At 40.9% G+C, this 526,217-nt stretch overlaps 2 protein-coding genes across 4 annotated transcripts; one reads left to right on the top strand and one right to left on the bottom strand.

Annotated features, from left to right (window-relative positions):
* Positions 1 to 54,093: 54,093 nt before the first annotated feature.
* Positions 54,094 to 463,150, bottom strand: ARHGAP26 (Rho GTPase activating protein 26). Of its 3 annotated transcripts, none has more exons than XM_063088222.1 (23): positions 462,846 to 463,150; positions 362,877 to 362,972; positions 361,247 to 361,308; positions 357,537 to 357,608; positions 351,693 to 351,794; positions 344,394 to 344,504; positions 337,376 to 337,480; positions 335,705 to 335,834; positions 332,097 to 332,197; positions 327,514 to 327,608; positions 308,620 to 308,698; positions 245,119 to 245,155; positions 224,263 to 224,328; positions 219,937 to 220,011; positions 207,963 to 208,050; positions 206,396 to 206,454; positions 204,645 to 204,750; positions 150,772 to 150,931; positions 136,897 to 137,035; positions 124,192 to 124,342; positions 70,514 to 70,789; positions 64,480 to 64,571; positions 54,094 to 55,815 (listed from the first exon to the last, which is right to left on the bottom strand). In XM_063088222.1, exons 1-23 carry the CDS (start codon positions 462,997 to 462,999, stop codon positions 55,727 to 55,729), a joined length of 2,445 nt encoding a protein of 814 aa, XP_062944292.1. In that variant the 5' UTR covers positions 463,000 to 463,150; the 3' UTR covers positions 54,094 to 55,726. The 3 variants fall into 3 exon arrangements, with proteins under 3 accessions (XP_062944292.1, XP_062944293.1, XP_062944294.1); XM_063088223.1 differs by having other exon boundaries at positions 70,679 to 70,789; XM_063088224.1 differs by lacking the exons at positions 54,094 to 55,815; positions 64,480 to 64,571; positions 70,514 to 70,789 and adding an exon at positions 106,766 to 106,841.
* Positions 262,382 to 262,838, top strand: LOC134371195 (large ribosomal subunit protein eL32). Its single transcript, XM_063088225.1, has one exon. It carries the CDS (start codon positions 262,431 to 262,433, stop codon positions 262,836 to 262,838), a length of 408 nt encoding a protein of 135 aa, XP_062944295.1. The 5' UTR covers positions 262,382 to 262,430.
* Positions 463,151 to 526,217: the final 63,067 nt, after the last annotated feature.

Genomic DNA, 526,217 nt, shown 5'->3' with positions numbered 1-526,217 from the left:
AAGCCAACTGACATTCATTTTAAAAAAAAAAAAACTATAGGAGGCTTTTCCTTAAGGATAAAAGGAAGCTGTGCCCTTTTAGAATATGTGGGGGGAAAAGAAAGTTATCTTAATTATGTTTGTTTGAGTATAATTATGGATAAAAAAGATATGGTGCTGTCTGAAGGTAGCTTCATTTTCTACATATGTGGTTATCTTACAATCCCAAATACTGAAGTTTGTAGTAATTTCAGTGAGAGTTGGTGAGATGTGTAGGTGACTCACAACAAATCCTGAAAAGCATTTTTAATTAATGGTGGATGTTTGTAGGCATTGCTCTGGGATACTTATTATACAGGCAGAACTCAGGAGCTAAGGGCATAACACTTTTAGGGTATATATACCCAACCATCTAAAACCATGGAAGGGTAACCTAAAAGAGCACTTGCCTTCTCTTGGGCAACAAAAACAAAAACAAAAACAAAACTTGGCCAGCCCAGGAGGAAAACTAACATGAATAGTGTCTATGAAGAGAGCTTGATGATGATTAGCATAGGACAAGCTCTGGGCATGTACATAGAGGAAAGCCAGCTTCACTTCAGAATTTGGGGGTAGGGGGAGATGGGCAATTCCAATTTTACCGAAGTCTTATCACTTTAGTTCCCTTTTAAATACCCTGAAACTACATCAACATGGAATGAACAATATTAATATACTTTGATCTGCTGAAATTCAAGAACCATGGTAGCCTTCAGTGAGATTTCAATCTTGGTTGGTCACCCCAACAACTGTAGCTGTAGATGAATGTGTTTTTATGTGCCTGGTTTCAGTGATGGAAAGGAAAATAAAAATGTAAAGAGGACATTTTAAACCCCTTTGGATGGAAGTTTCATCATTTACCAGACTTTTCAATCAACTTGGCCCCCCAAGGATTAGTGTCCAGGTTTTCAGGAAAGGATTAGATTCTCTCTAGAAAATATTTGAAGAAGGATTTTATTTTCTGATGAAAGGCTGTATGAAAATACCCTCCTCAAATAACTTGCTTAACTACGTATAGATTCAAGTGTGTCAATATTCTATTTTGTATATTAAACAAATGCTATATAATGGGGAAAAATCTATATTATACTGTGTATGGCATTATTGAGAAGCTTTTTCATTATTTTTTATCACAGTAATTTTAAAATGTGTAAAAATTAAAACCAGTGACTCCTGTTTAAAAATAAAAGTTGTAGTTTTTTATTCATGCTGAATAATAATCTGTAGTAAAAAAAAAAAATGTCTTTCTACCTACACAGTGAAATGTCGGACTGTAAAATCTTGTGTGGAAATGTTTAACTTTCGTTTTTCATTTAAATTTGCTGTTCTGGTATTACCAAACCACACATTTGTACTGAACTGGCAGTAAATGTTAGTTAGCCATTTACAGCAATGCCAAATATGGAGAAACATCATAATAAAAAAAAATCTGCTTTTTCAATCTGTGACTCCAATATACTTTTGTAGAAATTGTGCAGTTCCAATTTTCCTACTTATTTTTCTCCTTGTTCTACTGAAGGCAGAGTTACCGCTTCAGGAAGTTTAAGATCACGAAGTGGCTACCAAGTGAAGGAAAACTCACTTCTGAGGCTGCTCCAAATATACCAGTCTTTATCATGAAAGATTACATTTTATGTAAACAAATGTTTTCTAGTCAAAATTCTTAGCCTTCTTATATTTTAAAATCAACTTTCTCAAAAAAAAAATTTAATATCACAGTAATGTTGCACAATATAGACGATAAAGGCAGAGGGGAAGAAAGCAGTAAGCCAGCTATTCTATATGACCTATTTATTCTCCAAAACATATTGTGTTCAGGTCATGTCCATGAATTGGATGACCTAACAAACTAACAAACTTTCCTATAAATAGTCTTTTTCCACAAAAGACCTCCATCACTAAGGAAAAAAGCATTACGATTAAAAACCAAAATTTGCCTTATCTATCATATGTGCATCAAGTATTTGCTACATGCCCACTATATGATAAATAGTGAAGATACAACATGAATTAGAAACCATTGCTAAACTTCAGTCACTTAGGGTATGTGATTGGAAAAGTATATAATAAACTTTCCTTCCCAGTGTCTTGAGATACAAATGCAGAGATACCAGATATGGCATCTGTTAATGTACACATTACGGTACAACTCACTTCAAGTATTAACCTTACATTTTTGTAGAATACTGTCACATACATGATACCAGTTGATCCTCACCCAATGAATGAATGAAATGAAAATATATGAGGAGAAAGATACTAACTCCATTTTTTTAAAAAGGAAATGAGCTCAGAAGTTAAGAAACTGATTCACAGCTCCTAACTCCCATTTTTTTGAAGTTTGAATGGAAAGCTTCTGTAATGAGGCCATTTAACTATCAGTTGTCAAAGAGCATGTCTCTGGCCTACAAGCTTCTCAGTGAATTGGTTATGTCTTCCTATTTAAAATCAAATGGATGCTTTAACTGAACACTAACTATGTGCCTGCCAGGTATCATGTTTTGATCTATTATTTAATATTAGCCACCCCATAAAATGATACTATAAATAGTACTATTTCCCTCATTTCCCTTATATGAAAAAACTGTGGCTTAAAGAACTGAGTAATAGTCCATTTCTGTTGCTTATAATAAAATACTTGAAACTGGGTAATTTATAAGAAAAAAAATTTATTCCTTACTGTTTCAGAGGCTAGGAAGTCCAAAGTCCAGGAAACACATCTGATAAGGGTCTTGGTGACAACAGCGACCCAGGGCCTAATATGGCAGAGCAGAGAGAGATTAACCTCTCATGTGCTCTTCTTTTAAAGCCCTCAGAACCACATCCCTGACCACCATTATTAATCCATTCACTATGGCATAATCCTACAATCTAATCACCTCTTCAAGGCCCTACCTTTTAATTACCATAATAGGATTTCCCACCTGCAACAGTTACAGTGGGAATTAAGCTTTTAACATATGAACTTTGGGGACACAATTCAATCCACAGCCCCTGGCCCCCAAAGTTCATGTCCTTCTCACAGGTAATACATTCGTTCTATCCCCAAAGTCTTGTTTCAACTCAAAAGGTCCAAAGTTCAAAGTCCTATCTGTAAAATCAAAAACAAGTTATCTACTTCTAAGATACAATGGTGATACAAACACAGGCTACCTATTCCCATTTAAACAGAGAAAAACAGGCCAAAAGAAAGGGGTAACAGGTCCTAACTAAACAAGTCCACAACCCAGCAGGGCAGGCATTAGATCCCAAAGCTGGTGAATCATGTACCTTGACTCCATGTTTGAAGTCCTCTATATGCTGGTGTGAGGGTTGGGTCCCCAAATCCTTGGGCAGCTCCACTTCTATGGCTTTTCCTGGTCCAAGGTGATGCTTTAGATCTCACAGGCTTGTGTCGCACACTGGTCGCTCCACAATTCTGGGGTCTCCATGGCAGTCCCACTCCCACAGCTCCACTAGACCTGGCACTGATAGGTTTCCCTGCTGCAACTCCAACCCCACGTTTCCACTCAACATTACTTTAGTGAAGGCTGCCTGCAGTGACTCCACCTCTGCAACAGATCTCTTCTTGAGGCCCCAGGTTCTACCATACATTCTTTGAAATCTGGGTGGAGGTTCCCAAGCCTTCACAGCTCTGGCATTCTGGGAGCCTGCAGACCTAACACCAAGTGGACAATGCCAAGACTTCAAGCTTGTATTTGCCAGAGCTGTGATTCCAGCCACACATGGGGCTAATTTAGTCACAGCTGGAGCAGCCAAAGCAGCTGGGGTGCTGGTGTGGGGAGCAGCATCCTGAGGTGGCCCTGGGTAGTGAGCCCATGGAGGGCACCTCAAGCCTGTTCCCCAAGACCATTCTGTCTCCCTAGGGCTCTGGGTCTGTAATGCTGCCTCCGAAATCTCTGAAATGCCTTTAAGGTCTTTTTTCCCTTCTCTTGATAATCCCTTTTCTTCTGTGCTCATCTACTTAGCAAAGGGCTCCTGGGCTATACCCTTGCTTTTAAGGCCAGGTTGGAAGTTTCCCATTTTTTGCCCTCTGCTTTCTTTAGAATTATAAATTCTAGCTTTACCTCATGCATTTTCTGCCACAATTCAGCATAGGCTGCTGTACGTGACCATGAAACTTCGTTAATGCTTTGCTGCATAGAAATTTCTTCTGCCAAATACTCTGGATCAGCACCTTTAAGTTTCACATTCCCTACAACTTGGGGACATGAATAGAATGCAGCCAAGTTCCTCACCAGTTCATAGCAAGGGTGATCTTTGCCCCAGTTTCCAATAAGTCCCTTCTCATTTACATCTCAGATCTTCTCAGAATGGCCTTTACTGTCCATGTTTTTTTTTTTTTTAATTTTATTTCGTCGATATACATTGTGGCTGATTATTGCTCCCCATCACCAAAACCTCCCACCCCCCTCCCCCTCAACAATGTCCTTTCTGTTTGCTTGTCGTATCAACTTCAAGTAATTGTGGTTGTTATATCTTCTCCCCACCCCAGTTTATTTTTTTTTGGGTGTGTGTGTGTGTGAATTTATATATTAATTTTTAGCTCCCACCAATAAGTGAGAACATGTGGTATTTCTCTTTCTCTGCCTGACTTGTTTCACTTAATTCTCTCAAGGTCCATCCATGTTGTTGCAAATGGCAGTATTTCATTCGTTTTTATAGCTGAGTAGTATTCCATTGTGTAGATGCACCACATTTTCCGTATCCACTCATCTGATGATGGACATTTGGGCTGGTTCCAACTCTTGGCTATTGTAAAGAGTGCTGCGATGAACATTGGGGAACAGGTATACCTTCGACTTGATGATTTCCATTCCTCTGGGTATATTCCCAACAGTGGGATAGCTGGGTCGTATGGTAGATCTATCTGCAATTGTTTGAGGAACCTCCATACCATTTTCCATAGAGGCTGCACCATTTTGCAGTCCCACCAACAATGTATGAGAGTTCCTTTTTCTCCGCAACCTCGCCAGCATTTATCGTTCAGAGTCTTTTGGATTTTAGCCATCCTAACTGGGGTTAGATGGTATCTCAGTGTGGTTTTGATTTGCATTTCCCGGATGCTGAGTGATGTTGAGCATTTTTTCATATGTCTGTTGGCCATTTGTATATCTTCCTTAGAGAAATGCCTACTTAGCTCTTTTGCCCATTTTTTAATTGGGTTGCTTGTTTTCTTCTTGTAAAGTTGTTTGAGTTCCTTATATATTCTGGATATGAATCCTTTGTCAGATGTATATTTTGCAAATATTTTCTCCCACTCTGTTGGTTGTCTTTTAACTCTGTTAATTGTTTCTTTTGCTGTGCAGAAGCTTTTTAGTTTGATATAATCCCATTTGTTTATTTTTCCTTTCGTTGCCCGTGCTTTTGGGGTCGTATTCATGAAGTCTGTGTCCAGTCCTATTTCCTGAAGTGTTTCTCCTATGTTTTCTATAAAAAGTTTTATTGTTTCAGGGTGTATATTTAAATCCTTAATCCATTTTGAGTTGATTTTAGTATACGGTGAGAGGTATGGGTCTAGTTTCATTCTCCTGAATATGGATATCCAGTTATCCCAGCACCATTTGCTGAAGAGGCAGTCCCTTCCCCAGTGAATAGGCTTGGTGCCTTTGTCAAAGATCAGATGGCAGTAAGTGTGTGGGTTGATTTCTGGATTCTCTATTCTATTCCACTGATCAGTGTGTCTGTTTTTATGCCAGTACCATACTGTTCTGGTTATTATAGCTTTGTAGTATAGCTTAAAGTTGGGTAGTGTTATGCCTTCAGGTTTTTTTGCTCAGCATTGCTTTGGCTACGCATGGTCTTTTATTATTCCATATAAATGTCTAGATAGTTCTTTCCATTTCTGAGAAAAATGTCTTTGGAATTTTGATGGGGATTGCACTGAATTTGTATATCACTTTGGGTAGTATGGACATTTTCACTATGTTGATTCTTCCAATCCAAGAGCATGGGATATCTTTCCATCTTCTTGTATCCTCTCTAATTTCTCTCAGCAGTGGTTTGTAGTTCTCATTATAGAAATTTTTCACATCCCTGGTTAACCCAATTCCTAAGTATTTTATTTTTTTGGTGGCTATTGTAAATGGGCAGGCTTTCTTGATTGCTCGTTCTGCATGTTCACTATTGGAGAAAAGAAATGCTACTGATTTTGTGTGTTGATTTTGTATCCTGCTACTGTGCTGAAATCATTTATCAATTCCAACAGTTTTTTTGTAGAGGTTTTAGGCTGTTCGATATATAGGATCATGTCATCTGCAAACAGGGACAGTTTGACTTCATCTTTTCCAATCTGGATGCCCTTTATTTCCTTCTCTTCTCTGATTGCTCTGGCTAGTACTTCCAACACTATGTTGAATAGGAGTGGTGAGAGTGGGCTTCCTTGTCTAGTTCCTGTTCTTAAAGGAAAGGCTTTCAGCTTTTCCCGATTCAGGATGATATTGGCAGTGGGTTTGTCATATATGGCTTTAATTATGCTGAGATACTTTCCCTCTATACCTAACTTATAGAGGGTCTTTGTCATGAATGAGTGCTGAATTTTATCAAATGCTTTTTCAGCATCTATAGAGATGATCATATGGTCCTTGTGTTTGACTTTATTAATATGGTGTATCACATTTATTGATTTGCGTATGTTGAACCAACCTTGCATCCCTGGGATGAATCCCACTTGACCGTGGTGAATAATTTTACATATGTGTTGCTGTATTCTGTTTGCTAGTATTTTAGTGAGGATTTTTGCATCTATATTCATCAAGGATATTGGCCTGTAGTTTTCTTTTTTGGTTATATCTTTACCTGGTTTTGGTATCAGGATGATGTTTGCTTCATAGAATGAGTTTGGGAGATTTGCGTCCGTTTCAATCTTTTGGAATAGTTTGTAAAGAATCGGTGTCAATTCCTCTTTGGATGTTTGGTAAAATTCTGCTGTGAATCCATCTGGTCCTGGGCTTTTCTTTGTTGGGAGCCTTCTGATAACAGCTTCAATCTCCTTTATTGTTATTGGTCTGTTCAAATTTTCTACATCTTCATGGTTCAGTTTTGGGAGCTTGTGTGTGTCCAGAAATTTATCCATTTCCTCCAGATTTTCAAATTTGTTGGCGTATAGTTGTTTATAGTAGTCTCGAATGATTCCTTGTATTTCAGATGAATCAGTTGTAATATCACCTTTTTCATTTCTAATTTTTGTTATTTGAATCTTCTCTCTTCTTTTTTTTGTTAGCCATGCTAATGGTTTGTCAATTTTATTTACCTTTTCAAAAAACCAACTTTTTGATTCATTGATCTTTTGTATTGTTTTTTGGGTTTCAATTTCATTCAGTTCTGCTCTGATCTTAATGATTTCTTTCCGTCTGCTAAGTTTAGGTTTGGATTGTTCTTGTTTTTCTAGTTCTTTAAGGTGAAGTGTTAGGTTGTTCACTTGCCATCTTTCCATTCTTCTGAGGTGAGCATTTAATGCAATAAATTTCCCCCTTAATACTGCTTTTGCAGTATCCCACAGGTTTACTGTCCATGTTTCTATCAGCATTCTTTTTTTTTTTTTTTTTCTTTTTCGTGACCAGCACTCAGCCAGTGAGTGCACCGGCCAGTCCTATATAGAATCCGAACCCGTGGCTGGAGTGTCGCTGCGCTCCCAGCGCCGCACTCTCCCGAGTGCGCCACAGGCTCGGCCCTTCTATCAGCATTCTGCTCATCATCATTTAATCGGTCTCTAAAACATTCCAAACTTTCCCTGGTTTTGTCTTCTAAACTTTCACCAGTGTCTAGGCTTTTTCTAGCCTGTTCCTCCAAATTCTTCCAGACTCTCCTCTACACCCAGTTCTAAAGTTCCTTCCACATTTTCAACTATTTATTATAAACAACACCTCATTTTCAGTACCAATTTTCTGTATTAGTCCGAATCTGTTGCTTGTAAAAAAATTACCTGGAACTGGGTAATTTACAAGAAAAAAATTTTTATTGCTTACAGTTTCAGAGGCTGTGAATTCCAAAGTCTAGGAAACATATCAGGTGAAATCCTTGGTGGTGGCAGCAACAGTGACCCAAGGGTCTCACATGGCAAAAAATGGCAGAGCAGAGAGATATTAACCTCTCATAAGCTCTTCTTTCAAAGCCCTTAGAACCACGTCCCTGACCACCATTATTAACCCATTCACTATGGCATGGTCCTACAATCTAATCACCTCTTCAAGGCCATACCTTTCAATTACCATAATAAGATTTCTCACCTGCAGCAGTCATAGTCAGAATTAAGCTTTTAACATATGAACTTTGCAGACATAATTCAATCAATCCATAGCACTTGTCTAGGGTCAAAGCTTGGAAGTGGTTAAGGAGGACTTTTTTTGTTTTTAGACACTGGCCATCTGGTTCCAGAGCCCATTCTCTTAACCACCACTGAGAAATTATTAATGTGAAGTTCCTACTTAGAGCAAATGAACCCATATTGAATATCATGTGTTGGGCCTTTCAACATAATTGCATTTAATACCTTTTGCTACCATTTCTGTTTTGACTTAGACATTTAACAGTATTTCCTTCTCTTAAAAACATGTATATGGTCCCCTTGGGAGGTTGATGGTGAGAAACAGTAGGTGCCACAGACTACAGAATACCTTTTGGTTTGTCATATTATACAACAAGGAGCAATGCCCACAGGAAAACCAACAAACATTTCTTCAGGTGATATGGAGTACACAGGCTACAGTCAAACTAAAGGAGAAAGTTGTTTATAAATGAAAAGTATGATGCAAGTCAAAATCTATTCCTAGTTTGGCAAGTAAAGTAAGAGCCAGGCTTTGAGTGTATAAAAGAGGTTGAAAATACAGATGCATTTATGCTAGGTGAATATTTTTTTAGACCTTTAATCTCTCAACTGGAAGTAGTGTCTCTTAACAGCATCAGTAACTTTTTAGCATTTTCTTTCCAGTGAAAGAACCCTGCCTCCCTTTTTATATCAGACTTCCTGTTTCCTAGTTAAAATGAGATTTGACTTTCATAGGGTAACATTTTTTACTTTGCTTGGTTACAGACACGTGAATCTCAGAACAAGAGTTCATGTATACCACATCAGACCCGCAAAAAACTTTCTTCCCTCTACCCAGCCCACTTGAGTAAGAGACAATTTAAACTCTATTCATCTTAGGGCCAGCCCGTGGCTCACTTGGGAGAGTGTGGTGCTGATAACACCAAGGCCACAGGTTCAGATCCCTAAATAGGGATGGCCAGTTAGCTCACTTGGGAGAGCGTGGTGCTGATAACACCAAGTCAAGGGTTAAGATCCCCTTACCAGTCATCTATTAAAAAAAAAAAAAAACAACTATTCATCTTATATACTCTCATCAGAAAGTCAACAGAGTAATAATGTGTACACAATTAATAAGGCATTTTTTATTATTGTTGATGTGGCACTGTCTTATAAAGTACTGTCTGAGTATATACATGGGGTTACGCTGGAAATAAGAATCTATTCTATCCAAAATCATTTGGATGGTTTGCTAGGACTGCAAGAAATCAAGATAAAAACAACTCTTTTGAAGTGAGAGGAAAGGGGGACAGTGTGCATAAAAACCAAGCAAAGGATCATAAAACATGAGACGATGTCATAAATAACTTCTGATCAGTTTCGCTATCCACTGTGTGGCAAGCATGCTAGATGAGCCTATTCAAAGATCACTAAAGGCAATACTAAAACTGCAAGGAAAGGCAAAGGACTCAATTCCACTCCTACATATCTACTCAAAAGAGATGAAAACATTTGTCTACAAGACTTGCATACAAATGTTCATAGCAGTCTTATTCATAATAGCCAAAAAGTGGAAACAACCCAAATTTCCATCAACTGATGAACAGATTAACAAAATATGTTAATACAATGAAATACTGTACAGCCATAAAAAGTGGAATACTGATGCTTGATATAATATGGATGACCCTCAAAAACATGCTAAGTAAAAGAATCCAGATACAAAACACCACATATTAAAGGAGTTCACTTATAAAGATGTAGAGACGAAAAGCAGACCGATGGTTGCCTATGGTTAGGGATGGCATCAGGGCTTAAGTGCACACGGGAATGTGAGGGAATTTTTGAGAGTGATGAAATGGTCTAAATCTGGATTATAGTGATGGCTGCACAACTCAGTAAATGTAATAAAAATCATTAAAGTCTATACTAAGAATAGGCAAAATTTTATGGTATATAAATTATATCTAAACTAATAAGCTCTTAAAAAATATATACAAGCTGATAAGCAAATGTGTAATTGATATTCAGCTGTATCAAAGGCAGATACAAATTGCTATGAATGTTTTAAGACAGGTGTAGCTGTTTTTTGGACAGCCCTTAAGATGTCTTCATGGTGCCATATGTTAAAGGACAAGTTGGGGTTTAGCAGCCAAAGGTTTACCAGTTCAATATTAATAGATTCTCCCATAAGATTTAACTAGTTATATGTTCTACCCATGCCAAGAAACCACGTGCAAAGAGATCAACAACACGACAAGTAAAAAAACTTACAACACACACATGACTACTCATTTTAAACACCAAAAAACAGTGTGTGGTATAAATCCTGTTAATAACTGTTAGTACCTTAATAGTTACAACTTTGGAATGAGACAAATCTGGATTCAAGTCTTGCTTCTGTCACTTACTAAGTCTGTGATCTTGGGGATGTTTTATAACCACTTTAAGCCTATTTCCACATCTGAAAAATAAAATACCAACACCTTAAAGTAATGAGAGATTAAATGAGATAAAATATATTTAAGCTGCTTAGCTCAATTCCTGCCATGTAGCATGTGCTTAATACATGTTAGCTGTTTTTTAAATCCTCACAGAACTCTATGAGAAAAGGGGATTTTTTTTTTAATGCTGTCCCCAAAAATGTACAGAAGAAGAAAGGTGAATGATTAAGAGCAGTGTGAACACAGAACTGCACGCAAATTTCCACTCTCACATATCTGAATTAATAAAAGCCATGTATGAGGCTGGGGGAGGCCATTATATTATTGGCTTGCACTTTTATTATCTCAACCATTACCAACTATCAGACCTTGGCAGGGGTCACCAGAAGCACTGAACTTTCTTTCAGAAAGGGTCTTTCATTTCTAAGTCAGTATCTCAAAGTTGGAGAACAGCAGTGCCATGGGAATGAAGACAAGAAGTGGGAAAGCTATGGATTTGACCAGTGTCTTTTATATGATTCTTCCTGGTCGGCGAGAAGACTGTTTAACAAAGAAAGGGAACCAGCCTCTTAATGTCCCCACATGGAGTTTCCCTAGGCTGTCACTGTGATTGACGCATTCAATTATGAACTAAATTTCACTAATTGGAATAAGTGGCATAAAATCAAAATTATAAATTTCTTTTTTGTATATACCCAAGAGAACAGAAAACATATACTCACACAAAAACATACAGATGAATGTTCACAGCTACATTATACATAATAGCCAAAAAGTGGAAACAATCAAAATGTTCATCAACTGAAAAATGGACAAATAAAATGTGTTATATCCAGACAATGGAAAATCATTTGACAATTAAAAGAAGTAAATACATGCTACAACATGATTAAACTTGAACATGTTATGCTAAATAAAAGATGCCATACTCAAAAGGTCACATATTGTATGAATCCATTTATATTAAATGTCCAGAACAGGCAAATCTATAGAGACAAAAGTAGAATTGTGTTATCCAGGAGTGGGGAGAAGTGTATGTATGAGGAACATCAGGGAGTGATAGCTAATGGGTACCAGGCTTTTTTCTGGAGTAATGAAAATGTTCTAAAATTAGACTGTATTGATGGTTGTACAACTCTGTGAGTATATGAAAACCCACTGAATTGTACATTTTAAATTGGCAAATTTTATGGTATGCGAATTATAGTGCAAAAAAGATGTTTAAAACAAGTAACAGATAACCAAAATAGCCCTATATCTATTAATGAAATTGAAGTTATAGTTAAAAACCTCTCCATAAAGAAAATTCCAGGCCAAGATGGTTTCACTGATGAATTCTACCAAACATTTAAGAAAATACCAACTCTATAGAAACTCTTCCAAAAAAACTGAAGAGAATACTTCTCAACTCATTCTATGAATCCAGCATTACCCTGATAACAAAATTAGACAAAGAAATTATAAGAAAAGAAAATTACAGACTTATCTCCCTCATGAACATACATGCAAAAATTATAAACAAAATTTTAGCAAAAAGAATCTAATAATTTATTAATAGGAGGATACATCATGATGAAGGGTTATCCAGGAATACAGTGTTGGATTAACATTTAAAAATCAACTAATTTAATTCACAAGTAAAAAACTAAAAAAGAAAAACCCATGTGATTAAATAAAGACAAAACATATCACAAAATGCAACATCCACTCCTAATATAAAAAAAAAAAACTCTCAGCAAACTAGGAATAGAAAGAATTTCCTCAACCTAATAAATGGGATCTACAAAAAAAATTAAAAATCTGCCACCATTATACTTAATGGAAAAAGACTGAATACCTTCCTCCTAAGATCAGTAACAAAACATGGATGTCTGCTTTCACCACTTCCACTCAACATAATACTGGAGGCTCTAGCCAATGCAGTCAGGCAAAAAAGATAAATAAAAGGCATTAGAAACTAGAAGGAAGTAAAACTTTCTATTCATAAATGATATTATCATCTATGCAGAAATTCTAATGAAATCTTAAAAAAATGAATAAATAAAACCTACTAGACTTGAAAAAGTTTAACACAGAATTACCATATGACACCAAAATTCCATCCCAAAGAATTCCACCCCAAAGAATTGGAAACAGGTACTCAAGCAAACACATGTACATGTATGTTCATAGCAGCACTGTTCATAATTGCCAAAAGGTAGAAACAGCCCAAATGTCCCAAATATATATATACACACACATACAAGTGCACACGCACACACAAACTTATATCCAGAATATGTAAAGAACTCTCAAAGGTCACAAATAATAATAATAAAAAAATCCCCACCTCCCCAAAATGGGCAAAATATGTGAATAAATGCTTTACCAAAGAATACAGATGAACAATATACACATAAAAAAAGATCCCTAATCATTAGACATTAGGGAAATGCAAATTAAACCCCATAGATACCACTACACACCTATTATAATGGTAAATTTAAAAGACAGACCACATCAAGTGTTGGTGAGGATGTGGAGAAACTGGAACTCTGAAACACTGCTGATGGGAGTACACAATGACACAACCACTATGGGAAGCATATGGCAGTTTTTTACAAAGTTAAATATACATCTACCATATGATCTAGACATGCAATTCCTAGGTACTAAAGCAAAAGAAACAGATTATTATGTCCATACAAAGATTTGTTCATTTGTACATAAATGTTCATAGCAGCTTTGTTTGCAATAGTCAAAAACTGGACATAATAAAAAATGTCCATCAACAAATGAAAACATGAATAAACTGTGCTAAGTGAAAGAAGTCAGACACAAAAGGTTTCATACTGTAAAATTCCATTTATACAGCATTACGTAAAGACAAGTCCATAGGAACAGAAATCTGATCAGTGGTTGCCAGGAGCTGGGGGGAAGAGGAGGAACTTGACTACAAAGGCAAAGGAGGAAACTTTGTAGAGTGATATCTTGACTGTGATGGTGGTTACATACATACACATGACTACGTATGTCTGTCAAAACTCTGAACTGTACACTAAATAGGGTGAACTTTTCTGTATGTAAAGTATGTCTCAATAAACCTGAAGTTTAAAAAAACAAAAACAAACAAAAATATCCTTCATCTTCCAGAATCAGAGCTCTCTGTAAGGCAATCTATAATCTCTGTAAGGCAATCTACAATCTCTGTAAGACAACAAATACTGCTTAGAAAAATATCAGCAAGAAAGGCAGTTCAAGATGGCTTACTAGAGGTGCCTAGCTCTCACCTCAGAAGCAAAGAAAGTTCAAATCAACAAGTGGACAGTCACACTGAGCAGAGTTTCTGGGAAAAAACACCAGATTCAGCAAAAGGGTGAGAAAGACCTCCTGAGGTTCAGAAACTCACAATGGCAACACAGAAAGACAAGTGAAGTGCCTGACCAAGACTTGCTCAAAGTCAAGAGAGACTTCTTACTGTGGAGAAAAGGTAGGCAAGGGGAATCCCGAACAGCTTGCGCTGTGGAAGCCTGCATTCCAAACTACAAGGGAACTGCGTGGACCTTAGAGGCCATGAGTGCAATGTGGGGAGCTGCCGGGAGCCCACACGACTACATAAATCCAGAGAGGGAATTCATGCTGAGTCCCCCCATCCTCTAGCTCCTGGGCTGCCACAGGATGTCATCATTGTAGAATCAGAGCCAACACCTGAGTGCATTTTTCCTTGGAGCCCCACAGCCCCGGCATCTCCACAGCCCCAATGCCCCCTCATCACACTGTGACTCCCCGAACCCAAGTCCATAGGAACAGATGTTCCAGCACAGTGAGGAGGTCACCCCAAGGACAGAAGAAGCCAGTGCTCGTACTGTCTGGAGACGGAAAACTGACAGATCAGGCCCTTCTGCCACCACCAGTGGCCCTGCTCTCTTCAGTGGAGTGCCCGTGCACCTCTCCCATGAACACAGAGTCACCCACTCCAGCTGGGAAACTGGAGCATCCACACACCTCTCTCAGAGGCACAGAGTCCCATCTGTACCCCAGTAAGGCCTCCCAGTTGAGGAGCTGCAGAGCAACGCAGTATTTCTCTTGGGGGCACCAAAGCCATGCACAACCCCAGCAACCTTGCACAGGGTGGCCCACTCCAGCTGAGGAGCTGAAGAGAGAACTGGCATCTCATTTTGGGGTGCAGGATTCCATCCGCAACCTCAGCAACCTTGCCCAGAGTAGCCCACTCCAGCTGAGGAGCTGCAAAGCAACCCAACATCTCTCTTGGGGACACTGGGGTCCACTCACGGCCCCAGCAACCTCACCCAGTGTCACCCACTTCAGGTAAGGAGCTTCAGGGTACCTCGATATCTCTCTCAGGAGATCAAGATCCTGGCGGTGGCCCTGGCAACCCCACCTAGGGTTGTCAAGTCCACTTGAGGAGCTGTAGAGCACCCAGCACCTCTTTTGGGCATGCAGGCCCAGCCCAAAGCCCCAGTTACCCCACCCAGAGTTGCCCATGTCAGTTGAGGAGCTGCTGAGGGCCTTATCATCTCCCTCAAAGTCTGAAGGTCCTGGCTGTGGCCCCAGCAATCCTACCCAGGATTGCCCATTTAAGCTGAGTCAGATTGTCCCTGTTTGCAAGTGACATGATCACATACATAGTAAAACCTACAGAGTCCACCAAAAAAACTATTAGAACTGACAAATTAATTCAGTAAAGTAACAGGAAACCAAATCAACATACAAATATCAGTAGTGTTTCTATACACTAACAGTGAACTAGCAGAAAAAGAAATCAAGAAAGCAAGCCCATTTACAATAGTCACCAAAAAAATAAAATACCTCAAAAAAATTTAACCAAGGAGGTTAAAGATCTCTACAGTGAAAACTACAAGACACTGATGAAAGAAATTAAAGAAGACACACAAAAAAAGGAAAGATATTTCATGTTTATGTACTGGAAGAATTAACATCGTCAAAATGACCATACTACCCAAAGCAATCTACAGATTCATAGGATCTCCATCAAAATACCAATGACATTCTTCACAAAAACAGAAAAAAACAATCCTAACATTCATACAGAACCACAAAAGACCCAGAATAGCCAAAGCAATCCTGAGCAAAAAGAACAAAGATGGAGGCACACTACCTGTCTTTAAAATATACTACAAAGCTGTAGTAATCAAAAGACCATGTCACTGCCGTAAAAACAGACACATGGATCAATGGAACAGAACAGAGAACCCAGAAATCAACCCACTTATTTACAGCCAACTGATCTCTGACAAACAACATGCACTGGGTACAGGACAGCCTCTTCAATAAATGGTGCTGGGAAACTGGACATCCATACGGAGAAGAATGAAGCTAGACCCATACCTCTTGCCATATACCAAAATCAACTCAAAAGGGATTAAAGACTTATGTATAAGAGAACATGGGGGAAACACTTCAGGAAGTAGGACTGAGAAAAGACTTTATGAATAAGACCCCAAAAGCACAGGAAACAAAAGAAAAAAAATGCAATGACATCAAACTGAAAAGCTTCTGCACAGCAAAAGAAACAACTGACGGAGCAAAGAGGCAACCACCGGAATGACAGAAAATATCTGCAAACTATTCATCCAACAAGAGATTAACATCCAGAATATACAAGTAACTTGAACAACTCAACAGCACAAAAACAAGTAACCAGATTTAAAAAATGGGCAAAGGAGCTAAATAAGCATTTCCCAAAGGAATATACACAAATGGCCAACAGACACATGTAAAAAGGCTCAACATCATTAAGCATCAGGGAAATGCAAATCAAAACCACACTGAGATATCATCTCATGCCACTTAGACCAGCCATTATCAAAAAGACAAAGAATTACAAATGCTGGCTGGCAAGGATGTGGAAAAAGGAGAACTCTCCTAAACTGTTGGTGGGACTGTAAATTCGTGCAGCTCTTATGGAAAACAGTATGGCGTTTCCTCATATAACTACAGATAGAGCTCACATACAATCCAGCAGTCCTGCTGCTGGGTATATACCCAAATGAATAGAAACCATCACGTTGAAGGGATACCTGTACTCCCATGTTTACTGTAGCTCTATTTACAGTAGCTAAGAGTTGGAACCAACCTAAATACCCATCAATGGAAAAATGGATAAGGAAAATGCGGTGTATATACACAATGGAATACTACTCTGCCATAAAAAAGAATGAAATTCTGCCATTCACAGCAACATGGATGAACTTAAAGAAAATTATGTTACGTTAAATAAACCAGTCACAGAAAGCAAAATACTGCATGTCCTCACTCATAAGTAGGAGCCAAAAAAAAAAAAAAAAAAACACAAAGAAAGAAAGATACGACAATCACTATAATTCCTTGAACTTTCAAAAGGAAAAAACAGAACTGAGGCCACTAGAGGAGGGAAGAGGGGCGAAGGGGTACAGAGAAATTGGTAAAGGACCACAAAAAATGAATACATTATATAATGGAAAATATAGTAATTACCCTGATTTACTCATCACATATTATACACAGGTATTGATAATTTAATGCTGTACTTCACAGATATGTACAATTATGTTTCAATAACAATAAAAAGATATTCTGTTCTGTGTCTACAATATGGGACTAAGGCACTACAATAAATATGATTCTAAAAAGATTATTTTCCCTGCCAATTATGGATAGGTGAGAAGAAATCTGTCCCAAGTACAGTAATTAATCCCATCAATGATGTTCAATTATCTGGAAAAGAGGTAAAAAACTACATGAGGGACAAAAAAGGACCAACTAAGAAGAAGAACACTACAGTCCACTGAGAATAGTTTTTAGCATTCTATCTTTAATGAAAGGGAATATGTCTTTACTGTTTACACTCCAAATCCAAAATTCTAGGATGTTAACAGGGGTGCTTACGGCCAACACACACTCAAACCAAGCTTATAGCATCATAGATTATGAGCATTTCAAAGCCAAGGCCTATGTGTAGTGCTAACTAGCCTCAGAGCTTAGTACAGTGATTAGCATTTTTTCAGTAATATTTTTTAAATTAATGTTTGATGAGTAAAGCCATTGTGGGAAACACTGATTAGGTTCCTCAAAAATAAAAAAATAGAGCTACCATGTGATCCAGCAATCCCACTTCTGGGAATACAGTAGTCCCCCCTTATGCACAGTCTCACTTTCCATGGTTTCAGTTACCTACAGTACACTGCAGTCTGAAAATATTAAAAGGAGAATTCCAGAAATAAACAATTCCTAAGTTTTAAATTGCATGCCATTCTGAGTACCATGATGAAATCTCACCCTCTCCACTCAGCTCTGTCCTGTCCTGGAAGTGAATCATGCCTTTGTCCAGCTTATCCACGTTCTCTACACTACCTGTCTGTTAGTCACTTAGTAGCCATGTTGGTTACCATATTGACTATGGTGGTATCGCAGTGATTATATTCAAGTAACCCTTATTTTACTTAATAATAGCCCCCAAAGCACAAAGGTAGTGTGCTGGCATATTGTTGTAAGTGTTCTAATTTGTTACTAATTATTGTTAATCTTACAGTGCCTAAATTATAAATTAAATTTTATTATAGATATGTATGTATGTATAAGGAAAAAAATAGAATATATAGGGTTTGTAGCCACTGGGAGTCTTGAAAGATATCTCCCATAGATAAGGGGGGACTACTGCATACCTGAAGGAAACAAAATCAGTATCTTAAACAACTGCACTCCATGTTCACTACAGCATTTTTCACACTAGCCAAGACATAGAAACAATATTAGTGCCTGTGAACAGATGAATGGATAAGGAAAATGTGGCATATGTACACAATAGGATATTATTCAGTCATAAAACAGAAGGAAATCCTGTCATTTGCAACAACACGATGAACCTTGAGGAATTATGCTAAGTGAAAAAAAGCCAGGCACAGGAAGACAGATACCACACGATCACACTTATATGCAGAATGTAAAAATGTCAAATACACAGGAACAGAGAATGGAATAGTGGTTGCTAGAGGTCAGAAGAAGGGAAAAATGAGGAGATGGTTGGCCAAAAGGAACAAACTTTCAGTTGTAAGATAAATAAGTTCTGAGGATCCAAAACACAGCATGGTGACTATCATTAATATACTGTATTGTATACTTGAAATTTGTTAAGTAGATCATAAATGTTCTCACCACACAAAAAAAGGTAACTATGTGAGGTGATGGATGTGTTAACTAACTTGATTTTGGTAATAATTCCACAATATATACAAAAATCAAAGCATCACATTGTACAACTTCAATATATACAATTTTATTTGTCAATTATACTGCAGTGAGTCTAGGGGGATTTTCTGTGTTGTCTTAAGCCTCCCCAAATTAATTAATTTGTTGTTGCTAGTTAATTAATTAGTTAATTAATTATTTGGGGGAGGCTTAAGACAACATTAATTAATTAATGTTTGATGGAAACCGTAATCTGAAAAAATGACTAAGCCACTGAAACCAGAATTCAAGAAAATGTTACTTATCTACTTCATATATCTACTTATAAAAGTAGTAGAGGAACAGAACTTTTAAAGGGATTTTTCAAGCTCCGTTCTTAAGCATTCCCTGACCCCCTTACTAGTTGGATGACATTAAGTCAGTCATCTAGGCTTCAGGCTCTTCATCTATAAAACACGGAATCATCCCTGCGGCTGGCTCTTGGGATTACTGCAAGGAAGAAATGAATTTATGTAAGTATAAATCACCTGGCACAGAAAGCAGACACACAGAAATGTAAATCCCGTCCCTGAACCCTTCAGTGCCCTAAGAAGAAACACACACACACACACACACACACGCACACACAGGTTCCCTTCATCTACAGCCTTTATCCAGCACACACACACGCACACGCACACGCGCACACACGTTCCCTTCATCTACAGCCTTTATCCAGCATGTGCATCTAGCTAGGCCCGACACACACACACACACACACACACACACACACAGGTTCCCTTCATCTACAGCCTTTATCCAGCACACACACACGCACACGCGCACACACGTTCCCTTCATCTACAGCCTTTATCCAGCATGTGCATCCAGCTAGGCCCGATGGTCGAGCACGGGAGATGGGCAATACGGGTGGCTGTTGGCCCTAACGGGGCAGGCTCAGGTGCTGCTAGGCCCCTGTCTTGCCAGCATGAGAGAGACGCCTACGGCACCTGGACAGGAACTTATCATGGAGGAATCTCAAAAACTGGGCCACATGTGCCAGAAACTCAACTCAAACCAGCTCCAGCAATGAATAAAAGAAAAGCTGTACCTTACATAACTAGAGAGTCAGAAGGTTAAACTCCAAACCCGGTTCTTGCAGCTCTCCACCGCGCAGACGTGGCCCCACACCAACTCGGGTCTCCCTCGGGCTGTAAGATGGCGCGGGTGAGGACAGCTGAAGAGGCAGGGCGGGGCTTCTTCCGGAAGGCCCTGTACTCATCTCTCATTGGCCCAAACTGGCTTGGGCCTGCCCACACCTCAACCAATCAGTGACAAGGGAGAGTGGATTTCTCATCATTGGCCAAAAACCTAATCTGGTAGTAGAAGGGAGTGTTTAGAGTCAATCACTGTGTCTCTTACAAAACATTCGGTAAAAAAATATTTGGTGAAGGCATGGATGGAGTGATGAACGGCTGGATCTACAATAGAGTGGAATCTGTGCTCCTTTAGAAGGATTCTATTTGTTTGTTTTTTGCTGGACAGACAGGGAGGGGAAGTCAAGCTTTTGATTTGAGTTCAACATAATTAAAGGTAGAGTAGTCAGTATACCCAAAATGGCTTCATTGGAAAGCCATCAGCACTTAAGCAGAGACTGCCATTAGTATTACCAAGCACGTAGTATGAGTCAGGCACTATGTGGAGTATAACATGCACAGGTTTGGAGTGAAACAAGCCAGGGTTCAAATGCATTCAAATCCTGGCTCTTACATTTGCTAGACATGTAATCTCGGACAAGTTGTCCAAGTCTCCAGGCTTCAATTCCCTCATCTGCCAGACGGGGAAACAACAGTTCCTACCTCACGATGTTGTTGAGAGGTTTCAATAACAAAACATGGGAAATAGTCAACATCCTGAATGTTTAATAAATGTTAGCCATTAATATAATTCATAATAAATCCATTCTGAATCAGTTTTAGTTTCATGTAAACTGTACATGAAACTAGAAAAGAAAAGATGTCTTCTCTGACCCATAATGCACAGTTCAATAAATGGAATGACAACCATTAATATAGTGGTTTTGTTAGCTAATAGGACTAGGGTGGGCAAGCCACCCTCATCTAGGATAGAGGCTGCCCACTTTGAAACCTGGTCCTCTGCTGTGACAATGCTATCCTGGACTCCTGAATTTGGCCCACCTCCCCCAAACAAGGCATGTTACTATTGGGTTTCTGTCTGCCATCTATGTATGAGTATTTATCCCAGCAAAATGAAAACATATGTCCTCACAAAGGCTTATATGTGAAATGCTCGTGGCAGCTTTATTCGTAAGTCAAAATTTGGAAACGACCAAATGATCATTAACAGTGAATGCATAAGCAATTTATAGTATATTCATAAAATAAAATACTGTAAAAAGTAAAAAAAGTGATGAAAAGGAATGAACTCTTATACATACAACAACATCAATGAATCTCAAAAACATGTTGAGTTTAAGAAGCCAGACACAAAAATCACATATGATATGATTCCATTTGTTTGGAATCTTAGAAAAGACAAACCAATCTATAGTCACAGAAAGCAGATCAGTAGCTGCCTGGGGCTAGGGGTTGGGGGTAGGTAGAGATTGACTAGGATGAGGCAGCAGGGAATTTTGAGGAGTGATGAAAATATTCTGTATCCTGGTTGTGGTGGTGGTAGTCACAAGAATGTACGTATTTTTCAAAACTCTTCACACTATTCAATTAAAATGGGTGCTTCGTATCACATGTAAATCATACCTCAATAAAGTTGATTTTTTAAAAGCAACAAAAAAAATCTAGCTTTTAAATGACCACAGTACATATATTTACATATATATGAACAGATATTTTTTAATGTAGGTCTATACATACATAATTATATAATCACTAAATATTATTGAACATTTATAATGTTCCAGGGACTAATCTGAGTGTTTCACATTTAATCCTCACAACATCCCTTCAAATAGGTACTTTTATTATCCCCATTCTACAGATGAGAAAAACAAGGCATTGAAAAGTAAACTTTCCCAAGAAAGCAAAACTGGTAAGTAGAAAAGTTGTTATTAAAACCCAGTTGGTCTGGATCCAGCGCCCATGATTTTAACCACTATGTTATACTGTCTTCACAGATACACACACACATATATATGGATATATATGGATATATTCATGTGGGTGTATATATAAAACATATACTCATATATAAGAAAGTATCTAGAAGGAGCTGCCCCACAATATTAATAGTGTCTATCTCTGAGTAGTAGGATTTCTGGGGGCTTTAATTCCTTGTAATTTCCTAATTTTTCTACAGTGATTGGGCATTACTCATGAAATTTTAAAACAGTAATAAAATAATTCAAACTGGATCTTACCCACTTAAGTAATACTAGTTTTACCTAATGCAGTAGTTGTATAATGTTTTTTAGCAGTAAATCCTTTTTTCAAAGTCTTATATGAAATCTACACATAATACAAAATTAAGACTACTTGAGTAGCATTTTATTAGCATACATTACATTCAAATTTATATTTATGTTTCATGAGCATAAAAATCTTAAATTATAAGTTAGAGATTATAATTTCTGTTCACGTCAACTTCAGAATTCCATTTATCAAAAATAATTCTCTGATATACACAGATAAGGGCCTGCAGGTGATAACAATTTTTCAATTTTAAGCTTATTTTATTTTATTTTACAATCTTAAGCTACTCTTCTATTAAACTGGGTCAGAAACTTAAAAGAGAGACAATAGAAAATTATTTAAATATGGACCTTAAAGAAATGAAAGATTTACAGCAACACATACGTTAAATTATTCACCACGATCAAGTGGGATTCATCCCACGGATGCAAGGTTGGTTCAACATACGCAAATCAATAAATGTGATACACCATATTAATAAAATCAAACACAAGGACCATATGATCATCTCTATAGATGCTGAAAACGCAATTGATAAAGTTCAGCACTCATTCATGACAATGACCCTCTATAAGTTAGGTATAGAGGGAAAGTATCTCAACATAATTAAAGCCATATGTGCCAAACCCACTGCCAATATCATCCTGAATGGGGAAAAGCTGAAAGCTTTTCCTTTAAGAACAGGAACTAGACAAGGATGCCCACTCTCACCACTCCTATTCAACATAGTGTTGGAAGTACTAGCCAGAGCAATCAGAGAAGAGAAGGAAATAAAGGGCATCCAGATTGGAAAAGATGAAGTCAAACTGTCCCTGTTTGCAGATGACATGATCCTATATATCGAACAGCCTAAAACCTCTACAAAAAAACTTTTGGAATTGATAAATGATTTCAGCACAGTAGCAGGATACAAAATCAACACACAAAAATCAGTAGCATTTCTTTTCTCCAATAGTGAATATGCAGAACGAGAAATCAAGAAAGGCTGCCCATTTACAATAGCCACCAAAAAAATAAAATACTTAGGAATTGAGTTAACCAGGGATGTGAGAAATCTCTATAATGAGAACTACAAACCACTGCTGAGAGAAATTAGAGAGGATACAAGAAGATGGAAAGATATCCCATGCTCTTGGATTGGAAGAATCAACATAGTGAAAATGTCCACACTACCCAAAGTGATATACAAATTCAATGCAATCCCCATCAAAATTCCAAAGACATTTTTCTCAGAAATGGAAAAAACTATCCAGACATTTATATGGAACAATAAAAGACCACGCATAGCCAAAGCAATGCTGAGCAAAAAAAATAAAGCTGGAGGCATAACACTACCTGACTTTAAGCTATACTACAAAGCTATAATAACCAAAACAGTATGGTACTGCCATAAACACAGACACACTGACCAATGGAATAGAATAGAGAATCCAGAAATCAACCCACACACTTACTGCCATCTGATCTTTGACAAAGGCACCAAGCCTATTCACTGGGGAAGGGACTGCCTCTTCAGCAAATGGTGCTGGGATAACTGGATATCCATATGCAGGAGAATGAAACTAGATCCATACCTCTCACCGTATACTAAAATCAACTCAAAATGGATTAAGGATTTAAATATACACCCTGAAACAATAAAACTTCTTAAAGAAAACATAGGAGAAACACTTCAGGAAATAGGACTGGACACAGACTTCATGAATACGACCCCAAAAGCACGGGCAACGAAAGGAAAAATAAACAAATGGGATTATATCAAACTAAAAAGCTTCTGCACAGCAAAAGAAACAATTAACAGAGTTAAAAGACAACCAACAGAGTGGGAGGAAATATTTGCAAAATATACATCTGACAAAGGATTCATATCCAGAATATACAAGGAACTCAAACAACTTTACAAGAAAAAAACAAGCAACCCAATTAAAAAATGTGCAAAAGAGCTAAGTAGGCATTTCTCTAAGGAAGGTATACAAATGGCCAACAGACATATGAAAAAATGCTCAACATCACTCAGCATCCGGGAAATGCAAATCAAAACCACACTGAGATACCATCTAACCCCAGTTAGGATGGCTAAAATCCAAAAGACCCTGAACAATAAATGCTGGCGAGGTTGCGGAGAAAAAGGAACTCTCATACATTGTTGGTGGGACTGCAAAATGGTGCAGCCTCTATGGAAAACGGTATGGAGGTTCCTCAAACAATCGCAGATAGATCTACCATACGATCCAGCTATCCCACTGTTGGGAATATACCCAGAGGAATGGAAATCATCAAGTCGAAGGTATACCTGTTCCCCAATGTTCATCGCAGCACTCTTTACAATAGCCAAGAGTTGGAACCAGCCCAAATGTCCATCATCAGATGAGTGGATACGGAAAATGTGGTACATCTACACAATGGAATACTACTCAGCTATAAAAACGAATGAAATACTGCCATTTGCAACAACATGGATGGACCTTGAGAGAATTATATTAAGTGAAACAAGTCAGGCACAGAAAGAGAAATACCATATGTTCTCACTTATTGGTGGGAGCTAAAAATTAATATATAAATTCACACACACACACACACACACACACACAAAAAAAAAAAAATGGGGGGGGAGAAGATATAACAACCACAATTACTTGAAGTTGATACGACAAGCAAACAGAAAGGACATTGTTGGGGGGGGAGGGGGGAGGGAGGAGGGAGGAGGGAGGGAGGTTTTGGTGATGGGGAGCAATAATCAGCCACAATGTATATTGACAAAATAAAATTTAAAAAAAAAAAAAAAGAAATGAAAGATTAATTTAAAGATTGAGTGATAAAAATACCAAGAATATAGAGAATTAGAATTAATGAATGACTATCTTACTTCTCTATTCCTTATCACAAATATAAAAAGCAGAAACAAGAAACTTTAATATAAACTGAGACTACAATAACATTACTGTCACTGTTAAACATTCATTACTTTTAATAACTTTACTGAATATTGTTCTAAGATATCATGTTAAGAGAACGTACACTGAGCAGTGGGATTTAACCTTGCCTAAAATTAAACTATTAAGTGGGTACATATGTGCCATAGTAGTAGACATGCTTGTATAATTTTACATAAGCAAATGTGCCCAGACCTCAATTTTTTTTAAATACCAGGGAAAATTTTTTAATATATGAACAACAATAAGAGAAGTTTTAATCCAAGGATCACATTAAAATGAGCTAGCCTGATAGCCAAGTTAACATTGGATACTCCCCCGTGTATCAAAATTCAATATATAACACATAACAATATCATATTATTCTTCAAAATACTTTATGCAATATATTTGAAAATAATAACATTGCACAGAAGGACTTGCTCTCTCAGATGTTTAGACTTATTAAAAAAGATATAATTATTAAGATAGTATGGTGTTGGCAGAGGATAGAACAGGCTAATGGAAATCCCAGAAATAGATCCAGACAATAAGAAAATTTAGTTGGTTAATGTTAAAGAAAATTTAGTTGGTTAAAATTTAGTTTCCCCACTGTAGAGCAGTGGGGAAAGGATGGTCCTTTTAATAAATTAAACAGCTTATTTGAACATTTGTATATCCTTGCAATGATCAATTTTATGTGTCAACTTGTCTGGTCTATAGTCCAAATACTATTCTAGGTGTTACTGTGAAGGCATTTTGTAGATGTGATTGGCATCTATAATTACTTGGCTTTAAAGTAAAGGAAATTACCATAGATAATCTTTGTAGGCGTGATTCAATAATTTAAAAGGCCCGAAGAGCAGAACTAAAGTTTCTCTGAAGAAGAAATTCCACCCGTAGGCTGTAGGTTCAGCTCAAGCCTGACAGTTCTATCCTGCCATGTATATTACAGACTTGCCTAGCCAACAGGAAAAGCTTTGTCCACAGACGATTAATTTGCAGCAAGAGGACAATGGTTAAGTAAAATATGGTACCTTCTTGATACAGGATCATACAGCTATTGAAAATATGTTTACAAAGTGACAAAATAGAAAACATTTACGCTATAATATGAAATAAAAACAAGCAGCACACAGTGATCACAACTATATTTTTAAAAAGCCTGCATGGTTTATATAAAGTTCAAAAGTAGGCAAAACTAGTCTTTAGTGTTAGAAATCAGGATGCTGATTATCCTTGGGTAGGTAGGGATAGTGACTGGAAGGAGCGGGGGAGGGCTTCTGGAATGCTGATAATGTTCTATTTCTTAATCTAGGTGCTAGAGACACGGGTGTGTTCAGTTTGTGAATATTTATTGAGTTGATTTGTGTGTAGATATGTATATCTATACATATACATGTTATATAAAGTATATTATACTTCAATTTAAAAATTGGAAAAAATTATGCATAGGGGAAAATATAACTAGAGGTTGACATTACATAGTGGGGCCATGGGTAATACTTTTGTTTCTTCTTTTTACTCTGTTTTTCCCTAGAGTAGACATGTATTACTTGTATAATGGACAAGAAGTAGGCAGTTGATCTTAGTTAAGAACCTTCGAACAACAGGCAGACATGATAATTCTTTGGAGTTGAAAGGAAGAAGACTTAAGATGGACTTCAGTGATCTGGAAGTCTTTGTGGGAGTAGAAGGTGGGATCTTTAGCTCTGGGAGGAGGAAAGGGAGGAAGGTGGAGGGGAAGGGAATTCCAAGCCAGAGGAATAATATCAGCCAATCTTTGGAGGAACGGATATGATGGACAGTTAGTGCTCTGGTGACTGAGCATCCATTCTTTCTTCTTCTAGTAACACCACCTCAATATTCCTTTGGAGAAAGACCCCCCTACCATTCTCAGTAAACATGCTGACCCTTTTTCCCTGAGCTTGATGAGGAGGTAGATGATTAGTCAGCATATTCCATCCCATTAAATCAGGATGGCCATGCAATTCAACTTGGTGCAGAACTTTTGCTGAAAATTTTGGGTCAGAGAGGCTCTCTGAGGTAGCTTAGCTGGTACAGCGTAGGCCTGGAGCCATAGTGGCAATGTTGGTACAGCGACAGTGAGGGGAAGGCCTACCTGAAAAGAAACAACAAGAAAGACTGAGATGGAGAGAGGCAGACCTCTGATGACATCATTGAGTATCAGGATATAGCCATGTCTGAGTGCAATTCCATCTCCTGGTCTTTTCATTTATGTGGGCCAATAAATTTCCTTCTTATTGAAGCCATTCTCAGTTGGGTTTCTATCACTAGCAACCAAAAGAGTTACCAAGTGGCATACCAAGAGCAGGGTGGTATGAACAGTCCACCCTGCAGGGAGGAGAATTTTATCATGACCTTGTTTAGAATTGCCAGCTCATTTAAAAAAAAAAAAAGCACACAAGCTTTTAGTTGGTTTTATTCATGTTTAAATTCTCTATGGACAATGCATCTCTGGGGCACACTGCTCCCACTCTCTCCTCCCAGCAGCACTCCCACTCCTCACCTCTGCCTTGGTCTGACAAACACAGGAGAATGGAGAGGAATATTAGATTTTGAATTGTGTGTGACCTCAGAGAGACTCTAATTCAATCACTTCATTTTATCCATAAGAAACAGAGACTTGGAGAAGGGAGTACACTTGGCTAGGTTCTGACTTGCCCTTGTCCACAGAGCGGTAAGAATGAGAAGCAGAGTATCCGGGTAACTCACGATGCAGACGGCCGAGACTCAGTAAGAACGCTTAGTGGGCCTGGGGCCTTTCTGTTCCCATGTCCTATGCTGTCCACTGGGCATGGGTTTGGGTGGGGAACTTTTTCAGTCTACTGCTTTCATGCCAAGGATTTGGCCACATCAGTCAGTCTCAAAGGACTGGTCTATTTTTATCCAGACAGAGATACTGGCACTTGGACTGGGTCCTTGTCTCAAACACAACTGAGCAGCTGAATTGGAGAATTTGGAAACCTTACCAAATGCCTGGTTGCTCCTCATTGGTTCACACCATCTTATGATCAGGCTTCCCAGAAGGGCTTTTATGATTGAAAAGCTACGGGGACTATTCCTAAGTTTATAGAGGTGCCCACTGGCAGTCGTGGGTTCACATGTGTGGATGTGGGAAAAGATTCTACACCTGCCCGTCCTTGGTCACAAAGTTAGATGACTGTTTGGAAATAATAAAATCCCCACTGTATTTCCCATTCCCTCAAAACATCTTTCCCCTTAGTCACGCCCACCCCTGGTTAGTTGTAAAACAAACAGAAAGTCTCCCCATGTCTACCATGTCCTTCATTTTGTCCTGCTGGGCAATGAACTTCTGAAACAAGTTACTCTGGATGAGAAGGAAGGGGTGAAGAGGGAAGAAGTGCTGTGTCATAAGGTTTGTCTTCTGTTGGCCATGTGATCTCAGATGACTGTTTATAAGCAAGGTCCGATGTCTGAAAGATCTGGGTTCCAATCCCAGCTCTGTCAGTGATAGGCTGTGTGACCATGGGCAAAGAACTCTCTGTGCCTCCGTTTTCACATCTGTACAAAGGAGATCATATGAAACTCATGTGGTGCTAAAGTGAAATGAAGACAGAGGTTCTCTCTTCGGTGTTCACAGACCAGTTATCAGAAGGTCATATTACTCTTTACAAAGTTCATTCCCCACATTTTTCACACTTGTAGGATCCAGCAACGGAGGCCTGAGTGGTACTCGCTGGGTCTCTGCCCTGTTCAGTAGTAATTCTCAAGGTCAACTCCAGACACCCTGGGTCCCAGACCTGCAGTAACATCTTTAATGGCTCTGAGCTACATTCAAATTTTCCAGGAGTACATCAACTAAATAATAAAGGCTGGCACAGAACAGGGTCTAGGAAAGGTCAGGCTCAAGAGTGCAGTAAAATTAAAAAAAAATCCCCTCTCGAGCTGCTCTTGCCTTGGCTGGGGCAGAGGCGAGCAGTCTCTCATTTGGCCAGTGCAAAGCATTACTTAGATCTGAAGAGTGAGCAGCAGTGCTGCCTGGCTGATCGCTGTCTTTGTTGACAGTGAAGTAGAGGCAAAGTATTCCACCTCTCCTCCCAGAGGGGAGGCAGGAGAGCTAGATCCTGCAGCAAGCAATCCTTTAATCATCCTTGCAGAATCTTCCAAACTATTTCTGGGCCAGGAAAGTCTCTATTTTAGGCTTCTGCTCTGGGAGGCAGCCAGCTACCTGTCTTCAGAGGGAATTTTCTCATTCATGGTTTAAGTCTGGAGTGGCCAGTGAGAAGAATGGTTTTTTTCCTACTTTGCTGGTCCCAACAGGATGGCAAAGGGAAAAGGCCACCTCAGCAGCAACGTTCATTACGGATGGAGACTTCTTCAGGTCACGGCTGGAGTGTTAGTGCTTCCTGGGAGACATCTCTGATCCTACACACTGCCAGGGCACCACGAGTGTCTTCTTCACGGCTCTCGTATCTTTCATTCTTTCATTTTTGTTCATTTAATTTCTTTGTGCACATTTTACAAGCGCAAATTATTCCTTCTGCAGCTGTCTTCTGTGAATGTTAAGAGAGCAGAAGTTGGGTCTGTTCTAATTGTAACTGTGACCCCAGGACCCAGCAGAGTGCCTGGTGGCCGGCAGATGCTCGCAAGTGTGCTGATGAATCGCACGCATGCACCCGTGGATGAATGGATGGGAACCCGAGCTCTGCCGCTCCTGCTCAGAGGAACTGGGGTTGGTCACTTCACTTCTTTGTGCTTCGGCTACTCTAGTTACCAAGAACTTCTGGATCCCCTTACAATGCTAAAATGCTGTGATTCGGTGAGGATAGGGCTAGAAAGGGCCAGAGGCTGGTTAACTTCCACAAGTCAGGCTCATTATAACAAAAACTGAGGGAGGGTTTCCAAGTTTCCAGCTGGCAGTTGTGTTTAAAAGATGTGCCGTGCTATAATCTGATTGACTTCAGATACTCTCAGCAAGTTCAGAGCCCTCCACCCAGAGTCCCCAGAGGCGATTCCTGGCCAAACCAAACTGGAGGTTTAGCATTCAACAAGCTGAGAAGGTACCAGCGGGGTGGGGGGGGGGGAGGGAATAAGGGCAATTGCATGCACACTAGCTTGGTCTTTAGTCAAAACATCTTTTCTTCTTTTGTTTTTGGGGCTCTACCCTCCACCTCCCTAACCCCTCACTCCTACCACCCCTTTCCACCAGTCAGTGCTGCTCTGAAACCTGGGCTCAAGTCTCAGGAGGGTTCTGGAGTCTCTGGACCCAGATCCAGTCTATGGGCTTAGGAATGAAGATACAGTCTTACAGCAAACTCAGAGAAATGCCTTTTTGTGGCACAGATTAAGGGTGCCATTTCAAACTGGGGCTCTTAAGTGCCAATTTTAAAAAGACCCCCTCCCTTCTAAGGACTCTTCCTAGTTCTGTATTTTAACCTGAAAAGGATTCATGGTGGCAATGAGCTAGTCTGATAAACCCCTCTCCTCTGTCCTTTCTCTGAGCAATCTAAGAGCAGCTTATGTGAATATAGAAATCAAAATGCACTTACCTTATGAACAAACAATTCCACTTTTAAGAATTTATGTTACGGCTACACATCATGTAAAGCAGGAAATGTTATGTTCAAGGACATTCATCAAAACCTTGTTGTAATAGCAAAAGATAGAAAGGAGCTTAAATGTCCATCACTAGGAAATTAGTTAAACAAATCATTACACTCCCATGTGATGCCATTGCAGTCCTATGAAGCCATTAAAAAGAATGAAGCAGGCGGGTCTCTATGTGCTGATATAGGAGAATTGCCAAGAATATTAAAGCGAAAAAAGCAAGATACAGACTAGTGTTTAGCGTGGCCTAGCATTTGTGTAAAAATTAGTATATACTTAAATGCCTGTGTTATATGGATTGAATTGTGTCCCTACCCCACAAATTCAAACAATGAAGTCTTAACCCCCCAGTATCTCAGAATGTGATCTTATTTGGAGATAGGGTCTTCGCAGAGGTAATCAAGTTAAAGTAAGGTCATGAGGTTGAATCTTAATCCAATATGACTGGTGTCCTATAAAAAGGGGAAATTTGGACACAGACACGTACACAGGGAGAACGTCATATGAAAACGGAGGCAGAGATCGAGATGATGATTCTATGGGCCAAGGAATGCCAAAGATTGCCAGCAAACCACCAGACACTAGGAGAGAAGCATGCGACAGATTCTCCCTCACAGCCTTCAGAAGGAATCTACTCTGCAGACACACTGACCTCAGATTTCTGCCCTCCGGAACTTTGAGACAATACATTTTTATTCTATATTTAGGATATATATAATATATTATATAATTATTAATTTAATATATTATATGTATTAGGATATATATACATACTTGCATATATAATATATATTTTGTGTATATTTGTGTGTATCCGTCAATATCATTGTGGACAAACACACACACACAAAAGCCTGATGATATCAGTTACCTCCGGGGAGGGGAACGAGGGAGCTGAGGTGTACTTTTGCATAACTTTTGAATTTTGTACTCTGTGCACGTATTACCTTCCTACTCACTCCCCTCATACTCCCAAATCAAATAATTAGATATACAAGAAACTAAAAGAAGCCTTCTGGAGACCACAGTCCTCATCCAGAAAACAAGCACGTTCTCCCAGTCTAACCTTAGCATATCAACATACTCTAACCTCTGGTGCCAAGTCTGCCCGATTGCGAGTGATAGTTGCTGGGAGTGTTGTCTTATCTACGATGCTGAGGCCTCTACTGAGCTCAGTGGAGGAAAGCGCCTTAATCAGTTAGAATATCTGCAAGTCGCAGGGAGGGGATGCAGGGGCAGGAGCTACAAGCATCTGCCAACACTGACCTATCCCATTATTGGCTCACGGTGGGAATCGCAGGTTGGTTTTGGGGTGCAAAGGATAGTATGCAAGTAATATTAATCTTCATGTAACAGGGAGCCCCGTTACTACAGAACTCTGCTAAAACCTATGAGTCAGGCAGGTGGCTCTGAAACGTGACAACAATGACTCACTGTGTGTGAAGAAGTCCTTTTTCCTTTCTGAAGTAAATGGGCAGATGGATAGCCACTGTGTGAATCATGAGGCCTGAGGCCCAAATGGCTGTGCAGATGGAGAAAAGATGAGATTCCGTGCAGGAGGCTCCTATCTCATCAGACTGTGGGAGGCTGACCCCTGCATGTGCCGCACCTGCCAGGGCGCACAAATTCCAAGAAGCAGTCTAAGCCCCCGTGGCAGAGGGGGACAGAGGCTTGGCATGACCGAGGCTACCACCAGGACCTTGGCCACCTTCCAAAGTAGAAATGATCGGAAACTTGGAACAAAACTCAACGTGGAAGAAATGAGAATGAAGGCTGTCGGGTGCCAGGGTCAGTCAAACCCTGGTTCTAAATATCATATAAAAACACGACCGCATCTGGAAATAGATACCTCAAGCATCAACGTGTTATACTGTTAACAGTAGTTTTCTATTCAGTGGATCCTCTCTGATGGATAACAGCTAAAGTCTTTTAACAAGATTAGCTCTCTCTCTGATTTCATAGGAAAGTAAGTTTCCCCACCCAGCAAATCTGGGATACAAATTTTTATGGCAAAGAGACATCCCCGAGAGATCTGCTGAGGAGGCAGGGGATCATGAAGGCATCTAAAGAAAGAATACAAGTTCAGCCAAAAGAAGTCTGAGATTCAGGTGAATGTGGAGCTTTGAACTTCACCTGTCATAGAATCAACCTTCTAGTACTTAGGCAAGATCATGAAGCTATAGCAAAAGGCAAGAGCACAGTGCTGCTCTATGGTACTGTAAGTATGTTACATACAGATCCATCCAAGAATCCTTTCCTGAAGACCTACCATGTCCAGTCCTGGGAGTACAGAAGTCAACAGGGCGGAATCCCTGATCTTGAAGAGGACACAAGTGTAAACAGTCAACAAGATGGACTAATACATTATAACAGCAAAGGTACTGAAAGCCTGCTCTGAGAGGATAGAAGAGGGAGATAGAGAGATTTCCTTTCCATAGAAGGTGACTTTTGAGCTGAGTTTTAAGGGTAAGTAGGAATCTTGCAAGCCAAAAAAGGAGGAGCAAAAAGAGTCCAGAAACAGAGAAAACCTTGTTCAAAGGCCCACTAGCAACCGAGTCAGGAGCAGATGGGGAACTGGTGAGCAGTTTAGTACGCTAGAGGGAGAGGCGTTCAGGGCAGGATGAGGCTGGTGAGATGGGCTGGGCCTTGCATGGCAATCAGGAGTCCACACTCCATCCCTGAGTCACTGGGGGAACCACAAGCTTCATCATGGTTGGGGAGTAATCACATTTTCTGCTTTGGGGCTATCTTTGTTCTTCATGTGGAGTTAACCAGAGTGGGGAGTTGGTAGAAGGGAAGCTGGTGAAAGGAGGCTGCTGAAATAGATCAAGTGAGAGATCATAAAGCCCTGAATGTCAACATGTTAGAGCACAAAGAGGAAGAATCAGATTTTGGATTTTTAATGGACAGAAACTCCTAACAGTAGGGGCAGGGGGTGGGAAAGGAGGATTTCCAGATTTCTGACTTGGCTCGTGGCACTACCCAAGACAGGAAGAGGAGGTGAGGTGTGGTTTTGGACATGTCGTTTTTGTGAGGACATGCCTGTGGGTTGTCTAACTAGAGATGTCCAACAAGCAGGCAGAAATATGGGCGTGGAACTTGGGAGAGAGGACTCTGATGGAATATTTTTCTTATGACACATTCCTGTTAAGCTTCCATTCCTCGGGTTTGGCTAAGGCCACCATGGACAGATTGGTGGGGGAAGTGCTATTCTGAGATCCTCGGTGTAGTCTTACAGTCCTAACAGTAAGGCAGCTTTCTTCCTCTGCCTCTGCATGGGGACCAGAATTTGTGCAGGCTCAAGTGTACCTGGCAAGAAGGTCAAACTGAAAACATATTCCATGGCCCTGGGGCCTAACATTGAAGTTCCATCTTCAGCCACATGTTTTCCAATTGAGCTTCCCGTGCAGGATGAATTCCTGCAGAATCACAGAAGTCTCACGGACCCCAGGTTCAACTAGCAAACTGGAACCTTAGGTGGGAGAGAAAGGGAAAGGAGCCAATTTCCTTGTCCAGGAGCCCAGTGGGAACTGGCTCCAGAAGAAAATCAACACTAAAAGCAATCGGCTATTTGTGTCATCAGAAGATAGGCTGGCTGGGACAAGTACAGGAGAATGAGCAGAGACGTTACAGCATATTCTAGCTGAGCAGTTCTGATCCTACATAATTTCAGGACAACATCATTATCACATGATTTTACTCCTGAATATACTTTGGGATGCATAAGCATAAAACCTGACATCTTCACTATCTCATTTAATGGACACCATCCTTATGAGTTTAGTTCTACACTACAGATATTATCCCCATTTTATGTAAGAGGAAAGTAGAGGGCAGAGAGGTTAAATGACCTGCCTATCAAGGAAGTGGTGTACGTGGGATTTGGAAGCTGTCTGACTGTCTCTGAAGGCTGCCCTCTTAGCCTCAAAGCCACAGGCACCACCAGCACGTGTGTGTGATTGATGTATACATATGGTACCTTGTACTGCTGAAAGCACTCTCTTATATTTATGTCCTCCCAATTGACAGAAACAGGCCTGGAATGACTTTTTACAGTGTTCTCAGGGGCTGGAAGGTAGACACAGCATCTGGTATACTACAGTCCCTTCCAGGTGTATGAACCTAGGAAACAGTGTCAGAGTGAAGCACACTGGCCTCCATGTTACACAGGATGCACCTCATGAAGCCTACATTTCCTACAATACCACACACTCCACCAGGGACCCCAATTCTAGGACCACATCCACCAAAAGGAATTAAGTCAAGTTGAATGGTAGAGGGCTGGTGGAGAGTTACATTTTGTACTATAAAACCAAAAAGTGCCTTCTAGAAAATACCTATGTTTTTTCTTTTATTTTTATAATCAAAACATAATTGATTTTTCATATCTTTGGGGTACAGCATTGTAAATCAATACCTGTGTGCAATATGTGATCCTCGAATCAGGATAATTAATATATTTATCATTGTACAATATAATCATTTTTTGTGGCCCTTTACCAATTTCTCCTTAACCTCCTTTTTACCTCCCCCTTTCCCACCTCTGGTGATCTCAGTTCCATCCTCTCCTTTTGAAAGTTCAAGGAATTATTGTGATTGTTGTATCTTTCTTTCATTCTTTTCTGTTCTTGTTGTTTATTTATTTATTTAAGCTCTCACTTGTGAGTGAGGACATACAGTATTTTTTTCCATGCCTGACTTATCTCACTTAACATAATTTTCTTTAAGTTCATCCATGTTGCTGTGAATGGCAGAATTTCATTCCTTTTTATGGCACAGTAGTATTCCATTGTGTATATATGCCCATTTTCCTTCTCCAATCATCAATGGACATTTATGTTTGCTCCAACTCTTAGCTATCATAAATATGTGATAAACATGGGAATGCAGGTATCCCTTTGACATGATGATTTCTATTTCTTTGGGTATATAACCAACAGAGGGATTGCTGGAGCGTAGCTCTATGTGTAGTTGTTTGAGGAAACTCCATACTGTTTTCCATAATGGCTTCACAAATTTTCAGTCCCACCAACAGTGTAGGAGGTTCCCCTTTCTCTGAATCCTCACCGGCATTTGTTATTCTCTGTCTTTTTCATAATGGCCAGTCTAACTGGGATGACATGATATCTCAGTGTGGTTTTAATTTGCATTTCCCTGATGCTTAGTGATGTTGAGCATTTTTTCATGTGTCTGTTGGCCATTTGTATATATCTTCTTTGAGAAATGCCTACTCAGCTCCTTTGCCCATTTTTTAATTGGGTTACCTGTTTTTTTTTTACTGTTAAGTTGTTTGAGTTCCTTATATATTCTGGATATTAATCCCTTGTTGGATGCATAGTTTGTGACTATTTTCTCCCATTCTATAGGTTGTCTTTTCACTCTCTTAACTGTTTCTTAATTTGATATAATCTCATTTGTTTATTTTTTCTTTTGTCGCCTGTGCTTTTGTGGTCTTATTCGTAAAGTCTTTGCCCATTCCTACTTCCTGAAGTATTTCCCCTATGTTTTCATTTAGGAGTTTTATAGTTTCAGATCCTATGCATAAGTCTTTAATCCATTTTGAGTTAATTTTGGTATATGGCAAGAGGTACAGGTCTAATTTCATTCTTCTACATATGGATGTCCAGTTTTCCCAGCACCACTTATTGAAGAGGCAGTCCTTTCCCCAATGTATGCTCCTGTTTCCTTTGTCAAATATCAGTTTTAAGTATGCAGGTTGATTTGGGGGTTCTCTATTCTGTTCCATTGGTTCAAGTGTCTGTTTTTATGCCAGTACGATGCTGTTTTGGTTACTATAGCTTTGTAGTATACTTTGAAGTCAGCTAATGTATTCCCTCAGGCTTTATATTTCTGCTCAAGGTTGCTTTGGCTATTCAAGGTCTTTTGTTGTTTGATATGAATGTTAGGATTGTTTTTTCTATTTCTTTGAAGAATGTCATTGGTATTTTGATGGGGATTGCATTGAATCTGTAGATTGCTTTGGGTAGTGTGGACATTTTCACAATGTTAATTCTTCCAATCCAAGAGCATGAATGTCTTTCCATCTTTTTGTGTCCTCTTAAATTTCTTTCATCAGTGACTTGTAGTTCTCAATTGTAGAGATCTTACACCTCCTTGGTTAAATTGAGTCCTGGGTATTTAATTTTTTTGGTCATTATTTTAAGTGGGCTTACTTTCTTGATTTCTTTTCTGCCAGTTCATTATTGGAGTATTAAAATGCTACTTTTTTTACATGTTGATTTTGTTTCCTGAAAGTTTACCAAAATGGCTTATCAGCTCTAAGAGTTTTTTGGTAGTCTTGGGTTTTTATATACATAGGGTCACATCATCAGCAAACAGGGACAATCTGACTTTGTCTGTTTCAATCTGGATGCCTTTTATTTCTTTCTCCTGCTTGATTGCTCTGGCTAGTAATTCCAATACTATGTTAAATAGGAGTAGTGAGAGTGGGCATCCTTGTCTTGTTCCCGTTCTTAAGGGAAACTCTTTCAGTGGAAATTTTTTCCCATTTAGGACAATATTGGCAGTAGATTTGTCATATATGGCATTTACTGTGTTGAGAGATTTTCCTTTTATACCTAATTTGCTGAGAGATGTTGAATTTTGTCAAATGCTTTTTCTGCATCTATTGAGATAATCATATGGTTTTTGTCCGTGATTTTGTTGATATGGTGTATCACATTTATTGACCTGCCTATGTTGAAACATCCTTGAATACCTGGGATGAATCCCACTTGATTATGATGAATAATTTTTTTGATGTGTTGCTGTATTCTAATTTCTAATATTTTGTTGAGGATTTTTGCATCTCTATCAGAGATACTGGCCTGTAGTTTTCTTTTTTTGTGGTATCTTTGTCTGGTTTTGGTTTCAGGGTGATGTTGGCCTCATAGAATGAGTTTGGGAAAATGACCTCTGTTTCAGTGTTTTGGAATAGTTTGAAGAGAATTGGTATTAATTCCTTTTTGAAGGTTTATTAGAATTCAGCAGTAAAGCCATCCATTCCTTGGCTTTTCTTTGTTGGAAGACTGCTGCAGCTAACTGCTTTATCTCATTGCTTGTTATTGATCTGTTCAGGTTTTCTATGTCTTCTTGGTTCAGTCTTGGTAGTTTGTATGTGTCCAAAAATTTATCCATTTCCTCCAGGTTTTCAAATTTGTGGGCATATAGTTATCTATAAAGTTACCTATAATAGTCTCTAGTGATTCTTTGTATTTCTGTGGTATTGGTTGTAATGTCTTCTTTTTCATTTCTGATTTTTGTTACTTGCATCTTCTCTCTTTTTTTTAGTTAGCCTAGCTAAAGGCTTGTCTATTTTTTTTTTTATCTTCCCAAAAATCAACTTTTTGTTTCATTGATCTTTTGTATCATTTTTGGGCTCTCTTTCATTTAGTTCTGCTCTGATCCTAATTATTTCTTTCCATCCACTAATTTTGAGATTGGATTGTTCTTGTTTTTCTAGCTCTTTGAGGTGTAGTGTTAGGTTGTTTATTAGAGATCTTTCTACTCTTTCGATGTAAGTGTTTATTGAAATAAACTTCCCTCTTAGTTCTATTTTTTCAGTATATATCACAGGTTTTGGTATGATGTGTCTTTATTTTCTTTAGTTTCAAGACATTTTTTGATTTCCTGTTTAATTGCTTCATGGACCCATAGGTTGTTCTGGAGCATGTTGTTTAATTTCCCTGTATTTGTATAGTTTCAAGAATTTTGCTTTTTATTGATTTCTAGTTTTAATCCACTGTGGTCTGAAAAAGTACTGGAAATCATTTCAATTTAAAAAATTTGTTGAAACATGATTTGTGAACTAACAGGTCATCTATCCTGGAGAATGTTTCCTGTGCTGATGAGAACATATATTCTGTAGTTGTTGATGAAATGTTCTGTAGGTATCTGCTAGGTCCAATTCGTGTAAAGTGCAGTTTAAATCCTGTGTTTCTCTGTTGATTTGTTGCCTAGATGACATGTCCTGTTCTGAGAGAGGGGGTGTTCAGGACCTCTACTATTATTGTATTTGAGTCTATCTCTTTCTTTAAGTCCAGTAGTGGTTGCTTTATATATCTGGGTGCTCTGGTGTTGTGTGCATATATATTTATGATTGTTCTGTCTTCTTGCTGGATAGATTCCTTTATCATTACATAGTGGACTTCTTTGTGTCTTTTTATGGTTTTTGGTTTAAAGTCTATTTTATCCAATAAGAGAATACCTACTCCTGCTTTTTTTTGGTTTCCATTTGTGTGGTATATCTTTTTCCACTCCTTCGCTATTAGTCTGTGTGTGTCTTTATAGGTGAGGTGAGTCTCTTGAAGATAACATAGTTTGGTCTAACTTTTTAATCCAGTCAGTCTGTGTCTTTTGAGTGGGGAGTTTAATCCATCTGCATTTAGAGTTGTTATTCAAAGGTATTGCCTTACTCCTGGCATTTTATCAATTTTTGTTTGGATGTTTTAAATATCTTTAGTTCCTTTCTTTCTCTTTTTTTGTTTGTTTTGTATGTTATTGGTTTTCTGAGGTGGTAAGATTTAGTTTCTTTCTCTTTCTTGTTTGCATTTTTGTTCTACTAGTGGGTTTTGTTCTTTTTGGGGTATTCATGATAACAATTATGATTTTTTGCTTTCCAGATGTAGGACTCCCTTGGGGATATCTTGCAGGGCTTGCCATGTGGTAGTGAAATCCTGCAGTTTTTGTTTGTCTGGGAAATACACTATTTCTCCCTCATTTTTGAAGGATAGCCTTGCTGGGTATAGTATTCTTGGCTGGCTGTTTTTTTCTTTTAGTGTTTTAAATATATCATCCCATTTTTTTCTGGTCTGTAGAGTTTCTATTGAGAAAACTGTTGTTAATCTGATGGGGGCTCCCTATAAGTGACTTGATGCTTTTCTCTTGCTGCTTTTAGAATTATATCTTTGTCTTTGAGCTTTGCCAGTTTGACTAGATGTGTCTCAGAGAGGATCTTTTTGGACTGAATCTGTTTGGGGATCTCTGAGCCTCCTGGATCTGAAAGTCCATGTCTCTCCTATAGCAGGGAAGTTTTCCATTATTATTTCATTGAATAGATTTTCAATGTCTTTTCCTTTCTTCTCCCCTTCTGTAACACCTGTGATTAGGATGTTTATGTGCTTAAGCTTGTCTGCTAGGTCTCTAAGATTTTCTTCATTTTTAAAAATTCTTTTTTCCTTTTGTTTTTTGCCTGCCTGGGTTATTTCAAAAAGACTGTCTACGAGATCAGAAATTCTTTCTTCTTATTGCTTCAACCTGCTGTGTACACTCTGTGTTGTTTTTTACTTTGCTGAATGAATTCTTCAGTTCCAGGAGTTCTGTTACATTTTTTCAAAGGTATTAATCTCTTTGTAAATTTCCTCCTTCATATCCTGAATTTTTTTCTCATTTCATTATGTTGTCTAACTGAGTCTTCTTGTATCTCATTGAGTTTCCTTAAGATTGTTGCTCAGAATTCCTTTTCAGTCATTTCAATGATTTCCTGCTCTATGGGGTCTAGTATTTGAGACTTATTGTATTCCTTTGGTGGTGTCACACTTTTCTTGATTTTTCATATTTCTGGTATCTCTATGTTGATATATGATCATCTGGCAGAGCAGTCACTTCTTTTATTACTCTGGAGTGGACTTTGAGGAGAGAGACTTCCTTTTTTTTCTAGTCTCTGCTGGTGGCACTCCTCCTATTTTGGTTTGATATTCATTTTCTTTTTGGATTCTAAACCCTTTGAAGAGACTCAGAGTTCTATTATTATCATTAATTAATATAACAACAATAACTATCAGTTATTTAGTATGTGTTGGATACTTTTTAAAACACAATATCAGTCTTATAAAAGTTATTAAAACAGGGAAGAATTCCTGGACAACCTTTACCCACATACTCAAATGTTAGCATTTTAGTAAGTTTGCTTTATCAATCATCTATCTCTATTTTTTTCTTTTACCATTTAAGAGTAAGTTGTAGACCTAAAAGCCTGCCTAAAAATCTTGCCTCTGAAAACCACAGTGCACACAGTATATTCCACAAATATGTACAAATAAACATTAAAATATTTTGAATAATTAAGAAAAACACAATCCACTCATTTAAATCATCATATCAACATTTATGCAATAGTTGTCTACTCTATAAACCTTACTCAGATTTTGCCAACTGTCCCTATAATGTCCTTTCTAGACAAAGAAAATCTAAGATTACATGTTGTATTCATTTGTCATGCCTCTGTATATCTGGAACAGTTCCTGAATCATTCTTTTCACGACATTCACATTTTTTAAGTGAACAGTTATTTTGTAGAATACCCCTTAGTTTGGGCTGGCTTTCTCATGGTGAGATTCAGGTTATGTGAGTATGTTTTTCAGGATTTTTTTTTTTTTTCAGTTCTTCTTAATGCCTCATAGGTGGGCCATGCTGTTAATCAGTCCCATTAAAAGTTGCTGTCTGGTAGGTTTCTCCACTGTTAAGTTACTATTTTATCTTTTGTGATTAATAAGTATCTTGTGAGGAGATACTTTGAGACTATGTAAATATTCTATGCGAATCATCCATTGATGATTTTTGTCTGACTCAAAGACTCTTATGGTTGCCAAATGGTGATATTCAAATTCTGTCATTCTTCCTACAGTTATTAGTTGGCTTTAAACTATAATGAAGAACTTTCTTGTATGCATACCTTATTTGTTTATTTATATCAGCATGATGTCATGAATTCTTACTTTAATCAGTTTGTTGGAATTCTTTACTATCTTTATTTATTTTGATACTCAGTTGTCCTGGATGTTTGCCAGGTACTTTATGTGAATTATTTCATTTAATTATCATGACAACTCTATGCAGTGGGGATCATGATTATCCTCGTTTGCAGACAAGCTGAAGCTCAGAGATTAACTTTTACAGTGTTTAATTGGTAGAGTCTCTAAACTTCTTGTTGCCAAATGCTTGAGATATATGTGTATTCTTCTCCCTTCTAACCATCCTGCTGTCTCTGCCACATAGGAATTATCCCCTTCCCCCTCCCCTTTTTAAAATTAGAAAATAGACTCAGAGAGGTTAGGTAACCCATCAAAAAAGCTGTGATGAGAATTTGGAGGCTTACTTGAAATCCCATGATTTTTTTCTAGCAGATCATGTTGCCCCTTTAGGACTTTCCCTTTGCAGATGGGATTCTTAAGCATATAGGATTTTTTGCCACTTACTCACTTCTATTCAGGACAGAGAAGGTAAAAGAGAAACAATGGCTTTTTCACTGACTGCCTGTATTGGGAACCGTTTCTGCTTTGGCCAAAAGCTACCCTGACTGTAATCAGCACCAAAGCTAGGAAGCAGTGGCAATGTAGATCCTGCCAGAATTCTTGTGTTCTTGGAATAGTTTATGGCAATTACTTAAAATTTGATTTCTTAAAGTGAGTGAGTTCATTCCAGAACTTAATGGTGAGGTTTTCCATCATCTAGTCCCCCTCTAATTTATTGTCTATGTAAATATGGATTTTTCCATTATTATGCTTGTGTTAATGATGTGCAGTGAAGAAACTTCTCATTCATAAATCTATGGGCCAAAGAAAATTGCTAATAACAGTGTAAAGAGAACCCAGAACATCTCGATATTTAATCAAAAAGGAAATGTGTGTGTTAAAGCATTGATCATGTCTGGCTTTGACCCCAGGTGTCCATTAAAAATACAGACTCTGGGGCTTTATTCCACACCCACCAGATCAGAATCCTTTGGTTTTAACAAGCTTCCCAGAGGATGCTAAAGCTCACTAAAGTGAGCTTGGGTGTGCCGGGGCCTCTGACCAAGCTTGGTTCCTGTGAACTTACAACTGTGCTGGCTTTACACCAGCATCGACCTTCAGGCCTCTTGACCTTTGCCTTGCCTCTTGCCTTGCCACAGCAGTAACCAAGGGAAGAGTGATCCTGTGGTCCCTAAAGGAGGCAGTCAGACCTGGACTGGTTAACGATAGTTCCACTGACCTTCCATGATAGTTCGTTTGCGGGAAAGGAGCCTGGGCAGCTTCCACCACACTGGACTCCTGCCTCCCTCCTGCAGAAAACGGAGCAGCAGAGGAAACACATCGTTGCCCAAGTATCCCAATGCACAGGATCTGTACATAGTTCTTGGCAGCTCGGAGCAAAGTTCTGAGAGGCTTCTTTGAGGGGGGTGAGGAACCGAACTCCTTTTCTAGATCTGGTTAAGACCAGTGCAAATAAAAAAACCCCAGCTGTTGATTCACAAGGCAGAATACTGACTGCACTTGTGAAAGGTTACTTTATCCCCAAACCAAGATGACTATGAAGTCATTGAGTTAACTCCAAATGGAGTATTTGTAGCTTCTCTCTAGTTCCCTCTCTCCCACCTCCATCCCAATCACCACTTAGGCTGAAACCAGTCTAAGCTGTAAATGGAGCCAAGTTCTGGTGTCACCTGTCACATTAGCTCCTGAGTAGACTACACAGTGGTGTGCTGGTAATTGTTTAACAACTGGCTCTTGGGGTAAGGGCTGATTTGTAGTATTTGGTGATTTCAGTGGTGTAAATAACTCCTACCATAGCCCATTTCAAGCTACCAGAAATTTAATTACCAGCTCACATGATTCCTGTATATTTAATAATTGGCTCTTGTGAGCCAGGATGAGCCAGCTCCAGCACATGAGGGATTCTAGAAATAATATTCATCAGCTTTAGCTGGGGCTTTTGCAGTTATGGGGCAGAACCTACTGTGCAGTACAGCAGGTAAACGGGGCAGTGTTGATGGTCAGCAGAGGCCTCTGAGGAAAGAAAATCCCTGTCCCCACCTCTGAACATTTTCCACCTTTGTCCCCTAGCACCATGGCAGAGGGCTTGAGATTTTTCACAGTCCCCAGTGCCCTTAGGTTTGCCTTTAATAGAAAACCATTCCAGGTATTACTAAAGGAAGGGACTTTACTATGTGAAGTGACTTCTCCACGAGGCACACTACTAAAATTCAAAATAAACAGTCAGTGTAAAGTATGGGGGCCCTCACACTGGGCCTTCCAATAGAGACAAGCAGCAGGCAGAGCTCATGCTAGGAAGCCACCAAGGGTGGGGACAGCACTTACCATTCTTCCCTGTACTGTGAATCCCCATCCTGCATCCTGTATACCTTGCACCAGGACAAAGCCCTGGCACTGTGGACTGAAGGAGGCCCTGTGCCCACTCCTGAGTCAACCTTGGCTGGGTGGATTTGATGATCTCATAGGCCAGACCGGGGCCACATGTTCACCGTTGGATCAAGGGTTGGTGCCCACCCAAACCCATGGAACCCAATGGTAGGGGACGAGTGGCTCCCCAAAGAAAAACTGAAGTGCTGTTACCAGAAGAAAGGGTACTGGATGTCAAGCAGACAAAAACAGCAGATATTCCCTTGGGGGGTGGGAGAAGAGATGGGCGTTTGGTATTGGAGCTTCTTCTGAGACGTTCTCCAGAGTTAGAATAGTGCGGGAGTTAAGAGTGTCAGCTCTGGCGTCAGCCCACTCAGGTCAAATCTCTGCTCTGTTACTTATTAACTCAGTGACTTTGAGCAAGTGACCCAGTCTAATACTTGGCTTCCTCATCTACAAAACAGGGTAACAACAGTACCTGTCTCATAGGGTTGACTTGAGAGTTAAATGAGATGATGCATGTGAAGCAATTGGTACAATACCTGTAAAGGGGAGGTAAGTGCATGTAAGTGAGACCAACCTCATCACTGTCATCTCAACATGCAACAGCACAGCACCCCCAGCGACTGCAAGAGACCTGGTGAGGGTCTCACTTTGCAAGCCGACCTCAGTGGAAGTCAGATACTTCCTTTGCCCTCCAGATACTCACCCATCATCTGCTTGGAGTTCTCATGCTCTCTCCTCTAGCTCTGACTTCTTCAAATCTCAGTAGGTTCAAAAGGGGGTTAGAATGCCACAAAAATGATCTATTTTTGAGCATTAGCAGATCGGGCTAGAAACACTGGTTCTCTCACAAGAAGACACATGCTCATGGGATTTCCCTGGCAATCCCAAAAGAGCCTGAAAGTCTGCTGTCAGCAGCTGGATCAGGGTGGAGAAAGGGACCGTTTTCCAATTGTTAGTTTTAAAAAGTTTTCATGTTACATATTTCCAGCCAGCGAAACACGGCTGGGCCTTCTGCAGGGGCTGCCTCTATGCTGTGTCCTCAAGGATGATGGGACTGGCCAACGCCTGCAGCTGGAGTCCCTGGGGCTGCTCAGAGAACAGCAGTATCTGCACAGAGCTCAAGAAAGGGGGAACTATTCACCCAAGAGGAGTGAGCAAAGAGCTCCCAGGAGGAAAGAAAGTTTGTAATCAAAACATATGCTGCTCTTATTCCTGCCACTGCAAAACCAAAATTTAGTGTTCACCAGAGATTGTGCTTTCTGAAGGGCTTGCTGCTGAGACGGGCAAAATGAGGTTGTTGGCATCGGTTATGGGGAGCACGGAGGCCAACGTGCGGGATGGAAAAGATCAAAAGTGGAAGAAAAAACTTCCACCAAGTTTAATCGTGCGTGATGTGATTATTTTTATGCATTTATGTAAAATCGTGTATATCTATAAAGAGTATATGGGCTCTAGAAGCAGACAGAACTTAGGTTGGAATTTTAGGTTCAGCACTTTCTAGCCTGTATGACCTCCCTGACCTTCAGTTTCCTCATCTATAAAATGTGGATAATTATAGTATTTCATCAATATGTCTTGAGGATTCAGTGAGTTAATATAGCACAGTGTCCGGTGTGTAGTAAGAAAGTAATAAATGTTAGCTAATGTTGTCAATCATTAACAGGAAACAAAAACCTAAAGGCTAAGGTGGGGGCGGGTGAGGGTGAATAGAGTTTTTAATCCTCCAGAAAGCCCAGTCTCCTCTTGTTCCAGTCATGCTGGAATCACACCTCCCTCCCTCTCTCTCACTCTCTCTGTCCCCATGCCTTGGTTCCTGCTGTCCTTCTTGGGACACTTCTCCATTTGCCTAAGAGGCAAATTCCTCCCCATCTTTCAAGGTCCATCTTCCTTGAGGCTTTCTCTGGTTCCTACCTCCCAGATAGAAAGGATCCCTCTTTCCCGGTGCCCCCCACAAGCTGCCACGCACTGCGGTATGGCAGTACCACACGGCAGACACCACTCCCTGCGTTCCTGCCTATTGCTGAGCCAACTGTGAATTCCCTGAGGACAGAGATCACGTCTTATATTTCTTGGTCGTAGCAGCTCCTGGCACACAAGAGGTGGTCGAGAAGCGATGCTGAATGGAATAAAAATGGAGGGCGATTGCTCTAAGAGGCCGATGGCCACTGTTCTCCACTGCAAGCCAAACCAGGATGGAAATGGACTCAACTGCAACATGGGGAACTTCATTCAGACACGAAGAATTCCGCTGGTGAGAGCGTCAGGTCAGATTCCCGTGGGACAGTGTGGATTTCCTTGAAGGGTCTTTAGAAAGGAATACTTTTTCTGTTTGGGGTGATTCTGATGTGGTTTTTCTTGAAGGCAGGCCCCCAGCGTGGTATGAGGTTCATAATACGACCCACAAGTAACCCAGACGACAGCGAAGGGTGTTTGGCTCTTGGTCAGCCGGTGTGCAGATGGTTTTTTTGTGCCGAGCACCAGCTGAGGAGGCGGGGAAAGATCGTGGCTGTGTGTGCCCGCGGGCGGCCGGGAAGTCGTGCTCCAACAAGCCTAAATCCCAGCACGTGAGCAAATGCGGTACATTGCCAAGGGCCACGCAGTTACCCTGTGTTGAAGTGCCCAAGTCCGATGACACCCATTTCTTTCAACCATAACCGTGGAGTCAAACAGGAAGGAGGAACAGCCGCCTACAGCAGTGCTTGTCCCGCCCTTTTAATCCTGGCCAGCCCACCCACGTGCCGAGGCGCCCGCTGTGCCCGCCCTGGGCTGGGTGCTCGGCGAGAAGGATGAACAAGACCTCGGCTCTGTTCTTAGTGAGCTGTTCATTAACGGCAAGGCAGGCCTCCAACCCTTTATGATGAATAATGAATGAACTACAGGCAGAATGTGCTATGCAGGAGAAAAACGGTGTCATAGAAGAAAGGGTGGGAAAGCGCAGGCGGCGATCCTTTACTGACATCCCCTCATGCCAATTAACACAGGCGAGGCAAGCATTATTATCCCATTTCTTTTTCACAGATGAAGGCTCAGAAAAGGCTCAAAAGCAGTTAATAATTTAAAAAATATCTTTCCAATAATCTATCTCCCCAAACGCAAAAAGTACATACAGCTACAATGTCAGAACACATATTTTAACTTTGGCGTGGAGACAAGACTTGGAGGGTAAGATGTGATTTGGTACTTAAAGAAAGGACCCATGAATTCAAGTCTTCACTAATTTGCTGGTTGGCCTTGGGAAGGCCTATTAGCTACCTGGGTTTTAGCTAATAGGGGCTGTGGCTGGCCTCACCGTGTCAATTCCATAAGAGACTTGATAGATACACAGTGTGACAGGAGCTGCTAAGTGCTGCGGGATACAGCAGGTCTTGGTTTTGATCATTTCAACTTAAAACCTTCCTGCTTTGGTCCCCCCTTTCTGATGCTGATTCAATAATGCAGGGTGGCATTCTGAAGGATGTGCCCCTGGTACAGGCAAGCCCCTCCTTCACAGCAGGTTATCTGATGCTGTCCCATGCGAGGAGCCTCACTGGCCCTGAGCAGTTACCGTGTTGGTTGAAGCCTCCCTTGGCTGCTGTGCTGGCCAAAGTCAGCCAGTACTGACTAACCCAGCACAATTAGTTGCAGCTTAGCTTAGTGCTATTAAAAGCAGGGCAAGCCAATGACATCGACACGTTAGGGTAGGAGAGACGTGTGGTATCTGAGCGGAGGTTGAGAAAGAACTGAGAAAAGAAATTAGAGCCATGACTTAAGCCTCAAGAGAGCAAGCATGTTTGGGGTCTGAGAAAATCTCTCATCACACCAGTGTCTTACATTTACCTAATTTCGTGTCAATCAGGTTTATTTCTAGCCAAGGTGCTCTTATGCCTATTCATGCAGCCAGAACTAACAAGTGAAAACCACCAAACCACAGGATGTCAGTTTGAGCTCTGCTTTGAGCGTCTGCTAAAAGCAAAATGAAAGTGAAAATCTTTTATTTTAGGAAGACATGAAGGTTGAAGTGATGGGAAGCCTGTTGGAAAGGCCAAGATCATAGGTGACACACAAACACACACCACATATTTTATTCTCTCCACGATGGTATCAGATATATATGTGTGCCTCACCTAGGTACTGAATGGTTCTACACATGTTGAGTCTTCAGGTGCTGGGAGAGTTTTCCACAGGAGGCTGTGAACTCGGTGAGGACAGCAGGTGATGTGAGTCTGCTGTTCACAGGGGTAAACCAGTGCCTGAAAGTGGCAAATGAGGATAACATAGGCAGCTCACATGTGTCCCACCCACTCGAATAGCCAGCCCCTTATAAGGAGGCACTGAGGGGGCCTCACACCACTTCCTTCTCCCCCAGGGCAAGAATCTGAAGGCAGAAGCCTCACCGTCAATCCCCAGAGCCCTGGCTCCCCCATGTCCCCTCCTTCTGAGCACATTAGCAAGCCCTTTGTGCTCGCAACAGAAGCTGGGAGCTCATTGTAAACCTGGGTCCCATGCTGCAACTCAGATCATACCCAGAAGGGATATGATGAACGAGAAGGCTCAGCGAAGACTCACAGGCAACGTGTTCCAGGTTCTAAAGAACTGTGTGGTGGGACTACTTGTGTTCTGACTCTTTGATCATTCCATACTGTGTGCACGAAGTTTCAGAAAGGAGTAGTTGACTAGAAAATTAAATTTAGGAAGAATAAAACAATACATATTCTAGAAGATGAAGTTAGAAAGGTTAAGTGGACTCTTTGGTGCCTAATTGTTTGATATGACTGATTAGTCCCTTCTCAAGTGTACTAAAGTCCAACCTCTTCCTAAAGGGAAAGCAAAGCTTCTCAGAATTCATCAGAAATCAGCCCTGTGCGAAGGACATGAACAGATAAAAGAAGACATGGCCAATAGGCACATGAGAAAATGCTGAACATCACTAATCATCAAGGACATGCAAATCAAAATCACAGTGAGATATCATCTCACCTCAGACGAAATGGCTATTATCAAAAAGACAGAAAATAACCAATGTTGGCAAAGATGCAGACAAAAGGGAACCCTCCTACATTCTTCGTGGGAATGTAAATACAACCATTTTGGAAAACAGTATGGAGGTTCCTCAAAAAACTAAAAACAGAACTACCTTTTGACCTAGAAATCCCACTATTGGGTATGTACCCAAAGGAAATGAAATCAATATATTGAAGAGACACCTGCACTCCCATGTTCACTGCAACACTATTCACAATAGTCAAGAAGTGGAATCTACCTAAATGCCCTTCAATGGATGAATGGATAAAAAAACTGTGGTATATATACAAAATGGAATACTATTCAGCTATTAAAAAATAAAAATAAAAAAGAAATCCTGTCTTTTGCAGTAACATGGATGGACCTGGAGTCCACCATGTTAAGTAAGCCAGACACAGGACAAATACCACATGATCTCACTCATATGTAGAATCTAAAAAAACACAAGTAGTTCTCATAGAAGTAGAGAGTAGAATAATAGTTACCAGAGGCCAGTTTGGAAAGGGGTGCGGGGGAGGGGAAAATGTGGATTAATGGGTACAAGTCACAGGTAGACAGGAAGAATAAGTCCTGGTGTTCAAGGCTGACTAGAGGTAATAATACTATACTGTATATTTCTAAATAGCTAGAAAAGAGGATCTTGACCATAATCACAAAGAAAAGATAAACGTTCAGGGGATGGATATGCTCTCTACCCTAAGTCAATCATTGTACAATATATGCATATATTGAAACAACACACTGGACCCCACAAACATGTACAACAAAAAAGATGAGAAAGAAATCAGCTCGTGGTTATCACCAGTAACTGCAGGAGCCTAGACTCCTGACCTTTTATTATGGTCTATATATGCTTATTTGAAGAAATATTATGTATCAAGTCAAAACTTTATCAGAAACTCAAGAAACAAACATACCGCCAAATGGAAAAGTCATTTATTTCAAAAATCATACTTCCACTCGTCTCATAGGGGTTGTCGCATAAACCAACCAAGCGTAAGAAAGCCAAGTTTCAGATGCCACTCAACAGAAATTGTATTTTTTTAGAGATATGTTTAATGACATAGAAGCACATTTTTTAAAAAGCTTGAACATGACAAAACTGTTTTTCTAATAGGGAAAAAATTCTATTCTAGCCACAAATTACTTTTTAATTACGAAATTGGATTCTATGCACCAGTCAATATTCAATACTGAAGTTTAAAACAGTGCATTATTTATGTTTTTTAAAAGAAAACATTAAAGTGCCATTATATAAGTACTTTACTGACATCACGCAGCACTTTACAGTCTACTCAAAGGTAGCCTAAATTATGAATTAAACATGCAAGTATTTTTTTTTCCAAAATATGGACAAAAGGTCTTTTTGAGTGCTTCTGAACTTTAGCCTAGCATTAGCTACTAAGCATTTATGGGTTTGATCTTCTTCAACATGATTTCTAATAAGTTAATAAGGAACATAGCTACAGACAGTAACCATTTGATAAATATGAACACAGTTTTAAAATGGCACTTAATTTACATCTTTGATCTTTTTGACAGGCAATCCACAGCCTCTTGTCCTCTGATTCTCAACCTCCAAATCTTAAAGGTTGTAAAGGCTCAGCAGCTGTCAGCTCCTGTGGGTCTCTAGATGAGTCTGTATCTTTACATAGGTAAACATGTGCTGTGCGCGCACACACACACACACACACACACACACACACACTAATACATATATACTTTAGAATCATCCAATGTGTCTTCACAGATACAAGGTTGATCCTGGCATCTGAATACCCAAGAAAACTGCTTGTAGGTGTCCATTTGGACAACTTTGTAGAAATGGTTGATGTAGAATGTGTGTAATGTCTTAACCCCTCAGGACTGCTCCAGATAACTCTGACATTTTGGGTATCAATACTCTGGTTCTCAATGACTACACTAAAGTGAATTTTGACATAATAGCAATTGCTCCTCTTACATGAGTCTAGGACTGTGCTAAGTCTTTGCTCTCTAAAGCATTCCACCTTTAAGGATGTTTTCATTTTGTAATGTCCTGTAAAGCTGTTGTAAAAATATTAGTTGTAAAATATTTCTGTGATGTTTTCTTCCCATTAAGAACAATACTATATTCACCCCTATTTTTAAAAAAATCTAAAATTTCTCAGTGTGGTACAACCTTCTCTTTCTCTCTGGTGTTGGCATTACTTTACGTCCAATACTTTTTCTCCCAAGACTAGAGGGGCTTCCATTAGAAGCCCACATTTCAGCAAGGGCTGGCTCTGAATGACATTTGGATTCTCTGTGGCTTCTCCCTCTGCTTTGGGAAGCTCGACAAGTACTGTAGGCGGCAAGAGGAAGAAAGCTAATTATTATTTGTTGGAGTCTTGTCTCAGGCATGCTGTAGGATCGTGCAAGGTTCACTGCACTGCTGCTGTTGTCATGTTGATGCTACAATTACAGAGAGGTGTTTCAGCACCCAGCAGATCAGCGTGGCTGCCAAACACATCAGAGCATGACAAGATAAATTTTTTAAACACCAGCACAGGGTGTGTGAGAGGACACCCAGCTGACTCTGAAAGGATATGGGAGCAGGGTTGTTGAGGTAACTGATTATTGTCAAATTTGCCGGCAATGATAGATAACTTCCTAGACAGAACACCTAGGACATTCCTCTTAAAGTCAGGTAGCTAAGAGGCTGTCTGGTTTCTTCAGCGCTGGCTACCTACTTGGGTAACATGGTTGCTCATAGAACATTTAATATGGGGGGAAATGATGGGTGCCACGGTGGCCACTGTTACCTGGGAGTCCCACATCTATCAAACTAGGTGGTCCAGACTTGCTTTTGGAAGCAGAAGCCAGAGGATAAAAAGTGCCAATAGCAAATTATGAATAGGTAATCAGGTTATTTTTAGCTTCTTCTGTCTTCCTGCCCCTCAATCATGCATGCTTTTGGAGCCTCTGTAGCCAAGACGGAGCTTTCAGTGTGACTGGGGTTGTCATTTTCAGGAGACACACACTCAGTTGATAGAAGGAATTCCCTTTGAGCTACAGGCACAGCACACACAACTCTGGAGTCCTGGCCAAGTATCCGAAATGACCTTGTCACTAGCATGCCTTTGTCCTGCTATGCCCGCCTGCTGATATTTGACTGCCTCTCTGCCCCAAATTTAAAAAGTTTGGTCTGAAATAAGAAAACACATATTGGCTGTAGAAATACTAAAAACACCAAGCTAAAAACTAGCTCCAATTCTAAGATACCAAGGAAGGCTTCACTAAACAGGATCCATCGCTATACACTTATTTTGAAAAACAAGAGAGAACATCATCAGTCTTGAGCAAGTAGGGATTTTACTTGCCTTGGGGCAGGGATTTGGACCTATCTTCCTATGGCATGGCATTCTTTAGCGATAGAATTCTGTGAGTAATATGCAGGAGGAGAGACTGATCTTAATACCCCCAGAAGATTCAGGCAATGGCTAATTGATCCTACGTCCTTACAAAGGAACCTTGAGGCTCCCAGAAAAGCTGAGGGACCTGGTCAATGGTCTTCCACTCTGATACCCCATGCATTCCTCTGTCCTAAAGTTCCCTATTCAAGCAGAGAGAGTTGGGGGGAGTGGGGGACATCAATAGAGGAGAGAGTAAAACCTCTTTTAGTCTTCAAGTTCCTTCCTTCTTGTTGGCTTATATTCTGAAGTTTCTCCGGTTCTGTATCGAACGGGGAGGAAGGGCACCTAGCTGGGTAAAGGGAAACAGAGCCACCTGTCATAAGCCCAGCACGGCCACAGGGAAGCTGAGAAGGGTTCTACCTACAAGATACCCTTGGTAGCAGCTCTATTCCCCTCTGGCTTCAGATCAATCAGGGCCAACTCAGGAGGAAGGGCCATGCCTCCAAGTCATCGAGCTGGGGCCAAGTGTCTACAGTATGCTTCAGAAAGGAAACTCCCAAAGCAAGGACCTTAGACTTCTGTTCCCCTATATTAGCTCCAGTTAAGGTTACGATGGGGTACGTGACAACTGAAAATGTCAAACTTGTTAAAAGCATCATGTTGGGGTCTATGTGAAAACACAATGGTACGTGAATGCACCAGGCCCCTCAGGCCGTTTCCCAACTTGTTCCCAGATCCACAGGGAGCAGGTCTAGCCTGTTAGTATATTCCCTTTTTTTCTTGGGGTTTCAATGATAACTTTTTTGAGTCCTATCTTGGTCTTGTCCACTCTTAATTCTTGTTCCCTAATTCAAAGGTAGTGTCTCACTTGCTCCTGGGTGAGTTCCTGGATAATAGCTGTATGATCCTTGAACTGATAAACTGAATAGAGAATCACGATGAACCGCTATTAACTTTAAAGCCATCTTTAAATCTGTATGTAGATTATATCTAAATATATCTCTTGGAGTTTTTTTTCCTTATTTGGGGTTATGGGGAATCCAGAGGTGAAAGAGCATAAACATACTAAAAGAAAGGGGAAGCAGCAGCAGCACATCACGGACTAAAGATCCAAAGAAGCCAGTTTTTTGTAGAACTTATAGACATGCAACATTTGCAAGGTAGCCGGGCCTCATTTATCAAGACTTAGAAGATGTAGAGAAAAGAAGGAAGTAAGGAGCAGAGCGATTGTCCCATCTCCTTTTGTCCTGATATCTTGGGGTACCAAGAAACACACCTGAGAAGGAAAACTAAAAAAAATCTAACCCCCGGTCCCACCTATTTAAATCCTGAGCTTCCTCTTACTACTAAGTAGGCATTCCTGAAAAACTCGTTGCCTGAAGACCTTCTTTCCATCTCCAAATCCAAAGCCCAAGGAATGCTTATACACACATGTGGATAAAGACTGAACACCATTGATGTGTCACACCCACCAACAGGAACCAACACAGAGCAGCACATAGGAACATCTTCTCTTTCCTCCAGGCCAGAGAGGGGACAATGACCTTGATGCTCTGCAACTCTGCCTCCTGTCTCTCCCTCTTAAACATACCTCTTCAGCAATCAAAGCCTAAATGTGTGATGCAACTAGCTTAAACATTATCAAATATAAAACTTTGCCATACAGTATTTCCAATCACTCTATTTACAAGTTTATCTTTAAAAAAAAAAAAAAAAGTAAAAGATACAGTAATTAAACACAATTCAAGTTTTTCTTTTCTTCTTTAAAGTTCCTTAATGAGGAACTCCAGAAACAGGAAACACTCTCTAGAGAAATGTTGCCATCCATGGGGCTCCTGGGAGCTTGACGGTCTCAGTTTGTGGTCTGTCGGCCCAGAGTCACTCTTGCAAGGACATTCACCTGTGGAAGATACTGGTAACTCTACTCTTTGGAGGCCAAGTGAATTTGAAATGTCCAGAAGGAACTTCCCCATCCAAGGCAGTCTTCCACAAGACCCAGCTCCCTTTGACCAGGAAATTCCCTTTATCGGAAGGCACCCATCCCACCCTTCATGCCCCAAACTTTTTGTTTCTTCCTGAATCACAAGGGTCTATGATATTAGTTTCATGCCTCAAAAGCCTGAGAAACAATTCCCTTTTTCTGAGTGGCAGTGAACATAGATGTCCTTTTAAACTATAGGCCATAGGGTTAGCCTGGGAATCATCCCTGAAAACCACAGGGCACCAGTGCTCAGCAGCTCAAAGCACTGCAAGGGGGCTGATCGGTGATGGGCTGGAGGTGGGACAGGGCAGGGGTGGGGATGAGTGAATGGAACGACATGAGGGAACTAATCAAAGGGATGGTGTCACCCACTGGGAGGCAGCATCTTGACCTCTAGAAAGCAAACACCAGTTGCATGGAAAAACAGAAATATTAAGCCCGAATGTTGTTTAATCTCAAGAGGTTACTAGAGTTTGCTCCAAATATATCCTGATGTTGCTGAAATTCATCAGGCAGGGAACAGTTCCCAGCTGTTGTCCTATGTGCCCCATGTAGACTAATTCCTTGATCCTGTTCAGGTCGTTGGAAAACCATTCAAAAAATTACCAAAAAGGTGGTGGTGGTAGTGGGGAACGGGGTGTGTGTGTGTCATGCAAAGAGAGTTATTTTTTTGGTTTGGTTTTAGACTAGGTTGGGTTGCCATGATTACTAGGTGATGGCAGCCCTTGGTGGCAGAGAAGATCCTAGCTCAGGAGAGGGGCATGTGGGGGGTGTGTGCTCCCTTCCATGAGAGAACTGGGCTGAATTTTGCTGATGATGGGCCAACGGCTCCTTTAGAGATGGTGAGAGATTGGATCTTCTGCAAACAGTGCTGTAATCCCTCTCCATGCTGCATGCAAACAGACCCAGCTGCCCGCAGCACTGTGGGTCTCAAGTACTTACAGGTGAGTAAGAGAGGGTGTCTACTGTAAACAAAAGCAATGAACTGAGCCTGGATCTCGGTGCCAATTTCTCCACCCAGCCTTGACAGACTTAGCTATGCTGTGTGCTCTTGGGGACTACTTGTATCTTACTCTCTCTTTCAGAAGTTTGGGGCTTTGGATGACCGTTGAAACAAAACGAGTGCTCCCTATTTAGGGCACTCTGAGAAAACGGCTTTGCAAGCCTTTATTTCGGGTATCAAAGTCAAATAGCCTCCTCTGCTGATTGATTTCTGTTTCTTGCGGTGTCGCCACACGTCAGCTGAGATGATCATGGAGATGGGGGACATAAGAGTTCACAGAAACATTTGTGTTGACAAGTAGCAACAGAGTCAGTCACTCTGCATTTCTCAGTGGCAAAGAGAAATGGCCTACAACACTGGAATCAGCAGTTGTCATGGATACCATGCAGAGCTCAGCAGTTCTGCCGGGGCCCACGGTTAGAGGAACTCCACGTAGTTTTCCGGGATGAGGCCAGTCTTTCCGTTCAGAGTCCCCTCCAACCAGCCGGGCTCCTGGGATGGATGAACTGTACAAGAAGGGCGAGAGCAAGAAGAGATGATGTTACAGAAAGGGCAGGAGGCGGGTGTGTGGTTGTGTGGTGTGTGTGAAGGAAGTTTGGAGAACAAGTGTAATCACTTGCTAAGTTACGTAATTCTAGGACTTTATAAACCAGAGGTTCTTAACCTTTTGTGGGATATAAGCCTTCTAAAGAAGGCTGTTCTGAACTTTTTTCAAAACAAAAAGGGAAACAGGTACATACATTCAAAATTTTGCATACAATTTTAGGCGTTTCGTGGACTTTCTAAAGTTCTTGGTTTAAACTATAAAGAAGTGACACGTTTCTATCTTTTAGGCTAGAGGTCATTGTGGTGCTCCATCCACATATGTATCCATCCATCCATGTACCCATCTACCTACCCAGTGTCAATGATGTACCAACTGCAGTACCCACAGAGAACTGCTGAGAACTAGTTTTAATTATGAATTTGACTTTCCCTCAAATCCTTACCCACTGCTTCTAATTTCCTTGCAAATTCCCTGTTTTTTCCTTTCATTTTACAGCCTTTGAATAGCCCTCTCTGTTCCACCACACCCTTTCTTAGTTTTCTTTCCTATTCTCTAGAATATTCCCCTCTCCTATACACAAGTCTGAAAACTGTCCTCTTTTTTTCTTAAATTTATTTATTATTATTATTAACTTACATTCTAAAATGTTGTTGCAGAGAAGTTAGGGGGGAGGAGGAGAGGGGTAGAGTGAGAGGAGGAGGAAGGGGGGACACGATCAAGGCCCATGGCACCCTGTCTTCTTCCTCTATTGCAACTTTCAAAATTTCTGGCCCTTTGATTTTCAATATCCAAAGAATATATATCCATTTCTGTAACATCACAACCATCTCCATGGAAACCACTGGGCTATTATAAAGATTATATAAAATCCAGCTGAGTCTGCAAAGTAGTCAATAGCAGGAAGGAAGGGAGAAGGAACCATGGGACTAAAAGGTGGGGGGGTGTTTGTGCTTGTTAATTCAAGATAGATCACTCCAGGGCAAGGCAGGGCATTTACTCTCAATGTTAGGAAAACTCCAATTTTCTGAGGTTGTTTGGAGAGAATGAATTTTCCCCTATTCCCTTCCTGGGCTAATTAAGTGACTTCCTGAGCTTGTTTTAGAAAAGCATTTCCATCCTGACACTACCATATACTTCTAGTTTCAGTTTTTAGGGAAAGAAGCAAGAACAGAAACTAAAGGAAGCAAATGGGGAGGTAGCAAAAGGACAGGCTTATAGAAGGTCAATGTCCAACTTGTCTAGACCTCGAATGCTTCCTTAGGAAAAGACAAGGTCAAACATCTGTTAGTTGGTCTCCAACATGCTTATGCAATTCCATATCACTAGGCTTCAGCAGTAAACCCAAAGTAGCAAGGAAACTTTGGATTCATGGCAACCCATGAATGGGTTTTAGTCCGTTTTGTGTTGCTATAACAGAAATACCTGAGACTGGGTAATTTATAAGGAAAAGAGGTTTATTTGGCTTACGATTCCAGGACAGCTGCATCTGGCATGGGCCTCAGATGCTTCTACTCATGGCGGGAAGTGACAGGCAGCCGGCGGGTACAAGCAGATCACATGGCGAGAGAAAGCAGGACAGAGAGAGAAGGTGCCAGGGTCTTTTTAAGCAACGAGCTCTCGCAGGAACTAATAGAGCGAGAACTCACTCATTACTCCCCCTCCCCCAGGGAGAGCATTAATCCATTCATGAGGGATCCACCCCCATGACTCAATCAGTTTCCAACACTGCCACATTGGAGATCAAATTTCCACATGAGTTTTGGCAGGGACAACACATCCAAACTCCATCACCACACAAAGAAAAGTCTGGAAGAGAAGGGCCATGGAAGAACATGCACAACTTAAAAAAGCAACCTAACCTCTCCAATTGCCAAAGCTCTCCCAGCTGTCCCTGAAGAACACCCAAATGCCCCGGTCCTCTGCCCATCTATCTGGCTGAAGCTACCAAGATCACTTTAGTTTCTATACCTATAAAGTGGGGACAAAACTCTCCCCTTCAGTGGGTTCTTGTGAGGATTAAAGGAGCCAACACAGATAAAGCACTCCACACAGAATCAAGCACACGGTAAATGATCAGTCCAGGTTAGTCAGCAGGGGACCCTGCATCACTTGACCAGTCACTTGGACTGGTCAGCAAGACTCCCTCCTTGTAAAATCTGAGTAAGTAGGCGTAATGCCGTCACTGCTCCAGGGCCCTGCTGGGGCCCTGAGGTGTGGAACCAGGGGAAGCCAAACCCAGCTGCAACCCAGGTAAAGAGCACACCAAAAACACCATTTTCACATGGGTAGCCCTCCACAGCCACCGCAATCGCTATAGCTATCACAAAAGCACTAGTCTCTATAGCAGTAGTCACAGCCACCGTGCAGATGGCATGCCAGACTCTCAACTGCACTGACACAAGGAGAGGCACCAGCAGAGACAAAAAAAAAAAAAAAAAAAAAAAAAAGAAGAGGTCCTCTCTCTCCACAAAGCACATCTAGGCAACAAACCAACAGAGGAACAGTTAATCTATCCCATGGAAAGAATGAACCTATGGTTATTAGAGAGGGGAGAGGAAAGGAGGGGCGGGGAAAGGAGGGGAAAGCAGGGGAGGGGGTAGGAGGGGAGGGGAAAGCAGGGGAGAGGGTAGGAGGGGAGGCGGTAGGAGGGGAGGGGAGGGAGAAAGAGGGGAGGGGGTAGGAGGGGAGGGGAAGAGGGGAGGGAAGAGGGGGTAGGGGGTAGAGGGAGGGGGAAAGGGAGAGATTGGATAAAGAGCATAAAGAGTAAGTATGATTTGTAACAAAGAATATCTAATAAAAAACAAACAAAAAAATCCTCCTGAGTAAAAACCACAGCAAGCTTACCACCTAAGCTTTAAGGAAACCTCAATGCTTAGAACCAAAATAAACAAATTAAAACTGTTCCCCAAAATAAGACACCTGGAAAGAGTAAACCAACCAAACAAAATAAAAACAAAAAAGCCCCCTCCCACTCTACAGCAGAGCTCCTAGTTGAGTTGTCACTCCACCAGATGCTCCAAGTCCACCTTCTTTAGACATTTCTCTCTTCCTGGCCAGCTGTTCAAACACAGTGCAGGTACTGAGGCAGTAACATCTACAACATTAGAAGTGGAATCTGCAGACTAAGGGAAGAATCAGAGGGGACAAGAGAGGCCCTTCACATAGGAGGCCAAGAAGCACGTCACAGGGGACAAAAGGGGACAAAGCAGCCTTTGGGTCAGACTGCTGACTCACTGAAGTCTTCAAGTCAGGGTTTATTAAAACACAGTATCAAACCATGTGCACCAGAATCACCTGGATACTTATTAAAACTGCAGATTCCTGGGCTCCACGGTAAATCAATTAAAGCAGAATCCCTGGGAGTGGGGCCCAGGAACCTGTATTTTAACTGGTTTCCAGAAAGTTAAGAGCTGTGACTTTTCTGCCAAAATGCCTCTGTGATAAAGGTGGTGATAAGAACTAAAATGCACATGCTCACTAATAGAGGAGGAAGGCAGCATCAGATGCCCTCCTTCTTTCTGTTGTCTTCCGTTTCCTGTCCACACACTTGACAGCTCAGCTGAAGCCCGCCCACTTCATAACTGTCATCACGGAATCCCTTCTACCTGCTCCCTCCTCCTTCCACAGTCCTAAAATGCTCATAGTACATCCCACATAGTATTCATGGGTCCTGAAACATGCTGTACAAATGTGTTAAGCTTCGCTTCTCTGATTCTTTAGAACATTTTAGTTTGTATTATAGCACTCCCTGGCTAAACCTTCAATAACTCCCCTCTGCCTCATAAATTATGGCGATATAACTGTCTAACTTAGAAATGCTGACTATGAAGTTGCATATGCTTGGAGTTATAAATGTATTGATTCATTTGATCCTCATGATCCTAGTTTGTACTATTGTTATCTCTATTTTACAGATAAGAAAATTAAGGCTCAGAGAGGTCAATTAATCCATGCATGGTAACAATGGTAGAACCAGAATTTGAACCCAGCTTGTTTGACTCCAGAGACCAAGCCCTGTCCCACTGTATCATGCATGCCTCTAGGAGTATTCACCAGAGAATGTGATCCTTGAGGATAAGAATGATAATGCATGTGTTGAGCACATGCTAAGTGACAGACCCTTTGCTAATAAGCACTTCATCTATCTACATTACCTCCTTTCATCTTCAGAGTGACTACAGGACGGTTCTATTATCCTCATTTTACTAATGAAAAACTGAGGCTCTGAGAGGTTAAGCAACTTGCCCCAAATTACCCAGCTGGTAGATGATGGAGATGGATCAGAGCCCATGACATCTGATGCCAGAGTCTGTGGTCTTAACCACTACTGCTTTTGCCCAGGCCTGAACATTGAAAATGCTCAGTTAAATGCTTGTTGGGCTGAATTGTACCAGTCCAACACTCTGAATTACACCAGTGTCCAATGTGTTGCAACAAGCTGACTGGGCGGCTCTCCAGCCCTGCAGGTATATAATAAATATAAGCTGCTGCTGACATGGTGTGCTTCCTGCCAACCAATTTCTCTCAGCTACATCTCTACATACACTGCACACCTCTGCATGCCCAACTCGTACTCAGTCCACTCGTTCACTTACTGTGGACAAGGAGCAAATATATGACTATGATCTCTAATGGCTGGCTACGAGAGAGAGAGAGAGAGAGAGAGAGAGAGAGAGAGAGAGAGAGAGAGAGGGGGGGGGGGGAGGGGGAGAAAGGGGGGGAGAGGGAGGGAGAGAGGGGGGAAAGGGAGGGGGAGAGAGAGAGAAGGGGATGAGGGAGAGAGTGAGGGAGAGAGGGAGAGAGAGAGAGAGACTGCAAAAGGAATGTGGGTGGGGGGTAGGAGCTAAAATCTAAATGATCCAAAGGGGCCAGGCAGCAGTGGGCAACACAAGTACAAAGGCCCTAAGATAGGGAAAAGCTGGCCATTAGTTTAACTGCAAGTTAGTCTGCAAGTTTTTCTTGAGTGTCTCCCTATTCAACTTTGCCATTGTAGTGTCATCGACAGTATGTAAACAAAAAGCATGAGTGGCTGTGTTCTGATAAAACTTTATTTACAAAAATAGGTGGATTTGACTGGCAGGTCAGTTTGTTGACTTTTTCTGAGAACGTATAGTAGGCCTGTGAAGCTGCAGTGTATCAAGTGAGGGTGAGAGGAGGTCAGAGAGGCAGGGGCTGGGCCATGGAGGGCCTCAAAAATAATTCTCAGAGCGACAGGAGGCCACAAGAGTGCTTTAAACAAGGGAATAACATGACTTTCCATTTCTCGAAGATCACTCTGGCTGCTGTGTAGAGAATGGGTTAAAGGGGCAAAACTGGAAGTAACAAGACCTGTTAGGCGGCTGGTGGAGACACCCAGGTGAGAGACGGAGGTGGCCTGGGCTTGGGTGTGGCAATGGACATGGTGGGGAAAGGTGAAAAACTGCCCCCAAGAGTTCTCCTGTAACCCCACTTCCTGGGCAGCTTGGTGGCTCCCTGGTGAAGATGTTCTCCATCAACAAAGGAAACCTGGGACAGCTCTGCCTGGAGCAGGCACTGCACCCTGTACCACGGAATGAATGGATCCAGCTCATCTCAAATCTTGATTAAACTATCCCAAGAACCCAATTTTAGTGACTGCTATGTGAATTTTCCAGGTATCACTAATCACATTGCTTCCAGATGAATAATGTTCCTGGAACATGAGTTATTTCTCTTTCTAGTTACTGTCTAAGGTCTGAGGTGCTCTTAGTGCAGTGGACAGTTTCCTAGTAGATTGGCGAGGCTGACATTGGAGTTATTTCCGAGTATTGCACATCCATTCCCCACCATGCAAAGTCCAAGAGCTGACTGAACAGCTACTCCAGCACCAGCCCCTGGAATCCAAAGGCTTAGACAGTAACCATTATGAAACAACAGACTTTCCTTTCCACATGCCCCTCCCTCTTCCTCCTCCTTATTCATTCTTCCTATTCCTGAAACACGTACACGCACATGCACACAAGCAGTTTAAACCTGTCATTAGGAAACTTTTTTCTGATTGGTGTGATGATTTATTCTGACAGCTACAGAGCATCCAAGTTAAACATCTCTTACCTAATATCTCCAGCAGTAAACTAACAAGAGATAAAACAAGGGAAAAGACTCCCTGCCTAACATGTTAATAGTTTTTTCTCCTGTAATGCCTGATTTCTCCTATACAGGTGAAGGGAGTAGGGGAAACGGAAATAGGACCATAATAAAACATTATCAGCCAAACCAATATAGAAAGTAGATTAACATTTCTTCAGATCCACCTTCAACCACAATTCAGTCAACACTGAGAGGTGTTTTCTTTTGGGCTGTATTTGGCCTTTTGCTCTTCAGGGAATTTGAAAGGTCACTGGTATTGCTAGTTAAAAACAAACTAGTGTCAGTGAACTCTACCATGACTCCCACAGAGACCACAGGAAGGCCTGTGACTTGTGAAACCAAACCTCTCTCCTGCTTTCATTTATCACAATAGGATTTACGATGATTACCAGGATGTGGGTGAGTGTAGTCACAGAACCTGCTAGGTAGGGCACCCTGCGGGGAAGGAAAGGACCAGGCAGTTAAAAATCCCTTTGGTGTCTTTTCTTTTCTTGTCTTTTGGCATTTCCTCAAACAGTTGAACACAAAGTTACCATATTACCCGGCAATCCCAATCCTAGGTATATCCCCAAGAAAACTGAAAACATGTCCTCACAAAACCTTGTACACTAATGTTCTATAGGAGCATTACTCGTAACAGCCAAAGAGTAGAAACAGGGCTGGCTGGTTAGCTCAGCTGGTTAGAGTGTGGTGTTATAACACCAAGAGGGTTTGGATACCCATTATCAGCCAGCCGCCAAAAAAAAAAAAAAAAAATCAAGGTGGAAACGATCAAAATATCCATCAACTGATGAATGTTTAAATGAAATGTGACGTATCCACACAGTGGAATACTATTCAGTCATAAAAAGGAATGAAGTTCTGATACATGCTATGATGTGGATGAACCTTAAAAACATTTTGCAATATGAAAAAAAGCCAGTTGCAAAGATCATATACTGTATAATTCCATTTACATGAAATGTCCAGAGCAGGCAAATCTACAAAGACAAAGTAGACTAGAAGTTGCCTTGGGCTGGAGAGAGGAGGGTTAGAAGTAAATGGGGCATAAGAGTTGAAGTGTATGAGGTCTCTCGGGGGTGATGAAAATATTCTGGAATTAGTGGTAATGGTTGTGCAACTCTGAATATACTAAGAACAACTGAATTGTACATTTTAAATGGGTAAATTATATGGTGTGTGGATATCTCAATAAAGCTGTTTAAAAAAAATGGAAGAAGGCTGTACTCAAGGAGTCACACAAGCATACATATACCTTTTAATAGTTCAAACCAATTCTGCCCCTGGGATCAGGGGTCCGTTGTGTTGTCAGAGTGCATAGCTAATAGGAGCATGGCAGTCTCTTGTCCATAGGAGCAGTGATTTAGGAATTAGAGGACAGACTGTAGATGTAGGGATATTTCAAATCTTGCTCTTCTATAGGCAGAAACCTCTCCTCTGCTGACAGAGCAGGGCACAGAAGCCCAAGCAAATCATCCCACACTGGTTTGTCTGCCATGAAAGCTGTGTCATGTTGTGGCTGGGCTTTGCAGGGGCACTCACCAATGACATGGCTTTGGACAGCCTTCAGCAGACGCACTGCACCTGCCAGTCTGCGAGGCCTGAAAGGTGGCTGGGCCAGCTGTCTGTGTGCTTTGATTTGTAAAGGGCCCAAATGAAAGTTAATGGAGCAAAGGTTTAAGGACAGTGCTTTGGGCTCTAAGAACCAAAGTGGAATTAGGATCAGCAGGCTGCATGCAGTTCTGGGTTCATCCCCATTCCTGCCAGCCCAAAAGGCCCAGGGTGGAGTGTGACCTGGGAACCCCCCGTGCTCTGTGCCTTGTTTCCCATTCTGTCAACCTATGCCTGTTTTGTGTCTCTACCAGGCTGAATGCAGAGACTGGGTACACAGAGCGGCAGCCCCTTTAGATGTGGATGCAATAAAGGGATGGTCCCCAGGAGCCCGTCCCTGCTCTGCCTTAGAATGTGAGGCTCTTATGGTAGTTATAGCCAGGACCCAGGGATTTAAGGTGCAGCACTTATTGCTCAGCCAAAAGCCAGGCCTGGGCCATATAAGCTAAAAAGGAAAAACTGTCACTGTCAAGTATGAGAGTGTCAAGGTCTTTTTCTAAGATGGATGTTATGATTATGATGATGATCCTAAGATAATAACATACCAAATGCTTATTATGTGCTGAGCACCATTTTAAACATAATGTGTATTATCTCTCAAAGCCATTGCCAGGTATTGGGCTGAGTCCCGTGCAGGCACGATCTCATTTAAAGTTCATAACAACTCAATGAGGAGCTCATTACACTTGTCCACTCTTGATAACGCCTCCTATCAAGAATGGAAAGAGTTATCTGCTGCTGCTCTCTTATTTTGGGAAAAGACACACACACAAACACACACACTCTCTCTTTTGGCCTTACCCATTGTATTAAGCTTTTCCCCATGTAGGAACTTTGAAAACAGCAGTTATTTATTTGCTTCCCCCATACCCCCCATATCTTTGCAAGGGAATGAAAAACTCACCGTTATCGAAGATGGTGCCTGCTGTGAACGAAAGTTCTGAGTCATGTTCAGCTTTGCAGGCATACAAGGCTTTTGCCTTCCGGAATGGTGTGCTGCGTGAAAACAGGAGTTTATTTAACATTTTTTTAAACCCTCAGAAAGCCCCAGATATTTAATTTCTCTTCTTCCTTTTCCCTGCAAGCCACCTAGTCCTCTCTCGTGGGAAGAGCCTTACAAGGCAGTCAGATGGCAAAACATGAGGTGGAAAAGTTGCAAAGGTCACAGGAGAAAAACGAGAAATATTCAGAGAAAAGCCAAAAGCTCCAAGAAACCACATTTCTTGTGCGGTCACTTTGTGCCATGTTAAAACTCTACCTGGGAGTGTTAACAGCTGAGCAGTGGGAGGGCAGGCTGGGCCTCATTTTCAGATCAGGAGCACCTTGGGGTGAGGGAGTGAGGGAGGCGGGGGCAGGAAAGAACTTCCAGGTTGCTCTGGAGAACACTCTCAACAAATCCTGTCGAAAGTTGGCAATGCTCTTGAAGCAAAAAGGAGAAATTATAGCAAAACCAGGTTTCGGTTCCAGGCCATGGACTGATGTTAGCGCTCCCAGATGTTCCTTATTTCTCACTAGGCTGGGTCTTGCTGGTGGGGCAGGATTCCAGAGCTGGAACTCCCCAACCCCCAAGGCAGGGCACAGAATAGAGAAGGTGTGTGTGTGAGCAGTTACACATGTGCGCAGGAGTGCACACGTGCACCTGTGTGGGGAATGTGGCAAGGAGGAAGAAGGGAGAGGGGACATGGTGCATTTCTTTTGTCCTCATGTCCAGTGAGTGTTGACAACCACTCTCACTGTGCATCACCATCACCTACGGAGCATTTAAAAAATGCAGATGTCTGGGTTCTATGCCAACTTATGAATATAAATAAAGGCATCGGTATTTTTAAAAAGCTCTCCAAGTAAGTCCAATGTGCAGCCAGGGTTGAGAAGCATTGTTCTAGAGCAGAGTTTGGCATACTTTTACTGTAAAGGGCCAGACAGTAAATATTTTAAGCTTTGTGGGCCATATGGTCTCTGCTGCAATTACTCAACTCTCACAGCAGCACAAAAGCAGCCACAGACAACATGTAAACAAATGAGTGTGGCTGTGTGCCAACAAAACTTTATTTACAAAAATCAGGTGGTGGGCCGTATCTGATCCACCACAGGACACAATTCACTAACCTGGTTTCTAGAGAGTAATTTGTAAGAGCTGGTACATCTTCTTTCCTTCTGTGAATTTTTGCTTTGATATCCAACTAGTTCCCAACAATCTATAGACTTCTCAAGGGTCATGAGAAAAATGACATTTAACTCTCAAAGTTGGCTCTTCATCTGCCAAAAATGATCTTCCTCTCCCTCTAAGCCATCTGAGGAAGTACACTTGAGGGCTCAAGGGCAGAGTATAAAAAGAGCAAGTAGATCCTCTGGGTTAGAAAATTATTCACGGTATATATATTCCTTACTTTATCTTCATTTGACTAAAGGAGAACCTCAAGGAATCAGTGATGCTAAAGCTCCTGTGGTACACTGATTTCTAGTGGCTAAATGAGATTTTGCTAAGGAATCATCTGGTCTCAGGTAAATCCAGACAGAATTAGATGGAGCAGGACGTCTTAGGTCATTCTGAAACTGTTATTTCTTAGGGTCACCAAGTCCAGCTTCCCTCTGGGAGAGAGGAGCCTTGGAAACTATTAGGGCAAAGCACCTAAACCTTCCAGTTACTTATGGTTCCATAAAAACTGAAGGAAAAATCACTTGAGAGGTCTTTGTGCAGTGTGATCAGAGTAAACTATAATCCAGAATTTGTTGCTGGGCCACAGTTTACTGTTGTTTTCTCTGGTTTTCTACTAGACTGGAGATGATGGACAGGTGAGAGAAAATTAGGAAAGTAGAAAAAAAATGAAGTGGTGCCGCTGGGAGTAAGGGAAAGAAGAGCCTTTGGTACTCATCGTCTCCAGCAGAAAAACAGCTCTTCTTGTCTAATTATCATTAAAGAATAAAGCTCTGGATGAGGGGCACATTCTGTGACCTAACTAAACCAAGTCTGCATGTTGGCTAGCAAGGGCCAAATATCCAATGTGCAACTTTCCAGGGAGAAAAAAAAAAAAAAATAGTCGTTTTTTTTTTGAGGGGTGGAGAGCAGAGAGGAGGAGTTATCCGGCTGTGCAAAGTGCTAAAACGGCCAAAAAACTATACTGACAGGCAAGTTGAGCCTGTCATGACATCAAAGGTGGAAGAATTTAGTCCACATTAGCCAGGGTCTTAGAGACCAATTACTACCTCTTGGGGTCAGGGAGAAGCCAGAAAGTAAAGTTCAAAGAGACCAGGGCAGCGGAAGTGGAATAGGAGGGAAGCAAAATCTGAGGCAAGATTTCAGAGTTCTGAAAATCTCTGGCTGGATTTCCATAGAAGTTACTCATTAACCTCATTAAATAAAGGTAATGGGATAAAACAGAGACAAACCAGGGAAACCAGCTGGAGTATTTGGCAGACAGAAAGCAAGGGAATGGTCTCAGGTGCCCAGGATGGTCATTCAAATCACGATCATGAATGATCATTCAAAAGGAGTAACTTTCCACTAATACGGAGTTTTTAGAGTTGAATAATGAAGTGACAATAAACCGTACATTAAGAATAAAAACAAAGTTCAGAAAAGGGCCTTGTTTTTCTCTCACGTTAACAAGTGACCTACAGTTTGTGAGAGGGTCTTATCCCCTAGACCTCCTACTACTCCTTAGGATGTGCACAGAAATGGGAGGGATGACGGAAGGCATGCCTTAAAAAGGGGCCACTCCTGTTCCCCAGGAGAAGGGTTGCCAAATAAAATATAGAATACCTAGTTAAATTTGAATTTCAGATAAACAACAAATAATTTTCTAGTATATTTATGTTCCCAATACATAAATATACTAACAGATTATTTGTTGTTTATCTGAAGTTCAAATTTAACTACATATGCTGTATTTTTATTTTATTTGCTAAATCTGGCAACCCTACCTAGGGGAAAGTCTTATCTTTTTAAAAGTTTGTCAGCCCAACAAGTTCGGTGTCCCATAACTCCCTCTCAAAAGCCTTGAGCAGTTTGCTTTAGATAGGGTTCCTACCAAAACAGACAGATCCTGTTGGCAGAGAGGTTGTGTTTGTAGGCTGTGGCTCTGATTAAAACAATAATAAATACCCATCAGGGTTCTTTGGCTCCCTAGTCTCCACAGTGCATCTCAGCACTGGACACAGAGAGCCTGGGGTGGCTTGGGCAGCTCCTCTCACAGTGCTCTTCAGACCTTAACTGGGCCTTCAAGGGCATGAACAAGTTTGGATCTTTCTGCTTGTTCATTTTTAATTTTCACCTCTGAGCATGGCATGAAGCCAGGAAAGCACTCAGAGGAGTTTCCCTCAAAAGCCCTTTGCAAGCCTTGCAAAATGACAACCCACTCTCCATCCTATGGCACTATAGGGAGGTGGGGCCAGGTAGACTGGTAGGTTGCAATGGCGTGGTCATTTAGACACAATTTCCAGGGGCCCCTGTGCAAATGCAAGTTACAGATTTGGGGGGGGGGGGTGTGGGGCAAGTAAAAAGAAAGGGTAATGTGAAGGAGATCCTCCTCCAGTGCCCCTTCTCTGCTATGCTGCAAAAGGCATCTTCATCCCTGAGCTATAAATAATAAGCTCTAAAAGTGGTTTGAAGAGGGGAGAGGAAGTCATTTCCAGATGAGACATCATGCAGAAGTTTATGGGACCATTAATTAGGTCTAATTCACATATGCTCAGGGAAGGAAATCTGAAGCTTCATGTTCTGGAAGTAGACATGGGGGAAGACCCCACTGGACCTGAATAATGAGAGTATGCCCCCACCTCTTGGCTGCACACTGCAATAGCAGTTAGGTGATTTTAGCCCTCTCTCTTCCTCTGATGGGCTAGTTCCCAGCAGTGTCCCTATCTGTACTCATGTTGGCTCACACATTTGCTCAGTGACAGCCAGTTCCAAGCCCTACTACTCTGCCTTGCCTCCTTCAAAATAGCAGCTCCCTAAAGGGTTGTGGGACAGCATCGTCTAAATGGTGCTACTATAACAATGGCCAGAGGGGACAGTACTCAGTAACCACGACTCCAAGCACACCAGGTGAGCAGATTCTATTGCCACTGTCCTCTGCCAATCTGGAAGTACTTTGGGAGGTGGAAAGGAGTAGCTGAAGAAAAAAATGGAAATATTTTGGGAGTTGAGAGATTGGGACACTTGATAAGCAACAGGCTCCAAAGCTCAGAGGAACAAAAAAGTTAATACCTTTGAAGCAGAGAGTACATTTCAGTTTTTTAGCAGAATGATTTTACTGTCCTGAGTCCCTTAACCCATTTTGTCCAAGGTGCCAATGTTTTGAAGATTTTACTCCCTTTCTATGACAATGAAGGCAACACATCCTCTCAATGCCCAAGTGTCTCTAATGGTGATTGTGGCATTTTGGAAGGTGACTGTCTCTGGTCACTATAGTTTGTTCTGGTCCTCATGGGGCAAGCAGTGATCAAACCAGAATAATCCATACCATCTCTTATATTCTAGAAAGTTAATGTCTCCCAAAGTACCTAGAAGATGTCTAAGAAATAATTAGGAAACAACTTGAATGTCAGGAAAATATGGTCTGAATTTTTACTTTATTTACAGGGAGAGGAAAATATAATACACTGAAAAGCTATCTTTCTCATTATCCAGGACAAAACTAGGCAGAAAGCTGTATCAAAGCTAGAAGAGCAGGCCAGGCTCTAGGGCTGGGAGCTGCATGGAAACTTAAAGTTGGGGTTACCCGTATGTTTGGAGGAAAGAATGCTGGGCTGAGGGGGAGAAGTCGTCCTGAATTCGGGATTGGCTTTCAGTCACATGACTGTGTCTAAGTCACCTTGCTGTGCCTTAGTTTTCTTTTTCTAGAATAGTGCTTGGGCCATTTCTCTTCTCATTCTCACATGACGATAGAATGAAATGATGTGAAAGTACCTGGAGGGGAATAAAGTAGTATATGTATCTGAATATATAAACAGCATGGGGTTTTCTTTTTTTAAAAGTGAGACTCAGCTTTATAAAATATTTAAGCCTCTCTGCTGTACCCACCCCTTAGGAAAAAAGATGGACAAGAAAATACTGGCAAAGCCCAAAATGCTTATGATGCTTATCACTGGGCTTTAATTTTGGTTGTCTGAAAGCAGAGACTAAGTTTGAGAGATGCCCATGCTTAGAACCTACACAGCAGAGGGATTCTGCAGGATCTTCATTAATTCTTTTCCTGGATTTAAAGAACTTCTTTGCTCCAAAGAGCTCAAGAGCAAAGAATTGTGGCACTTAAGTCTAGAAGTCATGAAAACAAGACAAACTACAGCATGGCCCTTGGGGAGAGGAACTAGGTCAAGCTGCTCACCCTCAGAAAGAGGTGGTGCCTGTTCCCATGAGAGCTCAGGGTTCATGACACACAGAGATAGAAGCAGGTTGGGAGTACAGAAGATTCCTGGAGTATATGGAGGGCAAGGAGGTAAAAGACATGAGCAATTTAAAGAGAAATCGTTTCATATCTCAATTTTTTACTCTGTGTTATATTAGTCTTTCACCCATTGGATCTGGTCTCAGTGACTAGGTCCCAGGGCTTGTGGCTGGTAGCCCGACCCCACAAACAAATGTTGCCTGATGCTGCCTGATAAAAATGAGAGAAGAAAAGGCCAGTATGTGTCTCAACACTGTTCCCTCTTATATTATCTTATACCAAAGCAGAGAGTCCAAATCATTCAGAGAGCCTTCAAAGCAGGAGCCTTATTCAGGAGGTATTCTTTCCCCAAATTCCAGGCACCAGAGGTTAGTTCAGAAACTTGAGTTAGGGTTTAAAAGGGTGTGAAAAATGCCATGCTGCTTCATGCAAATGGTCCCTCCTGGCTTTGGTCTCTTAGGATGGAACCACAGGAGAGCAGAAGTGGCCCCCCAATGTCCCTAATCAGCTTTGGATAAATGGGAACAGATTGGTCATCATCCGTGATTTTACCTGGAGTCTTCATGAACTGCTTCTTCTGGCCTGTCAAAAAGCAAGTGCAGGTTTGGATGGCAGGGAACAAAGTTGACGAGGAGGCTGAACACTGCATGAAGAGAGGACCAAGCCAATGAGAGAACAACAGCAGCAACAGAAAACCAAACAAACCCTGCAACAGACCTGACGGGGGATGAGTCGCTGGACGTGGATGAGGTGGGCATAGGGCTGGATGGCGCTGAAAACATGGGCCAAGATGGCGAGAGGGGTGAAGTTGGGCTTGGATTCGGGGGGCTGTAAGACATAACAACCAGAAAACTCGTCAGCACATAGGGAAACCACAGTGGGAGCACAGGAGGTCATGGGAGGCAAATGACATGGAGCTGGAGCAGACCAGAGGAGCACTGAGACCCAGGGACGTGTGCCAGTGCCGAGTCACATCTCTCCAGACCAAACCTCTGCGTTTTCCAAGTAACACCTGTTCTGTGATTCCTCGGAGTGTCAACAGGTCTCCATCCTTGCAGGACAACTGCTTTCTGGGTGACAGGAGCGTCTTCAATCATGTCTGCTGTACCTTTGGCCATTGGTGACAAATGTACATGAGTCCCTACGCCCACTTCCTTCCACCAGCCTTGTTCTGAGGCAGGGTGAGCTCACAACGAGCCTTCAGCTTCCACTGTGGTGGGAGTGTTTTTAAAGTTAAGTCTCAGCAGAAATGACCATTTTTCTGGGCCACAGGCCATTCAGCCAGAAAACGATTTCCTGTTTACATTTTTAACTAAATGGGCTGTGTGCCACTAGGGATCTGCAGTTCTGTGTTAGCAAAACGATAGCGGATGGAGGCGGCATGGACACACACCTCTCAGGAGACAGTGTGCGATTACCGGCAGCATTCAGCTCCTCTGAGGTGTGCTGTCCAGGCCTACCCTTTCTCCTTTCATGGATTTTGGGTATTTTGATGCTCAAAGAAAACACTGCAGAGAAAAAAAGGCAATGAAAGAAGTGAACTGAAACTTTAACTTTGTCCACGTTCTACAATGGATGGCTGATCAAAAGTTTAGAGAGAAAAAGTTGAAATTACTCACTAAAATATGGTTTGTGGATTTTAATTGGTTATGCTGGCATTTTGACTTATTCCCAAAAGTTACACAAACACCTTATCAACTCTGTGAAATCACATTAAGTCACAGATAGTGCAAACAACAACAACTGAGAAAATGTGGAAACCATCCATCCACACCACCACTGACAGCCTCTGAGTATCAGCCAACTGCTGGACTGTTTGGACCAAGCACTTTACGGAGGTGAAAATGACAGGAATCCAATTCAAGGGGAAAAGACTTTCTAAGAAGACTTGGATTTAGCAAGAACACATAAATGCCCTACTTAATGAGACTTCCCTAGGGTTATGCCAATTCAGACATGAGACCCAATAATGGCCCTATTTACCCACTGTCATAACACAAAGACCTATGGCAATGAACAGTAAAAACCCATTGTGTGAGCTCATCAGATATCTTCAGACTAATCTGATTTAACACTTATGAAATGCCATTATATATATAATATTTCCAGAATATAAATTTCGTGAGGGTAAACATTTTTGTCTATTTACTGCTGTATCTCCAATATCTAAAATAGTGCCTGTAGGTATTCAATAAACTGAGTGAGTAAATTAATCTCATTTAACCTATCCAATAAACCCTGAAACAGGCATTATTATAATTTCCATTTCACACATGTGAAAACATAGGCTAAGCTGAGGCTTGCCTGAAGATACTCAGTCTCAGGTGACAGGGCCGAGGTTCAAACTCAAATTCCCTTACTCCAAGGCCAGGGCTCTTGCCACCAGTGAACTGCCTTTGGGATAGCAGGACTCGCTCTGTTTCTCTAGCCTGTGCCAAGCTTCTTTACAGACCCAGCCATACCATTAGAAATCTTAACCTCTGATTTACGAGTTTCCTTTAGATGCCTACCACATTTGCAAGGGAAAATGGGAATCCAGCAACAGACAGACTCAATAAGACTCAACATATTGTAAATTCCAACAAAACCCCCAATCCAGCCTCCAGTCTTCTGGCTGGTAGATTCAGATAGCAGATGGAATTCATATAAGAGAAGAAATTAAATTCAAAGAGAATGACTTTTTTTTTCTCAATTCAGCAAAGACTAGTCACTGGGGACCTAGTGTGATCAAGACAATAAGTAGAATTTGCCAAGTTCTCTGACTTTGAGAGCTTAAAATGTATTTGACAAGATGGGACAGATTAAAAACAACTGTAATATAAGACAGTAAGATTCACCAGCTGAGGGATCAGTTACTCTATTATTAGTTTAATACTGGCCCCCACGTGACTTTGTCTTGCGTCCTGGGATAAGCGCTGCCTCAGTTCTACTGTGCTGTCCTCAGTGTCTTCCACAGCTGCTGCTGGTGAGAAAGGCCTTGCTTTTTCAGTTCTCTCACTACAACCCTGCCCCACTAGATAATGACCTAGCACACAATACCTGGCAATGACTTCTGAACTGCAGCCCAGCCCAGGAACCTGAGTCTGACCAGGGGCAAACAGGACGTTCAAGAGAACAGCTCAGGCTGACTCCTCTGTTCCTTTGGTCACCGATTACCACAGGACAATTAAAAAGTCCTTCCAACTTTTTTTTTTAATGACTTTTATAAGTAGGAAATACCGCCAGCTTCCTATTCCATCTGTACCAAGAATTGTGCCTTTGGCTAAAGGCATGGCTAGAAACACATTCAATGAACACAATGTAGGTTTTGAATATGTTTTCACATCCTTGGATATCTAAGTGGTACCTGGCCAGTAGTATATGGCTGAAATTATCTGGGGGTGTGACTGGAATGCAGAGTATTCACAGCTCTTCAATGCCTATGTTAATTGCCATAGAATCGACTGCAGTTTCTAACAGTGAATAGAATTTCATTTGTGTTTTAGTCATAGCAATAACATTTATTTGATATAAAATGACCACAATTTAAAGTTTATTGCCATTATGTTTTAGTTAGTATAACAATAACATGCACACTCCATAGTACTTCCATGATTTTTTAAACTACTAAAGGAATTACGCCTTTGGTTTATTTGAGCTTCAGAGCCACATCAATAAACCTCATCATCAACACTTTTATATACCATAATGACGCCTGCAGCAGAAGGACTGTATGCATACACATACTCCTCAAGAGAACACATGTGGGGGATATAAGATGCACAGGGATGATGACAATGGCTCAAGACTCTTTAAATAGTCTCAAATTCTCTTTTTTACTACAGCAGTACCTGGCTATAGTTACTTAAAAATGGCAACAGAAGACCAACACCCCCCCCCCCCCCCCCCCCCCGCAAAACAAAACAGACAAACGAAACAATGGTCAATTTCAATTTCACTCTTGGCTCTGAAACCTCCAATACAGAATTCTCAGCCTCTTTTCCTCCACTAATGGGGCCAAGAATAACAAATGATTGAGGTTAGGACAGGAGGAAATAGTTTTATAACTACAATTTTAGCAGATGCCCCCTAAAGGTTCTCTACAACCTTCAGAGTCCAGCTGGGAGTATCTGAGATGAAAACCCTAGCATATTTTTCACCCTAAATATTCCTGGGGTCCCGCCAGGACCCCACATTAAATCCCAACTGTGGCAGCAACAAGAACAGCTTAAACTTTAGCATGGAAGGAACATTTGCTAGTCTGGTTTGGATTCAGTTGGAAGGCTTGCATCAGCTTTAGTTTACTGGCCCACTGTGTCCTCAAAAAGAAGTCAGACGGTCCCAGCCAGTCCATTTGACATTCACTGGACAGTGAAAGAATAACGGTTTAGGAAGATAAGGCTAAAAGGCTTGGCAGCATGCTGGGTTGTTGATAGTTCAAGTACACTATGTAGCAATATCATCAGCTTGACACCCTTCGGTGGTGACTCACTTGAATGATGGAAACGTCTGTTGTACTAGCCAGGGAGTGCTTGCCGTACTGTGCACAGGGCTGCTCAGGCAGGCTTCCAATCTGAAGATGCTCATGGAAGACCCTGTCTGATCTCCACACCACAGCAGTAGAGCTGGTATAAGGTGAGAGGCTCCCTTACTGGAGGAGTAGACTGACCATTAAGAAGAAAGTTCATCTTTTTGAAATTCTGATAATCAAAATTACTGACGGCCTTGTAGAAAATTGAAAAATACAAAACAGCAAGAAGAAAAGCAATAAAATTATATATAATTTTACCACTAATAATCACTGTTAACACCTTCGCATATTCTTCCCCACTTTTTGGGGGGATAATACTACATACATAGTTAATAGCCCTTTTTTTTCCCACTTAAAATAATAAGGCATTTTCTGATGTCATTAAAGAGCCTTTGATTTCATATTTTTAAAATGGCTACAGGGTGCTCTATTGTATGGTATACTCTGATTTATGTAACTATTCTCTTACTGTGTACATTCAGATTACTATCTCCCTTTAGCTATTATAAATAGTGCTTAAACTCACATCCCAGTAGAGGATCATTGCCTGCATCTCCAATTGTTTCCTTAGCATAAATTCCTGGAAGTAAAATTAGTGGGCCAAAGGCTAGGAGTTTCTTTTAAGGGTCTTGATATATCCTGCCAAATAGCTTTTCAGAAAGATTCTACTGAATTGCATTCCTAACACTGAGAATTCCTTCTAACTATGACTCTGCCAGCATTAAGCATTATCATTAAAAAAAAAAAAAATTAGATGGACATTTTTTCGGTTTACAAAGTTTACCTTGGACTCTTCTCTTTCCTAGCATTTCAGATGTGTAATAAATGTACAAATGAATACAATTCTCTTCCCACGTTCTGTATCCATCTGGAAGTAATGTTTTACGTTCTTGAGGCACTCTGACAAGAAGACAGTACGGAGAAGGAGACAGGAAGATGAACAAAGAGACAGACAACCAAGGTCCGACCCTGTGGCTCACTCGGGAGAGTGCGGCACTGGGAGCGCTGAGGCCGTGGGTTCGGATCCTATATAGAGATGGCCAGTGCGCTCACTGGCTGAGCGCAGTGCAAGCGACACCAAGCCAAGGGTTCCCATCCCTTTACTGGTCCCCCCCCCCCCAAAAAAAGAGACAGACAACCACAACCTGGAGATGTCAGATCCCTAGTCAAGTGGTATGGCTACTCCCCAAGAAACAGGGAGTGGTGGGTTTTTAGCTTAGTCTAGGACTCTCAAAGATAGGACTAAGCAGGAGGAACAAGGTACACAAGGAGGGGCCAAAGAGTCTTGTGCCAGCTTCATACTGTGGAGAAGTCACAAACTCAGCATTTATATCTCTCTGCCAGGCAGGTGCCTGTGATCTGCAGCTCAGGCGCCTAGTCATATTATATCAGGCCTGGGCTGGGCCTTAGGATCACTGGCCCAGGGCTGACTGTAATACTCTGTCAGTACCCCTTCCAGATTACACTGGAACTGGGGATGGTGCTATTAAATCTAAGGGGGCTGCTTTTACTACCCCTCCCCTTCCCAACAATGAGAAAAAAGAGAAAATTCCATGAAAATCCGTAAAGTCCTATCTAACCTAATACCAGATCAGCGAATTCTACTTCCTTGGATAATATCCCTTTATGTCTTGACTTAAGGTGCCATAAAAAGAGAAGGGAAACAAAACTTTAGCCAGGAAAATAGGGCTAAAAGGAATACTGGTAAACTGGATAGTGGTGAATCATAGCAAATGACACAAAATCCCATTTTTATCTGTTGAAACTCTGAAGACATAAATTCCTTATGTGTGTCTACTGAAGTGTTTACAATACAGAAATCCCATATACATCTCAACCTCCTGAATTTTCAGTATGTGCTTCACAACTTTACAAGTGGGAAAAAATCCATATACCCTTGAGCTTCACTTTTCTGTGTTTTTTTGTGACTCTTACTAGCATGCATATGTATTTACACAGACTCTTCCCCCTCATCTAATATAATTTAATATGCACTTTTACTCAGATAGTGACAGAGTTCTGTTTCTTATTTTAGTGAGACTAACTGGTGAAATCCCCTTAAGGTCTTAACAATTACAGGCAATTGTTTTTAAAAATACTTTTTAAATAATTTGCTTTAAAAATAGTTTGACTAATCTACAGTGCAGTGGCTCTGTTTTCCAGCTTTAAAAAAAATTTCTTAAGTATAAGTTTCAAATCAATTTTGTACTCAGGGTGGATGGGAGTGGGTGCTAATTCCATGATTTAAACAAAATTCAAAATCTTGGAATAGGGCATTTGTCATCCTTAAGGTTCCCCAAGTCGATAATTTGAATCTTCTCATGTAGAATAATACAGAAATATAAAGTACAGGGAAAACTCTGCATTGGAAATAAAGATGCATGGACAACAATCCTAGCTCAATTGCTCATCTACACAAAAACAAACAAACAAACAAACAAACAAAACCTCAAGGGAAAGAACCAGAAAGGTTAAATGGGCCAAATGCCTTTCTTGTGCACAATGGTACACCATACTTATTGAGCTTAGTATTCTTTTCTGTTGAACATAAGTGTGTAGCCCCTAAATCTTTTTCAATACCACATTTCAGGTATATCAGAATTGGTTTCTAAAATGAAATGTATTTCCTCTTTCAACTAAAAAATTTCACAATTTATGAAGTTATTTCTAAGAAAATGGTAAAGCATTCTGGGGGCATTGTAACATGTCTGTATGGTAACATTTGCTATTTCAAAAGATTTAGATGGTTGCTAAGAAATACGAATACCTCCTTACTAGGCACATAACTATCTTACTAGGCGTATAACTTATGAGGCAGTACAACTGTCATTCTCTATATAAGGAAGATACCGTGCTTGCAAAAATAAATTCACTATAATATAAGAGTAAAAGGAATAGTGCTACTGAATTCAATGTTTTACTGTTCTAAGGTATAACTTAAAGCCACCTTTCTAATGGTAGGGCTGTTTAAACTTGATTCTTAAATGTGCAAGCAAGAAACTGTAACTGTCTCAGGGGATTGAGAATGGGGAAATGGGTGCACAGGCACGAACTGAACATTTACTTTTTATTTTATAATTGTTTCTGTTTGAAATTTTTTTATCAGGGGCCTATACTCCTGCAGTGGATTGAATTATGTCCCCCCCCCCCCAACTCACTGAAACTGGAATTGTGTCCCCCAAGTTTTATGTATTAGAAACTTGGCCCCCATTGTAACTATTAAGAGGGTAGGAAATCCTATTATGGTAATTGAAAGGTGAAAACTTGACGAGGTGATTAGATTGTAGGACCATGCTGCAGTGAATGGATTAATAATGGTAGTCAGGGGCCTGGTTCTGAGGGCTTTAAAAGAAGAGAGAGGAGAGTTTCTCTCTGTTCTGCCATTCTGCAATATGATATCCTGCCATCACTGAAGTCATGACCAAAGAAAGCCTTCACCAGCTGTGTTCTCTGGACTTTGGACTTCCCAGCCTCTGAAACTGTAAGCAATAAATTTTGCTTTTTTAAAATAAATTACCCACTTTCAGGTATTTTGTTATAAGCAACAGAAATGGACTAATACAACTACTTTATAATAACAGTGAAAGTACTCTTCTATAAATGGTGCTAGAATAATTAGATATCAGTATGGAAAAAAATGACACTTGACCCCTACCTCACACCATACATAATAAATGACTGCCAGATGGATTATAAATCTAAATGCCAAAGGCAAACAATAAACGTTTTAGAAGAGAATAACTCCAGGGACTTGGGGTTGGGATTTATCCAACAGGGCATAAAGATACACTTAACTACATTAAAAGAGAATAAAAAGGCAGCCTACAACACATAAATGAATAAAGGGCTAATAATGAGACTATGTAAAGAACTCCTACTGATCAGTAAGAAAAAGACAGACAACCAAGTGGGAAATGGGCAACAAACTTGAATAGGGACTTCAAAAGAGAAAATAAAAGGTGCTCAGTCTCTCTGTACTGCAGGAAATGCAGATTAAAACTACAGTGAGATGATACTGTATACCCACCATAATGATTAAATAATTACCATCAAAGTGTTAAAAATATTCAGTGTATATGAGGATGTGGACTGTCTGCAACTCATACTTTGCTGGAGGAGGAGTGTAAGTTGCTACCACCATTGTGGAAAATAACTTGGCACTGTCTAGCAAAAGTGAACATATCATTCTCTATAACCCAGCAGTTCCATTCCCAGATGTATATCCTAGAGAAGTATGTGCATGTGTACACCGTAAGTCATGTATAAGAATGTATAAAGCAAATTATTTATAAAAGGAAGAACTGTCAACTGAAAATTTCAGAAAAGGTAGAATGGAGAAATAATTTTAGTATACTAACACATTGGTGCACGCTACTACAAATGCAAATGAATAAACTACATCTACATGAATGACTCTTAAAACTGTTGAGCAAAAGAAGCCAGACTCAAGATAACAGAACAGAATACTGCATTCAGAGATACATACAGTCTATCCTTACTATATAACCCCCAAATCAACATATAAGATGATTTTGAGGTCATTTGAAGACACATACAGGTGAGCAAAAATCTTGAGTCACCCAACGTGCACAATCCCTGCTGAAGTCAAACAAAGCAAAGCTCTGCTTGTTCCAGCTCTTACACTGTAAACAAGTGTCCTTTCAAGTTCTATTTAGTGCCACATTTTGGTGCTCTTTGATGGTGATTCTGCTCTTTAAGACGGCCCCAAAGCATACAGCTGAAGCACTGTCTAGTGTTCCTCAGCACGAGAAGCTGTGATTTGCCTTACAGGGAAAATACATGCTTAGATAAGCTTCAATCAGACATGAGTTACAGTGCTGTTGGTTGTGAGTTCAATGTTAATAAAGCAGCAATAATATTAAATAAGGTGTCCTTAAACAGAAATACACATAGAACAAGGTTATGTGTCGATCAGTTGATGACAATGTTGTGACCAGAGGCTCGAAGGAATAGGTCCCTGTATTTCCCCTAGGGGCAGTGGCTCAGTATCTGCTAATTCAGTGTTTGCGGTGACTTTATAGAACATAACTACTGTGAATAACAAGAATTGACTATATTTAGGAGGTAAAAATATAAATATAAAAGCAAGGAATTGATTACTATAAACATCACACTAATAGTTACCCTTATGGAGAGGGAGAGGAGTGTGATAAGGGAAAAAGCCAGAGATGTGGACATTGGCAAGGTTGTACTTCTTAACTAGGGTGGTGGTTACATGGGTGTTTGCAAAATAATAGTCTGTTAAGCAGTATACTTATATTTCATGCACTTTTCTATATAATATAAAATATGTTTGAACAGATCTTAAAACATACTTATAGACCAGTAAGTATAACAACATATTAATAGCATTCTCTGGGTGATGAGATTAAAGGTAACTTGTATTTTTTATACTTTTCCCCCCTTTTAAATACACTATATTTTTTAGAGTAGTTTTAGGTTCAAAGCAAAGTTAAGCAGAAATTAGAGTTCCCATATACTCACCGTGCCCCCCCCATAATCTTTGTGATTTTCAAAATATTTTCAAAATATTTTTTGCAATTATTATGTTACTTTTATAACCAAAATGAATAAATGTTATTAGAAAAAATAATCTCCCCAGCCATCCAAATTGCTACTTTTACTCTCTAGGGGCAAAATGGTAGTTCAGTCTTTGTTGTACCAATCCACGTTTAGGTTGCATAATATAGTTGGCAGCTCCTAATTTACAGTTTCTCTGCTTTTTCAGTCAAATACAATCAAATATTTATTGAGTACCTTCCATATGCAAGAGCTAATTTTCCCATCTTGGTGACCTCACTGAGAAATTATGTTGACTATTCTAGAGACTTTTTTTCTTATTTCGGTAAAGTTATCACCATAAAGCAATGATCTCTTCCTTTCACCAGGCACAGGAAAGTCAGGGAGGAGGTCTCTGACGGAGCATTCTGAGTAAGGTAGACATGCTAACATCACCAGCTGAAAGGCACTGGCCACCTGGTGTGCTTTTCTATATGGTCTACTTTCAGGGAATATTTCCTGTTTAGACTAGGGGAAGGAAAAGGAGGGAAAAGGATTTAATAAGTATCTAAATGTCCACCGCTGAAAACAAAGGAGTATCTAAAATTAGCAGTGGTGGCCCAAAATACTTCAGCTTAAAAGTAACCCTGGAGATAGGGGATTCCTTGAATAAGAAGCCTAAAATATTTCACTATATTCAAAACTTTCAGCAATAGGAAAAGCACTTTGCTAAGGACTATATCCGGGACAACGAAGTTAAACTCCTGCAACTGTATGAACCTTGATGCATATACCATGAAAGGCATATGAGGCAGAGATGAACTCTGATGAGAAGACCTACAACAGTCCCTGCCTCTTTTATCCCCCCAAGCGAACAGCTGACTTCGCTCTAACTCTGGTATTTATTCAATAGTCTGAACATGTGGAAGCTTGTTTCTGATCTGATTTCAACCTACTCAAATTTCTTCTCTACTCTATTTGTATCTTCTATGCCTGATCCTGTTCCTTCAATGTGACCATTCGCAAAACCCACGTTCTCCCTACCGTCCTGCTTGCCCTCCACAATGGCTGGCTCAGGCTGCCATGAAGGAATGTAATCTCACTAGGCTTCATGGTGATTTACACTCCTTGTTCATTTGGTTCCAAGGAGCTTATTGAATCGAGTGGAAAAAACTTTAAATGGTTTTCCAGCAAAGTCACCCTTTCCACTGGAAAAAAAGTTTTAACATCTGTGAACAAAAACAAACCGAAAGAAAATAATTTTTATATCCTCCTCTAGTTCTTCAGAACCAAACATCCACTGAGAAGTCAATGAAGATAGACACAGCAAAACACCATTGATTATGATCTCAAAAAATTAGAATTTCTATTTTTTTTCAAACCTGAGGTAAATCCAAATTTCCTCTGGACAATCTACGAGTTACTAAGCAAATTCACAGTGCAAACAAGATTTTTAACATAAATGCTTAACTTAAGAGAACCATTCTTGGTAATCAGTTCAAAATACAAATCTGATTATGTCATTTCTCTGCTTAAAACACTGCAATGCTTCCCCATTGCTCATAGGATAACACCCAAGGCCTTTTCACCTAGACTATTGTAAGAATCTCTAGCCTGGTTTCTTTACCTTTTACCATTCCAACCCATCCTACTGTGCACTGTAAGTACATGAACCTCCTAAGCACATAATAAATATTTGTTGAATGTTGTTGAGTGAACAGCATTTTCCTGCTCATAAATTTCCCAACTCCTTACCCTGGGGTAGAGTGGATAGCTAGTGTATTCCTGCTTGTCAGCTTTCACACTCCCCTTCTTCTGGTTCATTTGGAGAAGTTTGTCTCCACCCTAAGTGATCCAGGTGGGTCCAGTGTCCCATTGATTTCACTGCAGGGGCAGGATGTGATCTAGGCTGACCCATCAGAGTATCCCTTCCCCTGGGCTCAGTGACTAAGTCAAGGATGTTCATGTAACTGATCACTGTTCATCCATGGGGTCTAATATTGAGAATGCTCTTTTTTCTGGATCTAACACCTAAATATATTGGCTTAGGGTGACCAGAGATCTTTTTTCATATTACACAGCAAACATCTCTCTGCAAATGAAGTTAAAAAAAAAAAAAAAAAAAAAAAAAGGAAAGATGAGCCAAGCAAAATAATCATTTGGGCTCCTGGATCGAATTGTGCTCGAGGTTAGATCTACTCTGACACTTCCTAAAATTTAAGCTTTATAACTTCCATTTTTTTCCCTTAAGCTAACTGGGTTTCCTCATTTGAAGGTCTTTCACAATCAGGCCCCAAAGCTCCTCTGTGTACTCAGCACTTGCCTTCATGCCCCCAGGGCTCAATAGTTTAGACTTTGCAGGCCAAGAGGCAAAATGGAGAATATTATTTAGAAATTTATATAACCATTTGGTGCAGCCTCTATGGAAAATGGTATGGAGGTTCCTTAAACAATTGCAAATAGATCTACCATACGACCCAGCCATCCCACTGTTGGGAATATATCCAGAGGAATGGAAATCATCAAGTCAAAGGTATACCTGTTCCCCAATGTTCATCGCAGCACTCTTTACAATAGCCAAGAGTTGGAACCAGCCCAAATGCCCATCATCAGATGAGTGGATACGGAAAATGTGGTACATCTACACAATGGAATACTACTCAGCTATAAAAACGAATGAAATACTGCCATTTGCAACAACATGGATGGACCTTGAGAGAATTATATTAAGTGAAACAAGTCAGGCACAGAAAGAGAAATACCACATGTTCTCACTTATTGGAGGGAGCTAAAAATTAATATATAAATTCACACACACACATACACACAAACCGGGGGGGGGGGGGGGGAGAAGATATAACAACCACAATTATTTGAAGTTGATACAACAAGCAAACAGAAAGGACATTGTTGGGGGGGAGGGGGGGAGGGAGAAGGGAGGGAGGTTTTGGTGATGGGGAGCAATAATCAGCTACAATGTATATCGACAAAATAAAATTTAAAAAAAAAAAAAAAAAAAGAAATTTATATAACCATTTAAAAAGTAGCAATGGAAAAACATTCTTATCGCACAGGCCATAAAACAAACACACACAGCCACCTGGCAGAATTTGGCCCACGGGCCAATCCTTGTTCTAGTCAAATTGTTTTACTTGTGCAGTGAACACCCTTTAAGCTTTTCCATCTCCATGTTCTTGCTGGTGCTGTTGTTCCCACCTGCAATGTCTCTTCCCCTGCCCCTCACCACTGCACATCTACCACTCAAAGCCCATTTCAAATGTGACCTCCTTCCTGAGGCTTCTCGGATATCATGAGTTCTATCTTTCTCCCCCAATCCTCAAGGACTGTATTTTTCTTCTGATCTTGACCCTACCTTGAATTGTAGTTATCTTACTCCTCCTTTATCTATTGCACACTGTGAACTCTTAATAAGTCTCTTTGGAATTGACAATATCTAAAGGCTGTATTTAAAAGAAAAAAAAAAAAAGACTCTACAGGCTCAAAATAAATAGTTAGCGGAAAGAAAATATGGATCTACCAGAAACCAACCTTTGTCATGCATGCCCCAGCCTCCTGACTTTTGCCATATCTGTGTATCATATGTATTTCTAATATATTTTCTTAATATTTTTCTTTAAATTGATCCCCTTAACAAAAACATAAAATCTACTTAGTCTATCCTAAATAATAAAATCTCATTATTATTAAAATAAGAAAAAAAGTTCATCTATGCATCATTTAAAACTATTTCAGGTATCACAGTGCCACAGGCTCACATTTTGGAAATTCCTGTTCTTGGCTACCAATCCTTTTTTTTTTTTTCCTTCTTCTTGTAGAAGTGTGGCATATACTTTCCCAAGACCCATTTCATTACTCTGAAGAGCTAATACATAAAAAAATTGATAAATAAAAAATATATTTGTCTATTCAGGCACAAGGGGTCATATTCATTTAGTGTTTCCCCTCTTAATTTTGATATCATTTGTCAATACTACCCACAGAATAAAAACAACTACTATCAACATTTACGGAATGCTTAGTATTTTGGGGAGAGCTTAAACAGCTTTATTGAGGTATAATTTATATACCATGAAATCCACCGTTTTGAGTGTACAATTTTGGTACATTGATAGAGTTGTGTAACCAGTAGCCATATCCAGTTTTATAATGTTTCCACCATTCCCAAAAATCCCTCCTGCCACTTGCAGTTAAGCCCTGCTTCCATTCCCAGTCATAAGGCAACCACTGTTCTAACTTTAGAGATTTGCCATTTCTGGACGTTTCACAAAAACGCAATCACGTATTTTGTGGTCTTTTGTGTCTGGCTTATTTCATTTAGCATAATGTTTTTGAGGTTCACCCATGCTGTAGCATGCACAAGTAGTCAATTCATGTTTATTATTAAATTACACAACAGCACTTCAAAAAGTTCACAGAAAGATTCATATTACCTTTCAATTCTATTTTTCTATAAACTTTTTCCATTCTATGGACATACATTTGCCATCTTATTGAGTAGTAAGACTTCTGCATAGATTGTGGATCCATAATATTTGCAAATATATTTTCCCAGTGTGTGGCTTCTCTTTTTACTTCCTTAGTAATGTCTTTTGAAGGGCAAAAGTTTTTAATTTTGATGAAGTCCAATTCATTAATTTTTTTCTCTTATGGATTGTGCTTTTGGTGTCTTACGTAAGAAATCTTTGCCTAACCTACAAATTTTCTCCTATGTTTTCTTCTAAAAATTGTTTAGGAATGTCTTTATTTCACTTTTATTTTTGAAGAATAGTTTTGCTGAATATAAAATTCTTGGCTGACAGATTTTTTTTTAAAGGATTTTGAAAATTCAATGCACATCCAGCCTCCACGGGGCACAGAGCCGCCCTCTTGTGCTCCTGACATGTTACACCTGCTGGGTAGGCAAACTGGAAGCACTCAGCCCTTTGCAGCATCATTCATAATATGTGCTCTTACCCTCAATCTACTGACACCTTTCCACTTTAGGAAGCATGTGTTGGAAGATATAAAAGTATATATATTTAAGTCTGCTTATGAGCAAATTTCCTCAAAAAGCCTCAGAAGCTGGTCCATTTGTTCCATGTGTTATAAGGGAAACTAGAAACCACATATCTGCCTGAGCTCTGCTCTTATCAAGGAAGTTGTAATCATCTCCTCTATGGTGAAGAATTTGAATCATTACAGTAAACCCCCTATTCAGCACATCTTGTATTAGGAAGGCATTCTGACCCTAAAAACCAGGATTTTTCTCCTTCTGCACTCCAAAGATGTAGTAAAACTTGAGCTATTCAGAGCCTGGAAGAGTGAACTGTGCCTTATCCTTGTTTGCTACTCAACAGTAAATATTTACTGGACAAATATTTATTGAGCACCTATTACGGCCAGGCACTGCTGCAGGCACTGAGAACACAGAAGCAGCCGAGGAAGGCCTCTGCTCTCAGGCAGCTTACATGCAATCACAATTACTGTCAAGGCAGGGTGACCTTCAAGGCACAGGTGGTGGTGAGAGAAAAAAATATTAAAGCTTCTATTTGCATTTTTTGTATCTGATCCTTGCAAGATTTGTATTTATATATGTTTTCTGAAGTGTGTAATGTAGCAATTACTAAGGAAGGTATATACTTTATAAATATAAAAATAAAAACAAACACATATTGGAGGTACATCCCTAAATACTTTTTTCTGATATTTTGATCATTAATGTGATGAAAGAAGTTTAGGAAACACTGTGTGTATGTATGTGTGTAAAACAAATGCTAAACAAGAAGTAAACAACCAAATAAGATAATTTAACATCATATTAAGAGCTATGAAAAAAATAAAAATCAGGGCAGTGTGAAAGCAGGTGCCCAGGTGGGAAGCGTGGGTGAAGGTGATTTGGATCCCATGGACAGGGGGGCTTCTTTCAGGGGTGACATCTGAGCTGAGATCTCCAGAAAGTAGATCACTGAGGGCTCACTCTTGTATACACCAGTGCATCTTTTTATTTTAACCATTTGGGATTAAAACAAAACCAACTCCCATTTCCTCCGAAGCTCCCTCACAGTTTCTCTGCTTAATCAGAGTCTTTTCCCAGAATACCAAGTGAACTTAACAGAAAGGGTCCTATTTTGAAAGAAAGAACTATCAAAAGAAGATCAGTAATAAATGCTGGCCTGGCTATAGCAGAATTCCCAGTAGTAGCTGATAACAGCTAAACATACTTTTCCTGCAAGAAATTGTTTCTTGGTAAAGCTAAAAAGTCATTCTGTTTGAGGAAACAAATGCTTGCCTTTTCAATGAAGTCTCTGTGTGCCCTAAAAAAAAAGTATGTGGCTTGTTCTTTTTTGGAAAAGAGGAATTACATAAGCCCCAAACAAACCAACAGCCTAGGGACTTCCTCTGTGTGAACAGTCACATCTCCTGTCCTCTACAGGATTCAGCACACGGTTACATGCTATAGTATTGCACCTCTTTTTACTAGGTCACCCTGACTTTCACTACCTGAAGTTCTACTCACCTTTTGTCAGTATATTTATGTTAATTCACTTACAAATGTATTCATGGTAATAGTGTTAGAAGTCCATTCAGTTTCCTTCAGAAATCATCAAGTCCGTATTTTCAAACATACCCACCCAAAATGTTGGGGGGAAGCTTCTACTATGCCATTCCCCAACCCCACAGCATATCTCTGCCAGCTCTTCCTTCTTATTGTCACTCAGGCTTATCATGACAAAATGGTACTCTGCATATACATAATCTTTGCTGTTCTTCTAGGAAACTATGCAAAGGTAAGGAAAATCCTCCCAGGGGAAAAATATCATGAATCACAATTTAGCGAATTACAAAAAAGAAAAAAGTACATTCCAAAATGAAAAGTCCTTACATGAGCAAATAATTGAATGAGTATGATAGGGTTGGGGCCTAAGAATCTATATTTTAAAAATGCTATCCCTACCCCAGCCTTGTGGTTCCGCTGAGCAATGAGAGATGGGAATCACTGATCTGTGGTTTCTGCGTGCTCCATGTCAGCTTTGGAAATGACTGGGAAATGTGAATGCCCAGGTACAGTACTTAGCAGCAAAAGACCTTTGTGATTATTTTGCTCCTCTAAAAACTTTGATTTGCTTGCATGGGTTTCACTATTATTTTTGGCTCTACAAATAGGTGTAAGCTTCTTATTCACTGAATTAATAAACTTTCAGTGCCAATCTGTGATTGGTCGAAAGAACTGAAGGAGTTCTGAGAAGAGAGGGATCAGCCCGACTGGAAGTTTGTCAAAGTGTCCTGTGAGTTGGGATGCTACCATTTTCCATTTCGGTGTTTAAAATTAAGAGGGTTGTAGCCTCCTTGCAGCTGGGAAAGGCAATTCAGTCTTAAGAGCAAAATGGGTCTCTCAAAGCCCCTCTTCTACAATTACAGCTCCCACTGGTAGAGAGAGTGCTTTTCCTGTCACTGACTCCTCCCAGTAATCCTGCAAAGGGCTGCCCCGATTTTGCAGAGGGGTAAGCTGAAGATTGGAGAGGGTGAGTAATTAAAGAGCCAGAAAGTGGTGGTGCTAGGATTGATCTGAGGCTGCCTGACTCTAGAGCTGGGCTCTTCTGAGCACCTGTGCCCATGGCTCTCCTCGGGCCTTCCCCATCCAGCTTCCTATGGCTGATGGCTCTGCAGAGTCTCCCTCCAGCATGCTTACTTAACATGTCTGGCAGACACAAGGGACGGGAAATGCCCAACAAAAAAAAATGGGCTTAAAGGGAATTTGTTTGAATTACTCTAGAACCTGTTGAAGCAGGTAAAATCCCAGTTCCATGATCTTATAAATATACATTAAATAGAAAATAAAGAAAAAAGATTTGGAAGTTTCTCAATAGTTTCAAGGGCTGTTTTCAGAGAATACCTGTCACACTTAAAACAGACTTCTAAATGCAAACTGTTGTTAAGAATAGTGTGAACAGTTAGTGCTGGAGTCTGGGAGCAGACAGCCCTCAAATACGGGTTTGAGTACTGGTGCTGCCACTTATTAGCTGTCAGCTTGGGAAACTTATTTAACTTTTGTGTCGCTCATTTTCTTTGCCAGCAAAATGGAGATTGTTAATAATACCTACACCTCATAGGACTGGCAAGAATGAAAGGAGATCGTATGTATAATGTACCAAACATATGAAAGCTTGGCACAGAGCAAATGTTTACTAAGAGGTAGCTATTATGATCAGGACACGCTTGGCTTGTCCTAAAAAAAAAAAAAAAAAGTTTTTTTTCTATTTTAAAATGAAAAGTGAATTTAAGGACTTGGTATTTGTACCGAGTAAAATAAATCCTAACGCACTGATCCAAACAGACATGAAAATGAAGAGAGAAGTGCCCCATCCCCTAACCAAATATATATAGAGAAAAAGTACCATGTCTCAAGTTCCTAGGGCTTTCATCCTAGGATTATTTCCCCTCTTAGCCCAGCCTTGTCACTGTGTCTGCACAGCAAAGCTCCCTGATGGAAAAAGTACAGAAGCAAGTTTGCAGGTGCTCAGGTTGTGTTACCAAAGGCAAATAGGTCCAAAGGTATCACATCACCTGTGCCCAAAGCTCAAAATTTCATGTTCAAGGGAGGTGTCAATACTGAGATCTGGCTCATTTATGAACCTTCATTAAGCCCTGGCCTCTTCTTCTTCCGGGGCAGCATGACAAGAGATGTCTGTTTTTCTATCGGCTCTCTCTCAGAAAAGCTGGTAGTGCTACTGGAAGGCTTGAGGTTACAGCAAACAGGCCTGGGGAGATGAAGAAGACAGGCACTGCCCATCAGCCCACATTCATTCTGGTGGCAACATGGAGGGAGTCTGAATTCCAGGGCGCTCTTGTGGACAGCTTCCTGAGAAGCCCTGCATGGGGATGGCAGCTGCACGGCTGTACTTACTTCCTCCTTGGGGTGGGCTTCATCCAAGGATGACCCCACTTAAACTCTTAAAAGTACCATCACACAGGTCTCATACAAATGCTGCAAGGGATGGCATTGCTCATTCTTATAATATTCTGCAAAGTGAGTACCAAAGAGTTCCCATCACTGAGCTTGTCAAAGTAGGCTGAACTTGGTCCTTGGACACTAAGGCCTCTGTGAATGGCTGAATTTCTTTGGGTGGCAGCAGGGCCACTTCAACAGCATCCCTCCCTTCTTTTCCTTCTGAGTCACAGGCCTCTCAACATCTAACTTTCCCTCTCCCTGTCCTCACCTCTGCCAATAGGTTAAAAACTGGTTCTTTAAGTAATGTGGCTCCTTCAGGAAAACAGGCCTAGAGAACGTTCAAAAAGAAACTTAGAGAGCTGGCCAGTTAGTCCAGATTGTTAGAGTTCAGCCTTATAACACCAAGATCACTGGTTTGGATCTCCATACTGGCCAATTGCCAAAATAAATAAATAAATAAACAAACAAACAAATAAATAAATAAAAAGAAAAAAGAAACTTTGCACAGGGGATGCAAGATTGAGGGGGAGATAGATGCAAGGGCCAAGGAGGCAGGCAGATTCACTCTTCTCCTCGCTGTGGCCTTGTGACTCTGCCTCACTCTCTTCTGAATGCCAGGGAAAATGTTACCCTGAAGGATGTTTATGAGGATTACAAGAATTAACGTGCACGAAGGGTGGGCACCACGTCTGGCATACCTTCTGACATAATAGCAAGTATTGATACTTACTGAATTTGATAAAGTAGTAGAGTTTAGGAAAGAAATGAACAGCCTTAGGGTTTGTGCAGCAATATTTGCTTTTCCAAAGCAAAATGAATCAGAAAGGACTCCAGGGGTTGGCTTAACTCAAATATCCATAGCCAGCTTACTTTCTTTCCTCCTCCTTTGTTTTTGGTTAAAAAAAAAAAAAAAAAAAAGGAGGATGTCAATAATATATCTTTTTAATGCAGAATGTTTATTTTAAATACAGAAAGAAAATTCATTATTTCTGTTTCTAGCTGTAAAATAATTTATGCTGAATGCAGAAAATTAATAAGTGATAATATGCAAAAAACAAAACAAAACCAACCATCAGTACTCACACTGTGCATGTAAAAGGCAGAAAACAGAAGTTTGTAAATTACGGTATCATATGTAAACAAACTAGTTTATTATATAATATTCCCAATGTCAATAAACATTCATCATCAACATAATTTTAAATAGCTGGTGGCTGTGTGATAATTACCAAACCATCACCATTGTTGCACATTTAAGTTATTTCTTTCTCTTTCTGTTTCCTGTCTTTCTTTCAGAAAGATAATAAGCTGAACTTTCAGAAGGAGAGAGCGGAACTGTGGTTACTGGAGGTGAGAAAGGGGGAGGGGGAGGAGGGATAGATAGATGTTGGTTAATAGACACATAATAGTTAGACAGTAAAAATAAGATCTGTGGGTATACAGTCAAGCTAGGCATCTATAATTAATAATTTACTGCATGTTATCAAATGGTAGAAGAGAGGAGATCTAATGTCCTCATCACAAAGAAATGATTAAGTTTTGTTATGATGAATATGCTAATCGCCCGTGTTGAGGGGTTAGAAATCTTGATTCTCATTTGATTTTAGAATAGGGTTTTTAGGTAAACGCATGTATGGGGCAAAAGCCCTCAGAGTAGGGGGCCACAGCCCACAGATTGCTTATCTAATCAATTCTAAATTAAATAATGTTGATTCTCAGTTGATTTTAGAATACAGTTTTTAGGTAAATGCATGCATAGGGCAAAAGCCCTCAGGCAGGGAGCCACAGCCCACAGATAGCATGGCAAAAGCCCATCTAATCAACTCTAATCACTGTTTAAGTATGGGATTGTATACTTTAATGTTTTTAGAGACAACAGGTGGTTGTCATACCTATTCTGTTAAGAGATTTTAAGAATTGCTGAAGGGAAAGTTGTGGAAAAAATGTTTGCTAGGGCCAGGCTGTCTGTTGGGGGAAACTTTAGAGACAATTGTATTTAGATTTTTTCATAAGAATGTAACTTTTGCTTAAGGAGAGGTTATACTTTAGATAATGAGTCAGTTTGACCAACTTAGCTTTTCACTAATTGTACTTTGGAATGTCACTTTGTTTATTTTCTGATGTTACTAGTTTCCATTGTTAAGCTATACTTAGCCGTACATAACTTTTGTAACGCTACCCATGTCCTTGTGCCCTTTTGTAATGATTGAATCAACTGAATTTTCTTGTGAAACTCCCTTGCCTCTACAATAAAAGACAAAAGCTAACTTTGAATGAGTGCTGTAACCCAGTTTTTCTCTGGGATACAGACCCTTCGGGCTTCTCAATGCATTCATGGTGCTTTGAGTAATCCTTTTTTCGTCTTCCTTACACAGTGAGAAGTATAACAACCCTGATTGGATCATCACAGGTTGTATACATGTATTGATATCCAACTCTGTACCCCACAAATATGTATAATCAATACATTTCAATAAAATTAAAAAAAAAATAATTTCTCTTGCTATTATAAATAATACAGGGATAAAAATCCATTCACCTCTGCACAGATCTCTGATTATTTCCTTATGAAAACACTATTGGGTGCAATGGCTGAGTCAAAGGGTGAGCCTGCCATAATGTGTTTGGCCCATATTGTCATACTGCTCCCAAGAACGGTCCTGCTGATTTATAATCCCACCCACAATGGGGCAATTTGGCCTTGAACATGTTTCTTCTTCTTCCCTCCTCTACTTTTGCAGTCTCTTTGGTATATGGATTTTCTTGCTTCTGTCAAATGAACCAATCAAGACTACTAAGACAAAAACGGGGCAGATCTAGCCTAGGTTCAAACCATCCCTCCGAAAAAAATGAGAGCTCTAAGAGGAGACTTCTCTGAACCACTGCAGTGTTTCAGAACAAGGGAGCTGGTGAGAGATGGGAGGGTAGGTTTGTTCTCCCTTAGCCTGTTCTCATGAATTGAGAATTACTGGCTTCCTCTAATCTATCAGTCAGCAAGCTGAGTCTGAACGCTGAATTACAGCAAGGGAATGAATGAGCTTATATATAGTAGGGACACACATGCTGAGCACAAACACATGCACACAGACACCCCCAGCTGCGATACTGGAGACACTCTGGCAGGTAAAATGTCCTTTCCTAACCCTCATGGAATCAAGGGGGAATATTCTTTACTCATTTCTTTAAAGGGGAGAGAAAAGGGTAGCGATAATAAATTAATTTGGGTTGGAGGCCTTAAAATTTGAAATGAGTGTTTCAAGCTAGTTAAAAAGAGGCATTCTCTTCCCACCAATGGGCAGGAAAGGACAGACGGCATTTTGGAGCTGGCAAATCCCTCCTGAAAGATCAATGTTGTCTCTGTATTTGATAGACTGATCTGGTCCAAGGTTTATTTGTTGAAATAGATAATGTAATGTTCAGATCATCAGCATGTACACACATCCCTTAACCCCTTTCCCTTCAAGAAACTTTTAGAATCTGAATACCTTACTCCCTTGTCTGAGAGTCTGAGTTTTTGCCCAGGGGCAAAGCGAACTTCAACCATGTGGCTACCACAAGGAGAACAAGGATGACAGAAGAATCAATCTCCAAAGACTACAGGTTATCCAAACCTCTACTGAAACTTTAAGAAAATGAGAGTTCTCCCCCAAGCCCCTTCTACCACCTCCCCCACCAGAATCTGCCTGCTTATGAAGACGACAGACAGAGGTTTGTTTTGGAGTCCCTGAGAAGCAGGGACACTGCTGTAGAGCCTCAGGGCCCACACTGGTATTTAGAGAACTAGACTGGGCACCAAGGATTTGGTGGAGGAAGCCATTCCCCTCTGCGCCTTCTCCCATAGCCAGAGATAGGGAGGGGCCTCCACAAAGACCCTGGGGGAATTTCCACTGGTGAATGCAGCTGCTGCTTTCTGGGCAACTCGCAGTATGTGTGGGCAGGGAAGAGCTCCAGAAATGAGCTGCCTGGAGCCAACTCATTCTGCAAGCCTGCTCCCTGGCAAATGACGGACAGTGGGTGTTTTGCAACTGCACAGGACAGGGCAAACTCCTGGTGGGTTAGCACCAAAGCCCAGAGCTTTGTGTTCTTCCTGGACAGTAACTGAGAAGGGTTAACAGTAGTTAACAGTCAACATTTCTGAGGGCTCATTACAAGGCAGGTCCCAGAGCATATTGCTCTTATTATTTCCTTAATCCCCACAACAAGCACAGCAAGTAGACTCTATCATTAGCCCCATCTTACATGTGAGAATACTATATATGAAGGGTCTTCAAAAAGCTCATGTTAAGATTTGTATTATCTTTTAATTCTATTTGTCCACGAATTCTTTGAAGTACCCTTGTATATTAATTTAGTTTTCTGGGAAATCACACAAAACCTTCCAGGACATTTTACTCTGGGCCTATGCCAACACCCCTCCTGCCCCTCGCCTCCACAAATACTTGGCAAAGCACTGTGTTTACACATCTTTTGTGAGGTTATGTTGCCACCAAGTACAGCCCAAATTCCCCTACAGGCCTTATCTGAGAAAGGAAACTGGCTTTTCTGACACTTTAAAATTGCATGAGGCATAAGAAGAATAATTCTAAAACCAAAGTAGCCAACCTAGTGCCAATGTGTTGGGGGTTGGGATGGAGTCAACAAAGCCAGACGACCACAGGGCCTGTCAGCAGGTAGCACCAACTTTCCAAAAAACCTGCATTAAACAGGATTAGGAGGACTATGACTAACCAAAGACCACACCCTAAAACAATTAGTTTTCTTGACATGATTTATGGAAATGACTATTTACATAGGACCTGATTTTGAGAATGGCGAAGCTGACTATTTACTTAAGAACTGGCACGGCCAGACCACCATATAGATGGAGCAAAAGATTTATCTTCATATCCAGGAAATTTCAGGGCATTTTGGCTATAGCCAAATGTATATAAAACTCAATTGCTATGTGAATTATTTCCTAGGCCAATTATTTAAGGTAGAAGAGAAATGATCTTTCACGTTAATGACAGGCTTTGGATAAAGAAGTTCTTAGCTTATCAAAAACCATGTTTTGTTGTTTCACTAAAACGAATTCACTTAAGAAATATTTATGAAGCAATGGAGCCAGTCCTCGTCCTAGGTGCTGGGAATCATGCGATACACGAGCTAGAATGGTCCTTACTCTCATGGGCTTACGGCATCGTGAGAAGAGACAGACAGTAAGCAGGTAAGTGAACTAGCAGGCATGAACATTTCAGAGGGAAAGTGCTTTCTATGAAGAAAGTAAACCAAGATGATGTGGTAGACAGTGATGGCTGGCAGTCAGAGGGCAGGGCAGGCTGGAGCATGTGAGGATCAGGGAAGAACCTTCTGAGGTAGCAGGAGCAGGTGTTGCTAAGGTCCTATGGCAAGAATGGACTTGGTTTTCACAAGGAACAGAGTAAGCACAGGAGCATAACAAGCAAGGGAGGTGAGGTCGGAGAGATCAAGTAAGGTGAGCAAGGGCCAATTGCGCAGGCCACAAGAAAGTGTTTAGATTCTATTCCGCATGCAAACGAGAGACACTGGGGAGTTTTAAACAATTTCCTGAATCTGAGGCATTACTAAACATTTGAGATGTTTACAGAATTAAAAAAACAACAAAATGAAACAAAACCTTAAAATCTCAAAGATAGTGCCATCTCCAGGGCAGGGAAGGACAAAATTCCTCTTTTTGCAAAATGGATTGATGGATTGTCCAGAAATCTTTTCCAGTGCATTTTATTTACTTATTCATATTATATATATATTTATCACTATGTTCCTGCCACTATGCTTGACACTGGGGAGACAGAACTGAGAAGACATGTTTGGCCCACAGAGAATATGTGACAGACAACCAGGTGATGACAACACACTGTGATATAATGCTCTGTTGGGGGATAAATGCTTCCCTAATATGCAAGAATTATCCTAAGATCTGGGAGCAGGGACGGGGAAAGGAGTGAGGCAGGGAAGTCAGGGAAGACTTTCTGAAAGAACTGATGTTTAATAACCATGTTCCCTGGAGGTGAGAGGAACCAGGGCAGGATTGAGGAAGTGAAACAAGCCAGTAGGGCCTAAGTAGAGAGTTTGAACAGAGGCTGAGGTGTCGAGCAAGTGTTACTCCAGGCCTCTCGGTTAATAAAAGGATTCTGGAATTTACAGAAGCAACAGGAGCCATCAAATACTTTCATGAAGGGGAGTGCTGTATTCAAGCTTGCAAATTACAACAACTCTATAGGATGATGTACAGAGAACGTGCCGGAGAGGCCAGTCCAGGGTCAGGAAGACCAGATGGGCAAAGACTGGGCTAAGGTGGTGGCCATTAGGATAGAGACAAGTGGGCTGATGTGAGAGAGGCAGGATGGGCAGGTCTTGATCATGGATGAGAAGTCAGTGATGAGTGGAAGAAGCTAGCCAGGTTTCCAGGCACCAGGTGGAGAATGGCAGAATTCATGGAAACAGAAAGCACAGGGTGAGGAACAGGTATGGGTGTGAAGGGTGGGGAACACTCATGCATAACATTACACTGGCAGTGGGGCTTGGTGGACAGTTGGATATGTGGTGCTGAAGAACACGCAGAAAATCCGGGACACAGGTATTCTTTGGCATGTTAGCAGTAGGTGGAACTAAAGAAAGGGATGAATCAGTCGAAGAGTGAAGAAGAGGATTTAAAACCAGACCCTGAGAACAACATTTAAAAGGAAAGGAACCTTCAAGAGAGACTGAGACAGAGAGGTGGCAAAACACACAAACACGGAGAGTGTGGTGCCGCCAAAGGCAGGCAAAGTGAGGGCTTGAAACAGAGGGGCTGCCAGACATCAAGGAAGGCAAGGACTGAGAGGGGCCCATCAGGTGTGAGAGGGAGGTCATGGTGACCTTGGTGAGAGACAGTGTCAAGGGGTAGGAGGTGGGGGGACAAAATCCAGACTGAGTGGGAAGGGAGAGAGACAAGAGGGATGCCTATATTTAGTCTCAAGAGTAGGGATGAAAAAGTTCAGCACAGGACTTCCCCCACAACAGCAATTTAAGTGTGGTTTTACCAAACATTGGCAATAACACCAGATTTTTAAAATGGGAAATAAAAGAGCCATTTTGGAGCAAATTACTTCAGGCAAGAAAAGGCCCAAGATACTCTCCCAACATTTCTCCTTCCAAATGCCTTCTGGAGTGGCCATCGAACAGCTTAGAGCTAAAAACTCTAACTCACTCCCAGTAAGCCAAGCCCCAGGTATAGGGAAGATGATTCAGGGTATCAGACTCATGCAGAAGCGATGATCACGGCCAGCAAACCAGAAAGCCACAGTCATGAAAAGCAACATATCACAGGTGTCCTGGGCTGGTCCAAGAAGCGGTGACTGTTTACACTTGGGATCCCTCAACTCTCCCTTCGCTGCCTCTTGCTCAGCCAACCAACAACTATTTAGTAAGTGCCACCCTGACGCCAGGAAAGGCACTGGATGCCAAAGAGGAAAAAGACCTCATCCTAGAGCTAGCAGTCCAGTGGAGAAATCTGGTATCTAATCAGATGATGATCATATATTTAGTTAAGTGGGATGTGGTGGGTTCAGCAGCCTTAAGTCATATGATGATTCCTAGGTCTGCCACTTACAAGCTGTGTGACTTTGTGCAAGTTAGATGACTGAGCCTCAGTTTCCCCACCTGAAAAATGAAGTCATTAACACTCTCCCTCCTAGGGTGATTGTGAGTGAATGTGAAGCCCCCTGCTCAGTGTCTGGCACCAAATGAGCCCCTAATGAATGGCAGCAGCTGTTGTTAAGTACATTGACAAAATAAGCACTGGCTATTGTGACAGCACTCAAAAGGAGTGCCTAATCCAGCCAAGGGTCAAGGGGTCAGGGAAGTCTCCTTGGGGAATAGCAGATCCCCAGGCAGAGGGAACTGTAATCAACCATTTTTCCTTTGCTTCTCAAAAAGTTGTCAACCTCATACAATGAGCACAGAGCTGATTTTTTTTCTGTGTGCTGATTCAGCAGAAAGAGCACTGGACTTGGTATCCAAAGGTCCAGGCTCAGACAGAAGTTTCCAGGTTAAGACTGCCATATAGACTTGCAGAGGCCACTCAAGCCCTCTCAGCCTCAGTGCCTCTCATTCACAAAATGCAGGAAGTAGTTTTCATTCAATACATATGTACCACATGCCTACAAACAGCACTGTCAAGTGCTGGGGAAACCATAGTGAACAAGAAATGGGCATGAGCATGAGGTACGGTACAGCTTAGTGCAGGAATCAGAGAAGTAAATGGGCAACTTTAATACACTATGTTAGGTGCTATGACTGAGGTTAATGCCAAAATCAAACACTCTATATGAAATGGCTCTGAAAACTGAAAAGCACTATAAATATATTTTGTGTTATTATTATTGACAGTAGTGCCAGCCAGATCTTAAATCTCCCAGGAATTGTTTTCAACTTCTGGTCTGCTGATGACACCTTGTTTCCAAGGCAGCTGTGGGTCAGTACGTATATCAACTACATGTAGATGTCTGCTATAGATATGCCACCTCTGACAGGTTTTCTGTGATCAACCATAACAGAGCATCTTGGCATTCAATGAGGCCTGCTCACATTGGGGAGCATTATGGTTTGTGATGCGGGTTTGTGATGCAGCCTGATGAACTGATTCTTTCATTCAACAAGCACTACGTGGCAAACACATGAGTCAAGCACTATTCTGAGAGGCCAGGGGTAGTGAGAAATGAACAAGACGGTCCCTAGTCTGAAGATGATCAGTTTAGTGAAAAAGGTACTTGGGAAACTAATATGATGAAGTGCTATATAATTAAAGACAGACTGCATATAATGAAGGATCATATAATTGATCATCCTTCCTAGGACAGTGAAGGGGAGGGGCACAACTAAATTTATACCAGGGCAACAGAACTAACAGGCAAACCAAGGTATACGGTCCCTAGGTATAATATAAAAGGTCAAATGGTTTGCTCAAAGTAGTGATAGATGAGTGCCAGAACCAAAGCACGGTGATATTGCAGCTTAATTAGATGTCACTCATACCTTTGCTTTCCGGGAGCTAGTTATATCCTTTTCATGGTTTCCTTTGCATATTGGACCCTAAAGGCATTTGTGGATTCTGAGATTATGAGCTGAAAATTGCCTAAGGATGATAATCAGACACCTGAGCCTTTTTCATGGCAGAAAATTTCTATTATAGTATTGAAATTTAAGTTCCAATGCCAAATCTAGACTTTTACCTAATGGCCTGCTACTTAGGTTTATGTTAACATCTCCCATCTAAAGGAATTCCCTCCTCAAGTTCCAAAATAAACTGTCTTTCTAAGTGCTTTTTAGCATCAACATGTAAAAGCTTTCTCTAAGCTACCCTAGGGCTGAGCTAAATTAATTTCTCACTTTTAGAGTGGCTCTTTATATTTAGTGGTGAAAGAACTTCTTCTTTAATGTGTATGATCTCGGAGTGATACTCCTGGTAAGATGAACTGGAGGAGGAACACAAAAACTTAGACACATCCATGTTATGGTGTTTGGGAGTCACTATCCTGCCTAAACGGATCAGCTGACAAGCCTGGAGGTAATTTCTCATGTGAAACCTACTTTCAGTGTAAAGATCTGTTGGATTAATTCCCACCATCTAAGAAGTGAGCTTCTGTTCATAAATATGAAACTAGACCTGGCTGGCAAGTCTCTTATCCATAGTCTACTGAACAGCATATGTCTTACTACACAGGTGACATAACTTCATTTTTTATTAAGGGACAATCTCTGGCTTAGAGCAGAAGACATACATCTCCTTTAGACAATTCCATTTCATAGTCACATGCTGTATTTCAGACAAGGAACTTAAAATAAAGAGAAAAAGTCAAAGATGGTTTTAAAAAATCCTTTATGTCAGTTCTCTCTCAAACCTAAAACAAGAATCAAAAGAAACCCAAGCCTGGTTTTGCAAAAAGACAAAACAAAACAACATCTCCTCCCCCCAAATCCCAACAGTATAAAGCTTCCAGACCAGGTGTTGAGTTCTGTACCAATAATTGATGGGCTGTTTATTAGGAATCTTTTACGTTTTGTTATCCATTACTCTCCATAAGAAGAAATGTATCTTATTTTAGCCTTTTCCAGCAAACACTAAAAATTTGGTTAAAAAAACCAAAGTTTTTTCTAAAACACTTCTGAAAATATCTTACATTCTTGCAAAAAGAAAAATCATGCTAAGCTGAGATAGGGAAGATATCCTTTCTCTATGACAAGATGATATCAAACTGTCACCAAAGACTGCCACAGTCCTATATCTACATTTTGTTTATGCTTTCCATGAGCTGCCTTTCAAGATGTTTACCAATCCTTTTGATCAAAATTGTTTATAAATTCTTCCAGCTACAAGCATGTCCCTAGATATCTGAACTTTTACTGTTTAAAATAATACCACCACTTAGTTACCTGTAAAGCACCAAAAAGTTAAGAGCCCTCAGGTCACCTAACCAGCCTTAAACAGGACACAGAACTTTTTGGGCTCCTTTTACATAGGAAAGGAAAATCTTTTAAAATCTGGAGCAACAGATGTATTCTGAGCACACAGGTTCTCTCTGGCATCCTTCATGTAGTTAGCTCCATATCAAATTTGAAATGTAGTTAAATCTCCAGTTTACACTTAAGCTTGCTTATCTCTGATAATGTACTTGGACACATATCAAAGAACCTGCCCCTGTGTACTTATCAGTCCCTGACAGGTATGAGGCTTAGAAGTTCACTAAAGGACTTTATCGCTCACTGTTTAGAAACTCAGATGTGGTGTATCAGCAAGTATTTGGATGAGGGCTCCAGTTACTTGTGATCCTAGGTAATCCTATATTGATACAGGGTTGCCTGGTTATAAACTACAGATTTAAAATACTTTTATAATGATAAAGTACTTGGCTAACTTGGTAACTTCACAACCATGGGATAAAGGTATATGAGTATATCTATAAATAAAATATACAAATACCTTTCAACTTGTTTGGGGAATGGGGAATTTTTCCTCTTTAATTTCTATATTAATCTATTGCTTTGAATGACTATTATATCAAGTTGATAAAATTTCCAAACAGTGTAAAAGGGTATCAGTATAAAAGAGTGGACAGGAAAAAAATATGTCTTCCTTCCCACTAACCTCCTTTCCAGAAGTAACCATTATTTTTAATTTCGTATATTTTCTTCCATAGATATTACGTAAACATGCAAGCATGCGTGGGTGTGTGATTCTTGCCCCTCCCAGGCCCATTAAAAAAAAAATGGGTGCGAGTTATTCACATTGTTCTGAACACTGCTTGTTTTCTTTAATAATATTTTCTGGGGATTACCCCATTAGTACATGAAAAGTTGCCCCCTTGTTCTTTTTATTGGCTGTATAGCATTCCATTGTAAAGATGTGTGACAACTTATTCAATCAGATCCTTACCAGTGAACATGTAGATTATTTCCTATCTTTTGCTTTTGAGTGGAACAGAATCTCAGAGCTGGATAAAGCAGAAGAGGCACTGATGAATACTGACATTTTGTCCTATCTACTGCCATCCTCCTTTTAGAAAATACTGATGTCGAAACAATGTGGAGAGGCTGTTGGAAGAAATGGATGTCGCTTTTCTGCTGTTACACACAGGAAGATAAGGCCTCTCTCTTTAAAGTTGATGAGGTTTGGGTGCTGCCCACAAGCAGCAGCTGAATTCTGGGAAGAGGAGCTACTTTGCTTTGCCAGAACCAAATCCATTGTGTTGTGCAGACCAGCTCCAGCAGCTACGCAGTCTCCACCAAAGAAATATTCTCTGCAGGGTAAATCTCTTGGGTTTAAGAAAGCCTAGTGTGGAATCTAGGTCAAGGTCATCCAGCATGACTCAGAACTCTAATTCTACTGGGACTCTTATTTAGGACATCGCAGGCTTTGGGAAAAAAATTCCCAAACAGTGAGGTGGTGATAAGTCTCTGGAGTTGGCATGCCTGAACTGGGCAACTTACTTAACATTTCCAACACTCTGTTTCCTTCCTATCTGTAAAATGGGGAAAATAATATCTACCTCAGAGGATGATTGTGCGGACTAAGTAAAATAATGCTCACGTAAATTGCTAAGCTAAGTGCCTGAACTTAGTAATGGCTCAAGAAAATGTTAATAAAACAATCCACAAAGTCACTTTTATTTATTTATTTTTTTAGAAACATCTTGGCCCCACCTAAAAATATATGTGTCGCGATTCTGGCCTTGGGGTGATCCTCCACTCTCCTGACCCTGATCTCGCCATGCCTCCATGTTTCCTGCACACCCTGCAGAATGGTTTGTTATATCTTGAGCACACAGTATTTTTGTCTCCCTATATTTTTTGCAGTTCCATTTGCCTGCAATGTACCTCCTCTTCACATGGGTAACTTTTACTCAGTTCCCAAACTGCAGCCCAGGGGGCGAGGCTCAGTGTTCCTCCTCTGGACCCCACTGCATCCTGAGCCCACTTCCCTCACAGCACTGTCAGGCTACCCCAAAGGGACCTGACCTCAGGTCTTCATAAGCACTGAATACTAAATAACCAGCCCTGGTCCACATGCTGTAGGCACTTGGTAACTTCCTGCTAAATTCAAACAAACTCCGTGGAGACGAGGATTCAGGTCAGCCTAATTTCCTCAATAAAACATGATTTACACCCCTGGCATCTTTTTTCAATCAACAACATGGGCATCTGCACTTCAGGTGTTTATACTTTTATAAATCTCAATTTAGAACCACCTGTCATGTCCCCTGTCAAAAGCATGGGCTGAAGCAACTGGGGAGAGACTTCCTTAAAAGAGATCTTGCCTTCCATCCATCATTCTGCAACCAGGAAGATTACCAGAAAACCACATCCTTTCTCTAGGTTGTTGTATTAGTCTGTTTTTGTGGCTTATAACAGAATATCTGAAACTGAGTTACTTATAAAGAAATAAATTTATTTCTTACAGTTTTGAAGGCTGAGAAGTCCATGGTCCAGGGGGGCACATCTGGTGAGGGCATTCTTCTGGGTGGAAACTCTTTATAGGGTTTTGTGGTGACTAAAGGTATCACCTGGTGACAATCCCAAGAGCTCTTCCATGTGTTCTCCTTACAAAGCCACCCATCTACACCCATGATAACTTATTACCATCAACCCATTAATCCATTCATGAGGGCATAGTTCTCATAATCCAATCACCTCTCAAAGGCCCCACCTTTCAATTACCATAACTGGATTTTCTACTCTCTTACCATTGTTACAATAGGGATCAAAAGTTTACAATACACGAACTTTTGGAGACACATTTGACCCATAGCAGGTGTTCTCCCTGCACCATAGTAAAAAGGACTTTTTGGCACTTCAGCTTAACATTACATTCTGCATTTAATAAGAACCAATAGGAGAAACAGAGCCTCATATATTTTTTGCAGGAAACTGCACGGAAAACATTGTCTACTGTGTTATTCAGCACCATTAATATAGAGACTCATCTGACAAAATAATACTATAACTTACAACTACTGATGAACTGGTATGCTTTCTTCAAATAAACAATTGAACTGAACATCCCGTCATATACTTTTCCTTCTTTATCATGGTTGCTAGGTGGCTCAAGGCAGTTTTGTGATAAATTACTTTCTTCCTCTCTCAGCCTTTGTTAATCTGCTGTTATTTTTTATTCCAATTTTTACTCAAATGTCTATGTATTTTCAAAAAGAGTAATAGGCCTCACATTCCTAGATTTTGTTTGGTTATCAATGATGTTCAGAGAACAGTTGTCACCAGATAGCTGGCACATGTCATCCAACTGTGCTCTCAATACACATACATACAAAATTTGCCAGCACACAAAGACTTGAAATAAAAAACAATTTTCTGCACTCAGCAAAGGCTTGCAAGTCTTAAAAATGCTGCCCCTATTTTAGCTGGCAACAGGAGACAAGTGTGTACGTGATGGTTTCCTGCACAGATTTTGAGATGAATACAATGACCATGCGGTGAAGCTATCATTTAATAAGTGTGTTAACCAGCCCAGCCCTATGGGGGACAATTATACCTGGATTCTAAAAAATAAGAGGAAGTAAAGGGGAAAATAAAATGGAGAGGAAGTTCAATTCCAGAATCGCAAACCTAGCAGTAAACTATAAATGCAATCAGTAGCTGCTGGGATTATGCCAGAGATAAATGCTGGGCTTGTAAACATCTTGCTGTTATGTCTTCAATTTGGAGGGAAGTGCAGTGACACCAGATTGTCAGTTTTTGAGGGAAAGTTTTTAGTTTTGTTTTTAATGGCAGAAATGGGCAAATATAAGAGGAAATCTCACAAGTATGAAAAAATACTGCTTACCTGAGATTTGAGGTTTATGGAATTCTTAAGGACGTAATAGCACCTCTGCCAACATACTTGACGTCTAGAGAGTTGGCTCTGTACAGTTTGGAACTTGGGAGGAAGTGAGGTGCACTATGAAACTGTGTTCCCTTCCCCTCCTCTCTTTGTGATGGGAGAAAAAAGTAACTGCTTCCCAGCAAATGAAGGGTTGTATCAGTATTATCTCTGAGTATCTGTCAAATCTCAGGATCTCAAGTGTGGCTCACATCTGGGTCTACAAACCACAGGTGGAGAAGAGGGATTAGTTCTCGAGATAATGGAAGACTTGTTGGGTGGGGGGTTATACAGGCCTCAGTTCTGTGACATTGGGGAAGTCACTTCATTCCTCTGAAACCCAGATTCCCTGTCTATAAAATGGAGATGTTGATAGTGGTTGTTTACCTCCATGGGTTGTAAGGAAGATTAGATAATGTACGCAAAACCCCTAGACTGGGGCCTGGCAATGGTAGATGGTCAATAAACACTCATCCATCCCATTTTTTTCCTCCCTGGAATCTATTTCATCCTGTACATTTTCTGTCCTTTGTTATAGCTTATTCCAACTACTTTCTGCTCTCTTCTCCCTCTTTTTCTCTTAAACTCTGGCCTGTTGACTTTTTTTTAAGGTACTCATTCACTGTTCCTTATTTTCCTGTGTTCTTGTTCGCTCCCCAAACTCCCGAGCATCTGGACTTGAGTGATAACAGAGAATGGAGGGTAAGGACACGACTGGGCTGTTTCAGTCTCTTTCCTTACCTGCCAACTTCAGTATCTTGCTATTACCCAACCACCGCTCATGGGAGCAACTGAGCATAGTGATTTGGAAAAGGGAAATACTGAGACTTGGAGTGCCGGGGTTCAAATTCCAACCTCTACCCTCAGGTAAGTTAGGCAACCTCTTTGTGCCTATTTCCTTTCATGTAGAATGGGGATTGTAGCAGTACTTGGTGCATTGTGATGGTGAAATGAGTAACTACGAGTGAATTGACTGGCACACTGGTGTTTAGTAAATGAGTCATCATCATCATCACCTCTATTATCACCATTATCATCCTACTTTATGGAGACTTGATTTCAGCCTTTGATAGAAAAATTTATTTTCAGGGATATGAACTAGGCACAGGAGGATCAAACTAATGTGGAATTTTCCAGCAGCTCAAGGTGATCCTGGCAGAAGAAGCAGTTCTTACCCACACTCATAGGTTTTGGACAATGTCACCACCACCAAAGTTGGAGACTTCAGCATAGCTCTTGAACTGGCTGTTTGCTGCCCTAATGTTTCTGGCAGGCCACCAGAGATGCCACCGCTCGGTAGCCTGTGTCTGAAGAGTTCTCAGAGCTGCTGAGCGAGACATTGTTTTTGTGCGTTCATGGCTCTCACAGAGGAGAAGGGGCCATTTCTTTTAAGATTCCTTTTCCTCTGGTTAATCAAACTCTAAGATACACTCCTTATGACACTGTCATTAAAACTAATGGAGGCTAACCTCAGCACACTGGGGTTTGCCATATGTTCTCTAATGATCTGTAATGGGCACTGATGATGAAAGCCTTTTCCCAGAGATGTGTTTTTTAAAGGAATCAGCTGTGTCCAGGGCTAAGTAAGAAGATGACACTTTCTTCATTTTAAAAAAACTATAAAATATATTATTCTTGAAGGAGCCAGTGAGTAAACTAGGCATAAAATAAATTATGTATCAAGCATTTTGAATAAAAATAGGGACATTTTCAGAGAACATATAAGGAACTATGGGGGGGAGGGGGAGGAGAAGCAGTACAATTTGTATCCTGAAGCATAAAGCCACCAAAATCCTTCACTAAGTCCATGCAAGAAAGCCCACTGGAGTGAACATCTATGCTCTGGGGCTGTTTCTCTCCTCTGAGGACCAACCACCCTTCTCCATTCTCAGTCTATGTATTTTGTGTGATGATTCTCCCTCTCCCACCCAGACTAGGTTGAACAGGTGATTCAGACCAAGCCCAGCAGAGCAACACACACTCCTTGGCAACAGAGATGGGCTAAGGGATAGAGATGTGATTCAATCTGGACTAACAGGAATTAGACACAGGCTGCTGTTCAAACTATCGAGAAAGGCTCTTTCTTTTCTGCTGGACTTGGACTTAAGGAAGTAAGTCTAGCTGGCTGCAACCGTCTTGCAATCAAAAGAAAAGAGCTTATTTAAGAGAAGAGTCAACAGGGAGGAAAGCTAAACTGAGAAATGGCAAGAGCTGGGTCCCAACGGCAACATCTGAGCCCCTGGATCCAGCCATGCCTGAACACAGAGGTTCCTGGGCTCCTCAAGTATAGTCATGCACTGCTTAACAACAGGATACATTCTGAGAAAAGCATCGTTAAGTGATTTTGTTGTGCGAACATCATAGAGTCTACTTACACGAACCTAAATGGTACAGCCTACTAAACACTATAATTTTATGGGACCACTGTCATATATAAGGTGTGCTGGTGGCCAAAATGTCATTATGAGGCGCATGACTGTACATGTGTGAACGAATAAGTTGCATTTAAGCCTAAGTTAGTTGGGCTAGGTTTTCTGTTAATTGCAACCAAAAATCCTGATTGGTAAATTTGCTCAAGCTGACACATAGGGCCTTGAATACAACAACTGTCTATACAAATAAAAGATGTCACATTACAGAAGTTTATACTAGTGCCCAATTTCCAGAAACATGTGAGGAGGACAGTAGTAGCCAGTTCTTGTTAGAGCCCAGAAAGGCTCTGGATTGAGAGAAATGCAAACATTCCAAAAGCAAAGGCCCCGACAGTAACTTTAATAGTGCATGGTGCTTTGTGACAATGTGTCAGCCCACAGTTGAATATCTGGGATGCAGTTTCCATAGTTCACTTACAATTTGACAAACAGAACGGAAATTACCAATCCAAAAGAAAATAAACACTACTCATACTTTAGCTGGTTTAACACAGTAACTGAAGGCTATACATAGTGACTTTGTCTAAGGAGTAAAAATAACAAGAATTTTCTGTAAGGCTACGTGATTGCTATTTATACTCTCTCCTTATTAATCCCACTATGAATCTGGCCTGTTCCAATTGCCTCTGAGCTACTCTACCCACTCAGAGCTAGTCTCTTAGAGATAAAGCCCAACTCCAAGGAAATCAGCCCTTGCTAGAAGCTGAAGGTGTCAGAATTTGTCTGATGTGTTTGGTCTTGGATTATAACACAGAAAGAGGAATACAGCTTATTTTCAAACCTATTTTGTTGGCTTTTCACAATATAACACTCAAAACAAAGAGGATGAGGCAGAATGTTGTAGGACCTTGTGTGACACTTAGAAATGGAAACATATCCTTTGTGGAAGAAACTTTGGGCTAAAAAAAAATAAAGAAGAGTTCCAGATGGTGAGGTCTATTTGACTGTGAAGCGAAACTGTGATGAAAATAGTGAATGTCTCAGGCAAGTCAATTACATAAGATAAATTGATAGAAGATGCTCCATAGGGATCCAGTTAGCATGGAATTCTGGAGGGGGAAGACTACATTACTAGGCTTCCCCAGCTTTAGTGCCTAAAAAAGTAAAAATCATATTGACATGAGAAACAAAATAATTATTATAGATGAAAAGCATATGTTCAAAGTTAACTATGAGCAGCTCCCCTCATGTGCCCTGTATGTTCCTGCCTCCGAGTCTTTCCCCACTGTTCCCCTTTTGTCTAAATCCAACCCATCTTTCAGGATGCAAGTTCAAGCACCAATTTGATCACAAACCCTTCCTTGACCATCCTAGCTCAAAGTCATCTCTCCTGTGTAGGAATACCAGCAGCACTTTTATCCTGTGGCACTAGGCCTTTCAATCTTGTTTTACAGTTATTTCATATTTCTGTTATCTCTTATTAATAAGGGCACTATCCCCATTTGATTTATCTTTGATATAATGTGCTTACATATAATAAGGAAGACATTCAGTAAAACCTGATGAATGATAGAAAATAAAAACGCTAAAGTCATAGTTAGGGATACTCTAGTTGCAGAAGACTGAAACTCCTTGAATTAGAGTAAGAAAAAAGGGGCACAAGAAGCCCTCTCTCTAGTGTCACTCCCACTACCTCCTGTCATTGGAATGACAGCAACTGGACTTTCTCCATGTCGTGGGGAACACGACTGCTAACCATTCTGGATGGCAAGCAGACTCTTAATTCCAGTTTAAAAAAAAAAAAAAATCCATAAAAATATTATGGCTGGTTTGGCGTGGTCATGTGCTTCCCCCTCTTCTCCCATTCTATTACCATCTCTAGGTCATAAGAAATCGTGGTTCAAAATCTACATCGATGAAGAACAAGGCTTTCCATTGAGTAACTCTATAAACAAGTCAAATTTAAATTATTTAAGCACCCAGTTCTTATTATAACCAATGGAAATCTTTCTAAGATACAGCATACATTTTTCTGCCTTCAAAAACAGAATATATCAAACGTAATTGACTTTATTGGGGAGTCCTGTGCTTTATTACTGTCTTGTGCTGTCATATAGTTGTGACCGAAGGAGCTGCTGAGTACATTCCTCCTTATCCAGACCTCTGTATTATTAGAGTAATTATGACTTTCTAACAAGTTCCTCTGTAGCTTGCCTCATCAGCAATTATTAAATTTCTGTGTGAATGTAACTACCTCTTGTAGTATGAATGTTACTTCCACAATATTGGATGATGAAAAACCTGGGAGCCAAGTTTGTTATAACTGTAAGCAAAATAAGGTATATTCCAGACATGGCAACCTCAGAACCTGCTCTACCTTCAGTTCCTGCTGAAAGGTTTTGTAAGCCAGCCTTCTCTGGCCACAGATGATTAAACTGTAGAGTCCCCTGCCTCCAGTGCTCCAGTGCATAGGCTGGTCACCAGCATATGGCGTGCCTCAGCAGAAAGCTGAGATCAGCTAATCAGATTCTTTTCCTTATGAAACAGGGCTGGAAAGCAGGGAATTCAGCAGAAGCAGCAGGTGAAATCCTATGCAGAAGGAAACTATGAAAAAGCAGTTTCATAGTTTCACTGGGGCCATAAGGGGTCATGGCAGTCCAAAGCTAAGAAGAAGCAGAAATCCTGAGGGAGAGAAGCAGATGTATGCACAGGAAGGTGGGAAAGAATGAGCTGGGTGGCAGCATTGACCAGAAGCAGCTGGACACTGAGAAGGCCAACACACCAACGAGCTCAATGGTGGTGATGTGGAGCCAAGAGCCCCTCTACTTCTTTCTGGTCCCTGCCCTCCTCCAAGCGGCCCCACCTCCCCATAGTTCCTGCTCTGCCTGGACCCCGACAGCCCTGAGCAGCCTGGGTTCCTGGCCGGAGCTTTCTTCCCATATGCCCTCGATCCTCCTGACCTGAGGGTGTCCAACAAGACTAGAGAACTGATGAAGTTGTGGCTCTTCTGGCTACTCAGAGGGCTTGTGTGCTCCCTGCTAGGTGTGAAACTGGCATTGGTCTAGATGAGTTGAGGGGAGTGGGTTGAATTATTCTTTAAGTTGGACATGACTGGGTCCTGGAGGGCAGCCTCCCTTCTCACCCTGTGCCCATCATGAAGCCGGACTCAGCACCTCGGTATGACCCTCCAAAGACCTTCCAAATCCTCACTTATTGTTAAAAGAGCAACTGCGATCATAATCATGGCAGGTAACTTTTATTGAGCACTTAACTTAAACTATTTAATCCTCACAACAACCCTATGAGATAGTTTCTATTTTTATTCCTATTGCACGCACGAGGCTTATAGAGGTCAAGTAAGTTGTTCATTATTATAAAATAGCTAAAAGGCTGTGAAGTTGGGACATGAACTCGAATAAGGCTGTCCTCAGAGCCCAAGCTCTTAATAACTGTGAAAGACTGAATAATGAGAAACTGTTTTTTACTGCACACTTCATGAGGGGACATGGAAGATGATTCATACCACACACCACATATTAGAAACTCCATAAAATATCCTTTTAGATATTTTTGTTCCCCCCAAATTCCTCCTCCCACTGATAACACCCTCACCTCTCTTCTCTCTTCTCCAGCCAGCCTCCAAAAATCTGAACCTGTTTACTCTGGTCAGCAAAACCAGAGCATGGCCCTTTGGGGACATGATTCCACCCCTTGCTTTTCACAGACACATAATCCAGTTTCACAGCTACCACACGGAGCCAGGCCAGCCCCACAGTGATGTAGGTAGGAAGGCAATCTTGAAAGATTTGTATCCTCTGCCGAGGACAGGGGCCATCTTCAGAGGTGGCAAAACACATAGGTCAGCTCGGCTGAGAAGAGATGGTGTTTTCTTTCTCTTATCTACTACAAATTCTTAAACTTCTACATGAATCCAGAGTAAAGCTAAGCATAAGGCTGTAGCAGCATACAAAGAGGATTCTGCTTGAAGTCACATTGCTCTCCTGTGTTGGGGGCCTTACACATTAATTATATATTTGGATTCTAGATGAGGGTCTTAGGTTTCCACTGAACATTTTTGCACATAGAGACCTAATTCTTCCCGAGGTATGCCAAGATCAGTGGGTTAGACCGTGAACTGGTTTGTACAAGGTGAACCAAAAATGACAAATAAGACGGAAACCTGGCTGACTGAGTTTCAACAGCAGCATTCAGGTTATAGCTAACAGAGCTTTCTACGCTCCAATTCAGAGCTAGCTGTATTCAAAATATCAACTCAGCTCAGGTCTTATTAAACCTCCCTTTGTATTGCCACTGGAATTGGTATACAATTGAAAAGCATAAAGTCCAGGTGCTGACATTTCTGGAAGAGGAAGAAGAATCTGGAAAAACGAGCCATGTATCCAAAGAAAAATACAGCACACAAGGGTGCTTGTTTGTGTGCATATGATCTAATTGATTCATGATGAAATTAAAGGCAGAACTTAATAAACGGCTTGTGAGGAAAAAGGAATTTAATTTGGAATTTCCTTATACATAACAAGGAAAAAGAGCCCTCAGCCCTATACAGAGATTTAGGTATTACATGAAAATTTACTAGCAAAACTTACTCTGATTCATGGAAAGGCATAGTTTCTCTTCACTTATTTTTTCCTGGCTATGCTGATTCAGCATTTAAAGAACTACTAATTATCAAAACTTGCCTTTTTCATGTAAAGTCAGAAAATGATCCTTCAAGGTATGAATTAAGTTTATCAGGATATTTGGTGTAGGGCTTTATATAGGAAATTGTTATAAATTTTTGCCACTACAAATATTAGTAAACTGCTAGTTGTTTGGGAGGGAAAAAAGTACAAATATATCCTAATAAGAAAGTCTCTTGTTGGGTAGGTAGGGGTGCGGTGGGAGGAGACTTCAAAAATGCCACATATTCAAATGATCAAATTCCAGCTTTTCATCCCTTTTGATATTTTTTTCTCTCTACATCACTATTATAGTCTGCATTTTAAGTTTTTTGGCATCTCAAACACTGGAGCCATAGAGACCCCTGTTGCAAAAAACATTTGGGACATTGTACCATCTTTTCTCTTCTATGCCCAGCGCTTGACAATCGATAAGAGTCTGAGAGGTTAAGAAGCCTCCTGGCAAACAGAATAAAAAAAAGTTGGGTCATAAAACTAGAATTCCTTCTCCCGAACTCACAGTAAGCTGGACCAAGGCAAACAAGGAAAGTCTAAACTTCAGAGCAGATCTAGAAGATGAGCTCGGGAGATTACTGGAAACTCTGCCTATGCAATGTACAATTGCAAAGATAATTCATTCAACCATAACTATGCTTGAGAGTGAATGACCAGACCACTCACACCACTTAAAATCTCATATTGGCAGCAATGCTCCCCCACGTATATAGGTCTGATCTGCCCCATCTAGGCAGTAAGAGATTTGAGGGGAGATTATTGTTTAGTCTCTTTCATAGCACCTGGGATAGTGTCTTAAACAGTGGGTATTTAATAAGCGTTTGCTAACCAACTAGAAAGGGACTGTCTGTCAGATCTAGCCAATTCTGGATGCTGATGTTAGTGAGTGCTCCAGAGTGTGATAAGGCTACCGCAGCAATTATTCAACTTACTCCAAAGGGAAACATAACATGAAAATAAGTTTGCGTCCTGTTGAGATTTAAGGGTGGAAAGGAGAGCGAGAGCAAGAGCGATTGGTGGATGTTCATTTGCTAATAATTAAATGCTTGCAGTCCTCTCTTGGGCTAGTGGGGGTGTCTAACTGCTTTCTGGGATGATTATGTTGGCCATGTCAGTCACTGACATGTGGATCTCATCTCTATTGGATTAGCGTGTCCAGGATTCCCATGACTCCACTTCTTGCTTCCTGATCTCCTGCCAGTTTATTTTCATGGTGACAATTGAACATTGTAAGTGCTGCCATGGGATGACTAAGGACATATTTCCTCTAATTCCACTTCCACACAAAGGGTCAAGAGACAAATGGGAAAGAGTGTGTGTGTGTGGGGGGGCGAGGAGTGTGTGTGTGTGTGTGTGTGTGTGTGTGTGTGTGTGTGTGTGTGTGTGTGTGTGTGTGTGTGTGTGTGTGGCGAGGGGAACTGCGTCTCCCCCAGAGGAAGCAGAGAGTTACACGAGGCTCCTTCCATGACGTCTATGCCCTAGGACACAGTGCATGGACTCACTAGGTGCATGTAGGCTTCCCCTGAGACAGAGTGGACACTTAACAAATTCTTTAGAAGATAGAAACTCCCTTGTGCTACAGCTTTGGATTTGCCAACATTCAAGCAGTATTCTTCAAGTCAAAGTTCTGGAGTTAGAGGGCATTAATTGTCTTTTAGTGATGTGTGACATGATGAAAGAGCTGCCAATTTCATTTTCCCATTCTATCCCTGGAGCCGCTATCCCTAAATTCTGGTCTGCAAGTTTCACCTTATATCTTCTAAGGTTTTGAGCACAGTGAACAAAATAGACTAAACAGGGCTTTCCAATTTGCTCAAAACTTAGGATAATTTCTATTCTATCTCACTGCTTTAGTTACTAAAAAACAAAACAAAAAACCTCTTTTTAGTGAGTCAATCACAAATAATGTTACTTCTATTCTTACAACAGAAGCTGAAAAGGATTTATAAAATTACTCAAATGCCTCTTTTTTCATTAGTGTGAAGCAGGTGATCTTACTGTCCTGCAGGAAGGGGATGGTGACAAATACAGGTGATTTAAGCAGTGTCTGAGGTTACCAGAGCAACTGCTAATTATTACTGAGTAACTCTAGTGTATCTCCACAAAGGTCAGGAGTTAAGGTTTTTCCATTATATATTCTGCTTTAAAATGGAGCTTTTAAAGGAAATCAGGTAGATGGAGAATGAGATGAAGATCAGGGGAAAGAAATATATATAGCTTGATATAATCGAACTACTTAAATTTCACAATGTTGGATGGGGGGGTTGGGGGAGGAGTTCATGAGTGGTTGTTCAATGTCAAAATTGACTTTTTGGTTTCTTAAGTTAGGGCTTCCTAATTTTAATAAGAAATGTGAAATAATCCAGAGGCAGGGGTCTAACTGGATCCACTCTATATAGCTCCCTGAGAGAGAGCTCAATTAACCTCATTACAGATTTCCTATTTACTAAATTGACCTGGAGTCCTGAACAGGCCAGCCTAGAGAGGAGGAGTCATTTGGCCACTAAAAAATGATTCAATGGCCTTAATTTCATTTAAAACACACCAAAACCAACACCTTCTTGGTACAGTCCTTATTCTTCAATCAAACAGCATCACACTCAAATCCCTACCTATTGAAGACATAAAAAATTTTAAAGTTAAAAAAAAAAACCCTTTCTTAAAAAGATGTGCTCCACAGCTTTAAGGGAATGAATGAATGAATGAATGGTGATTTCAAAACTGAGCAAATCTATTTTTAATTGCAGCTTTGAAGCTGAACAATCAATGCAGGCTCATGTAAAGAATTCCAGCACTACAAAAAGGTAGTGTTGAAATGAAAAGTCAGGGGCCGGCCCATGGCTCACTCGGGAGAGTTCGGTGCTAATAACACCAAGGCCACGGGTTCGGATCCTATATAGGGATGGCCGGTTAGCTCACTGGCTGAGCGTGGTGCAGACAACACCAAGCCAAGGGTTGAGATCTTTATATAGGGGAAAAAAAAAAAAAAGTCAGTTTTTCTACCACCCTATCTGCCTCCTTCAGACAACTGCACAGATTCATTCCCCTGTATCTTTCCCAGAAATACTCTTGACACGAACACATACCTGTATGTTCCTACACCCCCAGATTCTTATATAAGTAGTATCATATAAAGCACACTAATGGTTTTCAAGTCTAGCTATGTATTGAAATCACTTGGGAAGCTTAAGAACATACCCACACTCAGACCGCACCCCTGATCAATTAATTCTGAGGCTGTAGGGAAGGGGCCAAAGTGTCGGTATTTTTATTTTAGGCTCCCCAGGTTATGTTAATGTGCAGCCTGGACTGAGAACCACAGCTGCACACTATCCTGCACCTTAATGTACCTTTGACAGTTGCTCTATAACAGTACATATAGAACTACCTCATTCCTCTGTTGCACTGGATAGTATTCTACTCTATGATTTGGGGCTGGATGGTTAGCTCAGTTGGTTAGAGCATGGTGCTGATAACACCAAGGTCCAGGGTTCAATCCCTGTACCAGTCAGCTGCCACAAAAAAACCCCCAAACAATCTACTTTATGATTTATTTAGACAGTCCTTGATGGTTATTCCTGCTCTATCCACTCTATGGCTCTTAAAAACAGCATCAGAATATACAATTGCGCTGGGTTGCATTCATTTGCCTTACCAATGGGGATTACATCAATAGGGCTTCTCCACCCTCTGGCTTCTTATTGGGCTCACCAGTGGGGAGCTCTGTCAGATTAGCAGGAGAAAAGAGAGGGACAAGGCATTTACTTCATGGCCGAGAGGTCGTCTCCACCTGGCTGTGTCCCTTAACTAAAGGTCACTGCTCCTTTCAAGGCAATGACTCTATCCAACTCTCTCCCCTTCTGGGTTCTGGTACCACTTTCCACTAGTGTCTGTTCAGCCTAAGGGTGGTGACTGGTCAGCAGCTCCTAGCCCTGGATTACTGTACTACCTCTTGTGATACTCCTGCACCAATCCCTTGGTAAATAACCCTCCTTGAAAGATGCTATTTTGATTGTGCCCATGTTTCTTCTTAGGATCCTCATATATCATCCTTGGATGGGCATATTGGCCTTTATTTCTTTGTGGGCAATATTCTCTTGGTTTTCTCTGAAGACATGGCTTCTCCCACAAAGGGCAACAAAAGGTAATAGGGTAGTCTTAAAGCAGCTATTTTATCCCTTTTCTGAACATTTCTAACAAGCCCTTTCACCAGCTGTCATCAATTTGTAAAGAATATTGAAAGGAACACAAAAGCAGTGTCTTGGTGAGATCCCCACTGCTTCCTTCTGAAGGAAGTTGATACATACCAGAAGAGAACCTGATAGAGCAAATGCAGTGAATGACTAAGATGTTGATTTTCAGAATGATTTTGTCCCCCCAGAAATTGTTTTCTTTTCTGCCATAATCACAGTCAAATTAACACAAAGTCATAGGCCGAAGAGGAATTCCTGAAACTAAATTATTCCCCAGTGAAGACTCAAGATTGCAATTAGTTTCTAGTCTAATTAGTGTAGTTCCAATTGGCTCCACCCAATGGAGGATCAATAGCGTAGGTAGCTTGACCAAGGCTCCTAAGAATAAACACCTAAGCCTTCTGACTTTGTGCAAACAGCTTGGAGCCTGCCTTGTAAGAGGAGTGCTTCTGTTGATTTTAGTGTATTTTACTATTATTTGTAGTTAATTCAGTTTTAGGTATTTCAATTTATTTTTTAAATTGTTATCTCAATGTTTTAAATCTAGGTTGGGTTGTGTCACATCAGGATTAAACAAATAAACAAAAATAAACATTGAGTGTCCCTCTATTGCCAATACTGAAAGAAATCAACACTGTGGGTTTGTTCATTGGCAGAGGGGGCAGCCTAAGAGCAAATAATAAGATAATAAAACAGTAACAGCACCAACCAATTTTTGTTGACTGCTTACTCCAAACCAGCCACTTACTAAGTGTTATGAAGGCATTATCTCATCTACCCTCACAACAACCTTGGAAGGAGGTGTTATTATTATCATTACCATTTCACAGAAGAAGATTAGCTCAGAGAGGGCAAATAATTTGCTCAAGTTTACAGTTAGGAAATGGCAGAGCCAAAGCTTGACCCAGGCCAAGTCCACTATCAGGCCACAAGGGCTTTTCCCTACACCAATTCTAAAGCTTACTCATGCTTTGAACACGATATAACTCATTTCAGCCCTCAGATAGCTATCTGTGACCATACAATTATATGTAAGCTAAATCTGTTCTTGAAAGGATCTCTGCCATAATAATACCACCCATTATGAGAAATACATTTCCCCCCTCAAAAGTAGAGTGTTGATTTAGAATAGCATTTCCTAAACTGTAGAATACTATTATAAGAGGCTGAAGAGCTATAGACAGCATGTTCTGTGGTCAAATACATTTAGGAAATGCATCATAACACATGCCCTCTGGGAGATTCACAATGGACATATTAAAGGTTCAGAAGTCCTCTTAGTCAAGAATCTGTTGAACTTTGTCCATCTCAGCTCTTGCTTCCCCTTCCACCCTCCCTTTCCTGCACCAGTTTGGAAAATGTTGATTTGGAATTCTCAAATCTTCTGTCCATGTTGACTTTCAGTTATCACATACCCTGAGAGCTTTTTTCTGTCGATATCAGTGTCTTCATCTTCTCATGTTACATAAATGGTAGGTGCTCAACAAAAATATCTGTTGGCTTGATTAATTGATGCACATACCCTCTCCTGATTTGTGGCCAAAAGGCATATTTGGAAAGCAGCTGGCTGGGCTTCCTTGGGAAGTCTGAAAGTACAGCACTGGTGAGCTAATTGGGTTCACCTGAAAAGAAAACCCATCCCTCCTCAGCAGCATAAGCTGTGACTGATCTCAAAGGCCAATGGCAAAGCTCTGTTAAGCCCCACTACTGTCATCACTGCATGGACAATCAGAGAGCACTGGTGATGACACAGGCGTGGCCCCGGGAGCTGTACAATGAGGTACATTCTGATTTTATTCTGGTGGAAGCCCATCAGCGAAGATACTAGGCCACTATGCACTATGGTTCTCAGACTTTAGCATGTATCAAAATCACCAGCAGGATCTGGTAAAACACAGATTACTGGGCCCTTCCTCCAGAGTTGTTGGTTCAGTAGGTCTGGGGTGGAGCCAGAGAATTACATATCTAATAGGCTCCCAGGTGATGCCAATGATGCTGGTCCCAGGACCACGCTCTGAGAACCATTGCACTGAGCTAAAACTCTGCCTTGGAAGACCAGTGTAACAGAGACCAAAAGAAGCCCATGGTAGATACTGAATGGCTTTCTAGATCCTTAATGCAGAGAAAAGGTTAAAAACAAGATCCAAAGAATGTTTCCAAATAGGAATGCTTTTCTAGCTAAGTAAGCATCTGCTTTCCAGATTGACTAAAAAGGCTTAAAAAGCAGTACTTTAATTTTAATATATCCAATTTAGAATCTGAATCTACCAATAGGATCCCCCCTAATTATATACATAGAGGGAGAAATAATTCCAAATCTAACCCTAAATGAGAACAATAGCACATCAGAGTTCCTTCAAAGTACCCTTATAGGCATACTACTGCTGAAAAGACTGCAAAATCTTAAGCCTATTTCCTTCCCTAAAGATTCTACCAAAAATTTGAGATTTAAAATGCCTAACACCCACCTACACATATAAAATACAGTGCTACAAGGCATTTGAGGGTAGCTAAATTCAGAATGAAGCTGATTCATTCATACCTTTAATTAAACCCCAAGGCTTTAAGCATGTACAATATGTCATGGTAAAATTTGGGAATTGTTTTAGATTTTTAGCAAGATTAATAAGTTTATAGAAAAAAATACAGACCCTTTATATAATTTTAGCTCATAAAGGGGAAAAGAAAAGAACACTCCATGTGAGGTAAAGCATTTTTCCATTTGTGATTTCCACTCTGCAGGAAAACAGGGATATGACTAGGCATTCAAAGGGCGTTCTGCTCCCCACCTCCTTCCACACCTCCTCTGCTGACAGGCTGCAGAGATCCAAGCGCCATTGACAGCCATGGTGCTTGGGAAAGAAATCCTGCTGGGTCATGAAGTGTGAGGGCTGCCTCAAGCAATTTTTATATTTAAAAAATTAAGAACTGCTAATAACCAAACATGTTTATCCAATAAAAGCTGGATGGGTCAGCAGGCAAGAATCTCTGTCCTCAACCAAGAAAGCCCAGCTGGGCTCCTGGTCAGTGACTGAGATCTTGCTTAGGGAAAGAGAAAAGCTGACATGAAGCCACTAAGAAGAAAACAGGTCACACCAATGACAATCTCTGAAAACCTCAAGGGAACATAGCCTGGTTACTTGGAGGAGCTATGGAGCCTGAGGTGACAGAGGGAGGGTTTTGGGCACATCCAAGAAACAACAGTGAACGAGTAAGCTGGAATCAACATGGGGATTAGGATGAGGAGTAAGAAAAGACAAATGACTCCTTGCAAAAATGATTCTGCTTTCAAGTTATTTCCCAAGGTGAGGAACGTCACCAAGTTTTCAGGCAAATAGTCTGAGAGACCTTTTCTGCTTGGAGGTAGGTGAGAAACAGAATTCTCAATCTAACAGGAAAGATCCTCCTCCACAGAAAGCTGATCCAACCACAAAGGAAAACTTCCTTTTTCAAATCCCTGCATTCTAAAGAATGACAAAGACAATTCTAGTAAAATCATAGCTGCCTATTTGGGTGTAACTCTTTGGCATAAAACAGCATTGGGATGGTAAAATTACTTTTAAAAAAAATTATGACATTAATGATCACCTGTCTAATGCATATTATTCATTTTGTGATTCATTTGGTCTCAATAAATAACAGCTATGCACACAGCTCATCAGGTACCCATGAGATTTGGCGGCTTCTAAATTTTCCAGGAATAGGCCTGCCTACCCTAGCTGGTCTTGGTTTAAGGTGGGGCTGCCCCTGCCTCTATAGCACAAGTCCTTCCTCTCCACTGATAACTCAAAGACTAAACAGCTCTGGTGTCAGATTCATGGTAGGAAGCTGATGGGGGAAGGTAAATGGAACAGCCTAGGACGTTTCTCTGGACAGGAAAGACACATACCTGAGCTAAGAAAAGAGAGAGAGAGAAAGATAGTGTGTAGAGGAAGCTCTCCAAAATAATATTGATATAATTGCCATTCATAGTGCTAAGCATGTAAATGAGATAATAAAGGATGATCTCACTTAATCTTCACACCACCTTTTCGAGGAGGATATGATCACCCTCTTTTAAACATGAGGAAACTGAGGTAGAGAGATCTAAAGTAACTTGCCTCCTTCCCCTCCAAATCTCTATCTCCTTTACTCTGCATTAGTTTTCTCCACAGAACTTTTCAACATCTGTTGTTTTAGACACTGATTTATCTCCTGCCTCCACTAGAATATAAAAATCCATGAAAGAAGGAATTCTAATTTCTTTAAATCACTGTATCTTCGGCACTCAGAACAATGCCTGCCTTACAATAGGTGCTCAATCGATTGGTTGAATGAATGTTGACCAAATAAGCAGCAGATTGTAAAATTTTAGAGATATCTCTTAACGCAAGTTTTCCCCAAATTTCATCATAGAGCAGCTGAAGCAAACTCAGAAGGAGCCAGCAGTGCTTCAGAGAAACAACTCTGCCTGGAAGCAGGCCTTGTTTATCCTTCGAATTCCAGGGACTGTTCTCTGGCTGCTGAGACAGGAGAGGAAGGTTGACTCTGGCAGAATCTGCAGGCGTTTGGCATGCACACATCTTTTAGGTCACCAGAAATAATTTGGAAATGCATACGTGTGTGTGTGTTAAGAGGAAAGGAGGAGAAAAATTAGTTTTATTTATGATGCTACTGAGCGGTTATTTTTTTAGTGGTGGGGACCACTTATGCAGGGAGATCTCCAGTGCTGGGTTCTGCCACTGTGGTAATCATGCCTGCCCTCCTAGCCTTCCTTCAGTCTTCACAACCCCCCTCAGTCCCTACCCCAGCAGTCCGAAGAAAGCATTCACCTAGAAGTTTCTAATTTGGGGGAATTACTGCAGTATGTTATGTCCCTAGTGGGACATTCCCTGACTTCTTTCTCAGTATTTACTTCCTCCTTAAAAATCAGTATCTCCCAGAGAGGAGCTGGCAAGATGCCAAGTCTACTGGTCCTGTGGAAGAAGAGAGTGACTTTTATTTTTGCAGCCCTTTGTAAACACCCACTGAACAACCTCCGTTCTTCTTAGAGCTGGGTCAGCTCCATTTCTTCCACCAGAGGGAGTGGGCGATGGGTGCATTCAGGACCAGGACCGGCATCATCAGCTGGTCTGTGTTGGTGCCAGGATTAAAGCCTAGGGGTTTCCTGCTTTCCATTCCAATGTTTGAGCCATCTTTCTTGTTTGCCTCAGCCATTAGCTGAGTTTTGTTTTGTTTCCTAATTTCTTAGAATCTCAGTTATGAGTCATTTTCTTTCAAAGACGATTCTGAAAATTAAGAGGCTAGTCTCCATGTTGCAGTCTGCTACAGTGAGACCTTCCATACCTTTCTATCCCACCCAGGCAGTTCAGCCCCATCCCGAGGCATTTGCCCATGTGTCCGAGGTCACAAACTCATAAACTTTGTGTCAGTTAATTATTGCTGCGTAATAAACCACCCCAATCTCAGTGGCTTACAACAACAATGTATTATTTATCATGAATCTGTGGGTTGATTGGGCAGCGTTCCAGCTGGTCTTGCCCAGACTAACTCACCCAGCTGCATTCAACTGATTGGCTACCCAGGTGTTGGGCTTGGCTTGGACAGCTGGGCTTCTCTCTCTAATGGTCTTTCATTTTCAGAGGCTAGACAGGTCTTCTTTACATGGTGGCTGGGTTCCAAGAGGATGAGAGAGGAAGCTGCAAGTCACTGTGGCCTGGGCTTGGACATCGCATGATGTCACTTCTACCACATTCTATTGGACAAATTAAGTTAAAGAGTGAAGGCCAGCCTAGATTCAAGGGCTTCAGCTCTTAATGAGAGGGGCTGCAAAAATTATGTGGCCATATTTAATCTACCACAAGCCTACAGGTAGGAAATTTAAAAAGAGTGAAGCAGGCTAGTTGTGAGATGATAGGGAATGGAGAGAATTATCTGTTAACTAAGTAACTCATGGGTTTACTGAAGCCAAATCTTCTAGATTAATTTTTTTGCATATGGATGTCTAGTTGTTCCAGCATGAAATCTGGATTTTTATGTGAAGAGTCTAATTTCAAAGGCTGGTTCAGGTTTTTTTTTTTTTGATGGTAGTGGTAGGGGAAGAACTATAGCTCCCTATATCCTAACTCACATGTCTGTAGAATGTATTCATCCTATATCATCTCTGCCTCCCTCATTGCCCTTACCTGCAATGTTCTTCATCCACCCATCTAAATTGTTCCTAACACTCACCTTATACTTCATCTATTCCACCTTTCCCAATACTCTGACCTGGTGTGTGTGCTCACCAGATATTGTTAATAGTTGTTGAACTCTAAACGTGACCTATCCATTCCATTTAGCATCACCATATGCTGCTGTCTTTCCTCCTTAGCTAGACTATAATCTCTCAGGAGGAAAAGGAATACTCTTATTCTGGTTTACAGGTAGCTTAGCACAGGTCTGGGCACAAAACAGGTTCAGCAATACTTGCTGACAATTTCAGGTTACCTGGACTTTGATCCTGGCTACCAACTGTCCTTTGATCTTTAGGAGGCTAGATGAAGACCTGCCAAAGATTTAAACCCAGCTGCCTTGACCCTGGCATAGGTAGAATAGCAGCATCTCTAATTTTGATGCCCAATTTAGCATTTAGCACACAAACAAGACAGCCCTGATCTCCTTGGAGAATCAGGAAAAATTTGCCACCGATACAGCAAAATGTATTATTGGAAGTACAAAGCATCATGACTAACAAATATGTTTCTTTCATTATGGTCATAATGATCATCTTACTCATTATGAAAAATAGTGAAAAAAAAAATGAGTGAGGTAAAAAGAACAGATAGCCTGCTGACAGTTTCCCCACCTTATGTCTAATTAATAATCAAGGTAAAGGTAACCCCCGCCTTTGTTTTTTTTAATTTCCATATGCATCATTAAGTGTTCCCATTTGAGAATCTCTGTACACATGAAATTAACCAATGATGAAGGGAACAAAAGGGTCCAGAACTGAGATTGAGACTCAAGTGGTCTTGGTTGGTTTCAACTGAGCCTGATCACCATGGCATAGTGTGTCCACAGACTTCTCAATATTAATTTACTCAGGGAAAGTACTGTAGCTTTCCTTTGCCAGGACTGACTAACTTCCATCCATGGTTCTCCCGGGAAAATCCCAGCTAGAAAAAACCAGGGAGGGAGGAACCCAATGTCATCCCATTGCCTCAGGTTTGAGAAATGACTGGTGAACCTTCTGCAGAGCTTAGAGGGGCTGTGACATGGCTCTCATGTGGGGCTGTGGCAAATGTCACTGTCACTGCTTCTCCCTCCACTCCAGCCTTCCTCGACCTCAAGACTCACAGGCATGACCCACTAAGCTTGGAAGGACGGCAGTCTTGCTGGAAACACACCCACACTCTGATCACCAATCCTCCTCCAGAGACACAGAACTCTTCCTGGCATCACCCTCCCTTCTCTGGGAAAGCCCCCCAAATCTGCACCAGGTAGAGAACAGTCCCCCTGGATGGTGTGAAGTAGGTGGAGTGATTCCCAGGATGTTATGAAAACGAACCTCATCTGGACACCTAAAAAATAAAAAATCCCCAGCCCCCTCCTCCAGGATCTATTTAAAAGACATATCCCTTTCTTCAACTTAGCTGCTTAAGCAACCCCTTGGTACACAGTGTACTCAGTGGTGACTCAGGGTCCACATTACCAGCCACCGAAAACAGAGATTAAAGACCACTAGTTCGTACTGGCTGGCTATAGTCAGGGGATGTTAAGCAACCTGGGCTAGAAAGTCAACCTTGCTCATGCTGAGCAACAAATAATTTCAGCAACCACTAGGTAAAGAGATTTAAATCAAATGGAGACAACCCCCCCCCCCCCCAGAATCTCCTTAAAGGCTAGGACAGCAGGTGTTGGAGAGCCTGAGAAAGCCATACAGCAGGGCAAGGGGCTCCACCAGCAAGTCTAGCCATGGAGAACCAGAAGAGACTCACTGCCCATAAGCTGAACAAATTCAATTATTTGTTCAAGAGCCACTGGTCCACTCCATGGTGAACAGACACACTATCAAACAACAAGCAAGTACTTAAGTCTCCTAAACATTGGTATGATTTAAAGCTGCCGACAACCAAAAAGAGACCCGATTTTCTCTGTTTAAGATTCCATCTTATACCGTAGTTACATTTTCATTATCAATACCTCTCCAATCCAATTTGTAGTCATCCCTCCCACCCCCCAAGCATTTAATATCCCTTAGTCTCTGATATTGTTTGGATATGTTGTCCTTCCAAAGCCCATGCTGAAATCCGATCCCCAATGTGCCAGTGCTGGGAGCTGTTTGGGTCATGAATGGATTAATGCCCTCCCGATGGGGTGGGGGTAGTGAGTGAGTTCTTACTCTATTAGTCTGAGAGAGCTGGTTGTTAAAAGGACCCTGTCACCTCCCCCCCCATTGCTTCCTCTCACCATGTGATCTCCTTGCGCTGGCTGGCTGCCCGCTTTCCACCATGAGCAGAAGAAGCCTCAGACCTGCACCAGATGCAGCTGGCCCAGAATCATGAGCCAAATAAAACTCTTTATAAATTATCCAATTTCAGATATTCTGTTATAGCAACACAAAAACAGACTAATACAGTCTCTTATGGCAAAAATCATTGGACCCGTTTATCAGAGTTGTAAACACATTAAAGAGATAGAATGACAGGGTACTATCATGCACCATGGCATGCAGAGGGGCTGACAGCCTGGACTCTCACCCTCATGATGGTGTCTCACCAAGTGAAACAACTTCCCTGAAGACAATTTGCGGCTGAACCTCAAACTATTTTCACTAGAAAAAGGCAAAGTCAACCCTGTTTTTCCTGCATCTTGTACAACTACAGCCTGAGAGTCTAGCTGTTCTGGTCATAGCCTCACATTCTTCCTGCAAAAGTTCTAGTTGACAAGATTTACGGGGTGGTCTGAAGACGCATGGCTAAGCAATGTGGGATGAAACCACAAAGGGGAACTTTTTGGCCTTAGTAGAATAGATCTAGTTTCTGTGAGGGACTAGACAACCAGCCCTAAAACTGCCTGTCTTGGCTATGGGTGCTCAATGCCCAAAAATGAAGCAAAAAGAGTTCTTCTTTTTTAAAGTCTCTGATAAGAGAACTCAGTCATGCTAAGGTTTGAGATGTGAAGACACAAACAGCTATTGGGGGCTCTTCTTTATGGAAGTGGACACAAAGGTAGCACTGAACATTTCCAAAACAGTCAGGGGGAAGGGAAACCAGGGCAACATGAATGAGTAAAACAGGCTTAGCTACTGATCCACTGAGCTACTATAGTCCCTAGATGTTTGTAAAACTAAAAGAAATTGCTTTTCATGCCTAGCAGCCAGCACAAGCAATAGCTATCACCAAAGCCATCTCAGCAGGACAGTAAATCAAAGATCACCAAGGCTAAGAAGCAGTATGTTAAGAATAATGACTCCCCTTTGAGATGATGATGCTTAAAAAACCCACAACAAACCAGCCAAGCGCCAAGTTTAGGGACAGGGTTTAAATCACGTTCATAGGAAAACAGGACAAAGTCAGATGGAGCCAGAGAGCAAATTTTGGGCAGAATGGGTGACCAAGGCCCTTGTGTGGTAGGCAGTTAGACATCATACTTACAGTGAGTTGGGCCGGGTGGGTTTGACCACATCCAAGTCTGGGTCACTGGAGTTCATGTTGGGCTGTAGGCTGCTGCTGGAATTAAGGATGCTGTTTGCATTTGATGAGACAGATTCCAAACTGGAGTTGATGATGCTGTTCCTTTGTTCCTCTAGGGGAAAAAATGCCAGAAGCCCCATATTAATGTTATTGCAAAGGGTTAGTACAAAAAAATTTACAAATGAAGAGATTGGATTGAGATCTCTGGTACCAATGAAGCTTTAAAAATGACATAGGAAAGAATAAGAATTAAAAGTAGGAAAGAAAGAGTCAAAGAGAAATAGGTGACTTGCAACTTTAAAGCAAAAGCCCCTCCTCATTTTGACAGGGTATATCTCCCTTTTAATATGAGCAAGGCTTTTTCCTAAGGGTGTCCCTACACTGTACTGTAAATTGTGTCTTCTTTTGATTGGCAGGTGGTCAGAATACAGAGCAGCCTTTTTAGATCCCTTGCAATCCAGATCCCCTTGGCTTCTGTTACACTCACCTTTTAATCTAAAACTCCTGCCTCTAGTATTATCCTAACTGACCAGGCCATGTCCCACCTCCAATTCTATAGCACCTCACCATAGCATATCTACCATTTGGCCATTAACTAACCCCCTTATGACTCAGCCAGTCTAAATCCCTCACCTCTCCCCAGACACATACTTCTGTTTCCCCTAACTCCACGTACTTGATATTTAATTCAAGTTCTTCAAGTTAATTCTTTGATAAATAGATCTGTAATAGGCTGCGTAATCTGCTTGGAGAATATTACTAGTCCAGAAAGAGAAAACCTGAGTTCTCTTCGAGACTCCACCCCTGACTGGCTGTATGACCTCAGGCAATTTCCACTTAGCTTCAGATTTATGGTTAATAAATCTATAAAACAGGGAGAATGAGAACTGTCTTGCACAGCTCGGGGAGCTGTCATGAGGATCAAGAGGAATCATATCCAGGAATGTATTTTGTAAACTTTAGAATACTGCTCAAAGAAGAAAATTTTCTGTTCCTTCCCATCTTTAAAAACTTGGGACCATGCATTGAAAAAACATTTTTGGGAATGATTTAGTTAAATAGTACAGGCACCATTACTGTAACAAAATATTATAGACTTGGAATGTCTTTCTCATCCCCCACTTACTACAAATATACCATATTGAAATCAACTGATGTTTCTGGCTATTAATTAACTTGTCATGAAATATTGTATCTGGGTTAATATTCACTGAAACTTTTTGAAATGAGCGAGAAGTATACCATATCCCTGAGAGGAGACACTGGAATCACTGGTATGGAAATTTAGAGGTCAGCATTTGAACTCAGGTCTCTTTAGGAAATAAAGGCGGTGAAGTTATAAAAAATATTTTTCCGTTTGCCCTTCATGTTTGTAAAAATAAATTATGCTTATGAAATGATGTTTGAGTAAGTTTCACATTAAATACACACACATACACCCAATACCCCTAATATCTTGGCAAATACTTAATGCTCTGGCTAAAGCCCCGTGGAAGAGATAAAAAAACCCATGGGGCTATTGGGAGATTCCTGAACTCTAAGTAGATTTCAAAAAAAGTAGATTAAATTGATTCCTGAGGTTTAGAACTATTCACATTTTGAGAGTTTATGTTTCGAGCGAAACAACGACAATAAAAGAGAAACCAAAAGAGTTACATTGAGCCAAGATGTAGGAGGACTACAGGGCCCGCAAATGGGAACTTCCTAGTAGGAAGAAAAACAACCCTAAAATTACATAATTAGGGGATCATTGAGAGAACGGATATGCCATTTATCAGTATGAATCATTATAAGTTAAATTTTCCTTTGCACAAAATACTCACATAAAGATTCCTGAAAGACTAAGAGGAGCCCAAGACTACCATATAAAGAAGGGGAATGAAGACAACACTTGTCTGGACTTTACTAGAGACATTTTCTGCTTCATAGGGGAGGAGAGATGAATACTTTTATTAACTCTAGTTTGAGAAGCTTGAAGGGCCAAGTTTGCATGACATCATTCTCTGAATTTTTAGGAAACAGAAAAGTCTAACAATAGTTCATGTTTCTCCTGTGATTATACTTACTTGTCCATGAGAAGGATATGCTTCTACAAACTAAAAACAATACCTTGTTAAGAATACATTAGTCTTTCTAAAACATTACCAGGACATTATTTTTTTCTCCCTTATTATCCATTAGAAAAAGGGAGCATAAAAAAAAATTTATCATAAGATTTCATAGCTTTGCAGCCAAGACAGCCAAATATGCATCTTAAAAGGCATATTCTTATGATGAAATTTATAAGATTTCATAGTTTTGCAGCCAGGATAGCTAAACATGCATCCTAAAAGTCCCTCAATGGGCTAGATGACAGGGAAATCTAGAAACCTGGCACTTCCTGACTACAAGGCTACTACAGTTTTGTAGTTAAGTCTCATCGCCTGCTGTCTCAGATAATAAGACAGTGAACTTCTAGGTGGAAGATATAAACTGAAATGAAGGGGTGAAGAGTAACTCAACAGCAAATCAAATGTTTCAGTGGTTATGCCAAACTATACCGAGACAAATTCTAAAGCATTCGGAATAAATTAATAACTAAAGAGAAAGTGATTCAGTAACATCACTCAAAATAGGATTTTTTTGGTCAGATGGCCAGATGAGTACTTGCTCCTGATAGAAAAGCATAAGAACCTGTAGCCTAAAAGAAGCTCTTTTTAAAAAAAAAATAAAAATTAACCACATCCTTTAAATACCGGAGCTGGACTTCCTTGAGTCACTAATGAGTCAACCCAGCTCCAGCATCCTCATCGGAAGATACAAGAAAGGCTGATGGCAACAATGTCCCTGAAGGAAAAAAAATGATAGGCTAGTGGACTTCAAAAGAAAAACAACCACCAGTACAGAGTCAAATCAACAAGATTATTTAGATGACAAAAGGAGAAAGAATGCCCACAACTCAGGAGTATTCCTAAGTTGGTTGAAGTAGTGAGAATGCTTGCCTTTCTCAAATATGTCTGTCAACAAGAATTTCTCTTTGTATTAATCAGTAAACAAGAATCCAGAAACAGGGAAATGATAAAAATAAAGCCCCAAACAATTGTAAACATGCACTGGTAATGCACTGAATGCTTTCATGAACATAGTTCTACAAGGAGTGACAACTGGATGTGGACTTGGTCCTTAAGGATGCAAACTACTCAAGGACAGGGACATGAAGTCTGACCACACAGCATCTGTTAAAATGACCTGTGACATCAGCATTCGCCATACATTCCTGGTGCCTGGCCCATGCACCATATAAACCACAGCTCCATGGATGGTTATAAGAGAAATAATAAACACAAAGGAATACTGTAATACACAATCAAAATTTACTCTGTTGGAACAGGAGGAGGTAGTTTTGTGTGACTGTAAGGTGCTTCAGACAGGGACTAATTATGTCCTTGAAACCAAAGTACTGGTGAAGGGGGCAGAATTTTTGTTTTCGTACAAATCAGGAGCGGAAAAACATGAGTATGCACCCAAATCACTGCAACTAAAAAAGGAATGCCACAGAATAATTTTGGTGATATTGTACTTGTTCTGGGGGTTGCCATGGAAATCTGGGAGCTAAGCGACTTCACTTTCCATATTTACCTAGTGATACCGACTCACTCTAATGGCAACCCCATCACACATGGGAGGCAGGATCTCTGTTTATCACAGAATCCAGAGGCGAGGCGAAGCACATGCAGAACCAAGCCAAACTCACATGTCTTGGCAGGCCTGGACACGTCTGACCCACTGAATACACAGAACTGGGGAAGATGAACATGAGATGCAGGTCTTCAATGCTGTGTTGGGGGAGGTTTTCCACCATGCAGAGAAGTCTGTCAGATTACAGGCTAACATCTCATCTTTCCATGATGTATAAGACGACATGGCAAAAAGAGAAGAGGACTGTTCTTTAACAGCAGCTCATGACACACAGCAGAGTCAAAAGGAGGGAATCTCTCCACATGATCAAACAAGGAGAAAAGGGAGTTGCCAGATAGACAGCTGGGAGTTTTGCAGAACACTGAGCTTTATACAAAAAATAGGAAGGCAAAAGCAAAATACCCAGAGGCTCTCCCATGCTATGGTCGGGAGAGAGGTATACTTTCTCTTGCTTGTTAAAGTTTTGCAACAAAGTCTGTAATGTATCATCTTGACAAGATAGAATGATAATAGCATGGCAGCTTAATGAATTTTGCAATAAAAAATGATGAGTGCACAGCAATTTCTGAGTTTACCATCTCTGGGAAACACCCAAGTACATGGGAAGCTTGGAATCTGACTTTCTGAAGCAATTTTTTGTTTTCCTGTAGCTTTTGCTCCTGATAATAGTGGTGTGCCAAGCCACAGTAAAATCTGAGGTGGTCTGATTCCATGCTGACCCAGTCTCAATCCCCATGATAAAAATAATCTTAAATAGCAGTTTTGGTAATATGTTTGGGCATATAAAAACAATTTGGGCAATGTTTTAAAAAATAATCTTAAAAAGCAGTTTGGGCAGTGATGGACTAAACAGTGAGTTGATAAGTAAAAAATATGGCCAATCCATTGTTTTGATCATAGTACACAGTAGATGATATTAAAATTTTTGGCAGTTTGTCTTCAGCAAAACCACCTTTGATTTTGGTACTGTGTGGACTGACTTGACTTATTCTCTCCCATAGCACTCATAAGAACCCCTTTCTTTGCAAAGGGAAAAAATGCCAATAAAACTGGATTTCACGAGAGATTGGGGAAGTCATTGTGGCTGGCCTAGAACTGAATTGATTCACAGGAACGAGGCATGAGGCATGATGGGGAAGCCTGGCCTGAAACAACACCATTTAAAAAACCACAAGGTAGGAATGAGCCTCTAATGAAATGGTTGAATACGGGGTTGAATGATGAGAGTTAAATGGATGCTCCACTACTCAAAGCACAGCTCTCTTTTTGACCTTTGAACTTGCTTTTGAGCACAGGTGCTTTCCCTTTAACCTGTGATTGCCCAATATCTAAGGGAGTCCACATACAGACTGCTTACTCTACTGCTTATTAGAAAGAAGGAAACTATATGTTGACTTATTTTTATACTATGACTGATTGAAAAGTGGGTTTGAGATAATAAATGGAATGCACAATTAGGGAGTTTTGTTTTTTAATAACTTAAAAATAAGTCAATACATAATCAATATGCATTCCTCTCCAATTTGGAAAGCACAGAACAGCAGATGCATATGCACACAAATATCCTGTAGAAGCCCCCTCCAGCGGCACTCATTCTGGCATGTAAATGTCCAGTTGTTCTGCTATACACATAAATACCTACATACATACACCCACACATACTTTTTTCTCTTAACAAAGCGGGATCACATCATACCTAACGTCATCTGCTTTGTTCACTTAGTGATAATGCCAGAGACGTGAGCCTATAGACGCTTTTTTTTTTTCAGTTAATGATGTATCTGGAACTTTTTTTCTGCCATTAGCTTTCCACAGCCTCACTTTTTAATGGCTACATCAACTATGTGGTTTTCAGTCACACATAGTAACCACTCATATTTAAGCCAAGAGCCATATTATACCCTCTGCAGTCTGTGTGACAATAGGAATTCATGTGGATAAACATGTTGTCTGCCAGAGCAAACAGGTGTTTCCAGAGCACCCACGATGCTGAGGCAACCTGAGAAAAGGCACATGCTACAGCTCTGACTGCTCACAGAAAGGCATTATGTAAGCCTTTGAGTAGTATGAATTCCCAGTTATTTTTCAACAAGGATGACACATGTGAGAAGAACTTAAGCTGAATTCTCAACCTCTCACTGGTCCTGTCTGGGAGAGGGTCCAGGATGAATTAACTGAACTAAGAAAATTAAGCAGAACTATATTCCCAGCAGCTAGTTAACATGATCCATGTAAAACAAAGCCCAAGAATCCATTCCTGCCCCCACCCCCACCACACAGCACATCTCACACAGCTCACACATTTGCATGTGAGCATCAAACCTGCTCTCTCTGGGGCCAGGGTGCCTCTGCATTTCCCTCATGCATGGGCCTCTCTTTTGGGATCTGCAGGCTCCAGAGGGGGAATATTTCTTTGGAAAATTGTAAGATAAAACAATGATTATGATGACCAATGATGACAATGATCACCTGTCGGGCTAGGGCCCACAGACCCTTCAAATCTATTGTACAGACTGGGTCACAGACCTCTCATATGCTAGGCTTGGTCACCAGACCCCTCACACACAGGTGCACAAGGTAGGTAATTGAGAAAGATCTCAGGAGCCGTTGGCAGATGACACAAGCTCAGTCCTCAGCTTCCTCATCATCATCCTCATCAGCAGCAGCTTATAGCAGCCTCTAGCAGCAGCAGCAGCAGCAGCAGTGTCCTCCTGAAGGGTTCTGCGGGCCCTGGCAGCAACAGCTTGCAGCAGCAGTAGCGGCCTCCCAGTGGCCCTCCCAGGGCATCCCAGGGGTGGGAGGCACCATGGATCAGAGCCACTCATCCTTTATTCTTAAGTCTGATAACCCAGGACACCAGAGTACGAGTTAGACAACCCAGGAATACCTGGGTGCACATGTGCAATTACATTAGACAATAACCAAGGAACACTTGGGTGCACGTGCATACTTACATCAAATGCTTGGCACGATTGTGAACATCTGAGGGAGCGCTGACCATTTTCTTTTACTTTCCCTACATCACCATAATCATAGCTAACATTTACTAGGTGCTTACTATGTTCTAAGTCCAGTGTCACATACTTTACATGCACTGGCTCATTGAATCATGGCAATTACCAAGGAAACTATTATTAGTAACCAGTTTTACAGATGAGAAAATGGAGGCTCAGAAAAGGAAAGCAACATACTCCAGGTCTCAGAGCTGGTAGGTGATAGAAAGGACATTAAAACACAAGTCTGATGGCAGAGCCTCTTCTTTCAACCACCATGCCAGGCTGCTCTAAACTCCAACAGGGAATCAAAGAGATGTGGGTAATGACAGAAGACAAGCTACCCTGACTGTCCCTACCTTCCTAAGCCAGTGCTTCTCTAACTGGAGTGCATCAGCATCACCAGGGTGCTTTAAAAAATAAAATACAGATGACTGAGCTCCAGCCAAGACCTCCTGACTCAGAATGTATTGGAGAGGACACTAGCATTGATATTTTTAACAAGCTCCCTACAATATTCTAATATACACTCCAGTTAAAGAACCACTGTTCCAAGAAACACATTTCGAAATACTAAATTTTACTACAGATACTAAAATTTGGGGCAAAATTTAACTCATAAATGTCACCTTGAGACCTATTGGAGGAAATCTACAAGGAACAAGACCTTATTGCTGGTTCCCTCCAACCCTCTGGCTCCACCTTCTACAGTCATCCAGAAAAAGTACAGCTTGTGTGTCAGTACCTTTACCTAAATATACCAGTCCAGTTTCTGCTGGATGATGTATCTTTGTGGAAACTTGAAGATTAAATAGTAATCGCCTCTGCTACTATTCATCTGGCAGCAGAGTGCAAAACCTCGTTCCATCTGTTCAGAGGTAAATACAAATGAGAAGGGGTGCCTTGGCCTGGTATATTAAAGCTACCACTGAACACATACTGCTGTCTGCACAGTTGATGCTAGATTTGGAGGGGTGGCTATCATGTGGCTGCAGCCTGCCAGTGTGCATATCGAGAAATCCATTCAATATGTTCACCTGCCCCCATGGCAGCCCAGGAAACCGGGACAGAGGGTTTTATTGCTTCTGTGACTCAGCCTAGCAAGGTTTTCACTTCCGTGACTCAAGAACTGACAAAGGCACCCTTTGGGAGATAACATGGCATAGGGAAAGGAGACCACCTGGGTACAAATAACTCCTCTGCCATTTGCTAGCTGTGTCACTGCATAACCTCTCTAGCCTTAGTTTACTTGTCTATAAAAGATAGATAATGAGAACCTACCTCACAGGATTATCAATTGTGGGGGTGACATGAGATAATAATGGCTGCTTGACACATCATTTAGCTATAATTATTTATACTTTTATTGTTGTTATTGAATGACATCCACATCTAGTGTGGCCAAGGTTCTTTATCAAAGCATCCATTTATCCTTCCATACCAGACCTTCAACTCATTACAAGGAGACAACCACCCTAATGAAAGTTTAAACTCCAGGGTCAGAAGTGGAACTGGAAACATTTTCCCTTGGAAATAAGGTTGGGTTTGCAGACTAGGTCACAACAGCCAACTCTAACAGAGCCACACCTCCTCTGGAACTACCCTACAAGTTGAAACTAAAAAGCAGAATAATGATTGGTTTACAGTGTAGCTTTGGGGTAGAATGACTTTGTTCAAATATACTACTTTGTTATTGTGCATCTTGAGTACATTATTTAATATAAATTGTATTGCCCTCCAACTGTAAAATAAGGACAGTATCTGTGTCATATAATTTTAAAGATTAAATGAGATATTGCTATGCACAGTGCCCAGGGTAAGAAACCGCTGGATAAGTTATGTAGTCATATATATTAAACATAGATTAAAAAAAAAATCAATTTGGGGGAGAAAATGTCTTCCAAATTCAATGTGGGAAATTATCTTCTGCAGTCCTCTCAGTTCTAGAGATGAGAGGTAGCCACTGTTACTCATAGAAAGACTCTCTCTCATGCCCCCACTGTTAAGCATCACAGGCCACCCCCACCCACTGCCTGTCCTTTGCACCAGACTGCGACCCTTATTTCCTTTAGTATCATTCTTAAAATTCCCCCTTTCAGAAGACAATCTTTGACCAGCTACAGTCAACTTTGACATTTAGTCTCCTCCTCACTAAAATATTCAGTGGTTTCCTGATGGTTTGCATTTATTGCTACGACACTTTCTAAATCCTGCATTTCCCCATCGTTCTCTTTGTTCTTTTCCACAAAGTTTTAATCTCAGAGGTTACACTCACTTCATTCCTGGTCCCACTTCCATCACACACTGCCTATGCTATGAGGAGCCACATGCTGTCTTGTAACTGACTTAAATCCCTACCAAGCACAGAGCATGAGAAACCATCTAGCTCATTCTCAGAATAGACGACTATCATCGTATAGGCAGCTTTACCTTTAGGAAGAAGAAGCCACCTGGAGAAGACTCCACTAATACCCATAGATTAAAGGAGAGGAGTCGTATGCAGATGCCTGAGCACACAAGTGGTCTGTCTACAATAAAGGAAAAACTCCCTCTGTAAAATAAGACAGATATCCAGGAGCATCATCTAAAATGCCAGATACTTACATGAGCCTGAAGTGCAGGTGCAAGGACAGGGGACTGAGCCTCTGGAACTCCCAAGGTGACCCTCAGGAGCTTCCACTCCAGGAAGAAGGAGACAAATAACAATCTGAGGCCTAGAGTATCGGCCCATATTCACCTCTGAGAGAAAGGAAGGGCTCTAACTCCTATACAGAGAGGTGGGAGAAAACTGTATGCTGACAATAAACAACTTGAACCTCTCAAAGGCATCACCCAAATGAGCTACTCTGGAAGCTTCAGCCCCATTAAGCATCTCACTTGGGCACTGAAGAGACGGCTGGCCAATGGATTGCAGAGAAAATTTTAAACTGCAAGTATATTAGTGAGGAGAAAAAAGAGGTCAGGCAGACAGACATAAGAGGAAATGATGTTCTGAGAAATATCATATGGCAAATTTGAAAGTAAAGGAGAGGTGTGTGTGCATGTGCCTATGTGTGTGTGTGTGCCCACACAGCACAACCCCACCAACAGGGTATCGGCTTTGTGGCAAGAACCTAAAGAAAGATAAAGTTACATCAAACCGAGACAAGTGTCACAATGAACCAAAAGTGTACAGCATAAGATTAATAGATGAACGGTATGTGTCCACAGCAACATAAATAGCCAACTGACAATATATGAACCCAATTCTAGCCAAGCAGACAAAAGAAACTTCAGTTTGTACATTTAAATTAAGAGGAAGGACCAGACTCAGTCAAAATTAAGAGCCAGGTGTGTGGATTGCAAACTGTGGAGACATTCCACAGGTGGTACACAAGATCCCTCCAAGGTGGGATGCGAATGAACATTTTTTAATGATTACGTATGTATTTTAATATGGGTGTGAATGTGTATATACATGTACACAAACCATATATACACACTTCTCAATTAAAAACATACACAGACTTTTCAGTTAAAATGTTTACTCTCTGGGAAAGGGGGGAAAGGTAAGCACCGCACCCAACATCTGAGCACACCCATACGCTGCAGCCCTGCTTCTGGGATGCATTTCCTGACATTCAGAGGAGAGCTCCACTACTTCACTGTCCTCCTGCTTTGCATCCTCTGTCTGCCGCCTGCAGACAGGGACACAGCAGCCTGTTCTGCAGCTTTGGCAGCTCTGCTTTTACACGTCCTTAACTTTCATCCTCTGCCTCGTGTGATAAAATTCATCTTGGGCAAAGATCTAATTGATTTTCTCCTCATCTCCGTGTTCTTTCTAACATGCTCTCAGGATATGCTGTAAGATCTGTTCCAAACCTGCTTCTGGCTTCAGTGTAACCACTAACCCCACACTATTTTAAGCTTAGGGGATTTACCAATACTGTCTGGCTTGTCCTGATCTGCACCACACATGGCTTAGTACAAAATATTAAGTGACCGTGGCTCTCCTGGAAACCTGAGAAGCACATCACCCTGTAGCCTGATACCTTGTTCATTTGGCAGATGTGGGTGAGGCCAGTCCTGTTCCAAGTATTCCCTGGTACACTTGGAGGGGCCCAGGCCACATGCATACCCTTGTGAGAATGACCTGGCCAGGTACTTAAGAGGAAGGGAAGCCAATTCTATTACGATGTCAAAGCCCTGAAATTGTGCATATTCAATGACCTAAAAATTCTTTTAAGAATTTATGTTAAGGGAATGATCATAAAAAGGAGATTTAGCTACAAGGATGTTAACAGTAGCTCAATTTATAAAAGCAAAGTATCTGAAACAACCCAAATGGTGCTAAATATTGTACATCAAGGTGCAGACATACTATGGGATGCAAAGTTTAAATGCAGTTATGTTTTGGGGCCGTGGAAGGTTTGTTTTCGGGAATTACGATAAGGCAGGCCATTACTTTTGAAATACAAGGGGATTAAAAAAAACAACTTTTTTGTGACAAAGAAGGAGACAGATGCCAATCCCGATATGGAAGCTTTTCTCTTCAAGGCAAAGTAGGTCACCGTCCTGCTCTGTGCCTTTACTGTAGCTCTTAGAGATTAGTAATAACAATAATGAAGATGATAACAGTATCTGCCCTCACGCCCCAGCATTTACAGAGTTTTTGCTCTGCCCCTGGCCTTGTGTGAAGTGCTTTAATCTTCACAACAACCCTATGAAGTAGGAATCATTATCTGCCATTTTCTAGAAGAGGTGACTAAGGCCATGAGATGTTGCTTAACTTCCCAAGTCACACACAGCTGGTGAGCAGCAGAGGCAGAACTCACACCCAGGCAACCTGGTGCTGGAATGTGTGCTTTTAGCCATTACGTTCTACCACCTCTCTTACTGTATATATCTCTACGAGAGCAGGTATCCTGCTGACTTGCCATTTCGTATTCCCTTGCTTACTTCCCTTACTCAGTTTTGAGCTCCTTAAAGACAAGGTCTCATTTTTAGATTCCCGGTCCTTGGCAGGCGTTGTGTAACTAACTGTCAGCTGTATGAATGAGCCAGTCTTGGTATCTGCGTGTGACTGAACAGTAACTAATAATGGTAGCAGTAGCTCTGTTATTAGCCGTGGCCATGCTCCAAGCCTTGTGCGAGATGCTGAAATGCATAATTTCATTTAATCCTCACAGCTTCCCTATGAGGTGGGCACTATTATCCCTATTTTACACATGAGCAAACTGAGGAGAATAACAGACTTGCCCATGTGGTGGCACTGGCACAAGAACCCACATCAGACTGACTTCTCTCAGAGCTTGAGGCCTCGATTCCTACACTACACTACAAAACTCTGTTACTATAACAGCTGAAACAAGACTGTATTTTAGGGCCCAGCACCTGATTACTTCAAAGAACTCAGAAATCCTGTGATGAAAAGAAGATTTGATACAACTGTAGTGATAACACTGCTATCTGGAACAAGGAGAGTATTATTCTCTAATTCATTCATTAATGAATTTCAAATATTTTTAAGTGTCGACCCCACGCCAGGCTCTGTGAGAGGTGGAATAAAAGGGCGAGCAGAACTAGGTACCGCCCTTGTAGAGTCACATTCTAGCAGGACATGTGACTCACACTAATATGCATTTAATTACAAACTGAAAAAAGGAAAGGGAACTGGTTCTGTGGGAGCAGCTAACAAAAGAGAGGCCAAAGAAGCGATGCCTGAGCTGAGCTCTTACTGTGTAGTAGGAGTAAAACAGGATCAGCTGTTTACCCATGGGAGATCCAGAAAGACAATCTTCCACGGCAGCCCTTGCCTTTCATTCTCAGCAATACTGCTTCCTGTCCTATCAGGGTTACTCAGCAAAGGAACCTGGAAGGGCACAATGACACACAGTCTTCAAGGACACAAAAGGCCAGCAGCACACAGAGAGAGGCTGGAGGTGTCCACCTCAAGCAGTGCGAGGCAGCTTGGGATGTCCTTGAAACCACACTGGACCTGGGCGTAGGGACTCACGTTTCTCTGTTGACTGTACAGTGTGGAAGAGCGTCAGGGGCCTCTCGCTGCAGGATGGGGGCTTGGAGTCACTGCTCTTCTTCCGAGACAGGTGCAGCTGGGCATTGGTCAGAGGCATATCAGGTACGGTGTTAAATATCTGCAAGTGAAGTTTCACAAAAAGGTCACACATGTCTGTAAATTGGGAAGAAAGCACAGGCCTGAACCAGTATACCTGAAAGCTTGGTGGTGCCTTAGAATCAGCCAGAAAAAAACTAAGAAGACCAGCAGCATCTGCTCAAGATTTTATTTTAAACATTTAAACATTCTCCCTGAAAGTTTATCCCTGAGTTTGGTAGCCATTCATTTCCATTTCTAAACTCTCCTGCTGTAATTTCCACTAATCATCTTTTTGTTGTTCTCTCCAGGGGTGACGGAAAGCAGCTGTGCTCAACAGACACCATTGGTAGCCACCACATATTACACCTTTGTCTGTTAACAATACTTCAAATTTTGCGTACCTGTGACCAGAACCAATGAATCAAAATTCCTTTACCTTCCTTCATTGGTTCTATCTTCCAGTTCTTAGCATCTGCTTCATAACTATCTTAGACTGTGAAACACGTATTTAAATAACATTCTAAAAGCGACCCCAGGGCAGGGCACCATTCCCAATCTTCATCAATTGTCCTCAGATGGAGCATCCCTTTTAGTTCAGCAGCTCTGTGTTATCTGTGATGCTGAACTTTTTTTTTCTTATTTAAAAGGGGATAAAAGGTGGTCAGTTTTTTTCCTCTTGATAATAAAAGTAACATATATACTACAGACAATTTGAAAAATGTAGAAAAGTCTCAAGAAGAAAACAGAAACACTCCCAAGTCTACTATTTGGAGATAACCATTGTTGGCATTTGGGTTTTCTTTATAAGCTTTTTTTTGGGGGGGGGGGGGCTTTTCTCTCTCTCTTTTTTTAAGTCCATGATAAAAAATAGGAAAACAATAGACAAAAATCATGATAACTCTCATCTTTCTACAGATAAAAGTATGACATAATTTAATAATTATAATTGCTAACACTCACACGGTGCTCACTGTGATCACAGCAGCCACCACGTACTGCGGCTCCCTAGGCACCAGTTACTGTGCTGTGTGCTTTACGTGTTGCTCACTCAGTTCTCAGCAACCCTGAGCAACAGGTACAGAGAGATTAAGTTGCCACAATTACAGTTACAGATTATAATATAGGCTTTTTCCAGATTCCTTTTCAAATGCATACAATAATAACAACTCTCATTCAATCAACAAAGACCTTTTGAGCATCTACTGTTCATTAGGCACTCTGGGGATAAGTGAAAGGGGCAAACATGTTCCTTGTGGTCAGAGTTTGCATTCCATTAGCTATGATTTACTGAGTACTTGCCACACCAAGCACTGGTGCTTTGTATGAACTATCTCTAACATTAAAACAAACTTTTTCATAATTGAGATGACATTCTTTAGTTTTGTATCCTACATATTTCACCTAACATTATACTGTAGCATTTTCCCTTTCATTAAAAATATCTTCAAACATGATTGCTATGGTTTGAATGTTTGTTTCCTCCAAAGCTCATGCTGGAACTTAATCCCCAATATGGTATCTGAAAGGTGGGGCCTTTAAGAGGTGATTGGATCAACGATGATGCCCTCATGAATGGATTAATGGGTTAATGGTTTAATGGGCTATCAGGGACTAGACTGGAAGCTTTATAAGGAGAGAAAGCATGTGGAAATGCTCTGCCCAGCCAGCCCTCACCACGTGATACCCTGTGTTGTCATGGGACAATCTGGAGAGTTCCCGCCAAGAATTCCCTCACCAGATGTGCTCCCTGGATCTTGGACTTTCCAGCCTCCAAAACTGTAGGAATTATATTGTTTCTTTATAAGTTACTCAGTTTCAGGTATTCTATTATAAGCAACAGAAAGCAGACTAATACAGTGCTTCTTAATGGCTGTATAACACCCCTGCTATATTGAGAAATCAAAATTTATAGGTCCATTCATTATCATCTGTTACTCTTTGAAGTTAGCCTCCCGGATTTTCTCTTTCCCAACAGTCATGAATAACAAGAGGATGGTAGTAGCATCCCCTCTTCCTTCACCTAATGGTGGCCCTAGACATGTCTTTCTTTCTCATGGTCCTTGTATTGCCACATGACTACGACAGTTCTCGGGGCTGAGGCAATAGCTACACTAATTGTATGGTTAGTGCCATTCATAACTAAAGCCAAAACATTTCATTATTTTAGTTATACTAAGTTTCCATTTGTATTGTCAGGGCTAGGGCTCAGACCCTTCAAACCCCACTGTACAGACTGGGTCACAAACTCCTCACATGCCAGCTGGGTCACCAGACCCCTCACATACAGGTCCACGCTAGGTAATTGGGAAAGGTCCCAGGAGCCATTGACAGACGACACGAGCTCAGTCCTCAGCAGCGGCAGTGGCCTCTGAGGGTCCCCACCTCTGAGGGTCCCAGGGACCCTGGCAGCAACAGTTTGCAGCAACAGCCTCCATCAGCAGTAGCAGCCTCCCCGTGGCCCTCCCAGGGGCATCCTCGTGGTAGTGGGCGCTGTGAATCAGAGCCACTTGTCCTTTATACTTAAGTCTATAACCCAGGACACCTGGGTGCACATGTGCAATTACGTTAGACAATAACCAAGGAACACCTGGGCGCACATGCATATTTACATCAAATGCTCCACAAGATTCTGAACATCTGAGGGGCCCCGACCATTTATATTTACTTTCCCAACAGTCCTCTCCCCTTTGTGTGTGCATTTAAAAGCAGAATTCAAAAGCTGGTATATAGGAAGCAAAGTCATAAGAACTATAAGAATTTCAGGCCAAACAGCTGCTCTCCATGAGTTGGCAGGTCCTTGGGCTCCTATGATGCCAGCCAGCTGGTTAAGTCAGTTTCGTTCCTGAACACAGCTGTCTGAAAACAGCATTATCATATTTTCCCTAAGGGACTGAAAATTTTCAAGAAGATAAACTGAATCAGTACACATAGCTGAGTTCAGTTAGGGTAAGGGAGTAAGAAGAGAAGGAGGCAAAGTAAAAGCAACAAAAAAACTCCTAGCTTCCGGAGCAGTTAGAACCTCTAAAAATAAGTTTACCAGTGCTACACATGTCTAGAGTCTCTGTTTGAGTTTCTACAACAAGAAAAAAGAGAGAGGCTATGGTTGTTGATGAGCCCAATGACTGCAACCTCTAAGAAGCTTTCTCCTCCTTTTACTTGGCCACTCTTAGGTGACGACCTAACTCTGCACTGTTATCAAGGGCATTTGAAAATGGCCTATATATGTGTCTGCACCTGCCAGGCACTATGCTAGTTGCTTTGCATAACTCATCTCTAAACTCTAGGTCAGCTCAGCATAGTAAGTAGGATGACCATTGCACAATGAGACATCTCCTATCCTGCCACACAGCTAAGCAGGAGGGGGACCAGAACGGGACCCCATGGCTGCAGCAGCCATTCATTCAGCTCTTCTCCAGCAGTCTTCACTACAGAAGCCAGTGGCCCCAAACCCACAAGTGTGGATTTCAACAATAATGGTGTCTCTTAGCACTCTTCTTCCTCTGGCCTCAAGTACAGCACCTCCAGCAATCCCTAGCTAAGAACATTTTTAAATGAATTCAGAGCTAGTGATAGGCCTGGTCTCATATTCCCCCTCACCCCCTTTACCTCTGGCCTCCAAATTTTTTACCTCTTTTCTTAATTTGTTATTGAGAATGAGATTCTTGCCCAACTACAACAGGAGCAAAGATAATATATATGCATTTCAACTGTCAACAACAATGTGAGCATTTACTCTTTTTGAAGAGCTACAGTAAATGCTGGAGAAACAAAGTTGTGAGGAAGCACCATGGATTTAGGCTGATGCGTGAAAAATTGCTTCCAAAACAATATTCATATACAGTAGAGTAGGAAGAGACATTGGAAGGCACTGAGGGGGAATTTCACTCCGCTCATCAGCTTTTTTCTCTAAAAGAAGTTATTCAAGCATAATAGAAGTGGCTGAGATTTTTGCTATGGACAAGAGCTACAATCCGAAAGGCCAGTTCTCTGGGTCTCACTGTGAGCCAGGCTCAGGCTTCTGAAGAGCTCTGACAGGGCTGTTCTCAGGATCAAATTCAATAATGTGCCAGCGAGCACGCTGCAAAATGTAAAGTACCAGACGCAAGACTATCATCATTATTATTGTGCACGTTTTTCCAAGGTGCGAGGGCAAATTAGACCATATCAGAGCAGAAGACACAAACTTTGATTGAGTCTGGGAAAGTATTCCCCAAATTACTGTTGTTCATTTAACTCTGAAACTTGAACATGTGTAAGTTGGTGGAAGGCTGTTGACTGTCCACCTTCTAGGCAGGCCTTGTTTGCCACTGTGCTACAAGCTCAACTTGGAATTCTGATGAGAATCTGAATTATTCACAATTTTCTTGGTTATTCCAATCCTATTTCATCTGGAAGAGATGATTTCGAGAGAATCAAATGAAGTTTTCTTCAGTTTGTTGAGAAGAATTGCTGTACAAATGTCCCTGCTGAATGACAGAAGAAGGAGCTCATGTAATCTAGGAGCTATGGATTTATGCAGTTCTACCATGTGGTTAGAACAATCATTTCACAGAGACTTCCCAAATTAACACAACAGAAGGAGATTTATTCTGTGCCAAGTGCCCTGCTAATGCTGTCCAAACTTACAAACTGATTCTGACTTAGGAATGCCTTACAGATAAAAGTATGGAAGACTGTAAGCTTTCTGGAAGCTATTGGGGACTAAAATTGTAAAATAAAAATATAACTCTGGGTAACCCTTCCAAGTATCTTCAATTTCAAACTTCCTATAAGTAGAATTAGCAGACCCAAAAATACCAACCTACTGTTTCCCCTTAAGCTGTGAAGGACAGTGGTTGGGGGCAGTTTGGCCTTTGCAGTCAAACAGACCCAGGCTGAGTCCTGGTTCGGTTGCTTACTCAGTAGGCAACACCTGCAGCTACATGGACCTCACCATCACTGACACTGACATCATTGCCATGTCACCATATAATACATAGGAAAGGAATTTAAAGTCATTATATCGGTAGAAAGCAAACAGGCTCTGGAGCTAGACAGACTTTGTGTTCAAATCCTGGCTTTGCCATCTACTAACTGTGTGGTCTCAGGCAAGGTAATTAACCCCTCTGAGTCTGTTTCCCGTGTGCAAATGGGGATCTAATACCTGCCTTGCAGAGCTATTGAAAAGATAAAGCACATAAAATTTTTAGCAGAGCATCTGGCAAAGAGCAGGCACAAGGAGGAGGTGGTATAAATGACAATAGAAATAGCCAAAATTTATTGAGTGCTTACCATGCTAAGTTATTTACATGGATTATTTTACTCACAATACCCGTATAAGGAAAGTACTATTATTTTTTTCATCTTGTAGATGGGGAAACTGAAACTCACTGAGATTAAGTGACTTCTCCAAGGTCACTAGATAAGGAATACAGCTGGACTGGGAACTAGACAGCTTGACTGTCTGGGTCTTAACCACTTGTGGTCTTTATACCTATTATTAATTTGATAGAGGACAAAACGGAAAGATCATAAGTTTTGGAGTCTGATAGATCTGATTTTAGCCGCTTACTAGCTCAGTGACCTTCAGCAACTTATATAACTCTCTCACCTTTAGATGCCTCATCTGTAAAAAGTCCCAGTACTGTAGTGAGGACTGAAGCATCTAACACAGTTTGGCATTCAGTGATCAAAAAACATTATCGTATTCAATAAAAAGGAGACATATGAAGTTTAAGAAGGGAAATAACTGGAGATTCAACAACGAATTATTTGCAGTCGGGACATAAGGATTTAATTTATAAGTGTAAACTTAATTACTGCTCTTTGGTCTTAACTGCTTACAGCAATGTTAGAATTTGCTGTTCTTTTCTTTTGTGTTGTCTACAAAATTCAAATTTCACTGGCCCCTCATCTGGCCCATCTTGACATTGTAGAGCATTGACACTTGTGGAATTTGTTCTTAGCCACGTCACATACATTTTTACACCTTTTCCATTCCCATCTGTCACATGCTCCTGCAATTCGAAAGGATTAGGAGTCTCTCTGTAATGTGTGTGGTATACTCTTTATTACGTGCTGTGATTTTTATAGGAGGAAAATTAGGTCACGATAAAGAGCTCCTGGTCTATAACTGCAAAGTAACTCTGAGACAATAAATCAACGGCAGAAGCCTGGGGATTACAAGGCAGAACAGAAAGGTTTATAGGAGAAAAGAGACTGAGCTTTTTCTTGAGACAAACGCATCAGGGTTCCAAGTAATATGGGGCTGGCTTGTTTAATCTGAGGAGCGTCTGCTTCAGGAAAAGAGGACAAAAACTACTGGGCGTGGCTCACATACTGTTCATTCTTTCCCATGACAAACTGTGCACTGCTTATGGCAGGAGAAGCCATAAACCCAGCCTTTACATTGGAAAGCCAGGCAAGTCTTAGCAGGGCTCATTTACTGTAACACTTAAGAAGCCAAATTCAGAGGCTGTAGCTGCAGAGAGGTTTTTTAAGGACAGTTGGAAGTCTTATGTCCTGTTGATATCAGCATTTTGGCAGAGAGATCAACAATTTGGAAAGTAGTTTGGAGAGTTTTATTAAAATTCTCTCAGAATGAACCAATTGCATTTAGTAACTGAGGGTATATAGACAGGGCCTGGCTAACACACAGGATGCTGTGATTTTGCATATCTCCAGAAAGATTCTATTTCCTGTTATCTTTGCTGACAAAGAGAACAGATTAAAATACAACCAACTCCACCCTTACTTTGACAACATTAAAAGAGCTTCACAATTCAAACAATTATTGGTTTACCTGGAGTTTACTGGGGGGAACATATGTGTTCAGATCCACAATCTTATTACATTAACGAAGAGTATCTTATATGGCACTTGCCACTAAAAAAAAGTGCTGTGACAGTAGCATTCCAGCTCAGCGCACAAGTACATCAAGCTTGCTTCTGAACCTAACAAGGACAGGACAAAAACAAGCATATATGCAGGAACCAATGGAAGAAAAGTTAACAAAAAATAAAAAAATAAAACCAGTGAGTGAACTACAAAAGCCCCACAGGACAAGATTAGCTTCCTAAGCAGGCAACAGTTCCAGGGACCATCTCAATGTAGTAGAGCATCCAGGCATACATTATTATAATATTATTATTAATACCAATAATAATTTTACATATCAACGATTATCTGAAATATCAAGGAAATGCAACTGCCAAATGATCTGTATTTTATTAATCGATGTACATTTTGTGCACAAAGCCTAACACTGGTGCAATGGATTTCAATGTTACCAACATTTTGGCAGGCCCAAATCAATTTAACTCAAGCTAACTGCACCGGAAGTCACTACCATGTTAATGGCAATGCAAGGTTGCTTAGGACTTGGTGCTTATGCTAGGTGTTAAGCAGGGTCAACCATGGTTGCTAGCTCCTCTCCTTGATATATTAGATAAAAAGGTAACAGCTGTTAAAAAAGGGCTTTGATCTTTGGGGACTTCTGAGAATAAACAGCTCAAGGGTCAACACACCCACCTTTTCCAAAGCTAACTGGTGGACTGGGAAAGGAATAATCATAACTTATTTTGTCAAACATTAATAGGTATTAAAAGGGTGCTGATGTGGTACATGGGCACACTGGCACACGTGTCCTGCTTCATGGACCCTTCCCAGTGCCACAGCCAAAAGAAACATCATGGATTATTAAAGAACAAACTGTTGCAATCCTGTGTTGGAAATTAACAGTAAGGGGCATGTGTGTGTGTGTGTCTGTCTCTCTCTTACACACACACAAACATACACACACTATGCTGAAATGTTATGTTTAACTAAAACTATGAAAGGAAGGCAGTCTTTTTCTTGATACGGTTGTTCTTCCTAGACATCTAAAATTTTCAAAGTCATTGCCAAGTAAACCTTTAAAAAAATAAATGACAAGAAAATCTCGTAAGAAATAGCAGAATTTATGGGCTTTGGGGTATCTTGGACAATGACAGCACTCAATATTTTGTTTAAAAATCTTAATTAGAAGCATATAAATATTAGTTACTTCTATACTACAACCCCAAGTATTTGCCTACTTGATGTTTTAAGACTGAGGTGACAGGGTGTGAGTTTGGGGAAAAGATTCTGTCCATATAAAAAATGCTAATTTTGGGCCGGCCCGTGGCTCACTTGGGAGAGTGTGGTGCTGATAACACCAAGGCCACGGGTTCGGATCCTATAAAGGGATGGCCGGTTGGCTCACTGGCTGAGTGTGGTGCGGACGACACCAACTCAAGGGTTAAGATCCCCTTACTGGTCATCTTTAAAAAAAAAATGCTAATTTTACATAATTGACCTTTACTTTAACATAAGCATGGTAAGAGCCAAAATCTCTGCCTTCTGAGCTTTCAACTCTGGAACTTGACCACAGGCAAAAAGAGATATACTACCAACTCTATTATTCTTTAGCTCTCATATAATCTTAAGTGTGCAGGGTATGTTGTCATTTATGGGAAATGGTTCTATGAACGAGTATTTCCCCTTAAGAAGTCTGGCAAGAAGCACCAAATAAAGGCCATTAGGATTTCACTCTACCATGTAAACAAAGACTGTAGCTCAAAGTTTACACTCTCTGAGCTGCAAGTTTACAACAGTATGGTCAACTCTATGGTTTTGTTTTTTATTTATCAACAATCAGAGTACAATTTGGTTCTGCTTCCAGGGATGTCTTTCTAAAGTACTGATGTAATCATTTTACCACTCTACTTGGAAACCTTGAAGAGCTTCCAGTTTTCAGAAGTAAATGCAAACCTTTTACCATAGCTTTCAAAACCTTGACAAATGGGCTAAATCCAACTACATGGCAACATCTCCCACTGCTTGCTAACATATAACCCAGTCATTTTAATATACACACACCGTAACTAATGTTCTCCTGGAAGGTTGTCCATCATGTCTCTACTCTTTCTCTGCCTAGAAAACTTCTATTCATCTGTCAGAGCCCAATCCTAGTAGAATTCAATTACTTCTCCTCGGTGGTGCCATAACACTTTATTCATCTTACCAGATGTCATTATGGTTAGTCACATCCTGATAAAACAGGAGTGCCTTGAAATATAAGGACCTGTCACTTATCTTCGGCCAACAGTAGATACTCAGTAACGTTTATTGCATTGAACAGAGGTTAACCGGAGTAGACTTTAATCGCTTGGGTTCTGAAAGCGGTCTGAAGTTCAACTTCTCCTGACCAGCGGTTGCTTAAACTCTCTGCACTTCAGGCTCATAATTTGTAAAACAGAGCTAAAAATATTGACCTTAGCGGGTTGCTGTGTTAATTGAATGAGATGATGAATATGAAGCTGCTTAGTACAATACCTTGTATACAATAAGCTGTAAGTAAAAGTTAGTTATCACTATTATTATTATTTCTGGACTGTGCTCATTAAAAAGATCCATTAACTTCAACTGAGTAAATAAATCAGTACGTATTACCAACATGGAAAAAGAAAAATTACCATAAGCCCCAAACATAATACCATATCTTTTGGCTTTTTCCTCTCTGCTTCTTCTCACACTGGGATATTTATCTCCTTGAACTATGCCAACACTGTTCTCCTGAGTCTGTTGGGGGAGGTGGAAGACAGAGTTTCTAGACCACTGTGACAGGGTAAGTATGTGGCTAGAGGGTTTTATCTGACCAAGCTGAAGGTGTGTGTGAAACATCACTGAGGCTCCCATGAAGGAGACACAGGTGAGGTCTCTGTGAAAAGATGCTGAGCAGGGGGTATTTTCTAGACTCATAGGTACTAGCTTGAGGGTGTATGGATGTGCTATTGACAATCTAAAGTAGTTCGTCTTCATTTTTAACTCTTGGGCTGAATGTCTAGTATTAACCCTTAGTAAATAAGCAAAGAGACAGATAGAGACCGAGAAAAGATCATATGCTTTAGCCAGTTAGATCACAGAGCTCTTTATCCTTCTATTGAAAAAAAGATGTTTTATCAGATTAAGGAAACTGAATTTTCTGGCTAGCAAGTATTCCCTTTCTTTCTCTCCCCCTTTTTATCATGCCAGTTTCAAAGACAAAAATGTTTTTCCAGTTTTAGACATTTATGAGTTAGTTCTCCACACTGAGGCTTAAAAAAGGTATTTGATGATTGAGCTTGCCATTGCCACCAAATGTTTGATGTCCCCAGTTGTGTAAAAAATGACGATGCTGAGGAGAAACTGAAGAACCCTTCCCATACAAAACAATAAGCAGTTGCTCCCGTGCAGCACAAGCCACTGATAAGAAAGCAAGGCCTCCCCAAAGGAAACTAAATGCAAACCTGCCAGGTATGGCAGACTGCCTGCAAAGATGGCAGCCAACGACTTTCCCTGCCTACGTGTACACAATGATCCTCCCATCCAGAGGTGGAGTCTAGTTTCCTCCCCTTGAATCTGGCTGGACTTGATTCTTTGTTCCAGGCCTAGGTCTTAACAGCCTTTGCTCCTTCTGTGTTTGTCCTCTTGAAAGTTTGGGCTAGACTACTGAATAACAAGAGATCACATGGAGAGGCAGAGGGGGGCCATGCGGAGGAGGATCAAGGTCAACAGCTAGTACCAAAGTCCCAGACATGTGGAGTGAGGCCATCTTGGATCTTCCAGTCCCAAACCACCCCAGCTGATACCAGAAGGGATACACACGAGCCCTCCTCAAGTTTCTGATCCACAGAATTGGAAGTAATAAAATCATTGCCATTTTAAATCACTAGGTTTAGAGATGATTTATCATGTAGCAACAGAAAACTAAAACAGGTATCTTAAGGTCCTCTTTCTCTGCCTATGGAGTGGCACTAATGGCTAGATGTCTGGGTTTCCACACCCTCTTTTCGGGACTATCTTCTATTTATTCCTAAATCCCTCCTAATCATTTTTCCAAGGCACAAAGTAAATACCTTCTTAACAATATGAGAGAATACTATGTCAGTAACTGTTGAGGACATATACTTAAGTGCTGTATCAAGGCTTGCTTCAAGCAAGAAAGCGTATGTTATATGAAAAGGACGAACAAGTACTGCTGGGAAGCATTTCTTCAAGTGGGGTTTCAGGATTTCGTCCAACTTCTGACACTAAAGATTAGACAGAAAAGTATCACTCCTAGACAGACGTGTGTGTGTGTGTGTTTCTAGAAAATTATAGCCAAGCCTAATGGAATGCTCATTAAATATTATTAACTAAGACCTGAATATTGCAGATTTTCAAGAATAAGTCTCTGATAGTATTCTTCTGTGGACATAAAAATTCTCTGGATTTGATTGCTCAAGTTAAGTTCTATTGGCAGGGAGTTTATCTAAAGTGTTGTCTCCAGAAAGCCAGAGGCCAGAGCTTGGCTGTGGATGCTTAGGTTTCCTGTGAGGTGAACACCACAGGTTTCTAAAGGAGATTGAGGCAGCGTTTCCTCACTTTATACCAGGCTGGGACCAAGCTACATTTAAAATGGAGTCAAGCTGCCATATTCCAAACCTCAGACAGTAACATAATATATAACCCACCAAACCAGGTAAGAATTCTCAACAGCCTCTTGTCCATATATTTATAGGTCCTGCCATGCATTTCATACCTCCTTTCTATTTCTACATGTTGTTCCCAAGGCAGGATGGCTGTTTTTTCATACAAGTTTCAATATTGTTCCTAGTAGCATCAGATCCTTCTTTCTATCATACTATTTTAGAACACATTTTCTGGCTTTGAAGGCCCAAGGGCACCACAAACAGTATAGTTCAAAAATCATCAGATACTGCCTTCTATAAGCTCAAATATGTCCTCCTTAAGGGACAACAAACACAATCAAAGTGCTCTTTCTTTAGAGATATGTCTCAACATTTAAAATTATTTTATTTAAGAAATGATTTATTTACAAAAAGTACTATTTGGAGGGAGGGGCACATGTGACATTTGGAGTTGGACTTGAGCTCTACTTCCAGAGAATTCTGTTGTGACTGCTAAAAACAATTGTTTAGTTACTGAAGTTTACTGCATACCAGGATCTTGGCTAAGTCCTCTACATAAATCACCTAATTTAATCCTCACAAAAATCCAATTGATGGGTGTGACAGACTGGGGAGTTGATTATGGAACTTCCTTTCCTTTCCTCTGGGTACAAAGTTAGGTTGCTTCTCCAGACCCCCTTGCAGTTAGATGTGGCCATGTGAATGAGCTCTAGCCAATGGAATGCAGGGAAAAAATAAAGCAAGCATCTTCCAAGCGTGAATCTTATCCAATTTTCCATGCTCTCTGACTTCCTCCAACTGCCAGCTGATTGCAGGGAATCTGCAGAGTGGAAGGCAGAGCTACAGGATAGAAGGAACCTGGGTTGCTGAATCACCACAAAGAATGCCACCCTCAGAATGAGGAACTGGTGACAAGTAGTGCACAGAAGAGACAAAAGTCCCTACTTTCATGAAGCATACATGCTAGTGGAGGTCAAAAAGGTAATGAATTCTAAATATACAACAAAGTGGTAAAGCAGGGAAAAGGGGAGAAAGAATGCTGGAGGTTGTGATTGTTTGCAATTTTAAATAAAGAGATCTAGGTGGGCCTCACTTAGAAGGCTTGAAGTGGTGAGGAAATACACCATGTAGTTTTGCGGAGGAAGATCATGCCAGGCAATAGGGACAGCAACTGCAAATGCCTTGAGGTGGGAACATGTCTTCCATGTCCAAGGAACAGCAAGGCAGCCAAAGCAGTTGGAAAGACATAGGAAATGAGATCAGGTAAATAACAGTGAGGGGGAGGATTGGGGGAGAGCAGAGACCTTACAGGCTCTAGTGAGGACTCTGACCTTTCCCTCTGGGTGCAACAGGAAGTCATAGCAGACAAGTGATATGATTAAAAATCTCATTATGGTGGCTAATATCAGAATAGACAGGCCAAGGGTGGAAACAAGGAAGCAAATTAGGAGGCTGTTATAAAAATTCAGACGGAGATGATGATGGCTTATATTAAAGTGTTATCAGTGTAGGTGGTGAGGAGTGGTTAGATTCTAGATTTATTTTGCAGGTTATTTAACATGATTAATTCACCATTCTAGGCAAAGATTTTATGAGAAGCAGCATTTTTTATTAGATCCCAGATTATGGCTGCCAAAAGTTATCCTAGGGAACCCTGCATAAGTTCTGAGAAGCTTCATAGGAATGTGCTACTAGGAGCAATGAGGTAGGACAGATGAGTGAAGCTTCATGACCCCCTACCCCCAGTTTTATAAGAGAAGCTCTGTGTTGACATACTTCATAATGTGGGGTACGGGGACCTTCTTAAGAAGGCCCAGAAACCCCAGTGCCTTAAAGGAAAAGAGAGAACACAAACACACAGTATGAAAAAATATACTATTTATAAAATCAAAAGCCAAACTACAAGAAAAATATTTACAACAGAAATGAAAAAATTTTAATATCCCTAATATGAAAAAAAAAAACTCTTAAATTCATCCGAAGACAATCAAGTAAAACATGGACAAAAGGCATTTTCAAAATGAGGCTCACAATAGTACCAACTTCACTGGATTGAAGGATAAAATAACATATATCAAGTGCTTAGCACATTTCCTGGCACAGAATAGATGCTCAATACATGCTCCCACCACTGCTGCCAACATAACCACCACAGTTGCCACCTCCAGCACCCCTTATGATTTATCATAACCACTAGCACTACCACTACCAGCAACTTCATCATTGTCACAGTGTCAGAGTTTTACTGAGTCAACTCTCAAGGCCAGTTCCAATGCAGCTTCCCCCAAAGTAAATTCTGCACTGCAAGCGACCAATTATATATTACCTTTTCATGGTTTTCTATCAGGATCTCAATGACAATATTCTGAAATTTGATATCCATGATGGCTGCTACTGTTTCTTCCTGAGGCCGCAGCAGGGTGGGTCCAAACACCACTCCAAGGTTTGCCACTGTCATCAAATTCTGCTTGTGGTTGTTAGCAACACTGAGAAGAAAAAGGCACAAATGAGTGACATAGTGAATGCAGAGACAGCTGACCTCCCCAGACCCTTCCTATCTCCCTATCTGTAAACTCCTCTGAAGGAGCCAGAATCTGGGATGGGACAACCTCAGATGTCACAGAAATCAAAAGAGAGACTTTTCTGCTTATATTTTCATCTACCAAAGTGTCTGGAATCTTTAGCATCCATGCTATTCTGCTGTTTCAGGACATGACACTCCTTACCATTTCCAATTTGCCTAAATGACCAAACAACCAAAGCAAATTATGCCAAATTATGAACCTCTGCACATCTGAATCCCTATTCTGCAAATCCAGGTAACTGCTGATTCCTCTTAGTTACAACTTATGTAGCCGCTTGCTGCTTAAACCATTGCGATCATTAGCATTTTCTCTAGTGTAAATATAAAAACTCTTGACAGTTTTAATATATTTGCAAACATAGGCATAAAATAGAGCTCATTTTTAAAATGGGCAGATCTGCATATTTAAAAACAAGTCAGGAAATTCAGCACTTTAGACCACAGTATTAAAGCCCCATCAGATTAAACACGAAACACGTAAATGGTTAACATTAAGCAAAATGTGTGGTATAAACAGAAATAAAAATGCACTACTATATATCTATATTTGTGGCTGTGTTTATATTGTCACTAATACTCAAAGTCTAAGGAATACACAGGATCAGCAGTAGCTGGGTCTGAGTAAGTTGCTAAATACATATGCATATTTTTTTGATGAACAAGTACTCAAAACACATATCTAAACTCCATGCCAAAGCCACCATGACCTAGCTATCAAACTCAATTGTTCATTTGCTGGTCCCACATATAAAAATACACAAACTGTCTACTAAATTATCCAACAAATAAGTTAAAATTAATAAATGCCATTCAGTATTGCTAAGAAATATGAGCTTCCCTAAATCACCTGTTGGAAGAAGGCATCTTATTCATTACTAACTTGAAATTAGAAAGAAATTGGGCCGAGATTGGCAGTTTGCACAGACCTACCTCCCTAGCATTTAGTGCTATTTATACTGAGTATTTTTTCACACAATTCTATAAATGCCTGCACTGTTTCTCTTGTATACTTCTATTTTGTGGAGGAAAAGAGATTATACTGCCATAAGTGCTGGTTTTTAAACTTTACTGAAATACTAAATCAACCAATTTTATCAGCAGATGTGTACTTTCATGTAACTCTTTAAAGGTAAGAGTTTAATTTAACCTCCTCCTCTGAAAGGGGCAGGGCATGGTTAGGTCTGTGAAACCCAGTTAGAAAGAGAATTAGTAAGCAACACCTGCAGTAGGAAGAGTTGCCACTGGAGTATCCTAGCCTGTTTCTGGTCCACATAAGAATATTTCATAAACATTTTCTTAGTTCTAGTTGAGTCTCCTGTTTTTACTTCCAGTTTTCCATTCTATCCAGAGCTACATCACGTTTCCAGTCTGAAAGAAAGAGCTAATACAGATGGTCAAGTTCTTACCCTGGCAAGGGGGAGAGGCTTTAGTCTTGCGTCTCAGTCAATCAGCAAGTATGCATATTTACAAGCTGCTTTTAACATCACTACTTTTGACATCCGCTCTGTGTGTGGGAAGGGAATTCTATGTCTGTATAATTCCCCTCCCAAATGAGCTAAGTCAGTAGAGTTATCCCTCTTGTCACAAAAGTCCCTTGTGCAAGTGGATCCACAAGGTACTTATGTACGAAAGCACTTTCAAATTGCACGTCAATATAAAAATACATGGCTTGGGTGATGATTGCTTTTCACCATCATACTTCTTTGTACTACATCTGACTAAAGCAACAGCCTCCTAACTAGGCTCTCAACTCTAGAATCTCTAGGTTCAGCTTTATCCTGCCTGCCTCCATTTACTGTCTAAAACCCAGCTCTGACCCATTGTTCCTCTGCTGAAGACGGCAAGCCTCAAACCTCTCCTGGTTGCTGGGAGAGAACACAATGGCATAGGATATGTGAAGTTTTTAGCAATGTTTCTACTATTTAATTATTCTGATAATGATGACTACAAACCTTTGGTGGGCCCCATTGTTTTAAATATAAAGTTCAAACTCATAAAATAGCGCACCTTTACCAAGTCAACTGTAAGCCTTCCTCTGCCACCTTCCAGCTCTGGGTCCCTGAGCACAGGACTCAATATGCCTAAGCTTTGGGTTTCTAATCTTTTAAAAAAAGTGAAGTTTGGGGTGAATAATGTACCTACTTCATAAAGTTGTTGCGCAGATTAAATGTGATAAGGCATGCGAAATGGAGTAATTATTATAGTAATCCGCCCTCCATCTTCTTCCCACTTTTACACCTCTCTGCCTTTATCCATGTCATTCCTCTGCCTAGAAATATCCTTACTGTGCTTTCTTTGCTTGGCAAACTGTTGATCTGCAAGGCTCAGCTCAAATGGCCCCCTTCCTTTCTGTATCTCCCTCTGGACTCTCCCAATCCTCCCCCTCATGAAGGCAGAGTGTCAGCCTACTCCTATATTCATTACACTGTGTTGATGTCTCCACCACTGTCTGAGGAGATAGACTGTGGCATTTTACTTGGTAGCAACAGGGCTGAGCACAGTGCTTGGCACAGGAGAATCACAATAAATGTTCACTTAGGTGTTAAAAGATGGAAGGAGTTTCTGAGCAGACATAAAACAATTATTCTCAACCCAGCTACTTACTCATAAAACCTCAAATTATTATTGATGATTTGGGGGGAATGTATCTCAACTACCCCAACCTCCCTTTTCAAAGTCTTGAGCTGTGTTTCATTTCTTACATTTAATTAATGAGTAATAATTACTCTGATTTGCAGGCCCAATGCCCAAAGGCATTTGAAGAAAGGTACAGTAATTCTGGATCAGCAACTCTGAATATAAAGACTTGAGGCTACCCAACATAATTCACTTTCCTTTTAATGATCCATTTTATTTTAGAACTTAAAAAACACATTGATATGAGTCTTAGGAAACTTTGGGGAGAAAAAGCTGCACCTTTCATTACTAACTACCATTATCTTTTGGCACACAAGTAATAAATTGATCTGTCACTTGATTACTGCTCACAACTTGTTACAGCTATGCTCATTACCCTAGAATGAATTATAGTAGCTTGAGATCTCTGTGTATCCTGGAGAGAAAGGCCTAACCTCAGCCTGTGCTGGCATCAGGCATCCATTGTAACTGGTCTAATTTACAGATGTGTGGGAGGCAGGCTGGCAGAGTGCTGGGAAGCCCGTCCAGCAGAGGCCACAGGACTCAGTCATTAGCGAGGTCCATAACACACTAAACGCCTGCTCTCTGTGTTGGTAATTGAGCTGCCTGAGCTCTTCCTCACACAGTTCAGAATGTCATGTTCAGTCTTGATTTGAAACCCACACAAAAGTTTCTTGTGCATTGCACATTGCACAGAAGGAGTCTCTGACAAGTGCCTTTCAGATCCTTCTGTCCACATGGACTACTATGCTGTGGTGCCTTCTGAAAGAACTGCCAACTCTTCAGGCTTCCTTTGCAGGTTTCATAGAAACAGTTGCACATGTGATTTTCACTTGGGGGACACCCCTTTTCTGACCATTAGAGTTTGTGGCATCTGCTGAGAAGCAGCGCACCTCCTGAGGGGCAGGCCTTCAGGGCAGTTGTTAGGGGACATGCACCCCATATTCCGTGTAGTTCCTTCATGAACTGCTATTAATGAGGAAAGAGCACGTTCCAATGAAAATGGCTGTGGCAGAGGGGCATCTTGCCACCTTTGTTTCAAGGGAAAATACATGTGGACTTTGGGTTGGTCTGATACTCTTTGAGAGGCAGAAGGAGGTAAACCACTTCCAGATGAGGATAGTGGTGGTGATGGTGGTAGAGATGGGATCATGAGGGGAAGAAATAGTAAACAACTCTCTTGGGTCCAGTAATGTAGAGACCTTCATGCTGTCATAGGGATCTTATCTATTCTCCTAGAGTTTAAATGAGAGCCAGAGCTCTGTAAGTACTAAATAGTACTTTATAATCACAGACTGGTCCTGAAGTACTCCAACAGCACAGAGCCTATTGCAGAGTTTGCAAAGAGGTTTCATCCTGAGGCCTGGTGTGCTATGTGCAGGAATGTCAAAGCTGGGTCCTGACTCCTCCAGACACAATGTGATAACAGATTAGCAATGTCTCAGTGGACTGGATGGGTGCAACAATAGCACATCACCACTTACCCGCCACCCTTGATTTGTTTGCTTCAGCTTCTAGTGTTAAATAATAATAATACCTTGCAGGGTGTTTTAGACTTTACGAAGAGCTCTACGACAACTTTTTATGTGTATTTGACCTTCATGATAACTATACAACAGTAGCTCTCAAACTTTCTGATCACAACAAAAGATAGAAAGTATATTTTTCCATACAATATTTCACTAGTTCATTCATACATACATAAATGGACAGACACAGACAGACAGACATATACATATATCAGAAACAAAAGTTTCAGGAACATTTTGATATTTTCTATTCTATTCTATTTATTTATTTTTTTATCTACTAAATTGATTTTATAGCCTACAACTTGAAAAACACTTTTGTAGTGGTACAGAGTGCAAGTATTATCTCCAATTTACAAATATGGAAAATAAAGCTTAGAGAGACAGTAGCACAGTGGTTGAAATCAGATAGACATTGCCAGTTGGATCATAGCAGTCACTGGGCCTCTCTAAATCTGTTTCCTCACATGTAAAATGGTAGCAATAATACCTACACCTCATAAAGTTGGGAGGCTGATTAAGTATGATTATGCAAGTAAATCTCTTGGCATGAAATAATGGCTTAATAGATGACAGCTGCTAATGTCATGGCGGCAGTCAAAGTAGTGGTGATGGTAATGGTAGCATCAGCAAGTGCCAATTTAAAGCCACGCTGTTGGGTTGGTGGTTTTGTTTGTCTAGAACCTCTAGTGGCCTGCTTCTGCCTAGGGCGAGAAACCCCATCTTCTCCACCTATATTTCAAGGTCTTTTGTTACTCTACCTATCTGTATTTCCCTTCTTTTCATGTTTTGAAAAAAACTATGGAATAATTTTCAAAGCATACCACTGCTTATTTTCCATTGCTTCACTATAAGTACCTCCGGCACAACATGCAGAGTGTCAGGTGAAGCCAAAGCAACCCCACCAAACTCACTCTGCGTCCACACCATCAATCTCATGCCCCTGGCCTGCCGGGCAAGTTCTCCCCTAACTATCCAAAGCCCACCACCCTGCAAAGCCCAGCTCTGGGCATACCACTGACCACTGAAGGCCACATCAAGCTCTCTCCTATAAACAATATGGCTACAGTCCATCCTATGGGACATTTCCACACCAACTGCTCCCCTTTTCACAAGTGTCTCAGGACTAGGGGCTGGATCATGACCCTGAAGTGCATTCTCTGCAGTACAGAGGCAGTTACTGGGTGGGCCAGAGGTTATCCATTCTAAAAGTGGATGAGTGGGTGGGTGTTTAAGCTAGTAAATATCACCCTTCTCTTTACTACCCTCTCAGGGAAGCTCCAAGCTCTAGGGGTGAGAAGGATTAACTGGAAGTAAAGCTGTTGGAACTATACTTTTTTGTGGTTAACCAGATAAGTTTAGTTTCCAGGGCTGTTAATCTGGTTCCTTCTACCAACTTCAAATCCATCCTTAGTATAGAATGGGGTGGTGGGGGGAATCCCCACCACCACTGGCTGCGTGTTTTCTCCTAAGTCAGACTGTGTAGGTATGTTGCCTGGATACCACCTGGACCTGGTGGGCGGGACCAGTCTGGACAGTGCTGAGGAGGCCTCTGTAGGGATAACCCATCAGAGCCATAAATGCAGCTTTGCTGGACTGCCCCAACAGCTGGCACCAGAATGAAGGTGTCAAATAAACTGTTCTATGGTCAAACTGGTGTCATGATCACCAACCATATTTAACATCTTTCTGGGTATGGTTATCTAGTGAGAAGCCAGACTTGAAGCTTTGAATAATTAATTGAGTGCTTATACTGGGTACTTTCACAATGTCTCTTAATCTTCATGAGAAGTCTTGAGGCAGGTAACTACTACTATCGCTACCATTTTACAGATGAGGAAACTGCAGCACTGAGAAGTTAAGTAATTTGCCTGAGGTTACACAGCTAATGAAGGGTAGAGCAGGGAGTGGGGGATGGGAGGGATCATACTCCTAACCACAGCTCTCTGCTGCTCCCACACAAATGAGGGTAAGCTCAGCCTAGGCTAGAAGAGGCATTCTTCTTACTCGGAAAAATGAATATACAGAGCAGTTATATGCTGAGACTGTGCGGAAAAAAAGTAGTGTTTATAATAGGGAAAAAAGGCTGTTCCCTCATTCACTGCCTAAATTATTAAACTCGAAAAAGAAAAAAAGAGAGTGAGAGAGCACGTTGTCTATGAGAACAATTCTGGACTACACACAGTTTTTTCCCCCTTCCTGTAGTGAAAAATGGCTGCATGCCTGAAAAATTATGAAAATGATAAACTACCCCTCAAACATGAGGGCATTCCATTTATACCTGGCTAGCACAGTCAGAGAGCTGGTTCGTAATAATGAAAGAGTGAAAGCTCTCAGACTGAGAAAGAAGAATTAAAAGGAAAAAAAAAAAAAAAAAAAAAGGATGAGGAGGAAGCCAAAATGGTTGCTGAGATGTTAAGTATTGCCCAGTATTTTTTATGTCAACTTTAATGCCTCACTGACAGAGGCCCACTGGTACTGAAAAATCTTTAGAGAAAAGAAAAAGGGATTTGGGGGAGTTCAGAAAAGACAAGGTGCCTCTCTACATATAGCTTGCAGTCTAAAGCAGAGGTGCTATAAAATCTCAACGTACAATCTAATTTCCACTCTGGTCTCCCCTAATCTAACACCACTCTGTTTCTATCAAAGGCTTCTGACTGTTCTTAATTTCAAGTTGAAATTCCTTGGCATGCAGTATGGAGCTTCCTCAAAAAGTTAAACACAGAATTACCATATGATCCAGCAATTCTATTTCAAAGAATTCAAAGCAGGTACTTTAACAGGTTATTTGTACACCCATCTTCATTGCAGCAGTATCCACAATAGCTAAAATGTAGAAACAACTCAAGGGTCCAGCAATGGATGAATGGATAAGCAAAATGTGGTCTATCATACAATAGATTACTCAGCCTTAAAAAGTAAGGAAATTCTGACATATCCTACAACATGTATGAACCTTTAGGACATTATGCCAAGTGAGATAAGCCAGTCACAAAAAGACAAATACTGTACAATTCTACTTACATGAGGTACTCAGTGTAGTCAAAGTCACAGAGACAAAGTAGAACGGTGGTGGCTGGGGCTGGGAGGAGGGAGCAATGGGGAGTTACTGTTCAATGGGTACAGACTTTCAGTTTTGCAAGATGAAAAGAGTTCTGGAGAGGGGTGGTAGTGATGGTTGTACAAGATTACGAATATATTTAACACCACCGAACTATACACTTAAAAGAAGTTAAGATGGTATATTTTATGTTATGTCTATTTTACAACAATAAAAATTTGATTAAAAAGGAAAAGAAAGGAAAGGAAAAGCAAAGCCAAGCTTGGCATGGCCAAGCACCTCCATGACCCAGCTCACCTCTCACGGTCCTTCTCCAACACACTTCCCTTTGCTCTTTAAGCTCTAGGCTAAAAATCTCTTAAGGCCTTGGCACCTTCCTTCCTAATGCTGATCCTCTGCTGCCTGGAAAGCCCTTCAGACCCTCTATATCTGGCTCTCTCCTACTTACCACTCTCCTTTCTCAAAGAGGTCTTTCTGGACATCTCACTGTAGATCAGTTCCCTTGCCATAATTCTAATTCCTCAATTCTCCTTCCTAGCATTTATTGAATTATAAATATATCACCATCTGTGAAATTGTCATTGTCTGTCTCCCCCACTTACCAGAAGTTCTGAGAGGACAGAAATGGCATCAACCTCCCTCCCTGCCACATCCCCAGTGTCTAGCACAGGTGTTGAGGGGGGAAAAAAGGAACACGTGGATGCTTTGGGAGGCCACCTTATTCTAGGTTATCAAGGCTCTGCTTGCACTAAATGTCAGGTTTAAACTTTCGTGTAACCTGCTAGTATCTTAGAGCTTTTGCTGGGCTGGGGGTAGTGCTGTGGGGAACAGCCAGAGCAGCTCACCCTGACACTTATAGCACATAACAAACCCACGTCTCTCCCTGGCCACTGTAGTCTGGAAGGTATGAAGGCCATAAAATATTCACAGGGTATAATAATCATTTTTATATGCATTACCTAATAAGCATTATATAACATAAGCACACATTATTATAATAGTCTCCTTCCAATACATTAACCTTCTAGGATAGTGTCTCCTATGTCTTAGTTTTTCTTTATCTGTTTCTAAAATCCCTTTATTTTCTGCCTGACTTTGATTATTACTATGATTGCTATGAATAACAACTAACATTAACCAAGGACTTACTGTGAGCCAGGCATAAACACTCCATCAAGTTTTAAAAACCCTATGAGGTAAATTCCATTACTATCCCACATGAAGAAGCTGAGGCTCAGACAAATTCAGAAATGTGTCAAGGATGGCATATCAACTAAGTGATTAGTTACTACACATTACTAGTCCCATTTTACAGAGTTAGAATATGAAGCCAGGTAGTCTACAGTCTGATTTCAGAGCTACTGCTCTTACATGTTCTGGTATGATACAGAGTGTGTGTGTGTGATATAAAATGCATACATTACATATCCTGCCATTTTATCTCACTTGCTTCTCTTTTCTATGTGGCCTAACCTTAATGAGATCATGGGGCAAAGGAAAACCTGATTATTTTTTAAAAAGATATTTTGAAAGCAAGCAAGGATGTTAGGTTCATCTGTGTCTACCAATAGTATAAAATCCCTAAGCTTTTCTATGGGTAATAAACTGATCTAGGTCATGGGAATTACTGCAGCCCCTATGGAATAGGCCAGGGTTCATTAACAACAAGAATTATACTTTTGTAGTAAGCTGCCGAGTTTTCCTAAATTAGTCACAGTCGTTTAGAGACTAAATGCAGGCCAATCTGAATTTTATTTGCATAATACTGTCTCAGCTACCTGGTATTTGAAAAGCTTTATGCACAAGGAAGGCACATTCCTTAGATATAGGGGTTAATTGATTAGCTTTTAACTTTCTGGTCCTGGACAGTTTCTGCTTCAGCCAGTAGCTGTATTCTTGGATCCAGTCAGAGAAGAACAGCACTGACATATAAAAAGACCTGCAGAGAAGCTGAACCAGTGAGTCCTTCTTCCTGGAAAACTACTATTTCAAATTACATAACAATCCATTCTAAAATCCAATGTAATTAACATTTGCAAAGTATTTTATAGTTTACAAAGTGCTATGACAATCATTATCACTGATTTATCGATCAGTTCTCAAATCTAGAAAGATGTCAGAAGGTAAATAGAGGAGGTACAAAAGTTACATATATATGCAGGCCAACCTGATGTCACCAAGTGCTGTGAATGCATCAGTTCCTGTTAGTGGTGACACTTCCTTCAGTGACTCAGCCTACCACCTTTTAGCTACCACAGTCCAAAAAGGCAGGCCATGGAGGTACAGCTTTAGGACTTTCTGCCCAAGGAAAGAGGTGGAAGGTGACCCAGAACAGAGGCCAAAAGTACATCTATTTTTTACTTATCAAATATTTTTGAGTGCCTAATATGCGCCAGTACTGCTTTAAGGGCTGGAGATACACCAGTGAACAAAACAGACACCCCCTCCCAATGCCCCGCCTTAGAGAAGCTTATATTCTTTGGGGATAGGACAGACAATAAGCAATAAAATATATGGTGCAATGCAGAAATAGCAGTCAAGGAAACAGGGAGTATTGGAGAAACGTTTGCAGCTTTAGACAGGGGGTCAGGGAAGCCTCGCTGAGAAGGAGGCAAGTTATGACACCTGAGGAAGGTAAGAAAGCAAATCACATGGACTTCTGGGAAGGGAGCTACAGGCAGAGGAAACAGCAGGTACAAATGTCTCAAGGTAGGAGTATGTGTGCCATGTTGGCAACACCAAATGAAAGCCAATGTACTTGGAGCAGAGTGAGAAAGGGGGAAATATCAGGAGAAGTCAGAGAGGTAATGAACTTGAGGGGGTGGCAAATCCTGGAGGACTTTGCAGGCTACTGTAAAGGCTTTGTTCTTCACTGAGATGAAAAGCAATTAGAAAATTCTGATCAGAGGGGTAACATGATATCAGTCACCCTCCCTGTAGTCTCAGAAAGGTCTCAACTACTGAGACTTAAAAGTTCAAATTCTATGGATCCCTTAACATTCAAAGAGAGATATAAAACCACCACAGACTAGCATAAAACCTGGTGGGAAAATTTAAGACATATAAAAACCAGAACACAGCTCTGTTTGTGTTTATTTGAGTAACTCGAATGTGTCAGGCACTGTGCCTTTGTGCCTGTGTCTGTTAATCTGGTAAGTCTCTGCGGTTGTTCCCCATTTTCTCCTTAGTCATTGTGCCGGAGACCTCTACTGGGAAGCCTGGTGGAAGTACAGGATGCTTAGCCAAACTCGAGCTGGAGGCCGATAGTAAGTCACAGCCTCTAGGTGCTAGTTACCTGCTGCCCAGCTCAAAGTCACCCAAGAACAGCACCACTATTAAACATTTCAATTAAACATTTATAGAGCCCATTGAATTTAACCACTGTAACAATCTTTAATTAGTCACAATAAATACCAGTCTTCTGAAGCCAGATCCACATTACTAGTCCCATTTTACAGATGAAAGAACAGGGACAAAAGAAGCTAAATTAAAGGTTAAAGGAATTGGCCCTTAACCATGTGGCTCAGCTCCAAAAAGAACAGTGGCTCTGAGGATGAGCACTCAGAGCTTCTCACTACCCATGAAATGCCAGCCTCATTTCTGCTTCTATGGAAATAACCATAATCCTTTTTGGAGGGAACATTGAGGTTCCAAATCTGCAGACAGGATTATGGGAAATGTTACAGAAAGAGACTGACGGATTGATAGGAGAGAAAAACACACATGTACGCACGCACCGTAGGTAACCTATTTCCTTTCATGGAGATTTTTTTAAATGAGGGAAATAACCCATCTGACTGGCATATTTTTGAAAAGGAGTGTACTTTCACCCACAAAAGGAAACAGACAGTAAATTACATTCCTTGCTATGAGTCTGAAACAAACTGAGAGGCTGAGGTTGAAAAAGCTAACTTATTTCAAGGGCCAATCTACCAAAAATGACTGCAACTTATAAACCTACATGTCCTGTCACAGAACTTTTGAATTACATGTGGATATTCAATTAATAGAGAGAGATCAGAAAAGTTTATGGCTTTTCACATGCAAGAACTGAGACCACATGGAAAAGTTCTGGAGGTCAATTCATGTATATGTATGTATAGTGTACATGCTAGAATAAGAGCGAACACACAAACCCTTGTTATATTTATTGCACTAATCACAAAAATAGATTTGTCAGGGAATGATGCCAATAGAGTTCTTATTTCAACACATGCAAAGCAAACCTGATTTATCCTTCTCGTAGTCAACATAAAACTGAATTCTGCTACCTTGAAAGCAAATTTTAAAATAAAGTACAGTGGTCAACAAACAGGAACTAGAGATCCAAGGTGAGAAAACCAACATATCATTAGGGAGAGAATAGCAGATAGTTTCTGGTAGCAGAGACACCAAATGATTCAGAGTCAAGTTGAGATCTGGGTCTCTGATCCACCCAACATTCGGGCTCTCAGCAAGTGTCATTCACAAAGCCAAAACCCAGACAGATACATTTCAAAGGGGAAGTCAAAGCATTTAATGACAAAGCTCTAAAATGCTTTCCATTGTACAGGCATCAAAGTCTGACACCTTAGCTGCTGTCACCTTGCTTTGCCAGGCTCAACAGGGAAGGTAGGTGAAGAAGGCCAACTTATTGGCAATGGAGATGAGGAATAGAAGTACAATGTAGGCTAAAGCAGCACTTCAAGGACACAGTGATGCACAATTCCCAGTAGAAAAGCCACTATTAACCAAATTTAGCAGACCAATTTCAATGGTGTATAAAGCCACAGAGATGAAACAATTTCATGAATATGACATTCTCAAGCAAATCCAAACTCCTCACCATGGCCTACCTCTCCAGCCTCATGTCATGCCACTCTGCCCTGACTCCCAGTGCTCCAACTATCCTGGCCTTTTGTCTGTTCCTAAACCCACCGAGTATATACCCAATACCAACTGACACCTATGAGATGCCATGCACCTTCTAGGCACTGGGATACAGCAATGAAGCAGACTGACAAGATCTCTACTTTCATTCCAACTGGGAAGGCAGATCATACACACAAATACATCAGTAAGAATGTCAGACTGAGAAAGTAGCATGAAGGAATAAAAGAGGAGTGTGTGACAAAAATTGGTGAGGAAGACAAACTTAGGTAGGCGGGGAAGGCCTCCCTAGGGGGAAGACAGGTGACCTGAGCCCATTTATCTAAGGGTACAGTCTATAAGTCTACAGCCTAGGACAAGACTACAAATCACACCCATAAACACATAGGCAATAATAAGACATATCTTAAGCCACACACATCAGTGATGCTTGTCTGAACCCTCTTTATAATGAAACCCAACAAATTATATTCCAAAGGAGTTCACTTCTTTTTCCATAGGAATGCTGAAGTCTGTGTCAACAGCTGCTGAGTACAATTGGAAGCACTGGAATCCTCACCACCCCTGTGGTTTCCCACACAATGATGGGAACACCCTGCCCAACTCTGTGGCATCAACTCATTTAGGAAGCACCTTGTCCTGAAAACATGTAACTAACAGATCCCACTGCTCAATCTTCCACACAGGCCACCTTCCAGAAATCAACATACAAGGAGATAGCCATAACACAATCCTGTTGATATGTATCAGCATTTGGTTGGGTTACATAAAAAGCTAAGTAATCATTAAACAAGGGTGAGAAAAAAAAACAACAAAAAAACCCCCAGCAACGAAAGAAAGAGTAAGCCTTTAAAAAGATCCCTTGTGTTTGGAAAACTGAAAGAGAGAGAAGAAACAGCAAGGGTCAGGGAGTCCTGCTACTCTATGAAAGGCTGGGATTCAGATAGTTTACTATAAAAATGACAGAAAATCACTCATACTTGCACTTACCAAAAAAGAGTCTTCTCTATGCGTTGGTATTGAAAGATAAAAATTGCTTCTTAAAAACAAACACAAGTGGCTTCAAGAAATAATGAGTCCATCAGTTCTACACTTTACTGTCCCATAAAGCCCCAGTGCAGCTAAAAGTTCCTTAGACTTCTGACGCATTGAAGAGCAGATGCTTGCAGACATGAACCAGTGGCCAGAAGAGCACAGACAGCATCTTTAAACATGCAGGTTGTTGCCAACTCTCACAGGGACCACAGCACTGCAAGGCTATGATACCTGCCCCCCCCACTCCCACCTGGATGCACACACCTTAAACATATACTCACCCACATATGATTTTCCCTGAACACACGCGCATACACACAGAAGTCAACCTATGAAATAAAATGCTTCTATCTTCCTTAATACAGAATCAGTTTAACGTTATTAAATACCGGTTTATTCTTTAGGGTAGTGGCTATTTTTAAATAACTTACCCTTTATTTTTTTCTTTGTCCTACAATTAAGAAAAAAGTCCCTCTAAGATATGTGTTTTACCTTTTATTTTTTTGTCTTACAAGTGAAATGTGTTCATTGTGGAATAATTTTAAAGACAGAAAAAAAAATCATCCATAATTCCACCATTCAGAAATAACCAAGTTTCATCCAATGTTTTAAAGTATACACATTATGTCCTATGCTTTTCTCAGAAACACACACACACACACACACACACACACACACACACACACACACACACACACGCTTATTTTAAAACAAACTGGAATCATTGCATGCACCTAGTTTTACAACCTGTTTTTTACTGCTTTACTGTGAACTTTTCAAATACCATGCATTGTTTTGCTCAACATATTTATGGTTGCATAGTATTTCACTGTATGGATATTCTATAATTTAGGAAATCTCCTATTATAGTACATTCATATTATTTCCAACTTTTTTTTTGTTTCTACTAACACTACAGTGAACCTCTATGTACACAAATACTTGTACATATCTTTCTTTCCCTATAATAAATTCACAGAAATGGAACTTCTGGATGAAAGGGTATAAATATTTTTAAAACACATTACCAAACTGTCACCCAGGAGACCTATATCAATGTTCATTCCTACCTACAATGTATTTAGCATGCCTGTTTCTCTGGGCCCTTTAGTTTTTGTTTTGATGCTACCATTAACAACAAAATAGGTATTATTATAAAAATTTGTATAAGTAGTATACAATATTGTGCCTATCTCATTTTAAGTTGCATTTCTTTGATTAGTAATGACATTGAACTTTTTCCAAATGTCTATTGATCTGAGACTTTTTAAAGAGCCCAGATAAAACAATTAGTCTCCAGCAAAGCACACAGAAAGTAACAGGTAAGAAGACATACCAGGCAAGGACGGCATCTTACATCTATATTTTAAAAAATAGGGCTCTATATCTATCAGAGTATTCCTGTATTTATAATCCATATATCTTTCATGAAATTTAATGGGGATGAAAAAATACTACTGAGATATCAGATCCTTCTCTGTGAAGCTGGGCAAGGCTGAATTTCCCTGTCTCAGTATTTGGTGCAGGAGTACATTGGGATTTAGAACAACAAATCAAGAAGGCCAGGAGGGAAACAGTGCTACTTTTTCCCTCAAGTGGTCTGTAAGCTGCATGATGGTAAGGACCATGTCTGACTTGTTCATCAACGTGTGCTCAGTACCTGGCAAAACAGGTGCTTAGTAAATATTTGCTAGGTGTATCCTCAGGCTGATGGCCGAGGGACTTGAAGGGACATAAGCCTCAGAATTTCAGCCCCAATGATTTCAATATATCCCAGAGACTCAAGTGAGTGCCGTGGCACTTGGGAGGCATTATGTAAATGTTTGTGTCTGCCACAGAGGCCAAAAAAGAATTGTAGCACCTCCCTCGCCGCCAGATCTACTTCGCAGGGACACTGGGATGCTATAGGACAAAGTGAGGAAGGGAAGTGAAAGACTTCTGTAAACTACCAAGTGCTCTACAAAGTGGGATGATAATCAGGAGGGGGACAAATTGAAACAGAAGCCTCAAGGAGGCTGGGCTGATGTGTACACGCAGAGAAGGTTGTCAGTGGAGAAGGCCTTGGTAAGAAATCAAGCTATCGCTCAGGTATCCCACAAGCTGTGCATGATGAGCTCTATCTCTCAGGAGCCCACATGGGCAATGCAGTAGGGACAAGGGTGTGACCAGGCCACGATGTCCCAAATGCCAACTTTTAATTGTGTGGCTGGCACGGGTCTGGCAGGAAGTCAGGGATTAGTAGAATGAAGCACTGTTGCTCAAGCTTTACGAGGACCAACATTCTAAGGTGGGGAAGGAAAAAAAAAATCCCTGTGATCAGCACTTGTCTAGAAAAGAGTCAAAAAAAAAAAAAAGGACCCATGTTCTGCACATTTGTGGGCCAACTCTGAGGTATTTAGTGAAGGTGAACCCCTGAAAGCAACTGAGGTGGCATTTCTAGGAAGAGCTGCCAGGGGAGATGTGCACTCTCATAATTCCCCGTGGAGCAGACTGGAGTTTATTAGGAGGGAGCCCTGAGCCTGACATGTGGGAAGTGCAAGGAGAGGGTAGATGGAGACCCACACATGGGCTGCTGCACTGGACAGGTTCTTTGCTAGGTACAGAGAGAGCTGTCGAGGCCTGGGGCCCCACTCATGGTTCTGCTGTCTCACAGTTCTCTACGTCACTCAGAAACAAAACCGCCACCAGCCTGCCTGTCCACATGTAACATACAGTCTCAACTATGAAAAACGGCAGTAAAAGTAAGCACTGTAAGCAAGTGCTGGAGGCTACTGCTGCTCCTGGTTATTGCTCCACACTCTCCAGATGCCAGCACCACCACAGCTGCCTCTGGGAAACTAGAACGTGTTGCCATGGTAGCTGCTTTCCCCCTCTTAGGAAGTGCACTCTCCAAGCCATTATGATAATAAAAAGCTTTTATGTTACATGACCAGCTCCCCTCTAGCTTCTCTCCCTATCATGTTCAGTTAAATTCTGGGTAGAACATATAGCAGAAATCAAAATGTGGGCATTTCCATCATTAAGCAATGACAAAAAAAGTTAATAATCCAGTGTCCAGAAAGAGAGGGTGGGAAATTATTGTTCAAAGCATCAGTGTGTGTGTGTGTGTCTCGGTCTGGGGGAAGAAAAAAAAAGAATGAAAAGTAATTAAAGAAAGACATTCTGTGAAGAACATTGGATCTGACAAATACCAAAGCACTGTCTGGTCAGATGCTGAGGAAAGGAGAGGGAAAAAAGTCAGTATGGGTGATGACTGGTGAGAAAGAGTCCCCAAAAAGGCTGAGAGAACAATCCCCTTTTGTTAATGGAAATCAAAGGAAGGAGCGAGGACTGAAGGCCCAGGAAATACACATTGAAGAACCACTTCCCTGAGCAGAAACAGAAGGGTGGTATACTAAGTCACAATCCTACATCAAGAGACCTGAATGTGGGGCCGCAACGTGGCTCACTTGGGAGAGTGCGGCACTGGGAGCTCCGAGGCCACGGGTTCGGATCCTATATAGGGATGGCCGGTGCACTCACTGGCTGAGCGTGGTGCGGACAACACTGTGCCGAGGGTTGTGATCCCCTTACCAGTCAGAAAAAAAAAAAAAAAAAGAGACCTGAATGTGAAATGAAAAATAATGAGAAAGAAATGATATACTAGGATTGAAGCAATTCTTTGTATTCTCCTTCTCTTTAAAAATGCACCCCTTCTGCTGGCACTCATTCTCATTCCCTCAAAACTGCTGTGACTGTCCACACGTGAGGTGCCCTGGCATGAGACCCACTCCCAGGGATGCTTTCAAAGTGAGGGACAGCTTCGAGCCCCTATTTTAAGTTCAGAAAAATGGAGATATGTATATCCATTCACACGTAGGTAGGAGAAACAAAGGAGCAGCTTGGGAAAATCAAGTCCAGGCCAAAGTCGTCCATATTTCATTTCTTGTCCAAAAAGCCAGCAGAATCCCTAAAGGGGACCGCCAAGCAGCAACTATTCTGGTTTTATACCGAAAACCTAAAACTGTACAAAAGAAAGCTAACTCCCCAAACTCAGACCACTGGAGGTGATTGAGCCTAAAATTAAAGGTGTTAATCAGTGTGAAAAACAATGTCCAGCTGTAAATGCTATACCTAATGGAAAGCCGCTTTTATAGCAGAGAAGGTCAAAGAGAAGCAAGCCTGCATCGCTCAGCTTGAGAGTGCTACCAGGACTTAAGGTGCCAAAGACAGCTGGGGACGGGAAGTTCACTCCCTACCTTCCAATATGGGCCATGGCTGTTTGGCTCTTATTTATTATCAAGACTTGCTCTTTACAGATCTTCCCTTTGTCTATAGTATTGTGCAGTTTCTCTAGGATGTATAATTGTGTGGATCTAGCTTTATTTCTTTTTTTTTTTTTAGAGGCTGTGACTACTGAACCTGATGTTTCATCTCTCTCAATTTTAGAAAATTCTCAGCCATTATCTCTTCAAATATTATCTCTTCCCATTTTCTCTAGTTTTAACTTCTAGAACTCCCCTAGCTTTATTTTGGACCTTCTCATTCTGTCTTCCGTGTCTCTTCAAATATTAACTATTTCATTGTTTCTCCAGACTACGTTCTGGTAATTTTCTATGGTCTATCTCCCTGTTCACTAAGTCTTTAATAAGCTTTATTTAGTCTGATATTTATTTATCAACTGGGTTTTTAATTTCAATTTCTATAAGTTCTATTTGGGTTTTTAATTTCATTTTTTTTTTTTTTAATTTCTGTAAGTTCTATTTGGTTTTTTCAAACTTGCCTGTTCTTTTGGTTTTAATCCCTTCTTTATGCTTTTTTATTTTTATTATTTTATTTTTTAAAATTTTATTATGTCGATATACATTGTGGCTGATTATTATTGCCTATCATCAAAACCTCCCTCCCTCCTCCCTCCCCCCCTCCCCCCCAACAATGTCCTTTCTGTTTGCTTGTCGTATCAACTTCAAGTAATTGTGGTTGTTATATCTTCTCCCCCCCCCGGTTTTTTTTTTTTTGTGTGTGTGTGTGTGTGTGTGAATTTATATATTAATTTTTAGCTCCCACCAATCAGTGAGAACATGTGGTATTTCTCTTTCTGTGCCTGACTTGTTTCACTTAATATAATTCTCTCAAGGTCCATCCATGTTGTTGCAAATGGCAGTATTTCATTTGTTTTTATAGCTGAGTAGTATTCCATTGTGTAGATGTACCACATTTTCCGTATCCACTCATCTGATGATGGGCATTTGGGCTGGTTCCAACTCTTGGCTATTGTAAAGAGTGCTGCAATGAACATTGGGGAACAGGTATACCTTCGACTTGATGATTTCCATTCCTCTGGGTATATTCCCAACAGTGGGATAGCTGGGTCGTATGGTAGATCTATCTGCAATTGTTTGAGGAACCTCCATACCATTTTCCATAGAGGCTGCACCATTTTGCAGTCCCACCAAAAATGTATGAGAGTTCCTTTTTCTCTGCAACCTCGCCAGCATTTATCGTTCAGGGTCTTTTGGATTTTAGCCATCCTAACTGGGGTTAGATGGTATCTCAGTGTGGTTTTGATTTGCATTTCCCGGATGCTGAGTGATGTTGAGCATTTTTTCATATGTCTGTTGGCCATTTGTATATCTTCCTTAGAGAAATGCCTACTTAGCTCTTTAATGGGCAGGCTTTCTTGATTTCTCGTTCTGCATGTTCACTATTGGAGAAAAGAAATGCTACTGATTTTTGTGTGTTGATTTTGTATCCTGCTACTATGCTGAAATCATTTATCAATTCCAAGAGTTTTTTTGTAGAGGTTTTAGGCTGTTTGATATATAGGATCATGTCATCTGCAAACAGGGACAGTTTGACTTCATCTTTTCCAATCTGGATGCCCTTTATTTCCTTCTCTTCTCTGATTGCTCTGGCTAGTACTTCCAACACTATGTTGAATAGGAGTGGTGAGAGTGGGCATCCTTGTCTAGTTCCTGTTCTTAAAGGAAAAGCTTTCAGCCTTTCCCCATTCAGGATGATATTAGCAGTGAATCTGTCATATATGGCTTTAATTATGTTGAGATACTTTCCCTCTATACCTAACTTGTAGAGGGTCTTTGTCATGAATGAGTGCTGAACTTTATCAAATGCTTTTTCAGCATCTATAGACATGATCATATGGTCCTTGTGTTTGACTTTATTAATATGGTGTATCACATTTATTGATTTGCGTATGTTGAAGCAACCTTGCATCCCTGGGATGAATCCCACTTGATCGTGGTGAATAATTTTATGTATGTGTTGCTGTATTCTGTTTGCTAGTATTTTAGTGAGGATTTTTGCATCTATATTCATCAAGGATATCAGCCTGTAGTTTTCTTTTTTGGTTATATCTTTACCTGGTTTTGGTATCAGGATGATGTTTGCTTCATAGAATGAGTTTGGGAGATTTGCATCTGTTTCAAGCTTTTGGAATAGTTTGTAAAGAATTGGGGTTAATTCCTGTTTGAATGTTTGGTAAAATTCTGCTGTGAATCCATCTGGTCCTGGGCTTTTCTTTGTTGGTAGCCTTCTGATAACAGCTTCAGTCTCCTTTATTGTTATTGGTCTGTTCAAATTTTCTACGTCTTCATGGTTCAGTTTTGGGAGCTTGTGTGTGTCCAGAAATTTATCCATTTTTCCTCCAGATTTTCAAATTTATTGGCGTATAGTTGTTTATAGTAGTCTCGAATGATTCCTTGTGTTTCAGATGAATCAGTTGTAATATCGCCTTTTTCATTTCTAATTTTTGTTATTTGAGTCTTCTCTCTTCTTTTTTTTGTTAGCCATGCTAATGGTTTGTCAATTTTATTTATCTTTTCAAAAAACCAACTTTTTGATTCATTGATCTTTTGAATTGTTTTTTGGGTTTCAATTTCGTTCAGTTCTGCTCTGATCTTAATGATTTCTTTCCATCTGCTAATTTTAGGTTTGGATTGTTCTTGTTTTTCTAGTTCTTTGAGGTGAAGTGTTAGGTTGTTCACTTGCCATCTTTCCATTCTTCTGAGGTGAGCATTTAATGCAATAAATTTCCCCCTTAATACTGCTTTTGCAGTATCCCACAGGTTTTGGTATGATGTGTCATTATTTTCATTAGTTTCAATAAATTTTTTGATTTCCTGCTTGACTTCTTCTTGGACCCATATGTCATTAAGTAGAATGCTGTTTAATTTCCATGTGTTTGTATAGTTTCCAAAGTTTCGTTTGTTATTGATTTCTAGTTTTAGTCCATTATGGTCGGAGAAAATACATGGGATAATTCCATTTTTTTTGAATTTGTTGAGACTTGATTTGTGACCTAATATGTGATCTATCCTGGAGAATGATCCATGTGCTGATGAGAAGAATGAATATTCTGAGGTTGTTGGATGGAATGTTCTGTAGCTATCTGCCAATTCCAATTGGTCTAGAGTATTGTTTAGATCTTGTGTTTCTCTGCCGATTCTTTGCCTAGATGATCTGTCTAATATTGACAGTGGGGTGTTCAGGTCCCCTGCTATTATAGTATTGGTGTCTATTTCCTTCTTTAGGTCTAATAGAGTTTGTTTTATAAATCTGGCTGCTCCAACATTGGGTGCGTACATATTTATGATTGTTATGTCTTCTTGAAAGATCAGTCCTTTTATCATTATGTAGTGTCCCTCATTGACTCTTTTTATGGTTTTTAGTTTAAAGTCTACTTTATCAGATATAAGAATAGCTACTCCAGCTCGTTTTTCTTTTCTGTTTGCATGGTAAATCTTTTTCCATCCTTTCACTCTTAGTCTGTGTGAGTCTTTATGGGTGAGGTGGGTCTCTTGAAGGCAGCATATAGTTGGGTCCTCCTTTTTAATCCAGTAAGCCAGTCTGTGTCTTTTGATTGGGGAATTTAAGCCTTTTACATTAAGAGTTGTTATTGAAAAATGTTAATTTATTCCTAGCATTTTATTGATTGTTGTTTGGTTGTCTTAGGTGTCTTTTGTTCCTTGCTTTCTGATTTACTGTTGGTTTTCTGTGTTTGTTGATTCCTTAGGTTGTAGATTGCGTTTTTGTTTGTTTGTTTTCTCTTCATGAATGCCATTTTTATTATACTAGTGGGTTTTGATTTTTCTTCGGTTTTTATGGCAGTGGTAGTTATTTTTCAGGAGCCAAACCCAGTACTCCCTTGAGAATTTCTTGTAAGGGTGGTCGTGTGGTAGTGAACTCCCGCAGTTTTTGTTTGTCTGAGAAATATACTATTTGTCCTTCATTTCGGAAGGATAGCCTTGCAGGGTAGAGTATTCTTGGCTGACAATTTCTGTCTTTTAGTATTTTGAATATATCATTCCATTCCTTTCTGGCTTTTAGGGTTTGTGATGAAAAGTCTGATGTTAGCCTGATTGGGGCTCCCTTATAGGTGATTTGACGCTTCTGTCTTGCAGCTTTTAAGATTTTCTCTTTGTCTTTGAGTTTTGCCAATTTGACTATAACATGTTTTGGAGAAGGCCTATTTGGGTTGAATACGTTTGGAGATCGTTGAGCTTCCTGGATCTGAAGATCTGTGATTTTTCCTATACCTGGGAAGTTTTCTGCCACTATTTTGTTGAATATGTTTTCAATGGAATCTCCGTTTTCCTCCCCTTCTGGAATACCCGTTACTCGGATATTTGATCGCTTATGGTTGTCTGATATCTCTCTCAGATTTTCTTCCATGTCCTTGATTCTTTTTTCTTTCTTTTTGTCTGCTTGTGTTATTTCAAACAGCCCATCTTCAAGTTCAGAGGTTCTCTCTTCAACTTCGACAAGCCTGCTGGTTAAACTCTCCGTTGTGTTTTTTATTTCACTGAATAACTTCTTCAGTTCAGCAAGTTCTGCTACATTTTTTTTCAGGACATCGATTTCCTTGTACATTTCCTCTTTCAGGTCCTGTATACTTTTCCTCATTTCATCATGATGTCTAGCTGAGTTTTCTTGTATCTCATTCAGTTTCCTTAGAATTATCACTCGAAATTCCTTGTCAGTCATTTCAAGGGCTTCTTGTTCTATAGGATCTAGAGTTTGAGATTTATTAACTTTTGGTGGTGTACTTTCTTGATTTTTTGTATTTCTGGTATCTTTTTTTTGATGTTTATTCATTGTGGCAGGGGGTTTCACAGTCCACCAGTTTGAGACTATTGACTAACTTAGATGTTGCTGTGGTTGCCAATTTGGTATGGCTACCTCCGTGGCTGCTCAGTTGGCCTTTAGTGCCTTGTGTGTATGGTTGCCTCGGGTCGTGGGCCTCTCCAGGGAGCCACCTTTCTGGTCTGCCGGGCTGCTGGATCACGTACCACAGGGTGTGTTATCTCTGTTGAGCTTTCACTTCCCGTGCAGGACTTCTCCCTATTCCGTGTGCTCTGGCCCGGGCTGTTGGATCGTGCAGTGGCGACCCCACAGGGTGTGTGGCTTTTGTCGAGTCTCCGCCTCCCTGGCCGCACGTCTCCCCGCTCTGTGTGCACTGGACTGGGCTGGGACGTGTCTTCTGCAACCCTCGTCTATCAGCTGGGCCTTCAAGACCCTGCTCTGCACCGCCTCACCCAGGAAGTCTACCAGGTTTCTGCTAGGCACAGACGACCGGTCGCTCTGGGTACCTTTGTAGCACTGTGTAGATCTTTCTCGGGACTTATCACCTTCCTCCTGGTATCGCGGTTATTTGTGTACTTGTCTTATCTCCCACACCAGAGCGTGAGCTCCTTGGGGGAGGAGCCCGCAGCACACGGTTCACTTTTGTATCCCCCTGGCCCGGATGAGTCCAGTGCCTGCCTGCAGACAGCTCTCTGGCAGGTTTAAGCGGACTTGGGAACTCTCCTACCACACTATTCCCAACCAGAAATTGGTTAGGCGTTTTTCCGAACTGGTGGCCGCAGAGATGGTATCTGCCTCCCAGTAAAAGGAAGTTTACCGGGGGCTGGAGTCCAGGGTGCAGTGGAGTGATAGTCGGCCCAGCCCGTACTTCCTTGCCCTCCCGACACTGGCCGGGGACGCCCCACGCCACCAGCCCCACCAGAGAGCCACGGAGGGAGTGGGAGGGGAGGCCAGCCCGCAGGCCCTGGGAAGCCCCGTGCCGGGGCAAGCAAGTGGGAAGGCTCAGTGAGGAGCCGAGCCGGGCCGGAGCTGCAACCACCTGAGAAAACGGAGGCAGCTCCTGGGCGGTGAGTGGCCCAGTGGGGCAGGCGGAAGCCGGGCGGGCGTCTGCCCCCACAAGCAGGGCCGGGCCAGGGGTCACTCACAGGGCTGTGCCAGGTCAGGCGCTCACTCTCTGCCTCTGGTTTGTCGCCTTCCCGTTCTCAGTTCCCGCCGCCTCGGGCTGCTTGCTCGGTCCCGCGGCGTGGCTCGGGCGCTCCCAGGAATCTTCTTTTATGCCAGCCTGAAACCTCGAATCATGAATAGGGCAGCTGGCCACCTTCAGCGGGGCCCCGGCCTCTGGGATCCTGTCTGCATCCACAGCAGCCTTGGCGCCGTGTTCCCTGTTTAGAGACTTGCTTTTGCAGCTACGAAACAGTTCTTTTCCTGTTCCATACTTCAAAGCTGTTGCCTGTAAATGAGGCAGCCTCTCCTGCCGAGCGCAAAGTGGCAGTCAGCCCCCACAACTGGCCACCAGCAGCAGTCCTCCCTTAAGAGATGGCAAGTTTCCCAGCTGCCTGAGGCCCAGTGGCCGCCTTTTCCACCTCAGCTACTCCGCGCCAACCGCCGCAGCCACCGCCATCTTGAAACCTCCCTTCTTTATGCTTTTAATTATTTCAAACAATTGATTTTATGGTCTCAATGGAATTTTTCTATTACTGTTTTATTATTTGAAGTTTGTGGGCTTTGGTATTCTTGCACATTGCTTCCACTGACTCTAGCTACTGGTGGATTGTTTCCTTGTGTGTTTATAATTTTGAACTTATCTGCAGAGGAGCTTTATTTATGGAAATCCTAGGCAACACAGGTTGAGTTCATCCAGCATTCAAGGAGTATCACTAAGTGATATTGGTAGAATAAATTTGAATGTGGTTACAAATTTCCTTGCAAATCCCAGGCTGAGGTAGAAAAATAAATTCCCTATTATATCCCTGTGCTAGAAAATAGATTTTTAAAAAATGAATCTATGTCATTCTTTCAATGACAGTGAAGCCTGTCAGGTTTCCCTGATTAAAGTAGGGTCTCAGTTGCAATTCCTTCCTCAAGATGTCCCAGGTCTTGTTTCCATTCCCACATGGTTTTGAAACCCAAGTTAACCAACACTGGAAACTTTACATTCCTCTGCCTATGCCCCCAACCTGCCCAGGGCACTTACACTTTCAGTTCAGGACATTGCTTTCTAGGGATAAGTAACTTTTGCTTGACTTATACTATTTACTACTGAGGTCTCAGACTCTGTAAAGATAGATTTCAATTTGAATTAAAATTGATAAGTTTGTACATTTTTTTGTCTGGTAAAGATGCAAATAATTTCTGTCTGGCTGAACAGACAATCTCACAAGTTAAGTATATAAACAAGTCTCTGCTATCCTCTTTTGAACCAACTTTATATTTCTACTGGCAGCCTCGTAAATCTTTGTCCTGTGCTCATTCTATACGTCTACAGTCTAAATGTTCTTAACGTTATACTTTAACATTAACCCTATTTATTGAGGGTCTATCAGGTTTAAGGCTATTTGATAACTTCTTTATATATGCTATACTATTAAACTAAGTGCCCATGAAGGAGGAGATATTATTGCTATTTGAAAGATGCAGAAACTAAGGCTCAGAAGAATAATTTGTTCAAAGTTGTTACCAAGCTAAGAAGGGACAGAGCCATGATTCAAATCCAATCCGCATGCTCTTTTTTCTTCACAATATAAGGGGCTGAATATTGTTTTCCTATTATGTCTACCCATTGGTACTAATACCACAATTGATCCAGCTAATGTAGATTAAAATCAAACTAGCTTTTGAGGGTAGATAAATAATATGTTATTTCACATTGATCTTACTGTCAACTAAACCCCTTATTGATTATTCCCATAAATTGGTCTTAAGCCAACCTTGAACTCACCGTTAGGAGCAAAATAACTGTAAAAAACATAACAAAATTTAATTAAAAAATAAAAATCACCTTATGATATTGGTTTTTTTTGTTTTTTTTTTTTGTTTTTGTCTTTTTCGTGACCGGTGCTCAGCCAGTGAGTGCACCGGCCATTCCTATATAGGATCCGAACCCGCGCGGCAGCGTCGCCACGCTCCCAGCGCCGCACTCTCCCAAGTGCGCCACGGGCTTGGCCAGATATTGTTAAAAGTTGTACTGGAAATTGTATGCTTGGAAGAAATTAACTTTTAAAAAAATATATACCATAACAGTTATGCTACCCAATGTAAAAATCAAGGAAGAATATATAGTTTGAGCCCTAATATTATAAACTATGGTCAAATATGTCAAGGACATTTCTAGAACAAGAAGAATTTAAAGGGGACTTAAAATGAGAATTCTAAGCTTTGAACTCTAAATTATTTAATTAGACAGGTTCTCAAATGGAAAAAAATAGAGGAAGTGCCATAAAGGAAAGCTCTTCTGAACAATAAAAAACTGTATGGATTTCTGAGAAGAGTCTGAGTTTGATCTACAATTTTTTAAAAATTGGAATTCTACAAAAAATCTATTTAAAAACAATCTACAGATTTTTACAATCAATACAAAATATGTCCCACTGAATGTATCATCAAACCAAATACATCAGAGATATCTGAATCAAAAATCTTACACGTCAGTATGTGACAAAGGGGCAATTTTCTAGTTAGTTCTCCTTTAATAGAATTTGTCAAATTCTCAGGAAGGTACATAACTACTTCTATAGAATCAGGTAAATTTGCTTTACTATCCTGACAGGGAAATTACTTCTAATTTGTACTGTGCAATCAGGTATATTCCTCTTTAAGAGGTGGATGGAATGAGCATATTATAAGGCTATTTTGTGATTTTTATTTCAGCTAGGACAGTTGATCTCAAAGCATCCATGGACTCCTGGTAGGTCTCCAGGACCCTTTCAGGGGTTCCATGAAATGCAAAAACAATGGTCAGTTCAACTGCAGAGGCCTCAGCATGAATCCAGGCAGTGGTGCCAAGCTATGCCATACTCAATGCCACACACTCACAGGTTCCCCAAAAAAAAAAAAAAAAAAAAAAGCCCAGTTATACTTTAAAATATTCTTGATAAACCAGTAAAATTACTGATTTTATTAAATTTTGACCCTTTGGCACACAACTTTTTTTTTATTATAATAAAATAGGAAACATGCATAAAGCACTTCTGCTGCATATGGAAATTGACTTGAGGGAAAGCAATTGGGCAACTGTTTGAGTTGCAAGCTGAACTAACCTCTTTTTTCATGAAACACCATTTTAACTTGTAAGAATAACTGACAGACAAATTATGGTTATTGAGACTCAGGTATTTGGTATATATTTTCTAGAAAACAAAGCAAGTGAGTCTGTCACTTAGAGGAAAAGAACTAATAGTATTTGTTACAATGATAAAATTCATGCTTTCAGGTAAAAAATTATTTTAGAAAACTTACATCTGTCACCATGAACTTGACAGCTTCCTAATACTTAATGACTTTTTAAAATAAGTGGTAATATCAACAAATGTGATTTTTTGGATATTGTATGATTAAGTGTGTTCACACTGGAAGATCTGCATAAGTCAGTGAACCAATATTTTCCAAATGATAAATGTATATTTTTTAAAAAATCATGCATGGGTAAAAGATCTATTCTATTGAAAGTGCAAGGTAGCCAATAGATTTTAACGTAACCACATGTGAAAAGTTCACAGACATAATTTCATTTTCTGCTTACTGAGTTTTGATTAACAAAAAGAATATCCACAATTATCTGAAAAGACAATTAAAAATATTTCTTCCTTTTCCAACTGCATATATATGTGAAGCCAGATTTTTTTCATATTCTTCAAAAAAATGCATGACAACAGATGGAATGAAGAAGATATAATTTATCCAGTTGTCTTATTAAGTCAGACATTAAAGTGATTTATAAAAATGAAAAATAATACCATTTAATGAATTCATAAATAAATCTTCAAAAATATTTTTGGCTTTAATTTCTAATACTGTAAATACATAGATATAATCCACATAAACAAAGGTTGTTGAAGTCCTCAGTAATTTTTAAGAGTGTAAAAAAGTGCTGAGATCAAAAAGTTTTAGAACTACTTAGCTAATAATACAGCACCTTAATGGCATTTCCTATGGGGGTGACGAAAATGTTTTGGAATTAGAGGTTTTGACTGCATAACACTGCCAATGTACTAATGCCACTGAATTGTACACTTGAAAATGATTAATTTACGTTATGTGAATTTTACCTCAATAAAAAAGAATGTCAAAAAAAACCCAAAAGAATATAGTACCTTGGAACCACAAGTCAAGAATCCAGTTGGTTTGGCACAATCCCCTTTCACAGAATAAAGACCAAGAGACACATACTATCCATCATGATATTTTTTTTCAGTCTAAGATTACCTGCTGCACATAAAATTTAAATATTCCAGGAGGCTCTTTCCTTGAAAATGAAGACTATGACCAATTTTTTACAATTTGGCACAAACCCGAGTTTTATGATCTCCATGATCTCAGATGAATATATCTAACCATCTGTCAGCAGCCAATATAACAGTCATCTACTCACCTGCCCACCCTAATATGTATACAGCACAACCCTCTACGTCACACTGTGACAGGTCCTGGGAGCGAAAGGATAAGCAAAAATCACAGGGGATCCCTGCACTCATAGGGCTTACAGTTTAGTGGAAAAGAAAAACATTAATCAGAAAATGGCACAAATAAAAGAAACTATGCAGTTGTGAACAGTGCTCTACGAAGGAAAAGTATGCAATGTCAGAAGCACATATAACAGGGGAATATAATTTAACCGAGGACGGGGAAGGATTCCTTGAGGACTGGTAGTACCAGCTTAACCTGTAAACTTGGTAGAAAGGCCAGATCCCAGGCCCCTGGGATCTGCATTTTAACAAGCTTCCCAGGTGGTTCCTGTTTGAGAAGCACTCACTGTTCTAAAGAATAAGCAGGGTTAATTAGATGAAAGAGGATTATTCTGGGATAGGTAACAGACAAAAGTCCTATGGTCAGAGAGAGGAGGGCATGTCTGAAGAACTCAGAGAAGATCACTATGGCTGGAATGGAAAGGGTATGGGGAACACAGTGCCAGAGATGTTAGGGGCTGGCATATACCAAATTTGGTCATGAGCAAACAGAAAGGAGAGAAGGAACTATAGTCTCCTGAACTCTATTAGGCATGCCTTCTGGTACTAACCTACTTTTGAAACAAACACAACAGTTAGGTACTCATCCTTTCATAGTTGCTGAAGGGCAAATTCCTTTAATTCCAGTGAAAGATCCAAGTTCTTACAGCACAAGTGGCAACAGTTCTGGCTCCCCACAGTGTGAAACAACAGGGCAGGCTTGCAACACCTTAATCTGAATGTGTGTAAAAAATCACATTAATGTCTGGATGTCTCAGAGGGCCCTCATTACCAGGGAGGCCTGAACTCTAAAGAGGTAGCGAGTTCACTCTGGATTCTACACAAATCTTAAGGCACAGTGTATCTGAGGTCCATGATAACAATGTGTTCACAATGCCAGGAACCCTGATGAACACTTTATCTAGTTCTTGGGAGACTTATCGGAACAGGACCCCGCAAGCTTGTAAAACTCAGCAGACTGCATTGCGGGAGCTGTATAAATAGACAATATCAATCAATATTCGAGATAGAGAGAGAGAGAGAAATATCCAAAACCTTAATGTGGCTCTAGACGTTCATGGATGTCTGAGCATGGTAAAAACCAGTCATGCTCAGCAGCACCCCCTGTACTGACTGAGTTCTGTGGTAATAAGACGCCTTAGTGGATGGAAGAATCATGACGTAGACTTAGGCTGGACAAGAGAATTTATACTCCAAGCATCTCAACAGCACCCTAAAGTGATAGGAAGGGCAGGAAACGTCTTGATTAATACAAGGAAGACTGGCTCAATCTCCAGCTAATATGCCCTAGAGCAGTAAGCATTTCACACTTATGACTAAAATTTCCAAGGTAAAGGGAACCCAAGGTTAAGATCTGGCTCTTTCAGGTAATTTCTTACTTTCTCATCACTTCAGGGACTCCACTGTGAGGGCAAAAGTTGCTTATATGATACACTAAAAATAAAGATGGAGGTCCAAGTTTATTTCCCCCATACTCAAAATTCTAGATAAATGACTGACAATGAGTTTGTAATTTTAGCAATGCCAGAGGGGACTGGCAGTTTTATAGTTCTCTCAATGGCTAAATCCAGCTTTATAATACTTTTCCCAGGCACTCTGGAGAGAAAAACATTCTTCCAACAAAGATATGACCAACTGCTTGGTCTTTTACAGGTCGTAGAAGCCGCATTAGCAACCACCATATGGAACACCAAACGGCCAGCTCTGACAAAGACTAGGAAGATAACAAGAGCTTTGTCTTATTTCTTTGTGAAAATTGCTGATGAGAATCTATCAGCCCTAGGAAGGTTAAAAGTTTCCTTGCATAATAGGGACAAGTGTAGCCAAAAACCACTAAAAAAAGAAAAGAAGAAGAAGAAAGAAAAAAAAAAAAAGAAGAAAAAAGACAATCGGAGTAACCAAGATGGATTCTAATGAGCTTGAAATTCAGGGCATTCTTTTGGTTAAGGAGGTCTGCTTCCTTCCTTGTACTTCCAAGGTACTTCAGGGCTAGGAACCCTCAGCTAACTTCTGGCACCTACTCAAATGGAACCAAAAGGGATAAACAATTGGTTTAGCTGAACAAATGCTTTGGAGGACTCTGAATCTGCTGCACCAACCTCAATGTCTGGGACAAGAGCAGTCTGAGTAGGATCTGACTTTCAGTGTTGCCTGTCTAGTTATAAAACTAAGACTAATTATTTTACCTGCAAAGTAGTTATCATATGCAGTTATAATGCCTCTGCCTAGTCCTCCTAAGCTAATCTCTACCTTGGCCTCTTCCTTTCTATACTCCAACTATATTGTTCACCTTCACACATGCCATTATCTGGAAGCTTCTTCCCCCTTGTCCCTCTCTTTATACCCAACTAATTTCTACTCATCCTTGAGATTACCCATCTCCCCCACCTCCAACAGGGAGGGTGTACTCTGTGTCAGTTTTTAATTACATGTACATATGTGACTATCTGGTGTACATCTCCCCCACTCTCTCCTACCAGCAGATATTCTATGAAGCACCTATAGCAGGCCAGCCCAAGTGCAACAAATGATGTGACAGACACTGGGCCTATCATCAAGAAGCTTATCCTGTAACAGAAAAGAAGAAAAACAGGTGAATCAAGTGTTTCAGGGGCTGTGAAACCAGCCCATACCATAGTATGCACAATGCACAGAATGGGGGACAGCAAATTGTACCTGTGTGGACAGCATTTTAGATGGAGATATTGGCATAAGCAAACACATAGAGGTATGTCTGTGGGTACTGCAAGCAGTTGGGTATTCCCATGGCAGCAGATTTTGGTTTTGAGTGGAGAAAGGCGAGGCTGGAGAGGAAGCAGTGTCCCGATCACAGGGTGCCTTTGTGTGCCACAATAGAGAGGGCAGACTTTGGGAGTTAAGTGGGGCAGTGAAAGGGGCAGGGCTCCCTTTTGGTTAAAAACATGACTCTCTCCAAATCCGTGGAAACTCAGGCCATAAACCTTCCCTGCTGTCCTGCCACATTTCCCATAAGCACTCCATGCATTCCTCTCAAGGGAACAAAAAGGGGTGAGCAGCTTTTCCAGGCATTCCAAATGTGTTTCTATGAGCCATTGCAAATCAATCAGCACAGGTTGATGAGAACTCAGAGTTCACGGCTGGGCACAGACAACCAAGTCGTCTCATTCTTTTTTTCTTTTTCTACTTTAACGTCATAAAATGAAAAAACATATTTTTTAATTTTTTAAAGTGGAATTAAATTTTAATGATTAAGTTTTACTGTGACCATGGTTATGATCCCAAATCTCCCTGATAATTAATCTATTCCCTACCATCAGGTCATTAAAAGCAGAGGTTTTTTTCAGGCTGTTAAATTCCCAATTATAGTTTTCACCATACTTTGAATGTACCTGGATGGGCTGGTGGCATGATATAAAGGTCAATGACATGGACAACTGGATCCTGTCTAGATACTCTCAATAAAGTAGAGATGGAAACAGCTAATGGATCTCATCTTACCTTGAAGAACACTATCTGCTCTAAAATCATGCTTTAATTTTGTCACATGTAATGACCTGAAACTTGTCCTTTGCAAATAAAGTAGCTCAAGGCATTCTTATCAGAGAGATAAGTCCCAAGATATAAGATAGGATAAAAATAGTATATTGAATCTGAGTTAAGTAATAAGAAAATGTACAGGGGAGATTCTTTTCAACTCAAAAAATATTTACTGAGCCCCTACAATGTGGCCAACAGACTAGATGCTGAGAATATTCCAACAATTAATACTTATCTCCAACCTCACAAGGAATATGAGAGTGGAGAGAAGGGGAGGGAGGGAAACAAAGGTAAATTTGGCCAGAGTAAAGCTGATCACTGGACCAGTTATGGGAGTGTATGTTTAAAGCAGAAATGAAACCAGAATTTTAGAATTTCTAATTGGTAAGCCAACTTCCTAAGGAAGGTGGCTATTGCCTATGGCTTAGATCACTAATAACGTAAACTAGATCACATCTAGGAAACAATGCAGCCTGTGACTAAGGGGAAAAAGAAAAAAAAAAGAAAAACTGTAGCCCTAGCATCTCCAAGGCATATTACTGACTGCCTTCAATTGCTGAATATGCTCTGCTGAGACTCTTAGTAACTAACTTATTGGTATGGTCCAGCAAACTATACACTCAATAGTGATGACCTTATATCTTAAGGAACACAATAAAATATTTAGCTATGAATACCAAAATAAAAGTAAGCATCATCAACCTTTTCCCTACATTTTTTAAACTTAAAAACTTGTAAAGATCTGTAGAAAAAGAAAAATCATTTAAACAGACGCTATGGGAAAACCACCACTTTGGCTTTCATGATTTGAAAAGAAATAACCTTGTCTTATAAAATTCAAAGGGAAATAAGGTACATTAGGAGGAGAGGTCTGTTTAAAGTGAGTTATATACTAACTCCCATCTTCTTGGTTTCAGATCTATAATTATGCATAGGTGTGGCTAAAGTACACTGAGAAAAAAATAGGCTCAGAACTCAGCTAGGAATATGGGTACAAATACTGAGTTTGAAACTTGGTAGCAGTGTGACTCTGGGCAAAGTTATGTAACTCTTTGAATCTCAATGATCTCCTCTATCAACTAAAAATCCCACTATCTGTTTTTGGGATTTTTGCAATGACAGTAGATAGTGGATATCTAAAGCACCTGACACATCATCTTCAAAAAATGAAGTGATTTTATTAAATTCTTTATGTTCCTCATAAATTCTTGGACATAAAGTGTTATTCTTCATGGCTTCTGAGCAGACAAACAGTAATGGGAACTTTTATCTCTGGATGGGAATATTTAACACAACTCCATATTCTGTGACAGTCTATAGAGAGAATACTCAGTTCAAACACCTTGAAAGAATTTCTCCTGCTACTTCCCAGGGGACATAATTATTATCTTGGGGATGGGGCTAGTGTTAAGGCTGAAGCAATCTGGGCATGATCACCAAGCTAAGAGCCAGCAACAGATACCAAACAGAAGTTATAAATAGTAAAAGACTCAAAAAAGCAAAGTAGAAACTATAGTATCTACTATAGTTTCAGATATCCCCAGCAAAAGACCCAGGGACAAAGGTAATGAAGTAAAAGTTGCCATTTTTGAGCCCTTGCTCCATTTCCAGAAACTGGACATGTACTTCAAATGCTTTCACTCAATCTTCACAACACAGCTCTGAGGTAGGTCCTATTATTCTCCTCAATTTATAAAGGAGGACTCGAGACTCAGATGGCAGTTAATTCACAGGAGGTCCCTCAGATGGTTACTGCTTTAACTGGAATTTGAACTCAGGTCTGTCCAACTCCAAGGCTTCCACTCAAACACAGTGCTATTTCCAAATACATCAACGGAAAACATGGGTCACTACCTTAAATAAAGCAAGTAATTTACTCCCAAAACAGCAGGCTTAGTCTTCCAGAATTTGATTTTGGTTTATTCTTTAAGGTTTGAGTCCCAATGAGGACATGCCCAGGAGCTTCTGCTCTGACCTGGCTGTTCCTTCCAGTCTTCACTGCTCAATCAATCCTCCTCTTCCCACTTCTAAATGCTGTAGTGTCCCAGGACTCTGTCCTGGTGCTTCTCTACCCACAGACCTGCCCTCAGTCATCTCATCAGTCCCACAGTTGATACACATGAAATAAAAATCATCTCTATGCTGAGAGCTCTCAACAGAACTCTTGATATCTTCACTCCGACCCCCGCCCACCTCACCACACCAGTAAAACAAAACAAGATCTCCCTTTCTTTCACAGAAGGCTAAAACCCAGGTGTCAACCTTGATTCCTCTCACATGCCTCTTTTAGCCCATCAGTTAATCCTGTTATCTTCAAAAATATATCCCCAATTTGACCACTTCTCAGCACTTCCACCACTACCATCCTATCCCAAGCCCCCAAAGTCTTTCATTTTGTACTTCTGTGACAGCCACGCAATTGGTCTCCCCGACTCTGCTCTTGCCCCCATTCAGCTTGTTCTCCAGGGAGCAACAGAGTGATCTTGGGGAAAGAAACAACAAAACCCCATTTCATCCCATCACATTTAGAATGGAATTCAAACTTTTTCCTGTGGCCCCCTCAAACCCTCCCTGGTCTGGCCCCTGCTTCATCCTCCAAACTCAGCTTGTACCATAGTGACCTTATTGTTCCCTTAATAAGCCAAACGTGTTTCCTCACCAAGCAGGTTCCTTTCTCAGGGCATCTGCACTTACTATTCCCTCTTCCTGGAAGAATCTTTCTCTAACTCTTCACGTGGCTTTGTTCTCTCACTTCATTCAGGTAGCTGCTTGAATGTTACCTCCTTGAAGAGGCTTCCCTGACCACTTGATCTAACAGAGCCCCTTGCCCATCCCCAACACTCAAACCACTTACCCTTACCCGGGAGCACTTAACACCACCTGCAATCAACAGATTTAGTCTATATTTTTATGCCATTTTTTTTTAAGTTCACCACTGTATTCACAGGTCATAAATACAGCATAGGTGCTCAATGAATATTTACGAATATGTGCATTTCCTCAAAATTTAAGCTCCAGGATACAGCAGGGACTTTATCTGTCTTGGTCTCTGCTATATCCCCATGCATGGAATGGCACTTGGCATATAATAGGCATCCCAATATTTGAAGAACAAGTAAATGAAAGGATCTTAGCAGTCCTACAAAGACCAGACCGACTCCTATCTTACAAGCAACAGAATGATGGGGACTTGCTTACTAGAATGGCCATCTGAACCTGTGTTTGAGTAGTTCAAAGTCGTTTACTATCTACATGTAGGTCACACTCCCGAGGCTCCACATTAGATCCTCTCCATCCAGATGCCTGGAAGCCATGTGACAGCTGGCTTGGTCTTCTAAAAAAGACCATGTGAGGCAATATGAGCATAGGCTTGGAGCACCAAGGGATATTCTCACCTATCTCTACCCCAAGCCCTGCAAAGCTTGCATCAAACAAGCTCACTTTCCCTAGGCACACCACACTACTAGATCAATCTGCACAAGCACTATCATGCTAAGGCTCTAGGCAAATGAGTCTTAAAGCAAAACAGGTTCTATATGCATGTAGCTCTATCCCAGGGAGCCAATGAGACAATGCAAGTGCTTGCTCTGAGGCCTGAACAAGTCACATAAGTTTAAAAACACATTCATTTAATCCAGTCTGACAGTGAGAAGGGTTTGTATGGGGCCAGTAATAACAGGGCAGCTGTATGCTGTCTGGCAGACCCTGCAGGTGTTTTCAGTTAAATGTGATAATCTAATTAGCTGCAGAGCACGGTCAACACTGAAATGACAAACTGAGCTTCCTGGGTGATCTCCCTGTCTGCCTTTCTCCCATGCTAAGTGCAAAGACCAAACAGTCTTAGCTTGGTAGCAAAGGATAAAGTGAAGGCTGGCAAGCAAAGGTGTTTACAGACACACAAGGGAGTATAAATACAGAGAAGGGGAAAGATGGGGAGGTTTCTACTCTAGCAGTCTCCAAAGGAGAAAGTGCTTGCTTCACAGTAGATCAAGATAGAGAAAAAGTTATTTTTCATAGGTTTACTCCACCTAACTTGTTCTGTTGTCCAACTACACGTATGGATCCTTTGTGTCCTCCCATCCCTCTACTCTTCCCAAATTGACTTTGCACTCAGATGTCAATTTGTGGCTAAGCTTCTTAGTACAGGTCAAGTATCCCTTATCCAAAGGGCCTGGAGAGCCGGCCTGTGGCTCACTTGGGAGAGTGTGGTGCTGACACCACCAAGTCAAGGGTTAAGATCCCCTTACTGGTCATCTTTTAAAAACCGAAACAAAAAAACAAAAACAAAAACAAAGTGCTTGGGACCAGAAGTGTTTCGTATTTCAAATTTTTTTCCAGATTTTGGAGTATTTGCATTATATTACAGGTTGAGCATCCCAAATTCAAAAACCCCAAATTCAAAATGTTCCAATGAGCATTTCCTTTCAGTGTCATGTCAGCACTCAAAAAGTTTCAGATTTGGGGGCATTTCAGATTTTCAGATTTGGGATGTTCGACCTATACTACCAACAGAGTGCAAGTTAAATGACAGAGGGAAAGGTCTTCTGCAGCCTGGTTATGCAAAACCAAAGAAAAAGTCAAACGTGTGATAAGATAAATTGATAAACCCAGCACCTTTTCAATAGCTAATATTATTCTTGCCTGATTCAGCTGGAAATTACTGTGCATTTGTAGAGCATGGTTAAGAAGATTGGTTCCTTGAAATAAAAATGCCATTTAAGTTTAGTGGCTCCACCACAACCACCTGTTTCACCAGTCAGCCATCAACAAGGTCCTTAAGAATCTAAAGAGTTCAGATGCTAAGAAAGTCTCTAAAGTTGCTTTTCCAGTTCCTAAGCAAATCAAACCCACCTGTTTCTATTTTGCCACTGTTGTACAAAGCCAACTTTCAGTTATTGATGTAAATGGAGGGGTTCAATTATCCATTCTTAGGAGCAACAAACACATTCCTGAAAAGCTCTCTCTAAAACAAAATTTTGTATCTGCAGCCCCTTTTCCAATTGACTGCTATAAAATTCCAGATGTAGTCTGAGATGGCAAACTAAAGGCACACTGAACCAATCTCTTCTCTAGCACTTTCTATCATTGTCCACAGGTGAGGGAATGAGAGCAAGAACTCAGTTCTGGATGCTGACCAAAAAAACCCCCTCAAATAGTAATTAAAATCCAGCTAGGGCCAGGACGTGGGTGAGGCAAGAGAGATACATAGGGTGCAAAATTTAAAGAGGCCTTCAGGACTGTAGCCTCCTTACATTTTGCACCCTGGTGTCTCTCTTGCCTCGCCCAAGGCCCAGACCTGCTAACACATCATCTGGATGTCCTGACTTACTTTACCTGCAGCTAAACTTCATTTTTTTCATTTACTATAACATTATTGGCTGGGTAATGCAGAAACCTAATCTTTAAGATTTTTCTTTCTCTTTCATTAGCTAACTTGCTAGCTTCCTTGCTTGCTAGCTTGCTTCCTTCCTTCCTTCCATCCCTCTTATCCATTCAAAGAAGTAGGAAAACATAGTACTCTGTTGGTTCATTTCAATGGTAGTACACCATGAGAAAGCATGCAGAGACTAACTGGCAGCAAAGGTGAGAGGCAATCAGGGGCTTAAGGATATTCTTGGAAACCAGGGTTGGGGGAGGGGAGATAAGCTCAGCCTACACCCCAGAAGGCCAGAGCCCAGGCACCAACAGCTGGAACCCCCTCCCCCATTACTGAGAGGCAGCAGAGCAGCGCATGTTCCTGGTCTTCAATCTCTCTAGGTGGTACAGATGACTATGCGAACTCAGAATTGGAAAGACAGACTGATTGCACCGTCCACTTTTAGAAATTCCTCATGTCAGTCAAAAGTTTCAGACTCATCCTCAAAAGAAACTTCTGCAAAGGTGCCAGCAGGGCCTTATTTTCCAAGCCAGAAAAGGTGGCATCTCATAGCCATGGCAACCTGCTTAAGCCAGGAGCTCTGCAGTGAGAGCTTTATGAGTTGTATCTGCTGCTGCTTGGCCTCTGGGGTGCTAGGGTTATTTTACGGAGGCTTGTACCAGAGTTTTAAGAACCTTTACATTTTAGAATAAACAGGACTTGCCAAAGCCCCAGGGAGGACAATGAGGACAGGTGCTGGGGTGTTTCCATGTCAGATCTCTCTGGGCGGTTCAACATCAGCCCACTGGTACTCCTATGAAGAGATTAACCCCTTTGGTTCCTTGGTTCTTTTTTTTCTTCCCTGATATTCTAGGTCTCCAGCCAAGGTGTTCCAATTCTTGGCCTGGAACACAATTCCACCAACCTCCACTCCAACCCCGTAGCCTAGGCAACCTGATTAAATCTTTTACAGTTCAGGTTAAATGGTATGTAATACACTTAAAGAACTTCCAGCACTGCCTGGGACACATAAGTGCCACCTGAAGTATTCTGTATGTACCTATTGCTCCAAAATGGAAAGCATGTCAGGCATATAAACTCATTCAGTCATTTTGAAGATGACTTTGGCAATACTAGAAAAACAAACTGTGAATATCCTTGCAGTTCCATCCCTGGGTATGCATCTTGCCAACACTCATATTTGTGCAAAAGGATGTTCACTACAGCATTGTCTACAGTGGGAAAAAATGAGAAACAATGCTTAAGTATCTATCAGTGGGGAAAGGGATACATAATGTGTGGCACATTTACACAGCATTTAACGGAAAAAGAACTAGCATTTATCTCAAAAAGATAAACGAGTGAAAAACTCAAGCTGAAAAATGAGAGTACCCTCTGAGACCGTTTATGGAAATTACAACACACACACAAATACCAGATATCTATATTTGGACATCAAAAAATAAATTTTACAGTACCAAAAAATAGTTCAAAACGATACACACTAAAATTCATGTTAATGCTCTTTACTGGAGGGCAAAGGCAGTGAAACAGGGGGGATCAAAAGAGGATTAATACGTTAATACTAGGAGAGAAGGAACAAATATGACAAATATCAACTGTCATATAAATATACATGTGTAAATATATGTGAAAAATGTGTTAATATATATGAAAAATTACAGCAAAACATACATTTATTTCAAATTATTTCTTGTACATATACTGCCCCCCGCCCCCCCCCCAAATAGAAAGAAAGGAAGAGAAGAGGGAGCAGGGCATGTTTGGGGAAATCAGAAGAATTCCTTCAGCACTGTCTGTGGGAAACTTTAAAAAGCTCTGTATACTTCTGGGGCTGAGAGATGACAGGAAAGAGAAAACAGTTTAAAAAATAATGTTAATAATAACTTTTAAATGCATTTTTAATCAATATTATCCTTAGAAGTCGTTCCCAGACTTAAGTGTATATAGAAATCACTTGAGAGCTTATTAAAAATAGAAGTCCTTGCTGCCCCTCCCCACCACCATTATGATTCAGGAGATCTTGAATTGGGCCCCATCATCTCCTTTTTATACAAAAAACCAAACATCCGTAATACAGTAGTTAAGCCTTCCTTAAATGCAATGAGAACATTTAAGAAAAAAAGAATCTTAAAGCAAATAAAAATGGTAATTTTAATCTAAAAGTCTTTTCCCCTTTGTTCATAAGTGGACAGCCAATAGTGACCCTTGAAAGAAAATTTTACATTTTGATAATAATAAACTAAAATCATTGTATACAATGTTTATTTATATAGCTCTGTAAAATGTTGACCCTATAATAAAGCAATAATTTTTATGAACAATTAAAATGTTAAAGGCACACTCATTAAAAATTATGACAATTCTTGTTCTAGGTAACAATTAATTTTCATGGAGCAATTCTAGTGTTATAATTAAAAGTAACCAACATAGAAAAAATGCAGCTTCAGGCTATCCAGGGGCTTCGTTATCCATTAGCTAATGGTAACCTCCTCTCTTCCTGCCCTCTCAAGCAGAGTCAGGGCTCCATTCCGAGATCCCATGGCACAGGCACTTAACACTCTGCTGGGCACCAGCACACAGAACTGGGCTGTGTCTCCTAGACTGTGAACTCCTCCAACAGGGAGGGTATCGTGATCACTTTTGGAGACCTGTGTCTAGCACAGTGTGTGTGGCATGTTGTAGGCACTCGACAAAGTAGCTGTTGAATGAGTTAGCACATCTCAGCAGGTCTTAGCTCAAAGAAATCCAATGAAAAAGGAGTCTCTAGCATAGGAGTCTTGGCAGGCATTTTCTCTAAAGGATCGGATAGTAAATATTTAGTCTTTGTGGGCCATATGGTTTCTCTTACAACTTCTCAACCTGCCACTGTAGCTTGAAGGCTGGCATAGATATTACATAAATAAATGAGTGTGGCTCTGTTCCCATAAAACTTTATGAACACTGAAATTTGAATTTCATGTAATTTTCATGTGTCATGAAACATTACTCTTCTTTTGATTTTTTTCCCAATTATTTTAAAACGTTAAAAAACATTCTTAGCTTGTGGGTCATACAAAAACCAGCAGCAGGGTGTTCCAATCCCTGCTCTAGCAGATTTGGGCAGAGAAGCAGGTGGAAAAAGGTCAGCATACTAGACAGGCTGGAAGAGGAGAAAGAAAAGAAGGAGGGGTCTATGACGAATGAAAAGCCAGAGGACCCTCACAGTACTTGCAAATAGGACAAAAAGAAACAATGCAGAAACAGAAACAAAAAATAATGCAGTTTTGTTATTTTTCTTTTTTTTTTAAATGAGTTCTCCATTATGGTAAAGCTTACATTTAATTAACTAATGGCTAAGAAGTCAGAAAAAAAGATTGGTATAGTTAAACATTACTAATAGCACTAGTTAAAACCAAACACATACAAAAACCTCTTCAGGTTAAAAAGTTTTATCACCATTTCCAGCATTGCTGAAATGTATTCCCTCCCTTTGCTGCCCACTCTTGGGTAGAAATGCAAATGAACGGAGAAGCAGACAAAAGTCATGGAGCAGAAGCAGACAAAAGGGATTCTGTCTCAGAATAACCAAGGATTGACGATCCTGTCCTGTCCTACCCAGTCCTGCTCTATAAAATCATAGATGTCTTCAAAGTTAAAAGGGGTTCAAAGTCACAGAGTCTGCTCTACTCATTAAAAATAATTACAACTTTTTAAATAGCACGCATGGTTATTTTATAAAAATTCAAAAATAAAGACTCCACAAGAAGAAAACTCAAGTTAAGATATCAGTGGCTATCTTTCTAGATTCTGTTTTCCTTGACTGCATTATGTGTGTGTACTTTTTTTAATGCAAAAATAATCCCCCTCATTTTGTAGATGAAAAAACTGAAGGCCTGGTAAACTGGATCATGCATAATATGTGTGTGTAAAAACCCAAGACTCTCTTGTCTGTTGGGCCAATGCTCTCCCCTACCACCCTCTATTAGAAATAAATAATTAGCATCTTAGATAAGTCAGTGCCTTGTCCATAGCAGTTGCTAAATAAATAACTTGTTAAAGTGAATGGTGCCAGCTGGCCTGTCCCATTTCTTTATCTCAGTCTACTTCTGTCCAAGCCAGCTTTATCGGAGATGCTCCCGATTATCAATAATGTGAGGGAGAACAGTTATCAACAGGCTGTCAAATCTCAAAGAGCACAAGGATGCGAGGACAGCCTCCTTTAACAGTAACTGGCATGTAACATATTTTTTGCTACTGAAAGTACTTCACTTTAGAACTTTTTCTTTTGGATTTATTTTTAATATTTCTCTGGGTCCTTTATGGATTAGTTTATTAGGAATTCATTTTGGGATTCCCTCTATCCCCTAAATGGGAGCATTAGAAGGAGCAGAAAGCATCAAGACATTTGCATAAGGTTTGCCTTAAGTTTCAATTGACTGAGATCATTGAAACTTTACAATGACCCCAAAATTTCTGATGTGCTTATTTGTGTGAAGAGTCACAACATATTAGTGACATGACAAGGAAGGGAGATAATCAACATTTCTGCCAGTGTTCTTTGCTTTATTAACCATCTGGCTAGGGCTGGGAAGAATGACCCTGTAGGACAGACAGCAATTTTGGAAGGGAAGCTCATACTAGATGGCATGCAAAGCAGTTTAAATGGCAGTTAAGAAATACAGAAAAGAAGCGTAGTTCTTAAAGCAGCAAAATGGCAAGATTATCTTTTAATACAGAGAACAAGAAAACCTGACTAGTCAGTTAGACTTAGACAGGGGTCTGACATGGGAAACCCTCATGTGCCTAGTGACTTAAGGAAACATTTAAATGTGCCAGTTCTGGGGTCTGATGAACCAAGCTAGCACCTTTACTCCATCAAACAGCACTAGAGATGATTCTACGTCTAAGGAACGTCTGATAATATGCTATGAAGGGAGGCCAGCCTTTTGTGAAGTGCTAGCTCAACTAAAACAGAATCAAGCATTCTGGGGAACTAGGCTGTGTAACCAGACATTAAAGAAATATCTGAACACTGTGTGCTGTTTTGTATTTATTATTATGATGTGTCCATCTTCCACATAATAATGCATAATAGGGCTATCTGGGCACTTATAAGATCTATTATAGAGTTAATATTTGTGCCACAGCCTGAAGTTTCTAATATAAAACAGGGATTCTCTAAGGCACAGAACTGAATGTCTGCAAACATGACTCTTGTAGGCACCTGATATTTTTACCTGCCTGGGATCCTCTGAGTAATGGCATCCAAGTTTTCCCTGGAAAATTTCCAGTTGGATGCCCTTCTCCCATTATGTGTGGTTCTACCAAGAATGGCAGTTGAGTAACCCCCTACTGCCTCACCACAGAAGTGGATATGTTGCCCAAGAGATGCCGTTACAACTGTCTTTACTAGGAATGTTAGCCTGCAGTAGTCTCAAGGGGACAAGGGTAGTTGGACCTGAAAAACCCTTTCAAAAAGGGTGTGCAAAAGGTTGTTTTCCCAAAAGGCTACCCATGCATTCCCTGGATACTTTTCCACCCTTTCGTTCATTCATTCATTCAATTAATATTTATTGAGTGCCTCCTACTATGTGCAAAGCACTATTTTAGATGCTAAGGATACAGTACTATAGAGCAGACAGAAATTGCCAACTTCTTGGAGCTTACATTTCTGGGAGAAGAAAACAACAAGCAAACAAATAAGTCAAATATATAGTATATTAGATGATGACATGAGCTATGGAAAAAACTGAACAATGCTGGTAGATAGGGAGTGCATAATTTGAAGGTTGCAATCTTAAAGCAATGGAGGAAGACCTCATTGGGAAGGGGAGAGAGTGAAGGAAGGGGAGATCAAGTCTGAGGAATAAAGGACTGAGTCCTGGGGTTCAGCAAACAAGACTGAGAAGGAGCAGTCAGGGAAGCAGAAGGAAAACCAAGAGTGTTGTATCCTGAACGCCAAGTACAGAAAGCATATCAAGGAGGAGGGAGTGAGAAATTGTGTTAAATCCCTCAGAACAATCAAGAAAAGGAAGAGTGAAACTGATTTAGCAACATGAGGACATGGGCACCAACATAAGGCATTTCAGTGTAATAGGTGTAAAAGCCTGAGTAGGTTCAAGAGAGAAGGAATGGGAAGAGAAGACTTGGGAATACCAAGCATGGACAAGTACTTGAGAAGTTCTACTGAGAAGAGCACAGAGAAATGGGACAGCATCTACAAGGAAATATGGAACTGAGAAAGGCTCTTTGTTTTTTTTTTTTTAAAGGATGGCAGAAATTACAACATGTTTATGTGCTGATGTTAAAGATTCAGCAGAAGCAGAAAAGTTAATGATAGAGTAGAGAGACGGGAAAACTATTGGAGACAAGTTCGTATGGACTTGCAATCAGGAATCAATCAACTCTAGCACCCCAGGGAAGGGACTGCTTTTAGGTAGAAGCACTGACTGGTCCCCTGTCACACTAGAAGGGATGGTAGAAACAGAGGCATAGGGTGGACATAGAGGTGTTACCCTGTGGAAATTCTCTTCTGATTGCATTTATTTTCTCAGTGAAATAGGAAACAAGATACCTGAGACAATCATCCAGAAGGGAAGAGGGAATGGCCTGGGAAAATTGAGTAGGATGCCAGGCACCATAAGTGTCCTTGAGGTTGCTTTGCAAGGTCTGATAGTTCAACTCTGTATTCAGTGATGTGATTGACCCACAAGCTTTCCAATATAAACTTCCTCCTTCCTTTTTTTTTTCAATTAGCCACAGTTGACATCTGTTGCTTACAACCAAAGAACTAATATATCAACTCCTTTTTGAGGCCTAGGGTGCCCTATTTTCTTACTGAAAGTCTGACTTTAATAAAATAGTGATCGCATTCTACCTCATCCTATGCACCTCCAAATGCATAGGAAAACCTGCTTGCAATATACCAACAAGACCAAACATTTTGGGTTCCTCTACCACCTTACTAAACAGAACCAAGAAATAATGATTTACACTTAACAATACCAAATTGGAAACACTAAATCAAGATGCTAAACTGCTTGAAGAGTGTACATGTGAGAAAGCAGAAAGGACTGATAAAATTCAAACCACCTGAATATTTCTTCAAACCCTTTTTTTTTTTTAGTTAAACTGTAAAAGTGAAAAAGTATCCACCAAGACAGAATAAAGTTGAATATATGCAAAGCCTTCCTTAGAGTGTAGATTAGTACTTTAATGTAGATTTCAGTAATTTGGGGAAGAAAATCTATGTGAAAACTGCACCCAGGGGTCAACTAGGAGGTAAGGAGAACCGTTTTCACAGTGGCTGGTAATGTTTAATCCAGGTATTAAACATTACCATCATCTGAGAGGGCAGCAAAGTGAGTAAGACAGAAGGAAAGTCAGGCTCTCCCACAAAGAGAAACATTTCAAAGATCACAAAGATGAGTGGAAATTTCCAGACAGTGCAGACTAGATGAGTCTTCATGATATAATGTGTCGTCCCCCTCCAGGAAATTAAGAGTTATTAAACTGCAGCAAAGACAGCTGCTTCTGAGATGAAATCAGCCTTGCGACACCAAGAAGCAGGAGGGGGAGGGGGAGTAGAAGCAAACCTCCCATGGAAATCAGCCCCACATGGCCTGTGCTTTCGAACAGGTGCAATGCTCCACAGGGCATGTGAATCACGAAGAGTCCTGAATACTCACAGGGAAGTGTGAGGCTTGGTATAGGGCAGGACCTGAAACCAGATATGAACAGCTCTTTCTCCCAGCTGGCCCTGTGCTGGTTCATCTTTTGCAAGGAAGGGTGAGATGCTCAGCCCCTTGGGGCCAAATGCACACAAACTATGAAGAAAACAAAAGCAAAGCAAAAATAAACACACGCACACCCCAAAATTTCCCAAGTGGACAAGAGCTATGGTGTGCTACGTTTTCAGCATCCAGCCCTGGGGATTTTGCTTGCCGATAACATAACTGTGAAGAAAGCCACATCCAGTCAGTGAGAATGACTTATTTTGGTTTAATCGCTTCAACAATTGCCCATCTTCCCTTACCTTATAATTAAGGCACAGCTCCATGATCCTTTTTCTCCTATCCCCTGATTTCTGAAACAGATTGTAAAAGCTAACATGAATGGAGGGTATCCTAAGTGCCAGACTCTCTTCTAAGAGCTTTATGTGGATTAATTAATTTAATCCTCACAAGGACTCTAAGAGGGTAGGTGCCATTATTGTCTTATTTTAGGTTTCCCAGAAAGAGACTGAAGTAAATAAAGGCTTACATGACACTACTTTACTAGGGGATTCTCAGGGGCATGAGGCAGAGAAGCTAGCTATCACCCTGCTCAAGAATCAACACTTGCTCACCTCTTGGGACCATCTTCAAAGAGGCTGTTCATGACTGACTCTTAACAGCCCCGGCTCCCATCTCATATCGGCCAAAAGTTTTCCCCTCAGAGTGTTTCAACATCCCCTTGCTTCCAGGTTAAATGTGTAGATGCCATTTTGTGTCACGCCTCCCTGGGGTGGAAGGGAAGAGGCTTGAGGTGCATGGTGTGGGCATGAGGTTACAAGCTATCAGACTGCACTTCCATGAAGTGAGTTGGAGGCCACACAGAACTGGTCACTACAGTGGTGGCTGCAATACAGACAGGCAAAGCCAGGAGAATCTGATGTGCTACTTTAAAAGTCTCTGATACAGTTATGATCATCTTTTTTTTTTTTTTCTTTTCAGATGAGGACACTCAGGCATAGAGAAGTGAAGTAATTCATGCAAAGTTACAGGAGACAAGATCAATATCAGGCAGCCCGGCTCCAGAACGTATTCTCTTAACCACTGTGCCCTCAGTCCCTACAGATGAACATCAAATAACTAGAATTCTGCCAGCTGCCACATTTGAGCTGCAATAGTTGTGAAGTGCTGGTGAGAAAACAGTCAAGGTAAGAAATTAAGCATCGCAGACAACACTCACAAATGCAGTACAAAGAGGCAGCGGCAAGACAGGACTCCAGTGCCCCCAACAATGGGAGTGAACTAATTAGTTACTTCTCATCAGCCAAAAAGAGAGGCAATCAATGAATCCACTCTCAGGCCCAGCACATAAGGAATCTAGGCTCTGCTAAGAGGTGTCAAAGAAGAAACAAAGCGAGTTCACATTTATTGATACTCTTGCTTCTATAATTACCCCCAAAATTAACGGGGACAACAACTAAGAAAGGAAAAGATAGTGTCCTCTTCCAGCTCCTCCCTAAATTTGAGAGGAAACTCTGTGGGTTCAGAAAAGGAAGAGGTGAATCAGAAAACAGGAAAGTCATTGAAAAAATCCAAACAGAAGTGGAACAACTCAAAACAAACAAGAGACCCAAGTCAAAGGAGCTTTAAGACTGCTGACCGTGAACAGCTTGAAGCCAAGCATTTCCCTTTTCAGAATGGGCGTTACATGTGATGTGAAAGATTTAGTTCCTTGAATTCAGAAATTTTGTTGATGTTTTTTCAAAGCAAAAAATTTAAACTGAATTTGTGTCATTCTATCCCCTAACCCTGAAGGCTGGAAAGCCACAGAACAGAGAAATTCTTGGGTTGAAAGTAAGTGAAGGTCTGGCAGCTAGGCTAAATGAGGGTTGAGCTCTGGTTTCTTCTTCTGCATTTCCATTAATTTAAAGTGCTAAGTTGCCTGTTTGCTTTAAAATATGTGGTTGTCCTCTTTGCAGTGTCCCTTTAAATAGATTTTCCTTTAGCTCTGCCAAAAATAGCTGGAGAAGGTCCTTTGAGAATCCCGTTTTTAGTCTTAAAAAAATACTCTTCTCCCTGCCCCATACACATAAATAGGCCTGGAAGCAGTATTTCCCACTTCTTTCGGGAACTTCCAATCTATCAGAAATAATAAATCTTTTAGGAGAAAAAAAAGAGCCAGTCACGGAAGTAACTCTCCCAGCTCATTTCTGCTCGTTCATTTATGTGATTCACCAAATATCGAGCCCCTCTTCTGGGATATGTAAATAGGTAGGCCAGGAATTGAAAACCCAAATGTCTGCACCCTGGCCAGGCAGGCAGGAGGCCTGAAAGATGTGGGCCAGGCGCAAGAGACAATAGGGACTGTTTGGAACTCTGGCAAACTAGAGAAGGCATACCCTGGGGGACAGGGTGTGGCTTCTACTTGGCTCCAGCCAATTGTTAGCAGGAAGATCTAAAATTTCCAAGTAAAATCACCCCCGTTAATAATGTTGGAAACCTAGAGAAAATCATGTCAAGTGAAATAAACCATGCACAGAAAGAGAAATACCGCATGTCCTCACTCATAAGTGGGAGCTAAAAAATAAACAAATTTTAAAAAAAGAAAGATACAATAATCACAATAATATGTTGAATTTTCAAAAGGAGAGAACAGAACTGAAGTTAACAAAAGTGGGAATGGGGGAGGAGGAGGGGGGAAGGGGGGAATTGGTAAAGGGACATGAAAAACGATTACATTGTTTAATGTTGAATATACTATTTATCCTCATTTAAGCAACATATATTGCACACATTGATATTCAACTCTGTACCCCACAGATACACACTATCAACTATGTTACAATAAAAAACAAATAAAACAAACAAAAAAAATGTTGGAAACCTTTTCAGATTTTTAAAAGAACAATGTATATAGGACAATAACAACTGAAAACAAACGTGGGCTGCTCTGGCTATAGGCCTTGTTTGCAATCTCTAGGTAAGAAAGACAAGGGAGCCAGACTGCCCATCCCCTGGGAGCTTATGATCTAGGAGTGAGAAACACATACCTGGCAAACTGTCCCACAGGTGGAATGAGCAGAGGCTGCAGGAGCTCAGGAAAGCAAGAGGGCACATGAGGCAGGAAGGATTCTTGTGGGTAGTAGCATTTGAGCTGAAGGTAGAAGAATGAGGTAGCCTTTGGCAGGCTGGGGAGGAACCATTCCAGACAGAAGAAAATGAATTGCAAAAGGAAAAAATATGGAGCAGGGAGGAGGATGAGGAGCAGGATGTTTGAGAAATGGTAAAGAGACTATTCATGCTCCTGCCCAACAAATATTCATGAGTATCTACTGTGTGCCATGTAGTAAGGATACAATGGAGATCATGGGGGACACAAGATGAGACTGCAAATTCTGGAAGGCTTGGAGGCCTTATCTTAAGAGCAATAGGGATGCTGCCTTTGACGGGTTTTTAAGCAGGGAGATCATATATTGAGATTTGCAGTCTTCAAAGTTCCCTGGCTGCCAAGCACGCACTCTGTGGACTGGAGGGGAGCCAGAGCTACACCAGCCACATCAACCAGGGAGGAGGTCTCTGCAAGCAGCCTGGGAAAAACACAATGGCAATTTGGACTGGGAGGGCGGGGGTGGCGATTAGGAGAGGTAGTGATGGAGACAGAGAAAAGTGGATGGATTTAAGAGATAGATAGGGGTTAAAAATCACCAGAACTGTCAGTTCAGGGTGGGAGTCAGTAAAGAAGAAGCCAAATGGGACTGGAGAATGAGGTAACTGCAGTTCCATGGGGGTATCAGGCCACACCATCAGTGGCCTGGCAGCCAAGCAATTCTGCACTGGCAGCACTGGGGTTTCCAGTGGTTACTAGAGAGAACAAAGGTTCAGGAGCCAGGGTGTATGGCCAAGGGAAGGCAGCCAGAGAAGCACACATGAGCTTTCCATCTTAGAAAGCCATCATCTCAAAAGTACTATTTTCTTTAACTGTGCTTTATAAAATTCCACAGCTATTTTGTTTGGACTAGATTTGGTGGCAAAAAAATAACTAACTCTTCTCATGTGTTTAACAGCTCATCACCAAGTGAAATCTTACCTTCTAGACTTGGGATGGAGGAAGAAGAAATATTAAAGTATCTACAAGATATGTGTTAATGTCAAGTATCAATGCCCACTTCCTTATATTTTTGACTCCTTCTTAAGAACTTCAAGGAATGCTACTTAACCACCAGGGCCCATATTCCTTGGTGCCAAGGCCTAGCAATGACTTTCTTTATAACCACAGGTATTTGCACATGAACCCAATTTGCTGTTTCTAGATCGTTAAGAAAATATGAATACATACTTCTTGATTTGCAGGGATGCCTACAAGTACTCAGACTCCAGTCATAAGAACAAGAAAAAAGCCAAGCCACCAGATCCTCAACCCTTGATAACTTCTGCCAATGGAGTCTATCGAAATAGATAGTTTCACTTATATGCCAAGCATTTGCCCCACAATATTCCTTCATAATCCCTTCAATCTATAGAATTTTGCCCATTTTGAAAAGTCATGAAATGTAACAGATGATAAAAATAAATACCAGACAATTGGATAATGAAAAGAACAAGGAATCAGTAAGAAGCAAAAGGACCTAAGTCAATTTTGCCTTCTTCATTACTCTTACTTTCCACCCCCAAAATCTTATAATTTAGTGCATATGTGTCCACACTGCAGATGATACACATTTCTACTCCCAAATTGGCCTTTTCGTTTCATATCTCTTGACCGAGTTAGCACACCTTGCAAAGATCATTCAATAGACTTAATACTCTGTTAAAAGTTATTTTCCAAGACTATTTGCAGCAGACTGTTTGCAAAGCTCTGCTTTTATTCTGGTATCCATGCCTCCCACAAGTTGCACAGGTCAATCCTGTTTGGTGTAAATAATCATAGTGGTCCCTTTCCCCTTGCCTGTGATTGCTTTGGACCAATCAGATGTGATAGGAAGTCTGCTGGAGAACTTCTAGGAAAAATATCATCAGAGCTCTTAAAAACAGACTCAAAGAAATAAATACCTTTTTTGCCTCTGGACAAGCACTAATATGCAAGAATACAATGTAACACCTTCTGACCCTGTAAGGAGCTAGCCAAGCTAGCCAACACAATGAGGCCAGCTAAGCAGAAACATGGGAATAACCTGAGGCCTTCATGAGCTGAAAAATTAACCAACTCTTAGAACTGACTTTGTTTAACGACATAATAGATCCCTTATCATTTAAGCTATTTTAAATTGGATTTTCTGTTTCTTGCAGCCCAAAGCATCCTTCCTAAATGATACTATATATCTCTTTGGAGAAGCAAGACAGGGTTCTGTCTCTCCAACACCCTTGCAACAAAGGAACAGTTGCTCCAAAACAGGAAAAATACTAAGATTTATTTCTCAATAAGTGTTCTGGGAAAACAGCAGTGAAAAAGTATCTTTAATACCTACTCCTGATGTATGAACAGTCCTTTGAAATCCTCCTGCACAGCATAAACTGTAATAAAGTTACGATGAGCCATTATGAATGGTATGTGCAGAGATATACGACATACTCCGAGTCATCATAATATGTAAACACTAGGAAACTACCAAGAAATTAGTCTTTATTACTCATCTACTCTTATTTCCTTCTACACTTACAAGATTGGGATTATTTTTTCTTAGTCCCCCTCCCCATCCGATGAAAACACAGAATCACACAATTGGAAGGGAACTCAGAAAACTGAGGCTCGAAGAGGTAGAATAATTTGCACAAGAATCCACAGATTGTTGGGGAAGATTTTCTTCAAAATTAAAAATGCTTTATGCATGATTTTAAGACAAAGTCATTTGCTGAAAACTCAATGTAATGCAAAGTCAAATTGCAAAGACTTGAAATCAAAGCTAGATTTTTTCACTAATTTAATCACAATTAAGTCTCCCTTTTAAGCTCATTGCTTTGAGCCTCTTCTTCCTATTTCTAATAGCCTCCCCTAAATCCCAATTCATATTTCTCTCAATACCATTTCTCTGTCTTAGAAAATCCTTGCATATCACCCATTCTCTGGGCAAATGGTTCTCAAAAGACTGTTTGCATAATAATTACCTGGGAAATAAATAAGAAATGCATAATTCCAGGCAGAAAGCCTAATTTAGTAGACCCAAGGCAGGGCCCAGAAATATCAATGTAAATAAGTACCTCTGGTGTTTCTACCCACACTTTGAGGCACATAACTCCAGACTGTATACTAAATTCCAAGACCCAAACAGAAAATATCTAATTATCATAGTAGATTTATGATGAAACTACAAAAATATGTGCACGGTTGCCTATAATTTTTATGTTCCTTCTGAGGTCTGAAACAAACCCAATGTCTCTGTGATTTGGATGCACCCTGGTAATCATTTGCCTTAGAGGTTTGGAGTTTGTATCTTTTCCCCTCAAGATTTTTTTTACTTGGGATTAAATAAAAATGGCCTTAATTCTCCCTCCACAGCTAAAGGAAATCAATTTTGGAAAATGTTTCAAAAAGAGTACTTTAAAAAATACACAATACAAAATGTCTTGCCTTTGAACCAGAAGCTTGAGATGCACAGGGCAAATAGCAGGTAATGAGAGAAGTAAACACTGGGTTTTCCAGCAGAATCAGCCCTGAAACCAAAACTTAGGAAGGAAGCTGACCATTAAGTAAGTGGCCCAGAGGAACAATAGCTCAGGCATATCCTAGGCTAAGTCTGAACCTGAGAAAACTGGAATTAGACAAACCTCTTGTCCCAAGTTAACTTTTCCTTATTGCTGAATTTTAAAATAAGGACAATACTGTAAATGAGAATATAGAGTTTAAGTGGAATCTAAGAACTCCTCTGGGTGCCAAAGAATTTTTTCAGACCTAAATAAATACTCTTTACTGGATTCAGCAGTGCTCCTTTACACCCATCTACTCAAGGATATTTTCAATCTAGAGGCTCCAGAGTCTAAGAACACAGCATGCTGAGAACTTGAGTCTGTGTATTCTAATACCAGCTCTGACCAATTCACATTACCGCATGAGACCTTGTCTATACATAGATTTCTTGATGATTAAATAAACAAAGAAATGCCATAAAAAAAAAATCATACAAGTATTAAAGACAAGACACAATGCTCCAGAAATGCTATGAAATAAAAACTCCAGCAACAAAATTGGTTTAAATCGACTAAAAGACAAAAACTCAAGGTCACAGCTATAACTTTAATATTCCAGTTGTACTACTCCTTAGGTTAGGAACAAGGATGGCCTGAACTTAAAGGGATTGGGGAAGGATGGAAAAAATAAACCATTCACCAGGAGATGAGCAGGATTAATTGTTCAAGATGTACTGTAAGGGCTTTGTTTTGTTTTTAAAATCTCTTCTCTTTTTTTTTCAAAGAGGCTTAATCCTCGTGGCAATTTAAAAACGGGAAAAATGAATACTGGCTTTGCTGCATCTGGATCATTATTCACTATTGGTCTCTCTCAGTCCAATTAAGCTCCCAATCCAACTGCACAGCTGGAAAAGACCCACTACTTTTAGCTGGTTCCTAACCCTTCTCCAGCTGTTCCCAGCAGGCCTGAAGGCCTCCTTAAGACCGAGAGTCCCTACACATACATGGCTGCAGCGTGTAGCTGGAACCTCCTGTTTTGGTGCATGCCCTTTAAATGTGTAAAGTTTTGCAAGTAAGATCTAAACCAGCTTTTTCATTTAACAAATGCCTGACTCTGGATTGTATGGAACAGGCACCAAACTGTCACCTCAAAGGATCTGGAGTTACTTTTTTAAAGCCCACGTCCCATTATTTTAAATACATTTCATCAAGATTCTTTGACATTTTTTGAGCATCCTCCCTATAAACTTGCATGTTCTCTGCTATGCTTCTTACTTATTCCCGAACATGTGTCATGGCAAGAAAAAGATTTGATCAATAACGGAGCAACCCTTGACTCTATATAATTGCTTCTTACCAACACACAAAACATCAGATTCTTCTTAATTAATGCCCATGGAAATCTTTATGATATATATTTGCTTTCTCTCCAAAAGGTACTATCAAGTGTTTGACAGGAATATGAGGATTATCCATGCCAATCTCCTTCAGAGGAGTATCAACTTATCCCAAAGAAATAACTTAATGGCATGAGCAAACTGTGGGCAAGGGCCAAATTTATAACATAGCAGTTCAGTAGAATTCAGGGCTGAACAATTTACGTTAACTGTTATACTCTCATTCTTGTCTCGAGCTCCAGTCTGCAATCAAGAACATCCCACCAAAGTCGACAGGAGGTGAGAACATGCACAAACACAGAGACTGGTGCAGCAAGACCATTCCTAAAAGGGTCAAGCAACAATAACACACAAAAATTCAAAACCATTCCAAGATTGTAAATACTCCTAGCAGGAATACGTCGATCATCTCAGAGAGCAAGGGGACATCTGCCAAAAATAATTCCTTTATTCTCTATACTTCTTCAAAGGCTTTAATACATGTAACTTTTTAAATCAATGACCTTGTCAACAAAGGAAGAAAGTCTACTATCCATATTTGACAGATGAAGAAACTAAGGAATAGAAGGTTCAATGTTTGTCCAGGGCTGATTAAGTGGCTTGTTAAGAACAGAGTCAGCTCTAGAATCCAGGCCTCCTTACTCCAAATCCAAGTTCTGTAAACCCACAACACATTCTTCTTTGTCCTTGACAATCACCAGAAGATAAGAAGGGGTTTTCAAAAAGTTCATGGAAAGATTCATATCATATTTTAATTCTATTTTCCCATGAACTTTTTCAGGTACCCTCATATAACCCCTGAAAACTCTGCATGGTGACTTTGTACCATGGATGAACATTCTGGGTGCCCGTGATCATCATAAGCAAAATTCCCCTGCAAGCTCTGGTTGGTGAACTGGTTGCATGGGCACTGCCCCAGCCTCCTCTGTGAAGGCCATCTGGCATTTGCTGCTGTTATCCACTGCAGTTAACATTTCACACATTTCTTTCCTAAGCCTCCAGCATACCTGATGCAATAGTGGGAGAGGGAAACATAAGCAAGACTGAGACCAGCTTTATTGCTAAGATAAGAACTTTCTAGGGTGAGAAAAGGGCCAGCACTCAGTCTTAAACCTACTTTGCCAAGTGGTTCATGAGTAGCTGTAACATCTGCCGATTTTTCTCTGGGAGCCGATGAACGAGGCTGTGGATTTCAGAGACACGAGACTCCTGGTTTTCCAGCTCTGTGAAGGAAGGAGGGAGGTAATATTTTATCAGTGTCACAGCTAAACCATTTGATAAGACAAAAATCCAGGGAAACCAAAGATTGGGTACTAACAGACCAAGGATTTCTCAAAGACTTACAATCCTGTCCTGCATGCATACTGCATGACCAGCATGACTACATCCAGAAGTCCTGTTAATGGTACTTCCTGTAACAGAGTTCATCAAAAAAAATGACTGTCAAAAAATTCACGCCAAAATGATGACGTGATGAAATGGAGCCAGTCGACTGCACACCCAAAGCAGGAATGAACTCAGGAGCAGCTGGCTCCCTAGAGGGACAACTTCATTTCAAGGAAGGAAGGAACTTCATGCACTCAAAGTGATAAACAAATCTTACATGAGCAACATTGCAGACGTCTCAAATATCAAAATAACACTTCAAGACATCAGAGAAATCAAAGAAGTGACCATTTTTCAAATCATGTTTGACAAGCAGCCTGCCATAAAGACAGCAATGGCAGATAAAATATTTAAATATTTCTTCCAATCTGTAATCTAAATCATGGCTCATCACATTCTCTTGATTGAACTTGGGTAAGTAGCTTTGTTTCTATGGCAAATAGATTGATGGTTCTCATCACACCTATTTATAGGACTGATGTGAGGTTACTAGAGAATGGTTGCTATGGGTTTGGAATTTCTCTGAGAAAGAAATCACATAAACACCATCCTCACTCCTAGCTTCCTCCCATGTCTTCCTCCTCCCTGTTTTAAGGGGACAACTATCAGTAGATAAGGCCACCAGAACATGAAGTACTACTAAATTAGGCCAGTAGTAGCTACCAGGGTAAACAAATTCGAAAAGCTGAAAGGAACTAGGGAGAAGCACAAGCTATCGACATAGTAATACTGTGAGGATTCATGCCAGATTTAAATCTGATAGAGAATATTACTGCCCCTTACAGACCTATCCCATAGAGACAGATTCCAGGATACTTAGGGTAGCTTGCACCTAATCCCTATGTATTTTAATAACAGTAATATGATGCTAGGGACCTGTATGATACAGCTGAAGAATTATCAGAAGCTGTAAATGGAAGACATGATGGAAAGGGGACTGTGAAGTTATATAAATGGCTTCATATTCTGAGAAACACTTCCAATGCTCAATTTAGGTAATGTGCCATGTCTGATTCATTCTGCAAAATGCTAATTAAAGGCTGGAAATACCCCAAGAAGTTAGAACTCCAATAATCAAAACTAGAAAGGCGAACTTGTTTTTTCTCTCCTCTACCGTAAATTCAACATGGTAGCAAGGCCCTTAGAAATCCTGATGTGGGGCCGAGCCCGTGGCGCACTCGGGAGAGTGCAGCGCTTGGGAGCGCAGCGACGCTCCCGCCGCGGGTTCGGATCCTATATAGGAATGGCCAGTGCACTCAGTGGCTGAGTACCGGTCACGAAAAAGACAAAAAAAAAAAAAAAGAAAAGAAATCCTGATGTGGTTTCATTTTTATTCTGTGTCAGAGTCTAAGGAGCACACATGTGGGCAGTTTATATGCAGAATATAAAGGGTTAGATAATATGTATTTGGGGATACTAACTGTTCTTTGAAATGGAAAACTCTATTCTCTTCTCCTTAAAACAGACAAAAAGAAGACTTACTTGCTGCTTTGATGAAACTTCTTTGAAATTGGTACATCATGAGTGGTCCTGGAAGCATTCTGGGATAAAAGGACATACGCTAGTCAGCTTTAATAATGAAATAAGCATATTCTCTATAAACAGCAACCTAGAGACTGCCAAACTGTATGACATCACTCAAAGACAAAGACGACAGGGAAACAACAGTAACTCAATTTAGTTTCCCTACTGAAAGGGTCCTGAGATATCACCTGAAGGTTTCATTCCCTCTTTTTTAAGGGAATTGTCACAACTAAAAAAGTGTTAATGCAAAAGTCTAGCACAAACTAAGAGATTTTCTTTACAGACAGTGACTCACTCATAAACTAGAGCATTTCAAGATGTGTCTGAGAAACAGGCAACTACACATTTGCAATTACCTGTGTGCTTAAACTCTCGTTTCCCAGCAGCTTGTTGTTAGAATCAGTTCATCGAGAAACTCTGGAAAACTTTTGTAGGTGTTTCTGTGGTAAATTCGCTCTGGGGTGTTACTCCAGAATGCTAAATAGGGCTATAACCCCTAATATCAGGCATGATATAAGCACATTTTCCTGCTGGAGTATGAATATGTTTAACTATAAACTTGAATTTTTTCTGATAGTCCACATAATAAATTTCTCAACAGACTGTACATTATTCATTTTATTACTGGTTCAGATTTTATTCTCATTGGATCCTCTACTTCAACTCTTAGTCATCATCTGCATTATGTCTTACTCTTGACTTCAATTCCCCAGTAGCCAATAGAACCTGCATCACCAGTTCCTTTTCTGTGGCCTTCCTGCTTTGCTCTCCAGCCAAGTGAATCTTCACAAAACCTGTATAAAGGCTTATGCAATTCATGATTGCAGTTCTCCCCTCTGTTTAAGACTAAGTCCCACTTTCCTGGGTAAGAACTACAGTGCAGAACTACAATATGCCTACCTGTCAAGTCCAGCATAAATTTCAGTCTATTTATGAAACTGAGATGCAGGCAGCTGATCAAAAATACACCCCTTAATAACCAAGGGAGGTGTAGAGAGGTAGTAGTAATATCATATATATTAAGACAAGAAAAAATAGGAAGGTAATATTTACCAATCTAAGTGGAAGGAGTCAAAAAGGCATTCCACTAAATTTGCATTTTTAATGAACAAAGTCAGCAATGTACAGTATCTGTGCAACACAAAAAATATCAAAATACATGGGGTATGTAATCATGTATTCTCAACAGAATGTGATACGTGATTCTTTGCTTTCTTAACAGATTATTCAGGGATTTCAGGGAAGATCACATTTTAGGGTCTATTCAAGGCTAATTATCACAGTGTTTCTTATAAAGAGCAAAGCTTCGTAAATCACTCATGGAACCATTTCATAACGGCAACCCATCAACTATGGATGATTTACAATTGATTTGACCAGATGAGCTAAATGCACCCACACAGAAGCTGTTTCCACATCTCAACCACCCACCCAACAGCTCTCTGGAGGCTGAAAATAAAACTGCTTTCTTCCTGATCGCATGATAATTAGCTGGCACTCTGCCTTGAAAATGGAAAGTCCCTACCTTAGGTAGGTCTTCAGAGCACTAGTGATGGTCTTTATCTCCCATTCGGCACAGATATCTGTTTCTGTCTCAGAAGCTGTTTTGGGGTCTAAAACAAAGAAAAGACAATATATAAAGCAGAACATAAACAAGCACACATAAAAGCATCTAACCTTGCTAGTGACCAGAGAAATGCAAATTAAAACAAAAATGACGCATTTTTTGCCTATTAGATTAGAAAAATAACATTAGAAATGTTTAACAATCTAAATATCTATTGCTGGCAAGAATGCTGTGAAACAGATCCTCTCATAAATTGCTGTAGACATAGAGATAAATCCAACAGTTTGAGAAGCAACTTGGCAATATGTATCAAGAGTCTTAAAAATGTTTATATTCTCTGAACCAGTAATCCCATTTCTCACAATCTACCCTTAGGAAATAAGATAAGGCATGAGAAAAGTTATATACCCCAGAAATGTCCAGCACACACTATTCTTTATAACAGTAGAAAAACAAAAAAAGAGACAACCTAAATGTCTAAATGACAGAAGAAGGATTAAGTGAATTGCAGTATATCTACCTGATGGAATATTATGTTACCACTTACATAACAACAATGACTGTAAAGCAACATGGAAAATGTCTGTACTATGTCAAGCAAAAAAACCCAAGATATAAAAGTTTGTGAGAAACTCACATGAACAAAGGCTGAAAGGAAACACTCTAAAATTAAAATAGTGGTTGGGTTAAAGCAGTGGAATTGTGGTTTCTATATTTTTTAAACAATGATTTGATTCCATTACTTTTACATATTTTTAAAATTGCCTTAAAACCCAGATGTACAATGAGAACCACCATAATTATACTGGCTCCTAATAATTTCTTCATCTCCTCTTGTATAGACTTTTGTGTGTATTTTGAATAAGTGTGTATTATAAAAGAAGAGGAAAGAGAATTCTTGTAGTTTTCCTGAATAGCAAACAGGAAGGTGAGAATAACAGGCAGAGGTTGGGGAGCACGAACTGCTTCACAGAACCCCATCCTGTCGCTGGTGAGGCGGGTAAGGTCACACAAACTGGCGGGTGGCCAGTGGAGTCTTTTAGTACGTTTAAGGGAGAATCCCACTTCCTCATAGTGGCTTAAGACTAGTTATTTGCCCACCAGCTCCCACTTCCTTTTGTGCACGTGTGTAGTGCATTTTAGGTTGGGGAGCTACCCTCTTCTTGCTCCTTCCAGGGGTGGGGAATGAGATTCAGGACAGACTGATCAAACACATATCAATGCTCTGGACTCAGTGACTGGTTCAGAGATGGCCAGACCTAAGCCAGCCCCATTAAAGTGAACTCCAGGACTTTTCCAGGAGGCAGGGGAAAAGATACCTACTGTTTGCTGGGCTTGCACCTGGCAGGTTGTATAACAGCTAGGTGCCACCACGTAGACCCTGAAAGTGAGTTGGACAAACAAAGCCAGAGACAAGAGAAATAGAGACAGTGGGTCTTGACAACATGGTTTAAGCCCTTGTATCTGGCCATGCCTTTTTAATCAGGTGAGCCAATAAATTCCAGTTCTTCCCCTTAAGACAGTTAGGTCAGGTTTTCTGTTTTTGACCATCTAAAGAGATCTAAATGATAAAACAGGTAAACAGAGATAGCAATCAGACTGTCTGTTTCTGGACAGTTTCGAAGAAGACTTATGGGACAGTAACTAAGAAAGAGGTTTCTCTCACAGAGTCAATATCCTTTCAGTTGGAATAGGAGACTGAATCACAGGTGGGCACAATACATTTTCTACTTACTGGGAAAGAACCTGCTTTCATCCTAGTAAGGAAAGGCCAAATAATCATGAATGGCTTAAGGATTTAGCCTATAATCCCCAGGTAAGGGCACAAATCCAGCTGGTTCCTACTGCTCTCAGTATGTTCCCCTGACACATACTGGAGATGAGAGAGGAAAGGGCCCCAGCTCATAAAATGGGTGGCTTCTAAAGGCAGAGAACCTGTGTGATGTTTGCAGGTGACCCTAGGAAATAATGCAGTCATTCTCGTCACATGAAACAAACAAGGAAGAATATAAAGAATATAATTTTACTTTGGGGGCCACAGAATGGTAAATTCTATAGAGTTCTATCACACCAAATTTCTCAAAAGTTCACAAAAGGTGATTTTCCTAATATCCAAAACCTCTGCATCTTTTTTTCTTTCTTTGTCATCTCACACTCCCTGAATGGTTTCTTCCTACAGAAGTGCATGTATCAAACAACTCTGCTTAGCATGACCTTTCTCCCTCCCCATCCCCAACACTCATGGACAGCTGCCATGCTGCATGGTTCCTTGATGTTAGGCAAATGTTACTGTACATTTTTCTGAGGAACAAACCAACTTCTACCCAAGAAGAGTGAACATGAAATTAAACAAGCAGCAGTTGGCAGGTCTGGGAGTTGTGAACTATTCCATGAACCACATTTAGCAAACTAATGATTAGCTTCCACTTATTCGGGCTCTGTAACCATAGGAATATTGCGTAACATTACAGAGAGGAGAGTCAAATTACAGCCCAGCTAAAGGGCTTTTTATAGCACTGATGAGGCAAGGCTCATAACTTAAGCACATCCATTTTAATTTATTTAATATACAAACTAAATTGAATACAGCCTCCCAAGCTACCCCATTTTCAGAAAGTGCTGCCAATTTCCACCCCTCCCTACTGATGCTCCCTTCACTTACAGAAGCTTCCTGGTGACATGTGAATATGTTGCAGAGACATCATTTATAATTTGCTTTAGAACTTAACACATTTCTCCCCAACATGTCACTTAACCACTTCAGTGCTTAGGAAAATGCACCTAAACTAGAGGAGCAGTCCAATGAACGAAAAGGCATCATGTGCATAAAGTGGAATGACTATATTTCCTTCTCAACCTACTACCACACAAATTCAGAAAATGATGAGACACAGACTAGAAACTGAGGTAGTAGGGAGATGATCTTAGAAATGTCACCTGCATTAGTCCAAGAACCATCTAGTCCACTATTTATGTTGTTGACAAAGACACTAAAGGACATTCTGGAGGAAATGATTAGGAAAGTTACCTCTGACCTCCTAAATTTCCTAATAACACATTATAATGTATGCAAATTAAAGTTTTTTTCTCTTTAACTGAGAAGGTAATATATGCACATAATAAAAAACTTTAAATTCAAATAGATATACATTAAAAGGTAAGCCTTTCCTATGGTAGAGGCAACTGCTAATACCATTTTCTTTATGTGTATATCCTATCTCTAATAGTCTATGCACATACAAGCACACATATGAATACATACACCCTTTTAAAAACACAAATGGGAGCACACTATACATGTCATTCTGTGCACTGCTATTTTCATTTAACAATGAAACTGCTCCACATCAGCACACAAAAAAATCTACTTTACAATACTTTACTATATATACATACCCTAGTTAATTTAATGTACCCTATTAATGAAAATTAAGGTTGTTCCCTGGTTTTTGTTATGATAAAAAATGATATAAACTACTTTTTCCTTGCACATGTCTTACTTGTAGAAATAATTCCTAAAAGTGAAATTTCTGAGTTAAAAAGAATGTGCATTTTTAATTTTGAAAGATACTGCTCAACTGCCCCTCAGAGGTTTAAGGTGGAGAGTGACTCCTAACATCCTTGATGGTAACGTATAATCAAACACTCTAATCTCAGCCAATCAGATAGGTTTAAAAAAAAAAGTTATCTCGTTTTAATTTGCATTTTTTCAATCAGGAGGAAGGTTGAGAACCCTCTCCTGTGTGGGGGTGTGTTTTTAAAGTCAAGTTTATTGAAGTATACTCACCCTTTTAAAAATATAGTTCTGTGATTTTTGACAAATGTATACAGTCATATAACGGCCACCACCACAATCAAAATACAGGTAATTTCCATCAGCCCCCAAAATTCCCTTGTGCCCCTTCATACTGAATCTTCTCCCTCCATCTCCAGCCTCTGGCAACCACTCCCACATAGTAAGATACTTTTGAAATCCATCCATGTTGTTACATGTACCAGTGGTTAATCCTTTTATTACTGAACAGTATTCAATGTTATGGATATGCCATAATTTGTTTATCCACTCACTAGTTGTTTGGAAACGTGAGTTGTTTCCAATTTTGGTTGTTATGAACAAAGCTGCTATAAATATTTGCATACAGTTCTTTGTATGGACTACATTTTCATCTCTTGGGTAAATACCTAAGAGTGGAAGTGGATAAAAATACTTAGAAATGGGTCACATGGCATGTTTAACTTTATAAGTTAAACCTTAAAAACTTTAGTCATTTCCTGTAACTAGTGAATGCCTAAGAATCCAGAAGACCCACAGCCACTTCTGTCTGGAGATCTGAAAGGTCTTAGGAGAGCCTGCCTGAAGCATCCCTACAGGAAAAGGCCGTGGTGGCAGCAGCAGAGAGGAAGTTGAACTTCCATCTGTGGTCTCCCCTCTCTGGGAACTTGGGACTGTGGTTGGTAGCCACGTTCCTAGCTCCCAGAATGATAAATCCTTAATCCAAATAGTCTATTATCTCCTGGTCCTGTCATCATTCGCCTGCTCCCCTTTAACGGTGGGTACAATTGAAAGTTTTCTCTTTGCATGTTTCCTTCCCTGCTTCCAGAAGGCTACAGTTTTCAGTCTGGGGCTGTTTCCCTACACTACTATGCAAGCCTTTAGGTTTTAGAAGTTGACGTGAAGAATGCCTATTACTTTTGGATTTCTTCAGAAAGAAGTCCTTGATTGCTTTTATTTATGCTACTCTTTGAAAAGGTGTGGGGAGTGAGGGGCATAGAAAAAAGGAATACAGACATTCAAGGTCCCAGAAGAGGATTAAGAAGTTCACGGCTGAACTAGAGATTAAGTGACTAAGGCATACTACTATAATTCTGTGCTTTAAAGCACTGCTATCTAATACCTTCCTGTGTTCTCTGTAGAACTAACTTTGCTTTAAATGTTGTATTAAAAAAAAAAAGGAAAAAGTTACAGGATAAGATGAAAAAATAGCAACATCAAATCTGCATTCCTTCATCATCATGGTGAAACAGTAATAAAAACACACAAAAAAAGGAAAACAAATTTTCAACAGCACAAAAAATTAGACTCTGTCAACATCCTCCTGTCACCAGAGAAATATCCACTAGGCAAAGCTCAGATGAAGGTCTGAGAAAAACCCACTTGAGTGAACACATGATGGACAATGGCTCTCTGCTCACCCTAAAGCACGGCTCAAGCTACCCTGGGAAGGGTACTATGCTGTGCTCCCCCAACCCCATCCAGCTCATACTGAGCACTCATGAGGTATAATTCAGGCAGTGAAATCAGACTGGGGGACAGAAGTGGAGGGGTGTCCTTTTATATCAAGGCAAGTGAATTCAGAAGGGGAAAGTCTTAGAAGAAATATGAGAGTGACAAGTGAGGACCCACAGCACACTTCAGATTAGCCAGGACCAAACTCCGCTTCTCTCAAGACCACAACCCAATAGCAGAACCAGGAGAAACCTACTCAGCCTTATAGGTCCACACAAAATGAAAGATTTAAGAATACCAGAAAGTAGGCTCAAATCATGTACAACAGTCCTCCAATCATCATCTAAGAGGCTGATTCTGATAGAAATTCAGGAAAATAGTGGCAGAACAAGAATTCATCCACAGTGAATTTAATAGCAAAGATTTAAAAACTTCTCTGTGTTCAAGTTTCACTAAACATAAGATAAAAAAGCTCATAAAATATTTGTTGGCATAAAATATAGAGACCAAAGCACTCTGAAAAATAATTCAGAAAGCACCTGCTCTGTAATACAAATAAAATTTATAAAAATATGGATGCTGTGAAATAAGACATCAAAGTAAAAGAAAAAACAGACCAAAATAATAAAGGTGATAGCTGAAAGGTAGAAATGAAGAACTAAAAAAAAAAAAAAGTTAAAAAGATACTAGAAGATTCAATTACAAAAGGGAAATCTGCATTATAAACAGCAAAATAACAACAACAATCAATCCAACAGAAATTTAAATGAGTGATATAAATGTGGGAGACAAGTTTGAGAATATTTGTTAGGATTCAAAGAATCAGGAGAAAAACAAACATTAAAAAGGAAAAAAATGAAGATAATATGTGTTATAAGGATTTGAGAATTGCAGAAAAACAAACAGAAAAGGGATTCGTCTTCCTTTACAAATACATGTGTAAAACTCCCCAATATGTATAAAAGAATGATTACACAGTGATATTTAAAAGTAGTGAAAAGAGAGAAGATATCTCATTATATAGTTATTGGTCAATTGGATAAATATTTGAGGAAAAAGGAAAGTTTTCATTTTGCATGAATGCATTCCAGATGAATTTTAAGAAAAACAAAAGGTTTTGATAGTCCTGGAATGGGGAAGGTCTTTTAAGGTATAATCCATCTAGAAAAAAGATGAATAGACTAGACTCAATAAAAATTTAAAACATTCATAAGACAACAAAAACAAAAGCACCTTAAATAAAGTTTAAGACAAATAATAATCTGGAAAAAATATTGATAACATAGTCTCTCGATCTAAAAAGATCTTGCAATCAAAAGATGAACACACCAATGGAAAAACAGGCTAAGAACACAAACAGGCAATTCATAAAATAAGTATAAATCAGCAATAAACATGTAAACAAAGTCCAACTTAAAATGGAGATACATTTTAGAAATGCTTATAATTTATATGCAAAAAAGCAATACAGAATATGGCAAGGATATGGGGTATAGTATACTTTCCTCAGACTATGTCAGCAGCAAACTTGGGAATATCAATTAAAAGTCTTGAAAACATGTACATACCTTGACTCATAAAATAAACCCTAAGAAAATAATTAGAGATGCATATAAAAATTAAAAATTATTAGGGCTGTCCGGTTAGCTCACTTTGTTAGAGCATGGTGCTGATAACACCACGGTCAAGGGTTCAGATTCCCATACTAGCCATCCACACACACACAAAAAATTAAAAATTAAAAATTATAACAGCTAACATTTATTATTTAACATGCAGAGGTTCTGATCTCAGCAACCCACATGCATTTTTTTATTTCATTCTCACATTACTATGAAGGCAGGAACCATTACTACAGAGGAGAAGACTAGACTGATCTAAATCATTTGTCTAAGGTCAAATGGATAAGCAGTGGAACTCCAACTTGTCTAACTCCGGAATTCATGCTCTTCACCTCTGCTACCCTGCCCCTATGGGTTTGTTCTCCCAGTACTTTCCAGAATGTTGAAGAATTGCACTCAGCCTATGTACCCAGGAACAGGGAACAGATTAAATGGTTATAGTGTATCTATACAACACATGGCTAAGAAAATCACACTCTAGAAGAACTTGAATAAAATGGGAAAGTAGACACTTTATAGTAATACATGAATAAAGCCTGACAAAAAGGAGTATGTATACACAGGGTGAGTTCAATTTTACAAACATATTATATACTGTTATATTTATTATATGACATTACACTATATAGTACTGTATTAACAAGGATGGTAGTGGTATACATAGTACTAAATTAAAAAGGTGATGATATGAAAAAATGGTCTGATGTAATACAGATATGATAAAATGGTGAGTAAAGGTTATCTCTGGTCTATAGGACTTTTATTTTCTTCTTTTTAAATTTCTCTAAATTTTCTACAATGACCAATCATAACTTTTAATCGGAAAAAAAGTTACTTAAAACAGAGTGACAGAGAGACAGACATGCACTGAACAAGCAATAGCTGATATATATTTATATATATATTTATAAAAGTTGGGCTAACAATTAAAAAGGTTTATCTTCACGTAATATTCAGGCAGAAAAAACCCAGGACACACACAGAAGGTATTCTATTTCTGGAAATTTGCAAGTCTTCATGAGTACTTTTCACTTTCCAAAGACTAATGACCTTTGTTGCTAGGAGGAAGAGATCAAGGGTAGCTCTTGGTATGATACTAGCACCAAGCTACACTGCACTTGCTATGCATAATTCTAGCAAGCTTTCTTAAAGAATCCTATGAGCACTGACTCATATTCCTCTTCTTATCTAAGGTCACCTAATGTGTTAGGAGTAAAAACAACAAACTGAAAGCGATCAAAAGAAGTCTCTGATTTTCCTTAATTCAAGCCATCCTCTCAATAATCAAAACATAGTATTCTACTTTTTAGAGCACGAGACAAAGAAACCAAATCTTACGTGTGCCTGGCACATAATAGGGCATCCCACAAATATACAATAAAGGAATAGTAAATGAAAAGGTCACACTTGCCCACCGTCTAGGGAAAGGTGTTAGCGTTCAGGAGCCATATTTATTGCACATTCCTGTCTAGCCCAGACCAGTACCAGGACCAAGAATTGATGAAGATGACAGAATGGTCACTGAAGAGAAGGAAGACAGAGCCTCCCTCTTCAGGCTGGGAGACCTGGCCTAACGGGTGATTCCTCAGTTGCAAGATTCAAACTGCCTAACTTAAGTGGTAGGGAGAATCACAGTTACCATTCTCAACTTTTGATTAGATCTCACACTGTGGTCATATCTCAGCTCTGGTTGGATCTCAGTTTGGATTCCAGTCTATTTGTAATGTCCTCCTGGAAGAGGCAGCTGGCCTTGTGACCTTCAGCTGCTAGTTATTACTTTTTCATGACATTTCTCAGATGTTCATAATTATCTTCTCTATCCCTAGGAAAACTGAGGAAGAGAACAAGACAAATATCTTGTTTGAGGGCCACTAAGAGAAGTGACAAAAACAAGATCCTTTCAGCTTAGCACAACTGAGCTAAAGTGGTTCTTTTTTAGATTAGTAAAGCAGTCTAAAATGTCATATTTCTTTTCATTAGTGCCACCTTACATAATAATCTGTCATCTTTGAAATCTCTCTGCCCCTTACACTCCCCCATATCCAGTGTGTTACAAAGTCCTGTTGATTCTCTCTCCAATCATTTTGAGACTATCCTTTCTTCCTGGCCTCAGAGCAGCTCTTTGGTTCATCTCTTCGTAGGGTATGCTCTGCCTAATCAGTTGCAATTGTCTTCTTCCTCCATGTCCTTCCATGATCAAATATATGCTCCACATTGCTGCCAGGGTTATCTTCCTAAAGCTAGAAATTGATCATGTTATACCTGTGTTGAACACTTTTTTTAAAACCACCAGCAGTCATTATTTCAGGAAAGCACGCCTTCATAATTCTATTAATAATCTCACTCAGTTTATGGGGTTCCATGGACTAACCTCATCTCCACTCCACCCCTTCACCCCATCCTCCACATACCCCAGGGATAGGCACAAGATCCAGTCCATCTGGATCCATCTGCTGTGAACCATGTGACCGGCCCAAGATTAAGAAGTGAATCATGTGAATGGCCCCATACTGGCCAGTCAAAGTTCTTCCTGGGGCCTTCTGCCAAAACTGTCAGTGATTGCCAGTTCCAAGAATTGCTGAGGCTGGACCTATCTGGATACTCCCATAGAGAATAAATAAAACTAATACCAAGACCTGCAGAGGTCACAGATACTGAGAAGCTAGAAGAAAGAAGGGAGAAAGGCTCTAACGAAAGTAAAGATGTCACCAGAGTCCCCAGATCATGCCATGCTTTTGCCATCTTGGATTTTCCAGTTATGTGAGCACGTAAATGCCTTTTTATTTTCTATAAACTACTCTGAACTGACTAGTGTGTGTACAAGAGTTGTAACCCATATAACTCTACTACTTAGAACCTTTAGTAACTTTTTACTTCCTACAGGAAAAACAAAAACAAAAACCCAAACTCCTTAGTACAATATTCAAGTTCTTCAACAAAAGAGACATTAGCTTTTCAGCTTTAACTCTCCTGTCCCAGACTCGAGTACTTCTTTCGAATATTAAAATAATAATAATCATAGAATCAATCCCCTCTGCTACAGTCACCACAGATTCTGATTTCTAACCCCCATGCCATTACTCATAATACTTCTTGAATCTAAACTATTCTTCTACTTTCTTCTTCACCACTCAATCTATATCCAACTCATATTAAGTGCTAATATCATATTTTACATTACAGATTTCATATGCATGCATATCTTGCCCTACCAGAAGGACTCCTTGCAGAAAAGGACCAGCTCCTTCTAAAGTTAAATCTCTAGCACCTGACAATCTGTTCCAGCGAGCAGACACTCCACAAATGTTTGCAGCTCTGGTGAGAAATGAAAGACTGAGGATGGATACCTGTTAGGCTCTTAATTCTTCTTTACATTAGAATTTCTCAAAAATTGTATCACCATATAGTCCAGCAATTGCACTCTTGGGCATTTATCCCAGAGGAACAAATGTGTGTTCACACAGAAACCTGTACATGAATATTTATGGCAGCTTTATTCATAATAGCTCCAAATTGGAAACAACCCTCATATCCTTCAATGGGTGAATGGATCAACAAAGTATGGTACATTCATCCAATCAATGGAATACTACTCAGCAATAAAAAAGAACAAGCTATGATACATGCAACAACTTGAACAAGCCTTGAAGGGATTACGTTGACTCAAAAACAAAGCTAATCCCAAAATGTTATGTATTGTATGATTCCATTCATATAGCAATTTTGAAATGATAAAATTACAGAAATGAAGAACAGATTACTGGTTGCCAGGGGTTGGAGATGGAGTGCAAGGTGGGGGCTGAGGCAGATGCGTGTGGTGACAAAAATATTCGGCATCTTGACTATAAATGTCAATATCCTGGTGTGATACTGAAATACAGTTTCATAAGATGTTATCATTGGAGGAAACTGGGTAAAGCGTACATGAAATCTCTCAGTATTATTTCCTACAACTGCATGTCAATCGATCTCAAAATAAAAGGTTTTACTTTTTTAAAAACTAACCATATTGCAAATCTGAACTCCCAGACAAATACTCAATGCTAGAGTATCTCACAAATAATCAGAGTTTCAAACAACAGCCCTCACTATAACTAATACAATATGGTTTTGTCCATAAGAGGTAAGTACCTCTCTTAAAAAAAGAGATAGAGAAGAGACTCATTCTGTCCAACATGAGAGATATTTCTTGACATATGAAAGCTATTTTTAGAAATGGAGATGGCAAAAGAAATTACAAATAAAACAAGAGAACTGTCTCTGCCCAGAAAACTGAGCTGTGACCCCAAGTGATAGTCCATCTCTACAAGTGCACAGCTGGGGCTTCCATGGGGATGAATAACAGCCACTGATCTGTGAAAGCTGATCTGATTGCCATTTAAATCCATGTGACTCATTGAGGCTGGCTGCATTTATATCTGAAAATACAGGATATCTGCAGCCTAAGCAACTTTGGCTCATGGACTCACGGATTTTTGATTCAAATACTGATAATTTGGAGACAGTGATTTTATATTTTTATCAGCCAGTGGGAAAGGAAGTTAAGCTGCTTAAATGACAGAGACTACGTTGAAATCTAGAAGCAAAGAGGATCGGAAGATTTATTTGCTTATATACATTGTATCTGGGAGTTCCACAATACCTTCTCAGCAATGAGTTCTGAGGTCCTCTGCAGTCTAGAACGATGCCCTTCCTTGGGCACTAAATGCCCAATAAATACCACTAAATACCTGCCCCAAAAGAGGACAGAGGGAGTCATGAGCTATTGAAGACAGAGTAGGGTGTGGTGGTCACAAGAATGACTGAGTGCCACTTGGACTAGTAATGCCAAGTCTACAAACAGAGAGGGTGTGGTGCCTCGGACTTGGTCATTATTTATTTTGTTCATTCCCACTCCGAAGCTTTCACAGTAATGCCCACAGCAGCCATGACAACTGGCAAATAGGGCAGCTGATTTCTGGCTGTTAGCTCATGGACACCCCATTCCTTCTCCAGAGGCTGTCCCTACTCATGGACCTGGTGACTTTTCAGAGTGTCCCCCTCCCCCTAGGTACCTGCCTAGCAGCGCCACTGCTGTACTTACCCATCAAGACACTCAGCAACTTCTGCACTCTGGAGTTGACCCCCACGATTCGATAGAGCCCTTGCTCACTGATCCCTGAGAAAAGAAATAGTGATGATTTAATTAGAGGCACGACAGAACACAAGTCAGGCCAACCCAGCCAAATGCACTTTTTTTTCATTTTCTCAGTCCTCCTAAAAGCTGCTCTAATTAAAGTCCCCTGTCACTCAGCTCAACTCTTAGCAGAGGAGTGGGATTTGGTGCAGCTGTCTAGGATTGCACGGATGTGCTGCACACTTCAGCTTGCGTGTTAGTTCAGTCATCAGCAGGGGAAGAAACTTTCCTCTTCTCCTGCCAAAGGCAGCATCTGAAGCATTTTAAAAGATGTAAAATACATACTTTCAAATATGTCATATTTAACCAATTTTCTAATTTAAAAAGCCAAAAATGACACAATAAAAAAAAATCATACAACTGAAAAGGACACGTTACAATCTATTTTTACATGAAGAATTAAAACATTGAGGTGTAGGCAATTTTTAATTTTAGGGAACATTAGCCAAGACTGAGAAATTAGAAAACCCATTCATTTGTAATATGAAATATTCTTTATGAAGAAAAAAGATAAACACCTTCATTCAACACAAGGAACTGTGCAATCAGACTAGAAGGGGTTTAATTTTGAACACCTAGACAAAGACCAAAAATTAACCCACCACAGTACTTCTGTTCATTTACATGTATGGATTAGATCATCACTGTACCATTTACAAAAGGGAATTTAGACCAAGTGATTTGAAATGATTTTTCTCCTGTTAGTCCTAGGCCCATCATATCTGACAGCTCTCAAGTAACTGGTCTCTTGCTTCCTATCTTACTCCCCTGATGTCTAGTATCTAACCAGCAGAGTGAACTTCTTAAAGTCTAAATCAGTTCACATCGCCTCTGTTCTTAAAACCTTCCAATGGCTTTCCATTGCATTTAGACCATACTTAAAACTCCAAGGGAGGCCTACAAAGCCTATACACTGGCCCACCTCTGACCACATCAACCACCACCTGCACTCTGCTCCAGCCATACTGGCCTTCCTGTTACTCTAACATACCAAGCCTTTGCTCCAGCTATCTCCTCTACCTAGACCACTCTTTTCCCAGATCTTTTCACCGTTCAGGTCTCACCTTAAATGTAACCTCTTTGATCTAATGCATCCTACAACCAACACCAAAACAAAGTAAGTCATTCCCTTACTCTGTTTTCTTTTCTTTATAGCAATCAACAATATTGAAATTACCTTTATTTGATTTTTTTGTCTTTCTCCACACAACTAGAAAGTAAACTCTAAGAACACTGATTATGTCTCGTTCACCATTATATCACCAGCCCCTAGATCAGTTATGTTACAAATAATAAGCAAAGCACTGAGTTACACTCCATCAAGGCCCACTATAAAAGACTTGGGGGCCAAAACACCATTTTCTGGAAGAAATTCAGGAAAGGGCTGAAGGCTACAGTGTCTCCAACAAACCTATATAGGAGTGGAACTAATGAAAAAAGGGGACTGGTCTGGAATAATAGGATTTTACAGCTTTCAGCTATAAAATCATGGACATCATTCTTCGCAGTTCATGGGCTAGGAGCCCTTGGTCAAAAACTAAGGGATGGTTCCCAAGTTACTCAGTGGCAGAACCTTTATTGAGTAATGTGTCAGCTGGAAGGGCATCTCTACTTCTTTTATACCTGTGCTTTCCTGGGACTTCACACAATTCTGCCTCCCACTGGACAATTACTGATGAATCCCAGAGAGTATGGGATGTCTGTTCATCTCTGGTCACCACAAACATGTGTGTACATATATGCACTGTGGTAGGGAAACACCCATTTCTTTCAAGTCTTTATGCTAAAATAGCATTTAACTCACACTGTCCTTATTCTTTGTGTTAAACTTAAAAAGTTTATTTCAAAATAAACTTTTGAAAGTTTCTTTTAAGAACTTTCTTAGAAGATAAAACATCATTTTCATCCTTACTTTAGAGTGAGGAGGACACAAGGAGCTAGAGGCTAAGAGAGCTAACCAACTTGTGAGTCTCTTCTACTTATTGCATATATTTTCTAGTTTTACATCAAAAAGTTGTCCTCCTGGGGCTGGCCCCTGGCTCACTGGGTGAGCGTCGTGCTGACAACACCAAGTCAAGGGTTATGATCACCTTACCGATCATCTTTAAAAAAAAAAAAAGTTGTCCTCCTGAGCTACTGGTTTGCATTTATCATAGACTCTGTGAGCAGGTTTAAATGATTAGGTTTCCCTCTTGGTTTTGGCTGCTGAAAACTAAGGGACAAACAGGTGGCCCACTTCAGGCAAGTAGAAGAACTTCATAGGGAGAAAGAAGATTTTTGTTCTGGACTCACTTTTGGCTCCATTTTTATGCCCTTACCTTTGATAACCCTGTACCTCTTATTTCTCATTATTTTCTTTTAAAATGAAAAAACTCCTGTTGAAAAAGTACCTTAGGATTATAAACTTCAAAAAAATTGAGAAACTACAGTTAAGGCAAATAGATAAATCAAATGAAGATAGCAAAACTCAGCAGGGAGAGCCACTGATACAGCACAATACCATGTAACACGAGCTCCTCTCCCAGCCACTCCCAGAGTGGGTTCATTCTGGGCAGCTGTTTTTTTAAATTATATTTTTCACTTAATGTATATATACACTTAAGAAAACGTTAAATGTAAAAAAAAAAAAAAAAAAATGTATTTCCACTGCATTTTTAGTAACCCATAGTTTTTTACTGCATAAGTAAACCACTGATGATTTAACCAATTTTTGAGATATCTGGCCAGTTTCTGATTTGGCACCTTAACAACACCATTGTGTAAACATCCTTATGGCTCAACTTGGCCTACATCCTTATTTCTTCAAAATCAATTCCCAGAAATCTCACCTACTTCTAGTTTATATTCTCTGAATATATTTTACATATCTTTACAAGTTGCCTCCATTTTGTGGAAGGGAGGTACATGGAAGTAAGGAAACAGAGTTGGCCTGTTAGCTCAGTTGGTTAGAGCACAGTGTCGATAATAAGGAATTCATAATGGAAGGAAATGCTTAACATCAGGGTTTGGTCATAGGTTCGGATCCTCATACCAGCCAGCTGCCAGAAAAAAAAGAGAGAGGGAAAAGAAAGCAGCAAACATTTAAAACATGTTTCCATACATTAAAATAACTACTTTGGAAAGAATATCTTTCGATGGGATACAAGGAATAGAAGCTCATGAGGCTAGCTTTGTTTTCTCCCTCCTCATCTACTCAATGCTTCACAGCCTTTATAAGGAAGTTTATATTTCTCACCTTGTAGGAGTTATGAACCCTGCTATAAAAGACAGAATTTCTTTCAAACAAATAAAGGGGGCTGGTATGTTTAAAGGCTGAAGAATAAACAAATAAGATCCACATCTCTGACAATGGTTCAAATCAAATCCAGTGAAGATGGTTCACGGTTTTTCTCAGAGGTACAATAGATTAGTGCACTCAAAGCTCCAAACTACAGAAAGTGAGGAATCTCCTTTGCAGCAGTCTCTGAGGAGGGGATGGAGACTATAGGATGAACCAGCTTCCTTGATCTCCACGTCCTGCTCCTATGGACCTGGGAAAGGACCAGTGTGCAACAGGGGCCTGACCCCTTCTCTCTGCCTGGATGGTCCCCAGGGACTAGCTCCCCAGAATAGGGGTTCTTAACCTGGGGTCCACAGCACCCAAGAGGTGAACTGGAGAGAATTCAGGATGCCTATGAACTTAGATAGGAAAACAAATACATCTTTATTTTCACTAATTTATAACTGACATTAAGCATTTCCTCCCATTATGAATATAGGCAACAAATAACAATAGCAATTAGTAGTACCTGAGACCTGGTCAGAAATCACAGACATTTTCATAACACATTAAAATTGTTATAGACATCTTAAAATATCACTACTTCCAAATTATACCAGTTATCAGACCCACCACTATAACTTATTAAGTATTAACAAAGAAACATATGTATTACTATATCACAACTATGTTTTTTAATATTTCGAAAACTGAGTTTCAGTAACTGGTTTCTATAATCCTATGTATTTTACATATATACATTTAAAACATTCTTCTGACCAGCCAAAGAAATTGATGACACAAAATTATTTGAGAACCCCTGCTTCAGACCTGCACTTGTGGAAACACACCAACAATGGCACTCGGGGAGTTAATGAGTCACTTAAAATCAGGAAACAGCAGGTAACAGGTTGGCCACCTCACCAGATGCATGACCTTCCATGAGAACAATGCCATCTGTTAAACTGCTTTACCTCTGGTTTCCACAGCATGGATGCATTTCCTGATTATGCTGAAGCCAATGCTGTCCAACTGTGCAGCTGAAAGAGCAAGAGAAGGGCAGTCAGGTTGCTAGCCATGCAAATCGATCTCAGGATAAGGCTTGACTGACTCAGAAGGAATCAATTGCATGGTGTGGCCATGTATCCTTTAAATTTTTCCCAATAAAGGTACAAGAATGACAAAATAATAATAGTAATAATAAAAGTTGGCATCAATTGAGAACTTACCATATACTAAGCATGATTCTAAGTGCTTTGCAAGTATTATCTTATTTAGTTCTCATAGTAACCTCAAGTTATAGAAACCTGCAAGGTTATCTTCAATTTATAACTGAAGAAACTGCAGCATACAATGATAGGCACATTTAAATTGCTTTGCTATTAATAGGAGCTGTAGGACTAACTGCTTGCCGTCTCCTTTAAAAAGCACAAATTAAGTGTAATGTTGGGTAAGTGCTATATATAAATTATCTCATTTGATCCCAGCAAGTCCTCCAGGATAATACTATCATTAGCCGCATATTACAGATGAAGAAACTGAGACTTGAAACTAAATATCTTGACCAAAGTACCAGAACTAACACATGAAGACTTGCTCCAGAGCCCATGCCACCAAGCTGCCTTAAATGTGTCCCTGAGTTAAAGTATAATTCTGCTTGGGTGACTAGAAAAAAGGAAAAATGGAAAAAAGGAAAAAAATAAAAATGACCCAGAGGAAACGAAAACAGCCTAGAACAAAGAAGATATGTGAGGAACCACTAAGGCAGCAGAGCCATCCTCTATGTGGTCAATCAGCAAGTGGTGATGGAGTTCTCCATCTGCTTCAAAACCCACTACTGTCACTAAGAAAACAAATTATCAACAGCAGCAACTTTTTCCACAGCGGAGAACCAGTTTCTAACCTGGCAACAGGGCTGGAAATCCATCAAAATCCATCCCGACACTTTGATTACCCAGTGACAAGATGTGTGCGGTAATCTTTAAGAATGGGCACATCTTTGACCTGCTTGGGACAAGACATTCTACAACCAGAGTGGAGAAGGAAGTGGTAGAAAATAGGAAGGTGAGTATTTATGAATGATGTATGATCATCCCAGGGCAAGAAAGAAACCTGTACTATATAAAAACTAAGCAAAACCTGAACTCATCTTGGATCTAATCCAAATGGAATCTTTTTCCAATTCTTAGCATATATGGGCAAACCTAGATCCAACAAGGATGAAAAAAAGAAAAAAAATTCAAAAAAATCACTAAGAATACTCAAAATCAAACTAAAAAGAAATGCTAATTTCCCAAAACTTCTCTACCGAAAGTGAAACAGCTCCTGTAATTACATGCATTCTTATTGCTTAGTGGTACTTACAAACACACAGCTTCTAGGATAGTAAGTAAAGTACCAGAAAAGCAACAGAAAAACAATGTTTTTCTCCCTGGAGATTACCTGCTATACAAACCATTTTTCTTGTTCCCTTAAAACGGGTAGGAGCCTACTAACTCAATCTCTCATTTTTTCCTAGTATGAACCAAGTATCTACTCTGCAAGTTGTGATATCTCAAGGTTTCTGACTGGAAGGTACAAGTCAAATCAAAATAATTTATCAAAATAATTCTTCCAAGTGAAACTCAATTAACTCATGCAATAGACGTTTTTCAAATTTAATAACAACCTATAATACACAGACCAAATACCTGTTGAAATTCAGGGGAGGATTTAATAAAAAATAAAACTTTATTGAGATATAATTCACATACCATAAAGTTCACTTATTTTAAATGTGCAACTCAGGAGTTCCTAGTATATTTACAAAGCTGTGCATTAATCATAACTAATTCCAGGATATTTTTGTTACCCATGCCCCCTCCTCCCCCCCCCCCCCCGCCGCCAAAATTTCATACACATGAGCAGTCACTCTCCATTTCTTTCCCCAGCCCGGGCAACCACTAATCTACTTTCCTTCTCTATGGATTCTCCTATTCTGAACACTTACCATGAATGAAATCATACAATATGTGGTATTTTGTGTCTAGTTCCTTTCACTTTATATAATATTTCAAGGTCCATCTAATGTTGCAGCATCAGTACTTCGTTCCTTTTTATGGCTAAATAATATTCCAGTGTGCAGATATACCACATTTTGTTTACCCTTTCATCAGTTGATAGACATTTAGGCTGTTTTCACTTTTTGGCTATTATGAATAATGCTGCTACGAACATCTGTATACAAATCTTTGTGTGGACATATATTTTCATTTCTCTTGAGTATATACCTAGGGCTGGACTTACTCGTGAGGATAACTCTCTGCTTAACTTTTTGAGAAACTACCAAGCTGTTTTCCAAAGAAGCTGCACCAGTTTACCTTCCCACCAGCCGTGCATTCCAACTTTTCCACATCCTTGCCAACATTTGGTATTGTCTTTTTTTATTATAGACATCCTAGCTGGTGTCAAATGGTACCTCACTGTGGTTTTGATTTGTACTTCCCTAATGACTAACAATGTTGGGCATCTTCTCATATGCAGGGGAAGGATTTTCATTCCTTTATACAGTAGTCAGTAGCCATCTGACAAATGGGGAATTATTTTTTTGAACTTATGGAGGTTTCCAAAACGTTTATAATTGTGATGCAAGTCAGAATAGTCAGTTGAAGGCAATTTGTTCTTCTTTTGAAGGTGCCTAAGAGAATCTTTTCATAGGAATGATAGTCAAAGAAGCTTGGGAAAGAAAGAACCATCATTTTGCACAGCACTCTAGGGAGCTGCTGAGACTGATTTCAAACTTGGATATCTTGAGAGTAGGTTTGTGAACATTGCCTTATTTTAGGCACTGATGAACTTCTACCCTGGACAAAGACTATTTTCTTGCTCCATTAACATCAATAAAAGTTTTGTAAACTGGAAAGAGCCTGGCAACGGACAGTGATGACCCCAGTTGTCAGAAGATACATGCAAATAGAGTCATCAGCCCAACCAGTGGAAGACATAAAGACAGAGTTGGTCATAACCCTGTAGAGGCAAATCAGTCTTTGCACCTTTCTTTTGGCACTGTAGGAAGTGCGATCCCTTTCTAAGGAAGTAATATCTAATAGAAAAGACTAAAATGGAAACTTCCAAACATATCAGAAAAAATTAAAATTTTACCAACCTACATTAACAACAATTTTGGAAAATGACAAAGCAAAACCCCACATTCAAACTCTGAGTAAATGTTCATCCGTTGGTTTTCCCAACTTTAGAGGTTCTCCAATTTGTTTTAAACCAGCAAATCCCTTTTCTTGAAATAAGTTTTACACAGATGTTATACGTAAAAGCCTTATATGTTACACATGTAATGGAGTATTTATCAGTATATCTTAGTTATCTAAGTTCAAATGCATATAGCATTTACATATTGTAAAGTCGAACATTAAGAGCTCAAGGTAACTCTGTTAGTCTCTACTCATTCATGTTGCATATTGATGATAATTACTTACATATTTGTAAACAGATAAAACTGTGTTAAGAAATGGAGTTTCCCCAAAAAGGAACTCATGAAACATAGTTTAACAACCATTGCTCCAATTCTAACTCTGTAAACTAGAACTGGTGTAAGTTATTACATTGCGTAGAGCCCTAGCACATCCCCATCACTTCTCCTTTGTACGTGCATGCACGCACATGCACACATGGTTTGACTTTGCTTATCAACTGAGTTTCCTGCTGATGTCATGATTAGGTTACTAATAATTAACAACTGCTGTATGATTTAACATGGACGGAGTACCACTAATGTGACAGGGACTACAGTTCACACATAACCAGATCATTAGTCCTGATCTCTCCCAGTGGGTACATAATCTGTGTTAACTGAGATCTCCTAGTCTGAAAAGCAAATTCTCACTGAAAGGTTTAGAATACTATCCCCACCAAGCACAGTCTGCGAATGACAGCAAGTCTGAGTGGCCCGCCAGATGGAAGCAGCTGTCCTTAATCCCCTCAAGCAGGTGATTCAGCTCTTTCACTGAGCCAAAGCTCAGAAAAGGTCAGGGATTTATTTGCGATTTCTGTATCCTTATAATCTCCAGAAATAATCTCTCATTAAATATCTACCAGGCTTGAATTATTCCCTTAATTTGACTTGCAATGAGTTGCTGCAGGACCAGTGGCTGCCAGGCCCAATATCCACTGTTTTGCAGTGAAGGCTTGGATGGGCTTATCTTCCCACCCCAGCCTCAGGTTCAGCTCTGCCCAGGTCTACACACAGAGTAGCCCAAACTTATGTCTTATGATGAATGTGGGCAGAGTTTGCAACAAATACCCAGGCTGACTTCCCAAGTTAGAAATGTGCCATCCTCTTAACTTTCATTTCAATTTTTGAAGCCTTGTTTCTTTCTTTCCTTTGAGAGGAAGGAAAGAGCCAGTGTTGCACAAATCCATTTTCTCCAAGTTCTGTGGAGAACATGAGAACACAGGAGAGGTGAGTTCATGCTCAGTCAACTTGGAGAGTCTCAGGGCAAACCACAGAAGTGGGGAGAGGATGCCTGACAGGCCGTTTGGGCTTGGACTATCATGCCTAGGATACAAACTCTGGGAGGAGCGGGGGCAGGTTCAGTCTAGAGACTGTTTTCTGCAAAGAACTTAAAAGAACAACACACTATACAGTAAAATCAAATTATTCTCTTGCTTAAAGGAAGGAGGCTGGTGGGCCAGTAGAAAGGCATAGATTTTAGCATAACCACCACTGTTATCCTGTTATATCCAAAAAGGTCAGTGCCATGCTCCACAGCTTCTAGGACATCGCCTGAGATACTTTCCCATGGTTCTTACCACCTTTAAAGAAGGTGAGGTGTGTAGGTGGTGGGGAACAAGAGCTACAACAAAACCATAAGCACCACCTGTGGCGCCTCCTCTTTCTCACCCCCATATCCAAATTATCACCAAGTCCCTCCACTTTATCTCTTAATGTCTCTCAATTTTGTCTAGGTGTCTCCATCGTCACCACTACCATCCTGGTCCTGGCCTCCGTCATCTGTTGCCAGGACACTGCAGTGTCCTCCGAGCTGGTCTCCTCACACCTCCTCTTGCTTCCTCCTATGTGTGCTCCACATTGTAGCCCCTACAATCCTGACAGAGTCTGACTACGTCACCTCCCTGATTAAAATCTCTCAATGGCACACTCCACCTCTGTTGGGAGGATAACCCAAATCCATAAAATCCTGCATGGCCTGGCCCCAGCCTGGCTCTCCAGCTTTTGCAGGTGCCACTCCCCCAGCTCTCAGCCCCTCTACCACACTGTCTTTCTTTGAGAACATCCAATTGACCACACTTTCTCTCTAGATTGTGCACAGACTGTGCATTTCGCCTAGGAGTCCCTTGGCCCAAGTAACTTAGATCTCCTCTCAAGTGCCATTTCTTCAAAAAAGCCTCCCCTGACCTCTCCATGTGGGTTAATGCCCCCATCACATACTTGGACATAGCACCATCAACTTCTCTTTCAGAGTATGCAGCAAAATTGCAAGTTTACATGTATTGGTGTGATTCTGTGAAAAATGTCTATCTACCAAACTAAAACACGCATTCATGAAGACAATGATCCATGCATATCTTTACTTATTTCATACTGTATCTCTATCTTTCACTGTCTACTATAGTGCTGGAAATAGAAGAGTGTGTGTCTATGTGTGTGTGAGTGATTTTTCATTTCGGATGCATAGGTAGGTAAATTAGTGACTGAATAGTAGGGAGAGCTGCTGAGGGGCAATGTGGTATAGTCTAAATAACCTCTCAAACTCCAACTGATGTAAACCCTATGAGAGTAGATGAGTTATTTAAGCTTCTTGTCCTCAGCTTTTTCAACTTTCGTGAGGATATAAAGGTTAAATAAAGAAATGAATGGCCTGATCTAACCACTTCCTTCCTTCCTGTATTAATACAAAGAGGTATTACCACCTAGCAGTACAGCCCCAAGAATGAGCCTAACAGAAAGGAAAAACAAAAGCTACTCAAGCCACGACATGAAACAGAAGAAACAAAACCAAGTTTAGGTTTTCCTGGACACTTTCAGAGATCCTCTGCTTGTCCACCAAGGTGTTATCATCACTGAGCTGTATGTGGCATGAACCTGAGGCTGAGAGGGGGCTCTTCCACATCATACTAAACAGACAAGCCCGGGGGTCAAGACAGTCCCTAGAAAACAAGTGCATTCTCCCCTAGAGCTTTGTGCTACCAACGAACCTGACTCTTCAGGCCCAAGAGACCGTTTTCTGAAAATCCCCAACCTGCTGTTGCTGACCTCCAAATCTCACTACTCAGAAAACCAAGAAATTAGCCAAGAAGAGACCTAATCACCAATTTCGAATCAGAAGGGACCTTTCTATACCACAGGTCAACTGATGGACATACAGTCTGTGAAAAGAGCACTCTAAGACACACCCCAAAGTTACAAGATATGTGCATCCCAGGAATCTAACCAAACCTTGAGAAGGACAAATCCTGTTCCAAAGGAGAGGAGACAATCTACTGAATTAGTCTCAACACACTTTAGAAAGTGTTACCACTTTCCTAAAGCTGGTGCTTAACAGGTTTTTCCTAGTCTAAAGCTTTTTTCCCCAGGAAATTTTATTCAATTTTCCTTTAAAAAACAAAACAACAAACTTTCAAATTTTTTATGAGAGAAATGGGATTTTCTGGAACTGCCGGGTGTTTGCATAAAAACAAGAGGACTGAGAGGTAAAGGAAGTTGCTGCCCATTTTTAATGTGGATAGATACGGGACACTGGCTGTAGGTGCTATGAGCAGGCCACCACTTCACGGACAGCTCAGAGGCATATTGTCCCCACAGAAATGTACTCAATTTCCCAATGTGATTTGCTCTTTAGAGTCTGGCTGGCCTCGTTCATTCTGAATTTAATCAATTTTGGCACCATTAAGAGCCATGAAGAAAAACACCCACATTGAAACGAATTTTCCATTCACTGACACTCTCAGAAGGAGAGCCAGAGGGGCTCCTACCCTTTCTCCTAATCCTGTGAAGCTCCACGGTTGCCAGGGCTCCGTGGGCTGTGACCCCTGGAAAACTCTCCTCATGGTGGCAGCACTCAGAGGTTTCCAGTAGGGCCCAGGAAAGTTGGCCAATGGGTTCTCAATTATCTGCATGTAACTTCTCTACTTTGGAGGTTACCCACAGCCAATTTTTAATCCCAGATCATCACCCCAGAACCTCATACCACATCCCACTCTGCTGCCTACTATGCCCTGCACTATATTAGACTAGACTAGGCTAGACTCTGTTCCCTGGCTGGTATGTATTCAGCGACTGTAAACTAACTTTAATATTAATCAAAGTCACACAGACAGAAATGGTACATCGTAGAAGAAAATGATGAGCTTTAGAGCCAGACAGACCTGAATTAGAATCCTGTCTGCCACCTCTGGCTGGATATGATCCTAGGCAAGGTGCTTCATCTCTCTAAGACTCACCTACCTCACCTGTATATAGTGAGGATAACTCACCTTCCTCACTGTATATAGTGGGTATCTAGGTGTTGTGAGGGTCAAATGAAATGTATAAAATCTGTGAGTTATTTGGTATTCAATAAACGTTCATTACCAGTACTAGCAATATTAGGGTGCTGCTACATCCCAATATTTGAATCAAACTCCCGAGTTCATGAAATACTTTTCATACCCAAGTTCATACCATCCTTATAATAATCCCAAGGAGTAAATATTGCTATTCTTCTTACTAATAACTTCCTGCTGTGTTTTCACACTAATAAGTATAATGAGGGATTATACATTACAGTTTACAAAATAAATTAACAAACTATAGCTTTTTCAATTTTCCCAATATCTCTGCTAAGTTTTTATGATGAGAAAAGCCAGGCTCATGATGTTAAGTGGTAACAACAATGATGATAACTAACAGCAGCTAACACTTACTGAGCACAGATTGCATTGCTCTGGGCTATGCACTTAAGTGCATCATCTTCTTATCATCCCTGTTCTATAGACAGGAAACCTAGGCTCAGTCAGGTTAAGGAACTTCTGTAAAATTATGGCATTAGTGAGTGGTGTTACCAGGATTCTAACTCAGTCTAACTCTACAGCTCATCCTCTTCTATTCTATACTTTTTGCTGAAGTTCAAGCAACCAGAAGGAACTAGGGGCTGGGATAAGGTTTTTTGCACCCTGTCCTTTCTATTCCAGTAGCGGCTCTCAACTCTAGTGGACAAGAGAAGCAGGGGTATACTTGCTGCAATGCAGATCCTGGGCCCTCTTCCAGAGATTGTGCTTCCATGGGTGTGAGAACCCTACTTGGAAAAATACTGCAGTATACACCAAGCAGTTAAAACGATTATCTCCAAAGATAAGCAAAAATGATTGCTGACTTAGTCAACTGCCAATATCTATATCACGTTCTCCCCATCAGATAATGATTTGCCAATGGTATGTACCTTAACATGTAATGTTGGCTTGTGCTACTGGTGGTGTATGAAATGATGCCAAGTAGTTCACAAACATTTTTAATAGTTATACACTTATATTAATGATCATTAGAAATCTATCGATTTACCACACATAGCATGATATTTTTTTAAATAAATTGAGGTAAAAAAGGATGAATTGATTTAAAGAAAAACAATAAGTAAATAATAATAATAAAGGTAGTATATATATATGTTAAAAAAAAAAATTCATGAAGGTGATACACAAATAACAAATTTGGGAGCTAATGTCCTAATGTGTCCCAGACCAGGCACTACATTCAACCTGGCTGAAAGGATGAGACAGGAGGGTACCATATTCTATCAGAAAGATGTTCTGCTCTAATAAAGCCATCCTTGATTCTGCTTTCTCTCACACCCCACATCCAATCCATTAGCCAGTCCTATCTGCAATAACTTAAAAACATATCTGAAAATCCAACTACTTCTCACCATATCCATTGCTAATATGTTGATCCAAGCCACCATCACCTTTTGCCTGGACTGCTCCAATAGTCTCCCAACTGTTTCTACTTTTGCCCCCTACAGTTGATTCTCTACCAGTAGCCACAGTCATCTTTTAAAAGCATATGTCAGCTCCTGTCATTCACTGATCACAACTCTCCAGTGACTTCAATAATGCTCAGAACACAACCTAATCTCCTGACCTCACATGATCTAGTCCCAGCCTACCTGACCACTCTTCCCCCTGGCCTCCCATCCAGTCACAATGGTCCTTCCTGATTGATATTCCTAGAACACAGCTAGCTCGTTATCTCCACCTCAGGGCCTTTGCACATACTGGTCCTCCTGTCAGCAACACTCATCTGCTAACTCCTGACATGCCTGCCTCCCTCCCTCCCTCTGTTCAGGTTCCTCCTCAAATGTTAACTCTTTAGAGAAGCCTTCCCTGCTCCAGGTATCTAAAACAGCTACCCCTTCAGTGACTCCCTATTCTCTGACTCTTACTTATTCATAGTACTCATCTCCACCTGGAACTATACCTTTGTCCACTTGCTGTTTGTCAGTTTCTCTCAACAATTTTAGCTCCATGAGAACAGAGACTTAATCTGCCTTGTTCCTTACTGTATTTCAATAAACATTTCCTGAATGAAAAAACAAATACAATCCACAGTTTCACCAGCTAAGAAACCAGGAATCAGTAGGTTAAAAAGTCCCCACACTCCAAGAACCTCAAGTGATTAGCAGCTGGCTAAACATATTGGTACCTTTCAGAACTCAGGGCCTCTGCAGTGGAAAGCATGAGATAAATAGGATTGACAAGAATCTCATTCATCCCCTGGTCTCTACGCAAGAATACCACTCATCAGAATCTTCTCTCCTAGCCTACTAAACACACAGACACCTGTTTTCTTTTTCATGGTTTCTGGGGACAAACATGCAGAAAAATACTCTGAAAGACACACACAGTAAAGAAAGTAAAATAGGTAACAGGAAAAGAGACAAAATCCTTGCCTGGTTCAGAATAAATCTATGAGCTCTCAGCCTGAGTCAAGGGAGACTCTAAGGCAGCTGTAAAGAGTATTCCAATTCTCAGCAAGAGACATGTAGCCAAAGTGTAGGTTCTTGTGCAGCACAGGCTGAGGACTGCATATCCACTTGGGAGGGAAGGAGTGTTTCCTTGTGGGTTTATACATCTGCAATTGCCCAGTCCACCTTAAATTTCCAAACCAGGGCAGCAGTAAGAGAGCAAGGCTTAATGCACACTGCAGTAACACCAACCAGCTTAATTAGGACCATTTGTCTCCTACATGAGGATCTGGACATCCCGAGAGTGAATTACAGTCCAGTGGCCTCAACTCCTTCCTGCCTTGAGGCACGGGTGGTTTTGCATTGAGTTCTCAGCCAAAAGAGATCATTGTTAGCTTTCTGAAGATGCAAGTGTTTCAAACAGAGAACTAATTGTCTCTGCCCATCAAGATTCCTTTTCCTGCCTTTACCTACCTGTCCTCCCACCTTAAAATACCCAATGAATGACTTAGATATTTTTTTGGTCACAACAAACTCTGAAGCAGCAAAGGTCAGGGAAAGAGATGGCATTCAGAATCAGAGTCCTAAGACTTGGGCCCTGGTGTCATCAATAGTGAGAAGGGCACATTTTACCTTTCTGAACCATTATGACCTGTAAGATACAGGTGTTGTGAAAATTAAATGAGGCAGTGCCTGTGAGGCACCCTAAGAAACTCTTTAAAGAGACCATATAGTGCCATGACTTCACAGAAATAGGCTCTGGTTTTAGATAATGATTATGTCATTGATAACAGTAACAGCAGAGGGCAACATTTAATGTTTGCTTATAACACCAGGAACTACCGAGCTCATTTAATCTACCCAACAAATGAAGGATGTAGGTATTAAAGCTATCTTCATCTTTCAAATAAAGTAACCGAAGCCTGGAGAAATGGATTTTCTAAAGTTGCACACTTTAAAGACATGAGATTGGGATTCCACCCCTGTGCATAATACTTCAGAGATAACAATCCTAACCACTACTCAACACTACTCCACCACGGGCAACAGTACTTTACAGCCTCTGCTAAACCTTACATGCTGAATGTGAGTGCACATTCTGAAAACTGATCAGAGTGAGAAGGAATGACCTTAAATGACCACAAGTTTGTATTCCTTTTTCATACTCATAAATGGGATCAATAGTACTATCACCTCATAGGGTGTTTATGAGGATCAAATGACATAATGTATGTGAAACACTGAGCACATTGCCCAGTGCATAGTATATGCTCAATAAACATTAACTATAGGCCGGCCCGTGGCTCACTCGGTAGAGTGCGGTGCTGATAACACCAAGGCCACGGGTTCAGATCCTATATAGGGATGGCCGGTTTGCTCACTGGCTGAGCGTGGTGCTGACGACACCAAGCCAGGGGTTGAGATCCCCTTACCGGTCATCTTTTTAAAAAATAAATAAATAAATAAAAATAAAAATAAACATTAAATATAATAACTGCAAGCCTGCATGTGGTGGCAGTGGGGAAACTCAGTCTCTGCCTCAACAACCCCGTGCACTGGGCTTTAGGAGTTAAAGACAAACTGTCAACTGTCGCTTGGCTGAAACCCAAAGTGGGATGTCAAGGGGTGGCTGACACCCACCAGGCTGTAGCCTGCTGTCAGTAAAGAGCCTATGCCACTGAAAGGGTGATATTAGGCCATGGCAAAGTCACACACTGGCTATATCTGTCACTCCAAAAGTGGCTGAAAGAGAGGGTGGACTTGTTAAGTGTGTTTCAGGACAAGCAGAAAGGCTTCTGATTGTCCAGGCAAGTTCAAGGAACTTTTGGGGGACAGGGTCTCACCAAACAAAATAGCTGGGAACCCAAATAATAAAATCTCTGTGGAAGCAAGCTATTCTTTTCCTCCTCTCTTTGGCCCCCTACCCCCCAGCCATGGCTATTCTAGAGCTTGGGTGTTACTTCTCAACTAAATATAATTCAAGCTCAATGTGGGCCACAGCAACTGGGTTGCACACGCAACTCATAATGAAAATCAAGGTGCAGAAATTCGGCACCTAGGATGTGATAGAACTACACCATCTCACCTGACTGTGGCTCAGAAGATGAAAGTGGTGACTACTGAAACTTGCATAGTACAGGAGGGAGGGGAAAGGAGAAAGAGGAGAAAGAAAAATGTCCAGGAAGGGTGGAGGGGGTGGAGCTGGAAGTGGAACATAGGAGAGGAGGAGCGAGGGAGTGCCTGTCTTCTACCAGGCATGTATGGAAAGCTGGAGGGGAAGGTGCACTCAGCTGACTGCTTCATGGGCCAGTGCACAGGAGGCCAGGCCACCATGCCCATTAATGCCTTCCATCCTTCTCAGGTTTAAAAGGGGAAGTGTTCTATTTATAAGCCACCAGCCAGTTGAGACCTGGCAGCCTCTGGATGGCTCTGATCCCAAAGAGATCCTGGTTACCAGTGGCTGCCTCCTCCTGCTTCTCAACTGTGGGTGTTCTAACAGCAAAAGGCCGAAGGTGACTGGAAGAAAAAAAAAAAATCCTATTTTCTGCCCTCTGCTGCTTTCATGAGACTGTGGACCTTTGGTAACAGCTGAAGGTTTTAGAAACCTTTTAAAAATAGTAACCCATGTGATCCCATCAAGACTTTCCCTACAATCTTCAAGAATAAGTCTTTTCTGTTTTACAGATCAAGGGAAGCTGAGGCACAGAGATGAAGGGAATGTATGATCAGAGGCACAACAATGGGCAGACAGAGGAATGGTAATGACATCCCTCCCCATCTCTTCTCCTGGTCCTCAACCTTGTCCTCAAAAAACAAGACAAGCCTTAATAAAACATCAGCGGGGAGTTTGATCTGAATGACAGCCTAAAGAATAATAGGTATATGTAACAGAAACAACATATAAAGTGGCTTTTGTTGTGTTGATAAATCCCTGTGGGAGGGTAGTGAGTGAGCCATGATAAGGGTCCAACCCTGGGAAACTACAGTCATTGAAACATGTGGCACAAAAATGCTCTCCTGGCATTGTGCACAGGCATTTGAGGAACCACTGATGGTTCTAACAAGGAGGCTCACTAAGAAGGACAGTGGAATGACCCCTTAGCAGCAAAGAACTGCGTGGGGTAGGTTTTGGAGGCTGATGATAAAATTCCTTCCGGTCCCACTGGGATAGCCACATGTGACAGGATAGCAAAAGAGAGCAAAGATTTCATGCACATTAAGTATAGCAGGGAAAAAACGACCTTGGCCATCGGGCAGGTTCAGGTTTGAACACCAGCCCCCCTACTTCGACTGTGCTAGCTAGATCTCTCTAAGTCTATTTGCTTATTTATAAACTTGGTTGTTGTGAACACCATTTCTGCAAATGGCAACCATTTGTGTACCACCTGCATGCTCCCTGCCAAAACCTCAAGACAATTTAAATATACTAATTTTTAAAAAACTTGACCTTGAATTAAGCCAAGGGTTAACAAACTACAGTCCATAGGCCAAATTCACCACTGCCAGTTTTGTAAATAAAGTTTTACTGGGAAAGACCCACACTCATTCATTTCCATATCATCTATGGGTGCTTTCACACTACAATAGTGGAGTTGAACAGTCCCATGAAACGAAAAATATTTACTATCTGCAATAACATTTATAAAATCAAGGGGTTTACAAGTACTCGTGCCCCCCACTCCCTGCACATTAAAATGAATATATTAATCGAAAATGATCTTGTGTACCACCAGTGGTGTGCATATTCCACTTTGAGAAATGTAGTTGTGAAGATTAAATGAACCAACACTCACAAGGCACCGAGACTGAAAAATAGCAGGAGTCTTGGCTACCGCCCTTCATTCTCCTCCCTGCTTCAAGAGCAGCTCTGCCAATCCAGTGGGTGTTTCTTTTTTTTGAGGGAGTAATTGGTACGGCCAAATGATGAGAAGGATAACAACCAAAAGTAATTAGGCATTTATTAACTATTATGCCAGATACTGTGCTAAACTTTAATTCTCACAATGCATTTATGAGGTAAGTGTATTATTATCTCCATGTACAAAAAGGGAAATAGAAGCTTAGAGAGGCCCAGCACCTACCGAAGGTTGTTCCCCAGCCAGTGTGCCAATCTACACTGCTCACACAGTACCCTCCATGGAAACAGTGCTTCTCTTCACTCCACATGGCAGAATCTACCCAAAGGAAATGATCTGAGGTATGTACAAAGACTGATATACAAGGATGCTTACGCCAATGTAATTCATAATAGCAAAACTCTGGAAAGAATATTAAAGTCCAATGATCAGAAATGGTTCAACAAATTAGGATATAATCCTATGACAGAATATTAAACAATCATTATAAATGATATTTATAAACAATTTTCATGACATGGGCAAATGCCTGTAGATTTTTTAAAGTGGAATGCATATAAGCACATTTGGTATAAAGCTAATTAAATAAAAATACACATTGATACTGACAAAATACATATAAGATTATGAAAAAAGGCAAGGAGGAAATATATCTGGGAATGGTATTACATATGATTTTTATTGAATTTTTGAAAATCATTTTGCTGTATTTCCTTATATTCCACGAGTTCATATTATTTTTATAACAAGAGAAAGTACATGTTTTTAAACCTACTTAGGAGTAAGCTTCAGAGACTGAATGTCCAGACCCTACAGATGACTAGATCCTAAGTCTAACTCTGCACAGAGCATTCTTTCTCCAATCACTGCTCTTCCTCCCACCTCTCAGTGTAAATGACAAATTGCAGCAGGTCCAGGCCCTGACTGGCATAAGGAGGCATACCAGCAGTAACTTGGGCATATTCCTTTTAATATAATCTGATTAACCTGTGGAATATGAGTAAATATCCACATTGAGGAAAGTGGCACTATGAAGTCAAGATTAGACATCTGCATCCTCTCTGTCTCAATCTGTCAGATGCCAGCCTTCAAACAGCTGGAGAAGCAGTGGGAGGGCAGCATTTCTCTCTCCCTTAGTAAACAAGCTAATCTTTTTAGAGTTAAGTAGGCAGTGACATTTATTATTTAAAACGTCAAACTTGGAAAAGACCAACTCACACTATAAAGGCCTGCCCTTCCTTTATTCTATTGCACTGTACTGGTCTATCTTCTCTGACATGTCCTTGGCTTTCTAACTCCTCAGGTGGAACTACAGAACAACAGCAGCCTCAGCTGAGAACAAGCCACTTCCAAGCTTCTCCTCCTGCTTCTAACCTAGGCTCATTTCACAGGAGAATGAACCAATTCTCATGGAGTCTTTGGGGAGTAAATCTCACAACTGCAGCCAAAGGTAGGGCAGGGAGCAAGACATGTAGACTCAAGAGATGTGCATTAAGATGAAAAAGGTGGCTGCAAAGAGTGGGATGGGAGAAGGGGTTCTTGCCCAGTGCAGAGTCCTATTCTTTATAATAATCAAGGGGGCAAATCAATGACAGGTATCAGATGACTAGATTATTGACAAAGGCAGTAATCACTTCCTCAGTAAAGAAGCTTAAGGAGCAACAAAATATACTTGCTTCCTCTACTATCAGTACTCCTATCTTTCCCTCCCCTTCTCTGCTGGGTAAGAGTCTAACAAACTAGAGAACTGATGTCACTGATGTATGTGGGTACTTCAGAAATTTGTGGAAAAATAGAATTGAAAGATAACATGAACCTTTCCATGAACTTCTTGAGGGACCCATGTTTAGTCCTGACATTCTAGGAGCAAACCCATAGAAGGTTCCTTGTGGACAGCAGGATCCACGATAAGAGGCCCACAGCACCGGCAAAAATAGCACATTTGTTTCTGAATTTAGTATTTAGGGATTAACTAACCAAGAGTACACAAGACCTCTAGGCAGAAAATGACAACTCTAATAAAGGACACTGGTGGTCTGAATAAATGGAAAGACATTCAAAGCTCTTAGAGCAGATGACTTAATATTATAAAAGTGTCAGTTTTCCCCCAAATTAATCTGTAGAATTCAATGCAATCTCAAATGAAAATTTTATCTTTTGAGAAGCTTATTAAATTTATATTAGGATTTATATAAAAAAGCAAATGTCCAAAAATAGCTAAGTCAACTCTTTAAAAGGACAGTAAAGGGAAGAGACTGAAACTATCAGATATTCATCATATTAAAAACAGAGAAGTATGGGCACAAAAACAGTCAATCAGACCAAAGACATATAAAGAACTCAGAGATAGATTATGCAAACCTGATATACAAAAAAGCTGGCACCACAAATCAATGGGGGAAAGAATAGATAGTTTAGTAGATGTTGGTGGGAAAACTGACTCATCATATGAATAAAAATAAAACTGGATCTTCATGAAACATCACATACAATGGCAAATATTTCTGGATAAGAAACTTATCAAACGTGGAAGAAACACTGTAATTACACACCTCTGTGATATAGGTCAGAGAGGGTTTTTCAAAACACAACTTAAAAATCATAAACCAGAGGCAAAAAAAAAAAAAAAAAAAAGAAGGAAAGAAAAACAAAGGTAATTTGCATATATAAAAAGGCATTATTGTCAAGGAAGGACACTATGTGTAATTTAATAGATTACAAGATGGAAACACACATTTAAAATGTCTAAAACTAGCAAGGAATTAATATCTAGAAGGTAAAAGAAACTTTACAAATCAACAAGAGGGCAACTGAAATAGAAACATGGGCAAAGGACATGAACAGGTAATTAACAAAAGAGGAAACCTAGTAAATGAATAGGCTATGAACATATGCTCAAACTCATTAATTATCACAGAAATGGAAATTAAAACAATATGCTATTGTTTTATATCTGTTAGACTGGCAAAAAATCAGAAAGCTTAATAACAGTGAGAGTTGGTAGGAACAGAGAAATTTGCATGTAGAGCTAGTGGGACTGTGGACTAACCACTCTGGAGGGTAATGTGCAAGCAGTTTAAGTATATGCACACCCTTTGACCAGCAATTCTCCTGGTGGATATAACCCAAAGAAATTCTCACACAGGAAGACAAAGATGTTCACTATGGTGTTGCTAGTGGTGAGGAGGAGTTGGAGGCATGAGGAGAAGATACAGTACATCTCTATAAAACCAAATGCCCAGTGTGGCACACCATAGAATATGCAGCAGTCAAAAGCCATGGTCTGGAAGTACACAGAGTAATACATATTGCTCCTAACACCGCACTGAGGGAACAGAGTAAGAAAAAGAACAAGTCACATAACCATCTACAACACTTAAAAACAAAGGTAGACAAAAGGTTCACATTTTCCAAAAATACATTTTAAAAGTACACATTAGAATGGTGACCTAAAGAGGAGGAAAGGAGAATATGAATGAATGAATAAGTAAAATGAGAGAAAAAAAATGAATTAATTAATCAAGGGACTTGTGATGACAAGGTATCATGAACAAGGGAGTTTAATTAATTCAACCCTCTATACTTGAGATGCAAACAGAATAGAGAAGAGAAGAAAATTGCTCTGCATAGAAATGTGCATGTATTTATCTGCCACCATCCTCTCCCTGGCAACTGGGGTATTTGGGAAACACCAGCAGCAGACAGACATTATTTACGGCCCTATCTTATACCCCACAGGCACTGTATGCCCTGTGAGAAGCTTCAAGATGAAAGCAGCAAATTCAGAAGTGTCTCCAAAGGAATTCCCTTTTCCTATCTGCCCCTTCAAAACCTTCTGACTCTCTGATAAAATGTTCACATTCAAATTCCCACCAAAACATTTTCTAGAAAAGAAAATACTAGACTTCTGGAATCAGGATGTCAGACATTTCGAATTTGGTAAAAAGAGCAATGCCCCCCTCTCAAATTCCTATTGGATTGACTTCTTACCTTTAAAAGAGTTTTGACTGTGGTACAAACAGAAACAAGGCTGCAGAAGAATCAAGACCCTGGGCAATAGTGCCACCTGTGGCAGATGAGCCCTATGGATAGGTATGGGGTAAAACTGCAAATTACTGCTATCAAGAGATACCACAAGTACAATTTCAGCAGAGAAGGGGAGCTAAGAAATTGTATGATGTGGAAAAGGGATGCTAATGCCAAAAAAAAAAAAAAAAAAAAAAGGCAAGGAAGCACCAACCCAGGCCACTACTCTGGTTTTGCCAGCTTGGAAATCGGTGAATAATGATACCATACAAAAATAATTCCTATGTAAACTACTCCTGAAAAAGTGGTCAATATTTTTCAACCCATTTTTTTCTCTCCTGCTCGCTAGATGAAAGGGTAAGCAATTAAAGAATCATTAGACACCCAAGACAAGCATCTCACCTCACTCTGTGAAGAACAGGATGCCAAAAGCAAAATGCTGCAAGTGTCTGTGTGTTCCAAAATGGAACTCTTTGTACTGTTCATTTCTTAAAACAGGTAGATAGTTATCCTCGTGTTTAACAATAGAGCCTTTAGAGTCAGACAGAACTTAGACTAAATTGTGTCCCCTGAGCTTACTAGCCTCAATTTCCTTATCTACAAAGTCAGTCAAAAATACCTCTCTCTCAGGGTGTTGTAAGCATTAAATGAGCTAATGTATGTAATACATCCCTAGCGCCTAATACACAGTAAGTGGTCACTTAATGTTATCTATTAATAGCTATTATTGTAAAATATATGCTTATTGTAGACAATGCAAACTATAGAGAAATATTTAAATCAGAAGGTTGATGTCTTCCAATAACCCACCCTCCATCCTGATTAAGATTTTGATGCTAAATGTATCTCCAGACTTTTTTCTAACAAATGTCTAGATGAGTCAAATCATTTATTTTACTATATGCCTTGTCCTACAGCCTAATTTTTTTAAAAGTTCCATTAAAAATATACTGTGAGCACCATTTCTGCAAATATACCTAGATCGCTCTTTCTTTTTAAAGGCTGCTTACTACTCCCATCATTTATTTAACCAGCTCCCTACTGGATATTAAGATTATCTATAGTTCTTTGCTATTATCACCAATGCTCCAATGAACTTCTCTGCTGCACCAGTATCTTTGTACTCTAGTCTAATTATTTCTTTAATACAAATTGTTGGGTCAAAAGACAGTCATTTTTTAAAGGCTTCCAAAACATATGCCCCAAATGCCTTACAGAAATGGTGGAAACAGTTAGCATGCCCATCAATAAAATCACAGTTGTCTTTCAAATGTTTTGGCATTTATCTCAAGCAGAGAGAAGCAGGTTCATAAGGTCGCAAATTACAAGTAAACTTCCGGCTGGGGTCTCCACTCACAGGCATCTCATCCCCTACACCTCTTGGACCCTTTATTACACAATAGAAGCAGTGTGTCCCGGGTTGGGGCCTGGTGTGAGCATCTGTTAGTTTAGCCCGCCTGGCATCCATCCCTTCTTGTCCTAGTGACTTCCCTGATTTCCCTCTGGGAAACTACCTTGCTCCCATTTTATGCAGTACTCTTGAAACTGTCAAACAAGGTGTGTTGTTTTCTCCTGGGTAGGCCCAAGCTAGATCAACTTGACGCTATCTTTCCTGGAATGTGAATCTTCAGAAGAGTGAGGCAAGGACTACAGATGGTTTAGAGCTTTATCATTCTGCAAATATTATCCAGAAGACCTTATCTCATTGGTTCCTGATTCCTAGCTTGTGTATTTTTTAGTCTGGTTCTTCAGATCTTCATACCTTTCTGTGAGTTACCCTACAGATTTCCATATCTTTTCATTATTGTTACTGTTTTGCTGTTGTCATTTTTGCCTAAGTTAGCCAGAGTTAACTTCTGATGCTCTAAAGCAATCCTACCTGATTGAGGGAGGCCGGGAGGAAGGGATTACTTCTTTGTTTCCTTGAATATTTACTTAAATATTTTTCACTTGTTCATTTTTGAGGGACAAACATATTTTCCTCTCATAAATGCTGTTCAACCTATTAATAGCACCCATTCCAAATTACTTAATATTTTATATAAAACTCCTGGTAAAGTCTGTAATTTTGAGAGAATGCAAAGAAAAGATCTCTGTCCCAGAATGGCTTTTGGAAAAAAAAATTGGCTCATCCTTTCATCCACATGGAGAGGCACTGTTCTACTGATTTTCCTGACCCTACTGGCTACCTTTGAAAATTTTTTCCAAGTGGGTTTTACAAAGTAGATCTGAGGCAAGGGGACAAATTTTCTTTTGTACTCTTAGCAACCTGGAAGAAATTTATTTTTTCTCCTATGCACCAAAGAGATAATCGGCCCAAACATCTTACCAGTAGCCATTACATTTTAATCCCATCACCTTTAAAAGGTTACAGGTGCCCTTGGAAATCATGATTAGCCAGAGTGCTCACAGCCAGCAGCAGGGGAAATGTGCTGTATATTCTATAGAGGCTGCCCAGGGGCACTTCTATCTAAGAGAAATATTATTACAGAATTCACCATCTCTGCTCTTTCCTCTCCAAAGAGGCCACAAAGAAAACAAAGTCATTAAGCAATCACCTAAGGTAGTCGTTGCCTCTCCAGTCCTTAGAGCAAGACTGTACAGGAGGCAAGAGCAACTTTGGCTTTCCCACAGGATAAGTCTCTTGGGGAGTTGGGTATTATTGGATTAAGTGACTTTTAAGTGGCGATTGGAGCTACAGTCTTAAGAAGACCTAGCATTAACTGAGATAATGGACACGAGAATGCTTTGTAAAGTGTGAACGGTATTTAAATGCAAGGTGTCATTACAACCTTTCCAGTCTAGCTCACAGAACGTCCCTCTGGAGTTACTGATGTGGAAGTCAAAGTAGAAATATCTCACACTGCATTCAAGAAATGGGGCAGACCCAACATGCCCACAGAACCTCCTGGTGGTTCACCCCTGGAGTAGCAACATCTTAAAGCCCACTCCCAACCCTTGTTGCAGAAAATTAACCAAACATCATACTTACTCCCTTCACTCTGACTGTCTTTGTTCGAGTTGTAGACCTGAAAAATAGAAATAAAAATTTACTTGTGTGCATTTATACATATTTATATATATTTATACCACCCTACACGTTGTTCACTGTTGAAAACCACTATTTTCCCCCTTTCCCTAGGTTGTGCCATACATAAGATGAAAGGCAATTTCTTACCCCAAATATAAGCCCTTTCAATAAGTATCTACTTCCCAATATTTACTTTAACTGTTCTTAAGTGTGCATGCATCAGAATTACCTGTGGGTTATTGTAAAAAAAAATCATATTCCATGTTTCAAAAAGCAAATAAACTTAGGTGTGTATATAAACAAACAGGAGAAAATTTTAAATTTTTTTAAAGTAATTAAGCACCAACTGCACACCAGGTAATATGCTAAGCAATTCACATAAATTATCTCAAACAATCAATATAACAATTCTGTTAGAATTGTTATTATCATTGTTTTGCAGAGAATCTGAGGCTTAGACAGGTTAACTAAAGTATCACAGCTAGTTAGTGGCAAAGTCGGGACAAAGATACATTATAAACTGTTGAGTGTCAACACTGGGAAATAGGAACAGTCACTTTTTACTCTATATACTTTTATGAGTTTCAATGTTGTAAGAATACATTAACAATAAAAAACCCTTAAATGATTTATAGATATCATAGAAAGGGAAAGTGCCCCAATATAGATAAAGGAAAGGTGCCCCAGTATAAAATAGATAATGACATACTGCAAGGGTCAGTAAGCTTTTTCTATAAAGTGCCAGATAGTAAATATTTTAGGCTTTGTGGGCCAACAGGCAAAATAGGCAATATTATATAGGTACTTATATAATAAGAGAAATAAAACAATTTTTCACAAAGTTTTTGACAAAATTCAAAATATAATAATAATTGGGCATAATTTGTTTGAAATACAAGTCTACTAATCAGAAGAACGAATTTTTTTTTTTTAGAGAAAGAGTGACATTTAGTTTAACTGGAGTTCAAAAGCTGGTATTCCCTATCATCAAGTCATTTGTAAATGTTCATCTGTAAATACCATGCTTGGCTCATGGACTAAACAAAAGCAGGTGGTAGGCCAGATTTGGTCTGTGGACCATAGTTTGCCCATCCCCGATATGTTATCATTATTAAATAAGATGAAACCTCTGTTTTAGAAAAGAAAAAAATCATAGTGCTCCACCCTTCTTTGTTAATTAAGTTCTGTAGGTATGGAAAGGCACAGGGTGAAGCTGGTCATCATAACTTTATATATATCCCAAATGATTATGATGGCTACTCTCAGTTGAGAACAACTTATTTTAACCCCTAAAGGAACTGAGCCAAGCATCTCTGAAGAGAGAACCATTAAACCAAAAAAGAGATTTTCACTACTAAGGAATATGAGTGGGAACAGATGGTCAAGAGAGGGGCACTGGGTCCAACTTGGCCCCTCAACTGCTTTGTGTCACTGGATAAGTCCCTTACCCTGTCTGGGCCTCTACTGTCTCATCTGTAAACTGAAGGAGTGGCCCAAGAAGGTCTTTGAATTATCAAACTCTAAGTGTAATAGATCATCCCATTTTATTATTGTTCTTAATTTTCTAAATAACACTAAAGCTGCACAGCCACTTACTGAGGTTAGAAAGATGAGGATAAAAAGGAATGGGTTTCTGTTCTTACAGAGTACTGTCTGATTAATGAAAAGGCATCAGTGCACACATTTAAAAGTTCTAGAGATTAGAAGTCAAAAGACTTTGATTCTAGCCTGGGTTTCACCACTGGTCACTTTATCTTGCTAAACTTTAATGTCTTCATCTACAAAATGGGGGTGATGATATTAATTCTGCCTACCTCTCCCAAGGCTGCTGTGAGCATCAAATGAGATCGTGAAAGAGAAATATCCTGAAGCAGCACAACACAAATGCGAGTGCTTTGGGCTATCCTACTAGGAAAATAACTACTTAACATTCATGGAATTTGGGGGGAGGGCAAAAGTCACCACAAAGTCTAGGTGGAGGCTGACTCCAGAGGATGTGCTAATTTCTACCTGTAACAGAGGAAACATGGTTGCCAGTTCCCCCTCAGCAGCACCTCCATCATCTATATAAATAAAGGACTTGGACTAGACGATGCTTTTCAGATTGAGGTCCACATCACCTGCAGAAGGACTGCCAAAGAGGTTTGGAGAGAAGCTAAGACTCCAGGTAGCCAAATATCCTCTTCCTTTGTTTTTATTGCTTTTACTCATGTGACTATCAAACAAGGGGCTACTGGCTTTGAAAAGTTTAAAGACTTTTTGAATGGGTAATTTCCAAAGTTACTTGCAATTCTTTAATTTGTTTATGCATTCATGCATTTAACAAATATTTAATGAATGTTTGTAACGGCAAGGCAATATCCTAGGTGTTGGGCATACTGACGAACAAGGGAGCTATGATCTCCGCTCTAATGGAACTTTCCCATTAGTGAAGAAAGCAGAAATAAGCAGATGCCCAAATATGAACACTGATAAGTACAGTGGAGAAAATAAAAGAGGGTAGTGTGGACTTGAGGTAAGGAAAAACTTCTCTGAAAAGGTGACATCTGCATGAGACCTAAATAATGAGAGGGGACCTCCTTGGGAAGACCTGGAGCCACTGCTTTTGGGCCTTTTGGAGGGAGGAATGACAGTGTGCTTGGTAATCAGTGCAAGGCATGGCAGAAAAGGGTAAGAAATTAGGATAGGGCAGGGGGGCAGCAACACAATCCTGCAGAGCCTTGTGATCTGTGAGTAAAATGGGTAGCCCTATAACAGCTAGGACCAGTGATCCATGGTGATTGGCATTCACTAACCTTGGAAAGTTGGGCAAGAGAAGTCCAGGGGGAAAGATCATATTTCGGCAAGTATTTTTTTCAGCCATCCTTGATCACTGCATTTCTTCCATTAAATTCAAACATTCCTTCCAAGAGAAACTTGCTCTTTTCTGTAAATGGCAAATTCCAGAAGGAACAGTAAAATCCAGGGCTTTCAGCCCTCCTTAATTAGGAGGTGAGTTTATACCAAATTATTTTCCTTCAAGGTTTCCTGGGTCTCGGGAGACCCCTGCCTGGAATGCCCAAGCATTCCCCAAACTGGGGAGGCAAGAGCAATGAGCCAAAGGCACCAGAAACATATGCCGCCCGATCCTCAGAGGCCAGGCCATTAATCTCTGTCTGGTTTGGGTAAATGAACCAAAGAGAATGAGTTTTGAAATGAAGCTAAGAAACCATGCTCGCTAGGACTGCATAACTACATGCATAACAAGGAAGGCCCAGGGTGGAGGTGTATCCTCACCATCAGAGACCATATGGTGGCTCAGTAATAGCACTAGATTTGTCTACTGAGCACTTATCAAGTGCCACACATGACATCTAATCCTCTAACCACCACATGGACTAGGTCTAGTGTTATTCCTTTTTTACAGATAAAGAACCGAGGCCCAGAGAGGTTACATAGCTTGTCCAAGGACAGAGAGCTGGTAGGTGGTACAGTATTCTATCTTGCCTCTACAGGATGTTCCAGTTCTTTTTTACCTTTCCAGGCAGTGGCAAAAACACAGAACTACCAAGCCACACCAGTGGTTAGTATCTTGGTTCATAAATATCTTCTATACTGGCGGAAGCAAAGGGCATTCAATTCACTCTTTAGAAATGGTCCATCTGTTCTGGGCAATCCTTCTTCTATAGATCTCATAATTGCCCACTTAGCATCAGACTGAGATACAGAGCCAAGAACAATGTCCTTAAATAAAAGGTCTGTTTGACTGTGGCTTTGTCTTATGAGTGAAGAATATCTCAGATTTACATGCTTCCAGGAAAGCCTTTCAAGAGCCTCTATCTTAACAGGATAGAACCCAACTCTCCAGGAACAACTCAATGGGACTTGGGTCATTAAACAATGCCTTAATGATGGCTCCTAAGAAGACTGAAACAGGTAATGGACCTTCTCAGCAACCCAGCTTAAGCTAAAGTCTATCTGTCCTGCTTAGCTAGAGTCCTCTAAGATCTGGCCACATTAAAGTGTCCTAGCCCTTTAGCTTTATATACTTCGATGTAGGTATGCTCTAGTTGCTGCTGAATAATATACATGAAGGTTTGTTAAATATCCATCCCAATGAATATTTGTTTTCAAGTATATGCTTCCAGAGAATAGAAATTACATGTGTTTATCTTATCAGGGACCATCTGAGAGTCACTAGGGAATTATTACAATAGATATAATAATTTAATAACAATGACAAAAGCCCTGTTATGTGTCAGACAGCACACTAAGTATTCTATATGTATTATCTTGTTCAGTCCTCATTCCAACCTAATTATTGCCATCACAGAGATGAGAAAACTGGGGCAGTAGACAAGTTAGATCAATTGTGCAAGGTTAGGGAGCTGGAAGCGGGCAGAGCAGACAGGAACTCCCACAGTCTGTCTTTAGAACCCAAGCACTTAACCACTAACCACATGTTAAATAAAACATTCTGATGATGACAATGATAAAGGTGATGAGATGTCATGGGCAGCTAGGGCAGGTGAGCCACTGGAAGAAAAGAACTTGCCCAGAGTCAGAGAGAAAATGAAACTGCGAACAGCCTTTCTGATTCCAGCCTGAAGCATTCATCACTAAGCCATGCAACCAGTTCGCATCTAGTGCAGAAGTAACACTCCATATTCTCTCCGAACCATAGGGCTCAAACCTGAAGATAAACACCAGGGCAGGAAAGTGGGTCTTTGATACAAATAACAAGTCACTGCAGTTCTATGGGTCCTTACCTAGAAGCTACGATGGGATTACAATTTAATAAATCAGAGGAGGATGAGGAAAGCCTTCATATGCTTCCTCTGCACTAAGATGTGATTTTCCAAAAACTGTTCACTGCTGAGCCAATTCAATTTACATGTCCCTAGAGAATTAAGAGAGACTACACAGAGTCATCTGGATTCCCAGAATTTTTCTAAGGGTAAACTTTATTACCATTATCCAAGCCATACTGAGAAAGCACCAAGAGGCATTTTTTTTTCTTTTAACATATAAATTAAAGGCATAAGTAAAGCAATAATTAAACAAAACAATCTTTTCTCTGACACACAGCTGCATTAGCACTTGGCCATACCATACTCTGGCTCAAAATCTGCACAAAATGAAGGCAGAGAGACAGATTCACAGGCAAACTTATTTAAAAGTTCTGCTCCTATCTAAACTGCACCATCTGTAGCAGAGCTCACACCCAAGCTCTGTGATTCTCTGAGGTCTTTTCCAAGTAGCCTGGGATAGCTAAATCCTTTCCACCTGGAGTTCCCTGATATCCCAACGTGGGGAGACACTGAACAGAGCTGCGTGCCAACATCTTACAACACTGCACAGGCTGGTTCTACACCATCACGTACCATCTGTCCCCTCTCTCTGTGTGACACAATGGGTCTCCCATCATTACAGCTTGCTCTTTTGGACTATTTCCCTGTCAGTGGTAACAGGTTTGTAGTAATCAGCTGCTTAGTTTCAAAATCCAGCTTTACCAATTATTGGTTATATACACAAGGGTACTTCAAAAAGTTCATGAAAAGATTCATATTATCTTTTAATTCTATTTTTCCACAAACTTTTTAAAGTACCCTTGTATACATTACTTAACATCCCTAGACCTCAGTCTTGCCATCTGTAAAAGGGGGATACTAACACTCCCTACTTCTTAGGGTTGTTGTAAGAATTAAATGGAATAAATAACACAGAGCACAGAATGCAAAGTCTGTGGATCACAGAGCATTCTATAGAAATTAACTTTCATCAAAATCATTGTCATCCTCCTCCTTCCTTCTCTTTACAATTTTTGTTTAAAAAACAAAACAAAAAGACTTTCCTGGTAAGGTTGTCCCTTATGGGATAAATGGCTAAGGATGGCAATGTAGTTTGAGGGACCCAGTGACACTGATTAATTTAGCCAACTGAAACTAAAGGGACCAAGGGAAGGGAAAGGAGATAATCTAAGGTCAACTTTTAGAGCAATGGGTCTCATATTTTTTTTTAACAGTATTTGACAATAAAAAATAACCACCAATCACTTTTTATGTGCCAAGCACCATATTAAGAAGTTACATAAATTATTTTATTTCATTCTCAAACCTGGGGGTACTACCAATGCCTCTATTCACAGGATCATATAGGTTAATTAACTTTCCAAAGGTTACATAGCTAGTTATAGAGCCAGGATGTGAACTAGGCAGAGACCTCCAGACTTGAGTCTGTACTTAACCACTACTATACAACTTCCCAACCCAGTCCTGCTTTCCAGCAGAAAAATAGCATGGCGATTAACAAAGAACTCAAAAGAAGTGAAGCGGTAATTAAAATGGCAACAGTGCAACCATTATGTAAAAACAAAATTTCCACCCAATTTAAACATAACAGAAATTCTACAAACTTCCAATTAACACAAGTACAGCAGTAATTGAAACCCACAACCAGCTTGAGACACTTTAGGATGTCCAAAACACATCAGTCCTAAAAACTATGAACACATACAGAGAGAACTGGCTGGTGCTGCCAAGGACTGCATGGCAGACAGACTGCCCGGTGGATCACCACATTAGAATACTCGGCAAACTCTAATGACAGGCTAAATTTAGGAGCTTTTAATAACACTCCGGAGAAGTTACTAGTAAGACACCTTTCGTCTGTGGAATGCCACCCATAAAACCCAATAACGGACAAGATTTTGGGATCAGGAAGAATTCTTTTCACCAGTGGGCTACAGGCCACACTTGGAAAAGCTTTGAGAAGCAACTGCTTGAATCTAAAGCCTGCAAGGACAAAACCAGTTTGAACAGCTTGGAGAAAATAAAGATGTGTCTCACCTCGAGGGGTCAGAGCTTGGGAGCTCGGCACTGGGTCCCCCTCATTCCATCAGAACTGTGCTCCTCTCTATTATGGTCTGAGTAACGAAATATGCTCAGGAGAACAGAAATAAAATGGCTGCTGCTGCCTTCCTATTTCTCAGCCAGCAACATTCCCCTTTGCTTTCTCTTTCCACTGCTATAGTATTATTGCATTTGCTGTTTTAGGGAGGCTCTCTCAAAAGTGAAGCCAATAAAAATATGTTTGATGACACTTTCCAATGACCTATTCCTGAAAAGAGGTCAAGACCTTCTTGCCCTGCAGAATTACATGTAAAAAGGATTCAGTAACTGGCATACAGCAGGCCAGTTAATCAAAGTGTTGATTGGACGAATAGTTTTTTAGAAGAAGGAATAAGAGAGAGAGTAGAATTTTTTTAAAAATCCCCATGTTGGAGTTGATGAGGTCAGTATATTGGCCAGACAGAAAAGGTAAGTCAGATCTATCATTTCCAGGTGGTTGGGTCTCATTCTTCCCAACATCTGGCAAACTCCTTATGAATCTTTACTTTAAAGGGGAAAGGAAATATACAATTCAGTTCTTATTATGAGGAAATATAAAACAGATTTATCTTATTTGGCTTAACTCTAGGCTATCAAAATCCCTCAAACAGCCATTTATTTTCTATGGTCCACCACTTTGTGTTAGCCCTATACCCAGCAGGTGAGATCAAATGCTGCTAATAGTTTTGGGGTCCAGGGTGTCACCGGGGAGTCTTGAAATGAGGGCTAAGAAAGGGGATCCTGTACTTGATGGTACTGAGTCCCCTCCTCTATGCAATCAGAGGCACCTTAGGACTGAGGCAGTCTCTTGGAAAATGGTCAAGCAATAAGGGACCAAATGGCTGCGCTCCTAAAGCCATTTGGATAGAGTCTTTTGACAGCTCCTGAAACCTTCTTGCGTACCAACACAGCAGAATGCTATTGAATAAAAATTGCTGCTTGCTGTTCAACATGATTATGGCAATAAAGATGAATAGAAAAATAAACTTTCTTTTCCATTAGTTCAAGCATTGCCTGCTATTTTGTACCTTATGAATACAAAGGGCTTATCTCTGTATTATTCCTCAGTAATACTGGGGGAAAACAAAGTGCTCTGGACACTGCTATTACTACTGCTCAGCATCCATGTCTCTCTTTTTCTAGGGACATCACCCTCATTTTCCTTGGGAAGCCCCCTCCCATTCCCCCCAAGTCCACGTGGTTTGAGTGGGGCTGATCCCAATTCCATCCTTGGGTTTGGCCCCGTGATCCACACTATGCATCTAACCAGGCATATAATGTGCCCCAGGCCAAATGCAGCCATCAATACTTGCTTTTCGTATTTTTTATTACAACTGTTGGAATGAGGCCTTGCTATGTGCTAGGAGAACAGGATATACATGCTGGAGCTTTTGTGGCCACTCTGCCACCACACAGGCAGAGCCTGAGTAAAAAAGGTCAAACAAAGGAAAGCAGAGTCATGATCTGAAGGGAGACCAGATTCCAAGAGTACCGTTTGAGCCCTTTTATTTAAATGTATCTGAAGTCTGTCCCTGCTCTTTCCATAGTGAACCAATAACCTTTTTTTTTTAGTTGTGTTTCTGTTGCTTACAGCCAAGAGTCGTGGTAAACACAAAATAGTACATGACAGAAAAATCTACCTGAGCTTTGTAGGGAACTCTAGAATAAAGGAGAAAAATGTGCAACAAAGTGGGACAGGAAAGAAACTATAGTCATGTCATCCTGAGTTTCCCCTTCCTTCCACCTCACATACCCAACTAGTTCTAAGTTTTACCTCCTCTAGCACTATCGTGTGTCGTGGACCTGTTCCTCATCCCCATTCCTTCTTTTATTGCTCTAGGGCAGAGGTTCTCTGCCTTCTCACGTGGACCTTAGCACTGGCCTTCTCCTAGGCTTGCTGGCTCCACTCTCTCTCTGCTCTAATCTCTTGTACAGCTCCTGTAAGATGTGTTTCCCTAAGCCACCGCAGCTTTGGTTGGAGAAGAGAAGCCTTCAAGATATCATGACACCAGTCTTCAAATTCTTGAAGGACAGTCATGTGGAAGAATGAGAAGTCTTGCTATTCGGAACAGAGATGAAAGTCAGGGTGGACTCCCTGAAAGGCAGACTTCAGCAGGACATAAGTAACTGACAGTTAAGAGCTCTTCGTGGTCCACTTAAGCAGGCAGGGGCTGGTCCAGTGTCACTCACACACACAGGACTAGCTTCACTTCACCTAGAAGGCAGCCTTGGGCATTACTGGTCTGATAAATTTAGCTGTATTTGGGATTTAATCATTGTTAGCCTGTCCCTTCACCGGTATAGGCCTTGGACGGATTCCAGAACAGGGGAAAATAGATTTGAATTGGGTGGAGTTGGGTGGTGGGCTGAATGTGCTGTGGGCTTTGGAGACTTGGCATTAAAGCCTGGCTCCACCACGTTTGGGCTATGTACCCTTAGATGATTATTTAACATTTCTGAGTCTGTTTTCACATTGTAAAGTAGAGCTAAGTAATAATATTTACTTTATGAGAGTATTGAGAGAATTAAAAATAACATTTTCCCTACTCCACAAAGATTTCCTAACTTAATTGATGGCTTCAGACCACCCTCATCTCTTCCTTCTCTGACCTCTCGCTGCTCTTAAAGTCTGTTCTATAGCATTTAACACTTCCAACTACAATTTTCATTTGTCATCATTTCCAATATCCAATCAAATCAATCCCTTGATGACAAGGTCAGTCTTACACTCCTATGGGGGTGGAAGTATGTGTGTGTGCATCCACCTGGCATCAAACACAGTGCTGGGCATATATTCAGTGTACTAGAAATCAATACTGATTAAAGCACAAGGGGCTTAAGACAGAGGATACACACAGCTTTGTCTTAGTCTTTCTCTGTAGGTCAGAAGTGGGTCATAATGACCTTGATGAGCAAATTATCCTTATAGCAAGGCTTTCACATTTTGAATGCTGTTGGCACTTATTGCACATCTTTGTGAGAAATCTGGAATTAAGCTGATATAATTTCAAGGGAAAAAGTGAAATAGCTCCTCCTGGAGCATTCAGGCAGTAGGTTACACCCAGACATCCAGTGAAAGGTAGGCCTTTTATTTTGTGTTCAGTCCTGGTGAATTAAGCAGGAACAAAGTGTTTCTGGGGTTATTAACACTGATTGTTGTGGGTGCCCCCCCAACTTTGATTTGTGTTTTTCATAAACACTGTTGCCATGGTTATAATTCAGGGAACTTTGTTGTCTGACCTCAAGAAAAATTCAACCTCAAATCAGGATAACACTGAATCCCTTGACCACAATAGACCATCAGAGGGTAGGATCTGCCAAATGTCTTCAAGCTTCTAGAAGGAACTACTGTATTTTGGGTAACAAACAAGCAACAAGAAGAGGAAACGCTGCAATGTTATGCAATTTCCTTTTATTTCATATTCAGAAATCCTGAAAACCCCTATAAGCAACTTCCCTAGCTTTCGACTGAATATCAGAGTCACAGCCAATGTAAACAGAAACTGGACACAAAAGAGGAAAAAAGAAATCTAAGTAATGTACAGGTCAGAAAAGTACTTCAGGAAAATTTTAAAGACAGCAGAAAGGGTACAAGCTCACTTGATATCAAATGCACGACATTTTAGATGGCGTGTGAGCTGACATGTACATAGGATGTGGCTAGGTCACAGTGCGAGGAGTCTTCTGGCTCTAATGTTTCCTGGCTTCATGCTGATGCAACATTAAAAAGTGGGCGTGAACCTAGTCGTCCATCACCACGCTGTTTCCATGGAGAGAGGAGGGCCCCCCTCCCATCCCCCAGAAAAAAAAAACTTGAAAAACAGAGAATGTCTTTATGTGTTCCCCTCTCTCCCCCCATGCCTTTGGAAATAGTTACACAGCTCCATTAGCAGAAGAGGGAACCTTGTTCTCCGCGTTGGATAACTGTAAATGAGAACTTCCTCAGTACAGTATGCAGGATCCCAAAGTAGGAGCTTGTGAGTTTCTGCTGCTGCCCAAGAAGGGCCCTGCCCAGGAGAAACCCCAGCCAGCCAGCGGGTGAGTCACGGCACAGTGCCACTCCTTTCAACTTCCAGGTCCTCCTTCCTGCAGAGGACTTAAGGCAAGTGGCATTTACATAGCCTTCGTTGTAACTTGAGGCTGACTGAAGTCAAGAATCCCCACAAGGCCCTTTTGAGAGGCAGGAGGCAAATGTTATCCAACCCGGACACAGGGAAACGTGACTTCTCCCTTTGCCACAGACAGCTGTCGAGAGTTCAGAGTACTGCATTTCTAGATACGTGACTCAAGCTGAGTTTCCTACCCCAAATCTAGAAATAATCCTGATGCTAACCCATGTGCATGTAGCAAGGGATTCTGAGAATATTCACTCTTTTACTCCACTGCTCTGAGCTGGTAGGAAGGAGATCCCTAGCTCCGTGACCACACAGGGAAGCTCAGTGTTTTCCTACAACCCCTAAGAAACAGAATGGGGTTTCCAAAATGGAACTGTAGATTTTAGAATACTTTCTTATTCTAAAGAAGTTAACAGTTTTTAGACTGGGCCCTTCCTCATCTCCACACAGTGTGAGAGGGAGGGGCTAATCGAGATTCCCCAGGATTATCCTACAATGATTGGGTAAAGGGTAAGGTTGAGACTATCAAACCTTTGGAAATGAACATTGTTCTCTGGCCACTCAGTATTTACTCACTCTTCCTCATGCAACTTCACCATGCCTCTTCATCACTTTTGACTCCAGACATAGTCAGTATGACTTAGGTCAGACCAGCCAGAATGGCATGTTCACTCCCAATCCCCAACAATTTATGATAAAAATTCTCAAACATATAGAAAAGATGAAAGAAATAACAACAAACACTTATATACCCATCACCTCAATTCTATAACCGCTCATATTTTGCTGTATTTGTCTTATCACATATCTAGCCATCCCTCTATCATTCACTGACCCATCTTATTTTTTGATAAACTGTAAAACAATTGTAGAATCTACACTTCTCATCTGAGCATTTTGGTATGCATATTAACTACTGAAATTCAATATTTCTTTGTCAATCTTTCTAAGGTAAAACTTACATAGAATGAAATGCACAAGTATGCCAATCATGAATTGTGACAATTTCATACACCCATATAAACTGAACGCCTATCAAGACAGAAACATTTCCAGCACCTCAGATAGTTCTCTCAGTCCTCTTCCCATCTAACCCCTGACCACCCCCACCCATACACACATACCTTGCCAGAATGGCAAGACCATTCTGCTTTGTTTTACTCCCGCCATTAGTTTTGCATATTTTAGATCAACATACAAATAAAATCATACAATACGAATTCTTTTATGGCTACCTTGCTTCACTCAGCATAAAATTTTTGAGATTCATCCACATTGCGGCATCAATAAATACTTTTGGTCCCTTTCAAATCTGAGTAGTATTTTACTGCATGAATATATCACAGTTTTGTTTATGGATTCTCCTGTTCATGGACACCAAGACTGCTCCCTGTCTTCGACTAGCATAAATAAAGCTGCTCCAGATGTTTCTGTACAAGCCTTTTTGAGGACATGTTTCCACTTTTCTTTGGTAAATACCTAGGAGTGGAATTGCTGGATCCAGGGTATGATTTTTTGTTTGTTATTAAACAAGAAACTATTAAGTGTTTTTCTAAAGTGATTGGACCATTTTACACTCCCACCAATAATGTATGAGTTCGGGTGGCTCAACATACTCCCCAACACTTGGTATTGTCAGTCTGTTAATCGTAGCTGTTCTAGTGGGTACATAGTAGTATCTCCTTATGGTTTTAATTTGCATTTCCCTAATGATTAATGACGTTAAGCACTTTTTCATGTGTTTATTGGATATTCTGAATCTTCATTTGTGAGGCACATCTTCAAGTCTTTTGTCCAACTTTTAATTACCGGGTTTTACAAGCTCTCTGTACATTCTAGATATATACTTTGTCAAATGCATGTTTTGCAAATATTTTTTGCCATTCAGTGGCTTGCCAATTGAGTTTCTTAATGGTGTCTTTTGATAAGCACAAGTTTTTAATTTTAATAAAGTCAAATATTTTTATTCTTTTGTAGGGCTACTGCTGTCTGTGTCCTACTAAGATAACTTTACCAACCCCTGATCACAGATTTTTTTCCTATATTTTCTTCTGGAGGCTTTATAAGTTGGTTTAAGGTTTTATGTTTGTGATCCATCTTGAATTAATTCCCCTCATTCCCCCAGTTTGTAAACATAATTTACGGGTGCTTCTGAGTCACATCCCAGATTTGAAACTCACTGGTTTAAAGTACAAATTTAGAAACAAGTAGCATTAACGCACCCCACTCCCATTCTTCTCTTCCCTCCTAGAAAGCTGTCACATAATGGGATCAATTCATACAACCTTTGGGAGCCCTCACAATATTAACAAAACTGACATCTACTTCCTACCCACTCAGCTCACAGGATAGGTGGGTAAGTATGCTAAGCATCGTAAAAACCTCAAGGCTAATTTTCAGAGTTCTCACGTAACTATAAGCTATGATCTGGGCAGGGAGCCCTGGGAGCTGACAAGTAAGCAGTCTTGACCAGTCACATCAAGCCTCTCCCTCTCTCTGGATCTTAACTTTCTAATATATCAAATGAGGAGGATGAAACAGACCAGATTTGAAATTCCAGACTCCCTCATTACCTATTATTTTTAATATTCCTATCATCAAAAATGAACTTCTTTAGGTCCTAAAGGGCTCTCTATTCACTTTAAGAATTTCAATATTATATTGGGATGTTAACACCTTAAATTTTATCAGCAAACAGCTAAATTGGGATTTTCTGACAATTGGTTAGGAATGAGATCCTGTATAGTTTAGAGGAACGAGGAGTAAGAACTGGAAAGGAAAGAAAGACTAGGTTGGAAGGCTACTGATAAAAGACCAACACAGCTTAGTGAACAATGTGGTTTAAAGCTGTTCCTTCACTTACATATTGTATATGACTGCTTTCGGGCTACAACAGCAGATTTGAGTAGTTCCAACAGAGTCTGTTGTAGGATATACGGATGTTCAACTTTACTAGGTTTTGGATGGTCGTACCAATTAACACTCCCACCAGCAGTATGTTATGAGAGTTGTGTAGCCTAGTCTTTAAAAATTCCCAAGCCTCCTTCCTTGGACGTCTTTGCTTATCTCACTCTTCCTTGGACCTCTTTACTTATTTCATTCTCTTTCTACACACAACACCTGGAAATTTTACCTATTCCCATAGCTTCAATAAATGCCTCTATGCAGATGGTGACTCACCTCTAAAACTGCAACCCCAACCTCTCTCTGGCTTTCTTAGAAACAGACCTCAATTTCTAACTATTTGCTGTCATTTCCATCTGGGAATTTCCCTGAATCTCAAACCCAGCATTAATTCCTCCTATCACCACCAAGAAGGGTTTCTCGAGACAATGGGAGGGGTAACACTTAAAACTTGTGAACAGGCAGCTAAATCAGTTTTAAGGTGGTTGATAGGAAGAGCACTGAACAGAGAAAAAATTCACAAACCTATTTTCACATAGCAACTGCTACTTTCTCATTGTAACACCTCTATGTGCTTCACTACCCCTTCTATAAAATGGAGATCATACCACCTAAACTAAAGGGTGAGAGCAGCAGGAGTGCAGCTGCTGTGCCTGGCACATAGTAAATGCTTAGTAAACAACAGTTAATTAAATTGCTCACTTATAGTTGTGTTCACAACAAGAAGGTTAAGCAGTGAGCATCAGGGCCAAGCACAGAACCCAAATTTCCTAACTTGCAGCAGTGTGTCAGCCATGAAAAGAACAGGGTGTCTTAAAGCACAGCAGCTCATATGGTTTCTGCAATGGCAGATAACCTTTACATACTCCATGTGCATAAAAAATAATTACTACACTTCTTAAATCATCTTGGAGCATTTCAAATCAGTCCTGAAATAATGAATTATCTAATAAATAGTATTGAGATAACAACAATCATTTTGGGGAAAAATATCTAGGTAGATAACCACCATACATTATGTTTTGATGTCAAAACAAATAGGTAACTATTTACCTTAGAAAGGGGGTGAATTCAAGCAAAGATAGAATACATAAAGTAACTCAGAGCCTTAATATATAAAGAGCTCTTATAATCAATAAGAGAAAGGTAAATACACCAATAAAAAAAAACAGAAAAAGAATAAACTATTTGCAAAAGAAGGATGAGTAGTCAATAAACATAAGGAATATTCAAATCACACACAAAAAGAAATTCAAATTATAAAAATGATATTTTTACCTTTTGAAAAAATTAAGGATTTCTTAAAAAAAATGGTAACACCTAGTACAGATGTGAGCTCAGGGAATGGACACTGCCATATGCAACTCATAGATGTATAAATTGGCACAGTCTTCATAGAGAGCATGCTTCAAAAATGGATATTTGTGTGTTCAAGCAAATCTACTTCTATGAATTTATGCTAAGAATTATGGACAGCAGCTCGCTGAGAAGTTTCAGTAAATGCATAAACCTCTTGTTTATTATATGTAAAATGGCATGTATTTATAGACTTCCCTGAGGAGTGCTCACAATTTTCTTAATATTATCAAAGGAGTTTCTAAGTCACCCAAGATTTTCTGGTTGTGAAATAACATTTAGAAACAAGGTGTGGCAGCTACTGCTAGTTATCTATACAATGTCCATTTTTCCCTTTTTCCTTAACAAACCCCTGATATGTGGGAGTACAAATTCACCCAGCTGAAAACACTACATTCCCCATAGGTAGAAATGTGACACAGGTCTGGCCAATGAGACATAGCAGATACACACAAGAATTTGGGGAAACCTTCATTTCTCTAACACTCACACCATTCCTCTCTCTTCTTCCCACCTTCCTTCCTCCTGCCTGAAACACAGATGTGAGGCCAGAAGGTGCAGCAGCCATCTTGCAGTCATGAGGTGATGAGGAAGACAGAAAGACAAAAGCCTACAACCTAAGGATGGAGGAGCAGAAAGGTGGGAAGAACCTGGGTCCCTGATGGCTTCACAGGGCCACCCTATCTGTCCCAGGCTGCCTATCCTACATCTTAATGCCTAAATATCCCCCATTTCTTTTAAGCACTGTTTGCTGAATTTTTAGTTGTTTACAGCAAAACTCAGGGCTAAACTGACAGATACGAGAAAATATAATAAATTAAATGGAAATCCTACCTATACTACAATATGTGGAAAGCGATTCTTTTTTTTTTTTTTTTAAATCCTTTTTTGCAGCTGGCTGGTACAGGGATCAAACCCTGGGCCTTGGTATTATTAACACCACACTCTAATCAACTGAGCTAACCAGCCAGCCCCAAGTGATCCATTTTTGTCTCTCTATATATGCCTAGATACATGAACGCATACAACATTACAGAAAAAAGTTGAAATCACAATGTCAAAATGTAACCACTATTCTGTGAGATGAGTGATATTCATTTTCCTCTTTATGCTTTTAGTTATTTTCCACATTTTCAACAATGATGCTACTGTTTCAATTAGAAAAATATATATTTCTTAATGTAAAAATGCATACAAATATCATCTCCCTTTCCTGTACCTCTCTACTTCTTGCAGACTTCAGATTTTTTCCTTTCCAGTTTATAAAGCCATTTTTAAAGCAATAGAAACAAAGAATTAGCATCTTCAAGTCTAACTCACCATGGGGTAGCAAGGACAGATAAGACTCAGATATCAAGGACATAAACAACTGTCTCCATTTCAGGTGCACTAGAAGAGCAGACAGTCAGGTGACCTGTCCTTATTCTACAACATCAGCCAACTTGGGGCAACCTGATGTGGTGTGCTGGGTAAGCTCTCTGGGGCTGCTCTGGGGAGGCACAGCAGTCCCAGGCAGCTCTTAGGTTGCCTGCACAAAAGAGTCACCAACCCTTAATGCCAGGTTGTGTGTAGTACTGTGGGTGGGTGGGAACCTTGGATTACTGCTTCCTGGTCACGTCAAGGCAATGCATGGGGGACCCAGAGATGACCATCCTGTGAACCACACTCCTGGCTGCCCCAATGGAAGGTCCCAGGGCCTCACTCAGGATTTTTTTTGTTTTGTTTTTTTGAAGTAAATTCATACATGAGTGACCCTTTTCTTAACCTGGAATGAACTCTTTTCTACTGAAGAACAAAAGACTGGTAATGTATACACATACATATATCTAACAGTGGTTATCTGTGTCTTACCTCAGTTTCTGTGCATCTTCCTCCTACTCTAGAAATGGCAGGTTCAACAAACCCAGGGTGCAATTTGGGGCTAGTTTGGCTAACTACAGTCAGAGTTGAGGAAACTATGTCATTTCAAAAGTTCTCGCTCTTCCTCGGCGCTACCTACGGAGGTGGCTGCTATCTGTTACTTGGCATCATGGCTGCCCTCAGGCCCCTTGTGAAGCCCAAGATCATTAAAAAGAGGACCAAGAAGTTCATCCGGCACCAGTCAGACCGATATGTCAAAATTAAGCGTAACTGGCGGAAGCCCAGAGGCATCGACAACAGAGTAAGGAGAAGATTCAAGGGCCAGATCTTGATGCCCAACATCGGCTATGGGAGCAACAAGAAGACGAAGCACATGCTGCCCAGCGGCTTCCGGAAGCTCCTGGTTCACAACGTCAAGGAGCTGGAGGTGCTGCTGATGTGCAACAGATCTTACTGTGCTGAGATTGCTCACAATGTTTCCTCCAAGAACCGCAAAGCCATTGTGGAAAGAGCAGCCCAGCTGGCCATCAAAGTCACCAATCCCAATGCCAGGCTGCGCAGCGAAGAAAACGAATAGACAGCTCATGTGCACGTTTTATTTGTTTAAGTAAAACCGTAAAAACTGCAAAAAAAAAAAAAGTTCTCAAGAAGAAAGGTATACAACAAAAGGGTACAATCAGACACTGGGCAGAAAAACAGCAAGGCCAGGACTGGCTCGTTCTGCTGGTGAGATCCTTTCCTTCCTTTTCAGATGCCTTCCTTCCGTTCCACTCCACAGGGCTGCCACGCTGTACAATGGTGTAGTTCCTGCTCTGAAGTCCCACCTACTCTTCCCTGTTTCGTGAAGTTCAAACAGTAGGGACAGACACCTTCCTGCCATAAGACACCCCCTTGTCCTGCCCCAGAAAGAAGCCAGCAGCCATGTTTAAGGGATCACAGCCCTGATCTCGCTCTGCTATTCTGATTCACAGAGCTGAACAAAATGATTGTTCTCATTAACAACGAGCCCATGTTTTATTGCCAGTGCAGGCATTCCCAAGTTTTCCAAAGCAGAGTTTGCCTGGGCCAGCAGCCAGCCATCTGGACTGCTCCAACAACTTATGTAACTTGCTGGGTTTTCCACCTTTGCCTTGGGGGATGGAAGGTGCTTGTAAGACAGGAAACATCAAGCCATCCATCCAGCAGGTCTGAACAGCCTGCTAAACATTTGGTCACAGGGCTTCCTTAGCCTTCAAAAGCAGCATAAAATGAACTGGATAAGGCTAGCTTACCTGCAACAGCAGCAAAAAAGCAGCTGAGGTCAAATCGATTGGTGAAAAGACTTCTGAGTGGAGTAATGCAAAAAGGATACAAGTATCCCTTTTCTATGTCAACAGCTACAGAGTGAAATGTACGCAGATGCATAACTACAACAGAGCATAGGAAGATGAGAACCTTTCACTCAGTTGGGAATTTCTGAAGTTTAAAAGGGGAGGGGGCAGTGGCAGTGGTGATGCTGAATTAGTTCTGAGCCAAGTTGGGGGTGTGATAGTGCCAAGGCTGAGGGAAGTACCTTCTCCCCACCCAGGGACAAAGGCAACTCCATTTCAGTTTTTGCCTGTAGTTCTGGAGAAGTGAAGGAGGAAGCAATTAGTCCTTTTAAGTAGAAAGTATACAGAAAGATCACCTGCTAGAAGATAATTCTGCCCTATAGGAAAATAGCGAGCTTGCTGCTCTTAATAACAGTGATTATCGGGAACACACTTAGACCTTCAAAGAACTTTCAAAACATTAACTTGCACCCTAGCTAATAAAGCAGACTTTACAGATTTAGGAAACCTAATCGCAAGGTAAGTCATGGCCTCACTACTCCTGAAAGTAGGGAAGCAGGGGACGGTGCTCGCACAACTAGAGAAAGACCACTAGGAAATTTAGACTATAGTTTGTGCTTGTGTGTTGTTAATACTTTGTGTGTGTGGCGCAAGTTGTGCCAGGAAGAAATGTTTCAGGAGAGGCATAACAGCATTAAGAGAATGGGTTTGGATCTAAGTTCAAACATTGTGAGCTTTAGCATTATTTCCCAATATTGATAACAAAGATAATAATAGTACACACCTCTCAAGAACAGCATTACAATTAGATGTGCTACTACTGCACGAACACACTTAGAACAGTGTGTGGTACAGTAAACACTCAAACAATTGGGCTGCTACTTATTATTAGACTTAACTGGGTGTTAAGTTTCTTGAGAGCTGGAATCAGAACTTTTGGGTCATAGAAATATTACCTAGAAATATCCTGGCACACAGAGCTCTATGAGAAGTAGACACTTAATAAAAGCACATTATCCATCTTACTCAAAGTGGAAGGGGAAAAAATGGTTGGGTCAGAGCTGGAATGAGAACTTCATGAGTTGAGCCATCCAATGAGTCAGGGTGACAACCCAAGGCCCCATACAGTAATGGCTGGTATAGTGCCAGTGCAGGATGGGCAGCAGGACAACTAGATCTCAGCCAGACAGATGGAGTGGGAGAAAGGGGTTGCTCTACCACCTGGTACTAAAAACTGAATGCTCACACATTTCTAACACCCCATGCTCCAAAAGGAATCTCCCCTTTCTCCTCCTCAGCACCACCACCACACCAGCATGGTTAACATTTATTGACCTCTTACCGTGTGTTGGGCATTGCACTGTAAGCGACACATATCTCATTTAATCCTCCCAACACACTGGGTGAGACAGGTGCTGTTATTATCCCCGTTTCACAGTTGAGGAAACAGAAAGTTAATTAAAGATCAAACTAGTGGGTTCGAAGCCTGGGACTTGAATCCATGCTGTCAGACACCAATGCCTATGCTCTTTACCACTAACCAGGTGGTGATGCTACCACATACAACCTCTTTATCTGCACTTTTGTTTTCATGATGATTTTTGAGGTTCATATTTGCATTTATAAAAAGGACATATTTGCAAGGAAAAAATGGTCAAAAGATGGTACTGGCATTTCACAAAAGAAGGTATCTAAATGGTCTCCACATCATTACTCATCAAGGAAATACAAATACACATCCAATGAGATACTACTACACACATACCAGAATGGGTATAATTAAAAAGATGGACAATTCCAAGCACTGGTGAGGATATGGAACAACTGGAACCCTCACATTCCTGGTGGGAATGGAAATGAATACAACCATTTTGCAAGACTGTCCGACCCTATCTACTAAGGTAAACATACATTGCCCCTACAATCCAGCAATCTCGCTCCTACGAATATACTCGAGAGATAAGTACTTATGGCTATCAAAACACATGGAGGAGAATGCTCCTAGATGCTTTATTCATAACAGCTCAAATTTAGAAACAACCCAATGTTTATCAACAAGAGAATGAATAAATAGTGACATGCTCCCTAGAGTGACATGCTTTACACAGCAATAAAAAAGAACAAACAACTGCTACATGCAAGTATGGATGAATCTCAGACATAAAGAATGAAAGAAGCCACACGAAAAGAGTATATGCTATATGTTTCCATTTACATGAAGCACAACAATAGGGAAACTAATCAATGATGACAGAAGTCAGAATAGTGGTTACCTGGAAGGGCAGGGGAGGGAGGGAGAGAGGGAAGTATTGACTGAGGGCTCTAGTGAGCCTTATGAGATGTTGAAAATGTTCTGTATCTTGATCTGGGCTGTGGTTACACATTTATAGATTTGACTGGAAAATGACAACAGAGTGTGATTGACCCAAAGTGACATTCCTCTCTGAAGACCTCACTCCAGAGATTCTAGCTGCTGGTCAGAGATTTACAGTAGACAGCAAGTGCTGTCTGCCTACCACCTACAGCCTCCCTTCCCCTCCTGCACTCCCACAACAGTGCCTGTAGACAGTCAACTTCACATGGGCTTAACTCCTGGGTCTGGGCTCTCAGTGGGGGCAGTTTCCCTTAATTCTCACACAAATACCCTCCTTGCCCTGGAGACAAACAATTCAGCTAGTACAGAAGTTGAGGACTCTGCCTGACAAGTTTCCTTTTTCCTTAATTGTGTACAGACGAAATTTTAAAATACTTCAAAAGCAGTCAGTCTGTCCCCACTGTTTTCTTCTGTAGGGCTTGATAATGTGGCCCCATTGGTGGTATTTCTGGTCCTCAAGAGATACATCTATGTTTGTCCAATCCTAAGTGGAATTGAATCAAAAGGAGCTTGCCTGGTACCCTCTGGATGCACCAAGTTTCTTAGCCGGGAACAATCACTTTCTGAGCAAACTCACTCCAGCTGGGCACAGAAACTGAGCCAGAATGGAGCAAAAACCTTGACAGCAGCTGGGACCTCAGAATTTAGTAGACTAGGAGGGTGAGGTAGAGAGAAGGAAACAACACCTAGTTAAACTGCCAAAGTAACATTGTTATTTATTGAGAAAAGAGAGGAAACATTAAAAAGAATTTCTTTCTTACAAATTCCCATCTTCTTTAAACTAATAAGTTTTTTTCATAATCACCATGTTATTATCGAACATAACAAAATTAATAACTCCTTAATATCATCCGATAGTCCACACTGAGATTTCCGTTACTGCCTGAAAAAGGTCTTTTCTTGTCATTAGTTTGTTCAAATCAGGGCCCAAGCTGGTCCACACGTTGCATTTGGTTAGGTGTCTGAAGTTACTTTTGTTTCAAACAGTTTCCCCTCCCTTTTCCTTTCCCGTAACATTGCTTTATCAGAGGATACGAGTCCACGAGGCTTTAAATATCCCTTAAAAAAATCTAAAGTAAACATGGTAAAGTGTTGAGATTTGATGAAGCTGGTTGGTGAAACATGGTTGGTCATAATACCATTCATTATGCTTCTTTCTATTTTCCCCTCAAGTTTTTACTTTTAAAAATTTCAACCTTCACAAAAAAAGGCAAACTCCCTTCTAAACATAAAGCTCCAGGATTAAGATAGTAATAATGACATTTATAGGATGTTCACTACGTGGCAAGTATTGTACCAAGTGATTTCGATGGATTGTCTCATTTAACTATACTAAAAACTCCATGAGGTCAGTGCTAAAATCATTCCCACTTAACAGATAAGAATCTGGGGCACAGGATCATGCAAATAGTGAGGGAAGAGGCCTGAATTCAAACAAGGTTGTCTGAAACCAGACCACACTCTTGGCCATCATTCTACACTGGTGTTTCAGTTTCCAGTTTTGAATAGTTTGGATCAATGATGGGAGAGGCCACTGGCTAACACTGGCTATGTACTTTCCCCATAAGGACACAAGAGGTAAGTGTCCTTACCTCTTGGACAGTGAACCTTTCTCCAAAGGGAACCGAGGACTTGTCAGACATTACATCTCATTGCAGGAGAGAAAGAGAGGTAAAGAAGTTGAAAAACAAATTTGGGGAGGCACTGCTATTGAAGAAAGTGAGCATCCTTTAACCAGGATCTACCTCTGGGGGCCTGTGATGCCTCAGATGTGCCTTGAAGACTCCTCTAAAGCTAAGACCCAAGAAGACAAAATCTGACCCTACCCCAATTAATGCAGAAAGAAGACATTTTAAGATTGAATGTGTTCATTTATGGGAAGGTCTGAAAGAACCCAGGATTGAATGCAAAATATTTTCAAGATGTTAGAATCACTGAAAATAAAGTCAGAGTGGTCAAGAGGAACCAGGTCACCTTCTCACGGCTCCATAGGGGATGTGTCAACCACCCTGACCATGGCTGATGAAACCTTTCAAGGTATACTGCTCCTGTTTCTTCATGCTGGTGAATGTAGCCTGGAAGGAAAGCAGCAGTGGCAAGAACAGAAAAACACAAGATACCAGAAGCTCACTGAACTGTGCTGACAACTTACACCCTGGTGCATCTCTGACTCACTGACTTCCTCAGTGAATCTTTGTGGTCAAGGGAAAACAGCAGATCTGTCTTTGGGAAGGCAAAGTGTGAAATGTTTTTGCTTCCTCTCCCTTCCACCTTCCACTTTCTTTCTTAATCGGGAGATGGCTAGTGACTTCTGGAGACAGCTGCTTTGGAAGGAGCCAAGCACATAAAGGATGTCTCCTTACCCAGGAAACTGTTGTGTTCAGCACAAAGACCTGAGGCAAATGTCCCACAGGGAAAAAACCATCTGGCTGAGGACCTGTGGTAGCCCCAAAACCTCCAGTCAATTCAATCCAACAAAAATCTTCCAACCTTCTACGTGCTTATAAAGCAAATCAAAAATTCAAAACAAGATTCTTCCTCTGCCTTCTTTCTTTGCAAAATAAGGTTAATTGATGACTATGTGCCAGCTGAATATCTGTTTGAAGTTTTCTTTTTTGGCCCAGCAATGCCACAAAACAAAAGACAAAGATCATCAAATGAGAGAAACCATAATCTCAAAGGAAAACTCAGGGTTGAGGTATCACTTTTATATAATTTTCTTTACCCATTGTCACCAATAGCACCCTCTACAACTTATCTATATGACCCCTTGCAATTGTTCATTATGAAGGACATCTGTTGGTTCTGCCTACCCCAAATCCATTTCCCTTTCTACTGATAAACTCCTCAATTTCCCCTTCCTCCATCCGGTCTGTGTGGCTGGGTGGCACTAACCCCAGAGCTAGCATATGACTCAGCTCTGGCCTCAGTCACAGTGACCACTTCAGGGATGAACACAGGACCTGGCCCAGGCCAATGAAAAAGTCAGCCTCAAAACTTTTGCAGGAATGTTAGGAAGGAGATATATTCTTCCCTGGTAAGTGGCTAGGGCATAAACCAGGGGCTGCTGGTTTACAGTGGCCTATCTTTGACACAATGAACCTACTTGAGAATGATGCCAAACAAAGAAAAGCTTGTACCAGCAGGTTCAGAATCTAAATTCTCTAGTTCACACAGTGAGCTTGTATGCTTGCTTTTAAGATTGAAATTCCACCTACAGGGAACCAGATGTCTCTACAGAACTGTCTTTCCAATCTAGTTTAATAAGGTCTCAATTTATATTTTTGGTATGTAGATAATATCTTTTCCCAGCAGCATATCTTATGAACCTTGCATTTTTCAATTTGGGTAAGCTTTTATTTCTTGAATTTATATTGAAGAGATACATTTATTATATATGAATGTTAAGGACTTCATGGAGACTATATAACAATATGGTAATAATGACTGGGTCACATGTCCTGGCATTACAGAGACCTTACTCTTGGGCTACTTTCAGGGCCAGCAAACGGACCAAATGGAGATCAAAAGGATCTATCCTTCCTCAGTTGATAACTCCTGTCCCTCAGAAGCAGTAGCTGTTCAGCACAGACTAGCATGACATCAGTTCACTTATTTACTTTATAAACTCACAATTTCCTTAAAGGAGGTGCTTCTTAAATGGTTTCATATTCCTATTTCAAAGGCATTTTTTAAAATGCTTTTAAAGGAGTAAAATGGTATTATAAAATCATCACCATGTGATAAAAATATGCAGAATACTCTGCAGGAAAGAACTTCCAGTGAAGTGAAATAGAACACAGTGATGTGACATCTTACTTAGGTGTTAGTTTCTAAAGCTAACATTTAAGGCAAAATCCAGAGAGATTGAGGATTTCTCTCGAAAAACCCGTAAGCTGCACACACAGGACAATATATTTTGCTCTATTTAAACTGTACTGTACTGCCTGTTAGTACATTCCACAGTTTTCCCTCCATATGGCGGTTTCTTCAGCTGAATATCAGACAAAGCAGTTACTCGTGTTCAGAGGCCACATTTTAAATATATTTCAGATGTTTGCAAAATGTTTATACCTGAATTCATTTAAGATAAATGTGTGTATGGTGTACATCAATCAATTTCATGCTTTCTTAACACTAACCAGGTGACCCATGACACAAAGACTGGAGTTAACTTTATCCTCTATAATCCTTTATTAAGCAATCTTAGGTACCCAGAATAATAAAGTGTATATACTACTGTACACTGGAAGACTACCACATAGGAAACATCTAAAGAACAAAGCCAAGTCAAATTAAAACTATTAAGTAACTAATTGTAAGAGACAATGACCATATTAGAATCATCTAACATGGTGGTTTTAAAACTGTTAATCTCTTTTATCAAAGATAGATAGATAGATAGATAGATAGACAGACAGACAGACAGACACACAGATAGATAAAATCGAATGTGAAACCCCAGAACAACAAAAAGATGAAAGGAAGGAAGCCCTGGGAGAGCTGGGAGAAAGCCTTCCTTTCAGCTCAACAACGACAGAATCTCAGAGATTCCTGAAACAATTTGAAAAACTCTAACCTAGAGGCAAATCCCTAATCCCACCCCTTTCATTTTATAGCTGCAGAATTGCAATCCTCGAGGGGGTAAGCCACCATGTCCATTACAAAACTTCTTCCCATCCACCAACCACCCAGTAACTAAGATGTGATTTTTCTTTTCTTTTGTTTTCTTTTTTTAAAATATGAACGGTAAGGGGATCTTAACCCTTGTCTTGGTGTTGTCAGCACCACGCTCAGCCAGTGAGCTAACCGGTCATCCCTATATAGGATCTGAACCCGTGGCCTTGGTGTAATCAGCACCGCACTATCCCGAGTGAGCCACGGGCCAGCCCCTAAGATGTGATTTTTCAAAACTATATGCAAAAGGGTAATGGAGATTTGAAATAATTGAAGTTAGATGTGCTAAGTCAGGCAGGACTTCTGAGAAGAGGTGTCTGGTGCTAGATCTTACAGGAAAAGCAAGTCAGGAATGAATTAATGGAAAAAGCAATTTTCCACTCTTCTGGTGAACTGCAGAGTGTGAGAATGGAGATGTGTACTGGAGAAGGATGGCAAGCAAAATGGAATGGAAGGTCTTGAAAACAACAGGGCTGAAGGGAGGGAGGGAGGGAGACAGAGAGGAAGGAAGGAACAAAAAGGGAAAATATTAGTGATGCTAAATAGTTGAGGACAAGCTATTTCCAAAAAGATGTATCACTTTCCCAGAGATGAGCTTAACAAATACTTTCAGCAGTATAATTGGGGAGACAGTGGATGGAAACCGCAGCACAGGGCTGGAGCCTTGCAGTCAGAGGATCTAGAGGAGAATCTAGAGGAGGCTCAGCTTCCTCATCCACAAATGATGACAGCAATTACAACTACTAATATATTAAATCAGTTAATTTTTTTTTAAAAAAACTTGTCAATTTAATCAGTATTTAAAGTAATTGCCTTTTAAAAATAAAACATTAAACAATAGTTGTATATGAATTCATCTATTCCCATGAAAAGCCCATGTAAAAAAGGTTGTTGCCTCTAAGTTTCAGACATTAACAAGGAGCCTGTAGGCATTGTCCTGCCAAGATTTAGATGTCAGGAGAACAAGACAACTTCAAGAACCAAAGCCCTTCCTGCCTGATGGTTCATTTCAGATATTGTAACTAGGGAGGTCAAGAAAAGTTCCACTGGCTATTTGGGTCAGATACACTGAATTATCCAGATATTCATAAAACAACCACTGAAGTACAGAGATAAGAGGGATAAAAGGAAGAGGATAGTAAGGGAATGACCCAAATCAGACACACACACTAAATGATATCAGAAACAATAAGACGCTAGATATAAAATTTAATGGAACTGATCATATAAAAGATAAGAAAATAAATAGACTATAAAAATGTGCTGTAAAAATACAGAAGGCAAGATGATAATCTCAAAATGTTAGAGCATTGCCTAGTCTAAAACAATATCTTTAAAATGTATGTAGAAAAGCGGAGGAAAATGATTAGAAACCAGCAAGAAACACAAAAAGGCAGAGGAAGATCAAGGAAGCAAACCTCACATCCTCTGCTAGCACCTTCCTCCCACCACTCCCAAAAACCAACAGAGTCTTTTTTCAGTTGTGTTGCTGACCTACTTTTGAACATCCATGGAATAAATAACTACAGTTTCATAAAACCTGAGAGCAGGGAGAGAAAAAAAGGAAATGCCCTGTGTCTTAAGGGTATGTAACAGCTTCTTAGAAATACATTCATGGTTTTCTTTTAATTAAGGACTTTAAATGGACTTACTTTACTGTTTAAATTTCACATTTATTCATTTGTAACCAATAGGTTTTCAGTACTATTATTTTTAAATAAACTACATGCGCATGGGGTAAAAACAAACTATACCAAAAAAATTAAAAATTAAAAGTTAAAGTCCTCTATTCTCTCTTCAAAGGTTTCAACTGTTAAATTTTTGAATGCAAGCCCTAGACATTATTTATATACTAGGAAGAGCATGTGCACAGAACTCATAAACATCCTTTTATTTACTCAAATGAGATCATATTACTCAAAAAGTTTTAGATGGCACTACTGTCGCAGCACTCTTCCTATCAGTACACAGAGGCCTGCATCAAAAAGAGCTGCACGATATTCCACCATATGGACACACCAGAACGGAATGAACTGGTTTCACATTAGTAAGGCATTTTAAGCAATGCCTTTTTATCTATCTATCTCAGCTTTTTTACCAGTGCTGCAATGAACATCCTTCTCTGTATGCCAGGCATTCATTCTAACCCCCTCTGAGCTGTCAAGTTCTGTTTTCATCCTGCACTTAACTCTCAGTTAACTGGACTAAAGAAGTTCGGGAAGTACTATTCTAAAACAACCCTTAATAACAGTTAAAATTTACTAAAATATAAAATAAAATAAATTTACTTGGAAAACCTTATATCCAATACATAGAAATATTTACCATCATAGAAAAAAATTAAAATAATACAATACAAAGGTTTGGGATCAAGCTTTCATTAAAAAACAAACACAAAAAATGGCCCAAAGTGGTAATAATCTTTCAAGGCAGTCCCCTGCTTTTATCTTTAAGTCCCTATCCAGCTAAGCTTTCTTTTCAAATATTAGAAGGAAGCCTTTGTACCACAGCTTGTTTCTGAGCAAACTACACTATTAAATGGTCTGGAAAGAGAAGTAAAAGGAAGGCAGGCCTTCCAATGATCAGGGCTAGCCAGCCAGTCAGGCCCCCCACTGCCTCTCACTTTCTCTTCTCCATCAAGTGACTTCGCAACTGTCTATCACTGCTTGGTATCTTAATCCCCAGGTATTGCTCAGTCAAAAAATGAAATTAATGTCCTCAATGTCAGCTCCTTCTTGTCTTTCTCTGCACTCATCAGAGAGGCCCTCAAGCTCTCCCAGATTAGCTTGGTGCTGGATTGAAAGATTTCACAATATGACCTCTCTAAACTTCAGTTTCCTCAAATGCAAAACAGGAATAGTAAGTGCATCCACTTCCTAGGACAATGAGAGAATACATGTGACATTCTTTACAGAAAGAAAGGTACACAGTAAGAACTCAAAAGGTGTCAGCAATTTACATCGTCAGCCTCAGTTTTAAAAAATGAGCAGGCACAGAAAAGAGTGCTCTAGTTCTGACTATCAAAAGAAACAGATTTTTACTTAGAGATATGATTAAACCTGCTTAAGCTTCCCACATTACAGCTAATTAGTTATACCCTGGGGGCCCCCAGCCCAGGAGATAGCAGCTAATCCAAGGCTGCAAGGAGGCAAGGACACACCTGACCAGAAAGGGAGTAAGAAGGCTCTCCTACCGCCTATTGTCAAGTTCCAGGAATTGGAAACTTCTAAAATATAGATGGTTTCCTTCCTCTGCAATTTCATTTTCCTCAAAAGTATGCTATTTTTATTTACTTATTTTTAACCATGGTTATTCTGCCCCGTCAACTAATCAAGAGTTTACAGCACTGTACCCAGCATAATCCCTTGTGAATGATAGGTGCTAAGGAGAAACAGTTATCTGAGGCTACTTCCCTCCTACGTAGAATATGTACCAAATATGCAGACCCATCATGCCAAGTATCATCATAATGAACATCAATAACAAAAAAAATTGTTTAAGTCCTCAAATTCATTTAAACTCAAATGTCCAATGCCACCTAAAGAATTACAGAATCTTGAATTTCACCAAAATAAGACTGAAACCAGATTTTAAACTAACAGAAGCACACTTTTTAAAGTTTCATATGAAAGAATTCTGTGTCCTGAAAGATGGCTATTTCAGCCTTTGATTGCTTCATTCATTCATTCATTAATTCATTCAAGACTTGGCCACCTTTTCCAGAAAGCCTTTCTGGAGTGAATGGCACATCCTCTCCCTTGCCCGCCCATTTTTTATAAAAATTTCTATCCGTAGATTACTGCTGTGCTGGTCCCACACCCATTCCCACTTCTGGTAACACCACCTTAATTCTTTTTTGGAAAACCACTCCTTCTCAAATGTCAGTCCAGGTGGCATCCCTGCTCTTCCTATCCCTGTGACCCAGATCTGGCCAGTCAGCATATTCTGTCCTCCCCCTTCCTGGCCACAGTGATTGGCTCAGGACGGGCATGTGAGCCAACTCCAAGACTTTTATCAGAACAATAGGGAAAAAAGTAGTCTCACTAGGATTACTGCTGTGAAGGTGATACAAGAAGCCTGGAGCCACCAGAAGCAGATGGCCGGCAAGTCCCACATTCAAAGACACAACCTGAGGATGAAGTCAACAGTGAGGAAAACAGAAAGACAAAGTCAACCTCTCAAATTTTCAGAAATGAAAGCCAAAAACTATTTTTTTCTTGCACTTTCTGGCATTTGAAATCAAACCATGCTCATAAACATGATGTTGCTCCACTTATTTTTTTATATGTCCATCTCCCTCTACTAGAAATCATCTTTCTATCCCCACAATCTAGTAAAGGCCTGGCTCAAGAATGGTCAGTATGTGTGCAGCACCACGCTCAGTAGGAATTTTCCTACAACCAACTCTCCTATTCGACAATGCTTTATACACACCTTGTTCATCAGGTTAATGTTACTAACAGTACTGACAAAAAGTACATGATTGCAGGTTCTCTATACACACTGAGGGAAAATAAAATGCTTCATTCTTCCTTTCTGCCTACCAAAAAGTAATCACCTGTTAATTTTCTATATACAACCCAACCTCAAACATATCAAGAACCTATCCCCCACTCCCCCCAAAAAACCCGCCAAAGTTTCCAAACCAGTGTCACCGAAACACCACCACGTAAAAAGAGCAAAGTGACTATGGCAGGAAGGCAAGGCAGCAGAGGCAATGGCTCCCCTAGATACACTGGTTCTCAAAGTTGGCTCCTTGCCTCAGGGCCATGATGCTCTTAGCGTGCAAGTACACTGATCCCATCAGTGTACCCACCTCTCAGCCAGTATAACCCACATCCAGCCCATATAATCCACCACCTTGCCCTGCCTCCTACCCACAAGAATGCTACTTCACCAGCCCTGAAGGCCCTCTGTTCTCTAACAAACCTGGTTCTTTCCTTCCCTCTATGCTGCTCATTAAGTTATCTGAGTAGATCCTTCTTCTAGTTAGTGTTTTTCATCCTATTCCATTAATCTCACTGCCTAGATTGGTCTTTTGAATATACCGACATTTGAGGCTTATTCTTCCACCCTACTGCTTCTACCTCAAACTCTGATTTGGATTTGAGTTCTTAGAAAACTATCCACTCATCCCTCCATCCATCCACCCACCCATACATTCATCCTCTATCCTTTAGTGAATAAAACCTTTTCATATTTTACTTTTCTATTTATTGAATGCATCATTCTTCTGCATTCAATATTTATAGTTGTAATAGCAGTATAAACATTCAAAAAACTGCCACACCTTAGTTTACTTATTTATTGCCCTATTGGTGAAGACAGATTATTTCCATTATAAAAGATAACAAGAGAATGATGATCTTGTATAGATTCTTTTTCTTCTTTTCAATTAGGGTCTTGGAATAAATTTTTCTAGCAATAAGATTATCAGACCAAAAGCTATGAAAAAACTTAAGGCTTTTAATGGCCATATAGCTTTTCTAAAGGGTTTTAATAATTAAATGCACCTACAATCAACATTTTATCATCCACACTAACGGAAGGAAGCAATGTTGAGGATAACCCCAAGTTATTTCTGTTTGCAATTGGAAGGCCAAATATTTACACACACTTTTACCATCTTAATTATGCTTCACATGCCAACAGAAGGCACGTACATAAAATGAGATCAGATATATTAAAACACTCTGAAAAATTAAAAGACCGATACAAATTTGAACCCCACTTGGAAGCAGGGGTAAGTCAGTCATGGAATTCTAAGGAGGCCAAAAGTCATCTACACATAGATACCTAACAGCTATCTGTGTCAGTATGGATGCCCCCTCTTATAGTATGTTATGTGTGCAATTAGGACAGTTTTCCTGTTTGTGACTCCACTTGGAGATGAGTCCTCACAAAGAGAAAGGGACTCTTTCCTATATTCTTTCCTCCATCCCAGCCTTACAGAATAATTGTCATTCTGCATGCTGCAAAGCAAATCACTAAAACCAGAAACCGAACTGTCCAAAATGCAAGGAGAAAGGAGGAGGAGAGAGAAAATACTTGTAAAGGGCTTATATTAGAACTGTCTAGTGTTATAACACCAAGGTCAAGAGTTTGGATCCCTGTACAAGCCAGACACCCCCTCTCCCCCACAAAAAAAAGTCTACTAAAGATTAAACTACACATTTTTATAAGCTCTTTAAATCACCATGCTCCACCAATTTACTCTGGGATGGCTTTCAAAAGCTCACCTCTACTCCCAGTGTATATAAAACCAACAAAATCACCATGGCTGGATCTCAGCAGCATCCTAAGCCTATGTGCCCCAAGCATGGGGCATACGCTACAGCTACCATGCAGGAGATGGTTTCAGGTGACCCAGGAATGTATCTCAGGCTGTGTCACAACTTAAGAAAGATATTCTCTTCCTATTCTCTTTTAAGCTTTGTGATATCATCTAAAAGAAGTTTCCACTTAATATTACCATGTCTAAACATTTAACAGTTGCTAACATCCTTTTTCTTTCTTCTTTTTTTTAAAGAAGAGGAAAAGTAGGACAAAAGCTCAAAGACTTTAGCAAGCAAAAGTATTTAGTTAGAACAAACAATATAATTTTGTTTCCATTTTATTTAATTCTAAGGTTTCCTCATACTAATTTATGTTATAAGAAATGCATTTATTTTTTAAAAGGAAATTTTGTAAGTAAGGAAACTGAATCAAATCAAAGGAAAGTACTGCATAAACAGAACAAGTGTTGTGGGGTATGACCAAAATCAAGGTTGCAGGGGGAAATCTGAAGTTTCAGAAACTGCATTAAGCCTATTTATGTTTCATTTTTTTCGTCTTTTGTATGTCTTGATCTCCTTAACTGTAATATCCTTAAGGGCAAAGGGCTATATTTTAATATCATTTGTTTTATTTCAGTTGCCAGGTATCTATACAGAAACAGATAGCATTTCAGACTGCTGTCAGTTAAAGCATTTAAAACTAGGCACATATCCATCAAAATAGCATAATTTCAGGTTTGCTTTATCTTGATTTCTCTTTGATCCTTATGTTCATTTAAAAAATCATTATAATTTAACTTTGTTTTATCTTGACTTCTGATTGCTTTTTAATCATTAATGACTTGGAACACAGCAGCTTTCAGTTTTCCCCTCTGTTAAGTATTTGATGATCTATAAAAAAATACTGCAGCTATTCTAATAAAAAAGGCACAGTGATCCCTTTATAATGCATGAATATGTGAAACACTGTTAACATATAAGTTATTTCACCCCTACTTTACCTGTCTGCAAGTAAGATAGGCAGGCATTAAGAGCTAAGCACTCTCTGTGATTATGTAAAAAGTTGTGCCTACCTCTATTCTACCCCCAGCTCATCTGGCTTGGCTGTTTGGGGGTTCATGTTACTTCTTTCACCACTCAAGTAGAGGCAAAGCTTTTGCACATAGATAGCTTTATTAACCAGAGATTTAAAAAACAAACAAAAAACTGTCACCACTCTTGTTGGTCAAACAAGGAAAATTCTTGTGGATCTTCGGCTGGCAGCCTATAAAGCTGGGGAAAGATTAAGACTATAAAGATGTCCAATATCAGACATCATATCAGACTCAACAATACAGACAATCTAGAAACTTGGCATAAAGCATCTTGCCTTTTTCTATTTGTTTGTTTCTCCTCTATTCTTTCACATTAGTTAAAAGCCAAAAGTAACCCCACCTATACAGTACATTGTGAATTCCTGTTTACAGCTCCTGGCTGAAAGCTGAACCAAGGTTAAAGGATATAAAAAAGGCGAAACAAGCAAAAACCTGAAAGCACCGTTTTAAATTTGTCGTGGTAAAATTCATAAGGTGTTTGTCCAAATGAAATAAGCCTCATTTAAATTTTAAAGAATGAAACATCTGGTATAATCTGTAGAAGCACAGAAAAAATTTTGTTTTAGAAATAATTCCCATATACTTTTTCAACACTCACATTTCTCCTGCTTTACTTAAACCTTTGAAATTTCTCGTTAATTCAGAGTTGATACCAACCCATTATCTCAAAGGGTTAATAACATTTTTAACAAAGCTGGGAATGCTTAGGGTTAGGAACACTGGCCAGAGTTCAAAAGATGTGTAATTTCTACCAAGAGATGGATCTGTCATCATTTCTGTTTAACAGATATTGAAAATGAAAACAACATTTGGAAGAGAATTTAGAAGCAGAAAAAATATGAAGATAGTGAGGAGAGTGAACTGAAAACACTTCAAGTGGGACATCAGAAAACTACCATTTATTCAATTTTATTTGAGAGAGATAAGAACTCTGGAAGTTGAACATTTTCAACACAGAACAATCCCTTGTGGGAAAATGGCTGGAAATATCAAGGGCTCAGAATACTAATCTTATCTCTTACTATGATTAACTGTATGACCTTGGGCTAGTCATCAAGCCATTCTTATCCTAATTGCCAAATTAGTAATCAGTAACAGGCTGAAATTTCCTAAAACTGAGAGTGCTACTCCCTGTTATGACATGACTTCCCTTTGTGACAAAACATTTAACTTCTCCTGACATTTTTTTTTTTTTTTTAACATCTAACAAATAGTAACTGAGTGTCTAACACATGCAAGGCCCTGATCTAGACACTGGAGAGACAAAGGTGAGTTAGATAAGGTCTAATTCAAGGAGTGCCATTCTAAAGGAGGGAGACAAATCATAAATAAGCAAATATAATAATAGCATGTGCAAAGGTCCTGAGGTGTGAAAGAACTTGGCATGCTGGGGAACAGAAAGACAGCCAATGATGCTGGCCTTTCTAACCACACCAGGGGTTTGGGTTTTATTCTAAGTGATGGGAAACCACTGGTGTTCCATTGAAGTGGACTACTTTTCTCATTAAGCTTAGCCTTTTTAGGTGCCAAAACTCTTTAAACTATTTTTTGATAGAAATTTCTTTCATATTATACCATAAATTTTCTCTTCTTGAACTGAGTATCTAGAAGTTAACTTTTGCTGTTGACCTGGGCTCATTATCATTTGGTCCTCTGTCACCCTGAGGAAGGCCGAAGTGTTTGAACCAAGATCACTGTGCTCTTATAATACAATTTTGTTCTTCCTCTGCCACCAACAATCTCTTCTTGCTATATTAGGTTGTTCCAGCTGCCTTATTTGGAAACAACTTCAGCTATGGCCATCAGGCCACGTCTCTGTCTCTTAAATGCAATCGAGTGCACGGGTTTTGTGACAGTTACTGCTGCCTAAAGGACATTTCCATAACTGGGCCCTTGGAACACAAAAATAGGCCAGTCCCATATATCTGCCTCCCGCCCCACTCCCTTCACTTTATTTCCTGGTTCCCAACAGTATCAAAGATGGTAGGGTTTGTCCAAAGTTGGCCATCATATAAGTTGGGTGTGGCAGGCAGAACTCTAAAGATGGCTCCCCCAAGATTTCCATCCTGTGGTTATTCCATCAAACACTAATCTAGGTATTACCATGAAGGGGCTCTGCAGATATAATTAAAGTCCCAATTAAGTTGACCTTAAAATACAAAGATTATTGGGTGGGCCTAAGCTAATCACATGAGCTCTTTAAAAGCAGGAAGTTTTCTCTGCCTGGTAACAAAAGAAGATGGAGAGATTTGAAACATAGGGAGGATTCAACATGCTGTCCTTGGCTTGAACATGAAGGAGGTCGGGTGATGAGAAACGTGGAGCTGCCTCTAGAAGCTAAGAGTGAGTCCTGGCTGACAGCCAGCAAAGACTGTGGATTCAAGTGCTACTACCATAGGAAACTGAATTCTGCCAACCTCAGGAATAAGTTTGGAAAAAAACTCCTAGTCCAAATAATAGCACAGCCAGACAACACCCTGATTTCTAGCCTACACAGAGAACCCAGACACACCATAACAAATTTCTGAGCTTCCAGAACTATAAGCTACTAAATGGGGGTTGTCTTAAGATACTAAATTTGTGGTGATTTGTTATATAGATTGAAAACTAACACACTGGGTAAAGTGTGTGTCTAGTAAGTTTGCCAAAGAACGATAAACTAAATGACCTTTTATTATATCATTCTTACAAATGTCCACATAACAGCATGACATAAGGAAAAGAGCATAAAATTAAGAGCCAGCAGCCCTGGGTTCTAGTCCTGACTCTGCCACAAGCTACTCATGTGATTCAGGGAAATCATTTTCCTTCTCTGGGCCTTTTTCCCATGAACAAAAGAAATGTTCACGATGATTGTTAAGGTCTCTTCCAGCTCTGATAGTCTGAGTTTAACCGTTCCATATTACATTAGATGATGAACTAAAAACAAACATGCACATTTTTCTCTATATATTTAATTTTCCAATGGCACTTATTTTTTTCCCCTGCACATTAGCACTCCTATATCTCAAGGTCACAACATTTTAGGAAGGAAGATTGCTGAAAAAAGAATCTGCTTATACTGCTTATTTTAAATATATTTAATAAATGATTGGTGCATTTATTTTTAGCTCTGGTTAAAACAGCACTTCAGAAACTTTTCAATCTTGCAGTTAACTAAATATTTAGGCATTTTACAGAACTTATCTTTGCATAAAAGCTGAGTCAATACAATCCTAAGACTTGCTTAAAACAATCTGGCTGCCAAATCAGGGAGAGGGGGAGTGGTATATCTATAAACACATGACTTAAAGCCCCAAAAATGTTTCTTGATTAAAAAGTAACCAAACATACTTGGGGGCCTCTGTTCAAATTTTCATATCTGTCCTTTGAATTTTTCACTGCTGATTTTTATTTTAAAACAAACAGAGAGAAGGGCCCTTATACACATTTCCCTGTGTTATTTCAAATGTATTTAAGTTATCTTAAAGTTGTAAGGCATTCTTAACTGAAACATATGAAATAAAATTCTCTCTAGAAAAGCTATCTCAAAGGCTTATGCCGCAGTTCAAGTACCTTTCCAGATTGAGAACCTGAGCATGTGCAAAAGGCAAGGCATGCAAGTAGGAAGAACTGGAGGGGGCTAGAGAAAGAGAGATGTTTGCAGTGTTTTGATAGGCATAAGTTTACTTTGCAGTTCAACTGCTGAATTCCCTGTACTTGGGCTGAACTCTGAGTCATGCCATAGAGTGATGGAGCACTTTCTATAAAAAGCAGTGTGCACTGCAATGCAAGAAGAGGCTTCCCGATACAGCGCAGCAGGGAATAAGAACAGTGCAGCACAGAAATATAGATCAAACTAGATCAGAGATGGATGATCAAGAAATCTATATCAAAACCCACTGCCTATCATGCCTCATTTAGTATAGGAAAGAGGGTAGCCATAAGGTAACTGGTACAAAGACAAAGCCATAAAGCGTATCCCCTTAACATGAGGATGAACATTTCATGGTCAAATGGTGGTCTTGTGGGGTGGGAGGAAAGTGGTGGGTAGTGGAACTATATTTTGAAAAATGAAATAATCAAAATAACGTTACCTTATATAAGTAAGATTTAAGTTCTTATTTCAACTGTGCACAGAATTCTAAAAGACTAAGTTGTGTTAATGAGAGAGAGAATTTTTCCTACAAGATTTTATGGTAATGATATTAAGATAGTTTTTAAAGTTCAACTTTAGCAACACTATCAAAAAGATGGTCATTTTTGAGGGGCCGGCCCATGGCTCACTTGGGAGAGTGTGGTGTTGCTAACACCAAGGCCATGGGTTCGGATCCTATATAGGGATGGCCAGTTAGCTCATTGGCTGAGCGTGGTGCTGATAACACCAAGCCAAGGGTTAAGATCCCCTTACCGGTCATCTTAAAAAAAAAAAAAAAAAAAAAAAAAGATGGTCATTTTTGCAAAAATAAGTGAGAGCCTCGTCAATTTTCCCCAAGTCCATTTTTAATCCTTGATTCAAATCATTCTCCTTTCAAGTGTCTATCAAGTCACCATCTCATATGTTTTCTCTCATCAACTGATAACTGCTCTGATGCTGCTGAACCTCTCTCTGTCCATGACTAGGTACACAAGTCAAGGTCTCCAGTAACACTTCCATAGGTTTCATAAAATGCTGTATCTTTTGTAAGATTTACAATTTCTCTTCCGGTCAAGATAACGGAATAGACAGTTCCCAGGGTCACTCTCTCCCACAAATCAACCAATTTACAACTATTAAAAAGCAACAACAGCCAAGCTGGGGCTGCTAGAGCTCAGGGGGAGAGGAGGAGAGACCTATGGAGTTCATGAAGGCAGGGGAAGCCATGATGACTGAAAGAAACGATCACTCCCACCATCTTGAGCCCCTTCACTCAAAATTGATCGCTCCCAGCCGCTTCTAAGGCTGGAGCTGGTGAGCACACAGAGCGAGAGCTGGCAAAAGCCACAGCTGTGCCCTTCATATGAAGGTGCTTGGAGGTAGCAGGGGAGAGAGGGCCTTGGCCCCCAGGCCAGCAAGACCACTAACAGGGTGTCCATGGACCCACACAGGAGCAAGGGACTACAGACAACTGAAAAAAGGAGCCACTCAGAGGCTGGTAGTCATCACAAGGGACCAGCACAGGGTCCACCCCATGGGAAGTGTTTGGAGTGTAGGCAGTGGGGGAGATGGGCCCACCAGGAGAACACTGGGGCACAGCATGGACAGCTGATCTGCTTTCCAATCAGCGCAGGACCACTCAGTAAAGACTGGTCAGGAATATAGAACTGCAGGGGGTGCAGTTTGTGAAAAGACTCAGGCCCAGATCAGAGTTTCCATGAACCTGAGTGTACCAGACCTCACAAGACCTGGAAGTACATACAAGGTCAACCATTAAAACCTGAGCTGCACAAAAAGCCTTCCCCAGGGAATCAGCAGCAATGAACCAATTTAGCTAAACCACAGGGCTCAAGTGCTGGTCCCCACAGGAAGTTCCCCCATTTTAGAAGTAACCAAAGGACAACAAATTAATTCCAGTGCAGAGTTTAAGTGGTGGGAATACTGAATAATCCAACACAGAACTGAAAGAAAAAGCAAAATACCCACAGATCAGAGACAAAGTTTGATATTAACTAGTAAAGGTCTAACACCACCAAAGAACACCTATAAAGCCTAGAAGGACTGGAAGTCCCCTAGGCTCAAGCCAGGGAGGACAGAAGGCCTAGGTCCTCAGCCACACCCCCTCAGACATCTGCAACCAGCCCAGTGATGACCAACTGAGCCAGTGTAGGAAGTGCCCAGGTCTCCTGACCTAGGGCAGTGGGGGAATGAGGGCCTCAGCCACAACCCCCCCCCCCCAACAACCACAACCAGCCCAGCAACAACCACTGAGCCACCACAGGAAGCACCCTGGGCTCCTGAGCCAGTGCAGTGGGGAGTTGAGTGCCTCAGCCATGCCCCACTGACATTCCCCAGCCAGCCCAGTGACAACCACTGAGCCACTACGGGAAGTACCCCAGGCCCCCAAGCTGGGGTGGTTGGTGGCTGAGGGCCTCAGCCACTCCCCCCCATCTGCAACCAGCTCAGCAACAACCACTGAGCTGCCATTGGAAGTACCCTAGGCTCCCGAGCTGGGGCAGCAGGGGACCAAGGGCTTCAGCCACACCCCCCTGACATCTGCATACAGCCCAGTTCAACCCAGCTGCCGCTGGAAGCCTCCTGGTCTTCACTACCAGAATTTGGGGTGGGGATACGGGCCTCAATCATGCTCCCCTTCCCTCTCTATCTTCCCACCTTATTTCCCCTCCCCCTTCCCTTCTCCTTCTCCCCACCAACTGCTTTACAACATCTTAGAATGAGGCATGGAGCCAGGGAAAGCAGAACCCAGCCACAACTAGGCAAGCGGCCGCCACTGCCCTGGGGCCCTGCTGGGGCTGAGGCGTGGCACTGGGGGAAGCCGAACCCAGCTGCAACCAGATAAAGAACACACCAAAAAAACCATTTTCACACAGGTAGCACAGGTAGCCCTCCATAGCCACCTCAAGAGGCATGGCTGCCGCAAAAGCAGCTAGTCTCTATAGCAACAGTCACAGCCAACGTGTAGATGAAACACCAGACTCTCAACTTCATTGACACAAGGAGAGGCACCAGTGGAGGCCAAAAAAAAGAGGTCCTCTCTCTCCACAAAGCACACTCCAGAGTAACAGAAGTATGTGATTTACGATAATAGGGGAAAACTTGATCACACCTGTCTCAGTACTGGACAGATCATCTAGGCAACAAACCAAAAGAGGAACAGTTTAGTCTATCAGATGGAGAGAACAAATCTATGGTTATTAGAAGGGGGAACGGGAAGGGAAGCAATTGGATAAGGGGCATAAAGAATAAGTATGATTTGTAACAATGAATATGCTAATAAAAATTTTTTTTAAAAGATTTACGATTTCTCTTTGCCCTGCATTTTGATTGTTTATCTGCCATTCAAAGACAGAGGAGGACACAGACAAGATGTTCTAAAATGAAGGAAAGTGTTAAGCAGAGAGGACTGTTGGAGCTGTGATTAATTTTATTAGTGGTCAGTCATCAGTTAATATTTTCAATTAATCATAAGTTCTGCTTCCCTAGGTAAGCTCATTACTTCAGGGAATCAGATAATGAAAACATAGATAAACAAGGACCACCTACCCTCATAATTATTCTTAATACCATGCATGGCTTCATTATTTAGTGTGCGTTAAAACATCCCCAACTAATCCTCTGTTGTCTTCAAAAGTCTAAGTGAAAGAAACCTTCCAGAGATTCTTCCGTTTTTTTTTTTTTTTTTTTTTTTTTGACTGGTAAGGGGATCGCAACCCTCAGCACAGTGTGGTCCTCAGCACAGTGTGGTCCGCACCACGCTCAGCCAGTGAGCACACTGGCCATCCCTATAAGGATCCGAACCCACAGCCTTAGCGCTACCAGCGCCACACTCTCCCGAGTGAGCCGCGGGGCTGGCCCCAGATATTCTTTTAAAGAAGTAACCAGGCCAAACCCGTGGCTCACTCGGGAGAGTGCGGCGCTGGGAGTGCTGAGGCCGCAGGTTCGGATCCTATATAGGGATGGCTGGTGCGCTCACTGGCTGAGCGCAGTGCGAGCGACACCAAGCCAAGGGTTACGATCCCCTTACCGGTCACAAAAATAAAATAAAATAAAGAAGTAACCAGACTGGCTGGACTCCACTCATTGCTGCAGCCAAGATTCTGGCATTCCTAGTGAGCAAAGCCAAGTAAGCAGGAAGCTTTATAAGGATTCACTCTGAGTGTGCTCCGTGCTGCACAGGGACAGCACGAGCTGTGTCCTGGCCAAAGAGGCTACAAAGAGGCTGACATCTGGAACTGGTCAGTGTCTACTTCCATTTTCCTTGTTAAAAGCCTAAAGAATCTTTTGGTGTTAATAATCTAAACAAGATTCCTGATATATGACATTACAAAATTGTCCTCAGTCATTCCTCGGAGAGCTCTCCCAACAGTCAAACGAGGACATACTATTCTACGCTGCTAGATGCAGGAGATGTGCAATCTGGGTAGATTCAGAAGATCTATGAATCACCATAAACGTTGTGTCAAAATTTCTTTTGTGGGTGAACTCATTTCTTAGAGAGTCCATAGTATTCATTTGATTTTTAAAGGGGTCTCTGATGATACCTGCCCCCATCAAAAAACTTTCAGTCTAGGGCCGAGCCCGTGGCGCACTTGGTAGAGTGCTGCGCTGGGAGCGCGGCAACGCTCCCGCCGCGGGTTCGGATCCTATATAGGACTGACCGGTGCACTCACTGGCTGAGTGCCGGTCACGAAAAAACGACAAAAAAAAAAAAAAAAAAAAAAAAAACTTTCAGTCTATATGATTTTCCTACACAGTCCTCCCGGCCAATCATAGCACAGCTCTAGGAATTTATATGTACCTTCTTGATTCTAAAACATCTTTTTTTCCCTTAATTTGGGATACATCTTCTAATTCTTGCTTATATTTAATAAAATGTTTCCTTCTTGCTCCCCAAAAGTGATTATAAAATTGATGGTATGCCTTTGAATTGATGACATTTAAGCAATACAGGAATTGGCTCCATACCAAATATCACAGTAAAAATGTATACTGCATGTTCCTAAACAAACAAAAAACTTAAAACAGATACTTCAATGTCCCATGAGGACACAGGGCTAGGTCCATTCAGGTAGGTATTAAAACATCTGAAACACATGTGGGTTGATGTCATATAACCCCTAGACCAGTTTCGTACACTCATTAGACATGTACTGAGTGCTACTATGTGCCAGATAACATGATCTCTGAAAAAGTTACTGGTCTAGGCAGGAGAACCTGGCAAATTCCCAAGAGGGGAGGATGCAGAGATCCCGAACGGGAAGCTGGAGAGTCTGAACTAACAAGGAAGCAAAATATCTTTAGAGAGAAAGAAAACAGCAGCTGGAGAGAAAACATGACCAACTGAATAATTCTAAAAGGGTTGGGGTTGAGTGGGGAGGGTAATTCATTAACTCATTAGAAACCATATTTGTAACAGAGGAGAGGGACCTTAGGAATTTTCAATTACAAAAACAAAGGGACTCCAGCAGAAGCCAAGGGGGTATGCACATAGGCTCAGTCAAAATTCTGACCACAGAAGCAGAGAAAGAAAGCATAGCCTGGGATAGGCTCTAAATTGGGTAAATATTAAAATAAATCCTCAGAAAAACCCTAATATATGCAGCCTAATATTTTGTTTCATAGAAAGAGTAGGGTAAACAGATATTGACAATTGTCTAGTGGTCTTTAATAATATCCCCCAAAGTCTGGATGCCCTTTGGCAGACATGGGCTGCAGGATTAGAACATGTAATATTTGTACAACCTTTGCTAAAAAAAAAAATCCCTCTGCTCAGCATACTTGTTTGCCTTGTATCATCTATAAAAGAACAGGGGAAATTTGTTCCCCAGTGGTCCAAAGGAGACAAGAGAGTTAGGATCAGATATCAACAGAGACCCAGATCTGAAGAACATGATTCTAGCATTGGTATATCTCACCCCAAATGGACCATGCCAACCAAGGTTCTGTGGGAAGTCACCTCCAGTACCAAGCTGAGACAGCTCTGTGGCCCCATCCCAGGCAGAGGTTTGCAGAAGTCTACCTTCAGGCAGAGGTAATAACTAGTCACTGTATCTTATAGGAAATAAAAAGGACAGTAAAAATCTTTTGGTTGGTCTCTTGTCAATTGGCACTCCATAAGTTCTACCTTACATACATACATACATACATACATACATACATACATACATACATACATACATAAAGGAACAATCTTGTCTATATACGATAGGCTGCCTTAATTTTGGCAAGTCCCAAAACAGTGAACTAGCACAACGCAGTGTTCTCCAGGGTCAGGACCTGAAGAGCCAATCAACAAGGAAGGAAGGAAACGGTGAAACAAACAGGTGCTTCAAACACTGTTGAAAGCTCCAGACCTGGGAGAAATGAGACTCAAGCTATGATGAACCACATCTGTATACCTTTGCTGCACAAAGACTTTTTTACATGGAAGTTTTAAAAACAAAAAATTTGCCCATTTTGAAACAACTAACCACTGCAGTGCACAGGGCTGGAAAAGGTACTACAAGAAAAGAAAAAGAAAACAATTATTTATGGCATAAGGGCAGGTGCCTAATCTGTCTGTTAACTCACTCAGCACCTATATAGTGGCCAGTACATAGTTTATACTCAGTAAACATGCACTGAATTGAATTCCAGAGGCTCACGATTTAAAAGAGCAACTCATGTGCTCTTGTGTGTCAATGAATGGGAGTGGAAGTGGGAATCCAGTGAGAGAAATCCTGGTTGGTATGGAGTGTTGATTTTGTCAAGTTAGGCCAGAGCACAACTTAAATGTACTAGCTGGGGCAAGATACTATAAGTTATACCCTTTCCATGACATTGTGGCTACCACCATCTTAAAAAAACCAAACAAGTTTTAAGATGTCAAAAAATAGATTAACAGCCAATTGTACTGGGAGTCCAGCAATGACTGAGCTCCTCAGAAGTAAATATCTGTTTGTACCTTTGAAAACAGAAGGATGGTCCACAGAACAGTCAAGATCCATGTTTTTAAAAAACAACTCTTCACTTTTCCATTGACAGTCCCCACCCTGCCAACTCCACCAAGGAATCAAGGCTTTCCTCTGTTTGCAGCTATACTACAACATCTAGACAGAATGTTGAAGGGGAATGAGAAAATCAGTTCCAGACAGACACCAAAACACATGTGAGTACCTCTGACTTGGACAACAGAAAAAGAGCCAAAACAGAAACACAACTAGAAAATAAACCTTCCTTCCAAATCAGAGACATCTCTCACAGGCGAATGTTGACAGCAAAAATGGCATACACCAACGCAGAGATCAAGAAAGGGAAATGCCTCACTCTAGTGGGTTGAGTGGTGGCCCACAAAAAGATATAGCCATATCCTAACCCCAGATTGTGAATATGACCTTATTTGTAAAAAGATGTAATTAAGTTAAGGATCTTGATGTAAGATCATCCTAGATTACCTGGGTGGGCCCTAATGACAAGTCCTGCTAAAAGACAGAAGAGAAGATAAAGAAAAGAGGATATGGAAGACAGAGACAGATGAGAATGATGTAGCCACAAGCCAAGGGATACCTGGAGCTACTAGAGGCTGGAAGAGGAAAAGAAGATTCTTCCCTGGAGCTTTCAGAGGGAAGCACGACCCTGTTAACACTCTGATTTAGGACTTCTGTCATCCACTACTGTGAGAGAATACATTTCTATTATTGTATACCACCCAGTTTGTGGTAATTTGTTACAGTAGCCTTAAGAAACTAATAAACACACCATGCCTCCAACTCAGGTATTCCTCTCCTGGTCTGTTTATCTCCAATCCAGCAGATGTAGAAAAACTTTCTAAATGAACAGCCAAAGCAGCATGGGGACTCTGAGGCAGGACCCTCAGCTACTCTGAGTGGCCAGATCTTGACTGGTTGTTTAATCAGAAGATTTAGATTCATATCTCAGACCTCGAAAGACCCTTAAAAGACTGGTAAGATCCTAAAGACTGACATGCTTACCACCCTAACAGTAATCAAGCCCTGTAAGTCAGTTAACTTGCCCGAAGTCCACAACTGATTAGATTAGATCCCAGCCCAAATCCCAATTTGGTCCTCCTTCTGCCACTCCAAGTGATGCATAGAGGTGCAAGGGCCCAAGTGAATAAATGAGGGTGCTTTCCCTCTTCTCACTGTACATTTCCAGCCTTCCCCAAAGGTCTCTCAAAGACAATGACTGTATTAGGAATAAGTCTTGTTTTCACTTCACAAATATCTACCACCCTAGAAAGTACTTCACAAGAAATGTACCATAGGATTAACTTGGTCTGGGTGGAAGAAGGGCTCTCCTAATAAACACTATCCTTCCACGGGACCCAACCCACATTACTGAACAGTTTTCTTTCCTTCATTTAACTCTTATAGCCATCTTTGTGGTCTACATTTATTTGAGAGAGAGCCCTCTCTAATCTAAATAGATTTCTATCATAATTTAGCTTGAGATAAGTTTAAAACAGGGCATGTTCATAGATCTTCTTATAACCATGAGGTTGACTTTCTTGGTCAATGACTCAGATTGGATGTCACTGATAGAAACATGGCATTTCAAGAACAATAGTGGAATCAAACAAGAAATAAATGCAGAAAAAAAGGGTTACCTTAAGAATTTCTTGTTTGAACCAGGAACAGAAGCCAAAGGAAAACAATTGTTCAGGAAAAAGAAAATGCAATGTCAATTCTACTTCTCTTTCTTGTAAGCAAAACTTTTATAAAAGATATCCCCCCCAATTTTTAAAAATTATACCACTAGTGTGAGTTTAATTGTTAAGTGTGGCAGTCACAAAAAGGAAAGCACAAGCACTAATCAAAATTAGGTCAACAGTGTCAATATTGATCCAACATGGAAACCCAAGGGTGAGACTGCAAGTATTCCTCAAATGCATGTAGGTTTCCTCTGCCTCCAGTTCTCTGCCATGCCGCTCCCCTTCTTCCCCCCCAACTCCTCCCCCTCTGTTGGGAAAACAGAATAATTTAATCAGGCCCCCTCGCCTGCCCGCCTGGTTGGGGTTGGTGCAGTGCATTCTTTGTAAGCAAATTGTGTGTGGGGGGGGTGGAGTTAGTGCACGTGTGGTGCCACAACTTGGCTGGCATCCAGCTTGGGCGTCCACCATGCGGCCATGCTCTCCAACCTACGGCTCCAAGGACCTTTTGGCCTGTTACCTAGCTCATAGACCTGTGTGTAGAAAGTGTGGAGACCCAGCCTGGCATTTGTAGGGTCTGAGGACCCAGTCTGGTGTGTGAAGGGTTTGTGACCCAGTCTATGAATGGGCTTGAGGGGTCTGTGAGCTCCAGACCCAGCCCTAGCATTACAGTTGGCCCAGTCGGCAGGATTATGGGCAGGTAAAAGAGCTTGACACCTTTCCTCTCTCTCTCTCTCATTCACGCACACACACACACACACACACCTCTACACACAACTCAAAGTTTGTCTTCTCTATAACCCATATGTGAAAGAAACAAGGTTGTATTTATCCGTGGGCAAGCTCAAACTGGGGGTAGACAGCAAGCACACTTAGCATCAAAGCCTTCTAAAGTCCTCTTCAACTCACAAGCAGGCCCAGGAGAAACAATATGCCATTACTTTTCTTGTATTAAAAACAGAGAGCTCTTCTCCAAATATTTATTCTCGTGAAACAACCAGATCCACAATTATCCTTATTGGCACTAGGACACAAAGCCCTTTGACAAACTAATAAATGCTATGGAATTTTCTCCTTACCAGGCATGTATACAAACATTTTGCATGCCTCTTCAGAGGGTTCACAGATTACCACTATCCCTGTCCCTATATCATCCACGGATCCCAGAGTGAAATGCCCTGGTGCACCAAATCAATGGGACTCATTCAAGTCCTGGATACCTCCCTTCCTCTTTGCCCCTCACACTTGCCCTTCGAGTCTATTTCCTCTGATGGTACCAATCCTCCTTCGATTCTGTTAAATTTATAGACAAAGCCAATTACATGATAGTTGGAATTTAGAACATTGTTCTGAACCCAAGTAAGAATACCTACCCAAATAAATAGCCCACATTCTGAGTAAAACTGATCTTAACCTTCAAAAACTGATTCTGATGGAGTAACATTGGCCTTAACCACAGTGTATTAGTCCATTTTGTGTTGCTATAACAGAAATACCTGAGACTTGGTAAATTATTTAAAAAAAAAAAAAAAAAAAAAAAGGAGGTGAATTTGGCTTATGATTCTGGGACAGCTGCATCTGGCATGGGCCTCAGTCTGCTTCTACTCATGGTGGAAAGTGGCAGGCAGCCAGTGGGTACAAGCAGATCATGTGGTGAGAGAAAGGGAGAGGGGAGAGGAAGGTGCCAGGGTCCTATAAACAACCAGCTCTCATGGGAACTAATAGAGTGAGAACTCACTCAGACTCCCCCTCCCCCAGGGAGAGCATTAATCCATTCATGAGGGATCCACCCCCATGACTCAATCAGTTTGTAACACTGCCACATCAGGGATCAAATTTCCACATGAGTTTTGGAGGGGACAACACATCCAAACTCCATCACAAAGAATAACAGAAGGACAATGTAGTGGATTGAATTATGTCCCCCACAAACTCCCTGAAACTTTAATGGTGTCCCCCAAGTTTTATGTATTAGAAACTTAGCCCCCACTGTGACTGTTAAGAGGGTGGGAAATCCTTTTACGGTAATTGAAAGGCAGAGCCTTGAAGAGGTGATTAGATTGTAGGACCTTGTAGGACCATGCAGTAGTGAATGGATTAAAAATGGTAGTCAGGGGCATGGTTTGGAGGGCTTTAAAAGAAGAGGAGAGTCTGTCTCTCTGCTGTCTCCACTTCCACCATTTTGTAATGTGAGACCCCTAGGTCACTGTTGCCACCACCAGATGGACTTTGGACTTCCCAGCCTCAGAAACTGTAAGCACTGAATTTATTTTTTCTTTATAAATTACCCAGTTTTCAGGTATTTTATTATAAGCAACAAAAATGGACTAAAACAGAAAATGTTCATTATGGTTGAATTTCAGGGCTAAAAAAATGATAGGCTTACTGGAACTAGTGAGAGTGATACAGCTCTGGCCCTAAGCCTGTTCATAGACAGGAACATATTAATCATTTGTCCTATGAGTCCTTTGCAACAAAGACTAGACAGTAGTATACCCTAAGTATCTGCCAAGATACTTTAACTCTCTCTGGAAATTAAACTATAGAACTTCAGTAGGACACTTCTACGTTTGCTTAATGTATGGATACCATATTGACATAAAGTTAACAAAACTGGTCGGATAATTTCAGAATCATATTTCCCTCCAATTTTTAGTACCAAGGTTTTTTCAAGTATTATTATTTTTGCCTAAGCTCTGCTCCAAAATAGAAAACAAAATTTAGCATACTTAGGGTTTTCTGAATCATTATAGTTCAATTTAGTAAAACTATCCCAAAATCATCATAGAGTCAAGATAGATTTTATTATTCTCTAGACAATGATGTAATACATGTGCAGGCATATATAAAATCTAAAAGTCTCTGAAATTCATTGCCAGCTGTACAGCTAACCTTTATTGAACTGATGTGAAACAATGTGTTATCTCCTCAAATCTCATAAGTACTATTACTCTCCCCATTTTACATCTGGGTAAACTGAGGCTTGGAGAAGTTAGGTAAATTGTTCCAGGCTCCACATCATAATTAAGATTCAAACTCAGGCTGGCTAACTCCAAAGCCCATGCATTTAACCCTTTTACTGCTGCCAATGGAGTGAACTAAGACAACAGGAATTCACTTGCATACAGAATAAAACCCTTTTGCAGAATTATAACGAACAACTTCTCTGTTGTACCTCATCATTGCAGGTGTGTGTGCATACACATATACTACCCACATACTTTTTGGGGGGTATATATTTTTTAGGGTATATATTTTTAACATTCTAAAGAAAGGGCTACAGTAAAGGAATCTCCGCAGGAAATGGAAGGCTAAGATCAACCTTCATCTGTCAACTATTATATTAGCCTCTTCCGCATGGCCACAAGGATGCTGCTGGTCACTTTCTTTTACAACATTGCAACCTGACCACCAGGAACCAGATCTCTGAGTAAAATTACGTATTTCTCATAAATTCAAGGAAATCCAGATGGTAAGAAATTAAAAATATATACATACCAATATGTATATTATGGTATATATACCATATTATGTGTGAATATACATACAGATACAAAGGTATATTCATATTATATATTTATATATGTACATATACATATATACATACACGCACCCATCCTAATTTTAACTGGTGCTAAAGACAGAATTACAAACTTCTCAATCAGCTCCTAAACCTTGAGCTCAACAAGACTTCTGACCTGAACTTTCTCTGGTGCAGCACACTTGTTTTTGCCATATACCAACAATCACTACAAAATGGAGAAGGAATTCTGAGCAGCACCGAAGTAAATGTAGTTAAGTTCAAAGCCTGTGGCTACAAAACGATACATGCCATTAGGTTCTTTTTTTTTTTTTTTCATCCATTCTTTCATTCATTAAAAAAATATATATATATTTATTGAGCATGGATTCTCAACCGATATGCTTAATGATATTGGCCAGGGGCTGCTCTAGGTTCCGGAGATTAGTGAAGAACAAGAAAGTCAAGATTCTTGCCTTCATGGGTTTTTATTTTAGAGTGGCCCAATAATGACCAGAACCAAAGACATTCAACAAATGAACTCAATTAGACTAAATAACAGAACCCCACTCAACTCATTGCCTCCAAATTAATTTGATAAGTAATGAGTGCTTGTTATGTTTCACAGCGCTCTGCTAAAGCACCATATGTAGATAATATTAAAGACATAAAGGACATGATCAAAACCCACCTTCAGTAAGTTAGCATCTTCCTGGGATGACAACACACAGAGGTATGAACTAGGTGGAGAAACAGCCAAAGCAGGGTATTATTATCCATCCAAATGTCTGGCAAAGCCAACAACTACTGTAGAAGAAGATGACATTCTTTCTAGCAAACTAGTTCCAAAAGAGAAAGTTAAAAAGTACTCCAATATTTTTCAGTGCTAGGTACCACCACCGGTACCACCTCCCCCCAAAGAAACAAAAATCCACATCAATTTACCCCAAGAATATTGATAATTTTCTTAGTCCAGCTGAGGTAAAGCTCTTTTTACATTTATGGTGAAAACAAAACCAATTAGCACTGATTAATAGCAAGAGGGTAATATTTCTAAACAAAGGAATCTCAGCTCAGTTTCTGGTTTGCCCACCGCTTCTCTTTTTGCTTTTAAAAACAAAGAGGTAGAGAGTGGGGGAACCTCGCTTTTCCAGGCATTGGGTCAAGACCACACAGTGCGTGGGAGCAATGGCAGCTGGCTAGGGCTGGCTGGGCACACTCCTGCTCTGCCTTTGGCTGTAACCACTGGACTACATGTCTGCACTATTTTCTGGATAACCAAAAGGGAAGATTTTTTAAATCATACTAGAAAATAATTTTGCTTTTAGGACATTTACTTGTTCTGGTGTTTTCTTCCAGGGTCATGGGACAGAATCTTTGGGAACACAACTAAAAACAATGTGGTAACACTGGCAGCCTGAGCCCTCCTGACTTGACCACACTAGAGCCCAATTCAGCAAACCCAAAGATAATTTTTTGAAAATGCTTGTCTTGTTCCACACCTCACCACAAACCAAACAACCCAATTCACAGACTTCCTAATATTCAAAACGCCTCTAGGTCTTTCTGTCAATATATTTTTTAAAGTACCATCTTTGATTTGATCACTAACAAATATTACCACTTTCTGGCTTTTAGGGTATGAGAGAAAGCTGCAGAAGTGAACATAAAAGCCATCTCAATCATTCTTCAAATGAAAAAAGTCACTCTTTAAAAAATCTTTCTCTTGTCAACTGCCTTTCCTACAGAGGGGAAAAAAAATTGAAGCTAATCCAACCATAATCTCCACTCCCATGAATCACTGCCATATCTGAGGAGGGCCAACAGTAATGGGTACTGTTGCTAGAGGTGGGAGGTCACGCTATGGAATGTATATTAAGATCATATTATGGCCTCAGATGTCTTTAAACCAACAATTACATATAGATAGTAAACATACTAAATTGCACAAGGAAGAATATAAGATGTGAGTATACAGGGTAGAAGACAAAATGTTCAAAAGCAATAGATGTCTCATAAGGAAATCTACAAACCTGAGATTGAAAATACACACACACATACACACACACCTACACACACATACACATATCAGAGAGCCTTTGGAAGAAGGTAAAAAGAGAGAAAGTAAGTGATTTGACTGTGGAAAGGTATGAATTATTACCTAGATGGAGAGAGCATAGTGACAACAGTCCTCAAATACACTCCAAGGTGAGAGCAGAGATAGGATGTTGTCCTGATGTTCAGCTATCTGGACATCAGCTGGTGAAAATGTTCCCTTAAAAAGCCCAGCCTTAACTATTCCAGGTTAAATGAAACTAAATGCAATGTGTGATCCTGGGTTGGAACCTGGACTAGAAAAAATATGTATTAGTGAAACAACTTGCAAAACTTGAGATCTGTGAAACAGATAATATTGTATCACTATTAATTTCCTGGTTTGATAACTATACTATAGTTATATAAGACATTAACATTTAGGGTATCTGGGTGGAGCGTATTCTGGAGTTCTTTGTAATATTTTTGCAACATTTTATAATTTCATTCTGAAATTATTTCAAAATGAAGTTTAAAAAAAATTTTTAATGCGTTAATGCAAACACAAACACAAACACACACACAAACACACACTCAAAACCAGAGCCTCATAAATTCTTGACTTGCCAAAATGTTGTCTTCCAGACATAAGGAATAAAATAAGGAACTCTTAATTTGGCCTTAATTCTGACTCAAATGAGCAACTAACTGGCAATAGAAACCTTCAGCATTACAGCCTGGCTCATGCCAAACTCCTTAGAGGAGGCTGGGCTGTAGTTAACATAGGCCACAAAAATGGAAGAAGGAACTTCCAGAAAATACAAAATTGTCTGCAGAGTTAACAAAACAGGGAGCAGGCAGAACAATGACTGCCCTCTAGAATATGTACAGAGAATGGGAGGCATTTTCCATCTCTTCTCTGAGATGGAACTACAGGCAGAAGAGCTAAAAGAGCACAGACGCAGCCAGGTGGAAGGTCATATCCATGTCAGGCAGACTTTTGAGGCTCAGAACTCTTCCAGGGATTAGAAACTGCAGCTCCCGCAGCTCCTTGGGAAGGGATGGGGTATTTTCTTCTTGGGAGTTAGAAGGACCTTCGTAGTGCCTGGGGAAGTCTGACAGGTTGCTGACTGTTGTCAGAACAGAGAGGTGCAGAGGATCTACAAGTTCCCATGCAGATCACGTAGCCTGGTGAACTAGGAGAAGAGCAAGTCAGGTGAGGGATAGGGAGAGCACAATGGGCTGGAACGCCCTTTGTTATTCACCACTCCCAACCGGAGCACTGGGATTGGCTGCTAGAAAATAAGACACCAGCAAGGACAAAGTGGAAAAATCACTCCAGTTAAGGAAAGAACACTAGAAAAAATCATGTTTGCTCCATGGGCTTTTTGAAAGCAGAACTGAGAAAAATGATGGGTGTCATTGCAAGGCAAGAAATTCGAAAAAGAATAATAATAATAGTAATACTTTATATAGCACAAATTATGTGCCAGACATTAAGTACTTTACACACATTTTTGTATAAAAAAGGAGTAATACAAATAGCCAAACACAAGAAAAGATTTTCAATCTTAGTAATTTGAGAAATGCAAATGAAAACAAGATACAGTTTTCCACTATGAGACTGACATACGTACCTACACGCACAAAGACTCATAACATGCAGTGTTAGGAGAGGTGTGGAGAAAATGGACACCTTCCTAAGTGACTGGAAGGAGTATAATTCGGTACTTCTTTGTAAGGAGAATAAATTGGCAATATCTATTAAAATATTAAACATGAATACCACTCAATCTAGCAATTCCACTTGGTATGTATCCTAGAAAGCTCCCCAAGTAGGCAAACAAAGAAATACATTCAAAGACTTTCATTACATTATTGTTGGTAATAATGTAATGAAAAACTGAGAACCTAAAAGTCAAAGAAAGATTAAAGATTAAATAATCACTAGTAAAGTTACATTGTGTCAAAAATTCCATAAAATGGAAGAATTTATTTCCAGATGTACACGTATAGGAATAAACACACAGAAAAGCTCTGGAGGGATGCACACACTACACTTTTAACTCTAGGGAGGGACTCCTCCCTTACATTATAGTTAGGGGTGGGAGGCTCCACAAATCTAAGTATGACTATACAATTGCAACTAATGCCAATGACAAAGAAAGAGTGAGAGACATCTAAAAGAATAAATATGACTCACAGGGACCCCTCCATTATGACTTTTATTTAATAACAAAATTAACACATCTGAGTATAAAACTTCAAACAATTCAGAAGAGAAAGTTCAAAGTCCTCGCACAACCAATCCTACCCCCCAAAGGTGAAGCTAAAATAATAAAGACAAATATAATGACAAAAGATTAAATGAGGGCATGTAAATCAAAATTAAAATAAGACGGGCTAAGCCTATAAAGGTCGTGGTGTGAAGATGAAGTCAACAATGATCTGAGACTTGCAGAAAATGCTGAAGACAATCAAAAGGGCTTTCATGCTATATTTAGAACAAAAAAATGAACGAAGAAGTGAGAATATTAAACAGTGGATTTGTGAACATCCATAAAGGAAGTAGGTGAGTACTATGGTCTAAATGTTTGTGCCCCCCCAAAGTTCATATGTTAAAAATGTATTGACCTATTTGATGGTACTAGGAGATGGGAACTTGGTACCTTCAATGCCCAAAGTGATTGCTAGATAATCTGTAAATATTTGCTAAATGTTGAAAGAAGAATGCCTAAGACCTGGATAACTGCCACCATTGTGTTATACAAGTCATAAAGTTCAAGTAAAAACCTTCTGGCTGTCAAAGTGTCCATTTCCTAGGAAAGTTCCATCAACTCTCCAACAAAACAATTTCACCTGACCTCCTCCTTTTTTCTCCCGCCTGATAGCTCAGGTTGGTTAATTAAATATTCCCTGATTTTCATGAGAAATTTTTCTTCTGAACAATCTAACCAAAGAGAACAACAGAAGTGAATATTATTAAATTTAAGACTTGAGCACATTGATGGGATATAATATGCACCCATTACGAACTGCACCTACATAAAAATATTCACATGACACAAAAATGAAGCTTGCAACTAACTGGCTTTGTAATCCAGTAAGGAAAAGAGACACACAAAATAATATAGAGGTATAGTGCAATTTCCCAGCAGCTTGGGGTAGGTGGGGGTGAGACGTGGGAAAATGGAAAGCAAATTGAGACCTCACTTTCATACTCTTCATCCATATATGCTACGTGATATTAAAAAGAGAGTTTTCACAAAATGAGCAGAACTATCCTTCCAAACCATCCCTCCACTCAGAAAGGAATAAGGCTTGCATCACCACACTAGCACTTAACAATTTCATCCCACACCTTCTTGACAATCCATACTCTTTCAATCACTTATTTTACCAAGGAAAGAAAAATGTAAGCATCAGCAGTAGACTGGTGAGCTGAGCTTAGCATACAGCTGGGATTATGAATTGCCAGGCCTGGGATACATCACAGCAAAGGGGGCTAAAGACTACTTCATGCTCCTCCACTCATACCCTGAAAGTTCAGACCGCCTGCTAAATGAAATCACATTTTCCATACTAGTGAAAGCAGTCCCTGCCCTGCACTCTGGTGAACTGGGGCAAGGTTATTTTAAACTGTTCATAAGAACAAGTAATTTAGAAAAAGAGCTAGAAAGAGAACCCATGTATCCCAATATCCACTCCCCTCACCAAAAACAAAATAGTAAAAACTAACTTTTAATGATCATTTCACCATGTACAGGCATTTGCATATATGTTGATTCTTACAAAACAATCTCATGAGGTAGGTACTCTTATTATCCCATTTTGCAGGCAAGGAAAGCTGCTCAGAGAGACAAGGCCATTTCCCAGCACTAGAGAGCTAATAAGCAGTGGAGTAGGAATTTAAACTCAGGCTACATGAGCCAACACTCTTAACCACCATAAACTGTGCCTCTGATCCTGGGATCTCATCTTAACAGTGATCAATCTTACTTTTTTTCTTTGAATACTCTTAACAACTCACTCTTTTCAAACATTAAAGGCAGAGCATAAGATGCAACGCAATTGACCATTTATTTTATGAGTACTTGAAGGACTAGGGGGCTAGAGCTTAGGCATAGTAGAGAAAGGTGAGAGAGGGCACATTTTGTTCAGACCCAAAGTCCACAAAAACTGAAATGGATTTCTTCCTACAGAATGGGAGAAAATATTTGCAAACTACACATCTGTCAAGGGATTAATATCCAGAATATATAAACAGCTCAGATAACTTTACAGCAAAAAAACAAATAATCCAATTAAAAAAGGGGCAAAGGACCTGAATTGGCATTTCTCAAAGGAAGATATAAAAATGGCCAACAGGTATATGAAAAAATGCTCAACATCACCAATCACCAGGGAAATGCAAATCAAAACGACTTTGAGATATCACCTCACGCCAATCAGACTGGCTATTACTAAAAAGACAGAGAGTAACAAATGCTGGTGAGGATGTGGAGAAACAGAAACCCTCCCGCACTGTTGGTGGGACTGTAAATTACTACAGCCATTATGGAGAACAGTATGGAGGTTCCTTAAACAAATACAGATAGAACTTCCATATGAGCCAGCAATCCCACTCCTGCGGATATATCCAGAGGATTGGAAAACATCAGGTCAAAGGTATACCTGTACTCCCATGTTTACTGCAGCTCTATTTACAACAGCCAGGCAATGGAACAAACCTAAATGTCCATTGATGGATGACGGGATAAGGAAATTGTGGTATATCTACACAATGGAATACTACTTAGCCATAAAAGAGAATGAAATTCTACCATTCGCAGCAACATGGATGAGCCTGGAGAAAATTGTTCTGAGTGAAACAACCCAGGTACAGAAAGAGAAATACTGCACATTATCACTCAAAACCAGGAACTAAATCCATAAATAAACAAATGAACAATAAAGAGAGAAAGAAAGAAACAACAGTAACAGTAATACAGTGAACTTTTAGAAAACTAGAGTTTGAAAAGGGGAGGGGAGGGGAGCTAATGAGGAATTGGTCAATGGACACAAAGAATGATTGTGTATTGTAATGATGAATAAGCTAACTAAACTGATCTAAGCACCGCACGCTGTACACAATTACTGAAAATCAATGTTGTACCCCACATGTATGTATAATTTAAAATAAATTAATTTTTAAAATAAATAAATAAAATGGAGGCGAGCAGAAGCAAGCGACACTATCTTTTATTAGAAGAGTGGTTGCTCCTTAATCTCCTCCTCTTCTCTCTTCTTCCATTGCAGTAGCCACAAAAGAGTAACTCTACTTAAAAGTGAGGGTAGGTACCACTCAATTATGGCTTTCTAATAATTCAGCAGTGCGTGTGCTGCAGTAAAAACAGTACAGGGGCTGGAAGGTAGGAGACCTGGATTATCTACCTAAGATCAACCACTGACTGGCTTTTTTAGGCAGTGTTTTCTCTTCCAGAAGTAAGGGTATGATATGGGCTTATGTGTGGGATGCGTCAGAGCAAAGTGGGGTGGGCTTCTTTCTGCTCCACAGCTATGAGGTTGAGCCATAAGAAACTGACAATATCTGGCCATTTTTTACCTAAAAAGTGACAATTTCACACGTTTCAATCTAATACATGGATTTACACACAATCGTTGATGCTACACAACAACCTGTTTCTTATTTTCTTAATCTAATTCCACATAATTCTAGCATCTGCCAACTTTCAAACCTTCTGGTTGTCAAGAGATTTGAGAACTGGGTCAAAGAAGAAATATTTAACTAAAGAATCCTTGAGATGTGAAGGAGGACTCATACCCCTAAAATAAGGAGGTAATATAATCAGTTCTGGACAGACACCACTTATCATAGCTAAGGGAATATATGGGAATGCAGTTTAAAGAAGCTGAAGCAAGCCCTGAGGCACCGGATCACTCTGAGTCCCACTGACTTCCTGAGCCATCTTTTCATAGGAGTGAGAAAATGAACACTTTAGGTTGGGAGTGCATGCACTGGCAATGATGGTGGGCTGGTAGTGATCCTAATGTGCTTGCTTTTAGCAAACATGCTTACCAGTAATATGCAAAGAGAAAAGGAGACACAATTGTGGTTATTAGGAACTGGAAAAAAGAGATTTGCTGTCTCTAAAATTTCTGAGCTGTTGTACCTATTATGCAGCTTGAACTAAAGTTTCCATGTCCATTTTAATAAGGGAAATCATCTGTTCCTAAGCCTTAGATAATGGCCACAGACCAGTACGATGAAAGGTTACATGACTGCAATGGTAACTCTACTGCTAGTCAACCCAGACTTAACAGAAAGTGAAGAAAATCCAGCAGAATTCTTTCAAAACTCTACCTGACTAGCTAGAGTTTTGTTTTGTTTTTTTAAAGTTACAGACTCAAAAGAAATTGCAAAAATAGCAGTGAGTGTCCCATGAATCCTTTACTCTGCTTCTCCCCGTGGTACTATTTCATGTAACATAGCATCAAAACCAGAAAATTGTCATTGGTACAACACTGTTAACCAGTTTTTATTTGCACTCATTTGTGTGGGGGAGGAGGGGGTTGTGTAGAATTGGATAGACACATACTTTGATATACTGTAGTTTCATATGACTACTCCCACGATCCAGGTACAGAACTAGAACTATTCCATCACCACAAAAGAACTTCCTTGTGCTAACCCCTTTAAAGTTGCTTCCCACTCCCATAGAGGTATAGTTGCCCCTATACCCTGGAAATCACTGCTCTATTCCTCATTTCTATAACCGCTGTTTCAAGCATGTTACAAAAAGGAAGCATACATTATATACTCTTTTGAAACTGGCTTTTTTCATTTAACATAATGCCCTTGAGATACACCCACTTGCTATGTATATCAATAGTTCATTTCTTTCTGTTGCCATATAGTATTCCATGGTATGGATGTACCAGTTTGTTTAACCACTCACCCACTGAAGGACATTCGTGTTGTTTCTAGTTGGGAGCTACTATGAATAAAAACTGCTACAAACATTTGTGTACAGGTTTTTGCATGAACGTAAGTTTTCATTTCTCTGAGATGAATGCCCCATCACAACGGCTGCGTCATATGGTAAGTACACATATAGTTTTATTAGAAACTGTAAAGTGACTTTCCAGAGTGACTGTGTCATTTTACATTCCTACCAGCAATATATAAGGGATCCAGTTTCCCTGCATCCACACCAGCATGTGGTATTTTTGCTATTTTTAACTTTAGGTGTGTGACGATAGCTCATTATAGTCTTAGTTTGCATTTCCCTAATGGCTAAAGACAGTGAACATTTTTTCATGTGTTATTTGCCATCTGTATATCCTCTTTGGTAAAATGTCTCAGCATGTCTTTAGCGCATTTTCTAATTGGATTGTTTCTATTTAACTGTTGAGAGTTCTTTTTAGACCCTAGATGTAAGTCCCTTGTCAGATATATGCTTTACAAATATTTTCTACCACTCTGTAGATTGTCTTTTCATCTTCTTAGCACGGTCTTTCACACAAAGAGCAAAAGTTTTGAATTTTCATGAAGAAAAATTTATCCACTTTTTATTTTACGTTCCACGCTTTTGGTGACACGTCTAAAAACTTCATTTAGCTGTAGTGTCCAACAATTTTCTCCCACACATTCTTCTAAAAGTTTTATAGTGTTATATTTTACATTTAAATGTATGATCCATTTTGAATTAATTTTTGTAAAAGATATGAGGTTTGCGTCAAGGCTCATTTTTTTGCCTACGAATATCCATTATTTTTAAAAAGCATCATTTGTTGCAAAAACTATCCTTCTTCCATTGAATTGCTTTTGCACCTCTGTCAAAAATCAATTGGGCATATTTGTGAGTCTATTTCTGGATTCTTCGTTCTGTTCCATTGATCCATGTGTCTTTTCCTCTGTCAATACCATAGTCTTGATGGCTATAGTTATAAAGAAGACTTAAAATAGGATAGAGTGATTACTCCCACTTCATTCCTCTTTTTCAAAGTTGTTTTAGCTATTTTAGTTTCTGTGCCTTTATATATAAGTTTTAGAACAAGATTGTCTATATCTACAAAAAGTCTTACTGGGAGGAATTACATTAAACCTATAAATCAATTTGGGGAGAATTGACATCTTTACTATGTTGAGTCTTCCAATCCATGAACATACCATGTCTCTCCACCTGTTTAGATCTTCTTTGATTTCTTTCATCAGCGCTTTGTAATTTTCAGCACATAGGTCCTCTATATGTTCAATTAGATTTATACCTAAGCATTTCATTCTGGGGGAGAGTGACTGTAAATCGTGTTATGTTTTTAACTTTGGTTACCATATGTTTATGTCCAATATACAGAAATATGATTGATTTTGTGTGTGTGCTTATCTTGTATCCTGGGACCTTGTTGAACTAATAATTCCAGGAGGTTTTTTTGTGGATTCCTTGGGATTTTCTACATAGATATATATACATATTTTTTGTCTTTTTGTGACCGGCCGCACCGCACTCAGTCAGTGAGCGCACCGGCCATCCTTATATAGGATCCGAACCCGCAGCAGGAGCACTGCTGCCCTCCCAGCGCCGCACTCTCCTGAGTGCGCCACGGGGTCGGCCCGGGATTTTCTACATAGATAATCATGTCATCTACAAACAGAGGCAGTTTTGTACCTTCCTTTCCACTCTGTATGCCTTTTATATTACCTTCTTGCCCTACTGCATTGGCTAGGGCCTCCAGTACTATGCTGAGTAAGAGTGGTGAGAGTGAACGCCCTTGTCTTGTTCTCAGCCTTAGGAGAAAGCATACATACAGCCTTTCACCCTAAGTATGATGTTAGTGGTAAACTTGTGGTTTTCACCCTTGGCCAAGAATCAAAGATCATGCTCTCTGAATATAAAATTCAATGGAATACAGATCTCAGGGTAAGGAGAAAATATGCTGTTTCTTCCTACCTAGTGTCAACCCCCCCAAATACAACAGTGCTTTTTCTCTTAGAGGAAACCAACCTTCCTCCACCATTTATACAGTTCTAGTACAGTGGACAGGTATGTCAAAGTCTGGTCAATTCATCTATTCCATCCTCTGGACCAAGTATTTAGTTCAATAAAATTCAAATGTGGGACTTCTCTGGAATTATTATGTAAAAGCTATCTTTCCACTAAACTTATAAATCAGGGATCAACAAACGATGTCCCATGACCCAAATCCACCCTGCCATTTTTTAAAAATAAAGCTTTACTGAAACACAGCCACACCCATTCATTTACATATTGTCCGTGGTTGCTTTTGAGCTACAACAGGAAAGCTCCAATAGCAACCATATGGCCCACAAAGCCTACAATACTTACTATCTGGCCCATTACAGGAAAAGTTTGCTGACCCCTGTTCTTGAGAATAAGATATAAGCCTAGAATAGTTAGGAAGCATCTCACCACTACATGGAAAGAACATGTTGAAAAATGAAGTCAACACAAAAGAAGAAACCAATTCCAAATATTATACACGTTCCCAGATTCAGATGGGCTGGAAACTATCATACTCCAGTATCTTTCAGTTACATAAGCCTATAAATCCAACTTTTTCTCAAGCAAGTTTGAATTGGATTTCCTTCCTCTGAACTGAAAGAATTCAAATTCACTACATAGATAAAAATCTATAAATACTCATTGTAGGAACAGAACTGTAATTTTTTCCATCTTTATGTCCATCAGTACCATAAATGCAGTCAACATTTCTTTAGATTAGAATGTGACCACGTGCTAAAAACTAATTTATGCAACAATTAACTAAAATGCTGCAAAATCAACTGATTTGGGGTTCATTCAGTGTGTTTTTTCAAGCAAATATCCTCGGGTCTTATTGCGCAATGAACAAAGATGGAAATCAAAATTACCCACCCTTCAAGAAAAAAAAAATCCAACATTGAATAATCAGTCACAGAACAATGAGATAGAAGTGTACAGACAGAAGATAAGTGCCACCATTAACATGTCCATGAAATAAGGAAAATGCGCTAAGACCAGCTAGAGAAAGCACTAACTAGAGAAAGGTAAAACTCCTAAGAGGACAGATTTAACCAATTACAGAGATGGTGGGTAAAACTGGAGCTGCTAATTGTCTACTAGGCATATATCTCCAGTAATATTCCCTAGAGGCTCTCAGCAATGGGAGACAGATTTAAGCCTAGTATTACTGTCAATTATGCAGTCATCATTTGTCCATATTTATCTCTTTCTTTAGGAAACTAAAGCACACAGAGGTGTGGTTTTCAATGCAATCTATATGCTCCTTTGAGGAAATAATTTTATATCATGTTTAGAAGCAGAATTATCTTGTGTTTAAACTTGTTTTAATGTGTACATTCTGGAGCAAGGAGATGTTTCTTTCAACAGCACGCTTTCCATCTGCAGAGGCCAGATGTTAATCTACGAGAAAACTGAAGTGGTTAGCAAGAAGACCAATTATACACAGACAGAGAACAAATATCAAGTGGTGGGGAGGGGAAGGAGAGGAAGGCTTAAAATGGAATTGATGGAGCAGTTTTAGAACTCCAGTATATTTGGGGTGGTGGTGGGGTGGAATGGTAGTGGGTTTTGTATTTGTTTGTTTTTTGTTTTTTCACCCATACCAAACATAGTATGCCATGACAAGATTTTTCTTCCTGGGTATTTCTTCCGCTATGAGTAAAGGAATCATTCATGAGAGTCAGAGAAATTATTGTAAATATGAACTGAGTGAGAATGATTAGAAGGCAATTTGACATTTTACCTCCACTAAAGATGAAAAACAAATACATCTAGGGCTAGACATGGGTTCAAATTCTAGCTTTTCCACTATGGTGGAGACTGCCAATCACCCACAGTATCCTTTCTCCTCTTCTTCCTTGAAGTAATAATATGCCCTGGGCACTGGCCAAGCCCATTGCTGCCTCTGTACAGCCTAGATTTCCTGTCCTCCTTTGTAGACAGATGTGGTCATATCATTATGTTTGGGCCACCAATGAAGTGATATGTGCACCTTCTGGGTCCTTCAAAATGTTTGTCCTAGACACTTTCATCTCCATTGTCTGGCTGGAAAATGGCAATGACTGGAACAACCTGGGAAGCCATGGGTTGAGGATGGAAGAATGACCCCACTAGGCATGGACTTCTCACTTCCAGACCCAGAGAGAAATACACTTCTATCTCACGTAAGCCACTGAACTTTGAAGTCTCTCTATTATAGGAACCTAGCCTGTACACCAACAAATACAGCCACTGACATATCTGTGTGACTTGAAACAAGTTATTTAACCTCTCTAATCCTCAGTTCTCTCATCTATAAAATGAAATCACAACACGGACTTCACAAGTACTAAGAGAAATAAATGGGTTGAGATGTAAGGTGCCCAATCCCATACTTACCACACAAAAAAGTGCTCAACTAATGGTAGATGATGCTAGCAAATATGAACTACTTGGGAAGCTACTTTCAAAAGCCTCTGACATCAAGCAGCTATTGTGCTCACAAAGCCCTACAGGTAGAAATGTGTATCTGCTTTTGAGAGAGTTTCTAGGGGTAACGAGATCTTCAGAGAAAATCAGGGCTGTCTTATATTTTAGCCCAGGAGAAGAATTAAGATTAAACAATGTTTAATGATAGTCTAGTAAACTGTGCCTAAATCTTTAAATAGTTCTCTAAATCTTGCTCTATATTATTAAATGTTTTGCAAGCACTAGTTATTTGTATATGCTTAGTTGATTGAATTGAGTTCCACGTTTGTACAAAATATAGCTGAGTAGAAAGGCACATTAAACTATATTGCCAGATTCCCTCACCAGGGCAGGCTGAGAGAGACACACACAAATGAAGTGGAATCATCTATACTGGACACCCAGCTTGACACATAGCATTCTATAGTCAGTGGAGGCCATGGCCTGCTTTTTCCTTGCATACGTTTCCCCCTTTGGATAGTGCCTTTGCAAGTGTTAATTATTGGCTCTCTGTCATTGCGGATTCTTTTTATCTTTTACCAGTTGGACATGGTTAGACTGCACTCTTAGGATTTCTGTAACCTTGAGATTTGCTGAACACTGGATTTGAGGTACTTAGCACCAAGAAGGCTACTCTGACTCTAGGGACTTCCCCAAGGCTCTCACATGGATTTTACATGTCACAAGATGCAGAACAACCACAAGATTACATCACTCAGCTGAGGTCAGCACCTCTGAAATGGGAGCACAGAGCACATTACCAGCCTTAACTCCTTCCATCTACCCTGATAATGTCCCACTGCTTATAATGGGAAGTGAGTCACTATAGTGATAAGAGGCTGAACCAGAAGGTAATGATAAAAGATATTGCATAACCTGTATACATTTTTATGGCTGTTTATCCCACTAAAATGGGTTTAAGATAATTCTTTGCATCCAACTTTGTGGAAGCATCGTATAGTTGATAAACACTCAGTAAGCCAGACTGGACTCTGACACCTTTAAGAGAACTTAGGGGTGTTACACATGCCTCTGCAAAAGAAGAGTTCTGGTATAGGACCATGCAGAATCTATGCTTTAGGACAAAGCTCAGGAACTATATACACACAGAAGTGTATATAATCAATATTATAGAGAATATAAGAATAATATAAGAATCAATATCCATAAACATCAATCTAGGAATTAAAAAACTACCCCTAGTACAATGATTTCAGGAACCCAAGGCTTTACAGCAACAGCAAAAATCACCACACTAGGGAAGCAACAAACAACTCAGGACCTTTATTCTTGCTCTACTTCCCTGAATTGTTACTTACAGGTTCACGGCCATCCATGGCTTCCATCCAGAGCCTCCGGTCCTCTTCCGACAATGCCTGCATAGTGATAACTCCTGGCCTGCAGAGAAAGGAGGGACACAGATATGAACCCAGAGCCACATGTAGAGAGACTGGCAAAGCTGAACTTTAAAGAAACACCCACTCAATACAGTGAGTGGTTTCTAGGGTTAACAAGACAAAGAGAGGCACAACACTCTTTTCTAAGCCACATTCCAGTCTCAGAAAGCAAAGCCATCTCCCCAAATCCTGCTCAATAAGCCCATCTCTGAGAGGGACGAAGAAACACAGAAGATACGAACCTATCTCACAGGTAAGGAACACAGATGAGTAAAGTGATTCCTTCAGAACTTGTTTGCTCCTTGAAATCTTATTCATTCCTATCCCCCAAAATACTTAACAGAGTGTTTTACTGATTCAGGAATGCAATAAATATTTATTGAAGTGAACAGAATTATTGGACTCAAGATAAAAAGAGGAGAAAGCATCCATGGTGGAGGCATCCTGATCTCCTAATATCTAGTCCAATGCTTCTAAACTGCTTTTGACACGGACAAGCTTTATGGAGGTAATCACCTTCATAGTTATGATTATATTAAATGCACACAGTATGTTTTAAATGAATATTTACTCATGTCAAGTGCTAAGTGCTTTATATACATTAGCTCTATTCACTCACTGAAATCTGCTTGCTCTTTAAAGCTGAGCACTAACCCTCCAGAAAGCACGCACATAATATCAAATGGTGTTTGTTGGTTGAATTCCCATTACAAATGGCCTCCACAAGAAGAAGAAACCTTGCCATAAAAATGGCCTTGGGAGAAGGGGCTAAAAGTCCTCTTGGTTCATTAAAGAAGTTCTTCACTTAGGGTCCACAGATGGATCCCAGAGTGTCCCTAAGCCACCTCTCCCCACCGCCAAATCTATGTATGTTTTTCTGTAGAAACAATTCAAACTGTCCATCAGATTCTCAAAGAAGACTGCAACCCTCAAAAAGTTAAGAATTGCTGATTTAAACCCTCATCATTAAAATCTGAGAAAGCCTAAAAGGGAGGAAGAGGTCTACTGAGAGAGAACTAAAGTCCTATTACTGTCTGAGTCCACAAGTATTGCTAATGATCATAGATCAATTATAATCTACTACAGTAATTTAACACTGTAGCATTAAAAACACATGGGCTTGGCAATACCCTCAGCAGCACAAACTTGGGCCCTACAACACCGAAACATTTTAATTCTGATCCATCTACAATCTCTGCTCCTGGCTTATTTCCATAGTTCCAATGAATATGCAAGAACTATTTATGTTTAACATATCTTAAAGATCACAAGGAACTAGAACAACTTAACAGTAAAAAAACAAATAATCCAATTAAAAAATGGCAAAAGGGCTGAATAGATGTTTCTCAAAAGAAGACATAAAAATGGCCAACAAGTATATGAAAAAACATTCACCATTACTAATCATCAGGGAATGCAAATCAAAACCACCCTAAGGTATCATTTCATCCCAGTTAGACTGGCTATTATTAAGAAGAGAGAGAATAACAAATGCTGCTGAGAATGCAGAGAAAGGGTAACACTTCTACACTGTTGGAGGGACTGTAATGTAAATTAGTGCAGCCATTATGGAAAACAGTATGGAGGTTCCTCAAACAACCACAGATAGAACTGCCACAGGATCCAGCAATCCCATTACTGGGTACATACCCAAAGGAATGGAAATCATCATGTTGAACAGATACCTGCACTTCCATGTTCACCACAGCTGTATTTACAATAGCTAAGATTTGGAACCAACCTAAATGTCCACTGACAGTTGACTAGATAAGGAAAATGTGATATATGTGCAAAATGTAATACTACTCAGTCATAAAAAAGAATAAAATTCTGCCATTCACAGCAGCATGCATGAGCTTGGAGAAAATTTTGTTAAGTGAAACAAGCTAGGCACAAAAAGAAATACTGCATGCCCTCACTCATAAGCAGGAGCTAGAAAATAAATGGAAGGAAGGAAGAGAGGGAGGAAGGAAGGGAGGAAGGAAGGGAGGGAGGGAGGAAACAACAATCACAATTAATTTGTGGAACTTTCAGAAAGAGAGAATAGAACTGTGGTTACTAGAGGTAGGAAAGGGGAAGGTGGTGGGGGGTTAGTGAGAGCTTGGTTAATGGACAAAAGGAATGATTATGTTTTGTAATGATGAACATGCTAATTATACTGATTTGATCATCACACATTAGACACAAGTATTGATATTCAATTCTGTACCCCACAAATATAATCAATTATGCTTTATACATTATTGTATAATCAATTATGCTTTAATTTAAAAATAAAAGAAAAATTAAAAATAAAATAAAAATTTTAAAAAATCACACTTGCTTCTTTTCATTGATCATCCCTGAACATCCCCTAAGAAAAAGTCTTCAAAAGATGTGAGAATGTAGGTACAGTGGGGTTGGGGATACGAAGGGCATCAGGATGGGCGTGTGAAGGTGTGAACACGTGTGTGTGTGTGTGTGTGTGTGTGTGTGTGTGTGTGAGAGAGAGAGAGAGAAAGAGAGAGGCAGACAGACAGACAGACTCAGACACAGACACAGAGAGATACACAAAGGACAGAGGTGGGAGGGTGGGTAAGCAGCTAGATGAGTGAGTGTTGAGGGAAGATGGGACACTGATTACTGAGAGGGTGGTCATTCCTGTGAATGCCACACTGGGCACTCGCACTACAACATAAAGATGGGATAATTCCTCTCTCCACAAGCACCTACCAGTTCTCTCCCTCCCCTTCTCAGAAATTCTCATTCCCAGACCCTGGTGCCCATTTTCCCACCATCAGCCCATTCAGTCTGCCAGACTCACTGGGTGTCTGCAGACTGTGCTGACAGCCATGACTCCACAGAACTGAGACTGTGTTTTGGGGGCACAATGGATTGATTCTACCCTCCCACCTTTCAAAAAGCCAAGCACAAAGTTTTAATGGCTTTGAAATAAAAGGTCTAGGAAGCTACAGTCTACTGAAGAACTCTCAAGTCCCCGGGCCTGGATCTTCAAGTGTTGCTCAAGGTGTTGTACCTGTACCACCTGCTTCAGAACTGGGCATTCCCTTAAAATGGAGATTCTCAGCTGAACCCTACCCTACTGCATCTGATCTGAGCTGGGCCTGAAAACTTGGATTTAACCAACTCCCCAGCGATCTTAATGCACACACATGGGTCTGAGGCCAATGCCCTGGGCAGCCCACTCCACCCCAACTCTTTTCCTTCCTGGTCCCCCTGCACTAGAAAGCAAAGACATTCTCCCCTCCATGCTGGGATCAAAAAGCCAATGTGTCTCCAGTTCATTTCATGCTAGAGGCTCACCAGCAAACAGATCACAAGAGCTGCCTACACACCAAGATCTCAGGAGCCTCACAGATGTCACATCAACTTCATGGTATGTAGTGCAAAATTTCCACCCAGAGCCATAAAGAGGAAGTTCAGATAAACTCGGAGGCTGTGAAGGGTTGGCCACTTGGCCTCAGTAACCAGGAAAGTCAACAGGATTTGTTTTCATTTCAAGAAGAAATATCAAAATACAAGTTCTTTTCCACATGTGGTCTTGGTCTCTTTTTTCTTGGGGGGTGGGGGGGGGATGGTGAATGGTGAATAAAGTGTGTTCTAATCCTATCACCCTCAGTTCAGATAATTTTCTTTTGTGTATGTACATCTGGATCATAGTACTCTTCTTTCTAGGAATCTAGAAAATACTCATTCAGGTCCTAGTTTCTTTTCTTTCATTAGAAGTGAAACCACTATTACACAAATCTCTTACTTGCATGTGAATTTCCTAGAAACAAAGTAAAAGGGTCAACCTTACTTTGGAATCAAGCAGTAACTTTCTTTCCATGCCCCAATAATCACCATCCCTCAAAACAAAATAAAGCAAGCAAAACCTTCAATGACCATGCATTTTTCATGTCAGTCCCTATAAGATTAGCACACTTTCAAACATTTTCTAGTAGGGTGTCAATTTAGTTCATGTTTGAAATGTATGTGGTTTTTTCATAGCAAAAATGGGGGCAGTAAGAGACAGGGCGGGGAGAGAGAGAGAAAGAGAGAAGGAGGGAAAGGTGGAAGAGAGATGTGGAATGAGGAAGGGAAAGTATAAAACAATAAAAAAGAAATGGAGTAAATGATCAGAGCTCTTTCTAGCTCTACACAGAACTGTGATCCTATTAGACACTACAGTGAAAGAACAATAATCATAACCCAGCACAATGTGCCAGCTGCTGTGCTAAGCACTATATATAAGTCAACTTATTTAATCTTGATGGCTACATCATGAGGTAGGTATAATCTCATTACTCACATTTAGCAGATGAGAAAACCAAGGCTCAGAGAGGTCAAATACCTTGTCAAAGATTACAGAGCTGGCAAGGATGAGAACACAGCAGTCCACCTCTTAAGCCTTGTGCACAATGCCATGGCAAATGTGAAGGTGCCACAGCCCCCAGAGAGCTCATATTGATCACCCAAGTCTTCTGGTGTCAAAATTGACCAAGTACTCCTGTAAGTACCTTAATGAGCTTCTGCACGGGATCAAATGAGATTGAATGATAAAGGGCTCTGTAAAACCTAAGTGCTTCATAAATATGAGGGTTCAGAATACCACTCTAAGCAAACAGCCAATCTAAAAACAAGAATCCAATACTGCCTGGTGTGACTGGGCTTATTTTCTACAGCAGTGGTTCCCCACACTTTTTCTGCATCAAAATACTCAAGAGATGAAAAGGCAATGTGTAGGAATACAAAAAAACACTAACCATAAAGAAAAAGAAAAGAAAGATAAATTGGACTTCACCAAAATGAAGAACTTGCATTCACCAACAGATACTATTAAGAGAGTGAAAGAAGATATTTGTAAGAAGATATTTGTGGGCCGAGCCCGTGGCGCACTTGGTAGAGTGCTGCGCTGGGAGCGCGGCGACGCTCCCGCCGCGGGTTCGGATCCTATATAGGACTGACCGGTGCACTCACTGGCTGAGTGCCGGTCACAAAAAAACGACAAAAAAAAAAAAAAAAGAAGATATTTGTAATGTATATCTTCAAAAAGACTCACATCCAGAACATGTAAAGAATGCCTACAAATAAGAAAAAAAATTGAACCCAATTCAATAAAAGACTTGAATAGGCACTTCATATAAAAGGACATTCAAATGGCCAACAAGCAGAAAAGATAGGGCCCAAAATGATTACTTATCAGGGAAATGTAATTAAACCACAGTCAGATATAAGGAACACCCTCCTGAATGGACAGCTTTAAAAAGACCACCAACACCACATACTAGCAAAAATGCAGAACTGGGACTTTCATATATTGCTGGTAGGAGAATAAATTGATAAAACCGCTTTGGCAATATCTACTAGAACTAAACATACACCTGCCATATGACCTAGGAATTCTTCTTCTACATATATACCCAAAAGAAATGAGTGCATATGTCCACCAAAAGGTACATTCGAGAATGCTTGCAGTTTTATTCACAATAGTCAAAAATTGCAACAAAAAACAAATATCTGTCATTAAGAGAGTAGATAAATTCTTGTACAGTTAAACAATGGAACATCATACGACAATAAAAAAGAACCAACTACTGCTACATGCAACAATATGAATGAATCTCACAGACAAAATGATGAGGAAAAGAAGCCAGACACAAAAGACTACAAACTCTATGGTTTCTTTCATTTGATGTTCAAACACTTGCAAAACTCATCTATGGTGATGTAAGTCAGAACAGTTATTTTGTTTTGGAGAAAGGGGATGGACAATGATTAGGAAGGAGCACAAGGGAAACTTCTGGGTGACTGAAATGTTCCATATCTTGCTCTGTGTGGTTATACGGGTGTGTGTGCGTGTGTGCATGCGCACAAAAAGTCATTGAAACACAAAGTTAAGATTTGTGCATTTTACTGTTGTTTCAGGGCTGGCTAGAGAGCGGTGTTAATACCAAGGTCACCAACCAGCCACCAAAAACTAACACCGCGGTAACAACCAGCCACTGGAAAAAAAAAATAAAAAGGTTAAAAAAAAAATTGTCTTAAATGCCCGTGAGATATGACTTCTCATCAGTTAACTAGGCTCACTCTCTGCTATTCTTACTGTCTGCATTTAAGAAGAGTAGTATACAGCAGTTCTGCCGCTTGTCCACCAAGTGTTAAGCACACAAAAAATGCTCAAAAAATTAGGGGTATGTGGAGGTGTATGTGAGGGAACAGGATGACAAGTGCAGGCAGGATCGAGATTATGGGTGGGGAAAGGCAGGTGTGTAGGGTTTCAAAAGAAAGAAACAACCCACAGGTGCAGCATGACCTCACCCCCAATACACTCACACACACAGCACTGAAAGTCACACCTCTACCACGAAGTTACACAGGGCTATGGGCAGAAGGGACACACCAGCTCTGACATCATGGTCATTTCCTTTTTCCTCTGAGTAAAGCAAAGTGGCCTAATACTCTCTTTTGAAATTAATGTCTGATAACTGGTAAGAACAGAGAGGGGGTCTTTAGCAAACTCTAGAAAATTTGCCAAGGAGCTCCCTCTACCCACCAGATGAGAGAAAGACCAGATGACTTAAAAATCCTTTCTAGAGCCCAATCCTAAGATTCGATTGAAATACAGCACTTCCTTTTCACTATGAATACGTCCTTGGTTAGTGCTATATCTGGATTAGCTTGAGAACCATGAACGAGGATCTGAAATGTTCTCTAAGCTGGCACCCCTTCTCTCACACTGCAGGAGCAAAGCAGAAAATAGTTTGCCATCTATCACAGGTCAAGTTGCTACCCACTACCATATCTCCTCCAGCCCTGGCCCCCGAACAGAGACCATGGAAAGCAACACATTGTTTAGCAACACATCCAGAATCCTGGGACCAATGATGTCAGCTCATAGCCTTCTCACCAGCCAAGAGCAAGCACAATCACAACCAGCCCTGATTCCAGGGTTACTCGACAGCTTTCCTACTCTAATCTTATTCCTGAATCTGAGTCAACAATAGTGATCTCAGTGGTTTGGCAATTTACCCACTTCCTATTGGACAAAATACTATTACTAACTCCACCCACTGAAACAAACACTCAGAATCTAACAGTACTGTTCTTTCTAACTCAATCAAAGATCTAGGGTTTACTCACTCATAAGACTGTAAATCTTCAGTTGGCAAGAGTTCATTCCCCAGCTTCCATCTACTCTACTGTATATTTAATGGTCAAGTTCAGAGGAAAAGGACTGTGGCACCCACAGAAATACACTTTATCACTGTGTGTAAAACCTGCCCCGCTATGCTTATACAAGAAGACAAAGGGAAATGATGAAGGCTTGAAGAATGGGCTACAATCCACAGGTGAAAAGAGCTTTGCAAGTGCCAAGGAGAGTGGTCCTCTGTAAAGCTCTACTGGGAAAACTGACTCCTAACAGTTCCTGGACAATGACAAGGGTTCAAGATTTAGTAGATCTTCATTTACACAAAGATATGGCCAAAGCTATGCAGAATAATCTTGGAGAATGACATGTTGTCCATGTCTGTTTATGAGATTACAGGCTCAATTGTCTGTAGAGAGCAGGTGAATAAGCAAAATGAGGGAAACTGAGTAAAAAAATTCTCTTCTGCTCCAAAGAAAATAGGCTTGGTCTCATATTCCTTAAAACAAGCAACACTTTGTTTTTTTCTTTTGCACTTTTACTTTTGGATAGAGACATAGGAACAAAGAAATATCTCCCTACTGTGGGAAAAACAGCAGTGCAAGTGCTAGGCAAAAAGGCAGCTGTCACCTGTCATCACGAGGGAGTCAACAGGGCATGGTGAAGACTGTGGCAGAGTGGACTGCACATGCTACTCCTAAAGGAGGCATCTGCCATTCAGCTCATCCAACAGCTGGCAGATGGGAAGGCACAATTAGCATTTACAGATTTTTCCAATTTTAAAATGTTGTTGCCTCAAATACTACTCAAACCAAAACAAACATGTCTGTGGACTACCATTTTGCAACTTCTACTGCCTGTCTTTCTCTGCCTCTCTCTACCTGAGCTCCATCCCAGGTTATCATGGAATGTTATAAAGTCATCTCATGTACTAGGACCAACAATGATGCATGCCTGTATTCTTGATTTGCCTCAGAGTCAAATTCAGCAGAACATCTCCAGTTCATACACAAAGGAGAAGCTTGAGTTACTTCCCTTTTTCTTCTGATACTCAATGACCCATTGTCAGCACTGGAGGGTGATGTTCATCTACCATTTGGAGACAAAAAGTTATGAATCTGCACAGCAATGCATGCTCTGATATAATGACCATTGAAATCGTTATGCATTACAGATCCTTGTGCATGAGAAGAATTCATAATGTGCCATGATAACCTGGGTGAGATATAGGTGAGTGAGACAGAGAAAGTGAGAGCAAAGACAGAAGTTGCAAACTGGCAGCCCCCAAACCATGCTAGGATTTATTGAGTGTTTATTATGCGCAAAGCACTGTGCTAAGGACTTTACTTGTGTAATCACTTATTCCTCACAGTAACTGTCATGAAGTGTGTGCTATCATTATGCCTCTTTTTTAAAGTGGAAAAACTGAGACTCCAAGAAATTGCTTGCACAGTATCACACTGCTAGTAAGTGCCAAAGCCTGAACTTAAACCCAAGTGTGCCTGACTCAAAGCAAAGTCCATACCTTAACCAAAATGCTGTACTGCCCCCATGTGCATTCAGTGTATATGCCCTGGGATCCAGGAAGACCAGCTCTTTAGGGGGAGGAAAACAGGGAGGGAAGGAAGGCTGCTCCCCCAACACACACACCCTAAGAAGTTTTTAGAAGCAGCTTCTAATCAATTATTTAGAAAGGATCTGATCCCAACGAATGAATGAATCGTAACCTATTAAAGCCTGCAGCACTGACCTCTTGGGAGGAAAGGTCCTAAAATAATTAGGACCATACAATAATAGTCTAAAGAGTAAGTATTGCCAACCATATCAGATCATTTCTTACATTTTTATTTAAGAGAGACTAAAGTCATAAAACAGCAGGAAACCCAAACAAAGAAATCTTTGGCATATTAAATTGCATGGCCTTTAAATTTAACAGCTATTAAGTGTCTATTCTATGCCAACCATGATGCTAGGAACCAGGGACATAAGAGTAAGCAAACTTTACTTTTAACACATTGCACCAGGAAAAAGCATTATTAATGGATGGGATGAGTGAGACTCGAGATTGCAAATACTTGTTACTCCTTTTTATAATAAACTATAAAAATATATCTTCTGCATCATTTTTTTCATTATTACTATTCTAACGAAATGTGCGTAAGTGAGGTTTACTGGGAATTAGTACTTCTCTTCAGATTTATGTGATAGCAAAATTTTGGTTTAGATTTTTTAAAAAACAAACACATTTTATATTCAGAAATCGGCAAATAAACTGGTATGCTCAATCAATAAAACTCCAAGTTTCACTGCACAGACTAAACAGTAGAAATATGGTCGCCTTGGTTGCTCTCCCATCGAGTCCACTAATCACCACACCCGATTCTTACTTACACCAGAATCAAACAGCAAACAAGCACTCTCTCATTTAATTAAAAACAAAAAACAAAAAACACAAAAACTCCATGGCAAGTTCAAACTACATGAATTGTAAAGATTCCAAGAACTTCTCAACTAGCTTACTTTACAGAACTGCCGAGAAGCAATTTAGAAAGTACAATATCTCCCCTGACTCAAGTCATGGAAGTCAGAGCACCAGGACACCCTCTGAGGAAGGAAAAAGCCATTTCCTGCCTGAAATGTCAATGGCATTGAGACCAGCACTCTAATCCAACCAGCAGGAAGGCAAAATCAAATATTATTTCAAACAAGGGGTGAGAAGGAAAGGGAGGGGAAGTTCAAAACCAGGAAAAATGGATTCATCTGTTGCAAAAGATAAAGGCACACTGCACCAGGAGGGAAAAGTAGGATGGCCTGGTTCTCAGCATACATCAGACAGTCAAATCACTCATCTCTTTTCTTCACCATCCTAAAATAAGCCATCCTTGAAGCAAAGGGCCTGGTACTTTGGTTCAGAAAGCCAGGTAAAAGGTAATGTTTAAACAGAGGTCTGACTAGCTGAGCATATTTGCTTTGTGGGAAAGTGGGTATAAACAATCAGTGGCAAAAGGCTGGAAGGAAGGAATTTCTAGAGATAAAATGAGTTATTTAGAATACCTTCCTTTAAGGAGTAACAGTCACATGATTTCTTCTAAAGAAAACACACAGACACCTACTCCTAATTGTCAATGCATAAAGGACAGTTAATTTTCAACTAACTGCAACTTCTAACTCTAGAGTTACCAATATATACACAAAACTGCCATCTAGAGGTGGAATGCAGAAACCAAGTCTTACATAAAATGATACTTTTTGGAAAACACACAATCTCACAGTCTTACAATTTCACAAAGACACACAAATCAGTGCATGCACACACACCACATACCAAGCTAGAAGTATCAGTATTATTTTAATTTAAAATTAGTATGGTCTCCTTTTCAGACCGTAAATTGGAAGGGGGTCATAAATTTTATAGGAAATATGTGTAGTTTGAAAATAAAATCTTTCCCTAGCAGGCCCTTTGCATATATATCCTTAATGTACCTGTACTCATTCTCAGCTTATAGATGACTTGAAAAGTCATGATGCTATAGAAAAAGGAACACCATTAAGACAAAAAGCAGACTCACAGAAACACCCACCAAAGCTAAGGCTCACCATAAGAATAATAGTCTCAGATTTTACAGTATACAAAAAAATTCAAAGTCACAACCTTTTTAGACACCGGACTCTATCAGATAATATTATTGCATTCCATCTTCAAAATAATCCTCCAAGGTAGTTATGAATAGCCCCATTTTACAGATATGGTTAAACCACTTGCCCAGAGTCACATGGCTAGTAAGAGACAGATCCCAAATTCAAACTTAGGGCAGCTTTGACCTTTTACCTGCATCATATAGCCTGTTATAAAAACATACTTGAAATTAGAGTTCTGACTGATTATAGGGTTCCAGCAGATTTTTCAGATCTTCCATAAATCTTTCTAGCTTCCACTCCTCTGACTTTAACCAACCTTCCATATTCCTAGGTTTTCTTTTTTTTTTTCTTTCCCTTATGCATACACAAATGCAGATTATGTGTATACTTGAAGTTTTAGTTTAAATAGCAACTAACTTGATTAAGCTCCTCTAATCTCTTACAAAATAGCTCACCAAGGTCCCAAAGGAAAAAACAAAATAATCTATCTCAAAATTGCATCAACATAAAAAACAAAATTGAACAACCACATGCACACAGTACTGTATGATAAGCTGTACAAAATTATGTTATTCTGCCTCTAGAAGCAAATCACCTGAGAAAGACATTTAGAATTGAACAGAAGTATATAAAATATACCCAGCCAACAAACACAAAGAAAAGCTCATTACTGTGCAAATACAGGGTACTTAGTGGGAACAAGAGTATAGAGTTGATAGTGGGTGTAACATGCTAGGTTGATGCTGGCTCAGAAGAAAGCTGTCTTCCTTTACCTATTCACGGAAAGCTTGCAAAAGAAGGAGGACTTTCAGAATTGGTATGAAAGAAAATCAGATGAGGGCTTCTAAGAAACTCCAACAGATCCATAGTGCTTCATAAACTTTATATCCTCACTGTCAATAGAATCTCTACCATGTAGTTACGCTCAATAAATAAGGGAAAAGCAGGGAGGGAGGGATGAATTCAGGATATTCCAATCATGCCATCAATCTCTATAAGAATAGAAGGGTTAAATAATAAATAGGTACCATTTATTACATTTTCCCACAGTATTCTGGCCCTCCAGGTTTGCTAGATCACTCAACATATTGTTATTTATCCCTTAGTTGCTGGAATGTGTGTGTGTGTGTGTGCGCGCGCACATGTGCATTCTATCCTCAAAGGTAAGCTCCATGAAGACAAGGACTACTCTTGTCTTGTTCCTAGCACCAAATACTCTTGTCATCTCTTATAAACTGTCCTTACTGCCTACCTCTGGAGAGTGCCAATGTTGGAAAGGGGGCATTTAACATACAACATTTTCAAATATATGGACATCTGCTGGAGCCAGAAAAAAATAAAGCATTCTAATCATTTCCTTTCCCCAAGTATAAACATTACCCCCCAAGAGACTGCATTAATTCAGTGAATCAAAAAAAGCCTTTTGTTTCTATTATTTTCCATATGGTTTAGTGGCCCCTCCTGGAAAACATTTGGGAGAAAATATCCATGTGTCACTTACATCTGTGAGGAATTTCTTAAAAATAAACAAATCCAGGGATGCTGGCAATGACTACCACCATGATTCTTTAGCTTAAGAAAATATTTTCCCTATGTTTGCTCATTAATTTCCATAAGATACTGCATGGTGGAGTTAATTATTCAAAATGACTGAACACTGACATTAGCAATTATTATCGGTTCACATACCACTACCACCATGGTCTGCTGTGAGATGATGTCCCATTTTTTAACTAAGAATTTTACACTAAACTCTCTCAGAAAGTGTTGATGCACTTTAAGGAAAAAAATGATAAATCTAGTCTTTATTCAGTTAACCAATATAAAATATAAACCTCCAAATGCTCAGTGCTATGCCAAGGTAATACAAAGGCACCTTCTTTATTAAGGTATAAAAAAGGGTGATTTTTTATTTTATTTTATTTTTTTTAATTTTATTTTGTCGATATACATTGTAGCTGATTAATGCTCCCCATCACCAAAACCTCCCTCCCTTCTCCCTCCCCCCCTCCCCCCCAACAATGTCCTTTCTGTTTGTTTGTTGTATCAACTTCAAATAATTGTGGTTGTTATATCTTCTTCCCCCCCCCGTTTGTGTGTGTGTGTGTGTATGTGTGTGTGTGAATTTATATATTAATTTTTAGCTCCCTCCAATAAGTGAGAACATGTGGTATTTCTCTTTCTGTGCCTGACTTGTTTCACTTAATATAATTCTTTCAAGGTCCATCCATGTTGTTGCAAATGGCAGTATTTCCTTCGTTTTTATAGCTGAGTAGTATTCCATTGTGTAGATGTACCACATTTTCCGTATCCACTCATCTGATGATGGGCATTTGGGCTGGTTCCAACTCTTGGCTACTGTAAAGAGTGCTGCGATGAACATTGGGGAACAGGTATACCTTCGACTTGATGATTTCCATTCCTCTGGGTATATTCCCAACAGTGGGATAGCTGGGTCGTATGGTAGATCTATTTGCAATTGTTTAAGGAACCTCCATACCATTTTCCATAGAGGCTGCACCATTTTGCAGTCCCACCAACAATGTATGAGAGTTCCTTTTTCTCCGCAGAAAAAGGGTGATTTTTTAAAAGTTCACGAAAACTTAGGCTACTGTCATTAAAAAAAAAAAAAAGTAACCTGCATAAGGAAGGTAATTTATGTGAAGGGGCTACTTTGTGAAGTGGGTTCCTGTCAATGGGATTGTTTCAGGAGTGGTGTTGAGCCATCCATTTAAAAGGTTGTCAGCGACATGGGTGCTGCTTCATTGAGAGAGCCCCTCCCTGTTCAATACTGTATTAGTTTCCTGGGGCTGCTGTAACAAGTGCCACAGACTGGGTGGCTTAAACAATAGAATTTATTATCTCAGAGGTCTAGAGGCTAGAAGTTCAAGATCAAGTTGCTGGCAAGGCTGGTTCCTTCTGAGGTCTGTGAAGGAGAATCTGTTCCATGACTCTCTCCTAGCTTCGGTGATTTGCTGGCAATTTTTGGCACTCCTTGGCTTGAAGACACATGATCCTTATCTCTGCCTTAACATTCACATGGTTTTCTCCCTGCATGCATGTCTGTATCTATGTCCAATTTCCCCTTCTTATAAGGACACCAGTCATATCAGGTTACAGCCCACTCTAATAACCTCATTTTAATTTGGTTATCTCTGTAAAGATCCTATCTCCAAATAAGATCACATTGTTAGATACTGGGGATTAGGACTTCAACATATGAATTTGGTAGGGACACAATTTAACCCATAACAAATACTTTCTAGGAAAATAAGAAAATATTCCTCCTTTAGAGCATGTTGTAGCAATACCACACAACTACTACAAATCACAGACACTTATTTAAAGCCATATCATATTCTTAATGCTAGAGTCCTAAAACTGAATTTCAAAAGAAATCAGAATGGAAATTCAAAGAATCATCATGTTGATTTGACTAACATAATACCCTGATCTAAGCAAGTTTTTGGTTTGGGATTGAAAAAAACACAAAGAAATTTCTACAAATTTTAACTTTTCAATGTTGGGAACAATAAAACTCTTTCGAAGGAAAGCCAAAGGCATGAAGAGCTAATATTAGCCTGTGAAACATTTGCTCAGAATAGTCCAGGAGTCTTCAGTAGCTCAGTTCTGAACCTCCCCCAAAACTTGTTCTGAAAAAAAAGGAAGAAAAGGAAGCCACTAGGGAAAAGGGAGTAGATGAGATGTGGCCTCTGAAATTACGTGGAAGCCAGTATAGAAGGGTATAGGATACAGAGGGGAGAGTATAGGCCTAGTCTTGAGATATAAGAACTTAGATACAAGAATTAAAAGTAGATTTCTGAAACTGTATTTAGTATTAAAAAGCATCTTTGACACACAACGTTCAAGAACCAAAGATTTAAATCTCAAAGCCCTGGATTAACACTTAATTTGATTTCCAGCTCATTCCTGGTCAAAGAGTCACAGTGGTTCTTCCTATAGAACCTAACTGTCACAGATTAACTTCTTTTCTCCATGATTTGAGGATTCACAAATTTGCAGCAATGCATTGGGACATAATAAAAACAACTGATAAATGGCACTACTGCTTTGATTTCTACTCGTGCTAGTCTCCCTGGGTTAAAAAAAAAAAAAAAAGTGTCAACTTAAAAGTAAAAGTGGAAGAAGAGGCATACAGAAAAAATAGAGTTCATGGAACACCTACTAGGTGTCATATGCTTGCACCTATGCTCTATCTGCACCACTTCTTTTAATTTAGTCATGTGAGGACTTTTGCAGTAGTAGATATGAGAACAGAACCATCTACAGAGTAGTAGATCTAAGAACAGAAGAAAGTTTATGGCTTTAGTTTATTGCACTATTAGTTTATGACGCCAAATGCAAATAATTAGTGAGAGCAGCACTTCTCAGATTTCGCAGCCTGTGACTTGAACACTCTGTGGTGTCTCTGAAATGCAACCAATGAAGGCACCAGGCTCATCACTGGAAAATGTTTCTGAAGTATCCTGAGTTCGTGAGACAGCAATGTGACCTGGAGTGAGCTCCTGTGAACCTCAGCACAAATCCCACCTCAGCCTTGGGTAAGTTACCTCACTCCTGTAAACTGCGGATTCCTCAGCAGTGGCATGGGGACAAGAGGTACCAGGTAACTGCCTCCCTGAGTTGCAGTGTGGATTACATGAAATAATGTATGAAAAGTACTCAGCTTGCAGAAAATGCTCTGATACTACTAGTTTCCTCACCCCTCTTTCATTTTAACATCTTTTAACTAAAAAAATGGGGTTTTATTGTGGTGGTGGTGGTGGTGGTTGCTTTTTTTCATGGTGAAATAGTCTGCCTCAGAGACTGGAAATCACCTTTTCTACTGGCTATATTCTGTATTATACTCCTTAGTAAAAAAGCCTGAGTTTATTTGTTTTTATTTTTGTTTTGTTTTGCTGTGATTATTTGTTGTAATGTTTCTAATAAGAAAAATGTTTATGTGCTCTGATGAAACTGTATTGTGAAACGCGTGGTGTTTAGCATACCAACTATTAGTAAGTATAAGGGACAATTAAAAAATCTGAAAAATGTGGATTTCAGGGTCTCAGTCCCAGATAACTGGACTATGTAGGTCTGGGGTAGGGACCAGAAATCTGTAGTTCTAACAAGTGCCCAGCGGATGCTGAGTACAGTTGGTTCTTACCACACGGTAAGAGACATTGATGTAATCAATTCACAGTACTGACCTCCTGGAATATCACTTTCTAAAGGTGACTGCTTCTGTTACAAAGTAACATGAAATAGCAGTAAATATGAAGGATAAATGTATTCAACCTTAAAACCTGCAACACCCCATATTCTAAGTCACATAAACCATACTTTCACATGTATTTGTATCTTAATAGATTCAAACTTTAATAGCCATTGCATAAACGCTGATATATTCTACAATTAACATTGTCGGGGAGCATTTTGAACCCTTACCCTGTGAAATATAACCATTCCCTCCTTTACTTCCACATTTCCTAGGTGCTAGGTGCATTTCCACCCTCTGCCTCTCTGGCCCAGCAGGTGGAGCTGAGGAACCTGCCAAAGGGGCACGAGGTTTGAAAAGGCATCGGGCATCTAGCAGCAACCACCTAAACGGCACTGATGAAAAAGGAAAGTGTGGGAGTCTTCAAGAGAAAAGGGCTCTGGGCAGAGTTCCCAGGGATGCTGCCCCACCCCTCTCCCCCCAGCACAAGGAAATGTCTTTTCCTTCTTTCCCTGGTCCTCTTCCAGGTATGTGAGGAAAATACAAAAAGACACTGGATCAAAAAAGGAGAAAGAAGAAAAGTACTGCCAAACTGTAACCTAATTCTTGAAACCTATATAGAATACTGAGAAAGGTTTCCTAGAACTGTCCACTCACCACTTGCTTATTAAAAGGAGACTCAGCCACCTTTTTCTGAATCATGACTGAAACCCTTCCATGTCACACTGAAGACAGAAACTTAGGGGAAATTGACTTCCAAGCCCACTCGGTATGTTGTTGCATGTGACACATTTGCTATCGGCTTATAATTGGGGCATGCAAAGCTTCTGTGGGCACGATAAAGGTAGGAGGATGCTAAGAAATGTTGGCAAAGGTGGAAATGAGATGGAGGTACCACTGTGAGTTTAAACTGCCCACGAAGCAACTCTCCACAACTTCTCAGGGAACTTCTGAAGAAGAAAACACAAAAAATAACTTGGCTTCAGAAAGCATCTCTGATTTTGTTTTCAGTGTGATGAAAGGCCACAGTGTGAGGCGTGCCCTCTTCCGCACAGCCATCCAAACAGATGATCATCTCTAGAATCAACGAATTTGACTGGCATCTACATTGTCTCCACTTCCACACAAACACACCTTCAAAACCCCCTTCAAGGATGTCAATAATATGAATTTTCTTAAATCCCATGCTTGGAATAGAGAAGAGAGATGTATACAAGTGCTTAAAGCATCCAGATTTAGAATTTGTTTGAAACTAGGAATAGTACCAGCCAGCTGCCAAAAAAAAAAAAAAAAAAGTAAAACCAGGAATAACTAATTTTGGCTTGAGGAAGGCTCTTACAGTTACCCTTTGCTACCCCAATTCATCCTATCCCCCTATGTTCCCTTCTCCTTTACCTTCCCCTCTCACAACAACCCCCACCCCCATGGAGAAAGGTTGGGGCACTTTTCTCTAAAGATTATATTTACTTTTCTGCATTTAGACAAGAAATGAAATATAAAGTCTGGTGAACATGCAGGACAAGCTACTTAGCAACAAATAACATCTAATACTTGCTGAACACTTATTATCTGCCATTCTGCCAAACATTTTACATGCATGATCCCTTTGAATCCTTATTACAAGCCTAGGAACTGGGTACTATTACCATCTTCATTTTCCAGATGAGGAAATTAAGGCCTGGAAAGATTAAGCAACTTGCTCCAAGTCACATGGCTACTAAATGGCAAAGTCAAAATTTGGATCCAGGTTACCTGGCTTGAGAGCCAGAGGTGTAACAATAAACTGTTAAGAGATGTGGTTAGTTTCCATGAACTTCTGATGTAGGCTAAAAGGGCATGCTCTCTCCATGGAGCTCTAGCAGCCTCCGGTAGCCACAACGTAGAGTATACACCTGCCACAAAAAGGCATCCAAACCTGCGAGCCCATGCAGGAGCACCCCCAGGCAGTACTCAGTCTCAGGATCCTCTAGGGTTGGGGAAAGGTGCTACAGGTAACTTCCAGGGAGGGTAAAAGTACTGGTTTGATAAAAAAGTATGGCTTTTTTTTTTTTTTTAATAAACAGGAGAGATTAAAAGGCATTATATGAGTATCATTCTGAGATTTAAGAATCTTGGTGCTAGCATTGCTGATCTTGAACAGGCAGCTCAAATAAGCTTAGCACGTACGTGGGTTTCACTGAAAGAAACTGTTACCAAGTAAAGTGTTTCAAAGAATTGGAATATTGTCAAACTAGCTTAACACCATGAAATGGTACAACTTAATGAGAGACTCTATAAATCTTGAAGAATACAACACACAACTCTCTTTCCAAAGACTGATTTTATAAGTGGTTTGGTGTCTTTCCTGGCCACGAACACACGTAGTGGTAGGGAAAATGGGGTAACTAAAAACTGTTTTGTTTGTTTTTTTAATTATTTAAGTAAAACTTCTTCCACCCCAATTCCTCCTGAATTACATTAGTTTTTTTACAGTTAAAAAAAAAATCTCAAACAGCTGACAGAACCATGTTAAATAGTCAATTTTCTTTTACACATCTACTCAACCTCCTGGAGAGATAACACACACTCCTGAGCATGGAAATGTTAACATCAAAGTAAAAACCAAACCAGTGATTCAGTACTGAACCTAAAAGAGGGGGAGGTTATATTGATCTTACAAATCAGCAACGGCCTGAGTTCTAATCCAATATACAGGTGGGGGGATGGAGAAAGGAGGGACAGATGGAGGGGGAGAGAGGGAAAAAGGCAGAAAAACTTTGACTGAAAGGAAAAGGTAAGAAATCCAAATTCAGTATTATATGTTCTTGAAAAGAGCATGACATCTACTCACCTGTCTACTGCTTCCACGTCAAAGCAAAACCTCTTCTCAATAGAGTCTGTTTTCCGCCGTGTGCAGGATTTGAGGGTGACTGATTCATCTTCTCCCTAGTGGGAACACCCAGACTATCAAGGCAAGGCCAGAATGTGAACTCCACTCCTCTCCAGAATAAACATACACAAACAGGAGCGATCATTTCATCTTCTCAAATCTGAGTGTTCATGATCACGTGAGGTGGGAAATTGGTCATAAACCTTCTCAGGCAAAAGCCTCAGACAGCCAAAATCTGTAAATCATATTATACTTTGAACCAAACATCTTTAGTACTGGTGGACCATGATGGTACAGCATTAATCCATGGTAGATAAATTCTTGCTGATATTGTTTTAAACAGGTTTAATTTGTAGGCTTGATAAGAGTTGAAGATAGTCTCCTCCCAACTCTGAACTTCTAAGATTTTCGGTCTGTCATCACTTCTTCAAGAAAACCTTCCAGGACCAGAACAAATATTCCCCAGATGTGTTCACATAGCATGACCTACCTCTCTCTTCCTCACTGCACTGATCACAGCTGAAACTGTCCACTGATGTAGGTGATGACTAAAATAATGTCTCACTCCCCATTAGGCTATAACCTCCTTGAGGGCAGGGACTGTGTCTGTGGTTGCTTACTCTTAGGTCTCCTGAGCCCAACCAGGCCCTGGAACAGAGCAGGTGCTCAATAAATATGTTTAAACAGCTCTATTAACATATAATTAATGTATGATAAAGTGTATATGTTTAAAGGGTACAATTTATAAATTCTGACACCAGCATACACCCGTGAAACCATCCCCACAACCAAGCTAACAGACACTCCTATCACTCCCCAAAGTCTCCTTGTTTCCCTTGGTAACCCCCCTTCCTCCCAGTCCATACCCAACCACTGCATCTTGCTTTCTGTCACTACAGATTTTGTTTGCATATGCTATTTTATATAAATGGAACCACAGAGTTTGTGTTCTTTCTTTGTCTAGCTTCTTTCACTCAACCTAACTGCTCTGAGATTCATCCATGCTATTGTGCATATCAAGGGTTGTATCTTTTTATCGCTGAGTAGTATTCCATTGTACAAACAGAAAGCGATTTTATCTCATAGCACTAGTTTATTGCCTAGAAACATAAAGTCACTGTCCCTGATTTCTTCTCTGCCACTTAGGAATTTGTTAGGGTTTCTGTTTCTCCTGCCACTGCCAATCTTTTTTCTCTAAACGAGGAGGAAAATAGCAAACTTGCCTGCTTTATTGAAATAATAGGAAATGTGACTATGCAAGGTAAAATTTCACCACTCACTAATATCAGAATCACACACAAAACACAGAAGACCTAAAAAGAGACAGTTTACATTCATAAGCCTTAAACCTATTGTCTTCTATTGAATACCAAAGATTAGCTTCTCAGATTGAGAATGGTTATTTCTCCAGTTTATAAAATGTATAAGCATAAACACACAAACATAAGGGATTCTGACCCTGTTGATGTCAACTGTATATTTCAGATTTAATAGCTATGGACTAGCATCCACTTTGAAAACTTACGTGAGGTGTCCCAAGGATCTATAAAGGATCATCAAATATAAGCAGAAAAAAAGAGGAAGATAAGATTCTGCCTCAAGGATGACCATACCATATCAGGAAAAATATATAAAGAATCTGTTCAACTACTGATGGTTTTTAAAAGTAGGGGAATAAAGATAATCACTTAAACAATTAAATTGAAAGTGATAGCCATGAAAAACACTACAAGAAAAATACACAGGTTGTGCTACAAAAGCCTAAATTAAGGGGATTTCACCTGGTCAGGAAGGTTAGAAGAGGTTTCTTGAGCTGGGATTGGAAGGATTCGCAAGGGATAAAACGAGAAGAAAAGGAGCAGGGGTGGAGAAAAGCAGGTGGAAAGGTCCTGTGATCAGGGTCTACAGAGTCTTGGAGGAACAGATGGGAAGCCAGTGTGGCTAGAAGACCACAGTGAGAGAAAAAGTAGAGTGAGGAAGGGTTTTAGAGAGGGCAAGGGCCAGAATCAGCTCTGGGCTGCTGCAGACCTGCAGAGAGGTGCTTTATCTCAGAGGGTAGGATGCAGGAAAATTATTTCATCACACGTGGGGTCTGGTCTCCAAGAGAATGGAGCAAATATGCTCACAACTCCAGGCCTGAAGCTAGGAGGAAAGTGGGTGCTTTTAAAGGAAAATAATCCATTTGAAAGGGACAGTGAGGGTGGAGAAAAAGCATGCTAGGAAAAGAAAACAACCTATTATCTATGTTAGGTCCACCTCCAGGTCCTACAAGAGCTTTGTTCAAATACGTATACAAAAACATCACATGACTCCTATGTATAAATTGAGAAAACATCACCTCTACACAGCTAGTCCTCATATTTCATCTACCCTAAAGCTGAGGAAACAGTGGTGTCAAAAAAAAAAAAGTATAATGGCTTCAGAATCAGGAGATTCAGGATTTGAGTACTGGCTCTAAAACTCTTTAGTCGTATGACCTTAGAAATCATTTTATTTCTCTGAACCTCAACTTCCTCCTTTGTAAAAGGAGGAAAATTGGATCAAACAGTACAATATAGGATAATAAAAGGATGTAGAAAAATATAAAATGTGACAAATGTAAGGAATCATTATTAGGAAAATTGATTATTATAATATCAAGGTCCTTATATATCACTCATGTGTGTCCACCTCTGTCCTAAGAAGTTTATATTCACTAACTCATACAAACCTCTTAACAACCCAATGAGGTGTTTACTATTATCTCGCTAAAGTCTGTGGAGTCCCAAACATCCCCCATAACTGGTCTCCACCCTTCACTTTCAAGTGGGATAAGAAAGGAGTAGAGAAAATAGAAGACAGTTCCTCATCAAAGGTTTGAGAAAGCACAAGATAAAAAGCCCCAAAATAAAGACTGTGTGAAAGAATAATTCAGTGAAGCTGATTTCTAGAAGAACTATGACTTGATCCAAGGAAAGCAGGCCTATCTCTATTTCCATTTCATGAAAACTAGGGGACACGTATTAACATAGGTTTTTAATATTCCTTCTAACTCTAATTTCTCTATATCGTGATATTTTAACACGTCTGTTTTCCTGAGATGATTCATAAGTCAACCACTCCCCTGCCAAGAATATTAAAAGGGCTTTGTCATTGCTCTGATATAGGTAAGGGATAGAGATGCTGATAAACTTTTCTATTGTGGCTTAAGTAAAAGAAAGCCAGGAAGAAAAACTGAAAGTGAAACAGAGCAAGGGGCACGGCACCACAGAGAGGACCAGGGGTAAAATGCTATAGGGGGATAATTTATGAACAGATTAGACACAACTGAAAAATCATTTAAACTAAAGATAGAACCAGAGAAATTATTCAGAATGTAGTCCAGAGATTCAGGAGATGAAAAATATAAATATTTTTATTAAAAACATTTAAGTATCTCCAGTAGATGATAGTAAGACTGGGGAGGAGACAAAATTCAAAGTGATAATGGGTGAGAATTGTCCAAAGTTATTGAAAGAGACTAAACCTCAAATCCAGAAAGGCCAAAATTGCCCAAGCAACAGGTCTTTTTTAAAAATTCAAATCTAGGACCATCTTAATGAAATGTAGAATACCAAAGGAAGAAAAGAAGGTATTAAGAGCAGCCCAGTAGAAAAGACAGATCACCTACATAGGAAACGCATCAGGACTGCTATGACAATACCCAGGGGAGACTGACTGGCAGGAGGTGAGAGGCAATAGCTCTGTGGAAGGGAAGGACATCGGCACACTCAAGGAGCTGCTCAGTGGCAGTGACAGCAGGGAGCCTGTGACTTTGATATGTCTCCCATTGAGAGAAAGGGTCTGTGTCCTCTCCTATTAAAACTGGGTAAGCGTTTGTGGCCATTTTGACCAACAGGGCAAAAGAAAGGCTGTATGATTTCTGAGGTGAGGTCATCAAAAGGAAATGCTGTGCCTGCTTTAGTTACTAGAATGCTCACTCCTAAAAACTTTACCTGCCCTGAAGCCACCATGCTCTGAGGAAGCCCAAACTAGCCCATGTAAAGAGATTAGAGACTATATAGGGAAAGAGAGAAAGAGAAGACAGGAGAGAAGAGGGAAGAGAAGGACAGAGGAGACCAAGATAGAGGGAGAGAGCTTTATCTAGCCAGCCTGGAGCTGCTTCAAACACTCATTCTTCCAGCTCTAGCCACCATCTGATTGGAACCTCATGAGAAACCCTGAGCCTGAAGCCCCCATCCACATGCTCCCCAAATTCCTGACTCACAGAAATGGTGAGAGATACTTAAACAATTGGTATTGTTTTAGAAGTTGCTAAGTTTAGGATGACTTGTTACACAGCAATGGACATCTGGGACATCTAATCTGCCAACTGGCAGCTCTCCAGGTGTCAAGTGAGAGTGACATGAATCAGTTTCACAGGATGAGGTCATCTAAGAATTTCTAGCATCTAATAACATTTGACACACTTAATATTGTACATATGTGAAATACTTTATATATCCATTATAATCATCATATGTTAGTCAAGCAAATCAAGCAAGAAATCTAAAAAATGAACTCACCCCCTTTCCTCCTGACTTTTGGTCAAATGGTACCATGGTGATTTGTTTGGAATCCCGTTGATATGTACAGTAGTGCTTCACCCAAGAAGTTCCAAAGTGACCTGCAAGGTAACGTTTCCCATCAAACATCTATACATGTCCACTGTATGCTGCACATCATTAACTGTAGAAACACAGCCCACAATGCATAATGCTCCTCTATCCTTACACTGTTTCAGGGACAATATATTCTCCACACCAGCCAGAACGAAATAGACAGAAATCTGATCCTATAGGCTGGAAATGGAATCAACCCAGGGCTTTCCCCCAGGGACCATGGAAGACGGTTTCCCACTATTGCTATATCTAGTGGGTCTTAAAATACAAGGGAAGTAGAGATTCCCTGGGGAAATTAATTCATGTTCCCATCATCAATCTCCATTTGAAGTTTCCGTTCTCTTCCCTGATGGAGTAACATGATTGAGGAAAGAACAGAGAAATTCTCCTCAAAGTGCTTGTTACCATTCCCATCTGCTGCGATGACATCATGCTTCCCACACAGCTGCTCTGTGGCTCTGCACACAGACATCAGGGCTTCTGACCTACTTCCAAAACCCTAATTTTTACGTTAGCAGAACTCACAAACATCTGAAAAGCAGATGAAGAAACCTCAGAGACACCAGAGATGAATGGAAGGGACTATAAATGTCCTAATGTAACATAATGAGTCTGTCCCTCAAAATTATCCCTCAGGAAAGAGAAAGATGCCATCTAGTCAGGTTCTGACAAAGTCTCTGATGTTACTCTGTGCTTGGCCAATTAGTTTATTTTGAATAACAAAGTACTATTAAAGAAAGAAGGCATTATCAGCCTGAAAGAATCTCAATCAATACTAACTTTAGATCCTTATAAAAATCACATAGTCTAAAATGTTAAAAGTTTTTTAAAATATGAGAAAAGAATTAGTAGACACTCAATAATCATTAGTGGTATGGCATTATTGCCAATTGCACGTGTTGGATGTCATTTACTAAAGCAATACAGTAAGTGTTCCCATTGAGCCATCAAAAACAAATGAAAATACCAACCATCTGAATGCATTCTCCCTCCCGGCTTAGGGGAAAAACTCCAGTGATAGCACAACACAAAGATTTCAAAAGTGCTGTATTTGGAACAACTTGAGCATCAAGATAACTAGGGACAGTAATAGATTATAGCCTACTGAATAAAATGGGAATCCGTAAGTCCATACTGATGATGAAAAGATGGATGGATGGACAGATAGACAGGAAGGGAGGAAGGATAAGGGATGACACTTCCTCATAGTGCACTGAATGGCAACTACTAAATGTGAGAAGTTGGAAAATCACCATTTTGCAACCATCATAGTAAAGACTGGTTCAGGCAAGGATTGTCAATGGACACTAAATCTTTGGAAGTCAAGGAGAAGGATACTTACATGATCTTAAGGTATCACCCCATATATTGCTAATTAGTTTCAAAAGAAAAACAGTGACTGTACAGTGGAAAAACCAGATAATGCCTTGACCGAGTGATCGAAATTAACATCACCATCAAGAGGCAGATAGATACCACAGGCCTCTAGATGTGGCTCCAGAAACGAACATGGCATTAGTTACGTAGGATTTGACGAGGGATGCATAATCCAAATCTAACCATGAGGAAACATCAGACAAACCCGCACTGAAGAAAATTCTATAATGGAACTGGCCTATGTTCTTCAAAAGCATCAATGTCCTGAAAGACAAAGAAAGGCTGAGGAGATTAAAGGATACTAAAGTCATGTCAACTAAATGTGGTACAAGGTTATGTACTGGAGGAAAATAAAATGCTTCATAAGGGTGTTATTGGGACAACTGTCAAAACTGGAATATGAACTGTAGTTTAGATTAAATATTGTATCAATGTTAAATTTCCTAGATGTAATTTCATAAAAGAATATTCTAATTCTTAGAAAATACTTACCGAAACAAAGAAACATGGTGTATGCAACCTGTTCTTGAATGGTTCAGGAAAAAAATGTGTTTGTGTCTGTGATGTGCATATACACACCCACAAAGAGAGGAAAAGAATGATCTAATTGTGGCAAAATGTTAAAAATTGATGAATCTGGGTAAAGGGCATATGGTTGTTCCTTATACCATTCTTGCAACATTTCTGTAAGTTTACAATTACTTGAAAATAATAAGTTACAAAGAATTTAAAACAAAAAAGTTGTATCCCAATGATAGGCTCCGGACTATTGTGTTAGAGAACGAAAAAGTGGTTCTAATGATAATCAACACATTAATGTCAAAAGAGCACCTGATGCATTTGAATAAAATTGTGTAATGAAATGTGAAACTGCAAAAGAGCTATACAGATTTTATATATGTAAGTGAATAAAATTAATAAAATAAGTATTAGAAGTGGACACTGAACTATATTTTTGCAGACCTGAAAATTTATACTTTCAAGTTGACCTAAAACATTTTGGGGAATGATCTTCTCATTGGGAAACGATCTTCTCATTGGGAAAAGAGATGACCACCTTATATTCAGTATATATGAAACACACAACTAAAATAGCTTTCATTTCTTATAAACCTCAACAAACTCATCCAGGTAAGAAAAACGGACATAAAAACCCTAATCACAGCCAATATCTCCATCCCATTACTTCCCCCATTGTCACCAGAGAACAATTTTAAGCCCAAGCAAATCTTTAAATAATCACTGAAACTAAGAGTTTCTATTCTATTCCACTGGGAAGCTGTTAGGAGTGAAGACATCTGCCTAACTTTCAATCAAGAGAAAAACATGAAAGAACGCAAAACCAGCAAAAATCTGAGAGGAGCAATGTGCCCTACCAAGAAAGCAGGGTGGGAGCCTAAGAGAACTACCCATTAAAGAAAAAAACTCACTTTCATTCCTAGCACTGCATGCACAAAGTAAGTCTGGAAGTGCTACCCTAAATAGCACAGCCCCATCACAAAGCCCTTCCCCAGGCCTAAAGCATGGATCTGTGAGTCATCACCCAAAACTCCATGTTAGCAGCACCTTGTATCTCTTTTCTTGACATCATTGGCAGGGCAATGGGTCTCCTTCCTGGCTCTCAAAGTGAGCTTTTGTTTTCTACTTTTCAGAAAATTCAAATGTTGGGATGAAAGGAGTTGAGGAGAAGAGGGAAAGGGCCTAAGTCATGATTGTTTGGGCCTTGCTGAAACAAGTCTCAGAGAAAAACAGAATCAGCAAATATTAAGTCTACCAAAGGATATGATTACTGATAGACTTATAATAAAGTCTAGCATGCAAGACCTCTCCAAGGCCACTGTACTAAGGGTGTAGGATTCTCAAGAGTAGAATGACACTAGGAAAATGAAGAGCAACCACAGAGATTCAAGGAATTCCAGGTTCCCAAGGGAATTCCCCATCACAAAGAAAACAGAACACATCACCTGGAAGACGGACTCTATGGACATCATCTATCCCTTTGGAAACTAAATGACAAAATTACTCATTCGTCCAAACATGTATTTACAATAGGCCAGGCACTACTGGATACATGCTCCATCTTCTGGGCAAAGGGCCTGAGTGCACCCCAACCTGCTGGGAGTCAGAGCACTCACGTTTTTCCTGGACATAGAGGTATCCTTCCATGGTGTAGGGACTGACAGTCTTGTGCTCAAGGGGATTCTCCTTCATCTTCTTCATCAGTGATTCCACTTCTGACCTGGTGCCTTCAAAGCGATTTCTTGTCTATGACGAAAGGAATTTTATTCAAATCAAAGAAAGAAAATTCCAGTCTAACGATTCAGAAGCAACCTCTCTAAGAATTCAATCCTTAAATCTAACATAAGATAAGGGACATTCAACCCTCTAGGAATGTGGCAAATATCCACATATGAGAACTGTGCTTTGGCCTTAAAGCCCTGCACCAGAAAGACACTCAAACCCTAGTGACCATCAAAACTACCTAGGGAATTTGTAGAGGATGCAATGCCCAGGTCTCACTCCTAGAGATCAATTTAGTACCTTCAGACCCAGAAACATGCATTATAAAGCAGCAGCCCAAGTGATTCTGATTCCAAAGGTCCAGGGGCCTGTAAGCCTTCAGGACAGAGGCACTCATTTCTCCAACTACAGGGAATGCAGTTTGCTGGTGGCTCACAGATGAGTCCCTCCTCAAAAGGGACACACTTTACTCAAGGTCACTCCCTTCCCCAGGGCAGCCTGCACCCGACAGCTAGTCAAGGCTAGGGATAAAATGGGGAAGGGTGCAAAGCCTGGCCCCTTGCTTCTATTCAGGACCCTCTGGCAGATCACCCCAGCTCCAGAGTACCTCCAGGGCCCTGACTGAGGCATCTGCTGCACCCGCATGGCAGCTCAACTTCTCTTGCTGCCATCCTGTGGTCTTCACTCTCTCACAGGGATTTTTGCTGGCACTGCCCACCCCCACCCTCAGTAAACCTGATGCTTGTAAAGCCCATTTCAGAGTCTGCCTCCTGAGGAACCCTGCCTTAGGGAAAGCCACACTTTGTAACATCTTTTCCGAGACTCTGCAACTTCCTGTTCTCTGAGACAATACACAGAACTTTATTGCAGTACCCTCCAGGTTTCTACAAGCTAGGCAATACAACCCACTCAGACACACTTGGGTTTATTTTCTACACAAGATGATCTAGAGACAAAGACAATATGAAGACTAACACAGTCCAATCACAGTGAAGAAGCAGGCTCAAGCCCCAGTAACACTAACCAAAAAGCCCTAAGCAGGATTCTGTGCACCAAAAGGTCCTGTGTTTAAACCTTGGAAAGAAGACGGGGAGTAAACCGTCTGACATGGATTTCCTATCAGCCTTCCTAAGAGCTGGACAAGAGCACATCCTTTGAGCCAGAGGCCAGTGTGTGTCTCCTACCCCCATGCCCTGAGCACACACTCCCAGGCCTCATGTGGCCAGGCAGCTAAATGCACAGAAGGGAGGCTGGACTGGGCTGGGATTTCCACCACCAAAGGAAATCCTGACTCTCTGCTACAGATTTAAAACATAATCAGCAGCAGCACTTCCAAGAACATAAATAGTGCTTTGAAATAATGAAGAGGAGGATGAATAGTCTGACCTGGGGCCACCAAGCACTCTAGAAACACCTAACCCCCAGCTGCCTCCAAACCCAAGCAAGACCCACTCTCCTCACCTACATTCCAATCCACATAGGTGGTCTCCATGACAAGCAAACCCATATATTGTGTTTTCCTTTCCTTAACTAGAGAAAGGAAACCTGTCCCTATGCCCACTCACGTTCTGTATGCTAATGGTCAGCTGTGTCTTGAAGTCTCCAAAATCCTTGGCCAGCTCATAACCATGGTGATAGAAAGTGAAAAGTCCTTGCAGGAAGGCCAGGAGCTGTAATGAAAGAAGAAAGGCAGAGGTCACATAAGTAGGTTAAAAAGAGGTATTGTATAGCTGTATCCCAGTTCCTGATGCTGGTTCGAAAGTCTAGAATAAAGTAATAATAATGGCTAACGCCTGTCGAGTACCACTTGCGTGCCAGGAACCATGCCCTTCCTTGCCCTGTCTCACTGAATACTCACAACAACCTATGACCTAAGTACTCCCATTATCCCTATTTTAACGAGGAAGCAGATTCAGAGAGGTTAAGGAACTTGTCCCAAAACACACAGTAAGTGGCAGCCCCCAGGACTTGAAACCAGGTCTACTTGGCACCAACACCCATCCATGCTCTTACCCTGTGATCCTCACCACCTCCTAAGAACATTTCTTCAGAAACTAAAAACCAGGGCTCCAACTCAGTTTCCTATGGCACATGTGTAATATCAGGTTATTCTGCAGAAGAGGAAAGGGGAAAAGGAAGCTGGTGTGTCCTGAGTCTGCAGTCTAACAGGCAAAATCAAGTTAAAGAAAATTATCCAGATTAGACTTCAGCTGAAGTGTGTTTCTGTGCTTTTCCTAAACTATCCAAAAGTAAACACCATGAATTCCTTTATTAAAATATTCCCATGTTCCCACATTTTCATTTAAAATGGTTTCCCTAAATTATCATTTAAATCCCCTTGGACTAAAAGGTAAGCCTGTTCATTGTTTAGTCCTGTCTTTAGTGAATGGTGAGAACATCTGTTCACAATTCTCAAAACATGCCTCCTAAAAACTTAATACTTAAAAACTACTAATGTACCCACCCTGAATCCCTGCCAGTCTTCACTTCTCCGAAGTAAATAAACAACGTTCCTGCAGTCTTTCCTCTCAGAGCCTATATCCAAACCTCACTGCTGTTATGCTTTTCTCTGGCCCCTTCCCAAGTCCTACACATGTCACCTCAGTTCCAAATTTCGGCCTGAAGAAAGGATTATAATGAAAGCCTGAACAAGCTTTAGAAAGACCAGTGCCTCACCTCTATCACAAGCTCAGCTCTGCCACATTTGGGGACCATTCCCGTGCTAACTCCAACTTCTCAGCCAACTCACATTTTCTTAGTGGTCCACTCTGACCTCCCTGACCTGCCCCTACCACGTGTCATACCAAGACACATTTGCTTCACTTTAAAATGTATTTAGTTTTTCAGTCCCTAAATGAACCTACCATTGCTTATTAAACATAATCCCATCCCACCTATTTTCACCTAACTCTCCTTTTCTGAGAGGGAGTCCTGATAATGATGGTAAAAGGATCTCATCCCACCCACCCATCTCTCCTCTCCCACCTTGCTTGCAGCAGGAATGGAAAGCACAAGGTATGTGCTACTCCACCTGAGCTCAGGGAGGAGGCTGCCTTCAGGCTAAAACACCAAGCGCCGCCCAGTTTAATCGAAGAGCTCTGCACTGGGAAGTCAAACAAAACCCAGATTAGAATAATACACTACCTTGACTTCCCACTGCCATTGACCCAGGCACAGCTATCCCCTTAGATTCTCATGGGAGGTGGCAGAGCAGGCATTGCTGGATCCTCCGGCTACAAAAATGTCTAGTGGCACCACGTACAGATCCCTAACATAAGTCAATGAATGAACAGTAAGCCACATATAGTCAACACATATACTCTCTTCAAAAATGATCAAAGCCTTGGGACTCACTCTATATAAAATACTTTTTAAGTATGTTTTGTAATGATGAATATGCTACCTATCCTGATTTGATCATCACATATTGTACACAAATACTGACAATCAAATCTGTACCCCACAAATATGTATAATCAATTTGTTCCAGTTAAAAAAAAAAATACTTTTTTGAGAGGAAAGCCCAAACCTTTCCCTCTAGATGGCTCCAGTAAAGAAGAGAAGGGGCTTTTATGCCAAACCTGGTCCCAGTATTTACAATGAAAACTGTCTTTCCTCTTATCTCTGCCCTTCCTGCTGTCTGAGGATGCTGTGTCCCATCACTTTTCCAAGGCACTAAGCCAACACCGACTTGAGAATAATGCAGAAAATAAACAGCTAAATTCTAAGGTCATTCCTCCTATTAACTCTGATTTATCCTTCACTCAAAGGAAACAGGGCCTCTCCTGCTCCGGGTAATTAAATATTCTCCAACAGCTCACTAACATGCCACCTGGACATACACACAAGTGTTCCTAAGGCAGAGAGTTACTAATATTTATTTTGTTTTTACTCCCTTTGGTCTCATAACTTGACTGTCCATTTTTCTATGGGGAATAATTCCTTATTGTTATTTTGGGCCCACTTTCCCTTTCCTTCTCCCCTCACAGCATTTTTCCCCTTTCCGCCACCTCCTTACACTCTCCTCCCACACCTTATATGAAGTTTGAACCTATTACAAAGTGAGAAATGGAAGTCCACTCTTCAGGGGGCAGGGTGAGGCCCAGAGAAGGACTCCAGAGATGGGAGGATCTGTCTGCTTCCAAGAAATGCTTCTACTGAAACACAGGAGGAAGAGCTTGCTTTAGTCCCGCTTGGTTACCAGATGAGAGAGGTCAGCTTATCCACTGAGCAGCCACAAAATCACAGCCCCACTAAGGAAAGACTCCCCCCACCCCCAACCCTTTGCCTTCTTCCTCCTCCTTGTTATCCTCAGAGAATAAATGCAAGCAAAACCTACTTCAACTTCCTAGCTGACAACATAATTTATTTTTAATTTATTTTTTTAAGAAAAAAGTGCAATTGCAAGTTAGTGCTGGCTCCATCTTCTGAACTCTCTGATAGATTCAGGTTCTCACTATTCATAGAATAGAACAAATGTTATGTGTTGAATGTGTCCATTACAAAAGATATGTTGAAGTCCTAACCCCCAGTACCTCAGAATGTGACTTTATTTGGAAATAGGAACTTTACAGAGGTAATCAAGTTTAAATGAGGTCATTAGGATGAGGACTAGCATTTTTATAAGGATAACTTGACTGATTTCCTCAGAAAAGGGGGAAATTTGGACACAGAGACAGACATGCACAGAGGGAGGACATCCCTGTGAAGCTGGAAGACTGGAGTGATGCATCTATTTTTTTTTTTTTTTTTTTTTTTTGTCGTTTTTTCGTGACCTGGAGTGATGCATCTATAAGCCAAAGAATTCCAAAGATTGCTGGCAAACCACCAGAAGCTAAGAAGAAGGGAAAGATCAACAGACCAAAGGAAAGAATGAAGACCTCCAATGAGACAGAAACAGTGGTAAAGGAGGGGGAGGGCATGACACCAAGAAATATTCTGGAGGTGAAACTCAGAGGCACTGGTCCCTGATGAACGTGGAGAATGAGTTCTATGTAGCACTAGCTAACCTTCGATTATGAAAACTCAGGGAACAGAGGGAACACGGCTTCACTTTCATGAAGTCAGTATGTCATTACCTGCAATCCAAATCTCAAGAACATTTGGTACCTCGATAAGAAAATAAAGGCTTTCAGTACAAAAAAATACACATATGTGGTTTAGATCCCAGAAGTCCTTGGAACACAAAAACTTTGTTTGTTTTTCTAAGGTCAGTAATACCTGGTACTTGAAGTTACTTTCTAAGAAACAAATGAACATGGTCAATGTGCACTGAGGTTCTGTGAATGGCTGGAAGATTCCCTTTGGTGCAACCAATCTGAAATATGAATACCCACACCCAGGGACTCCACCAGTTTTGTTCAACTGAATTTTTGCTGGCTTTCTTCCACCTGTAAGCAATCAAGTGTTGTTTCGTGGAGATTAAGAACCAGACCATTCCAACCCTACTTAACTAGATATGACCTTAGACATGTAAATAAACTTATGTTTCCATTTCTTCATGAGAAAATAGGGATAAAAACAGTCCCTACCCTCAGAGATATTACAAGGATCGAATGACATAATGTAGGCAAAGTGCTTACACAGTACATAACACGGTTTTAGCTAATATCAACTGTTATTTCCTGTTCTTCCTTTATAGAATCTAGGCCAGAGGCTCAAACTGTAATGTGTAGCAAAACCACCTAAAGGGCTTATTAAATTTAAGGGACCTCACCCTTAAATTTCAGGTCTGGGGTGGAGCCTGAGAATTTGCATTTCTAACAGTTTGAGAACCACTGATCTCATCTGTAGCTTTTCCTTTGTTGTAAGTATCTTCTTCCTATTCTCACAGCTCCTGAAGCCACTGACCTGCCTAAAAATTGGCATGTACAAAGACAAGAACTTCTGTACAAAAGTGAAGGCCAAACATCTGAATCCTACATCCAGCCTCTCCACCAACTCATTTAATTTAACTTTGGGCAAATTCCTATCACTTTGTCTTTGTCCTATAGTGAGACTGGAAATTTCTTTTCACTAGCTCTCCAGGTGCCTCACTGCATGACCTGAAAAACATATGCAAACTACAATAGTTTTCTACTCTTTAAAATCCCTCCTGCACTTCTAAATCATCTTGTCCAACCTGTCACTGAACTGCTTGCTACCTTGGCTAGCTCTTTACACCATACATCTTGCTTCCCCAGTGAGGCTGTGAGCTCCTCAGACACAGCAGCTGGGCCTTCACCATTTTCTATGATATTCCGCAAGTAATGCTTTTAGAATAACCAAGATTATATTAAATAGACAGACCCTGTTAATATTGGCATTTGACTCATTTCCTCATAAATAAAAAATAATTGCTAACTTTTCATTGGGTGTTAATCAAGCTCTGATATAAACATTTTACTTAGATAAACTCAGTCAATCCTCATAGCATCTTTATAAGGTAGGTGATATTATTATCCCCATTTTGCAGATGAGGAAAGTGAGACTCAGAGAAATAACTCACCCAAGAACACAGCTAGTAAATGGCTAGGCTGGGATTTAAATTCAGGAAGTCTGTTTCTAGAGCCCTTCTTCACCATGAAGCTACTGTCTGTTACAGTGAAACCTCTCTAAGACACACACAGTACAACAAACAGAATGCCAAGAAATGGAAATGGAAATGCAAGTTCTTATAGATTTCTTAAAAAAAAAAAAAAAAAAAAATGGAGGGGCGAGAGAGAGAAGAAAGGAGGAGGAAAAGTCAGCCAGATCAGCAAAGCCATTCAGCTGAGCCCAGCCTCAATTGGCTGAACCTCACAAAGGAGTGAAAAATAAACATCTATTGTAGTAGGAGGTTTTGTGGTTGTCACTCAGCAAAAGTTAACAGATACAAAACCTGATTCCTACTGGGAGATCAAAGTGGATAACAAAAAACTCATCTCAAAAATGTCAGAAGGCAAGCAAACAGAAAGGACATTGTTGGGGGGGAGGGGGGGAGGGAGAAGGGAGGGAGGTTTTGGTGATGGGGAGCAATAATCAGCCACAATGTATATCGACAAAATAAAATTAAAAAAAAAAAAAAAAAAAGTCAGAAGGACCAATTAGAAAAAAACTCATCAAAAGCAGGCATTTATAGATCAATATCAATCAGTGTATATATAAATACTATTAAAATTGCACTGTTCTTTTCCTCTAGAAATTCTAATAAAAGCAAATAAAAATAATGCTAAAGGTTAATTCTACGTGACAGCATTTGAATTCCTGTCCTGACCACAAGAAATTAATCTTCAGTAAACCTTTGATTGAAAGGCTGGTTTTAGCACCTCTGTGCCCTAAGCAGGAAAATCAATGAGCCTACTTTCTCTGACAGATGGCTGCTAACACCTAACAGACCCTTGCAGAAAGAGGGGGATTTTGACCTGAACCCTTGATGGAGACCACTGCTCAGTAGGAAGTTGGCACTAAGGTTTCCAATATTCGGATAAGAAGAAGGTAATCAAGGACTTTAAGGATCTTGCCAAATGAGGTAGCTGGGAATGGAATCCTGAAATCATAGTTCCAGCACAATAAAAGATGTAGACATCAGATTCCAAACCCAATTGGAGTCCTCATGAAACTACTAGCAAGTCTGCATGCCTAAAAAGCATCCGAAAAGTTTATATGTAATTAGAAATGAGACACAGAACACTCTTTGCTAAAAAGAATGGTTATTTTCTTTTAGTTTCTTCTATTTTTAACCTTATCTACTTAAGGAAATTACCCTTTCTTAAATCTAGATAGATAATCTGATTTGTACACAGACCCCAGGCTTGAATCTAAATCAGAGGCATTTTGGCTGAAAAATCCAAGGTCTACAGGAGTTTAAATTGAGGTTATTTTGCTATTTTGGTGTTTCCATGAAGCCTTCCTTCTGTGGCTTCTCCACACCAGTGCCACAGGAGGGTGGAGCAGCACCACATCTGAATGAAACCACGACCAGGCTGGTGTGGCCTAAACTAAAGTCAGACTTTTTCCCACACTGCAGTCTTTCACACCTACAGCAATGCTGCCTAAGTCTAAATTTCATCATGGTCTACTCAGCAGAATCTCTTGCTGCTCTGGTTGTAACAAATCCACAATGAGAGATAGCTTTATATAATATATTTTACCTGAATGGAACAAGGAGGGGTTTTGAACCCGAGAGGCAAAAAGAAAATGGTACTATATACATTCTGCTATTTCCTGGGGTAACGACTACATTTGGATTATTTGAGAGAAAGGGTAGGAGAGAGCAGGAAAGTTAATGCGTAATCGCTATCTCATGCCAAGAGGAAAACTCCTCCTCCTCTGGACTCCCACTTCCACTCCTTCCACCTAGAAAGCAGACAGCATAACACAGGGTAGCCAGAGGAAGGAACTGCGGCTGAGTGCTCTATCTGCTTCACTGTGGTTATACAGGAATGGCTGCAGGAAGAATCCAGGGTAGCCAGATTGCTAAAGCACGCACTTAGAAGGCACAGCATCAGGGCTGGTCAACCTCTTTGTTAACAATTTAGAGCATTCCATAATCTCCTAGGTAGTTGGAATGAGGGGTGGAGATGAAAGTATGGGTACATCATTAAACACTGACAATCTACTTACAGGCTCCACGAACTCAAACATCTTTCTCTCTTGGACTTCCTGCACCTTGAAGACATATTCCAAGGATACTTCATAGAAATGCTGTCGGACCAGATCCACTTGGCTGTCTGCCTACAAACAAGATGAGATTTAAGAGAAAAATCAAGTTACTACCCAAGGAGAGCATTTAGCAAGCGGGCCAGAAAAAACTCTCTGGAGATGATTTTAAAACAAATCAAATAGCATGACGCAGAAAGAAGAAAAATGACTATAGTAACCATTTCACTATGTATAAGTATAATGAAATATTATGTTATACATCCTAAGTACATACAATAAAAAAATAAAAGACAAAACAAAAAACAGAAAGCCCTCAAATGAAACTGTAGGTTAAAAAAGGTAAATGGGTGGGCCAAAGGAACATCATGTTAGCCCAAATAGTATCAGGTCATAATATTAAAAGTAATCAAATCTTAGAAACAAACAAAAAAGAAATAATTTTAATGGCTAGCTGAGCACTAATTTTGTGCTAGGAATCATGTCCACAGCTATACATACATTACCTTATTTAATCCTCATTAATTATTTAATCCTCCTTAAGTTCCTATAAAAAAATATATTATCTTTGTCTCTAACTTACAGGAGGAAAATGAAGTCCACTAACATTAAGAAACTTGACTAAGGTCGCACAGCTCATACAGGGCAGAGCTGGGATTTCCATCCTGGTGAATCTTACTCTAAGACCCTTGACTGTCCTTAAACCACTAAGCTCACTGCCTCCCCACACCCTGGGACAGACGTAGGTTCCATGGAAGACAGAATTTTAAGCAGAAAAAAAACCCCTACAGGGCCATCCAGTCCTTCCTAATGAGCAAAGCAAACTGTTAGAGGGCAAGGAATCTCAGCAAAGGACATTTTCATACCAGTCCCAAATATTTCATGATAAGAATAAACCGTCAGTTTACCACAAACACAGTAATTACATTGCTCCCTCCGAATCTCACTTCTCTGTGAGGAGTGTATCTGGGACAGGCCCACAAATGGGTACAATTAAACCACAAATCTGGGATCTAGAACTCAGGGGAGAATACAGGTATGCATGGACAAGCAAGATGCTATGCTGGTAAGTAACATGACTCTCACTATAAAGCTATACTCTCCCTATAAAGGTTAAGACCTTTCCACAATGTGGCTGTGCAACTCACTCTTTCAAAGCAGATAATTACATTGAAAGCACACTTCAAAGACAAAGCACTAAATATATTTTTTTAATATAAATGAATATCCTGGCAGGAGGAAAAAAATCACTCACTTTTGCCTAGAAATGATGGAGTCAGAAACCATTCTTTAATGCAATTTACTAAGACAAACAAAGCTCCCAAAGGAATATTTCTTTCAGTATTCCTTCATCAAGAGTCCTACAGAAGGAACTTAGAACAAACCTCACTTCCCATTTTACCAAATATAGTATGCCATCTGCTGTGGGTCAAATGTGCCCCCCAAAAGTTCAGGTGTTACAAACTTGGTCTCCATCATAACAGTATTAAGAGGGTGGGAAATCCTATGACAGTAATTGAAATGTGCGGCCTTTAAGAGGTGATTAGATTGTAAGGACTATACCCTCAGGAATGGATTAATCCATTCATGAGTAATGGGCATGATTCTGATGGCTTTATAAGGAGAGCAAGTCAGGTTAACTTACTTTTGCTCAGCCCATTCTCACCATGAGACACCCCTGGTCACCACAGGACCCTGCATCACTGAAGAAGAAGACCCTTACCAGATGTGTTCCCTGGACTTTGGACTTCCCAGCCTCCAAAACCGTAAGAAATAAATTTCTTTTTCTTTGTAAATTACCCAGTTTCTTGTACCCTTTTATAAGCAACAGGAAACAGACTAATACACTACCCTGACGTCTTAAGAACTTAGCCTCCTTCATTCATTCAACTATCATGAGCAAAAAGAAACTTCCTTCATGGATCTTACAGCCTAGTGAAGAAAAGAGACATTAGTCAAATAATCATGTAAATAAGGAGGAAACTACAAGCCCTGCTAAAATAACAAGATGCTATGAAACAGCCCAAGAGAGTACACTCAAGTCTTTCATGCTATCAATTTCCTCCCAGAGCAACTTCCCTATTAATACAAAGGAGCTAGTCTGCTGAGTAACTGCTCAATAAAACCAACGAAGAGCTGAGACTGGGAGCATCGGCTAAAGCCTCCAAGCAGGGGAAGGAGATATCTGAGCACTGACAGATCTTTTTGTTGAAGGCAGGGTTTCAGAAGACCCTGCACCTCACCTCTGCATGTATGGCTGCTTAGACGACTGGGCTAACACATCCTCCACCTGGGCTTCTGCCAGCTATGTCTCATACATTCCTGTAGACTTTAGTAGACTTTAATCTCCTTATTGTGCAAACCCAACATACTTACATCGAAGGATGCATCTACACCCCCTGAGTACCCCACATACCTGAGACTGAAAGGCAGGGAGGAGGGGGAAGTGACATTCCTGAAAAATGCCCATCGCAGTTAGGCAGAGATGAAGAAGCCAGAAGGAAATTACTGCGAGAAAACAGAACTGACTCCAGCATCAGTCAGAGAGAGCTGACCTAAGTGCAAGCTCCAGTTCTATGATTTTCTAGCTGGTCACTGATTAAGTCACTGATCCTAATGGAGATGATAATTATCTGCCATTGCTTCTGAGTAGAACTGTATCAAAGAGAAAATGGGCCGAGGAACATGAACAATTTGAAAACCTGGAATCATCTCATGCATGTTGGTTGTTACTATCACCAGGCACTTCAGAGCAGATGGGCTTCAATCCCTGCTCCTCCCCCAAACCAGCCATATAATCTCTGGGCCACTACACTTCTCTCCTGACTGGTCTCCCCATCTTCACTTTCTCCCACTCCCCAAACCAATCTCCAACCAGCAGCCAGAATACCATTCTCAAAAATCTAAATCAGATGATCTCACGGCACCTTCGAGGCCCTCCTATAGCCTCCGCCATGGTCTGCAAGACCCTGTGTGATGTGCACACCCTCCATCCTCACACCTCATCCCATCCTAACCCATTCTCACTCCAGCCACTCTCTTTCCTGTCCTCTAACACTCCAAACCTCTTTCTTGCCTGCAACCTTTGTTACATCTGCCTGAAAACTTCCTCCCCTAGATAAGTACACAATTTTTTTACTTCAATGAATAGTGAGAAATACTTTTTACATTATGATCCAATAAACATTTTTTCTTTTAAATGTATTTTTTAAAATTTTTTCATTGTTTATGGGGTACAGTTTGCTGTCTCAATACACGCATATATTGTATAAGATCCAATCAGAATAGTTAGTGTATCTATCACCTAAACACTACTCTTTTTTTTTTTTTTTTTTTTGCAGCTGGCCAGTGCAAGGATCCGAATCCATGACCTTGGCATTATCAACACCATGCTCTAACCAACTGACATAACTAGCCAGCCCTGCTTTCATATTTTTTATTTAGCCTACTCTACTCTAGTTCATGAATTTGTTTGGTAATTTCAATTTTTACTACACACCACAACTTAAAGAAGACTGTCCTAGCTTTTCACTTAGCTCATGCCTTCTCATCTATCTGGGCTCTTCATTAACCATATTGTCTTAAATAAGTTACCCCAGAGAGTTTCCATCTTATCTCCCAATTTATTTCCTTATCACTATGTGAAATTCTTATTTCTTTCTTTCTTATGTGTTCACTACTAGAATATAAAGTCCATGATAACAAAGTTCTTATCTAATTTTTCCACTTTTCTATCCCAATGTCCAGAATGGTGCCTAGCCCATACTAAGAATTCAACGGATGCTTGTGGAAGAAATGAATTGATCTTCATGTGGCCATCAGTCAACACCAAAAGCATGTCCATGCAGTGACCGGCACTAAGAAGAAATGCATAACTCAATGCATTTCCAAAGGAAAAGGAAGAAGAAATCACAAGTGAAATGGCATGTTTCTCTTGCCAATGCCCCAGCTCACTCTGAGCCATGGAATTCATCACATTCTTAGACCCCTACAATGGAATCATAAGACTGGATTCCAACCCACCCTACAGATTACAAGAGTTTCTCTGCCTGTTACTTGAGAAGCTGTAAATCCACCAGCTTGTCCAGCCCCACCAACCATTCTGTGCTTCTTGGAAGAGACTTTCTCCTGCATTGTAAATTCCATGAAGTGGTTCCTCTATTTCACTCCCCCACAAAACACCCAGAGCCTGAGAAGATTTTCACAGAAGCATCCACTGAGTATTTATTGAACTAATTACTATCGTTTTTGAAGCAAGCTTTTCTGCCATTAAAGAATACATTGATTTTTTTTTTTTTTTTTTTTTTTTTCTTTTTCGTGACCGGCACTCAGCCAGTGAGTGCACCGGCCATTCCCATAAAGGATCTGAACCTGTGGCGGGAGCGCCGCACTCTCCCGAGTGCGCCACGGGCTCAGCCCTACATTGATTTTTTAAAAAAAAAAAACCCATCCACTAGATGGCAGTGTCACTCCACAGCAATGCCCTATAATTTCTACCTCCAGGAATCTAGGGATGGGCTCGAATTTAAAAGCATTCAGTTCCAAGTCCCACAATCAGGGAACAATTCTGGATAATCAAAGGCTGTAGATTTCATCAAAGATGTACCAGGTGTTTAATAATGTTCCTGAAAGGTGATTTTTTAATAACTGTGAAGAAAATGATCAATTAATAGCTATAACACCATGAGCAAATCACTTGATCTCTGCAAAGAACTCAGTTCTTCCTAGTGTAATTCAAGGAGATTCAACTGGGTGATCACGAAGATCCCTCCCTCTCTCCAGTTCTATTTGCATAGCACTGGCACTGAATAATAATGGCTGGCAAGCAACAGTCTCAACCTCCCTCCCTAGATAGAGAAGTAGAACAGCAATCTGCGCTATGGGAAAGGGCTCCCTGGACTGTCAGGCTATTTAACATCTCTGAGCTCCAGTTTCCTCATATGTGAAAGACTCACATACATACTTCAAAGGTGGTTGTGAGAATTGGAGATGCATACATATGCATTCACTAAATGTTTGTTGCTATTATTGTTGATTCAATTCAGGTACAACTAAAAACCAATGCTTGAGAACTGACCTGAACAGACCAGGACTTGCAAGTAACACCTGCAGCCCAATCCTTGCCCTCAAAATACTTAGAAAGCTTGAATGGGCAAAAGGCAAGAACACACAAGACCGCAATAAAAGAGCCTAAAGAAAAATGTCCCCTGAGATATGTAACTGGCAAAAGCAGTAATACTGCCATCCAATTTGGAAACAGAGGATGAAAAGGAACAGGCCAGTCACAGGAATAATGCTTTATATTTGTGCAGTAGCTTTAGTTTACCTTCTCATTCATAAAGTAGGCAGGACAGATATTTTCGGGGTATTTTACAAATAAAGGAACTGAAAGCTCCAAGAGTCTAAGTAACTTGCATCAGGTCACACAGTGAATACATGGCAAAGCAGGCCTTGCAGCAAAGTACTCTTTACCAGCCCAGTATTCTGGTCCCTTCACTGTGACACCTCTTAGGGCATTGGGATGGCCCTAAAAGAAAACATTGGACTCATCCCAGACCAAATCAGCAATATCCAGGCACAGAGAGAAAAGACCTGGAGGAGAAGTATCCTCACTCTGGGGAATGCCATGCCTACAGGATAACTATACTGTGGGTCTCCCAACATCGATAGGTGCTAGAACAACCACACACCTGCTCAATTCTGAACACCTGCACTAATGGTGCATGGTCATCTGATCCATAATATATAATGCTCAGACTCTGTAGAGCTGGACTGATCTAGTCATCATGAGCTACAGCCAAAAAGGTTTTCCCCAAATATAAATTAAGTTTCCAAACCCTAAATGCCAAGTAATGCTAGAAGAATAAGAACTAAAAAGTGAGGGCATCAGGACAGAACCTATTTACTCTGGATAATCTACATGTCCTTGGGTATCTCCTACTGCCCATATCCTCAAGTAGAGTTGGGAACAGCCTTTATATCCTCTGAAAATAAGCATTTGTTTAGCTTTCTCGATCACACTGGAGAAGATTTACCTGAGGAGCTATGCTTCTACAAGAATCACTTCTTCACACTTTTGCTTCTTTTTCCCTCCTCAGGGACAAGATCTTCAATAGGTTAGCGTTTTCTACTTTCTACAGCTCACACCAGATACATAACTGCTGTTTGTTGACTGGCCAAGAACTGATCTGCAAAGCCCATTATAAACACGTGTTGTTGCTGTTTTATGCTGTTGCTGAGTGGTTCTCATCACTACTCAAAGAACTAATTTAAATACCCATTTCAAAACAGTTCTGAGAACACCACACAGTTGGGAGGGGATTGGACCATACCATCTCCTGAATTATCTTCATTTTTCAACATTTGACCCTACAGTCTTCATATGTACTTTCACCTTAAAGAAGTACTGGCATGGTTATCTGCTCAAAAAGAAACAAAAATTAAGAATGAGGGCTAGCCTAGAATCCACAGCCTCTCTAAAGGAAAGTCAAGCAAATTGCTAACAGTTAAATAAGATGACATTCACTAAGCCAAATTTGGGGCTCCACTAGGAAACTGCCCTGTCTCCCAGAAATATAAACTCTCTTACCATGCAAATCTCCATGAACTAAATAAAAATGGTCACAGCTCCATGGCTGCAAAGCTGACTCTTCTTTCCAAGTGAACTACTTTTCAAAAGATTTCATGGAAATCCCAAAACCAAGAACAGGTCGAAGAATTTATTTTCTTAAAACAAGGTCACCAAAGCATAAAACATATGCATGACAATAAAACACTTCTTCAAAAAAAAAAAAAAACTCATGTAAAGTACTGATCAAAATAATCATAAATTAATATTAAAGAAGGATGACCAAGATGTTTTAGATGCTAACATTTCAAATCACTGATATGAGGCAGTAAGTCAGAGAGTAAGGTAGCGAAGTGCAGAATTAAGACCAAGGGTGAGAGAAACAGGACGAAAGATCTTAGTTTGACATGAAGCAGCACAGTCTAGCAGTTAGGGCTGCCCAGGAAGGAGGTGGTAGTCTTGGCCAGCAGTATTTCCTCTGCCAATGACAGGCTGGAGAGCCATAAGGGTGGGGTGGGATAGGAGGATACCAGGGCAGTCCAGGCCTCAGGCACTGGACGAGGCATGAGGACCAGGCTCCTGGTTTCCAAAGTTTCTTCCAGTCCTAAACTTTCTGACAAAGAGCAACAAGCCCACATCCACAGCACTATGTGAAGATTAAACACTTTACTCGGGATACTAGCAAAGTTTCTTACCTCCTGAAGCTGAGATTCTTTCTTTTTGGAAGACAAATTCAAGTGTTTTTCTAAGATGCCACAATATTTCTCTGTCTCTTTGTCATACTTCTTTTTGGCTTCCTGGCAAAAAAGAGGAGAGAAGAAAGAAAAAGAGTAAAATATCGCAGGAGCAAAAGCAGCCTCCATCTCTCAAGATCTTTTTGCTCATCTTCATGACCTCATCCTTCCCTCAAGCACAGAACTACACCAGATGACCAGGCTTCTGCTCTTTCAACAATGCCCATTAAATCATGCTGCCACCGCCAACAGTCCCACGGGTTTGAGTGGCTGTCTACCACAGAGGCACCAGTCCAGTGCCAGAAACAAGGCAAAAAAACAGTACTTAATAGTGGCAAAGCCAGGACTCCTCCTCTAAGAACATCAATTGTGAAACAGAAATCTTTAGTTTCCAACCCACAAGGATGTTCAAAACCAGAGGAAGGGGGAAGTTACCCACAAAGCCAATACCCAAGGAAGGAAGATTTACTCACAGCTTGAATGGGATGAGTCTAACTAAGGCTAGATTCCACTGTAATAGTATTCAAAAAGTACTTCTTAATATACAAGGGTCTTGAAAAAGTTCGTGGAAATATATTATCATTTAATTCCATTTTTCCACAAACTTTTTGAAGGACCCTCACATAGGCCTAAATATCCCTTGATGCAATAATATCACATATGAGTCTTTAAGCTGAGGCATAATTCAAAACAGAGATGCTATCTTGTGTGGCTGGTTAGTTCAGCTGGTTAGAGCATGGTGTTATAACATAACACCAAGGTCAAGACTTCCATACCAGCCAGCTGCAAAAAAACAAAACCAAAGATGTTATCTTCACAAATGTGTTTGCTACAGCACCATTTTCAACAGCAAAACAAAAACAGAAGCAGCAGCAGCATCACTGCCCAAGAATAGGGTTTATGATAATTACGGTATGAGACATCCAGTAAATGTAATTAGTCATACGAAAAATTGCTCATGACATAGTGAAAAGTAATAATAGCACGATCCAAGCTTGGTGCATCCTATGTAGGGTGTGTTTACTATCTATGGACAAAAATTAGATGGGAATATACTTTTAAATGCTTGAGTTAAAAAAAGTAGGATAATGGGTAATTTTTCCTATTTTAGGGGATTTTTTATTAGCCTATATTATTGCCTTCAAAATGAAAAATAATTACAATACACATAATCGCTACTCCCCCACCAAGTCATTGAGTCTCTGAGGTTCTATTTTTATCCCCCATTTTACAGATAAGAAAACTTGAACCCCGGGAGATTAACTTGTAAAAAGTCACAGAGAGTGACAGAGCTGGGATTTGAGCCCAGGACAATCTGCGTCCAAAGCCTACATTCCCCACCACACTTGAAACAGACTGTCACAGGCACTCTCTAGTCCTTCCGCATTCCAGCAGGTATGGCAGGCAAGGGGACTAGAAGGAGGTTGGCACTGGTCTGATAAACAGGATCAAATATATTAACAGGATATATCATTCTTGCTTTTGACCCACATGGAACCCACAGAGGATATTTTTCTGCAACTCCAAGGCCTAAAAGAGGAAAAAAATTTCCAGCCAGATAAGGAAGCTCAGAGACATGTCTTTATTCATTTAACAAATTTATAAGGAGCAACCACTCTGTTAGGCCCTACTTCAGGCCCCTGGAAATACAAGACAGAAGTGGTCCCTACTCTCGTGATGGCAACATTCTAGTAGAAGGAAAAACACGCATAACCAGTAAACAAATAAGCAGCATAAATACAGACTGCTGCAAGTGTTACAAAGGAAATAAACAGTGTGTGGTCACGATGATTCTCTAGACAAGGTGCTCAGGAAAGGTCTCACTGGGGAGGGGAGATGTGAGCTAAGACCTGCTGAACATGTGAAAAGGCAGTGCAAAGCCTCCCAGAGCAGGGGAGTATTGCAAACACCCTAGGGCAGATCAGTCTGGCCAAGAAGCCATCATCTGAAGCCCTGACAAGCTCCTGCCAGCAAGATTCTGAGCCTCGCAGAGAGGACAAAATAATCATATACTCATTTAAGCTGACATTAATCCATTTCTATAAATCTGAATTTTGCTTAAAAAACTACTCACATACAAGAACAATGAACCATACAGAAGCAAATTAAGAAAAAGCCTGAGGTAACATTAATCCTTCAAATTTGAGGATAGTACAAGCAAGAGACTTGACTCAAGCAACTCTTTTCCTTTATAAAAACCAGAGACTTTCAATTAATGCTCACATATATCCACTCCCACCAGCCTTGACAGCAACCCCAAAAAGGAGAACCCTGGTGCCAGCAGAGTCGAGCTGGCCAGAGGTGAGAAAAAGCTAGGGAACATGAGTCACTGGCCTTCTGTGATGTTCTGGCAACTCCAGCCTCCACATTCCATGTTCAAGAGTATAGCCAAAGTCAGAGAAAAAGGTAAAGAGAAAGAAAAGAATAAAGAGAAACGGACGTAGTTTCTGTCTCCAGAAAACAGCGACAAGATCTCTGCAGGAATAAATCTACTAAGATTTAGATAGTATCCTTGATTAAGATGGGATGGTGGTATGGCTCAGAGTTATTTAGGATACAAGGTGGTTTTCACCTTCCAGAGAGTCCACTGTGAGGCAGCTAAGCAGATAAAGGACAGAGTTAGGATCTTGGAATTTACTCCCAACACTGTATGGAATGACTCTAAACAAGTCACTGTCCCTTTCCTGGACTTGATTTCCCCATCTAGACAGTGAGGATGACTAGAGGAGATATTTGCTCAGGTTTCCTCTTTCAGGTCAAAAATTGTATAACAAAATAAAGACAAGAACACCCCCCTCCTCATAGGACTGTTAGGATGAATGAGATAAACCATATCTAGTGCTTAGCAGAGTACCTAGCACATGGAAAGTGCTCGATACATTCCAGTAATGGCCAAGGTAGTGGTGATGGTGACAATGAGCTCATGATCTAAACCTACCTCCTTCTTATCAAGAACACCACTTGCTTCCATATTCCACATACCATGAAGGTAACCCTTCCAAGCACCTACCATAATTTGAAATTTATACATTTATTCATAGCTTTTTGTCTAATGTCTTTCTCCCCAGCCATACCATGAGCACAGCAACCACATCTGCTTGTTCTCTACCAAATTCCAGTGCACAGCACAGTACTGGGCACAGAGCAGGCTCTCAGATGTTTTTTAATGAATGAACTGTGTACCTAATATAATAGCTAACATCCAATGACCATATGAAAGCCACTGTCCTCATGTTCAAATAGCTATATGACAGATACCATTTTAAGCACTTTATATGAGTCCACTCATCTCTTCCTCATAATAACTCTATGAGGGAAGTTCTATTATTATCCTACAGATCAGGAAACAGGCATGGAGAGGTTCAGTAACTCTTCACGTTTACATGGAAATGGCAGAAATGAGAGTTGGACTCAAGCTGTCCAGTCTAGGCTCCCTCTTAACCACTACTTTCATGTCTATTCTACCTTCATTATAGAGCCCAGCTCTTTAAATGTGCCTCTGATACAGGAAAAATCAACTTCTCCAAACTCAGAGATCTAAACTTAGGGGCCATGGTTACGCCAAGCTCCAGGGTCACGCCCTACTCTTGAGCAGCCACATCAGCACAAGAATGCCCCAGAGTCCCCCCCTCCCCGCCCCCCGCCAGCAGCCTTCACACTGAGCTCTCTGCAACAGGTTGTTATAGCAACCAAAGCAGCACCAGAGTGGGGAGGAGGAGGAGGAAAAGTAATTTTAGCATCTCACAGACAGAGGTCATAAACCTCCACTTGGCTGCTACCAAAAACAGCCAAAGAGTACTTGCTGGCTCTTAGGTATTCTTGAGACCTTTCCCTAGATGGCCTAGTAGTGAGTTTGTTGTTTATTTTCTCTTAAATTTACATAATACTTTGATATAAATGTATGGGTGGGTGAGGAGGTAGAGAGGAGCGTATACAGAAAAAGAAATTACAAAAGGGGAAGGATGAGAAATCATCCCAAATGTTACCACAACCATTCTTTAGTGATTGATGATTATTAATGATTTAATAAATGAGAGAATAAAGCATGCATGAGGGGAAACATGCTTTAGTGACTTTTATTTAAATTTTTATTTTTATGTGTCTCACCTTCTATACCCACCTGGGGAAAGGACCTGCTCCTGTCATTAAGAGCACTGGTATTAAACCCAAAGGGAGCCCACTCAGACTTCTGTGTCTCCTGTGGTAATCACCAAACCAGTTTAAGGGAAGAGGCCAGAGTGAGAGATCGTGCTCAGAAGGAGAAGTAACTACGACACAGATGACTCAATAAACAGTCAGCTGCCTCTGCTTCAGAGCTCTTCAGAACCTCTGGCAGCCACTGCCATGGGTGTTCAGAACCAGGAAAGCAAGGCCCCACGGCTGCTAGAGAGAAGACCTGCTAGTTGGGCCTGTGCTGGTGAGAAAGGAGAGAGTGTTCACTCATGGTGTATTTCCAGCCGTCACTGGGTGGTTTAAAGTCTCAGACAAAATCTTAGTGGAACAAGACTACCTTCAAATTATACATTCCTTAATCTCTGATACAAAGCCAGTGCGCTCCAATTTCTTCATAAATGTAAACTAAAATTGGAAGAAAAGTGCTGTAAAATTGGGAGAAAAATCTTTGCCGTGGTCTCTCCTTCAAACTATGGCCAACCATCCTTCTGAAAGACCCTTCCTAAATATCTTTTTCAGGCCCTAATCATATCTATTCCCAGAAAGCAGATACACCTACGGGAGAGAGAGAGACACAGACAGACAGAGAGACAGACAGACAGAGGAACTGACACCTCACTTTGTTACATTTTGGCTAATTTTCTCCCCACCTACAATTACTTCTCAAGACCATACCAAGTAAGAGGGCATTATTGCCCAAAACTCCCTGCAGGTGGCGCAACGGACTGTGGCTGAATTGATACAGTTTCAGAAATACAGGAAAAAAACATTATTAAAAAGCAAAATCCTTTTGCTTTCATTCATTCCAATGAAAACATCTCCCCTGCAGGCAACCTCTAACACTGTACAGAAGGTCAAACCAGCTAGGATTTCCTAGTGATTTATCACAGGGCCGGGGAACCCTGGACAACCCACCTTTTAAAAATGAACAGGTTTCCCCGTTTGCAGTCTTTCAACAACATATTAGAATTGGCCAAGTTTTGGCTAGAGTCCCTCCAGGTCAGTGATAACAAATGATGACTTCTGGGTTGAAGCAGGCCTACAGATGTAGTTTTTTGACCTGAACAAGGTGTACTATATATATACATCCAAACTATCTGCCAATAGGAGATTTCACATAAAACTCTGGCTTTTCAGTTTCTCTCAAAAAATTTAAATATCGGCAAAAGTGAGTCCATTTTCACACACAGCTAAAGTTGGCTAAAACTAAGTTCCTGCTGCCTCTCTTTAAAGAGGTTCCCAGTACCCACAAGGCCTGATTTGCAACCCCTACTTAGGCTGTGGGTCCTGGAGCTCTACAATAAATACAATTCTGCAAAAACAAAGTATTGTCCAATATAGTCAATTGTCCAGGCACACAGCTATGTAATGACTCAAAAAGGTGTGGTTTCTATCTTTGAGTAATTTACGAACTAGTGCAAAACAACTGGATAACAAGGTACTAGAATGGCTGCTCTGGGGTTGAACACTCAGACAATTGTATATTAGTCACCTGTAAAGAATAGACAAGTTAGGCTCTAGGCTTATCTGCCTAAGAAAATTTTCTGAAGAAGGTGGGCTCGGATTTTCTAAAGATGGTGTTGTGTCTTCCAGGCCTCCCACCATAAAATCCAGGAACAGGTAAACTCTCACCTTGGCAGCCCCGATCTGTTCCTTTCGAAACTTCTCCAAGGGTGTGATGAGCACTTCACTGGCATTCTCAATCTGGTGAAGAAAAACCAGAAGGGTGGGGTGGGGAGGGTTATACAAAAGCAGTATCAGTAAAGAATTACGGCCACTCCATCACAAAATGCTTACGCATGTCTTAGTATAAAATCTGTGTAAGAAATATTGTACATGTGTCAACTGTTTATACTTGAATTACCATGTCAAATCAAAATCTAGTAGTTGCTTCAAAACATGATATTCTTCCTGTGCATGACTAATATTGATTCTTTAAAAGTAAAAAGGAAGACCTCCAAAGACGTAAGCAACCATCTGAAGACAGAAGGAAGTGGCAAGAGTAGGGTCTAAGATTCAAGCTTCAGATAAGATCTTCTTATAAACACTCATTCACCCAAGGTATAGGCAAAGTAGATCAACATTGAGTCTAGGTTGAAAACAAAACCAAAACACCTTTGGACATCTGGTGGCATGAACATCCCAAGCATGATTTTGTGTTGCCCTATTCTGGACTGGGCCAGGACATCTGTGCCTCCTGACCACTGGCTGCCTCCCAACTTCTCCTCACAAGGCTCACTCCTCAGGCCTTGCGTTCCAATCCACTATCAGCCCAAGGCACCTCAGATGCACCAAACCCATCCCATCTCACGGCCTTTGCATTTGGCTGTGCCCTTAGACACACTGTCCCCAAATCTTCACATGGATGACTCTCTATTGTAAAAATGGTTTCAGCTAAAAGGTCACCCTCTTAAAGGAGGCCTTTCCTGAACAACAGTGTAACCCAAAGAAGCTTCCCCTGACACTATTTTCTTCCGAACACGTATGCCAGCTGAAGTTTTCTGGTTCACCCCTACACACACACACACACACACACACACACACACACACACACACACACACACACACACACACACACACACACACACACATCTATAGACACACACATATTATCATTTACATACCTACACACACATACACGTTGGTGTGTGTGTGTGTGTGTGCATATATATATACATATGTGTGTATACATATATATATATATATATATATATGCATGCATACCACTATCTTGTAAATGCTCACTTGTCCACCACTATCCCCAAAACACAGAAGACTGCTGAAACAAAGGAGCACTCAAACATTTTTGAATGGCTAAATGAATGAATGATTTGATTGGCTGCCAACTGTGTGACCATGGGCAAAACATTTAACCTCTCTAGGCTCAATTTCCTCATCTGCAAAATGAGTGTGCTGAATTGTTCCAGTTTTAAGATTCTATGGTCTTTTCTAAGGCAGTACAATATTTTATAATCTTTCAAGTCATTCATCGCTCACTCTTTGCTCAACTAATTATTTCAGGAATGTCATTACAACAAAGCATTATTTTTTCTAATCCTATGCATGTCCATCACAACAAAACCAACAAAGTAAATGCCAGAAGTAGTAAATGGATGCAGTAAAGAACTTACTGAACAATGTGAGAGACATAAGAAGGTAGTTCTACAAACTTATTCTCATTTGCCTTTTTCTCAATTTTGAGAACACTTATTTTAGAAGAGTTCATTTTAACACTGCAGTGTTGCGATGACATTTAGCTTGTTTGTTTATTGTTATTGACAGTGCTTAATTGGTTCACTAGTTTAAATCTTTTCTACAAATCAACAGCAAGTCTCCAAAGTTCACCATAGCGTGCTGAGATTCTATGTCAATGGTCTCAACCTCGGCTGCATGTTAGAATCAGCTGGGGAGCTTTTAGAAATCCCAATGTCCAGGCCACACTCCAGACCAATCAGCTCAGAACATACAAAGGCACTCAACTGCTCACTTGGGAATCAGGACACCCAAGTTCCTGTCCCAGTCCTACTACTACTTGCTGTCAGCCTTGACCTATTTCCTCATCTGTCAAATGAGGAATTGCAGATCGTGAGGAATAAGGTTCCTCTTGGTCTAAGATTCCATGACTATGTAACCCCCGGTCAGTTCCAAGCACTGTGCTTAATGTTGGGGACACAGAAGATCATTCTCTGCACTTGAGGAACTCATATTTACTATGGGGCACAGACATGTGGAGTGATTATCAAGACACAACGTGGTAAATGTGGAATCAGAGGCAGAACCTGGATGTTAAGACAATACAAAGGATGGCCAAATATCCCAGGGAGTCAGGGAAGGCTCCCAAAACAGTTGCAGCTTTGCTAAACTCAGCTGAATTGATGCTGAAGCTGTCACTTGGTGAAGAGGTAGAGAAGGGGCTGGCAATGGCCAGATACTCAGATGCAGACAGTAGAAACTCAATTCACTGACATTAATAATAAAATTGCAGAGGCAAGCTGCAAAGCATAATCCAGTCATTGTTCCCCTACCACAGGCCACAGCAATGTGGGGTATTCATGGTGATGTGCTCACCACGTCCTCCACCCCCAAATACTGATTTGGCCAAGAATCAAACTCAAAAGAATCATTTCCCTTTCTCAAGCACTAGCATGTGCACAAAAATACAAGCTTTCCTCTACCTCCACCTACCACCAACCCTGCTGCTGCTGCCACCGCCACCACCACCTTCCTAATTATGATGGAAGCACCCAGCAGTGAGCAATCAGGAGAAACAGGATCTCTCTCTGCAGGGCAGAAGGTGAGAGACTTCTGCTCTGTTTTGGAGTTTTAAAGAAATTCCCACATTCTTTGGTACAATGCAGACTTGGATTTGAATCCAGACTGTGCAACTTATTAACTGTGTGATCCTGGGCAAGTTACTTAACCTCTGTAAACCTCAATATCTTCATCTGGAAAATGGGGATTAATATAAGGACCACTTCACAGAGTCATCATGAGCGTTAAAATAGAAAATGCATGTAAAGTAGATGGCTACATAACCTCTTGGTAAACTTAGTGCTCAAACTGTCAGCTGTTAGTATTGGAAGAGAAGAAAAATGCTCACTGATGGAATTTTCCCCAGGCCTTTGGAGCACTGCTGCCCGGAGATAAGCCTTCCTAGGGGCAAACCAGTGTACAACCAGCAGGGGATTTCAAATCAGACTTCATTCTTGATATCTTAGGGATATGGGGGAAGATGCAAAGGAATTTCCTGTAGGTTTGGGATCTTTCATCCATTAATACTGAACTACATCAGAATAAATCCTAACATAAAAGATATCTCTTAAGAACTGGGAGATCAGCATTTGAGTCTTGAACCTGCACAGTGCCTCTCTTTGAAGAACTTATGGTAACCTTCATTAACTAAGTACCTTCTACATGGCAGGCACTGTATTAGGTGCCTCAGAATTAAAAGGGAAAAAGTGACTTCTGCCCTCAAAGCACTCTTGGACAGGTTTAATCAGGGAGCAGAGTGGGGCATTTTCTTTTCCATTCTGCTGGTAGAGAGTCTGAGGCCCCCAAAAGTTAAATAATTCAAAAAATCCACCCTTAAGTCATACATCTTATGCATAAAGCCTATAGTGAATCTTTAGGAGGACAACAATGTCATTCCAAAGATACCCAGCAGGGTACTCCTTTATCATTTACAAAAGGCTTCAAACCTTGCAAAGATGAGGCTTGCTTAAGAGCTCAAAGCACTCAAATGGCAGAGTATGAACTTGAACCCAGTTCTTCTGACAACAAATCCGTTGCTCCCTCAATGTGAACATACTGTCTGGGACCAAGAGCAACCCAGCCATACTCACCATCCGTATCCGTTCATCTTCAAGATTCCTGAGGACAGTGGCAAATTCCTGCAAAGACCTCGCTGGAAAAGAAAAAGGGACCATGAGGGGGAAGGAGAACAATGGGTCTTCAGGAGCCTTTCCAGCTCCAGCTATTCAGGTATTATTTTATGGACTTAAATTTGGTATATGCAGACACCTAAAATCAACCGCTTCCCAAGACTGTCCTTATCTTTTAATCATTAACCATTAAGGATGACACAAAAATGCAGGTTAATTCCACCTGGCACTCTAACTAGGGAAGGATTTCTTCAAGGAAAAGACCTGTCTGTTCTGAGAGTGCCCAAGACTGGTGAGATGCTGGCAGGCTCTCAGCCCTGGGCTGGAAGGGGCAGAGTTCTGCTTGGGAGTTGAAGGATTTCCTGTTCAGAATTCGACCTCCTCAACCTTTGTCATGAGGCTGCGTCAGAACCCAATCTTTTCTTTGGCACTAGAACGAAACAAACAGTACTGCTGGCATCAGAAGCCACATCTCTGGCTTCTCCTTAGGTTCCTCCTCTCGAGTCCTAGAGTCACTTATTAATAGAATGCAGCTTGCAGCACGGCAGTCAGACATGGATCATCTTCTTTGCCAGGATTATCCACAAAGGTCATAGGCATTAGGTGCACTGGCCCTGAGGATACTTGGGACACTTGTGCAACACTGGGAAGAGCATCCATACATTCACAAGACACAACAAGGATGTGTTTTCACCGCTCTCAGCTGTCTCCCAATTGCCTTTGCTCAGCCCCAGATCCTGCGGCTCTGCATGGCAACAGGGACTCAAAAAGGATTTGATGAATTCATTCAATAAAACTTTCTCAATTCTTGCTCATTTAACGGGGTCAATCAAGAAGCCCAATGTAAGAAGAATAAGGTGCAATGACAAGTCCCTGGCAAAGAAAGGTGTCTTGACATTGCAAATCCTCCATGTGTCAGGGGATGGTGAAGAGGGAGCAGCACAGTGTGGTGATCAATAGCAACCCACCTCTGCCTCTTGTTATGGAAATGAAAGGGAAAGGTAAGGACCACAGTGAACTGGACACTGAGCTCCTGTCCCCAGCTGATGGCAGTGGCAGCTACACAGCTCCAGCCAACTACTGCCAGGCCAGAAAGAAGGGCCAGTGGATCAGATTCTCAAACTCTTCAAAGAAGCTGAAAAACTGGAATTTTAGATCAATTCAATTTAAATGGTAATTCAATTTAAAAAATGAAAGCCAAATAAAACATGGCTGCATTCAGATCTTAGCCCATGAACTATTATTTTGCAACCTCTGATCTAATTCTTCCCTCATCTACCTGCGACCTACTTTTGCTCTAAGTTCTTAGCATTGTGACTAGGGGAAGAACGTCACCAAACCAGATAGTACACTTAAGGAAGGTGGAGAGGACAGTCCCCTGCAATACTTTCTCATGCACACTGGAGGGCAATCCCAGAACTCAAGGAGAAGCCCAGAGTAGCCCCAGCCCTGATCCTCACATATCTCTCTGCCCCTCCACTAGGGACTTCTCTACTAACCTTAGAGATCTCCTATTCCAGTGAAAAGACTGAGAACAATGAAAGCTGTAATGAATAATGAACGTTTTTATCTTCTGCCAGTTATGACTTACCTATACACATCTCATCATCTGTTTCTGCATCTCCTATGCACTGGAATTTAAATTCGTTTAAAGAATCTGCAAACTTCCGCTTCGCTGAAGACAAATCTAGCAAGAAAGGCAGAGAAAAAATCAGTAATTACTGAAATTAAACTGGCTTTTCTGTTTGGTGCCATTTTTAGTCCTTCTGTGGATATAGCAGCAAGTAGGTTTGTTCCTGAGTCCATTTCAAAGCACAAAAGAATGCAAATTCAAAATAGTAAATACTGGCTTATCACATGAAGCACTGACTTGCTCTAGAAGTTAATGTTATTGTTATATCTGCTTTAACAATTCTAGTCCTATCTCTACCCTCAAGCAAAGTCCTGTCATCTCCATTTGACAAATGTAGGAATCCACTTGCCTAGGGAGGTCAGGGAGGAAGCCTGAGTCAGAGCCAACCTCAGTAACCACAGCCAACCACAGCCTGCAGGTCTACTCTACCACCGACCCTCCATGTGGCCATTGCAGCTGCCCTCACATCTGACTCAACAATACCTTCCCCTAAGTCCAACTCACAACCCTCACAACTGAAGTCAGGGAGAGAGCCTGAGGAAAGGTGGAAGGAAGGGCTTGGAACTGCCCTGCCTTCATGGCACAGGAACACCTGGCCTTCCTCTTCCAACTCAAGGACAGATGAGGCCTGAGTTCTCAGAACCTTCTCTACTCTCCAAGCAGAGTGTCCAGCTAACCTGACAAATTCCCACCAGAACCATTTCCCTGGGTGGCCACATCCACTACCACCAGGAGAATAAAGCCCTGGCAATGTTTTGTACTGGGGTAAAAAACACACCCCACACATAGCATCTGCAACAAAAACTCAGAGGCCCTTGTCAAATGAAAACAATAAGCTTTCACTGAAGACAGTGATAAAAGGCAATGATCCTTTCTGAGCCTTCAGCTTCTGTTAAGGGTATAAAACCACCAAGGTACTTTTAAGTGGACTGACAGACATGGCTGCTCAGTACAAATGTGATTAACTTAATTCCATGTGCAGCTTCCTGCAGATTAAGCTAATCATTCAAATTACCCTCATCCATGTTTCCCTCATTGAAGGGGAAATGGCATTATGTTCAAATTTCCAGAAGAGGGAAACATGAGGCATAACTGGCAACAAGGCCTGGCTTTAATAAGATATTTAGGCGCGGGGGGTGGGGAGGCAAGGAGGGGTGCATCATGGCTTTACAGATCAACCTAACCTACTAGAATAAAAGCATCCATAATCCTCAGCACTTCTCCTTCTTAGCTACCAGATTTTCCCCTTGAGATTAGGGGTCATGTTTTTCTTCTTTTGATCTTGTTTGGTTTGTTTCCTCTCCATGTACCTGGCAGTGCACTCTACTCGGCACGTGCTAAATAAATGCATGGGGGGCGGGCATGGGTAGGGGCACTGTACATAAATCCAAGCCCCAGTGCTCGTTCCAAGCAATGGCTGCTAGCAGAAGAGCCAGGCTTGGGCTGTGCTGCTGTTCTCAGGTCTGGGGCTCAGGCTACTGCATGGATAGCAGCAGCGCCTGCTCCCGGACCGCCCTCCACAGGCTTAGATGACACGGGTCCCAAACTACCTGTGGCTTGTGCAAAGCATTCTGCTCTACACCAAAAGAGGCACTTGGGGTGGAGAAGGACAACACAGGAGCCCACAGCTAACAGTCTCTCCCTGGTTCAGTCACTTTCATGGAATGGTCCTTGCCAGAAAGTCAAAAGATGCTGGCAGGGAACTCAGGCATCTCTCAGAACTGGCCAACCCAGACTGAGAATATCCCTCAGAACACAAACCACTCCCCTGGCAAATCAAGAAAGAAACAAATGTATATGAAAGTCAGAACACTGTGGGAAAGAAAGAAAGAGGAGGCCACAGGCAGGAGAAAAAAAGAGAATAATATTTCAGAGTAGAAGACAAAGCCCCCCAGGAGCCCCAAAATGTGTGTGCATCAAATGTGAGTATAGCTGTACACATTCTTAATTTAGTCAGAATGTTCCCCCATCAGAACTCACAGAGAAAGGACTGAGCCAAGAGCAAGAACAGGTTTGTTTCTCTACCTACCTGACAATCTTCCGGTGCCTTCCCAACAGGACAAAGACTCAAGCTGGACAATCATCTCAACAAAGTGGAAAAAAGGTGAAACGTAAGCCAGGCTTGGGAAAGCGCCCAGCATGCACCTGAAAAGCTGTGCTGCCAGGGGCCGCTGCCAATGAGGATCAGGGAGTGGCTAAAAATGCACAAGAGGCCTTTGTGGGGCCTCGTCACAGGAGCACCCATTTAACCAGGAGCAGGGCCTGTTCGCTGAAGACCAGAAGGTAACCTGATTTCATTGCCTGGTAGCACAGAGCACAGCCTGCCATAGCACAAACCTGAGATGCAGGATGGGGACCGTGAAGCTAAGAAAGAGGCCTATCTGCTGATGGAAGATTGGGTAATGAGCACTGGTACAGAGTCAAAACTGGGCTGTTAGCCAGTCAGGACAGCTGGGGAGACTGAGAATCTCAATTACTGGAACCTGAAAAGGAGCTCACCTTGGGCTTAACAGAGGAATCTTTCAGTAAAGCTACGGTGGACACCTGTTGTTTTGCTTGTTTGGAATCCATTCCCTAGACTTTGGAACAGCACCTCAAGTTGGATTTCTGCTTCTCCACTTGCATTCTATGAGGTGCTGATTATAGGCTGATCAAACCCAACCCCTTGCCCCCACCCCCACCCCACTAGCTCCCAGGTTCAAGTTCCAGCTCTACTATTTATTGGATATGTTATTTCATCTGACAGAAGTTGTCAGCCCTGTGGTTTGTTTAGATAGGGAGAATCCAGTAAGACACACTGTAGAAGCATTTGTACACCGAAAGGTTCAGTTCCAGGCAAGGCTCAACTATTCTCTCCTAATCTATGATTCCTCCAGGAACAGGATCCAGGGAAGGTAAGCATGACTATCTGTGTTTGGAGCTCAGAGAAGTTAAAGAACTGACATAAGAGCAAAGAGCCACTACAGAAGGGACCTGTGACTCAATTAAGTCCTCTGAATTGAGACTCTTGTAGCATGTGGGAACACCATGCTACCTCACCCCAAAGGACATCAAAAAGAGAATTTCTACCCAAAAGCCATTGCTTCTTGCCTATTTCAACCCAAAAGGATTGGTGGTATCTTACGTAGATTATCACCTTAGATACGCAGCTCCCCAAAGATTTATTTCTGGAGCTCTCTCTGTTGCACACAGGCATCTAACATGCACATTCCACTAAGAGGAGAGGGGAGGGGGAGAGCTTGGTAGTGGTGCTGGGTGCATGCCAAGCTTTGTGGCACCCTGCTCATATAACCCCACTGTTTCATGTTCAGGCGGTGCAAGACACAGCGAGGAGCCAAGCAGAGTCAATAATATTTACTTTACAGAAACATCTGTTGCTAGAAAAGCAGAATACTGGCCAGAGTAGAAAGTCATAATTGCCAGCACCTGGGGAGGCTAGGGCTCTGTCTAACAGAGTACACAGGCTCTGCCTCTCAGATTGAGGAGACAAGACAGGTAAAAGATAAGAAAGCAGCTAGGAGTCTGGGCCTTAAGAAACTGCTCCCAAAGCCATCTGCTCATTTAGGACCAGAAGAAAGTGCCCTTCTCTTCCTGGAGATGCCATGTTCTGCTCTAGCAGATATTAGCCTGCATAGGCTTTTAAAAGAATTTAAACCAACTATGATCCTTCTTTCACTAAAACTGGCTTACCATCATTTTTTTAAAAATTTGAATCTAATTTTACACAAGTTTTACCAGTAATACCACAAGTCACGTCACTTCTATTTTCTCCTTGGGTAAAACTTGACATACATGTGTATCCACAGTCATGTACACACATGTACACCCACAAAATGAAGGACTCAAGGTATCCTTGCAATTATATTCATTTTCAGTGCATCTACTGCCTTTCTGTGACCTCCAGAGTTGCCAAAAATCTATATTAACTACCTTAAAGATTTTTCTACTCAGTCACATCTTTCTCTCTGGACTTGGAACGTGATTACAGCTAATAAAGACCATTGCTAAGGTAAGAACTTGCAACAGGATTGGACTCCTAGCTGCTTAAAGCAAAAGAATACCAAAGTCCCCAGACCTTCCTAATCTGTCCCTTCTCTAAATGCTAATTACACTTACTTCTCTATGTGTTATCACCTTGTATTTGGAATGATTATGGAACTATTCACAAATGGCTTCACATCATAATGCACAAAGAGTGCCTAGGACATGGTTGGACACAGTGTCCCTCAAAACCCATTATACTCTCCTGAGTGGACAGAGCAACACAAGTTGGCTTACAGGTGGTGTCTGAGAATCTCCAGAGAGAACCCATGATGACAGCTGAGAGATGGCCACACACCCCTGCGAGACTGCAGGTTTACCCCACATCCCAGGTAAAACGCAACACACTCAAAACCAAACTCTCTCTGCCCTACTACCCTGTCCCAAAAGAGAGTCAAGGGCCTCTTCCTGTGTCCCCAGTGAGATGTAGGGCACCACCATTTATCCTGCCACAAAAGTCAACACCCACATGACCTCCTTGACAGCACAGTCTCCTCTATGTGCCATGTCCATTCCCAAATCTCTGCATTTTGCCTTCTAAGCATCTTTCAATTCTGCCCACTCCACCCCTTCACCATCAGCAACCCAGAAACCAAATACACTCATTTTCTAGGGTAACTGCCTCCTTTCTGGTCTTCCCACATCCACTTTTGTCCCTCCAGTCCTCCACTCAATCCTGTCAACCCCAGCAGTGAATCCTGTGATGGCTTCCCAGAGCCCTGAGGATGAAGACCAAAGTCGCTCCCAAGGCCTGAGGGACCCTGCAGGGTCTGGCCTCCCTACCTCCCTCTCTGGGCTCCAGCTGCTCTGGCTTCTGCAGTTCCTGGGATGTTCCTCCTACCTGGCACCATACACCTACTCTGCCTGCAGCACTCAGCTCAAAAGTTCCTTCCTCCAGGAATCCTTCCCTGACTTCTCTAACCAGGCCAAATCCAACCCTATTTTTCCCTCCTTGAGTACCATATACCTTTTCTTCAGAGCAATTTTATACTTGTTCAGGTAATTTTTTTTGGCAGCTGGGTGGTATGGGGATTTGAACCCTTGACCATGGTGTTATTACACCATGCTCTAACCAACTAAAGTAACCAGTCAGCCCTAAGGTAATTCTTTAATTAATGTCTCCCCTATTAGTAAGTTCCATATAGGCAAGCATCATGTCTCTTCATGCTCACCTCTGCATCCCCAGAACCCAGCACATTGCCTGACTGAGAGCAGGTGGTGCAAAAAGAACAAAGAGAGAGGAAGTTGGGCACTGCACTTGTCCATTAGCCTTCAAAGATAAACTTCTCAACTCTATGTTTGACAAGTGAAAAAACACAGGTAAGTTAGAGAAACTCTCCAACTTATGTAAGTCTCATTGGAATTTGGTATGTAACAACCTCCCTTAATGTTATCCATTGAGGAAGATTCCCACAGAGCTGGAGGGAGAGCCAGCACCGGGAAGAGCATAAAGCTAAACCTTCTCCAAGCCAAGGGACCCAGAGACAGGAGCTACAAACAGGCTATCGACCACAGCCATGTATAATTTCAGCCCCAGCACATCCTCAAGACCCCCGAAAGAGATCCTTCTTTTCTCTCTCCCCATATGAGGGCAAACTGAGAACACATCCTTTCAGAATCTGTACTTAGAGAGAGGCATTTCCCCTACTCAGCATTTCCCCAAGTTTGTGTGTGGCATTTTAAATCTAGTTCAAAGTGCTTAACTACAAGAAAAGCCAGTGATGTTAAATGCCATCCTACAGCCTAAACCCCTACATTACACTAGCAAAAAGAAACAGACCATGTTCAAATCTTACAACCAAACAGAATTTCCCACAGCATTTGTCTTGTTTCTGTTACACATGGTCTTACCTGTCTGTGGCCACTAGATGGCAATCGACTATATTGGAGAAGGTATGCTAAGACTCAAGAAGAAATGACAGAGCCAGCTTTAAAGGCTGTGCTGGGGACAGATCCTGTACCCTTGGTGAAGACACACCCATCTGAGAAGGGAAATGCCCAGTGGGTGCTTAGTCAGCAATTGGGGGAGGGGCCCTGGCCCCCATGTGGGAGCAATTGCTCTAATATAGTCAGAAGGCCTGTGTTCATCTTTTGTATTTAAGCCTGAGACATGGAGGGGAAGGAGTAGAGGGATGAAGTCACTGCCAATGTGTCTCTCACAGTCTTTCAAATCTAGCTGGAGCAGACTCAGAAAACCTCTCATCTCACTGAGATATGCCCAGCCCACCAACCATACCAGCCACGGCATGTTACATAATGTTCATTCTGATTATACATCTGTGTGCTTTTCCTGAGGATTTTTCCCTAAAACTATTTCCTAAATGAGGCCATAGCCAGCACTGACTCTGGAGAATTTGTTTTTCCAACCAGAGCACTAAGGCTAATGAAATTTTCAGAGCTGATTTTTAAAATGAAATCAAGTAAAACAAAGAAGTATGTCAGCCTTTCCAAGATGAGGTTTCTAATTCTATTTACATGGAAACCTTATCATTCAAGAACAATATGGGAGACCCAAATCCACCTTAATCTATAGCAAAATAACTATGAGTATATTATGCATTAATTTATTGAGTACTAACTACGTAACACGTACCTACTTAGTACTTTAAATCATTCTATCCTCACAGCCATCCTGTTGAGTAGGTATTACTACTTACATTCTGCAAATGAGGAAACTAAGGCTCAGAGAAGTTAAATAACCTGCCCAAGGTCACACAGTTAATAAGTAGTAGTATGAGAAACCTGTTCCCCTTTGACTCCAAAACTCTTAACTACTATACTACATTACCTAATTTATTCAAATATTTGAGAATCTGGTGTCAATGTACTCAAAGAAATAAAAAGATAGTGTGTATGCTATCCGTTTCCTTAGGGGGAATACTCGTACAATTTAGATGGGCCTAATCTGTGTATAGAAAACTGTAAATTAAAATTGAATGTGCTAAGGCCATCAGAGAGTAGGAAAAAATAGCTACAGAAGTGCAAGTGGAATATTATTCTAGCTGGGGCCATTGGAGGAAGATCGGGGGGGCGGGGGGGGAATAGGGGGTGGCATTTGAGCTGAGCCTTAAAAATTCAGTACTATTTAGATATGTAGAAATGGGAGGGGGTGGCAGGGAGTCAGGCCTGGGAAGGTACTGTAGGAGTGGAAACAGGGAGCAAAGAGCGGCACAAAAGCAAAACAGGGGGACTTATCCAGAAACAGCAAGAAGTTTAGCTAAATAGACAGGAGGTAAGACTGGGAAGAAGGTTAGAATCAAACCATGGAAGGACTTGAATTCTAAGCTAAGGAATTTGACTTCATCCCTCAAAGATAAATAGAAACCCGATTTTTACAGAGAGGAATGACAAGATCAACTCAGACAATGATTAAGACTTTACTGAGGAGCTGGCCCAGACCTTATGTGACCAGAGTCAAAGGGCTTTCTCCCTGTAGGATAACTAGATGACAGAAGACAACTCTCAACCTGTACATTTGTACACAGATCCACTATTGACAGATGACACCTCTCAACTGGACATTTGTACACAGAAGGCTGGTCAGCCAGGAGATAAGGAAAGAGAGTGAGGGATTCAAAGAAACTGCTCCCTACTGAAAACTCCAAGTTCAGGTCTGTCTTAGTCTATTTCTTCTGCTTATAACAAAACACTTGGAAACGGAAGATTTATAAAGAAAATGAAATTAAGGGCTGGCCCGTGGCTCACTTCGGAGAGCGTGGTGCTGACAACACCATCTCAAGGCTTAAGATCCCTTTACCAGTCATCTTTAAAAAAAAAAAAAAGTAAATGAAATTTATTGCTTACAGTTTCAGAGGCTGGCAAGTCCAGGGAACACATCTGGTGAAGGTCTTGATGGTGACTTTACACCAATGCAGGGGTCTCACATGGCAGAAAATGGGGGAACAGAGAGAGACTAACCTCTCATGTATCTTCTTTTAAAACTCTCAGAACCACACCCATAACCACCATTTTTAATCCATTCACTACAGTATGGTCCTACAATCTAATCGCCTATTCAAGACCCCACCTTTCAATTACCATAATAGGATTTCCCACCCTTAACAGCTACAATGGCGATTTAAGCTTCAATGAGGTTGGAGGGGCATCCAATCTACAGCAAGGTCCTATTATGAATGATCAGTAGCATCATCATTAGATATACATAATTATGTACAAATAATGTATACGAGCACATTTGTATTTCCAAAGTGCTATATTAGCTTTTCCTCATAAGAACACTGACAATTTAAGTGACTGCACTTGACCAAGAGTCACTTACAGATGAAGAAATTAAGGGTTAACTTAATGACAGTACATGCCACATAGCAGGTGCTTAATAAGCATTTGCTGAATCAGTGACCACTGTGTCAAGTGATTTAGGCAGCATCAGATCTATGAGAAAAACTTAGGCCCTAAAGAGTCCAGGCCCAAACTTGAATTGCTCAGCCCTGACACACAACAGAACTAAGACACAGAAAACTGAGGTACCGATTTAGAACAACTATGTTCACATACGGTCCCAAGGATTGATAAAACATCATAAGATCAATGCAGGAAAAACTTCCTCAAGGAAAACTGCAGTGATTTGCTTAGTTAAAACAAAGAAACCCATTTTGAGAGAGACTAATCAAGTGAGGGAATAAACAAGAGGGAATTTCCAGGTGGCTCAGTACAAATGTTACGCACACGCATGCACACACACACATGCACACTGAGCTGAGGGCAGTTCAAAGGTATGAATTGCATGGGCCCTGTAAACATGTGTTCAAATCCCAGGTCTCACTTCCTAGCTGTGTGACTTTGGGCAAATTACTCAATCTTTCCAAGCATCTATGTAAATATGAGGATAATATGAACTTCACAGGGTTGTTGCGGGATTTTAAAATGGGAAAAAATGGAAAAAGTTATCCAGACATTTATATGGAACAACAAAAGACCACGAATAGCCAAAGCAATCCTGAGCAAAAAAAAAAAAAATAAAGCTGGTGGCATAACACTACCTGACTTTGAACTATATTACAAAGCTATAGTAACCAAAATAGCATGGTACTGGCATAAAAACAGACACACAGATCAATGGAACAGAATAGAGAACCCAGAAATTAACCCATATGCCTACAGCCATCTGATCTTTGACAAAGGCAAAAAGTCTACATACTGGGGAGGAGATTGCCTTTTCAACAAATGGTGCTGGGAAAATTGGATAATCATATGTAGGAGAATGAAACTAGACCTGTATCTTTCACCATATACCAAAATCAAATCAAAATGGATTAAAGAATTAAATATACACCCTGAAACAATAAAACTCCTTAAAGAAAACATGGCAGAAACACTACAGGCAGTAGGAGTGGGTACAGAATTCATGAATAGGACCCAAAAAGCACAGGCAACTAAAGGTAATATAAACAAATGGGATTATATCAAAGAAAAAGGCTTCTGCACAGCAAAAGAAACAATCAACAGAGTAAAAAAACAACCAACAGAGTGGGAGAAAATATTTGCAAAATATACATCTGACAAAGGATTAATATCCAGAATATACAAAGACCTCAAACAACTTTACAACAAAAAAGCATATAACCCAATTAAAAAATGGGCAAAGGAGCTGAACAGACATTTCTCAAAGGAAGATATACGAATGGCCAACAGACACATGAAAAAGTGCTCAATATCACTCAGCATCTCGGAAATGCAAATCAAAACCACACCGAGATACCATCTCAGTCCAATTAGGATAGCTAACACCCAAAAGACTGAGAATGATAAGTGCTAGAGAGGTTGCGGAGAAAAAGCACTTTTATCCACTGTTGGTGGGGTTGCAAAATGGTGCAGCCTTTATGGAAAATGATATGGAAGTTCCTTAAACAATTACAGATAGATCTACCATATGACCCAGTGATCCCACTGCTGGGAATATACCCAGAAGAATGGAAATCTTCATGCCGAAGGGATACCTGTACTCCAATATTTATTGCAGCTCTATTTACAATAGCCAAGGAGTTGGAACCAGCCCAAATGTCCATCATCAAGTGAGTGGATAAGGAAAATGTGTATCTACTCAAAGGAATACTACTCTGCTATAAAAAAAGAATGAAATAGTACCATTCGCAACAACATGGATGGACTTAGAGAAAATTATATTAAGTGAAACAAGTCAGGCACAGAAAGAGAAATACCACATGTTCTCATTTATTTGTGGGAGCTAAAGATAAATAAATAAATAAACACACAAACAAAGGGTGGGGGGAAGAATACAGAATAACCACAAAAATTCCTTTAACTATTTAAGTTAAGCCAAGTGCACAGATACGATGGTGGGCGGGGGGTGGAGAGGGACGGGGAAAGGGGCGTGATAATCAAGTACAATGTATTTTGAGAAGTAAAATAAAATAAAATGTTAAAAAATAAAATAAAAATGGGGAAAAAAATGTTAGGAAGGAGCAGGGCACAGGGTAGCCCTCAGATGCTGATTTGCTTTCCTGCCCAAAAGCAGAGGCTAAGTAGAAGTTTTACCAGCAGGCTGGAGAGAAGAGAATCAAGGAAAAGAGAATCTTAATTAGCATAAGAACTAAGCAATTTTTGCCTCACTGAGTCACCAAACAAATCAAATAATCCCATTCTAGTGAACTACCAAAAAGACATTTGAGTCTTTAAAGGTTTTCCTCAGATACTTAGGAAATCCTAATACAGCTACAAATTTACAATTTCCTTTCACCCCAGGCAGATGAAAGGCAAAGCAAAAATCCTGGACTAAATAACACTATTTTTTAACTGAACTAACTCAAAGCAATAATGAATGGGTTTCTTCTTGAGAAGTTTATTGAACTCAAGTGGTGCCATTTAAATGTGCAGGAGGAAGAGTGGTATCATCAAATCTTTTTTGACAGTTACCTAAGGAGGCAGGCCAGCACCAGAGGAAACAGAAAAGAATGAGCTTGCTAATGTCACATCCAAGACAGTGGGATTTATAGGGTTCGCAGGCCTGAACGCTGGGCTTCCTGAGAAGGTGGTGCTTGTGCTTCACCTCTAAGGTAGGCACATTTTTAGAAAGGAGGGAGAGCATTAAGGGGAGCTACACAAGTCAGACCAAAGGGTCTGCAGGATGAGAGGGTGAGGCTGGGACTGGGAAGACCGACCAGAAGGGACTAAATCAGGTGGAGCTAGAGTAGGCTAAGAATGGTGCCAAGTGTTCCTCTCTCTCAACACCAGAGCAGTAGCCTTATGCTTAATCCCAAGCAGATGAGCGGGGGGGGGGGGGGGGTTGATCCTGGCTTGAGCCTCAAGACTTAGCTTTTCTTCTGGAATGCCCTTTCCTCTACAGCAGAGCTTCTCAAGCTTTAATGTGCATCCAATCACCCAGAATGTTGTCAAAATGCCAATACTGATCCAGTAGGCCTGAGAGCCAGAGAGTCTACATTTCTAACGAGGTCCCAGGTGATGCCAGTGATTCTAGCCCAGGCACCACACTCTCCAAGGCAAGGGTTTGGACTCCTACCCAAGATCCTGATAGCAAAGATCACAGCTTCTTTATCCTTCCAGCACAATGCCTGGAACACACAGGACCTCAATATATATTGGAAGAATAAATACATTCCTTCAGACAACATAAACTGTTGCAGACAGAATAGAACCTACAATAAGAACCAGAAATGAACTGCATCCTTATTCAGCCTCTAACTACATACCTGAACCCAAGGAAAGTTACTTGACAACTCGGCCGGCCGTAGAGAACTCATTTGAAAATCAAAGGGCTGAACTGGTTGATCTTTAAGGTCCTCCCTAGCTCAAACATTCCACCTGAAGTATCTTTTCGGTGCCTTTTTTTTTTTTTTTTTTTTAATTTAATGGTGAGGGTATATACTGGATATTCCTACAGCAAGGCACACCTCTATATCATACTCAGAGAGCGGTTTTCAAAAATCCAATTGAGAGAACACAGACTGTTAGTCTCAGCAAATAACCATAGCAACTAATACCCCCCAAAGAAAATGATGTCTTCAAAATGATGTGCTGGCTCAATGAGATTAAGAGGGTGACGAGTACCATCTGAAAATTTATGGTCATAAACTTAGAGCAAAAGCCAGACCTTCTTGGAAGAAGTTTATAAGTAAAAGGAAGGTCTTGCCAATAAATTGAAGATGGGACAAAGAGCCAGAAAAATTAAGTAGATAAGGAAATGGACCTTGACTACTCTTCCAGTCCCAGGTTCACGCAGGCAGGGCCCAAGCACACAGAAGTGAATCCAGAACAAATAGTTACTAATCTGAATGCCACCACTTCTACCAGGGAGTTGTCAAGCAACTGCCATTTTGTCCTCTTTTTGTGCCTTTCTTCACATATATTATAGAAGGAAAACAATGCTACTTTAGAAAAGTCCTGAGAGATTTACCAAAATTATTGTAAAGAGTTTAAACAAAAAAGAGGAAAATTGAAAAATAGTAAAATTGGGTTGATAATGGATTTCCAGCCATGCTAATTTCTCCACAGGTCATCACGAAATGTAAATCTTTCTGTTCTGAGGTCTTTAGATTGGAGTTAGACTTGTGAATGAAAAACTCAACTCGGTATCTGGAAGTTCTGTAACTTAATGTCTTTCCACACCCTAGGACCTGCCTCTTCCCGGGTCTGTGCAATCTCATTTGCACTGAGCAAATTCAGACAAGCAAGAACCTCACTTGGGAAGCTGGAAAAGAGAAGCCAAGACCTGTCACCTGCCTGTAACCCCTTAACTTCTTCTAGCAAGGGACAAAAAGGAAGGGGGAAAAAAAAAAGCCAACAACCCAGACCAAAGAATCAGGGCATAAGTCGCATTCAACAGTTCTTAACTCAGGAAGTCACAGACAGCAGAACCTGGAGATACACAAAATCTGATACACCTCTGGCTGTTATCAACAGCTAAGATGAATGTGAGGGTAGTCAAAGAAAAACAAAGCACGATGACTAAATCGAGGCCTTCAACCAGCCAAACACGCCTAAATAGTGGTTAAGTGCTGGGGCTTTGGGAACAGACTCCCAGGGTTCAAAATCCCATCTCAGTCACTTGCAAGGTCTGTGCTCCATGTGAAACGGAGCTAAAAGGACACCTACTTCCCAAGGTTCCCGTGAAAAAAGAAATGCTGCACCAAATACTCAGCTAGGCCTGGGCTGCAGTGAGCATGTAATAAACCATAGGTCTTATTGTTACACAGTTTTATGTAATAATGTAATAAGTAAAATGCCAGGCTTTTTTATTTCTGTGTAAAGATGAGAAGACAGCCACCACCTAGCCTCCTCCACCCATCTTTATGCACCCACTGCTTTGACCTCCTCTTGTCCTCCTTCCCACGCAGCTCTGTGCAGCACTATTACAATCTAAACTGAATCAACCTAATCCCTGGGCACAGCTCAGACACTCCCTCTGCACCCCAACTAATACCACAGGAAGCAAGGCGGCAGCTCCTCAGCACCAGAAGAAGTTCAAAAAGGAAAATCCACTTGTCTCCCCCTGGATTAAATGAACGTTTCCTGAAGAAAGAAAAAAGTACCTAGCAATTCTGAACACAGCCACACCTAATTACATTCCCAGAAATTAGTTTCACTTTCTTTTATCCGGTTTAATTAGCCACTTCCCTGCTGCACCTCAAGGGAGGCTGTGCTCCCCAGACCAGGCAGGGAGGTCCAGGTAGGCAAGCATTCATCCTCCTCATGGGTTCCCAAGAAATCTCCAGGTTCCCTGCACGCCTTACCCAATACTGTCTCCTCCCAGCCCTGGTCCCCAGCCAAGGAAGAAATCGTGTTCCCACTAGTTCTGACTACCCCCTAGCTCCAGACCACCACAGAATGTAAGAAGCCAAAGATTAGTAATTCTCAAAATATGGTTGAACATCACTTGCAATAGACTCTGCTAGGGAGCCCACCCCAGCCACCTGAATCAAAATGTCTGGGGCTGGGGCCAAGTGGCTTTTATGCAAGCTAAACTCTGACAACTGATACCACCTAAGCCTTCAGAACATTTAGTACCAAGTACCAATAATGCAACCACTCCAGATGACAAAGGAGGAGCTCGACAGAGCAAGCCAGAGCTTCTAATTCCTGACAGTAGGTTTACAAATGTTCCCAAAGCAGGCAATTAATGCTCGTGGTAGAAAAAATCTAGGTGACAGTAGGGGTAGGAGGAGGGAACACCACAATTCAATTAAAAAATTGCAAATTCTGAAGCTTCCTTCAAAAAAAAGTTCTAATCATGTCTCATTCTGAAGCCCACACAATCCACAAGTAATGTAGCTCTGTTTAGGGCCTGATTTGTAGAGACCCAGCTCACGGCACCTGGTGCTGATGAACTGTCCTGGTGCTGGCTGCCCAGAAATCCATCCGGAAGCCAGGCTTCCCACAGAAGAGGCAGCTGCCTCTGGCGCCCAAGGAGTCATACTTGGACCACAGACCTCGGCTGGGTTTGCCCAGTACAGGCTCTGGCCAGATCTCTGAGCCTGCAAATAGTAAACCTGACACACAGGCTCCAGTGAATCCAGGATACAGGCTCACTGGGCAGCTGAAATATGGGAGTGCCAAATATAGGCAGGGCAGCTTCACAGGTGTATTGCTAGGGCTAGGGCTCACAGACCCCTCAAGCCCATTGTACAGACTGGGTCACAAACCCTTCACATGCAGGTCCACGAGCTAGGCAGCAAAGATCCTGGGAGCTGTGGGTTAAAAAAAAAAAAATCAGGCTTTATTCAGAGTTAGGAGCAGTCGCCCTAGTAGCCTCCTGGAGCATCCCAAAAAGCACTGTGTATCAGAGCTGTAAGTCCTTATACTTAGGTCCATAACCCAGGACAACTGTGTGCCCATATGCAATTACATTAGAACGCCCAGGAACACGTGGGTGCACGTGGATATTTATGGCTTGGTAAGATTCTGAACATCTGAGGGGCCCTGACGATTTTCCTACATTTTCCCTATAATGCACGCACAAACTGCACAGCTGCACAAGGCCCTGTGCTCAGAAGGGTGTTCTTGGTTTAATGTTCTGCTGTAGCTGTCTTGAAATTTTTAATAATTTTATTTTTGCATTTGTGTGTTGTAAGTGAATGCTGGGACAGCAGGGCATGCACGTGAGCAGAGATACAGCTTGGGTGTTGTCCATGACTACTGGGGTTCCTCACAGTCCCATGTGCACATAGTGTTTGTGACACTCATGAGCATAGAATTCTGGTGGACCCCAACATGTGGGAGCTCAGTGGGACTCAAAGCAAGCACAGGGTAAAGTGCATTTGTCCACGACTGAGTATGCAGACAGCCCTGAAAGGCCACGCCTTTCATTCCAACCAGAACCTGCCAAATGAAAGAAGGCAGCAGTGGCGTTCTAAAAAACTTGGACAGCCCAGGCACCCCATCACAGCCTTTCTTACTCGTGTTACTTCCCTGAATAATACAACCACTGACGCTAACTACAATGACACAGGGCAGGGAAAGATCAGGCAGCCCTTGGTTCCATTTCCTTTAGACCTTCCTTTCTCATCAGTAAGCTGAAGGTGGGGCATGTTGAGAGAATGTGTGTGCATCAAGGAGTAAAATAAAAACAGCTGAGTTATTTTGTGCAGCATTTCCACTGTTCTTGGAAGAATGAAATAAATGCATACGAGCTACAAAATATGAATTGTATAATTTTGGTGAGTCTGCATACAAGTCAGATGATCTTAAACTTACATTTAAAATTGGCACTGTACAATATAAAAATGAAAAGAATTCATACTAGTAATTTAAATTTTTAATTTTTCTTTTTCAGTACAACATTAAATAGCCAATTAAACACCACAACAAGTCAAAAGATGGACAAGGAAAGACAGAAAGAAGCTTTCTATTTTAAGACCTTTAATAGCACTTAATGTCTGCTTTTTGAGCAGGGAGCCCCACAGATTAAGTAACCAGCCTTGGGCACAGGAACACCGGGGATTGCTCTTCTACCTCAATTAATTCTCCTCTCCTCCAACCTGTACTTTGAGGAAGGCCGCCATTTCTGATGCATCACCCCTCCACCTATGGCTTGGACTCCTAACTGGCCTCGCCACTTCCTTCCCACTCCCCTCTAGACCATTTGTCACACTCACCTGCCCAGAACCACCTATTCAAAAGATAGAGCTGATCTTGGATTGCCCTTTGCATACCCTACACAATTATAACTCTTCTCATTCCCCTCAAGATAAATTTGACCAAGGCCTATAAAACCTGTCTCATCTGCACTCTTCACTGGCCTTCTGGCCTTGCCCTTGGTCCAGGCCGCTGCCCCACTGGCTGGCTTTCAGATCCTCAAAGGTGCTGGAATCCCTACAGCCTCAAAGCTTGGCTTGTTGTGTTCCCTCTGCCTGGAGTGTTTGTCCCCCTCCCTCTAGTTGCTGCCCCCTCAACAGCCTCCTCTCATTCCCCATCCCCCAGTGATAAACTCTGTTAGTGCCCTAGGATCTTCCTTCCCATCCCTTTAAATGATTGGTAGTTTCTTTTTATTTTGGTGACTCTTTAATGTGTACCACCCAATGACATTATAAATGCCAGGCAGGCAGCAACCATGACTGTCATCACAACTCTAGAATGTCGTAAGCCCCCCAAAATGTTTGCAAATACATTTTGGGGAGCTCATTTTGTTTGTAAATGAATATACAAATAAGAATGTGACTCTTTTTTAAAGAGTTTGATCAGGAGAATGACAAATCCTGCAATCCCCTTTTTACAGAAAAGGAAAGCTGGGTCACAGAAATGAAGATAAAACAGCCATCCTTTATGACACACACAAAACAATCAAAACACCATTCCTAGGCTTGGTCTTGAAGCCACAGGACACACATTTCCCACTCACTCTCTTCCTCATCCAACAGGATGGCCATAATGTTTTCAAGGAACCACAAATGCGGTTTTAAAATCACTTTGCCTATAGGCAAATGATAGCAGATGAATTTGTATTTGTCTATCTAGACAGCATACCAGGCCAGGATTTTAAATACATAGTCTGGTGACAAATTGTGCCAGTTAACATCAGGTTAATGCAGAAGCCACCCTTTCTAATACATTAGGTACCACGTGAGGGAAAACACACACACACACACACACACACTCACTCTCTCTCTCTCTCTCTGGAAGTATTTCTTGATTTGGCTTTTGGAGTTCACCCCCGTCAGAGCACCCTAGACTTACTGAATCAGAAATTCTAGGAATCAAATCTGGAAATCTGCCTTTTTATCAGGTTCTCCAGATGATTCTATGCAAAGTAAGAAGTCACTTTAATAACCACTATTACAGGAAGACATTGCATGCAATATTTAAATGCCAGGGAAATGGAAGAAGCTAGTAAGACTGAACCTAAGCAGAGAAAAAGAAAAGGAAAGCGATGTCCTGTAGACCTGGAAAGTCCCTGGCAACATGCCTTCAAGAAAGCAGCAGGAAACTGTTCCCAGGGGAGAGAAGGACCATGGAAAAACCCTAGGCCATTGTTCGGAGGGTCATTAATTATTTGGGCTATTTTACTCTCACAAACACTTCCTCCTACCTCAAGGTGCTCCTGGGACAGTCAGTAAGAAACTCTGACATGCTCCCCTTGCTGCAGGAAGGATGGGGTGAGCGTCAGCCAGGAACCTGAATGAGCAGGGCCACCTCTCACAGTCTCACAGCTTCTTTTCGGCATCTGAGAAGAATCCGGTACCCAGAAGCCCTCACCAGAGACTGGAATTCCAGCCACCACTGGACCCCTGCCTGTGTCAACCCAGAAACCTTGAGGAATGAGAAAATTCACAGGAGGCCTCTCAGCACTCCTCCACCAACTTCAATATCCCCTCCTGAAGGAGGCTGAACAGTGGCCCCCAAAATTCATGTCCACCCACAGCTCAGAACGTGACCTTACTTGGAAATAGGATCTTTGCATATGTAATTAATTAAAATGATGTCATACTAGATTAGGATGAGTGTCCTTATAAGAAGAGGGGAAGACACACACACTTAGAGTAGAAGGCCATGTAAAGATGGAGGCAGAAACTGAGTGATACAGCTATGAGCCAAGCAACATCAAGGACTGCCGAGAACCACCAGAAGCCAAGAAGAGGCAGGAAAGGATTCTTCCCTAGAGCCTTCAGAGGGAACATGGCTCTTTGACACCCTGACTTTGGACTCTAGTCTCCAGAACTGTAAGAAAGTAAATTTCTGTTGTTTTCAGCCACCCAGTCTGTGATCATTTGTATGGCAACCCTAGGAAGCTAATACACCTCCTTTCTTAGGAAATCTGAACCTTAAAGTCATATTGTTACCAAAATCTAGGAGTTCTGCAACAGCAACAAAAAAGAATCCTGGTCTTCTGACACTGTGGGTGGTCTGCCCCAGCCTCATTTAGAGCCTCTCTCCCATCAGCTTGCCACACTCAGGCCATAATGTCTTCCTTCCCGATCAGCACCCTTACACACCCTCCTTCGCCTGAAAGGCCTCCTCCACTGACACTACCGCCCAACCCCTGGTTCTCTCCAGGAACACCTTCACACACACTGCCCTGGCCGTCCCTCCACAGGCCCAGGCTGGCCCCCACTGTGTGCCCATGGCACCTGGATTTCTCCCTCCACACTGGCTCAGTGTAGGCAGCTCCAAGAGGGCAGAGTCTGTACAGGTCAGTCCTGTACACCCCCATAGACCAGCACTCACCACAGCTGGGTACAGGGAAGCAAATGGACAATTAACTTAACAGCTTGCACAGCCATCTTTCATTCTTATGACTTGGCCCAGAAGTGGGGTCTGTCTTCTGTGTGACTTCTCACAGCCGTGATTATACTCCAGTTAAAGAAGTACACTATACTATATAAAGATCACTCATGTATTGTTATTCATTCAAAAAACTGTGTGCCCAATATACAAGTCACTGGAGAGACAAAAGTAAGCAAAAAGCAGACACAGCCCAGCCTTCATGGCATTACAGTGGGGGTGAGAGGGAATGTAAGCCAATCATGAATAACCTCACACTGAAGCTGAAAAACAATTAAACAATCTTGTTCACAGGCCTGTCTGCCCTGCTAAATTATGTCCTATTCAGGGTTCCCAGGGCCTAGAACAGTGCCTGGCACATAACAGGCAATCAATAATGATGGATGGACGGATAAAGAAAGGAACAGTGCCTAGTACATAACAGACAGCCAGTAATGACAGACGGATGGGAGGACACATGGATATCTAGGGAGCAAAGCACGTGGACTGAAATGTGCACAAAGCACAACTTAAAAGTGTGAAAGATGCCAGAGCCCTCTTGAGTGGTACCTCTGGAACTTCCACCTCATTTCATCCCAGACCAACCAGCTTCCAGCCTCTGAAAGAAACCATAAGTCTAAGTGGATCTGGTATTCTACCTCTTCTGTAAACATTTAGTAGAAAAACAGCTTCACCAACTCAAGTATGCTCTATCTTGTTCCCCGCTCCTCCCCTTTCTTTCTGTAATGAAGGTTTTAAAAGCCTGTTTTGCCAGTCTTTCTCCACCATTGAGAGTATTTACTGTTCTAAAATGTTGACTTCACTCTTGCCAAAATGCATACCACACACGACTGGTGGGTTGTGTCATTCTTAATTATTATTTTTGTGATTGTTCCTTTATCTACTGCCTTAAGAGAGACTTCTCTCTGAGGAAATTGGAGTTGACTCTGAGAATTTTACAGTCACATATGATGGGGCAGGTGGAGGAAATACCACAAGCTGGAACAGAAAAAAAGTGATCTGCGGGTCCTCTAACATCATACCCAGTTAAAAACCCCTTCTATGGCAGCCTGTGGTAGAGAAACAGTTTGTAACGAAACAAAACAAAACATGGAGCCCCAACATAAACATTTAACTTTCCACAAAACATCTGGGTCTCAGAATGACAGAGGAGGTCCCTACATGCCTCATCTTTGAGTCTGGCTTACGTCATGTTCAAGTCAGAGTCCCCGCATTTCCAGGGTCTACTTGGTGTCACATCAGTAAAGAAGTTAAAGTAATTCAGATCCAAGGAGGCCTTCCTTCTTTTTCATTTGCCTCTGTAGAAGGTAAGAATAACCTTTAACCTCTGAGAACAATTCAGTTTCCTTTGCTTCATATTCAGGCCTATTTTGGCAATAGGGTTCATTCATTCATCCTTTAACTTTTCACTGAGCACTTCCTATATGTCAGGGACTTTGGGAGGCAATGAGAATAAAACACTGAACAAAACTGAAGTAGTCCTTGTGCTTCCTGAACGTGCAACCTAGTAGAGGCAGATGCTCAACAAATACACACTATAAACATTGAAAATTTCAGGGGCAAGAATGTAGAAATGCAGGTGTAGGCTAGAAAGAAAGGGTGTGAAGAGGAGCAAAGCAGATTCCCACTACCTCCCTTAAAAGGAAGAGAGCCATATCCAAAGCCGAGGTAAAAATGACATGTCAGCTAGAGACATAATGCATTGTAGACACAGGCATTAAAAATTCCAGTAGTGCAGCACTGTTCACAATAGCCAATATATGTAATCAACCCAAGTGTCCATCAATGGATAAATGGATAAAGAAAATGTGCTGTATATATACATAATGGAATACCATTAAGCCATAAAAAAGAATGAAGAATGAAATCCTATCATCTGCAGCAACATGGATGAACCTGGAGGACGTTATGTCAAATGAAGTGATGTAATGAAAGACAGAAAGACTGCATGACATCACTCATATGTGGAATCAAAAAAAGCTGATTTCATAGAAGAAGAGAGTAGAATAGTGGTTACCAGTGGTTGGAAAAGGGAGGGGTAGGGAGAACAGGAGAGATTGGTTAATGGGTACAAGGTTACAGTTAGATAGGAGGAATAAGTTCCAGTACGCAATTGCATAGAAGGGTGACTATAGTTACCAAGATTGTATGGTATATTTCAAAATAGCTAGAAGAGAGGATTTTGAATGTTCTCACCACAAAGAAACAATAAATGTTTAAGATGAAAGAAATGCTAAATGCCTTGATTTGATTATTACACTACATATATGTCAAAACATCTCACTCTACCCCTTAAATACGTGCAATTATTGTGTCAATTAAAAAATAAAGAAATTAAAGAAAAATTTTTAAATTAAAAGAATTTTTAAAAATCCCCTCCAATATCATGCTGGTGGTTTCACAGATGTATACAGATGTCAAAATTTATCAAATGGTACAATTAAACATGTGAAATTTTTTGCGTGATAATTAAGCTTTTAAAAAACCAATTTCCCCAATATTTTGCCTACTCTCATGATCTCCACAATGATGAAGGCTCTTGTAGTCATACACTAACAAAACTGACCTAGCTATACCACACACACACCACCCTGCCATACTGTTGTTCCTGGTCTGCTCACGGCTTCATTCATTCAATAAGTATTTATTAAACATCTACTCTGGGCCAGGGACTGTCCATTTGTGTTCCATCAATTACCCCAGAAAGCCACTTTATAGTCTAAGTGATTCTTCTGGGCCAAACTGAGACTAAGCTGACACTGTTCTCTGCTGTGCAGATTCTCTGGCCCTCCCCCATCAGCACTTCTACCACCTTTGGAGCACGACAAAGGCAGGAGGACTTTGCAACAGACTGACTCTGACATCTCTCTGTGCCAAAGGAAGGGCTCAATGTCATGGTGCTTCAATGGAAAACTGAGAAACAATAGCTCAAATCCCTAGCTACAAGCCGAGTGGCACATATGGCTTCAAGATGGTAGGCTTTTGTTTTCTTGGTCTTTTAAAACACAAGTAAGTCGCAAACTTACTGGACGAGATCATGGTTGTAGTGATGACAGAGGTCCAGGGGAACACACACCTCCTCTGGATCAGTGAACCTTCCCACTGTCCCCATCCAGGACACTCAACCAAATCATGCAAAATCAATCCAACTGCTGGCAGTCCACAGGCAGTAAGCAGCCAAAATGCATCAACACATGAAAATGCATGATAGATGTGGATAAAAATCCCTGTGGTTACAAACTATAGGCATCCACATTAATAGCATGACTGCCATAAATAGTCATTTAGGGAAAAATAAAATAAAATAAATTCTGCTCTAAAACAGCCTCCCTAAAGAAATCAAGCTCTCTGAATTTTGTTAGAGCTACAAGGACAGTTTTAAGAATCTAGACCTTGCCATGATGACTTTCTCTCCCAAGAATGCCTTTGACCTTGGCTGGCAGTTGCACTCAGTAAAGAGGAGCCTGGGAATGCCTGTGAGAAGGCCTAGTTACATGTCTCCAGAAGACAATGGAGTCCCCTCAACAATACCCACTGACATCTGTGAACATCCCACGACACCACAAAGGCTAAACGATTTCTACCTGAGACCTGTTACTTCTAAACTACCCCTGGCGGCTCAAAGCCCCTACTAGTCAAACCATCCCCCTGATGCTTCACCCTCCTACTTACCTCACTCACAAGAACTATTCTTTTCTCACTAACATGTCTCTGCACAGCTTCACCTGCCTCTTCACAGAAAACATACAGAACCCTATAACACAAGTGCTTATCATTATTTTATCAAGCTCTGGAAAGAGGGAGATAGCTAGCAAATCCAAACTACTACTAGAGTATAGTTTAATTTCTATCTTCTGTTTAAAGTGAATCATCTTTCCAAGGTGTGGAAGGGGATGTGTGCCTGTGTAGAATGGACCCTGGAAATGTACAGACTCTGAACAACCTATCTCAGGAAAATCTCCTAACCTCTCTGGACCTCAGTAAAACGAACTGTGAAATTAATAAGGAGAAATAAAGCCAACCTGGCAAAGACCAAATGGAAAAGTATCCATGCAAAAGGAGCACCAGGAGCACAAGGCCATGTGGCCTGGAAAAGGATGCCCACTCTCACCACTTCTATTTAACATAGTAGTGGAGGTACTAGCCAGAGCAATCAGCAAAGAGAAAGAAATAAAGGGCATCCAGACTGGAAAAGATGAAGTCAAACTGTCCCTATTTGCAGATGACATGATACTATATGTAGAAAAACCTAAAGACTCTATCAAAAAATTCGTAGAGCTGGTTAATAATTTCAATAATGTTGCAGGATACAAAATAAATGCCCCCAAATCAGTTGCATTTATATTCTCATAACGAGCTAACAGAAAGAGAAATCAAAAAGTAAGCCCATTTACGACAGTCACAAAAAAATAAAATAAAATACCTAGGAATTAATTTAACCAAGGAGGTGAAAGATTTCTACAATGAGAACTACAAACCACTATTGAAAGAAATTAAAGAAGACACAAAAAGGTGGAAAGACATTCCATGCTCTTGGATTGGAAGAATTAACATTGTGAAAATGTATATACTACCCAAAGTGATCTACAGATTCAATGCAATCCCCATCAAAATACCAATGACATTCTTCACAGAAATGGAAAAAACAATCTCAGCATTCATATGGAACAACAAAAGACCCTGAATAGCCAAAGCAATCCTGAGCAAAAAAAAATAAAGCCAGAGGCATAACACTACCTGACTTCAAACTATACTACAAAGTTATAGTAACTAAAACAGCATGGTACTGGTATAAAAATAGACACTTGGGTCAGTGGAGCAGAATAGAGAACCCAGAAATCATCCCTCAGGCTTACAGCCATCTGATATTTGACAAAGGGAACAAAAACATACATTGGGGAAAAGACTGCCTATTCAATAAGTGGTGCTGGGAAAATAGGATATCTATATGCAGAAGAATGAAACTAGACATGCACTTCTCACCATATACTAAAATTAACTCAAAATGGATTAAAGACTTAAGTATAAGACCTGAAACTATAAAATTACTAAGGAAAAATACAGGTGAAACACTTCAGGAACTAAGCCTGGGCACAGATTTTATGAACACAAGCCTAAAAGCACAAGCAACAAAAGAAAAAATAAACAAATGGGACTAAATCAAACTTCTGCACAGCAAAGAAAACAGAGTGCAACAACAACCTACAGAGTGGGAGAAAATTTTTGCTAACTATGCATCTGACAAGGGATTAATATCCATAATATACAAGGAAATCAAGCAATTACACAGTAAAAGAAACAAATAACCCAATTAAAAAATGATCAAAGGAGTTTAATAGACATTTTTCAAAGGAAAACATACAAATGGCCAACAGGTACATAAAAAAATGCTCAACATCACTTGTCATCAGGGAAATGCAAATTAAAACCACATTGAGATATCATCTCACCCCAATTAGATTAGCTATAATTAAAAAGACAGAGAATAACAAGTGCTGGTAAGGATGTAGAGAGAAGGGAATACTCCTACCCTGTTGGTGGGACTGTAAATTAGTGCAACCACTATGGAAAACAGTATGGAGGTTTCACAAACAACTACAGATAGATCTTCCATATGATCCAGCAATCCCACTTCTGGATATATACCCAAAGGAATGGAAATCATCATGTCTAAGAGGTACCTGCTCCGCCTTGTGTTCATCGCAGCTCTGTTCACAATAGCCAAGATATGGAACTAACCTAAATGTCCATTGTTGGACAATTGGACAATGAAAATGTGGTATATATACACCATGGAATACTACTCTGCCATAAAAAATAATGAAATTCTCCCATTTGCAACAACATAGATGAGCTTGGAGAAACTTCCGTTGAGTGAAATAAGCAAAGTACAGAGGGGTAAATACCATATGTTCTCTCTCATAAGTGGAAGCTAAGGGAGAAAGAAGGAAGGAAAGAAAGACCACAGTGGTGTGTTGGACTTGCAGAGGGACAGAACATACCTAGGGATACAAAATGGAGTGGGGAAAGGGAGATGGGGAGGAAGGTTAGGAATAACTGGGAGGATAATTGGGTGGGGGACACGGGGTATAATCACAATTTGTGATAATGGACATGCTGCAAGTATGGATCTGGCCATCGCATCTTAGGCATGAGTGGTGACAATTTGCTTTGTACCCCATGAATATTCATAACCAATAAAAAAATTAAATAAAATTTTAAAAAATTAAAAAAATTAATTTCTTAAATAGATAAAAAATCATAAATAAATAAATAACTGAATAAATAAAAATTTAAAAGGCCAGCATGTCAGAGAAAGGGCATGGGGTGCAGGGAAGCCACATGAAGCCTACAGGATTATAACCAATCCTACACAGCTGTCATGGAGGCACCAGTTCTTTCAGTGAGCCACAAATAGTTGGGAGTTGCCATCTGATTGTGGAGGCAAACTCAGTGTTTTTGTTTGTGCCTAAGAGGAGCAAGATGCCAAATTGGTCATAATAAAACTAATGAACTAAACTATTAAAAATATACTTTCAAACCTGTATATGGTAGAATGTTTGGTAACAACCTAATGCCTAACGTTATCTTAGCTAATGTCAAAAAATGTATTTTCTATATACAAAAGTATAAAATCTACCCATCTGTAAAACAATTAAATTATTTCATCATCAAATCTGCCCTGACTAATCTATCATTAAACTGTTCATGTCTCAGAGATGCAGAAATCTTCATGACCTGGTTTATGCTGCGTATCTAGCTTATCCACTGCTCTAATGCTAGACATTTGCACAGTAGGAACATTAACTATAATATTTTCTTTAAAGTTCTTTCAAATCCATTCAACAGCCAACTAATTAACTATTACTTATTTGCTATATATGAGGCACAGAGCTCTGCACAATACAAAAACAAAAATGCATGCAGTCGGAAGAAGTCAGCAGCCTAATAAGAAGGGAAGACAGTAGAAAGGGGAAAACAGAAGACCTACTATGGGCCTGACATCAACTTATGTCATCTCCTTTAATTCTTCCAACAGCCAAGTCAGGTAGGCATCAATATCCCTATCTTATGGAGAGATTGAGGCTCAGAAATATTAAGAAACTTTTCCACAGTTACATACCTAATAGCTTCAATAGTTTGTATTTAAATACAGGCCTGACTCCCAAGCATGTACTTTTAACTACTATAACATGCTCCAAAAAAACAGAATGAATTTTTTGAGGGTAGTTACAAAAAAACAAACAAACAAAAAAAAAAAACCAACAACAAGTAGTATGTACCATGAAAAAGGCAGAGATTGTCTGTAATGAGAGTTCAGCCAAAGGAGAAACCACCCCCAGCTGGGAAAATAACGTTCCTCTAAGGAAGGGGTATTTGAGCTGGTCGCTGAGGGCTCAACCAAGGAGAGATGGGGAGAATAAACCCTAAAAAAATAGGGGACAACTTCAAATACAGAGGCAGGGCATTGGGCTGTACGTACAAGGAAGAGCAGAGCCAAAAGAAGGGGACACGCCAAAAGTGAAGCTGGAGAGGCAGGCTGGTGGCGCTCCACAGAGGCCTGAGGAAAGTAATGAGGGGAGGGGGCTGCAGGAGGCAGCAGAGCAGAGACGTTGTCTCCATAGATGAAGAGAAGATTCAAGCCCAGAGGCTCCACCAGGGGCCCAGGTGAGAGGTGGCAAGGGAATGAACCAGCAGTGGCTCAAGTGATGAGAAGGGCATATGCAGAAGAACACTGGTGGGGTTTGGAGACTAACTGAATGGGGGAAACGAATTATCACACATGGTTTCAGAGAGGGAGCCTGGGTGACAGACAGAGATAGCATCTTCAACAGAAATAAGGACCACGGAGGTGATGAAGATCAAGGAAAGAAGAGGGGGACTTGTCAGGGTTATGCATCAGCAAGAAAATACAGATTAGAGATGCCAGCAGATGTCAGGAAATGGGAAAATTGCAGAGTGGCTGGGGCTGCGGGAGAAAAATCTAGGACTCATGTCCACATGGGATGGCAGGAGCCAGGAACTGGATAGAGTAGTGATGGAGAGAGACAGACCTCCTGCTCTGGGAGAAAAGTGCAAGAGAGGGAACCCTGGGAAGACCCAACAGACAAAGAAGGTGTGAGGAAGGAAGAGATGTTCAAAAGGGGACGAAGGAAGATTGGAGAGCACAATGCCAATGAAAAGGAAGAGAGAGTTTAAAGAAAAAAGAGGAACGCTGAGAAAAATCACACAGCGGGTAGTATTTGAAACACACACACACCTTCTCAAGCACCATTCATGGTTTTAGAAGACAAGCCAAATACAAACAGGCATGCTTTGGGAAGGGAGAGACAAGAGATGTGGCTGCAGTTGCTTCACGTGCTCTGAAGTTGGGATTTTTTCGGTAAGAAAACCTGTCTCACCCAAGGGTAAGGAAACAAGAAAGTCCACATCTACTTCACAATGAAAACCTACTTCAAGTGCCTTAGCTAAGACAAAAATTATCCTGTCTTCTCAATGATTTCAATCTTTCAAATCATTTTCAGTACTGCAGATCTTCATTCCCATCCCTTTGTGCCTTTTTAAAGTGCTGTTTATAGCTCAGGGAAGATGGTGATAAAAACATTTCTTTAAAAAATCAAGTCGGAGTTGAGGATAGAATCACCATGAAACCAATAAGTGTGACAGAGACTTTCAGTAAATTTCAGATCCTTATCTCCAGTTTAAAACGAAGTTTGTGAAAAGATAACTAATTGCTAGTGGGATCTCTAACATTCTCATGTTTGTCCTCTGACAGTCATTACTTAGTAAGGCTAAGAAATCAAATAGGAGGGAAAGAAGGAGCTGCATGGCCCATGAATCAGAAGCCCACTGCTTAGTTTCCACAAGCCATGGTTGGGCTACATACAGTGAGGGAGCAGACTGCTGGTTTAAGGAGCTTCCAGTCTTGTAGCCTGCTCTTAAAAAGACCCAATGTATAAAAACCACACAAAGAATCGTACATTAGGCCTGTTCAAAACTAAAGCAGTTCTGTGCCTCACTAAGGACTCCCTGTAGGCAGATTCTTTCCCACTGTGCTCATGTTGCAGCATCCACACCATCTACAGGACTGAGATCTGCACACAGCTTTTCTCTAAGACACACATTAGATGAAGTACGGAGCATCTGCCCTTGGCTGATGAGCCAAGGCTTGAGAACTACCTATGTGAGAATCTGACCATGGAGAATAAGGAAAATCCAGAAGGAAGTAAAGGAAGTAAGTGGGATTAGGAAAACCACAGGGCCACACATAATATGTACTTCAAACAAGACTTTACTTAGTTCAAGGTACTGTGGTCTCAAATTTAAATAACCCCAGGGACAGAGATGGCCACCCAGTCCTATAATCTCCTATTACCATCAGCAATGTTGACCAAATAGCTCAGGGAGTACCTGAGTCACAGTCCAGGTAAAACCAAAGCTAGTGTCTAGAGCATCTTTCAGTTTAATACCAGGCAGCTGAGAGAGCTGGCATTTGGCAGTAGAAACAAACAATCCCAAGTCTCACGGCGGGGAAAAATCAACTTCTCCAACTGAAGTTCAAAATTCCTTCCTCTCAAGTTACTCCCCTTCACTGACTAAAGCTTTACCACCTCCAGACACTGCCATTCTGCTGGATTCAACAACTCTGTGTGGAGCCCCTCCCAGGTGGTGGACACTCTTCTATGTCAGAACCGACCCAGCCAGCCCCTGCCCTCATGGGGTTTACACAGCCCTGCTTCTGCTCTGACTTCAGGGGTTCCTGAACTAACACACACCCAATTCTCATCTGAGTGTATGCCCTTGCTGTTCCCTCCACCGACAATGTTGATCTTCCTGTTTGTCCAGATGGGCCAATCTTTCAAATACCATCTCATCCATGAAGTTCTCTCCAACTCCATGCCAGCCCACCTGCAGCACCTCCCTCTACCACACAAACCTCTTTATGGCACTCGATTTGTGTCACCTAGTGGCAGTTAATATGTTACCATCCTTTGCTGTATTAGCTATGTGACCTAAGCTGGGAAAGCCTCCCAAGGCTTGGTTTCTATATCTTTAAACCAAGCGGATAATAATAATAATAACAATACAAGAAAGAATAGCCCCCATTTACTGAGATGTTACTGTGTACTAGAGAAATGCTGTGAAATTCACAAACATTGTCTCAAATCCTGAGGTAGGCACTGTTATCCTCATTTCACAGATGAGAAAACAGAGAGGCTGAGTAATTTGCCCAAGTTCCACAGACAGCAAGCAACAGAGCAGAGATTCTCACTCTGGCAGCCCTATATCCAGGCTCTCTCTTAATCACTCCCTCTACTGTCCCCCATTCTTCAGATTCCTCCCTACCTAACAGGATTGCTCTAAAATAATAATACAAGAAAACTCCTTAGACAGTGGTTGGTTCTGGGTCTTACTGTCCCCATGGTAACCTCCTTTAAGGGAGACTTATTCCCATAGGTGTATGCTTAAACATACTAATCAACAGATAATAAATGAGTGAATGAGTAAATGAAGAAAATTAAATCAAAGAATAAAGGGCATCTGCTAGACTACCAAAATAAGATAAGGAAGTATCTTACAAGTGGTTACTCAACATCCTATATATAGATCCTCACAGCACAGCACAAAATGTAAGTCTCTTTTTCTCCCAAATGTCTTTGAGATGCAGTCTTCATTCTGGAGTAGAAAGGGGAAGAGGTGGGGGCAGTCACAGCAGAGGAGTGAGCAGGAATGACACAGCACATCCCAGAAGCAGCGGGTCCAGTTCTGCAGCCCTCACTAAGACAAAATCCCCACTGAAGGGAAATCCCATCCAAATCCTCTTTGCCAGAGAAGAGGAGAAGGTCAAGGAGACTAATCCTCAAAAGGACCTGAAATTCTGGCTTGTCTACGCCACACCAAAAGACATCTTCCTGGGAGAAAGCCGGGCAACAAAGGTGACATGTCCCACCCTCCCTCTTATGCTGTGGTGACACGTTCTCACCTCACAAGTGTACCTCAGCTCCCTGCTGAGTACAGGCACTACTCCAGCCATGTGACCCTGGGCAGGTCACAGGCCCATCAGATAATACCAGAGCCATCTTCAAAGTGCCATTGGGAGGACTCAACAGGTAACACACACAGCAAGTGTCTGGCATATAACAAGAACTCAATATGAGTCAACTCTAACTGTGGGCAGGCAATGGCGATGCAGAAATCACATACCTTACATGCCTTAGGTCAACCAATGTGTGGTTTTTATACGTGGATACCTCAGGCGGCCAGTTTCAGTGTAGTGCACAAAATATACCTCTTTGACCGTAACAACAAAAAATCAAAATGCAGTAGGTCTTAGAAAGGGACAAAAAGGTATGTGAGTGAGGTGGGGAGACAAAAAGAGGGGAAATGCAAGCAGGGAAATGGAAAAAAAGAAAAGGATGTAGCCTAACCAGCTGCCAACAAGCCAGGAGCTGTGCTGGTGGCAAGTCCAGACTTGGTGGGAAGTAGAAGCAGACCCCTATAGGGACTCAGAGCTTAGTCTACCAAAAAAAGAGACCTGAGGGTCAGTCCTGCCCTGAAGCCATAATGGTAAGTATCAGCTAGCCAGAAGATTGGGCTGCCAACATGTGGACATCAGCCAGGGTTGATAGTTGGTTGCTTTAGCTGATTTTAGTATTCAGAAACTGATCTGCCTCTGTACATAAACAGTACACACAGAAGTCTCTTCCTTTTCTAAAAATACCCAAGTCTGTAGTTCAGCACTGAGAAGGCCATCTAGAGCACATAACAAAGACAGTGACTGCGGATGTCTGGCCACCAGGAGGAAAAGCATTTCCCTTATCAACAGCAAAGAGTGTGAAGTTACCCTTTACCCCGAGACCTGCCTCCTTCTTAGGAAATAGCACGGCACAGAAGAGCTGCAAGAATGGAAACAGACTTGTCCTGACTCCCACCTCTAACACTTGCTATTTGTTCTTAACTTCTCTGAATCTCAGTTTCCTCATCAGTAAAGTGGGGGTGATAACACACTCCCCAGCTGGTAGGGTTCTTGTAAGGATCAGAAATAATAAATGCAAAGCACCTAGAACAGTTCCTGGCATAGAACAGAGGATCAATATGCGATAGTTTAGTTATTCCTGAAATCCCAGAGTCTCTGCTGCTCCCTCCCCTCTCATCCCTCTCTCATCCTTGAAATAACCCAACCAGGAAGAGAAAGACTGATTTTCCCTGCTCTCCTGGCAGGCTCCCAAGAGAGCTTCAGCTACTGAAGGACATTCTGTGTGCTTGTTCTGGGAAGCAACACCAGGGCCAAGAAATCAGGAGGCTGCTTGTTAGAGAACAGAGCAGAAGACGGAAAGGAAGCACATCACTGCAGTCCTCATGGAAAGTCCTCATGGAAAGTCTACATGCCCTGGACTCAGCTAAAGGCCAGTATGTCTCAGAGGGCAGATAAGGAACAGTTCCTGGGGAAAGGGGGCTACAATCGACTAAAAGCGTTCTTATTCTGGATGTCACAGACAAGGAGCTTTAGAAGGTCCTGAACCCTCTGAAATTGCAGATACAGTTTGGTGAACATGCATTTTTGGGGGGAAAGAGTCCAGAACTTGCATCAGACTTTCAACAGTCTTTGACACTCCCCTCAAAAAAAGAAAAATAGAAAAGAAAAAGAAAAAAGAAAGATTTTAAAACCACTGACTCAGGGAAAACAAGAATGTCTGAGAAAAAAAGAATAATATAAAATAATTTCTTATTTTTAGCTCACATATCATGACACTTGCCAGGTGCTTTACCATCCTCACTAAGTCTCCTCAACAGTGGAAACTGAGGCTCAGAGGAGTATGCTACTTCCCAAGGCCCCATAACTAGCAAATGGCAGAGCCAGGATTCAACCCAGAAAATGTCTGAGGCCAAAGCTCAGGCTCTTCATTACCATGTCATATTGTCACCTGCTCCAGTCCAAGCCCAAAATCTTATAAATTAAAAGGAAGGTGGAAGGAAAAGGCGGGGGAGGGGAGGAGGAGGGAGAAAGAAAGGCAGGAAGAGGGGTTAATTAAATCCTGACTTATAGTTCAACACTCTTTACACTATACCCATCCTGCCCTGTCCTGTATCCTCACACAGCTAATAGAAATTTTCTACTCATCAGGAAAAAACAATCAGCCATAAGGAAGTATATCAGTTTCCTCACTGGAAAAATGAAGATTATAAGTCACTACACCATGGATATGTTACTGAGATTAAATGAGGCAAAATGTGTAAAGCACTTGGGTTTGCCTGGCATGTCTGACACTCACTGAGGAAGCACTCAATGAATGGTAAGCATCATTATAATTATTAGAGTCTAGTGAAACTGCACATCCTGAAGATCAAAGGTATCATCTTTATGTTGATGAACCCCACATTAATTGCTTCAATGAGCCCATCTCCCTGCACCCGTGAACTCCACTCAAATGCTGGGGAGAGAGGCGCCTCAGTTTGGCTCCCAGGAGTGATCAGACTCTTTCCCCCAGCTGCATGCTTGGGAAGCCAACAGCAGCAGACGCCAGCAAGACTTGGGAGCATGCCTGGGTCCCAGAGCCAACTATCCAACATCATCTGAAGGGCCGAGAGATCTTGGAAACCTCCAGGGTGATTACAGGGGATAAGGAATATTCATGGCAAGCATCTCTAGACACAGAAAGAAACCCAAATAATAAGCATAAGAAGGTGTCAAAGGGTCCACTCTGAGCCACATATGTCAACAGATGAAAAGGCCAGGGTTTTGGTGGACCAGGGTTTGGGGGAACTTTGATGCATAGCCCCTTCCTCCCTACCAGAAATCCATCTAACTAATGTGATTCTTCAAGGAAGATAATTTTCATGAGTTTTTCTCCCTCTTCATAGCCAGAATATACCATCTCTAGTATAATCTATGAAGTTTCCATATATACGACAATGATTAACAATAATAGCTACCATTTATTAAACAATTATACTATGTGCTAAGCCCTTTACATATGTTATTTCATATAATCTTCAAAATTAAATTTTCAGAGAACTGCCATCCCTGTTTTACAGAGGGAAAACTGGCATGGGAAAGGTTAAGCAGACTGCCCAAGGTCATAGGACTGGTAGGTTACAAAGACAGACTTCTAAATCCCTTGCTCTATTACTATGAGTTTTTAGATCACTATTGGGTTCCACCAATGGGGCCTCTAGGCAATTTTTTCTCCTAGTCCTTCCAGAAACATAGAAAATAACTTATTCCATTCTATCCTAATCCAAAAGATGTCTTGTGCTAGGTGCTAAACCCAAGATAAACTGCGCACACAAGACAGGGGCATAAAAGAAACAAGGTACGTGGAAGGTGGATTTTAACAGGTAAAAAAAATGGGGGATATGACCACAAACTTTCTGTCCTGCAGACTGACATACCCAGAACACTCCACACTCCCCTCTCCTTAAGAAAATTTCAAGAAAAGATGCCTCCTCAGAAGACAACAAAAATCTTGAAATGATAGTGGAGTATCTATAGAATAAGGAAAGGTGATCACAGAAAAGACGTAGGAGAAATATCACTTGAAAAAAAGCAAACATATCACACCCCGCAAGTGTTCTCCATTAGATTTCCCAAAGCAAGTCAAGACTTTGGAAACATCCCATTAACACAAATCGAAATAATCTGAACCAAATGTTCCCATTTAAAGGCCCTTTCCCCCTTGAAGAATTGTACAAGGGAAAATGCATTCTCATACACCAGGCCACCTTGCTCCAGTAATTACCACCAGACCTTGAGGTTTGCATGGCTCTTGACAAACTAGCATAAGTCTATGAACCCCAAAACCAAGAGCAAAGATCACAAGAGAGGTGGGGGGAGGTAGACACAATGAACATGGAAAATTTTGCAACAGGACCTCACTCTGAAACTGAAAGTCTCTATGGATTTTTGTTCCTAGAAGTCATCCTTCAACATGACTCAGGCACTACTCTACTTTACTTACCGCCACCCTCTTCCATGGGCTACCTCTACCCTCTTCCATTGGCCACCTCCTTTGCTCCAGCCAGAGGGATCTATTGCTTAGCAACTACCGTCCCACAAAAATGACAGCCAAGATGAAGTCAGGTTTCCAAAATCTCTTTCTTCCTAGCACTTATGGGACAAGCTTAAAGCAGAGCCAAAAAATCTATAGTTTCCATCAGACCTGGTACTCAGAGGCTAAGGAGCTTTGCAGAGATGCCCTCACTCAATATCACTAGATAGTCACCCTGGACCACACCAGCAAGAGAAAAGGACTCCTATTACACTTTAAGGCTACAAGGACCCAATATACTGCAGGAACAACTATATCCTCCAGCTCCCATCCAAACTTTCCTCACTTATGGTGTAAGCATGAGAGCAATGATTTCCTGGACTTAGCTCAATACATCCTTTAGCCTGTGTCTGGCTTAGTACCATGATATCTGACAGCTGTGCTCCCCTCCTCAGAGACCATCCTTGACACTTCATCTAAAGTCAGTCTCTATCACCCAGGATTTGTTTCTTTCCTGGCCATTTTTATGACTTATAGTTATTTTGCCATATTGCTTTCTTTTTTTGTCTACCTACATGAAGGTAAGAACCCTGATTACTGTTTATTCTCAGCCCCCAGAGGCTGATATGAAGAAGGCACACAATTAACATCTACTGTATGAATGGAATAAGATGCTGTAAGGAAAATCACACAGAGGCCCTTGTATATGCTTAAATGATGAGAGACATATCCTAATATCACTAAGTTCCCTGAGTAACCTGTTATAGATCCAGTTATCATGAATTTATAAAATCTTTTTATATCTTTGCATACTTTCAGTCTTGAGGAAAATAAATTCTATGTGTTTACTGTCTCCTGTGTGAAAGTAATACTTTTTATATTCCTACATTACCTTTATTAGATCTTTCTTTGGAGAGGGAAGGGGAGAAAAAGAACTGGTAGAGTAGCTATTGAATGGATGGTTAATCCAACTGCTGTTGTAGGATTCTGTGAACAATTCCATGCTTATACCCTGACAATTTCATCTCAGGTTATGAATGAAGTACACACACAGGGACCCTGGATAAGAGGGCTAAGTGAAACTCCTCCCATGTCTTTTCTGATGACTCTGGGTTCCCCAACTAGGCTCAAATAACATCATGGCAACCACCATTTGCCATGGGCTCTCCCCACCCATTTACCTAGGAAACTTATAAATCTCTGAAGTGCTTATCTATTTTCTTCTTTACTGTCTGTCTTTTCCACATAAATCCAAGTTTCATACGAGTAGAATCTTGTCTGTCTTATTCACAGAACCCTAGAACATTTTAGGCCCTACTAAACAATTGTAAAAACAAAACAAAACAAAACTTAGAGTGACTATGCATTTTGCAAGGTTGCCTAAGTTTCTGAACAAAGACTAAGAATATATTCCCTCCTAAAAAAAAAAAAAAAAAAAAAAACAACTAGTCTATGCATTATTCCTCCATAATGAGGTAACGCTTTGCCAGCCACTCCCCATCATATATTTACATGGCTCTGAGTAAACATCATTCAGGTTCCACCCAAAAACTGTTTAACTTTAGGCTTTTTAACATCTGCAAATTCATAAATCACACTGACTATGAGGATAAAGGGACTCAATAAACCACCCAGGCCCTGTGTGAGCCTATTTAACAAGAGTAGAGTCAACATATGTGGCAGATTATATTTTCCAAAGATAGCTAATACATCCCATCCCACATGTTCTCACAGCAAATGACACATCGACACTCCTCCACCAAGCAGTGGGTCTACTATGTTGCTTCCCCTTGAACCTGGGTGGACCTGTGAAATCCCTCAACCAAAAGAACATAGCAGAACTGATACTGCATGACTTCAGAGGTAGGTCCCAAGAGGCAACACAGCACCTGCCCCTCTCTGTCTGGACACATGACTTTGGAGCCCTGGGCTATCTTGTAGAGGTGAAGTCACCATGCTGAAAGGACCACACAGAGAGACCACACAGAGATAAACAGATGCCCAGTTGCTCCCTCCCCCAGTTGTCCTCATCTTCCCAGCCCAAATGCCAGGCGTGCGTGAGCAAGGCTTCGGAAGATTCCAGCCCCTCAATGACCCTAGCTGATGCTAAGCAGAGTAGAAACAAGCTACCCCTGATGAATCCTGCCTAGACTGCAGATTAGGAAGCATAATAAACATTGTTGTTTTAAAACCGTAAAGTTTTGGGTGGTTTGTTATTCAGCCACAGTAGCTGCAACAACACCTGATATCAGTAATAACAGTTCCTCACCTACAGTCCTCACAGGCATGCACTATGAGGTTTAGAGGGTGGGGGTAATTACAGTCCCATGTGCAGCTAGTGGGCTCAGTGTATAAAACTCCAAAACTTTCTGGGTCAAGTAATGTCATAAAACAAGAAGCAGATGCAATACAAAAATGCACAGCATACAAAGCTTTTCCAAGGTCTCCAGTCTTTGAGGTCTTTAGACTTCTGGCTCTTAGACCAGCTGCCACTTTCTCCCTTTCCCATCCCTTTCTTTTGAACGAGAAAGAGACTGAAAGTAAGAACATTTCCCTTTTGAACAAATTCTTTTTACAGCTTGTCCACTCTCAGGAAAGCCTCACTCCAGAATTTTTTGGCTTTGAATAAACCAGAATAGGGATTATTTACCTATGTGAGGTCTCTCTTAGGTCTGTCTCAAGACTATATTAACCAAACCTGGAGGGATATTCTTTTAATGAGAAAAATCCTCTAACTTTCAATATTTATTGAAAACATACTTCACATGCATATGTCTACTATCCCACATGTTTCAGTAACAGAAACACATGAGTTCAAGTACCACCTCTGCCACTTGCTAGCTGGGTGACCTTGGGCAAATTATTTGACTTCCTTGTATATTAGTTTACTGTATCAGTAAAAGAGACAATAATAACCTTCAAAGGATTGTTGTGACAATCAAATGGGGTTATTAGAGCTAACACTTATTATGTGCCAGGCAGTCCTTAAGTACCTAAAGATGCTCAGACCATACCTGGCACACAGTGTGCATTCCCTAAGTAGTAACTGTTATTACCATCATTATCACTAACATTAGATTAGGATTTGTTCCTGTGACTGAGGCCATGATGCCTCTGGGATAACTCTGTGAAGATCAACCCTTATTTACAGCATACAAGCAAAGAGGCTCAAATGCATCGTCAACTCAACTCATCTCAAACTCATATAAATGTAAACTCATAAGACACATAATAATCATCTGAAGTGTTTGTTAAAATGCAAATCCCTGGTTATATTTCCAGATATTTGATTCATTAGTCTAGGATGGAGTCCAGTAATGTAATTTTTTAACCACACCACCTCTGCCTCTCAATAGGTGATTCCCAAAACCTTGCCCTAGAGATTCTGGTGTAAATACCTGGACTGAATCAGTCATGATGATATAGAAAGAGCACAGGCTAAGAGTCAGAGGTACTAGGTTCTAGTCTCAGCTTTGCCCCTAACTAGTTCTACAACTTTGACACAGTCACTTAATTTCTCTTAGTCTCCGTTTTCTTGTCTGGATAATGAACGTTTCAGATTAGATAACCCCAAAGGTGCCTCTTTTTCCAAAATTGATCCCAAAACAAAACATGACTACTGGACACAAGTCCCTCAGAACAGCTTAGTAAAATAAGAGCTATAATTTACTAAGCCCCTACTATGTGCAAGACACTGTCCTGGATGCTTAATTCATTTATTATTTTCTAATGTTCATAATCTTGAAGTGTAGGCATTATTACAAAAGATGATAAAACCAACTCAAAGAGGTTCAACAACCTGCCTGAGATGGAACAGGCAAAAATAGCAGAGCCTTGATTGGATCCCAGGTTTACCTGACCCAAAACCTGTTTTCTTACATCATTGTGCCTTTGGCCATCTCCCCATAAAATACTTTTCCTTTGTATGAGTCTGTCAATATCCCTTTAGGGAAAAATGGAAGATCTGAATATTAGTGTGTAATTATGCACATAAAGAATTATTCTTTAATTCTGATTCCATCTGAAACAATTTGAAGCACAAAACTGTTTTGCATTGTTTGAGTTAATCCTAAGAATGGAGAATAAGTTAGGATATAAATACATATATGTTACCAAGGCTTCCAATCCAGAACTTCTCATAAACCATGGTGCCCAACAAAGGAATGAGAGGAACCAGGGAACTGACAAAATATTCAATACTGATTTCACATTCAAAATTATCTTCTACTGCAGAGAAAAGACAAGACCAGCTCACCCCTAAGCTCCTCAGCTCCACTAAAGTACCAAAGGGCAACAACAGAGCAAAAGGCAGGAGAATTGGGCACAGCTAGGCAGTGCAAACCTAAAAAGCAGGACTTCTTATCATCTCAAAGGTAAACTCAAGTGAGACCCGAGAGGAAGATGTCACATCAGAATGATGTGTTTAGTATGAGGAAGTGGGAGGTAGGTGGCAGGAGAGGAAAGCAGAGAAGTAAACACAGAGCACTGAGGCTGGTCAGTGGGAGAGGGTGAAAAAACAGAATTTTGCCAAGAGATCTTTCTTCCCTTTCTTAATCCCTCTCCTGGGAAGAGCAGAACTTTCCAAGAGAGTATCTTCCACTGAGCTTAGAGATACAATGGGAAAGTTTCTCATGACGTCTACCCTTTTGTTTGCTCTTGCCAAGTAACTTACAGGGAACCTAATCCCAGGCCTTCTCGCCTCCAAACTTCATTACTTCATCTCAGGAACTTAGAGGAAAAACGGAAAGAGAACGAGGAGGGGAGAAGGAGCATTAACTAGTGAGTTCCAGATAATGTGTTTTAGACAAAAACTGCTTTGGTTTCCAAGTTTGTTCTGTGAGAGATTTAAGGAGTGTTTGAAGAACACGGGGTAAGTCACACAGGAGAAAGCACAGGATTGGAAGTTTTAAAAAAACCTGAGCTCTGATATCAGCACCACCAGGCTACTTTCTAACTACCCAACCTGAGACAAGTTACATATCCTCTTTCAGTTTCCACATTTGTAAAATGGGGACAATTAATACCAACCTCATAAAATAGTTTAAAGAATAAATAAAATAATGTATATAAAATGCCTACCATGGTATCTGACCCAAAGTTTTTCTAAATTGGGAAAGGAGGTAAGCAAAAAATGAGCCATATTGTCTTACTTATATCTGTACAATTTCAAACACCTTTGAACTTACTGGTAGGGAGACTAAAACTGGAGCACCCTGCAATTCTATTTCAATATTCTTCACTTTTCTAAGTAATCCAGAGACAAGTTCTCTCGTGAAGACAAAGGCCTTCAAGATGTGTCAAAATACTCATTGATGCCAAGGAAAACCATGGCTATTACTTCAGATTGAGGGAATGGGGACTCAGTATCACCTAAGCCCAAAACAGAGAAACAAGAAAATTAACATATCAACATATAATATGTTAATAATTAATATATCCCAGGTAAAGAGCATCTAGCTCCTGCCTTAAGAATATATTGAATTCTAACACTGGGAGAAGGGAAAATATCTCGAAAGAGTAAGTTGTAAATGATTTATATGATTGGGTCGTCACAGGGGAAAAAAGCTATTGGGTTTTAAGGAAGCCAGCTCCTCTCTTCAGAGGGGAAGAATGAACCATAGATTAAGTTAGAAGCCAAAACCCCAGAGAGATCATTAACCAAGTGAAGCAGTAACTTGGCACAGCCAGTTCAGAGCCCCTGCCTGGTATGCGTGGCCCTGGAACTGAATGAGAGAGAAGGGAGGCGGGTGTGGAACAGGGTCAGATACCCTGCCTCTACTCTCTACCAATCCAAATATCACATCAATGTACATGAAGATTCCATTCCTGAGAAGCGAGAAAGCGTATCAAGGCCCTGGACTCAGACAGCCTGGCCTGGGCTTAAATCCTGGCTCTGCCATTTACTAGCTCCGTGAAATAGTTCTTCTGTCTGTGTGTCTGGATTTCCTTATCTATAAAATGGGTATAATACCAGAACCAATCTTACAGGATTTTGTGAAGATTGTATGAGTTAGTATAAATAAAGAGTTTAGATCACAACAAGTACTCAATTAAATAAAAGTAGTTATTATCTACTTCTTAGTGTTGTTAGCTAACCATTGTTGAGCTTTTATTATATACCATGTGCTAACCATGTGTCACCTCATTTAGTACCCCCCAACCCTGTGAGACTCTATGTAAAGCCCCAAGCTCAGTGCCCTCCCTGAACATAGAAAATGCTCAATAAAGGAGACCCATTTACCAAATGACTAAAGCAAATCCAAAACACCCCTTCACTCAGTTCTAAAAAGACACATGGGAAAAACAAAAGTCACAGAAAATGTGAAACTTAATCACCCTATAGGCATCTATTTGGGTCATATCAATCAGGTATTTTTGATGAGTTAGAGACTCTTCTTACATTAAACAGCCTAGATATTACCTTGAATATTTCATTTTAATAGAGATTCCAGGACCCAGGAGTTAAATGAATGAGGCCTCCTGGATACTCTCTTACAACGGGAGTCTATTGCCAGAAGAAAAGAGAGGGTCTCCACACCATAAACCCTACCTCTGATGATTCAAGGTACAATGTACTTTAAAGAACACCCATTCCAACTCCAGAAAAATTTTCATGTTGGCAAAGCGTTTACTTTAAACCACTTCATGATATAAGCAGAGACTATTTCAAACAATGAAAGACATATCAAGAAAAAGAAAATGATTTAGGAAAGATCAAAATTGATTTTTAAAAAAGCAATCCCTAAAAGCACTTCTATTTCTGATCCAATCCTCTTGTATCAGATGAAGTCAAATACATCCCCTACCTGCCCTGGGATACTTGGCTTTGTCAACTGACAGTGTTCACATAAGAACCAGATGGAACAGAGCCTCAATACTATAAAATTCTGTACTAACTAAAGAATTTTAGTCTACATAAGAGTAATAGCACTCTTTGGGCTATATGATAGCTTGTTTAATGGCCATGCATCTTTAATACATGCTCCTTTGTAATGTGACTTTGCTGTTCAATTTCTCCGCTCACTTGAGTCTGGGCTGGCCTTGTGACTTGTTTTCGTCAACAGAACACCGTAGAAGTGATGCTGTGCAAATCCCAAAGCCAATGCCTTAAGAGAGCCGATACTTCCACCTTTTTCCTTTTGGAACACTACCCTGAAACTGCCATAGCATGGAGAAGCCCAGGATGAAAGACCACAGGAAAAGAGGCCCTGCTGTCCCAGCCCAAAATGTAGCTGCTATGTATGAGCCCAGGAGAGACCAACAGAAACACCCAGTCAATCCACTGAGTTATGAGAAATAAACACTATTGTCATATTCAGTTTCAAAGGCCTGGGATGATTTGTTACACCACAATAGACAACGGATACAGGTAGATTAGCTGGGGTTTATCTAATTTCATTTTTTAAATGAGTCTACAAAACAATTAAATAGGCAAAATCTAGGTTGCTGGAACTCAGGAGCAGTGGTTACCTTAGCAGAGGAGGGTTGCTTTCTGGGATGCTAATAATTTTTATTTCTTGGCCTGGGTAGCAATTACACGAGTGTGTTCACATTGTGCTAATTTATCAAGCTGTACACTTCTGAGCTGTGTAAGTAGTTTACAATAAGTCTCTCAACAAAATCTCTTTGAAAAACAGGGGTACGTGGCTGAAGGAAGTAAATGATCATGCTCATAATATTTTGTTCACTGATCAAAATTTCCTCAGAAAAGCATACTCATGTAACACACCCAAATCCAGTTTTAAAAACTGAACATGGCTTGTTAAATATGAGCATGTTTCTTCATTGCCAAAAGTATGACTGTTCCACTTATGAGTCTAAAGATGGCCCCAGAAAACTAGAAAACTTTCTAACACCAAGACATTTTCTAGTACTGGTTTGAAATTTTCCTGCTGTTTCAAGAAGACTATGCAAATCACTTACAAAGTAAATGGCCCAGGTTCTCAGAGCTTCCGTGCTCAGGGTACATCTTCCTCAGGGTTGCACAAACTCTGTAAAGGTAGTGGCCACATCTCATTCTCAACTCATTGTCCCCTCCACTCTGCCCCCAATGCCAAAGCCAAGGATGACTCCTGTTCACACAGAAAGGATTCAACAAATGTGTGTGGTTGGTGGAATGTCCCTGAAGTCCTTAAATATGTTTTTGGCCTTTGACCAAATAATTCTTCTTCAAGGAATCTGTTTGAATGAAATTATTTTAAATGGAGAAAAAATGTCTGTCCAAAAATGTCCACAAATTTTTTTAAATAGCCAAATAATTTAAAAAGAAAACACTCTAAATGTTTAAAGTTAAGAGATAAAGAGATTACATTATATCCATTAAGTAGAAATAGTACACAGACATTTTAAATGACATCAATATGTTTTTTTAAAAAAACATTTTGAAAAAGGGCATAGTTCTGTCTTTGTGGTGGGACCATGAATGTCTTTCATCCTACTGCTTTACTGTACTTTTCTACAAGGTACAAGTATTTTCCACTTTTTACTTTATTATATAATCAGGGGGAAAAAACCTGGAAAAAATATGTTGAACTGAAGATAATTATATCATTATCTATTCTTCTTTTAGTATCTTTTATTCGCTCTACCTATTACTTACATTCTTTGCCTAGAATCCTCTTTCAGCTATTTATGTGGGGTCTTCAAAAATTCATGAAAAGATTCATATCATCTTTTAACTCTATTTTTCCATGAACTTTTGAAGTAACCTCACACACATCTTGAACATTTAACCAGAATCAACTCCCACTGAATCTCAGTTACCTACTTCTCTTTCTTTACCTCTAGGCTATAAGCTCTTCATTATCTTTGTAAACAATGCCCAATGCAGTGTCTTGCTCTTACATTTTGACTGAAAGCTATTGGATGTCCAGGTAAGGACAAGAGGACTTAAACTGCATGACTGCAAGGGCCATGTTTCCCTAGATGTCCCATGCCTGGCACACAAAAGACTCAAAATAAATATTTGTAATTTGTATTAGTCAGCTTGGGCTGCCATAACAAAATACCACAGACTGTTGGCTTAGACAACACAACTTTATTTTCTCATAGTTCTGCAGGCTGCAAGTTTGAGATCAGGGTGCCAGCAGGGTTGGGTTCTGGTGAGAGCCTATTTCTGGCTTGCAGGGGGCCACGTTCTCTATGCTTACGTGGCCTCTTTGTGCATGTGCAGAGAGAGAGAGAGAAAGCACTTTGGTGTCTCTTCTTATAAGGACACTAAACCTATCATATTAGGACCCCACCCTTACAACTTTAATTACCTCTTTGTAGACCCCATCTCCAAAAACAGTCATACTGAGGGTTAGAGTTTCAACATATAAATTTTGGGAGGGGACACAATTCAGTCCATAGCATTTATTAAGTAAAAACTGACAACATTTCACCCTACTAGTAAACCACTGAGTTGACACCAAAAACAGACTGCCTGTAACCATCAGAACAATGGCCTGAAAAACTTCATCCCTTGTGTCAACTGATACGGTACACCAAAGGACAGGTGTAAAATTTCATATGTCTTCGTAATCTAATGGACAACAGGGAGCCAAGGAAGAATTTGGGCATGGAGGTGATATGTCCAAACCTGTGCTTTAGGAGGATTCATGAGGGAGCAGTAAGTCTGGATCCAGACGGAGAAATGCGAGAGGTAAGAACTACTGTTAGAAACCACTGCAATAGTCAGTCAAGTGGCTATGTAGGTGCTGGTGGAAGGAACAGCTATGCTGCAGCCAGAAGAGAAAGAGAGGAAAGAGCAAATGCAAGGGGCATCACCACAGTCCAATCCATGGGTAACTGCTACTGACCCAATAACGAGAGGCAGAGACAGAGGGGAAAGAACAGCCAAGATAGTGTTAAGGTAACAGGAGGAGGTGGTGAGAGAAGGACTGAGCCATCCAAAGACCCAGGGATGTGAGGAGGAGGAGGAGGAGAAGGATATGCTTTGCAGAAGGAAGGGGAGGGTGGTTTGCATTTGAGACATGTTGCATCTGAGCTGCCAGTAGACACCGAGGCAGAGATGCTAGGCAAGCAGTTGGAAAAGGATGTATGGAACTCCAGGAGAGAAGTCAAGCCAGAGGTGGATATCTGACTATCACCCACAGAAGTAAATAAGATAACGGAGAAAACTTCATGAACTGAACACAGAAACTCAGACGATGTCTTTGGACAACAGGGAGATAAAGAGAGGCCAAAGAACAAAGGAAAGGAAATGAGGAAAGGCCAGAGAGGTAGGAAGAAATCAGGATAACACAGTGCCACAAAAGCCAGAAAATAAATGTTTCTAGGATGGACAGCACAAGATAACAAGACATCAAATGGCTGAGAACTAAGCATTTGGATCTGGCTCCTACGTGATCACTGGGACTCTCAAGGGAGCTGTTTCAACAGTGTGGGGACAGCAAAGCAGGGAAACAGAGAAAGCAAGAAACAGACACTAACAGGCTGAGTATCTGGGTTTGTGCTAGGCATCATGATAAGAATTTTATATGGATTATCAACTTTAATCCTCACAAACACCCCTACAAGGTAGGTGCTATTATAATTTGTATTCAGAATTTCGTGTAAAACTCAATAATGAAAAGAACACATCTACAAGGTCATATTTGCCTGTGTGAAAAAACAAACCTCTCAAACATATTTTGATGTAGCTATGGTGATTTGAGAGCAAGCATGTAGGTGGAATCAGATATCAAGGAAAATGATACAAACTGAGAGGGGTGGTATATGGAGAATCTGGCTGGGTGACTAATCACAATGGCCAAAGTACTTAGGATGGCAAATAGATTTGACTACCAGTAGCTACATATTCTCATTCTTATTGTCTTTGTGTGTGGGGGGGTGGGGGGTGGGTATGTGTCCATTTGTCTGTCTTTCACAGGAACTGCCTGGGAGAAAAACAAAACCATACTAGATACTGGTTTGGTCAATTAGCCCCAGTGTTTTGGGGGGATTTTTTGGTTTGTTTTTTTTTTTTTAATCCACCTGCACAGTTATATTAATTAAAGAGTCTGAGCTCACCAGATCATTAATTTAAAATATCAAATCTTCAGTCAGGGGTCATCACAATTATAGAAAAAGACAGTGATTGCTATAACATACTCTCAGAAACATCCGAAACCTGTGGCAGTTTAACACAAATGGGATAATCTTAGGTTTTAGAAATCCTTCATTTCTCCTCCCTGTCCTCTACTACAATTCATTATCACCACAACATAATTTTTAATCATTGCCATGGTCATTCTCAATTGCACTGATTAAAAGACGCATAAATCACCTTACTTTTCACAACCAGATATTTAAGCCATACTTGATAGTTATGAGCTATTTTATTAGAACTGTTAAAAAAAAATGCTAGCAATTCTGAGCCTGCAAGAAACCCTAATAATAGCAGTTTCTTTGGATTTACAAACACATAAATCTGTGGATGCTGTTTGACATTTATTGAACATGAATAACATCCCCACGTGCTGCGTTCCTGAGGCTTGGCCAACATTCTAGGGAAATGACTTAATTCATAAAGATAGGCTTAAAAGGTTCACTCTGGACCAATATTTCCTCATACCAATTGCCCCTTCCTACTATTCTCATTAGGTCAAAAACATCCACTATTTATTTCTCCCCAAGGTATCAGTGGTTTAAAGCCCTGAGCTTGAATCTGCCACTTCCTAGCTGTATGCAGTGGGAACAGCAGATCACACTAAGTCAGTTCCTCCCCTGCGTGATGAGAATAAAACTGTATCAGAATCTTGAAGTGAAATCACTAAACCAATATGCAGACAGCAAGGGGCAGTGGTGAGAGCCAGACACACCTGGGCACCCACTCTGGAGTCATATTTACATACTAGGCCAGGTAACACTGGATAAATTCATGATTTATTTCCTTTAGGTTTTACATTCTTCCTAATTATCACATCTGATTTTAGCAATCAGCTTTGGAATTGTTTTGTTTTTGTTTTTGTTTTTAATCCAGTGCAGCAAGCAGCCACAGAGACAAATACCAATTACATCACATCATACCTCACTATCTCCATAATGGAGCTCTGACGTGACCTCTGCTTTGCAGATCTGTAGCTTTTTGAAGTGAATAAGGGTAGGAGACATAACAACCATTCACAGAACCATTCTTTCTTGCTGATTTGGATGGAAAAGGAGGTGGCCTCACTCTTCCCCTGATATATTGGGGAAAAACACTACCGGAAGCTGATGTTCATTACTACTGACAAAGGTTTCAAAGAAACCATTTGTGTGATCCATACATAGGGATTTCCAAACTGAGACAGTCTTGAGAAAGGGGGCACTATTAATAATCATGCTGAGACAGCAGCTATGACCAAGACATGCAGTCATCCTGGTCAGGTCCTTTGCAGGAAAGAAGATGATAGTATACAGCCTTCTCTCTTTCTTCTGCCAAGTTTCAACATCAGAAATCTAGAGGACAGAAAGGTTACAAGAACCTCAAAGACTCCTCCCCTCCTTATCATCACAAGCCTTTCCCTGACTCAAAAAAAGCACATGCCTAGCCAGCACTTACTGACCTATATAATCAAACCATGCCTTTCTTTTGAACACAATGGACAACTTCCAATAACACACCAACAGTGGAGATCAAGAGCACACAGAAATACCTAAGTAGGTAAAACAGACATGCAGTCGTTTGGGCTGAGGACAAGGGTCAGGCTAGTGGAGGAATGAGAGGGGCCTGCTGTTTGTCAGAATCACCCAGCACACCAGTTCCAGTCTTGTTAAAGGAAAGTCCAGATTACACACATGAACCAGGTGGCAGCTCTCCCTGAGCATGCCAAGGGAGTTGCCAACCCCCCAAAACACAGAGCCAATCCCCCACACAAGGAGTCCTTGCAAAACCAGTCTCACAGCAACTGCCAATCACCAGTCCCCTGCACATGGTTGATGCCTCATGAGGGCATAACCTTTCTTCTTAAGTTATCCCAAAGACACACAGTATTGTAGTTCCAACTAATTATCAGGAAAAAGAAAGCAAACTCATGTGAAGAAAAACACTTTTAGGAAAAAAAATAATATATACTTGTTCATTTTCTTCTCAAAGCTTTTCCTTTTTATTTTCATTTTTCCAACCAGACCAGGAAGGACCCTAGTTTACCACCTACATGTTGGGCTTAAAAGAAATAAAAAGAGAGTAAAGTAATCTTGATTCATAATACTCATTTTATAGTGCCTATGCTATAAACCCACCAAGAAAAGACTGTAACAAGAAAAATTAAATGGGTAAAAGTAGAGTAGTACAGAGTGCAGGAATAATTCTTCATCCAGAACACACTTAAAACTTTTTCCATTAGAAAGGGTGGAGATGTCAAAAAGGACAACATCTTCCGTTTTTAACAGATATTTCATCTCCTGAGTATTTGTGGCATTTCACGCAATCTGCTAGGTGCTGTCAGGGAGGTCCAGGCTGAGGACCCGAGAAGGAGGCAATTCCCACCCATGAAGGAAACTTAGCAGAGGAACCTCACAAAGCAAAGCATCTATTCTCTTGGAATAGGGTGTATACCTATTCCCAGAATAAACTATCTACTAGTCCTACTTCAATCCTTGATAGACCAAGAAAAGCCAAGGAAACAAAGACCAGGAAGAGTGGTCGTGAAATTAATTACGGTGCTGGGAAGAAGGGCTGCAGCATAAACTACAACATTTAAAGAATAAAAGGAATATCAGCACTTCCTGGATGCCAGGGGGAGTCATTAGCTAGTCACAGCTGACATTTATCAAGCACTTACATGTGCCAGGCACTGTGTGAAGCACTATGTGTATGCATTAAGCTAATTTCCCCAACAATCCTGAGAGGTAGGTCCTATTACCATCCTCCTTTCGGAGATGAGAAAGCTGAAGCAGCTTCTAGACTTGGGTCACCCTGAGAGTAGTAGCAGAGCCAGGAACGGACCTCCTTATTAGCTCAAGAACCCACACTTTGGACCGCCACACTCTATCTATCCTTCTATTATTGGTCACCTAGCTGGTGAATGAGGAGGTAAGGACAGAACTCCAGGCCTTCCTGGACCTAAAGCCCATGCTTTTAACCCACACTCTACACAGTTACCTGAACCCTATCACTGGCACGCTGTCCCAACCTCACAACTAACACCACAAATGCTACTACTGCCATTAATAATAAAGAGCATCATTTAGGGAAGGCTTGCTGTGCTAGGACAGAAAAAGTTTGGCTTAGAGATGTGAAGTTGACCCAGATCCCAAACTAATTTGCAATGTAGCCAGGATTTGAGCCCATGTCCATTGGACTTCAGAGCCTGAGCACTCAACCCCTCAAGCAGAGGCCAGGGTTGTGGCAAGACCATGACCAGAGGACACTGGACCATACCACAACCAACCATGGAGGCCAGCTCCAGAGGTGGTTGTCACAAGTCACTGACTCTCATTCCTCAGGTCTCACCCAGCAATGTCGTGCTTTCAGTTGACAAAAGATAGGATTTAAAAAAAACCAGAAGCTCAGTTTCCTCATTCACAGCAGTTTAGAAACAGCCAACTCAAGGAAAATGAGAGGTACTTAGTGACAATTTCAGCATCTACAGGTGAGTGACAACTGACAAACAGAGGGAAGAAAATGAAAAACTGAAAGTATGGATTCAAAATTACATGGTACATAAATGAAGCACATAACAACAGGCCTGAGTCATCAAGCAAAGTTGGCTTTTGCATAAGTTTCCTCTGTTTTTAAAAGGAGAGAAATGCCTAATGTTTAAGCCAGGTTTTTATCAAGTATTTAAAAATTTTCAAGTCATGGCATTTGAAATAGTAACAGGCACAAGGGCTTGGTGGAAACAGCCATAGCAGACAGCAGACTGCCCTGCCTCCAGTGCTGAGAGCTACACCACACCCAGCGGTGCAGCCAGGGACCCAGGGGAGTCACCGTACCTCACAGACCTTGTGAAGGCTCTGTACCTTCCACCACTGAAATTCTGTGAGAAAGAACATGGCATAGTGACAAGTCATGTGCCTGGGAGCCACACGATCTTGGGGGTCATCTTGACTGCCCTACTGACAACCCACATCTGGTCTGCTCACTATGATAACGCTGGTGCCTGGCACACAGTGGAAATTCAATAAATGGCTACCCAATGAATGAACAGAACTGAAGGACTTAGAAAAAATTACTCTCCTTCTTTAAACTTCAATTTCCTGCTCTGCAAAATGGGCATGACAATTCCTATTACAGAATTGTGGTGAGAATGAAATGAGATAGTTATGTAAAGCACCTCATCAGCACCTGATACTAGCCTTACCATACCATGTCAACTGTATGGCTACCCTTCAGTTATCTGGAAATCTGACCTATGAAGCACCCCATTCCCTAACAATAATGGACAGAGGAAGCATCAGTTCATCAGCCTGTTAAATATATGAAATGATATTTGAGCAAATATCATATGCCCTTACTCAAAAAATAATCCCCCTGTTCGATATTATCTCCACTGGTCATTAACACCCCCGTGAGGTAGAAAGATGTTTCAGTTTTATAAATGAAGCACAGAAGTAACTTTCCCTGGGTTATTTAGCAAATCGATAACAAAATCTAGGTCTTCTGACTGCTTCCTCATCATCTCTCCTTAGCCACGGGAAACTAAATACCCAAATGCACCCTGTGTAGAATCCCACAAATCCCAGACAGCAGACAGCAGGAAGAAAAGCAACATTGTCACAAGTAGATTTTAGAACTGTGCTCTGAGCACTGATTCCATCAAGGACACCTAAAGTTCCTGGCTCAGGAAGTTTCCTCCTCTTTGATTCGGAATCTCTGTGGAACAGATGGGCCTTTTTAGAATATCTTGTAGAATATTGGGTCCTAACTGCTAATTGCCTTGTCTTTCAGTCAGTGTTGCCAACTTAGCTTTACAAATAAAAGGGGGAAAAAATTCCTAAATGCCCCAGAAGGAATTTATTGTCCTACTAAGGAATTACAATAGAAAAATAATAACCCTTTGAATTTTAGGTGGCCTATGGGCAGGGAAGAAACTAAATCAAAAGAGCTGATGCTGCCACACAGAGGCGGTCTCCAGTGAGAGGCCATTGACCGGGGGCCCCCTCCTGAGCTGTGCTATGGGGAGGGGCCAGCCTTCAGGTTCCTCTTCTGTCACTACATCCCCATTCCCAAACCACCTCCAGACCCTCTAGCAGTAGATGGCAAGAGCCTCTCTCTCTCCCATGCGGCGACCTCCTGAGAGAGCTCCCAACCACACTCTTCCTCCATAATGACCGCTACTTGCTCAGTAATGACAATGGTAGTAATAGCAATAATGACAGTCATTATTGCAAATATAGAGTATGTGCTGTGTCCTAGATACCACTGTAAGCACTTTAAATATATTAACTGACTTAAATCCGTACAACTATCCTATGAAAGAGGCACTGTTACTATCCCCAAGATCACTCAGCTAGAGAACAGTATTCTTCAGCACTACCTTTCACTACTTAGCCAAGCCCATTTTCCAAGCTTGAAGGAGAGAGGAGGGGGCCTCTTGCTCTTGTTGTAGGGAAGTTAGAACACAGACCTCACGTATAGGAGACACTGAATAATTATAAATGATTGGACAGAGTTGCTGGCCCATTTTCACTAGTTACCCCAGTAAAAGGTACCAGCCCACTTTCTCCCTTCTCTGCCTGGAGTAGCAGAGGGCAGACGAGCCTCAATAAATGTTTAACATATGCCAGATTCCCCCCAGTCCTAAAAAATAGTTCCTGCACAGTTTGTTGAAAGCCTAGCCCTTCCTGTGGCACTCTTGGTTCCCTGTCCTGTTAATAAGGCCTCCCAGGAAATCCTATTACAGTCATTCTTTATGTGTTCTGAAGTCCCATCACAGACTCAGCTGTGGGGAGCACTTTCTGTGGGTGTCTCTACAGTTAAGCACGGTGGCAGCCAGCAGTCTCACCTCCCACCTTTGCTGCCTTTGTAATCAGCCTCCTTTTAATCCTGCTGAGCTCCGTGCTGCCTGGCACCAGAGGCCAGAAGCTGCACATGGGTAATAATTTAACAAATCACCTGTCTGGTTCTCCTGCCAGGACACCCACTCTGGAGCTTACACAGCTGCTGATGCTAGCACTGCAGACCTACAGGATGTCCACTAAACCAGCAGGCACCAGGGCCTCGGGCCCACACACTTCCAGTTTGTCCTGCTGCAAAGGATCAAGGTGAGGTGTTTGATAAGGGGCAACCTTTAGGAACTATGCCTCCTACTCCATGCTTAGCTCCCTGGGGATTTTTAAATGTTCCCATTTTGTCAAATGCAAGACTAACTAATAGAGTTCTACTCAACAAGCAAACATAAATACTCTTAGGAAGGAACCTGAATCACTGAAACATACTAAGACACTGCTGTAAGACACAGAGAGGGAAGGCAAACTGCAGCACACGTACACCAAAAAACACTAAAACTTGTACGGTGACCTACAAACTAACAAAAACAAATATGATGTGACACTAATTGTGGAGCTTGTCCCCAAATGTACACAAGTCACATCCAGCCGAGGACCACAGAAAAGTAAATGAAATGGCCCCAAAATTATTTACAATACCCATCCATTGCTTTGTTTTTTATTTGAAAACCACTGAAAGAAAAGATCTTTTCAGGGCTACAAATAAGATGCCCACTTTTAAAAAGTGAAAATTCTGTCATGAAAGACCTTCTGAAAAAAACAAATCTTTTGCCCAAGCAGTGATAGAGGGATGCAACCTAAGGAAAGACTACCTTTAAATAACCACCAGCAAGCTCATAAGCTGTCACAAGCAACTACTGTCAAATACCTGTTAATACGCACATTGTGACATTTATACTGCAGTAAGATAGCACATCACTGATTTTTAGTGTACTCTAAAAAAATGATTCAAATCAGACTCTCAGTCCTATGTCTCGAGAAGGGCAATAGGATTTTTCTTTCCTCTCACAATACTTGCTTATGATCAGTGCTTTGACATTAGTTTGCCACTAACACTAGATAGGATGACACAGTTTGTTCTAAAAACCAAGAAGACAGTGTCTGAGGTCACAGAGTCCCTATAGCCAGGCTTCAGGGTGGAGAATGGGAGAACTGGGAATGCGCTCAGCCATCTGTGGCTTTACTTCTGCAGGGAAAAAGAGGAAACACACCCAGAAGGGAACACAGTGAGTACTAACTTCTACCAAGCACTACGGTAGCCAACATTTGGCATCTGCATATGTTGATCATTTTAAAGAAGCCAAGCAGAAGCCAGGGCCCCATGCATCACATCACTCTCGGCAGGTCAGTGCCCTTAACTGACAAAATTAAATGCTCATGGGTTTTACCACAGGCTCCAAAGTCAGAAAGCCAGGGGTCCAACCCTTGGCCCCATCCTCACCAGCTGAATCCTGTCTTATAGAGAGTACTCAATAAATGATAGCTGCTGTTATCAATATCATCATTTCAATAAATGAGGGCTCACTGGTAAACCACCACAGTGACTGATCCCTAGATGGTTAATCCACTCAGTCATTCAACAAATATTTACTCACTGCTCCCCCATGTGCCAGGCACTGTACTAGAGGTTGGGGATGCTACAGGGAATAATGTGGGGCTCAGCCTTCAACCACTCCAGTCTGCTGGGGAGACATTCATGTAATCAATATAGTGTCCAACACTCCAGATGAGGACAAAAAATAAGCACACACAATAAAGCAGTACAAATGCCTTGTTGCAATTTAGAATGGATTTTAACTGTGATGTGAGTCAAAACTATATATATCAGGTACAATATTCTATTTGTTCCCTACATAGAAATGACATTGAGATTCAACACTGCAGAGAGTTAATGTTCAACATTAACTGGAGGAGCTGCCAGATCAATATATACCAAAATGAAGACAGCCTTCCCCTTCAGAGATGAACAGAGTCTAGTGTGTATGTCACCAGAAAATACACAATCACAAAACTAAAGATGCATCGACATCTAGCTGGCTGTATTATTAACTGTGAGTGTGAGTCATCGGGCAACTCTCTGGGCAAATACAAGACTAAACTGTGCTACTGTTGACAATTCATCAAAAAGCTAGTGCAATAGAAAGATGAAGAGAGAGCCAACTCTGGGCAAAAGGCAAGAAGAAGAAGGAAACGGATCAGCAAAGCTCTCCAAGATAACCATGAGAAGCTCAGAAATCAATAAAATCATTTTGTTAAAACCCACAATGACACTCAGAAGAAATGCCTTAGGGGGAATGGAGTTTAACAGATCAATAGTTTATCACCTCCAACTTTTTATTTCCCTCAAATTGTTGGGTTGAATGCCACTTTATGGCCAACCTAACACAGCTTTATGTCAATTAACCAATGTAGGTCCCAAATCCCTTTATCTAGATCTGACTCAATTTATGATCAGCTCAGCATCAGTAAGTAAAGAATGAAGATGAGAAACATTACACTTATAGGCACCCTATTTTCTAAACAAGGCTGTAAGGAAATACGTTTTTTTCTTAATAAAAATTCCTCCTAGAAGAGTTGCATTGGAAATTGACTCACCAGATGGTGAGAGTTACCCAGACCAAGTGCTTCTCAAATTTTAATGTTCATATGAATCACTCAGGCATCTTGTTAAAATGCCAATTCCAATTCTGCAGGTACCAGGTGGGATCCAAGATTCTGCATTTCTAACAAATACCCAGAAAACGCTGATGCTACTGGTCCATGAACCATAAAAAGCAAAGACCTAGACCACCCAGCCATAGTAGAGCAATGGAACATTCCCCTTGCGGTGAGGCATTTCTTCAGGGTTACAGACAGCTCTGAGAGTACAGCAGAAGTCAAGGACGTCACAATCCAAAAAGTGCATGTGCACACTTGCAGGCATGGGCATATATACACAAAATTTCAAAATTCCTACTATGGGCTATCTAAGGAACCTCCCCCCTCTGTGAGGTGGTCCCAATTTAAAAGCTCTGCTTTAGGAAGCCTGACAATTACTGTTGCCAACACCAAACTAGCTGGGGGTAGAGTGGAGGGATGTACTCTTGATCACTTTGGCCCATGAGTGGGCAATTCACCCTGTCTTCCCTTGGTCCATGGTAACATAGTTAAGATGCCTTAAAAGTAGGGTATAATAGGGCCAAGCCCGTGGCGCACTTGGGAGAGTGCGGCGCTGGGAGCGCGGCAACGCTCCCGCCGAGGGTTCGGATCCTATATAGGAATGGCCGGTGCACTCACTGGCTGAGTGCCGGTCACGAAAAAGACAAAAAAAAAAAAAAAAAAAAAAAAAAGTTGGGCCGAGCCTGTGGCGCACTTGGTAGAGTGCTGTGCTGGGAGCGCGGCGACGCTCCCGCCGCGGGTTCGGATCCTATATAGGACTGACCGGTGCACTCACTGGCTGAGTGCCGGTCATGAAAAACGACAAAAAAAAAAAAAAAAAAAAAAGTAGGGTATAATAAATGGGGGGGGGTACAAAAACAATATCAGGAAGCTCTGTAATCTAGCTTCATGATACAGTTTACTCATCCTCAGCTTGAGTTCCACCTCCAGCAGTCCTCTTTCTGGCATCCTGTCTACCCTAAGTACAGAAGAAGCTGCTTAATCCCAACTCTACCTGGCATTGCCTTCCCAAACGCAATTCAGTTTCTGCTCTGGGCCCAGGGGCAGAAAGCTAGCTCTCCTACCTAGTCACTCTTAAAGTCTTAGATTCCTCGTGTGTAAAATGCAATTAAGAATAGACTTCACTTCACAGTCTTCTAGGGAAGAATAAGAAAATGCTTACATGATGTGCCTAGCACATTGCACTGGCCTTTATGAACATGCAGAGATCAAGATATGTTAAAAAGAAAAGAATTCTTTCTTTTCTAAATGGAAGAGTATAACTGCTAGTCTACAGGTCTGGGGCAAGGCCCAACTCTGCCTGACCCTCTGCTGTACAGATACACACCTGCTGTCAAAGAGCCATACTGGTGGCTGCTACTGCTACTTACAAACACTGGTGATTGTCTGTTAACAACCACTGTGGCTAGCCATGTCTCTCTCTCACACTGCATTGAAGATCATCTGAAGACTTCAGCTCCAGGCTGGCACTGTTCCATATGAGCCTAAATTGGTTTTTTTTTAAGCATCTTGGACTAAAGGCCAAACCCAAACACAAAATGGCTGTTCAGAGAAAAGAGAAACACTTAATAATTTGTGATATAAGTTTATCCAGCAACCTTTTGTCCAAAGATCTCAAAAACGATTAACAAGAACATTTTTGGACAACAAACCTAAGAAGCTGGGAGATGTCAGATTTGGATTCTCAATATTGGGTCCCCCTAAACCCCTTTAAAAAGTGTTCCTCAACATTAGGTCCAAGAACTACCTGCTTTAGTCACCTAAATGCTTGTGAAATGCACATTCATGGGTTCCATCCCAAATGATGCATCAAAATTGCTGGAGAAGGAAACTGCAATTTTAATAAATAATCCCCAGAAAGTTCCAATGCATCCTAAATTTTTAAACCAAGCAAACCCACCCGACCCCCCACCCACCCCAGGAAAAAAAGCAGATTAATACACACAAAATGTTGCCTACAATTTCAAGAGCCTTACAGACCTCCTAAAGTCTTCCCTTGAGGTCACAGGGAAGAATTCCCAGTCTATGCACCCTTGGTCAGTGTCTCTCAGCTTCAATCACTCACATACTAACTTTACTTTTATTAAAAAAATCAAATTCATACTATTTAAATTTCTGAAATAAGCTCATTTTAGTTACATGTATTATGAAATGAAATTTTATATGTTATAGCTGTGAAACCGTGGGTTTGATCCTTAGTTATAAGTTTTCCAAATAAAACATACAAATATCCATATAAAATATTTTGTCACTGTACTACTGAAAATCATCTCCCATATCACCTGTACACGAGTACTACATTTCTTCAGGAAACACTGGTTTGTGTAACCCAGAGATCTGAAAGAACTAGGGGATTTTATGAGGCACTCACGGCCTGTGATGCAGGTAGCTGCCTATTCTGGCAAATTCCAAAAGACCTAATAGCTTCAGTCTGCATATGCCTGGCACAGCTGACTATGGGAGAAGAAGAGAGGGCTTTCCCTCCTGCCAGAGGCCAGGAGATATGCCAGGTATGGAGGTGACTGACATGTCCAGATGCCCTTTTTGTGACCTGTCTGCCTCCATCAATGAGATGAGACATGTCCACCCACCCCCAGCCAAAATCTCCTCACTATAAGGACTAAAAGTGGACATCTGACTAAGGTGGGCCAATCTGCTTTTCCTCAGGGAATTTGTAATCAGGACACAGAGAGCTTGTTAACGGACACTGGACATACAAACTGAGAAGTGTTTTAGAACCTGGCTGGGACAGCCTCTTTCTGTGTGCATGCTGAGCAAAAAGTTGGCCCACAGAGGCAAGTGAGGAGACACCAGCAGCCCCAAAGAGAAAGTACTTACAACCAGGTTCCTTGCTTCCTGATCCTTGGTTCCGGGCCAGCTGCACTTCCTATCCTCAAGGCCCATGAGACTACCCCTGCAATAAATTTCTCCTCTTGTCTTCAACTGGTTTGATCAGGCAGCTGCTCCTTGCAGCTAAACCACCCCTAAGACTGGTTGTTCTTCACAGCCATGGCTCCAGTGTCCAGGTGGAGTTGAAAGAAGGCTAGCAGCCACGGTGGGTGCCCTCCCCAGACACATCCCGAGAGATGGTGGGGCTTGAACCTAATGACTGGGCAGGCTCCCCTCCACATCACTCCAGGTGAGAGGTACCACAAGAAGAGGCTGTCAGGAGGGTTCCTGAAGCTCTTCCCTCCTGCTGATGGTGAGAAAATAGTACAAATGGAAGCAAACACAGCTAACAGTTACTGATTGTGTTCAGCTCTTTACAATTATTACCTCATTTACTCTTCTTGAGAGCCCAATGAAGGTGGTAATGCCATTTTCTCCATTTTATACTTGTGGAAAGGAGCCTCATATATTAAGTGATTGCCAAGGTGATATGGCTAACAAACAGAGGATCCAAACTCCAGAGTCTGAGCTCTTAACCATCATGCTACCTTGTTTTATTAAATGATACTGAAGGACAGCAAAGACCCCAAGTAGACCTAGTGTTTGAGTAACCGCAGAAGATGCAGCCACCAAAAGATCCTTCCCCCAGCAGCAAGGAGCAGCCCTGCCTCCTGTGCCAATCCCTGACCCCAGCTAGCAATGTCACACCTGTGGGTACAGCACCAAGAAATAAGGGTGTACAGAGGTAAGAGGTTGAGAGAAGCATGCCACCTGGCCCAGACGTGGCTTAGCTGGCCAGAACAAGGCTCAGTGGAGCCTGGCTTGGGCCCAAATTACAGACAGCTACTTAAATTAGAGTGACTTTTTTCATGGTAATCAGTACATGGAATTCTCCTTAGTGATCCTACATAGGGTGGAAGGGAAGATACACTCCCAGGCCAGGAAGAATGAAGGAAAACTGCCGAACCACAAACTGCCAGGACTCCTAACAAATACTGGGGCAGAAATCACATTCTTGGAGTTGGTATTGGATGACACAGCAAAGTAGAGAAAGCAGAACCTTAATTACAACCTCAAAACCCGTTCTGATACCCCTATTATTCATTTCTCATTTCTAATCTGAAACCCAGAGCGGACAACTAACCAGTCAAAGTTCACAACCAATTACAACTAAAATTTCAAACAGATCCCAAGTCTTGTCAGGGAACTTTAAACAAGGTGCCTGAACTTTTCAATGTTAGCATGGCTGATCTTTATATAAAAATGATACTGATGCATTCGCTTTTCACCATCTTTGCAGTAGGGGTGAACAGTGCAATTCTACAAGTATGGATTCACCTGGGCAAGCTACTGAGGCAAGCACTGAAGGTGTGCCACTCTGTCCACACTGCCTCATGAGAGGTGGTCACTTACTAGATGGCTGCCCAAGGTTGGAGATGCAGCCTGTGGTCAAGGAACAGGAGTAACAAAGGTGGCTGGATGAAACGGCAGCTCACTCCAAGATCCATGCATGGGGCTTCATCATCTCTACAGCAGAAAAACCTGACTTATGAACCAAGGCTTTCAAGGCACCATCCTCTCAGTGTCCCTCCCCCTTCTCTCTCTGTTCTTCATTGGCCCTTTTCCTCCTCTTACCCACAAAAGGAGATGGTTCCTCACATTCTACCCAAACCCCTTCTCTCTTCCTTGTTTTTACCAATGACTCTGTGAAGGCTACGTTAACCACTTTCCCTTGCCAACTCCACTTCTGCTCTTCCAGCCGCCTGCTGAGCCTCGTCACCTGAATCTTGTGCTGGCATCTCCATCTTGGTCCCTCCCCTCCCATCTGAGTCCCTTATTTCTGGCACAAAGAAGAGAATTAACATTTACTGAACGTCCCACACTTGCCAGGCACCATGCTGGGTACTTTCTACACTCTTTATTTAAAAGAATCATTAAAGTCTTGGGTGCCCAAGATGCAAAATCCCATCATCCTCTCTGTCTCCTTCCTCTGCCCTGGCTCCTGCATCTAATCAGTGACCAAGCCCCATCAACGTCCTCTCTCTTCTCACTATATAGCCCTCTTTAAAGCTTCTCCTTAAGCCCTCTTCTTGCCACTCTGAGTGTCTCCTATCTGGTCTCCCTGCCCCTATTTTGCCTCCATGTGAACCACATTGGACACCATCTTCTCAGAGCACAGTACTGATCACATCACCCCTTTGCTCAAGACCTTCTATAGCCCCCTTTTCCTCCAAACTAACCCCAAGTACCTTGCCTGTCCCTGGAGGCCTGCCATAATCTGGCTCTGATATATATTTCAACTTAGTACCCCCCAACCCTGCTGGGCTCTGGCCAAACCACGTGAGTCCCACTCACTGAAGCCATGCTGCACTTTCCAAGCCTTTACTCACACAGTTCCATCCATCTCATGTGCCTTTTCCTCCCATTTCTTCAGACCCAACTCCTCTTTCTCCAAGGCCCAGTGCAGACATGGTGTCTCCTACAACATGCCTTTGCTTCTCTGCCCAGTGAAGAGTGATTTTGTCCTCCTGTAAACTCCAGCCTCACTCACATATTCATCCTATGGCACTATTTAATTGTGTTCTCTATGAGACTGGACACTCCTTAGAGGCAGGGACTGAATAGGCTTTATCTCTGAAGCCTCCACTGTATCTAACACATGTATTTTCTCCAAAACACTATCAATTTACTCATTCAACACATATTTATCCAGTGTCAACTATGCACCAAGGTGCTATGAGGCACTCAGTATACGATGGTGAACAAAATAAAAAAGACATAGTTCCTACCCTCACCAGCTTCCCATCTAGTGATGACACAAACTCTAATCAAACCTTACCCAAATGAGTATACAGCAAGCAAAAACTCAGCACTGTAGAAGGAAAAAAAAGCATCCTGCACAAGTACAGAGGGATCAGGAAGGCTAGCTAAAGGAAGAGAAGCTGAGTCTGTCTGCAGGATGAGTGGTGAGAAGGGGAAGTAGCAAAAGGTCCAGGCAACAGCCTGTGCAAAGGCCCTGTGGTGGGCAAGAGCAGAGGGCCACTGTGGCTGAAGACTGCAAAGGAAGCAGAAAGGTACATGAAGGAGACAAGGCTATCTCAATAAGTGCGCAGAGTGAAGATGAATAAAAGACCTTCACCAATTAGCATACCTTTTTTACCAATTAAAAAAACAAACAAACAAAAAATCCTTAGATCTAAAACAAAATACCAAATGTAATTTAAAAAATATTTCTTTCTTTCCCATTTGAAAGACATTTCCTCCTTAGGTATGAGTGCTATTTTCTAAAAGAGATTAAAGTGAGTTCTCCTAGAAATGGAAAAGCAAGCATAAAAATCATGTAATTCCATAAGTAATACAATGTTGTTTTAATCTTGAATTAGAAGCTGGCCAACTGACTAGAGAAACAGCTTGTCGATCATACTGGCTAACAATTGTTTAGTACTGGCTCAGGGTGCTTCATGCATTATCTCAGATGATCATCACAATGTCCCGTGGGTAGGTATTAATATCATTCCATTTTACAGATAGGGAAACTGAAGCTCAGCAAGGTTAAATAATTGGCCCAAGGTCACACAGTCGTGATGAGCAATAGCACCAGGTTCTGAACCCAGGTCAGTGGGATTCCAGAGCCTGTACCCTTAACCACCCTACTACACTGCCTCACAGACTAGCTATAATGCCATACTTCTGGAATCTTATTTATTTATTTACCTCACCTTGTTGCACAGAGGACTGAAACCACTGAACACAGACAATGCAAAAAAGATAAAATCATCTCCGAAAGAATGCAATGGAACTTCTGGTGTCAGCTCCCTTCCGGTTCCAGGTCTCCCTGAAAATATCCAATTCTTCCTCCAATTTTAATAAAGAAAAGTTTTCCAGTTCAGTGCAATACTTAATATCCTGACAGAACAGGAATTGGAAACCGATGAATCTCCTTAGGCTATATCCCAGCCAAAGTCAACAAACTCCAAACCCCTCTTTTAGGCAGTCGCTGTTTACAGTACATCTAACCGGAAGGAAAGGGGAGCTTCAGATTACTGGAAAGCTCTAGCCATGTTTTTCCCAATTCTTGACAAACTTCTGAGTCTTGTCTGAAGGGCAGTATCACACTTTTGCTGTCAACAAATCCTTCCCCAAACTACTCCTACTCCTCTCTCTCAAATACTGTCTGGCAATAGTCAGGGCACGAAAGTAAATGAGCAAAGCTTACCTACTTGTGATGGTTAAAACTGTCCACCTACTTCAGGCCTGGCAGACCCTCCTGAGGATCAGCCAACTGGCCTAAGTCACCAGCAAAATCTCATTAAACTAGTAATGGCAGCCACAGAGTCCACACCCAAACCTAAAGCTAGTTGGCCTTCCTGTCCTCAAAGACCTACCTGGGCAACTCAAGGCCTAGGTAATATGAGTGTATTTTAGAACTACATTCCTGAACCACACTGATATGGGTTGAACTGTGTCTCCACTAAAATTCATATGTTGAAGTCCTAATTCCCTAATACCTCAGAATGTGACTGGATTTGGAGATAGGCCTTTAAAGAGGTAACTAAGGTAAAATGAGGTCATATGAGTGGGCCCTAATCCAATATGACTGGCGACCTTACGAGAAAAGGAGATTAGGACACAAGCACACACAGAGAAAAGATCATGTGAAGATACAGGGAGAAGGCAGCCATCTATAAGCCAAGAAAAGAGTCCTAGGAAAAAACAACACTGCCAACACCTTGATTTGATTTCCAGCCTCCAGAATTGTGAGAAAACAAGTTTCTGTCATTTAAACTACCCAGTGTGTGGTACCTTGTTATGGGAGCAGACTAATAATATGCACAGTGTCCAAGTTGCTCCTGTCATCCAGTTCTCTGCCACTCTTTGCAGAACACGAGCAGGTTGGCCTCCCTTCTGAAGCAGCCCATCCATACAGCACAGCCACTGAGCCCAAAAGTCCTATCAGACAAGCCACTGAGTGCTGTAATCAATGGGGACTGACCACGCTTTTTCCTTTCAGGGACTGGGGACCCACGACAAAACCTTATGTTTGTGTTGTCAATTACACAGAGGTGATAAATAATTTTTCTTTTTAGAAATGAATAGAATTAAAATGCAGTCAAACCCCTTCATAGACAGGTGCTAAGGCCCAGCATCAATACCTCTATTTCAGACCAATCACGCTACAGTGGGATATTGCTGTAAAGAACTGAGTTAAACAGACACTTACAGCAACCGTGGGGTCATGATGTCTGCCCAAACAACCCTCATACTACAGGAAGGAAAGAGGAAGAACTGGGGGAAAAGGCAGTAGAGAGGGGAGCCATTCACAAAAGATCCTTTCCAAAAAAATGTCATCCAGGAGATGAGAATGTCAACTCTTCAAAGTAGTTAGGTGATGAGTAAGCTTATTTCAAGGTGACGAGGAGTTTTTAGAGTCCTGTGATTAGAGCAAAAGGCTGTAAGCCATGCAAGTTTCCTAGAGGCTGAGGGGTTTCAAGAATTGCTTAAAAGCTGAAAAATAAGAAGAGAATATTTCAGCTGGGTGCTGCTAAAGATAAAGCAGGAGTGGAATAATAAGAATGGGCTCAAAGTCTGGTGCAATGCTGTGCAAAGTATCATAAGCATTTATCAGCTAGCATTTATTGCAATGGCTATGAGCCAGGTACTGTGCTAAGCACCCTTCATCTATACTAGCTCACTTAAACTTCACCATAACCACGGAGGTAGGTCTATTATTACTTCCATTTAAGAGATGGAAATAAGGCCAGAATATAAGCTCCTCAAACCATGATTTTTTTATTCACTAGTAGACCCTCAGAGCCTAGAATAGTTGCTGGCACACAGTGGGCATGTAATGTTTATTTGTTGAATAAATGAAAGAAGAGGCTACTTGTCACATAAGGAACAGGCCCAGAATTGAAACCCATGCTGTCAGCCTCCAGAGCCCACACCCTCCACTTCTACTCTATGCCAAACAGAGTGGAGAAAGCCTGCTAAGTAGACGGGAAAGAAATTTCCTGGCATGTGGACAGCTGGGTCCACGGCACATTTCACAACATCTGCATCTTCTCCTCTTCAGCACTGGCAAAGCTATTCTGTACCCAATGCACCAAGCAAAGTTATTCAAGGGGCCACTGCCTACAAATAACTGGAAAAGGGGGCAGCCCAGGCAATGGCAGAGCACAGAATGGCCAAGAATGCTCTTTTCTCTCACTTCCTGGGACACTCCCTGGGGCCTCACAAACACCAACTTGTGTCGTATCCGGTAATTCACTTTAGTATGGGAGAGGGATATGAGGGAAAGTTCTGGAAGGGGGACAATCTATTCATCTGACTCTCCAGGAATATAAGAGTACTTCAAAAAGTTCGTAGAAAAACAGAATTAAAAGATAATATGAATCTTTCCATGAACTTTTTGAAGTTCATAAGTTGAAGAGAGATGGTAAAATGTACAAGAGAACTTCCCAAAGTATGGTAAATATGCAGTGTTATGATATATGACATCATCTTAGAAAGCACACATACACTGGAGTTTACATATTGATTTTTATGGTTACTTTCTATTTTGGGCAAATTATACTGGTTCTTTAAAAAAACAAGTTCAAAAAGAACAAGCTCTCCCACTTAAAGAAAAATATTAGGTAAACAATAAATGTTATGACGATGTGGCAGAAAATCATGATGGCAATGACTAAAGTCTGGGAAATACTGGTTTCCTGGAAATTTCTAGTTCTCTGTGTCTAATGTCCCACATCCCTACAACTCACCCATCCACCCAGGTATGCCATAGCTCAAAAATAAGAGAGTTTACAGAGACTAAGTTTAAAATTTTCCATCAAAATCCCTTAATAAATGACTACACAGAAAACAGAGAGAGAGAGAGAGAGAGAGATATGGAGGGGGTGGTACAGACACATAGACACAAAAGGCATGTTCATTAAGATATTATGAAGTTAACAAGAGGGCTTGACCTGAAGCTGAAGTCCTGCCCTTTGCCTGGAGAGAGCTGTAACACAGAGCTCTCTTTGATACTATCCTAAATTCCACACTATTCTTTCAGCTATTATTTTATGGCATGGCAGCTAGCTCAGCCCTGTCCAAAGAACTGTTCTGAGGTCTCTGGGACCTGTTCCAAAAACAACACACAATGAGGCCTTCTCTCTCCGATAAAGGCAGGAACCCCTCCCTCAGTGATCTATTCCCCTCTGCCCCTCAAAAGTAAAGTCCAATTTTGATAAGAATTCAGTCAGCCAAATGCTGCCTTCTCCTCACCTTCCCTGTTGGAGACAATCAGGTTACAGGTCGGCTGTGGGTCTCAGGGTGAGCTAAGCTCTAAGACAGAACCTAGGGGTCTAGTCAGTTATTCTCCATGGAGAGATGAATACCTTCACTTGCAAATTCATGGCATCTTATCCGTGGCTGTAGAAGGAAAGGCTGAAGGGAGGCAATGACACTAAAGCCTGCACCAATCCAAGGTAAGCTCCATGATAGCAGGGACGAGTCATGTTCATGCTACATTCCCAGGGCCAAGTGCAATCGATGTCTGGCGCCCAGTAGGTACTCAGTAAACTGGTACTAAATGAATGGATGGAGTTAGTGAATGGATGAATGAATGAGTGAGTGAAGGGATGAGTGGATGGATGGAGGAATGGCTGGCTGGCTGGCTCTGGTAGGACTGGGAGGACTAAGAGGAAGCATAACTGTAAGATTATTTTTTCCCTTTCTGCTTGATAACTAGCAACTGTATAAAGAGACCCCAAAGGACTATTTTTCCCTTTTCACAGCCACCCTTTCCAGGTGGTAGATTAACAGCAGGACCTTGACCTCTGAACCATCTGGGCTCATAGCACAGGCAGCAAACCGAATGCCACCTTGACATTCTCTGGGACTGCTCGGACATCCCAACTTCTGTTTTGATCTTTAGCGTATGGAGCAAGGAAAAGCAGAGTGATTCTGGGAATAATAATGACTTGTACAAACTGACCCGACCTTTCCTCCTAAGAAGTTCAAAGTCCTTCACATCCTGGTTTCTCTCTCAGAGAACTTTTATTTAGAGTCTAAATGGTTTTTTTCTTCTCTTTTCCTCTTTCTCTCTTTTTTTATCTGCATTTTCTAATCATTCTACAATGAACATAGATTACCTGAGCAATAAAATGTCTAATATAGACTGATAAAATCTACAAATAAGATCATTCAAAAAGACACTGAAAACACATATTTTATAGAGTTCCACTTTAACATTTCTCCATTACTAAATTTAACACTGCTATTTCATGCAATTGCACTCAACTAAGTCCTTTGAAAAGCAAGCTGTAAATTTCTGTTAAAAGCTCATGATTTAAAATCAGAACACTGGCCATACAGGCACTTATCTTATAAAAAGGGGTAGCTATCTGATGGGAAAGGTGCCAGAGTATTAGAAAATTACAGGACACAAGCTGAATAAGTAATGCGCCATATATAAATAAGACCTATGTTCTGAGTTCATCCACAGTAAGAAAAGTTGCCTGCACCTCTCCTCCAGTGGCAGACACTTCCAGAGCAGATGACAGGGGTGAGGGTACCCTTCACAGTAACAGAAGAGGCTTCTTTCTTTGTGGGGCTGGTTGGTCCATCTTGGAGCTCAACCCTGGTCCCAAACAAGTGGACCACACCCTTAACCAGCTCAACCACCAGCTAAGAGGGGCCTCAGATTCTGCCCAGTCTCTGATCTCATCGTCAATGTCCAGTCTGTTCCACAAAATGAAAAAATGGAAAGCAGCTGGGCTAGCAATCAAAAGGCCTGATTTCTAGATCCAATTCTAGCCAGACCCTGCACACTTCACTTAGCCACTGCATGCCTTGATGACTCCGTTTTACCAAAAGTGAGTGACACCAGCCATATCTCACAGATTGCTAAGAATAAACTAAGGCAAATGTTAAATTGTAAAAAAAAAAAAAAAAAAAAAAAAAAAAAAGAAAGGAAAGAAAGAAAGAAAGGGGAAGGGAGAAATTATTTAAATACCACTAAGCAAAATTTGATACCAGTTGGATGAGATTTCACCACCTCAAACTATGGCTGAAAAGAGATTCAAAGCATCGTTCAGTCCAACATTCTTCTAAAACGCAACATTTTTAAATGTAAAAATAAAAGAGAAGTGCAGAGAACCTTCCAGGTTCTCCTTTTCTACCCACCTTCCTCTCACTTAAAATATGGCCTGTGAGATGAGGATCGTACATAAAAAGGTCCACAGTTCCCAAAGACAGGCAAGAAGGAAGCCCCCAGCACAATCCTCTGTCCTGTAGACACCCCTGAGCACCAGCCAGGAGCTCAAATCCTGTCCTCAGGCTCAGGAGTCAGGGTTGCAATGTGAGTGTGAACTTGAACATTCTGGGGATGTATCAACAAAAGAGGTGAGGAGGGCAGCCAGGACAAAGACTTCCCAAGGCTGAATCAATAAAGCCATCTATAGACAGAGGGACAACGAATAAAGTGTGTTAGATACACCAGAGCCATGCAGGCCACCTCAGGGCGGTTTTACTAAGCATGGCCCACGGACTCCATGCCCAGCTCCCTTTTCATACACAAGAACACTGCAGCAAAGTTGAACCAAACTGCTGAGCATCTAGGAATGAGATTTGGGGTAGAAACTGCTGATCTGAGAGGTTCAGGTTTTTAAGAGAACAGTTTGGGTTTGAATCCTGGCTCGGACCCTTACTGGCAGTGGGCTCTGCATCGCACGCACATCCAGTGGCAAGTGAGCTAGTTACTAAACCCACCTGACCCCAAGATGCTTTATACAAAAATGTGATAACCATACCTATCTAAACAATTGTTGCTAGGATCACATTACATCATGCCTGAAAGCACTTAATGCAGTGTTGGCTCAATGCATTTCACTCATTAATTTCACACATACCATCATCACAACTGTCATTATTATTGGAGAAACTGGCTATGCATACTTCAGAATCATGTTACAGAAAAATCCTACTCCCTAGCCCCAATCTGGAGAATAGGCACTCTAGAGCAAGACTAATGCATAGGATCCAGTGCTGCTGTTCTATCCGAAAACCATCATCACATTAGCATTTCTGCAGAGCCTCTAGCCTCAGTGGAATAGCCAAAGAAAACAACTGCTTATCCTGAACAGCATCAACTGTTGGTTAGTCACAAACATGCCTAAGAAATCCAATCTGAGCTTGGTTCTGGCTTCTTTACACTAGCAAAGGGATTGAAGATATCATGTGCCCATCAACTGCATATATTTACACACAGTCAGATATCTAAGTAATGGGAGTACATGCTTGGAATTGTCCTTCCTTGTTTCCACTAATCTTTTATTTTGGTCTCATCCAGGCATTGCTCTAGATGCCCACAATACACAAAATATAAGAAAATGAGGGAGGAGGCAAATCACAAGAATGCCCATAGATACCTTCCCAAAACCTTCTTTGGAGCAGTGGTCCCAAGATTTGGGAATTTCAACAACTAACTTATACTAAACCAATAATCTATTGTGCCATGTATAACCATTAAAAAATGTATATCACCATCATTTAATTTTTTTTTTTTTTTGGACCGGTAAGGGGATTGCAACCTTTGGCACAGTGTTGTCTGCACCGCGCTCAACCGGCACCGACCATCCCTATATGGGATCTAAACCCACAGCCTCCAACGCCGCACTCTCTCGAGTGAACCATGGGGCTGGCCCCATCATTTAATTTTTTTTAAAAAGTTTTAACTTTCCAAAATAGTAAGAAATATACACTCTCAGAATAAGACACAGACCTCTGCATTATATAAATTAATCTCTGAAAAATTCATCATATGTTTCAGAGAGAAAACCGTGGGACTGGTTTTCCTCATTTGGCAATTGATATTCTAGAAAGGGGCACTGCTACTTTGCTGTTAAGGACTATCACCACTGGAAGGTTACAAAATGACTTTCCAATTCCTGTGTCTCAGAACAGGAATGGAAAGAAGAGCCTTTTGCCCACCCTGACAAATATGCAAAGAGAAGCAGCATTAACCTTCGTAGAGGGGGAAAGACATCAAGATCTCTTCAGCTAACTCCAGCTGCTCTTCTAACCCACCCAGTTTAAAATCCATCCGGCTCATCTTTCTGAGTTCTGGCACTTCACTCCTGGTCACAGTTGCCTTGCAGGCAGTCCAAACCTCAGTCTCACTTTTGAGCCTTCATATAAACCCACTTTTCACACTCCTTTCTCAAAAACTGCTTAAGTTAAACATAAATTTATCATACAACCCAGCAATTACATTCCTAGTTACCTACCTGAGAGATATGAAGATACACATCCACACAAAAATTTGTACAGAATGCTCATGATAACAATATATAGAATTGCGAAAAAGTAGAAATGATCCAGATGTCTATGAATTGGAGAATGGAAAAAACAAAATGTATATAACGAAATACTCCTCAGCAAAAAAAAAAAAAGAATGAGCTAATGATACATGCTACAACATAGATGAACCTGAAAAATATTATGCTAAGTGAAAGAAGCCAAACACAAAGGACCACATACTATATGATTCCATTTATATGAAATATCCAGAAATAGCCAACATACAAAACACAGATTAGTGGTGGCCTGGGAGTGAGAGCAGGATTGATTACAAATGGCCAGGATGAAAAATTTTCATAATAAAAAGTAAAAAAAAAAAAAATAGGAATGTCTGTTCAAAACTATGCTTAATAAGATGCTTGGCAGAATTTAGTAAGTTTCTGTTCAGTGAGTGAGCCAATGAGTGAGTGGGTGAGTGAATGAACAAAAACTAATTTCCCAGAAGCCACTCTGAGAAAATTAAGGTAAGCCTTTACTAGGTCCACATATTTCTTCACCCCCCCCAAGTCAGCCTCAGCAAGTTATATGTAATAGTTAGCTAATAGTGAACTATGTTAAATAGCTATCATTATAGCTATTACATATATATATACACACACATATATATAATATTATATAGAGAGTCTACTTTGGATTAAGTTGAAATATATAAAATTGTCATTTTTGTAGGTCAAAGTGGTTAAATATTAGCAATTTCATATGATTCAACCTATACATCCTCCTCACCACAAGTTCAGCAATATTTGACAAGGAGATAAAACACTGTGTAAGCTTCAGTTTCCTCATGTGGAAAATGGGGATAATAATAGGCTCTTTCTTCAAAGGGCTGTTACAGGGATCATTGTGACAATGCACGGAAAGCACCTATCAGTGCTGACGCAAAGTCACAAAGGAAGTGTTTGGTAAATGATACCAATTATTGATACAGAATGATCCTATTTCTATGCAACTATACATTCCTCAGTTATCAAGGATCAGACCTTTTGTGTGTTTTATATTTGTGTATTCCCTTGAGGTGCAGACAAAGGATGTTCATTTCTGGACTCTTCCACTGGTAAAGCTTCTGCCTAGTAAATGAAGCCTAAGAACACATCCCCAGATGCCACCAGAGAATCCCTGCCTGCAGTCCACTAACTCCTCCAGGATGAGCTGCTGACAGCACTGCAGGAGGATTCTTATGATTCCATACCCAACATCCTCCTTACCACAAGATCAGCAATACCAAGAAGTAGAAGGAATTGTCATCATGCTTTTTTCATAAAAAAAATGTTTGGCTGCTATGCAACCAGTGTTTTAATGGATGATGGGGCTATTCATGAAAGGCTAGGTGTCTACCAGCAACAACAGTAGGACAGGAACTCTGGGGCAGATGCAAATAAAACCATATCCCTACATCCAGTTTGAAATTCCTCAACTCATTTGAAGTGATTATCAAAGTAGCCAGAAGACTCAAAACAGAGGAAACAATGGGATTAAATTAGGGTTGTCAGGTTTTACAAATAAAAATACAAAATAGCCAGTTAAATTTCAGGTAAACAATGAATACTGGGGGACATACTTAGACCCAAAAATTTTCATTGTTTATCTGAAGTTCAAATTTAACTGGGTGTCCTATATTTTATCTGGCAACCCTAGATTAATCTGTACCTCAGAACATTATTTTATTTCCCAAACACAAGACAACACATTTTTAATCCAATCAACTCTTTTTTAACCACAAAAAAAAACTAAACAGACCAGAAAGATAAGGTTTCCAAACTTTGTGAGAGTCTGTGTAGGAGGCTAGATTAGGGCATCTCTACCAGTACCATATACTGAGGTTTATGTTGAACCAGCACTGCACTAAAGCACTTTACATTGGACTAGTATCTCACCAAATCCTCAAATTAACCCTATGAGGTAGGCCCAAGTACTATTTTCCCTATTTTACAGGTGAAGAAATTGAGGCTTAGAGAAGGTGAAATCAAACTCAAGTTTTGGGCCTCCCAATCCTAACAAAAAATCGAGGTCTAGGGGACCAGACTTAATCTACTGTCTACTCCAGTGTCCCCAAACTAATTCCAAGTTTCCAATGCCCTGGTAAGTGCATTATGTCTCAATAAAGCTGTTTAAAAATTTTTTGCCAATGCCCAGTTCTCCATCAATAAAACTGAGAAACTTCAATCCACAAAACACTCCAGAGCCACTTCAAATGGTGATTATAATTACTTTTTCTCTCTTTCATCTACCACCAGATTTCAGCAAATTCATTTCTCACAGACCTTTCCACCAAAATTAAGGACAGGAAAAAAAAGAGGAGACCGAACTTTAAACAAGTTAAATCCTGCTAATTGGGTACAGCTCTGTTAAAGCATGCTTGGAAAATAAGACTAGAATCAAAATGAAATCTGAAAAATGTCAACTTCAACATATCTGTTTATAGCCTTCATCACCAGTTGTAACAGGGCTGGTCTGCAATTGACAAAATCGTAGCTGTTACTGTAAAAAAGATAACTCTCTGGACCTTTCATTGTAAATAAATACCTCATTCATATAGAAGGTACCACAAAATAGTTTTTCTCATTTCAACTCTCATGGCCTCTAGAACTGCCAGGGATTTAAGAGGGAACAGATCCTCTTTGATATTATCCTTTTCAGTCTGTCTTTTATCCTCTCTCCCCAAGGTTACGGAATCTGGTCCACACCCATTCTTGTTTCAGCAGACAGGAGGCAACTGCTTATATGGATCCTCAGACCAATGACTGGCTTTAGAGATGAGCATGAATGGCAGGGATTTAAATTCGTTTTTTTAAAATGCAGTATTTCCCTAAGGGGTGTGGGCTTCTCTAACCACAAGAGTTCAGGACAATGCATTTTCTTCCTCATTCCTCACAAGGAAAAGAGTTGGGTACAGCAACATTCTTAAAGAGTAGCCAAAGAGGGGGCAGGGGGGGATTCTTCATCATATTTGCCTTTGGAAGGTAATCCATCTCCTTGGTAACAGTTCTAAAAAAGAAAAAAAAAAAAAACTCTCTACTAAATCTTACACCTTAGCAGGCAGACTAGAAAGTATGCCTGTGACTCAGGCAAGGTACCCACTCCTTCTTCTCAAAAGTATGATTAGGTTTTTTTTTGCTTGTTTGCTTTTACCATAAAAGGGCATCCAATATCTTTCCAATGAATCTCATGGCTTTCCTCATCTAAAAAATGGAGATGGTGGCAATAGTGACAGTACACCTTATAAGGTTGTTTTGAAGATTGAACGGGAGCACATACAGGATTTACAGAAGGTCTGGCACACAGGGCATCATCAACAGCTATCAGCTATGACTACAACTCTTACTATTCCCCAGTGCAGCACTGGAAGCACGCATGCTAATTTGGAGATGACAGGAGGCAGAACTGGATGATGTGTAAAACACAATGCAAAAGGCTCCTACAGCAATTCCACAGCTCAAACCCAAAGAAAAGAGTCAAAGCTATGCCCAGGAAAAAATTTCAAAAAGAAAGAAAAAGCAATCAGCTCTGTGCCACAACGAACTAAACCAAACAGCCACCATCATGTGATTAAAGACATCTCAAGAACAGGAAATGGCACCTGCAGAAAGCCGATGACTGACTCATATACACAAATACACACGCTCCTGCCCAGAGCCCCATCTGTGACCTGATGTTCCTCAGAGAGAGGATTAGGAGCCATATGGTGTGGAGGTTTGGACACTTTCTTAGACTGGAAAAAGAAATGAACCTGGCATCATTTCAATGACTCTCTACCATAGCCTCCACTTTCCTCCCACCCTGACGATAAGACGTTCCAGCTCGCAGACAGACATTTTACAGCTAGAGCGTTTTTTTGTTTTGTTTTGTTTTTGGTAGCTGGGCGGTACTGGGATCCAAACCCATGACCTTGATGTTATAAAGCTGCATTCTAACCAACTGAGCTAACCTGCCAGCTCAGCTAGAGCGTTTAAATCACAAGTGAGCACATAAGAACATGCTGCCAGGTTCACAAGAAAAGTCACAGAAAGTCAGGAAATTACTGAACTAACACTACAAGCATGTCTATTAACAAAGCACGAATAATAAATTAGACAAGAAAAAGAACTTGGCCTCCTGATGTCAGTTCAATGTAAGAGAAATAAAAAGGGAGAGAGAGAGAGAGGACTTCAGTGAGACACTAAAGGACAGAAGTGAATAAGCTGCATATCTCTAAAGTCCTTCCTAGCTCCCTACCCCAACCTTAAAGTAAAAACAAATGTATTCATCACTTAGCCACTTAGTCTGGAATTTTTACAGTTATTTATTATGATGATAATGCTTTCTGGATCATCATGCCAGACAATGGGAAGATAAGTATGGCTCTTTCAGAGCCTGCATTTGAGGATAATAAGAGGATAGTAAGGTATTCCATTGAGATTTGTCCCAATGGATCAAGCCTTTTTATTTAACACTGTGTGTCCCACTGTATCTGGCCAGCAGGTCATGCACAGGTAAATAAGCAACCATGAAGCCAATTACACGTTGCTATGGTTTGAATGTGTCCTCTAAAACTCATGGTGAAATTTAATTGCCATTGTAACAGTACAAGAGATGGGATCTTTAAGAGATTTTAGGCCATGACAGCTCTGCCCTCGTGAATGAATTAATGCCGTTATTACAGGAGCAGGTTTGTTATCGCAGGAGCGGTTTCCTTATAAGAAGAGTTCAGCACCCTTTTGCTTCTCACTCACCCTCTATTTGCTCTCCCTTCTTCAGCCATAGCGATGATGCAGCAAGAAGGCCCTTACCAGATGCTGGCCCCTCAATCTTGGACTTCCCAGCTTCCAGAACTATAAGCCAATAAATTTCCGTTCATTATAAATTACCCAGTCTATGGTATTCTATTATAGCAGCACAAAATGGACTAAGACAGATGTTATTCCCTAAAGCTTGAGGAATAAATCCTACAGTCCCAAACTAGTCAACTCCTTCCTCTGGGCTATAATTTCTGCATTTATAAAATTACAAGAACAATAGAAAAAGGGGAAGCATGGGAGTAGGGACAAGGACACATGACCATTCACCAAGTGCACACATATAAACAAACAGCAGCCTCAGAACCCAGCTTTAGATGATACGATAGGTCCCTGGCAGAAACTCTTTGTTCTTCCTCTTCCTCCTACAAACCATTAAGTGCACTTTCACCACCACCACTCTTCCAGGCAGAGTGGCTTTTGAAAGGCAGCTCTTGGGCAATCTGCAACTTCCTAAAATGCTGCACAATGCTGCACTTGAGAACACAATCAGAGGACAATATCCAACTATGCCCAAACCAACTGCATGTTTCCCTGCTGTTGATCCCAGCTATAGACCAAGAGGCCTGGCAAGGATAGAAGGTCAGTAGCCTGGGAAGCTGGGTGGCTTCCAGAGGCAATGACACTTGAGCTGAGATTTAAAGGAGGAAGAGTTAGGTGAAGAGAAATGGAGGAGACATCAAAGGGATCTGCATGTGCCAAGGCCCTGAAATGGAGGGACATGAGCATCAAAGGCAGCAGAAAATGTGACACGTGGCTGAACAATGCAAAGAAGGTGCAAAATGAGATTGGAGAGGGAAGGTGGCCAGGCCATGGTACGGAGGTAGTTCTAAGAGCAATGTAATGCCACTAACAGGTTTTAAGCAGTAAAGTGACATGATAAGATTTTCATTTTGAAAAAACCATTCTGGCTACTGTAGTGACCACAAGCTAATCATTAAGTACTAGCGGGGAACACTAGCAGCCAGTAAATAGGGACAAATGTCTGAGACACCAAGAAAGAGAAAGGCTAAAGCAAAGAGGAAAGGAAGAGGACTCAGGTGAAGGGAAACCCTGGTCTAGCACATGTAACTCAGCAGCATGACATCAACTAGAGCCTGTAGGAAATGCAGAATGTCAATCCCCACCTCAGAACCTGCATTTTAACAAGGTCCCCATGCGATCGGGATGAACATTAAAGTCTGAAAGCATTGCTCCAACACACAGTTGGAACTAGTCTTTGAAGATCATCAGTCATACCACCAAAGTCACTTGCTTTCAAACCAAGCTTTACATAGAGTCGTAATGGAGCTGCAAAACCCAAATACCTGCCTTAGAGTTTAAGAAAAATGGAATTACAGACAAGGCCTGCTTGAGAGAACTCTCTTCCTAAACTAGCCAGCACAAACTGGCGTCTACCTGCTCTTTGATCTTTCCAAGTCTATACAACATGAGCAACCACGTAGGATGAGCACAGACAGCTGTGATACAAAGAAGCATTCTTCATCCATCCCCAAAAGCATCATTTATGTTCTAAGCAGAATCCAAGCATCTGCCAATGCTTCCGTAAACACCCATGAGTCAGTTACCTTTGAGAAACAGCCTCTCAACACTCAACACAACTATTCACCTTGCTACCCATTTCAGAAATGAACAAAGCCACTTGTAACATTCATCAATCTTGCATATCCAAATTCTATCTAATTATAAAAGCACTGTTGGCTCAATGAGTGCTTTTCTGTGATGTCTAAAATAAGTCCTTTAATCATAATGTGTCCCAACTTCTCCCTATCTACAAAACAGGAACCCTAGCATTTATCCCCCCAAGCATGCTTTAGGTATTAGGGAAATGATGTTTTCAATGCTCTCTGAGATATAATCTGAGCTATTTAGTTCACAAAGCTTTGATTATGTCACTATGCCACTCAAAAAACTACAGTGGCTTCCCAGTACCCACCAAATGAAGACAGACTCTTCACTGTGGCACCCAAATATTCCACAATCTAATCACAATGGCCTTTGCATCCTTATTGCACAGATGTTCCAGCCAACCCAGACTAATCACAGTTCCTGACTCCACAGTTTAGCTGGTGAGCTTCCCAGTGGAAAATGGAACCCCACTTCCAATCTTCCCTAAGTCTATACTTACTGTGTCTTGAGACCTAAAGAACCAGTAGGCACTGGCCAAATAAAGGTGCATGGGGAAGGTACCAGGTACACCAGATAGAAGAAACAGAAATATTCAGTGGACTGAAGTTAAGAAACCTATCATCCATTAGAAAAACCAAAACAAATTCAGGACTGGAGCACAGAGCACAGACACATAAGCAACATGAAGCTGGAAGAGCTGGCAGGGCCAGAGTCCACAGGGCTCGGAAAGCCCCAATCAAGTTGTCTGGACTTTATTCTAAAAGGCCTAGTGGAAATGTTCTTGAAAGCAACCATACTGTAATACATGAGAACTGTTTTAATGAAGGCAGAAAGTACCTCCAAAGACTTTTTCTGAAACTCTCTTTCAATTCACTTTGCCCAACAATGAAATTCAAATTGTTTTTAGGAAATATCTGTGGGAATTTTAATAGCAGTACATCGTCTCTTTCAACCAGGGATTATAATCACAGAACTACAGACCTAGTAGGAACTTTAGCAATCATTTACTCTAACCCCTTATTTTAAAGATAAGAGAACTACAGTTCTGAGACATTAAATGATTTGCTCAAAGACAGAGGCAATTTGTGGCAAAGTCTATACTCAAACCCAAGTCTCATGACTCCTAGGCAAGAAAGAATAGGATGTAGTAAATATTCCAACATAAGAATCAAAGCATCCATTCATTCATTTATTCAATAAATATTTATCCACGTGCCAGATGCCATTCTAAGCACTGGTAGTACAGAAATGAACAATAAGTACAAACATCTTTGGCCTGTGGAGTTTACATTCTAGTAGGGAGAGACAAACAAAAACAAAAAAACAAAAAAAAACCATAATAAATAAAGTAAATTATATAGTATGTTAGAACAAGATAAGTACTACAGAAAAAAGTAGAGCAGAGAAGAGGGAAAGGGAAGTCTTGAGAAAGACTTAAAGAAGTCACGTGCTTGCAGGATAACTGAAGATTTGAAAGTTCACATGATTTTTATCCATTCTGTCATAATTACCTGTACAAAGTGGTAGGTAATAGGGCTCAGATTCTGAGGAGAAATTGAGTTCTTTTCCAAATCTGCTAACATCCATCCACCAAGTTCAACAAACAAAAATCCACAATTCTAACATTCTCTTTTCTAAAACAGGAAAATTCTCCTTCTGGCTTCAGTAAGAGGCCTTGATAGGCTGATAAATTGGAATGTAATGAAAAAGTGGATAAGGAGGGAATTTCAGGCTGGAAGCAAAACAAGTACATATTCTGCATTGTGATAATGAACTAGGCCAATTTATCTCAGCTACTGCCAAATATGGATTAAAATGTGGGTCACTTCCTGAACACACCAGCAATGAAACTGAGATTGGCATTGAGTTCCCAAAACCTCATGAAGAGTTGGCCAGAACAGAGAAAAAGAGGGCATCAAAAGAGGAAGAACTATCGAAATTACAAAGACTACTAGAGCTTGGCTTCATCTTCCTCCACCGAGTATGCTGGTCAATGGTAAAGTTTAAACACCGTTCATTCCAAAGAGTGAATACTTTCTGAGCAGAAACCCTAGGAAGCGGGTATTTTCATCAGACTCACTTTATAGATGAGAAAACTGAGGCACATGTCTCTGAGAGGTTAAAGGGCACATGTAGTTAACAAGCAGCAGCATCGCTTCTCGACCTTTTGGCTAAGATCAAGTGTAGTTAACAAGCAGCACAGGACTGGAACCCAGGTCTGACTCCACAATCCATTCCAGGGCTAGGCAAACTTTGGTCCTTGTATGACCTGTGAGGTAAAACTGGTTTTTACATTATTAAAGGATTGTATATATATATATAAAAAAAAAAAAGAATATGTGACAGAGACCCTACAAGGTGCACAGAGCCTAAAATATTTACTGTCTGGCCCTTAACAGAAAAAGTTTGCCAAGCTTTGTAGTCTAATCCACAACACTAGCCATCAGCAGATTCAAAACAAGTTCTACTGGATGTATTTTGTTTCCCAAACTGTAAATATCATAAGGAGAAATAGGCTCTGGAAGATGGAGAACTGACTCTCATACTGGCCAGGCTATTAGACAATCATCACTGGCTGGGGGTTATGAAACTCTGCTGCAATACTTAATAGCTATCATACAGCATTTTCTTTTCATTTTTTATAATTTTCCCAGCAGGGGCAGTCCTCTTTCTCTCTGTCCTATCTGCCTGACATCCCTATCCTCTACTCTCCAGGTACCTGACTCCCAAACACTACTCTTAGGCTGCTCACAGTCTGCCCAATCTGGTAGTGCCCAATACTTCTAAACTATCTCTTGTTTCTCTCCCTCCCAATCTGAACGTCCAGAGTTACTATATTAAACCATTGCATGGCTTAATAGCCCAAATTAATTAATCCAAATGTAGATAAGAACCATGATATATCTGGGAGGCAGAGCTCTATCTCCTCCCTGAATGACCTTGTTCAATTTCCTTAGGCCAGTGTGGGGGAATTTTGTTGCCTTGGCCACTATCCCCTCTTCTTCTGTATTTATATCACCCTGATACTCCTCTGAGAAACCATCCCTCCCCTGGCTTTTGAACATTTATTTCATATGCTGTTGACTTCACTCTGGGCTCAGGCAGGGATCACCTCAAGGATGAGCACAATGATTTGATACAAAGCCAATGAGAACCATGCTCAGAGCTGGTGTTAGAACCTTTAGCCACGATCATCTCGCCAATATGAGGCAAGAGGCCACCTAAGAATGGTGACTGCCTAAAGGAAAGCAGAGTTGAGAGATGCAGGAAGATCAAGGCCTGCAGACATCCTTTGGAGCCGTGGAACCCAGGCAGGTCTGAAGTGAGAACCCCCCAGGCTTTCCAGCTACATACCATGACAAACTCCCTTGTTGCCTAAGCAGTTTGGATTGGTTCTTTTCTCTTTCACCATGGAAAGTGCCCTGTCTGATGCAGACAGGATGGAAGCATCACATCTATAAATGTGCCTTATTAAAAGCGACAAAGAGGTAGATAATAACAACAGCTGCCTTCCCTCTCAGCAGTGCTCCTCGCCAATACTTGACATCCATGCTGAGACCAACAGGAGTTTGCCTCCTTCTCCCTGTCTATTCTGAGAACACAGGGCTCTCAAAGATGCTAGCACCTTCTAATTTAACACCAAGTTATCTGATTAGACCTAGGAACAGAGAAACTAAAACACTGACTCTCACTACCAATATTTCACATTAGTGTACATTATCTCCTCTCACCAAAAACTATTACTCCTCAAGCCTCTAAAGAAAGAGAAACCAGAGGGGACAAGGCAAAGGGGACATAACATCAGTGGGTGAGTTCTGTGTCTATTATGTCCAGGCTCGTTTGGCAACTGGCCTCAACCCATTCATTCTAGAGGACAAGCAGAGGAACGAATGTCAGACCTCCCGATCATGCAGCACATCCTGTCTGTGGCCCCACTACTTGAGGGCAGAGGTGGACTCATGCTGCCCTATGAAGCTGGCAGAATGCACCTGACAGAGCATCTGAAGTTGCAGGGGTTCTCCCATACTGGCCAAAGTTTTCTAAGCTTTCTGCCTTCAATGAGCATCAACTATGAGTGTTCCCCAGAACAGATGAAAAAGGGTTTCAAAAACAGCTTGACAGAAAAACAAGGAAAAGGTTCTGAATACAGAAAGAACATTAATTTTATTACTTGTTAAGATAGTAGATATCAGCATAGTAAAAGTCACAGTGCACATCAGGATAATATAGGTTAGCTTGTGTTTCAGGTCTAGCATTTTCTCGAATCCTCCAACACCGCTCCTTCCATAGCTATCTCCAAGGATTCCTGCTCTGAAAGCACAGCCATGGTACTCTCTGTCCCTGGGTCATGAGCTAATTTCCAACTGAGAAGTCAATGGGGACAGAGATTTCTGCATTTGGCAACACATTTTAGAAGTAACTATGGCGCTAGATCCCTGCACGGTCAGTACCCTGGAGGAGGAGGAGGAAAAGAAGTAGGTCAATATGTCTCTAGTGCTTAGATGTCACCAAAAAGGGCATCTGAGTGTGCAAAGATAGAGAGGTGATGCTGTTCCTTCTCTCCCCCTGCCCACTCCTAAATTAAATACCTAAGAATTGTGGTGTTCCACAGAAAACAAAGAGACCAGAGCCCAAGAGAGGGACAGAGACAGATACTGACTCTTACACTTAAATTCTACTTAGCAAGACTCCAGTCCTAAATATTAGGAAGTGTACAGAAAGCACTGTCATTTGTTTGCTAAATTCCTGTTTAAGACCCGTTCACATACAGGGAACTATCCAAACGAACTGATATTAAATCTTGTAAAAAGTTACTACAGGGTTTCAGAGAAATTTTGTGCAAAAACTTTGCCCTCGGGGTATCTACAGGAAGAACAAAAGATGTGGTCCCAACACAGAAACATTGTCAGCAAACAACATACAGGAAGCCTGAAATATGAAAAAAAGTGGAAGAAATATGTTTTTAAATCTTTTAAAGAAAAACCAAAAGTGAGTCTTTCATAACTGATTATGAAGCTTATAAAGGGAAACTTCCCATTTTTTCTACTATGACTAAAATGATTTGTCAAAACTTAATACCTCTAAACGGGAAGAATAGGGAGGAGAATATATACACTAATATTCAAAATCTCTTTTTAAAGAAGTTTCATACACATGAGCAAACAGCCTTGTTAATTTAAGAGTAAGCTGTAGGACCATTTCTTCTAGGTGTGAAGATTATGAATCAATCCACAGAAGGTTAACTGGCCGAGCCAAGCAGAGCTGAGCCTACTGCACGGTGCTACTTATGACACAGATTTGAAGCATTAGACTTCTCTTCCCTTTCTCGTATGTGATAGGAGTGAAGAGACAGAGAAAGAGACCTAAGACAAAGAGTGAGCACAGACAAAGCAATGGGAAGCAAGACGGAAGCTGGTGACAGCATCCATCATTTCTTAGTGCTGATTCTTGCTTTCTTTAATTCATCTTTTCTTGGGCTACCCCAAAGGTAGACTGAATTACCACCCAATCAGAGCAGTTACACCCAACCTATCCAAGATAGAATCTTTAAAGCAAAGGATGCTTGAGGCCATCAGCACTTAGAGTTGCTTATGGTTTTCATGGTTTGCTTAAGGTTTATGTTTTTTAAAATATCAGTCTGCGTGCCATGTGAAAAATGGATTCTACTTCAACAAGATCACTAAGTTTCTGGGTGGTCCAATGAATAAGAATGGTTCTGCCTATGAAAACAGGAGAAATACAAAGAGGGAAAATATGATCCAGCAGAGAGTCTTCCCTTCAGCTAATGGCTTATGATTTTCAACAATCATGGTCAACAAGGGTAGGCCCAGATATAAGGTCTTTCAGCTCCTCAGAGAAGTGTTACCTGACTTATATAATCTAAAGTTGCCTCCACCCTCTACCATCCATCACTCCCAATCTTATTTTATTTCCACCCTGGCACTTCTTCTCACTATCTGAAAGTATCCTGTTTATTTGTTTACTTGCTTAATTTGTCTCTCCACCAAAATATAAGCTCCGTGAGGCTGGAACTTTGTCTTGTTCAGAGCTATCCCCCCAATACTTAGAACAACTAGTACGTAAATGAAGTTAAATATTTGTTGACTGGGTTAATGAAGAACTTATCTTTACTTCTACTCAAAAAAAAAAAAAAAAAAGATTCTACGAGTCCCCAGTTCTGGATTCCTTTGTAGGGCAATTAGCTTCCCACATGGGTTGTTATAACTAAAATGGCTTCAGAAATTCAGCAGGCATGAGAGAGAAGAATTTCCTTGTCTTGGATCCCATAATCACCTGGCCTAGATATGTATCAGAATGTCTTGTGCTGTTGTTTCCCTCAGAACTACCCAGGCGTTCACATCTGCTGAGAGGCTGGAGTGGGTAGGGGTTGGGGGGTGGTGGAGAGCACAATGAAACTACCAGAGTTTGGAATGGGGATAACTCAGAGAATTGAGATCACTGTCCTCCACTTAATACCAACAATTATATAAAAGGCAACTTTTTGTTAAGTACTACAACAGATACTTATGTTAGACTCAAGGAAGAACTCCTTGTTAGAGGTCAGCTACTTGCTCAAGAAACGGATGGTGTTCACCTCTGGGTTGGGATAGGAGGGGCACTCATGTGATGTGTTGCTTTTATAAGGGTTTTTGATAAGTTAGTATCCCAAACCATCTTGAATGGATTGCAGAATCTTGTGGCTGGATGTGTTTAAAACCAAGACATCTGGTTAAGTTCAATATAATACTGATCAGAGTACGAGGTCCAGACTAATTTCTAGAGATAATTTCTAATACAAGGATTTACCTCCAGTAAGAAAGCCAGAGATGCAGATGCAGAGACAGATGCAGATTACAAAGACTTTTTTAAAAAATGCCTATCTCAGAAAAGGAGAGAATAATTAGTCATTAGAGTAGCAATAGCTGCTGTGCTTTTGTGCCAGGTGCTTTGTGCATGCTACCTCATTTAGCCCTTACAATGCTCTCAAGAAAGCATTATTGGCACCATTTTATAAATGAGAAAACACAGACTTAAGGGGCTGGATTAAGATTATGTAGTCAGCAATAAAATACTGGTAGAGCAAAAGGGTTGGCATTAGACCAAGGTTCAAATCCTGACTCCAACACTTTTTAGTTGTATAAATTACTTAACTCTCTATGCTTCAGTTCTCTAGTCTATCAACAGAGATAGTAGTCTATACGTCATAAGACTGTTGTAAGGATTCAATGAAATAAAGTTTGTAAACACTTAAAAGCATCTGGCACACAGTAAACACTTAAATGGTAGTAGATATTCCATTACTATTATTATGGTTCAAATAAATTTAACATAATGCTTTCAACATATGAGATTCTGCATTCTGTGGCACTCTGAAAAGATATCTTCTCTTCGTCCCCAAGTTTGTGCTTAATGAGCAGGAAAAAAAAAAATAGGGGAGAGAAGAGCAAGCAGAGAGATGCGAGGTCGATCTTAAAGATATGGAAAGAATCTTAAGAGCAGCCTATGTGAATTTATCTTAAGGAGATAATGATGACGTTTATAAGGATACTCATTATGGACTTGTTAATAATCATGAAAAAAAGAGAGCGATACAACGTAATTGTCCAAAAGTAGGTCATTAGTTGAAAAAGTCTTGACACGGCATACCTGAAATATTATGTAGCCACTAAAAACCATCTTAGAGAGCAGTTAATGATATGGAAAGATGATCATGAGCTATTGAGTTGAAAAGGTTATAAAACCAAAATGAGTATTTCTAATCAGTAGTATTGGCAAATTTGCATTTTCTCCTTTTACTCATCTGTAATTACTAAATTTTCTCTAATGAACAAGTATTGCCTGTATAATCAGAAAAAAAAAATTAAAAGTTTCTGGATTTTTTTTTAAATGACTAATCTGTATGAAGACAGAGACAGGGGAATATATGTCTCAGAAGAAGGCAAAAGGAGCCACCTGCTATTTTGGCATTGATAGGTTTGTGAACTGCAGGACTGGCAACTCAAGGGTGGGAGATATAGGCCATCTACCTTATCCAGGTCTCATTTACATTATGTTCAAAATATGTTATTCTTGGAGATTCTAGATGGAGTACCTGTAAAGATTCAGATCTCAAACCCAATTTCCTGACCTATCCCAAATAGGTTTCTAGGTCCCTAACTGGCATTATAAATACACAATTATATCTGGAGCTGTTCAACTAACCCAAATAACATCCTCTCATTCAATGTCCCCAAATTTCTCTTCTTGAAATACAAATCGTTAACCTACTTTGTTGAAGACAATTTTAATAGTACTCCCCCACCCCAATGATAAAAATGGAAAACCTGAGGCTTGTATCAGATCCCATTAGAGTAGCAGAAAATAAGCACCTAAATGCTCCCCCATTGGAACAGCTGATTCACAGTCACCTCAAATCTGGGAGTCATTTTAGCTATAATCATAGAACTCTGGAAATCTGTTTCAGGTCATTCCCATTTACAAAAGGCTTTGTTTTCCCCATAATCAAGATATCAGGGGTCGGTCAACTCTGTGGCCCTTTGGCAAGGCAAGATGGAGATGAGGGAAGGACAAATACAGTGAAAGAATGAGAGGAGGGAGAAAAGAATAAAGAAAAGAAAAAGGGAGGGAAGCAAATGAAAGAGAAAACATACAGATGGTAGAGAACATGTTCTCTACCTTTGGGCTACAATTTCCTAGAACAATACAAGGTCCTCAATGAGGAAGAAGGGCATTCATGTTCTGACTTTAGACACCCCCAAGCCACCGCCATTACAGCACATAAGAAATTTACTTCTTTATCAACAGTTCTTAAATGGTTAAAGCTGAACCCCTCCAAATGCAACTATCCAAATTAGAATATTACTGGAAATTTTTTCCTCTTTAGAAACAAAGGAATGCACCTACCTATTGGGTTTTAGGTTCTTCCTTCTCATTCTAAAGCAGGAAATACTCTCTCAAAAGCAAGAACAGCACCAAGGGCGAGACATGACAAAAGAGATGCTAAACCAGGGGACTACAGGCACTCTCAGGAATGAGAATGAATTAGTCCTGGTGCACTAGCAAATCTGTCAGAGGGTAAAGAGCAAGAATAGTGCCAGGTCCAAACATCCTGGCACTGAAATCACAGCACTTTGAGGAGCTGTGAATTGTTTGGATGGACGAAAGGAAGTATATGTGGCTTACCAAGATCAAGGGAACCAAGATCAAGGGACAAAGCAGACAGGCAATCACCACACTTGGAGCCTCGGGTTAAAAACCTTAAGAAAGTGGCTGCCTACGCCTGAGGCGATGGGAAGGATGAGGAATATTAGCTAAAAAGTGCATGGTTTCTTTGGGGGATGATAAAAATGTTCTAATATTAATTGTGAACATGAACACAAAATTCTGTGAATATACTAAAAAGCCATTGAATTGTACACTGTAAATGGGTAAATTGTGTGGTATGTAAATTATATCTCAATAAAGTTGTTTTTTAAAAATCATAAGGAAGGACCTCCAAGGTCTCTGCCCACCATCGCCTACCCCCACGCTGGCTCATTTGGGGAGCTCAGTTATACGGCTGATTGAGATGGCACATTAAGAGATGTGAGTCATCATTCAGCCTGACATTTCACAAGTTTCTTCCTTAAGATAACCATCAAAAAACACTTCAGTCTTCTTTCTTAGAGAGACTCAGTTTTGGGGGAGTGGGGATTAGACCTCAATATTCAGAACCCAGACTTGTGAAAACAAGCAAATTTTAAGCTGTCTTCATCTGGTGGTCATCTTCACACATGAATTCTGTGCTGCTTCAAGCACAAAACCCCAAGCCCTATAGGGCTGTATCTTTTCACTGCAGTATGATATGAAGTTATACTGGCCAGGAGAGGTGGGGGAGATGAGAAGCAAGCCAAAGTCATATTCCAAGACACTGAGGCCAAGAGCTATCAGTTCCACTCCAATTTCCTATGCAATGGAGCAGAGCTTCCCTGCTGGGGAACTGATTACAAGCATGCTGGCTCCTTAAAGAGGAAACAGGATTGCTTTCCAGAGAGAGAACCATCTTGCTGCTCTAAACGGAGCTGGTGACATGGTAACCTGCTAACCTTGCACACTGAGCTCAGGACAGTCGGTCAGAAGGCTGGGAGATGGCAGCAAGGCCTGGCTAGCAGATACAGCAGGAGCAGTTGGAAGCCATGGCCTGCAGATGCTGAGGCATTCATCCCCAGTGCCTGCCTGGCCTCCAGCTCCCACAAAGCAATACTGTCCACAGCAGGAGATGTGTGGCTGATGATCTGCTGGATAAGCCGCTCAGGGCAGGGTTTGTGTCATACATCTCCATGTACTAGTCAGATACAAAAGCAAGAAACCCCTGTCTTTGGAAGAAAAGCCCACAGAATTTCTTAAGAAGCAAACAGCAGGGTGCAAGTAGCACTGGTCTCCTTGTGGTGACACCCCACCCCAGGGTCTCACCAGCAGCAGCTGTGGTCTGCTCAGTCATCCAGTCCTCCTCAGAGGGCTGAGAGCCAACTAAGATCAGAACGAGAGGAGGGAGGAGCTTTGCCAGAAATGAGTTGCCCCAGGGCACCTCCAAGGCAGGAGGAAGAGATCAGCTATCTCTGGGGTCGGGGGCACCTCACCCTCCAGAGCCATCAGCCACTCTTTCCTCTACCCAGCACAGAGTTCCCCTAGTTGTGCAACAGCTCAGCTAGCTTATTATGCTTCCTGAATGTTTTTAAAGAAAAAATGTGCAACATAATTACAGGCTCTGACCCCAAAAGACTTTAACCCTGACAAGACTCGCTGTGGGAAAACGTCTGCCCTATGATTGCCCAGGAGCATAAAATGTCCTTTCAGGAGCTCTCCCATCCCTGCCCCCACCCCAATGATACAGAAGGGGCCAGGCTCACAGGCCAACCTCATGGAACAACTGGGTCCCAGGCACGGAGCCACACAGGCTGAGATATTCTGAAGTTACTAGAACTTTTACACTCCTGAAATACTCCCTCTCCATCATTCCTTTACCTGCAGTAAAAGAATATATTCACCTTTAAGAACCACTATTTTCTAACAAGGACAATCTAGTAATAGCAATAACAGCAGGTTCCAAATACAGGGCACTTACCACGTGCCTGCTTACAGTGCTAAGTACAACATCTACAATTATCTCATCTGTTCCTCACAATAATATTACAAGGTAGATATTTATTATTTACCCCTGCATTTATGCTGCTCTCCCCAGTTTCACCTCTGAAAGTCAAATCCCAAGGCCTCTGGGCAAGCCCTCACCCAAACTGGCCAGGACATCAGTTCAAAGTCTCTCCAACCCTCTTCTACCCACCTGCTGCGACATGTTGATACTCCCCAGGGTTTCAGCCTCCACTCTTTTCTCTCACTTCATGCCAGTGATCCTTCACCTTTGCTGCACATCAGAATCACCTGGAGAGTTTTTAAAATTCCCCATGCCCAGGTTGCAATCCAGACAAATTATATCAGAATCTCTGGGGGTGAGTGCCAGGCTCCTTGGGTGATTGCAGCAATAGGCAGCTGAGGCTGAGAACCACCTCACCGCCTAGGCCTCACCCTTATGGACTCATTCACTCCAAGGGCCTCAAATAACACCTGGGGAGACCCAGACCTATACCTGCAGCCCCCATCTCTCTCCAGAGCTCCAGACCTGTGCTTCCTACCACCTAATGCATATCTCCACCTGCATGCCCCACAGGAGCAACTCAGCAAGGACACACCTTACTTGACTCTACACTCCCATCACACACCACAATTCTTCTCCTGGAGTATTCAGTTCAGCTATCCCCCCAAGGTCTGAGAGGAAAACTCTGGAAACACCCATGACTCCTCCCTCTCCGCTGTTCTTACCCCCTACTCAGTCACCAAAAGCTGTTGACTACATGTTCTTTTTCTCCTCTTCATTCACACCAGAACATTTCCAAAAAATGCCATGGAATCCTGCAATCTACACTATAACTTGTCAGTGTTCCCTCAAATATTCAAATAATGATTCCACTGAGTAAAACAGATTTTCAGCAAAGGGTACTCCCTGCCAGATGCTCTGTGTACTCCTTGGCACAAAGCCACCTACCCTGACACCTGTACCCTAGTCTGAGAAACACATCCTTTCCTTCCCTCTCCCCCCAGGCACGATGGGCAGATGGTGTCCATTCTTTCCCTCTTTTACGCCTTAAAACAGTGTTAAGCAGAGAGTGAATCTCATATCACTGGAGAAATATGAAATTATTTTAGGTGATACAATGGCACATACTTTTCAATTCAATGGAAATTTAAAGATTATAATTTAATGACTATTTGACAATACATTAGAAATGAATATTACTAACCACATGAAACCTGTGATTTCTCAATGCAGATTCAAAAGTTCCCTTTTGAAAAAAATGTATTTTTTAATGACTAGACTTTTTTAAAGTAAATAAATGGTGGTAAAGGTAGAGCAAATATAACAGAGATGACCTTTAAATGATTGATATTTAGGAATGCTGCTTCTTTGGGCTTGATAAGCCTTCCCTCTCCTTTCCCAAAGGTCTCTGCTCCCCCAGAGACCTTTTTAAACTGCTATCAATCATCCCCTTGGGCTGTGGACTACCTGTATTTCCCTGCCTCCTCTCAAGACTCTGGGCACCTACAAGATGGGGACTGCGCATGCTATGTCCCAGAAATCTGCTATGGTAGCCTTCTATGCCAAGAGGAGTAGGAGTCACAGGCAATGGAACAGAGAACATGTGGCATGATCCTATCCTCCATCAGAGGGAAATGCTAAGCTCTGCAGGAGAAACAGCCAGAAAGAGATGTCAGACAAAACACACGCTCACCAGTTCCCAGGAACTCCAGTGCTCACAGGGAAGCTTTCATGACAGACACAGTGTGCCTACTAGCCCAAAGTCATGATCTTCAGTCATCCTAGGCAGGAGATTGCCCTCCTTTAACACCTGCCAAGCCTCCTGAATAATACATGCACTGCACAAAGATAAAAACTCAACAGTACCATTAGTGGGAAAGCAACCAAGTTCCCTGGGGTCCTAACATTTGAGTGATTCCTACATACAGCTGTGTCTCATTTTAGGGAATGATTCTTGCTGTGGTATTAAATCCCAGAATTAACAATACATACAAACAGAGGAGGAGGAAATGGAGAAAATCCTAAGTATTGTTTTATTACAGAGACCACTCTGTAATAAGGTCTCTAAAATAGTGAGTTTCCTTCCTCCTCCAAAGTTATGATTTATAAAATTCAGTTCACTCAAAACTTTTCAGAAACACTGCTATGAAATATTTATCAAAATGAAAAATGTACATATCCTTTGGCCCAGCAGTTCCGTTTCTAGGAATCTGTCCTACAGATCTACTCATTCATGTGCCCCATGCCACAGGTGCCAGGATGTTCAGAGCAGTACCACTTGTAAGCATGAAAGGCTGGAAATAATCTAAATGTCTATTATTTAGGGGAATGGTGAGATAAACTAAGATATATCCATACAACAGGATACAATGCAATGCTACCAATGAGTTAGCTCTATGTGTACCAATGTAGAATAATATCTAAATTATATTAAAATAAAACAAGGTGCAAAATAGTGCATATGGCATGCTACAAAATATATATTGTTGGGTTTTTATACCAAATTTCACAGACAAGCATACATCAAAAAATTCATGGAAAGATTTGTATTATCTTTCAATTCTATTTTTCTGTGAATTTTTTGAAGTACCCGTGTGTGTGTGTGTGTTTGCTGGCACATACATAAATTATATCTGAGAAATGCCCAAGATACTGATAAAATGTTGCCTCTGGGGATTGGGAGACAGGAGGAGATGTAAGGACACTCACATTCCTTTCTGTCTGTTTTGAATTGTGTACCATTTATAGGTATTACCTATTTAGACAATCTTCTAAAATAGAAAGAGATATGAATTAACATAAAAATGCCTTTTTTAAGATTTTATTTGGTCAACAGATATTCGTTATCTACACCTGACCCACAAATGTAATAATGAGATATGCAGTCAGGAATTTGCTACAGTTTTGGTCCTATCTGCTCAACAGTCTCTTTGGCACAGAAACAGCCAAAGTTCAACTCAGTCTGCTCAGAAATCTATCTAAAGTCTTACAGGAGGAGCCAGTTCAAGTTTTCAAAGTGTTCAAATTAGCCTGGTATGTACTTAAAAGCTGACCTGATAGCACAATCAGATGAGTTTTGAAACCTACCTGTGGTGTCTTTACAAACCATAAAAAAATAGGGCTTATTTTGGCTTTTCATGTGTGGCAGGAGCAGGAATCAAAGCATAGCTACTGGCTTGGAGAATCCAGCTGGTTAACAAGGTTTGGCCCAGAATTCCCTAACCCTCAAATCTTTGTCCATCCAGCAAAGAAAACACACATACACACACCACTCTAACCCCAGGAATCTCCTCTTTCTAAATATAGGCGGAAACTGCCCAGTCTCCAGGCTCACCCTCTGCAGCATTCTGTGCCTTCCAACCAAGGTGAAATGAGCCAGACATAAACATGCCATGACAGCTTCTGGCCGACACTGCCAAGCTGTCTTCCTTATTATTTCCTCTCTTTCTCTACTCTGGGTTTCTACAAAAAAAAATGCATAATTCCCAGGGACTCTAATTTTTAAAAATTCCTCTTGCCACTAATGCTATTGTTCTTATCCTAACATATGTGATTTCCTTCTTGATCTCTGAAATTTGAGGTTGGAATCAACTTTAGATATGGGCAATGCCCCATCAATCTCCCAATTTTACCTGTAAGAACCTGCAGCTCAGGAAGGATATCGGATTAGTCCAAGACTATTAAGGCCACATCCAATATATTGTAATCGCTATCTCTCTCTCTCTCTCTCACTCTCACACTCTGTCTCTCTGTCTCTCTGTCTCTCTCTCTCTCTCTCACACACACACACACACACACACACACAAAATATTTTTTTTTCTATCCTCTGGTTCTTTTAGAATCAGTGTCAGTGCCTAACAGAGGGCCTATTCAGGATGCTTCCAACTTAAGCAAAAGGTTAAGCTTCAGAAACAATCTAACACACTCAAAGGAGCACCAGACAAATATCAAATGGCTACAGGGATGCAAAGGACTCAAACAATAGATGTTAAAGAGCTTGTAAAAACTGGAGTCAGCAATAATTCCCCTTCAAGGAACCTATCCCATGGAAATGATGGGATCCACACACAAAGGCGGGTGTGCAAATAATCACTGGGCACATTTTCTAATAGTGAAAAACTGAGACAATCCAAATATCCTTTAGTAGGAGACTGGGTAAATCAGCTATGGTATACCCACATAGTAGAACTCTCTGCAGTCATTAAAAAGAATGTACTATGTACATGTACTGATATGGGAAATCTCTAAAAAGAAAAGCAAAACACAAAAATAATAGTATAATCTCATTTATGAAAAAAAAATTTAAAGAAAAAGGACAAGAAAAAAAGCATACCAAACTGTTGGCAGTGGTTAACTCAGGAAAGGGGCCACTTTACTCTGTATACTTCTATACCCTTTGATTCTTTTATGAGAATGTACTCAAGACTACCTGTGTCTTTTTTTTCTTTTTTTTTTTTTTTTTGGTCTATGCACTGTAAGATTAGGTCATTCATTCACACTGCTAATTTTCCACCCAAACCTAATCTTCCTTCTCTATTTCAGAAAATAGTACCATCAGCCACATAATTGCTCAAGCCAAAAGTACTTGAATCACTTTTATTTTCTCTTTTCTCTCATAGCTCACAACCTGCGCAACAAATATACAGAGTACCTGACCACCATCTCCAGTGTTGCCACCCTAGCCCAAGTGCCATTGTCTCTTACCTCACCTATTACAACAGCTTCCTCTCCGGTCTCCTTGCCTCCATCCCTGCCCCACTACATCTATTCCCCACACAGCTGCCCACATGATCTTTTTAAAACACAAGAAGGATCATGTCACAACCTCCCATGGCTGCCCATCACACCCAGAATGAAACTCAAAGTCCTTTCTTAAACTCAAGATCCCAATGATCTGGTCCTTGGACTCTCTACTCATTCATTTCCCATCACTCTGCTCCAGCCACAACTGGCCACCCCACTGGCCCTCAAATGACCTTCAATCTCCCCTTCATGATTCCTGCATCTGTTACTTCCACCCCAAAATCTCTTACTCTAATCTAGGGCTTTGGAGGACATAGTAAGAGCACAGCAGGGGCTCCATATTTGTTAAATAAAAGCCTTCTTTTGATGGCAAAAAACCATAATTTGAAACATGCTGGGTTATAATTTAAAAAATTAAAACTAGGGTCAATCAGAAATTTAAATATAGAAAAATCACTTTGACTATTAGCTTTATACTGGCATCCCTTCCTTGGCTAATTTTCAGAAATGCAATGGCCTTGACAGGATAACAGAGTCCCCTGCAAGAGTTCAGTCGTGATAATGGTTCTTCCCTGGCTGTTTCTCATTTTGTCAACTCATGGTGGTTGAGATCATTAGCTTACACTTGCCGAAATTAGGAAGTCCAGCCTGTGACATCTGCCCAGAGGGATGCTGACTGGTCTAACTAGAGTAGAAACCTGGACCACAGTCTCATAAAAACCACCTTCCTAAGTCCTGAGATACTGAAAATGACCAGTTAAATAAATCTAAGGTTGAAGTAAAAGTCCTCAAGAGGGCAAATAGAGAAAATATTCTAAGTGCTGTTCATTTAATCATCAAAAGTTTTATGGGACAAAGTAAAGAGTAGAGAAAATTCGAATAGACATTTAGGCAAAGAAGATGCACCAATAGCCAATAAAAGCATGAGAAGATGCTCAACATCATTAGTCATTAGGGATATGCAAATTAAAACCACAATGAGATACCAATCACATCCATTAGGGTGGCTACAATCAAAAAGAGAAACAATAACAAGTGTTGGCAAGGATGTGGAAAAATTCGAACCCTCATGCATTGCTGGTGGGAATGTAAAATGGTGCTTTCGCTGTGGAAAAGTTTGGCAGGTTTTTAAAAATTAAACATAAGTTTGACATATAACCCAGCAATTCTACTCCTGAGAAATGAAATTAGAAGTGAACACATATATCTATATAAAGACAAGTATGCAAATATTCATAGCAGCATTATTTGTAAGAGCCAAAACCCGGTAACAATCCAAAGGTCCATCATCTGGTAAATGCATAAACAACTTATGGTTTACAAAATGGAATACTCTTCAGCAATAATAAGGAGCAAACTACTGCTACATGCTACAACACAGATGAATCTTAAAAACATCATGCTAAGTGAAAGAAGCCAGATACAAAAGACCACATAGTATATGATTCCATTTAGCTTAAATTTTCAGAAAAAAATAAATCTACAGAGACAGAAAAAAGGAGATTATAGATTAGTGTTTGTCTATGGCTTGAGGTGAAAATGGAGAGTGCCTTTAAAGAGGCACAAGGGAGCCTTCTGGGGTGATAGAACGCTCTGAAACTGAATTGGGGTGATGGTGCACAACTTTGTCATTACAAACTACTGAGGTGTACACTTAAAATAGGTGAATTTTAAGACATGTATATTATAACTCAATAAAGCTTTTTTTAAAAAAATATTCCCCCAAAATATGCTGATGTGAAACAAATGGCTACTTTGAACAGAATAAATGTAAATATAATATTCTTCTGAGAGATACCCATGATAAATTGATATGTTAATTCCAAGTGTTATGATCATTCTGAGGGAGGAGGAAAAAAGAGACGGAGAGAAAAAATATCTTTTTATAATTTTAAAGGAGAAAGAATAGTCTTTTTTAATGATAGTTGCTGGTAATTAAAACTCAGCAATAGGATATTCCAGCAGAAAAAGAAATGAAATTCTAATCCATGCTATAACATGGATGAACCTTGAAAACATTATGTGGAGTATACTAACATTTATAAAGCAAATGTATTTCACAGGGCCTAGTTTCCAAAGCCCTGTACTTTCATGTTTAACCTAACTTTTTAAAATTACATATAGAAATGTTAAACTTGCAAAAGACAGGAAACTTTCCCCAGGCTAAAGTCTCTGTTGAAGATAAAGAATTGTAACACAGCAAAATTGCTGGCTCTCAAGGACAGACATCCTTGGAGCAGGTTAACTTGCTGATTGATATGTTAAGAAAATTGCTTTATTATTATGTAAAAATACTGAGGAAACTGCTGTAGGAAAACACAGTATTTGCTAAGAACAAGCTTTTGTTGATGTATTGACTTAATCTTTTGCAAACTGCATTATGGAATATCACTTTGTTATTTCACTGATGTTACCAGCCTCTATTGTTAAACTATACTTAGCAATAACTCCACCCATGTTCTTTTTCTGTAACTTTCTGGCCTGGAGAATAAATACTGAGACAGAACCCCAGTCCTGTGTTAATTTCCCAAAGGAGGAATGCCTCTCTCTTGAGGGTTCCAGGAAATTAACCCCTTTGGGGTGTCTCACTGCACAGAAGAAATGGGCTTTGAGTAATCCTTTTTGCATCTCTGTCACCCTGTGTGAGGAAAAGCAACAACATTATGCTAAGAGAAATGAGCCAGGTACAAGTGACAAATATTGTATGATTCCACTTACTTGAGATACCTAGAACAGGCAAATTTCTAAAGAGAGCAGGAATAGAGGTTACCAGACGCTGGGGGAGGGGGAAAATGAGGAGTTATTGTTTAATGGGTACAGAGATTCAGTTTGGGAAGACGAAAAGTTCTGGAAACAGTAGTGATGGTTACAAAACATTGTGAATGTGGCTCATGCCAGTAAATAGTATACTTAAAAATGGTTACAGTGGTGAAGTTTGTTATGCATGTTTTACCATAATTTTCTCAAAACAAGAAAATAAACAACCCAATTAAAAAACTGGGCAAAATATCTAAACAGACTCTTCACCACACCCAAGAAGATATACAGGTATACAGATGGCAAGTAAATCTAAGAAAAGATGCTCAATATCATATGTCATCAAGGAATTGTAAATTTTTTTAAAAATGAGATACCACTACACACCTATTAGAATGGCCAAAATCCAAAACACTGACAACACTAAGTGCTGATGAGGATATGCAGCAATAAGAACTCTCATTCATTGCTGGTGGGAATGCAAAATAGTACAATCACTTTGGAAGACAGTTTGGCAGTTTCTTACAAAACTAAACATACTCTTACAACATGATCCAGCAATCATACTCTTTGGTATTTACCCAAATGAGTTGAAAACTTACATAAACCTGCACACAAATGTTTTTATCAGCTTTATTCATAATTGCCAAAACTTGGAAACAACCAAGATGTCTTTCAATAGATGAATGTATAAACAAACTGTAGTACATCCAGACAATGGACTATTATTCACCAATAAAATGAAACGAGCTACTAAGCCATGAAAAGATACGGAGGTACCTTAAGTTCACATTGCTAAGTGAAAAAAGCCATCTGAAAAGTCTTTACACTGTTTGATTTCAACTATATGGTGTTCTGGAAATGGTAAAACTAGGAAGACAGTAAAAAGATCAGTGGTTGCTAGGGGCTAGGTGAAGGGATGGATAAATGGGTGGAGTGCTGAGGATTTTTAGGGCAGTGAAACTATTTTGTATGATACTATAATGGCAGATACATTTGTCATTATACAAAATCCACACAATGAACAACACAAAAAGTGAAAACTAATGTAAACTATGAACTTTAGTAATATATTGATATTGGCTCATCAACTATAACAAACGTACCATGCTAAAGCAAGATGTTAAAAACTCCATACCCATTTGTTCCATACGATTTTATGAGTAATATAATTACTCCTAAACAAAGCAGGTTGGTATCAAACATACTTTGGAAGTTTATGCTATTCAAGAAGCATTCATCCCACTATTGCAAAAAGCCTATACTAAATTTTAAAGAAGTACAAAAGGATGACAAGGTTTTAAAGCACACAACTCTTGATGTTGATTTTTTTCACTCTTGTTTTAATGAGTAAAGAGGATGAAACATTTACCTTACCAGATCAGACCAGAAACAGGTTTCTGGCCTCTCTGTTCAATGCTCTTAGTTTGAGCATTCCTAACCCAGAAATCCAAAATGCTCCAAAATCCAGAACTTTTTGAGTGCCTACATGACACTCAAAAGAAATGCTCATTGGAGCATTTCAAATTTCAGATTAGGTATGCTCACTGGAAGTATAATGCAAATATTACAAAATCCAAAACACTTCTGGTCCCAAGCATTTCAGATAAAGGATACTCAATCTGTATTACTGAGTTAAAAGACCATCACTGATAATCACCCAATGCTACTACAAAAAGAAACTTTGCCACTTTACAAAGCCAAGAGAGATTCAGCCTCCCTCATCTGCCCCTCTAGCCTACCTTGGTTAATTAAGCCTACGATGTAGAGAGAACTACAAAACTTCAGAGCACAATACAAAATCTTAGCTAGTCTTCCCTCTCCACGGCTCAGAGTCTGAAAAACAACTGGGACAATACTCTCACTGAATCAAGCACCTTCTGCACATTTCTCCTTTTTAGGGTCTAAATCTATGAAGGATTTGCATCTTCACTGCCAGCATCTTTGCTGAAGGCACTGAAGGGTAATGTTCAAGAGAAGGCCCTGCAGTTCATTGCCAGGTTCAAATCTTGGCTGTACAACCTTCTAACTGTGTGACCTTGGACAAGTTACCCCAACTGTAAAATGCAGAAAAAAAATACTCATCTCACAGATTGGTATTAAGGACTAATGAGACAATGTAAGCACACGGCGAGTGCCCAATAAACGAGAGATGCTAGTATTCTTATTAGACTGTCTACTTATTTCTGTTAAAATTCACTGTGGTTGCCTTGGGGATGTGATGAAGGACAGAGATCTCAGAATTACTAACCACCAAGAATGCAATGAAAAAAGCACATATCTCCAAAAAGTCTCATGAAAGTATAGGCTTAACTAGAGATATAGAAATACATTCACTTCATTTTGTAAAAAACGTGTCACCCAGAAGGATACCAACCACAAAGTATGATTTTATTCAGTAGCACACACTCTGCCCCAACTTGACTTGAAAGCTCAGATGGAGGGGGCTAGATTCTCAGTCTTGTTTTGGTTATCTCCTCTGAGTCCATCGAAGTATCGTGAACTAGAATAAGTCCATTCCCCTCTCATGGGTTAGAAACACAAAGGCACACCTGGGTTTCTCCATGCCTTAGGACATGGTTCAGTCTTTGAGACCTCATCTTCACATAGATTTGAAGGGGAACAATTTATCAATTCAAAGTTTCCCTACCTGAAATTCAAATCAAGAACTCTGTGCCTAAAGATGGTCACTAACATTTAGGAGAAAACAATTAAAATTGTACTTTTAATGTCCAGAACAGGCAAATCTATAGAGACAGAAAATACAATAGTGGTTGACCAGGGCCAGGGGAGTTGGGAGGAAGTGGGGAATGACTGCTAAAGAGAATGGGGTTTCATTCTGGAGTGATAAAAATGTTCTGAGGTTGATTATGATGATGGTTGCACAACTCCACGAATGGACTAAAAACCATTGAATTGGGTGCTTTAAATGGGTAATTTGTATTGGTAATGTGAATTATATCTCAATAAAGTTGACATTTTGAAAATTGCATTTCTGCCTCCCCCGCCTTGGACTATCAGAATAAGGGTACTCTATCTGAGAAAGCAGAAGTCAAATTTTAAAGGGGAATATCCCCAGCAACAAGTCAGAAATCAATTGTCAAAATGGAAAGAAACGCAGTTCCTGAAAACCCACACCATCCCTCAAAACCAACAGCCTAATTCACTTTCATTTCTATAAAACCACATTTGGTTTTCCCTTAAGTCCATGAGACAGCCAAACATGAAGTCCAATGTCTGCAAATTCTGCAAGGTTTTCCTGCAACACAGAGAGAGGCAGCAGGCCTGGCTACTTAACAGGGAAAGTTAATCTAGCAAAAAGGTTGAAAATTTAAGCTTTCAGAATATTATTAGGAACAGAAGAGATGTCAGGAGGTTTACTTTTTTGTTCCTTTTTAACTTGTAGAGCTTTTCTGGCATAATCACAACTCCAGGATTCTGCCCACCAGTGGTTAATACAGTAGGCACTTCGTATTGGTAGGTTCATGGAACCCATGGAACCTTGTCCTTGGATTCAACCAACCACAGATCAAGATTATTCAGGAAAAAAGTAATAAGAATAAGAAATAACAATACAACAATAAAAAATAATACAAAATGCTAAAATATAGTATAACAATTATTTCCAAAGCATTTGCATTGTATTAGGTATTATAAGTAATTTAGAGATTATTTAAAGTATACAGGAGTGTATACATGCAAACACTATGCCATTTTATATCAGGGACTTGAGCATCCTCTGATTATGGTATCCACGGAGGTCCTAGAACCAATCCCCTGCAGGTACCAAGGGATGACTGTACACACAACTGTGTAAGTTACCCATAATTGGCATGAAAGAGGCATGGGCCTAACTCCCTGCACCCAAGCCAAAAAAATGTCCCTCTGCTCTTAGTGACTTTTGCTCTAAGAATCATCAAGTCTTGACAACCCTGAATGGTAGAAGATGATAATACCAGCTACGATTAATTGAGTAGTGTGGTGTGCCAGGACCCAATTTAAGCACTTTCTTTATGTGCACTGTTTCATTCAGTCCTCACAACCCTATGAGGTCAGTGTGGCTATTCCCATTTTACAAAAGATGAGCTCAGGCTTAGTAACCTGCCCACAATCAAACAACAAGTAATTAATGGGGTCAAGATTTGAACCCAGGAAACCCTAAAACTCTTAATTCTACAAGTCTGAAGTCATCTCCAGCCTCTATCAGAGAAAGAAAAGAAAAGAAAGAAAGAAAAGAAAAGAAAAAGACAACACACAAAATCTTCTTCACTGAGGGCCAGCCCGTGGCTCACTTGGGAGAGTGTGGTGCTGACACCACCAAGTCAAGGATTAAGATCCCCTTACTGGTCATCTTAAAAAAAAAAAACTTCATTGAGACACCAATTATCAGGTCAGAAGAAAGGGTCCTGGGTGAATTGAGTCCTCACAGAAAAGACCAGGACAAATCAGCACTGGAAACAACTGACTGGGAGTCACCGAGGCTCTACTTCACATCCGCTTTCTCCAAAATCAGAATTTTTTTAAATGTATATCCCAAATTATTTTATTGCTTATCCTCTTCGTGTCCAGACCAGAGGTCTGGGCTCCAAGGGAAAGACTTCAGGGATTCACTTTTATGGCATCCATAGCTTTGATCAGTTTCTCAAAGGGATTCAAGAAACAAATTATGTATGAGAACCACTAACCTAGGCCAACCTAGATGACAGTGTTACTTCAGATTTAAGGGCACTGACTTGGGAATTTGACAACTATGTTTAAACACACTTAATTGCTAGGTCACTTGAGCAGGTTACTGACATCTCTGATCATCAGTTTACTCACTTATAAAGTGGAAGTAATAATAACAATTATCTAGCTGAACTTTGGCAATCACTGGAAGTCAGTTTTATTGCTTCTGATTTAATACACAAAGGAAACCTAAACCCAAAGATCTACAAATAATAGTTATAAAATAAAATAAATAGGGTACTAAAACCATAAAATTTCAGAGCTGTAAGAGACTGTAGATCATCTAAACCAGTGTTACTTATGTAATTATGTATTTATATTTAAGTTGTATTGGCTTCCATTTACAGTGGTGATAAAGATAATCTGAAGAAAAATAATACACAAATACTAGTACACTAGTATACAGTATAGTAAGCACCTCATCCTAACAGAATACCTAGTCTGGGAAACAGTAATTGACTCCACCCTCTTATTTTAAGAGGTTACATGACCCATTCAAGTAGTTGTTAGCAATAGAAGAGCAGTCAGTAGTAGAGCTGGATGTAGAAAGAACAGAATACCTAGTTCCCCATCAGTCTCTCCTCCAAGTTATAGCGCTATTCCATTCCATTAGACAACCTAAACAACTCTTCAACCCCATCACTGCAATGTTTCTTCCTACCCAAAAAATTCTTGCCCCCCACCCCCAAAATAGCAGTAGGCAAATTGCCAGTCAGCCAAATGCACCTTCCTCAGATTCAAGGCTGAGATACAAAATGCAAGTCCAAAAGGTTCTATTCTGGGCAAATGATGAGCAAGAACTCCACCACCGGTTCAGACCAGGTGGGTTCAAAAGCTCTAGCCCTGCTGGCTAGAGCTGTTTGACTCTGGGCTAGTGCTTCCCCCAAGCCTCTCTTTTCTCATTTGCAAAATGAATAAATGCATATGAGATAATTCATGGGTGAAGCAGGGCCTGGCACAGAGTATGCCTCTGTAGCCACAGGGGCAGCAGAATATTCACTGCTACATCCTCAGTGCCTAGTGCAGTACCCAGCACACAGCAGGCACACTAAACATTTACTGAGCAAATCATAAGACCAATTAAAGCCAGCCTGAGGTTTGATCAAAATTCCTGGGCCCAATATATACGTGGGCCCCTAACTTACTCCAAACCAAGGATGGTCCTGGGCATTGACAAAGGAAGAGACTGTTCATGTTTCAGGTTCAGGCACAGCCTCCTGCAGAGAACTTGCCTCTGAGAAGCCTTGTTAGTCACATCACAGTCTTGCTTCATTTCACCCCAAAAGACTGGCACTTGCTGCCCTGGCATTCCATTGTCTCCTCAATGAAAAGAGACAACAGAAGCAACAGGCTCACAAAATGACATCTCAGGCTCTTAACTTCTGTAAGTCTCCTTTAAATAGGCCTGGGGACAATTCTCACAGGCAGAAACCTACTCTGCTAAGGCAACCTTTCTTAGCTGAAAGATACCACCTATTAAGAAATCCATCATAGAGACAGAAAAAGTAAGAGTCAAAGACAATTCCACTACCTGCCTTCATGTTGCTCCTGATTCTCCAAAGGAAGATGGACTGAACTATTTTTAAATGGGTAGACTAAAAAGACATCAAAAGACATCCTCACAATCCAAGGTGTTCATCCCCAAAGCACTCGTATTCGGCCAGAAAGAGAAACTCTCTGGCTCTGCCAAAGTCCAGCAGAATGCAAATTTCATTTCTCTCTTTATAACAAAAGGGAAAAAAGCAAAAATGGTTTTACAAAAGGTCCAAGAACCTTTAAAATGAGTCTAACTTCTCCCTTCTGAGTGAGGACTAAAGACATTCCTTCTCAGACCTTTGAGTTTTCAAGGATAATGGGAGAGGCAGAACGAAGAGCGAGGGAGGGCACAGGGAGAGAATCGGGATATGTTCATTCTATTTTTAAACCCTCGCCCACAGTTTAGAGTAAAGGAACACTCTGATTCTCTACTCCCACCCCTATCACCTTCTGCTAAACACAAGAATCAGAACCTGCACGCGTATATGGCACTGATTCTAGATTTGAGGATTACTGGCTGCCAATACTCCAAGGAATCGCGAGCTAACCAACCACTCCACCCAGAGAACCTGGCGACCCTGACTCGGCTGGAGCTGCGTACAAGGAGCGAAGCAGTCACAACCCGCCTTTTCCCGAGGGAAGGCAGCGCCCCCTTGGCAGGGCACGCTCCATTCCCATGGCTGGGCACCCAGGGGGGAGCAACTCTTCCTCGAAGGAAGCCGGAGTCGTGGACGTGATGAGGTTTTCCAGCAGGCTGCGGCGCGCCGGGTACTCTACTGCCATGCCCGGGACACCTGTGTGCCGCGCACACCCGCCCGCGCTGCTCCAGAGCGCCACTCGCGTTCCGTCACCTCCCGGCCACCCCCGAACGCAAACGGCTGGGCGACGGGTCTTTTCCCTCATCTGACGGTTGCTGGCTCGCCCTTTTTACGTATCCTTCCTGCCTCAGTAGAAGCACCGACACCCGTCACTCAGTGCCCCAGGGGCAGAAGCCCGGCAGGCGCGCGAGCGACCAGGGCTGAGCGCCGCCCCACGGCTCCTCCCGCCCCGGAGCCGCGTCCCGCCGGGCTGGGGCACTCACTCTTGAGCGCGCTGATGAGTGACTTCCCGTCCTTGATGAGCTCCTTGATGAATTTGTTGGTCTTGTCCAGCTCAGCTTCGTGCGACTTGAGCGTCTCTCGAAAGTGCGGGCTGTCGAGGCAGCAGTCGCTGAACTCCAGCGCGGGGAGCCCCATGGTGCCCGCGGCGCCCAGCCGGGGGGCACGCCTCCCCCGGGGTCCGGGAGGCCCTCCGCCCAGAGCACGCACGCCGCGGGACCCCGGCCGGCACCTCCGACGGCTGCCGGCTCCACAGGTGTGGCGCAGGCTCGCTCCCCGCTCGGTGTCCGCGGGAGCGCACGACTCTCGAACCCAGCCGGGATCCTCCCGATGGGCGGCTGCTCCGGCGGCGCGCAACGGAGCGGCGGGCAAGCAGGAAGCTCAGTGGCGGACCCGCAGCGGCACCGGGAAGCGAGCGAGCTGGAGAGCGAAGTGCGGTCGCCGCCTCCCCGCCTCCTTCGCTTACTCGCTTTCCAACAGCCTGGAGCGCCCTCTCACAGCAGCCTCGGCAGCGCCGCCGGCGTCCGGGACGCTCGAACCTGCTAGCGATGACCTAATGTTCGCCACACCAATCAGCGCGCCCTCCTCTGCCCGACCCCCGGGCCGTCCAGAGACGCCCGACCCTTCCGCGGGCTTGATCCAATCAGAGAGGTCTGGAGGCGGAGCCTAGGGCGGGGCTGGGGCCCACGCCACCGCCTAGGTCCGCAGAGCAAGCTCCACCCCCTCCCTCCAGCCCGGTGTTGCAGACTCTGAGCCGTTGGGGTGAGTGCTGCTGTGCTTGGTCCGCCGCCGCCCGGGACCTTGCCTGCCTGCTGCGGCCCAAGTCCGAGGTGGTAATGGTGCGTCTACTGGTCTCGGGAAGTGCCGAGCATGAAAAATCTGGGAGTTAGGGAATGCAGGTCACCACAGCCCGCCCTGCACTACTGGGCAACCGAGCTTGCACTCAAAACACAGTCCTCTGCCGCGGGAGAATCCTGAGCGCCCCGAGCGACTACAAGCTCCTCTTCCAGCCAAGCAGAAAATGTTGTTTGCATCTTAAAATTGTCAGCTCTTTTTGCCTGTAGTCCTCCCACCCCCTACAATCCGTCCCTCGGCCACTCCTCAAAACCCGCCCACTGCTGCTCTTGGCCAGGATCCGTATCTTTACGAGAATTTCAGCCGCCGTTATCTTCCTGCTCAGCACCTAGCACAATTTTACATAATTATGTGCAATGCCTGTCGTCCTTCGCTACACGGTGAGCCGCAGGAGGGCACGTGCCACCGCAGTTTTCTTGTTCGCTGTTGCATTTCAACACAGAACGTTGGCTAGCATTAAGTAACGGATATTAAACGCTTACCATGTGATATGTATGCTGCGGTGATTGATAAATATTTGTGGAATAAATGAATGAATCCTTTCCCATGTCCCTCTGCACCTCCCACCCCCAGTGCGTTGCCCGGTCGTCCCTCTGTTCAAACACAGGACTCACTTGTGCCAGCTCACTCAGTGCACTTGGCAGGCTGGGTCCCACAGAGTGTCTAGTGCTGAATTGTGAACTCCTGGAAGATAGGGACTGTCCTTGAATAAATTATTTCTATGTCCAGGAACTAGCAGCCCTCCTTCAGTTAAGTGGGGTTTTTTGTTTGTTTGTATTTGTTTGTTTTTAAATAAGTCTGCTGTGTGCAGGCACTAGCCTAGATACTAGAGATACAAAGATGAATAACAGGATGAACTTGACTGCTGTTCGTCAGTGAGAGAGACAGAAACAAAGAAGCAATAACAATGCTGTATGATAAGTTAGGACAGAAGGCCTGGATGCTTGGGAACATGGAGGAGTTTTTAAACCCAGGGGTCAGAGAAGGTGTCCCATCTATGTTGAGAAATTGATTAATTTACTAAATGCATAAATAAACGAATAAATGTGATCTATTTGCTAGTTATCTCTACAAATGTAGGCTTGGTAGCAGGCCCAAATAGCTATTTGATAGATAATTACAACCTGAAAATAGTCGTTCTTCACTTGCCATGGATGAGAAAGATCTGGAATGGAAAATCCATAAAAGTATCTGTTTAATGCTTTATCTTGAGCCCCTAAGGTAAGAGTTCTAGTTATCTATTGATACATAACAAATTACACCAAAACTTAATGATTTAAGGCAACAATCATTTTATTTTCTCTCATGGTCTCAATGGGTCAGGAATTTGGGGAGGGTTTAGCTGGGTGGTTCTGGCTTGGGGTCTGTCCTATGATTGCAGTCAGATGGTGACAGGAGCTGGAGTCACAGGTGGTTAGCTGGGCCTCTCCCTCTCTTCAGGTGGACTTAGGACTTCCTCACAGCATGACAGCCTCCGGGCTCTAGTGTGAACATACAAGCTCATGAGGGAAAAGCTGTATCATCTTTTATGAACTAGCCTTGGAAGTTACACTCTTCTACCACCTTCACTGGCTGCAAGCAAGTCACACCTAGATTTAAGGGGAAGGGAGTTAGACTATGCCACTAGATGGGTGAGTGACAAGAATGAGATATAATTGTAGCCATCTCTGAAAAATATAATTTCCCACAGTGGGCCTGGCACATGGTAAAGTATTCAATAAATGTTAAAGGAATGAAGCAAAATGAGATCCACAATGATTTGTTTTATCCCATGATGAATATTAGGTAAATGTGTATAAAATAATATATGTATTAATAATAATAATAATATATTAGCTGTCATTTGTTAAACTTTTAGTTTGTGCCAGGCACTATGTATTTATATACATTTAATTCCCACAAGGTGAGACTTGTAATCCCCATTTTTCAGATGAGAAATTGAGGCCCAAAGTTGTAATTTGAACCAGGTTACCTAGCTAAGTCGTCTGTGTGGCACATACATATACACAAACATATAACTTAATATGCCCATTCATGGACAAATATGTGCATAATGTGTACATTTCTTATAAATATAATCCACAATTTCACCAAAGAGCTCCCACACTTTTGGCAGTATTATCAGAAAAAAAGAATCAGAATGCAGCAGTATTGAGTATAGAAACTGTCACTGGAAGATGCAGTTGTCTCTCTCCTCCTAGAAAATAAGCTCCTTGGGGTAGGGATTTTATGTTATTCAATGCTGCAGACTCAGCCTACATCAGCCATTGGTACTTCAGAGGTGCTCAACATCAATGGGAGGGACACATGTTTAATAAGGAAGAAGCAACGACTCATGTGACAACATGGGTTATGGCCATGCCATGCAAATAGAAGAGAACAGTTAAGTCCTAGAAACCACTTTTATATGAAATATAGAAATAATTTAGACAGCATTATTTGGCCTAAATTCTTTAGATGAATGTTTGAATTCCTTCAAATTAAACAATTAGTCCAAATAGTTCAGCTTTCAGTATCAATGTATTTTAAATCTATATTATTTCCGACATCAGTTGTCCAATTAACTTTACATCTGCCGTACAATTACCCCCCATTTGTAGAAATGTCACCACTGTCCAAGAACTCCCATATATGTTGTCTCTGAGCTCACATAATCAGAGGAGGAATGGCCACTCACTCATCACTTCCTGAACACAATCTTGAGAGCAGGGCTGATGCACGATGAAGCATTCATGGGTCCTCATGTAACCGAGAAGTCCAGGAACAAATCTAGCTTTGAAGCAGTCTCTGGAGATTTGGATGATGATGTTAGCACAAGGTCTCTCTCTCCATCCCTTGAGCTGACCCTTCCTCTATGTTGGCTTCATTCTCAGTGGCTCTCTCAGCTTCTCCTTACTTATATCCAGCAATATTAGCAGTAAGGGAGTTTTCTAAGAATTCCAGCAGAAATGACAAGGCTGGAGCCAGGGATAAAACAGCCTCAGTCCAAACACATAAAGCGTTGGGGGAGAGCTGTTCCCCCAAAGGACAAGCAGCGTTCTGTTAACAGGGAAAGAGGGAATTGCTCCTGAACAGGGAAACAATAATGGGCAGTACACCTTACCTGTCCCCAAACCGCCTCAAAGTGAATGCTCCTCCTGCTGCATTCCCATTGTTTTATAATTCTAGTTAGCACTTATTCTTTTTATGGTCGAAACCATATGTTGCTTTACACAGTGATTTCTCCTTTGCATTATTACTGGATGATACCAATTTTCCCATTTTAAAATAATGATTTGGGGTTGATGTAAATTTTCTATAGCTCAATTATGGTAATTGTTACACAGGCACCTCATTTGTCAAACATCATGGGTGCATTTTATTGTATGTAAATTACACCTCAATACAAGCTGATTTTAAAAAAATAGTGATGATGGTGGTGCTGATGATATTTATTAAGCTTTTTCTATGTATTAGGATCTGTGCTAAGCATTTTATTACATTTCCTCAGGTAATGTTTACTATAATCTTGAGAAGTAGGTACTGCTACTGTAACCATTTTACAGATAGGAAACTAAGGCTTAGAGGAGTAAGGTGCCTAAATCACATAGTTACTGGTGGAACTAGGCTTGGAATTCATATCTCTCTGTCTTAAATAACTATCTCTGTATAAAATGTCTATAAGAAGCACATTTTATATATTAAAAAAATTAATAAATAATAGTATCCAAAAACCTGAAATGGAATGAGATCACACATGAATGAGAGAGGAGATATCTTATTCTGAAGTGTATGTGTTCTTGCAAGACACTTTGCTGCTATGTCCCAAATATCAATAATTATACAAGCCTCTGATTTGTTTAGGCTTTAAATCCCAGGCCCTACAATTAATGTAGGAACAATTGACTGAAGCATACATGAAATTCTCATTTTTCTTGAAAAAAGAAAGAATATTCTTATAAAGCCATTGGCTCATGGACCTTTAAGGGAGGTGTCAGCACTTATTTAACATTCTTTGGCTCAAGAAATTAATGAAACTCATATTATTTGTCCTGCACAAGTCTGTTTTATATGTTAGCAATATTTTTATTTCTGCTTTTTATGATTTATTTATTTTATGCCTGCTACTTTTCTACCTAATATCTAATCTCTCTTCCTTACTCAGTTATTGATAAAGTACTTATATAATTTACTATGTACCACACACAGTTCTAAAAACTTTGCTAATATTAACTCAATTAATCTCTTAGCCCTATTTTTATCTTATCTCCATTTTACAGAGGAGGAAATAAATGAATCACCAAAAGTCACATAACCACTGAGTGGCAGAGCTGAGATTCTCACCAGTAGCCTAGCTGCAGACTTAGGCTGTGTTACTAGCAGAACCCCAGTCTGCCCAGCTAAAGAATTCAATTCTTCAGGCTTTCACACAGCTGGTGGTGGCCATGTGACACTTTTCTGGCCATGGAAATATAATTGGAAATCTGCTGGGTGGGGCTTTGGAAAAGGTTTATGTTTTTTTACTAAAGACACAGCTGACACATACTTTTTGCTTACTTCACTTCTCTATTCTTTTTTTTTACCTTGAGTGTGGATGCAATGTATAGAGTGGCAGCAGCTATATTGCAACCATGAGGATGAATGTCACATGCTAAGGATAGTTGGCTGGGAAAATAGAGGAAACCAGGTGCCTCAGTGACATCATGAGCTACAACCCCCAATCCCAGAGTACCTGCCTCCCAACCACTTATCACATTAAATGGAAAAAACACAACCTATTTGTTTAAGCCACATTAATGGGGTTTACAAACAATATGATATACTAATTACAAAACCTATTGTTTAACCTCCTCCTGAATTTTGATCATCTGCATTAATGCGTAATCCTTAGTAGTTTCTAAATTAGAAAACCATTAATTTTAAGAATGATTTCTTAAACATTTAAAAACAATATCTGCATTTATGGGGCAGAAATGTGTATTAGTGAGAAAAGGTATTTAAGAAAAAGGATAACCCATCATTAAAAATAAACTTGTTCAAAGGCTGAGATAAAACCAGAAAACTATCAAAGACAATTTTAATAGAGAGCCAGAATTATCTAGGTAAATGAAAATAATTGGACTATTATTTTATAATTGATGCTGCTGAAATGACCAAATAAATTAGCTTACTTCAGTAAAGTAACTAAAGCAATGCTATGTACCTTTCTCTCTTTCTTGCCTCTGGATCTTCTTATACGTGTGTATGCTTTAAATGCACATGAGCATATTTAAGGTCCTGAGAAACCTGCAGTAAATAATCCTGTTAGATTTTGCTTAACCCAGTATTTCCCATATTTTTTTTGAGCACAGAATCCTGTTTTCCCTCTACATTACATCCCATACTTAGTATTCTACGAAGCACATTCAGGAAATGAACAATATCATAGACAACAGGAATAGGGATGTACAAGAGAAAGGGGTAATTTCTAGTCTTTTTGGTTGATGTTTTAGTTGTTGCAAAATAGAAAGTTTGTCATGAGGGATTAACAAACTTTCTAAAGCAAAAGCAAAAAAAAAAAAAAAAAACCTTGCTGGAAAACTATCACTATCCAACTTCAAATCCTTATTAGTAATCAGGTTTTTCATCCATGGGAACCCACATTCCTTTTGATGGCTCTGGTTTTGAGGTGATGCTGGGGGTTTTAGTGGGTGCCTGTGTCAATTGAAGGTGGCAGGGTGGGGACAGAAGAGGGCAATATTTCAATAAAGAAAGTATTCTGCTATCCTTTTCTTCAATGGAAAAACCAGCATGAAAAATCACTACTAAACTGGTTATCTTGCATCTAAACACAGCGCAAAGGGGATATAATGTCTGCTGAGGGAGAGGGAATGTTGGTGGATTCCTTTTACTTATTTCCCCATTTCCCTTTGTTTTTCTTTTCTGGGATTTCCCATCACTGTATTTCTATTACCCAACACTCGTTTTTAGAAAAATTTGACTTAGCAAAACTAGTGGCTGTTGTACTCTCAAAATAAGCATCACATCACTAAAATACTAATATTTTCCAATTTAAAAACTAAACCATTTTTAAGGATTGTTTTGCCTGAAGAGTAGCAATGTGAACTACTCTTATGCTTCCTAAAGCTGGTCTGATGACCCAGGCCAGAACAGAAAGAAGTCTTCTCTGATCCATGGTGAAATGAAAAAAACACTGACAATGGAATAAGTTATTCATGAAGCTAAATATACTCAACTTGAAAGAGTGCTTTTTATTTTGCGATTCTGTCCTTCCTACATGTTTGGCATGAATATATGTATTTTGGTGTTAACATACTCCTTTTTTTAATAAGATGAATGAAGATAGTAGCTGTATTTTAAAAAAATATCCTTTGGCAAAATTAATATTCGGAAGTCCTATGTTCCTCCAACTCTGTTTTTCATTTTGTTCTTTATTCAAAAGTTTAGGACCAGCTCCAGAGCCCAGCACTGCTGTAGTCCCTGGCTCTGTAGAATGCCTAGCAATAGGAAACAATCAATACTATTTGACTGGTTAAGCTGGAGGTTGGCAAACTTTTTCTGTAAAGGAATTTTAGGCCTTATAGTCCATACAGTTTCTGTTGCACCTACTCAACTCTGCTACTGAAGCACAAAACCAGCCACAAACAACACATGAATGAATGAGTGTGGTGGCTGTGTTCCAATAAAACTTACAGACACTGAAACTTGAATTTCATACAATTTTTATGTGTCACAAAATATTCTTCTTTTTTCTCTTTTTTTTTTCAATCATTTAAAATGCAATAACAATTGTTAGTTTACTGACTGTACAAAAACAGGTGGTAAGCTGGAACTGGGTACAGAATGCCATTGGATGAACCAAAGGAAAGGAGTGACCATGTAAACAATAGGACTAGAAATTTCAAAGGTGTAGGTCCAATCCTTCCTTGGCACTGAGTGCCCATGACCTCAGGAAAGCCATGGTTTCCCAGCTATAAATTAAGGAAAGCAATTCAAATCTATTTCTTCTGGTTATTGTTAGTGAGAGGTATTATAAATGGCAGTGAGGAAACATTTCAAAACTAAGAAGAACAAAATAATATATCTATGAGTATAAAAAATAATAATAATAGATGTATCTACTGAAATGATTTAAAAGATTCAATTTTCTACTGTTCCTGAAAAAACACAGATGAGAAAAGCAGGAGTCCCACTGAACACCAACAAATTACCGTTGAACTGAGCTATTAATGGAATCACAGAACCACAGAGCTTTAGAGCTAAAACAGATCATGGAAAACATTCAGTTCAATCACATTGTTTTAAAGGCAAGGGAACTGGATATCACCAAAGAAAGGTAGTTCCCCAAGGTCTCTTATTCAGAGAATGAAAATAATCTAATAAGAAAAGATATACTTTGAAACCTGAATAGGAAATAAAGTCATGTAATAAAAAAAGTATGAGATATTGAGCCCTAGGTTCAAAAACTGCCTTTGACATTTAATGGTTTTGAATCTCAGGCAAGTTATTTATCTCTCTGAATCTCAAAGTCTTCTTTAAATCCAGAACAAAATAATTAATATTTCATAGAGTTATAGTTAAAAACAAGTGAAATAATGTACACAGTACGTTGTGAGGCACATAATAAATGCTCAACAAATGAGAACTTGTATTACTATTATACGAACTTTTAAAATCTCAAAATTCGAAACAACAATCTGTACCCCATAAACACGTGTTGGGAAAATAGAATAGTTTGGTCAGGGCCCTTGCCTCAGGTCCAGTTGGGTGTGGTTCGGCATTCTTTGTAAGCAAATTTTGTGTGTGTGTGTGGGGGGGGGGGGGTGTGTGCGTGTAGTTAGTGCGCATGTGCACCAATGTGTCTTTAGTTTTGTTGCTATTGGGTTCTTGAGAGAGAGAGGGAGACAGGGAGAGAGGGGCAGAGGGGGAGAGTGGAAAGGGGGGGAGGGGGGAGGGGGGAGAGAGAGAGAGAGAGGAGTTTTAGTGAAGCAGGCAGGTGGGCGTCGGCCTTGGGCTTCAGCCCCACGCAGCCATGCTTTCCAACCAGTGGCTCCAAGGATCGTGTGGCCGGTTACCACCTAGCTCATAGACCTGCATGAAGGGGTCTGGTCTGGTGACCCAGCCGGGCGTGTGTGGGGTCTGGGCACCCAGCCTGGCGTGTGAAGGGTTTGTGACCCAGTCTGTGAATGGGATTGAGGGGTCTGGGAGCTCCAGACCCAGCCTTAGCTCGACAGTCAGCCCAGTCGGTGCAGGATTACTGGCAGGTAAAAGAGCCTGACAACTGGCGTGGTTGCCTAGCTTTACAATTGGTGTCAGGAACAGGCTTAAGAGCTAGACAATTGGCGCTGTGAGGATTCCAGGCCTTAGCCTAGCCAGACAAATTGGTGACGTCGGCAGGACTCCAGACATTAGCCTTAGCAGACTGCCACAACATGTATAATTTAAAAGAGCTAAGAAATAAAACGCAAATATTTGATGTTTTTACAAAAATATTTTTATCTGTATTAGTTGAAATACTTCCATGAATTTCTATGTAGAACATTCCAGGAAGGCAATATAGTGCTGTTTGTAAACTGGAAAACACAAATTAACATGGTTTCACTTTAGGATAGACTTTGACACCATGAAAGCAGGTTTGTCACTGAAATACCCCAAAGATTATTCAACTGTAGAGACATCCTTGTACCTATAAACTTATATTTCAGTTTCTTATCTGACAATAATTTGGTGAAGACAGGAATGTATTACTGTACTTAAAAGACTAGTTAGAATATCTTCATATTGTCTTTTTCAAAGTAATGCTAAGAGCAAAATCTTAAGTATTAGATAAACATGGATTTTAACCACAGCTCTGTCACTGCATGGCTGTGTAACCTTTTATTTAATCTCTCTAACCTTCAGGTTTCTTAGGTGTAAAATGGGGACAATACTAGAACCTACCTCACAGGGCTATTGTGAAGATTAAATGATAGTATGCACATAAAACGCTTACTTAAACCAGTGTCTGCAAGGTAGCAAGAGTTCAAAAAAAAAGTTAGCCAAATTAAATGGTAACTAACCACATTGTTGGAAGATGAACTTTGATAAATCCCATTTTAATAATCTTTTGCCTCCTTTTGTGGGTCTTAGATAAAATTTTAGAAGAACTGAGTTTTAGAGTAATACTGTACATCTTAAAGATAGGTGCTCACATGAAGATAGAAATGGAAGTAGATTTCCTCCATTGTTTTAGTAAGCCAGGAGGAAACCAAGAGCCTTGTGGGTTTCTAGGAACTGGGAACACCAGTTCAATTAAGGGCTCTAAAAAGAAAAAGACTTGCTCGTTACTTTGGAGACATCAGAATCTACCTCTTCAAAGACACTTCTCTGCCCTCGCAATTGAGAGTAGTCCCTCCCTCTTAGTCCGCTAGAATGTAAGTTCCCTGTTGGCCAGAATGATGTTGGGTCTGTGTGCTTCATGGACGTCATATCATCAGTGCCTAGAACAATGCTTGCACATTGTAAATTCCCAGTAACTACCTAGTGAATAAACAAACGAATGAATGAATTTACAAATGTTCGACCCTAGCATACACTCAGTGCTTCAAGCTCTCTTTGGAAGTGTAGATGGAAAATGAACTGATCTTACAGCTGCCATAATAGGAAAAGAGAAATAGTGAAATTCATGGCATGCAGGCCCAGTACTGAAGTCTTGGACCACATGGACTCAGAGTGTCCAGGGGAAAGAACAAAGGGAATATATGGTAGCTGGGTAATCCCAGGCCAAAAAGAATAAAGAAAAACAATTTTACACATACACAACATACATGCACACCGCTCCCCCAATCCCCCCACACAAACATATAGGTGGAAATAAACTATTCACTAAGACTTGGGGTAAATTAGAATTTTAGGTTGTTTTTTTACTTCAGGCACAACCATCTTTCTTCCCTTGGCCTCTGGAGTACCACCCACTCACTGCTTCTTGGGTCTCCTTCTCTTTCATTGGTCCCTCTCCTCAGATTTCTTTGCTTATTCTTCCTCATTTTTCCAACCTCTGAACATTGGAATGTACCAGGCCGGTTCCCAAACCTTTATCCACACACACCTCCTAGGTGACCCCAACATGCCCCATAGCTTTGAATACCATCTGCATGCTGACAACTTCCCAATGTCCATCTCAGCTTTGAACTCTCTACTGAACTCTAGACTGGGATACACAATTGATTGCTCAACACTCTGCTTATATACCTAAACATGCCTCCAAACTTAAAAAGAAATGTAAGCTAAAATCTTGATTTTTCTCCCCAAACCCGATCCTCCCAAAGGCAAATCCATCCTTACAGTTGATCAAGCCAAAATCTTAGTCATTCTTATTCCCCCTCTGTCACAATTCACATCCAATCACCAGCTAATCCTTTTGACTGAGTCTTCAATATACTCCTAGCATCTGACTTTTCCACCTCCTCTGCTACCACCCTGATCCAAGCCACCATCATCTTGTGCCTGGACAATTCCAACAGCCTCCTAACTGGTCTCTTGGCTTGGGCCCCTGCCAACTCTGGTCACCCTGAGGCTAGAGTGATCCTTTAGAACATAAAAGCTATCATGTCACTCCTCCGATCACAACCCTCCAATGGTTTCCATCTTACCTGAATCAAAACAAAAGCACTATCTGACCCACAGAGGCCTCTTCTCACCTTATTTCCCACCCTTCTCCCCCTGCTCACTCTGCTCTGGCTGCCCTGGCCCTCCTGATATTCTTTAAACAAGGCACACCTACTCAGGCCTTCGTACTTGCTGTTTTCTCTGCCTGTAGTTCACTTCCCACAGATATCAACATGACATTCCTTTCTTCCTTCAAGTCTCTATTCAAACATCATCTTTTCAGAGGCTTCCCCTGCCTTCCCCATCCAAAACAGCACCCACCTCCCCTGCTTACCCTGCTTTATTTCTCTTCACAGTCCTTATCACCAGTGTTAGTGATATATACTTTTTGTACAATTTATTGTTATTTTCTTTGCAATGGAATGAAAGCTCTGTGAGAGCAAGGTAAGGGGGTTGGGAGTGTGCCCTTTTAGATAGGGAAATCTATTTTATTCACAGCTATATCCCCAGGGCCTAGAATGGTGCCTAACACATAACAGGTACTCAAAAGAATTTGTTCAATGAATAAATGAATAGTATTGTTTTGGTGAAATCAATTGTATATTTCAATAGGAGAATATAAATAACCATTTGCCGAATGCTTTCTATAGGTCGAATACTATGCCTGTTAATTTTGCACTCAGAATGCAGTACAAAGACTAGCTGACATTCCATATGGATTTAAAATTAATTTAGAAAGTATTAGTCTGAAAAAAAAAAAAAAGAAAGTATTAGTCTGAAAATTCAAGATAAGGCTTAGAAGAACTGACTACAGATAAATAAATGGTTTAAACTAGAGAAAGATCTTACTTTTCTATTCATCATCATTCTGATCCACAGTATAAGACCAGCGTGTAATTTAGGGTCTGTAGCATTTGCCTTTGGAATCTAGTGTTAGTCCTTTAGGCCAGGAAATATAAATTAGATTACCTCCAAGTTCTGCTGGTAACCCTCTATCCCAATCTCGAACAACAATCACCTTTAGCTTTTAGTATTTTAGAGAGTAGCTTTCTCACTCTTTGAAAGCTAACGAGACCAAGAGAAAACATAGACTTACAACTATACTGTTCTTTCATTCAACAGACATTTATTGAAATCTTACTGTGTTTCAGGTGCTGGACTGGGCACTGGAAAATCAAGCATGAACAAGACGTGCCATGCCTTCAAGGAACTCACAAGGGAATATAGGTGACAGCCAGAGAATCTGATCGTTATAATGTAATGATAGAGAGTTGCCCAGTGTGCTAGAGGAGCTGACTGGAGAGCATCCACTTCAACCTGAAGAGGGTCAATAAGGCATCCTAGAAGATCTGGCATCTCCACTGAAGCTTACATAATGTATGGAAATGGAATGTGGAGTGGACGTATTCCAGAGAGAGGGTAGGGTATGAGCAATGCCATGGTGGCATGAACCTGTGTGATGTGTGCAGGAAACCACAAACATTCGAGTCAGGTCATTCTAAAGGTGAGGCTGGAATGGAGGGAAGAAGGTAGGACACAGGAAACTTTATTTAGCTTATTAAGGAACATGATCTTTTTTTAATAGGCAATGAAAGAATTGGATCTAGGGTTCTAGAGTAATATGGAGACTATACTTAACAATAAAGTACTGTGTATGTTTGAACAGCTAGTCAAGATGATGTTGAATGTTCCCAACACAAAGAGGTGACAAAAGTTTGATGTGATGGATAGATTAAGCACCCTGATATGATCATTGCACACAGAATGAATGTACCCAAATATCATATTGTACTCCATAAATATATACAATTATCATGGGTCAATTAAGAAAAATAAATTAAAAGAAAGAAAAAAAAAAGAGAGAACTAGAGAATAGAATAGTACCAGAGGCAGGGAAAGGGAGGAGGGAGGAAGGCCAGGGAAAGATTGTTAGACCAGTATTTAGACAGGAAGAATAAGTTCTGGTGCCCTAGGGTGACAATAGCTAATAATATTGTATTGTATATTTCAACATAGCCAGAAAAGAGGATCTTGAATGTTATAACTACAAAGAAATGATAAATGTTTAGGTGACAGATACGCTAACTATTCTGATTAGATCATTACACAATATATGCATGTATTGAAGCAACAAACTGTAACTCGTAAACATGTACAATGAAAAACATAAAATTTGAATTTATAAAAAGGCAATAGAGAGCCACTGAAGCAGGAGAATGTGACTGCTTGGAGGCAGGGAGACCAGTAGGGAGGCTGTGGCAGTGTCCAAATAAAAGGTGATGTGGGTCTGAAATAGGGCAGGAGGAGTAGAGATGGGAAGTAAGGGGACAGACTCAAGAATTACTGAGTTAAAATCAGTGGGACTTGATGTGAGGGAGACTAGAAGGAGGAGGCAAGGATAACTCTGAGGTTTTTAACCTGGAGTACAAGTAGGAATAGGATCAGGCAGGAAGAGGATTTAGGAATTTTTTAGGAATGTTGAATGTGAAATTGTAAGGGGGAAGCATTCATTCATCCCTCTGTCTTATTCAAGAACCTCTATGTGAATTTCCAAGTGTGAATTTAAAGGGAAAGTTCTGGACTTCAGAGAACTAGGTGTCATTAGCACGTGATAATCAGTAGTTAACCCACGAGGATGATCGGCACAGTACCTGGCACCAAGGAGGCTCTCAGTGGGTACCTATTGAGAAGAATGAATGAAGAGTTACTCTGCGAGAGGATATAAGGAGAGAAGAGGGCCGAGCCCGTGGCGCACTCGGTAGAGTGCTGCGCTGGGAGCGCAGCAATGCTCCCGCCGCGGGTTCGGATCCTATATAGGAATGACCGGTGCACTCACGGAAAAAAAAAAAAAAACCGACAAAAAAAAAAAAATAAATAAGGAGAGAAGAGCTGGGAACCAAAGGTAAAACTGTGGAAAACACAAACACTTCAGGGTTGGGTAAAGGAGGCAGAAGTGGAGTGGTCAAAAAGGTGGTGTCATGGAAATAAAGTGAGATGGCAGAAGAACCGAGTATACCACACATTACCAGGTATTATAAGGGTTTTTTAAATTCTGAGCCTTCTCCCATATTAACGTTTCTTTATAAATTATACCCAGGTTGAAAGTTAAGCTGGTGTCTAGGTAAATCTAGACTCTCCCCCACTCCAAAAAAAAGGGGGGCATTTCTTTTGTCTAAAACTTTGTTACTTTACAATACAGGAGCTATTTGGGCAATAGTTGCATTTCTAATTACCACATTTATACTATTGTGCACTTTTACTTTAAATAATTTTGGATACTTTTTTCTCATTTATGATGATTATTTTCTATTCTTGATGTTAACTCACTAATGCCAATTTAAATCAGAGGATGCAACTTTATCAGTATAAGAACAACTGAATGTCTAAGACCTGGTTGCAACATTTGTGTAATATTATATTCATGTACTGATGAGAGAGATTGTGGCTTCTGGTCATTTCTATGTGAGTGTGATGATTACTAATTGTAAATATCTGTTCTTTGCTTTTTTGTTTGGGTTTGTTTTTGCCTACCCAGTGTCCGTACCCCATTCTGAGGGTAATAGTATCCGAGTTTTTCTTGGGGAACCACATCTTCCCCACTCCTAGTCCAGGTGATTTGGGTGGACCTGACTCCACTGGGCTTCAAGGGGAGGGCATGTAACCCAGAGTTGATCGATAAAACATTGGATTCAGTGACTGGCTCAGAAGTGGGCCCATCAGAGGCAATGAGACAGAATTCTTGGATTTATTAGAGCAACCAGGTCAAAGGCAGTCTTTGCTGAACTTAAAGGTGGATGGATGTACATCTGGAGCTGGTGTGAGCCACTACATCATGGGGAGAGTCTGTTGGAGAATGAAGCTAATGCAGAGGAAAGACAAGCTGAGAGATGAGAAAAGAGAGAGACCAAGTACTGAAGACATTGTTTGAGATCCTGCATCTGGCCATACCTGAAACTAGCACACTGCTCCACTTCTTGATTTTGTGAGCCTGTAAATTCCCTTCTTAAGCTTTGGTCAAATTTTGTTAGCTTTTCTATCACTTGCAAGCAAAAAGTCCAGATGGAGAGACATAGTTTCATCTCTATTTTTTCTGCCTCATCCACCAACAGGAAATCAACTGTCCAGAGTCACAGTTATTCCCAGCTAGCCTATCATGCATTCTACACTATGCTCGGCATTTTCACATCAGCCTGTTATCAGCATCTGCATTGGCCTCTCTCTCTGTTTCTACTTTGTGCTCCTTCTACCCCAGGGCTTGGTTCCTAACCTGAACTCACTGAACTCAAAACCTAAGCTGTGGACCTCACTGTTTCCCATGGACGTTTCCTGTTTATTATATTTACCTACAATGGGCTCTTTCTACCCTGCCAATCTATTTGTTTTAATAAGTAGAGGCAGGACTGGATGGAAGCCACTTCTGTCCCCAGGCTTGGGAAGCCCAATGCCAGATTGTTCGGCTCTGGCCACCACCCAGCACTACCGGTACACTCTGTTCAAGCTCAGGCTTTCTGGCCACGAATGTCCTACCTGCTGCTGCTTTTCTCTTTCTCCCTCCTTACAACAGGTTTAGCCTGGTATTATTCCCAACTTTGTCATCTGTATTGTTGCCATGCCACCTGGGACCTTTGCTATTTACCCTCCAGGATTCTTGAGAATTTCTGGGAAATCATACCTTCGTGGTCTAGAGCAATCTAGCTTCCAAACACTATTTCACAACCTCAACAGTGACATCGTTTCTCCTTGGATAAGTCTGTTTCTCCTTTTTCTGCCTCCAGACAGGCAAGGTAAGCCATTCATGTCTGCAACGAGAGGAATTAGCTGTCTTCAGATTTATATAAGAAGAGAGAGGAAGATTTCCTTTAGCTTTTCCTGAAACATAGGAAGATAACAGAGAGACAAAAGCTTCTCCAAATGTAGGTGATGACTTGACCTCCTTCCTCTGCTTTTATGATCTTTCTCTCATTCAATAAATATAAACTGAGTAGCTTTTTATGTTCTTGTCAAGCCCTGGAGAATGAGTTGTAACAATTATGATTCAACATTATTTAATTGATCATCTACTACATGCCAGGCACTGTGCTAGGCAATGGGCTTACAGAGTTGAGTAAGACAGGAAAGATCCCTACTTCATTCAGATTAGACTCTAGTGGGGGTAGAAAAGAGGCAGCAAGCAAATATGTAAATATTATAAATAAATGAGCAAAATTTCAGACAGTGAGAAGTGCTATTAAGAAAATACAAAGAGATAATGTATTTTAGAGTAAGAGGACTGTTTTAGATAGAATGATCAGAGAAGGCTACTCTGAGAAGGTAATATTTGAGCTAATGCCCAATGAAGAGACGACAAACCATGTGAGGAACTAGGAGAGTATTCCAGAGGGCCAGCATGTGCAAAGGCCCTGAGCCTGGAGCAAGCTTGATATATTAGAGGAGGTGTCAGTAAAATACACCCTGGGCTCCTCAGGACCCTGCCTGGGGGCCCAGGGCATGAAGCTGGGGACTGGACCCCCAGCCTACAACCAGACACACTGTTCCAGCACCACAGGACCCACCTGGGGACCCAAGGCATGGAGATGGGGACCAGACCCCCTCCCACAACCAAGCACACCACGCCAGCACCTCAGGGCCTGCCCAGGAACATGAGGCATGGAGAAGGGGACCGGACCCCCCTCTCACAATGAGGCACACTGTGCCAGTGACTTGGGGCCCACCCGGGAACACGAGGCATGGAGAAGGGGACTAGACACTACCCCCAACCAGGCACACTGCTAGCACCAAGGAGCATCCCAAAAACATTGCCTCCATGTGGGTGGCCCACCACAGCCACTGCAATAACCATGGCTGCCACGAAAGAGGCTAGACACCACAACCACCACACAGATGGTCCACCATCCACTGGAGTGCACTGACACAAGGAGAGTCACCAGCAGAGATAAAGAAGATGATGTCTCTCTCCACAAAGCCCATTTCAGAGTGACAGAAGAAGCATCTGCTCTATGGTAATATTGAGGGACCTGATTACACCTCTCAGCATTGGACAGATCATTTAGGCAACAAATCAACAGAGTAACCATTATTCTTTCAGAAGGATAGAAGAAACCTAGGGTAATTAGAGGGGGTGGGGGAAGGTAGGGAGGATGGGGAAAGATTGAACAAAGGACATAAAGAATAATTATGATTTGTAATAATATATATGCTAATAATACTGATTTGATCAAAGTATCTCAGTGTTGAACCCCAAAAATGTGTATAATCAATTTTGATTCAATAAAAAAAATTTTTTTAAAATACAGCCTGGGTACCAAATCTGTCTTTTTTTTTTGGGGGGGGGGCAACCTATAAACTAAGAATGATTTTTACATTTTTAAATGGTTGAAAAACAAAACAATAATATTTCATGATGTGTGAAAATTATGTGAAATTCAAACTTCAGTGACCATAAATAAACTTTTCATTGGAACACAGCCATGCTCATTCATTTATGTATTTTGCATGACTGGTTTCATATCTCACTGGCAGAGTTGAGTAGCTGCAACAGAGATCATGTGGCCTGTAAAGCCTAAAATATTTCCTATCTAGCCCTTTGTGGAAAAAGTATACAGACCCCTATATTAGAGGAACAGGAAGAAATATCTTTCCAGGCTGTAGAGAACCTTGAATTTCTCAGAATTATTTAGGATCCTCTGTAAATAACACAAAAACCTGTGTCCAATTGACTTAGTCATGTGGGGGATTAAAGATAGCCATAAACTCTTCGATACTTTTCTCATCAAGAAGTAGTCTCTATGCTCTCTCCCCTTGAATCTGAGTGGGACTTGTGACTGCTTTGATCTATGGCATATGGTGGCAGTGATGCTGTGCCAATCCAGGGCAGTTTCTACTTCCTGCCTTCTTGAATACTCTCTCTCGGAGCCCTGTGCCTCATGTAAGAAGTCTGACCACCTTGAGATGGCCATGCTGAAGAGGCCATGTGTATATGCTCTGGGTGAGGATCTCAGGGTGAGCCTAGACTTCCAGCCATCCCTGCCAATGTGCCAAATATGTGAAGGAAGCCATCCTGGACTCTAAAGACCAGTCCATTAGCCACTGAGTAACCATAGTTGATGCTACACGGAATAGAAGAATCACCTAGCTGAGATTTGCTTGGCTTCCTGGCCCACAAAATTGTGAAATACAATAAAATAGATGTTGTTATAAGCCACTCCATTTTGGGGTAACTGTTTCATAGTAGTAGACAATCAGAACAAACAACACAGAAATTTCATATAATAAGAAGCTCAGAAGAAGAGAAGTGTCCATCCACAGTATATCCAAGTACTGCTTTTCTGCAGTTTCTTTGGCTCTGCTCTCTGCTTTGGGTTGGTTTAATTGTCAGGCTGGTGGCAAGATGACTGCAGTAGTTCCAGGAATCATATTCAAACCTGACAATGTCCAGAGAAGAAAAAAGATTGTTCTTAGAAGAGAGAAAATATAGGCCGATCAGGATCTACCCTGGAATTGGGAAGGGAGTCACCTCCCCTGAGTCACTGGAGAAGGGATTGACACCTGATCATAACTGGGGTTCTATTAGGGAGGAAGTAGGTGAGTGGTTATTGGGTCAACAACCCACTATGTCCAAAGAATCTTTCTTCCCACCATCATTCATTCATTCATACACCACTTCATCCAGAATATTTTAGGTTGAACTGTATGAATATGCTTTTTAGTAAGTCAAAAATAGTCAAATAACCATACTTTTGAATGGTTAAACAATATTTATCAAGATTTTACTATAGTGGCAGGCACGGGGCTAGATGCTAGGGCTATAACAATTAAATATTAAGTTCAAGAAAGAGAAAGAACGGGACCAGCTATATGATCTGCAGAACCCAGTGCAAAATGAAAATGTAGGGGCCCTGGTTCGAAAAGTATTAAGAATTTCAAGATGATGACAGCAGAGCATTAAACCAAGCATGCACAGAGTGTTACGAAGTGTTTTGAAGTGCAGGGTGACTGCACAGGCTGCATGCCTGTGAAGCTGGCCCTGGGAAAGAACAGGTGTCCATAAGAGAGAATGGCAGGGGACCTAGTTTAGATTGGGGTGCTCAAGAAGGCCTCTCTGAGCAGGTGACCTGAAGGATGGATAGGAGTAGCCAGGTGGAGTTTGGAGGAAGAAGAATAGCATTCTTCCTTCTCCTCCATCTTTCAAGCTGGCTAATAGACTTAGGGTAACCTGTCTTCATCACTTGTAATGAGACAAAAAGATAAAGGTAACAAAACCCTTTCCTGTTTGTGCCAACTCAGGCCTGTTTCCCAACACTTCTTGGTGTTGCAGATCTTAGCACTTGGATAACCTACCCATATAATCGGATGCTTCTCCTTCAGTACTTTGGATGGTCAGGACTGCCCTAGAGGGGCCCCAGCCCTGCTCCTTGCAGCACCCAATGGCAGATACTTCCCAGGACAATAGCCTAACCCTCCTGATCCACTTGGCCCAAGTTTGTCATAAACAGGGAAAGAGTTCTCCCTGTCCTCACATTCCGTCAAGCCTCAAACTGTGAAGACAGCTAACACAAATAGGACCTCAAAACATTTTATCACTAAACCCAAATCTTTTCCCTGAAATTATCTTATCCCATTTTTAGTTCTACAATGTTCTTTTTCTATATGAGAACCTATGGAAACATGATGTAGTGGAATTCCAAGTTGATTGTAAAGAGAATCAGATGAGAAACTTATTAAAAATACAGATGCCCCAGCCCTATGCCAAACCTAGCTCCTCTATTTTTAACAAGCTCCACAGGTAATTTTAATGTACTTCCAGGTCTCTGAAACATTGCTTTAGCAAGCTGGATAGAACAAGGAAAAAATCCCATTTGGCTGGTAGGAGTAAGAAAGTTTCATTTCTGCTACTAACTGTGGCTCCTGGGGCAAACAACTTTCATTCAGTTCCTCAGTTTTCCCATTAAGAAAAGTGGTGATGATTCCTCCATTGTATCTCTGCCCTAGAAGCTCTCTGCAGTGTAAAACTCTTGATACTTTCCCAGTATCTAGTCTTCCTTCTGGTGGCAGCACCTCAGTTTCCTCTGGGAACTAACTACCCCTCTCCCAGTGTAGGTAGGCTTGGTGGGATGGTCAGTCAAGGTGCTCTGCTGCCCCCTGGCTGAGCAGTGGGCCCAAGAGCCAAGTTTGGCCAACCAGATTTTCTCTCCAGGAAATCAAATCTTGAAAGAAGTGAGGTAGACACTAAAAATAAATGAAGTGAACTCCTCTGGTATGGGTGACCTCCCAAAAATCTGTTACTTTCTGTTCCCTAAGCTGTCCTGGTTCCTGTGGTTTCTGAAACCCATTTTTTTTTTCCAGCTTTTCCTTGGGATCTGAAAGCAACCCCATTGCCTTCTAATAAATTCTTTCTTCTACTTAAATGAGCCAGAGTTGGCTCTGTTGCTTGCCACCAAAGAATCCTGACTGATTCTCAGAATCAAGGTCTTTGATAGAGTGTTTTAGAGGATAATGATATCATAGCTTTCCTTCTTAGAAAGCCATTGTGAATGATCCTTTTGTAACTGAAATGACCATTCTATGGAAGATCAAGAGTTTATTTTAATGATATCTTGTTCCAATAATACTAGTAGTGAAAATTCCTCAATAAGATAAGAGGTTATTCACTATCCTGCTGAAATATCTTAAATGGAAACAAGCTTTGGGTAAATAGTCTGTCTCTAAATGAGTTTTATTGTTCTGGACTTCAGGGAATAAAAGGACAGAGAAAAAGGAAGAGTTTGGGCTGAGTTTAAGCCAGCCACATCTGCCCTTTACACACAAATTTAAGAAAAGGACAACTCTTTTAAGTATTTTTTAAAAGGGCTAGAAATTGCATCCAAATATGCATTTTAAGTGGGGCCTATTGCAAAGGAAATAGCTTTAGTGATTGAATCCTTTTCTCTCACTGTCCTCTATTTTATTTCTGTCCCCATCTCATTGTTACAGTTATATCTATTTCTTGTCTTTATTGATACCCTCATTATTCTGATTCTAGCTAACAGTTAGTGAGTACTTCCTGTGAACCAGGCATGATGCTGGATATTTTACATGCATTACCTCATCTACCCTTCAAAGCCAGTATTATTATCTCCATTTACAGAGGGAAGAATTGAAGCTCAGTGAGGTTAAGTAACAGGGCTAATGAGCAAAAGAATCCCTTATTATCTGTGTATCCCCATCTTACACTATGCCCCATTGCCTTAAATTGAAAGTGCCTTGCTAGAATGAATATTTAGTTTAGTCCAAGGTATTGCTAGAATGAATATTAAATGTGGCATTGCATCTCAAATAAAATTTGAGCTCTCTCAGAGCTCACTGGCCCTGGGAAAAGTATGACTAGTACTTCAGCCTTTCAGCTTATACTTCCCCTCTGAGATTTTTGGGAACTTCTGCTCCTCATAAACTCGAGCCAAAGCATGACTGTGCCTAGGAGATGGAACAAACAGCTCTTTAGGAAGGGAAATAGCTGCCCAGAATCCCAAGTTCAGAATCATTTGATGCTATTCAACAACTGAGCTCACTGCCTATATCATGTTCTGTATCCCTGATTAGACTATATTCTCTTCGAAGGTAGGAACTATGTTTTGCTCACCACAGTACAGTCATGAATCACTTAACAATGAGGATACATTCTGAGAAATGCATCGTTAGGTGATTTTGTCATTGTGTGAACATCATAGAGTGTATTTACACAAACCTAGATGGTATAGCCTATGACACACCTAGGCTGTATATAGTCTATTGCTCCGAGCACTGTCGTATGTGTGGTCCATCGCTGATTGAACCATCGTTATGCAGAGCATGCCTGTGTTACCAGCACACACCTGGCACAGAGGAAGTACTCGAAAAATGGTTATGGAATCAGCAAATATCATGTAGGGTCCTCAGACCAAAGGACCATCACAAGGTTAGGAGAAAGTGTCAAGAAATCCCATCTTAGGAAAGAGAAATTCCAAGTTACTCCTAGTGAACCCAGGCAACTTTGATGTTTGGCTAAGCCTTTAAATAGCATCAGATGATTCTGAACTTGGGATCCTGGACAGCTATTTCCCTTCCTGAAGAGCTGTTTGTTCCATCTTCTAGGCACAGTCATGCTTTGGCTTGAGTTTATGAGGAGCAGAAGTTCCCAAAAATCTCAGAGGGGAAGTATAAGCTGAAAGGCTAAAGTACTAGTCATACTTTTCCCAGGGCCAGTGAGCTCTGAGAGAGCTCAAATCCAGACATCATGCTCTTCACAGAGGACTGGGGGCATAGCGTTATTTTACCACTTTCAGAATTGGAGCTAATCTTCAGCTGATATAAGACCCACTACACTTACTTGGGTGAATTCATTTCATGTCTCAGTTCCTCAAATGGAAAACTGTCAAATAAGCATGTATACAGTCAAAATTTCTTGCCAAATCTGTGGGGTTCCCTTAGTGGAGGGAGTCTTACTCATTTACTACTACTAAGTTCAGAGTTTAGCCCTTGGATTCAGGTCAATCTGAGATTAGGCTTTGACTATGTCATGTACTATCCATGTGACTTTGGGTAGAATACTGTAGCTCTTAAAGTCTTAACAGCCTTGCCTCCTGTTAGGAGTAGGTAAAATGTAATAATGTGTATAATACTTTTAGCCCAGTGCCAGGCACATGTCAGGCAGGCAGTAGATGATGGCTTGGTTATAGTGATATCCCTGCTGGCTTCACTTACACATTCATTCAAAACAATCAGTAAGTAAAGTGTGCCCTCGGTGCTTTAACAGCAGGTGTGATCTGAAGTCATCCTTCAACTAAGTCGATTACTTTCTCAACTTTTAAACTGTAAGCAGAATTAATTTGGAATTTGTCAATGAAGTGATATACTAATGACACTCTGTCCTGATCTCTCCCTTGGAAATGGCTCAATGCACTCTAAATCTATTATTTTTGCAAAGGTTATTTTGACCATGTATCAAGGAAAATCGGTATTACTATATTGTGCCTTCCTTGACTGTTTTACTGCCCAAACTTTCTGTATCTATTTTAAAATTCAAGTATAAGGCATGGAACAAGTTTGATTTTGAACACAGTGAGCAGATGAAACATTACTCCTTTCTTAAAAGAAACTCAACAAGCATTTAAAAATGCTCATCCTGTCTCATTTTCACTAGATCACTGGTCAATCCTCTAGTTTCAAGCCAGGTAATTTCAAAGGCTCAAGACACCCATTAGATCACACTGACTACAGATAGACCCTTTTGAATTGGAAAATCTGAACATTGACAAGAGAGCTCTTTCCTAAAGTTAGATGTGGCTATGGGACCTGCTTGAGCTATTGGGAGATAGGCAGTAGCTCATAAGAATCAGAATATGATTTTCTGTGTCCCCCTGCTCCCTGCCAGGGACAGTTGGCATCGATCTGGACATGCAGCATGAACAAATAACTTTTTGTTATTTAAGCCACTGAGATTTTAGGGCTATTGGTTTCTGCAGCATAGTCTATTCTATCTTGACTGATACAGCAAAGATATGAGTGCAGCTGGCAGGTATAATGGACACACTCATGGTGCCACATTTAAATCCTGTCATCTTGGTCTACAATTAACCTCCAGAAACTAATGGTTTAGTGGGATAGTAAAACAAAGCTCTGAATTATAGTCAACATCAGAATAGTTTTAATAGACTGGAGGAAAGATTCAAGGAGGTATCCCTTCTATGTCATCATGAGAGTGAGAAATATGATTCCTAAATCTGTATTCCTTGCTGGAATTCTCCTCTTCTGTCAATAGATTAATTCATTGACACTCTGGAGAGAATGCAGAGCAGGCTGTCTCTCCCTCATTCTCAGGCACTCCGCAGGTGAGTTGTATAGCTGGGGCTGACCTCAAACTGAGGACACCTTAGGCTGTATCATCCATCCCAAGTAGCCTTCAGTCTAGGAAGTTTATCTTCTGCACCCGCAGTCTCCACAGAGGCAGGGCTCAGGGCTGATGCCAATCTTCACATCATCTGTTCCCAAGCCGGCTTCTCCATGAAGGAATCAGTGACCTTCTGAATATTTTCTTCTCATAACTGAAGTGGAAAATGTTATTATTTTAATTTAAAAAATGATCTAAATCCCACTGGTAATAATAATAATTATCATTTGTTGAAAGCTTTCTTTTCGGTGCTATGACCAGCACTTTACACATGTTGTTTTATCCTCACAACTTGATCAGGTAGTGATTTGGTGAGGGTTCACCAGAGAAACAGAACCAGTTGGATATATATAGACATACAGTATAAGAGGAGAATTACTGTAGAATTGTCTCATGTGATTATGGAGGATGAGATACACGGTGATATGATCTGCAAGCCTGAGAACCAGGAAAGCTGGTAGTATAATTCAGTTGGAGTTTGAAAGCCTGAGAATAGAGCAGTTGATGGTTAACTCCCATCCAAGGCAAAGGCCTGAAAACCCAGAGGGTGGATGGACCTGCTGGTATAAGTCAGAGTCCAAAGGGCACAAAAACCAGGAGTGCCAATGTTCAAGGGCAGGAGAAGATGGATATTCCAGCCTCAGCAGAGAGCAAATTCACCCTTCCTCCATCTTTACATTCTCTTCAGACCCTTAATGGATTGGATGATGCCTGCCCACATTGGTGAGGATGGATCTTCTTTACTCAGTACTGATTCAAATGCTAATCTAGTCCCAGAAATATCCTCGCAGACATACTCAGGAATAATGTTTTACCAGCTATCTGAGAATTTCTTAGCCCAGTCAAGTTGACACATGAAATTAAACATCACAAGGTAGGAACTAATATCTCCTTTTTTACAGATTAAAAAAAAAAAAAAAAAGCCCAAAGCTTAAAGTGGTCAAGCAGCTTGCCAAAGGTCAGCCAGCCTAGAAGTGGGAAAAATTATACAAACTCAGAAGCTATTGTCTTAGAGAAGGCACAATTTAACTCCCCCTCCTGGCCATAGTATTATATCTCAGTCCCCACACCCTAGATGTAAACCCTGGAGATTTCCTTGTCTTTTTGTTGTTGCCAGCGACCTGATTACATCATTTCTGGTCTGACAGCAATGCTGCTCCAGTATGTTTCCCAGGAGAACCAGGCCCCCAACACCTGCTAATTTCGTCCTGCCTTTGCAGAGAAGAGCCATGGAAATGAATGTAAGAGGAAAACAAAACAAAGTGATCCAAGGAGAAAAAAAAAAATGCCCTGGGAGGAGAGAAGTGATTTTCCTTTTCGATAATCTGTGTGACTAACTAGTAACTGTGGAAGAAAAAAGTGATCTATGAGCTTGTTGGAGACTCAGGGGCCTGAGGCAGAAATAGACACTGTGAGACCAAGAAGGGGGTGGGCCCAGAGGCTACAGCCAGGAAACAAAAGACAGGAAACAGGATTTCTTTTTTCCAATGTCCAGAACAAAGCTGACGAGGAGTTTGGCAGGAAGAGGGACCATCATTTCATACTTCCAGTGGAAAAAGTACTAAGTGCTCAAAACTGAAGATATGCCGGAAGGATGAGTCATGGAGAAATGGTGACATATAATATGCATTTTCTGAGGACAGGCATTTCATATTCTGCTCAGCATTATTCTTTTATTATTTGACTGCAATCCTCATTTTTCTCAATGGGAAGCCAGGAAGGAGCCAGAGTAGTCCTATGCTGCTACTTATGGGATGCTAAAACTGGGAAGCCACACTCTTTCCCTGCCCCATATATTGCCGTTCCCTTTTCTTGGAATACCTCTTCCACTACTCTTAGCAATAGATAATTCTTTATTTTTAGGCCTTAGCTTAGATATCACTTCCTTAAAGGAGCTTTCTTTAACCCTTATCCTGTGACAGAGTTGCTAGTTGCCTGTCCAGTATCCATTCTCCTCTCTTTCTCACTGACATTATTCTGATTTTGTTGGTAATGAAGTTCTGAGAAAATACTACATTTCCCAACCTTCTTTGCAGCTGGGAGTAGCCATGTAACACAGCTCTGGCCAATGAACAGAAGTTGTTAGATTGTACTTCCAAAAAATTTCCCTCAAAAGGAGGCCAATTCAACAAGCAAGCTAGTTCTGTTGACGCCTGGCCTTTTTCCTTGCCTCTGCTTGGATGGATGGAGCTCTAGCAGCCTTCTTGTAGGCATGAAGTCAAGGGTCATATTCTAACAATGGCAGATCAGAAAGTCAGAAGGAACCTAGGGCCCTGATGACAATGAAAAGCTTCCATAACAACCTTGTTCTGCTCACCTCCAACCTTCTCATCTTCCAAGGGAAAGAAACAAAGTCTAAATTATTTAAGCTATTGTTCACCAGGTTTCTGTTAGTCCCAGCTGAACACAATCTCCAATTGATAATCTCCACCCAAATAAGTACTTCCTTGATTTCTCTCTCAAAATGTAATATACTCTTCCTTCATAGCACTTATACTTCATAACAATTTGCTTGTTTGATTAATGGCTTAAATTTTTCACTAGTCTATAAGCTCCATGAAGTATGGGAGTTGGTCTCTTTTGCTCATTGCTATATTCTCAGCACCTAGAAAGCTGAAAAACTAGATTTTTGTGGTGATTAGTAAATTCCATGGTAAGTAGCCCACCAACAGCTGAAAAAACAGACAGAATATCAAACAAGCAAGGAGGAGTCCTTAAGAGGAAACACACTAATGTTGCAATGTCTGAAGAGACAAAGTAGAAAATGAGTGTCTAGAGTAACAAACCAGAGTATAAAGGTGCACTTTTAACTCAAGTTGTTTTTGTTTTTAATTCATTCCCTGGACTGAGTTTTTGCAGGAAACAATGGTGTGGCTTTTGTAGAGAGGATCTAATTAAATGAGGGCACAAATGATAAAACTGTGATGATTTTGGAATAATTAATCATGGTCACTATTATGATAGTAATACTTGGCCAATATCTCTCCTTCAAATATGCTCTCAAAGTAATTATTTGCATTTATAACCAAATTTTCTGCTTAATAGCTCCCAGGCTCTAAGTACATTGACTTCTTCACTGGAGGATATTATCCAAATAAAATTTTGTCTCATATTTACTTGTTTGTGTTGGAAAGAGCCATTACTATTGGAAACTATATAGACTTAGTTCAAAAAACTTTTTCTGGGAAACTATTTTCAAATTGTTACTGGAAAAAATATTTGTCGAAGTGTGTTATACTTGTCCCCACTTATCATTTGATAAATTGACATAGTTGTACAAAGTACACATCATGCAAACCTCGGCTGGTGAATATAAAAATGACCAGTGACCCCTGATTTGTAAGCAGCCCCTGGCTTAGTTTGGACTCCCCCAGAAGCAGACCTGGAAACAAGGATTTGGGTGCAAACAGTTCATTTTGGAGGTTTGAGGAAACTGATAGAGGGTTGGACGGTGATCAAGGAAAGGAATGCAGCCAACAAAGGAAGTGTTATTAAGCCAGCTACAATAGTGGAAATCTGGGAAGTAGAGACACACGTCAGAAGTATCTCACCAGAGGATGAGGGAGCCAGGGTAGTTATATACCAATTTCCATCAGTCATTGGTCGAGGCTACTGTCAGGGATATTAATTCCCTGGCAGCCTGGAGGGCAGGGCAGAGGGGCCTTCTTTGGTTCCTGGAAAGGCTCTCAGGCACAAAGATGCAGATACTGGCAGTTAGAAGTGTCCAGAGCACAATGAAGCAGGAAGGTCTGAGAGCACTGACAGCCTGTACTGACAGCCCCTCTCAGGTAAAGCTCAGACATCAATGTCGTATTTCACAGGTGACATAGGAGAAGTGTTTAGATTGTACATGAACACACATTTTTTTATTTTAATAGTTATAAGCAAAGTTTTAAAGTTCCCTTCTAATTAATGCATAAGGTGATGATTTCCAATTTGTGGTAGTGATATAATATATACACTGTAAAAGAAATTGTGGAATATACTATAAAGCATATGTACTTTACGGGGCCTGGTTTCCCAAAGTCTTGCAGTGCCAGAGACCAGCTCCAGTTGAGTTGCGGGTAACCGAAAAGGGAGAGGGAGGGTCGGCAAAAATAACAAACACAGCCGGAGACCTCGATGCATCAATATGCACGTTCTCTCTCTGCAGGCTGTCAGCATGTTGCAGCTGGAGCCCAGTGGAGCATGAGACAATGCCTTTTATTTAGATTTTCTCTGCAGGGGGGTTTTGGGTATCATTTTTATTGTATCAGCAAGCTTAAATCAATAGTCCAAAAAGCAGGGAGGAAACTTTTTTAGAGGTCAGCACGTCTTAGGTAATGAACTTGTGCTTCTTTTTCCTGGAATCAGGTTTATCAGATTCAAACCATCCCTTCATTGTCTTGAAGTTATCTTGTGACCTTTTTCTGTTAGCAAGCTGTGGTTAATATCCACCCTATTAATAGGGTGGTGTTTACAAAGTGATAGACAATACAATCAGATAACCTATGACTATTGTTAAATGTAAGTACAAATTTGCTAAAAGGAACAATGCTAACATTTAAATTCTAATGGGGGTCTAATGATTTTTTGTTCTAATGGATATTTGAGGTTATGCATTGGCTGTGGCCCTGTAATCTTGATCTAAATGTTAAAGTGTCCTTGTGCACAGCACCATCCCTCACAAAACTAGGTGTACTCTCTTATTCTTTTAAGATCTAATTTTGCAGGTTTAATAATTTGCAGCATATATTTTTATCCCAACATCTGATTCTAAATGATTTATTTAAAACTAAGGCTCTACCAGCCTTCATAAAATACATGAAATAATGAAAGGACAGTCTAGGCAGAGAATAAGGGTCAGACTTCACAAAAGGAAGGTTTCATTACAGTTTCAAAGATGGGAAAAGAAGCCTTCATGGCAGCATGAACAAAGACAGGGAGAAATGTGCAGGCCTATCAGTGGTCACAGGCAGAGAATAAAGAAGGCACAGCCTTCAGTTCTTCCTCCACTGACCTATCTCCTAATCCACACAAGCTACAGAGCTAGACTCAGCATCTGGGAGCAGGGAGGATGGAGAGGAAGTGGGCTGCTGATGAATGTTGCTAAGCTGCCCCCAAAATATGCTTTCTTGAGAGGCTGTCTTATTGTGTAAGAAAACATAAAATCCAGATGGCAACTTTTGGATTTTCTACTTCCTGTACAGAAATCACATTTTCCAGTACATCCTAATTCTATTTAGTGTGCATGCGATGGCTGAATGTCATTAACAATGGCCAGGCATGAAAATGAAGAAAGTCATTATTAGGCTAAGACTAGCTTAGCAGCTACATCAGCTCTGTTTCGTGGAGGGGAGGTGCAGTAGGCAGGAGGGAAGATGCATTGCTGGGCTGTGTTGAAGTGTCATGCAGCCTCCAGGGACTGTCTACATGCATAAACACAAATCTGGACTGAAAGCAACATCACATTCAATCAAAGCCTTATTTTACCTGAAGAGCCACAGATTTGTTATAGAAAAGGTTGACTCAGAAAACAAATAAGTGACTATTTGCATTTAGAACTTGAATTTGCATGCTGTTTACTTCACTCAGGTGTACTGAATGCAACTGTAGTCTGTGCTATGTAGTCTAGCTCATATAGCTCCTCATCCTTCTGTTTCCAAACTGCTCTAGCCAAGCCTGAAAAAAAACAACCATGGGGGCAGTAAGGGGAGAAGTGGTTAATCAGCAGCACACCTTGAAATCAGACAGCCTGGGTCTCAGTGCTTGCTCTGCCACTCACTTTGGCACGAGAACTTGGGAAATTTGCATAGCTTCCCAGAGCTTTGCTCCTTCCATAAAACTGGGATAATAGAAGTACCCATTTCATAGGACTGTCATGAGAATTAAATGAGGTAAACTTTTAGCTTGGTGCCTGACACATAGTAAGTACTTAAGAAATGCATGAGCATAACTAAATGTGACTTTTATTTTAGCAATCTGTATTTACCCTTTGATGTCCTTCCTCACTACAGAACAGCAAAGGGTATAAAGAGGAACTGGCACAAAAATGGAGACTGAATTTGACCAAATCCAATTCTTACAAGAAGATAAAAGAAGAGAAGGAGGGGTGCATTAGTCAGGGTTCTCCAGAGAAACAGAACCAATAGGATACATATGGATATATGTAAGTTGGTCCGAGCATTGTGGGTTATTGTTAAGTTGATATGGATATATGTGTACATATGGATATAGGATACATATGTACTTGTTGGTGAGGGTGGATCTTCTTTATTTAGTTTACTGATTAAATCTAATCTCTTCTGGGAACGCCCTTACAGACACACCCAGGAATAATGTTTTACCAGCTATCTGGGCATCCCTTAGCTCAGTCAAGCTGACCCGTAAAATTAACCATCACAAGGGGGAAGAATGAGCCAACTAACAGTAAGGTTCTGAAACACCAAATAGAAATGAAAGATAGAAAAAGACAAAGAACTCATGATAAGAATATACTTCTACTCATAAACACAAATTAATTTTACAGTGACAGAGCATAACATTGAAAATAACTTAGGAAACTGCATATGTATATTCCTAAATAAAAAGGAAAATGAGAAAGAATAAAATGAAAATGCCTACTGGAAGGGAGAAAGGGGCATTGTTTTTGCTGGTAATCTAGTAGTGCAAATATCAAAGTAATAAGAATATGCTAATTACCCTGATTAGATCATCACACATTATATACATGTATTGAAATCTAAATCTGTACCCTATAAATATTTACAATTAATATGTTTCAATAAAAAATTAACTAAAATAAATAATAACACGGATAGTAGTATCCTGTGGTAGGGTAGAGGCATTGTTCCCACTGTATGGCAGGCACCGTGGTTTTCCCTATACCATTGTGACAGCTTCTCGATGTTCTCCTGCTTCCACTTTTGCCCCTGCACAAACCATTTCCATCCAGCAGCCAAAGTTATCTTTTAAAAATATAAATAAGATTATGTCACCATTCTGCTTGAAATCCTCTCTAAGGGCTTCCCAGTGGACTTAAAATAAAATCCAAACTTCTTGTCATGGCCTAAAAGGTCATGGTCTGGCCTCTGACTGCTTCTCCGGCCTCATCTTATACCATCATCTTGCTTGTGGTTCCAGAACAGGCCAAGCTCATTCCCACTGGAGGGCTGTTCCCTCCACTTGGACCATTCCTGCCTGGATATTTGAATGGCTGGCTTCCTAGCATCTGAGTCTCAGTTTAGACATCACCTCCTTGAAAAGGCCTTCCTCAACCATACAATCAAATGTTAACTCTCCCACCCCATTCTCTTTTCTATTACTTTCTTTTATTCTCTTTACAGCACCTTAACACTAGGCATAATTGCCTCACATATTTGTTTATGTAATTATCATCTGACTCTCCTGCTACAAAGTGAGCCTCTGGAGAGAGTGAACTTGTTCACTAATGAACCTCTGGGACTACAGCAGTACTTGGCACATAGAAGTGAGTTATTGAATAAATAAATAAATGTGTATTTCACTCTCTTACTACCTCCACCCTCACCACTTGCCTGATTTGGGGGAGTTTGTGATTTATAGCTAAAAGCAGAAGTTGTCTAAAGCCAGCCTGACCTCTTTTTCGTCAGGACCTGACCAGGTTGAGGAGCAGATGCAGTGGGCAGGGGGTGGCAGGAGAGTGAAGATTCTGACTTTGGGGAGAGAAGGAACAGGAGTTCCTCCAGCAGAGAGAGATTTGAAGGTTGGCGAGTAATAGGCCCCAGAGCCACCCCCTTGCAGATCCCTGGGTTCACATGGGATCTGGAGAGTTGCAAGATGAAGGAAGGTGAGAGAGCTTCATGGTGGGCTCAAGGAAGCAGATTCCAGGTGCAGGAGCCGGGTTTGAGAGTTCCACACCTGGGAGGCACAGTAGTTCAGAGTGCAGCCTTCAAGTGCTCACCTGCACCTGGAAAAGGCCCATACATCAGTCCCCTGAGTCAACTAATGGGGGTCTCACCAATGTCTGGGCACTCTGGGAAACATGGAGAATGGAGGAGTGAGAATAATAACTGAGATGAGTTTCCTGATAGCCTGACAGAAGGGGAATTTAGAATTGGACTTCATTTGATTTTTTTTTTTAAGTGATGGAGTCATGGGACATTTCAGATACATCTGAGTTTGGGAAACAGCATATATCTGCCGTATCAATACCCACGACAGAAACCCCACGTTTAACAGCAGTTTTCATTTATTAAGACCTTAGAATGCCAGGCCTGGCCTGGACACTTTCTACACCTTCCTCCCCTTCGATCTTTAAACAATGTTTTGAAGGAGGTGTTGTCATCTGCCTGTCTATCTATCTATATCCATCTATCCATACATCAGATTTAGAAGCTGGGGCCCAGAGACACTTGGCAACTGGCTCCAGGTCCGTCCAGGTGAGTGGCAGAATGTGGGGCTCCCATGCTCTTCACCACCCAGAGGAGGCTCCACTTTGGAGGTCAGTCCCCTTGAGATGCACATCTGCACCCTAGGCCACTGTGCCTGTGAGGTTTGTGAAAAACTCCTGGTCAAAAGCTAATCCCCAGATTAGACCTTTCTGCATCAGCTTTGTCCTGCAGCTGGAAACAAACAAGGGCTGCCTGCCTGTCCGTGGAAGAGGACAATCACAGTGGCTGCTCTCCAGGAGGTACAGGTCGTTCTGTCCTGTAAAGCTGCAGGGCGAGGGAGGGGGTGTTGCTTTCGTCCACACTTTAAGGCTGGGATAGTTTTCACCCTGAAGACATTACAATAGGAAAGTGCTCAGATGCAGTAAGCATAGACTCTGACATCCTCCCCTCTCCCCAGCACCTGCTGGAGGCACCCCTGGGACAGAGACACCGCTAGATTTTATCCCTTTTTTGCCCACCCATTGCATGACATTAAGAGTGGTTTTCCTGCCTCAAAGACACAAAGATCTCTTCCTAGAATACTTACAGACAGGCAAAATGGCCAAATAATACTTGGGAAAAATGTGTAATCAATTGCTCCCTCTTGGTGAAGGACAGCAATCTATTTTGCAATAGATCATTTGCCTTCAGGGTCTTCCCTCCTGCCCACCCCATTTGAGGCACCCCCAGTGCACTTCTACTACCCAGGATTTTTCCTGGGATTGAGAAAAGGACCAGGAAAATGAGTTCAACATGGGAATATTTGTATTAAAGTGTTTCATTCTTGGGAAGTGGGGGCAAGATGGGGAATGGGGTGAGGAGTATAGACAAAGGAATGACTCCAACAGTGAAAGTTCAGGCCACAAAGGCAGGGTAGAAACACAGCTGTAATTCTCTTAAACCACAATATAAAATCTCTGGCTGGAGACTTTACCCTGAGGAACATGTTTGGCTGTTGAGGGAGCTTCAGTGTCCCAGGTTTTTCAAGTGTAACCAGTGGCAAATCCTAGCTGAGATTCTCCAAGGATGCCATGTATGCCCCGCCTTCTCTCTGCTGCCTCTCCACAATCCCATGCCCTACCAGTTTTCATTCCTGAGACCAGGCCTGCACCAAGGGCCAGTGTGGAGAGTGGAAGGAGTGGCCCTGGAGGGGTATTTGGCTGAGTTTCCAGGGCAGAGGGGGCCTCAAACTCAGACAATTGGTGATTCAGGATATTTACATATTCTCACCAGGCTCAGTCAGCAGGCAAGTTGGAGTTATCAGCAATCAGGGCACTTTCAGTCAGAGGACCATGAAAAGGCTGCTCAGATCTCCTCCTCTGAGAAGCCAGGGAGGGGTGGGCTGTGTAGCTGACTGACAGCCCCTCTGCACCCTCCACAGTGTTTGTGCCCAGGCCTTGCTTTCTAGAGCTGCTCCCAGCCAACGACCGAGCATGGTGGGATCCTTATGCAGGACTCCCCTATCTATGGCTTGAGGATGCTCCACTGGCCTGTCTGGAACTTTCGTAGAACTGCACTACAGTTGGAGACTCTTCCTAACCAATCCTCTTCTCAGTCTCCTTAAACAAGTATCGTTCAACAGAACAGCCTGAAGACTCTCCCTGTCTAATCCTGCTCCCTCCCTTTTCTTCAAATAAATCTCCCGCATGCCATCACATCTTGGCATCTACTTCTCAGAGAACCCAGATTAGCACAGGAATGGCTAAGAACACAGGCAGAAAGATGGGGCTTGCAGACTGCCTCACTCACCATCAGGGAGGCATGGGACACCATCCTGAGCAGACTGTGGGGCACAGAGAGTACCTGCACAAGGTGGCAGCCTGCTTGCTGCAGTTTCACTGGTGGTGGCCTAGGGAGGCATCCTGGTGGAAGGGAACAGCCTTGCAGGTGGGAAAAATCAGGCATTTGAAAGACATTTGGGGAAGGGAGTATCTACAAGGACGGCAGAGTTAGTTGTTTATTGCTAAATTGTCTTGACGCTCTCCAGAAAGAGGAGAGACTAAGGGTTTTCAACAAGCAGTTAAACAGTTGAAGGCTAGGTGTGAGCGCTAGAGGGCTGATTTGGTAGTTAACCAAGCAGCTCTTATTTCAGGCAGTGGAAGAGAAACATAGCTGAGGAACAGCTGCAGGACTTGATTGTTACCAAAGACACAGAATTCCCAAGACATTCAAAAGCTCAGCCTAGACTAGTCTGTTATGCTAAGGTCAAGACTCTTGTTGGAAAACTTGGGCCCTGAAATGTGGGATGGTGACATCAGATGGGTGCTGTGGGCTTATAAATATCCAAGGGGATGACCCCTACCTCCCATGAGTTAGCTCTGCACCTCAGAGCTGGCAGAGGTAGCCCACCTCTTCCTAGTGAGAGTTAGCACTTCCTCATGCTGGATGATGCTGCAAAGGCTTCTCTCCACAAAGCAATCAGTTCTGCCTCTGAGCAGTTGCCTTCATCTTCCAATACCCAGGATTAAATTTCAGGATGCACTAGGCCTGATCAGTAAGAAAAGAGACTGTAAAATGAAATTTGTAAGAATTAGCTAGCACGTATCAGCAGGAGCCAGGAAAGGACTCAAGGATTAGATTTGAGAGTTCTTGATCAAGAGCAAGACCACAGGACTAAACAAGCTAGAACTCCTTGATGCGGGGACACTTTCTTAGGACATGAGATTTAACACCCTTTCAAGGACGCAAGGAGCTGGGGCAAACTTGCTAGTAGGGTAACTATGGTAGGCAGCCTCCAAGGTGGCCCCCAATATCAGGTGGCTCCTGCCTCTTGATATGCATGCCATTGTATAATCCCTTCCTACTGAATGTGGTCTGGACTTGTGGACTCACTTCAAATAACTAGAATACTGCAGAAGTGATGGGATGCCACATCCATGACTAGGATGGTATAAGTCATAGGCATGCTCTCTCTCTCTCTCTCCCTCTCAGCCAAGCCACCAGGTAAAGAAGTACAAGCTATTTTGCTGGAGAAGCCACACGGAGAAGAGAGGTCCTGGAGGCTGAGAGGTCACATGAAGTAGAACAGGCATCCTAGCTGACAGCCAGCACCACCTGCCAGCCATGTGAGTGAGCCTTCTTGGAAGTGGATCCTCCACCCCCAGTCAAAACTTCAGATGATGAAGCCTTGGCTGACACCTTGACTGCAACCTCATGAGAGCCCCTGAGCCAGAACTACTGAGCTAACCCACACTTGATCTGACCCACAGAAGCTGTGCGATGATGTATTTTTGGAATTTTAAGCCACTATGTCTTGGGGAATTTGTTCCACAGCAATTGACAACAAATACAATAGTTCTTAGAAGCCTGGAGAAAGTGATGGTCCATGTTGAACAAAGTAGAGATGCCTGATTTGCTCTAAAATATAGTAGAGGAAGGAATAAAGAAGCTAAGGAAGTGAGAATGATGGAATGGATATATTATGTGAAGCCAGAGGATCATGTTCTATGTAAAGGCCCATTAACTAAGGCTATCAGGGGTACCAGCACCATCAAGAAGTTCAGTGGTGGCTCTCCTCTGCAGGCCAGAGAGGTAGTTTCAGAGCTGGGCTTGTTAACATCCATGGAGATGATCACTCATTCTCAAGTAACAGAGGCCAAATGTATTAACCATCAGAAGTCAGCTCTAGTGGCTTTTACCACAATGAATGGTGAATTTGGAGGGGCAGCTAAGAGAGCTTGATTTTCAGGAAGTTGTGCAGATGATTGATAGAGTGTGGCACTCCTGGGAGCAAAATAGATGGGCAGCCCACAAGGAGATGCTTAATTTCTGTGGCCACTCCCCCCAACCCCCACAAAAGCAAAAGTGGAAGAGCAAAAGACCGAGAGTAATTATCCCAATAAGAAGCCATGGTCTCTCACTAGTTCCTGTAACAGAATCAATTTTCAGATCCAGAACCTATTGACTGAAGAGGTGTATGGGTCCTTAAGAGAAAGGAACTGGAAACACTATGGCAAGTACATACTAGAATATTTACTCAGGTTACTATACACTAAAAAAAGAGGAATACCTATATATTTTAAACACTCCTGGATAAAATTCATGCCCATATTCCAAAGCATTATCATGATTCCACTGGTAAAGTGGGGCATATAGGGATCAGGTTATGAATAGAATTATGGCTAGTTCTTATCCCTGGTAGGTCCAGTGGATCTGTGAAACCACCCAGTGATCATTTCCCCAGTAATGGCATGTTAAGTTGGGATTGATAAACTTAGCAGTTGGTATAGCACTACACTGGATCCTTGACCTCTAGTGTAAGAGTTATGATAGTAGTGGAAACCTCAGAAACAACCCTCTCCTTCCTTGGCAAAATAGTAAATAAAAATATTGCATCTTGGAAGGATGGAGATGATTAGTGTCACAATTAGAGATCTAAGAGATGGAAAAAGATATACCAAACAAATAGAAAGTAAAAACAAGCAGGAGTAGCTATTCTTATATTGGATAAAATAGACTTTAAACCAAAAACCATAAATAGAGACAAAGAAGACCATCATATAATGATAAAGGGATCTATTCAGTAAGAAAACATACAATCATAAATATATATGCACCCAACATGGGAGCACCCAAATGTATAAAGCAAACACTATTAGACCTAAAGAAAGAGATAGACACCAATACAATAATATTGGGGACCTGAACACCCCTCTCTCAGTATCTGACAGATCATCAGTATTTGACAGGCAACAATCAACAGAGAAACAGAAGATTTAAGCTATACTTCAGACCAATTGGACTTGGCAGATACCTACAGAACATTTCATCCAACAACTACAGAATATTCATTCTTCCCATCAGCACATGGAACATTGTCCAGAATAGACCACATGTGAGGTCACAAATCAAGTCTCAACAAATTTTAAAAAACTGAAATCATTTCAAGTATCTTTTCATACCACAATGGGCTAAAACTAGAAGTCAATAACAAGTGAAACTCTGGAAACTATACAAACAAATGGAAATTGAACACATACTCCTGAACAACCTATGGATCCAAGAAGAAATCAAACAAGAAATAAAAAAAGTCTTGAAACTAATGAAAGTAAAGATACATTATACCAAAACCTGTGGGACACAGCAAAAGCAGTAATAAGAGGGAAGTTTGTCACAATAAACTCTTACATCAAAGAATAGAAATATTTTAAATAAACAACCTAACGTTATACCTCAAAGAACTAGAAAAACAAGAACAATCCAGTTCCAAAATTAGTAGATGGAGGAAAAAGATAAAGATGAAAGCAGAGCTAAATGAAATAGAGGCCCCCAAAATAATACAAAAGATCAATGAAGCAAAAAGTTGGCTTTTTGAGAAGATAAACAAAATAGTTAAACCATTAGCTAGGCTAACTAAAAAAAGAAGAGAGAAGACCCAAATAACAAAAATCAGAAATGAAAAAGGAACATTACAACTGATACCACAGAAATAAAAGAATCACTAGAGACTATTATAAACAACTGTATGCCAGCAAATTTGAAAACCTGGAGGAAATGGATAAATTTCTGGACACATACAAATTACCAAGACTGAACCAAGAAGACGTAGAAAACCTGACTAGACTAACAAGCAATGAGATTGAAACAGTAATCAGCAGTCTTCCAACCAAAAAAAATCCCAGGACCAGATGGCTTTATTGCTGGATTCTATCAAACTTTAAAGAGGAATTAATACCAATTCTCTTCAAACTATTCCAAAAAATTGAAACAGAGGCCATTCTCCCAAACTCATTCCATGAGGCCAGCATCACCTGGATACCAAAACCAAACAAAGATACAACAAAAAAAGAAAACTACAGGTCAATATCTTTGATGAACACAGATGCAAAAATCCTCAACAAAATTTTAGCAATCAGAATACAGCAACACAACAAAAAAATTATACACCATAACCAAGTGGGATTCATCCCAGAGATACAAGGATGGTTCAACATATGCAAGTCCATAAATGTGATACATCACATCAACAAAATCAAGGACAAAAAACATATGATTATGTCAACACAGGCAGAAAAAGCATTTGACAAAATTCAACATTGTTCATGATAAAGACTCTTAGCAAATTAGGTATAGAAATTAAGTATCTTAACACAATAAAAGCCATATATGACAAACCCACTGCCAATATCATCCTGAATGAGGAAAAGCTTGCAGCATAAGAACAAGAATGAGACAATGATGCCCACTCTCACCACACCTATTTAACATGGTATTGGAAGTACTACCCAGAGCAGTCAGGCAAGAGAAAGAAATGAAGGGCATCCAGACTGGAAAAGACAAAGTCAAACTGTCCCTGTTTGCAGATGACATGATCCTATATATAGAAAAACCTAGAGATTCTACAAAAAAACTCTTAGAGTTGATAAAAGATTTCAGCAAAGTTGCAGGACACAAGATCAACACACAAAAATCAGTAGCATTTTTATACTCCAAGAACGAACTAGCAGAAAAAGAAATCAAGAAAGAAAGCCCATTCAAAATAGTCACACACACAAAAATGAAATTCCTAGGAATCAATTTAAACAAGGAGACAAAAGATCTCTACAATGAGAATTATGAATCAATGCTGAAAGACATTAAAGAGGATCAGATGGAAAGATAATCCATGCTCTTGGATTAGAAGAATTAACATTGTGAAGATGTCCATTCTACCCAAAGTGATCTATAGGTTCAGTGAAGTCCCCATCAAAATACCAATGACATTCTTTACAGAAATGAATAAAAGAATCCTAACATTCATGTAGAACAGAAAAGACTGTGAATAGCCAAAGCAATTCTGATCCAAAAAAATAAAGCCAGAGGCATAACACTACCTGGCTTCAAATTACTCTACAAAGCTGTAGTAACCAAAACAGCATGGTACTGGCATAAAAACAGACACATAGACAAATGGAACAGAATAGAGAACCCATAAATCAATCCACACAGTTATAGCCAATTGATCTTTAACAAAGGCAACAAGAACATACATTGGGGAAAAGATTGTCTCTTCTTAAATAGTACTAGAAAAACTGGACATCTATATGTAGAAGAATGAAACTAGATTTGTACCTCTTGCCATATCCAAAAAGCAACTCAAAATGGACTTAAAGACTTAAGTGTAAGACTTGAAACTATAAAACTCCTAAAAGAAAACATAGGGGAAACACTTCAGGAAGGAGGACTCGGCAAAGACTTTATGAATAAGACCCCAAAAGAAGAGGCAACAAAAGAAAAAATAAACAGAGAGGATTATATCAAACTAAAAGCTTCTGCACAGCAAAAGAAACAATTAATAGAGCAAAAAGACAACCTAAAGAATGGGAGAAAATATCTGCAAAGTATGCATTTGACAAGAAATTAATATTTAGAATATATAAAGAACTCAAACAACTTAACAGTAAAAAAACTAGTAACCTGATTAAAAAATGAGCAAAGGAAAAACAAACAAACAAACAAAAAACAATGGGCAAAGGAGCTGAATAGGTATTTCTCAAAGGAAGATATACATATGGCCAAAAGACACATGAAAAAATGTCCAACACCACTTGGCATCAGGGAAGTGCAAATCAAAACCACATTGAGATATCATCTCACCCCAGTTAGACTGGCTATTATCAAAAAGACAGAATAACAAATGCTGGAGAGGATGTGGAAAGAGGGGAACCTTCCTACACTATTGTTGGAACTGTAAATCAGTGCAGCCATTATGGAAAAGAGTAGAGAGTTTCCTCAAACAACTACAGACAGAACTGCTATACGATCCAGCAATCCCACTGCTGGGCATATACCTAAAGGAATAGAAATCATCATATCAAAGGGATACCTGCATCGCATGTGTATTGCAGCTAGATTGATAGTAGCCAAGAGTGGGAACCAACCTACATGTGCATCAACAGAATGGAATAATACTCAGCCGTAAAAAAGAATGAAATTCTGCCATTTTCAGAAACATGGATGAACTTAGAGAAAATTACATTAAGTGAAATAAGCCAGGCACAGAAAGAGAAATACTGCATGTCCTCAATCATATGTGGGAGCTAATAAACAAACAAACAAACAGACAAACAAATAAATAAAAGGACCAAGAAAGAAAGAAAGAAACAACCATCACAATAATATGTTGCACTTTCAAAAAAAAAGAGAGAGAGAGAGAAAATAACTGTGGTTATTAGAGGTGGAAAAGAGAAAGGGCTAGTGAGAAATTGGTTAAGGATCACAAAGATTGATTACATCTTGTAAACATGAGTATACTAGTTATCCTGATTTGATCACCACATATTATACACAGGTATTGATATCCAAATCTGTACCCCACAAATATGTATAATCAATTATGTTTCAATAAAAAAAACTGTCAAAAAACCCAAAGGGATGCAGGGCTGATGGTTCTCTCATATCTTCACTTAATTTGTCATTCAGGCCCCTGCAGAGACCAGATGGACTCTGGCAAGCGACTGTAGACTACCACAAGCTCAACAAAGTAGCAGCCCTAATCATAGCTCCTGTGTTGGATGTGGTATTTCTGCTAGAGTAGATTAATAAAGCCTAGGGTACATACAAGGTATGTGGCCATTGACTCAGTGAATGTGTCCTCTTCTACTCTGATTAGAAAAGAGGATCAGAAACAGTTCACTTTAACATGGAACCGACAACCTTTAGAGTTTTGCCTCTGTGCTCTTTTCACTCTCCTTTCTGTCGTGATAAAGTCCAAAAAGATATGGACTACCTGCACACACCACAGACCATCATATGAATGTATTATATTGATGGCATCATGCTGATCAGACAGGATGAGCAAAAGGTGGCTAAACACTAGAAGCCTTGGTGAGGCAAGTGCACCCTGTAGGGTAGGAGCTGAATGCTGTGAAGATTCAGGGATCCCCCACTTCAGTGAAGTTTTAGGGGTCCCGTGGTCAGTGTGACAGAATATCTCCTCTAAAGTAAAAAAACTCATCAATGCAAGCCCCAGTGGAAGAATCATGATGCAGCCTGGGATTCTAGAGCAAGGCTGTGCCATCCACAGCAGACAAGTATATGACATTGGAGAAACAACTCCTGATGTGTTATTGGGCCCTGAGAGAGAAAGATCACTTGGCCATTGGATACAAATTGATCATATGTCTAAAACTGCTTATTATGAATTGGGTTCTGTCAGATCCACCAAGTCATAAAGTTGGGTGAGCCCAACAGCACTACAGTGTAAGTTGGAAACGACACATTTGGGATCAAGCTGTGTGATGAACATAAATAGTCCAGACCTGCAGATCACCTGTCACGGTTGCATAGGCATTCCTCCCCCAACTTATACCTGTACTATGCTGGGGGTCCTTAAGACCAGCTGAAGAAGGAGGAAGAAGCCCTGGTTTGGTTTATGTATGCCTTGGCTTGGTATCCATGTATAAGGCAAAAGGGCATGGCAGCCACATTACGGCTACATTCAGGAGTGGTATTGAAACACAGTGGATGGGGATGGAAAATCTTCCCAGTAGCTGGAGCTGAAAGTGGTGCATGTGGTCATTTATTTTGTGCAAAAGGAAAAGTGGTCTGAGCTGAGAATATATAGAGATTCATGGACAGAGGTCAATGGACTGTTCATCTGATAGGGGGCCTGAGAAATCAGAGCTAGGGAGGTCTGGTACAGAGACATATGGATGGACATATGGAAATGAGCACAAAATGAGGATTTTTGTGTCACATTTAATGCTCTCTGGAAAGCATCCACTACAGAAGAGGCTCTGAATAACCAAGCAAATGAGAGGACTTAGTTGGCTGATGTCATTGCATGATGGCATGTGCACCTGGTGGCTTTGGGAGCAGAGAGGGCCCATGTATGTGTGGGCCAAACAACATGGATCCCCACTTACCATGGCTGATCTAACTACTGTTGCCTTCAAGTGTTCAGCTGGGAAGCAACAAAGACCAGCCCTGAGCCCCTGTTGTGGGCTGAATGGTGTCCCCACCCCAAACTCATATGCTGAAGTTCTAAATCCCTGTACCTCCGAATGTGACCACCCTTTAAAGATAGGGTCTTTAAAGAGGCAATTAAGTTAAAATGAGGTCATTAGGATGATCTCTAATCCAATATTACTGGCATCCTTATAAGAAGAGGAAATTTGGACAGACACAGACAGAGGGAAGACCATATGAAGACACAGGGAGAAGATAGCCATCTACAAGCCAAGGAAAGAGGGCTAGGATAGATCCTTCCTTCATGGCCCTCAGAAGGAACCAACACTGCTATCACCTTGATCTTGGACTTCTAGGCTTGAGAACTGTGAGACAATAAATTTCTAAGTCACCAGTCTGTGGTACTTTGTTATGACAGCCCTAGGAAACTAACATAGCTCCCAATATGGCATTATTCCTCAAGGAGATCAACTAGCTATCTGGTGGCAAGTTGACTACATTGAGCTCTTTCTGTCTTGGAAAAGTGCATCCTCCTAACGGAAGAGAATCATTCAACATATGGATTTGCCTTTCCTGCTGACAGAGCCTTAGTCAGCACCATTATCCAGGGGCTTACAGAACAACTGGTCTACAGTTGTATCTTACTCATCATCTTATCTGACTAGGGGAACCTTCACAGCACAGGAGTGCAGATGTGGCCCATTAACGTGGAATTAACTGGTTGTATCATCCAGAAGCACACCCTCCACATGCAGTGAGACTCACAGAGTGTGGGAATGGCCTTCTACAGGTGCAGCTGAAAGATAAGTGCCTAAATCAGGCCATAGGCATTAAATCAGAGATCTCAGTATGTGACTGTATCCCCAGTAAGATGAACATGTTGGCCAGGGAACCAAGGAGTGGAAGTAGGAGTGGCCCCACGTACCATTACTCCTAATAACCCACTGAGGGACTTTGTGTTTCCCGTCCCCACAACCCTGGGCTCTGCAGGGTCGAAGGTCATGGTTCTCAAAGGAGGTACAGTCTCGCCAGATGACTCGGCAAGGGTCCCATTGAACTATAAGCTATGGCAGCTGCCAGGGAACTTTGGCCTCTTTGTGTTTAGAGGCTGGTAGGCAAGGAGTTGCCATCTTGGCAGAGGTAGTTGATCCTGATCAGCAAGAGGAGGTAGGGCTGCTTTTACACTATGGAGGAATGGAGGCATACATGTGGAGACATGTATATAGGTACAGCAACCCCAGCTGAGAAGGCTGATGCTCAGACCCCTCAAGAATGAGGGTTTGAGTCATATCACCAGGTAAGCCATAAAGACCCGCAGAGGTGATCACTGAGGGTGAGGGGAATTTGGAATGAAGAGTGAGGAGGGAGAAAATGAGTACCTCCTGCAACCCTGAGAACTATTGCAGTATGGGGCTGTAGTCTGTTCCAACCTTTGTCTAATTTTTATTCCAGGAAGAGAAACTCACAGAAACTATGGAGGAGCTGCTTCCTGAGTGTGTATGGACAAATGGATCCGTGAGCTCTAGGGGTGGACTGTGGAAGCCATGGGGATGTACCACTCAGATCTCCCTTCAAGAAAGAACTGGCTGGGAGAACTGCACTTAGCTGACAGTCTCCAGCTACAGCATCTTCATGATCCACCTCACTGCACATGCTAAGGCCACACTCTCCCTCGCTGCTCCCAGACAATGACTGAGCATGGCAGAAGTACGAGAACCAGGCCATTTCTGGCCAGTATGGACTTCTTTATGGGCAAGGTTTCTGCTGGAGCTTCCTGTTTGGCTTGATGTTCTCAGAACCATAGTGCAGTCTGAAATTCTTCCTACCCAGTCCTCTTTCCTCCCCTCTCTCCCGTCACAGGTGTCATAGCTGCAGTGCAGTCTGAAGGCTCTCTACTCCTCTTTCTTTCCATCTTATCTTTCACAGAGATTGCATTCAATAAGTCTTTGGTGCTTCTAACACCATCTTGGTACCTGTTTCCTGAAGGGCCTGAATTGACACGCTAGTACTCCTTGTTGGAATAGGCAAGACCCCTAGAATTTGCATGACCTTGAAGGAGAGAATTAAAACGGAAGGTCAGAACTACATTGCCTAAGAAATGAAAAAGAATTTTGAATTTTCTGTTGCTACTCTGGAAAGAGATGAGCACTCCAAAACTGAGAGACAAGAGGAATTGAGAGTGGATTCCTTCTTAGTCTCATTTATTAGTTTCTTCTCGCATCTTGGACCTCTAAAGATGAACAACCTTGGGTTTAGTACTGGGACACTTTCATTCATCATTAAAATAACTTTCTAGTGTATCTCATAGAGTCTTGTAGCTTAAAATAACATCTAAATGATGATGACTGTCAAATTTACGTCTGGTCATCAAAACTAAAAACTTTTGTGTTTCAAAGGACGCTATCAAGAAAGGGAGAAGACAATCCACAGACTGGGAGAAAATATTTGTGACTCGTATATCAGATAGGGATTTATATCTAGAATATATGAAGAACTTTTACAATTTAACAATAAAAAAACAAATAACCCAGTTAAAAAATAGGCAAAGAACTTGAATAGACATTTTTTTTTTTTTGAATAGACATTTTTCCAAAATAGACTTTCAAGTGGCCAATAAGCACATGAAAAATGCCCAACATCACTCGGCATCAGGGAGATGCAGATCCAAATGACAAAGAGATACCACTTCACACTCACTAGGATGGCTATAATAAAAAAAGTCAGATGATAACTAGGGGTGCTGAATATCTGGAGAAATTGGGTCCCTCATACATTGCTGATGAAATTCTGAAAGGGTACAGCTGTTTTAGAAAACAGTTTGCCAGTTCCTGAAAATTTCAAACATAGAGTTAACCTATGACCCAGAAGTTCCGCTCCTAAGTATACACAAGAGAATTGAAAACACATGTTCACACAAAAACTTGTACACAAATGTTCATAGCAGCATTACTCATAATAGCCCAAAGTGGAAACAACTCAAATGTCCATCAACTGATGAATGAATAAACAAAATACGGCATTTCCATATGATGGAATATTATTTAGCCATAAAAAGGATTAAAATACTGATACTTGTGGATGTATCTGGAAAAGATTATGCTCAGTGAAAGAAACCAGAAGCAACAGACCACATATGGTATGATTCCATTTTTATAAAACACCCATAAAAACAAATCAATAGAGAAAGGAAGTAAATTAGTGGTTGCCAGGGGCTTGAGGGGAGGAGAGAAGACTGAGGAGTTACATCTAATGAGTGTGGGATTCCTTTTTGGGGTAATAAAAATCTGAACTTAGTGGTGATTTTTGCACAACCTTGTGAATATACCAATTACGGAACTGTACATTTTAGAAGGGTAAATTTATGGTATGTGAATTATCTCTCAATAAAACTTTTATAAAAAAGAAACGATAGGAATGAGAAAAAATAATTATGTCAGTTAATCCTGACCTCTCTCCTAAATTCCGGACTGGTACATCCTACTGGGTACCTGAAATTTCCATCTGGATGCCCACCAGGCATCTCACACTTAACATGTCCCAAACTGAACTCCTTGATCTCAGCATGCCCCCAGATGTGCTCCTCCCACAGTTTTCCCAGCTCGATCAATGTCAATTCCATGCTTCCGATTGTTCAAGCCGAAAAAGAAATTTGGAGCCATCTTTGTCTCCTCTCTGTCTTCATACCTGCATCCAATCCATCAGTGAATCCTATTGTACCATAAGATGTTTGCGGACTCTGTCGACTTCTCACACTCTCACTTCTACCATGCTGCTCCAAGCCGCCATCATCTCTTGCCTGGATTATGGCAGTAGCCTCCTAACTGGTCTCACTGCTTTCACCATTGTCCCATTACGGGTGGAGCTGTGTTCCCTCAAGTTTCCGTGTTGAAGCTTTAATCCCTAGAGCCTCGGAATGTGACTGTGCTTGGATATAGGGCCTTTGAAAAAGTGATTAAGTTAAAATGAGGCCATTTGGGTGGGCTCTAATCCAATCTGACTGGTGTCCTTATAAGACGAGGGAATTTGGACACACCTGGAGACACCAGGGATGTGTGCACACAGAGGAGAGGCCATGTGAGGATGCAACGAGAAGACAGTCATCTGCTTGTCAAGGAAAGAGGCTTCAGGAGAAAGCAATCCTGCTGACCCCTTGATCTTTGACTTCTATCTTCCAGAACTGTGAGAAAACAAATCTGTTGTTTAAGCCACCTAGTCTGTGGTATTTTACTATGGCAGCCCTGAGCACACTAACAAACCTGCCTACAGCCTATTTTCCACACAGCAGCCAGAGTGATCTTTTGAAATCATATTGCCTCTCTGCTCAACGTGTTCAACAACCATGGCCTGTAAGGTCCCATTCTCCTTCTGACATCCTCATCTTGCACAACCCCCGAGGACATCATGAACTTCCCACTCCCTTCCCCGCCTTCCCTCTTCACTATGCTTGAACCACGCTGACCTTTTGGAAGTTCCACAAATACCAATTACCCTCGTGCTCTGTGGCCTTTTCACATACTGTCCTCCGTGCCTAAAACACTCTCTCCCACACATCCGGTGGCTCACTTCCTTCTTCAGATTGCTGCTCCCATGTCACTGTCTAAGGGGATTCCCTGATGGCCACACCCCTCCCCTGGTCACATTCCAGCCCAGGGGATACTGTTTCATTTTTCTTTCAGCACTTATCATCTGACATATTGTCATATATTTCATTGTTCATTTGTATGTTTTTCTCCCCCAACCAGAAGGCCAGCTCCATGGAGACAGGGACTTCATTTTGCTCATGTCTATGTCCCAAGTGCTTACGACAGTGCTTGGCCATAGTAGAAGCTTAATAAACGATAGATTTTTTTAATAAAGTAAGAGAATTGAGGATATTTGGGTTACCTTTAAGAATGATCACTTCTTTCCTTGCTAAAAAGCTCAGAACCAAATCTGTGTGCTGTCTTTAGTGACAGCACTTTAGTGACTTCATTTTAGTGAGTATATGCACCAGGGAATTTGTGCATAGACCTCTACCTGGTTTTGTTCGAGTCCCTTCCTTTATTTTCCCTTTGTTTTTATTCCTCTCCGGCTGCCACGGAGGTAGGAGAAAGATACTCTGCATGTTCCCAGACCATACTGCTGAGTGGACATAGGTTTCTCTTGTCTCAGGAGTTCCTGGGGGAATTCTTCTGAAGATCCATCCATAAATTCAGGGATCATCAGCTGCAGAGGAAGAAAAGATACCCTCTTGGTCATGGTGGTGACTTCATGGTCAAAAAGTATGAAAAAGAGTGCTCTGGGGGAGGAAAGTGTATCTTCTTTGTCTGTAGGATGTTTGGACCAAAGTCAAAAGGAGAGCTTTTAAAGTTTGCCTGTCCTAAAGGGCACAGGGCAGTTTCTGGGTTAACTGCCTTGGTGCCAGCAGACACAGGATCACAGTGGCCATTGTCTGGCCGGCTGGGTTCCTGGAGAACGGTTCCGTGCTGGCTCTCCACAGGGGTGAAGGCCCTGGGGGTTGGCACAAAGCTTGCCCCAAAACTCTTCACAGACATGGACTGTGTGCCCCTCTGCTCCCTTGGAGGCCAGATCCTGCAGGCTGAGCCCAGGGCCCGGAGGTCTAGCCTTTGGGATGCAAGTTTCCAATCTCTCTGCTCACAGTCCCTGCTCCAAGGCTGCCAGGAAGAGTACAGTAAGCCAAGCAAACCTAGAAGCAGCAGAAGCTTCTTCTGCAGGAGCAGGTTGCTCACTTCCACTAGCCCTTTTACCACAGAACTGTGCAGTGTCTTTTCATACACTCATTTCAACCCCAAAGCTGGGTCACAGTCAAGGTGAGGAGCCCTGGTGTTTTTCCATCACAATTTCTTGGCCTCAGACTCAATGTGGCCTCAGATTACATCACTTTTCTACTTTCTTTTCTTCTTCTTTTTTTTTTTTTTTTTTCTTTTCTTCTTTGTGTTATGTTGGCCAACACTTTTCTCGGTTGCTGAGAGAAGTCTAGTTGAGTCAGGAAAAAAAAAAAAACAAAACCAACCACAAAAAAACCAGGGTCTGCAAGACAGAAATACAAGCTTAATTGTTCTAGGGTAGTGACTTTCCAAGTGCCATGGTGTGTTAGAACCACATATGCAGCAGTTTTCAAACTTTCACGTGTTTAAGAATCACCAAGGGATCTGTGGTTAGATCACCTGTTAAAAATGAAGCCGTTCACACCCTGAAGCTGTCTATGCAGTGGGTCTGGAGTGGAGCCAAGGAATTTGCATTTTTAACAAGTGCCCATGTGATCGGATGTAGGCGGTCTGCAGACCACACCGTGAAAAATAAGTTCTACAGAGCTGGTTAGCAATACAGGTCAGTAGTCACATACCTACTGACTCAGAATTTACAGCCCTGTGTATGTCATATTCCACAGAGGAATCTGGCATGCAGGTAAGTTTGGGGCCCACTGCAGAAATTACTTCATTCAGAAAAATAAGCCAGACTTTCACTTTTGAGGTCCCCTTCTCCACGGGTTCTCATCACTGCCTGAAAATCAAGGAACACAGTTGCTGGTGTAGGGACCTTGCAGGAAAACTTGCATGTGCCTCAGCAGCTGAGATCCTTAAACAAAAAGGACTAGAAATGGAAAGCATGATTGTAATCATTCTTTCTCTTCACCTGGGTCTGGTAGGAATCCTCAAGGTGAAAGTGACCCCCTGGAGCTACCCCACTTGCCAGGGAGACTGTCCCATTCCATGTTATTTGGGAGTAAGCAAGGCAACGGTGACAGCTGCATCCACCAATCACCTGGCTGCCAGTGTGGCTGGCACACATCCTGAGTGGTGGCACATCGCCACGCAATGGGTTCCTCCATGCCAGATCAGTTGCTGCAGTTGCCCAGGAGAGTGTTGTGCTGGTGGAGCTGTCTGCACCTGGATGGAATGATGTAACCTACAGGAACACTAGATTACTTGGAGTGCAGACAAGCCCTCTGGGGAACATCAGCAGCCACAGCACCAAATTATGGATGATTCAACTGCAGTATCCGTGGTCAGACTTGCCTGTGGGGGCAGGTTGCTTCTTCAGCCAGGGGATCAGGTGGCTTCATTTTGAGTTTATGTTATAGCTGAAGTCTCATTCAAACTAACACCATCTCTATTTCCCAGTCCTCAAAAGACTAGTGGAGATCACGGGCCAGGCTTAAGCTTCAGCAACTGACCTGTTCTCCCAAGTCTACTGGGCACCACTGGGGTTACCTGAACCACTGTTGCCTTTCATTCTTTCAGTGAATGTTTCCCAAGTGCCAGAAACAATAATAATAGCTACCATTGTCTGAGTGATTGCTCTGGGTCAGGCACTGTGCTAGACTTGGCACCCGCGTCTTCTCACTCAGGGGTCACCAAACTGTATGCATTAGAGAGTCCACTTTACAGATGGGGAAACTGGGATCCAAGAAGTGAGGCAGCCTGCCTAAGGTCCCAGGACCAGGGAAAGGCAGAGCAGCCTGCCAGATGGTCGACACTGTGTGCCAGACTGAGCTGCCGCAGCGCCCGCTTCCTGCTTTTGGTTGATCCACTGCACCCATTTGCTCCACAAGCAACACACTTTATTCTCTCCCTGGAGTCCTCCCCTCAGCCTGCCAACACACTATGTCAGAGCCTGACTCTCCAGCCCCTCCGGCACGGACCTTTCTTCTTCCCATCTATTAGCCGTCTCAGGTAGGTTCAACCCTACTGTCCCCCAGCTCCTTCTAGATTCCTCGTCACCACTCTCCTGATCTTCCCTGGACCCCTCTGACTGGAATTCTTTGAGACTCAGCCCCATGACATTTCTCCCAGGAAGTCTTCCTTGACCCGCCCCCTCAACCACATTTTATGACCATGTGATCTCAGTGCACACTGAAGATGCTTCTGTCCCAACATGATATCCTATATTACGTTGAAGTTTTTGTTTCTCTTTGTCAGTGTCCCCTATTAAAATGGAGTTTCATGAAATGGGTGATGGTGCCGGCACAGTGCATGGCACATTGTGGGTATTCATGAGATGTTTGTCAAGCTGACTGGAACAGACTCACATGCCTCATGTGCCAAGGCATGGGCAGTAAAGAAACCAAGTCTAGTATTTTAGTACAAGAAGGTAAATAAACCTCACAAGTATCACTCACACTTGGAAGAGGGAAAAACATCACTGAAATATGGTAACCGAAGTCTATGGGGAAGAATGTAACGTGCAGGTTAAATGCATGACTCTGGAGTCTGGCCACCTGGGTTTCCGTCCTGGCTTCCCCACTTACTACCTGTGTGATCTGGAGCAACTTATTTTACCTCTCTGTGCCTCAGTTCTCTCATCTGTAAAATGAGAGTAACTAATTTTACAGGATTGTTTGAGGATTAAACAGGATAATTCATGTGCAGTGTTTAAAACACTACATTGTTAATGCTTAGAAAATGTTAATTTTTTTCGTTCATAATAAATGTATTTGATAGAAAAAGGTGAAGGAGAAAACCAAAAAGAAACACTAGTTAAAATATTTTGAAAGTATAGTGCAAACCCTGGGGTCAGATAAAAAATGTAGGTCAGAAATTACCAACCAGAGGTCCACAGATTTTTAAAATTTTAATTAGCTGACCTATTTTAAAATGAAGATACTCTGTTATGAAAAAGAAATCCAGAATTCTGACTTGAAAAGCTGAAAGATTCAGCAGATCTAGGCTTCTACTTGCCCACGGCAGGAGTTGTCCAGTGTAGTAACTGCCCGCTGCAGAGTGGACACATGCTCTCCAGCTCACCATGGCCCCTCCAGGTGCTACTGCTTCTTATCTGGCTTGCTTCATGCTATGGGCATTTGAGTTTGTGACACTTGCCATAGATGATGGCTTCACAGTAACAATATAATTTATTCTTATGCCCAGTTCTCCTCTGCTCAAGAACCTGTTATCTCCCTAGTGCTCCCATCATTGAACTCGAACTTTGTCTCCTCCGCCATCTGGGAACCCATCCATCCACCATCCCCAACAGGCTCCTCCCTGCTATGGGGCTGGCATGGCCTCTCCCTCCCTCCTGCTCTCCCGAATCCCCCTCACCCGTGAAGGTTTAGCTTGTGTCTAATCGCCCTCCAGAGCTTCTCCCACACTCACTAGCCCACAAAAGGGCCTCCCTTTCCCAGGCTTGCATTGCTCTTCGGACAGAGGCAACAATTACAAATGTGTGGTTGGGTGTTCTCAGTCCTTACCCTGAAAAGAGATCTGTCCTTATTCACTACATTTCTCTCCTCCTCCCTTGCCCTTTGGAGTCCCTGTGCTTGCTGGGCCTATGCCTGGAATTTTGTGATTTAAAACAAAATCAGAATGGGATGGGAGGAAACAGGACAAGAGATGTGGGAGGGAAGGGAAAGAGGGAAAAAACAAGGGCAAACCTAGGGAGAGCAGCTGGGAGTGAAGGAGAGGGCAGGGCCTGCGGCTGCGGCTGGGTACAAGGGAGGAACGTGCCTGGTGTGCATGGCTCCAGCTGCCTTCTGCTCGCCCATGCTGTCTGGACCACCTTTGGTTGGCTTCTCTGTGGCAATCCTGCCTTCTACAGTGGACTGGGAGCTCCGTGAGGGACAACGCCTTACTGAGTGCTCCTTCCTATCCCTCAGAGCCCCCGGCCCAGGGCTGAGCCTGGGGACTGTGCAGGTTCATGCAGAATGACTGACTTCAGTGTCCTCAGGTGTTCTCAGATCAATGACCCGAAGAAGACATTGTGCATCAAAAATGTGGGTGCTTCAATTTCCCCTCTGGCAGAAGTGTGAAGAGATCAGACAGCAGTATGGTTTTGCATCCCAGCAAATAACCAGGAAGATGCTCTAGACCGGAGAGCAGTGGATATTGAGCTTCAGACCGGGAGGGGAGGAGGCTTATTAAAACAGAGATTGCCGGGTCCGGTCTGCAGAGCCTTGGGTTCAGCAGGTCTGGAATAGGGCCTGAGAATTTGCCTTTCTAACTTGGGTGATGCTGATGCTGGTGGTCCAGGGACCACACTTTGAGAAACTTGGCTCTAGAGTTCAGGGCTGAGGTCTAATGCTGAAGCCACATTACTCTGCCACTCTCCAGAAGTGACAGTCCCCCTGTCCCTCCCCCCCGCCCCCGCTTGCACCCCCCCCCCGCCCCCTTCACTGTCTAGCAGGTCACTCAGTCTTCCTTCAGCCTTTACGTGGACCACATGCCCATGGATGAGTGGAGGGTGCTCCCTTGTGGCCAAAACAGAAAATTATCTGAACTGTAATGCACTCGCTCTTTACCCTTAACAAGGTTTGCCAAACAGACTTTTTAACTGCCTGATAAAAGATCCAGGAAAACTTGAGATGTTCATCATTCACCAGATCTGGTCCATGTGTAGAGGAGGGGCCAAGGGTCCATTCAGTATGTGATGGGTCAGATACTTGACCCCAAAGTGTCTGAGGACAGCAGAAGTGATTTGTTCTCACAGCTTTGGGATTTTGTAGCATGAGAAGGTGTCTTAGGAGAATAGTCCAAACCTGATACTCGTTAAATTCTCTGTTGGAGAATATGTCTTTGTAACATAAATTAGAAGTAAACAATTTAAAAGCCCTTGAAACACCATGTGACTAAGAAGGGACCTTATAATGACTTTGAATCATGTTTGGGGTTTTTTTCCCCTAATTTTCCTGATAGTAGAAAGCTGGCATTATTAACAGTGACTTGGTGCTAAAACACTCTGGAGCAATTGTCACCAGCTCTGTCACCAATTGATTTAAAGTATGTAGTCAATTTAGCTTTTAGCAGCTGTTACACTAGTATTCACTGCCACCTGCTGCTCGGGCCTGGAATGAACAAGAGGTGGTAACTAGGAAACACAGTCAGCTAAGCAGCACCTCTCAAACTTCAGAGTGCATTAGAAAAACCTGGAAGGCTTGTGAAAACAGATTACTTCCAGACCCCACCCCTGGATTCTGACTCAGCATGACTGGGGCAGAGGGATGCTGAGAATTTGTTCTTCTAATAACTTCCTGGGTGATGCTGCTGCTGGTTGGGGGATGCCTCTTTGGATAATGTTTGTAATTCTCCTTGTACCATACACTTCTAGAGCTTGATTATTAATCAGTCAAAATCAGTGAGTAATCAAGAGCCTCTAATTCAGGGTGTCGCAACCTGGGCATTCTTGATATTTGACCTGGTAATTCTTTGTTGGGGGTGGGGGTTGTCCTTACATTGCGGGATGTTTAGCAGCGTCCCTGGCGTCTACCCACCAGATGTCAGCAGCAGCCTCTTCTCTCCAGGTTTTGATAATCAAACATGTCTGAGAGACCAGCAGATGGACCCGGGAGGCAACATTGCCCCTTGTTGCAAAACACCGCTCTACAGGGTGGGAATATTTTCTCTCCCATTTGGTAGACTGTGAAGGCATCCTCAAGTATAGCCTTATGTAATACTTCTGACACATAGTGAAGTCTCAGCTCTTTAGGTTTAAATAACAACATAAAAAAAACTTACATTTGAGTACCTCCTATATGTAAGTTACTCTGCTAATGCTTTTCAATACGTAATCAATATTTTATTTTGTTTTGTTGTTTTGTGTTTTGTGACCGGTAAGGGAAGATTGTAACCCTTGGCTTGGTGTCACCCCCACCGTGCTCAGCCGGTGAGCGCACCGGCCATCCCTATATAGGATCTGAACCCACGGCCTCGGCGCTCCCAGCGCTGCACTCTCCCGAGTGAGCCACGGGGTCAGCCCCGTAATCAATACTTTAAAAACTTGATATATTTAACATTTTTGTTTATTTTACCCTCACAGCAGATCTTAATTTGCACTAGCCACATTTCACGGGCTGCAGAGCCACACATGTTTCCAGCTGCCATGCTGGATAGAACAGGTCTAGACTCTGGGCCCAGACTCTGCCTCAGCCCAGCTGTCTTCCAGCCTTTATATGTGGAACAACGTGTGCCAATTTTACTTCCATGTCCTTCAATTTCCGCCTGCATTTCAGCTATTTTGTCACACTCACATACCTATTCACGTACTCTGCAATCTGTTCTTGGAATATTTCTCTTTATTTTTAAATGAGGTCTACAGTTTTATAAACTTTATCAAACAGTAGAATACCTCATCTGGCGGCCAGACTGTGTTGACTGTTATCATATTGTAGTTCTGATAGCTTTTCCAGCGGCTGTTTTCCAACAGTCTGTGTGTGTACGTGCACGACAGAGATCTTTCATCCTTTCTGATGCTAAGCACTGATGCACACATTTAGTCTCACTCCTGTGCTTTTTGGTTTATCTCACAACATCCAGGAGCGTTCATCCCCGTTTGGGGATTTTGCCTTTTCATTAGTCTCAATACGATGTTTCTCCCTGTAGTTCTTCAGGTTGTCCTTAATATATTTCTGATCACTTAGGGAACAAATTATTCTCTAGAGAATTTTGCAATAAACCTTTTAGTATCACCACGTTTGCTCATTCATATTTTACAGGTATGAAAATCAAGTCAGACTTAAATTTGCACAAATAAAAAGTAGAAATGAGAGCTTAACCTTATGAAAAGCTCCCTATGAGCCACGCACTGTGCTCAGCACCTGACCTGCATTATCTTATTTATTTCTCCTAGTGGGCCTATGAGGTAGGTGCTATGAAGATTGCCATGTTAGAGGTGAGGTGAAGAGGCACCCAGAGTTCAAGTGACTTGCCCAAGGCCACCCAGCTAGCAACTGGCAGAGCTGGGAGCCACACGGCGGGTCTGTGTGATGATAGAGTTGATCCCTTAACCTCCCGCTCCGTTGTCAGGAAAGATGATTCACAGATGTTGTTCTTGCTTCTGAGTTCATAAGGGTGTAGTTCCATAGATTATATGCCATACTCAGGATACCACAGGGCTTCTCTTGATGGGAAAGAAATATATATACTTAAATATATATATAATATATACTTGGTATTCTACAATCTGCCTCTGAAGTAAGATGCCAGGACTTCTCAGGATGCAAAGCTCTTGCCTTGAACAGGGGGCTGAGCTCCCATTGGGAACTCAAACCAAGTAGTCACATCAGAACCCAGCACCTGGTGAGCACAGGGGCAGCAGCCAGAGCACAGAGGAGTTAGGAGTGAATGGGAGTGGGGATTTGGGGTGAGTGAAGACAGTTCCTTCAGGATGACAGGCCTCCAGGGGAAGAGAGAGGCAGGGAGAGTGGGAGCTGGAGGGAGGCAGGGCTCAAGGGAGGGGCTGTGCTTTCGCTTTGTCATTGTGTTTGTTAAAGGCAGTGTTGCAAAGCTGCTGGGGAGAAGGTTAAGAGCCGGAGATCCGGAAGAGCACCGGGAGGGGGTAGGTGCTGAGTCAGCAAGGACTGCAGAGTCAGGATGGGAAGCTATTTGCAGCCTGTGTTGAGGGAGCGTTTTGCTGAGTCTCACACCTAAGCCTGTTTGTACCTGCCTCACTCTATGGCTTCCCACTCTTACCACCTGATAATCTATGACTATCAAAGATTCCCAGAGCTGGGTGGCTTGCTGGTTGTTTATAGTCAGAAATATTTTCCCTCTACGGCATACCTTATCCTTTTTGGTGATGAAATACAAAATACATGATACCAGAACATGTGTCCTGGGGCAGCCCCATATGCAGGTGCCATGGTGTCATGCAAGGGACACTAAGTCTGCCTCCACCTAAAGTAGCTTTCACAGCTGGCCTGGGTCCTTGAACTAGTTCATTTGGATTACGTTCCTAAAGAGTCCTGTTAAACATGCCACTGATGAATTTGACTGGCTTAAAATAAATAGAGTCCTGTTAAAGTACAAACAAGCCACATGATCTTGAAAAGAACATCCATGTTCATTGCAGCTTTATTCCCAGTAAGAGGCAGAAGCAACTCATGTGCGTTGATAGATGAGTGAATAAATAAAATGTGGTATATATGTACAATGGAATATTATTCAACGTTAAAAAAGAAGAAAATTCTGACAAATGCCACCACACGGATGAACCTTGAGGACATTATACTAAGTGACATAAGCCAGACACCAAAGGACAAATACCGTATGGTTCCACTTACACGAGGTACCGAGAGGGCTCAAATTCACAGAGACGGAAAGTAGAATGGCGGCCACCCGGGCCAGGGGGAGGCAGGAATGAGGACTTACTGCCTAACGGGTGTCAAGTTTCAGTGTGGGGAGATGAAGAGTCCCAGAGACGGAGGGTGGAGACAGACCCACAACGTGATGTACCCGCTGCCGCTGAACTGTACATTTAAAAATGGTTACAATGGTAAATTTTATGGCATATGCATTTTACCACAGTGAAACAAACCAACAAAAAACCAGGCCAGTCGATCCCTCATTCTCACCTAGCAGTTTGGCGCAGCTTTGCTTTTCAGTGAAGGACACTCCTCACAGCAGGACTTTAGGGAGCCGGGGCGGGAAGAGCTGGAGACAGAGGACGGTCGGAGGAGACCAAGCGCCGGGCTCCAGGCTGCGCGGTGAGCGAGGCCGGAGGGTGGGTCCTGGCCTGAGCGGGGCGCCCTGCCGGGTCCTCGGTAGCAGAAGGAGCGTGTAAGAGCCCAGACACCGTGGGGAGCTGCTGAGAGGGGAGTAGCCTTTGCTACTTTGCCTTTTCCTGAGGTCGCCTGGCCAGAGACCTCCTCCCGGGGAGTGTGAGTATCAGGCCCCCGTGAGTCAGCGCCAGGCGTGTTCGGAAAACCTTCTCCCAGATGTGCCCTCTCACAGGCTGGTGTAAGGGAGGCCCCAGCCCCGCACGCCGCACCCACGACCCGCCACCGGGCCGCTGGGCCTGTGCCTTCCTTAGTTCAGTGGGAAACTCCTCCACCAACAGACCTCGGGGAAGAAAGCCATTTTGGTCAGAGAAAGCAGCATTTTAAACTTGTCTCATTAATGAGGGAGTCTGAACTGTGAGACTGGCGTGGGAACACTCAAGGAAGGAATAGGTTAAATTTCCATGTACCTCCAGCTTGAGTCCCAAGCTGAACAGATGCTATTTTTATCAAATACTTTCTATTCTGTCACATGCTTTTTCAACTTTCTATTATTAGACAACTCAGGAAAGTCTGAGTTTGATCTCTCTCCCTTCTGGCTTCTCCCTTCCCGTTTTGCAGAAGGGGTGGGGTGTGGGCGGAGACCCTGACCCATCCATAGAAAGTGAATGATAGGGAAATGGCAGCATCTGAGAACTCGCCCGGGGCCAGAGCGTCCCGGAAATGGGCTCTGCCTCCTTTGAAGTGACATCTAGTCCTGGCTTCACCCCCTCCCAGCTGGCATAGCTGGTGGGACAGGAAAAAAATACGTATTTTGGAGTATTTACAGCATTGTTTCTCCCCACCCCCACTTCCTGCGAAGGAGGATTTAAACTTGGCCGGCTAAGTTCTGGAGTATTTCTTGTGCAGAATATGGGGAAATGAGGGAAAGGATTCTGAATTGTGTGCTGGGGGTGGGATGGCTTGATGGGCCCATCCATGGGAGTTGCTTACTAAAGAAAGTGGAATAGACCAGAAGGTGGGAGGGAGAATAAGAGAGACAAGAGCCAGGGATGGGCTGAGTTGGTGGGAATTCAAGAGATAAATTAAGGGGTATTGGAGTCACTGCTGGGCTGTCATGAGAAGGACTCAGGAGAGAGACAAGAGAAGAGAACTTTTCAGAAATGTTGGTGTTATGAATGGAATCCACCCCTGCCCTCTGGCATTTTTAAGAGATTGCAGTAAAGATATAAGTTGGTTTAAAAGCTATGTCTTGTAGGAGGGGCTAGTGTTAATTCAAGCAGCCTGGACTACTGGGAGAGTAGAGTTTAATGGCAAGGGAGTACCACCCTTCACCCCACTTCTCCCATCAACACAGACTGGAGTCCAGATGTTTTAAACCGGTTTCCTATGGACTGCGTGTGGACCCCAGGTATACTCTGGCTAGTTGAGAGTTAATTATTTTGTGAACCAACATTGAAAATTGGGATTTCACATTTAAAAAGCCTGCATTTCCTTTCCTACTTCTCTTGAAAAAACTGGAAAATCTGGCAACATGAGGCCCTCATTCCCACAAGGCAAAAACCGTCTAGTGCTCTCTAGTTAACCCCAGTGCCCACTGCTCACAGAAGGTATGCACATGCACATGCACCTGGCCTGCTCCCTGCACTTATGTTTCTACCGTCTGGTAATGACAGACTGGATAATGAGGATAATTAGAAAAATGGGAAAAAATAAAAGTAAAATCTGCTTGAAAGCATCAGAGTTAAAAAGGCAATGAAGACTCACCAAACCAATATATGGGGAAAGACAAGTATTCAGGGAGACAAGCCAAATAACTGGGCCTCTTTCCCTCTGCAGATATTTGCTCCTTCTAGAAAAGACAGCTAAGAAACTGAGAGACTAAGTAGCACCCAGGGATCTTTGCATGCTTATGGGGACAAAAGTTGGAATTCAATGCCCACTAAAGGAGAGGGGGTCCTATTACCCCCCATTTTAGGCTAGGACCCTGAAGGACTGCACCTTAAGACTGGATGAATTGGAAGTAGATGAGATTTTGCAGGGCAGAGACACAATATGCTTAAGTCTCCAAATTGGATGAAGGTGATCCCAGATTGCTAGTATCCCCAGGTGCTTGCAAAAGCTAATGTAAATACTCTCTGGAGGGATTTAACACCGTAATAAGTGTTACATTACTTCTACCAATAATGTTTCATATACAATTTTAGCACATATGAAAATAAACAGTCAGATAATGAAATAAGACAACATGAAAGAAATTTGGTATAAACAACTATAATAGAAGCAATTCCACAGAACTCTAGTTATTGGAGCCAACAGACACATACTCTAAAATAACTATGTTTACTGAGGATAAGGAGATAAAAGATAATATTGAAAATTTTAGCCAAAAGCTGGAAACTTTAATAAAAAGGGTGATGAAGATTCAAAAAATTATCAAATAGAAATTTAGAACTGAAAAATATACCAACAAAAGTAAAGAGCCCAGTGGATGTGTTTAAGAAAAGATTAGACACAGCTGAAAGGAGAATCGATAAAGTGAGAAGTAAGTTAGCAAAAAAATCGGGATGAAACATGGAGAGACAAAAGGGTGGAAAATGCTACAGAGAGAATAAGAGAGATTGGAAAGGTAAAGTGAAAATTGAAATTCTAGAAGGGGAGGAGACAGAGAGAATGGGTCAGCAGCAATATCTGAAGAAAAAATAGTTGAGAAATTGCCAAAATTGATTATAGACATCAAGCCACAGATTCCAAAAGCCCTGAGAGCTGCAAGTAGGACACATTTTTTAAAAAGCCAAACCTATGTACATCACAGTAAATTAGATGACCAAAGACAAAGAGAAAAAAGTTACAAGCAGCCATCATTACTTGAAAAAATGTAATAGACCGTTAGCTTACTTTTTGAAACAATAGAAGCTAGAAATTAGTGGAATTTAGATATTTTTCAAATGCTGAAAGAAAATAACTGCCAACCTAGAATGCTATTCCCAGTGAAAATAGCTTCAATAATAAAAGTGAAATTAAGGCATTTTCAGGATTCTTTAGCAGCAGCAAATACTAAGGGGTATGCTTCAAGCCAGAGGGAAAGTGATTTAAGATGATAGGCTGTAGATGCAGGACAAGGCGAAATACCATGCAAAGGTCAATTCGAGGAAATCCAAATGAATAGACTGTGCAAAACAACATCTGCAGGGAGGTAAAAAATTAAGATATATAAAAAGTGCATATAAATCAGGAGGGAGCCTAAATGGAATTAAAATGTCTAAGATCTTTGTATGAGTACAGAGGAAAAAAGTGCCAGTTAACATTAGACTTTGACAACTCAAGGACATATATTGTGATCTCTAGGACAACCTGTAAAAGAATACCAAAAATGTATATAACGTCCAACATAATAGAAAAATAGAATATTCAGCCATGCCAAAAGCAGTCAAAAAGGGAAAACAAAAAGAACACAGAACATGAGACAAATAAAAACACTAAAGATGGTAGATTTAAATCCAAATATATCAGTAATTACATTAAATGTAGACAAACTAAATACTTCAACTAAAAAATGGTTACATTGTAAAATGTTGAATATACTAATTATCTTGAAAAATAAACAAAGTAATTAATTAATTTTTTTTAAAGTCAAAGATTCTGGGACTGGATAAAAAATCAATATAATGTTTATAAGAAACACATCTAAAACATTAGCATTAAATGTTGAAATTAAAGAGTGGAAAAATATAAATATTAAAATTATATTAATATTAACACTACCTATATTAATACCAAAGTAGACTTTAAGGTAAAAAGCAATGCTCCAGCTAAAGAGAGATGCATCATCATAATAAAAAGTTTAATTTTTTAAAAAAGTTTAATTCACAAGAAAGATACAATGATTACAAAACTAATACACATCTTACAATATAGCTTCGAAAACATAAAGCTAAGATTGACAAAACCACAAGAATTGAGAGATAAATGAGTATCAATACAGATTATTTGAACACAATTAGCAAACGTGACTTTGTGAACATATATAGACAATTGTACCCAACAGTTATAGAATTCATGTTCCCCAAATATTTTCGATTCCTCACCTTCTAAGAAAATAATGGGATTGAAATTCTCTACCTCATTTTATGTTAGGTGTAGCCATATGACTTGTTTTTGCCAATGACATGAGACTAGAGTAACTTCCAGTATATCAGTAAATACATCTCCTTGTTTCCTCCTGAAAGCAGAGATCTGGAGCTCCTTCAGTCTGGGTCCCTGAGTGAGGATGAGGAGCAGAGCCTCCCAGATATGTCCCAACCCGCAAATAGACATGTTGATATGGGTGAGTGAGAAAGAAACCTTCGTTATTTTAAGCATGGAGATTTGGGGATTATTTATAACTGCAGTATAACCTAGCCTATCCCAACTGATACAAGTAGAACAAGAGGACTGTTTCCTAGGCACAGAGGTGAGCTAAGTTCTGGGAGGTGGGCATGGGAATCGGGGCTGGAGCAGAGACAGCAGCTCCCAAGAAGAGCTTATGAAGATTTTCTAGGGCAAGGTTTGAAGGGCTTTGGATTTAACGATAAGCAATGGATATTGTCCTAGAAGTTGAAGGACTCCAGAAGCTGGTGGCTGGTTGAATATTGGTAGTAATGGAGAGGACAAACTGGGACGAATCTAATCAATATGAAGGGAGGAAATTAGGCAGAGAGCTATTACCAATGAACATGTTACAGTTTATTGTTTTGTTTTCACTCCCTAGAGGTAACCATTATTAAGAATTTGGTGAGACTAAGTTTCATGCCAAAAAAAAAAAAAGAATTTGGTGAGCAATTGCATGCACACACAAACATACACATAGACCAATTTTAAAAAATACACATTGGATCAATCATACCCTACCTTCTGAAAAAAATTTCTAGTTAATAATATCTTCCTGGTTATTTTTCATGTTATCTCAAAGAGATTTCTCTTTCCCTGGTCACTCCCCATTACATACTGACAATCCCTATTATGCATTCTCTTATCACCAAATACTCCTCCTTGGTCATGCTTATCAAAGTTGAATTCTTATATTATTTGAGTAATTATTAAGTTAATCTGTTTTCTCACTCAACTCCCTAGAGGTAGCCATGACTAAGGATTTGGCATGTAACATGTCAGTTTTTGCTCACTATTTTTGTATCTAGTGCCCCAAACACGGCTTGGCACATAGTAGGTGCTCAGTGGGTGCTTGATGAATGGAAGGATGAATGAATGAACAGAGGACAACCTGTCATCAGTCACCAATAACCATAACCAGCCCTAGAGTGCAGCAGACTTCAGCAGTTTTTGCTCTTGTGCCTTCTAAAACTGTTTTGAAAAACAATGTTACCTGTAACCACATTTCAAAACTGATATGTTAATTTTTATCATTAAGTTCATATGGTTTAAAGGTTATAACTTCCAGCATATAGTAAATATTGAAATTTTTAAAAATTAAACTGTGATATCATTCTTTAAGTGTTAACCTGTTATTATTATTTCGAATATTCTCTTTGATTTTCTTCCACAGTTCTGTCCCTCAGTATTCAAGATATGGGAGTGATAAAGTTGTTAAATGAAAAAATGCCTAATTAATCATTAAAGGAAGCTGAATTAAATCATTAAAGGCAGCTTCAAGTTTGGGAACTTGGAGATTTTTACACTTGGGGCAATGGCACTTTAGTAAAATCTGTGAAAAGTGACGAGTGTGTGTTGTGAACACAGACACATTCTCAAGCAAACCAGCTTTAGGAAAGAGCACCTACAGAAACAGAGAACCTGAAAAATGATTCTCTAAAAATAATCCTTAGTGTGCCCCTCAGAAAGCCTTGAAGAAACCATCCTGGCGTAATGCAGCTTTGTGGCCTGCAGAGGGCAGTGTTGGACAAGCTGACTCTCCCCCAGGGTAATTCAGTGGGATGCATGGTGAAGCCAGCCTGGGCCGCCCAGCCAGGTCCTCTCTGGCATGTGTGTTTGCACGGTGGATTATTCATAGAAAAACGGCTCCAGTGAGAATGGAGGCCAGAGACTCTCCATAGTACCTAGAATCAGGGCCTGGGACTGTAAACAAGCAAAAACCTCATTCTCCCTCCCCTTTGAGATTGAATCTGGGAAAGAAATTGGGGATTGAACTCATGGGTCTGAATAAACCATAGATTTTGTTTTCCCTCTTATGAAATGAAAACAACAGTGAAATCTCAGCAACTTATAGCTTCAGGAAACAGTAGAGCAAAGCGATGAAGAGCTCTGGAGTCAGACGGCGGGAGCTCCAGCCTCACTCTAACCTTTCCAACGGGTAGGTTCGGGACCCTTCCAA

Source organism: Cynocephalus volans, chromosome 2 (genome assembly GCF_027409185.1).
Source record: "Cynocephalus volans isolate mCynVol1 chromosome 2, mCynVol1.pri, whole genome shotgun sequence".
Classification (NCBI taxonomy): Eukaryota; Metazoa; Chordata; class Mammalia; order Dermoptera; family Cynocephalidae; genus Cynocephalus; species Cynocephalus volans.
Note: the sequence above shows the minus strand (reverse complement) of the source record. Positions and strands in the feature narration are given on the sequence as shown.

Bases quoted from the DNA above. Each gene is read 5' to 3' on its own strand.
- ARHGAP26 (XM_063088222.1), bottom strand. From the start codon at position 462,999: ATGGGGCTCCCCGCGCTGGAGTTCAGCGACTGCTGCCTCGACAGCCCG. The intron at 220,012-224,262 runs GTAAAGCAGTTT...TTCTTTTCTCAG, and splicing joins CCATGCTGTGGAAACCAGAG to GGATCAGTGAGCAAGGGCTC. The intron at 55,816-64,479 runs GTGAGTTTTTCA...CTTCTTGTACAG, and splicing joins AGGCACCATCTTCGATAACG to TTCATCCATCCCAGGAGCCC.
- LOC134371195 (XM_063088225.1), top strand. From the start codon at position 262,431: ATGGCTGCCCTCAGGCCCCTTGTGAAGCCCAAGATCATTAAAAAGAGG.